The sequence below is a fragment of the Emys orbicularis genome, chromosome 7 (assembly GCF_028017835.1).
Source record: "Emys orbicularis isolate rEmyOrb1 chromosome 7, rEmyOrb1.hap1, whole genome shotgun sequence".
Classification (NCBI taxonomy): domain Eukaryota; kingdom Metazoa; phylum Chordata; order Testudines; family Emydidae; genus Emys; species Emys orbicularis.
Window position 1 is genome coordinate 109257986 of NC_088689.1, and position 573847 is coordinate 109831832.

Here is a 573847-nt window from a genome sequence, read left to right on the forward strand (position 1 = left end):
TCTTCCTTTGTCTCTCTCTCTCTCTCTCTCTCTCTCTCATTGTTATCCTCACATATTCAGCTGCCCCCCTCCCCTTTCCCCCAGATTTAAAATTCTATTACCATTTCAGAAGGCAGGCGTTTGAAGAGAAAATTGAATACCCGTCCAGTCTTGATAAGAAGGGACATTTGGTACTAGCAGCAATTTGTGAAGCAGATTTTTTTTTAACCGTTGTTCCCCCCTCCCCCGCCATGCATATTGCTTGTAACCTATAAGGGGGGAAATTAAAAGGCAACTGCGTGTGGTGGGGGGTGGGCCTGGCGAGGGAAGGAGAAGAATGTAATGTCATTTCTTTTAGAATTAGCAGCCCCTCTGTCCTTTCACTGCCTAGTAAATGTGTCATAGCAACAAGGCATCCTACCTCCGCCTGGCGCTCTGTGAGGAATGTGTGGTGACATTCATGACAAGCTTTTGTGGGGTCTTCCCTGCATTCCCCAATCCCCAAAGACGTGTCTCTCTCCTTTCCTTCTCATCCCATCCCCTTATTATTCCTGGAAAGCCTCAAGCGCTGAACTCACACATGTCATCCCACAGCAAGTAGGTGCCAAAGCTAGTCCCCTTCTGTTTATGAATGAAGGCTGAATGGGGGCCCGGGGAGAACCCCTCTCCCAATCTTTGCCCCTTTCCCCTCCCTCTCTCTCTCTTTGCTTGGACACAGCAAGAGACTGTTTCCTGAAAGCAGTCTCATTTCCCCTTGAGAATTTGCTCTGTTCCAGTGGGAGTTCTCCATTTCGTCCTGCCAGCAGCGCCCCCTATGGGAATCGGCCTGCGCTGTTGCTGGGTTAGAACAATTTTAACACTCACCCCACCTGTACAGGAGGTGGTACAAGGATTTCCTTCCCAAGGCACCAAAGCACATGTATTCACACACAATGCATTCCTATCTGTACTCACATGGGTACATATGATATACAGTCATGCAAGGCCAGCCCGAGGTGTTCCACTCAGGGTGGAAAATGCTTTTGGCGCCCTGCAAGCAGCTGAGTTAAAGAGAAAAAAAAAAAGGCTGGGCGAAATGGCCAAACAGCCCCCCTCCCACCCCAAATGGCCAAACACTGAGTGGTGTGGTGCCCCCTCCCTCATCAAGCTGTTGATTCAGTGCCCTCAGAAGTTTGGCACCCTAGGTGACCACCCTGATTGCCTGCCCCTAAGGCCAGACCTGCAGTGAAACATGTACACCTCTACCCCGATATAACACTGTCCTCGGGAGCCAAAAAAATCTTATTGTGTTATAGGTGAAACCGCATTATATGGAACTTGCTTTGATCCACCGGAGTGCGCAGCCCCGCCCCCCCGGAGCACTGCTTTACTGCGTTATATCCGAATTCGTCTTATATCGGGTTGCGTTATATCGGGGTAGAGGTGTATGTGGATTTGTACAGGTATGTGGATTTCCAGCACGCATGTGTCTGCACACACATTCACGTATATTCATGAATGCACATATCCACACCCTTTTGCGTACTCACACATTCATACCCACACACATGCACACATTCATAGATGCTAGTCATTATCTTCGTCATCATCATCTCCTTCCTCAGCACCATCGTCTATAGCCGTCATCCTGGCACTTCCCAAGGGCTATGTTTCTCCCTCCCCAAAGCACACAGGCTGGTATACAACTGCTGACACCACTATGCCTAATGCATATTCAGTAAGGGTTCTCCCCTTTTCCTTATTTATAATTCCCTTCTCCCATAGGTTATTAGGCCTTTTACCTCAAGCTTATTAGAATATACGTCAGTTAGTTACCATGGCATTCTTGTGGTCAGACATCTGTGGGTGTTCCTAGCTTAAAATATCCCAAGCGGGTATAAACTAGAATCCTGTGGTTACCTGTTGGCAGTTTAGTCATTACAGCATTCTCTTAGGATCTGGGGTGACTCCTGGTTACCTGCCCATACTAAAGTTTTTGGGGCTTATGCCTTGTTTAGCTAAGGTATTATCTCTCAGGCCTGAGGCCTGTAGGCTTATTGCTTTACTGCCTTAACTTGTGCCTATGCCTTACCTCGCAAATCCCTGTACCTGCAGGCTACAACCCAAATGCAGCAGTTATGACTCTGATGTCTGCAGAATGACACTAGGTTGGTACATCCGAGTTCAACATGATGGTGTTTTACTGTAACAACATCATTGTGTTGTATCAGAACGTGCTGCTGCAGCATCACCAACCAAGTGATTTTTGGGACCCAGGAATGTCCCTTAGGGCTCATCAGGATAAAAAAATTGTTAATTAACACGCTATTAATATGACATTCTCCTTAGTGTGGACAAGGACAGGCGTGCTACCTGGCTGTGGCTAATCACAATGGTCCTTATGAAAGTCATGTTTAACATAGTGTTAGCTAAAACTTCTTGCAACACGATTCATTTTCCCCGTGAAGACAGGAACATAGGACTGGAAGAGACCGCCTGAGCTGAGTCCAGTCCCCTGCTGTTGCAGGCAATGTATCCTGAGATGTACTAGATGTGCCTTCGGGCTGCGCTAGCAGGATGCAGGATTCGCCCCACTGAAAGCAGGATGATCTCAGATATACCAGAATGGGTGGCAGTACTAGACTAAGGCCAGGCTTACAGCACTACAGGAAAGCTCTGTGCACATTTCCCCATCCTTCCCCATCTCTGCCAATGCACTTCAGTGATCTGCAGCACCCCTGCTTTCCAGTCTGGGGGCTCCTCTCCTGTTCTGCTAATGCATCTCACTGCTGATTATACTGTTCTACAGCCAAAATGCTTCTGAAATAAATGTAGTCAAACTTTACTAATTCTGGGTCACTGAGAACGAAAATGATGCTTAAAATTGTTGATTGGCTCTAGTTTTCAAGATATGCTATTGGGTCAGTATATACGACCCTTGAGTTGGGAATGGCGGAGGATAAGTGAGTTATAAAGGGAAGGGATCTCAATTTGAACCAGAAATGACTAAAATACATCTTTGACTGGATCTATGAATAAATCTATGACTGGGTTTGGACAGTACTTGCTTTTTAGGCAAAACAATGAATGATGCAATCTGAAGCTGGTATTGCGTCATACATGATATGAATTGCATCATGTTATTCCTAGAAGTCATGGATGATGCAATCATAACGAAGCTTACATCACTCTGCTGAACAAATTGCCCTATATCAGCTCTAGAAATCATACAGTGTCGTGCTCTCTTATTTGTCAGTGTTTGATTTTGCAAAGGGACACATTTCTGTTTAGCCAAAGTGAGCAGAGATGCCTCGTACTTGTGTGAACAGTGCAGATAACTTCTGCTATGTTTGTGGTGAAGTGACTTTTGCATCACAAAAGCGCAGTATAACCACTATGGTTAAGAAAGCCTATCACCTTTATTTTGGCTGCAAAATTGGAGATCAGGACAAGCGGTGGGCCCCACACATATGCTGCAACACTGTGCAACACTTCGCCAGTGGTTGAACAGGAAAAGGAAATCTATGCCTTTTGCAGTGCCAATGATTTGGAGAGAGCCAACAGATCATACCAGCAATTGTTACTTCTGCATGGTGCCTCCAGTTGGGAAAGGTGTGTCAAAGAAGAAAAAGTGGACTGTGCATTATCCAAACATTCCATCAGCTATACGCCCAGTACCCCACGGAGAAGGACTGCCGGTTCCTGATGCACCAGAATCATTCTCACTTGAGTCAGACGAGGAAGAGGAAGAGGATGAAACTTCTGGTCCTGAACCATCAATGTCACAGGACCCACATTTTCTCCCATCCTCCTCCTCTGAACCACACCTCATAACACAAGGTGAACTGAATGACCTTGTCAGGGATTTGGAACTACCCAAGAGTAAGGCAGAGCTGTTGGGCTCCAGACTACAGCAGTGGAATCTCCTGGCAGGTGATGTTAGGGTTTCCATGTTCCGTGACCATCAAAAGGATCTTGTCCCATTCTTCTTCATGGAAGGTGATCTTGTAGCCTGCAACAACATCGATGGTGTGATGGCAGCCCTCAACATTGTTCACGATCCAGATGAGTGGAGACTGTTCATTGATTCATCAAAGACGAGTCTTAAAGCTGTTTTACTGCATAATGGCAATGTTTTGCCATCAATTCCAGTTGGTCATGCAGTCCATATGAAGGAAACCTATGACAACATGAAACAACTTTTGAGGTGCATAAACTATGATCAACATCAGTGGCAGCTTTGTGGCGATTTGAAGGTTGTTGCTCTCTTGCTTGGTCTGCAGACTGGATACACAAAGTACTGCTGTTTTCTCTGCGAATGGGATAGTCGTGCAAGAGATTCCCACTACATCAAGAAAGATTGGCCACTCCGACAGTCATTGGAGCCTGGGAGGAAAAGTGTTCAGCATCCACCACTTGTTGAATCAAGGAAGATTTTGTTACCACCCTTACACATCAAGCTGGGTCTGATGAAGAGCTTTGTCAAGGCCATTGACAAAACACAAGCAGCTTTCAAGTACCTCCGTGGAAAATTTCCAAGGTTAAGTGAAGCTAAGATAAAGGAAGGTGTCTTTGTTGGTCCTCAGATTCGTGAACTTCTTCGAGATGATGCATTTGACCATGCACTGCGTGGCAAGGAAAAGACGGCATGGAAAGCCTTCCAGTTAGTGGCAATAAATTTTCTCAGAAACAACAAGGCAGACAACTACAGGTTGTTGGTGGAAAACCTCCTCAAGGCATACAAAAGCCTTGGTTGCAACATGTCACTAAAGATACATTTTTTGCACTCTCATCTAGATTTTTTTCCACTGAACTGCGGAGCAGTGAGCGACGAGCACGGCAAGCGATTTCACCAGGACATTGCAACAATGGAGAAACGCTATCAGGGCAAATGGAGCCCATCAATGCTTGCAGACTATTGCTGGACAGTGACAAGAGATGCTCCATTTAATGAATACAAGAGACAAGCCAAGAAGCGCCGAGTAGACACTGAATAGGACTAAACTATGTACATAATAGTTTTTTGCCTTTTGCTTCATAATAAATTTTATTTATATAACCCTTTTGCTGATTTTTAAAGTGTTACATAAACAGGACAGGTGAAATATTATCATGTAAAGCAACCATAAACACATGAAAAGACCTAGGTTTACAATTTATGATTAAAACTCTACTATCTACACAATATACATAGACATAAAATGTAAAAACTTAAATATCTTAGAAACAGTAGCCAATCAGTTGTTTTAATTGTCATATTTGAATTCAGCACATCAAAATACATAATAAATAGCACATTTTATCTCTGAAGCAGACGACTTCTCAAAAATTGTAGACCAGTGCAGCCAGGCTCTTTCCCCCACTATTTCAGTCCCAGGCCTCTTTGGAGCAGAAACACAATTGTCCTGGCAGGGATCACTAGATGGTGCTGTTACACAGAGTGTTACAAATTCTTCTTTTTCACGGGCTAGCATTTTATTAGTCCTGGAGGAAACCACTATGTGGTTGTTAGGGTACGTCTTCACTTACATCCGGGTCCGGATGTAAGCAATCGATTTTCTGAGTTCGATTTATCGCGTCTGGTTAAGACGCGATAAATCGATCCCGGATCGATCCCGGAAGTGCCCCGGATCGATCCCGGAAGTGCTCGCCTTCGACGCTGGTACTCCAGCTCGGCGAGCGGAGTACGCAGCATCGACGGGGGAGCCTTCCTGCCGCGTCTGGACCGCGGTAACTTCGGACTAAGGTACTTCGAATTCAGCTACGTTATTAACGTAGCTGAATTTGCGTACCTTAGTCCGAAGTGGGGGGGTTAGTGTAGACCAGCCCTTAGTCTTCTGAAGTGGTATTTTCCAGGGAGCTGTGGTAATCAGTACGGGACTTTGTTCTCCACCGTAATCTCTCAAATTGGAGTTAATTCTTGAGACAGAGTTGCATCCTGGGAACTGGGAATTGAAGTTTGGGCTCAGATTCCTAAAAGGGGGGATTGCATGAATGCTGTTTGAGCATGCCTGTTCCAGGACTGGTGTATATAGTATAAAATTAGCAAGTTGAACTTGACATTCTTTATGTATTGATATAGTACCATAGGAGATGCAAGGCTCTTTTGCCTCCATCCATCTTATGTGAACGGGAAGAAGCTGTGCCATGGTGAATTGTGTGCAGGTTGTGGTGTAAACACAGATCTGCTGGGAATTGTCTAATTGACCTATTTCACTTATGGATGGGGTTTTTTGCCTTCCTCTGCAGCATGCGGCATGGGTCACTTGCAGGTTTAAATTAGTGTAAATGGTGGATTCTCTGTAACTTGCAGTCTTTAAACCATGATTTGAGGACTTCAGTAACTCAGCCAGAGGTTCGGGGGCTATTACAGGAGTGGAGTGGATGAGGTTCTGTGGCCTGCAATGTGCAGGAGGTCAGACAAAATGATCATGATGGTCCATTCTGGCTTAAAGTCTATGAGTCTATGACCCATGCAGAATGTGACCCTAGCTCAGGTGTCTAAAATCACAGGCTAATGAACTAACCGAGTGACTTTACGAGTGAGAAGTGTCTGCAGATTCTAACCATTAAAACCGTCTTCTGGTTGTGGGGAAAGTGTGAGCGTTGCTGGGACAAAGAGTATGATCTAGCCTTCGGGTAGCAATGGGAGGCCTGAAGGAAGAGCACCGCTGTGGAACAAAGCTCTGCCCTTTGGCTCTGTGCTGGGGGGATACATAGGGTAATAGGCCCATCTGGCTCTTGGCAAAATCTGATGAGTTTTCATCCTTGTCTGTTTTTTCGTGGTGGGATTCAGAGACCGAGGGGCCTGGATGAGACCTAATGCTCCACAGCATCATTTATCCTCAGTGGCCATCTGACATAGCCAAGGGCTCTTATCCCTTCCTGTCATGGGTGGGCAGAGCAGAGGCAATGACTGGGTCTCTAACCTTAGGCTCTTATGTTTCTTTTTCTCCCATGTCTGGAGATATGAGATCTGTTCCTAAGAGGTGCTGAGCACTTCCAGGTCCCATTGTCCTCTTGAGCTGGGCAAAAACTGGATGACATTGGTCATGAAAAATTAAAATATTCCAAAACAGTTTTTGTTCCGCAGGTTTGAAAAGGAGGCGTTTCCGTTCACTCAGAATGTTATTGAAAATCTTCAGTGACAAAAAAAATGTTGGTTTTTAGTCCTCCCAACCTCCCCCCATTTCTTTCCCTTTCACCTCTCCCGCCCTATTGTGCCACTGTAAAGGGGGGAAGAGGGGAAAAGGGAACACTGAAAAAATGTTCATTTTGGGATTTCAGCTGAACAAAAAATAAAAAATATTTTTTTTCACAACAAATTTATTTTCCAAAAAAGGCTGTTTTGATTTGGGAGGGGGGCGGGGAATGAGTTAAAAAAATGTCGGCCAGCTGCATTACTGTCTGACGCTTATACTCCTTGTTGGCCAGTGGCCCTCTGGGGGCTGGGCTGGGCTTTGATGCTCTCTGTGTACTGCAGTGGGCTGCTTGTCTCTGTAGATTTTGGATGCCCTGTGGTGGCCACATGGTCAGTGCCACATCAAGGGATTAACTGGAATCTGGGCCTTTCCCCAGTTGCTGTGCAGCCCCCGTGCCTTCTCCCAAGTCGTTCAGTCACGCCCTGTTCCCCATAGGCCCATTTCCCAGGGGCCAGGCTCACTGGCTGTGGCTGCCCCTGGTTGCTGCCTCCCCAGAGGGGCACATTAGGCAAATGAGCAGCTAGGACACAATAAGCTGGGCAGCACAGGCGTTGTCGGCTCAGGCCTGTGGCATGCCCGAGGTAAAGGCCGTGCACTCTGCACTCACTCGCTCTCCCTCTTTCTTTGCCAGGGCGCTCATCAGTGTTCGGCAGCTGTTGTCTCAGACAGTGCAATTGTCAGCCCTAAGGAGAAGCAGGGTCTCTGCTGTGTGAATCTCCCTTGGATTTTTGATAATGCTGCACAGCAGGTAGGGGCTTGGTTGCTGTTTGGCCTCTTCACGGTTACCTGGGGCACCTGATGGTCAGCAACCTCCACTCTCCCCCAGCTTTGCTGAGCTTTGTCCTCCCTCTTTGGTTTTGGGAGGGGGGAATCCTGCATGGAGGATCCCGGCTTCTCTATGGCGCCTGCCTCACAGCAGCTGAGGAGGGAGCACTAGGCCTCCCTTTGATGCACATCAACAGGGTGAGGTGCCCCAGAGACTCCAGTGAAATTTGCATGGACCATGGCAGCTGCCCTGCTGGCCTTCAGACAGCATCCCCTGCCAGCGGCAAATGTGGTGAAAGTCTAGTGCCTGGGGCCCATGTCACCCCACCGTTTGCTGCAGCCCATTCCTTGCCCCACTTCCCTTAACATCTGCTTCATGCCCCCTGCCCAGCCCTCCTGCTGCTGCTACAGCAAGGCAAGGAGCCTGAGCTCCAATCTGACCCAGTTTTGCTCCTTAAGGCAGTGGTTCTCAAACTTGGGCCGCTGCTTGTTCAGGGAAAGCCCCTGGCGGGCTGGTTTGTTTACCTGCCGCGTCCTCAGGTTCAGCCGATCGCGGCTCCCACTGGCCGCGGTTCGCCACTCCAGGCCAATGGGGGCTGCAGGAAGGGCGGCCAGCACATCCCTCATCCCGCGCCGCTTCCTGCAGCCCCGATTGGCCTGGAACGGCGAACCGCGGCCAGTGGGAGCCGCGATCGGCCGAACCTGCGGACGCGGCAGATAAACAAACCGGCCTGGCCCGCCAGGGGCTTTCCCTGAACAAGCAGCGGCCCAAGTTTGAGAACCACTGCCTTAAGGGATGTATCAGAAACCTGAAGGTGATTGAATTCAAGGAGCAGCTCCATCAGAGCCCTCTTCTTACCCATTCCCTGGAAGATCCACTTAGCCCAAAAACTGGCTAGCCATTGGGCTGGGCATGTGTTTCCTATCTTGATAGGCTTTTCTATGGTACCTAGTCCCTTGCAAAGATCAGTGTGTATAGCCTAACTCCCCTGTGAGTAGGGAAGGATCATTATTAGAGTCGGGCAAAACAATTGGGGGGGAAAAGTAATTTCACCAAAAAAATCATTTTTCAAGACAACGAAACTATTCAGGGTGAATTTATCGAAATGTTTGGGCTGAAAAAAATGGGGGAAAATTCAAAAAAAACGGAAACATTTGATTGCAGCCACTTCAAAATGAAACACTGTGATTTTTCATTTTATAATGGCATTTTGTTTAGAACTGTAGCTATTAAAAAATAAGCTGAAAAACACTCCAAAATGATCTGAGATGGAAACTCCCCAAACTGAGAGATCAGTTATTCACTCGGCTGTAATCGCAATCCACGTTTTACAGATGGGGAAGTGACTTCCTAACGCCATGTAGTGAGTCAGTGCTTGAAACTGAACCCAGCTCTTCTGCATCTCACAGCAGTTTCTTAACCCCACGACTATCCTTCTGGTAGCCACTTCCTCGGAGCTGGGCCCCTCCACCCCATCAGTCCGTATGGAGGGAGGCTGAGCTGCTGGTGACACCCGCTTGCCCGCCTCCCCCTTCTCAAAGGGAACTTGGGCCAGCGGAAGACTCTGTGAAAACAACCTGCCTGGTGCATGTGAGCCCAACTCTGAGCCAGGAAGGGAGGGAGGGAGACAGATGGTACCTTGTACTGACGCCAAAATTTCTAGGAAAGGTTCTTCAAGGAAACTGACAACACCAAAGAGAAGAAGCTGCCCTGCCACGTGGGAGACTTCCCACATGAGCCGGAGCAAGGAATGCCATGGAGACCAGCCCAGAGCCCAAGGATGGGCACTTTCTCCTATCAGGCAGGAGCTCTGGGTTCAGATCCTGAACTGGCAGGGGCTGAGTGCTGCAGCGTGGCCCACATACAGCCCGCTATGCAATAGCTGGGTTTGGAACCGAAGCCAGGAGGAGATGGGCGCGCTTTGGAACTGGCTCCGGACCCAAGAAGTCGTGTTCCTGTTGCAGAGCCAGCCAAAAATGTTTTTTTCATCTAAAAAGGAAACTTTGCTGGGAGGTTTTAAATTGGGTTGAAATTTTCCACTTTTTAAAGTTAAAACTGAAAATTTTCAGGAAAGACCTTGGGTTTTGGTAAAAGCCTTCAGTTTTTGAAAACCAATCTTTTTTTTATTTATTTTTGTCTGAAAATTGTTGCTGAAAATGTTTTTCAAAACCAAAAGAAATAGGAAAAACAAATTGGGAAATTAAAAAAAAAACAAAAAACAATAAAACCTTCCCCCCCCCCAATGTAAACATTATTTTCCCACAAAAAACAATGGGCATATTTTGCCCAGCTCTAACCTGTTGCCCTGTGGGAGACCTGGCTTCAGATCCCTGCCTGGGGGTGCTGAAGAGACTGGCCTAGCAGTTAGAGCTTTCCCCAGCCATGCAAGTCATGGTCCAAGTGCTAGTAGTCAGTCTCCTGGGTATTGATCTGGCAGGGACTAGGAGTGCTATACAGAGAACATGCCAGTGCTGCCAGCTCTCGTGGTTTTATCATGAATCTCCTGATTTAAAGCCCCACTCCTGGAGACCAGTGAATATGTGTAAAATAGTCCTGCATTTATTATTAACAAAAACCCTCATGCTTTTTAAGCCAATCTCATGAAGTTTTGGGGCCTGGCACATGATACCTGAGTGCTTGGGGTTGGTAATACTGTGTACTGAGGCCAGACACCACCATGATGGGCACATTATAGAAATCGCTAAGTAGAGATCGAGACCCACGGGTGAGGGAAGGTGCTTAGTGTTGTTTAACAGCAGCTCCTGTGCCTGCTTCACTGCTGGGAGCGCCCTCTCCTGCGTTCCACTCCCTCCAGAGTAGGAGTAAAGCTTCTCTGCTCTGAGTCTATTTCTGGACCCACAGTGAAGAGCAGGGGGACCCTGTGTATGCGTGTGGAATGCTCAGAACCACTGTTTCCCTTTACCTCTGCTTCAGCTTAATTCCTGTCATGCTGATTATGTCACACCCATACCCTCCTTTGGGCGTAGGGTTGTCAATTTTGGTTGGATGTATTCCTGGAGGTTTTCATCACATGACATAATCTTTAAATTAAAGATTACTCTTTAATTCCTGGAGACTCCCGGACAATCCTGGAGGGTTGGCAACCCTATTTGGGTGACTTTGTAAGCCCCACAGGAGCTTACCCCAGGGCCAGAGGCACAGCAGGCCTGTGGAGGATGGGAGTGCTGCCAGGTACTTAGTGGTTTTGGAGGCACCAATGATCAAAGTTGGTCATATTGTGTTGTGTTAAGGAAGAAAAATGGCTTTCCTAATATAACTGTTGTAAACCCTGAGCAAGGCTGGCCTGATGCGGAATGGGAGCTGCCACCGGTCATTCTTTGAGTTCAGCAACCTGTGTGCGTCTCCGTGTATGTGTGTGCACATGGTAGGATGAGTATATAGATTTTGTCTTGCTGTGCAGGCTATTGAGTGTGGGTTTGTTTGCAGACGTATGGGTATGTGTGTTACAACGGTGCGTCTCTGCAGCAGGGTGAGTAGCAATGGGTCTCTTTGCAGGAATGTATCTTTGTGATGTGGGGAGGCTGTGTATCCATGTGCAGGAAGGTAAGGGTGTGTGAGTGTGTCTGTGCACAGGAGGATGATTGTATAGTTGAGTCTCACGGTGCAGAATGAGGGGGTGGGATGAAGGGTTGTGTGACAGGGATGTGTCTGGGAAAAGCCTATCCTGTCATTTAACCAGCAGATGGCAGTGGTGCCTCCAGAGATGCTGCTGCTCTCAATCTCCCATATCCAGCCACCTAGTACCCGGGTCCCCCAGGTTTGGTTTTGTCTCCCCACCTCCCTTACTCTAGCTGTTCTGTGCCATGTTGCATTCCCCCTCCCCAGATCAGTAGCCTGCGGATCGATCCCTGCCCCTGCCTGACCTTGGAGCTGCCCTGTAATCTTCAGGTCACAGATGTGATGTGGGTCCTTCCCCTTTAGCTTTGCCATGGCAGATGGCCCCAGGCGCTTGGAGCTGCTCTCCAGCTGGGCTCCTAGGTGATGGTGGCCAGCAGGCGCCCAGGTCTGTCCGGGTAAGTCACCCTCCAGGGGCTCTTTGGCCTGTGTCTCTCCCCAGCCGGCTCAGCAAACCACTTGCTAGGTGAAAGGGGTCAGTTTAGCTAGTCTGCAAAGAGCATTGGAATAGCCAGGAAGGTGCGGTTGAAGAGTACAGGGAAGGATTGGATCTTAGTCTTGTATAATGAGAGGCTTTTAATGTTCCCCACTGGTTGTCTGACTGTGTGTGGGCAATCAATAGTGTGTTTATGTAGCACCGACAAAACCGTGCGCTTTCTGCCCTGAGCTCCCTCTGTACCCTTTTAGAAAACTGGTGCAGTGGTTGGTTGGGTGGGTGGTTTAAGTGATTTCCCGCTGGTAAAATGTGTCAGACTGACACCTCTGGAGACCCTGTGTTGATCTGCAGAGCACATGTAGTATGGGCTTCCCCACATGTTTACCAGCCTGACCCTGGAGGATGCACGCACACGTGCACACCCACACACAGGATTGTTCAGTGCACCTCCAGAGTGGTTAGTTCTTGCCCCTACTGCAAAGATTTCCAGTGTGTCCTCGGGGGCAGGGGGTGTTAGTCATGAGCATGCCAGCCCTCTGGGTTCAGGCCCAAGTCTCCCCAACTCTTTTCACACAGCGCATCAGGTAACGTGCGGGTAACTGTGCACATCCCCTTTGGAGTCCTGACCAGGACTTTGGAACAACCAGAGAAGAGGCTGGTTTGGTTAATCCAGCCTAGATTTGACCTGACCCCAGTGCAGGCTGGGACAGGACTTTGGAAGCTCACTGAGTGCTGCTGTGTGCATGCCTGTGCCATGCAGATGTGACCAATAAAGCACCCTGATCAGAGCAGGGTGTAATGTTCGTGACTCAAATGGTGCTGGGCCTGGCTTGTCCCTGGATACACCGGCTATATCAGAGGTAGGTGTTATCACTATTATTATTATGACTTGCACTGGTTCAGCTGCGCCATTGCTAACAAGAGGTAGTCACTCTGGTGTAGACAGGGCCCCTTGCTGAGCCTTGATCCAAGGGGCTCCCCACACATAACAGTCACAACTCTGAGTCCTCACTGATTTGATGCTACTGGAACCAGTGAACCAGAGGAGAGAACCTGGCCTATCTTTACTGCCTTTCCATTGTAACCTGCCCATTGTATGGGGCGGCAGGCGGAGGGTTAATTACTAAAGCTGCAAAGCCCTCAGAGAATGTTTCTTTCTCTCCGCACAAAGTGCTGTATAAATCAAGATGGGTTGGACTGAGCTAAAGTGAAATATTCCTTGTTTCCTTGCCCAAATCCGCTGCTTCAGTCTGGTTCCAAAGCACTGGCCCATATTGCACATTTGAATTTAAAAGCAGACTTGCAGTCAGGCTTTTTTTTAAAAAATAGATTAAAAAATTAAGTTCCTCCTGCTTCAGTGTTGTGCTGCCTTCCCAAGTAGCTGCTAATTGCAAACTTAACCCTTTGCAGGCTCTGCTCTGCAGAAGAATGCACTGGGGGTTGGTGCACAGTGGAGCACTGGAAAGGGGGAAGGGCATGAGAGAAAGAGTTTTATCTCCAGCTCTGGAAGGACGAGGTTGTTGAGTGGTTAGTGCAGGGGGCATGGGATTAAGGAATCCTGGCTTCTGTTTTTGGCTCTGGGAAGGGAGCATCGTCTAGGTAGGGCACCACTGGATTCAGAGCTGGGCCTCTTGGGTTCTAGTCTCAGCCCTGGAGAGGAGTGTAGTCTAGTGGTTAGGGCAGGGGACTGGGAATTGGGAATCTCTGCCACTGACTTGCTGGGTGATGATGAAAGAGTCACTTTCTTTCTCCATGCCCAAGTTTCCCCATCTGTACAATGGGGATAAAGGTATTTACGCACCTTTCATTGATTGGTTTGAGATGTCCCCATAGGAAACACACTATGGCAGTGTTAAGTGCTATTTTATTTGTCTATTTTATAAATGCTTTCTCTGGGTCAGGTCTTTGCAGTTGATGGGCCTGAATCAAACCCTGGAGTGGAACATGCCAAATGCTGGTGTATTAGAATCCGCACCCAGATTTTGTGGTGCCTGCCAAGTGGGCAGATGGACCAGTTTAACCCAGTTCTGCCCTCTCCTGTAGCAGCCTCCTCCCATCGGACTGCGTGTGCTCCAACCTACTTGGGCTGGAGCTGCTCCAGAGCCCAGTCTGATGGCCCAAGCGCCAGAGTGGGTCCCAGCATGCACTGGTGAACGGGAGGCCAGCAGTAGTGATGCACTGGAGCTCAATACAGAGGCTCACTGGTGTGGTGGGGAAGCAGAGCCTAGAAAGAACAGAGAGCCGTAGGAACCTCAGCCCAGATCCTGTGAGTCACTCAGATACTACAGTAATGGGGACCCTATAGTACCTACAATAGATTAAAAACACCCCTGTGCAGTAGGTCAGTATCAGATCTGTCTTAATCTTAGTAAGGCTTTTGGCACAGTCCCACTTGACATTCTCGTTAATAAGCTAGGGAAACACAGTCTAGATTAAATTACTACAGTAGAACCTCAGAGTTACGAACACCAGAGTTACGAACTGACTGGTCAACCACACACTTCATGCAGCAGCAGAGACCAAAAAGAAAAAAAGAAGCAAATACAGTATTGTACTGTGTTAAATGTAAACTACTAAAAAAAATTAAGGGGAAGCAGCATTTTTCTTCTGCATAGTAATGTTTCAAAGCTGTATTAAGTCAATGTTCAGTTGTAAACTTTTGAAAGAGTAACCATAAAGTTTTGTTCAGAGTTACGAACAACCTTCATTCCCGAGGCACTCATAACTTTCAGGTTCTATTGTATAAGGTGAGCGCACAGTTGGTTGAAAGTCTATACTCAGAATAGCTAGCAATGGTTCGCTGTCAAACTGGGAGGGCGTGTCTAGTGGAGTCCCACAGGCTCAGTCCTGGGTCCAGTACTGTTCAATATTTTCATTAATCACTTGGATAATGAAGTGGAGAGTATGCTTATGAAATTTGCAGATGACGACAAGCAGGGAGGAGTTGCAAGCACTTTGGAGGGCAGGATTAGAATTCAAAATGACCTTGACAAATTGGAGAATTGGTCTGAATTCAACAAGATGAAATTCAATAAAGATAAGAGCAGAGTGCTTCACTTAGAAAGGAAGAATCAAATGCACAACTACAAAATGGGGAATACCTGGCTAGCTGGTAGTATTGCTGAAAAGGATTTGGGGGTTATGGTGGATCCCAAATTGAAAATGAGTCAGCAACGTGATGCAGTTGTGAAAAGGGGAGTATTCTGGGGTGTATTAAGAGGACTGTTATATGGAAGACACGGATGGTAATTGTTCTGCTCTACTTGGGATTGGTAAAGCCTCAACTGGAATCCCTTGTCCAATTCTGGGTGCCATGCTTTAGGAAAGACATGGACAAATTGGAGAGAGTCCAGAGGAGAGCAACAAAACTACTAAAAGGTTTAGAACACCTGATCTATGATGAAAGGTTTGAAAAACAGGACCTGTTTAGTCTTGAGAAAAGACTGAGGGGGATCTAATAGTCTGCAAATACGGTAAGGGCTGTTATAAAGAGGACTGTGATCAATTGTTCTCCGTGTCCATGGAAGGTAGGCTAAGGGCCTAATCTGCAGCAAGGGAGACTTAGGTTAGGTATTAGGAAAATCTTTCTAACCCTAAGGCTTGTTAAATTCTGGAACAGGCTTCTTAGGGAGGTTGTGGAACGTCAGTCATTGGCAGAGGTGAAAGTAAGCCGGTACGGTCCAGTACGGCGTACCGGCAAGAGCCAGTATGCCGTGCCGGACCGCATCGGCTTCTGCGGCGGGGATTTAAAGGGCTCTGGGCTCCCCACAGTGGCGGGGAGCCCAGAGCCCTTTAAATCCCGCCCGCAGCTCCGGCACCCAGGCTGGGGCTGGGATTTAAAGGGCTCGGGGCTTCCCGCAGCGGCGGGAGCTCCGAGCCCTTTAAATCCTGGCCCCAGCCCGGCAAGGCTCGGGGCTCCCCGCAGCCGCGGGAGCTCCAGGTCCTTTAAATCCCGGCCCCAGCCCAGCAGCCGGGCTCAGGTGGGGATTTAAAGGGCCTGGAGCTCCGTGGCAGCCGGAGCCCTGGGCCCTTTAATTTGCCCCTGAGACGGGGGTCCCAGACACCTCTGCAGCTGGGAGCCCCGGGTTGATTTAAAGGCCCTGGGGCTCCCAGCCACAGCCGGTGCCCCAGGGCCTTTAAATCTTGAGAGGCCCCGCCTCTTCCGGATGAGGCCACGCCCCCTTCAGGACTCCGGCAGTACTGGTAAATCCTGTAGGTTAATTTCACCCCTGGTCATTGGAGGTGTTTTAAGAACAGGCTGGACAAACACCTTTCACGGATGGTTAAGTTTACTTAGTCCTGCCTCAGTGCAGGCGGCTGGACTTGATGACCTCTTGAGGTCCCTTCCAGCCCTACACTGTGATTTCTATGATTCGATAAAATCACACAAGTGAGTCAATGGCAGAGCTGGGCCTAGGACCCACATTTCCTGACTCCCAGCCCAGTGCTTTAACCACTCTGTTTGCTCAGGTCCCATTGGGAGATAATGAGGGCAAAATCCCTCCAGCTCTGTTGTGGCCTCATGGGAAAAGAAGATCCACATTTTATGCCTTGTGTCTGCAAAGGCTGTGCCGACCCCAGTCACTTCTCCCACCCTTGGCAACATGGCCATTCCCGCAGTGGAGCTATTCCACAGCATGCGGCAGTAGTTTGCAGAGAAGGTAAGGAGGACCCGGTATCTGATGGACACTGCAGGGGAAGCTTTAGCTAGGCAGGATGTAACGACTCAAACTGGAATTTGGCCAGGAGCGCCAGGCGAATGCCACTTACTGCTGTGATACGCCCTCAGCTGTTCAATGCTCAGGAGCTTGGGTTTATGTCTCATTTGCAAGATGGCAAACCCTAGCCCCAGGCTAGAGCACTCATTCAGTACTGACTCAGAGGGAAGAGTGGATCCTGCCGAGTCGCCAGCACCACATCCTGCTGCTACCAAGCTTTTCCTTGATGGGCTCCCATGTGAGTATAGACCCGACCCTGCTTAGCAATAGCTCAGGGGAGCTGACAAGAGCACAACCTATACAGGGAGGGCTCTGAGAGCATAGGAAGGCCTCTCTAGAGGTTCTGCTAGTGGGGATTTTGCTTCTAGGATCAGTTGTCCTCTGCATTGCTCTGCATTTACTCATGCCGTGTGCAGGGATGTGGGAGGGGAGGCTCTTTAAGAATTCATTGGCTCCAGCTGCTTATTCCCCACCTGAAATCATAATCCTCATGTTGTGATATCACAGTAATTTCCTTAGCAACCAGCTGTGATCTCTCCAAAAGGAGATTAGCCGTGATCTCAGGAGGGCAGTAAGGAACAGCAACAGCCCAACTCTTCACAAAAAAGGCCCCATCCATGCCAAGGCCCAGATGGGCTTAAGGAATCATGTTCAAACTGAAGAGGGGCCCAGCCGTAAAGTCCAACTCTGGATCTCTCCCGCCTCCCCAGAAGTTTAGGGATGTTTAGGTCCAGAGTTCTGCGTTAGGTCCAGCTCTGCTTTAAAGAGGGTTGCAGCCAAACAGGGTTTGTTAGCTGGGTTTTGCTAGACAAGCAGGACAGGGCTAAATCCTGTTAGATCTATGCTGAAACTGGGACCAGACCTCAGTCCATACACAGGCTGTAAGGGGACTTCTGTAAACGTGCTTCTGACATGATTTGACCCCATTCACCCCAGTCGGCCAAACAGCTTTAGAAAACAGGTTAGCTGGAACCATCACCAGATTTGGCGTAGATTATAAATGGAAACAGCTCCCATTGGCTTCATTTGGAATGACACCTGGGCTGTGGATGGTTCACTGGGCCAGATCCTCAGCTGGAGAAGTCAGTGGAGCTGTGTTGATTGCACCAGCTGAGGATCTGGCCGAAGTGTTCAGAGAAAGGGTCCCAGGCGTGTCATGCAGACAGAGATTTCATGCAGAATCCTGTGGTTTACAGAGAACAAGACAGACATACTAAATCCATGCAACTAACATGCAGGAGTGTTTGCAGACAGGGGATGACCCCGAAAGCAGCTGATAATAGCCAGAATGCAGCAGTGCTACCTTTCCCCTGGCCATGCTCTCCTATGCCAAAGGCTACAAGGGGCTAGCACAGAGCCATCCTGATGGGGTTTTCCCTAGTGTTCAGTTCTGTCGGCTGGACGCACCCATTATGCTGCCGGAATGGCACAAGGTGGCCATAGTATAATGAAAAATGAGACCCTGCATCTCTGGATCTGGGACTATTGTCGGGAACTCAAGCTCCATCAAATTCTGTCTATTATTCCTGCTGAAAATTGCTGCCATCAACTTATTTCGACAGGTGAAGTCACCAAGCAGGCCTGTTAATCATGGCACTGCACTAGGTGGTAATTATTTTATTATTCATTTAAGAGCTGAATATTTATATCGGGCCTTGGTGAGGCAGAGTTTCTCTCTGTGTGTCAGCTGGGTAAGTGCCCGAAACTGCTTTTCCTTTCCTGGTCTTGGTTCTGGGATTTCAGGGGCATCGTGCAGTTTCAAACAATAATGTGCTTAAGAGAGCCATCAGGTTTCACCAGCCATCAGAGCCTGCACCGGGGCAGGCGGGAATTCCAAACATCAGTGGAGACTTGTTTAGAAGTCCCCAGTGATTTCCAGCTTGGCTGATTGATGCTGACATTTTGCTGACAGTATGAGGAGCATCTTCCTAGGGAAATACCTATGTGTGAAAGAGGAGGAGGGAAAGGAAAAAATCAGAGAGAAGGAAAGGAAAGACAGAGGGGGAGGAGAAAGAAAAAAGGGGGGGGGGGAGAAGGGATGAAGCAAACATACACAAAGAAAGAGAGAAAAGGAGGGAATCCAGAAAGAGGAAGAGCAGCAGTAAAGAAAAAATAAGAAAGATTCACTGAGAGAGAAAGAGAGAAGTTGGAGCTGGCTGGGAGGGAACGTAGAGAAGTGGGCCCCTAGAAGATGCCCCTGAGGTGCGTGAGTGCATCTGTTCCACTTCGTGCTCCATGTGAGCGCTTCTGTTTGCGACATTATTAACGAGGATTAATTGCGCGCTGCCTGGCCCCAGCCCACTTGCAGGGACGCACTCCACTTCCACTCCCCTCTGAAGTTGGCTCCCTCCTAAACTTCCTGGTTCCCTAATGGGTTCAGTGGGTAATTTATGGACACATCGATGCAGAGAGCTGCTCGCTGGTTGGCAGCTTCACCACTGGGTACCTGTGCCTAGCTTGAGGCAATAAATAATCCTATCAGCCATGCTCTGTCAGACAGGATATTTGTGGTAGATGGTTAATTCCCATAAAAGGGGGGCAATATTCTGTTGCAGTCTCTAGCAATGGTAATGACTCTGCACTCCTCTAGCGCCTTTCCGTGGGAACAGCCCCAAAATGCTTTGCAGGCTATGTACAGTTGACCTGCATGGAGCAACAATGAAATACAGGCACCTCTGGGGCGGAACATGGCAGCTGTTTAACAGTGCAGTGCAATGCTGAAAAATCCTGTGTCCCAGCTGGAAATGCAGGGTGGAATTTACCCCACTGGAATCTAGTCAGGATGTGGGGGTGAACACCTTGACTCCTGCAAAAAGTGCTGTGAAATTCTGATGGCCGTGCGTGTGTAGGGACCTGTGTTGTCTCATGTGAAAGAGGGAGCCTCCAGCTACGCAGCAGCCCCTACCCTGCCGTGCAGGGGCAGGGCATTCAGTTCTGATTCAGAAGGAAGGGCAATATCCTGGGTTTTTTCTTCCCCAGGCAACTAACTGAACTGACCCATGTGGTCTCCCATAGAGTCACACCCAAGATGGGATAGATGCAGGAAAATGCTGCTTGATGCTCTTATCATTAGAGAAAAATTGGTGCCCACTCATTCCTTGCCGGGTGGTGTGAGTGCCCAGTCTGGCTGGGTTTGGAAGCCCTGCACCCTTAGGATCGATCTGGTGGTTTGATTTATTGTTGTTCCTGCTTGAACACCTCTCAGGGATGTTGCCATGAAAGCTGCTGCTGGATGGTTACCCAGCCTGGACCGGGAGGAGGTGCACCACAGGGAAGGGTAGTTAACCCTGGCCAACTGAAGAGGCTTTCTTTACCCCAGCCCCTCCCATTCATACAGGTCATTTCCAAGCTGAATCCGTGACCTGTTTGAGAAGGGCTTGAGGTGCAGCCATGGGTTTGAGTTAGGTGCTGGCTTGGCAGCCCTGGAACCTTGGGGTCCCTATCCTCAGAGCAGGCACTGCATGGGTGGTGGCTGCAGGGCAAGCTTCCCCCTTACCACCCAGTGCCCTTCGACGAGACCCCTCAGCTCTGCCCTTCCAGCACTGAGAGGGGAATTCTGTCTCCATGGCCCATTCAGTCCCTTGTCTCCTTGCTGAGCCTGCCAACAAGGTGGATAATCTGTATCCGAGGCTGGTCTGGGATGAGGGCACTTGTGTCCTAGGAACTGCAGGGAATAGCCTGAGCAGCCACCATGTGGTGAAGACTTCGGGTCACTATCACCCTGGGCCAGATCCAAACTGGCAGCCTCCAGTTAAAAGGCTTTTTGTGCCATTCACAGTCCAAGCTAACCAGTCTCCGAGGGCTAGCAGTGCTTCAGCCCGCTTCATGATTGGTCAGTTTCCTGAGTTGGGAGGAGGAGCCACACTGGGTGACATGAAGTCCCCAGACCCTGTTGTGTCCTGGCTGTTTGGCGCAGGGTTTCCTTGTACTTCCCTAGCTCTGCGGCCCATGTGGGGCCAGTTCAGGGGACAGGAAGCCTCTGCGTCATCAAGGCTTTTGGGGCTGTGGGTAAGAAAATGAACAAGCACTTCAGTTGGAAAACAGGCAAGGAGCAACAGCAGCATCACCTCAGCCATCTCCCCTTTTTCCTCCTATGTCCACAGCATTGTCCTCTCTCTTCCCACCCTCTGATCTCTGACTGCCCCCTCCCGGACGCCAGCCTTTCACCAACAAAGCCCCTCAGCTCATGAACCCATTTACACTCATCTGGTCTCTGTCTCCCTGCTTCTTGACCAGTGCCTGCTGTACCACAGTAATCAGCCACCACTTGCTGTCCAGTGGGATCTCCCCTGATGCCAGCAAGACCAGGGCTTCCATCACCCCATTCTCAGACTGTCCCCCTCCCCGATCCTGCAGCTCTTTCTCTCCCCTCCCGCTTTCTTTCTCTTCACACTGCAGTTGTTTGTGACCCTGGTGCTAGGAGTGTCACAGAATCCAAGTTAGGCCCTGGCTCCCCATTCTCCCTGAGCCTGGGAGTGGATGGGACTTGGAGAAGAAAACTCCCAGCTCTGGGCCTCTCTGACTGAGGAACTTGAACTGAACAACAGGTGTGAGCATGGTGGGGAGGGGGGTAAGACCGTCCGGGAGCAATGCAAACCAAATCCGCCATCTACAGCCCCCCTCAATAAATCATTGCTCCACATGCCAGCCAGCCCATCTGGGACTCTGGGGGGCCTCATTCTGTGGGAGCAGATGGCCATAGGAGTCTTGAGCGTGGATCTGTCAGAGGGACTGATACATTCCCTAATTACTAACACCACAATTAAATGTCTAAAAGACCCACTGATTGCCACTACATCTTGTTACACTGCAGCTTACATGGCACGTGAGCGCAGGCAGAATTTGCCTCGCACCGGTGGAAGCAGGCAGCATTACCGGCATGTCATTCAGAGCCGTGGTGAGTGTGCACAGACATATGTTTCCACAATCTGGTTGTTTCTTTGTGTGGCTTGGCTTTGCCGTTTCATTCCATGCTCTCTCTCCCGCCCCCCCGTTTCTCTTCGTCCTCTCCCGCTCCAGCTGCACACACACTATTGCGCACACATGTGTGTGCTTGTCGTCAGATGCGACGCCTGCCCCAGCTTCCCTCTGTGAAGTGGGAGCTCTTTGGAGAACGTACCTGATGCAAACTGGTGGCGGGAGAGGGCAAAGCTGTGTCCCATGAGGAGACATTTCAGCTCATTTGCATCCACTGTGAAAACCACGCCCCAGGCGTCAGCCTCTTCCTGGCTCTGTACCTGGTGACAAATGACATGAGAAGGCCTCTTTGGTTTCCCTCCCTCCACAACCTTCCCCAAAACCATCCCCTGACCATGGCCTAGCTGATTTACCACTGGGAGGGAGTAACCGTGTCATACTGCCAGCACACAGATTCCGTCGGTGAGACAGTGGCTTTATAGGTCCACAGTTTGCTCTGCCATTCTGAGCTCTCCCGCAGGGTCTGGTTACCTGGGGCAAAGGGCTGAGTTTCTAAAACCAATCTCTGACCGGTGACCTCACACCTGAAATGTTGCATGTGCGTCTGTGTGTGCAGGAGCCCGTCTGTGTGCACGCAAACCCCACTGACGTGTGCACAGCTGGTAGTCAGGTGTTCCCATGGGCAAACTATGTTTGCTAGGCTCAGACCCTACAGTGAGCAGCACTATGCAAAGGGAAACCATATAGGCTGGAATCCTGGTGCCACGGGTGTCAGTGCGAGTTTTGCTGTTGACGTCAGCGGGGACAGGATTTCACCCACAGTGCACCCAGCTGTGGCTTTTTGTGGGCAGGGTGCAATGTCAGAGGCCATTTTCAGACTCCCTGCAAATTTGTCCCAAAGTCTTCTCATTGGGCAGCTCTGTGCCTTTTCCAGCAGGGTGTGATCTGTTGTGTATCGACTTGTGACATGAGAGCATGAAGCAAAGGTGGTGAAGCTACCCAAACAATATGCATGTCAGACTCTAACCCATCCCATGAACCTTTGCCCCAAAGCCCCCGGGGTCCAAACTCACTGCATCCTGACATTTGTGTTAGCTTGAGATCACTTGATTGGTCCGGGATGACCAGACACTGCAGATTCCCCTCATCACTGGGATAGCGGTTTCATGGTGCAAACCAGTATCATCCAGGCAAGGCACTTAGAGGAGACCTGCCACATCCATCATACTTGTGAACCAGCCTTGGGACTGGAGCCTCGGTCTCAGGCAGGGAAGGACCAGTGTGCTAAGCCACAGTGTGCTCTGGCCCTTGGGAGGGAGCGTTTCCTGGGGAGATGCCATCCCTTGTGCTGCGCTTTGGGGGAGCTTTGTGCTGGCTCAGCACTTCCTCACCTTTGCTAGAGCAGAAAGGTGGTGTATTTTTAGCAGTATGGCTCTCGCGAGCAGTAATTGGTTTCTGAGGGTTTTGCTGTGTATTCCTGATCGTACTTCACAGTTTGCTACACAGGAAAATGTGTTCTTTTCCCAGCTCAGTGCCTTTGGCGCTGTTTTGTTTAAGTGGGTAACTCCATTGTGAGGTTGGATGGCGTCCATGCAGGCTGCAGGATCAGCAGACATCAGGCCTCATTAAAAGCTTTTCTTTCCGGCCTAATAGCAGCCCCCTTCTCGCTCCCCCAGAGCCCCCTCTGCCAACGCACACACGTTCCCTCCCTCCTAATCAGCCTTACAACAGCTGGGACCAGGAAACCAAATTACTGGCTCTCAGCTGTCCAGCTGCCAGCGAAGCACCTTCTAGTGAGTCCCATCCAGCTGCTGCAAGAACAGCTGTGCATTCTGCTGTCTGTGGTTATTGCCCTGCCTGCATCTCGTCTCTCACCCACGCCCCGTGGGTCAATAGAGAGCGATTGAGTTTACAGCAGGGCAGGGGCCAGTGGGAAGGGAGGATACAGAGGTGGGCACTTACCGGGGAGAGTGAGACTCTCTTCATACCCAGCTGCTGTCTGGGAAGCTGATCTCTGGATCTCTGCAGCAGGTCCATGGGCTTGGGTAAATTTCCTTTGTCATGTGGTGCTGGTGTGGGCTGGCTGATTGACAGCCCTGGGGGATAGAGGCCCTTGTCTATCCACTCAACTGGCTCAGAACGGGTAGCAGTAGGGCAAGCTTCTCCCCTCCCCCCACCTTGTTGCCTGACCTCCATCCTGAAGAGACCAGGCAAGGGGCTCAGCGTCCATGGGCCGTTCCATCCCTGGCCCCTCTGCTAACCGTGTCTGTGTGCGGATGTGGCTTTAGATCCTACAGAGGTTTCGACTAGGGCTGTCAAGAGATTAAAAAAATTGATCGTGATTAATCATGCTCTTAATAACAGAATACTATTTATTTAAATATTTTTGGATGTTTTCTACATTTTCAAATATATTGATTTCTATTACAACACAGAATACAAAGTGTACAGTGCTCACTTTATATTTATTTTGATTACAAGTATTTTCACAGTAAAAAACAAAAAAAATAGTATTTTTCAGTTCATCTAATACAAGTACTGTAGTGCAATCTCTTTATCATGAAAGTTTAACTTACAAATGTAGAATTATGTAAAAAAAAAAACTGCATTCAGAAATAAAACAATGTAAAACTTTAGAGCCTACAAGTCCACTCAGTCCTACTTCAGCCAATCACTCAGACAAACAAGTTTGTTTACATTTACAGGAGATAATGCTGCCCACTTCTTGTTTACAATTTCACCTGAAAGTGAGAACGGGTGTTCGCATGGCACTGTTGTAGCTGGCGTCACAAGATATTTATGTGCCAGATGCGCTAAAGATTCATATGTCCCTTCATGCTTCAACTAACATTCCAGCGGACAGGTGTCCATGCTGATGACGGGTTTTGCTCGATAACGATCCAAAGCAGAGTGGACCGACGTATGTTCATTTTCATCTTCATCATCTGAGTCAGATGCCGTCAGCAGAAGGTTGATTTCCTTTTTTTTGGTTTTGGGTTCTGTAGTTTTCGCATCGGAGTGTTGCTCTTTTAAGACTTCTGAAAGCATGTTCCACACCTTGTTCCACTCAGATTTTGGAAGGCACTTCAGATTCTTAAACTTTGGGTTGAGTGCTGTAGTTATTTTTAGAAATCTCACATTGGTACCTTCTTTGCGTTTTGTCAAATCTGCTGTGAAAGTGTTCTTAAAACGAACATGTGCTGAGTCATCATCCGAGACTGCTATAACATGAAATATATGGCAGAGTGTGGGTAAAACAGAACAGAAGCCATACAATTCTCCCCCAAGGAGTTCAGTCACAAATTTAATTAACACACTATTTTTTTAACGAGCATCATGAGCATGGAAGCATATCCTCTGGAATAGTGGCCAAAGCATGAAGGGGCATACGAATGTTTAGCATATCTGGCACGTAAATACCTTGCAACGCCAGCTACAAAAGTGCCATCCGAACGCCTGTTCTCACTTTCTGGTGACATTGTAAATAAGAAGCAGGCAGCATTATCTCCTGTAAATGTAAATAAACTTGTTTTTCTTAGCAATTGGCTGAACAAGAAGTAGAACTCAGTGGACTTGTAGGCTCTAAAGTTTTACATTGTTTTGTTTTTGAGTGCAGTTATGTAACAAACAAAAAAATCTACATTTGTAAGTTTCACTTTCATGATAAAGAGATTGCACTACAGTACTGGTATGAGGTGAATTGAAAAATACTATTTCTTTTGTTTATTAATTTTACAGTGCAAATATTTGTAATAAAAATAATATAAAGTGAGCACTGTACACTTTGTATTCTGTGTAGTAATAGAAATCAATATATTTGAAAATGTAGAAAAGCATCCCAAAATATTTAATAAATTTCAATTGGTATTCTATTGTTTAACAGTGCGATTAATCGCGATTAATTTTTTTGAGTTAATCGCATGAGTTAACTGCGACTAATTGACAGCCCTAGTTTCAACTCATGATTGTTGTTATCGTATCCGTCAGACTTATTATCATTTATTGGGCATTGGGATCTGGTCAAGAACCGAGGCAGTGTCCTTGCCCCAGAGAGCTTACAGCCTGAGGGCCAGATCCCGGGAGGGCTGAGATGCCCCAACAGAGCGGGGGTTGCAGATGGTCAGCACCTCTCGGGAGCTGGCCCTTACTTTAGACGGGGCTGCTGGGAGTGCGGGAGAAGGGAGGATGAGGGGGACAGCAGCGGGAGCAGGTGATTGCCATAGTCAGGGTATGTGTTGGGAGGATCTCCCAGCCCCCTTCTCCTTGGAGTTACAGGTGCCAGAGTCTGTGCCAAGGAAGCCAGCCAAGACGCTTCATTAGCGAAAGTGGCAGAGATGATTCCAGCCCCAAGCCAGCCCTTCCGTGTAAGTTGCCTTAATAAGGCATACACATGACTGTTTGTCTAGGGTGGAGTAAGGCAGCTTTGCTCTGACTGTGTTTGCATTGGAAATGTCAGCACCTAGCTGGTCCGCTGAAGCAGGGGCTTCCAAGCAGCTGCCTCTGTCTGCACGGCTCAGCAGGCAGCCCCACTCCTCCATTCTGGCTGGGGACAATGGTGCATGCAAGTTGCACTGTCCCTAGGCTCAGTGGTGGCTCAGTGGGACCCTTGGAGGGGACAGCATCTGGGCTCCTGGCTGAGTCATGCCTTAGGAAGAGGACGGGTGCTGTGGGAAATCACTAGAACAAGCCAGCCACTACTGCAGCTCAGAGGAGGATTAAAGTTTTGTGGGGCCCTGGGCCAGAGCAAGTGGGGGGCCCCCTCCCCACACCTTCTGCCTGCGGTCCTGCCTACGGCCCGACATTGTTCTGCCCCTTCCCCCGTGGCTCTGCCCCTGTTCCACCCACTGTCCCACCCCATTCCGCCCCCTCCCCCCATAGCAGCCCCCGTTTGCTCCTTTCTGCCACCCCCCCCACTGTGGCCCCAAGACCGGAGAAGCTTTGTCCCCCCCGCCAGGGCCCCAGGGCTGCAGTGAGCAGTGAGAGCTTCCCTAGCCCTGAGGCTGCGGCAGGGAGCCAGAACTCCTCTAGTCCTGGGGCTGCAGCGGAAGTCTGGGCGCTCGGGCTTCCCCCAACGCCCCACGCTTCTGCAGGGGACCAGGGTTGGGGTGCTAGGCCTCCTCTTGCCCTGCCTGCCCAGTGCTTCTGCCAGGGAGCAGGGTTGGGGCATGGGGACTTCCCCTGCCCTGCCTGCCCGGCACTGCTGCTGGGGAGCATGGTTGGGGCACGGGGGCTTCCCCCGCCCTGCCTGCCTGGTGCTTCTGCCAGGGATCAGAGTCGGAGCGTGGGGGCTTGCCCCGCTTCCCCCACCCGGTGCTGCTGCCAGGGAGTAGAGCGGGGCGCTGGGGCTTGCCCCGCCCTACCCTGGCACTTGTCTGCTGAGGGCGGGGTGCCTGTTTTTCCGGGGTCCCCCAATTGGCTGTGGCCCCTGGGCATGGGCCCTGTGGGCCCATTGGCTAATCCGCCATTGACTGCAGGAGCACCAGCCTCTGGAGCAGCATATCATGCCTCAACATCTAGAGCGAGGCAAGGTAGTTTAGTGGTTAGAACAGGGCCGGGTAATCAGAACTCCTGGGTTCTGTCTGAGACTCTGCCCCTACTTGCTGTGTGTGAACCTGGACAAGTCGCTCAGCCTATCTGTGCCTGCACCCCCAGGGTGTGGTGGGGCTCAGCTGGTTAACGTGTGTACCAGCAGTTGGAGTCGATCACAGGACGGGAGGGGCTGTGCCAGTAGCAGGGGTCTGAGAGCAGGACAGACAGCAGGAGCATCCTGGGCAGCTCCAAAACGGTGGTGCCAAAGCCCTGGGCACGTGCACTGTAGCTCCCGTAGGAGGTATGAGGGAGAGCTGCAGGCTGGCATCCGCTGGCCCTTTCGAGGCAGCAGGGGAGTGTTAGCAGTGATCAGAGGGAGGAGATGGCTTGGCCCAGCGGGAGATTGTAGATGGCGAGGAGTGGGCTGGTAGCATGACTGGAGCCCCTGCTATTTCTCTGTCTCCTGTGCCCAGGGAACGCTTAGCGGCAGCTCTCATGCCATAGGGCTGTGGGAGGCTGAGCGGGCTGGGGACTGACCACAGGCCAGTGCATGGGAACCTGTCCTGCCACAGTGAAAACGACTAACTCACTGGCTCCCAGCATCCTTCGGGTCACGTCAGAAGTGAGCCCAGCCCTGTGCTGAGAGCCAGAGACTTGTCTGCTTAAATCCCATTGAGGGGCTCTGTGAGCTCACAGCTGCAGGGATCGAGAGGGGGTGGGGAAGGAGGTGTGGAGCAGCATGGGTCAGTGCGCCTTAGCAGACAGCATATGGGGGTTGGGCCGCCGTGCCCAGCAGCTCCTTTAAAGAGCCCGTCAGCCTGCCAGCTGATCGATGTGCATGCTCCCTAGTTCAGTTATCAATAAACACCATCCACTGCTCTTGGTGGAAGATCCTCCCTCGCTGTCTGCCTTCTCCCCTTAATCTTCTGCCCGACCCCACGTGGGCCTGGTCTTGTGACCGTGGAGCTCCAGCAGCTGTGGGCTGCCCTGGTCTTTGCAGGGTGGTGTTTGGCAGGAGCTCCTGTGACTGCTTTCCCAGCTCCCCAGTGACCACTGCAGCCAATTCACTCGCTGGAATGGGAGCAGGCCCTGCTGGCTGGCTGCGGCTGCCATAGTCAAGCCTGGCAGCTGACCTGGTTGACCTGCCATGTTGGATATTGCTGTCGCTACAACAAAAGGGGGAGCTGTGGGAATTAAGCCGGGCAAAGCAAAACCAGGGGATGGAGGAAACGAACTGTCGGCCAAGTCTAGATTTCTGGTTGGAATATCTTTAAACAGAGCTGGCACCGGTCAGACCTTGCAGCTCTTGAGCCTGCAGGGAGCATGTCCTTTGGTAGTCCACCGTACAGCATGACCTGTCTCTTGCAGTCTTGTTGTCCTCCCGGTTATCAGATGTCTGGGGAAGGGTGCAACCACACAGTGCAATGGCGCCTCCTCCAGCCAGCTCAGGGACTGCCCGGATCAGGCCCTCTCTAGGTCTCATCTACTAGGATGCAGCTGATGTGCCAATGGGAAGATATGTTGTGCAACAGGGAAAAGTTGGGGAATCTCCAGGCTCCCACTGTCCTCAAACTCCCCCTTTTCCCCCAGTGTAATGTTAATTGTCCATATTCTCTGTGCTCCACCGAGAGTTGTCATCCCTTCCATGGGGGTCACCAGAGCTGCTGCTCAGCAGTGGAAGGCAGCAATGCGGTGCAGGGTGTTACGACTGTTAGTGGTGAAGCAGATCAGCTGTGAACACTCATGACCTGCTCGCTGGACCTGGAGCTCTTTCTCCACGCGGCGCAGGGCTTTCCAGCCTGCAGCGTGGAACCTGAGCGCGAGGTGAAAGGTGATGCTTTCAGGATGCAGGAGGGGAGTTCCTATGTTGTTCCCATCCAGTGCTGCACCTAGTACAACTGTCCAACTGGGGCTGCACATAGCTGGGGAGGCTCCTGTTATTACTGGGGTAACGGGCGTGGTGGAAAAGAGGAAGAGCATGAGATTTAAATTGCCAAGACCGAGGGCTGGCACCTCAGCAGGTGTAAATCATCATCACTCCACTGACTTCAGCCAGATGCTGGCTCCACCATGTCTCTGGATCTGGCCCCCAAAGTTGTAATGGAAGGCAGAGTCCTCGGGGGAGGGAGAGGGTGTCTAAGTCCCAATGGGGTCAGTGGGAGATTTGTGGGTGCAGCACCTGTCACAGTGGGCCCTGAGCGTGGGAGGAGGAACAAGAGCAAGCAAGCAGTGGAGCTGGTGGAGCGGCGCTCAGGTGGGATGACATACAATGCGGGCACCTGGTGGAGCAGCACCCAAGGAGAAAGGCTTTTCTTTGGCATCACATCAGACTTCACTTGGCCCCTCCAAACAGCAAGGACTGCATCTGAGTTTTGGGGACTCTCTGGGTTTCCTGCTGGGTCAAAGGCTTATAAGAGGAGATCCTCATTCAAGATATTGCGAATTTCATGCTGGTGCTGCATTGGCTGCCTGGAGACTGAAGTCCTTGCTCCAAACCATGAAACTCATGAGGTTCCCCCATGCACTGCTTCCTACCCGTGTGCCTTGACCCTGACCCGTAGAGAAAAGAACTATCTCCATGGCCTTTCGACAGTGGATGTAAGCAAGGGAGCTGAACGAGTGCCAGTTTTGAGGTAGACCCTGCACCACCAAGCAGCCATCAGAGGGGAATGAGCTTCAGTCACTATGGACCTGGGTCAGATTCACAGCAGTGACCTAGAAGGGGGAAAGATCCATGTTCCATTGCCAGTCTGGCTTTTCCAGAGGAGCTGGATGGAGGGGTACAGAGAGGCTGTGTGATTTGGGAGCGTATTCTCTCTCTCTTGCTGGCTGATTTAGCACAGGCAGCTCCATGTGGAGTTGCTGTGGATTGTTTGGGGTTTTATCCTTGGCCTGTGTCTGTTTGGAACATTTGTAACAGTGCCTGTGCCACTGAAGAGAGGGACTTTGGTGCAGTCTAAATAAATCCATCAGTGCACTGAGCCATCCAGTCCCCAAACTACACCTGGAGCAAGCCTCAAACAAGTAGGGGAAGCCTGGGCGCCTGATCCTGCAAGGTTCCGAGGGCCCCTGCTGGATGGAAGTCAGTGGGCGCTGAGGGCACATTCTACCCTGTAGAAAGTCCTCAGCACCCTGCAGGGTCAGGCCATTCATCACCGCATCCTGCTCAGTTCCCGGAGGAGAAGAGAGCAGGGGAACTGGCCCATGTGCATGTTGTTCATGCTGCTCTGGTTTGATTGCCTGGGGGACCCGCATCCTCAGGCTTCTCTCAGCTCAGGTGTTCCTTTCACAGCCGTTCACACTTTGCAAGAGCAGCGGATATCATGGCCCTGCCCAGGTGCCGGGCTGCAGTGGGCCTTGGGCTCTCATCTAGTCTCAGCTCCCATCAGCTCTTGATTTTTATATGCCTCTGAAATAATTTTAATAAATGCTTTAAAACCTCTTGGCACCTGATGTCCCAAAGCCTCTGGGCACCTTAACAAAAAACACACAACACAATTGTACTTTAGGGCAATGTGCTATGGTAGTGTATTGCCAGAGCTGGGTCTCCGCTCTGCTCCTCCGTTCCGGCTCCTTCTCCAGCCACTGGGGCCCTTTCACATAGACTGATCTCCCAGCAGGAGAGGCTCAGTGGAGGGTCCTCTCTTGAATGTCTGGGGCTTGGCCCTGTAGAGCCCTGGTGTAACTCCAGTGCCATGCTCTCTCTCTTCGCTAGTTCATACAGAACCACTTACCAAATGGACTTCTGCACCCTCTTCAGGCTTGGATGTCTCTCTGAGCCCCAGAAAGTCAAGAATGCCTTTGCTATCTAGCTCTTCTCTCTTGGAGGCCACATAACATGGTGATGCTGTTCTCTGAGGTGTCCTTTCCTCTCGTTTCATCTGCAGGAGGATTGGGTCCGGCAAGCTGGTGCCTGCCAGAGCCCTTTGAAGCCATTGCATTGCGGTGTGGTCAGTGGACAGTGTGCTGAGGGCACTTAGACATGAGGGGATCAGATTCTGTTTCACTCATGCCAGGTGGGGCAGGATAAAACTCTGCAGACACAGTCTCCTGGAGACAATCAGTAAGGAAGATTGCAACATGCCTGTGGACGCTCAGCTAACCAGATTGCTGAACATTGCTGCCCATGGAGCCTCTTCATTCTTGGGTTGTTCCATTTCTACAGCTGGACTGTTCCATTTAAAAGATTGGGGGAAAGTAGCCTTGACATCCCCCCAGTATTCTGTTTTTCTCCCCCGGTAAATTTCTTGAAGGAAAAAGGTACCAGCCTGGGAGCACAGGAGACAAGTCCCCTCTCTTTATTTATGGACAATAGCTGTGCATGCTCCCCCCACAGGAACTGCCTCCAGCAGGCGTTCCGCAGCTCTTTTGGGAAGGACAATTTATAGGAGTCAGAAGGAGGTTCATTCTCTATGGTCTTTGCTTTTTCTGCTGGGGCTGCCAACAAAGGGCTCATTGTGGTGCTGGTTTTGTGGCTTGTTGCAATATGGAAACTTGTCCGCTGGACCCTATCTGAACCCCACAGATGCATTTCACCAGGAGGAGCCCAACAGGTGTTAGATGGTAATGGTTTCTACTCCAGTCACCGCTGCAGATGGGTCCCAACCAAAACCCAAGTTTCTGAACACCCCCAAACTTCATGGACATTAATATCTGGATCCAAACTTCGCAGATGGCCTCTTTATCTAGACATGGCTAGATTCACATCCTGGGTCCAAATGCCACCAAACTTTGGGAGAGGTGGGGTGCTACTGTTGTCATGGAGAGGGTGTGATTTGAAGCAGCCAGCATAACTCCCTGTGCAAGACTTCTCTTGCCTAATGAGGAAAGCTTGTTATGAAGGCTCATTATGGGAGAGAAGGCCTGGAAATAACCCTGCTAAAAGTGACTGCACCAGTCCAGGTGTCTGATGAAGTGTTGTTACAATAGTGAGTGTGGGAGGGGGGATCTGGAGGACACAATCTCGAGATGAAGAAATTAAGAGCAAGCAGGGAATTCAAGCAGAACTTCACTCGAGAGCAGGAAACAGATGGAACAAGTTGTCAAGACAGAACATCAAAGCAAATAGTCCCAGTGGGCTCCAATTCGTGCCCCCTGGTTCAACTCCACTGAAGCTGGTGGAATTATATCAGGGTTGACTAGTGTGGGAGACAGGTGGAAATGCCTGTGGCAAAAGGGAGAGAGAACCGAAGGCCAGACCAATGAAGCAGAGATGTGGGGCTGAGATGAGGGTGAAACACTTAGTATTTATGTGTGTGATCGTAGCAACCAGGTGCCTCAGTCGTGGACCAGCACCCCATTGTGCTAGGTGCTGTACGAATGAAGAACAAAAAGGCAGCCCTTGCGCCAAAGAGTTCACAATCTAAGTAGAAGACAACAGATGGATACAGACAGAAGGGAGAATGCAAGGAAACAGTGAGACAATATTGATCAGCAGGATCGGTATCAGCTCAACAATGGCCTAATTACTGCCAGTTTTTTGTAGGCATAACAGCAAGGGAGAGTTTTAAGGGAATAATACGAATATCACTTGGAGTTTACACTAGCTAGGATAGAAATATATAAGGGATATCTCCTGTCACAGGAGAGAAGCCATCCACTAGCTGTCTCAGGCTGGGGAGAAGCTTCCTCCATGTTACTGTATTATAATTGTCCATCATGGGGCTTCTTGCATCTTCCTCTAAATCATTTTGTAGTGGTCCCTTTCCGAGACAGGATGCCCCATTAGCCCATTGATCGGACCCAGTTGGGCAATTCCGATGTTCCTAGAGCAGGTGGTTTCCTTACAGAGTCCCCTTTAGGAACGTCCTGATGGAGGGACCCGAGTTGGTTTTCTCCTGTCCTGATACTTTTCATTCAAAGTGGGCTTCACTCTCCATGTCTGATGGGTGCTTTGGAACTGGGAGCCTCCCTGAGTTGTCCAGCTATTTGAAAATGGAATGTAGGATTTTAGCCGATAAAAGGCAGCAGCTTTATCAGGACTAAGCCTGGGCAGTTATCCCAACACTTGGGCTGGGGGAGCTCTGTGACGCAGACAGAACAGCATCCAGGCTTGGCGGATATTGAGCTGTCTGTGACGTGGTGGTGCAGACCACTGGCTCCTTTTAGGGTGGGTCAGGATGTGTGGGACATTTTGACTCACACATCCTTGAACTTGGTGGTGGGAGCAGGACTTTCTACCCCATCCTCTTCCCCGGTGTGCTGGGTGGATAAAAGCAGTAGCTTACCTCAGTGCTAGACAGCCACAATCTGAAAGACTTCAGTGAACCCTCCTGCACAGAGTCATTTACCTCTAATCTAATCTGTTCCATTTACCACTGCCAGGCAGTGGGTGAAGGTTTAATCTCCGTGATGGTTTTTTTATTATTGAACAAATGTTTAAAATGCAATAAGAAGAAAATTAAAAAGCATACAGTGCTGAGTTCTCCTGTGTGTCCTGAAAACATAGCGATCCAGACAGGGGCCTGCGGTTAGTGGGGGCTCCGCAAATCAAAGCTCCCAGGCTTGACAGTGAGTTATATAACCGAGCATTATTGATGATATCTGCACCGCACAGGTATCGAAATAGCACTCCCTAAACTCCTGGAGTGCCCTGGCCTGAGAGTGAAATCTGTGATGAGTTCTCTGGTTACCCTGAAATGCTGGTCAGGAATGTGGAAGGGATGTGACCAGAACATAACAGTGCAATGTTCACAATGACCCTAGTGCATCCTTCTCACTAAGGATGTGGTTAAAATGTTGCTGCTGTGGTGACACCCTGGCACCCACAAAACCCTACAGAGGTTTCCACTCATTCGTGCGCACCAGATGATCAGGAAGCCAATACACCAGGGAAACCGCTTTAAACAACTGCTCAGTGGACCAGCAAAAACCGATTGTCTAGTAAGGGTGCGTCTTTAAAGTATGCTGAGGCTGAAGGTTTCTGCAATGATTCTATCCAATCTCTAGTTAATGTGGTTGTTTAAGCTGGAGGGGGACGAGAGGGATGCTTATTAGATGTGGGGTCATTAGTGGTACTTTACAGTATCTCCAAACAAGATGATTAATACACAGGGACAGGTCATTGGGGTCTCTCTAGTCTGGCACCCTTCTGCTGCTGGGAGTGGCCTGTACTTGATGCTCTAAAGGGCAGGGGTCTTGTGGACCAGCTTGGGGAGGGCATTCCATATGGCATAGAAGAAGGTTCAGAGAGGCTTGTGGGAGAAGCAGACACACTGGGCACTGAGGATGGCATCACTGGCAGAGTGGAGAGGGTGGGGGGTGACACAGAAAGAGACAAAGACAGATACCTAAGGAGGGACTGGCTTATAGGTTAGGAGGAGAAGCTTGAATTTGATGTAATGGAAGATGGGAAGCCAGGGGAAGGATTCAAAGAGGAGACCCACCTGGTCCCTGCTGGCCATCAGCTGTCACTCTGAAGGCAGAGCGGTATTGTGCTTGTAGCCTTAGCTCACTCTGAGCCAGTCGGGGTAGCAACACTTTTATCTGCCTCTCCTCTGGCTATACTGACTCCCTTCTGCCATCTTTGCTGCTAGGCAGCTCTCCTTACAGGGTAGGAGACTGGCCTGCCCACCCAGCTTCCCACTGGCAGGTGTGGGAAGCAGGCCTGTTGGGCATGGAGGAGGAGAAAGCTTTGCTGGGGGAGCTGGCCCTGAGAATGGATGGACGCTGTGAGCTTGCTGGCGGGAGCAGGAAGGATGGAGTTGGGTTTGAGGAGACAGGAGAGCTTGGAGGGGAGAGCAGGGCTTGACAGAGAGAGGGAGAGCTGGGTGGAAGGAGCTGGCTGGGCGTGGTAGGGAATGGTGGGGAACATCTATCTGCATGGGAGAGCTGGTGGGGTAGAGAGCTGGCTGGGGTAGGGGACAAGCTGTGTCTGTGTGCATAGGAGCTGCCTGTAGCAGCAGTGGGGCCTGGGTGCTCTAGGGGAGGAGAGATCCCTGCCCTGAGCAGGAAAGACACTGGGGGGCAATGGGTAAAGGCGCGTGTGTGTTTGTGACAGAACCATTCTCTTTATCTGCAATGGCTTTTATTGTACAGAGCCCAGAAGGATTGTAGCAGGCACAGTCCAGGCTGCATTTTATTTCCGGCTGTTTAATAACTCTTTATTTGATGGGTCAATAAACTAGTCAATTTACCCTGGGTAATTTGCTAATGGCTACAAGACTTGGCCGGTGTGTGTTGGGCTGGGGCCTTCCTGTGTCTCAGGTGACTGCAGTGTTTGCCCTTCAGCCTCACACCGAATCACCGCCCTTAAAGGCTCCGGCAATAGGTATATTTGGTGACTGGTTGGAGGGTGGCGTGGAAGGAACCGCGGCAGAGGATTTCTGGGCTGCTGGTAGCCTGGGGGTTGGGGATGACTCCCCTGGGCATCCTGGCCTCTCCGGAGTGAGTGTCCTTCAACCCGATTCAGACTGGGGGCAGGGGCCTCAGTATCACCTTCTAAACCCAGCCTGCACACTGGGTCAAGCCCTAGCTAGTGTAGCTACTGGTGCTGTTCACATGATGTGGATGTGGGTATTTCAGGGACCTTCCAGAGCAACCACTGGTGCCAGTCTGCAAACAGGTGTAAGCCAGGAGTGCTCAGTATGACCCAGTGTGGGTCAGGAGCCAGCCTTTCCTGCTTCTCCCCTATGGGAGCAAAGAGAGGGTTATGTCAGGCCCCTCCCTCTCTGCACTACTGCCTGTGGGAGGAGAGCTGGGCGGGAGGGGTCTGGAGCTTCCCTGGCCCAGTCTGGGCATGTTAGTGAGCACATAGTGCGCTGGGGGGTGGGGGCGGTCTGACTCTGGTATGTGTGAAGGTAACAGGATGGGAGTCCTCACAGTGCATCAGACCTGGCAAGGTGGAGGTGGCAGTGGCATTAGCTTTGAGCCCTCTCACTGCTCTGCGTGTGAGGCCAGCCCTAATCTGGAGGCCCCTGATGGGTGGTGAGCTAAACCAGTGTGGTGTGCTCAGCTCCAGCCAGGCCGCTGTCCATGTCAGGCTGGGCTGAATTTCAGATGCCGGTTTCCATTCAGGATTTGTAATAAATTGTGAGCCGGGAGCACCCCACTCATTTCGCGGAGGGTGGTGGCAGTTCCAGCATTAGCCACAGTCAGGCTGACCAGAGCAGCTGTATCCCTCCCATCCCTGTGCTTTCAAAACACTCCTGCCTTCTTCTCTCCTCCCTCAGCTAACTGGGGTGATTTCCTTTAGGTCTGAATTAGACTACAGGAGAAATACCTGTGCGGGGGTTGAGGAGAGGTCATCAGGACCATCCTTCCTTCCTCTTCATTGCATCATTGTCTCGGCTAGTCCCGTATGGTGCAACCATGTCGCTCTGTCCTTGGCCAAGGGTGACTAAGGGCGCAGGCAAAACTCTGACTCCATCTCTCTAGGAAGCGCTTGGCCTCCAGGAGTCAGCCAGAGCCCTGGGTCATGGGAATGGGGGGCTTGTGAGGATGGGAAGATGAGCAAGAACTCTTCATTGCCTCGCATCCCAAACACAAGAAGGCCCATGGCGTCAGGACACCTCTCCTGAGAGGAGATCAATAGACTTGGTTCATCCCAGATGGACACAGCTCAGGGCCAGAGGGCCAGATCCTCAACTGGTACAGACTGGCCCAGCTCCATTGACTGCAGTGACTCCATTGACTGGAGGCAATGAATGTTGAGGCCCTGTACAGGTTGGAGCCCTATATGCTGAATCCCAAGCCATTGCAACACGTGATGGAAAAAGCCATTCAGGTCACTGAGTCCGTTCTCCTCCTGTGCAGATGGCCCCCGCACTTTCCAGCTCCCCAACCTTTTCCTAGGCCTGACTTTCTCAACCCGCCCTGCTCAGGGCGCTGTGCTTTCTTCAGGGAGTGATCACTTGCTAGACATAAAGCTGCTCAACTTTGTTTTCACAAAGTTGGGCAGCGCTGCAAAGCTCCATTTTAATCCTCACCTCCACGCCTTCACTCATCAACATTTCCCTCTTGCAGCTACAGCAGACACTGATGCCCTGCTTGTACACAGGGTCACCGACCTTCAGCTCCTCCAGTCCAGCCTTATTATTAAACACTCTGGTCAAGTGGCTGTCCTGTGCAACGCCTCGGTATCTGGACAGCTTCTCCTGGTGCCAGGGCTCAAAGGCTAAACGCTCCAGTTTGTAGGGTGGCTAATGAGAGCTTCCACTGCCTCATGGGCTTTCACGTATTACCACTGCTTTCCCCTCCTGCCATCTGCGAGCCTTTATTTTCAACCCTGCTCAGGTGTCCCTTGGAGCCAAAGCATCTCAGAGATGCTGCTCTCGCTCGCTTGATGCTTTCCCAGGCATGGTTTAACCTTTGATCAGTCCAGGACTAGGGGTTTGTGTGTGTCCACCTGGAATACCACTTGCAATCTCCCTCCCTAGCAAACACAGAAAGGAGAGACTGGAGCGTTGCTGCCCCTGCTGCTCTCCTCTCTTCACTAACAATACCTTGCATTGCTAGAGCACCTTTCATCCCAAAGCATTTTACAAACGGTGTGCAGGGATTTCTTCACTCACTGCTGCAATCCGGCTGCTTCCTTGACGGAGGGGGCACGACAGCTGTTTAGCACAACTGTATACTGCAGATCAACAGCAGCCACTTCAGCCATCACTGGAGTGCAGCCACCTCTGCACTGGAACCTGACAGCAGTCTCAAAGCACTGCACACCATTTTAAGGCAGGAGGTGCAGAATGCCATCGTATCCAATGGAGTGTAAGGGGTGGGATGTAATTACCCCACTGGAATCTGATGTGGGGACCCAGAGAGCTAACAAACCTAGGTTTGGGAACCCCCCCCCGTGGGATTTCTAATGACTTCAAGTCCTCAAGATGTTGGTTGTATGTCTGACGTGAAGGCTGGCACCTCCGGCCGCAGAGTGCCTCCTAGCACCATGCCGAGGGTCAGCCTCTGTACCCACCCACAAGAAAGAGCTCCGCTTACTGAATTAGCAATACCACGTTTTAAAGCAATTGGGAAATCTCCATCTCAGTACTGACAAGGCCTCACCCTGCTTAGCACAATAGCTGAGCTTTGACCACAGCTCTCTTACCCACCTAGATAACTCCTAGATAATCAAGCTTCCTAACTGCATGATAGTGGGAACCTTCTTTAAGAACACATATTGACATTAAAAAACCCTGTGTACCTATTACATGAACTCATTAAATTTAATAGGATGGTTATTGCATGTTAAATAAATACCAACTAATTATGAAAAACATATTTGCCAAGGTTTAACTATGGAATAGATGCATCAATTACATGGTTATTAAACCTCAAAAAATATACACTTTTAATAATGAAGTGACATTTAAATAACATACATTAACCATCTTATTAAATGTTGATTCTGTTCATATTTGAGGACTTTAATTTAGTGCATTTACCCTCTCCAGTGTGCCTTGTGCTGCCTGTACCATGCATCATTAACTATCTTTTCACTCATCATTTTGTAAACTTTTTTTTTTTTCACATAGCAGAGCAACTCATAGGCTGAGCTGGCTTTAAAACAATCCAGTTCTCCCATTTGGAGAGGGCGTCTGCCAGGGTGTGTATGGAAAGCTGGAACGGCTGGGCCTGATTCTCTGCTGCCCTGCTCCTTGTGTCCTTACACCAGTGCAAAGAGGGAGTAAAATGTTTCTTAAATCTGCCACCTTACAAATAACCAGGCAGCTGAGCTCCTCAAGATTTCCGGCACATTTTAGTTTAAAATGATCTCTCTGTTTCTGCAAAATCAATGACGTTTGTAAGGAGTACCCAGGAAACATGCAATGGGTAAGAGGAGGAGGATAGTTAAGGTCCAGAACTGGGTGGTCAGGATGATCTAGGTTAATTTCTGTCTCTGCGAGTCTTGCCGTGTGACCCTGGGCAAGGCTTTCCACCTCTGTGTGTGGCCATAGCACCATCAGTAAATTGGGGGTAATGATACTTACTGGGAGGTGGAATTCTTTCATTTGTAAAGCACATTGAGGTCCTTGCTTGGGAGATGCTAGGGAGGCAGCAGGGGTTCAGATCCCATATCTTAACATTCACTAAGACCACTGGTAGCATCCTGTAAAGTCCTGTACAGCCTCCCAAGCAGTGTACACCAAACTTCCTCCCTGGTGGTTCAAAACCCCTCTACGATTTCCTCTCCCTGCAGTCCATGAAGCACACCCGCTCTCATGATCATGCCCCATGCAGTCTGGTTTGGACTGTATTATCTGCACTCTGTCAACTGCTCAGAGCACAGACTTCTTAATTGTTTGGCACAGGCCTTGTTGTCTGATGCCATGTACGTTTCTGGCGCTATATAAATGATGATAATGTTAATCTACTGCAAGAAGCAAAACATAAGGCTCTCTTAGGAGATTGAGCAGAGACCCATTTCTATTAATGGCCATCCTCTGCTTGAGGGAGGGTGTTGAATGCCAGAAGATTCACTTGTTGGTTTCCTTAGGATGTCCAGATAGGCAATATCTTCTTGGCTCCATCCTTTCATTCAGTTGCTCTGAGCCCTGCTGCAGGGTAAAGGACTCTTCAGCACTGCTCTTTGCTCTGCTGTGCAAATGAGAAGGCCTGAGATGGGGAAGGGAGAAGAGCCCTTCAATGCTGGTCATTAGAAATTGATCATGCCCAAGAGTTTAGTGCTAGGATTATGTCACTCTTAGCAAGTGCAAGTTGACAGGGGCATTAGTTGAGTCCTACCAACCCAGACCTGTTGTCCTCAAGGGCCTTTTTCAGGGCTTCTTTCTAACCCTGCTTACCAGTTTACCTCCTGCCCTTGGCTGTGCAATTGAATCTGGGTCAGGGCTGAGACTTTCAAATGGGATTAGTGATTCTGAGTGTGTCGATTTTCAGGTGCCCAACCTGGGACACCTTCAAAGGGCCTGGTTTGCAGAAAGGGCTAAGTGCAAAAACTGGTCAAAAATGTTCAAACTGGTCAATTTTGACTGAATATTTTCACCTGAATTTTGATGGAAAAAATGGGTCCAATTTTTCATTAAATCTTCACAAAAGTTCCGTCCCGTCTTTCCACTGGCTGTACCGAGCACGCGCCCTCTGCACGTCAAACAGCTGTGCAGGGGGTTCAAGTTGGGCACCCCTAGTCACTAATCACTTTTGAAAATCTTGCCCATTTTGTAGGAGCATGAGAAATTCATGCTTCGATTGTGGCAGGTGATTGGGGAACAATCCCCCAGAGAGGCGGCGTCACACGGCGCGTGCGTGCTAACCGTTGTCGGGGAGCAAAGCAGGGTGTTGGGTAAACAGGTGGCACAAGGTAACACAACCATAGGGCTTGCAGACCTGCTCCTGCTTAATGAATTTATCGATCTTGTCGTACAAATCGGGATATAATTTAGAAATCATTCTCCCAGAATCATGAAAGTGCCTGCTGCTAAAATAACCCCCTCCCCCCATTCATACACCCACCCCCCCTTTTCCTCCTGGCTCTGAGTCGCCTCGTCCACCTGGAAACGGGCAGCTCTGTGGCTGGAACTGAGAATCCTGAGCGCCTCAAGCAGACAGTTCCGCTCAGCTTTCTGGGAACCAGACCGGGCCTGGATGCCGTGCAAACCAGCCATCATTTACATTATGTCAGAGAGCCAAGATGTATTGTCTCCTGGACCCACTTGTAATGTTTCCTGCGTCCGCACTGAGGTAGATAATCTGTATTTGGGAGGCCCCAGTGGATGGCAGTACATACAGAAGCACTTCATTAATTATGGAGAAGTTAAGTCACTGGGGCTGGTAGTGGAGGGGCTCTCTGCTTTCCTGTGATCCTGTCTGTACCATTCCGCCCCTGAGCTGAGCTACAAGCCTTCCAGCTCTGTGATGGCAGAGATGCAAAGAAGAGGCTGACACGCCCCATTTGGAGTTAGAGGGGCAGAAACTAGGGGTAAGCTCCGGGAGACAAGTGCACCAAAAAGTCATTTTGTTGGAGTCGCTTGGAGTAAGGAAAGCCTGAGGCAGGAAGCCAGGACCTCCTGAGCTCCAATCCCAGCTCAGACATGGACTCCCTCCATGGCCTCAGGCAAGTCACTTCATCGCTCTGTGCCTCAGTTTCCCAGCCTGCAAAATGGAGATAATGCTGACCAACCTCACAGGAGCCTTGTGAATATTGAGGAGGAGGCCAAGTTCTGCTCTCACTCATCCTGGTATAAATCCATTGAGGTGGGCCCTGCAGATTTTCACTGGTGTAACTGAGTGTGGAAACTGGCCCACTGCGGGTAAAGTGCTTTGAAGATGTAAAGTGTGAATGAAACAGAGGTGGGTTCAAGCTGCAAAATTCAGACTCGGAGCTGGATTTGGAACAAACCAAACCGGTGGGATTGGATCCAGGGACTGATTCTGGCCCATCTGTAATGGTGATGATGATTTTCAAGGACTATAACTGGAAAGTGACTGTTAGACCAGGATGATCTCCCAGGTAGCCCGCACCCTCCATGCTGTTTTCATCACATACCATCTCATGTTTGCCAGTGATCAAAGATTCTTTGTATTCTGCTCAGGGCACTCACTTTCCCCCAGCTCCAGCCGCTGCTGCCCAGTGATCCTGCAGTGACATCATAATACTGTATTTACAACATCACAGGCATTCATGTGGCACCGTGCCGTGCTGTTGTAAGGGCAGGCCTGGGTCTTTGTTGCAGACTCCTTCAGCCCTGGTTGAAGCACAAGTCCCTTTGATGATAAGCTGTGGGAACACAGAATATTCAACCGTTTTGTACATGTTGCTCTCCTTTTAAATCCTGACACCAGACATGCTTGATGGCTCTTTCCTAACAATGGAAGTGGCAGGAGCCAGTGCTTCCTTGCAGTCCTTATCCAGGAAGCCACATGTCCTAGGAAGCGTAGTGATGGCCAGCAATGTGTTGGGGTAACCTACAACCAACCCAGAGAACCCTGGCCCTTCACACCCTATCAAGCCCATGACTGTTAGAGAGAAATCTGGGCCAGTGTTAGTAGTGAGCAGTGATGGGGACGGGAATAAAAACTGCCACCATACAGCCCCACCATGCCACCACTCCCAAGAATGGGTTGGTTGTGAGTAGGAAAAAGCCTCTGTGACCAGTCACCCTGATGCAGCAGAGATTGCCCGTGTACATGCCTGCTCCGCCGATGACTTGTGCCTCTGATGTGTGACAGCAGTAGACTTCCGGATGGTGTGTTTAACACATATAACTATGTCTTAGCCATTGTGAAGCATCCCCTAGTTAGGAAGCAGGGATTGGGGTGGGGGAGTGATAATGGTGCAGTAATTGGTAAGTTTCAGCTAACTTTTTAAACATTCCGTCCACACGAGCATGGAATAAACTTGTCATCAGTGTGTGTGTGTGTGTGTGTGTGTGTGTGTGTGTGTGTGTGTGTGTGTGTGTGTGTGTGTGTGAAGGCTTGGGCTGAGGATCCGACAAGTGTGTGGATGTTGTAACTATCTGATCTATCTCCACTCATTGTAGTATCTAGATGCCCAATGCTAGAGTTTGGAACTTTGCTATGTCCCTGGTTGGGGCTATGTTCTCTGCTCATCCTCAGGGGAATTGCAGGCTTGGGGGAAATCTAAAGCTGGTGTGATTTACACCTTCTCTGGCCTCTAGGATTATCAGATTTAAAAATTTTATTAAGATGATGTTAAAAAAAAAGTGAACAGAGTTTGAGCATAGTAGTTTCTGGTTATCAGGGAATAATGTACAGATTATCGAGGGTGCAAAGTTTGGTTTAAGATCAGGTGGCATAAGGAATACATAATCTGCAATATCCCCGATTGGGGGTAAAAGGTTGATGGGTCAAAGTACAGGCATTGAGATATGAGGGTATGAAGTTCATAGAGTGGCTATGTTCGGGTGTGGAGTATAATGAGTGGATATGATGATGAGGATGGATTGACCCCTACACAGCAAAGAGAAACCTGTAGCTGGCCCTTGTCAGCCGACTCAGGCTCAAGGGGTTTAGCGGCAGGGCTGTTTCATTGCTGGGTAGACTCCCTCCCACCTTGCAGGATCCTAGAGCCTGAGCTCCAGCCGGAGCCCAGATGTCTACACAGCAATGAAACAGCCCCTCAGCCCGAGTCGGCTGGCATGGGCCAGCCGCGGATGTCTTGTTGCTGTGTAGGCATACGCTTTGGGACTCTCTTGCCCTGCATCTTGTGCAGTCATTTACATCAGTGCCAAATGGGAGTCAATGGAGTTACACCAGGGTAGGTGATAAGAAAATCAGGCCTATTGTATGCAAATTGTACTGACACAGAGTCTTAGGAATTCACACCTCACTGGTGCAAATCCCACCCTCCCTGACACATCAGCTCTGAGCTAGCCTGCTGAGTCTAAACCTGGCCTAACTCCCTTAACCAAGGGGCGGGGCGAGAGGAGCGTAGCAGGAAATGCCGCTCACACAGTGTGAGTGAAAGCCAGGGTGGCAAATAGCCCACCATCTCAGACTTGTTTGGGCAAACCAGTGCTTAATTTGTGCCAGGGCTTGCCAGGGTTGAGCCCCGGCACCTCAAAGCGTGGCAGTTCATAGCCCCGGCATCTCTGGGCTTGGCAGTTCATAGCCCCGGCACCTCTGGGCTTGCCGCATCAGTTATGAAATAAAAAAAATTGCTTGAGCCCCAGCACCTCTTTCATTACAAGTTAAGCATTGGTGCAAACTGTTCATTGAAGCCCTGTGAATAGTAAGCAGAGATGTGAGAATCACGCCCTGTTCGTGGCTAATTCACATGCAGACAAGGGGAGGAAATCCATGGGCTGTTCCTTAAATTGTTTGCCCAGATGTAATGCTACCCAAAGCGCCAAACCCCCTGCAAACACCTGCTAGTTCTGTGAGCTGGTTAGCCCAGCGCAGGCTCTGATCTAGCCAGAAGGCCACAGTGAAAGGGAAAAGGAAAACCAGAGCTGGGCTTGAATCGGGCCCCAGAGAGGAACCCCTGCAGGAAGGGTTCAGACCTGGAAGTCCTCATGGCCCAGACCGAACACTAAGGGCAGCTGGTGTCCCAAGGCCTTCTCCTTCCTAATCCATTCTCTCTTCACTGGCACAGCCCGGTGTGAAGCAACACCTGGTCAGCAGCAAAGGGGTGCTGCTGTGATCCTGGCTGCATGGCAGAGAGCGCAGATAGTGGTGGCAGAGGGAGAGAGAGAGGGAAAGGTGGGGAGGGGGAGAGCAAGGGAGCTGTGCTGCCCTTACAGGAAGGAAATAGACTGGCTGTGTTTCATGGGAAAACCACACACTCGCCTGCCACGGCCACCGCACTGTTCCTGTGCTAGCTGCATAATGGATCCATAATAGTGGGGGGAGGAGCAGCTATGACTCACGTTTGGCCATGCAGTACAATGCAAGATCAATTGTGTGTGTGTTTGTTTGTGTATCTGACTCAGTGGGGGGAGTTCATCTCTGTGCAGGTGCCTGTGTAGGGGCATAAGGGGGACAGTTTGTGCCTCCCTTATTCAGAGGCTGCCGGGGGCCAGGGCAGCCCCTGGCTGTTGCTAGGCTATCCCTGAGGGCTGCCTTAACTTACAGCTGCAGTAGTTGTCACAGCCCGCTGCAGGAGTGCAGAATAGCTGGGGAGTGGGACTGCCCCCTGCTCACTGCCAAGCCAGCTTGCATCAGGTTCAGGGGCCCCCTGCGCCCAGGAGTGTTCCTGGGTAGGGGTGAGGGTGGGGTTTGCACCTATCCTTGGACAAAGTGTCTGTAGGGCAATTTTGGAGAGGGCCCTGTGTGTCTGCCAACCTGTGAGTGTGTTCACTCAGCCTGTCTCTTGTGTGTGTGTGTGTTTGCATGTGTATGATTGCTTGTGTGTGTGTGTGTGTGTTTGTATGTGTATGATTGCTTGTGTGTGTGTGTAGCCCTGGACTGGGTGGTGGCCGGGGTATACAATGAGGATTAGAGTTTCCCCTTTTATGAAACTCACTTGTAAATGTGGGGGGAAATGCAATTTATTTATGCTAAGCAGCTATTGTTATTCAAACACAATAAAATCAAGTCCTCCGTGTTCAGATTTCAGCTACCCTCAGTGTCAGGCAAGTGGAGGCCTCATTAAAGGCAGCGAGAGGGGGAGAGGGGGGGAATCTCTCAGGGGAATGCAGAGCTGCAATTTAAAAGGACACTACCACATTCTTTTGGTTTCAAATTATCTGTTTTTCCTTCTCCAGTGTTTAAAATACTAATTATTTAAATTGCTTTTCCCTTGCGGCAGGGACCTTGTCTTCATATTGGTCAGTTATAAACCAAGCACTCCCATGGCCCTGTCTAAATAAAAACAATATTAATTTATATGCCCTGAACCCTGTCTCCTAAGTACTTTACAAATATTCAGTTGTTGAATATTTACCCTTTGCAAGGTTGGCAAATATCACCACTGCATTGTAATATATTGGCTGGAGTGTATGAGAACCAATGCCCTCTACAGGATGGAGTCAGAACTGCACATCTGGGAGTCATAAATCTTATACTGCTAAATAGTCAGTGGTGATTCTTATTTAGGTTAAATGGTAGGGACCTGTGATTTTGGAGCGAGAGACTCTGAGTCTAGCCCTAGCCAGGAAGTCCTAGGTGCCCATGTGGGGATGATACAGTATATGCTTTTACCAAGTGAGGCTACTTTCCAAGCTGGTAAATATTTCTTTCCCTCTTCTCCAGTTACCAGACCTTGATTTTCCTCTCCCTCCAACCCTATGTTTCTATTAGATCTTGATGTTGTTATGATTCCTTCTTGGCTTATTCCTTGTCTGTGCGCCAGCCTCTTCAGTGATGTTAGCCCAGTTCTAGGAATAGGGCTGACTTCTTAAGGGGGCACCTATAGCAGAGCAGAGGCAGAACTGGTGGGGGTGAGGCACACTGGTTTTTGTATAGGTCTGGTAGCAGTGACTGTTGGTTTGGTTCTGAGAGGGGAAAACTGTTGGATTGTCAGGGGAGAGGAAACCTAGTGGGCTGGGCTAGAGTATTTTGGGGTATATGGAGCTTTAAAAGATATAGTCCAAAATTGTCAAAAAGGCCCCGATTTAGGTGTCCAACTTGGAAACACCTTGAGCATCATTTTCAGAAGCGGTGAGCACCTTCGGCTGCACCTGGCATTAATGGGATCAGCGCGTGCTTAGCATCTCTGAAAATCAGGCCCCACGCGTCGCAAGTTGGGCAACCAAAATAAAGGCGCTTAAAATGAGTTGCTACTTTTGAAAACAATGGCCACAGAGACTACACGTGGTTACTGCCTGTTCAAGAGCTGCCGTGGAACTAGGCGGGAACTGCATTTTTCGTTTCCTGGGAGAATCTGTGATTTCAAATATTTTCTTATTTCAAAATGAGAAAACCAAAAAAATTTCAACATTTTGCACAAAATGAAATTTAAAAAAATAGTTTTGGGTCAATCAAAACGTTTTGTTTTGATAAAACTGAACCGTTTCATTCTGCCTGTCAGTCTGTGGCCGCTGGAGAAGGCTGGAGACTCGAGGTAAGAATGAAGTGGTGCTGAATATAGCTTGTAAATAAGCATCCACTCTCTGTGCTAACTTGATGCATGGGTACTTTCTTTTTCTTGGTATTCTGATCTGATTAAAGCAAATACAGTTAACTAAGAGGGCATATTTGGCTTATTGGATTTCAGGAGACGTAATGGGCATAAAGCTATTTTATTAATATAGACATCATCCACATGTTACACGCTTACAGCTTCATATACGCAGACACCATCATGGGGGGGAGGGGTTTGAACCAACTCCTGCCACTTTTGTAGGTGTGACACTTCTTGGGGAGGGAGAGCAGACTGTTACTGTTGCAGGAGCTAGCCACTAGAGTGAGTCCTGAGCACAGGAACTAAGGGAATATATTAAATATAGCTGGACATTTGTTCCTTGCTGAGATTCGTGATGCTTCTCGTGGGATGGCTCTGCTATAATATAACATCTCTCTACAGGGAAATTGTCTTCAGTAATGGTTTCTGGATTTTTTTAAAATATATATTTGTCATATATTTTATTGGAATGGAATTAAAATGAAATTAGGAACTAAAATAACTTTAATTATGAACTTCATGATACAGTATGTTGTAAATCCTTCAGCATAATATTGGGCCATAAAAATGCTATTTTGTGATAATTATTATTATTATAATTAATGTGCCTTAATTGCTCGTACCACAGACTTGCATTATCTCCCAACTTCCCTTGCAGCGTCTTCTGCAAACAGTTTGCCCTCTGGTGTGTTGTGAATTCAGCCAATTGTGAGAGTGGACAGTGGGCTTTGTGTGTGCATGTATGTGTGTGTGTGTGTGTGTGTGTATCTGCATGTAGGTGTGTGTTTTAAAGAAGGCGGTGTTTTATCACACTGTCGGTCTTTTCATTCTGCTGTATAGCACCTTCTGTGTCTGGGACAGAAGGAGGTGCTATACAGTGAAAATCAGTGTTAACAATTATAAAATATTATTTATTATTAATAATGACCTCCCTCCTTCCAAATCACACACACACATGGACACACACACACTCTCTCTCAGCACTTATTTAACCACATACTTAACTTGAAAGTCAACGTGAAGATATATATGCCACTGAGGTGAATATTAGTCAACAGCTCCGGCTATTGATCAGAGCACAGATGGAGTCTGATCACTTGGGAGTCTGTATACTATGGTTGGTAGTAGAAGGGCAGCAAAGGGTTTATTTCTGGACAGCTGCCTTCTTGGCCTCCTGGACCGGGGTCAAAGGCATTGTTACCAGCTGGGGCAGATGCCTGGGGGCATGTGGGTTTAATCCCTGATATAAAATGATCCTGCCAGTGAGTCTCGGCAATGCTGCGAAAGGTCGCTCTGGTTGGGGTCAGTGCAAGGGGAGGGGAGAGGTTGGTACCACTCTGGGCTGGGGAAGCCACCACGCCAAGTGGGAGATGCTCCTTCCCATGAGGCAGATAGTCTGTGTTCTGAAGAATGAGGGGAGGGACTAGTGTGTGTGTGTGTGTGTGTTATGGGGGGAGGATGTCATTCTGGGGGGGAGATGCAATCTGGAGGGGAGCCCTGCTGTCTCAAACTGGGGGAAGGAGTTTGTTTGTGGGGGATGCCTTTACTCTCACCAAGTGGGGCGAGCTGCTGTAGGTGGGATAGGCATAGGGTCTTGCACGGAGGGGAAGGATCTGCTTCCTGGGGTAATTGCCTCATTCCCCAAAGTGGGGAAGGAGCTTGTGTGTGGAAGGAAACGGAAACGTTAGCAGCCCGGGTATCCCCCACCCCCATCACAATCTCGCCATTTCCCACCAGCAACTCTCTGCTCTAGCAAAGCCATCTGGTGTGTGTCTGTACATCTCGCACTGAGCCGGACGGGGAGGAAGGGTGGGTTACCAAGGCAAAAGCACTCCTGTTAAACCACAAATCACCTCACAACCCACAGCGATAAGGCAGGAAACGGCTGAGAAAGGGCCATGCCTTGGGTTATTATTATTTTTGGATAAGTGACCCTCCCTGACTGCTGGCAAACAAGGAGTTAACTCCCTGCTCAGGGCTTAACACATAGGTGCAGGGTGGGGGAGCAGGGCAAAGGCTGGGACTGAGGGTGGGGGGGGGAAGGGAACCAGGAAATGCTCTAGAAACAGCTGTGTGGTGGGCAGAGGGGAGAGAAGCCTGGTGGGAGGGGGAGAGCTCCCCACTGAGCTGGCAGACACAGAGGTATAACCTGGGGTGGCAGGTTTAATCTCAATGTGACTTACTGTCAAGAACACAGGACTGGGAGCCAGGACATCTGCATTCTCTCCCCAGCTCTTCCCCTGACTTGCTGTGTGTGACCGTGGCTGTCACTTCCCCTCTCTCTACCCCAGGTTCGAATAGCGCTGTCCACTAGGGGTATTAATACTGACTCCCCATGAGACGCTGGGATGAGAAACACTGGAGACATGCAAGGTGTCCTCATTGCCCTGGTCTTTGACAGTTCAGTGTTTCTGGGGCGAGGTGGAAGGGGAGGACGCAGACTGGCTCAGGAGTAAAGGGTTAAAGCTTGGGTTGCTTCTAACCCGAATTAGATTGGCCAGCAGAAGATGGTCACAAACAAAAGGCTCTTTTGGCCTAATCCTAATGCAGAGAGGGAAGGCTGGGGAGATGAGGAGGGAGCTGCATGCAAAGACGTATCCTGCATTGCTCAGTCAGGGACAGGAAACAGCCCAGGCCCCCTGGGAAGAAGAAGATGACTTTCCTCTGTGCTAGCTCCTCATTGCTAGTTTGACTGAGTATTAGAGCTCTCTAATTTTGATCACCCAGCACAATAGGAACAGAATAAACTATACACCAGCTTCCCAGGAGGGTTAAACACTGCCAATTAATGTGCCCCTAACAAATGGCCTGCTATCAGCTCCTTAGAGGGAGCTTAGCACATGCAGGCCCAGTCCATGCTGGGCTAGATATTATAATATACAGCAAGCACTCAGGAGAGAACCGCCTGGTCTGGTGAGTCTGTCCAGGCTCCTGGAACCCTAGTTCACAATGGGTGTATGCAGGCATAGCCACCCCCATGCCAAGGACAAGGACCTTTCCTTTTGAGGGGAACCAGGGCAAGTGGGCTGGGCAGTACCTCACTGAGAACACAGGTCTGCGCCCTCGGTGTGACGAGATGGCCACGCGCGGGACTCGGTTCTCAGCCTAGGATGGTGGCACAGCTGGAACTGACCATTGTGGGTGGCAAAGAACTTGCCTATGAGGGTGAAAGAGGAGGGGCTAGCTAAAGCCGTGTGCTCTCCATGTATATCTGCCCCTGGATGACTGTAGGGAATACTCCAGTTCTGCTGATGCCCCTAGAGAGCTGCCAGTGGCGTGGGGGACCTGCCTAGGACATTGGCTTGTTCTTAGCTGGCCCCAACTTCCAGCTCTATGCTGCGTGGACAGCCCTGAATGCGTGTGGGGCCCCCTAGTGTCCTGGTGCAAAGCAGGAGGGATGTGCCCTTGCCAGGAGGGGATGCTGTGTTGCAATGGCACAGATTTCACAGCGTTGTGACGGCAGTTTTGTTGTGAAGGACAAATGGGGTGGGGAGGAGGGAGCAGCACATCCAAGTGATCCAACCAGCCCTGGCTCTATCCAGCTCCCTGTCACATGAGGACTCCCTGGTGGGCATCTTACGAGCTGGGCCTGCTTTTCCAGACCCTGTGTGGGCACATTTCCCACGAAGCCTGAGCTTTACCCCTGAGCACATGGCTTGGTGGCACAAATGCCCTTGCCTGCATTAGCTGTTCTGTGGCTGTGTACTCACTGGGCCATTTAGGGGGACGCTTCCTCTCCGATCTGGAAGTGGGTGGGGAAATCCCTAAAAACTGCAGCTGGTGATGAGTAGCCACCAGGGCTTTGGAGGCCCCTGTTGTTGCAGATTCAGCCGATTCACCTGTGTCACCATTCCCCCTTTCCTGTCTGAGTTCACCATCACGGCAGAGACCTGCTCTCCCCCCATGCTGCCTTGTGCCTGGAAAGTTCTGCTTTCGTTCCAACTCCGGGCTCCATATAGGGCAGGGTCATTAGAAACCCACAAACAGGTGTATGGGATGTGGAGGGGGATCACCGCAGTCTGAGGGGGCTTACAGGCAGGGTAGAGCAGATGGTGGGGAGTAATGGGTACACAGAGGCAGGAGAGCTGGCCATATAGGGAGAGTGGGCTGCAGATGGGGACCTGGACAGTTGGCTTACCCCAGAGGGCCTGCCCCAAACCCAGCTGTAGTGGGGATGTCAGGAAGGTGGCCAGCTGGTTTCAGTATTTAATGGCCCACGTGAACAGCTTTAACCTCACTTGCTCCTGCTTCTGACTAATTCATTGGGAAGGAGGTACCTGTCCAGCTCACTTAGCACATCTTTGCTAAGAACACGCTGCAGCGCATTATGTCTGAATTAAGGTGTCCGTAGCGTCACGCCTCTTAATTACCCTGAGATTCCATTACGGACACATGCAGCACCAGGGCTGTGTGGCAATGGGGCCGTGTCAGTAACACGCTGGGACTGACTGGTCTGGGAGCAGGGAGGGGTGATTGGAGGCTAGTCCCCAGCTAAACCTGCCATCCACTGGGGCTTTCTCATCTCAGACACGGTTCTCAGCCTTCCCCTGTCTGTGATGGGTCTGCACCTCAGCCCAACCCCTGGCTACATCTCACCTGGCTTTGCCCATTCTCTCTCCCTCTCCCTCCTGTGGGTCTATTTCTCTTCTCTCCTGCTCCCTCTTTCCCTTCTCTGGGTTGGGTGTGACATTTGCTATTCTTATCCCCCAGCCCCCATTCTCCTACATCTCTGCATCACTTTGAAGCCTCAGCTTCTCTCTCAAACTTCTCCCCAAATACCTCTCTCCCTGCCAATTCTCTGCCCACTTCCTCACTCCCAGATCCCTCCTTCCTCCTTCCCTCCCAGTTACACAGACATTTGCCAGACTGGATCAGACCCAAGGTCCATCTAGTCCAGTATCCTGGATCGGGCAATGGCTGGTACCAGCTGCTTCTGACGAAGGTATAAAACCCCACCGCCTAATGCTCTCCCTCCCTCAGGGCTTTCCCCCTGCATGACTTGCCCCATCTCCCCCTGGAGACTGCTCTCTTGTTGCCCACACAGACAGCAGGCTCCCTCCCAGCTTCTCAGCAGCCCCTTCCTCTGCTCCCTGCTGGCTGCCTCTCTCCACTTCATGCATCAGGTTCCCCAGCTCCAGCTGAGTGCAGCTCTAGAGAAAGCTACAGGGGGTCAGAGCTGGGAGCCAACTGCCTGCAGCCATGTTATTCAGCCTGCAAGAGCTAGGGTGCCCCACGGTCCCAGGACACTGGCTGGAACAGCAGGACGAGGATGGGTTTTCAAAACCCAGGACTGTCCCAGCCAAATCAGACTGTTAACGGCTGTGCTGTGAGCTTCCCTTCCCTGCCCCAAGCCCCATGTACCCGAGGGATCTATGGGGGAGAGGACAGGGGAGCATCCCTTCATCCATCGCTGTCTCTGATTAGCCCCTCGGAGACTGGAGGAGGAGGTGGGTGTAACCACTGGAGACACTGAAGATTGTATTTGGCTTCGGGCCCCAAATGAAACGAGTGCAGTGGCCTCAGCTGGGGTTATTTGTGTAGCATGGAATCACTGCAGGGTAAGGCTGATAGGTTCTTAGGGAAGCCCGGAGTGGAACAGCAGGGGGATCCTGCAGATCAGGAATGAGGTGCATCTGCAGAGGTATGTGGGGCAAGCCTGGGACTGGAGCAGCATGGGGAGGCCAGGTGTATTGGCAGGACTGAAATGGTGGGGGGGAGTATGCAGGCCATCGGTAGGTGCCTTGGCAGAGCTGTGGGGAAGGGCAGGGCTGCTGCCCTGTGCTGTACCTGCTCTGGGGCTAACCCAAGGGAGCCAGTCTCCAGCCTTGTCAAAAGGGCAAACCCTCTAGGAACATGGGACACTGCGTGTTCTCTGCTCTGATTGGATGGAAGCTGCGGTCATGAACTGGCAGGCAGTGCGTGGGAACGCGGACGTCATCAAGATTCAGATATGCAGCTGACAGCACCACTGTTCCTTAAAAGAAAAAACCCTTTCCACTTACTGTACCAGCTCATGTGCTGAAGCATGAAATGCCGTTAATACGGGAGTGATTAGCTCTTGGCAATGGCAGATGGATTTGAGAATGACAGTGGCTGGGCTCCCTCTGAGAGGGAGCGGAGTTTTACTCTTCTAGGAATGATTCCTTTAAGGGGCAAAGTCCTGGAAAATAGCACTGACCTGTACTGCATAGAAACTGTTTGCTCATTGGGTCCCACAGTCAGTGCTTACTGTGTAGGGGACCCACATTGAACTGGTCTGTAAAATCTCAGGATTTTCTTCTTTTCACCTGAATGGGAATTTCAATTAACACTCAATCGAGTAACAACTTAAGTTAAAAAGCACACTTTGTGTGTGTGTCCCAAACATAAACTGCTTTGTTTGTGTAGGACCGATAGGAAGGGTGGAGGTTATTATGGGTAATTGCAATTATTAATTGCTAGAACAATTGATCTGAGAGAAGCGCCCACTGGTGGAAGGCGGGTGTTTCGTACTACAGACAGCTTTGCTGTAGACCCCCCTGCGCCAAACCTCGCCCTTCCAGAAAGCTCATCTGAGCCAGTGGCTTATACTGTTTAGAAAGACACTGCAAATTGCAGCCAGGCCTTTGGAGTACATTTCCCCCTCCTACCCCCCCCCCCCCATTTAACCCCTCCCCAGACCCCATCATCAACTGCACATCATGCAAGGCGAATTAAGTTCCATCACAGAGCCAGTCAGGAACCTGCATGAAATGCCAGCCCCTGAAAGTGTGTCATTGGAATGAAAATGAAGAGCAAACATTGCGTGATAGCCTGTTTTCCCAAGGAGGGTGACTTTGGGCTACAGCCTCGAGCTGGAAGGAAGGCACAGTAGGGAGCAATCCTGCATCGGGACAGGAACAGGGAGAGGGGTTCTCTCCATCTCTTGCCTCTGAGGCCACAGACAGTCGGCTCCAACACCACTGTCAGCGGCCAGAGATGCCAACTGAATCATGTACAACGTCTGTGTTTGTGTGAAATTTGTGGCAGAAGGTGTGACCGTGCCCCTTGGGGGCTGAGATGATTATTTAGGGCTCCTGGTCTGGGAGGCATTTGCTTGCCAGGAAAACCCAGAGCAAACAACTGCAGTGTGTGAAAGACTCATTTTCCAAGGCTGCTGTCTCTCCGTGCTATGTGTAGGCTGTCCTGCACAGACACACACACAGGGGGCCTGCCTAGAGACGCTTACAGCCCACAGCCTGCACTGAGCCAGCTGGGAGCTGATGAGTTTCATGCAGTGAGAGGGTGATCGGGGCAAGAAAGCCTGAGATGTAGGGAGGGATGCAAAGGAAGGAATAGTAATACTAACTGGTGTTCGGTCTGAAAGCAGGTCCTGTTGACTCCTGGCACCTGGCAGCATCTCTGGGCTTGTATAGCACTTTCCATAAGATGGCCAAGCAGTTTACAAAGGTAGGTCTGTAGTGCTCAGAGCTGGTTTACTGAACCTACTCCTTGAGCAGTGCTTGGTATTGTTATGTGCCAGCAGATGGCACTCTTCCTACTGACTAGCTACATATACACATCTATAGATATCTCTTTTGTACAGTGTTCTGATCATTCATAACTATGATTATCCCCACTTTACAGGCAGGGAAAATGAGGCAGAGGGACAGGAAGTGAGTTGTCCAAGGCCTTACAATGAGTCGATGGCACAGCCAGGACTAGAACCCGGGAGTCCTGATTCCCGTCCCAGGCCCCTATGCAGAGTGCACAGCTGTAAAGAGCCGTATAGAAGATGCACAGAGCCAAGGTATGAATTTTCCATGGGATCCAGAGGTCTCGGTGCTCCCTGTAGGAAAGTAACTAGGACCAACTGAGACTGTGAAGACACGAAAACAGTATCCGAGCTGACTGCTTCTCAGTGGTGAGTATGTCTATGTTGAAGTTGAAACCAGGATGCATTTTTAATGATGCAGGCAGGGCTGGGTTTCTTTAAATAAGATTAAACAGTGAATACAGGCTCTGTAAACTGTGTAGTGTACCACAAATGCATTATTTACACCAGCTCCTGCCATGTTCATTTTAATTTTAAATGGGCTTCCCTGTATGCACCAAAGAAAGCAACAGAACTATTGTGTCTCTTCTGTCTCCCCACATGTTGTGTGCCATGAGGAAACAGATCTGACCTGTTAAAGGGTTTGGTGCAGCTCCATCCACTGACTGAATTTTAGCAGGAGCAGCCAGATACTCTGATATGATGAATGACACTTGGAATTGGAAACTGAGTCAGCAGATGTGAGGATACTGGAAATAACTATCCTGGTGACTTCTCCTCAGACAAAATAAGTTATAGAAACAAGAATTAAAATTGTGCAGTGGTTAGAACAGGCAACTTACAGTCAGGAGACCTGTATTCTATTCCTGACTCTGTCACTGATACCCAGTGTGACCAGTCACATCATTGCTCCGTGCCTCGGTTTCCCCATTTGCGAAATAGGAATAATGCTACTTAACCCTCTTCTCTGATGAAAGGTGCTAGGTAAGTGTAAAGCCTGATTATCATCCTAGGAGAGGACACAAAGAGATGTCTTTTAACCTGATATTATATTTTTTCAATTCCAGCTGGAAAGAGATTAGTATAAAACTAGCTGGAACTGAAAGTCTAAATCACAGCAATCATCCTCTCCAATTTAAACCAGATGGGAGTGCAAGCCATCCTGTGCAATACTCACATACAGAGCACCACCTCTGCTGCTGCTGCCACTTGTTGGAGGAGCAGAAAGCCTTGTCTGGATAGAAAATGCCACCTGTGGTCCCAAATGCCATCAAGAAACCTGATCTGCACTGCAAAGAGTCTACAACTCCACCTGGCTGTAGAGAGGAGATGGGGAGAGTGTGAGCTGAAAAACACAGTGAATGTTGCACTGTGAAGAAGCTGGTGGTTGTGATATGAAGGGAGGTGGGGACTTGGCCAAGGTGGCAGATGGCTCTCAGAGATATGGCACTCTTCTAATGAGCTGATTTGGCTGTGGAAAAGGAGTGAATGCTCTGCACAAGTACGGTTCCCAATTCCAAGTGCTGTCCACCTTACCAGAGTAACTGACAGTCCCTACTAAAATGGTCCACAGTGATGTGCATATTGACATTCAAACAGCTGTTTTGAGGTTTCTTTCAGTCAACATTCTATTGCAGTGAGTGGGCTTACCTTACCTGTCTCGTAGAGCTATTGTCTCAGGCTGCCTGCAGACTCAGCCAGACAGCCCTGCCTCACGCCACCTCTGCAACCAGAAAGGGCAAACACTTAATTTATTTATCTATCTTTAATTAAAGCTGAAATGCTGCAGAAACTGCTGGGGCCACCCATGAAGTACAATATATCCCCAAGTACCAGCTCCAGCCAACCTACTTGTGTGTACTGTACAACGCTTCCCTTTAGAAGCCGGACTGTACCAAAGCAGCTGGTTGCTTTGCTCTAGTGGCTTACCTAACACAGGGGCTGCTGTAGCTCACTAGGCAGAGGCCCTTGCTTTGGGGAGTTAAAGGCTGTGAGTTCTGTTGCTGATATAGCTTAGGCTGTTTGCCATGTTTCAGGATTATCAGATGGTGTTAGATATTCTCACTCCATTCTTTGTGGTGCTGAAGGAGTCCGGGAGAGAGTCTGTCTTTTACCTTCAAACTTCCCCCGAGTAGAAGTCAGGCTTGTCTGCATTTGGTTTCACACTGTGGTGAGAGGCCTGGATTTGGTTTAGCAGGTGATCTCAGCGTCACCTAGCAAGGAGCCCACAGATCCCAAGGAGTCACTCAGGCTGCAGTGTGGAAGCACCAGCAAGAGTCTGTGAGGGGGAATTGGAAGCCCAATGATAATGACTGAGGGACTCAGTGTTAGTCTCACCAGCACCACCAGAGCCTATAAGGTGCTGAGATGCAGGTTGATGACTTGGAAAATAGCCTTAGATCAGTGGTTCCCAAACTTGTTCCACTGCTTGTGCAGGGAAAGCCCCTGGTGGGCCGGGCCAGTTTGTTTACCTGCCACGTCTGCAGGTTCGGCCAATCGCGGCTCCCAGTGGCCGCAGTTCGCTGCTTCATGCCATGGGAGCCGCGATTGGCCGAACCTGCAGACGTGGCAGGTAAACAAACCGGCCCGGCCCACCAGGGGCTTTCCCTGCACAAGCAGCGGCACAAGTTTGGGAACCACTGCCTTAGATGAAGAAATATCAATACAGAAAGTCATTCCTCCCTAACAGCCCCCGGAGTGGCCTATGTGAAATGGGCAGGAGGTCTCCAGGGAGCTGGCAGGTGTCTACATCACGCTTGCTGAGTAACAGGCCAAGGACTGAATGAACCATCTTCCCTCTCAGCCCCTACTGGCTAATCTAGAGGTGCTCTCTCCCCTAGAGTGGCATCTGTAGGCCCATAGTCAAGGTATGTTGGCGAGGGACAGTGGCGCAGTGTGTTGTATTTGTTCTGTGGAAATGGAGGACATCAGCCTCTGAGACAGTGAAATCTGGTGTCTTTTGTGAGTACAAAGGCAGCCTTAAAAGAAGAGAGAGAGTGAGAGCCATGCAAACCTCCCATAAAAACCATCTTCCTCCTCCCTCTGTCCTCACCCCCACATCTCAGATCTAGTGCTGATTGCCTTGCTTTGACACACACGTATTGAAACTTACACCCAGACCTTCCAATAACAATCTGGAGAATCTGTCAAGCATACCCCAGAGTAATCACAGCAAAGAAATAACCCAATCTGCCCTCTCACCCTTTATACAAACTCGCTTTCGGATGACAGAGACATTTGGCAAATATATGGAAACAGCCCCCCACTCCCCAAGTCTAAGAACAGGTTGATCCAAGTGCTACAGGACACATAAAATAAAGACACCCCCCTTTTTTTCCTCTTCCTTCTTCCCCCTCCTCAAGATGACCTAGGTCCTTGAACTGTGCAATCCTCTTGTTTTATGCCCCTGCGGGGAGAGAACACAAACCCCTCCAGACGCAGACTGCTCAACAAGGGCTCTAATAGAAAAAATCCCCATTCCAGGGCTATAAGCACAACAAGCAAATGGGAGAGATGATTCCATCAGCCCTGTACCCAGCAATACATCGCGCATACTTGGCAATCGAGAGGGTAGCCCTCAAGGATACAGTGTAAGATCCCTGTTAGCAGATGGCAAATACCTTCCTCATGCATCAGGCAGGGGAACACAGGGCTGCATGGTGATGGGACCCCAAAACACACGTGGCCCCTTTCACGGGTGCCTGTCTAGTGCATTTTGCTTTCTGCCCCTGCTAGCATTTGCAGCTGCGATACCCTGGAAAATGGCTCTATTCATTATCCATTTTAATTTCACTCTGTATCCCCAGAGCTCTACAGACATATTTTGTTATCCCGACTGTCAAGAAGCTTAAAGAGTCGCTGATGCCGACTGGAAATCTTTGACAAACCCTCTGTTTGGGCACCATTCCGCTTGCCCAGCCTGTCTGCTTTGTGCTTCCATTCCCTGGTTCTTTATTAGCAAAGACATCAGTGCGAGGTGGGGGAAATGGCAGGGTTGGCGTTTCAAAGGGATTTGTCTGCTCCGGCTGCCTCTTGCCCAGCTGAGGATGGCAGAAAAGGACATATGGTCTCCACATCAGCTGGAACTAAGCTGCAGCGTTTGGATCGGGATGTACCCCAAACTCCAGGGCTGTTCAGGCTCCTCTTCTGCTACCGGAGACCTCATATAGAAAAAGTGTCTGTTGGTTTTAGGATGTGGTATGTGGCCGCTAGACCTGACCTGAGGCCACCAAACCCTTTTCACACCAAAGAGCCATAGTTTAGATAATCATTTTTGGCCACTCATTCTTAGCCTGGGCTGGATTCAAACCAATGAGCTGAAAGGGAATGTCTCCCTCGGCCATGACCACTCTCCTGAGCCAGCCAATCCCCCTTTAACAAAATATTTGCAAGTCACCTTAAGGAACAATGATCCCTGAGTCATCCATCTAATAGAGGAAGATGGCCCAGAAATACTGAAAACAGATGCCTTTAAATGGAATTTGGGTCAGAGATTTCAGTGAGTCGTGCAGGCATCGGCTACTCATTCTCAGCATAATGAGAATGAGAGAGAGGAAGCCCCTATCCTCTGTGGTTTTTGGTCCAGTCGAGAGCCGAGCCGTCTACTTCCAATCTTCCCTCCAGAGCCAACAAGAGCTCTGTAATGTCAAGTACCTTCAATGTTCCTTTCATGCCAGTTGCCCTGGGGCAGGCGGGGGACTGGAGCATGACTGATAGTATGGATCTTAGGTGTCTTCTCAATTAAAGGTGAATGGGAAAACATTGCAAACATAAAATGAAATGAAAGAACAGCCTAAGATCCTAGATCAGTGACAGAAGAGATGGGCAGGCTAGAAACCAACTGGGCCAAGTGTTCTGGCCTAACTGCGGGCTGCTGAATACCATGGGATCCCACTGTGCAGGGAGGGTATGTGTGGAAGTGGGGAGCCTATGCAAAAGCCTGGATCTCCTGCGGCACAGAGCTGTGAGCTCTTTCTGCTTTGGGACTTGGGACAACTGTGTGGGCATGGCTGCTGGATCTGCATTTATAGAAGCTGCACCCTCCATGGTGCGCTGTATGTATGTCACAACAGCCGCAATGGCTCCTGCTGTCCTGATGCTGCAGTTGTGGTTGAGGGGACTCTGGGTGAAAGATTGCTTCTGCTGCAGCCCAAACTCATCAGAATTCCCCTGCCTGCTCCCAGGCTGCCCACTTCCTGCTCTGCGGCCTGGACGTTCACGTTACTTGTTTTATTCTTCAGCATCTATACCCGCCCCATAGAATTCTGCTGATATGTTTCCTAGTGGCTGGAGCATGAGACTGGGAGACAGGACTCCTGGGTTCTTTTCCCAGCTCAGCCACTGACCTTAATTTCTCTCACCCCCTTTATGACAATCCAGATCCCCTTAGTTTGAGCAGAAATGAGGACATCCGTCACCTCAACCTCCTCCCCATGAACCATTAGACCAGGGGATAATGACCCTGATCCTGCAGTCCTTACACAAGTGGCATCGCTACTGCTGTCCATGGGAGTATTGCCCAAGGACCATGTGATCCTGCCTAGTGTGTGAAGCACTTACCAGGGCTAGGGATAATTCAACCCATTACCTTGTGCCTGCAGGTCAATGAAGTAGCCAGAGAAGAGGAGGCCAAGGTGCTTCTGTAAGGATCCTGAGACGAAGTCAGAGAGAGAGAAGGTTCTTAAAGGGGCGGTTGGGGATCTCTTGAATATTTTCTTCCTTCTTCCTCACATGGTTAAGAGGTTTCGCTGTCTCAGTAACTCCCTCGAGAGCCGAAAGTAGCAGCCTCTTTGGATGTGAATACCTGACAAGATTTTATTGTGAAAAGAATTCACTAAATTTAGCCTCGGGGGGGGGGGGGGGGGGAGGGGGGAAGGAAAGCTGTTCATTTCAATCCAGGGGAGAGGAACCCAAACTCCAATCACTTTGCTTTAGTCAGAGCTAGTTTGTTCATTCTTTTCCTCTCTGTCTCAAAAGCTTTTAAGCCTCCGCACCGTGCTCTATACACAAATAAGGAATGTGACAAATACAGGAGGAGAAACCGGCACTTGAAAGGGAATGCATCCAGTCAATGCTCCACAAAGCTGCCACAATAGGGCAGATATTGTGTTCTGTCTTTTTGGGTTGACGGGATTGAAAACGCAACCAACCCTGTTTAGATTGGAATGGACATGCCAAGTGGAGTTGCTGGCAATTCTGTGTTGCTGTTGGGTAGCTTTTGAGCAGGACCAGCCTTTGGCACTGTAAGGAACCCCTGGGGACCTGCACAGTTGATTCAATGATCTACTTTCTGTTAGATCCTGGCCTGCCGGAAGGGAAAGAGGTTCAAGACCCTGTTTTCCTCTCCATTCTGGCTACTTGAGGCCTTACCAGTTGTAAGTTCAGCTCTGGCTTCCAGAACCCCACATTTTCCTCTCTTATTCCCCCTGCGTGGGGCCAACCTGCTTTTCCTGCATATAGCTCCTTCCTGATCCCATCAAACCACTCCTAACTCAGCCAGAGGGAGCATGAATCCAGAACAGCATGGGGTGCTCTCCTAGGAAGCCTTCACGTAGGTTAGCTGGACCCATTAGTAGCAGTTGTTAACTTGGTAATTCTAGGATAGCTAAAGATCAGGATTGGGAATTTAGTCCTGTTTCAGTCGTATTGTTAATGTGAAGGCCTGTAGGTTGGGGAGGTCCCTACAATCCATATCCCAAAAGGCATGAAGTAGGGGCCATCTGTGGTCCACTGATCTGAAAGCTGGTCTGGGAGTCTCATTCCCGATTCCCTAGATGGTGTGACACTTCCCCTTTCAGTGCCTCGGGTTCCCCAGCTGTAAAATGGAGTATCCATACTTTACTCCCCTGATCCCCTGATAAAGTGCTTTGAAATCCTCAAGTGAAAACATGCTGTGGGTGCAAAGCCTCATTACGAAGAAGAGTATTTGTGTTCATTGGTACACGTCGGATTATCTCCTGGTGCAGGCACCCTGACATGCTCAGCTGTAGACAGAAATACACATACCCTCGCCCCCTGATGCTAGAGCTGTAGGAAAGAGTTGGGCTTTGCACCGAGCCCCAAGGGGGCAACAAACTCAACATCTGTAAGAGCAACAAGGGAAACAAATTCCAGAGCAGGTTCTCCCTTTCAGCTGGTTATCAGCTGGCTGGTATTTGACCAACCCGGCCGGGTTTTTTTATGGATTTGCCAGTTGCCAGAAAAATAATTTAATCTGCTGGGTTTTTTTTTTTTACATGGTCTAAAGATTTGCATTATTATCACAATACACTGGGATATCTAATGTTAAAAGTTTCTGTGTCCAGCTGAAGATGCTGCAGTGTTCCCACTTCCGCAGTTCAAGTGATAACAGATCAAAACAGTTGAAAATACAGCAGCTGTCTGCCCACCAACACGCAAGCGCACCGCGCATGTGTGTGAGAGAGGGTGTGAGTCACCCAAGAGTGAGGTGACCAATCTTACCAATCTTATCTATATGTGTTATCTCTCTAGATACTGACTGTAAGTGGCTGTTGAGGGGGGGAGAGGTTGCAGAGTTACCTTATGGCTGGGGGTTGTGGTTGTGGTGGGCTTGCCTTGTGGCAGGGGGTTGGGGCTGGGGTTTTTTGCATTTCAAAGGTGGTAACCCTACTCAGCCATGCAGACGCTCAGATGCAGGGACAGTGAACAGTCCAGCTAATCTTCCCGGGCAGAGAGGTGTCCCTTAGGGAGCTGTGACTCATGCAGGTCAGGAATTTCCTTCACCCCTCTTTGGTTCTGGCTCTTGCAAAGCAGAATCATTCAAGAACCCAGTGGGCTAAGCAATGGCAGAGGTGTCATTTGGAATAGAGATTTGCATTGTTAGTGCTGACGTGTGGATAGATGAAGGCCCAATCCTACTATTGGATCTGTGTGGATGGTGCCCCCCTGAACTGGCCCCCAGCAGCTCCAGGAGCAGGGAAGAACAGGCTGCCTCCCTTCTCGGTCTCCATGACCATGCCTGTGTTGTAGTCATTTGCGCCTTTCCCCTAGCACATTACATCCTGTGCATCACCAAACTTAGGTTCTGTTAAGGCAAACTTGCCTGAGGCTCCAGCCCAACCCAGTTAAAGAGACATCCTCAGGTTTATGTCTCAAACATTTCTGATCACAAAATCCTTGCACTGTCTTTTGAAGTGCACTTCTGACTTGAAATATCTAATTGTTGTTAAAAAGGATCACAATCCAATTGAGAAATGTCATAGGAAAAAGAACACAGTTGCCATTTTTGTGGGACTTACAAAAATGTGCAGGAGGCCCTCTGCCGGTTGGGTGGTGTGGGGGAGCTGATGTCCCAGGCAATCCTGGTGTGCAGAGAAAGAAAAGAACAAACAGGCAGTGATTTCACTGGGGGTGGAGGGAAGTACAGGGGGAGGGGGGAATCAGGAGTTGGCAGATGGGAGGGGTGATGATTCTCAGGGTACCTAAGACTGTGAGTCATCTTGTTCTCCCCTTCCTCCAGTGACAGGGATTCTTTCCTGTGGTAGCTGGGTGGCACCACCAGCTCCCTGGCACCACCAGCCTTTCAGCCACTCAGGCACTCTCCTCTGGGCTCCTCTGGCCCTGACTTCATCTTGCAGGTTAACAGTCAGTGCACCCCTGTCCCCAAGTCTCCTTTGAATTGTTCCCCTGTGATATCCAGCCCCTGACACTGGCTACTCACAGAAATTCCAGATCCTCTGCACCCAACGGTGCAGTGTAGCTCCGTTTACCATTTTACCGTAAACCACACAGCACTCATAATAAAACAAAAGTAGGCTTATTAAGAGAAACTAAAGATTTAACTAGATATGAGAGGAAGTGGTGGAAACAGCTGGTTACAACTCAAAACAGAATTATTAAACACGAACCTGGGTCCACACCTATTGCTTGTCTACACTGCGAAGTTGTCGACAAAACTTTTGTCTTTCACAGGTACTTAAAAAAGCCCCCCCGCGAAAGACAAAAGTTTTGCCGATGCAAGTGACAGTGTGAACGCAGCTTTGTTGGCAGGGCTGGAAGTATTTTGTCGGCAAAAGTGCTGACAAAGTACCAGCAAAGAGCGTTTACACACGCTGACTTTTAGCGACAAGGCTGTGTCGACACAGCCTTGTCGCTAAAAGCTGTGTGGTGTAGACAAGCCCCAACAGTTAGCTTTCCTATATACTAAGGTAGGATCTCCACCAAGTTCAGTCTGTTGCAGAGCTGACTGATTGCACAAGAATCAGGATCCACATGTTCATGAAAGCCCCTTTCTCCCTAAGGGGTTTCCTCAGTGAATGGATACAGAGTGCCTTCTCCTGCACTCTGATTCATAGCCAGGGCCAACTCCTGCCTGCTATAATGTTCCTTTTCACCACCAAGTGTTTCAGTTATTTGTAATTGTCTCTGATGGTTTTCCATTCAGTGGGGTGTGGCAAGGGTAGACAGTAGAACCTTGCCTTATGTCCCCAGCCCAGTGGGGGGTGTGACAACTCCCTCTTGCTTGAATCGGTAGTTTCCGAGACACAGGACCTCTGGTGACTAATTTCTACTCCAAGTCAATAAAGCATGCTTTCAGTATAAATACATTATTCCATAAATATAATCCGTATATACAGCTCACAATGACTATGAGTCTTGACCAGTTATGAGCTTCCTGCAGATTCCTTACATTTTATTCTTTGTGGATAAATATCCTGCAAGACGTGTGTTTGGTCTAGTGAGTTGGTTCTGAGGTGAGAGGTGTTTGGAAAGAACAGGGGCCCCTTTGCCACGGGAGGACACAGCTCAGCGTGGAAGCAATGTTGCTTTCTCGGATGATAAGAGAGTGTCACAAGGAGCAGAGAGTAAAGGGAAAAAATGGAAGCGATAAAAGTGGCTGGCACGGAGTGCGTTTTTAAAAGACAAATAATCAACTCAAACCGTCACTTAGTCTTGTTTATGGCTTTTATTATTTGTCCTCTTTATAATTTTGTTTTTAAGTGAAGTGAATTTAGTGCCAGTGAAAGATACTGAACTGACAACTCTGGAGCACAAAATCCTCCGTCTAGCTGCAGAATGGACACAGCATGGGCAGAGGAGAGGCCAGCTTCCTGCGTGGCCCCCTGCCGATGTCACTCGCCCCAGGCCAGGAATCCAGTCTGCATGGGCCTCTTGGCAGACATTGCCCACTACAGTCAATTGGGATGTGTGGCCATCTGTCCATTGGGAACTGGACTAAGGGCTAGCTTTTGGAACCAGCACTCAGCCCATGTGGCTGTGCTATGCATTGGGGGCCGCCCCACTGGGGCCGGGGAAGGAATTCACAGGCCACAAAGTGGCAGCTGCTCCAGAGCTCCTATTGCACCCTTAGCCCCTGTGCCCTCTCCTGGGGAGCATGGCCAAGACACTGCAGCTGTGGTCTCCCCGGGATCTTCTGTGTGCTTTGTGGCAAGCTGCACATGTGCCAGGTCCACTGGGTCAGGGGTCTCTGCACCTGTGAAAGGGGCCAGAATAGGTCCTAGGACCCCAAACTCATTTCATATTGTATGCCACTGAGCCACCTTCAGATGGGCCACCGTGTCTGCACATAGTATGTACAGGGTGGTGGTGGAGTCAGACCCTTGGGGGTGTTGTCCCCATGCTGCCCCCTCTGTGGAGTGAGGATGGAGGCCGGAGGGAGAGGGCTGGAGGGGACCCACATTATCCCTCCCTCCTACCATTGTCCCACCCTCTGATAACATGATCCTAGGGGAAGTGCAGGGGGAGATCCTTGCAGAATTTTCTATCCCCAAAGCCCTGTCTGTTAATAGCCTGATCTGTGCCTGGAAAGGGTTGATCTGGGCCTGGGATACCACAAGCCTGGCTCTGAATGGCCCCCTAAAGGTGAATGCCCCTCCCCCCTTGTCTAGAGTTTGCAGTGCTTTCCTAGGAGGCCGGGGATATTGTTTTCCCCCTAACAATTTTTGGTCTCTTTAATTTGGAAAATATTCCCTCGTTTTCTACCTGCATTTTGAGTGGCTGTTTTTCTTTAACAACCATGTCAGTATCTAGACAGTGCCCCCTGTGCCAATGCAACCTTGCACAGCCGGGGCATCAGTGCTCTTGCCATGGTACTGGGGAGAATGCTGAAGTGTGATCCTTCCAATGAGGCCTTTAAAATCCAGAGCCTCTGTCATAACTATAAAGGGAAGGGTAACAGCTCTCCTGTGTACAGTACTATAAAATCCCTCCTGGCCAGAGACTCCAAAATCCTTTTACCTGTAAAGGGTTAAGAAGCTCAGGTAACCTGGCTGACACCTGACCCAAAGGACCAATAAGGGGACAAGATACTTTCAAATCTTGGGGGGGGGGGGAGGCTTTTGTTTGTGGTCTTTGTTTTGGTTGTTGTTCGCTCTTGGGACTGAGAGGGACCAGACATCAATCCAGGTTCTCCACATCTTTCTAAACAAGTCTCTCATATTTCAAACTTGTAAGTAAACAGCCAGGCAAGGCGTGTTAGTTTTCCTTTGTTTTCTCAACTTGTAAATGTACCTTTTACTAGAGTGTTTATCTCTGTTTGCTGTACTTTGAACCTAAGACTAGAGGGGGATCCTCTGAGCTCTTTAAGTTTGATTACCCTGTAAAGTTATTTTCCATCCTGATTTTACAGAGATGATTTTTACCTTTTTCTTTAATTAAAAGCCTTCTTTTTAAGAACCTGATTGATTTTTCCTTGTTTTTAGATCCAAGGGGGTTGGATCTGTATTCACCAGGAGTTGGTGGAAGGAAGGAGGGGGGATGGTTAATTTCTCCTTGTTTTAAGATCCAAGGGGGTTGGAACTGTATTCACCAGGAGTTGGTGGGAGAAAGGAGGGGGATGGTTAATTTCTCCTTGTCTTAAGATCCAAGAGGTTTGGATCTGTATTCACCAGGGAATTGGTGAAAGGTTTCTCAAGGCTTCCCAGGGAAGGGAATTAGCTTTGGGAATGGTGGCAGCAGACCAGATCTAAGCTGGTAGTTAAGCTTAGAAGTCTTCATGCAGGCCCCCACATTTGTACCCTAAAGTTCAAAGTGGGGAAACAGCCTTGACAGCCTCTCTGCTGTGCGTACGGGGGTTTGTCTCGGGATCCTTGATCAACATTTTGCCTGCCTTCTGCTGCCGTGCTGCTCAGCTGTTATACTGTATGTGTGTGGGTTATGCAACATCTGGGGATCCTTCAGGATGAAAAACAGTAAAGGGAGGGAGCGTTAAATGATTAGAGCATGGGGCACAGAGTCAGGATTCTTGGGGTTCTAGTCCTGGCTTTGCTATTTACTTGATGCTAATGCATGGCAAGTCAGAACAAACTTGGCAAAATTAACATGACCTTGGGCAAGCCACTTAATTTCTTGGTGCTGGCCGTTACCCTAACTGTAAAGTACAGATGATGCTCTGGACTCCCAGAGGTGGTTAATAACTTGTAAGGTGTTTTGAGCCCTTCCTTTGAAAAGTAGTATCAAAATGCAAAATATTATTATTGTGATGCAGTTGTTTATTTTCCTTTACCTAGGCCTGGGGAGCACAAATTAAACAACCAGACTGTTGATGCTGGCTCATTACCTGCTAAATAAAGTGATTGGTATCCATAGCAGTGAAACTCAGGCATTATATGTTTATCTGATTGTAAGTACATGTGTTCGAACTGTTCATAGCTCAAGGAGGCAGTGTAGTCTAGTGACTGGACCAAGGAACGGAGAGTTGTCTCCTGAGCCTTGTTCCTGGCTCTGAGAGGAAGTGCCGTCTAGTGGTGGACACAGGGTCAAGTTTCCTGGGTTCTGTTTCTGGATCTGGGAGGGTATGCGATCCAGTAGCTGGAGCAGGGCTCTAGGAAAAAGGACTCCTGGGTTCTATTTTCAGCTCTGCCCTTAGTCACTCTGTGACCTTGGCCTCTCGGTGTGTGCCTCAACGTCCACGTTTTTAAAACCGTGGTGATGCTACAATGGGCAGCAGAATTCGGTCATTCGAGAGTTGTTGCCATCCCTGGCTGGAAGGTGCTGTAAACTTGCAGAGCAGTATTGGGTTTGGCTGCCAGCACACTGCTAGTTTATTTCCCCCCCCTCAGCCCCTCGCCTGCCCTGCTGGGGAGCTGAGAACAAGGGACCTGCAGGTTCTTCCAGCCCTTGTGGAGCCTCCTGGCACTTACAAAAGCATTGCCGCTTTTACGGCAGCCCCTCGGCCATTGCCCTTTTAACTGGGTGCCCGCCCCTTTCGGCTCCTCCGCTCCTCCTCCTCTCTCGGTGCGCCAGTCTGCGCAGGCCAGGGCGCCCTCTAGAGGGGATTGCTGGGGGAGCAGCCAGCAGCTGCCCCTTTGAACGTGTGCCTCAGTCGCTCTCCCTGGGAAGTCAGATCGAGGCTGGAGTTCCATTGGAACCCTGCGCTGCATTCCATTCCAATTCCATTCATGCTGGTCAGAGGCAGCGGCGGCAGCGGAGGAGCGAGCGAGGCGCGGAGCCCCGGCTTGCAGGGAGGGGGGAGGGCTAGTTGGTTGGTGTGGAATGTAATTATGGCTGGCACATCTGAAGCAAGCTCCGGTCCAGGCTGTAAGTAACCAGAATCCAACTTTACTCCTTCAGTTCCCAGGAATCGGATGCATGTTTTTTCTCTTCCCCCTTCTAAAAACAAAAGAGGCGGTGATTGTGCAGCGAGAGGCAGGGGAAAGGTGGTTGTACAGGAGGGTGAGGGGATTGCAAACTGCCTTTCTCCTTGTTTCCCAGTCTGGCTCTGGAACAGTTGTGCCCCATCTGAGAGAGAGACACACACACACAGACAGGGAAATGTTCTGCGTTTCTCAGCTCGCGGGAAGCCTGCGCTGTGCTGGGGTAGGATTTGCAGTTTTCCTTCCCCCTACGGGGAGATCCTTCTTTCTTTTCGCATGCACAGGGGAAGAGGAGTTTGCTGGATTCTTTTGCTGGGTGGGATCGCTGCTGTGATTGTGTGTGTGTGTGTGTGTGTGTGTGTGCGCGCGCGTTGTGTTCTGCCGGTGCTGGAAGAATGTAAACTAGAGAGACAAGAAAACGTTTGGGGGTGTGGGGAGAAGAGGGTAATCGCCTAGCCGAAAAGGATCCGAGGGGGTGGGTGGATTGCACAGGGGAAATCTGCTTCAAAATGAGTCTGAATGGCTTCCCCTGAAATGTGGCAGGGCTGGAGCGGAAAGAGTTTAAAATGAACGTGAAGGGGGTTTGCTATTAAAAGTGTGGAGAACAAGGAAATCTGCTGCCTTTGAAATTGACTAAAGGGTGTGTGTAATGGGGGGGATGACATGGACAAGACTGAAATTGATCAGCATGTGGTTGTAACAGCTTAATTTAGAATAGATGGGGGGGGGGGGAAAGAAATATCTTAACGCTTAAAATGCTGTCTCTGGGTAAAACGTGCTACTGCTGGTTCCCTGCATGAGGAGGGCTGCGAGGGAGAGACACCCCCCCCCCCCCCCGCCCGTCACAACATGCAGTGGCAATGTGGAAGGTACGGAAGAGCTAGCACAAGGGGGAATGCAGCAGGGCTGTGGAAGGAGGGAGATCCTGGAGCAGGCAGGATGGATTGTATGTGTGCATGGCAGGGAGTGAGCCAGGAGCGAAAGCCATGCCAGGTCTCTCTGCATTTACATTTGCCTGGTATTGTATTTTATTTTTAAAAGACGCTTTCTCCTCCCTGGTTAAGTCCTACGGAGGGAAGCGATCTGGCTGTTGTGGGGAGATGGGGCGTTTAGTGAAGGCTGTGAAAGCTGCACTGCATCTTCTCCTCCCCAGCCCCTGCTTTCTGGGGACTTGTTACAGAGAAGAGCTGGGTCTGGGCTTGAGGTGGAAAGCAATCCTGCCCGGATTTGGAGACTGCAAAGCTGGGAAATAGCTTTGCATTGCAATAGTGACTAACTCCGAGTCATCCTTGGAATGGATCCGGCAGTGAAGATAGCGCTTTAGATTGTATTTATTTCCATCAGCATCTCCCCTCCCTCGTGCCTGGGCTTAAAGGGAAAAGTTTACTCTGATTGTTCACCACAGATATTTTTGGTGGGTGGTGGCGGACGGGGGATGTTGGGTGGGGGATGGGGGTCGTTCTTTTTCCCAGTATATAATTTATTAAGAGGTATAGAAGGTCTAACTCTTGCTAGTGTTGTGCTTGTCCAATTGTGGGTGTCTGGGGGTGAGGGGGGGAAGAGCTGGCGTCCCCCAAGCCCTGACTGATTGCTCATCTGAGCCCCTGGGGCTCTTCTTTCTCTGGGTGTCTGGGGTTGAGGAACTTTGCCTGGAGTGTACGGTTCATCTTTTATTAGGGGAAGCCCAGCGCGCATGGGGGCTGGTTGGTGTTGCTCCTGCTTTGGGCTCCTGGAGGAGATGCCTTCCGTGCCTTAGCTGGTCAGAGTGAGGACAGAGAGGCATCCCTTCCCTGCTTGGGTGACTCGCCAGATCTTCCTAGGGAGTAGTGGGTATAGCCAGACAGGGGATTGTGTGGGCTGTGGGGGTACACAAGGCTCCCTAGGTGCATCCCGGAGTGCGTGGGGCTCAGTCGCTATTGCCCTACGGAAAGGATTTTCATTCCCATGCTGGATTTTCTCTTTCCAAGATGAAGCAGCTATTTTTTGTGCTTGTAAATTTCCTCCACTGCCTGCATTAACCCAGCTGTGCTAGTGAAACTGACCAAACAGCTCAGTCTAGAGACCTCTCCTTGGCTTATTCCTTGCATCCACTGGAATGGGCTGTAGGGATGAGTCTATATCCAGAGAAATGTGCAGAGCATTATAGCCGCCTCACCGCTCTGTGCCTCAGTTTCCCCATCTTTAAAAGAAGGAGGATGACCGGCTCACACAGGAGTGCTGTGAGGATTAATTCAGGTTTGCAGTGTGTTGAAAAAGGTAAAGCGCCATATATGGGTGAAGCATTTATTATACTGTAGTTTGTGAAAGGCTGCTGTGCTCTTCCACACAATGTGTATCTGTGATTATAGCCATATCTAGTTGCACAGGGTGGATTTATATATGTCTATACGTGTACCATTGTGTGTGTGAAGCGCTCTAATATTAACGTGGAAGGTGGTGAAAAGAGCTATTTGCCTCTCCGTTTATTTTCCTTGACCATTTACGTATAGCACTGTGCTGAGGACTGGACACGCACACAGCTCCAGTGTGCTTGTGGGGAGGGTTCTGCAAATATTCAGTGGCATGCTCTGTGAAATACTTAAATCCCTATTTTTCTAGGTGTTTTTTGCCTTCCCTCCCTTCCCACCCCTCACAGCAGTCAGATTCTTCCTTCTCTCCCTAGCAAAGCATGTGTGTTTGTGCTGAGGGAGGTGGGGTGAGGAGAGCCAGTATGTAAGCAGAACTTGACATGAAGGTCACTGGTTAAAGATGAGATGGGTTGGGAGGGAAAAGACAGGCATTAGCCTTACTTGTTAACTCCCTTGTCCCTCATGCTTCAGGGAGAGAAAAACAAGAGCAAACATGCTAATAAAAATTCATGATCATCCTCTTATGTCAGGACCTCCGAGGGGAGAAAAGTTGTGAAGATGAACTGCATTTAGGAGGCACTTTTTGTCTTGCTTAAGATAAAATCAGTTTACAGGGAGTATTCTATATAAGAGCGTGTTGTTGGCCTTTTGCAGGAATGAAAATTATTCATCTCTTCTGCAAGGGGGCACATAAAAGGGACAAGAAAAGGCTGTTGACTACATCAAAGGTTATCCATTTGAAAACACCATTTTCCTCCGAACAGCGTCTAATTGCTTCCTGAACAATCTCAAGGTCTTTTGTATATACTCAGTGGGTAAAATGAGTGACTTGGTGTATCTCTCTCAAGATACCAGTGACCGAATGTGCCGAGTAAGGAAGCCAAGGAAAATCTGCAGGGTAGAAATTTCCTAGATGATGTGGGGATAATTTCTTAAGTGGTTACAAAGAGAGAAGGTTTTGTCTTTGAGTATTTGCATAGTTCAGCTCTTCTGATATGAGTAAATTACAGTGTTAAGAGAAGCAAGACAGTATCAAGGTTGCGTGGGTGGAAAGGAAGTTTGGGTCCAAAATAGGTGATTGTATAGCATACAGATACACCACGAGGATGAGGAGCTGGGAATCCAGTGCACCCCATTCCAGATCTACTTGTTACTTGAATGCACCCAGTGTCATCTGTTGGGCAGAGAAGTTAAACAGATCTCTCTTTGGATTAAGATCCCAGTGGAGAGGAATAATGTGTAGTCCCTCTCCAATGGATTTGTAAAGAAACACCAGCCAGGGGGATGGTTTTGTCTTTCACAGTTTGATCGTTGGGCTTTCTGTTCTGTAGATCACATTCTAAAGATTATTTTTTATTGTATTTTTGTTAGTGCAGTAAGATATCAATACCTGAAAGAGCTCATTCGTAAACAGACATGGTGAGGGATGGGAATGGAAGAAAGCCTAAAGTTTTACCTGCTTAGCCCCCTTTCCTGAGGTGTAAAATTTGGGGTAGAGCCTAGGAATCAACCTCCATGGACACTTGGATTGTGATTCTGGATGTGAAATTTTTTTTGCTTCTATCTAGAAGCACTTTTCCTGTTAAAGGCAGAGCGAACACTGAAATGGATAAACCAGCCCTTCCTAACTAAAGCTGTGATGGGATTGAGGGACACGCATCAGTGTTTATGGCTGCTGTTATTTAGTGGGAGACTTGCACTGCTGAAATCTGAGGGGGCAGTAAAAGCTTATGCCTTGCCTGTGCACTGTGGCTGCATGCCGCTCATCCTCTCCCCCATTCGGATACAAGAAGACACAACCAGCCAGCCATTCCTCTCTGAAACCGAGAGGGAGAACAGAAATAAACCCTTGGGTCCAGATTGTGCACAGGCATGTGGGGTGTAAATCCAGTGTGTATTTCAGTGGAGTTACTCTCTATTTGAGCCCGGTTGTCTGGCCCTCAGTTCACAGCTAATGACGGACTCTTGTTTGTGTTTGTTCTATAGGCCCAGGCTGGCTTCCGGTCTTTGTTGCTGTTTGACTGCCTTCTTACTTTTGCAAGGCCCAGAGCCACGGGTGCTGGCGTTAGAACTCTCCGCACCTGGGACAAGCCAAGGGAAATGTGGCTGCTCCCTCCCTGGGGATCTCACTGGATGTGGGGACAGCTTTAGTTTATAGTTTTGGTTCCTCTGTCAGCTCATCCCTCAGCTGGCCTTAAATGCCCCTGACCTCCTCAGGGCTCTCTACTTCCCTGGTTTTTCTGGCCCCCTGCAGCCCAGCAGGTGCAGATTATGGCAGTTTGGCACCCCCACCACTCCTCCCCCTGCTGGGCTTTTTGCCCTGGGGCCTTGCACCGGGGTCCTGGCAAACACAGATGTTGAACTGCATCAGGCTCCATGTGACCAAAACCATAAAGAACAAAATATTTGAAGTGCACAGAAATCTTGGGTTGCTATTCACGGTAACCCATCACCTTCTCCTCAATCCCTTCTCAAGACCTGCTTTTTTTGCAATGTCTGTAAGAGTCTAGCCAACTAAATCCTCTGAGCGTGTATCCTATTCATTTCCCAGGAGTGACCTGCTCATTTGTGTGGTGGGAATGGAGGAAGGGCAGTGAAACTGAAGCTTGGGGTTGGTGTGTGTGTGAGGCTGAGAGATATGGAGTTTAGTTCAAAAGTGGACACTGATTATTTTGGATGCATCCATTTTTGGTTGGATGCCCAACCTGAGACACCTGGGGCCTGATTTCTCCGAGATGCTGAGCACCTGCTGCTCCAGTGAGAGTTGTGAGTGCTTGTCTTCTCTGAAAATCAGGCCCCATGTGTCTCAAACTGAGCACCGGTGCCCACCATTGAAAGCAGGGGCTCTGATGTATTGTACCCTGTGTCTGTGCAGCGTGTGGCACATTCCGGGGGCTGCTGCATTCTAAACAACTCCCCTTTATAGATCTGATCTACGGGGGGATGCTGGTATGTCCTGCCTCTGTCTCTGACACACACAGCCTGCGTTCTGGCGCCGGTACCGCGGCGTGCACTGGGTACAGCACGTGTAAACACAGACAGCTTGTTCATCCAGATACGTCTGGGAGTCTTGTTTGAGCAAATGTCATGTGCACCGTGGTGGTGAAGTGCTAACTAAGAAATAAATCCTGATGGCCTTCTGCAGAGCCAACAGCACTGACTGGATACAGGGCCGCCTTAGCAAACACAATGTGGCTTAACTGTGTCTAATGTCTTTCATGCCAAAGAAGTCTTCTGACCTGGTAGCAGGAGCAAGGGTAGTTTCGCTCTGGAGGGGAACACCAGTGGAGGTGGCAATCACTTTTTGGTTTTGTTTTTTAAAGTGAAACCATTCAAACCAGCAGCTCGGCCATGGCCATGTGTTTCCTGTTGGAGCAGCCTTTACTGTTAGATGCTGCGGTTGTGATCTATCCCAGCTTCTCCCTTGCTTTCGCACCACCGCTGCTTCCAACCCTTTCCACTGCAGGCAAATCTCTCTGACTGGGAGATTAAATGTAGCCCCACTGGCTAACAAAGCCTCACCGTTAAAAACTGATGTTCTTTATTTAGGACGAGCATGAAAAACACCTGCCAAAGCTCCTTGTTCCCTATGTGACAAAATGCTTAAGCCAATTTAAATCAACTTAAAATACAAACCCTGTGTCTGGACTGTCAAACTTAAACTGAACTGGGTTTTCTTTTTTCCTATTTATCCTTGGATGTAAGGTGCTATCTGAATGCAAAGTATATAATATAATCCTGGGCTTGTGACGGATGATGGTTTTACAGTTACCAGAACATTGTAACAAAGGGGGTAATGTTTAACCCTTGTCCAAGGCTCCACATGTGTTTGGTTTGTTGTTTTCAGCGTTGATAGAATCCTTTCTGAACTGTGGTGGTGGTTTAATTGAATGCAGAGTATTTTTTTTATTGATTAAACACTAGATTAGTTTTGTAATCTCTCTGGCTTCCTGGGGAAGCTGCGGTCTAGTAGTTGGAGCATGGCGCTGGGATATGGGAGACCTGAGTTCTGCTTCTGACCTGCAGTGTGGCCTTGGGCAAGTCACTTTGCCCCTGTGTGACTCAATTTCCCCATCTGTGTAGCCAGGGATGATGATGTTGCCTTACTGGTGGAAAGTGGTCTGAGAGCTCTGGGTGGAGTAAGTGGAAAGGGTGATGGGGCTGTGATGGCACAGGTGACACAGTCAGCTCGCAACAACTGGGCTGCCCTTTCCTGACCCTGTGGACAGTGCTCCTACATTGTCCTGCTACCCAACTGTGTGTTAGGAATCCCTCTGCAAGCCCCCATTGGTGTCTCTAATAGAGTTGCCCAAATGCAGCCAACACCATCAGCCTTGCCTCACCCCCATGTAGTTTGACTCTGTACTGCAGTAGCCTGGCTAAGGCTGCTCAATGGCCGACAGCTTGCAGAGCAGCCTGCGGGCTCTCCACCTCCCTCCCCTCTTGCTATCTCATGTATCCCTCAATCTGCTGGCCAACTTGGCACAGAGACCGAAGAGAAGTAGTAATCCAATTTGGGCACTTTAACTGCACTTTGCTAACCATGCCGCTGGCCAGAGCTTGGAAACTTTAATCTGCCTAATGACCCCAGCTTTGGGGACTGACTGATGGCCATTTGTTTTATTTATTTGGTTTTCCTTTTCTTTGGCTGTTGGGGATGGATGTGATGCCTGGCAGAGGGTTGATTTCCAGGGTCCAGCTGCCTGTGCATGGCACCTTACAAATTGTATAATAGCAGGGGAAGACCATATATTGTACTTGCATTTTTTTTTCTTCCCCCCCATCTTCCTTTTTTATTCTCTTCCCTTCTTTTCTTGTAAAGACAAACCCCTCTAGGCAAGGCAGTTTTGCAATATACTATTATTTTCAGGAACGCTCAGCCAAGAAAAATAAAGTATCTCTCTTCCTTTGGTTGCCTACTGTTTAATGTACAAAATACAGAGGTGGTAATTGCATTAAAATGTATATAATTATACTGTAGGAAAAAAAAAATCTTGTTAATTGCACGGGTGTTTTGAACTGATAAGTGTTGAGTGATTCATGTTTTCTTTAGAGTTCACCAAAGCAGAGCTGCCGTCCACAATGCAGGAGTTTAGGAGAGAGGCTTGTTTTCATACCCGTTACAGAAAGTAAGCTAAACATTTAGAAGCTGAGCTGATTTCTGTATCTGTCAGATCTCCTGCACTTGGCCCTTCATTACTGGCCTCCGTCTTGTGAAGTGTTGAATGCTCTGGCCCTGATCCAGCAAAGACCTTAAGCACATGCTTAACTTGAAACACTTAAGTAGTCCCATTGACTACAGTGGGGCTGCTTGAGTTTTCAGTTAAGCATGTGCTTAAGTGCCTTGCTGGATTGGGCCAAAATCCCCAAATTTCTTGCAGAATCGAGTCCCCAATGAGTCGGAAACCACAGTCACATTGACTCTGGTTAGGAAGGAAATTTCTGCACTTGGTATTTGCCATAGTACAACTAATCAGGTGCTTTAAGGGTTCTTTGCTGCCCACCTCTGAAGCATTTGGGTTTTGGCCATTGTCAGAGGCAGGACACTGGCATTGATGGATCATTCTGACAGGATGAGGGGAAGGGTTGCCTAATGGTTAAAAAGACACTGTCAATTTGAAAACCATATATCCACCTGACGATGCCAATCCTGCTATAGTTACAGGTAACACCTAAGGTGACAGTCACAGAAAGAAGTGTTTACTTTGTGCATTTCTTAGCACTGTGTGTATAGTCCATTTTACTTGTCCTCTATATAATCAGTTAATTTCTCCCTTGCTGTAAAGACCTTTTATAAATATTGACAGGAGAACAGGAAAACCCTTACAATATTTGTACAAATAAATAATTTTCAAGCTATGCTGATTAAAGGGCACTTTAATTAAAAAAAAAAGTTAATTGATTAGAAAAATGTCTAGTTAGTGGGTTGGCTGGGTCCCTTTAAAACACACCACTGGGAGTCAAGAGGACCTGGGCTCTAATCCTGGCTCTGCCTTTGACTCGCCGTGTAACTGGGCAAGCCTGGCTCTTCTAAGCAAGTCACCTCCCCTCTCCAGGCCTTGCTTTCCCCATCTGTGAAATGGGAATAATGAGATTTAAGTACACCCCCGGGAGGTTGTGAGGCTGAAGTCATAAAAGATAATAAAGTGCTTTGAGATCTTTGGATGGAGAGTACTAGGGAAGTGGTGTTGACTGTTGTTTCTACTTCTATAAGAAGGAGGGAATTATTTCCTAACCCGAGAGAGACTCTCTGAAGAGGAGACGTCTAGAGTTTGTCGTGGGAAGCTTAGAGCTGTGATGCCTTTGAGAAAATGTTTGAAATTCATCCTCTCTCAAATCTGCTATGTTGCTATGTCACACTTCCCTCCACCCCCATCTCCTCCCCAGTCATTTTTATTCCTAGAAGTGTTGGCATGAGCACAGACACTCTGATTTGTAAGCGTTAGTCTGTAGTTTCCTACCTGAGGTCCTGTTCTCTGGTGACAGAAACATTTCCAGCTGTGATGATGCAAATGGGGGTGGTGTTTATTGCCTCAGGTGGGATAATAAGCAGCTAGAGGATCTCTTAAAAAGCCAAGAACCTGTTTTCCAGGCTGTTGTCCCCAGGAAGAAATGGGGGAGGAGTAATGCAGAAAATGCACAGGAACGCCAGCGGGATTGTTTCCGAAATAGACTGTTTGGAACTGTGCGTGTGTCCATGAGCCTTTACAACACAGAGTGGGCCTGTGTGAAATTGACAGGAGTTATTGTTCATTATTATTTGTATTATGGTAGCACCTCCAAGCCCCAACAGAGATTGGGGCCCCACTGTGTTAGACATTGTTCGTGCATACACATGACATGACAGTCCCTGCTCTGAAGGGCTTGTAATCAAAATAGACAGGGCAAACAGGGTAGGAGGACAAATGGAGGCCCAAACAAGTGACTTGCCCAAGGTCACGCAATAGATAAATGGCAGAGCTGGGAATAAAACCCACATCTTCTGTCTCCCAGTGCCCTGTCTGCTAGGTCATGCTCCCTCTTGTCATTTACATCATAGTCTTGCAGTTCTACCTGTGTGCATCACTGCCTTTGGATGGATTCAGAACTCTTCAGCTGTGTCACAGGCCCTGTACTGTTCACAGTCAAGGAGGAATCTCCTTTAGCTCAAATGTAATGGGCAGTTGCTTTTGGAGCAGAAGGATCCCAGTTCTGTCCCTGCTGCCACCATGACATTTTGATACATGATGTGCAATGTAGGGTGAATGTTGAAATCTTGGTGATCACAGATTATGTGCAATATATTGCAACATGCTGTGTCATGACAGTAAGGCAGGGGTTCTCAAACTGGGGGTCGGGACCCCTCAGGGGGTCATGAGGTTATTACATATTCTCAAACTGGGGGGTCGTGAGCTGTCAGCCTCCACCCCAAACCTCACTTTGCCTCCAGCATTTATAATGGTGTTAAATATATAAAAAAGTGTTTTTTAATGTATGGGAGGTCGCACTCAGAGGCTTGCTGTGTGAAAGGGGTCACCAGTACAAAAGTCTCAGAACCCCTGCAGTAAGGCCATCCTGTAGCACTGCATGAGATGATGCCACTTGCTTGAGCTCTTATGATGGATATTTTCATTATTTTAAAGTGGATTTCTGTACCTAAAAGACACTGGATCCATCCGTGCGCCTTAGTCCCTTCCTGGAAGGTGATGTCTGTAGTGCAAGAACAAAGTCCAGTCTTCTTGACCCCTTTGCAGTGACAGCTGACAAGTAAATTCACGTCACTTACACTGGTGTTCCTTGTGATACAGCCATACGTTCCCAGAGGCGCTGGAACAATTTGTATTGTGAGGGTGCTGAGAGCCATTGACCCAAACTGTAAACCCTGTATATAATGGAAACCATTTCAAGCCAGGGGGTGTTGCTGCACCCCCCAGTTCCAGCACCTATGTACGTCCCCAAGGCGCTGCTCAGAGACCATCAATTTATTTCCTGCATGCACAGCCATTAACCTGTGACACTTGTTCACTGTTGACCTGGGCTGGATTTGAACCAAGGGCGTTAAAGGCGAAAAGCACTGCATCCAATCCTGCCAGCCTTCCCCTGTTCCTGTAGCTACTCTGAAACACTCCATGATCCTTTGGTATCTGCTTTGTATAGGCTTTCTTTAGGAGTGTGGATGTTTTGAGCCAAATTCTGCCTGCCTGGAGTAGCCCCGTCGAAGTCAACAAGGGTTGTACAGAGTAGAATTTGACTGTGTGTGTGTGTGTTGATTGGATACTTGTTGGAATGAAGCCTCTGTCACTGTGTTAAAACATAGTTTCCCTTCTCTTTGTTTTGTTGCTTTTGGAACATTTTCAGAGGCTTCTCTCTCTCCCATCCTACTGCGGTCTAGTGAGACGCCGCAAGCTCTCAAGTTATCTCCCTACTTCCAGCTTTCCCAGGCCTGCTGCACCTAGGGCAATTAAAAACTCTTGCTACATTGTGGGACTGGAGCTTTGAAATGAAAGTGGTTCTGAGTACTGACTTGACTTCCAAGGGCCCTTTCTCATTGGCTTCTCTGCAGGCCAGAGCGTCTGTGCTTTGGGAAGGCTGAGCCAGGCTTCCGGCAGGGACTGAGCTGCAATGAAAGAAGCTGCTAGTGAGGAGGGGAACCAAAGCCTCTTCCTCTGGAAGGAAAGGCTGAGCAGATTGGGCTCAGGTAAACCTCGTCATGAGACTCATATTAGCAAGGAGCTTAGGGGAATCAGAGGTAAAGCTGACGACAAGAGTCAGTTCACCTGCCTTTACTGAAAACTGGGAATTTTCATTGTGGAGCGAGTCTGTCAGGGAATCTGCAAAATCTACCTAGCTTGAGTTTGGGAAGGAGAGAAATTTCCCCACTGCCGAAAGGGCTGTGAATATTCTGTGGGGTTGCTGAGCTCACCGGAGGCTAGACTCACCGTGTTCTTGCTAGGTTACTAGGTGAAGGGTGTGTGTGAGGAGAGAGAATCTCTCGGGGATCGGCTGCTGGAGATGTATTGATTTTAGGAGGGGAGGATTGCTGGTTAGTACCTCTGGCTGGGCTGGCCTACTAAAGGGCTTGCAGCAGATGGTTAGGAAGCAAGGAATATTTGTGTGTCTATGTCTGTGCATGTGTGTAATTCCCAGCAGTCTGAGAGCAGAGCACATCCACCGAATCATGACTGGACTACTCGGATTCTGCATTTAGTAGCCTAGCTGGCTCCCTGTTCTGGCGGCTTGTCCTTAGGAGATGCAACAACATCGGATAAGTTAGAGGCTTTGTTCTCTGCTGTACGTGGGGTCAATTCCAGATGTGGTTCCCCCGATGATACGTTTGGGGGGGCAAGGGGAGAAAATCCCCACCACTAACAAGGTTGCATGAAATGTAAACTCATCTCGGTGGCTGTAGGTTGGTGTATTTGCCTTTTCCCCCCTGTAGACCTTGGTTCAGCTCCTATCTCCGGATATGATGGGAAATGTATTTGGCCATGGCAACATCTCCCTTTGTTCACATCACAAAATTCAGCCCAACTAGCAATCTCTGATCAAGAGAAGCCCAGGGTTAGAAAAGCAGGGGCTGGATCTGTTGTGTGTGCGCAACAGCAGGGACTGCAGGTCGGGACTGAGGGGGCTCGTATGGTTCTTTTGCTGCTTTGTGCCAAGTACAAGCCAATGGGACTAGCTGCTTTCTTAAGTACCAATTTCACCTGCTGACCTTTCCAACCTGAGGCTGCCAATGGAGCTGCACTGCTAATGAGAAGGGCTCAGAATGGCTTGGTGTCTGGGAAGTGGGCTCAGCTCCTCCGGGAGGGTTGTTATAGCAGGGAATGGAGAGCGCACCTGGGAGTGTGAGGATCTCCAGCAAGCTGCAAAATGGGCTCCGGAGCCTGAAGTTGTTCCCTCCTAGGCACAGTCAGGAATCAGATTTGCATCCCAGGCGAGTTTTCCCCAGGACCACTCGCTGCAGCATGAGGGAGGTGACAAACTAGGTTTGACTCAGAAAGGAAAATGGTGGCTGTAGATTCTTTCTGTTGAACTTCTCCATCTGATTTTTAACCAGCAGCCAGGTCAGATGTGAACTAATGGCCTCCAGCATTGGAATAACATACCTAGGAGCGTGGTGGAGTCTCCCTTGCTTGTAGTCAGATGCTACCGTAATACAAAGAGCACTGTTTGGCTGTAAACTTGCTCCTGCTGTGTTGGAAACCCAAACACAGCTGCACAGACACAGAGGGTATTGCATGAGAACCAGGAGAAACTGGCCAGTTTAGCTTCCCTCTCCTGAGATAAGTGAAGTGCAGGAAAAGGAAACAAACTGCATGGGTGGTGAAAAGCTGACTGGGTTTCGAAAAGCTTTTCGCGTTTGCTGATTTAAAGCCCCGATAGTAACCCACGGAGGGAATTAGATATCTTCATTATGACTGTTTTTAACCTGACAGTGTCCCTTTAAAGTGCTAGCTGGAGACTGAGCCAGGCATAATGTGCCAATGGCCCTTCGTGACTGTGCCAATGTATCCTGTGGCTGCCTGCGTTTAGCAAGGTAACTGCAATGCAGCTGCTGTGACTGGAATGGGAGAGGCCCAGGGGCCCTGTGCACCTTTCAGTGCAGTGCAGACAAGCTCCTGTGCTTGCAGTCCTCCTGGCGCTGCAGGGGTTAAGGTCAGCTTGGCTGTACGCAGAATACTGAGGCAGGCTGCCAGAGCAACATATGAGCGGCCCCTCCCCCACTTTCCTGTTGCTGCTTGAGGAGTATCTGCAGGCACTGGAAAGGGTTAATATCGCACTCAGTGTGAAACTTGGTCTTCAAGCCTCCTTGGGGCAGGCCCCTGTGCAGAAGCCCTGAGCAGCATCAGGCTTTGTGCCCCCCGGGAGGTATGGGCCTCCTTTCCCCTGTTTCCAGGCTCAGGGCCGAGCCGGTTTATCCTGCAACCCCCACGTGTGCACCCTGGAAAAGCCAGAGAGTTGCTGGTCCCTGAGTGTGAAGAGACCAACTCACCTCTCAGGTCCCAGGGGAGTTGAGCTGGCAGACACAGCTTGTGGCCTGTAAACACGCCAAGTCCCGCCTGAAACCCCTGACTCCTGGGGGGTTAGAGAGGCCTGTGTAACTTTACTGCTGCTCTAGTTTTGCACTTAGCACTTTGCATCCAAGACGCTCAAGCCACTTCACCTAAATAGGTCGGATCCCCGTTTCCCTGCTGGGGAAGCTCTGAGGTTAACCACTGCAAAAGTGACTCTGCAGTCTAGCTGGGGATAGTGCCCAGGAGTCCCCTGCTCTGGCAGGTAGGCACGCTGTCTCCCTACAGCCTTTGTGCCGGTGGTTTCGTCACTGGGCACTGAACGCCTGAGTGTCCTTCATTTGTTACCGATAGTTCTGCTTTCCAGCCGCGCTGGGCCCCTCTTCTGCTGTACGTGTGGAGGAGCTGGAGAGATGAAGATTTCTTCTGACAGACGTTGGGGGAACAATCTGCATCATGTGGTGTCTAGTGCTGCCCACATGCTTGTGAGCGAGCATCGTGCCGCTGCAGAGGTCCTGCCAAGTGCAATAGGTGAAGCAGGCCTGCCCTGCAAGCATGGCTCTCTTTGGTGACACAGGCCCCTGCTGTTCAGGCAGCGGGTCAGGGGTGGAGGGGCTGGTGGAGAAGCTGGAATGGGGTTTCAGACTGGGCTTGCTGCATGTGGGGCTGGTTTGAACATCATGTGTTGCTCCCTGCACCACTGCTGCCAATTCTCCCCTGTCCCATTTGCAGAGACCAGCCCACAGTATCCCTAACCCTCTCCTGGGAGAGACTCGTCGTTCTCATCCAGGATGGATCTACAGTGTGTATATAGCTTGGCAAGCATGGCAGGTACCACTTGAGCACACAGGGTACGTCTGGGCTGGACTGCACCATGCCTCGCTGGCACGTTGGAATGGTCTCTTGGCATCAGCGGCACGCGTGTAGATGATAGTCACACCACAGGTCCGGGGGGGTAGCAGTATAGAAAGGGTTAACCTACCTCTGTGCTCTCTTGCACCCACCCTAGGCAAAGCCTCTCTTGTCAGTTACTGGAAATTTCCGATCCCTTCCGCCAGGGCCGTCTGTGCAGGGCTGGCGATGTCTGTAGCTCTGCCATGGATGTGATGCCGACACAGCATATGCCCCAAGGAGCTTACAGCCTGGGGGACAGAGATGGCCGGGACTGTTTCAATGGAACATCCCACCCTTCTCAGTAGCTAGAGGGATGGGGGCTGATTAGGGGGCCTGCTTATCTCTACAAGAGATGTGGATAAGTAGAGAGTAGGGGGTCTGGCAAGGCTGCCTTTGCCAGTGTGTTAATCCTTTCTGCCTTAGGCTGAAGTACAGCTGGAGCTAGCTAAACTCCCCTTGTCCTCTCTCTCTACCCTGAGCCGCTGGCATTCAGCATGTGAGCACCCCCTGCCAGGTGGGGTCGGAGTCTTTCTGGAGAGGCTGTGGGCAGGCGCTGATTCTCTTTGGTAGCAGCCGCGTCCAGCTCTGCCTGGCTGGAGACCTCAGAGCTCATGCATATGAGGCCCAGTGAATAAAAGTTCCCAGCTGACAAGTTGTGCGTGTGTGTGCAAGCAAAGTCCATGCTGCTTCAGCGTCTCAGTTTGCAAAGCTTGGTCCCTCACCCCCTGGGAGACCTCGGCCTTTGTATCTCCTCCCCTGACCTTATTGGATCCACTCCCCATTGAGCAGGGGAAGGGCTGCAGACGAGTTCCTGGCTTTGGTCCTGGTTAGGCTGCCCCTCCCCCTCTGCCCATGCTGTGGGAATGCTGGCCAAGAGGCCTGATGAATAGGATGGAGAATACTAGGGGCAAGCAGTGGAGGCTGGATCTGGAGGTGGTGCGTGTGGGCAAGGGCTCTGCTTGCCATGTGGGTGCAGGGTGAGTCTCTCTGGGAAGCTCCTAAGGCTGTGAAATGTGTAGGGAGAGGAAGATTAGCTCTGGTGGAAACTGCTCCCTTCCAAATGTGGATTCTGCCCATTGGGAAGCACAAGGCCAGCCGTCCTGAACTCTAGCCCACTGATCTGAGGTGGTGGTTATGGCTGCAAAATACAGCGAGGCTTTACATAGCCACATGTTTAAAGAGTTTGCTATAGAGCCACCCAGCGGGGATGTTGAATTCACTGCTGGTTCTCATACTAGTATGCGTGTGTGTGTGTGGGGGGGGGTGCGTGTTCTGTTCTACACCTGCTGTTGCTTTCTGATTAAGATCAAGTGAGACTCTCCTCATATCTACTCTGCTCAGTGTAGGGCACTATCTCCTATCCCATCCCCACCCTCCCCAAATGGATGCACTGATCTAACAGATCATTTCATCTCTGATTCTGAAGTGGAAAATATCCTAGATTCAAATTTTGCTGCATGTCCATTTTTAGCCCTGTCTCTTCCAGGCTGGCTTTCCCTGCCAGCCAAGCAGTCTGTTGTTAATTACCTGGCTGCTCTAACTTCTCCCAGCTGAGGGGCTGCATTAACTAACCAGGAGCCTGAGGGTGGTGCCTGATCTGCATAAAATTGAGCAGATTGCTGGGGCCTCATCTTTGGTGTGCTGGAGCAGCTCCAGCTCCCAGCATGCAATGCCCCACATAGCTCTGAGCAGCCTCTGGTCAAGATGAAGCACGGTATGCCAGGGCCTAGAGTATGCAGGCTGCACCCCTTCATTAAACAGGAGGGAGACCACAGGACATACGCTGCATTTGGGCTATGAGGCAGTGCATTGGTCCCTGTCCCACTCCTAGACCAGTCCAGACCTTTGCAATGCCTCCTTGCCAGCAGGTGGTAAAGGAAAAAGCTGGGTGCTGCTCCCTGTCAATTCTCCCCATTAAGGGGGCGGCTATGAATGGAAAGAGAGATGCCATTGGAAGTGTGTGGGGGCACAGATCCCTGGGGGTGCTTGTGGAAAGATGGACAGAGCGGCTGGAGCTTTGCATTTTTATAATTCTCCCAGAATCGCTCAAGATGCTAACGGCGCTGGGAACATTTGAACAAACGGATTCTGCAGATGGCTTGGTTACTCTTTTCTTGTGTGGACCAAATGCTAATGGCAGGACTGGGTGTGGTCTTTGTGCGTCTCTCTGCCCCAGCCCACCGTGCTGGGGATTTGAAAAATGCTGTGCTTCCATCTCGGAAGGGATCAGGGCCAACTCAGAAGTGGCTTTCTGCAGGAGTGTAAAAGTTTTTAGTTTTCAAAATATACGGTGGCTGGGTGGCTAGGAACTCGTTCACTCTGGACGAACCGTTGTGCTGCTTTGCATGCCGAATGGCCAAGGAAGGGAAAACATACCTCCGATAAATCCCATGTTTGTCTGTTTTATGGTTGCAATACCACTGTGCACTGATAGTGCCCCTTTTATCTGAGGAGGTCAAATTACTTTGCAAACATTTAATCCCCACAGAGCCCCTGAGAGGTACACCTCAGCTCCTTCCCGTTTCTCCGTTGTGGCAACCCAGGCACAGGAGGAGGTTAAGTGACTCACTCAAGGTTGCTCAGTGAGTCAGTGGCACAGCCGGCAATAGACTCCCGGATTGCTGCCTACCAGTCTGCAGTCTAATCACTAGACAACTTTCCACCCTACACCACATTGTGTGGGGTGAAGCTAGGCTCTGATCTAGGCTGCACCAGGAGAAAGCAGAGGGGTGGGAGTGGTAATTCCTATGAAGACAGAGGAGATACGTCAGCATAAATCCAAAGGTAACTGAGATCTGAATGGGTCTGATTCAGAGCTCATTGAAGTCATTCTCAATAGACTTTGGACCAGACCCAGTGTGTGTGCATGATGTGAAATTTGTAACAATGATTCCACTAGCTGGGGAACATTGGAGAAATCTTTGAGAATATGTTTTTAATTAGTGCGGGGGAAGAGGAAAGAGTTAAGCTTAGCTGAGGTGCAGACAGTTGCATATACAGTACAAGCTTCTACTGGCAGAACTACAAGCCTTTTCTTTCGTTATTGCTGAAAGGCTTTAAGATTCTTCCCATGAAGGCAAACCTAAAAATATACCTAATGTCTTCTGTAATCTACTATCTTGTCCACTGCACTTGTGGGGGTTCCTTCCTATAATTTCCCCCTTCTACCTTTGCTAATCATCAGAGGGGTGGGTGCGTTTGACTAAGGTGCTGGTTTCTTCTTGGTCCATTTCCCATCACGGACCACAGCAAGTGAATCACAGTGTTTAAAGAGAGAGACCCATTAAGTCCCATTTCTCCCATTCTTTGGGGGGCCAGTTCAGGATAGTTCCTTATTCATCAATTTTCTTACCAAGCCTAGTTTTCAAAGTGCTGCTTATCCTTGAAATGTGACTCTAAAGCTGTTGTGGTGGTTGTGGGACTCTTTGTTCCTTATCTGGCTGACTCCAGATCAGTTTCCCTCTGTTTGAGTAGAGGGATGGTTTTTCTAAGTGCCAGCTCTGTAAACATGCCTGGGACTCCAGGAGTCAACCTCGGCTCCTGCTGACTTGTGTATCATCCCCACAAATGAACATGCTGCAATGAGAACACAGATAATGACCGATTCTGTTAATGATGCCCGAGCCAAAATAGAATCCAGCTTGCGCAATTGTAGCTGTACCGGCTCTGCAAGGCTCAAAGCAGCAAAGTGAGCTCTAATGGCACTGAATGCACATGGGACACAGAGCTGTTGCACCTTGCTGATCGTAACTGCACTTTACATGTTCCAAGCAGTGGGGCTTCCATCAACTCTTAGGGGAGTCTGTTCTGTGTTGGGCCTGACCTTGCCCACTTTTCTATCACTTTATACCCTTTTGAGGCACTATAGTATCCAAGCCCTAGATTAGGGACTTTTCCTTGGTATTCAACCTAAATTCCTCCTCACCCCTTTAATCCTGATTCCATCCCAGCACTCTTGGTTCTACCCCTTTGTGCCACCCTAAATTATTTTTATGGCTGCATCTCTGAAGTCACAAACACAGGATTCGGACACATCTGCAGGATGTAGTGGGAGGAGGAGTGCAGCAGGCTGGAGGAGTGAATGGCCTGTCTCCATATCTTTATTAGAAAGCAAGTGGGGGACAGGCATTTATGGGGCAAGTCAATGGCGTTTTGATGAAAGGGTCTTTTGAAGTGTGTGTGTGTGTGTGTTGGCTGCAGCCAGGCGGGCAGACAGTCCATTCTAATCTAGTTCATGGAGCAGCTGTGACCAAGGTCTAAAACAATCAGGGCTTCATGGCCACTTTAAAGGTGAAACAGTTAGCAAATTTCCTTTCCAGTGTGGGATAAAAGGGGTTTGACTGAGTCTGGCAGTTGTGGCTGCTGTGTCAGCTTTGCTTCTGATGGCAGGTTTCCTGCTGCGCTTGTATGGGGGAGTGTCTGTCTGTCTCTCTCTCTCTCTCAAATAAATACAAACTATTCCCCGGCAGCCCCCTCTGTATGTTCCCTCCTCCGCGTTCCTGTTGCATTGCTGCTGTTTGAGTCATCCTGCAGGGTTGTTCTCTGTCGCAGGAAGTTCTTCCCTGTTTACTTTTCTGTCCAGGCAGAATAATGGAATGTATTTTTAGGCCTATTTGCGTTGCTCTCTGATTTGGCATTAACATGCGGCCTGGGCTTGGGGTGTAGTTTTTTAATGCAGTCCATTTCAGGCCTGGGCTTGGCTCCAAGGCGCCTGCCTGGAGGTTTCCGAAGTCCTGTATCCATGGTGGCCATATTTGCGGAACAGGATTAGCTTCCTGTCGGCAAATGAGTTGCTAGGTCTCCAGTGGGAGTGGAGTTTCCAGTTGGAACCCAGGGGATAGGTTCCTAGAGGTTAGGGTAGTGGCTGCCGGGGGCATTTAACACTAGCCCTCATTGCTGTGTTAGGGTGGAAGGATGGCACTGTTAAGGTGCAGGACTGGGAGTCAGAAGTCCTGGGTTCTGCTCCTAACTTTGTCACAGACTTCCTCTGTAGGTTCTTTGGTGAGACACTTTGAGCTCAGCCCTACAAGGTCCAGGTGATGGAGTGGTTAAAATGCTGGCATCTTTCTGCACTAGCACTCCCACCGGTGGAGCAGCACTGCTGGTAGTAATGATAAGACGCTTTTGGTAGGGGAGTTTAGCATAGAGAAGCAGGCTGTGGCTATTTTGGGAAGAGGGTCTGTTGCGTGGTATGCACACCCCATCCTCCTTTGGGGCATGGCGGGGTTGTGATACCACTCTGGTTATAGTCTTCCTGACAGTCTTTAGGCTGAAAGAGGCATGGCCTAGAGGCTGGAGTCAATATGGCGGCCCTTGAGGTCAGGGTAGTGCTGCCCAATGGCCAGTACCCGGGGGGCCGCCACCGGGGGGCAGCAACCTGGGTAGGGGGGTCTGGCCCCACTCGACTCCACCGGGCCTTGACCCGGGGCCCTGACAGTGGCGGAGCGGTCCACCACTGGATCAGTGGGGAATCGCACCGAAACACGCTAACCTCACTTGGGTGGGAGATACCACTCGCTCACCCTCCCTGGGTTACTTCCCACCGTGCTTCCAGAAGCCGCAGTTCATGGGGCATCGGGGTCTCCGGGCTCCTCAGCGTGGGTGATTCCCTGGGGCTCCATTGGCCACAGACCTCCAGTCCGACTCTCAGGATCTCCGGCTCCCGCAGGCAAGGGCTGTGACGGCTCTTCAGCTGAAGCCTCCACCAAAGATCCTTCTCCTCCGTTGGTCAGCCTAGAATGAACTGGGCTGCTCCCTTTTATACTGAGGCAGCAGTTGGAGCATGCCCAGCACGGTCTGAGGGGCGGGACTTTTAAATAAATTAAATTAATGGAGATATCCTATCTCCTAGAACTGGAAGGGACCTTGAAAGGTCATCGAGTCCAGCCCCCTGCCTTCACTAGCAGGACCAAGTACTGATTTTGCCCCAGATCCCTAGGTGGCCCCCTCAAGGATTGAACTCACAACCCTGGGTTTAGCAGGCCAATGCTCAAACCACTGAGCTATCCCTCCCACTATGGGTGACTTCTGGGCGCCACCCATAGTGGTGGGGTTAACCCTCTCTTGTCCAGTGCCTGATATGCACACCCTGTCACAGAGCCCATGGCAACATTCAAGTCATTGCCTTTCTCAAAATGGGCTGTAGCCACCAGAGAGAAAACTAATGTGAAGGAGACCCCCCTCTCCCTTCTATGATCCCCCAACCTGTTCTAGCACGTGTCTAAGTGGTAGAAACAAAATTGGATTGGCCAGCTGTCTCTGTGCTCTAATATAGAGCCTTCCACTTCATTCAATCACTACTTAGTCTGATCCTCTGTTTAATTTGATCCAAACCTTAGGAACCCAAATCATTTTGTATTTAAAAAAAACCCCAATAATAAAACTTCCTCTGTTTCTTTTAGTCACTGTTGATTGCTTTAGGCAGGTATTATTTGATAATGCAATCACCAGCTATAGGAAGCTGCCCTTTAATAACAGAGCCAAAGTTCTGAATGAGAGAGAAGCTACTGCCTAAGGAGGATCCATGAAGAAAAAAGTGGAGTTACCACCAAAAAGCTCTGTGGAGCTGTTTTAAAAAAAAAAAACAAGAACAAAAAACTCTACACATCTCCACCCTGCCTCCTGCTGTGCCCTGCTCCTCTCTCCTTTGTCCACTCCCTTTTCTGTATGTCCGGATACCCCCTTTGAGTGACTCAAGAGACCTTTCAGTGTCTTCCAGTACTGATCTCCACACCAGTATGACTGGTGACATATTCCTCAAATATGTGACTAACCAGAAGTACACCAAAGAAAACAACTTAGTGTTCTGCTCCCTCTAAAGAATCTCCTAGAGCAGTGTTTTGTGTAGGAATTACAGGGAATCCTGGTCTTCCCAGTGCATGTGGTGGTCTCTGTCTTGATTCCCTCCTCTCCTCATAGTCTGTTGTCATGGTTTGGTCAGTCTAATTTACATTGTAATCTCCTTGTGACAGAGACCTAGGTATTTACATATCTGTCCTTGCATGGCTATGACCATGTAAATAATACAATAACTTGGGTAGTGTTCATGTGCATCGCTGCCCCCTCTGGATGGTATCAGAACTGCTCACTTGTCCACAGAACCTTTATTGCTAACACATTTGCCCATCTCCTGTACCTCAAGTGGAAGGGTCCTGGACTTTTGGGAGGAAGATCTTCCTTTTCTCCCTGGTGTTGCCAAGTGGGAAGCGCTGAGCAGCGAGAATGTGAAGTGTGGCAACCCGTGTGACATTCTGGGTGGCCACGGGTTTGTTACAGTGGTATTATTACTAACAGAATGTGTGTTGTTCAAACTTTGCAATTGAATTGTGAGCTCTCCTGTGTGCTCTGCGAACTGCACCTTGCTGCTCGCAGGGATGAGATCAGCCACTTAGTTCAGTCACAGTGATAGAGGAACGGTCTTGATTCAAATAAGAGGAAGGCAGGCACTGTGTGGGACTTGCTCCTCTTTGTAAAGTCCCATTAGAGTAGTGGGATCCTGTGTGTCTGATAGCTAGGGAATGGGGAGTTGAGGGACCATTTCCTCAGGGGAGAAGAAGGGTGAAGATTTAGACTCTCGTTCCTCTGCTGAAAGCACCTGGTGGTGTCTTCAGAACCAGGCAAAGCGGCAGTCTGGCTTGGGAAGGTGATCTGGGCTTGCTGTGTGTGTGGCGGGGGGAATTGGCATTATGGAAGGAACGTGTATCATGCTTCCCCCTTACTGAAGAGCTACTAATAGGCCTTGCCACCTGGAGGGAGCCACTGGTAGAGGAAGGATGGCCTTGTGGACAAGGCACTGGACTGGGAGTCAGGAGACCAGGTTTCTATTCCTCCCTGGGCCACTGATTCACTATGTGGCCTTGGGCAAGTCACTTCCCCTCTCTGGGCCTCAGTTTCTCCATCAGGAATTTGATGATCAGTGCTTAATTTGTAATGAAAGCCGTGCCAGGGTTCAAGCAATTTTTTTACTTTCATAACTGACACGGCCAGCCCAGAGGTGCCGGGGCTATGGACTGGCCAGCCCTGAGGTGCCGGGGCTCAGCCCTGGCACAAATTAAGCACTGGTGGTGATGATATTCCCTGGCTTCTCAGAAGGGGTGAGACATTAATTAATATTTGTAAAGGGCTCAGATACTTTGATGAGATGAAATAATCTATGACATAAATAGGGGTTTGTCTACACTGGCGCTTTGTCGGTAAAACTTTTGTCGTTCGGGGGGGGGAGGGTGAATGTAAAGTACCGGTGTGACCAGTGCTTTGCTGGCCGACAAACAGCAGCTACACTGCGCGTGGCTGTGGTTGCACAGCCATGTCGCTAAAAGCCTCGTCGTGTAGCCAAAGCCTAGTTCTCACCTTGCTCCGTGACACTGCCCTCAGTGTATGGGGGTGGGGGTGTCAGTGGAGAGGCACAGCCCCAGAGTTGTCTGGGCTGTCTGTTGCTGAGAGGGGTGCCTGTTTCTAGGGGGTCGGAAGCCTTCCTTTGAAGGCACCCATTCTAGGAGGAAATTGCGGCACTTCCCCCTGCCCCTGGTCTCCAGGCTTGTCCATGTGGCCTGGAGGCACAGTTCAGGCCCCAGCAGGGTCAAGGTAGCCTTTTACCCTTATATGGCGTCCTATGCAGTTCAATGTGCAGATCTTTCAGACAAGTCTTTAAAAATCAACATGCTGTCTCTGCCTCGGGGGTGGGTGTTCAAGGTTGCCTGGCATTTCTCAGTAAGGCCGGCTGTACACTTAAACTTAGGCTGACCTAGCTACGGCGCTCTGGGAGTGAAAAATCCACCCTCCTGAGTGCTGTAGCTGTAGACAGTGTAGTTGCAGCTAGGTCCATGGAAGAATGCTTCTGTTGACCTAGCTACCGTGGCTTGGGGAGGTGGAGTCCCTCCAGTGACCGAAAAGCCCCTTCCACTGCTGTAGTCTGTCTCTACACTATGGGGTTATAGTGCTGCTATAGCACCTGTAGTGTAGATGTGGCCTACGAGTTGGTGTTTTAGCTATGGGAGCTTGGGCCAGAGTTTCCCTATCCTTGTTGCCCGGCTACTGTGCTCCACCCCAGAAGCGGTTACATTTCAGAGGTGGGGGAAGTGATTTGTGAATATACCATTTGCTAAGTGCTTTGGGTTCCTTTATGGTGATCAGATGTGATCTGAGAAATGTGAGATTGTTATAATTAGTACTATTGCTGGGGCTGGTGGCTCTTGGAATCCGTTAACTCAGCACCCAAGAAGCTTTGCAGTTAAACACGTGCATCGATCTCTCCCTGCTGCTCCTACGCAGCCATGTTCGTCTGCACAATGTGTATATACAGCCGCACAAACATCCCTCTAGGCTAGTACCTTACAGAGCCCTGAGGGTGAAGGGAGGAGGGGTTAGGACCTCAAACGCTGCCTGTGAAACAAACAGCAAGGGCAACTTGAACCTGGCACCCGCTCAGCTGGAGAGAGCTCCGTGGGCTGCTTAGAATTGCACTTACCATCCGGAGCAGGAGCCAAGGCCTTGCTTGAGTTACCCGGTGCGCCAGAAAGGAGCTGGCAGGGCTGCTGCTGTGACGGTGCTGCTAAGGGCAATCTGTCAAGGGCCCTAGTGTGGTTCCATCAGTGCTGCGTTACCCTACGTGGTCCTGGTGGTGCTTTCACTGTGGGCTCTGGGGGGAGGGGAAAGCGGGGGTGAGTGTGACTCCATGCTGCTGGCGAGAAGAGAGGCTGAAAAGGCCTCTGCAGAGACTGCACGTGTGGGCAGCGCCTGCTCTGAAACCTCCCCACCCCCTCACCTGGAGCTCTGCCAGCCCTGCTCTCTGCCTTGCAAATGCTGAATTGTTGTCAAGGGATGCTGAGGTAGGTCTCGGGGTGGGGCTAACACTGGCACCAGTGAAGTCAAGGTCGCAGTAACCCCCTCGCCGTGCAAAACCTCCCTCTTCCCTCAAAACTGGTGGGAAATCAAGAGCGCCAGTGCTCCATTGGCTGGTGCTTTCAGGCACATGGTCCTGACCTTGCAGTGGAGGGAGCTGTTGTGGAAGCGTGCGGCCCAGCAGCAGGCCTGAAGAAAGGGAGGGAGCTGGCTCTGGAGCTCCACATCGGAGCCTGTCCGGGAGCAGAGCATGGATGATTGGCTTGGCTGAGGACCTGGAGCTGAAGTCCCGGTGTGTTTGGTTTCTCCTCAGTGACACTGGCCATGTGCCCTGTCCAGAGGGGCAGTGCAATGCAGCCCCTCTCCGAGTGCACAGAGAGATGGGTTGGAGGAGGTCTGAGGGCTGGGTGGAGGGCAAGGAGAGAGGCTGTTGATATCATTAGGCTGGCTGGAGTGGGCTTCTCCTGCGGGTGGCAATTGGAGCTCCCCAGGAGGGGGAAGGGGCACTGTCACATGTTAGCTTTGCAGGTTGAATGAGGGACTCTCTAGTCCTTTTGTACAGTGACCCCATCCCCAGGGCCCCCCAGAATCCTTTGCTCTGGTTTCCTTGGCACCTTGAAGGAGGCATCATGGGAATCTGCTGAGTGGTGTGAGAATCAGGCTGGTGTGTCAAGAAAATCTGCTAGCAAGTGGCTGAGAAAACCTGACTCCCAGAAGATGGGAACCAGGGAGTGGGAGGTGGCAGGGTCACGCCCCTGGATGACTGGTGGGAGCTGGGAGGGAAGTTGTGCCCCCAACTGAGAATGAAATGACTCCGGGTGGCGCGGGGGAGGAGGAGTGGGCGTCTTTGCTGCTGCTGGTTTCCTGCCCCTGTCCCGGTAATTGCTGGGTTCACCATGCAAGGTTGGACTGCTGTCCCATTAGATTCTGTCTCCCCACCTCCCCTGCTGGCTGCGACCTGATGGTCTAGAGCAAGGTGAATCCCTGTTCTTGCTGGATGTGTGGTCAGTGGTGCTGTGGTGGAACATAGCAGTCTGACAATCCTCCTGCCTGGGGCAATATTTCCTGCCTATGCCACTCCCTGCTGGAAATCCTAGGCATCCCCACCGTCTGTGCCAGGGTTATCTCTGAGCCAGGGATCTCCGATTGGGGGTGTCTCTTCTTGTCCTGTTGTAGCCTTTCAAACTTCTTATCTGGGGGAGGGGGGGTCTGGAGGAACAGAAGATTTAACACCAGGCTGGGCAGCTGGACGTCCCTGGGATATTGGATGGTTGGGGCAAACAAATCCCAGGGGCTGATCATGCTTTGCACCTGCAGCTCCTTTCATCGAAGGATCTCAAGGTACTTTATAAATGTTAATCCTCCCCGTGCAGTGGGTCAGTATCTTTACCCCAGTTCTATAGATGACCGAGAAACTGGAACACAGAGAGGGGAAGTGCCTCCCCAAAGGCCATGTAGCAAGTCAGTGGCGAAGGCCCCCAGAGCCCTTACTCTCAATCCCCCTGCTCTAACTCCAGCCAGGGTGTTCTCCTCTCAGTACCTTGGCACCATTTATTTCTCCCTTCATTTGTGAAAGTCTTTCTCTCTCTCTCTGTCTTTATAAAAGTAACATCTCTTTAATGACCAGCCATTCAGCACATTAAACTCCAATTAGGTAACTGGTGAAATGCAATGAAAGCTTTCTGGGCTGCCTTGCGCTGCATGCACTGGCGGGGGAAGAAGGGCCCAGAGGCGCTCGCGTGGCGTTTTCCAGCCTCTCTGTTCAGGAGGGGACTGCTTTTGCAGCGTGGTGGGTGTGAAATGCACAGTTCCCACAGTGTGGGGCTGGGTGCGAGGCCACCGGTGGGTTGTTTTCCTGTATGGGAAAGGGACTGCTGGATTGCCATCTTGGGCAATGGAAATCCCCTGTATAACTCCAGCAAGGGCAGGTCTCCCTCGGGAACTCCCCCTGCCACCGAGCCTTCATCTTGCTCTCTGGGTGTAGGCCCATGGCCCATTTAGTGTTTGGCTTCTCTGCTGAGATTGCTAGGAAGGGGGCTGGTTTGGTGTTGGTTAGGAGAGTGGGTTTTGTGAGGTACCCCTGTCTCCTAGGGCTCAGGCAGACTCACTAGCTTGTTTCATGGGGGACTTCTTCAGATGGTAGCAGCCTTGTCAGCATTGACTAGGCTGGATTTGAACTGGGGGCTTTGAGGGGACTCTACTGACTGGTGCCTGTGCCTGAGCCATCCCGTCCCTTGGCCGTGCAGCTAGTTTAGATGATAAGTGAGCAGCTGGCTGTTCAGAGGAACCATGTGTGGTTTCCCCATGGCTCCTGGGCGGTGAACAAACTGCCACAAGGACCAGATTTTAAAACCCACAGTGAATTGGGGCGGAGCTGCCGGGGCTGAGGCCCATGTAGCTTTGTGTCGCGGTGGGAGGTGTTAAGCCCCAGTGAGTGCTCCTGTGCACTGTCACTGGCTGTGCATGTGGCCGGCATGAAGGGCACGTTTTGGCTACGCCCCATGGAGGCACTTATGTCTGTGAGCCATTCGAGGGTGAACCGTGAGCGTGCTGCCCGCCATGTGTGTGTCGAGACGCTGCACGCTCACTATGGGAGCATTTACACTCTGTCCCCTCTGCTGCAGGCTGGCCTGTGGCTTCAGGTCCTGTTGGAGAGCCAGGCTGATTCTCTGGACTAGTGAGGCTGAGTGCTCATCCACCCTGGGAAGTGAGTGCTTGACAGCACCCAAGAGCAACCTTCCCATGCCTGCTAGGGAGTGTCAGAGTATTGACAGGCTCTGTAGGGAGCTGCGTTCTGCCCTGGCATGGTGGGAGAGATGGTGGCTGTGATGTGGGCCAGCAAGTGTCAGGGTGGGGAAGCAAAGCGGCCGTGAATGCCCGGAGGCTCGCTGGGGTGGTTTTAGGCTGCTTTGTGCTAATCAGCTCTTGCCACGTCTCCCTTCAGACAGGAAGCTATGGTCGCTGTGCCCCTGTTCACTGTGCTGCTGGGGCGGGGGACGAGGTGGAAGGTGGGCGAATGTGGCTTTCTATGATGCGCCCCCCCCCAATTGCGTGTGGTTGTTGAATGAGGGGAGTAACGTTCTGGAGGAGATGGATGGAAGGGGCGCTGCATCTCCTATGCATGACACTGGAAGCCCGCTAAGCCCCCAGAGGGCTGTGAGAACCAAAGCCCCGGAAATGGAGAGTGGCTGGCAAGGGGCAAGAGGGTGGGCGATGAGCCCCAAAGGCTTAATGTTATAACTTGAGCTGCAGGAGGGCTTGCTTAACCCTGTTCTTGTCTTTCCCTCTAGGGCTGACCAGGCTGCCAGTGTCCATGATGCCCTGAATGTGGAGCCTAGCAGAAGCAGAGGAGACCTTGGCCCTCTAATACCCCCTCCTCTTCCCCCACCCCTCTATTTTGGGTTGGCTTCTATTTATTTTGTGGCTGGGTTTGTGCACGGCCCTGGTCGGATGTGACACTGCTGCAATGTGGCTCCTTCGGCTCAAGCACCACTTGTCCGTTGACATCTGGACCCTGCTGCTTTTGGGGAGCGCCTGGCTACCACTGGCAGAGGGCACCCCCAAATCCCCCTTTAGGACTTTCTCGGTCACAGACTGGAGCTTGACACACCTGGTAGTCCACAACAAAACTGGGGTGGTCTACGTGGGCGCTGTCAACCGGATCTACAAGCTCTCCAACAATCTGACGCTGTTGCGTGCCCATGTGACGGGGCCGGTGGATGATAACGAGAAGTGCTATCCGCCCCCCAGTGTTCAGTCCTGCCCCCATGGGCTGGTCACCACCAACAATGTCAACAAGTTGCTGCTGGTGGACTACTCAGGGAACCGGCTGATCGCCTGTGGTAGTGCCTCTCAGGGCATCTGCCAGTTCCTACGCTTGGACGACCTCTTCAAGCTGGGGGAACCCCACCACCGCAAGGAGCACTACCTCTCCAGTGTCAACGAGTCAGGCACCATGTCGGGTGTCATCATTGAGGTGCTTAACGGACAAAACAAGCTCTTCATTGGGACACCGATTGATGGGAAGTCCGAGTACTTCCCCACCCTCTCCAGCCGCAAGCTGATGACCAACGAGGAGAACGCGGAGATGTTTGGCTTCGTCTACCAGGACGAGTTTGTCTCCTCCCAACTCAAGATCCCCTCAGACACGCTATCCAAGTTCCCCACGTTTGACATTTACTACATCTATAGCTTCAGCAGCGAGCAGTTCGTCTACTACCTGACCTTGCAGCTGGACACCCAGCTCACCTCGCCTGACTCCACAGGGGAGCAGTTCTTCACCTCCAAAATTGTCCGCCTCTGTGTGGACGACCCCAAGTTCTACTCCTACGTGGAGTTCCCCATCGGCTGCGTGCGGGATGGCGTTGAGTACCGCCTGATACAGGACGCGTACCTCAGCAAGCCCGGCAAGGTGCTTGCCAAGCAGCTGGGCATCTCGGAGCAGGAAGACATCCTCTTCACTGTTTTCTCCCAGGGCCAGAAGAACAGGGTCAAGCCACCCAAGGAGTCCGTCCTCTGCCTCTTCACTCTGAAAAAGATAAAAGACAAAATCAAGGAGCGCATCCAGTCTTGTTACCGAGGGGAGGGAAAGCTGTCACTGCCCTGGCTATTGAACAAGGAATTGGGTTGCATCAACTCGGTAAGTGCCTGCTTAGCTCTAGCTGAGGGGGAGTTCTTTCCGGCTCTGTGGATCCACTCCCCTCACGGTTACCTGGCTGGGCTGCTGCCTGCTCAGATGGGCTGCTTGTCTGTTGTGAGAACTATTGCCAGCAGGGCGGGGGTGGGAGCGCAGGCTGACGCAGGGTATCTAGTGGTATCCCATGCTGAGTATGGAGTACAAGGTCATGACTCTGGTGCGGGATGGTCACTGGGTTTTGGGTTAAACGGGTATTTACCAGTGACGGCTGGCCTGAAAAAAATGGCCCCATACTGATTTAGAATCCCAACACATTTGTGGATCCAACCCTGTGTAGTAAATGCTGCTCCCAATGGTGATACAGTGGGCGTCAGCTCTGCCCCAGTTTTACCTAGTGTAATGCTGGGCAGAGGGCTGGGAGGGCAAAAACAGCACCAGAAAGTGCCCAAAGCACCCAGAAGCTTTTTGATGTTAGTGGTTTGGTACCCACCAGATCCTTAGGTAGGAGAGTGCCTGGGGACCTCTTTCTCCTCCTTGTTCCATGCTGGCTCTGGCAGTCCAGGCCTCCTGCTGGGACGATTGTACCAGCGCTCACAGTGATGCACCATCCAGAGCCTGGGGCCCTGCTAGCGATGCTGAACCTTCCCCAGTTTTGTGGCGAGTGTAAGAGACACCCTAGGGCCCAAGCAGCGGGATGGTGGGAGGTGATACCCTGCAGTGCAATTCCTGGCTGCATACAGTACATGGAACAGCTGATTCCGCTGCAGAATGTGATGGGGGGCTGGGAAGGCAGGGATGGAGCTGAGTAGGTGCAAACAATAACTATTCCCCTCTTTGTTTTTTGCAGTATTGACAGATTTGATTCCCTCCTGGGGGGGATGTGGGGGGCGGGGGCAGCTAATCTCCCTGCAGATCGGACTAATAACATGCTTCAGAGAGCTAACCTTGGCGACGGTGGATTAAAGGGAGCACAGCCTGCCCTCTCCAGGCGCAGGTGGCTCCTTTCCCGCTGGTTGATGCCAGCGCTCAGAGTGGAGATGGCTGTGGCTCAGCATGAGAGCCCCGTGCAAATGGCATCCGTGGCTTTTGGGATGGCCAGAGAGAACCTCCAAAGCAGCTGCGTGTGACTGAGAACACAGGGGTGGGGAGGGGTGGAGAAGGCAGAGTCAGAGGGCGGCCGGCAGCCTCGCGGGCTGCACAGCTTCATTCAGTGTTCGGCGCAGAGGCTCCTTGCTGCCCGCTCCGTGGCCCTTGTTCGTTCTAAGTGCACCTGTTGCACGCCCCGTAGCATGAGTTGGTGGGAAGGGAGTGTGAGAGTGTCTGACCCCTTAATTGCTGCCCTCAGGCCCCCTTTAGAACAGTGGTCACTCCGGTCAGCACCTTCACAACCGACCCAGGGCGGCTGGATTCAAACACGCTCTGCTCCTGCTGGAAGATGATCATTCCTGTGAGCTGCTGGCTCTGTGCCAGGGGCTGGGTCAAACAGCCAGACCCTGGGCCCTTGCTGCAGGGCAGCCCTGCCTTTGGCAGACTCCAGAGAAATGATCTGCCTCTGACATGTGACGCCCTCTCCTCTCTGTGATCTTGCAAATACCTGGCGCATGGTTGGCCCATTCAGCCTCTGTCAAGCTGCTCCGTGTCCTCCTATCCTTGCGCTCTGTTCTCATCCTCCCCCACCATGGTATAGGACTATCCCTGAAGGAAGGCTTTCCATGCTGGCTGCTCCTTACCTGATCAGACCTGTTCCACTGGCTGATGGAGGCCTGGAAAATCTTCCTGCTCCGTCTCTTTTTAGGTCTTGGCAGCTCATTCATTCCTGAGTGTGCTCGTAGGATCTGCTGAGAGTGGGAGCAGGTCCGCTCCTGTCTAGATCCCGCGGTGACAGTTCCCTAGTTCTTGCCTGGACAGTTCCCAGAATTTGTCGGGGGGTAGAGCTTCTTTCAGAGTGGTTCAGGGCCTGGGGAGCTGGGCTCCTCCAGTTGGGCACCCTTGACTGCCTCTGTCCTCGGGTCAGCATGCAATGAGGCAGCATAAAGAGGGTAGGTCCACGTGCAACAAAAACACCTCGGATTCTCATTCCCCTGCAAGCCGGGCTGCCAGGCCATGGGAGGTGCCCGGAGCATTGGGAGTGGGTGACTCCACCACTTTCATTCAGGGCACATGGATGGGGAATGGCAGAGCGTGGGCAGCAGCATGTCCTAAGTGTGAGTGAGGCACTGTGAATGCATCTGATGTTGAAGGCAGTTAGTAGCAAACCATTGCCCCTGGGGATGTGGGAGCATGCCAGGGCTGTAATCCCTGGGCTGCTTTTTCCCAATCTAGGGAAAGTCTCTTGCCTGTCCCAAGGGAAGCATTTCCCACTGGCCGTTGCTAGCACACGAACGTGGCTGCCGGTTTATTGCCCTGTTTTGCTGCATGAAGTCTGTGGCAAGGGGGTGCTGAGCCTGCTTGGTTTATGAACTATTGCCGGCTTCTCTTCCAGATGATATTATAAAATATAAATGGTCACAGGGAGGCTATTTCAGCTACTTGGGATGATGGGAGTGTAATATATCCAGGCATCTCTAAACTGGCATGGCCTGGGCAGCCTCTCGCAGCGTAGGCTAAAGGCTGCAGGCCAGATCCTCAACGGGGGTAAATCAGCTGAGCTCCATTGAAATCAATTTAGCTACACCAATTTACCCCAGCTGAGGATCTGGCCCAGCCATAAACGGGTGTATGACTTCACTGGGCTATACACCTGCTTACACCAAGGCAGAATTTAGTCCCCTGTCAGTGCTAGCGTGGTGCAATGGTTTAATGCTCTAGCCTCTCTCTTTTGAGGCCTGGGCTTCCAGACTTTGCTAGATCACCATGAAATGATTGTTTTCAAGCTAGTCCAGGGTGGGTATTTGATCAAATAACACAAACTGGCATGGTTGGCTTTCCCTGATCAAGGGAACCCAGCTCCAGAATAAGCAGGGGCACCTGCAGATTAGGACATTGGGGTATTGGCAGAGTGGTGGTGTGGCCCAACCTGGAATATCCGGGGGGCTGCAGGCCAGCACTGAGGGGGGTTGACAGAGCCTGGCGTGTGGATAGCAGGGGGGCTGTAAAGCTGTGTGAGGGGAGCTTGCTCTGCTGTTTTGTGCTCTGGCCAGCAGAGCCTGTGCCCTGAGTTCTCCTAGAGCAGCCCCTGTGTACCTCTTGTGCTGGAGTCTGTGTGGGATTTGTCTTTTCAAAGCCATTGTGCTGTGCTCAGAAAGCCAGTAGATAGGGCCTGGTGGTGCCCGTCTCCCAACAAGCTTCACTGTGAGCTACTTATTGCTGGCATGTTAGGGATTAAGGAGTTCAAAAGGAGCCTCTAAATAGTCCCTCAGCCCCCTAAGTCCCACTCTGTGGAGCGTGGCCATCAGAGCCCCTTGCATTCCCCCTTCAAGGGGGAGCCAGCCATAGGACAGCTGTCCCTGCTGAACGGCCTTTCTGATTGGCTCTTGGGGCACTGGGGAGTGCAGCAGGAGCAATGCCCGAGTGAGGGTCTCCCCTTGGCTTAGTGCCCAGAAGGAGTAACACCGGGGAAGTCTTTTTTGGCCCGTGCTGTTTCTCAGGTGCCCTCTTGCAGGTCAGTCACCACGGGGATGTGGGGCTGTCCTGTGGGAGCCATGTGCCTTAACCGCATCCACCTGGAGTGCATTGGCATCCTTGTGGAATTGTCCCAGGCAGCCCCTCCTTTGTCCTCTCCCGAGCTTGGAGGGAGACAACTAACAGCTGCCTGACAAAGTAAAGGGTTTGCTGTCAAGAGCACTGGGCTCACAAATCTGATTTTGGCTTCAAACTAATTCAATTCTGGTGGAAAATGATGAAATCGTTACACTGCTGCCTGCTGGGTCACACGACTGCTGACTCCGGGAACGGAGCTGCCTGCCTCCCTCTCTTGCTCTGTCTCTCGCTCCCCTGTTCCCTCTCTCTTTGCTGTCCTTGGCCCGCACAGCTGTCTTGGGGACCCAGCTGTGCCTCGGTGCAGCTCTTCTGTTCCCTTTGGGCTTTTCCTAAGCAAGGCGCTGAACAAGAGAGAGAAGTGTAAGGAAGGGAATGTCACCTTGTCCCTGAGCTGGTGGTGTGTGTGTAGGGAGGGTGGTTGTGCCAGTCAGCCAAAGGGGTTGATGATGCTGTAGCCAGGTCTCCTGCTGGATTGGCACAGGTTGGCCGGTTCGATATATGAAATGAGCTGTGCAGAGGGATGTTCTGAGCATCAAGGACTTCAGCCTGGATAGGGGGGCTGTGTGCAGAGCTAGATCTTTAGCATTATTCTGAATCCAGACGGGCTATTCCCCTGGAGCTCCCTGATCTCTCCTGGGCAGTGTTAGTGGGCTCCGGGGTGCTTAGTGGCCCCTCAGGGAGCCTAAGCAAAGTGTGCCGTGCAGATGAGCATTCAAACTGCAGCTGCCCTTGGCCGCCTCGTTGGTAACTGCAGCAGAACAAGCAAGGGGCGAATGGGACATGGATGCTGAGCCCGCCCTGTCCTGTGCCAGTGTAGGGGGAGGCAGGGCAGCATGGGTGTTTGTGGCTGTTCCTACTCTGCAGATTCCTGTGTTGAGAAACATCTCTCTGAAACATTAAGAAGATGGTCATTAGTGGATCCCTTGTGTCTCTTTCTCCCAACCTCTCCCCTTTCACTCCTTTTCTTGCCTTGGCACAAAGCGAGAGGGAAGGAGCAAAGAATAAACAATCCGCAACGCAGCCGTTTGCTCACAAAAGTAACAAGCACACAAGAAAACCAGTCTGGCTGGAAATGGAGCCACAGAATCAGTTCTGGCCAGTTGTTCTTCCCCCAACTTCCCTGGCTTCTTCGCATCCTTGCCAGGATCCAGCTTGGCTTTGGCTGGCTGGCTCAGGGCAAATTCCTGGTCCTTGGGGAATTGAGATCTGATGGCAAGGCTGCCCCTATGTGTGGCCTTTGAGTCCTGGCTGGGAACAGGATTAATTCCCCCCACTTTTAGGAGAACACAACAAAGATTGGAAGCAGCCACTCCCCTGCCTGGGGCTCTGATCACACCATGTCTCCCAGGCTGAGCAGAGATGGGCTGAGTCAGGGCTTGAATGGGAGAGCTCTAGGGAGAACTCAGGGTGCTTTGGGAAGAGGTAGCTAGCAATGCATTGAGTAGTGCTTGTCTCTGTGAGCCAGCACTGAGCCACTCTCCCAGCCTTGTGCAGGAGAGTGCTGCGTTGCTGAAGGTACCTGAGATGCGGCACCGAGGTCTTGATTTTTGGGCTCTTTAATGGCACTTTATGGAAGAGCAGGGATGTGAACATTGCTGTCCTGGCCAAAGTCCAGCTCAGGTAATAACTGCATTTCTAAATCCCACTGCAGGTTCAATTAGATGTGGTATTCTTCTCTTCCTGTCCTAAATGGTTATGCTGCTGTGTGCTGTTAAACAGTTCTCTTGTTCCACCTCCGCAAGTGGCTGCATTTCTGCAGTAGTTGAATGATCCCTGTGCATATGGCTCATAAATCAGTTTGCAGAATGCGTTGGAAGCTTCCAGGATGAAACACCTATCCATTATCCTAGTCAGTACTGGGGGACAGAGGGGGGGGCATTAGTTCAGCTAAACACCCCCCTTCATGGGAGGTGTGGAAAGAGTATAAGTTACCAGGTACAGGAAACCTTGATGGTTTCTGGGTGCCCTCTGCTTTCCTGAAGCTCCAACAGATCAAACATGCCTTGTAATGTGTGACAGCTGCTATCTTGGCTAACACCACAGAGAGAACCCGGGACTGCTAGAGCTACAAGCATAAGCCTCTCTAGCTTGAGCTAAAGAGCCAGGCTCTGCAGCTGCTGCCTGTGCCAGACTCCCATCTTCTGTGTATCGGGCACAGAAGGGGACACACAACACACGCTGACCAGTGGCTTACATAGACATTCCCTCCACTCTGTCCCGGGCAGCTCTCACAGTCCCACCATCGTTTCATTAGCATTGGCAGGCAGGGTTTGATTCTGTTTATTCTCAGGAAAGCTCAATGCTCTGATGATGTCTAGATTTTGGTGAAATCCCAGTTGGGCGACTTGTCTGAGCTGGCAGTAGGCTAGGGGTTCAGTTAGAGGCCCCCTCACACCCCTTTCCAGCCCTGGGGAGGATATATTCCAGTGGGGGGGAGAGTGTAACCAGTTCCTGTGCCCATTTAGTGGTGAGGGAATTGGCTAATTGTTCCCCCAGCTACGGGAATTGGTTCTCCCAGTGTTCTTACAGGGCGTGAGCTCCTGCAGGAAATCAGTCAGGGGAGTGTATGTGTGTGTGCTCACCATGACAGGGGGAAACCTGGCTGCTCTGGCATTGGGATTATGATGTGAGCTCCTGAAGGTTTCAGGTAAAGCATGGAGGTGTGGGCTGCTGCATTCCAACGCCAGCACTGCCTGTGCTAGAGAGCCCGGGAGGACTGTCCCGCTGCTAGGTACTAGGCCGACCTCTTGGGCCTGGAGAAATTCCCTCCTGTGGTTTGCTTTTTCAGGCCAAGCAGAGGAGGGGCACCACAGAGGAAGGTGCTGCCAGATCTCAAACCAAGCCCTCATCACCTCACTCTCTGGAGGATGTGGTTTGGGTATTGCTAGCAAAGTGTGCAAAACCAGTAGGTGCGAATCTTCTCATGCGCCACTGAAATGCTGCCTGCTCTTGGGCGGGCCGTGGGAGCCGCTTAAGGGCTGCACAGCAACGCTCCACACTGGTCAGGAAGCAAAGGGTAGTGCCTCCAACTGATGCTATAGGGTTGCTTTCTAAGTAGGCTGAATCTAGGTGCCCGGGGTGGAACCCGAGACTCTGGGGTTAATGTCTGATTGGTGTGAAAAGTGCCGCTTCTGATCAGGATTTCTGGTTTAAAGTCTCATCTGGAAGGCAGAAGAGCCAGGCTCTATGGCTGCGGCAGGCAGGGGGGATTTCTCTGCATGGGAAGGCCCTGTCAATCAAGATTAATCTCCTGACAGTGGAGGGGGAGGGTGAGGAGTGGGGGAAGGGCTGTCTCATGATGAACCTCACCCCCTTCCTTTGAGCCCCTCCAGCAGCTTTGTAAGAATTCTATTCATCGCGCTCCGGCCTCTCCTGAATGGGGCTCGGTGGATGACATCTCATACAGCAGGGTTCAGAGGACAAGGGTGAAAGGAACTGTAGGGGGATGTGGCTTTTGGATGAGCTGCCCTGTTCCTTCCCCCAGCTGAGTTCCCAGGGCACATGGCCACGGCCTCCCCAGTGCAGCAGCATCCTTGTGTTTTGGTTCCAGCTGCTGCGGCAGCAGCATGAACTTTTGACTATCTAATCCCCAAGTGCTGTGGGCCATTGCCGAGCCCACGCTGGAGCCAGGCGGAGAGGCCGCCAGACTTGGCTGAGCGCTCGGAAGATGTTAGCGGTTCCTCCCCAGTGCTGAAGAGCCGAACAAACTTGGCTGGGGAAACTAATTCCATCCTGTTTGTTTCTTTCGTTCCCCTGCTGGGACCAGGAATTCATCTTCTGAAAGAGGCAGACCTGGAGCAGGAGACTGCATTGAGCAGGCTGCGAGGGTCTCAGCACAGCCATCTAAGCCCCTCCCTCCCCCCATCGCTGCCCTCCTCCCATGGCCTCTGTAGGACCTGAGGAGGGCCAGCACCTGCGACAGAGGGATGGGGTGGTTTAGTTCAGACTCTGCGGGCTGAGTTTAAAAGCAGTCCAGTAATGGCTGCGATTGCCTGCATGACTCTGCTAAACCAGCTCTAGTGAGAGCGCAGAGTGCCTGTTAACCTCTTCAGTGCTGGATGAGAAATCACAGGCTCCCTTAGACCCGCACGTCTGAACGTTCTGCTTCACCACTCTGCAGGGCAAACTGCCGTGGGTATATTCGGTTCTGGTTATCTAGACCCTTCTACCGTCCACATGTCGGTGGAATTTGATCACCTGACTGACCAAGGTTCCTTCACAACACCTCTCCAACATGCCTCCACTTCCCAGAGAGGGAAAAGCCCCGAGTCAGCAGAGCGTTCAGCCCCGGGCTTGAGTGTGTTGCTGAATCAGGGCTTCCGTGGATTGTTCAGGTTCACACAGGAAGCTTGTGGCAGACCTAGGAACTGAACTCAGATCTCCTTCATTTCAGCCCAGTACTTCAATCACCAGAACTTCATTCCACGGGCTGCCAAAGAAGGGGTTAATGTTGCTGCCTGACTGAACGTCTCTTTCTCTGCACAGAGCAGGTGGGGCATGGCTAGCTGCAGGGTGGGCTTTCTCCACCTGTTGCTCTGTCTGCTGAAGTGCCTCATGCCTGAGGCGGAGGGACCCTGTCTGGGGGAGGAGTTCAGAGTCCATGGCCTGTTTGAGTCCTGGCCTCTCTCCGGAGCCTGCTGATGAGGGGGCAGTTGTTGCTGGTTCTGATGAGGGTGTGTTGTGATGTAGACGTTTGTGCTACTGATGCTGGGCTGAGATAAATCAAATCATCTTTCACAGGGGTCACATAGCAGAGATCAGGTGGTAGCAACTTCCATTCATTGCTAAACCCGGGGCTAAACTCAAACAGGGAACTTAGATGTGAAAGAACTGGAGTCCCCCTCCCCACTGCCCCATGAAAAATTTCCTCCAGCTTCTCTCTGATTCTTCTGTGGGGATTAGGTTGCCTGTGGATTTTGTGCATGGGATGTGAGTTTGAGAGATCCTGTCTGGTTTCAGTCCCAGCTCCCCTTTGCCTGATACTCACATCAGTTTATGCCCTGTGAGGTTGAGGTGAGAGGGATACATGGTTCTAGACTGAGTACCAACAAACTTCTTTGCTCTGTCACACAATCCTGAGCTGAATCCTGGCCTCCAGAGGCAATGGGCTGATGCCCTCACACTGTGTAACAATGTCTCGCCTCACACTAGTTCTCCACTATTGGCTTTTAGCTTTGGTTTCGCTATCAAACGACCCCGGGGGCTTAAAGGTCCCCCAGCAGATGTCAGGAAGCCAGGCACTCAATGGCAGCCAAGGGAGAACATTTATAAATGTTAACTGGCAAATTACTGGCCAATTAATAACACTAAATGGCATGAATCTTGCCTCTCCTGTCTGCTCCCTCATTGCTCTGGTAAGTGGGCCTGAAGGGAGGCAATGATTCGGAGTGTCGGGGAGACGGCTATTTCCTGCCCTGGCTCAGCATCTGCTTTGTGTGTGTCTCAGGCCAGGTTGCTGTATGTCGCGCTCTCCCTACTGTAGGGTGGTTTCCTGGGAGAGTCACAGTGCCACTGAAATTTGCCTGGTTCCCCTTTTGTACTGTCTGGGCCTTTTTGGGGGGGTGAGGGTTGTGTTGGTGGAAAGTACGGGATTATCATGCTCCTTGAGATTGGATCCTCTGAATATCTACTAGCCAGCTCCCCATACCCCATGTCCCTGCCTAGATGTCTCTGCTGTGCCCTGCAGGGCCCTTCTCTAGGGGTGAGGGGGTTCAGCCTTCCTGGTTCATCCCTTTCCTGGCGTCTCTGCTGAAACTGTCTGCTAAAGACCCAACTCGGGTGGTCGTTTCTGTGATGTGCCCACCAGTCCCACTAAGAGGTGAACTGAGATCCTGCCAAGCTTGTTTAGTATTGGGGCCACTGAACATCCTGACACAACTAATTAACCTATATACCCCCCAAATGCCTCTAGTGCCAGTCTCTGAGAAGTGATGCCTCTCTGGTTAGGGTGTGTGTTATGATCTCCCATTGAGTCAGTGGGGCCTTCATTCACCCCAGCTGATTAGGACGGAGCCTCCTGGAAAGCCGATTGTGTCCCCCTTTGCCAGCCATGCTTGTGTGAAGTCTCTTGTTAACCCGAGTGTTGGGTATGTGATTTAGTAGCTATACGAGGTCAGGCAGTGTGCGTGGGTGAGTGGTAATCGAGTCTCATACCTGAGGCTGGTCAGCACAGTGGTCAGGAAGGAAATTTACTTGCTCCATGCAGCATGATGCAACTGGCTATATATATATATATATATATATATGGCCAGTTGCATCATGCTGCATGGTATTATATATATGCAATATATATTCCCCTGACTTTATCTGAAGCACTCGGCAGTAGCCATTGGCAGAGGCCAGACTGGATGGACCAGTGTCTGGATCTGCTATGGTAACTGGCACCATACCCTTCAGATTGCTTCCCCCATCCGATTTGACCCAGCCTGGCCTTGCCTTGCCATGGTGTCTGCCTGCACGCCTCTAGCGAGGGAGTTTGCTGTTAGTGAGCTAATTGTCGGTGTAATTATTTATTGAGGTGGTGTCGGTGTTGCCGTAGCGGGCGGACGCGCGCTCCTTGCAGCCCGGAGTGCAGCGGTGCAGCTGTATTTGTCGTTTCCCAGAGTTTGTTGAGACAAAGCAGAGAGGAGTAAACACCATAAACATTTATCCTCTTGCATATTCAGCAGCAGATGAGGTTGGGGAAGCTGCAAATTGGAGTGCAGAGAGCAGTGTGACATGGAGATTGCATTGGCTGCGAGGTGCTGCCAGGACTTAAATACCTTCATTGGTTCCGCTCCAGTCTGCCCGGGACTCAGGCTTTCCGTTCACCCTTTCGCTGCTGCCTGCTATGCACACCGTGAGGCAGAGGGAAGGGAAGGGGCTCTCTTCCTGGGAGAAGATGCATGTGGGGAGCAGGATGTTGTGCCGGGGAAGAAGTGACCTGTGATTCCGGGCTGCAGGAGTGGACATTGCCCTGTCAGAGCCTGAGTCAGGGTGGGCTTCCCTGAGTCTTGGAAGCTGCTGCCCTAAGGGGGCTGAATGCACCTAGGGACCATTCTGTGCTTCTCTTAGGGGCAATGACCAGATATCTCTCTCTTCCTCTTGGAACAGACTGTGCTTTTGGGCCCGGGAGGCTGCAAGGGTGATGTCTAGGGGTGTGTTTTGGGGGGCTGGGCAGTGGGAGCCTCCCATTGCCACTAACATATAGAATCGTATAAAAGGAAATACGTCTCCCTTGTGTGTGGGGGGGCCCCCTCCTATCCTCAGTTGCTGAGTCCTTCACAGCTTCCCCTAAGAGCAAAATAGCCAACGAACCCCAGATGCTCTGCTGGGGCCAAAGCCTCTGCTACTAAATTGCTTCCCTCTTCCTCCACAATATCGATTGTTCATTAGGCCTCAGTGATTCGCTGCTTCCTCAGTGGCATCTTCCTTGGTGAGGCTGAGCTGTGGGGCTCTTGCCCCTGGGCTCTGGGGCTTCTGTCTCAGCCCCCAGAGAGCCAATCCCTGAATGTTGTTATCCCAGCCCTGATGGAAGCGAGGTTCTGCTGGGGGTGTTGGAGAAGGATGTGGGCCCCTGAGCTCAACTTGGTTTATCGCTGGAATGATGTGTTTTCTTGCCACTGCCTTCCTGATGTTTGCTGTGTGAGAATGGAAAGGAGGAGACCAGCAAGGTCCTACATGCCATTCTATTGGTAGGCAAGGTCCTTGTGTGTTCAGATTGCAGGGGGCTTTTGAGCCCCTCCACCCGCTTTTCAGTATACTGAGTTGAGGGTTGTTAACTCCTCACCATGCTGCTGATCCCCTGCCCCCATTGGGATGAGGGCTTAGGTAGTGGGTAAAGCAGTCTGCCTCCAGGGGCCACTGACACAGCCCTCTTTGGGAGCCAGTGAGGCCTGTGTGCAAGATGTGTGACTTTTCTAGAGGAATTTCTTGCCTGGGGAAGGGGAGATAAAAAGTCAGGCATGGAAAGGAGTCAACTTGTGACCTAAACCCCGGCACCCCAGCTAGAGGAAGTGAGAGCTGCTGAGCAAGCGAACGGAGCTGCAGCTGTGAACAGCTTTGCATCCACTGGACTATTCCCACCTCTCTGTGCTCCCCACCGCTGTGGTGCTAACTGTGAACTGCAGCAGTGGTGTGAGGCCCTGGCCTCCTGGGTCACCCATGAGGGCTCCTCCCGTGGGCTAGAGATCCTGTCCCATAGTCATGTTGGAATTGCATGCTGCAGGCATCTTGAGAAAAAGCAGGGAGGGGCCTGGCCCCAAGGACAGCAAGTCAAACAGGAAGTGAAAATGAATGGCTCTTTTAAACAATGGGCTTAGAGCATGGCCATCAGTGGATGGCTGTTCAATGTCCCTTCCCTGGGGGTGTTAGTGAGCTGGTACCGGACTGCACACTGACCTTTGGGGAGTCTCTTGCAAGAATGCACCCCCCCCCTTGTCCCATGCTGTGTGCGTGCTGCACTCTAGCATGGGGTGACAGTCCTGGAGGAGTTGGTTTTTGAGTGGGGATTGCTATCTGTCCCCCCTGGAGCCACTTCTCAAAGTTGAGGAGCTCAGCGCTTTCCCCATATGTTACACCCACGCTGTATGGATTTATAACCCCCCAGGGACTGGAGCAGGTTCTGAGCCCATCCCTTGCCAAAACCTCCCCTCTAAACTCCGAGCTGCAGATGGAGCCTCTCCAAACAGAATCCTTCCGAGGCCCAAATGTCCCACTATCCTCAATGCGTGTCATTCAAAAAGCGCCTCTGCTGGCAGTGTTGACTTCATGTGCTCCATGCCTGGGCTGGCTGCTGCCTGTTCTGGGCTTGGCACGAGCACGTCACACCTGGAGGCTCTGGGGAGGGAAGTCCAGCCGGGCCGTTCGCTGGGATTACGGAGTGAAGGCATCAGGCATGCAATGCTCTGCTCAGCCATTGCCCCACCCAGACGCAGGGGGGCTGGAACAATTTGTATAGTGGGGGTGCTGTAAACCCTTCATATAATGGAAACCATTTCAAGTCAGGGTGTGCAGCAGCACCCCCTGCACGCTGAATTCCAGCACCTATGCCCACATTGGACCTCGTGGGTAATTGAGCTCACCCGTGCCTGGCTGAAAGGCTTCAGTCGTTTCTCTTCAGTCCCCATTCCCCCTCCCTTTCTCCACATCTCCCACAGCCTGGAACCCATGGTCAGAGGCTGTTGGACCAGGGGTTGTCATGGCAACACCTCTCCTCCCACTGAGGTGAAGATAGAAGCAAATTTCACGGTTCAGGGAATTTCCCAGTTCCTGACCCCTGTTCCCTGCGGTCTCTCTCTCCCCCCCCCTCCCCCCCGCATCCCCCTATCCCTGTCATCCTCTCTTAGCACCACATGGCTGGGCCTGCATCGGAGGCTGGAGGGGACACGGCACAGACATTGTATGTTGAGTGCAGAAACCTGTGTCCTTCTCCTCTCCTCTCAGTGCTGTGGAAATGAGAGACTGACACAGAGCTGCAGCAGAGCCAGGCGGGTTTGTCTCCGGGGTCCAGGATCTGGGAAAGGGGCATCCTAGGGAGAAGGATAAAATGACTCCCAGCAGGGGCAGGTGTGGCAGAGATGGCACAGGCAGAGTCCAGCCGTCGGGGATGAGGCCCATTCCTTTCCCCGGCTCACCTGCTGCCTCTTCTGAGCGTACTGCCTTTTCTTTTTTGTTTGTTCACAACGTTGGTGAGTCTGGGGGAAGGTGCTGGATTGGCAGCCACTGCATGGGAACAGCCAGGGAGAGGCAGACACAACTTCCTCCATCCATTAGGGGGGAGGGATAGCTCAGTGGTTTGAGCATTGGCCTGCTAAACCCAGGGTTGTGAGTTCAATCCTTGAGGGGGCCACTTAGGGATCTGGGGCAAAATCAGTACTTGGTCCTGCTAGTGAAGACAGGGGGCTGGACTTGATGACCTTTCAAGGTCCCTTCCAGTTCTAGGAGATGGGATATCTCCATTTATTTATTTATTTTTTATTATCCACTCCCCTGTGCTGTTGTGTTTCAGACCTGCCCAGGACGGCCGCTGTAGGGGAGAGAAAGGAATTTGGGCTTCTTGGGTCTTGCTGTCTTGGTTTCCCTGCCCAGGCTGTCATCGAGGGGGCCAGGCCAGCTGTGAGAATGGCTTTTCTGGGGCAGATATCTGAGTCAATAGGAATTGGATTGAGAGCAGCATTTCTGGGCCCGCAGGCCAGCTGTCTGAGGGTGACCACTCTGAATCACCACTGACCTAGGGCTGGATCGGAGCTGGTGACCTGAAGATGAAAGGTCTTGTATCCTGTTTCCTGGTCTGAGGTGGCAAGGAGTGGTGCAGATCAAGAGGGCAGGGCCGTGGCATTGCTGTGGGACTGAGGTTCTCCAGATTAACTTGCAGATAATTTCTTCTGCCTCTCATCAGTTGTGGAGCAGGGTCACAGGTTGCGGTTCAGTGCTCTCCAAGCGGAGTGTGTGTGTGTCTGACAAAACCAGGCTCCATCTTCTTAGCTGTGCACCAGTTCTTCCCTCCATGGGCACGGATGATGACTCCTCTGTGCCTTTCCCCCGGCCTTTGGAGGCCACCAGCAACGAGCCCTTTAATCCCCCAGTGCAGGAACTGCCTGGCTCTGCTGCTCTCCCATCTCCCTGGGCAGCAGCTACAGCGCTTGGTGAAAGGAGCGCTTGGGAAAATTGCCCTACATTTGTGTCTGCCAATGCTGGGCACTGGCTGAGCCGCAATGGCTCTTGGCTGCTGTTTGAGCTCCCTTTTGAAAAGGCTTCTCCTGAATCTGTAAACGCAGGAGAGTGTTTAACCAACAAGGCCGCTAGCTGATGCTGGCAGGGGATCTGCAGTCCAGCTGCGGCTGCCAAACCTGCAGGGGCTTAGCGGGGGGGGGAGGACGGGACACAGGATTCTGTTCCCTTCCTCCCACGTGGGAGCGTTGCCTGGCTGCCCGGATGCATTGTGGGGAAGTTCAGCTTCCGCTGCTGAAGGCACCAGGCAGACATTGCTCCAATTGGCTGTGTTAACGCCTGTGTCCCTGAAGGGAGTGTAGTGCTGGGCTGTTAGCCCGTGAGCTTGGACCTTGCTGCCTGCGGGGACAGCATGGGCAGCAGCTTCTCAACCCGCTGCCTGCTCTCGGCCCTGGAGGTAGAGAGGGGAGTTCAGCCTCTGTTGCCCACTCAGTCCTTGGCCTCTCTGCTGTGACTGCCAGCAAGGGAACCAGGCGTTGCCAGCAGTGATGGTGCCTTATGTGAGGTGGCTGTTCCCGTAAAGTGGGCTGAGACCGATCAAGCTCATGCCACTGGGCAGACAGCAGAGAAGATTGACTTTGGGTCACTACCATCCTGGGTTGGTGACCTGGAAAGGAAATGTTTAATCTCATCTCTCCCCGCCCTCAGTCATATGAGCCAGTTTCCCCCTTGTTAATGTGGTCTCATCACCTGGGCTCAGCCGTTTGGGGGATCGGTGGAACTTGGGAAAGGGACGGGGCATTATAGAAATGCAGAGACATACCCAAAGACCTGAGTGCAAGGGGTAGGAGCAGCAATATTAAGCATTGTGTTTCCCGGAGCCTTTGGTATGTAAAGTGAACCTGTTTGTCTTGGCAGATCCTTGGTTTGGGAGTGTGCAAATGGTGGTGTCACTGCAGGAAGGTCAGGGCATGGCATCGGGCAGTTCCTCTTGTGTTCCAGAGTGGCCCTTTCCACTTGATATCCTATTGCCGGTGCTGTGGTGTTGTGCTAGCCTGGGGTTTTCTCTGACCACTCCAGTGGTCCTGGCAGGGTCTGTTTTAAATCAGAGCAATCTGGGAGTGGGATGTGGGAGAGGGAATGCTGCCTACCCTTTGGTACCCCGGGCAGAAGTTGAACCCAAAGATAGGGAGTGTCTGTGGCAGGGGTTTTGGAGGATGACCAGGTCATCTTGATACAGCAATTGTGTCCCTGGCTAAAGGGGCCTGGCGTGGTTGGTGGCCATGGGTTGGGGCCAAACCCTGCAGGGTTTGCTTGCAAGAACAGTTCCAATGGAGCCAATGAGGCTATAGTACTTGCATGGGGAATGGCTCTGGTTTGGGAAGCTCAATGACATTGGATTGTTACAAGTGTGTCCTGCGTAGCCTCTCTGCCAAGTTATTTGTTCTGGAGTTGGGGTTGTGGAGCAGGACAAGGGAGCTCCTCTGTACAGATACTCGCTCCCCGAGATGGTGAGAGAATAGGGAGCCAGTATTGTGAACTGGATGGGCCCAGGGGCTGGTAATTGCCAGCCAGCTGCCCCTATGTCAGCAGTGTAAGGAGACTTTTTGCTGTGGCACCATAGATTGGACTATTACATTGGCCAAGGGGGCAGCTCTGTCTGCTCCCCTCTGCTGTCGATGGGCTGTGGCACTGTCTCTGCCAGATGTTGGTTTTCAATGAGGAAAAATAGCTCCTTAGCCATTCAAGCATGTCCTAGGCAGATCGGAAACTTGCTCAACTCTCCCCCCCCCCCCCCCCTTTCAGTTCCTCTCTTCCTCTTTCACTATGTCATTCAGCCCCACCTGATGTGTGTCGTCTCTAACTGTAGGCAAAGCATGCTCCATGGTAAGCTGTTCAAGGCCACTGGTGTGACATGGGCCTACTCCTGACATTCTCTGCACCCAGGAGCCATAGACCCCCTAAATACAGCCACTGAAAATAGCCCTTATTCATTTCTCTAATACTTTGCCAGCGCAAAGCACTCTGTGATCTCTGTACAGGGATCATCTTCACCCCCTGCTGAAATGCCCAGCAGCTTAGGACAGGAAGTGAAGAACGGGGTGTCTGTTGGAAGCTGCAGGGGGAATGTACAGCCTAGGGGTGTGCGTGTGTTGTGTGTGTGCAGACTGCAAACGCATTCCCCTCATTACAGCTCATTGAGATGCAACATTTCCTTTCTGAGAGTGACCTGGGGGTGGGGAATGGGAAAGTGAACAGGTGTGGAGATAGAGAGCGCTGGACCCCCCGCAGGCCTCTGAACAGATCCAAAGGAAATTGTGCAACTGCTCCCCAGGTCCACGATAAAAGCCAGAGAGTTCCTACACTGGGGCACTCACGGAGACCTGGCCTCTGCTAGCAAAGGTCTGCTGCTCCCTTGTTGACTGCAGGCAGGGCTCCTGGTGACATTGTACCCCCCTCAGGACACCAGATCTGTTTGGGAGGGGGTTTAGGGATGGCGGCAGAGCTGTACCCAGAGGGCTTGTTGAAACCAGCAGTGAGGGGGTTATATGGAAAGGAGCCTTGTAGCCAGACTGAGCTAGGAGACCCTGTGGGGAATGTAATTCGATCTGGGAGTTGCTGTTGCTTGGGCTCATCTTACCTCCCAGGCTCAATCTTTGTCTTAAAAAATCCAATCCCGTGAAGGCCAATTTTTGCCTTTATGCAGTGTTGTAATGGCAGGCCATTTCTGCACGCACAGCTCCCCCTAGCTCTGCTGGAGCGGGGCCCTTGCTGGGGCGGGTCAGCTGCCCAGACCCTCGCGCTGAATTAATATTCACTCTCCTGGCTTCGGAGCTCACTGCAGAGAGAGGCAGGGGGCCAGCCAAGCTATGGGCTCTAATCACTGCTCGCCCACCCCGCCCCAGGAGCCCAGCTCAGTGGGAGGTGGGCAACCAACCTGGTTTGAATGCTGATGGGATTCCCACTCCTTCCTCTCCGTCCCTCCCCCTGACAGTATTTCTCTGGCTAGAAGTTTGGGCTCAGTGATGGGTTTCTAAATGCTGCTCCAGACGTGACTGAGGCTGGGAGCCCCTCTGCCTCACTCTCTTCTGGGGGCTTGGATTAGGGAGGTTTTTAGGGAGCAGGGAGAGGCTGTTCCAGGACCAGACTTACTGAGTAAGAGGGGAGAGTGTCTCTGAACCAGAATCAGTGTCTCCACCTCCCACCCCGACCACCCCCCACATGTTAAACTACTGCCTCTCCTGAGGGACCTGAGCTATTGTGTCTCAGCTACAGCATGTGGCATTGGTCGCCTTCTGTAAGGAGTGTGGGGGAGAGGACTTTCAGGCAGCGATCTGTGCTTGGTACAGCCTCTCTGGGGATTTGGTAGGATTAACCCTTTGGAGGTTGGGAGGGAAACATCAGGACTCACTGATTGAAGGAGGTTCTCCTATGTCTTCACTCTGGGTCCTCCACGTTCAGCCACCGCTCTTCAGACGTGCCCGAGAATCCTTTGTGTCAGCTCATATGGCACTTGAAGGAGATAGCAGCATCCCTTGCCTTTGAGTACAGCCTGCGGTGAGAGGCTCAGCAGATCTGCTCTGGCTAGGAAATGGGAGCAGGCAGACTCATGACTCCTTTGTAAAACTACTGCCAGCCTCCTGTCTGGCCTCAGACTGAAAACTGCCAGCATCAGAATCCTCTGCTTGGGAGAACAGCATTGAGGGGAGTTTGAGATACTGAGTAAGGGCAATGACTGTTCTGTGCAGGAGCCAGATCAGCAATTCACCGGGGACGGCCTGCGAGTCTGGAGAGCTGTTTTCTGCAGAGGCTGAAATAGCAGGGGGGGATTCAGGTCAGGATGGAGGGGCACTGGCAGAGGGGTGTCTGGTGGTGGTGGTGAGCTAGGGGCTGGAGTACTATAGATCAGGAAAGGGGGATCGATGGAGCTGCATGTGGGAAGCCAGGTGCTGAAACAGCTGGGAGTGTTATTTGCAGCCTGTAGGTGTGGGGTGGACCAGAGCTCAGGCCAGTCTTTCTTCTTATCTCCTGGGTCCAGCCCTAATTGCTCTTCCATGGAGCCAGGCACCTCAGGGGTGGAGGGAAGGAGTGGGATGGAGTGGGGAGGGGTCCTTGCCAGGCTCCACGAGCGTTGCTGCCCTGTGGTAAGAGTCCTGCGCAGCAGGACTGTGTCTGGAGTCTGACGCTATCTCCTCCTGTCTGGGAGGCCTTTTCTGCTCTCTGTCCGCCCCCTTGTGCCCTGGGGTCCTCTCAGAGAGCAGAACCCACCTGCACCACCCAGCACCGAGGCTTCTCTGCAGACTCTGAGGTTCCCACCTCTCTGGTTTCCTGGCGCCCCAGGGCTAATCTGTGAATCCATGCCTGGGCATAGCTATGGGTATGTCTGGTACCAGGCTGCTGTGTGTGAGCTCCCAACTGCTTCTGAGACTACAGCTTCCTGCCCCACCCAGGGGCAATCCCTGGGAGAGAGAGGGGGACGCAGAGCTCCTGGCTACCCCCATGCCTCGTAGCAGCCTCTAAGCAATCTGAGGCAAGCCCCTAGCTGCTGCCCTGACCCATCATCATGCCCCTAAGTGATGAAGTTTCCCCGTTTTCCTTGGCTGCCCTGGATCTGGGGCAGGAATGAGCCAGAGGTAGCTAAGAGGGGCTCCTATCATTTCCTCACTTCGTTATTGCTCTAAGTCAGCAGCTCAGTCCCCCTTGCACACAGCAGTTTAAGCAGTGTCGATGTATTGACAAACGGCTCATCTCTCTCATTCCCTTCTTCTCTGGCAGCCTCTGCAGATTGACGACTATTTCTGTGGCCAGGATTTTAACCAGCCGCTGGGCGGGACGGTGACCATCGAGGGGACAGCGCTCTTTGTGGATAAGGAGGATGGCATGACCTCGGTGGCTGCCTATGACTACCGGGGACACACGGTGGTCTTCACCGGCACACGGAGTGGCAGGATCAAAAAGGTAGGCAGCCTACTGGGCCGGGGGTGAGGAGGCTGGTTGGCTGACTACCTCCTTTGGGGCAGGATTTCAGTGCTGTGTTTTGAGGCGTGAATGGTGTATGCAGGATGGGGAGTGGCAGCATCGACGAAGGCCAGTTTCCTTCGCTCTTGTCCACCAGGCATATTTATTAAAGCAATTGTTTATGGCAGGATTATAAAATGGGAAAACTCCCAACCCCCCATTCCCCCCCGATTCAAGTCCCAGTCAGCAGTGTTAGTGGGAGTTCCCTTCGCACAGTCTCTCCTAGGGCTGGGGTGTTGGGTTCACAAGGTATCCCAGTACTGGTGGTTTCCCTCTATACCCTGTGTGCTTTTATCATTGGATTGCTTTGCCACTGACCTGAGAGGGGCTGTGCATGGGTTGTGTATGCGCTGGTGACTTGATGCCTGTGGTGCTTCGTTGGTCTCTGCCCTCTTGCCAGGTGGCAGTGCTGGCACGTGTGAGCTGGCATTTCTTGGGCTGAACGAAGCTCCTTCTCTTGGCTCTTCTTGAGTTCAGAAATCCCTCCTCACTGTTGGCCTTAAGTCCTGAATTGGGCCCAAATGGTTGAAATGAGATGGAATGGAGAGGGAAAGGCCTGAAATCTCGTCAGGCAGGGTCAGTCCTCCAGGGCAAATAGCCTTTGGCCCAGGCTGGCCCACTCAGAAGATCAGCAGGGGGAGAGCTTTCGTCTTGCCATAGCACCTGTGCTTTAGGTTAGACATTTCCAGGCCTCATCCCTGTCCCATTCGGCTGGGTGATGTGACCCCAGAGGGGGGTGACATGTTTCTTAGACCGTGAGTGTAGAAGTGAGGTTGCTTCCCTGCCTGCATTGCTAGCATCGTTAAGCTCCCATCCCCATGCCATGCTAGGCCCTGCTGCAGCCTCTGTCTTGGGAAAGCCCTGAGGTGGATGGCACTGCTCCACGGTGGGAGCTGAAGGAATCCGATAAGCTTCCGTAGAAGGGGAGTTCTCTTTGGGGCTGCAGCGTGCTCCAGCCTGGCTGACCTAAGCCATCTGTGGGCAAAATTCCACAATGTGGGGGAGACCTCTCTTCCCCAGCGACACAAAAGGCTTCTTGTTGGTGGCAATTAGCAAATAAGTCTGTGCCTCACGAGGCATGGATTTCCTGTTATCACAACATCATTCCTATAATTACAGCTGAATCTTCCCTGTATAAACACAGTGCACATGAACTGCATCCTCCGCCAGGCAAAGTCATGTTGAGGGTCCTGGTACAGTCCTGCCGGAGGCCTGAAGTGCAGGACTCAGCTGGAGCACCCAGCCCCGTTCATTCCTCCAGAGCCCGGAGAAACAGCCACTTGGGCCTACCCGCTACCCGGCCCTGGGGATCAATGGCTTGAATGTTGAGCTCCTTTTGGCGTCTTTGTTTCCCAGCTAAAATTCCTCCTTTTCTAAAACGACTCACTGGTATGTAGAAGCAAAGGCAGCTCCTTGGAGATGTGGTGCAGTGGGGGGTGGAAGCACCACGTTTGCCAGCAGGGTGGGGTCCACTGGCATTGGGCCGTGCAATAGTCACCTTGGGAGGCCTGAAGCCATTGGCAGCTGTTTCCTTGCATGAATTGGCAATGTGATAGGCAGACCACATGCTCCCTTGGGGTCGGTGTTTACATAGCCAAGTTAATAGGGGGATTAAATTAGAGGGGGCTGCAGGCCTCCCCCCCACCTTCGGTGAGGTGGGGAAGGGTTTCAGGCTAGTGGGGACATTATGCACAAAGAAGGCCTGGTGCTTTTACCTAGGGGTTTGGAGACTCAACGTGCTGCACAAACATGAGCTAAGTGTTCTTCTAGCCCATCTATCTCAGGAGATGGTCCCCGTGTATTTCCCATTTTGCAGATGGGGAAACTGAGGGCCAGTGAGAGACACTGACTTGCCAAGGCCACTTAGCAGGCCAGTGGCAGAGCCAGGAGCAGCGCTCAGAGTTCCTGGCCCCTGATCCCTTGCTTTAGCCACTAGACCCTGCTGCCTCTCTATCTGCCTGTGTACAGTATGTTGGACTTGACCTGTGTGGGTTTCCTCTGGGCCACTAGTCTGTGATCAGCTGTTTCCACTCTGGTGTGTATGGCACAAATCCCTTCACCCCTATAGAAGTGCTGGAGGAAGCAGACTTTTGCTGAAGTGCTGATTTCTGGTTCACTGGGTCGGAAATGCAGTGATTGGCCCAAGGCCAGTTCAGGACTGAACTAGGAGTGTGGTTAAGTCATTATGCTGGTGTCAGCCTGCGTGGGGCCAGTGCTGGCAGAGGGGAGCCCTCTGTGTGTGAGTGGGGGTTAGACAGAGCTGCTTGCACAGCCCTCTCCCCAGTCTCCTTGGCTTGTCTCCAGCAGTGCTGAACAGCCCCAAGGGGTCCTAGCCATCATGGCGTAATGCATACATGTGCTGTGCTGAGCTCAGCGAGATCTCTGCTGCTCCCCCGTCTCTGCTGACTGCCAAAGCCCAGCATCAAAGGCAGCACCCAGGTCTCTAATCCAGCCTCCCATACTGGCTGGTGGCAGGACAGAGACCAGGCTGCTGGATTCGAGACCCCTTTGCCAGTCAATTTGGGGATTTGAAATCATGATGAGTGTGAAACTGGCTTCTGGGTTGGTGTGGGGAGAGACCCACTGAGAATCATAGAATATCAGGTTTGGAAGGGACCTCAGCAGGTCATCTAGTCCAACCCCCTGCTCAAAGCAGGACCAGTCCCCAACTAAATCATCCCAGCCAGGGCTTTGTCAAACCTGACCTTAAAAACCTCTAAGGAAGGAGATTCCACCACCTCCCCAGGGAACCCATTCCAGTGCTTCACCACCCTCCGAGTGAAAAAGTTTTTCCTAATATCCAACCTAAACCTCCCCCACTGCAACTTGAGACTATTTCTTCTTGTTCTGTCATCTGGTACCACTGAGAACAGTCTAGATCCACCCTCTTTGGAACCCCTTTTCAGGTAGTTGAAAGCAGCTATCAAATCCCTCCTCATTCTTCTCTTCTGCAGACTCAACAATCCCAGTTCCCTCAGCCTCTCCTCATAAGTCATGTGCTCCAGCCCCCTAATAATTTTTGTTGCCCTCCGCTGGACTCTTTCCAATTTTTCCACATTCTTCTTGTAGTGTGGGGCCCAAAACTGGACACAGTATTCCAGATGAGGCCTCACCAATGTCGAATAGAGGGGAATGACCACGTCCCTCGATCTGCTGGCAATGCCCCTACTTATACAGCCCAAAATGCCGTTAGTCTTCTTGGCAACAAGGGCCCACTGTCGTCTCATATCCAGCTTCTCGGCCACTGTAACCTCTAGGTCCTTTTCTGCAGAACTGCTTCCTAGCCATTCGGTCCCTAGTCTGTAGCAGTGCATGGGATTCTTCCGTCCTAAGTGCAGGACTCTGCACTTGTCCTTGTTGAACCTCATCAGGTTTCTTTTGGCCCAATCCTCTAATTTGTCTAGGTTTCTCTGTATCCTATCCCTACCGTCCAGTGTATCTACCACTCCTCCCAGTTTAGTGTCATCTGCAAACTTGCTGAGGGTGCAGTCCACACCATCCTCCAGATCATTAATGAAGCTATTGAACAAAACCGGCCACAGGACCAACCCTTGGGGCACTCCGCTTGATACCAGCTGCCAAGTAGACATGGAGCCATTGATCACTACCCGTTGAGCCCGACGATCTAGACAGCTTTCTATCCACCTTATAGTCCATTCATCCAGCCCAAACTTCTTTAACTTGCCGGCAAGAATACTGTGGGAGACCATATCAAAAGCTTTGCTAAAGTCAAGGAATAACACTGCTTTCCCCTCATCCACAGAACCAGTTATCTCCTCATAGAAGGCAATTAGGTTAGTCAGGCATGAGTTGCCCTTGGTGAATCCATGCTGACTGTTCCTGATCACTTTCCTCTCCTCTATCTGGGATCCTTCCCCATCCCTGGTCTGGTGGCATCTGTTGTGAACCCCGGATACGGAATAAACCCAAGAAAAAAAGGGGCCCACACAGAAAAGCTGTGACCCCAGGTGGTGCAGGGAGAATCCAGGAGGCAGCTCTGGGCTTGTGTCCACGATTTGGAGTTCAAGGTGCAAACCTGCAGTACTGGGGATGGGAAGAGATTGTGACCCTCCGCACATATTGGGCCAAATTCAGTCTTGCTGTAAGTGGGGACAGTTGCATGGACTCCAGTGGAAGTGCTCTTGCTTCCACCATGTCTGAATCCAACCCATTATCCGTAGTTCCTTCTGTCAGAGGATCTCAAGGCATTTCATGAGCATTAGTGAATGAAGACACCTCACACGGCCCTGTTGGGTTGGGTCAGTATCCTTATCTCAGTTTTACAGATGGGGAAACTGAGGCACAGAGCAGGTTAGGGACATGCCCAAAGTCACACAGTGAGCCGGTGCCAGATCCAGGAATAGAACCTAGGGGTCCTTGCAATCTGCCCTCCGCTCCTACATCTAGACCACACTTCTTGTAGGATGCTCAGTGAGTGAGGCTTCCCAAAACCCTTGGGTTTCTTCATCTGTTCCGAAGTCTCAATTTCCCTTTCTCTCCTTCAGTTTCCTTCCTCCTCGACATCATCTCCTCCATCAGAGGAGGCATCGGGGTCGCTAGCGAGTTGGCATGGATTGTGAGAGGCTTGCTGCCGGAGGCAGCTTGTCCTCCCTTCCCGATCAATAAGGGAGCTGAAGTGACTGGTGTCGCATTTCCACCAGCCTCTCCTGCTATTGAATTCCAAATTGCAGGTTTTTAAATAGGTCTGTGCCAGTGTGGTGCAGAGGGAGGGGAGGGAAGTGTGGGAGGAGGATTCATGAAGCCACTGAGACAGTGTTACACATCCAGTTATTATCCCTGGAACCTGACGATTGCTATTTGTCTGGCAAATTTCTCCCTGAGGTGCCAGGTCTTTCTCTATTTTTATTCCTGTGTCTTCATCTAACTTTTCCCTCCCCCTCTTCCTGCGACTCTGTGGCCCTGCTGTGGTGGTAGCTAGAGAGAGTGCCCACCTGAGGCACATGGGCAGCCCCCCTGATTCTGGGCAGCCCCCTCAGGATAACAGAGGATGCAGGGCTGGTCCTGCTGAGCCCTGAGGTGATTTTGGTACTTCAGACCCGCGAGTGTGACTCGTGTTCATGTGGAGTCTCTCCTTTCTTTCCGTTTGCTTCACTCTGCCCGTCTGCAGCCATAGTGTCAGAGCCCCTGCTGCTCCATGGCCCACTGGGTGTGATGGGCTCTGGCCCGTTAGGGCTTAAGGAAACAAAGTGGGGTTTGATGGGAAACAAACAGGTGGTTCTCAGTCCCATTTCCAGTGGGCAGGTCTACTCATCACAGCCTTGGTGGGCCTGTTCCTGAGAGAGGCCAAGGATAGGACTCCCCTCCCGCTCAATGGGCCAGGCTAGGACGCACTGATGGGACAGTGGAGGGGATGTTTCTCCTTAGGCTGTCCTCTAGGGTCCATCGCCATTGCATCGGAGCACCTTGTAGGGTTTTTAAAAGGAGAAGAGCACTCGCTTCCTCCTTCTCTGTGCCTCCTTTTTGCGCTCCCCCAGAGGCAGAGGAAATAGTCTCTTTGGTAAGAGAAGAGCGAGGGTTTGCTTACAATTTGAAAAAAAAAATTCTAGCAGGCAGGCAAAGCAGAAGGTGGGAATGTTGCATTTAGTTCTGAAAGCAGCGAGGTCTGTGCTCGCTCTTACCCCCATGGGAGCAGGTTTCACAGTCCAGATCCTCCCCAGGGGAGTCCCAGCTCCTGCACTCATCATGAGGCAGCCTCATTGGTCACCCATGTCATCGTTGCAGCCGGGAGCTTGTGCTGTGTGTGTGTGATGGGAATTTGCCATAGAGGCGGGTGTTGTCTGCGTACTGCTGGCACTTTGGCCTGTGTTGTCTCACCAACTCTGCCAGGGTCTGTCTTGGTGTTGAGTAATAAGGGGGAGAGGAGTGAGCGTCGTGGGGCTCTGCAGGTGAAGGCTTTGGAGGTGGAAGAGCGGTTACCCATGACGTCTCTCTGGGTGCTCTCCTGGAGGAAGGACCCAAGGCATTTCAGTGTATTTCCGTTCCCCAGCTGCGGGGGTATTTGGAGATCAAGGATCTCAGATGACACGAAAAGGCCCAGCAAGATGAGCATGGCTGGACTTTCCTTGTCAATGGATGAGGGAGGTTGGCCACCAGAGCAGCATGTGCTCTTGGTGTCCCTTGCTCTGACTCTGCGGGACGCAGGGCTGTGCCTGCTGACAGGAGACCTTGGAGACCATGCTTTGCCAGCTCCTGGATTGCTTAGAAAGGGCTGTAGTGGTATGTGAGGTCTCTCGTGTGGAGCGATGGTTTTTTTCAGTAGTCGGATTATTGTGTGCTTCAGGATGTGTGGGGATCTTGACCTCTTCTTTGGCTAGAAGCCCTCAATCTCCAGGGCTGCCAATCCAGCAGCCATCACCAGAACAAAATCCACCCAGATATTGGTACAATAACAATAAAACCTGGGCTTCAGCTGGCTTTGGAAGCTCACCCTACTGAGCCCAGTCGGGGGCAACCAGAAAAGTAAGTAGGGGGAAGCAGAGGGCTCTGAAGGTTTGAGGGAGTACCTCTCATTTGGGGGAGGGTGGATCTTTTTTCAACCATTGCACCTTCAGGGCTCCTGTGCTGAAGGCTGCTGAGTGTGTGCAGGGGAGGGGTGTCCCATGTCCCCTACTCTAACCTTGGAACATTGGTGTGGGCGTTGTGGGGGGGCGCGACATAGAGAGCTCAGCTTCCCCCAGCTGGGCCTGTCTTGCTGCACCTGGAGGATGGGGAAAGTGCTGCCTCAGCAGTTACCTGATCTTCCTGGGGAGCACGGTGTAACTGGACCCTGCCGCTGGCTGTCTCTGCAGCTGAAGCAGGGAGAGAATCCCTCCAGCCTCTGGAGTTGGAGCAGCGCTGGCTCAAGTCTCAAGCAGTCTGTTTTCTGGAGGCTGAGTCTGCTTGGGAGATTTGGCTCATTGGGTGAGAGGGAGAGCGGGATAGGTGGCGCGCTTGCTTCCCCAGTAGAGTCTCTGGAGAGTGAGGGAGAAAGCCTTGTGTAGGTGACTCTGTAACCCATGCTGGGTGGCAGAGAGTGCACTCAGGGAGCCCCACCCGGAGAAGTAGCCACTAGCTTGAGGGCATGGGATGAGGGGAACACAGGCATGCAGGTGGTACACGTCTCCTCTGACCTCCTGCTGCTTAGAGCCCTGGATTTTCATGCCCCAACCCTGTGGGGGTTGCACCAGTTGCCCCTTGCAGGAGGTTGAATGTATCGTGGGGAAACCTGGAAGAATTAAATTGGACTAATACCATTGGTGCCTGCCTCCCCTTTATATATGTACCTGCCAGGCAGGCCAGCTGTAACCTACTTCCTGGAAGGAAGGCGGGACTTCCTGAAGTGGTAGGTTAATGGGTTATAGGTTGTCCTCCTCCAGTTCTGTCCTACTTCGTGGTGCTGATGTGCTTTGGCCAATGGGCTTTATGGAGCAACAGAGAAGGGTGGTGGTATTGCATCTGTGTGTTGTGTTGGCAGTGGGGAGGGGAGTGTGTGCCAGGGGCATGGTTCAGCTTGCCTCTCTTCACTGCAGGGTACTGAGCTTCCTTAGTTCTCACTGAGTTCCTCACAGGATCAGGCCCTTAGCCAGGCAGGTGGGATTGAAGGGCATTGGCAGAGCTGTTGGGGAGGCCGGGACTGGGGATCAGGGGGCACATTGGCAGAGCTGTTGGGGAGTCCAGGACTGGGTAGCAGGGGTGCTCCAGGGTGGGATCGAGGGGCATCCGTATGGCTGCGAGCTTGCCCAGCACCTGCCCATCTCTTAGGAGCCATGAGCTTGCTCCAATGTTCCCTTGTCACCTTGGCAAGTAGCTACATTTGGCACCACGTTGCTGGATAATCCCCTTCCCCTCTCGGGTTTCTCTCCCCTCCTGAGGGAGGTGAAGCCTCTGTTGTCCTGCTGGAATGTGGGGCACAGCGGGAGAGAAATGCCAAGTCTAAGCCATGCTGTCTGCCTCCTTCCCCTGCATGCTTGGCAGGCGGCCTTGTCCAGCAGTTCCATCCCCAGCTGTCTTCTCAGCCCTGCAGTGTGTTAGCATGGGATCTGGTTGGCGAACTCCTGGGTCCTGTCCCAAATGAGCCCAGCCTTTCTTCACAAGAGCTGGTGGGGGGGTGTGGCACGTGGTCTAGACTGCGTGCCCATCAGCAGACACTGGCTGCTTTCCCAGCAAGCTCTCTAGAAATGGGGGGTGTCCCCTGCCCCAGAATGGGCTGCCTCCTAGGGCATGTGGAGCACCTGCCACAACGTGATGTGGTGCTGACATGCCTTTCCCATCCAGCTAGCACAGATGCCAGCTTGAGCTGCAGACCCACCTGAGTTCCTGGGTCCAGTTCAGGCAGTCACCACCCTTAACCTCCTGGTAACTTTCTATAAAGAGGTAGCTGCATCACTGTTGTGGTGATGAGGTCAACGTGACATAACCCATTCAGCAGTCCGGTTGCTGCTGCTGCGGGTGGAGCAGTCACGTGGCTGCATTAGTGAATAACACTCCCCAACCCCTGCACAGCGTGTTGGGTTAGACCCCACAATAACATGACCGTGTAGTGAAAGTCCCCAAGATCGCAAGTGTGGTGGTGTCTGTGGGACGTCTCTGTGTCCAGGGAAACCCCATTGCCTGCATGTGAACATCCTGCTCCCTGCCCAAAGCTCAGCTGGGCAAGCTGGGTCTGAGCAACCTAAGCGCTCGCCCCGGACAGACGGACGCTCCTGCTAGCATTTCCAGGAGCCCTGCAATGGATGCCGGGTTAAAGAGGAGGCTGATTTCGCCATCCGGAATTGAGGGGGTGAGGGTGGGGAGAGTCACTGCTCTGTTTGCACATTCTCTGGATGGCAGCTCCAAGCACTTGCCCAGGCTGTCGCCTGCAGACAGAACTCTCCTTTGTCCCAGGAAAGGGTCACGCGGGCTGGCTTGCTTGCAGGGGCTTCCTAGACAGGCTGCAAACAGTTGCCTCTTAGAGGCTAGGCTGCTGGTCAGCACCTGTTGCTGTTGCAGCTGTAGCCTCTTCCCTGACCTGCACTTCCCCATCCTGTCCCCCCTTGTTTCCCTTCCCCCCCTTGCCCCCTCTTCTTGGCTCTGCACAGGCAGGAGGATTGTGTCGCACTCGGAATCATCCTCTCCCACTGACTGATAAGGAGCCCAGTCTGCCTTCCGGCACCGGCACAGGAGCTGGCTTGAACGGTGCCGAGCCCCTAGGGCAGGCGGGGAGGGGAGTGACTGGCAGTGGATGGCAGGACTGTCAGGTTTGGGAATAGATGTTTATAATGGTGATACAACTACAGTAGCAGGTGACTTGTACGACCGGACTCTGAGGATTGCACTAGCAGGGGGGTTGCGGGTCAGGATTTAGGCGCCTTGGCACAGCTGTGTGGTGGGGAGCCCAGGACTGGACTTGCAGGATGTATTGAAGTCAGTAGTGAGGCGCATCAGCAGAGCTGTACAGGACTGAGATCTGGCAGGAATGGGATGCTGCGTGGAGCAGACAAAGCCATTGAAACCCCAAACAAGTTGGCTCTGCCTGGTGATTTCCCTGCTGTGTCACCAGGCGCATGGCTATCTTTGGAAGGCCCAGTCTCTGAAATGTTGTGCAAGTACCCTCGTGCTGTCTGTTCTCCACAGTCATGGGGTTGTTGTGTGTTCTCTGGGTAATTTTTGCCATTGCCAGGATGAGTAACTGGGGGGTGATCTTCCCGAATACTGCCAGTTTTGGATGCAAGCCACTTCCTCTTAGTTCTCCCCGGTCTCTGCTGTAGCCAATCAGAGACCTGTGGGTTTTACCCTGTGATTTACTGGATTTTTAGAACCAGGGAAGTGACACTGAGGGTTGATCTTTTTGTCTCTCTTTATTCTCCTTGGTGGTTTCCAAAGCAAATCTGCTCTGTATAATGCAAATGAGATTTGATTCCTAACTCTGGCTCTTGCCAGGCAGTTGCTGACCCCTCTCGACATTCGCTGGACAATCATGGTTTCCTTGGGACCGTCTCACACTCCTGCAAAGTGGGACATTATGGGCCTGATGTGCAAAAAGCCACATGCGCAGCTGCAAAACTGTGCTGACTGATGCACTTAATTTGCTCATGCAAACATGTATCTCCAACTGATGCTTATATGCACATGCCGAATGCATACACAGTGTTCATGTGAAAAATGCACCAGGAGCTATAAGCTTATTGGGCATGAACAAAAAATGCACCACTATTTGTAACTCTTGCTTACCACAGTTGCCCAAGCGTACATCTCAGATCAAGATGGAGCATTGCGTACTGGGACTTGTAGTCCCACAGGGCCACCTCTCCATGCTAGCAACAGTGTCTGCCATCTGTTCCACATTATGCAAATCAGGCATTGCCCTAGGGCTTCTGCTAAGCCCCAGTGTGGCCCCCTTGGTTGACCCAGCGTTGGGTGCCACCTGACTTGTTGGGGAGGTAGGATCAGCTCTGACATTCAGCAGCCAGCTGGCCCTAAGCTTACAATAGCCCCCAATCTGCCGGAGTCCCCAGAAATACTGATGAGGGAGATGAGGCGGGCTAAGAGCGGGTGCCCTGCTGCCTCCTTGCCGCAGGCTCGGGGCTTTAGGGAGCCGGCTTGTCACTCGGATGAGGAAGATTAAGCTGTGAATACCTTTTGGAAGGGGTTTAGTTGGGATCCAAGGGCTTTGGGGTCTTAATTTGTATTTTTCAGGATAGGAGTTTGGATGGCTTCTCTGGGGCCACTGGTAGGGAGGGGGGCGAGAGGGGAGCGAGAGTTACTCCAAATATACCCCCACAGTCAGTGAGAGCAGAATTTGGCCCAGTGGTGGGATTAGGATTGGGCCCAAAGTTCAGGGAAGCAGGTGATTTATAACAGAGGCTGTGGGATCCTAGAGGCGGTTAATGGGAAGTGGGGGAGGGTTTCTGCTGGCTGAGGGTTTGTACACAGCAGCTTCCTTGCTCTCCCAGTGCATTGGGCAGAGGTGGGAGGTGGTGTTGGGGAGCCCTTTTCCTTCCCTGTCGGGTACATAGTGGCTTAACAGCTTTATTCCTTTACCTGCAAATGGGCTTGAAGGATGTACCAGGCACTGCCTAGCTCAAGGTGGATGTGAAGGGCAAGCGAGGCCATATCAGAAAGGCCCAGGGCTAGTGCCCTGGTGAGAAGTCCACCCACTGATCTGTGGCTGTTGGGACAGGCGAGGATGCTGGGGTTCCTATCGAGTTGCTATTCCCAGAGCCTGCTCAGGGGCTCCATCTTCCATATCAGCCTCTGGATAGCGGGTGTCAGATAACTGTAGCGTCCTCCCTCTCTTCTAGGCTGCTAGAAGGAAGTGTGTCTTTGTTCCTCCCCCCGAGCCTCCTCCCTGTTGGGATGGTGGATCCACTACCTACCTTTCCCCAACCGCTCTGCTGCTGCCGCCAGGGGTCATGTGCAGGAGATGTGCATCTCTGCCCCACCTCCTGGCTGCTGTATGTCTGGTGGTGTTCCCATTCTCCTGTCCCTTCCCCCATTAGCTTGCCAGGCCTGTTTGAGTGGAGGGGTAAATGTGGGGGCCTCCGTTGGTCTATCCCAGTGGTTCTCAAACTTTTTTTACTGTGGCCCCTTTCACATAGCAAGCCTCTGAGTGTGAGTCCCCATAATAAATTAAAAACACTTTGAAATATATTTAACACCATTATAAATGATGGAGGTGAAGCGGGGTTTGGGGTAGAGATTGACAGCTTGCAACCCCCCATGTAATAACCTTGCGACCCCCTGAGGGGTCCCAACCCCCAGTTTGAGAACCTGCTCTATCCCATCCTTAGCCTCCTCTCCCATGAATAGCTCCAGGCCAAGATTTTCCAAGTGACTAGTGACCCTGGTGCACACCTTAATGAAGGGCCTTGTTTTCAGACAGCACTGAGCACCCCACTCTCTGAAAACCAGGCCCCTTTGAGGTCTCTCAGGCTGGGTCCCATGTGCTTACTGCCTAGGCCTCTGTGCCTGGCTCTCCTCAGAGCTTTCCCAAGCAGCAGCGGCAAAGCAAAACTAACCTAAATCTTGTAGTTTCCTGGCTGCCCACAGGGATCCAAAGAGCGGCAGCGAAAATGGACAAAGCCTTGTGAATTGCTCCTGCCAGCTTGGGAAACGACTGGGCAGAGAAGAGTCCCTGGAGCTGCCTGTCTGCAGACTCAGGGAGAGGACCGTGCTGCATTGTGCCTCACTCGGAAGGACTGTCTTCTCAGTCAGGAATGAGAAACACTTTTTTAATTGCTTTAATTGAAAGCTTGGATTTAGTGGGAGTCTCTGGCCTGGGCCTCCAGCCCCTCCATTCCTCAGGGGAAGGTTCCTGTTCCTCACTCGGGGGAGGGGGGGAAGAGTGGATTTTTCAAGCCAGACTCTTAAATGGTTTTGTACAAATTAAGGTTGGGAAAGATCTGTTAGAGGGGAAGGGTGGTCTCTTTGGTCAAGCACAGGTCTGGGAGTCGGAACAAGGAGTTCTGTGTCCCGTGTCGTTCATCCCCTCCATGCTTTGTGACCATGGGAAAACCCTTTTTCTCTCGCTCTCTCATTTTCCCCACCTTACCAATGAGGTCTCATTTATTAAAGTTTCTGGTGCGCTTTGAGCTGCTCAGGTAGAAAGCATGAGAACCGGGCAAAGGATTATCATATGTGCCCAGATGCAATGATGTTGGGCACTTGAGGCACGTGTTCCCCACCTGCTGCACTCTCCTTCTCCTGCTGCCAATGCAGGTTTGTTCCTTTGGATGTATTCCACAGGGTTTTCATATGTCTCCGGTGATGGGGATCATACCTCTTGTTATGGAGAGGGTGTGTGACAGGCCAATAGATTTCCCGATATTCAAGCAAAATTTTCCTTTGCTTAATTTAATCACATTTTGTGTAACGGATACTCCCTTGGCCACCCTACATGGACCCTTCCTCCTTGATCTCCACTCCCTTCCGTAGCACCTGCTGAGCCAAGCAAGATGTGGTTAGCTCTGTGTCCTGCCCCACAAACCTTTGCTCATGGTCAGTGTTCTTCCCTGAATTTCCTCGCAGGGGCCGGGCTGGTTTGGAATCACTATCAGTCTGGTCTGCGTGGGCTTGGCTGGGCTGGTGCTGAAGGCCTGCCTTGCCCCTTTTATGCAGGATCTATCCTCAGTACAGTGCTGCTGTTCTTCAGAAGCAATAGTGAAGTCTGGCAACAACGGGGTTAAAGCGGAGTGTTTGAGGGCTGGCACAGTTGAGAGACTGGCTGACCAGGCCTATGCTCTTTGGCTCAAGAGGTGTCAGACTGAGTGGCTCTCGCAGCAAGCTGAGCTCTGATTTTGGGGGACGTTTCTTTGTCTAGATCTGCCTGTCCGGTCGCCACTGTAATCCCTTTAACCCTCCTCCCTTCCCAAACCCAGATGGCCCTTGGTGCAAATGCATTAGGGAGCGTCTGTGTCTGGAATCTGCTCCCCCTCAGAGCTCACACTCTCTGCAGCTTGTTTATTCTCTCCCATGGAAGGCGAAGCTGAGCTGGTCTGCTTTTTTTGGCTCATCTTCTTTGTTTGTTTTATTGTTGTTGTTAATCTATTCATGCTAAGTGGTCATCCTGACCCCTTTAAATACATATACACGGACTCTTCCTCCTCCCCCCCGCCCCCCAATCCCTTGTGCTGGGGAGGATCAAAGGGCTCCCATTCTGCCCGCATGGGGCGATGTGGCCATATGCTTGCTAGGATACTGACTTGGTGAGAGCTGGTCTCACCTGGGAGAGGGGAGGAGGTCACAGTGAATGCTTTGTCTTTACGGTTCCAGATATGGAATCTCCCACCTGAATGCGTGGCTCAAGCTCCCCCGTCCTCTCCAGCATTTGCAGGTCCTCAGAGAAGCTGGGGCGGCAGAGGGAGGCCAGGGAAAGGTGGGGGAACCCCCAGAACCACGTGGCAGCGTTGCAGTGTGAATGACGCTAGTTTGGAAGGTGGGGGCCCTGGTGACTTTGGGGGAGGAAGTGCTTCTGGCCAAGGGCTTTGCGAGAATCAGTCGCCTGCTGCATTCCAAGCTGCTGCGGTAGGACAGGAAGCCAGGCACGCCCCCTTCCGCCTTCTTCCCCCCTGCGCAGCTTTGCCTCTATTCTGCTCCCAGAGACCAATCTTCTCCCAGTGATTTAAAAGCAAAACATTTTCCCATTGCAATGCTCTTCCCTCTCCCATCCCCAGTGGGTCAACAGTTATCCCCACAGGCTTGGCAGGGACTGCAAGGCATCTGTCTGTCATGTGCTGGGTGTCCCAGCTTTGCTGGCTGGAAAGAGGAGTAGCGAGGACTCCTGGGGTAGAATGTACACAGAGACTGAGGCGGGACAGGGCGCTGGTGGTTAAGCAAGGCTGTTTCCCACCTGCCATCTCCCCGAGGGAGGTGGGGACTGGTCCCTGATGCCACTCAGGGGCGGTTGCCTGTATGAAAAGGTGCCTTATCTTGTCCCTTCTGCCCCCACTACTACCTGCAGGTCCTTCAGTGGCACTGCTCTAGAGGGAAGTCCGCCGCTTCCTCCATCTGTATGCAGGCAGTGGCGGTCACTGGAGAAGGTGTCTCCCTGGAGAATGCAATCCAGCTTAGAGGACGCAACAGAAGTGTTTCTCAGTCACACTGAGATGGTGGTGGGGATTGAAGGGAGAAGCTGGGATGCTGCTGATCTCCAATGGCAGCTTGGTTTCCCACTCTCCTAGCAGAGCAGCCACTGCTGGGCCTTTCAGCAGCTGAAGCAGTGTGTGTGTCTGCCTTGTCCGAGCTACCTCCTGAAGGGATCAGCTGGAACCCTGCTGTATTGCCATGCCAGAACCCTTGCCTTTGATGGGGAGGTGGCTCCACACCAGTGTCTGGGGCTGGCATCCACTTTTTTTTTTTTTTTTTTTAAATGGAGATATCCTATCTCCTAGAATTGGAAGGGGGACTCATCAAGTCCAGCCCCCTGCCTTCACTAGCAGGACCAAGTACTGATTTTGCCCCAGATCCCCAAGTGGCCCCCTCAAGGATTGAACTCACAACCCTGGGTTTAGCAGGCCAATGCTCAAACCACTGAGCTATCCCTCCCCGGTTGTCAGTGCACGAGGGGGATGTCATTCCCTTTCTTGGTATCAGACACGCACAGACACAGGATTAGCCGGAACTAATCCTCCAGATCTCTGGAGGCTCCTCCATTGCACCCTTTGGTGCAAGGTGGGGCCTCTTCTGGATGGGTGAGGCCTGGCAGAGATCACAGACCAAATGGCCCGGCACAGCCCTGGGTAGTGCACCATGCTACATGGATTGCCGCCCCTTGGCATGCATCCAGCGAGCTCCAGCCCCATTCCCTATCCCTGCTGGCTGCATGGACCCTTTTCTGTCACACAATGCTTAGTGCTAAGACACTAAGAGTTCCTAGAAACTCACCCTGGTGTGTCCAACATGTGGAATCCAGCCCCTGGCTCCTGGGACTTGTAAAAAATGCGCTAACCTCTCCTTGTGACTCTGCTTTCCCCTGCCCTGCAGGCAGTCGTAGCCATTGCAAAGGGGAGAAGGAGGGCTGGGTGATGCCTTCAGAGCCAGCGTTGGGCCATGGATGGAAGTGAAGGTCATTTACCTCCTGGCCTTGGTGCCTGCTGTTTCTGGGATGAGCAGTGTGTCCCAGCAGTGTGGGCTGACGTGGACAAACCCATCTTCTCAGCAGCCTTGTACCACCCTTGCATACCAACTGGGGAGCTAAGGGAAAGGTGGGGGTGACCTGGCGGCGCGTGCTATGCCCCTAGCTCTGCACAAAGTGCTTTGGTGTGGAAGGCCCCTGTGTGGGCAGCTCATCTGGCAGTGGTCTGTCAATCCCATTCTTGGGCCTGGTGTAGATCTGTAGCTGTTCTGGGCCCCTTGGGCATTTCCTGCTGTTCTGCCCCGTGTCTGCCCAGGCCCCTGAGTCCTGACCGGCAGCCCCCTACTATTCTTATCATAGCAGGCCCTGACCCAACAGCTCGGCTGAAGCTCCTGAATTACAGGGAGGGCTAGTTAGGAGGGTCTTGTTGCTGTTGTCTGAAATTCCAGTTTCAACACTGGGCCCTGCTGAATGTGCTGAGGTGTGCCCAGGCAGAGGGCACCTGCCAACTAGACTGGGTACGTCCTGACGTTCCCTAGATTGCGCTTGAAGGTTCATGGGCAGGGGAGGCCCAACAAGTGTGGGGGAAGAGCCTAGTGGTGAATGGGTTAAATGGCTGGCATAGCCTTCCCTTGGGGAGTGCTGCCAGTGACAGTCTCCTTGTAGCAAGGCCAGGCCCAGGCAATGCCTTGTGTGAGAGGCTTCCCTAACCTCACAGCAGCGTGTAGGGTGGGGGAATCCTGTGATTGCCATAGCCCTGGGTGAATAGCATGCTCCATGTGCAGTGGGGTCTGGCTCAACCTGCCTGCGCTGCTCTCACCTGCTCCCAATGGGATTACTGCCTTTTGCAAATCCAGAAGGGTTTAGAACAGGTTTTAAAAAAACCTTACATTCCCTGCTCCCATCACCGCGCCTCTGCCCCCCTGTACATCTGCCCCAAGGGTTTGGCTTGTGGGTGCTGGGCTGCCCTACTTGAGTCTGGAATGTCATATGGCTCTCATGTGGAAGGAGCCTCCCCACACAGCCCTGGGGCTTGTTCTGTGTAGCAAGCAGCACAGAGCTGGGCCATCGGACTGGAGATCGCTAAGCCAGCTGTCTGTGCTGCACAAGGGCCTTTTGTTCTCTGTCTGTCTCTCCCCTACTCTGTGGTTCTCTCTCATGTTGTCTCTGTCCCCTTCTCTCGGGGGACCCTCTTCTCCCACTACAGAAGACCACTAGATCCCCTTGACTTCACTGGGGGTGTCTCAAATCCTGCGGTGGAAGAATTGGGCCTTGTCTGTCTGTCTGCCTCTCTCCATTCAATAGCAGTAATTTTATTGGCGTGACAAGGTAGCTGAGCGTTGCCAAAGTGAATCCATCAAATACCTCTTGGCTGCTCCCCACCCCCCGGGAGCACTCGCTGGAGTCTTTAAGCTCCAGCCCTTTTAATCAGGGTGGAGGCTCGGGGCTGTGGCTTGTTAAGCTGCTGGGTATTGGGGAGCAGCGAAGGGAGTCTCCAGAGCAGGTCATGGCTCTGGTCAGGGGAGCACACCATGGGGGCTAGGCCCTTTTTGCTGGGCGCATTGGCTGGTTCCTGCTTGTGAGGAAGGGGGCTTATTCGCTGCTCAACAGTGTCTGGCTTTGTTCAGCCGAACTGCTCCCAACAGGATGTTTCATTGTTGGAGGAAACAATCAGAAATTCCTTGTGAACCATTGGCCTCTGAGAGCTGCCCTGGGGCCACAGACAGGGCTGGCAACAGCCGCCCACTCCCACCCTCAGGTGTCTCAGTGGGACAGAGTCCCGGTGCGTCCTGCTTGACAAGAGGCAGAGAACTGGCTGGATTGACAGCTCTGGGCTGGAGGTTATTGCTCCTGCCTCACCAGGGATGCTGCTGTGGCCCCCATTTTGCCCTATCCCCTTTAGTGACCTTTTGAATCGCTACTGGCATTTCAGGAGGGCGCTGTGACTAATGGCACGGCCTTCCCCGGGGACGGAGGGGAGGCTGTTGTGCGGTCACAGGCTCCGCCCAGCCCCCCTCCTGGCTGGCCAGGGCCCTTTGATTCATGGGCTGTAACTTTTCTCCCCATCTGTTCCGTACTCAGCACAATGCAGACAGGTGAAGAAATGAAGGAAACAGGGCTCTGAGTCTGGCTCCCTGCCAGCCGGAGACACGGTGTGAGGGGAGCAGCAAGCCCTGCTAAAACCCTCCTCTCAGAAAGTGCTGAGCCTGCACATCTCCTCTGCTCCTTTCACTTCGAAGTCTGGAAGCAGAGCACCGCGTAATCGCCATCCATCAGCCAGTGCTGGCTGCCAGAGGGGGCCACTCCACCCGCCAGGCTTTGCCCAGCCACTCAGGTTTGGTGTCGGGGGAAGGTGACGTTTGTCAGGGGTTTGGAGCAATGGAGTCGAGACAGATCAAAGCTTTGGGAGCCTGCGTGTGCCCGGTCTCTTCTGCTGCTACAGCCAGGGAAATAGACGCTCTGCAGCGTGGGGACTTGTCAGGGAGGCATGAAGAGATCCTGGGCCGATCACCAGCTGCAAGCACAAGAGGAGCTAGCAGGCAGCATGGCACCGAGAGAGGCCAGTGAGTTCGGGCTGTGTTCAGAGAGACTTCATGCCCCACAGCAGAGGGGGCAGTCCCCCACCTTCTCCACAGCTCTGGTGAGGCCCTGGCTGGGACACTGCATTCTGTCTTGGGCCCTCACGCCCCAAAGCAGGAAAAGGATGGTCCCTCTCTGTGGCGGTGGTGAGCCCAGCTGTGTTCAGTGTTGGGCACCACGTTCCCAGAAAGATGCAGACAGTGGAGGGAATTCAGCAAAGATCTATAAAAATAATTAAGGGTCCAGAGGGAGCAAGATTAGAACATCCAAGGGCGGCCTGGATTGCTTGACACACTAATCACCATGCAGGGAGGGGCGCGAGGGGGAGAGAGGGTCTGCCCCTGCCCCCACTGAAACCAGTGGGATTGTATAGCCAATGGGGAGTATGGGCAGGGCTGGGCCTGTAATTAGGAGCAAAAAGATGAGCTTGAGTAAAGTTAGAGGGACCAAGCTGTGGAGCAAGCTCTGAAGGGAAGGGGTGGCATGGCACAGCTCCTGCGCTACTGGGGATACGTAAAATGGACCTATCTTGCAAGCTTGGCTTTCTATAACTAGGAGCTGGGCAAGCTCCTCTCCCCAGCTCTGCTGATGCCCCTCAGTCAGTCCTGACCTGCAGCCCCCTACTATTCCAGCACTGGGCCCCTGTACACTGCTTGGCCAATGCCCCTCAATCCTGACTCTCAGCCCCGTGCTATACCAGTCCCAGGTGTGTCTAATTCATATTAAAACGGCCTAGTATTTGTTGCGGTGATTTCAGGCGCTGTTCTCTCCTTTCTGTGCGGCCTGTTCTGCCAGCCGTCGCTGTTCTCCTGGGTGTGTCTGAACGCATGCGCCTGCATCTCTGTGCCCTGCCCTCTGGCTCACCTTGCCACGGACCAGCGCAGGCATTTGCAAAGCTCATGGAGTGCCCAGCAGGAGGCAAAGGAACATCCTCCAGCTGCTGCATAGTGTTAAAGCACCTCACAGACCTTACTGGCAAGAGTGGGGAGATCAGTGTCCGTCCTCATCCCAGAAGCTTGCTAGCACGCGGGAGCAGAACAGTATTGATAGAAATGCAGCAGCATCGCTCCTGCTTCCAGTGAGCTATCGCACCAAGTGGCTGCAAATCATCCCTCTCGCTGGAGTCTGGCGGGAGCTGTTGCCATGTTTAGGTTGACAGTAGACCCAGGGAAGGGGAGAATGTGCCTCCCCTTCCCCTGCTCCCTGTGTCCCTCGCCACTCGGGTTTGGTCGGAGGCAGAGCTATAAATCAGAGGCAGCCGTGCTTCATCAGCCCCAGGAGAAAGGAGCAAGGCAAAGAGCTGTGCGACACCCTCTGAGGCAGGAGGCTGCTCCGTCGGGTCCTAGCGTCCCAGCTACTTAGTGGGCATCTCTGCAGAGCCTTCAACTCAATGAGTCCCTCTTCCAGTGATGTGCCAAAATCACCTGTAGGGGGTGCCAGTTGGGCAGCACAGCAGCCAGTAAGGTGGCTGCAGTAGGCACAAAGGAGGGGCCTGTTGAATTTGCAGTCACTGCAGAGAGTCACTGGGTCTAACACGATGGTTGGATTTGGAAAAAGGATGAGCACTTTCATCCATGCTGCCATTAGCAGCCTGGCACAGGATGGCATGTGCTGCTACAGGGCAGACCATGATCCCCCCAGGTGTCAGGAAGCAGTGGTCTCCTTGTGCACATCCTGTTCAGCTCCTCTGGCCTTCCTTTGAAGCAGCCTGCACTGGACGCTGCTGAATGCAGGTCCCTAGACAAGATGGACCAAAGTACTCGCCCGCTGTGGCAAATCCTTTGGCTAGCTCCTTGAGTTTCCACTGGATGCGAAGAGCACCTATCTTCTGGTAGCAAGCTCCACCATGGGGGCATGCCCTGATCCGGGCATGCAGTTGGATCCCTGCGCAGGAGCATGGGAGTGGAGGGTTCTGCTGGAGATTGCATCTTGCAAGCACTCTGGCAGGGCTTGTGATTGGCACATGTGGAACAGGCCAGAAGATGCTGGTGGTGGGTGGGAGGGAGGGGGGAGATGGAAAAAGCAGAGGGAAGATCTGTGTGTTTCCTGAAATCCAGGGATTTAAAATTCCCACATGATCCCAGCAAATGGTCTTTCCACCCCGGCCTGTGTCAGCTCCTTCAGATCAGTGCAGGGGCCCAGGAGGGACATCCCTTGAGGGAGAGTTGAACCTAGGATTCTCCTCCTGTCCCCTGGCTGATGTGGGATTGAGGGGATCGGGACAAGTGAAGGTAGGTGTTCCTCCACCCCTCCATCAAAGCTGTGGCCTGACACCCAGCTGCAGCCACCTTGGAAGAGGGAAGAGTGTGAGCTCAGCTTGAAGGTGGTCCATATGGTTCTCTGTGCGTTTCCCCAGCAGAATGGGCCTGGCAAATGTGTCCCCGAAGCCCAGGACAATGTGGGAGTGTGGGCTCAGGAGGATCCTAGGGTATGACTGCTCCCTCCCCCACTCCTCCCTCTGTCTCTGTCAGGCTCCAGCTGGAGCCTGCTTTTTTGCCTCTGGAGTGTGAGGCTGCCAAGCAGTTTGTTTCCCTCCTTTTCATGGCTGTTGTCTCACACCTGTGCCCCTGACTCCCCTGCGATGAGCTCTGGGACCTCACTGGGATGGCCCTGGTTGGAATGGGTTGAGGTGAAAAGCCACCCCCATTGAGATGGAAAGGAGCTTGGAGTCCCGAGCTCTGGAGAGGTCCCTCCTGTCAGAGGCATTGTGTCCATTCGGAGGCTGTGACTCGGCTGACTAATTTGGGCCTTTCAGGCGGGAGAATAGCCCCCGCGTCCCACTGAAGGGAAAGGAGAGGGCGAGGGGGAGCCACGCGGCTGGTAATGGAGGTGGCTATTCAGATGGCAGGGGGCCTATAGACATCGCTGGTGCGGAAAGGGGCAGCTCTGGTATCCAGGCAGGCCTTTGTCTGTCCTGACCAGCACAGATGAATGATGTCTGAGGAATCTCGCTCAGTCCCTCTCTGAACCCGCTGCCTGTTTGAGGAAACCTGCCCCCCAGTGGAGTGAGGAGTTAGCCGCTTCTTGTGCCCCAATTGCCAGAGTCGCTTTCTGCTCCACCTGTTTTTTGTTTTACTCGAGTTGGCATTGCAAAGAGACAAGGGGTGCTGGTCGGGCTGAGAAGGGGGGAATGGAAAAGGCAGTGGTGCTCGGGTTTCGGGGACAGCAAGGCTAATGCCCTTGGACGTAATGCTGCAGCTCAGCTGAGTGCCAAAGAGTGAAGCGGATGAGGAGGTCCCACTTGCCAGAAGGGGGGTTGGGACAAGTCCTGGGGAGAGCTGGAGGAGGGAGTGGTGGAGGCAGTGAAGTCTAGGGCTCACAGCGAGGCACTGGGGGATGCACTCCTGAGAGCTAGTCCCTGGCTGCCCCTCTTCTGGCCTCTCTTTGCTGGCCTGTCTTGGGGAAGGTGGTGAATGGATTGTAGGCTATGGCCATGCTGCAGAATAAGGTGTGTTCTTAACCTGGTTTAGGCTAAATCACGTTAGAATAGCAGTCAAGGCATGGCAGCTTGGCTGTTAACTGGGGTTGCAGCATGAGTATAGGGCAGCCTGGGCTTGAACTCACGCTGCTTGTCTGAGTTGAAAGCTGAGCTGCTGTGTCTTCACTGCTCTTTTAATCCGAGTTAGTTGAGCCAGGTTACGAACACACTTTCTTCGCAGTGTGGCCATTGCTTTACGGGGTGAGTGGTGTTGTCTGGCCTTGGCGGCCCTGCCACAGACTGACCCCCCTGCAGGGGTCTGGCTTTGCATTACGCACTGTGATGCTTTGGCCGGCATGGTAAATCCTGACTTCCCAGGGGAGCGGGAAGGTTGGAACCCGTTAGCCCTGCCACTTCTCCAGTAGCAACTTGGGCTGGGCTGAGCTGCGGGTTAGTAGCAAGGGTGGCCTGTGCGTGTCCCAGGGCCACAGCACATACGGATAGCGGCAACCGGGTAAGTCAGCCATTACTGATCCCCTGTGGCCTGACCTCTGCGGTTCCTATGGCAACTACCAGTACATGCGACTGAGGAGACCTCCAGCCTTGGAGGGAAATCCATCATAAATCAAGAGTGAAACGGAGGTGCGGGCAGCAGGGAGACGGAGAGAGGAATGTGCAGGGCTTGGGAACGAGGGGCTGAGATGCTGGCTGCTTCCTCAGCGATTGAAGGCTGCTGCTGGAGCCCATCCTAATTCTCAGAGCCTTTTGATATTTGCAGTGCATTCATCTATATTGCATGGATCCCAACAGGGGGCTTGCGCTCCGCACACACTCCACCAGCATGGCCAGGGCCTGCGAAGGCTTGAGACAAGCTGCTGCTGGGATCCCTTTATCCCTCTCCCTCGCTTTCATTAATGATCAATTGGTCTTTTTGAAATGGGGGAAATGCAGGTGTCCTTTTGGCTGAACTGATACAGCCAAGAGTGGAGATTTAGTCAGGGCCTTGGAGATCAAAAGCCTGGGTTGAAATTTGAGATGGGGGGGTTGCAGAAAGGGGGCTAGAGGGTGGTAACTGACAGGGCTCTGTAACACACGGCCTGCTGCTAATAAGAGAGCAGATCAGTGCGGATCCCCTTGGGGGAACAGCTTGAGACATTTGTTTCACCAGAGAGCTGGTGGATTATTTTGAGGTGGAGGGTGGGGGGCAGGAGCTAAACCCAGTCCCCCTGATGCCTAGGAAGCGTGCATGGCTTGCTGTGCTGTGATTAAAGTCCAGCAGGGCCATATCCCTCAGTCTCGATCTTGTGTAGGTTGTATGTAACCTGTATGATACAAGGCAACAAACACACAATCAAGGCCGTGTTTATAATCCCTGAGTACCTCGCATTAGAGCAAACACCCGAGGGCTCTGCTCATCAAGGCAGCAGAGTCAAAGATGAGGTAGTGGGATTTAGACGTACCACTAGGCTTAACGGGATAAGGAACGGCATCTTCCAGCCATAGGAGACTTGGGTGCTAATCTTGGTTTAGGCCATGATAATAATATTTGGCATTTTATATGATGATGCTTTACAAGTGACATTAGTTTGATGGATTCTCATCTTAATCCTTCAACTGGACACATCACTAAACCCACGCGGGGTTGGGTATAACTGGCATAGTGACTCAGGAGTGTACTGAGACTGGAGTAGGGCTGCACGTCAGGAGCGAGCGGCATTGTCAGAGTTGGTGGGGGAGTTCAGAACGGAGGCAGTGGAGTTCCTAAATGCCCCAGAGGCCATGGTTCTGGGTTGGATTTAGGTGCCATTTCCTCTTCCCATGTTTCAGACTTGGGGTGTTTGACTGTCTGTCCTTTTCAAATATTTGAAATCTCTTGCCCTGCTGCAGACAGTCCTGTCTCCCTTCCCTCCTGTATTCTGCACATTGTGGGTATGTGAGGGGTGCACTTCTGACCACTAACTAATAGGAGGCACTGCTTTCTCAGGTGGCCAGCTACATATCATCAGCTTTTTTGCCAGTGATGATGTCATTATTCTCTCATTTCCTGGAGAGAAATACAAAAGTGCAGACGCAGCCACATACTCTCTCAGGTTGGGAAATTCACCCACAACCCCCTCCTGCCCTAGCGCTGGAATCAAGGGATGAAAAAATCAAGAAAAGGAAAGTGGAGGTTAAATGGCAGGGAAATCTTCCTGATGATGAGGCAAAGCCGGGGGGAGGGAGGGAGGGGGGGACCTTGGGTAGAGGGAGCCCCATTGCTTGGGACACTGAAATCCATGAACAGACATGGTGCTGGATTTGGGGATTCCCAGACTTTTTCCTAGCATGGACTGTATTTGTAATAAAAATGTTCCATTTGTGATCACAAATGGGACCATTCGCAATCACGTAACATCCCTGTGGCAACTACAGCAATTGCCCACTTGGAAAGCAATAGTAGCAAAGTTATTCAATGGCTGTTTAGCTTCTTTTAATGCAATTTGGCAGCCAGAAAGGAGGAGGTGAGCCAGCATCATGTGACAAACCCGCGCTGCAGATCATGAGTTTGGGAATGAGAATAGACTACAGGGAGCAATCCCATGTTGGTCTCATAGAGAAGGGCAGGATAATCTAATAGGATGTTTCCATCTCTCATTGCTATGTTTCTGTACAGTTCCTGATGCAATGGAGACCCTAATTGGCTGAGGTATATAGGTGCTAAAGCAATGTAAATAATATAGGAAGGCAGTTCTGTTACTGCTGTCTATTTGATGGAAGCTGTTTTTCACTTAGCATAATCTGAATAGAAATGAGAGACACAATGTCAGGTTTAAAAATACCATCAATATTTATTAAATTTGACCTTAATTGTGGGTTTCTGAATAATAGCCTACATTTATAAAACTGCCAGACTTTTAAAAATGAAAAGGTCTTGTTCCCCTTTAAGCTGTTTCTTTACTAGTTTGCATTACCTTGTCCCAGTCTTAGGCTGTTCAGTTTCACATGTATTTCTCTTCCATTTCACTTACTGGTTCACCTGCTGTCTGTGTTTCTGACGCTGCAGAGGGGAGTGTTTGTTTGGGGTGGGGGGAGTAATGGAACTAAATCAAAAGATCCTGAGATCGTTTCCGTTCATCTTAGAGCCCCCAGCTCTTTAAAAAAGGCTCACACTACTTAACAGGTTCCTCCTTTGATGACCCAGTTAAAGGTTTTTCGTAAGCTTCTTCTCTGGGCACATTATTCCATAACTGTCCATGATGGTGGTTTCTTTCACCTTGCTCTGAAACATCTGTCTACTGTGTAGACTAGCTGGACCAGTCATCTGATCCAGTCTGGCAATTCCTATGCTTCTCAGGCATCTCTGCTGCTTTCTCCTCTTCTGCTGTGCTTTGGTCTGCATAAATAGCACAGTGGAGGCTTCTTCCCCCAGGGGAAGAATAAGGTAACCCTGTTTCCCACCCTAATAGAAAGCTGTCTGGCATGGGAGTCCTGCAGTTGGACGGGTGGTGGCACCCCACCTACTCTCCTGCCTCCGCCCTCCTCTGGCTTCATTTGTGGTTGACAAACCCACTGGAAGAACAAATGTTGCTGTAATTTAATTTTCAGACAAACAATAGTCCAGGGACGATGTTAAATTCATGAAACTGGCTTAATGGGATGAAAGTTAATGAGGCAATTTGTGTGCTACTCTGGACTCCTGCAATACACAGGCCCTGGGCTGGGGGAGACACTTATACCCCTCTTGCACATGTGTGCACCCCTCCAACTCTCCTCCTCTCACCTCATTGAACACTGGGTCTGTTTCCCTGCCCGACTGCGGAGCTCACACATGTTTCTGTTGGCTTCGGGTGTCATGGCCAGCATGGATTGATGCTGGTCATATGGTGAATGGTGGGGGTCTCCATGCCATCTTGCTGAAGAGGAGTGCTTCACCCTCTGAGTACAGGCTAGAGTGGGGCTGGCCCCAACAGAGCTGTTGTCCTCTAAGGTGTAGAGCAAAAGCAGCCTCTGCCAGGCAGGGTTGATGCCCATTGGTGGGGGGCAAATCTTGCCATACTGCTACCCAGACTGTACTTGCTCTGTGGCCTTTTCCAGGCCTTTGTGAACTGGAGACCCCCTAGCCCTGCCACCTAGGGCTTTTTACTGTGAGGCTCTGGGCTCTGCAGCTATCTGGGTTAGAAAAGGGTTAATGAGAAATTCCCCTCTGCTCCTGGCTGCCTGGTGGGGTAGGTCTGGAGCTGAATAGCACTCCCCCCAGGGCGCCCCTTTTCATCAGCATTATTATTTCTTTCCCTAAACTTTATGTGGCTCAAACCCTGCTGAGCAGCCTTTCCTCCCTCCTCCCCCTAATCCCGGATGTGCCGCCTGCTCTGGGGTCCTTTGTTAAGGCAAAGCCCCAGGTATTAGCCGCTCTGGGGTGTGTGGGTCCAGGGCCAGGCATTAGAGAGAGTTTCCGTGATTAAGGCTGACCACGTTGAACGGCTCCTCAGGATTCCGCTGCTAATCTCCGCTTCTTGATGTCTTCGCCCTTTGGGGCTCCCCAAGTGGGGAGCACGTTCTCCGTGCTTGCCGCTCCCCCGCTGTAGGGAGGGTCTGGGTCGCTCCTGGCAGGGGAATGTATTACCGGTTTCCTGGAGGATGTTAAAGCCCGTGCCCATTCCTCTGCCCATGGTGTAATCTCTGTGGGGATGAGGGTTATTCACCCGCTGGCTGAGACACAGCTAGATAAGTAGTCTTCGTGGCACAGGCTCATGTACGTTGGTTGGCCCTCGACGAAGCAAACGCCAGCTATGGAGACTGCTGCAGCAAAGTATCCGAGGGTGCGGGGAGACCTGTTCCCAGCAATAGCAAAAAGAGCAGAGTTGTCCTCGAGCCCTGATCCTTCCTCTGTGTGCCACCGTGGGCCTTGTGGAGTGGGGTGGAATAACAGTTGTGTAGCTCCCCAAGGAGCATTATTATTTGGGCTGACACTTCAGTCATGGGGCTGGGTGTAAGATCCCGAAAGTGTCAGCCCCCTGCCGAAGGACTTCGCTCTCTGCCCCTCAGCGTAGAGAGGATCTAAGCCCTAGGGGATCCCACTGTGAAAAAGTCTGTCCTGTCTTTGGCCAGGCTGTACCTCTCTTGGAGCACCCAGCTTCTCCAGCACCATCGTTCGGAGTTTCAGGCGTCTTTGAATGGCAGTGCCCCCTGCAGCAAAGGCACAGACAATGCAGCTGCACTTGGTACCAAGTAGCCCTAGCTCACACCAAGCCTGCCTATTAAACGGGCTGCAGCATGACAGGGCTCCATATGGAGCTCCCAACTCAGCAGCTTGGTGGGGAACCTGCAGCTGAGCCCCCTCCATGCCCAGCATCAATAGCTGCCCCTTCTAATGCCCGGCATCACTGGCCCCCTGCACGCCCCCTAGGGTCAATGGCCTTTGTGGCTCTTACACATCCCCCTTTGAGTATCCCAGAAACACTCCAGCTCCTGTGAGGTCGCTTGTCTTTACGGGGTGATAACCTTTGCTCTTTCTTTTATACAAACAGTTGCAAATGACCCTTTCCCCTGGGTCACAGGACAGAGTTGAGAGATCACCAAGCAGATCAGGCCAGCTTTTGCACAGTGATGAGCTCTTGCATACCTAAAGCTCGGGGTAGAGACGATACGAAAGTGGCTGGGCCTGCTGGCCCAGGCTGTTGACAGCTGGTGTGATGCCAGGGATGGTAGGGGGTATTTTCCTGTGTGATTGTGCTTGCTGGGAGCTCGCTGTCAGGTCTGGGAATGCTGCAGGGGAGTGGAGAGTGGGTGGGTGCCATCCTGCCCCAGATGTTGAAACAATAGAATAAAGCAAATCAAGACAAGGGGGAATGATGCCAGAACATTGTTCCCTGTCTAGGGGTAGACCAGCTCCCAGAGAAGTGGCTCCCTAGGGGAGGTGAGAGGGTGGGCTGTTTTGGCTGGGGAGGAGGTGGGGGGTCCTGGTGTGGGAGGGGAGATGAGGGGCCGGCTGGGGGTTCCAGATGTAGGTGTTAGCAATGTAGGGGGTGTGGATGAATTTCCCAAACTGGGAGAACATGTGTCTGGGTCTGCACCTTTTGTATTTTTCCCCAACAAACAATGCAATGCCAGGCCTGTGTCTCTCACCCGTCCTATTCCTGGAGCAACGGCATCTGGCTCCCTCCCCCCGCCTCTTCTTGTTATCTGCAGGCCCCTGGGGTCCCACAGGATTGTTCTCATGTCCAGCGATGCTCCAGCACTTGGGTGCTGGCAGGCTTGTGAGCCCCATGTGGATTCTCTACCCTACTCCAGATGCACTGGGGGCCCTTTGATGCTGTTGAAGCTTTGCTGTGCTGGACCAGCAGGTAGCACAAGAGCCTAAACGCCCCCTTCCTGCCTTCCAGTGGCTGAATTGCTCTAGCAGTTTGACATACCCCCCAAACCTCTGTGTGGGGAGCTTGAAGCTCTGGGGTTGCCTTGCCTCACACATGCCCCAGGAGGGAGATTCTGTAATGGAGACATCTGCAGGCATGGAGTTCGGCTGGCGTGGGCACAAAACCCATGTGCCGCCAGTGCTCAGTGACATGGGGAACATGCCATAGCTCCCCGCCTCCAAACTGCACTTGAACCCCGATGGTTGGGACGTGCTGTGAAGGAGCAGGGAGGCTGGATAGAGCAAGGAGCCTTAGCACCAGGCTGGTGGCATGCTGGCAGACAGCAGGTGCGTGGGGAGCGCAGGGGTATTTCTTATGCAGTGCCATGATCGTCCTCTAGTCCTGGGGTGGGATTGCTCCTGCATCTGCCCCTTCCCAGCATTACAAGGCACTGCCCTTCTCCTTACAGTCACTGGCCCAGTGCACCCTTTTCAGGTGTGGGGGACTAGGGAAGCAGGAGAGGCCATAGAGGACAGCTTGGGTTCCTGGGCTAGGCTTGTTCCCTGCAGGGCCTGGAGTGCACAAGATCATTCCAGTCCTTTTCAGTTCCCTGAGCCTTGGCAGCCCCCCAAGGCTCTTCCCCAGCTGGAGGAGCCAAGAGGGAGAAGTCACCCTGACCTCCACGCAGTGACCTTTGGGGTGAGGGAGGGGAGAGGAGCCCCCATATTTAACTAGCCCCAAAGCAGTTGAGAAGAGGTGGCAGCAGATCTGCTTGGAGGGCAGGGAGCTCAGAATCACGCACAAGTATGTGCTGGGTTTGTGCCATGGAGTCCAGTGTCCCTTGGGTGCCTGGCACCGGTTACTTGGTGGCATCTGCTGCTTACCTTGCCTTTGGTGATTAACAGAGTCTTAATTATGTGACAAAATTCGACTGAGTGACCCTTTCCTCTCCTGTGGCTAGAGGCTTAACCTGTGCATTGCTGGTTGGGTGTTTACTGAGCTAAGGAGCTTCGGAGGCTGGGCCTGCAGTGACTGGGACTTTTGGGGAAATCTCTCCCTGGTGCAGCCCTGCTGATAGTTGCAATGGCAGGAGAGCCAGGATAGGTGGAGCACTGGCCTATTTTCCACTGTGTCGTCTAGTCCTGCTCAGACCAGTGGCCCCGTGACAGATTGCCTGAGGGTGGCATAGAGAGAGCTTTAGGTGCGTGAGATTTAGTGCAGAGCTGCTCTCGGTTCAGGTATGCAAAGGAGCAATAAACAGATGCTTTTGTATACTGTTTCCTACTTTTGTGTGTGAATCTGGCCTTGCTGATTGAGCAGCTGTGGTACTGGCTAGAGAATTGTGCAGGCAGGAGTTAAGGGAGCTTTCCTCATCTAGCTCTGTGACCACCTCAGTCCCGGTCTCCGAACCCTGCTATTCCAGTCCTGCTCCATCCTCCCAACTTGACCAGGTCTGGCCTGCAGCTCCCGCACTGTTCAAGCCCTGTTTTCTAAGGCTGCATTGCCGATGCACCTCAATCCTAATCTGCAGCAGAGGCTCCTGGTTATGCCAAACTGTTTGCTGGCTTGGTGAGAAGAGCAGATGCCTCCTGAGAACTAGGCTGAGCCCCTCCAACTCATTCCATTTGTGACCCCCTCCCCCTACAGTATTTGAACCCAAAGCTACAGAGACAAAATTCTGGTGAATTCAAGCCCTTTGCCACCCTTTCACACCCCCTGCTCACTTTCAGCTGGCCATACTTAGCTTGGAGAAAAGGCAGAGAAAATGGCTGCAGAACGAACAGCTGAGAGGGAGATTTCACTTGAATATCCATAACGGGCAGGTGTCAGAAACCAGTAAAGCCAGGAGAACTTAGCCTGAAACATGAGCGCACTGGGTCTAGGGAGGAGGCTGAAGACCCTGTGAAGAGCTGCCCTAGAAATGCACGCACAGATGCAGGCAAGTGGCACAGAAGTCGTCCCCTTCCACTCAGTATGTTCAGAGGCCATGTCCAAAGGGAGATGCCCAACGCTAGGCAAAGGGGCTGACACAGGGCAGCGCCCCTCCCCTCAACCCTTTTGCATGTGGTATGTGCCCTGTGGATGCATCTGCCTAGCGGTGAGGCTAGGGGAGATCAGGGAGCTGGGGAACGCGGGCACCTGTTGCTCCTCCCCATGCTGCATTGCTGCTGATGGAGAGCCATAGCCCAGGGCAGCCCTGTGCCTGCCATCTGGCACCACGCTGGAGGGAATAATTACAGGGTGAGAGGCTTAGCAACTGGAGCGCCAAGGCACTTTGGCATCAGTGTGGCAAGGAATAGCAGCCTTGTTGACAGGAAGAAGTCAAGTGGCACCAATGGTGCCAGAATGGTCCTGGCAGGCCATTCCCCCTGCAGTGGTGTGGGTGGGTGGAAATAATGGCTTCCTCCAACAGAATAATGTACCAGGAACATTGGGCAGTGCCGCAAAGGGTTAAATGCTGCATATCCTTCCCTAGAGGGAAGGTTTGGATTGATGACCTGGCTGCAAGAGACAGTGCAGGTAGGACAAGTGATGGTGCATGCGTCAGCCAAAAGCTGCCTGTGCTACAGGGCAGCTGTAAGCAAGAGTCTTGAATACTGCAGCATGTTAATGTTCCCCTGATGGGTCAGACTGAGCACCCTGCATGGGGTGGAGATATTTTCTGGCACTGCCTGTCCCAGGTCTGTGCTTCCTGAGACAGGGTAGGAAGATGGTTACTTATATCCAATGGGGAGTTAGGCAGTGGGTTTAATCTCTTAGATAAAGTTTGTTACTTAAGACCATCTGCATCTGCCCTGGATGGCCTTTGAGCATGTGGCTGAAATTGCAACACCAGTGTGACAGGTTGGATCACAGAAACCCCCTTGGGAGCTGCCACCTAATGTACCAAGACTACCCCTGCTCCTGTTTTCCCTGCCAGCTCAGGACTCCAGCACCCTGTCTTGCTGAGCCAGATACTCCTGTCTGCTCCAACACAGACCCAGGGTCTGAATTACTTGCCCCAAAGCTGCAAGTTTACCTGAAAACAGCTCACAGAAGTGTGCTTGTCTTTAGTACTCAGATGCCCAACTCCCAATGGGGTCTAAACCCAAATAAATCTGTTTTACCCTGTATAAAGCTTATACAGGGTAAACTCATAAATTGTTCACCCTCTATAACACTGATAGAGAGAGATGCACAGCTGTTTGCTCCCCTAGGTATTAATACATACTCTGAGTTAATTAATAAATAAAAAGTGATATTATTAAATACAGAATGTAGGATTTAAGTGGTTCCAAGTAGTAACAGACAGAACAAAGTAAGTCACCAAGCAAAATAAAATAAAATGCGCAAATCTATGTCTAATCAAACTGAATACAGATAATCTCACCCTCAGAGATGCTTCAGTCAGTTTTTTCTCAGACTGGACACCTTCCAGGCCTGGGCACAATTCTTTCCCCTGATACAGCTCTTGTTCCCGCTCAGGTGGTAGCTAGGGGGTTCTTCATGATGGCTCCTCTCCTCCTCTCTGTTCTGTTCCACCCCTTTATATATCTTTTGCATAAGGCGGGAACCCTTTGTCCCTCTGGGTTTCCCCCCCCCTCACTGGAAAAGCACCAGGTTAAAGATGGATTCCAGTTCAGATGATATGATCACATGTCACTGCAAGACTTCATTATCCACTTGCCAGCACACAGGTATACAGGAAGACTGACAGGTAAAACACAGCCATCTGCAGACAATGGTCCTAGTTAATGGGAGTCATCAAGATTCCAAACCACCATTAATGGCCCACACTTTGCATAATTACAATAGGCTCTCAGAGTTATATTTTATATTTCTAGTTTTAGATACAAGAGTGGTACATTTATACAAATAGGATGATCACACTCAGTAGATTATAAGCTTTGTAATGATACCTTACAAGACACCTTTTGCATGAAGCATATTCCAGTTACATTATATTCACTTATTATCATGTTTTTATAAAACCATATAGCCTGCACAACGTCACAACCAGTAACACAGCTACTTGATTGGAGCTGCTATTTATCATAGATTCATAGATTCTAAGACCAGAAGGGACCACTGTGATCATGTAGTCTGACCTCCTGTATAGTTTGGGCAACAGAATTTCCCCAAAATATTTCTTAGAGGAGAATCTAGAATTTAAAAGTTGTCAATTATCGAGACTCTACCATGACTCTTGGTAAATTGATCCAAAGGTTAAGCAATCCCACCATTAAAAGTGTATGCCTTATTTCCAGTCTGAATTTGTCTAGCTTTCAGCCATTGGATTGTGTTGCACCTTTATCTGCTAGATCAGTGGTTCTCAACCTTTCCAGAATATTGTACCCCTTTCAGGAATCTGATTTGTCTTGTGTACCCCCAAGTTTCACCTCACTTAAAAACTACTTGCTTACAAAATCAGACATAAAAAACCAAAAGTGTCACAGCCACATATTACTGAAAAATTACTTACTTTCTCATTTTTACCATATAATTATAAAGTAAATCAATTGGAATATAAATATTGTACTTACATTTCAGTGTAGAGTATATAGAACAGTATAAATAAGTCGTATGAAATTTTAGTTTGTACTGACTTTGCTAGTGCTTTTTATGTAGCCTATTGTAAAATTAGGCAAATATCTAGATGAGTTGAGTACCCTCTGGAAGGCCTCTGCGTACCCCCAGGGGTACATGTACCCCTGGCTGAGAATCACTATGCTAGATTGAAGAGCCCATTAAATATTTGTTTCCCACATAAGTACCTATAGAATGTAATCAAGACACCCCATAACCTTTTCTTTCTTAAGGTAAATAGCTTGAGCTTCTTGAGTCTATCACTATTTATAGGGCGTTTTCTAATCCTTTAATCATTCTCATGGCTCTTCTTTGAACCCTCTCCAGTTTATCAACATCCTTCTTGAATTGTGGGCACCAGAACTGGACACAGTATTCCAGTAGTGGCTGCACCAGTGCCAAATACAGACGTAAAATAACCTCTCTACTCCTACTCAAGATTCCCCTGTTTATGCACCCAGGATCACATTAGCTCTTTTGGCCACAGTGTTGCACTGGGAGCTCATGAGCAGGTGATTATCTACCATGACCCAGTAATCTTTTTCAGAATCACGGCTTCCCAGGATAGAGTCCCCCATCCTGTAAATATGGCCTACATTCTTTGTTCCCAGATGTATAGATTTACATTTAGACTTATTAAAATGCATATTGTTTGCTTGCGCCCAGTTTATCAAGCAATCTGAATCAGCAATCTGTCCTCTTCATTATTTACCCCACCCCCAGTTTTTGTGTCATTGATAATTTTATGTTTTCTTCCAGGTCATTGATAAAAATATTAAATAGTGTAGGGCCAAGAGCAATCCCTGCGGGACCCCACTGGAAACAGGCCCCCTCGATTACAATTCCTCATTTACAGTTGCACTTTGAGACCTATCAGTTAGCCAGTTTTTAATTCATTTAATGTGTGCCGTTTTAATTTTATGTCGATCTAGTTTTTTAATCGGATTGTTTTGTGGTACCAAGTCAAAGTATATTACATGAACACTATTTCCTTTATCAGCTAAACTTGTAATCTCATCAAAAACGATATCAAGTTAGTTGACAGAATCTATTTTCCATAAATGCATGTTGATTTCCATTACTTACATTATCCTCCCATAGCTCTTTATTAATAGAGTCCCGTATCAGCTGTTCCATCATTTTGCCCAGGATCGATGTCCGACTGACAGGCCTATAATTACCTGGGTCATCCCATTTACTCTCTTAAAAAATTGGCACAACATTATTAGCTTTCTTCTAGTCTTCTGGAACTTCCCCAGGGTTCTAAGACTTATTGAAAATTAACGTTAATGGTCCAGCGAGTTCCAAAGCTAGCTCTTTTAAAACTCTTGGACGCAAGTTATCCAGACCTGATGATTTAAAAAAGTCTAACTTTAGTAACTTCTGTTTCCATTCTACTAGTATTTCTGGAAGACATTAAAGTGTGTTATCACCATATGATTAGATTATTTCAACTGTTTTCCTCCCAAATACAGTACTACAATATTTATTGAACCCTTTTGCCTTTTCTGCATTATTGATAATTCTAATAGTTCCATCTAGTAATTACTTCTTGTTTTCCACAGCTGCCACATTCCACCCCAGAGTTGGCTGCATTTCAGTAGTAGGTGAAGTGATTCCTGTGTGTACAGGGTTCTCTTGAGATGAAAGTTGCTCTTCTCCACACCTGGTTGGGAGAAGGGTATATTTGCCTAAACCAGGGCCCAGTGGTCAGTTAGTCTGGCCCTGGACATTGCGACCCATCTAGAATGTTCCCCCGACCCACTAGTGGGTCAGGACCCACCATTTGGCAAACACTGATATAGTGGTTAGAGCAGGTGACTTGGAGGTCAGGACGCCTGGGTTCTATTCCTGCTTCTGGGAGAGGGTGTTTAGGTAGTCAGAGCAGGTGATTAGGAGACAGGACTCCTAGGTTCTATGCCCAGCCACTGACTCTGCGTGTCAGAGGGCAGGTCGTTGCCTGCATCTATACAGTGAGGAGTAGAGTGGTGCACAGGGAGACATGAGGTTCAGTGGCTGTAAAGCACTTTGTGATCCTGGTGTGGAAGGTGTGATGCAGTGGTAGCATCGTCTGCTGGGTTTTCACGGTGGGTGAGCACAGGCTCCAGGGGGTGGCTGAGCACCTGGCTTTTTCTTTGGTTGAGAGTGTTTTTTGTTTTCTGTTAAAGTTGGTTAAAACTACCTAGCAGCCACTGAACAGAATGCAAAGGAAACATCTCTAGAGGAAAAAAGTGACACACTCTCTGTGTGTGCCTTTAAAGCTTCCAAAAATCGGTCCGAGTCTCAGCCAAGGTAACTATAGCTGGGATTAGCTATGGAAAACAGTTGTATCAGCAAGAGTCATGTGTTGGTAGCACCATTCGTGAAGACTCCCAAGCCCCAGGGGGTGGGTCAGGATTATCCCAGTTGCATGTGGAAATGCAGGCGGGGACTTCGGGGGGGGGGGGGGGGGACGGACGGACACCTAACTGACCCAAACTCACCCAGCAAGTGTGTTGGGGCTGGCATTAGAGCCCTGGAGTCCCTAGCTCCCAGCCCTGTCTCAGGCCAGTAGGCCACCTTTGTGGCGCTTGAGTGAAAGTGCCTGTGGTGCCATGCATTGGCTTGGGTCATTTCATTTCAGCAGCCTTAGTGGTAGTGGGGGAGGTGGGTGCTTGTACCTCTGGGGCTCAGGCTCCCGCTGCCCCTCCTTGCCCTAGAATGCACTGCCCTGCTAGCTTTAGGAAAAGATGAAGGCCCATTTTGGCCGGAGTCAGGGGGGAATGGTCTGTTCGGAGGTGAGCTGGGGCTGGGGAGGCCCAGCCTGTGTTTTCTGTAACACACGTGGGCCGTGGCCAGAGCAGTGAGAGCCCGGTGACGGAGCTGGGCTGCAGCCTGAAGTGGTGGGGGAGCAGAGTTCTCAGCCCACGCTGAGAGGGAAGCAGGTACTCTGCTGACAGACGTGGGATATAGGGCCCTTGCTTGGACAGCACCAGCATGGGGAGGTGGGATAGGACCTAGCACAGGTCCCTCCCCTGACAAGGCCTTGGGGAATCCACCATGGATATTGTGGGATTAGAGAGGGCAGAGGAATGATTGCCTCACCCCATTCCATTCTGCCTTGAGACACCATCTCATCCGGTCTGTGCCCCGGAGGCACTAGCACAGGAAAGAGAGGGTGTGCAGCTGGCACTGGCCCATGTGCAACATGGCTCGGGTGCGGAGTCTGACAGGGCATGGAGTTCGGGGAGCTGCTACTTCTGCTGCTCCCCAGATCCTTAAGGGAACAGATGGTTTTGGCCTGTGGGGTTGGCATTAACCCCTTCTTCCCCATCCATTAGGGTCAAGGCTAGAACTTGACACGGTATCAGGGAGAAGAGCAGTGTGACTGGGGGGACTCCAGGTGAGAGGTGTGGTGCAGATGTGGAGTGGTGCAACAAGAAAGCTGGGGGGGGGGCAAACAGAGGTCAGGGGGTGGGTGGAATTTTCTTTCCTGTTGTTTGGACCTATTGCTTCCATTTTGGCTGAGCTGATGTGGCTCTAAGGAAGCTCTGCTGGGCATCTTCTCTAGAGGGGCAGCCCAGGCTGGACTGAGCTGTGCATGCACAAGTGGCTGTGGGGAGATTTTGCTTCCTGGCATTTCTTAACCACGGGCAGCTGGGCCTGAGGAGCTCTTGTCAGTCACCCAGGGAGAGGTGGGTGACTCTGAACAAGTGTATTTTGAAGAGTGTTGCATGTCCTTGGAATGCAGGGTGTGGAAGGACGTGCGCCTGCAGGCTTAGGTTTACATGGAGGCTCTGGACTTTCCAGTGCTAGGAGTCCCCTCAGGGATGAAACAGTCACGCCCTTCTGCTCTCTGTCTTGCAATGTGGTGCAGGCGTCAGCAGGGGCGTAACCCATCGCATTGGTGGCGCTGTGCCAAGCCCCGAAAATATTTGAGGCTGGGCTTCAGGGCCCTGCAGGCTCCCGGGGTTATCTGCATGTGGTGGAGCTTTGCTGGAAGTGGGATTGTTCTGCCCAGACCTCTGTGGGGCACGGTGGCTCATGACAGCTTTATGGCTTGTGGAGTCCTAAGCTGAGGGAGTTGGGGGCGAGAGGAATCGGGCAGTGAGCAGCCCTCGTGTCTGGTCCAACTGCTGGGCAGGCTGCCAGTGCTTACGTGCAATGGAGTGGGCTCCCTTCTTGTGCATAAGAGTAGCCCTGGTGGTCCCAGGTCAATGCACTGGGGTCACAAGTCCTGGCCTGAGGCAATGGCCTGCCATTCTGTGGTGTCTTTGGAGGGACTGGGATATTGGATCCCCAGAGGTGCTCTCTGTCTGGACCTTGTGGTGTGTGACTTTCCACACGTGGGCCAGGGGCAGATCAGTGGTTCAGCTGGAGCATGCTCCCTTAGATTGGCAGATTGGCTTGGGCGTCGTTTGGATGGTGTGATTGCGACCCTTGGCTCCTGTTTTGCATTCAGCTCATCTCCAAGACTCCACGTGTGTCTGCCCCTCCACCCTTCCCCGCTCGGAGCCTCTGTACCCATAGCGCAGAACCAGTCCTGCAGCGATAACAGTGTACTCCCATCTGAAGGAAAAACCCCTCAGCAGGGAAAGAAAATGAGGAGCAGGGTCAGCTTTGCTGCAAGGCTGGGTCAGACGCACCACAACAATCTGCTTCCCTAGGTAACTGTGAGCTGCGCTAATTGTTCCTGGTAGATTTCTCCTCCCCGTGAATGCGTTCCGTATGGCGCTGCTGCCAGTGTCTCAGCCAGCGCTGAGGCAACTGGACCTAATGGTAAAACAGTGCTGCTAATGGGGAGCATCATGGGGGAATGTCAGCTCTGTCTCCCTGGCAGGAGTTGTGATGGGGAGAGAAGCTGCCTCTGTGAGGACCTTTGGAAGAAACAATCAAACTTGGCTGTCCAGTAAGAGTCTCTAAAAACAATCCCCCTCCTCCAGGTAAGGCACCTCTGGGGGCATTTTCCATCCAGCTCAAGGGATGGGAGCTTTCAGAATTGAATTCCACATTTATTTCCCCAAGGTTGCTCTGTCTCTCGCCCTCTCTTTCCTGTTATGTTTATGAGCCTCCAGACGAGAGTTTTTACACTCAACATTTCAAATTAAAGACATTTCTTTTCTAGCAGGTATGGAGAGACACTCCCTCTGAGCTTGGCCTTTGTTTCTTTAAATCTGTGTGTGAGAGAGAAAATAAGAGTGTGTGTCTAGAGCAAAGGGACTGGGAGCCAAGATTCCTGGGTTCTCTTTTGCTGCGTGACAATACGTGTTAGTCATGTAACTTCTCTATGGCCCCATTTCCCCTTCTCTAAAGTAAGGACAAACATAGCTATCTCTGCTGTTTGTGAGTCCTCATTTTATAAATACTACTGAATCAGAATTCTTTACATTCATTCTGCACTGTTGCAAAGAACTCTGCAAGGGACAGGACAGCGGACATCAGTTCCTGGATTTCCTTTGCAAAGTCAGACTGAGCATCGTATTTTGCCCTGCGTGTCAGGGTTGAGCAATTTTTTTTCTCTTAAAGAGATAACAGCGCGATAACCGTCATTCATTTGATCGATCTTGTGTGTTTAGACTATAAGCTCTTCAGGGTCAGGACTGTCACAAATGTGCGTACAGTGTCTGGCACAATGGGGTCCCGATCTCAGCCGAGGCTACTAGGTACTACTGGAACACAAATGTATGCCTTATTTCCAGTCTGCTTCAGCTTCCAGCCATTGGATTGTGTTACACCTTTATCTGCTAGATTGAAGAGCCCATTAAATATTTGTTTCCCATGCAGGTACCTTTAGATAGTGATCTCTAGCCCTTACCCATAGCTCTCGAATAGCGGGTACTGTCCATTCTTCAGCTGTACATCTTAAAATACTTTATGAAGTTGGTCAGAATTGTTACTCCATTTTATATAAGGAGAAACAGAGGCACGGGGAAGTGAAGGGACTCACACCAGAGCATCCAGCAGTGGATAGAATCCAGGCTTCTTGAGTCCTAGTTCACTGTGCCATGCTGTCCCCCTAATCTTAGCTGGCCTTTTCAAACCTCAGGCAGGGATTGTCTTCCAAGATGACTATACAGTGCCTAGCACCCCACCACCACCCCTCTCGTCCCCAAATATCTTATCACTGCTGGAGCTGTTTGCTCACTTTCTGCAATCGACTCCTGGGCAGTGGTTCAGCTGTGCTCGATCGCTGCTCAGCTTTGTTCTCCGACTGTCCTGGCTGCTCTCCTGCTTGGGCGGCCAACGTTTTGTTTCAAACCAGCTGTAAAAGGTTTGGCTGTAAATGGAACCCACATCTCAGAAGACATTTCTTATTCACGTTCGATTTTGCCCAGCATTTATTTGTCTCTATCCCCTAAGTTTGGGGCCACAGCCACACACAGCAGGCAGAATAACAGTGTCTTTGGAAGGTTTGTAGCTGACATGGACGGGTTAGCCCCAAATTGCATGGTAAGAGGTGGTTGGCATTTTTTAAACAGGTTTTTTTTTTTTTTTTTTGGGTCCAAAAAACGGTGTGTTCAATTTTTTTGTGTGGAACGTTACTGTCGTTTTGGCAATTTTTGGGTGAATTTTTTAAATAGAATTTTTTATTGAAAACAGTTGCCAAATTGTTATAAAAATGTTTCACTTACTGAAAAATAAAACAGGTTTATGGTAACTGAAAAATGTCAATACACTGTTTTGAGAATGTTTTTGGTGAAAAGTTCTATTTAAAAATGTCCCTCCAAATTTTTTTGGGGAAAAAACAAAAGGCTGTTTCAAACTCAGCAAAATGGAAACCATTCCAAATTTTTTTGCAAAGTTAAAAATCCCCTCCATCCCCACCCCTGTTCTAGGCCCCAATCGCATGTTAGCCTAGCCTGGTTCTGTAGTGCTGGCCTGGGAAGTGGTGCTACAGTGTGTTGAGAAAAGAGGGACGTGGGGTTAAGGACTGAGTTTCAGGAGATTTGAGCTTTATTCCCGACTCTGCTACAAACTTGCTTTATGACCGTGGGCAGGTCATGTCACCTCTCTGTGCCTCCGTTTTCTCCTCTATAGAATACAGATGATGATACCCATGGGCAGACTGAAGAGTGCATCAGTAATGTATGCAGTGTCCTTTAAGATCCTCAGGTAGAAGGTGCTAAAGGAAGACAAAACATTACTAACCCATTATTCCTTTGTTATTTGCTTGAGGCTGCTTCAAGGGCTGTTCCTCTCCCCTCTTCTGTTCAGAGATTGCTTTGCTGAATCTTCCCAGGCCTGTTCATTTGAAGATGATGACATCACCTTGGGTAGGGACCGGTGTGTGTTTTGCCTTACACATGTTTGCAGGGACTGTTCTTAACCTCTGTCTCCACTGCTCAGAATTCCTGAGCCCTGTACGGGTTAGAAACAGGAGGGGCTGGGAATGGAAAAACCCTTAGCTTTGCTGAGGGAAGGACTAGTCTGGCAGAAAATGGACTTATTGGGGAGCAAGTCCCCTCCCCCCGATGCCCCCTGGTGCTTTCCTGAGAAACTCTGGCTAAGAGTGTGACTGAGACTAGGATCTAATTTTCAGGGGGCTTTTAAACTCCCTCCAGGAGCTAAGTGCCTTCCCCCACTTGCACATCCCCTGCTGTAACTATTATAGTCCTTGCACAGGCTGGAGTGTTTGGGGCTGTTACTGTTGTGGTTTTCATAAGGGCTCTTAATCGCACACAGGATGTTTCTGTTTATTCAAGAAATGAAATCACACAAACAGCCCACCCCCAATTTGGCTTTTGCTGAGCATCAGCTGCATGACCCAGGTTCCATGCAGTGCCAGAGAAATCCTCCCCACCCCTTCTCAGACTTTTCCAGCAAATCTCAGCTCAGCTGTAGTTCATGTTGCAAGTACAAACTGGAGAGGAGCCCAAAAGGAGTCTTCTAGGTTTGGATTAGGTTGGGATTTGGGTCTGAGGCTCGGATTGTGGCTGGGATTCAGGTTTAGATTAGACAGCACCGGAATCTTACAAGATTTTCTCTTGAGATTGTCCCCCTCAAATTGTGGGGCCTTCGCAAGATCAGCAGAACTTGCCAGATTTCTGCTGTCTTGGCCTCATCCAGACTGGATCTGGAAGGCAGGTTCCTCCCAGTTCCAGATCTGACATGGGCCCAAACCTGCAGGGTTGCAGTTCTGGGATGTGAACTCTGACAACCCCTCCTCAAAACCCAAGGGTTCAGATTGGAAATGCTGGCTCAGGCCCTCTGATAAAAATCACAAACTTTTTTTAAGCTGAGCTGGCTCAGGAAGGGGTGGGGGGGTGAATTGGAGAGACCGTTTTGTTCCAGGGGACTTACATTTTTAAAGGTCATAAACAAGTAACCCCAGGCTCTCAGCCCTGGGATAGGTGGGGGTGTGGGTTTGCCACTTGAGTTGCTACCATGTCATCGCCTTTCTGCTTGAGCCTTATCCTTTGGGATATTAAATGGAAGGACAGCAGGGATGTGTCATAACTGATTGAAATGAAAACCCAACTTTTCTCAGGCCTGTTGAGCAATGGGGCTGATGTGCACTGGTTACCATGGCAAACCAGCAGGCCCTTGACCCAGCAAGAGTGAAGCCTGTGTTGCAGTCCTCGGGGTTTGGAGGAGCGAAATCCTTGGAGACGATTAGAATAATTTAAAAAGCCATTAACGAGAACGGGGAAAACACTGGTGGAGTTGGGGAGGGTCTGGGAGTGGGTGGGGAAGTGGAAGGGGGGTGATTTTGGCAGGGAGCAGGTCACACTGGCAATCTGCCCCTCTTGCCTAGATGTGTTATGAAGTTTTTGAGGTTGCTTGAAAAATGTCTGGGGAGCGGTGGCGAGCCAAGCGGGCCCCGGGCCAACTCCCAGCTAAACATGTTGTTGTGTAAAATTGTAGTCAATTAATCTAAGACCTGCCAATTTCAGCTGCAAAGCGCTATGAGGTTCTGTCAAGTTTTCAACAGGGTAAAGAGAGGGAGGGGGCTGAATGTGGTTAGCAGCACTGGGGGAGAATTGTGATTCAGAGCCCAATCCTGCAAACTGCCAGGCACTCTCTACTTCCACTGATGTCAGCCGGCCTGCTCCTGCGAAGTTTTGCCATTGTCTGCAATAGCAGCCAGATGGAGCCCAATGGGATAGGACTTTCTGTTCTCCTTGGAAGGGTTGAACCATTCTGCTGGCATGCTGAGGCCAAGGGAATGTGGAAGGATCTATCCTAGGTGTATTGGCTGCTGGGGCAGTTCTCATAGCTCTGGCTTTGGAGTGTTCCCTGCCCTGAGGCCAGCAGGGAAATTTCCACTGTGGCAGTCCACATGCTAATCCAATAGCTCTCAACCTTTCCAGACTACTGTACCCCTGTACCCCAAGTTTCATCTCACTTCCAAACTACTTATAAAAATACAACACACACTATTACTGAAAAATTGCTTACTTTCTCATTTTACCATATAATTATAAAATAAACCAATTGGAATATAAATATTGTACTTACATTTCAGTGTGATACTTGTGCCAGTATTTCACTTGTGAGCCTTGTCTGAAGCCCAAGCCCTGCCGCTGGGGGCTGAAGAATGTAACTTAGCTTTGTGGGGCCTTCTGTGGTGTGGGGTCTGGGGCAGTTTCCCTGCTTGCCGCCACCTAATGCCAGCCCCACACTTATGACCCCCCTAAAACCATCCCATCACCCCCATAAGGTCTCAACCATGAGGTTGAGAAACACTGATCTAGATGAGTTGATGTACTCCCCTGGAAGACCTGTGTGTACCCCAGGTGTACACGTACCCCTGGTTGAGAACCTCTGTGCTAATCAGTCCTGAAAGGTTTGGCCTGTCCCCTTGCCACCCTGTATAGTAGATCTGAGGCTGCGATTTCCTACCTTTGCCCATCTTTCTGAAGCAGAGAAGCACCTTGGAAGTCAGTGGAATTGTCTGTGCCCAATCTCCCTTTCCACCAGCTGTCCTGTCAACCCTGGGATTGAAACATAAGTCAGCCCCTCTCTTCCCCAGCTTCTGATCACTTCCAAGTAGTACTTGGGTTTGTATGAAGGCCGGACTGTCACTGTTGGCTCCAGGATAACTGAAGAGGATTGCAGACCCCTCCTCTTGAGCGCCTGAGCTCCCCACCCCCCCTAGACACGCATTGCTTTTGGCACAAGTGATGTGAGCCCTAGTCTGTCTGCCTCATTTCTTGTATGTGGAGTACTAATCACCAGCATATCTAAGTGCCAGCTGGTCCCTCCATTGATCGGTTGGGGGGCACGGTGTCGTCCTTGGACGGTTCTAATGGCTGATGGGGGCAGGGTGGGGCTGTGTGTACAGCACCTAGCATAATAGGGCTCTGATCCTAGGCTTTCATTACAAACAGTGGCCCTCAGCTTCCCTGCAGCGTGGAGCATTGCTCACACCTTCTTGGTTCTCTGGGGTGCAGCGTCCCTCTCTTCTCCCTGGCAGGGGCTGTGGCTGCTGTTTTTAATATATTTGCTGGACCCACTAATGGAGACTTGGTTCCTGTTTCTTTGTACAGTTTCATTAAACTCCTGAAAAGTTGCAGTTCCATCTATGAGTAAGTCACAAGACTCACAAAACAAGCTCTGTTTGTGCCCCTGGGAGTGTTCTGAGCAAACTTTGTAGGGATAAGCTCCCAGCCCTGTTGCAAAAGACAAGGAATTTGTTCTTCCCAGGGCCTGCATGTCTGTTTCCTTTGGCTCCGCTCTCCCTGTTTACCTCTTGCAGCCTGTTTTTCCACCACAAAACCCACTTTAAGTGTGTTTGTCCGTCCGTCCTTCCTTCTACCTGTCCCTGTGTGGACATTGCTGGACTTTGACAATAATCTCTGCAATCATGGCACTGATTCTGCATTCAGGAAGACTCTGAAATTACTGTGTTGCTCCATAACTAGCAGCTAGGGGGTGTAAAGGCATGTGGCAACTCTCCCCAGCCCCAGCTCTCCTATGAGATACCATCAGATCCTGACTACTTAGGGCATGTCTACACTTACCTCCGGAGCGATCAATCCAGCAGGGGTCGATTTATCACATCTAGTGAAGACACGATAAATCGACCGCTGAGCGCTCTCCTGTTGACTCCCGTACTCCACCGGAGCGAGAGGCACAGGTGGAGTCGACTGGGGAGCGTCAGCAGTCGACTTACCGCAGTGAAGACGCCACAGTAAGTAGATCTAAGTATGTCGACTTCAGCTACGTTATTCACATAGCTGAAGTTGCGTAACTTAGATCGACACCCCTTCCCCACCCCCCACCTCCCCCAGTGTAGACCAGGCCTTATGGTCATTTTTAGATCCCATACTTTCTTCGAAGTGGGGGGAAAGTAGGTTAGCCCTAGTGTGGGCTGTTAATACATTAGGCCCCCCTAAATCTCCCTGCAGTATTAGTAGAACACTGCTATGAGGTGTTGCTCTGCCCTGTTTAACAGCTGCCACATTCTACCCCAGAAGTGGTTGCAGTTCAGAGATACACAAAGCAATTCCTGCATATGGTTTGTAAGGACCTTTGCGGCCCTTTAACATGGAAGGCTCTAGAGAAGTGCAAGAGATACTATTTAACACACCACGGGGTTGGGAATTTACTGCCCCACAGCTCCTCGTCTGCAAGGAGAAGTGAGTCTTGGGTCGTCACTGGAGTTGGCTGTGCAGCTTGTGTCACTGTGTGTTAGCCCTTGCGTACAATCATCTCTTTTTATGTACTTCCCCAGAATACATTAAAGGTGATTTCCTCCGACTTCATCCGGAGCTTGTTAATATTTCATTGGGACACAGGCGCAGGCTGCAAGGATTTCACTTCAAAGGAGGGCAGTTTCCAGCAGCTTTCGGTTCAGGCATGAGGTTTTGCAATAACTCCTTTTGTGGTTTATTTAAAAAAAAAAAAAAAATACCCAACAGCCCCAATGTAAGTCCATTGCCCTGCTCTTTTCCTTTGTGTTTAACTGGCTTGCAGAGTCAGCTGGCAAAGCCTGACCGGGAAGCTCAGGCAGGTGTTTATGGAATTGTACAGGAGGCAGGGGGCAGGAAAGTGGCTGGGTGTGGGGGAGTCTGTCCACTTTTTCAGATGCTCATAAAGCCCCATCCTTGCATCTTCAGCTCTGCAAACCTGAGAGGAATCATCTGTTTGTGTTACACGGGCTAAGCATCCTGCACTTGTACCCCAGAATTTAACCCTTTGTGGTGCTGTGGAAGTGAGGGTTGTGTGTGTTAACCTTCTTAGTGTCCAGTATGAATGCTAATGAAATATCTGGCAGTGCAAAGGGTAGGCTTTAGATTGTGCACAATTAGTCTGTGTCTATCTCTGGTCCGCCTGTGTTTGTGTTTCAAGAAAATGTCGTCAGCCTGATGTAGTGATGGGGGCTGGGGAGTGCTGAAATGACTAGTTCTCTCCTCATTTGGTGTGACCTGTTCAGACCTGAGTAAATGACGGGTATGAGATGATCTGGGGTGTTCCTTGTCCCAGCACTGCTCAGAGCAGGCAGAATATCCCATTACCGACACCAATGTACTTTGAAGTCTCTTAGGGTCTCACATCTAGTCTGTGAAGTGCAGCTAGAATCTCACTGCCTGGCCCTTCCCTTTCAAACAACTGGAGGTGTGTGCTGTTTCTTCCCCCCCCCCCCCCCCCCAAATTTTATTTTTGTGTGTGAATGGATTCCATATAGCAGCGCTTCCAAAGGCCCAGGATTGGCCCTCCAGGAGCAATAACACAAGAATTACTGCATTGCATGGGTGTCTTTATGTGTTTTTTAAACCGTGCCTCCTAATTATAAATAATGGCTGTGATATGAGATGTGATTATGATGAATGGTGATTCCGTATTCTGCGTGCATTAGCTGCTTTAACCTTGCTGGGGTAATTATGTCTCATTTAGAATTCTGATAGTATTTATTTGAGGTAGGGGACTGGGAATTTAATTTCTACCGCTTTGTCTTTTAGTAGTAGTAGTAGTATTATTTGAAAAGGATACCTTAGCAAAATTGTTTTTTAATAATTCCCCCCTGTGGCAGCACAAGTTCATTAATATTTTAGGGGACTGTGTGGAGTTGTTGTTGAGATGTTCCTAAAGGTACCGGGGGGGGGGGGGGGGAGGGCGCAGGGGAATGTAAAATCAGGGCTAATGGATGAGAGAGGGAATCCACAGGCGGGAGAGTGAATGGCACCTGTGTTTGTCTCACTCACTTACGCATTAGCACTGGCAGGGCATTGCCAAGGCATTGCTCATGAGTCGGAGCTGGCGAGTGACTTTGCTTCATCTTGGAACAAAATAACTTGTATTGGAAAAAGTGTGGAATTGGTAGACGCTTGTAATAGACTCTGCTTTGTGCAGCCTCCCTCTGTGTTCATCTCCCTCCCCTTCCCTGCCACCAACTAACCAAATGCAAGCTCCTGAGAAGTGTGATCTCCTCCAGCCTTTCCAGTCTGGGGTTTTCTCACTGAATTTGTTCTTAAACCCCAGCCTCTCTTGTGAATCCTTCCTGGTTTCCTGCCTCTCGCCTCTAGTCAGCCCTTGAGCTGTACCCACTGCCAGGAGGGCTGACTTTGTCGCAGTATCTGGGCACCTTCGGTCCTAATGGTTATCCAGGCTGCTGTTCAGCTGTGAGCTCTTTGGGGTAGGCACTTTGTCTTTGAGTCTGTAAAGTGCCCTGGGTACAAACACTCATTCCTTTGTGATGCCCCTGTAGCCAGGCGGAAGGAGCAGTGCAAATCTCCTGGAAGAGGTTACAAGGCAGGTGGGAGAATAGTATGGGCAGAGTCTAAAGGCAGGAATTTACAGACATTGGACTTGTTCATCTTAGCAGAGCCTGGAGGGGGAGGGACTATATATTTTTTTCTGGTGAGGAGGAAAACATAGCTTATCCCGAGAGGTTGCTGTCCTCCTGGCCACTCACAAGTCAGCCATCCCCCTCGCAGGCATGTTTGTGTGCACAGTCACCAACACGCAATCTCATTTGTTATCCCAAGAAACGTGATCAGAGAGAGACACACACAGTATCCCACATATGTACATGCAGGTGTAGCCCTTCCCAGACAGGCATGCCTGTGTGCGATATCCAGGTCCTATATGCCCTACCCATTCGCGTGTACACACACATACATGCAGCCTCCAGTTTTACTCCGTTCGGTGCTTTCTGTGCTCTTTCGCTGTAAATCTGTAGCACGTTGACCTTTGGCTCCCGTTCTGGGTGTGCTCTGGGGTGCAGTCTCTGATGGGGATTAAGAGGGGGAGAGAGAACAACAATCAAGGCCGAGCCATCGCCCAGCCAGCCCCTCACCATCTTTGACGGTACGTTTAATTAAAAATCAAATCAACCTAAAGATTGCACACGTGTGCTTAATCAGTTTGAAGTCTCCGGGAGAATAAAGTAATTATACTAGTCGTTTGGCTATGGTAATTAAAACTTTAATTAACATCGTTTCCCACCCCTTGGCCTCCCTAAACAGTGCAGATATTCAAGTGCTGCCACTTTAGCACCTTTAGGCCCTGCCAGGGCGACTGCCAGGATTTGATCTTGGAATAAAATAAACTTTTTGTTTTGAGGTTGTTTTTTCTCTCACTTGTAGCTGTAAGTCACAAGGCAGCTTAGAGAAATTACATGCATCCCCCCAGCCTCGTGGCAGCCCCCCTCCCCACACCCCATTGTTAACCCCTGCACAGCCAGTCAGTCTTTAGGAACAGAGACGCCTCCAGCCCATTGTTCCAGAAGAGCCCATTAAAATGAACCCCTTTTGTGCTCCTTATCAGACTGTTCTCCTCCCCCCCCCTCCCCCCCCCTTTCCCCCCCCCCCCCCCACACACACAGAGGCTAAATCTGAATAGATCTGTAAACAGCATGTCACACAATGAAGAATAATTGACAAGGAAGCCGCTGTCTTGGAAGTCTGACCCAGTTTGGGGGACAGGCCGTGGAGCTCCGGGATGTGAAGGTATGATTGAGAGGAGACTGTCCGTATGATAAAGGCAGGCGTGTTGTCTGCTCGTGGAGAAACGTGTATACGAAGGCATTGTTAAATTAACTCCCCAACTCCTCAGCCTAATTGATTGACCTCGCTGCGGCTTTGCAAACGTGCCGCTCTCATGCGTTCAGATGGTGATCTGCATTTCGGGTGTCAGTCATGTCATTCGCCTGGGCTTCCTGCTGGGAAAGTAACAGTAAAACGCCAGCGCCCATTTGAGATACACTGGCAGCATTTGAAGTTCTGGAGAGACTGAGACGGTGGCAGGTGTTCTTCAAAGCTGCTCAGAGAATTCAGTTTTTAACATGGTATGTACTCTAGTTCTGTTCAGCCATTCAGAGCTCAAACGCACATGCACAAGGCAGTGACATGCAGTCATTGTACATGCAAATGACCCGTTAGGGTATGTCTGTTGCCTCTGGGAGCAAGCCCGCCGGCCCACAGACTCAAGTGAGCGGGGCTCCTGCTAGCGTGCTAAAAATAGCCATGTAGATGTTGCTTTGGTGCTGTGACTTGGGCTGGACTCTCAAGCCTGTGGGGTGGACTTGACAGTCTGAGCTCCAGACTGAGCCTCTGCATCTACACAGCTATTTAGCATGCTAGTGAGAGCCCTGCTGGCTCATGTCTGTAGCCCCAAGGTGGGAGGCTTGCTCCCAGATGCAATGTAGACCCTCTTAGGCTCCTGACTGATGACTTGCTTGTGCACTTACAATGGATTCGTACACAATTATAGTGAATGTGCATGTACCAGTCTGGAAATCTGAGCCCAAATATTTGCTTAGCTTATTAGAAGTAACCCTGGGAGTTTTTAATTAGTGCCAATGGAAAGTCCATGCACGTGCTGCGGGGAGAATGCCTCTGCTGTATGAAACCTTAGTTCTTAAATAGCTCCAACTATATATCTTCAGAAATAAATGTAAATCGTTTCAGTCTCTCCCAAGGTGTTCCAACACACAGGTTAGAGTGGCTCATTTTTCATAACTTTTTTCAGTGAGGAGCCCCCCAACCCTGAGCATACCTCCTGTTTGAACACCCAAGCAGCCTCCTGTTTGAACTGCATACAGGCTCTGTGCAAGTGGGGGAGACAGCCACAGGGCCTGATGCAAAGGCCATTGACCTCAATGGGACTCTCTTTCCATTGACTTCACTGAGCTTTGGATCAGGACCATAGTGTAGTGAGAGATGCCCCTTTAATGGGTACACTTGAGGCTGTGACTATGTTAAAGAAGGGTCAGAAGTTTAGAGTCTGAGAGCCAAGTGGAACTGCTGCAAATCTTAGAACGCAAACAAAACAATCAAACCAATGAAATTAACAAAGAGGTGAAGATCTCAAGTCAGAGAGAGGAAGGGCGCGTGTATGTGGAATAGTTAAAACTTCAACAGGATGCATTTTGAAGAAAATTTTTTGCAAGTGTTCACCATTGCTCACCTGCTGCAGCCTGAGTTGGGGCTAGTCTTCACTGGCAATGCTAAAGCACTGCCGCGGCAGTGCTTTAATGTGGCTTGTGTGGTCGCGGCTCTTAAAAAAACCACAGTGCTGAAACTTGCTGCGCTCAGGGGGGTGTTTTTTCACACCCCTGAGTGAGAAAGTTGCAGCAGTGTAAAGTGCCAGTGTAGACAAGCCCTTAGTTCTGTGTTATTGACGAGGACACTTAATACAGACCGGGGATATCCCCTCCCCCCCTTTCTCAAAAGTGCTTGTGTGAACATCATTGACTCTTTCTGGGAAGAAATTGCAGCCCAGTACTCTGGTTTTGGCAGGTAGGTAGAGCAAGGACTGATTCTTCAATGGATTTGTATACATAGCTTCCGTTCCTCCCCCCTGCCTCCCCACTGGTTTGCTTTCCCCTTTGAGGGTAGGGCTTTCTATGAGCAAATTATAATTTTGCCTTGCAGACATCGTGGATTCTATACAAACTATATTTCTATCCTGGGAGTTAACGTCCTGTATTGCTGATGTGCCACTTATTTAGACACCACTCGTCTATCACTTATCACCTTCTTCCACGTCGGCTGGATATTATTTGTCAATCAAGATTAAACACTAGGGCAGCATAGAGCTGCAACAAGAGGCCTGCTCTATATAAAAGGATCAAAGCCTCTGTTAAATAGCTGAAGTTGAATCTCACTTGCACAGCCAGCATAGTTGTCCTCCCTGGGCAGACATGAAGGGGCAGTGGATTTAGTTCATGCGATACATTTGTTGTAATATATTACTGCAGCAAATGGCTTTCAGACTGTACATAGTGGAAATAATGACTGTTACACTCGTGTGGCAGGAGTTCAGTGAATGGGCAGTCTGGGTTACGGTCTACCTGCTCAGAAGGTTTTAGAGCTCATGGGGTTTCATTGACTTTGAATGTAGGGCTCTGGAGAGAAATTTGATGGATGAATAAACCTAGATGTATACCTGCGGTGCCTTATAAACAACAATAATCACCTTGTCTACCTGAAAATCTGCTCCGTCTGCTAGATACGGAAGTGGGGAAACGGCCTTACAAGTTAGTTAGTGGGGCTGCTACATGGGGAATATTGCTAGACATCATGGCATTAAATGATTGGTCCCCACACTTCCTCCATGCGCATCTTGGTGACTGCAGAGACCATGGTAAGAATTTCCCATAAAAGGCTGAATAAATGAAACTGTGAAGGTTGTGCAACCCACCTCCGTCTCTCACAATACTTCACACACCTCTCATGATGTTCTCCTGTCCATACCCCATAAGAAAGCATTTATCATAAACTAAGGTTTGGGCAGCTGAGGGTTAAGACTGACATTTTTTTCAGGCTGGATTTGTGGGGGGAAGGTGGAGTTGTGTTTGGAAGGCAGCCCATGAAAAGTGACAGTGTCCAGATCTGGCTTGGGGCTGCCCACCTGGTTTCAATTGAGGAAGTGGTTGGATTCCATAAGCTCTAAATGCTGAATCCTCTGTGTCAGCTGCTCTGGGGTCCAGCCTTGGGTCCTCCTCCTCTGCATTACTCAGAACATGGGATGGGAAGCGTGGGTGAAACAGAGACACAAGGCTGGAGAAGGGGAACTGGCTTGTGTCCCCGCCTGGAGCGTTGGGCGTGGTGGTGCGGAGGAAGCTTAACTTCCCTCTGCCTTCCTCACTCCCTGGAACAGAGGCTTTGGGTGTCTGGAAATGACTCCCCCAAGACACAGACTTCAGTAACGCTGGATTCTCAGTCAGGCAGTCTCTCTAGCTTCATTTAAAAGGGGACAGGATGGTGCCTCAGATGAACAGACAGTAGGGAACACTCCTGCGCTGGCCTCGACCAGGGAGAGTTGGGATGGCACTTGCTGGGCCTTCTCCAGCTCTGTGGAGCAAAGCTCTGGAGCAATAGTGTCTAGGGACCAATCCTGGGCTCCCAGGACCCTGCTTGGTCTCTTCCTGTCTCTAACTCCCATGATCCTAGGCAGGATGACCCCCTGCCCCACTCAGCTTCACTCTCACTGCTTTGTTGTTTTAAGGGCAAGGAAAGCAATAGCATTTTCCATGGCGATGATAGGAGGTGGGCGCAGGGATCAGCTGTTCTCAGTACCAGTCTAGCTGCACTCCAGCCCCCGGAGTGGCCCTCTCCCCCATGCTTCCTTTGTGCAGCAGATGTTGGCAAGCTCATTGTTGGCTCCTCCCCCTTGAGGGCTCTCTTTAAAATGGGAATGTGGCTTTCCTCCTTACTGCAGCAATAGGGTGTGAATATCTGTTCTAACCAGGCTGGGGGGGCATTAATTTGGGGACCCCCCTCATTCTAACCAGGCTGAAAAAGTGAGAGAGAAGGGCTACTTTCAGCACATCCCTCTGGAAGGTAACCTGCAAAGGAGAAAGAAGTTGGCTTATTTCTTAGGCCATGTCTACACTTCCACTTACGTCGTTGCTCTCCCGCCGACATAGCTACCGCCACTCATTTAGGTGGTTTTATGATGTCACCGGGAGACCAGTCTCCCGTCGGCATAGAGCGGCTACACGCACAAACGTACAGCGGCACAGGTGTATTGGTACAGCTGTGCCGCTGCAAGCTTGCTAGTGTAGACATGGCCGTACTCTACCGTTATCGTGAACGTCGGGACTGCTCATCCCAGTTTTGCTGGCTATCTCCTTGGATCGCAGTGCCACGGACTGAGAGCTGTCTTGGCTTTCAGTTGAAGGTGAGGGGTATTTATTCAGGAGTTTTCTGGGTTAACACACCATTTTCAACAGTCTGAAAGCTGATTCCATGCGGTCTCTCTATGGTAGCTGTGAGGTCATTGCACTGTTACAGCTCCTGTCAGCCATAGAGTCTTCCTGGAAAAACAGGGCAGTCAAGGCCTGAATTCCTAATATAAAAAACAAGCAGAAAAAGCCCTTATTTATTAGCCCCGCCCCCACAGCACCTTCCCACAGATGGGAGATGTGCAAGAGGTCAGACTAGATGAGCACGATGGTCCCTTCTGGCATTAACGTCTGAGAGTCTATGTGAAAGCTCACAAGGGCATCAACCCTTTTGTTTCCTCCTTGCAGGTTACCTTTCAGAGCATTGCTGCCCCCCTGAATCCCAATAGCCAAAACACTAGGGGGCACATGACCGCAATACGCCACTGGAGATGCAGCTTCCCAAAGCAGTGACCAGCATGTGACAGTGGAACCCCCCCCTCCCCACTCAGCTGCAATTGCCTCCTGTTGGGTGCCCTGCAGCTCCCTGACTCAGTGACCCAGGGTGATGGCTGCACATTGATTTCCTTGGCAGGAGCCCCCCTCCGATTGAATCAGCCCCGAGCGACGCTGATTGGGAAATAATTGCAATAATAATAGAGATATTTTGCTCCTGAGTAACTAAACGATACAAACCGGGCGTGGAGCCAGGAGAGTTTTGAAGGGCAAAGCTGAGAAATCAATGGCTCGAGGCTGCTGGAGCAGCTGTCGAGCTGGGGAGAAGAGAGTGGGGTTGGGAGAGTGCGGAGAATGGAGATGAAGATGCGACTGGGGGACAGAACTGTGGGGGTTCAGCGCACTGGGCGTGTAGCAGAGGGAAGGAGGGGAATGAAAGCATCCTAACCCCTTCCTCACCACTGCAAGGGTACATGGCTCCTGAGTGCAGTTTTCCAGCACCACGTCCTCACTTAACTGCCCCCTTTGCTTCCCTTCCCTTCTTCATTTGAATGTGGCTTAATGTAAGGGGTTACCGTGGCCCATCTCCCAGCCAAAGGCAGCCAGACAGTGATGTACTCTTTAGCAGGTGGATGGCTGGGACAGGTGCTTATCTCACCATGTGAGGTGGGGTGCCAGCCTCGTGTTCCCATGAGGGGAAGCCCTGCAGCCCTGAAATGGGGACCAGCTTCTGCAGATGCAGGGATTGTCCCTTTGATATATGTGATCTATGCTCTCAGAGCAGTGGTTCCCATGCAGTGGTGTGGGGAGTGGAGGGCTGGCTGGTTGCATGGTGCGAACTCCCCTTCTTTCCAGCTGCTCAGCTGCAGTAGAAGGACCTCAAAGAACTTTTGGAGTATGGACTTTCCATGGTGGCAATCACTGCAGTTGCTGCGTTGTTGTCATGGCAGACAGGAGGGGGACAGTGTGGGGGGCTGGATGGGGGGTGTGAGTTGTGAGGCCTGAGTGACAATGGACTGGAGCGGTCTGGAGTGTCCATGGGGATACTCTCTTGCATTGTCTGTCCTGTGAGAGCCCCTGGATTACAGGTCTGCATGGGCCCTGTCCGTGGGGGTGTTTCCAAAGTAAATGGATCTGTGATATGAGAGCCATCCCAACCATTATTTCTGTCATAGATTTTAACAAGTCGTCCCTCTCCACCCCTTCATTACTGGAGCGATTCTTCCAGCCCCATTGGCATCTCCAACCCTGTGTCTTCTCAGACCCTTGCCCTTTTGAAGAGGCAGGTCAGCAGTGCTCAAATAATAGCTAACCTCCGTTGTCCCTTCCGTCTGAGGAGCTAATGGTGGGTGAGCTGCATTATCATCCCTGGTTTTCAGGTGGGGAAATTGAGGCCCCGACAGCTGAAGTGACTTTCCCAAGGTGTACAGCGGGTCAGTGGCTAGCTAGCACAGGGTAAATAACACCAACTCAAACTTAGTGTGGACAAGGCAGTCTGTAGTTTTCTCACATTAGCGGGTTGAGGTAAACACTAGGGTGGATCCTAAGGTTTGCCTCGACCAGCTAACTCGTGTGCCAACCACAACTGCCTTGCCCACGCTGGGATGTTACCATATGGTAGCTAACACCCTCTTTCTTAGTGAAGACAAGGGCCTGGCCTCCTGGGCTAACCACTCGATCACACTTCTGCTCATATGGGAGTAGAACCCATGAGTCCTGACTCTGCCCCCTGCTCTAATGGCAAGACGGCTCTTCTCCCATGGCCCCAAGTGAGGACAGGCCATATGCTGTCTCTGAGGAGTTGCCACTAGCTTTCCCTCAGGTAGCTGTTTATGCTGCAGCACCTCCTTTGTCCCATTTAAAGTCTGAGCGTGTGTGTGCCCTAACTGCCTGTCCCGCCTCGGCTGGAGCCCCTGCTAGCACACAGCCTCCTGCAGGCGCCTCACTGCTGAGGTTTGATTGGAGAGAGTTGGGGGTTGTGTTACAGACACACATGCACTTGTGCTGTGAGCAAATCTGCTGACACAGCATCCCCACTTGGTGCTGGGTCATGTTGCAAGCCCACGAACATGCTCACATGGGGCTCCTTTACGGCTTTAAGACAAATGTTTGACTTTGTTGCATGTTGGCCAAAGCCCAGCATTCCCCTCCCCTGCAGAGAGATTAATAACCTCCAGCAGCAATACAGTCTGGGAAGAAAGGGGCCTTTGTCTTGTATCTCTCTTCATCGTATGGGATGGGGTGAAAGCGATTAGCCATGAGCGAGTGGGCTCCGCAGCTTGCTGCCAGCTAGTGTCCCTAATGTTTCTGTATGCAGGAGGCTCGTGTCTGGCACTGGGGGCTGGGTCAGGGGCCGATGTGCTGGATCAGCTGCGAGACCATAGTGGGATGGAGTCGCTCTTAACCCGTGCTGTGCTGGAGTGGCTCCCTCTCTTTCATGGGCTGCAGATGGATCTGCTGGGTAGAAAGATTCAAGCTCCTGAAAGAGCTCGCAAGCCTGGTGGGGGGTTGAGCTCTATCAGTCCTGAGCTGTGGTCAGGGTCAGGGCCTGTTCCGAACTTTTCCAGAGTGTGGGGCCAGGGCTAGAGCCTGGGTCAGCTCTAATTGGTTGTATACAGCCAGTTTGGCTTCGTGCCTCTTCCCCTCTGTAATTTAAACATGCATTTTCTCAAAAGGAAGAGGTTAAAAAAAAAAAAAGCCATTTTAGCTTACAAGAAAGTGGTGCTGTATGTTAGGGCAAGGAGAGTTCTGAGGCTGGCGGGCACCACTGGGGACCTGTGTCTATAGCGTCTTTTGCCATTAGAGTTTTCCATCCCCTGTTCCTTTTTCGCTGTCTCTCAGTGTGAGATTTTTCACTGTCTCTCCATCTTTCCCCCTCAGTTTCCATTGGATCTCACCCTCTTTCTGAGTCTTCTAGGGCAAACCCAATAATGTTTCAGTTTGGAGTTGGCTGGGGACGTGGAGTGAGTGCAGACGTGGATGTCTGGCTCGCTGCCCCCCAGGATGGACCCGGCTGAGGAGTCCTGTTCTCTGTACCTACAAGCTCTGTTTTAGACCCTGTTCCTGTCATCTAATAAACCTCTGTCTTACTGGCTGGCTAAGAGTCACGTCTGACTGCGAAGTGGGGGTGCAGGACCCTGTGGCTTCCCCAGGACCCTGCCTGGGCGGACTCGCTGTGGGAAGCGCACGGAGGGGCAGAGGATGCTGAATGCTCCAAGGTCAGACCCAGGAAGGTGGAAGCAGTGTGAGCTTCTTGCCCTGAAGACAATCTGCTCACAGAGAGGAGACTTCACCAGAGACCTTACTGGCTTTGTAGGGAGCAGTTCCAGAGCATCGCCCGGGGACTCCGTGACAGGGGAATAGGCTCCAAGTTCCACGGAGCAGGCCCTGTTTCTTTCAGTCTCTGGTGTCAGGTGATGGAGGCTGTTGTTGAGGCAGTGGGCTTCTGGCTCGGGGTGGAACTGAAGCATGATAGGGTGAGCTTGAAGATGGCTTCCCCCAAGAAGTCCGATGAGTGTGTTGTGGGTAGCTCAGGGTCACAGCTCAGGAATTAAACTAACTGGGCTGTCAGGGACCCAGCTTTCCTGTCTGGAGTGTGATGAGACAGTAGCCTGGACAGCAGATAGAGGCCAGTGTTGTAAATTGCACAGTGATTTCCACGCGGGGTCTCCCATTCTCCCAGCCCCAAGCACGTAGCTGGGTTCTGTTATGTCTCTGGAAGCAGCGTTCCCCCTCCTAGAGCTCCTGTGTCCAGCCCTGAGGTGAAATGCAGTTCCTCCTCCTAAGGCTGTATTTATTGCTGTTGACCAGGGATGGGGATGGGTGAGTTGACAGCTGGGTTCAGCAGGTGTCTCCAGATGTGGAGGGTGTCCGTGTCTCTGTGTGTATGGGTCGCTGACGGTGAGTGCATGAAGGTGGCGGTGAATGTTGGCGCCTGAGGGTACGCGTGCATAGCGGGGTGTGTTGCAGGTCTGTGGGTACTTGTGCATGGGTGTGTTAAGGGCATAAGTCTCTGTCCCTGCAGGGGTGTGATGATGATAAGGCTGGGGATGTGGTGGCGCTATGCGGGGTGGAGACTGCATGGACATGGATGCTTGTGATGCAGTGGGGGGATACTGTATATGCTTGGTTTGCGTGTTGGGGTGAGGCTGTGTGACCACGGATGGGTGGGTTTGTTTTGGGGTTGAGTCTGTGTGTCTTAGTGGTTGGGGAGCTGTATGTGCTGGGGAGAGGCTGTTTGAGCTTGGATGCATGCGGTTGTGCTGGGACATAAGCTGTGTGTGTTTGTGCACGCTAGTGGTTGGTGTATTGTGTGTGTGTGTGTGTGTTGGGGAAAGGCTCTGTAAGCAAGAGCGTTTGTGTTGGAACTGTGTGTGTGCGCGCACATGCATCAGTAGTTATGGAGCTGTGTGTGGGGGGAAGTGTGTTGGGTGAGTTAGTGTGAGCATGAATGATTGGGTTTGTTCAGTGGTTGGGGAGCTGTGTGTGCATGGGGTGTGTGCTGAGGCTGTGTGCATGGGCATAGTTGTGTGTACCCTAGCAGCTGGGGTGCTGTATGTGCAGAGGGAGATATTCTATGCCCATGGCACTGTGTATGTGTGTTGGCAGTGACCCTGCGTGTGTTTGCAGGTATCCAGCCTGGCCTCTCCATCGTTGGCCCAGGCACCGGGGATTAGTGATGTGAGTAATGTGTGCGCATGCTGAGCGGGACTATTAATAACATTCACTTTGAATTTGGTTAGATTAACCAGTGTCATATCTGTCAGCGTCGGTGAGTTGTTAGAGTTTGTTGCTGTTATGAACATTGATTTAGATTAAGTATCTCCCTGTTTTTTGCTTTATTATGCTGATATAATTAAAGTTCCAATATTCTCTGGCTTGCGGCGACGCAGGGTCCGGGATGGAAACCTCGCTTGTATTAATCTTTATTAAATGGGAACTGTTTCTCAGAATGAAAGTCGGCAGCTTATCTCCCCCTCCCCAAATACATTACTGATGAGAAGAAAGCACCTCTGCCAGGCGTGAGGGGTGAGCGCCTGTGATCACTTGTGGGGGAGGACATCCAGCTGATAAGGAGCTTGGCAGTTCCTCTGGTCTCCCACCCTGTGTGTTTTGGGGTAGTCAGGGGGTGGGGATGGGATTGAGTCAGCATCTCCCCATAGTGCCCTGGGTAACTTTCTGTGTTCCTGGCAATATTTATTTCCCAGACACCTGGAATTAGCCGTTTGGTTTCGGTAGCCGGCAAACACCCTTGGGAACTGCTTGCCTTCCAACAACTAGAATATTCTGCAGCCCAAGAGAACCTCCATTCCCCACACTAACAACAATGTGGGCCAGTCGTTGGAGCATTGGACTGAGCATCAGGAGAGCTGGGTGCTAATCCCATTTTTGCTAGCGCTTGGGCAGATCCCATCATTTCTCTGTGCCATCTGCAAAATGGGGATTGTAGTACTTCCCTGTGTTTGCAAGGTGCCTTGAGATCCTGGGTGAAGCGCCAGGTATCCTTGTTGATACGGTAAGCAAAAATAAATAGGATTCAAAAGTCAAGGCAGCTGCATCATCGAAGCTGCTGTCTGTTCACTCGGAGCAGGGCAGCTCGGTTTGAGTTACTTATGCTAATACTTCATACATACAGTGGCCATTGAGAGGTAGGTAGTGTGGTCTAGTGGACTGAGCCTAGAGCTGGGAGCCAGGAACCATGCATTCTAATCCCAGCTCTACCACAATTTGCTGTGTGGCAATCAAGGGCATTTCTTCAGCCCCTGTTTCTACTGCTGTAAAATGGGGCTAATGAGATAATGACCCAGCCCCATTCCCCAGGGCGATTGTGAGGATTAGCTAGATCAGTGGTTCTCAAAATTCATTGCACCACGACCCCCTTCTGACAACAAACATTACTACACGACCCCAGGAAAGGGGTCGGGGGTGGGGGTGGGAAGGTAGGCTGGAGTCCGATCCTGATCCCGTGCCCTGCCGCCCTGGGGATTAGCACCCTCGGGCTTTGGCTTCAGCCCTGAGCGGGCAGCACTTAAGCTTCGGCTTCACCCCTGGGCTGGAGCAAGTCTAACACTGGCCCTGGCGACCCCATTAAAATGGGATCGCCACCCACTTCGGGGTACCGACCCACAGTTAGAGAACCGCTGAGCTAGATGTCTGTCCAGTGCTCTGAATGGGTAAATTGCTCTGTGCCCTGTCTCAGTATCATCATTACAGCAGCTAATGTGCTGCATTGTATTTAGTAAGCCTTGTGACATCTCAGGGCTAGACCGACAGCCTGGAGACCAAGGTCCAGGGTGCTGGCAGGGTCATGGCAAGCTTCCCCTGGGTTGTGCCTCAGAGCTGCCCTGGAGGGATCTATTAGGGGTGGAAGAGCAGGGAGTGAAATAAATGGATAGTTAATCCTCTCTGGGGTTGTTTGTGACCCAGGGGAGGAAATGAGTGGGAGAGCCCGATCTGCTGTGCTGAGGTTGAGGAGAGCAGAGACCTTTGTGTATCTGTTGTTTGAAACCAGACGCCATGGTTGGATCCCAGCTGAGAAGGCATAACCTGCCCCGCCTTTTGGGGGGGGAAAGAAAGGGCATGAGAGCGGGGAGAGGGTTCCTAGCAGCTGCTGAGGACAGAAGTTCGCAGGGCTCATCCCACTGGGGGAAGGTGAGCCTGGCAGGGCAGAGAGAGGCCAGAGCCATCTGCTCATAGGGCTCATTGGAGAGGCTCAACCCGTGGGCCTGTCACTGAAGCGGGACAGAAACAGCAGGGCTCTGTTTTGCTATGGCACAGCCAGGTACTGGGCAGGGGTGGGGTGCCGTTCCCCTCATTCTGGTGAATTCCTTCTCTGGGGGCCCACTCGTCTGTGAGGAGACGCCTTGTCAGCCCTGTGCCATCATGCTAGGGGCCCCCTACAGTTCTTGTCGTGCCACGCTGTTGGCCACAATGGCTAAGCGGCAGCAAGGTTCAAGCTAGGGGCATTGCCTTGGGCTAGTGCTGTGAGGGCTGGGAATGAGCCCACCTATCTGCCAAATCTGGCCATACTGCTCCCAGCTCTGCAGGGTTGGCCTCACGAAAGAATATGGTCGTATTGTGATCTCACATCACATCATTGGTGGTCTCAAGTGATAGCCCAGTGGTTTGTGTGTAGCCTCCTCCATCACGCCATGCAACATGCTGTCATGCCAGACACACACCAGTCATGTTTGGGTGCCCACGATAAACCTGTAGGCTCTGAGCCCTGCTGGGATATTGAGACGGGCAGCGTTCCAGGGCTGGCGTTTGAGTGTGGGTGGGAGTCAGAATGATGTATGCCCACCAGGGTGCAGAGCCCACTGTCCTGTGATCCCCAGGTATGTGTGGGCTCATGCCCACCATCCCAAAGGCTCCTGAGGTTCATGCCCATTAGTGTCAGGGCATGGGGAGCTTGTGCCCTGTCAGTCGCATGAGATTCTTCACAAAGAAAATTGCACCAATAAATCAATAGAGAAGCCTCCCCCCCGCCCTCCAAAATGCTGGCTAATCCCATAGTTCTCCATAACAAGTAAGGCCATGTTCCACCAGAGACCCCACCGGCAGCCATGATCACGAGGCCCTGTTTGCCCATGGGGGGCCAGCTGCTTGTCTGGAAAGAGACATGTCTGTAACCAACCGGAGAAGAATAAATTCCTTTGAACAGCAGCTGTTGGAACTGGAGCCAGGGCTGGGAGGGCGGGGGAAGGGTAGAGCAAAGGTAGGCTGGTCCTGTCCTCCCCTCCCTCTGCAGAGAGTGAGCACCAGGCCCAGCACCCTCTTCATGCCACATAGTTTAGATTCCTCTATGGGAATGCAGGGACTGTGGAGCCTCTGTGGAGGGCAGACTTGGTTCAGAGCTTCTCCCATAGTGGCTTGCAGGGAAAGTGGGGGAGATCAGCAGCAGCTGTGGATGCATCAGTCAGCGCCAGCTGTGGTGTCGGGAGCCTGTGGGGTGGTTACATGCTGGGTACATTCCTTGAGAGGCCCCACCTCAACACCTGAGAGTGACCCCCTTAGAAAAGGTTCCCTCCTTGAAAACCCACCTTGCCCGCTGGCCCCGATATGATCCCAGAGACAGCATCTTCAGCTGGCATCTATCTCACATCCCCCTAGCAGCACGGTAGTTGGGGATCATTTGCGAGAGATTGCTCTCTCTAATCCTTGCCCCGGCTGCAAATCCAAGCCTCAGGCTGTTCTGAAGAGACAATAATTTTCTCTGCTTCAAAAGCCTGTGCACATGCAGCTGGCACAGCCTCCCCTGTTCTTTAAGTTGTTTTGGGTGGGGTTTTGTGCTCCTAGAAGCCAAGGATGAGTCAGGTAGGGGTGACTTAGAGTTGTATAGCTTCCCGCACCCAGCTCTGCCAGTGCTCCTCAGTCCTGACCCGCAGCCCTCTGCTATTCCAGTCCTGGGCTTCCCCAGCCCCAGCTCTGCTGAAATACTGCAGTCCTGACCCAAAGCTATTTGAAGGCTGACTCACGCCAGCACCTGTGTCCAACAGTTGGGCACTTGTCGGGGACTCAGCTGCTTCTCAGTCTAATGTGGTCTGACAGATGGACAGACGTTGGGGGGAGGGGGGCTCCCCTTTGGCTGTATCTGCACTAGCATTCCTCTGCGCTCTTCTCACCATCGCTACCCTCAGTGCTGTGGAGGTGACCCCGTGGGCCAAACGCCTGTGCCCTGTCCGCTCAAGTGCTCTCTCCTAGCTGGCACTGGTAAGGCAGCTGCTAGTGTAGATGTGGCCTGGGAGGGAGTCCTAGTGAAGAGCCCTCCCCTTTCCTCCCCCCAGCCCTGGCTCTGCTCAGCATTCCTCTCTGGAGTGGGGCGGGCCCTAACCATTCCATCCCTGCCACTTCAAAGCAGGGGAAATATGTGACTTGTGCCCCAGCGGGAGGGCTGGGGGCAGGGGCTGAGATAGCTCTTCCCAGCATGGGTGCTGCTCACTCCCTGCCCCATCCCCTGTACCAGATCCCACAATAAGGACCCCTCTCTTAGAAATTTGAGATGGGGAGGGGGAGCGAGGGGTTGAGCCTGACAGCTGTCGGGGGCCACAGGTCTCCTAGCGGCTCTTGAGGACAGGCGGGAGATGGAATGTATATGGGGGGGGCTCCCCCTCCTCTCCTGAGTCCCTGTGCTCCAGTACACACAGAGGGAACCTGCAGTTGTCCCCTGTGTTTCAATATCGCCCCCTCCCCCAGACCCATCCCAGTGCTCCTCTTTTGGATGAGACATAAAGCCCAAGTCTTGCCCACTCTTTCCCACAAATGTCCTGGCCAAATCCCAGTGTGGTTAATTCCATTCTGTCTCCCGAAACCCCCCTGCAATTTCAGTTGGATTTCTCCGTTTGCTGCCCTAAGCTCTTGCATGCAGTGCTGCTGTGCCCTGTCAAACAGCTGGCACATTCCACTCCAGAGGTGGCTGCGTTTGTGGTGGGCCGGGCAGTTCCTATATGTAGTTTGCACTGTGTTGTGGCTCAGTCAGGATCAGAGGCACAGACTCTATAAGAAATGATTCCCGTCAATAACCTTTCAAATCCTCTGAAGCCCTAACCCCCCCCCAGCGAGGCACGTGGCTGAGCAGTCCGCTGAGCTGGACTAGTGAACCCCTCCTGCTGCGGCATGAACGTTCAGCCTCTGTTCCTCCCACCTGCCTGGTCCCTGCTGCTCTGAGCCCTGCTGGGAAGCGGGGCAGCCACCACAGCAAAATTCTTCTGTTATTAATAGAAAAAACCCCAAACGACCGGAGCCTGAAGTGCGGAGCGTGTGCCCGTGCCCCAGCCCCAACCCCAGGCTTGTCTTGGCTCAGGAGAGCCTGGGCTTGTTGGCTTGGGTTTCCGCTGCTTGTTGGCTCCGCCATCCATCTGGGAGGTGTAGAAAGGGAAAGGTGCAGTTCCTTCTGCTGTGCAGTGCAGTATGTGTACGTCTGTCGTGTGCGCCCTGACCCCGCTCCGCCCGGTGCGCCAGCCGCTCCCCGTGCCACAACCCAGCTCCCTGGCTACAGCATCGGGCGGGCAGGGCGGAGCAAGCCCCATGCCCCGAACCCAATTCCCTGGCAGAAGCGTGCGGGGGGACTGCAGGCAGAAGGGGTGAGGAGGGGCCCTCACTTGCTCTGTCCCAGGGCCCCTACAAAACCCTAATCAGCCCCTGCTTGGGCTATCCTGTTAGTGAGGGCAAGGACTGACATCCCCTCTTGTCCCGGGGGCAGGCAGTGAGGACAGTGCTGGGGATGGTGTTGGGGTTTTCCTCTGCTCTTAGGATAAGCAGAGGGTTGGTGTCTCTGGGCCTCTCATTCCAGCCCATTTCACCAGCACTGACCGTCCCCTACAGCAGCCCTGAGTCTGGAGCTCTCGCCAGACGCTGCCTCTGCTCAGCCCCCCCACCTACCCAGCCTGTCCCTTTGCCCTCCAATAGCTTCCACAGCCAGCTCAGCATGGCAGCTGCTGTGAGTGCTAGGAGCTGGAAGGGAACCTGTGCCTCCTCATCCCCTCCAGCAGGTGTCAGGGCCGAACACAAACCAGGAGGGGGTGGGGGAGGGAAGGAGAGGGCCCTTTGAAATGCAGACCCATAAATAAGCCCCTCTTGCGTTGCCCCGTGGAACTGGAAAGGGTCCCCATGAAAAGGCTGCAAAGTGTGTTTCAGGCAGATAAGTCCCTGCCTTTGAAGTATGGCAGCGGGCTAAAGCGCCCCATCTTGTAGCTGCTGCCAGCCACCGAGAATTAATCACAGCCACGCACAGATAAGAGTACAAAGCAACACGAGTGCTGTGCCAGGAGGGGTAGGGACTTGCAGGGATCGTGCAATGGATCTGGCGCGGGAGGGGCCCGCAGTGGGGAGAGACAGACAGGGTGGGACCCAGGGATGGGCGAGGGAGGGGATGGGGATGCTGAATTCAGGGAGGGACGGACTTGGCGAAGTGGGAGGAGAGCCAGGGTAGGGACCAGGGAGAGGGAGGTGGCTGTGGAGAGGGGAAGTGTGACCCCTGTCTAAGGAGGCGGGGGGCACTGAGGGTCAGGCCCCCTCCCCCTGCCTCTTTTGTTCCCCCATTATGTTGCTGTTTGATCATCGCCCTGTTTTGGAGCCACCCCCCTATTTCCCTGTCTTGATAGGATGCTTCATCCTCAGCAGAGCTACTCTGTGTATGCAACATTGAGCCTCCCCCTGCACCGTGGAGTGAGGTGGCATTGTGTGGGGCTGGGCTGGGACGGTGCCTAGGCAGAGCCGAGGCGCAGGCTGGGGGGAACCAGGGGCATGGCAGCGGAGGGTGAAATTCAGCGAGCACCATGGACTCCTTTCCGCGGTGCAGGTGCTGGGGTCCAGCCGTCCCTCCTAGCTGGAGTGCTTTCCGGTGCAAGTGCCAGATCGAAGCGCTTTCTGGGAGCCTAGACAGCTCCGGCACTGTGAGGGGAGAAAGAGCCAGTTGGATCCAGGCCAGGGGGTGGGAGTGGCTGAGAATTGCTTCCATCTGGCTGCTGCTTGGGGACACATGTGTAATGAGTTGGTGAGTCTCAGTGCAGTTACCAAATGCTGAACTCTCCTGTTCCTTTTACGAGGGAATTCTCTGGGGCAGGCCCAAGGCCTTTGGGGTGAGGGGAGCTCGCTCTACTTCTCCTGCCCACGCACTCTTTGACCTGCAGGCAGAGGGGCTGCAATCTCCAGGGTTGTCACCAGCATAAAATGCACCTTCTAAGCCTGGCCTACCCTGGGAAATACAGTGCTGGCAGGGACAGCCATGGTTACCATTGTGTCAGCTGGAGGGAACCTGTTGGACCTGAGAATTAACTGTGCCCAGGTGACCTAATATTAAACATAAGGCCTTGTCTACACACTGTTCAACCTTGTGTTAGCCAGCATGTTCTAATCCAGTGTAACTTCCCTCTGTGGACAGGGTCTAAGGACATGAGCCAAACTGGCCCTCCTGCCTATGAGCTGTATCACATACTGCCTAATGACCTGTTTGGCTAGCCCTTGCGTTGTTCCTATAGGTACCCTACCTCCTCCTAGTTAAGAGAAGGGGAGCTCTGGCTGTCTGGGTATGGCAAGCCCAGCAAGTGTGGAGCACCAAGGAAATCTCCGACATGGATAAAATCTGAGAATTAGTCCAATGTGTTGTAGATTCTCCCCAGGCAGCTGTGTGCTTTCTCCCACCCCATCCCCAACACATGGTGCACACTCCCTGAACTAATGTGTAAAGCCCTGTCCTCCTTCACAGCCTTCCCCCAGTCCTACTTCTGCTGTGACGCTGCCAGCTAATGACAGCGAGGGAGACGGCCACTGGGGGGTTGCAAAATATTGAAACCTTTTAATGGATTCACGTCCACTGAGTTGTGCCCACTGTTAGTGTCAGTGAAATACGTTCTCGTTACTGTAGGGAGACGGCCACTGGGGGGTTGCAAAATATTGAAACCTTTTAATGGATTCACGTCCACTGAGTTGTGCCCACTGTTAGTGTCAGTGAAATACGTTCTCGTTACTGTCCCCCACCCCCCCAATTGACATGCTCACCCACTGCAGCTTGTCTCTTCATATTGTAAGTTCCTTACGGCAGAGATTGTTGACGTGTCTGTATGATGCCTAATGCAGTGGGGCCCAGATCCTGCCTGGAGCTTTTGGGTGCTCCAGTAATAGGAATAGTTATGCAGAAAAAAAAAACTATGTTAAAAGAACATTAATGTTCCAAGGCCAAACCCTTGAAAGTTAGGAAATGCCACAATTAAGGTGGACTGTGTAACCTTAACCCTTAATCATAAGTTAAGGTTGCCTGTGCAACCCTGTGTATATACACTATGATAACCATGCCTGATCTCACAGAGGGAAATCTGTGTCAGAGCCAGGAATTGAACCTAGATTTCCAGGATCCCAGTCCAGTGTCTTCCTTTCTCTTTTTGCAGCCTTCTGCCTCGTTGACTCTCCGTCTCATGCACTGAATGTGGTGGGGGTCCTGTAGAACAAACAGATTGTGATCATGTAACTAGAGTGCATCGTGCAATGCGTAGTGTTCCTGTCACCATGCTAAGCCGCATTATGTCATGAGCCAGGATCGTCATGTGGTGATTGTGATTATGTTGCTGTGTCCCAAAATAAGAGTCCACCCATTTGAGTGGGGAATAACATTTCCCTGTGATGGCTGGCAGCCTGACCTGGCTTCCCCAGCTGAGGGTCCTCCCATCACACCTCTCCTGGAGGGAAAGAGCACCACAGGAAACCTTTCGACCCTGTCTCAGCGGGGGGTCTGAAGCCTTGAGAAACTTCTAGAAACCTCTTGTGATATTTACAATTGCTCATCCTGTGATGTACTCCTATGTCAGTGCGGGGGAAATGTCATTGGGTTAGGGCATGTAGGAGTATTGGCTGCCTGGCAGGATCCAGAACAGCTAAAACCATGTGTCACAGGGGAGTTTCCCAGATGGGACTGTACACTCCATCTACCCCCAACTCACAACCACATTCCCCTACACAGACTGTTCATGTATTAGGGTCCCCAATGTCCAGGCTATGTAGTACACGCTGGGAAGGCACACCTTTGGTGCTTAGGGAATGTTGATCAGCACTGTATCATGGTTCCCAGCATCAGTGTATCAATGCAGTGACTGTCCGCTGAAGCATAGAGCTGGGAAGGTGGCTGGCCTAGCAATGTGCACTGTGGCCATGTCTTAGTCCTGTCTCTCTGCACCCTGCGAGGGTTTCCATCTGGGATCAAACTGTTTACAGCCTTTTTCTAACAGTGGCACTTGTAGCTGCTCCATCCCCATAACTCGCTCTTCTATTGGGTTTGGACACGCTCTGAACAGCTCCTTGATCCAGGGCACTCGTTAGGGTGCTTCAAGTGGAGCTGATGCAAAATCAAAGCAAGACAGGAACTGGAATCCGTGGGGTGGTGGAAGGGTGGGGGGAGCCACCTAAACCTCAGCCAGAGGAATGGCTCTGTTTAGCCACAAGCCTCTGAGATAGGCCATGAACTAACTCTGTAGTCTTGCTGTGAATGGGGTTGGGTTGACTTGCCATCAACTGAGCTGACTTGCCATCAACCATTGGCTACCTGTGACCTGCCTCCCTGTGCTGGGGTTAGTGTCAAGCTGAGGGGAGGCCATTCTTCCCCTGAGAAACTAGTCCTCAATGACCTGTCCTGTCATCAATGGCCTGGTTGTCCTGTCACCTGGAGAATGACAATGACTTGTAATCACCTGCAGAAGAGCTCTGTGTAAGCTCAAAAGCTTGTCTTTCTCACCAGCAGAAGTTGGTCCAATAACAGATATTTTCTCCCCCACCTTCTCTCTCTTACAATCACACAGCCATTTAGGAATGGAGGAATAGCTACAGCATGAGACCAAGGAGTCCATTGAGTCCAGTATCACTTCTCCTACCACGCAATATCAGATCACTGCTCTCTTTAGGCTGGAATCCCACTTCCAGCTGGAGCTCATATGGGATACTTCTGCATGAAGTTGGAACCCCTGTAATGCATGTAATTGCCCTGTCTATGCAATATCACATTGAGGGTTATGGAGAAGATTCTTTTCTGACCCCTCCAAATGTTCGGCATACACCATGGTACATGAGATCTGGTTTTCCCTGGCAACTCGAGCTACAAATGTTGTTATTAGCAGTCCTGAAACCATCCAGCCCTTTCAAACCTCCTGCCAGTGTCTGACCTCGATCTCCACCTGAGGTGACTTGTGGAGGTCAGCTTAGTGCTGCCCTTGGGAGGCTGTATCTTTATCAAGGTGTGTCCCCTTTAGATAAGCACCTGCCTCTGGCATGCTGGGCATGATTCTGGCTTAGCTGCAGCCTTTGCTGGCTGGGTCCTGCTGCTCTTTTGCTCCTCGAGAATAGATGTCCCCCATTAATGTTGAGTTCAGTTTAAGAGGCAAAGAGCTGAGAAATAAGGCAGAGTGCCAGGGAGCGAATGTGTGTGTAGGGAGACAAGAAGCAGCAGGTTCTGCACATTGCACTTCAGGAATGTCGCCCCCTCCCTTAAGCTCCTCCTGGCCCATGCTTGGATGTAACCTTCCCAGACCCTGCTTCCTGTTACAGGGAGTCAGCTCTGCTTGCACCTGTCTCTGACACTTCTACCCAGAGATCAGGGGAGGAAGGACAGTCTTGTGGTTAAGGCCTATACCAGGCTCTGCCACGGACTCCGGAGTGTGACCCCTCTCTGCACTCCATTTTCCTCATCTGTAAAAGGGGGCTGGTGATACTCACGTAGAACTTGCCAGGCATGGGTATTCTAAATGTAATTGCTGTTTGTAAAGTGCTTTGAGATTCTTGGAGAGAGGGTGCTTTGGAAAGGCGAAGTATTATAACCTCCAAGCTGACTGCATGCAGTCCTTTTCTTGATCATCTTCAGGAGTTCTCCTCTCCCAGTGACTGTGTGTCGTGGGGAAGAGAACGCCCCTGCGACACAGAGAGAATACCCCTCTGGAATGCGCATCCCATGCCATTGCACTGCTGGGGCCGTGTATCCCGCTGCTGCAAAGCTGACCCAGCTCACTTGGCAGGGTCACGCTCTCAGCTAGGATTCATTTTCAAGCAGTTTTTAAAACTTCTGATGAGGGGTTTTGCTGGGTGCTTCAGTGAGAACCTTACGGTCACACTTCCACACAGGGCTGTCCAGAGGATTCAGGGGGCCTGGGGCAAAGCAATTTCGGGGGCCCCTTCCCTAAAAAAAAGTTGCAATACTATAGAATACTATATTCTTGTGGGGGCCTGGGGTAAATTGCCCCACTTGCCCCCCCCCCGCCCCCCGCCCGCCCCCGGGTGGCCCTGCTTCCACAAGCCCCAGGCCTTGGTCTGCAAAAATGCAGCTCCTGTGACTGCAAAGGAAAATCCTCTGATTGCTCGCGTGGAAAGGGAGACCGGCTCCTGACCAGCTATTTGCACATGCCGCCATGGAGACACTTTTGCACGGGTATTACTTGCAAACCAACCTCAGGCCACTAGCTATTTTTTAGAGTTGGTCCCTTAAAAATCTCACCCTGTAATTTCCTTGTTCCAGTCTCCTCCCACGTTTGGGTCCTGCCCTCCAGAGATAGCAGCCCCGCTGCCATGGCAGCAGAGGTAACAGCTTGATCTAGTTCCTCTGGGATAACACTGCGCCCAGCAGGGGAGCACTTGGGCTGCTGGCCTGTGTAAATTTGGACAGGGATGGTTCCAGGGAGCAATGTCCCTGCTGCTTCTGCCCAGACAACCAGCACGTTTCACTGCAGGGAGAGGAAGGAGCGGGAAGAGCTCTGCTCCTGCACAAGATGGAAAGGGTCGGGAGTCCGTTCAGATCAGAGGGACAGACCGCATCCATCCTGCGCCCTGGGATCTTGTGGATCTCGAGCACTTTGGGCTCTGCAGTGCAGTGTGCCGGTCTCGTGGCTTCATCAATGTGACTCGGCTGGCTTGGCTCACATGGGGTCACTGGCCCATTTCCTCGGCTCCGCTTCTCACTTGGGATCGAGCAAAGTCAAAAGCTTGAAATGAAACTGCAAAATTTTGCCTGGTTGGAGGCAGGGCACCACTGGAACCCCCCTTGTTTAGCTTAAGGGTTCCCACCTGGCCCCCTGAATCAGCCCAGCTCGGCCTGAAATCCACCCAGCTCTGCTCAGATCCGTTGATTGCTTGAAAAGTTCATGCCTCTGAGCTAGGTGTTGGGGTTGCCGCATTCCCTGGAGCAGTGGGGTTTGACTGCGTTGTACGTTTTGCTGAGTGAGTGGTCAGTGTTTGTTCAGCGGTGTCCATGCTAGAGATGGCACTGTTGCAGTGATGTGGGGGCTCCATGTTCTGCAGATGAAATGCCGCGCGAGTAGCCTCCCCTAAAAAAGAGAGGTTTCCCAGAGGATTGCACGCCTTGGATTGTCCCCTGGAGCCAGCTGGTGAAGCTCACCGAGAACAGGGGCCTACAGTCTTAAGGGAGTTCTAATGTCGAACCACACATTTGTTTGTGGTGAGGTGTTTTTTGGGATCCCCATATTTTCCCCCCCATCGCCCAGCATGGCTCCCCAACCTGACCAGCACCCCCTCTTTTTGGTTCCCTCTGGCACTCCTTCTGTTGACGGTGGTGGGCAGAAGAGGCTGCAGCTTTCCTAGGAACTTAACGCACTGCCCCTGCAGGCCTTACGGCAGAGAGACCCTGCCCATGTGGCTTCTCCATCTCAGCCTGCCCCTCAAGGACTCGGAGTCCCTTCCTCTCCTGGGGGGCCTCCTTCCAGCCCCCCTTTGCCTCTCTCCCTCTGTGATACAGCACGTTAAGGCTGCTGCCTGAAGCCAGCCTGTAACTCCTGGCTGAGGACTCCGCTCGGCTCACACAAGACAGGCAGAATGAGGACAAGAATTCTGAGTGAGAAATTAGCACGAGTAATTATTAGTATTGGGTAATTATCAGCATCAGGATGAGGAGAAAGGTTAATGGAGTTTTTTTTGGTAACGGTCTTTTCCCCTGGGTGAAGGAGAGCAGGGTAGGCAGGAAGAAACATGGTTCCTGGGGGGAGGAAGGGGTTTGCTATGATTAACCTGCATCCTCCTCCCCATCCCTCAAATACCCCCCACCCACTGGAAAGGGGAGGTGGAAGCGGATTCCTCAGAGCTGCCTGTAGCAAAGTTCAATGGCTGTTGCCTTTCAGAGGGTGCATTCTGCATGTGACATCCTGGTTGTACCAGAGTTCCCCGTCCTACCCGCTGAAGGCTTGGAAAAGGCCCTCCATAGACTACAGGTCCCATTGGATCCATTCTCCCCCATGAGGCCAAGGGCAGGTCAGGTACCCCCCAGTCTATTCTCCAGTCCAGTTTTAAATTCCCCCAAGTGTTGGTTCTCCTGCCCTTTCCCTGCAAGGAAACTTTGCCAGTCTAGCCCATCTCACTGTGGGAGAAGCTTTCCCTCTCCACTTTCTGTCCTTCTCCCATCCTGTTTCTGAATTAAAAATAAAGGTGAAGGGGCTAGACCGTAATCCCGTTGGGTACGATGGCTTCCCCGGGGGTGGGGGCAGTGAGGATTTGGGAAGCTAGGGAGGGGGAAGAGCACTGTAGAAAGCCTTCCCCGGGGCTGGGGGTGATGAGGGTTTGGGGAGCTAGGGTGGGTGAGGTGCACCGTAGAAAGCCTTCCCCGGGGCTGGGGGTGGTGAGGGTTTGGGGAGCTAGGGTGGGTGAGGTGCACCATAGAAAGCCTTCCCCAGGGGTGGGGGTGGTGAGGGGTTGGGGAGCTATGGAGAGGGAAGAGCACTGTAGAAAGCCTTCCCTGGGGCTGGGGGTGGTGAGGGTTTGGGGAGCTAGCGTGGGTGAGGTGCACCGTAGAAAGCCTTCCCCGGGGCTGGGGGTGGTGAGGGTTTGGGGAGCTAGGGTGGGTGAGGTGCACCGTAGAAAGCCTTCCCCGGGGTGGGGGTGGTGAGGATTTGGGGAGCTAGGGTGGGTGAGGTGCACTGTAGAAAGCCTTCCCCAGGGGGTGGGGGCCGTGAGGTGTATTGTGGAAAGGTTCCCCCCACTCCTGGAACGTTGCTCTCCCCAAACCTTTCACTCCCTTTAATTTACCTACTATGAACTGTAAGTGAAACTTCGGACCCTTAAAAGCCCTCCCCTCTCCCCCGCCCCACCTTAGGGCCCTTTGACAACCCAGTAGTAGTTTAATCCCCCCTCCCCACTGCCTCCCAACCTTAAATTTTGTGCTCCGAGAACCCTAAGCTGCTGGGTGTTGCCTTTGACACTGTCCGTCTGCTGCCTTTGGCCTCTCCTTTCACAGGAGAAGAGATGCCCAGGTGCAAGAGAGCTGTGTGTCTCTGTCTGCCTGCCTGCCTGCCTTGGTGAGGGTCATGTACTCCCTTCCAGCGTGTCCCACGCTATTAGGGGCTCAGCTCCATCCCTCTTTGGGCTGGAGCAATTATTCTGAAGCTTTTCCTGAAGCCTTGCATTAGCTCGAAGTGCTTAACGTCTGTTATTTTTAATGTCTCTTTCTATTTCCCAGCACTGCACACTGCAATAATGTAATGGGGAAATTACCCCGCTAGTTAAAAATTACTGCCGGAGTGACAGCCACCCATTGATCTATTTTAAAACCAGGGTAAAACTATATTGATTTCTCGGCGCTGTGACTGTGGCCTGTAAAAGGGTTGGAAAGGAAGGTGGGTTTGTGACATTGCCACCGCCCGTGGGAGAGCCCGTGCCGGGTTGCAGGGAAAGTGAAGGAGGTGCCCATGGCTTTGATGCTGTGTGTGGGGGCATGGGCAGCACACAATCAGCCTCAGCTCTCGATTCAGGGCACCCCGAGCGCTGTGTGCGTCAGGAGTTTGGGGAGCTGGGACTCGTGCTCAGCCCCCATTGGGGCTGGTTGTTGTTTGTATTGTGGTAGTGCCTAGGAGCCCCATTGTGCTGGGTGCTGTACACACACACACAGCCGCTGCCCCTGGACAGTGTGGGCTGTACTCCCTTCAGGTCAGGGTGGGGAAGCTTTTGGCTGGGCTTTTGCCATTAGGCACAGACAGTGCTTACCCCTTGTGAAGCACTTTTCATTAGAGCACCGCCAGGCAGGAGCATTATACCTTTTGCCGAGACACGGGGAGGTGACTTGCAAAGGGTTGTGCCAGGAGCTGGGGCCGGAGCCAGGAATAGAGAGCAGGTGCCCTGACTCCTGGTGTGCTGCTCTGTTCCCCCCGCAGCACTGCTGGGTGCTCTAGTGCTGGGTGCGCCACGGAAGCTTTGCTCCTGTTTGGGATCTGAGGGAGGATCAAACCCGAGGTCCCAAATCTGAGCAGGGGGTACCCAGAAAGGGGCAGAGGGGGAAGGGAACAGAGGCATCATTAATGGGAAGGGGGGGCGTAAAACGGAGTGTTGGTAATGGGGAGGGGACTGGCGCCTTTGTCAGCAAGGGGAAGGGGAGCGGAAGCCCAGCTGTGGCAGGGAAGGGAGTGGAGGCCTAATTGGGGGTGGGCTGGGGAGCACTGGTAACGAGGTGGGGAGTGCCGGTAAGAGGGAGGGGAGCAGGGCCCATGCCGACGGCAGAGGGGGGGTGCATTGGTAACAGGGTGAGGAGTGCTGGTAAGGGGGAGGGGGGCAGGGGAGCAGGGCCCATGCTGACGGCACAGCGGGGAGCACTGGTAACGGGGTGGGGAGTGCCGGTAAGGGGGAGGGGAGCAGGGGAGCAGGGCCCATGCTGACGGCACAGCGGGGAGCACTGGTAAAGGGGTGGGGAGTGCCGGTAAGGGGGAGGGGAGCAGGGCCCATGCTGACGGCACAGCAGGGAACACTGGTAACGGGGTGGGGAGTGCCGGTAAGGGGGAGGGGAGCAGGGCCCATGCTGACGGCACAGCGGGGAGTATTGGTAACAGGGTGGGGAGTGCCTGTAAGGGGGAGGGGAGCAGGGCCCATGCTGACGGCACAGCGGAGAGCACTGGTAACGGGATGGGGAGTGCTGGTTGGGGGAGGGGAGCAGGGCTCATGCTGACGGCACAGCGGGGAGCACTGGTAACGGGATGGGGAGTGCTGGTTGGGGGAGGGGAGCAGGGCCCATGCTGACAGCACAGTGGGGAGCATTGGTAACGGGATGGGGAGTGCTGGTTGGGGGAGGGGAGCAGGGCCCATGCTGATGGCACAGCGGGGGGCATTGGTAACAGGGTGGGGAGTGCCGGTAAGGGGGAGGGGAGCAGGGCCCATGCTGACGGCACAGCGGGGAGCACTGGTAACGGGATGGGGAGTGCTGGTTGGGGGAGGGGAGCAGGGCCCATGCTGACAGCACAGTTGGGAGTATTGGTAACAGGGTGGGGAGTGCCTGTAAGGGGGAGGGGAGCAGGGCCCATGCCGACGGCACAGCGAGGAGCACTGGTAACGGGGTGGGGAGTGCCGGTAAGGGGGAGGGGAGCAGGGCCCATGCCGACGGCACAGCGGGGAGCATTGGTAACGGGGTGGGGTGTGCCGGTAAGGGAGAGGGGAGCAGGGCCCATGCCGACGGCACAGCGGGGAGCATTGGTAACGGGGTAGGGAGTGCCGGTAAGGGAGAGGGGAGCAGGGCCCATGCCAACAGCACAGCGGGGAGCATTGGTAACGGGGTGGGGAGTGCCGGTAAGGGGGAGGGGAGTGCAGTGCTTGCAGGAGAAATCGGTGGCTACAAGCACACACTTCAGCTCCTGCCTGCGGCTCCCCAAGCAGCTGTCAGCTCCTCCCCGCAGAGTTACACCCTGCCCATAGGCCCCAGTGCCCCGCACCCTGCGAAGGGGCAGCCCCTCTCCCCACCACGTGGAGCTCTCCGCTCTCTCTAGTAGCTCAGGGGTGTCTCTCTTAATTAAATACATTTGTTTTGTAAAACTGACTAAAAATAATCCGGGGCTGGTGCATGCGGGATGCTGGTGGTGAATCAAAGGCGCCGCTCTAATTAAACAGGCCCCGGTTTGTTTGTGAGCCGCATATATTTCCATGCTAATCAGCCGCACACTGGGATCCTGCCTTCCCAGCCCCGCATCCTCTGCCTGAGTGGGAACTATGCAAATGCTGGAGTCTGTTTATTGCAGCGAGGACTGCAAAGCTTTCAGCATGCTTTGGGGTGCTGGGTGGGGCGGGAGGGGTTACTCTGCAGAGATTGGGTGAGGGTTGGAGAAGCCAATTTCTGTTGTGCCTTTGCTTTTAGCAGCCAGTGCATTGGATGTTTTGGGGCAGGGTTTGGGCTCAGAAGGCTCCGAGACCTCCCGCCTGGCACTCCCCATCTGTCCCGGCGGGAGCATGGCTCCTGTTACTGGCCAGTGTTCTGTTTCCCATTTGCTAGTGGCGAAGGAGCCTGCCTGCGCCCCAAGAGACTCACTGCTGTGAGGAACATGCCCATAAAGGCTCTGGCCTGTCCCGAGGCCGCTTTGATCATCTGAGTGCCAGATCCATGCAGAATGGCAGTCTCCCACTCCCAGGGGCCAGGGGCTCAGTGTGAGTGAGTGACAGGGTCACGGGCGCTGGCTTTGTTAGCAGGGCCGGAGGCTCTGGAGGACGCCCCTTTCTCTGTGTCTCTGGATTCCTCCTGGGAATGGGTGCGGGGCCTCCTGCTCCAGTTCTGAGATGCCTTCTCTGCAGAGGCTGCTGAAGGCCAGGGGCTGCTGGAGTCTGCTAGGTTCCCAGGCTACGCCATTAGCTGAAAGTGGAAATGGCAAATATGCCCAGTGGCTGGAGACAGAACACTATATGGGGAGGGCTCTGAGTTACTCCAGAGAATTCTTTCCCGGGTGCCTGGCTGGTGGGTCTTGCCCACATCCTCACGTTCTAACTGATCACCATATTTGGGGTTGGAAAGGAATTTCCCCCCCAGGTCAGATTGGCAGAGACCTTGGCGGGGAGGGGGGCTTCACCTTCCTTTGCAGCATGGGGAACTGGTCACTAACTGGTCTGAACTAGAGTAAATGGTGGCGTCTCTGTAACTTGCAGTCTTTAAACCATGATTTGAGAATGTCAGTAACTCAGCCTGAGGTTCAGGGGCTATTACTCAGGGCTATTACAGGAGTGGGTGGGTGAGGGTGTGTGGCCTGCAATGTGCAGGAGGTCAGACTAGATCATCACAATGGTCCCTTCTGACCTGAAAGTCTGTGAGTGTGTTTGTTTGTTGCAAGCAGGGAGTGGCAATTGGGTTCAGGGAATTAACCCTGCTGAATTTAACCCCAGCTAGTGGGTGACTATCTCTGTGGTGCTCCTAATGTGGTTATTGCCAGTATAGTGAGAAAGCAAGGCATTTAGGAATAGTTTTAATGTAAAAGGGAGCTGTAAAGGGATTAAAGCATTTGCCGTGGCCCTGCACAGCTCGAGGAACAGAGGTGCTTTCTGAACCTCTGCTGACCCTGTTATACAGTGGGATCCCTAGACCTTCCTAGGCCCGACCCAGAATAACGCCTTGAACCCTTGGGACCTTCCTTGAATCTCAAGGGAGACTGACCTACGGAGGTGATAGCCCTTTCTGGCTATTACTGTGTCAAATCCCCCTGCCCCTTGTCAGACATGGCTCAGTTCTGGGCTCTTCTGTACAAGGGGCACCACATCCCAGAGCAAGGGGGCACAAGGCCCTTTCTTCACAGCTCTGGGACACTGACCTGGGAATTCTGGCCTCCTCCAGCTCAAAAGATATTGACAGACTGAAGGGAGCTCAGAGGAAAGCAGCAAAAATAACCAGGTGGCTGCAGGGCTTGGCTTCTGGGGAGGGATGAACAGAGCGAAGTCCGCATAGCCTGGCTGAATGACGATGAATGGGAAGGCAGTTCCTGCCGGTGCGTCTCTGATGAGGGTAAATGCCAGGAGGATTGGCTGCCTGAGACTGAGCCAGTGGGGTGGAATGAGGAGCAGTGGGATGAAAGTGAACAAAGGGAAGTGTGGGATGAGTAAATGGCAGGATTTCCTGAGATTGTCCGCAGAGCGACAGCCCTGTTGCTAGGGATGTTGACAACTGAACTCTGGGACTGGAGAACAGACTGAGGGCACAGTCTTGTCCTGGGTGGGCCTACTCCCTGCTCCCCCCCTCTGTTTGTGTGCAGATTGTGTAGGAGAAAGGAGGGGTCATGGGAAAGTGGTGCATTACATCTGCCAGATGGCAGAGAGGGTCTGGAGAGCTTTCCGAAGCCTGGGCTGCTGCTCCAGTGCTTCCCTAAGGCAGCCAAAGCCCCTCCGAGGTCTGGAGCCTGAGGGCCTTTCTCACCAGGTTGATTTCTGCGGCTGTCTAATTTTCATGAAGTCAGCAATGGCTCTTGTCTCCGCTTGTGGTCCTGGCTGGAAACCACGCAGGGCGGAGACGAGTGGAAGGTGACAAGGTGGAGTGTTGGAGGAGGGGAAATTGAGGCCTCCTGACGAGGGTCCATGTGTGATTGAAACCCCTCTGTGCGTGCCTCATTGTTGTGACTGCAGTGTTTCCCCTCCCTGCGTGGGAGACAGCGCTAACCCTCTCCCCTCTGGTCCGCAGATCCTGGTGGACTTGTCCAGTCCCAGCGGGCGTCCGGCACTGCAGTATGAGAATGTCGTGGCCCACGAGGGCAGCTCCATCCTGCGAGACCTGGTGCTCAGCCCCGACCGCCAGCACATCTACGCCATGACTGAGAAACAGGTAACTACCCAGGAGGGAGAGGCAAGGCTCGCTCTGCTTCACCAGCAAGATCAGTGTGAAGTTGGCAGCTGAGGGGACCAGCCTGCGCTGCAGTCGGCAGCAGTCATCTCACCCCAATCCTACAAGAGGCAGGGTCCCAGCCTGCTCCCATCGCCGCAGTGCCCAGGCACCAAATACAGGAGTAAGCAGCATGATAGGGACAGAAGCTGCATTGTTCCTGCTGCCCCAATCACAGAGTGCCAGCACTGTCCCTTTCATCTCCCCAGAGCCTCTGACAGAGGCCTGAGACCCCCTCTGCATGGCCCTGCAGTCTGACAGCACGAGCTCTAGACCAGGAGTGGGCAAACTTTGGGGTTGCGAAACTGTATGGAAGGCCGGGTAGGGAAAGCTGTGCCTCCCCAAACAGCCCCCTCCCACTTCCTGCCCCCTGATTGCCCCCCTCAGAACCTCCAACTCATCCAATCCTCCTTGCTCCTTATCCCCTAGCCACCCCCCCCCCAGGACTCCCGCCCCTAACCCTCCCCCCCCCCCCCCCAGGACCCCACCCCATATCCAACCCCCTGCTCCCAGTCACCCAACCCCTATCCACACCCCCGCCTCCTGACGGGCCCCCCGGAACCCCACACCTATCCAAACTCCCTTGTTCCATGTCCCCTGATCCCTATCCACACCCACACCCCCTGACAGGCCCCTCCCCCCCCGCAGAACCTCTGCCCCATCCAACTACCCCCTGCTCCCTGTCCCCTGACTGCCCCCCGGGACTCCCTGCCCCTTATCCAACCCTCCCCCCCAGCCCCGGCTCCCTTACCACGCCGCTCAGAGCAGCATGTCTGGCAGCCATGCCGCCAGGCCAGAGCTAGACACGCTGCCGCTCTGCTCAGCAGGAGCACGCCGCTCCGCTGCCCAGAGCGCTGCCCATGTGGCGGCATGGCTGCGGGGGAAGGGCCGGGGGCTAGCCTCCCTGGCCAGGAGCTCAAGGGCCAGGCAGGCCGGTCCTGCAGGCCAGATGTGGCCCACGGGCCGTAGTTTGCTCACCTCTACTCTAGACACTCACGCTGGGCTTTGCAGAGGAGCCTGGCGGGGGGATGCAGTGCCCTGCTCCATTTGGATGCAGTGGGCACTCAGAACCCAATTCTCTTTCGCTCCTTTGGAAATCCCAGCTTGAACGCTGACGAAAGGCTTCCTTTGAGGGTCATTCTGCTCCTTGGTCCACCATAAGGGGGTGTGGAGCTATGTGTGATCTTCTCTCTGCCTAGCTTCTGCTATGCCCTGGGGCTCAGTGAGCCACCTCAGTCGCTCCCCCTAGCCAGTGCACCAGCCAGCGGAAAGGGATGGGTTCTGGCTCTTCTGCACTGGTATTGCCGCTGGGTCGGCCCAACTGGGCAGCAGGCAGTTATCTCTTATGGTCTGCTGGAAGAAGTAGGGACAGACAGTCCATCTGAGCTGACCAAATACAGCTCCCTTAGCCTGTTTCTTTACAGCACATGTTCCACACGACATGGTTTGCTATGAGAACTTGGCAATGCTGTGTATAGTCATGAGTGTTTGTATCTACCAGTATGCCTACACATGAGTGCACATACCTGTGCGTGTGTGTGTGGGCATGCATGTATCTGTGTTTGCATGCTTCCAGCTCTCTGGACCATTGCTGTGGCCCTGTGAGGTAGCGATATCACCTTCTGGCTGTCTCCAGCCGTGCTAAAGGAGGATTGCCACCGGTGGCCTGCGTGAAATGAGTCTGTCCGTTCTCAGTCCTGTGCCTGGCAGCCAGGAGCCTCTGACTGGCCTCTCCTTCGACAGTCCTAGCAGAGGCTGAGGCTGGAGTACACGTTGGTGACTGGACTCCCCTGTAGGCCTCAGTGGGGGTTGCCTTCCACGGAAGAGCAGATGCTCTGCTGAGGGAGCTTGGGCTGCCGCTGCCTATGCTGGGATGGAGGGATCCAGTCTCCAGGGCTGTCCATGCATCAGGACATTCCTGTGGAGAATGGGGGGAAGTGTAGTGCAGGGGCGTCCCTGTTCCCCCCAGCAGCCGCTCGCGCCCACGTTCCTGTCACCTTTCCCTCCCCTGGGCCCCCTTTCCCACCAAGCTCTTCCGGGTCACCGCCTCCCTTCCTGCCTGCCCCTCTCCTCCAGCTCTCCCAGCAGGGAAGTCACCTTTGCTCAGGTGTTTAGCAGGAGACTGAGTGAAAGGGTCAGAGAAGCCCATATCCCCAAAGGGAGGGGGAACTCCAGGGGGCTGCCAATAATCGTTAACATGCCATGGGTACCCCCTGCTAGGAGCCTGCTGGAGCAGCACTTGTGGGGAAGGCAGCTATCTGCACTGGGGCCTCAGTATTACCCAGGCACCCTGCAGGCTGCTCCAGAGATGGGGGATCACAGGACCAGGTAACCAAGAGGGACATTCAGGCCAGCCAAAGCTCAGGGGAGCAGGGCAGGTAGGCGTGGGAGGGGAAGGGACAGCCTGGTGAGCAGCTTCCGCCCCCCTTTCGTCCTTCATGGCCACTAGGCAGCAGGCACAAGTGACCTTCCAGTGGGACTGAGCCCAGTGGGGGGATGTCTGTTCCCAGGGGGCAGGCGGGGAGAGCTAGACACCCAGCGGGTCACTGGCAGGCCTAGATGGGACACAGCAGCCCCTGCTGGTTGGCTGCCCCACTGGGTCATGGCTCAGGGGATACTAGCCACCCCATCCTCCTCCACTGCAGGCAGGCTTGCTGGAGATGTAGTGTTCTTGCCCTGGGAGGGCTTGTGTAGGGTCTGTGCCTATGTTCCCGAAACAGCCATGTCCGGTGCCCCATGACAGCGTGGCTGTCCCTTGGCGAGTTGTGAGCACTCTTCCCCCTTGCAGTGTGCTTACCCGTGCTGTGCCTCGCTCAGAGTGCAGCTGGAGCGGGGACACGGGATGAACCAAGGGGGGAGTAGGCCTCTTGCCCCCCTGAGATGGACTCCTGCCGGAGCTGTGTCGTGGCCTAGCTTCCCCGATGTGGCTGGGTGGGCAGCGTGGGTGAGCTGTAGCAGGTGGGTCTCAGTCTCCCAGTCTGTGCACGTGGCTGGAACCACAGCTGAACTAGAATCATGATATATCTCCAGGCCGTTGTCCCAGGTGGGGGATATGAAAACGGGGCCTTTGATTGGTCCAGAAACCCCATGGGGACGGAGCAGCCTATTTCCTCCTCCTGCTGCCAGCCCCCTGTTTCCGGTTTACAATCTGCCAGAGACTCCGAGGAGACCTGGGGCTCTCTGGGTGACTTGCTGACTGGGAGGCTGTCGGCCGAATCCCCCAACCCCGGTGTCTCAAAGGGCCTGGGATGCGGCTCAGTGGTGAGCCTCTCCGCACCGAGCCCCTTACTATTCCCAGCTCTTCCATTTCCTCCTCTCCCTTTCTGCTGGTTAATGGCAGCAGGATTGAAAATGGGCCGTAACTCTTTCTTAGCGGAGCAGCCTCTCCCCTTGGCCCTGCGTTCCCAGGTCTGGGCTGTCCCCTCCTGACAGACATGCGTTGGGGAAGCTGGAAATTGTGGCAGTGCTGAAGTGACAGCGGGAGATGGTCTTCAGCTCCAAGGCAGAAGCTGAAAGAGAGACCATGTTCCTGAGTCTGCAGGCCATGCGTGGAGGTTTCACTCCCTACGTAAGTCCCTGCTTCCCCCTGTTCTGCACTCCCAGCCCCATCCTAGATGCCCTAAGCTGTGGCCAGCTGGGGAGCGAGGAGTGATGACCAGAAGGGATGGTCTGATGCAGAATTGTTGGTGGAATTGTCTGGCCTGGGTTATCCAGGAGGTCTGATTGGATTGTCAGGCCACAAGAGAACGTTAGGACCATCTATGGATGCTCCAGGGCACTTTGAACCACAGAGGGTTCCCTGCTCCCCAGGGGATCGGAGGGCTTGAAGTTGTGAATGTGGGGATCCCATGGGGAAAGGCTGGAGACGGGGGCGGGGGGGAAGAGTACCCTAAAGGAAAGGGTGGGGGGAAATCTGAGAAGCTGTTCCTGGCTGCCTCCCTGTCATTGCCCTGTTGCAGTTCTAAGGCCTGGCTACCACTGGTGGGATATTTGGGGGGCAGCCGGACAGTTGAGGGCTTTGCTCAGTGAACCCCAACAGGAGGGGATTTATTGCTGAGTTGCAGTGTTTTTCACAGCGAGGATAGCAGGACATTAACCCTATTGTGTTGGGTGCTGTACAGACAGATTGGAAGTGGGTATTATGACATTTGCTTTTGCAGCTTCTGTCTCTTTGCTGACAAAGCAAAGAACTCTCTTGCCTTCTGAAACCTCCTCCCACCCCCGTCTTCTCCTTTCCTCAATAAAAAGAGCTCTCTTCCATCGCAGCCTGGTGTTATCAGGGTGTTGCTGGAAAGTAATTAAATGAACAGTTGTAACAGAGCTCGGAGGGCCAGAGAAATGAGGGGATTTTAATCAAATCTGGAGGAGCAATTAATAAAGAGCTTGTAACCCTTTAAGGCTAACTCCTGCTGTCACATGTCGGAGAGTGTAGGGGTCTGGCTAGCATCTGAAATGGGCATAGAGGGCTGTAAAATGCTATCCCGTTTTCCTAAACTCTGGAGAGTCCAGTTGTTCATTGTGCTCTACAGAGGTTGGCTAGATTGCCAGGATCCCCAGCCATTCGCCTTTCTCTATGCCAGACCTGCCTTTGATTCCAGTACCTGAGCCATCTTGGCAATGAGCTTGGTGGGGTCTCAGTCTGGTCCCTGCTTGTGCATCACAATCCTGGCATGACATCCGTTATAATCTGGAATAGTTGTCAGCCTCATTCAGGGGAGGCCCTTCCGTGGGGGAAGGGGTGCTGCAGTTCAGTGTTGAGGGGCATCTGTAGAGGGCGGGGGCCCAGGACTGGAATAGCAGTGGTGGGCTGCTGGTCAGGATTGAGGGGTGTCTGTAGAGTCGTGTAGGAGCTCAGGGTTAGAGTAGCAGGAGGAGCTGTGGGTCAGAGTGGAGGGGGATTGGCAGGGCTGTAGGAGGAGGGCAGGGCAGGGCTGGGATAGTGGGGTGATGGGGGACTGAAGATCAAGATTGAGGGGCATGTCTTTGCAAGATGTTTGAGAAATGTTGGACACAGCCCTGCATCCCTTTCCATGAAAGCCAGAGAGCACTAGAGAGGCTGTGTCTGTGCTGAGTACATTGGCTCTTAGGTCCCTCGTGAGCTGTTTTTCTCTCTCAAGGTTCAATAATTCTTGATGGAAATAATGTAGCTTTTCTTAGTGCCTTTGCCTCTGGGTCGAAATGAACTCGGTGTTCCATTGGCTGCTGGGAACAGATACAGAGCAGCCTCGCCTGCCCTCCCTCTCACCATTGAGCTTCCTAAGGAGCTAAGTGTGTGGGGCCCACTGGGGCAAGCAGAGGTGTCCTCACATGGTCCAGGAGTTTCCAGCCTCTCTTCCCCTTCTTAGCTACCTGCAGGGGAGCTCAGACTGGTCCCCACAGGAGACTGTACATTAGGTGTCGAAGGTTGTAGGGCTCTTTCCAACCATGCCAGGTGACCTACAGGCCATTGAAGACCAGGTTAGGCTGGTAAGGGGGGAATGTCCTACCGACCCTGCTCCTTTTAAAATCTCCCCTCTTCCCTGCAGCTGCAGGGTTGGCATCTGGCCGTTGTCCATCAGGGGCTGTAAGCATGTTAGCCTGTCACAGCTGTTACTTATGGAATGCTGCTGCTCTTTGGAACATCACTGATGGCCGCAGCAAGGAAGGCCATGGCTACACTAGGAGTGCTGTACAGGTATAGGGATATCAATGTACCATACCAGCAAAGCGCTGCTAGTGTAGCTGAAGCTATACCAGCAAAGTTGCATTTTGTACCAGTATAGCGAAAGTCCCACGCATGAGCAAAACGAGCTCTATGGGTGAAAGTGCAGCTTGGCTGTATAACTGCATCTTCACCAGGACCTCTGCCCATCAGGGGTCCCACCTCTTCACACCCCTGACTGACTGAGTGATGCCAGCAGAAGTCTGTAGTGGAGACCTGGTCTAACTGTTGTCCCAACCTCGGGATTTTGCCCTGGAGTGATGGGGAGGGAGAAAGGTCCTAGGGAGGTTGTGGAATCCCTGTCATTGGAGGTTTTTGAGAACAGGTTGGACAAACACCTGTCAGGGATGGTCTAGATTTACTTGGTCCTGTCTCAATGCAGAGGGCTGGACTTGATGACTTCTTGAGCTCGCTTCCAGCCCTACATTTCTATGATTTGATAATAAGGAGAGTGAAAGACAGGGACATCTGGCTTGGGAAGGAGCCAGGTCTGCGGCTCCCTGAAGCAGGGGGCAGCATGGGAGTTTTCCCAGGGTTGTGCATTTGGGGTCCATGCGCCCCAGTGCTTGGGATACACCCCTGATGCCCCCCTATTGGTGTTTGTGGTCATGTTTATATGGGCTTCTTGAGGGACAAGAAGGGAGCTATTTATAGGGTTGAAATAACCTGCGGTCTAGTGGGCTCGTGGGACTGCTATTCCTGGAGACCAGATTTCACCTTATTGACCCCCGAAGTGCTCCCTGGGGGCGTTAAGCACGAATAAATGCTCACCCAGGTCCTGCTGCTCTTTGCCTGAGACTGAGGGGAAGGCACACTTGCCTCTCTGGTCTCAGCACTTGTAAAAATCAGGTGTCTATACGTTGCCCCTTGATCCTAAATTTAGCTGCTTATCTCTGAAAGCCCTGCCCTAGGTATAGACACTGCCAGCCTAGGCTCAAGTCATGAGGCAAGGTGTAGTGTTAACAGGCCCTCTAGGCCTTTATTAGGAGAGCCACCTCTGTGCAGCAGCTGTCCCCATGCGCTGTTGCTGACTATCTAACAGACACCTCATATATGGGCAGGGAACTCCGAGGGCATCCTTCACCCAGGGTAGCAGGGGTGGGGGACTGCGAGGCGCCATGCTGCCTGCGTGCCCCAAGCTGTGGGACTCTGGGTACGGTGGAGTCAGCGAGGGCACCTGCTCACGTCATGTGCTCACCGTGGCTGCACAGATGGGAGGGGGAGGTTCTGTGTCGTCCCAGCCACAATAGCTTGTACAGGGGTGGAAACTGGGCTCCTAGCCCCATCACTGGATTCATAGGCACTGAGCTGGCTCTGGGGAGCACAGCATGAGATAAAAGCACAGGAGAAGGGTCTCTGCCTGCTGCCCCACCGCTCTCATCCCTGGCCTCAAAGAAACAATCAGGGCACCTCAGGTCTTCAACTCTGGGCTTGAAAGAAGCCTGAGGCTTGCCCCTATGTTTTGTTAACCCCTTAATGTCCAAAGGTGGGGCTCTTAACACAGTGTGGAGTTAACTGGGCATAGGATCCAGCACCATGAGGGGAGTGTACCCTACAGCCTTCCCTTAATCATGGGCCTGAGCCACTATCATAGTGCGACCCACCTTCTCTTCCTCCCTCCCTCGCTGTCACTCATTCCTGCCTCCTTCCTCCTCTCCCTGTCCCACTCCCCTCCCGCTCCCCAGTTACCCATTCCATCTATCCTGCAGGATCCCTGCATCTCCCCCATTCTCTTCTGTCCCCACTTTCTCCATGCACTGGTTCCATCTGCCGCTGAGGCTGCCCCCACTCCGCCAAGCCTGGCCCCCTTTCCTGGTGTGTGTTGTGGGGTTCCCCAAGAGGTGGGTGGGTAGGAACAGGCTGGCCTGGGGCTTTCTGATGGGCATGTTCACGATCTGCCTGTCTCTTTCTCTCCCCCAGGTGACACAAGTGCCCGTGGAGAGCTGTGAACAATACAAGAGCTGTGCGCTGTGCCTGGGCTCCAAGGACCCCCACTGCGGCTGGTGTGTCCTTCATAACGTGTGAGTACGGCGGTCTCGTGCTGTGTGTCTGTGTCCCAGCCTTGCACAGCTGCCCTCTCTGCCCGGTCACTTGCAGGGCTACCCAGGACAAACACTCACTGCTTCCCCCTGAGCCCTTAGCCGGGGCTCCGCTGGGTCTCCCAGGACCAGCAAGGACATGAATCCCCACCCCAACGCAGCATAACAGAGCGCTGTTTCGTTGGGGGCTGAGCATGCTGTTGGATTTTTATTGCCTGCCTTTTGCCTGTATAGGTTTGTACTGCTGCCCATCACCGTGGTATCTGAGTGCCTTCCACATTAAACAGATTGGGTGCCAGTCTGCTGTGCCTACAGGGACTGACGATAGGCCTTGCTAGAGCCAAGCGCAATACAGGCAGGTGCTGTGCCAGTGCCCATTGCTCCTCACCTGTCTTACTATCCTAGTCCTGGGCACTGTCCAGCCTCCCCCATCCCATCCCATTTCAGTCCTGGGCCCCTCACACAGCTCAGCCAGGGCCTCTCAGTGCTGACCTGCAGCCCCTCACTGTTCCCTCTCGAGTCCTCACCAGAGATGCTGGCCAATTAGCCTTGCTTGGGTGGCTTCTCAAGGTGCTCTTGCTGAGATCTGTGGTACATGCTCAGCCCCTACAGCTGTGGTCAAACCCCAGCAAAAGGAAGAATAGCCCATCTCAGCGGGTGTGACCCTCAGCTTCCTCCGCTGTGGGTGGTGTCGCCACTCACTGACTCCGTGGAGCGTGTGGGTGCAGATGAGAGCCCTTCAGAGAGAGGCACTGGCTGAGGGGTTGGTTCCCTGCCAGTTTCCAGCTGATGGCAAACCAGCCTGGGAGATAAGGGCCCGTCCGCCTGGCTTGTGCTGTCTCTCGCTGGCTCCTCCGGCTGCGCTGTGTCCCCTGGAATGAAGTGGTGCTGCGAGGGTGATTGATGGCAGCCCACTCCGAGTCGCCAGCCATCTAGCGCACGGAGGATTCTGAGTGTCAGATCTGCCGGGTGGCTAAGGATTAGACATGAAGCTTCCCTCCCTGATGGGCAGGAGTTTCCCATCCCCCTGCAGCACACATTAATGCAGGCCACACGGCAATGGAGAAGCTCGCCCCTGCCGCCCTTGCTCAGCTGTTCTCCAGCCCTTCTGGGCTTGGCAGCTGCTGGGACATGCAGGGTGCTGGAGTGTCGGAGTCTGGATCGCCCCATTAGCCCTTTGGAGTCCAGGGCATTTCATCCCTGTGGTGACTTTCCCCTTCATGACCAGACGATGGTGGTTCAGAGCCTGGTGTGAAATGAGTTGCTGGGGCTCAGCCCAGTCTTGAGCAGACCGGTGCCCACAGCACAAAGCTACCACCATGACAGGCACTAAGTACCCCCCTTGTGAACAGCCTCAGCAGAGCGGTCACGGACTGGGAGCCTTGGAGTCACTCTGCAGCACGGGTGGCAGAGGGCGTGGGGAGAGCTTGACCTGACACTGACCCTTGCCTCAGTCTCCTACGCTGCCTCCAGCAACATCTGCTCCTAGGCAATGCACAATGGGGCTAAGCCTGTAGTGGGCGACGGACTTGGGGAGCTAATAGGGGCTGCCCATCTCTTCGTGCTGTGATGCTTACACCAGTTTCTCTCACACACATGCAAATGTGCCTGATTTTACTATGCCATCTAAGCCAGAAGTACTGGAGCTAACCTCTTTGTTACTCAGGAGGCCTGTGGAAAGCAGGAGCTTTACCTCTCAGCGGCCCTGTTCCTCAGCTCCCCGCTGGCAGCACGAAGCCAGTGTCGGTGGCCAAGGCAGCTGGCTGTGCTGTTGCATGTCGTGTGATGGTGCAGCTTGGGGAGAGGCAGTGGGCACAGTCAGACTTGCACAGAGCCAAGACCCTGTTGTGTGCCAGCACCCTTAGCAGTGAAGGTGGGCTACAAAGTGCAGACAGCGGGTGAGAGACGCTGTAGAATAGTCTCCTGCCTTTTGAAGGAGACTGTTGGGCCTCTCACCTGGTGTGCACAGCGCAGCCAAAATGCAGCGCCTCAGGCGTGGAGGGCAGCAGTCCATGCCCAGTGGACAAAGCCATCTTTCTCAGTGTGCCCTGGGATCTTTAATGTCCATGCGGAGTAGGCAGGAGCTCAGTGTCTCCACTCTGAAGGACCCACATGCAGTAACCTGCATGGAACCAAGTTGATTGGCTCTGAAGGGCAAAAGGCTGAGCTGAGCCTGTTGGGATTTGTCCCAGTGGCTGTGAGGGGAGCTGAGGCATTACACACCTGAGCCATAGCGTGGTGAGCTATTCCCTCAAGCTTCCAGCCAAGCTGTAGTGGGCCTGTGTGGGGCGGAGGGGTAGACAAGAAGCAGAGGGAAATCGGGGAGGAAAGACCCAGACATGGGATGTGGGGCAGTCCGAGGGAATTTCTGCTGGATGGAGCCAGTGAACTCCTGGCCAGGGGCCTCACCCGGACCTTCCTTTTCCAGACTCGCTGGGCCTCATGCCGTCCAAGGGGCAAAAACTGACGCCTCTCTCTCTATCCCCAGGGTAGATTTCAGGTCAGACCCAATGAGTCGGGCAATAGCTCCCCCAGCAGCGGCACATCCTGCTGTGGTGCACATGTGGTCAGCCACAGACACCTGTGGTTAGCAGTGATGCCGGCACAGCTGCCTGGATAGGCGGAGAGGCTAAACCACAGGGGCCCCTAACTCTGCCCTCCCTCCCCACCTGTGTCTGACAGGAATCGAAGTCATAGTGTTTCAGAGGCAAATCGCAGGCAGGGAGTCATCCCTCACCTGTACTTACTGCAGGGAGGGGGCGGTGCTAATGGGCTGTAATTTGCTCTGGACAGCTGGGTGGGAAGGCCTTTAACCTGGCAGCCAGGCTTCCAGAGCTCAACTCCATGTGCAGGAGGGATGGGAAAGTGGCATGAAAGGTAGAAAACCCAACACAAAGTTGGGGATTTTCTTTTGGGGGTTGGAATTGAAAATCACCTTGGAAGCGTGTCTCTCCCTGGCAAAGCTCTGCCTCTCTAGCCATGCAGAGTGTTTAATTAAACCCTGAGCTGCCGTCTCCCTCCATGATCCCTCGGAGAGCTGGGGGAGTGGGGGGTGGATGGGATGGAGCGTATTTCGGGGTCTCCAAGGTACGGTGTGGCACTGGCATCTGCTCAGGGGATAAATCACCCAGATTACGGCCAGGACCTTGAAATGCGTCCAGGCATCTCTTCCTTTTTTTTGCCATCCATTTAATTAAACTTTTCCCATAATGCAATAATGTTGTTGCAGATAAAGGGAGGGGAAGCAAAGGGAAGTTCTTTGAACTCATTAAGGGGAAGCAGTGCGTCTTGAAGGGGCTGCAGAGTGGGGGAATGGCCGCCATGCCATGAGGGCTGGTAATTCCAGAGCTGCTTTCTGAGAGATCTGGTGATGTACTGGGGGGAAAGAAGCACTTAGAGCGTAGAGGAAAGATGGGGGAGCTTCAGCATGTTCTGGAGGAGCTGGTTGATACTGGTGCAAGGGGAGGGAAAAGGGGAGGAAGTAAGTTAGTGCACTATCCTCTGAAGACCTGAGTCCATAGCAGGGTTTAGGGTACAAGTGGAAAATAATTTCTCAGGCCACCACACGATTAGACGAGAGCACCATCAGAAGAGCTGGGGGAGAGGGTTAGAATATCCAGGGCATGCTGCACCGCTGGGGTGGGGTGCATCGGCAGAGTTGTGTGGCGTACCCAGGCTGGAGTAGCTGGTTGGGGTGCCTTGGAAGAGAGCGGTGGGAGGTACCCAGGACTAGAGTAGCCGGGGGTGCTGCCCGGTGGGTGTGATACATTCTGTCCAAACACCTGCTCTGGGATTGGCTGTAGTTGTTCAGGGATTTAGGAGGGCTCCTGAGCCTGCCTGTAATGTGATGTCCATTCTCCATCCCACCCTGGTAAAGCTCTGACCTGTGAGTTTGCAGCATGTGGGTCCTCTAGTCTTGGCCAGCCTCTGAGCTCTGTGTAAAGCTCAGTGTCGCAGTAACTCCCCGTGACTGGCCCTCCCACAGGTTTGGGTGGTGCTTAGTTCTGAGCTCGGGGGATTCTCCGTGTCCTCACTGTGGCTGTTTTATTCCTCTGCAGCTGCTCGCGGAAGGACCGATGTGAGCGGGCTGATGAGCCTCAGCGCTTTGCCTCGGACCTGCGCCAGTGCGTCCAGCTCACCGTCCAGCCCAAGAACATATCGGTCACCATGTCTGAGGTCTCGGTAAGCTGCTCAGCATGGGGATGTATAAGTGTCACCCGTGCTAGCTTCATTTTGGTGCTGTGGCAAAGTGAAGGCAACAATTTGAAATAAAAATGCAGTATCAAACAAATAGAAAAAATGGTAAATAGATAGTGATTGATTATAAATTACAAGTTCTGAAATCCAGAAAATTGATAAGGGAAGCTAAAGACAGGGAAAAATCCATTCCTGGCAGGACTAGGGCTAATAAGGATTTCTTTAAGTATATCAGGAACAAAAGAAATCCTGGAGATAGTAAGATTGTTAATAATGATGCAGAAAAGGCAGAACTGTTCAATAAATCGTTCTGTTCTGTATTTGGAAAGAAGCAGGATGATGTACTCGTATCACATGAGGTTGATGAAGTACTTTCCAGTCCATTAGTAACTAATGAGGCTGTTAAATAGCATCTACTAGGGATAAGCATTTTTAAATCAGCAGACCCAGTTAACTAGCACCTAAGAGCTGGCTAAGGAGATCTCTGGCTCACTGATGTTAGAGTTTAATAAATCTCTGTTAATATAGGGGGAAATTCCAGAAGACTGAAGGAATGCTCATGCGCCAATATTCAAAAAGGCACACCAGAAAGGGCTATTGCGATGACCTGCTTCACTACACGCTGCTTAGCTTGACATCAGTCCTGGGCAAAATAATGGAAAAACTGATATGGGATTCAACTGATAAAGAATGAAAGGATAGGAATGTAATTAATGCCGGTCAACATCGTTTTATGGAAAATAGGTCTTGTGAAACAAACTTGAATCCAGCCTTTGATGAGATTGCATGTTTGGTTGACAATGGTAACTGTGTAGATGTAATATACTTAGATTTTGTAAGGCATTTGATTTAGTAACACACAACATTGTGATTAAAAATTAGCACTATACAGTACCAATAAAGCACATGCAAATGGACTAAGGACAGCTAACCAAGGCCTGGTCTACACTACACCTTTAATTCGGATTTAGTGGCTTTAATTCGAATTAACTCTGGAACCGTCCACACAACGAAGCCATTTAATTCGAATTAAAGGGCCCTTTAATTCGATTTCTGTACTCCACCCCGACGAGCGGAGTAGCGCCAAAATCGAATTTGTCAATTCGAATTAGCGTTAGTGTGGCCGCAATTCGATGTTATTGGCCTCCAGGAGCTATCCCACAGTGCACCATTGTGACCGCTCTGGCCAGCAATCTGAACTCGCATGCACTGGCCAGGTGGACAGGAAAAGCCCCGGGAACATTTGAATTTCATTTCCTGTTTGCACAGCGTGGAGAGCACAGGTGACCACAGAGAGCTCATCAGCACAGGTAACCATGCAGGCTGATAATCGAAAAAGAGCACCAGCATGGACCGTACAGGAGGTACTGGATTTGATCTCTATATGGGGAGAGGATTCAGTGCTAGCTGAACTGCGTTCGAAAAGACGAAATGCCAAAACTTATGAAAAAATTTCCAAGGGCATGATGGAGAGAGGCCACAATAGGGACACAGATCAGTGCCGCGTGAAAGTCAAGGAGCTCAGACAAGCCTATCAAAAAGCAAAGGAGGCAAACGGTCGCTCCGGGTCAGAGCCGCGGACATGCCGCTTCTACGCTGAGCTAAATGCATTTCTAGGGGGGGCCGCCACCACTACCCCACCTCTGACTGTGGATTCCGAGCTGGGGATAATCTCATCAGGGACACCTGATGATTCCGCGGAAGGGGAAGAGGAGGAGGAGGAGGACGAGCTGGCAGAGAGCACCCAGCTCTCCGTTCTCCCCAACAGCCAGGAACTGTTTCTCACCCTGACTGAAGTACCCTCCCAAGCCTCCCAAGCCAGCACCCAAGACCATGACCCCATGGAAGGGACCTCAGGTGAGTTTACCTTTTAAAATATAAAACATGGTTTAAAAGCAAGCATTTTTAATGATTAATTTGCCCTGAGCACTTGGGATGCATTCGCAGCCAGTACAGCTACTGGAAAAGTCTGTTAACATGTCTGGGGATGGAGCGGAAATCCTCCAGGGACATCTCCATGAAGCTCTCCTGGAGGTACTCCAAAAGCCTTGCCACAAGGTTTCTGGGCAGTGCAGCCTTATTCCGTCCTCCATGGTAGGACACTTGACCACGCCATGCTAGTAGCAAGTAATCTGGTATCATTGCCTGACAGAGCCTGGCAGCATATGGTCCCGGTGTTTGCTGGCATTCAAGCAACATCCGTTCTTTATCTTGCTGTGTAATCCTCAGGAGAGTGATATCGCTTAGGGTAACCTGGTTGAAATAAGGGAATTTAATTAAGGGGACTGAGGTGGCCGTTCCTACTGGGCTGTTTGCCTGTGGCTGAAAAGAAATCCTTCCCTGCATTTAGCCAAGTGCAAGGGGGGGGGGAGGATTGGCCCAGAGCTTTTCGCGTTTTGCTAGCAGGGATCTTCCCTGATACCAGCCAGGCGGTGGGGGGAGGGATAAAGCACTCATCCCAGAGAATTCATGGCGGGTGGGGGGGGGGGGGTGTTAGTTTGGTTCCTGCAGGGATCTTCCCTGATACCAGCCACGCGGTGGGGGGAGGGATAAAGCACTCATCCCAGAGAATTCATGGCGGGTGGGGGGGGGGGGTGTTAGTTTGGTTCCTGCAGGGATCTTCCCTGATACCAGCCACGCGGTGGGGGGAGGGATAAAGCACTCATCCCAGAGAATTCATGGCGGGTGGGGGGGGGGTGTTAGTTTGGTTCCTGCAGGGATCTTCCCTGATACCAGCCACGCGGTGGGGGGAGGGATAAAGCACTCATCCCAGAGAATTCATGGCGGGTGGGGGGGGGGGTTGTTAGTTTGGTTCCTGCAGGGATCTTCCCTGATACCAGCCACGCGGTGGGGGGAGGGATAAAGCACTCATCCCAGAGAATTGGATGGGGGGGGGGGTGTTAACCTTCAGCAGCAGAAAACAAGCTAACAGGAAAACTGCAGCACAACGGGCTTTGCTTGGTATGTGGGAAAGCAGGGCGCAGAAGCCTAAAGACAGTGGCTTACCATGGCAGCATGCAAGGTGAATTCTGTTGCCCCGACCTGCGTCTGTGATCTCTAGCAGCAAAGCCACAGGCACTCAATATTAAGAGGCAAAATGCGACCTTGCACAGAAATCACATGTGCTATGTAATGTGAATAGTATACACCGTGAAAGAGTATAAGCATTGTTCTGAAAAATGTATCTTTTAAAAAAATTCTCTCCTTTTTTCACTCCCTCCAGCAGGTGCAAATGTTTCAAGCCTCCCTCCTCCTTCCCGAAGGCTATCCCAGATAAGGCGTCGTAAAAAAAAAACGAGAGAAGAGATGTTTTCCGAAATCATGCAATCCACCAGGAATGAAAGAGCTCATCTGAATGAGTGGAAGGAGACGGTTTGCAAGTATAGGAAAGAAGCCAGTGACCGTGAGGACAGGAGGGACCAACGTGAGGACATGAGGGACCAACGTGAGGACATGAGGGACCAACGTGAGGACAGAAGGGACCAACGTGAGGAGAGGAGAGACGCTCGAGATGAGAGGTGGCGGCAGGAAGATCAGAGGAGTCGGGAAGCAACGCTGGGGCTGCTGCGTGAGCAAACAGACATGCTCCGGCGTCTGGTGGAGCTTCAGGAACGGCTGCTGGAGAACCGAGTGCCGCTACAGCCCCTGTATAACCCCCCTACCTCCTCACCATGTTCCATAGCCTCCACACCCAGACGTGTAAGAACACGGGGGGGGAGGCTCCATACACCCTCCCATTCCACCCCAGTGGACAGCCCAAGCAAAAGGCTGCCATTTTTTTAACCTTTTTTTACTGGGCTTTTCCTTCCCGCAGATCCTCCTCCCAAACCCCACTCAGGTTCTGTGCCGCTACAGCCCCTGTATAACCCCCCTACCTCCTCACCATGTTCCATAGCCTCCACACCCAGACGTGTAAGAACACGGGGGGGGAGGCTCCATACACCCTCCCATTCCACCCCAGTGGACAGCCCAAGCAAAAGGCTGCCATTTTTTTAACCTTTTTTTACTGGGCTTTTCCTTCCCGCAGATCCTCCTCCCAAACCCCACTCAGGTTCTGTGCCGCTACAGCCCCTGTATAACCCCCCTACCTCCTCACCATTTTCCATAGCCACCACACCCAGATGTGTAAGAACACGGGGGGGGAGGCTCCGTACACCCTCCCATTCCACCCCAGTGGACAGCCCAAGCAAAAGGCTGCCATTTTCTTAACCTTTTTTTACTGGGCTTTTCCTTCCCGCTGATCCTCCTCCCAAACCCCACTCAGGTTCTCTCCCTCTTTTTATAATCAATTCATAAAGAATAAATGATTTTTAAACAATGGTGACTTTATTTCCTTTGAAAGCAAGCTGGGGGAAGGGGGAGGGTGGGTTCCTTACAGAGAATGAGTCAATAAAGGGGGCGGGTTTTCAGGAAGGATAAACAAACATAAATTTCACACTGTAGCCTGGCCAGTCATGAAACTGGTTTTCAAAGCTTCCCTAATGCGCAGCGCTTCATCGTGTGCTCTTCTAATCGCCCTGGTGTCTGGCTGCGAGTAATCAGCAGCCAGGCGATTTGCCTCAGCCTCCCACCCTGCCATAAAGGTCTCCCCCTTGCTCTCACAGAGATTGTGAAGCACACAGCAAGCAGTAATAACAATGGGGATATTGGTTTGGCTGAGGTCTGAGCGAGTCAATAAGGATCGCCAGCGACCTTTTAAACGGCCAAATGCACATTCTACCACCATTCTGCACTTGCTCAGCCTGTAGTTGAACAACTCCTGACTCCTGTCCAGGCTGCCTGTGTATGGCTTCATGAGCCATGGCATTAAGGGGTAGGCTGGGTCCCCAAGAATAACAATTGGCATTTCAACATCCCCCACGGTTATTTTCTGGTCCGGAAAGTAAGTCCCTTGCTGCAGCCGTTTAAACAGATTGGTGTTCCTGAAGACGCGAGCGTCATGAACCCTTCCCGGCCAGCCCACATGGATGTTGGTGAAACGTCCCTTGTGATCCACAAGTGCTTGCAGCACCATTGAGAAGTACCCCTTGCGGTTTATGTACTGGGTACCCTGGTGCTCCGGTGCCAAGATAGGAATATGGGTTCCATCTATTGCCCCACCACAGTTAGGGAATCCCATTGCAGCAAAGCCATCCACTATGACCTGCACATTTCCCAGAGTCACTACCTTTCGTAGCAGCACCTCCGTGATTGCTTTGGCTACTTGCATCACAGCAGCCCCCACAGTAGATTTGCCCACTCCAAATTGATTCCCGACTGACCGGTAGCTGTCTGGCGTTGCAAGCTTCCACAGGGCTATCGCCACTCGCTTCTCAACTGTGAGGGCTGCTCTCATCTTGGTATTCTGGCGCTTCAGGGCAGGGGAAAGCAAGTCACAAAGTTCCATGAAAGTGCCCTTACGCATGCGAAAGTTTCTCAGCCACTGGGAATCGTCCCACACCTGCAATACTATGCGGTCCCACCAGTCTGTGCTTGTTTCCCGGGCCCAGAATCGGCGTTCAAAGCCTATAACCTGGCCCATTAACATCATAATCTCCAAAGCACCGGGGCCCGCGGTCTCAGAGAATTCTGTGTCCGTGTCCATGTCCTCATCACGCTGGTCGCTGCGCTGCAATCGCCGCCTTCTCCTCCTCCTCGCCTCTTTTTTCTGGTCCTGTGTAAGCATAAACTCCACGAGAAAGCGCGAGGTGTTTATAATGTTCAAGACTGCGTTCTGGAGCACAACGGGATCCATGCTTGATGCAGAATGGAGTCTGCAGAGTTCACTCAGGAAAAAAGGCGCGAAATGGTTGTCTGCCGTTGCTTTCAGGGAGGGAGGGGGAGGCTGTACCCAGAACTACCTGCGACAATGTTTTTTGCCCCATCATGCACTGGGGTCTCAACCCAGAATTCCAAGGGGGGTGGAGACTGCGGGAACTATGGGATAGCTATGTAAAAGCTACCCACAATGCAACGCTCTGGAAATCGATGCTACTATGGTAGCTTGGACGCACACCACCGAATTAATGGTGCCTAGTGTGGCCGAATACATTCGAATTTACAAAATCGGTTTCCTAAATTCGAATTATATAAATTCGAATTAATCCTGTAGTGTAGACATACCCCAACAGATCTAAAAAAGTAGTTGTCAATGTGACTCACCATCAAATGGGGTTGTTTCTAGTGGGGTTCTGCAGGGAGAGACTCAACACTATTCAGTATTTTCATCAATGATCTGGAAGTCAATATAAAATCACTGCTGGTAAACTGTATGGAGAACATGCAGATTGACAGAGTGGTTAATGGTGAGGCCAGGGCAGTCAGACCGAGCGATCTGCATCACTTGGTAAGCTGGACTCATTCAAACGGATTGCATTTTAATATAGCCAGATACAGAGCTGTGCATCTTGGACTAAGGAGTGTAGGCTCTTCCTACGGAATGGGGGATTCCGAAAGGGAGTTAGCGGTCAGAGTGGACAGGCAACTCCACACAAGTGCCCAGAGTGATTCTGTGGCAGAAGAGGCTAATGCAGTCCTTGGGTATATGAACAGGAGAGTAGCGGGCAGGGGCAGGGCGGTGATTTCTCTTCTGTGTATGGCATAGGAGAGACCAATACTGGAATACTTCATGCAGTTCTGGGGTCCACATTTTAAAAGGAAGTTGAAAAATTGGAGAGGGTGCAGAAAAAGAGGCATAAAAATATGTGAGGGCTGGAGAGAATGCCTTATTGAGAGTGAGACTTAAAGAGCTCAGTCTGTTTATCTCATCAAAAAGAAGTTGGAGTGTTGACTTGATTATGGTGTCTAAGTACCTTCACAGGGAGAAAATAACAGGTACTAAAGGGCTCTTTAATCTAGCGGAGAAAGGCATGAGAACAACCAATGGCTTCAGTGAAAGCCAGATAAATTTAAATTAGGAATCAGGCATACGTTTCTAACAGTGAGGGTGATTAACCATTGGAATAGACGCTCAAGGGAAGTGGTGGATTCTCTATCTCCTGACATCTGCAGATCAGGACTGAATGCCTTTTTGTAAGAAGTGCTTTAGCTAAACACAAGTTATTGGGCTCAGTGCAGAGGTACCTTGATGAAATGCAATGGTCTGCGCTATGCAGACCATTGAGGGGGGGATTTGATAGCAGCCTTCAACTACCTGAAGGGGGGTTCCACAGAGGATGGAGCTCGGCTGTTCTCAGTGGTGGCAGATGACAGAACAAGGAGCAATGGTCTCAGATTGCAGTGGGGGAGGTCTAGGTTGGATATTAGGAAACACTATTTCACTAGGAGGGTGGTGAAGCACTGGAATGGGTTACCTAGGGAGGTGGTGGAATCTCCATCCTTAGAGGTTTTTAAGGCCCGGCTTGACAAAGCCTTGGCTGGGATCAGGGGCGGATCTAGCTTTTTTGCTGCCCCACGCACGGCAGGCAGGTCCTGCGGGAGGTCCGCCGGTCCCGCAGCTTCGGCGTACCCGCCGCCGAATTGCCGCCAAAGCCGCGGGACCGGCGGACCTCCCGCAGGCATGCCGCCAAATCCGCAGGACCGGGGACCTCCCGCAGGCCTGCCGCCGAAGGCTGCCTGACTGCCGCCCTCACAGGGACCGGCAGTGCGCCCCCCGAGGCTTGCCGCCCCAGGCATGCGCTTGGAGCGCTGGTGCCTGGAGCCGCCGCTGGCTGGGATGATTTAGTTAGGGTTGGTCCTGCTTTGAGCAGGGGGTTGGACTAGATGACCTCCTGAGGTCTCTTCTAACCCTAATCTTCTATGATTCTATGCAGGAAGTCAGACTAGATGATCTAATGGTCCCTTCTGGCCTTGCACTCTCTGAATCTCACCTCCTTCCTTGCCCCCGGAATTTTCAGGAGTGTTTGCTTCCGGACTGGGGGCCGGGCTCCCCTGCTGGATTTCAGGGAGCATGTGGGTACTGTTCCTGGCCTGGCCTGTTGGCTGGGCTTGGTCTGGTTGATCAGTAACGAGTTCCTCTTGTTAGCTGATTCTCTGTGTGATAGTTCTTCCTCCTTTCCCCAGCTGGTTCTGCAGGCCTGGAATGTCCCCGATCTCTCCGCCGGGGTAAACTGCTCCTTTGAAGATTTCACGGAGTCCGAGAGCCGCATTGAAGACGGGAGGATCTACTGTAGCTCTCCATCTGCAAAGGATGTGATCCCCATCACCAGGGGCAGGGGTGAGTTTAGGAACCACACTTGGTCCATGTCACCTTCACAGTGGCTGCCTGACATACCTTGCAGGACTTTCCCATGGAAGCCACATGCAGATAGGAGCTGGGCTGGCCACCGGCTTTCCCCTTATGACTTAGTTCCGCACTTACCGTAGTGATGTAGACCTTGAAGCCAGCGAGGAGGCATGAATGTCTGGAATAGTTTGCAGAGTAGCAGCCGTGTTAGTCTGTATCCGCAAAAATAACAGGAGTACTTGTGGCACCTTAGAGACTAACAAATTTATTTCAGCATAAGCTTTCGTGGGCTACAACCCACCGAAGAAGTGGGTTGTAGCCCACGAAAGCTTATGCTGAAATAAATTTGTTAGTCTCTAAGGTGCCACAAGTACTCCTGTTATTTTTGTGGAATAGTTTGATGGCTGCTCAGCCATCCCCAGCCTGTATATTTTAAACTTACATTAAAAGCCCTGCCTCTTTCTGCTCTCTATAGCTTAAATGTGTGTGACAGCCCCCCTCTCTGTCTCCAGATAGAGGAGAGGGGTAAAGTGTGTCAATACACATGTGGTCAGATTGTGGGCATTCAGACACGCCCTATTGCCACACACACACACCATCCCTGCCCCCTGGGTGAAATTAGCAGTGCTGTAGTCTCCCCAGGAGAGCAGTGCGGAGGCCCTATCATTTGGGGCATTTAAAGCTGGCCTGGACCAGACATGAGGGAATGCCCTGTCAGGATCAGTCCTGCGTTGGCCCTGGGGAGATGGCTGGGTGAGTTAGCAGGTCTTTTCCGTGTCCAACGGTGTTGATGCTGTGGTGCTGGACGTGCAGCAGTGGGAGAGACTGTTTCTGTTCTCTGCGCACTTGAATGTGCATGTAACTGGGCAGCCATTTGTCTCAGGGATAGAGTCAGGGGCACATTCCAGTGGCACTGCTGGGGAGGACCGGGGGGGCAGGCCAAATTTCAGTGAGTGGCATGGTGACTTGGGGCAAGGGGTCACAACACCAGTCAGATTTGGCCCGGCCACTCCTCCTTCTGGGCCAAATGGTGTAGTGACCTGTTACACAGAGAGGCTGTCCCTGTATAGCGGCACGCAGGGGAGTCCGCCAAGAACTCGGCTCCTGGAGGCGCTGGTTCATACGCTATGTGGGTAAGAGAGGGGAGACTGTAGCTAAGGAGGGGGTAGATGCTTCATTGTGCTCTGCCCTCACCCTCTCCCGCTTCTTGGGCACAGCTGCCTGTAGATGGCCCGAGCGCCTGACTGTCAGTCTAGCATTGCAGTACCCTACAGGGCTCTGTGGCACCTCATTCCTTAGCACTGGAGCAGTCTCCAAACAGGCTGCTTTTGCAGCAGACTCCACCAGACTCTTTTGCTGGCCTAGACTGTTCCAGTATCTGGTTTGGGGTCCCTCCTCAGCCCCTCACCCTGCTGCTACCATAAACACAACCCAGGGCGTGTGCACCTCCGATCCCCCCCTCCAGCTGCCAGCACCGCACAGAGCAGGAAGCCGGAGGGGCACTGTGCAGAGCAACTTTGCCTGTCCTCTGAGCCCTGCCAGCCAATCAGGAGGCTTCCTGAAGGAGACCCCTCCCTTTTTATCTCAGTAACTGGGTGATTTTGTTAGCTATTTGGGGTTAATTGGGATCGCTTCATGCCTCAGTCAACCCCCACACAGGCCTTGCTCACTCGCTGCTGAGCCATGTGCTCGGTTCCATAGGCCTCTCTCTGATCCGTGTCCTTTGTGCCCGTGGCCCCTCTCTGAACAGTGCATACACCTTGTTCTCTTGCAGGCGACAAGCGGGTGGTGAAGCTCTACTTGAAGTCCAAGGAGACTGGGAAGAAGTTTGCTGCTGTGGATTTCATTTTCTACAACTGCAGCGTCCATCAGTCGTAAGTGACCTGGGCTGCGTGAGTGCGTTCTGGGGAGGGGTCAGAGTAGGGCATGAGAGACGGAGACAGGCAGAAGCAGGCAGGGAGAGATGCCAGCTATGCACCTAAGAAACGTGTGTAGACAGGCCCAGAGGGTGCTAGCTGTGTGCTATGGCTCATTGGGATTTGGGGTAGGATTGTTGGCAATCTAAGCCATCTGGTCTTCCCCTTAAGTTTGGTGTAGCGAGGGGGCAAGGACTGGGTCAAGGCCCTTGAGATCAGGGGAAACCTCTAAACAGTCATGCTTTATAAATCCATCCCATCCTTGTTGTGCAGCTAAGAGAGCGGGAGTGGGAGTCCATTCCTGCTGCTTCTCCAACAGAGCTGTTTGCAAAGTTCCAGTCAGACACACCTGTGCAATCTCTTGGAAGGTCATCGTGCTGCGCAGGTGGCACTCAAGACAATAGGGTGTCTGTGAAGGTGTAACTTGGCCTGCAGAACCAGAAAGGGAAGAGCCCACAAGTGTGACATTCTGAGCCTACGCTGGGTTTGCAGGACTGGCAGTTAGATAGCCCCCCGCACCCGGCCAGTTTCTTTACTTGTAAACGAAGCGCTTGGACCTGGAAGCAGGTGTGAGACAATAAACATGGAGCCCCACAGTGCCTCTTTTCTACAGTCGCTGCTCAGAGCAGAAGCTCATTTGAAAACTAGGATTTTCTTTTTGGAAAGCTTTGGAAGAAACAGGAACGAGTTGGATACTCACCAGAATGCAGACCCCTTAGCAATTCCTGTGACTCAACCTCCTCTTTTAGGGGCTGAGCATCTTGTTACTCCTCCGAACAGTTAACATGCAGGGCAGGAATGACTTGGCTATGCAGAACTCATGAAATCCGACGTTTTCCTAGGGCTGTTGGCTGGCAGGTTGGGACGTTCCTGCGAGGCTGAATGGAACATCCTGCGTATGGTGGGGCGTTTGCCCAGGAGTTGTCTAAGTGGAAGTAGCTGTGGATTAGCTTTCTATCCAGACTCTTTTGGAACCTTCTTTAAATGTGGATCTACGGGGTCTTTGAGCCAGGCTTGTGATAAAATATGGGGTGGGACATGTGGACTATTGGGATATGCACTGATGGGTGATATACCCCATGCTTAGATAGTATGGCAATAAGTGTAGTATGCAAACTTTAGTTAGAGAAGAATCTGGGGTGTATTTGGGTAAAAAATTCAGAGCTCAAGAATGTGAGTGGTTCTGTTCTGCCAGAAACCCTGTATTCAAGAGACAGGGTGATCAATGATTCCAGCAGAGTGAATGTCTGGCAATGTGTGTTGGAAAGTTTCCTGCAGAAGAGTTTAGCTCCAAATCAGAGGGGCAGCCTGGAGCTCTGCTACAAAAAGCCTCTTCAAAGACAATTCATCAAACAAGCTGAGTTTTCAACTTTGATCAGGGAAAAAGCAGTTGAGATGCGGGAGTCCCAGAATGCTGCCTGGAAACCTGCAGTGAATATTCAGGCTTCAACATCTGGGGTGGCTGGTGAACAGGAGAGCCTGAATATGCCTATCTCTACCTATCTGCCAGGGAGATGTCTGGATCCAAGCGGAATTGGGAAGGGCCTCTGGGGCATAAAGGCTGGGCATCAGCACAGAGCAGTCAGGACTGTGAGGTGGATAGTCGAGGCTGTGATGTACAGACAGGAATGCTCCCTCCAGGTGTTTTGTGTTGGGGAGGTGAGGCCGGTCCCATGTCTGGCAATTTGGTACTACCTGCCGCTTCTTCAGAGAACAGATCTTTTCTCCTTTGCAGAGCGAGGGGGAAAGAGAGTTTTAAAACTGGACTTTCTCTCTCACCTTGACCCAAGAGAAGAGCTCTGTCTCCCTTCATGTCGTGAGATTTCAGTAACGTGAGATCAGCTTGGGCTGGGGAAAGTTGCATGTCATTATTTTGCAAATTTAAAAATCAGGTGTGATTTAAAAAAAATAAATCAGTAAAAGAAACAAGACTTTTAACTACAAGTGGCATCAACCATGGCCAGATTGGGGGCCCATCGTCTTGGTCTAGAGGGGAGAGATACTGAGCGAAGTCGCATTTTATTTTATGGGCATGACGTAGAAATAAAAACCCATAACAAAAATCCCTGCCTGATTTATTACCAGGTTGAGGTTTGATTTTGGATGCATTATTTAAAAAGGCTAATTATGGATGCATTAATATTTATGGGCTCTGGGTTAGAGCTGATAGAAAAGTCCTTGTTCAAGGCTGTTGAACATTTTTATTATTTTCTTTACGTCAAGGATTTTAGAGTTTGGAGGCAATTTTAATTGTGTGCCCTGCAGTCAAGTCATAGCCAAAGAACATGACAGTATCCAGGGTGATGCAATACATTTAAATACCATTTGCAGACAGGTGGCTTTAATGGATCTCTTCAGAGTTAATAGCCTTTTGGATCCAGGTTTCATATTTTGCAGAGGAAAATCTATAAGTCAGCCTGATAAATTCTGTATTAGGAACAATGTGCTTTTCCACAAGGCTAATGTTTTTACTGTCTAGTTTTCTGATCACCATGTATTATGTTTTACTTTTACATTTGGGCAGCTTCACTTAGGTCAGGAGTCAAGGGCCTGAGTGTTGAATCATTCCTCTGCTTGAGGATTAAAAGGTTTGAAAGATTTTCAAATCATTATAGAAAGATAGAAGAATTGTGGGCCAGCTGAAATTGGAGTAGCTACAGGGAAGTCAAATGAAGTTCCACCAATTTACACCAGTGGAAATGCTGGCCCAGTGTGTTCTCAGCAGAGCTCTGGAAAGGCACCAACAAAATTTGCAGTTAAAATCCATTTGTAGATTGTGGGTCTGGTCCTGCCATGCGTGGAGAGCCTTTGATTCCTGTTGCCATGCATGAACTGGGCTCTCTGTGCATGTTCAAAGGGCCCTGGGAATCTTGGTCTGGCTGCAGGGGAGACTTGGATAGGGGAACAACATGTTACCCCCCCACCCCCTCCTTTTTATTTTTAAGTGACCATAATGAAAATGAATCATCAATAGTCAAAGATGAGCTTAAAATAACTTGTTTAAAAAGTCTCTCCTGTGAATGTATCTTTGAGAGAACAACCTAAGGGGACTCTATCCTATTTCTCTCGGATTTGTTATCTTAGGGCTTTGTACTTCCAACCAGCACCCTAGACATGGGCTCCTCTCCCCGATAGATTAGCATAACCAAATCTCTAAGGAATTTCATTGGCATTTCTCCTTTCCCTGGTTATAGGGAGCTCTGCTTGGGGGGGCTTAGAAAGTCTTTCCCTGCATTACTGCTAATCACCTCAGATGACGACAGCAGAAAGAATTTTAAGCAATCTCCTTTACTTTTCCGCTTTGCTGCTGCTTGTTTTACTCTTTGGACCTCCTCAGCTTGGGGGAAGGGAAACCTCAGGCTGGTCACTTGCACTTTCTATTTCTGGTGGGTTGTGTTTTCTGTGTCTCCAGTGTAGTGCTGCCATGCTGGGTTTTCTGATAGCCCAGGGGAATGTTGAAATCAACAACCACAAAAGGCTGTTTATATTGAAAGCTTTTTAAAAAATCCATGAAAACATTTCGACTGGTGTTAGGTTTTTGTAAATTGCCTCTCCTCCCCCTCTCTTACATTCCTTTCCAACATTTGCAACCTAAATCTCCTGATGCCGGCTACAATTTTCATAAATGGTTAGTGTTTTACGGTGCCCAACTTTAGATGCCATAAAAGGGCCTGATTTTCGTAGGGTGGATGAAAATCAGGCCCTCTAAGGTGTCTCAAGTCGGGCACCAAAATCCCTTGAAAATCTTGTCACAACTCCCTTCAAGGAGGAGGTGAGATCTTGATCCCACATCTGGACGTCATTCAATCCTCTTTCTCTTGTAATTTCCTCTGGTGCAGGCACTCCCTTGGTGGCGTAGGGCAGGCGTAATGGCCCGGTGTCATCGTCCCCACACCATCTGTGGCACAGGAGTATGCTATGGAGTGGGTCAGGGTGGGAAGAGGCCTGTTGGGGCTGGAAGGCTTGTGCGAGTGTTCCAGCTATTCTGGGCTGCAGAGCAGCCTGTATGTAGCTGTGGGAAGTTGCCGTAAGGTAGAACAGCCAGTAGTGCTGCTGTAACATGTGCTGAGGTCTGGGCTTAGAGTTTTGACCCCTGCCATCCGGAGCTGGGCCTCTTGCAAGGTGCAGCTGGGAATCAGAGCCCTTGTTTCCGCATTACAGCGTCACCAGGAAAGCAGACCTTGTCCTGAGCATCATCGGGCTTGAATTAAAATAGAAACTAGCTAGGTTTGCTTGAAAACAAGTCAGTTTGTGTTAGCGACAAAGATAATGCATCTTATTCCTGATTTCCATAGTAACCTCTTGCAAGGGAAGGACACTGACAAGGAGACAGGTGGGGGATTCTCAGTAATGGCCCCTTTTGGGAAGCTCTGGATTTCCATGCTCCAATTAACAAACAGGAATTGGGAGAGGCTTGGAGTCCTCCTGGTAAATCCGAGACGGGAGGAGGAGGGGGTTAGAACTCTCTTTTATAAATGCCCCCATGTGTTAATCTGTTTTGACCTTGTCAATATTTTCCAAACTGCTTTGAGAGGGGAGAGCCGTGACAGAGCCTTGCAACGATTCTCTCCTCGCTCTGCTTTACAGAGAGAGGAATCACCGTGACACTAGGAATTGGAGGCCTATAGCACCTCTCAATACAGATTATCCAATTCTCACTAAAGTGCTGTTGACTGTTGACAAGGTTGCCCCACAGCTGATTTTTCAAGGCCAGTCCTATGTGACATCTAGCAGACGCGCAGACGCTCTATCCTTTCAGAAAAAGCCGCGGCAAGACGACCCAGGCTCCTGTTTGTTAAACCTAGATTAGCACAAAGTGTTTGACTATGTACTTGTTCCATGTGCTGGGGGCATCTGCAGTTCTATGTATAGTGACTACATAAGGCTGAGCTTTCCCTGAATGCCTGGGGGAGGCCTTTGGGGTAGTTAAGGGGTAGCTAGTTAGTGCTCTTAGTGTGAAGTCTGAAGCTAGAGCAAGCTGTCCTGAGCCCACGGCCCTGTGTTTTCACGAAATCTTTGGCTGAGAACATACAGAGTAACGCCGGGCCCTGTTGCACTCCCTAGTACCATGCACATTTCGGCATGGAAAAGGGATTTAGCGACTTCTCTGACAACGTTTTCTCCTCCCTTATCCTGGATCACGAGGAGGAGACTCTATGGGTGGTGGGATCCGTTCATGGAGAAGAGCTGGGCTGATGGGAGACAAATATCAGCTTTGTAGAGCACAGAGTAACAAAATGTAGAGCCCCAGGCTGGATTCTGTTTCTGGGGTCTTTCCTCTGCTGTGGGGATTCTCCTTAAAGTGTGTGTGTGTGTGTGGGGGGGGGGGGTGTCTCTGGGGCAGCCATCAACTGTGGGAGCCCTGTCAGCACACCTATATTTGAGCCATGCTTCATGGAGCAGTGGAGACCAAGAGCTGATGCGGAGACACAGACCCCTATACCGACAGTAGGGGTCTCCCACTGACCCTGGAATTCATGTGAATCCACTGAGTTTGTGGGCTGTCCATGCGGGCTGGTCTTTAGGTTAGGGGTGCAAACTCTCCCCCCTGTGATGGGATGATTGGGTAGGAATCTCCCCAGGGAGAACCTAGTGTAGGTTCCTTCCCTGCTAGCCCTGCCCCTTGAGGGTTTTCTGTCCCGATCAGGTGCACACTGTTTAAAGGCTACTCCAACTGCTTTGATAACCCAATTAGTCATTCTGTGTCCAAACGTATGCAGATGACACGGCCCTCCTTGTAAGCGTTAACTCCCTCGTCAAGGTCTTCTTCAGGAAATTGAGTCCTCTTTAGAGATAAAGACATAATGCTAGGTTCCCTTATCGACTTGAATAGAGACTGTTCTCTGGCTAGGTAGATGAGTGAGAAATCTGCCTTGAAAGTGAGTTGGGAATTCCAGCGAGAGAGAGAGTGAGAGAGCGAGCTCAATATAGGAACACACTTCTGAAGGGAGAACTCCTCTGAACTCGGACATCTAGGAGGGGGAAAATAATAGATATGAGAGCGGGAAGGTACTGGCAGGAGGGCTGGCCTGTAAGAATATAGGGACTGCTGGACTGGATCAGAGTAGGGGCCATCCATAAGAACGGCCATACTGGGTCAGACCAAAGGTCCATCTAGCCCAGTATCCTGTCTACTGACAGTGGGCAGTGCCAGGTGCCCCGGAGGGAATGAACAGAACAGGTCATCATCAAGTGATCCATCCCCTGTCGCCCATTCCCAGCCTCTAGCAAACAGAGGCTACGGGCACCATCCAGTCCAGTGTCCTGACTCTGTTAGTGCCCAGCCCCAGCTGCTTCAGAGGAGGGTGAAAGAAACCTCCCTTGTGGACAACCCAAACAGATTTGTTCCAAGTCTTTCTTTTTTTTGGGGGGGGGGAGGGTCCCCCTTTGGAATCTCTTGGTCAGAGCTTCCATTGCGGCTTCTCTCTGAAGGCTTGAGCCAGAACCGGAGGGACTCTGGGGGCAGGGTGGGGGGAGGTTTAAGGGACATGGGGGCTAGTTCCTCAGTTTCTTCATTTCGATAAACTGTGCAGAACATTTGGGTTTTAATAGACATTTGTTCAGACTCACATAGGCACCTGTGCAGAGATGAATCCATTACAAAGCAGCAGCCCCACTAGCATGGAAACCAACTCCTCCCATTGGCATAGGGGAACGGAGAAGGTCAAATGGCATAGGGAGCGTTGTTGTAGCCATGTCGGTCCCAGGATATTAGACAGACAAGGTCTAATCTCTTTTATGGCACCAACTTCTGTTGGTGAGAGAGTCAAGCTCTGTGTAAGCTCAGAAGCTTGTCTCTCTCACCAACAGAAGCTGATCCCATAAAAGGTCAAATGGTGATAGGGTACCTGATCTGGATGGATGGCAGGATTTTGGAAAGTCACAGCGGGGAACTTGGTTGATGGGAGTGGGATGGCACTTTGGATTGGGGAAATCACTCCTGGGCTCAGACACACCCATCCTCTGTGTAGTTCTCGTATGCGAGACATTAATGCCATCAGGTGCTGGCATAGAAAACAAGGAGGCCCAGAGCTCTGCCCTCAGGTGGTGACAATGGTGGCCCTAAGCACCATCAGTGGTCAATAACTGAACCCCCTTAATATCTCCCAGCAAAGCTGTTCTTTCTTGGAGCCTCCACCACACCGGCCCTGTCTTCTGAGCTCCCCCTGTTGGCTGTGTGGCAGCAGACTGCCCATAAACCCTACGCCCAGAACGAGGGCAACGTCTGGGGTGATACTGGTGCACAAAGAAGGAAGCGAAGCAAAGGAAGCTGGTTTCGTTTCTGCTCCACTAGCCCTGGGGGAAAGGGAGAGAGGGGCCGGAGTTGGTGTTTGTCCGATGGGGAGGCAGGAAAATACATTTTATTTATTAAGCTTCTTTGAGGGCATCACAAACAAGAGCCCCAAACAATACAGAAATGGCCGAGCAACTGTAACTCTACCACAGCTGCAGTCGGGCGTCCTTCTAACTTTAGGCATGTGAATGCTGCTGCGGTTGAATAGAGCAGCCCTGTCTCACAGGTCAGGCTTTTGTTATAAGTCTCCATTAGGCAAATGGGATTTTAATGCATTGCTTCAGGGGCCGGGTGCTGTGTGGCAGTGTAAGGAAAGCAGGGGCTGGGCTCGCTGCTAGCATGTGAATCACTGCAGCCCCTGCTCACTGCAGTGCTCCCCACCAGCATGGCTTCCTCCTAGCACCTCGCTTGAAAGAGCCCAGATTGCTCACGTCAAACACCTGCCTCTTCCTTTCGCTCGCTTTCGGGGAGCACCTTTGGCCACCTTCACCCTGCATCTTCCTTCCTTCCCTCCCGCTCTCTACTTGTTTCCCCGATCAGGCTTATCTCCCCCCTATGGATTCTTGTTTTATTCTCCACCTTCCCGTCTCTCTGCACAGAGTGCTGAAGAGCTCTCGGTGCTCTAAGCTGGAGATGAGAGAAGTGAGTGGATTTGTGCCCCAGGCCATGCACCTACCAATATAATGGCGAGGTGCACTCCGTGCCTGGGGATAAGAGCGAGTGAAGGTGAATGAGGAACGATGCCACCCTATCAGACTCGATGGAAAGACTCCTGTTGCTTCGCTAGGCTTGGACCAGGCCCTGGGACAGCAGGAAGAATGCCATGGGGACTTGAGCTGCCCGCTTCTAAACTGGCTAACAGGAAACTGTCTCCTGATGTTGTGATCCACAGGTTCTCGGACTGGGCTCTGTGGAGCTGATTGTGTCCTAGCTGGGATTTCAGGAGTGACGCTTTCTACTCACTATAGCCTTCTTTCCATATGGCCTGGTGACTCTCCTGTGGTATCCAGAGACTTCCTTGACTCACTAACCTCAAACACCCCCCTGCACTGCCGCCTGGCGCTCCTGTATCAGGTGTTTCTCTGTGTAAATTCAACAGTGAGCAAATTCACAAATGACCCCAGAATTGGAAGGAAAGCAGCCTAGCTGTGTTGTCACCTAGCGGGGGCAGCAGGCCATGAGTGGAGACTCTGGCCTCAGTCCCCTACTCAATGCTGCTCACTCCACCTCGCTTTCTGCAAGGCTTTGTGTTTATTAGGGTGATCCTCATTGTCTGGAGACCTCACTGGTCTTTCTCTAGGTGGGGGACCTACAGCCATGATGCATCCCAGCCCATTGTGGCCCCCTTAGAGGTTCCAGGGAAGACCATGGGCATGGATCGTTTCATGACTATGAGCTCCTTGGGGGAGGGATCTGTTTGTACAGCACCTAGCACAGTGGGGCCCTGGTCTATGGCTCGGGCTCCTAGGAGCTACAGTAATACAAATAATAAATCATCATTATAATGCTCAGAGACCCTTAGGAGGCAAGGAGGGAGGGAGTGTGACTGGCAACTCTGCTAGTCTGCCTCCTGGTGGTTGCTGCCAATGAACCCAATCCCTCGGGGTAGGGGTTTTTTGCCTAACTTGAGGTCTTTGCTGAGTTTGTCTCCACTCATGTGGCACCTGGCTCCACCACTTGGAGGAGGCCGGAGAAATTGCTGGTGAATTAGTCATGGATAACGTGGCGGCTGAGCTGCTTGGGGCTCTGCGCCTGCATTTGGGTCTGTATTGTGTCTCCAACATAAATAGTTTCCAGCCCGGTTTGGTTGGTTGCGGAACAGGTGCGATAGGGGAGCTGCTGTCTGCCCCAATGCCTAAAGTTTAAGGGAGGGTGTGCGGGAGATTTCCTCCAGTTATCAGGAGTGATGAAAGCTTTTTAGTTGATAAGTGACGAGGAATTAAAAATGCCTGACGGTGGGAAGCAGGAGAGAGACTGCACAGATGGCAGCATGCTGCCGAGCAACCTGCCACTGCATCGGGAACAGACAGTAATGACAAATGGACACTTCAGGATAAAACCTCAAACACGCAGTACAGCCTGACATTGGGCAGAATGTGCCTGTCTCAAATGCACAGCAGAGAGCTCGGGCTCTTTTGTGTGCTTTGGCAACACCAGGGATCCAACTGGGCCAGTTTGCCGTGATTCATTGAACCAGTAAGTTTTGCTGCTAGAGGTATCTCATCTTTAGAATCTCAGCTTTCATTATCTTCTCTCTAGCACTTGCTCCCTGTTCTGAAGGTTGTTCTTCATAACGACAAGTGCAAACTAGTGCAGTGGTGTCTGAGTCTGCAGACTGCTTGAAAAGTTAGCTCTGGGAGAGGTTTCAGCTTCCCATATTCATTTCAAAGGGTATTATTAGTTCTAACACCTAATCGTGATCATTTACATTTCAAGGCTGCTAACTGTTTCACTGCTGATCAAAGCATGCAAGGAAAGAGAGGGACAGTCAGATATCAGTAATCAGCTTAATTTGCAGCAAGGAAGATTAAGGTTAGATATTAGAAAAATCTTTCTATCTATAAAGATGGTTAAACACTGGAACAGGCTTTCTAGGAAGGTTGTGGAATCCCCATCATTGGAGATTTTTAAGAATAGGTCAGACAGACATCAGTCAGAAATAGTCTAGTGATACATAATCCTGCCTCCGCTTGCGGGGGTGGACTAGATGACCTCTTGAGGTCCCTTCCAACCCTAAATTTCTATGATCACAGTGATAGGCCTGATATGACAATGTAGATAACATGGTTTGTACCATCTGGGTCTCATTCTGGCATCATGAATGGGAGAAGCTTAGGCCGCAAGTGGAGTTCAGGAGAATAGAATTACTCATTTATTGTCCCAATCTGACTCCTGGACTTGCCAAGGAAATATTGCTGAATGGAGGGGAATTGGAATTGAAAGTGACTAGGGTAGGCAAGGCTAACACATGCCAGAACTGTGTTTAACTCTGTTCTAGTTTAGGTTCCCTAGTGCTTGTGTTCTAGCTGCTATACATTTTATATAGAGTTTGGCCAGCCAGTCTTTGTTAATCAGGGCCGGCTTCAGGCACCAGCCTAGCAAGCAGGTGCCTGGAGCGGCCAATGAAGAGGGGGGCGGCACGTCCGGCCGTTCGGCGGCGGGGCCGTCACTCCCTCTTGGAGCGAAGGACTGCTGCCGAATTGCCGCTGTAGAATGAAGCGGCGGTAGAGCTGCCGCCGCTTGCGATTGCGGCTTTTTTTTTTTTTTTTTTTTCCTGCTTGGGGCGGCAAAAACGCTAGAGCCAGCCCTGCTGTTAATGCCACTGTACACTAGGGATTAAGTAACAGTAACCATAATATAATTAAGTTTGATATCTTCATAGTGGAGGGGAATCCTAGCAAGAGGTAACAATGTCACGCAGAACTCCAGGAACCAGCACTTTAAACATGACTCTCTTAGGTTAGAAAGAGCCTGAAGGTATAAATTAGGAAATTAAAATCCCTGGAGGCTGCTGAAGAATAGCTTATTAGAGTCACTAGAAATAAGTCTATTCCCTGGCAGATGAAGAGAAAGCCACCAGGCCAGCGAGAGCCCAGTGTGGGTAAATGGTAAGGTACACATCTTCACTCCAGCCTAAAGTATAGCTGGGGATACCGGAGACCCAAGTTCCTGTAAACTGCGCGGCACCCTATTTAGCGCTGCACAGGCGCTCAGGGAACCCTCCCGGGGACCAGCCACAGCCAGGGGAGGGGTGCCCCTTCCCCAGCCCCAAGCTAGACCGGCCCCCAACCTGCCACAGCCGGGGCAGCGCCCCGGCCCCAACTATGCCGCAGCCCGGACCTGTTGCAGCCGGGGCACCCCTACCCCGGGCCAAACCCGGATGGGACGGCGTGGCCTGAACTCAGCCCCGAACCCGGGCAGCCCAGACCTGGCCAGGGCAGCATGGCGTGGCCCGGACCCAGCCACGGCCAGGGCGGCTTGGCCCGAACCCCCCGGCTCGAACCCAGCCGGGGTGGCCCAGCCCGAACCCGGCCGTGGCCTGGACCTGTTGCAGCAGGGGCGCCCCTCCCTGAACCCAGCCCTGGCCTGGACCTGCTGGGGCTGGGGGAGGGGTGCCTATCCTGCAGCCCCAATCCTGGAGCTGTCGCGGCAGGGAGAGGCGCCTCTTCCCCACAACCCAGGTGCTGCTGTGGGGAGAGAGAGCTGTGGGGAGTCCTCTCTCCCCGCTGTAGCCCCGGAGCACCCTCCTGCACCCCAAACCCCTCATTCCCGGCCCCACCCCAGAGCCCACACCCCCAGCCAGAGCCCTCCTCCCCACCCCAACCCTCTGACCTAACCCTGAGCCCTTCATCCCAGCCCCACCCTAGAGCCCGCACCCCCAGCCGGAGTCCTCACAGCCCTGCACCCCAACCCTCTGCCCCAGCCATGAGCCCCCTCCCACACACTGAACCCCTTGTCCCCACCCCCACCACATGAATTTTGTTATGTGCACTGATATGAAGGTGATGTGTCACACATCACCTCCATACTGGTGCACATAACAAAATTCATTCCGCACATGGGTGGGAAAAATTAGAGGGAACGCTGAGACTCAGCGCAGGGGAGTCTGGGAGAAGGGAGTGGAAGATGATTAGGTGCACTGAGCACTCCCCTCCCACCTCCCCCCACACACATGGCTGGAGTGCTCTGCCTCGGAGCGGAGCTCATGGCCTCAGTGCCTTGTAGGATCAAGCCCCCAATGTGGGACTGTCCCTCCCAATTCAGGACTGATGGCAACCCTAGAAGAGGTCTGGAGGCATTAGGCCATGACCTGAAAGAGATAGGAAGAAAAGACTGCTTAGCCTTGAAGTTAACATGGGAAAAGGCTGTATGTGGGACACAGATCCCTAGGTGGAGTCCTCCTCTTTGGTCCCATCTTCTCCTTGCCCAGGGCATACCACATATTCCCCAGTGTTTTTGCAGCCTCATTTTAAATGTCCAAAGTTATGGAGGCTTGAGAGACTATGAAACAGTCTGAAAAATCTCATGGCTAGGAGATGTTTCTTCATATTCAGCTTGTATTTGCTGGAGCTCCATTTCATCCTCTTATTTCTGGTTGTACCACTGGGCCACCCAAACAGTCTACTCTGCCCTCAGTGATCACCCCATCAGGCGCTTGTACCCAGGAACCCCTTTTGACCAACCTCTCCATGGATACTGCTTTACTGCTTAGATTAATTGCCAGCCCCCATCACCCTGATAGCAGATTTGTCTGCCTCCCTGTCCCTGCTTGAGGGAGGATAGGAGCAATCCTTTTGCTTTGTTGTTTGTTTTTTTTCCGCTCCGCACCACCCCATCAAAGCTACTGGAGATAGGAGGCTACAGCTGTGCTTTTAAGTTGAATATCTGCAGCTGAAATAAAATTGCATATATTTGCATAAGGAGCATCTCAATTAACATATTTGTGGGTAAAGCAACAAGGGCTGTTCATTTGGAAGTGAAAACGTGAGCGAAACATGGAAATGACTTCAGCCCCTTTGCAAGCAGCTTAATTAAATATTTCCTTAGCGTGTGCACATGGATTTCAAAAGCTACTGCTGTATATGTAATGGGGTGTGAAACTCCAGAGCAACGAACTCCATCCCTGCAAAGCCCCAGGTGTGTGGATTTGTACAGAAGCTGCCTGTACCTTGATCTGTCTGACCTGGCATCTATGTCATACTCACCATCCTTGTGTTATCCCAGCATCTCGGAAGTGACAGCTCGGCAGGGGGAGGGGGGGAGGAATTCAGCGTGATTCCTGAATTGGTTGGAGCCTCCTGTTTGGGAGGCGTTCTGTCTGTTTCCTTACATTGCAGATCTAGGCTCTCCCCCTCCCTTTCACCTCCTTCATCGCTCTCCCTGCGAAAGCCCCACAGGGGGCGCTGTCATGGAAGCCTGACTTGTTCAGAGCTGGGGTTCAAGTATAGTCGTTCCACTCTAGGCAGTGCACCGGTCTCATTCCTGCCTAGGGCCCTGTGTACCTAAGGCTGGCCCTGTGTTTCCATGTAATTGCTGGGGGCCCAGCTCTGCTCTAGTGGGGACAATGGCAGCAGGACGAGCCCTTTGTTGGGGTAATCTATGCTGTGCCGGTGTTCTTTCCTCCCTCTTGGTTGTCTCCCTGCCTCCCCACTCCGCCTGTCTCCCAATCAGCAGGCCAGATTTCGTTCCATGGGACGCTCTTGCTTCTTGTGGGCCTGGCTTGAGAGTAAGAGTCCTGGATTAATGTAGGGCCTTGTGGGGTTGTGACAGCACCATGTCCTGAAGGAGCCATGTTCTGATGGAGGCAGCTGTTGTGGTGTCAGGACTCAAGTGGTGCAGACCTGAATTGCTCCCTTCCCAGTGGAGATACGCCCCATGCCAGCAAAGCACTGAGCTCCCTGGTGATTTGACCCTTGAAGCAGTGATAGTGTCAGAGAATGTTGTTTGGTGTCACCTAGAGACTCCCCGTTCGTTTATTTAGCTACTTGCTCTGCGCTAAACAGCTATTTAACAACCACATTAATATCTGAGTGATGGCTTAGAGCTGGGATTCTGCCTGTGTTGAGCCCTCTTGTGATGTGAGATCGCCATCTGTACTAGAAATACTTTGTGTCAGCTGATCCTGGACCTGAAGCAGGCTGTTAAAGCACTTCTGAAATGTGTCTTACAACAGGATGGTGGCCTTGTCTAGACTAAGAGAAATGGTGTTTCTGAAGAACATATTAGCTGTCACATTTTAAACAAAGTCCTGTTTAAAAGTGTGTTAGCACCAAGTATAGACAGGGTTTAATACCTTGGCAAACATGCTAGCTGGGTGTGATCAGCCCTAGGCTGCGTGAATATGTAGCAAGGCCAAAATACCATCAGGTTAGTAGAATTCTTCCCAGGTGAACAATCCCGGGGGTGGTTTGTAAGAGCCAAGGAAGTGTCAGCAGGCAGCCTGTCCAGACCACGAGGACATGGGGCAGGATCGACAGCTAACACAAATCCAGCAGCGCTGCTTGTCCCCCGCCGGGGGCTCCAGCATGAGCGCATTGCCCCTTCCCCCCATCCCCTCTGTGTGGATCAGGCTGGTATTTCACACTGAATCCCTATGCCCAGCCTTGGGGCCAAGGACACAGTGCGGACTATTGCACTGCTATAGTGGGTAGGTGCGAGGGGCCCCGTGCCATTCCGATGCTGCAGGCTTGGCTAGCTGCTCAGTTTCTCCGGGAATCGGTTGACATGCTGAGGCAACTCCAGGTCTCCTTTTCGCGTCCAGCTCTAATTATGGTGCTTTGGAAGGGCTGCAGTTGTGCTCTTTGTGCTCAATAAAAGCTTCCTGCCTGCCATGTCTGTATCCAACCAGAGCTGTCCCTTTGCAAGGCATCTCTGACACAGGGACTTCAAAGTACAGGAGCAGGGCTCATGAGATCAAACAATGGTGAGCATGGGCCCTGGGGAGATGCAGAGGAGAGAGAGGAAGGGGGACGGAGAGAGCCACACACAGCTAGAGAGAAGGGGGAAACACACACACACAATCAGCCAGAAGGAGAGACAAAACCATGGGAGGCATTGAGAGAGTCAAACAACCAGAGAAGGGGGTGGGAAACACAGGCATAGCCCAGCGAGTGACTGAGGATGTGGGAGGGGGCCGACAGAGGGGGTCACACACATTGCATTGTAAGCAAGTGAAAGGCGCTACAGTCATGAAATGTTAATCTGACCCAACCTTTGGCCAGTTATAATTTTCCTCTGAATGAATGTGCATTAATGCAGAGGGCTTTTCTCCCTGCAATGGAGGGGCCTTGTTCTGACTCCATTTGCTAAAATTGCCTTTCATAAAACCAAAAATAAAGCTCACAAAGTGTGCAATTCAGCCCCCTCATGAGCAGGCGGGAAGGGAAGGGCCCAGCGCTGCCAAGTTAGAGAGAAGGGTCGCCCGCAGGTCCCCTGCCTTTGACCACATGGTGTGTGTTATCACCACATGTGTTATGACGGGGAGCAGAGGAGGAGAACGTGGCTGGGGCAGGGGGAGGAGTGAGAGATGCTGTAAACTTTGTATACAGACCCTGGAGTGAATGATTTGGTATGGTGGGGGGGCTCCCCTGTTAGAAGCCAGACTGACCTCAGTGCCCCAGGGTGGTGCTTTGACGAAGGGAGTGGAGGGGTGACTCTGTGGGGCCTGTCAACCCTCTGACTGCACTCTGTCTCAGTGCCCGAGGGTGGTGCTTTGACGAAGGGAGTGGAGGGGTGACTCTGTGGGGCCTGTCAACCCTCTGACTGCACTCTGTCTCAGTGCCCGAGGGTGGTGCGAGGGGGTGCTGTGCTGCAGATAGCGGGGTGGGTGACGCAGTAAGGGGAGCTCTCCCTTCTCACTGTGTGCTGCCCCCAAGGTAGTGCTAGGTTGCTCTGTGCTGTATCAGATACAACAATGGCTCTCAAATTTTGTACTGGTGACCCCTTTCACATACCAAGCCTCTGAGTGTGACCCCCCCCCCCATAAATTAAAAACACTTTTTAATATATTTAGCACCATTATAAATGCTGGAGGCAAAGCGGGGTTTGGGGTGGAGGTTGACAGTTCGCGACCCCCCATGTAATAACCTCATGACCTGAGGGGTCCTGACCCCCAGTTTGAGAACCCCTGAGATACAACCGTGTGGATAAGATGTGAAATAGAGGCCCTGACCTTTCATGGTGATTAAAAATCCCATGGGACTTTAAGCAAGAGTCAGGATGTTAATTCCTAGATGCTGGCCAAATTTGACTGTGGGTAATTCCATTCTGCCTCCCTAAATCCCCCTGCAGGTTCAGTTGGAGAGTGAGTGTGTGTTTTCACCCCTTGTCCTAAATTATTGTGTGGCCTAATGTTGCCATGAGCCATTAGTACAGCTGCATTTCTGTGGGTGGAGGAATGGTGCCTGTTGCAGTCTGTAAGGCGCTTTGGGACCACAAGAGATGGTGACTGCCTCACAGTATTTTGGTACTACCTCATGAGCTCTCTCTCCCTACAGCTGCCTGTCCTGTGTGAATGGCTCCTTCCCATGCCACTGGTGTAAATATCGGCACATCTGTACCCACAACGCTGCTGACTGCTCCTTCCAGGAGGGGCGTGTCAACATGTCTGAGGTAAGGAGCCGTAAAACTGCTGCCCCCGGAGTCTCCAGCCACCTCCCATCTGCTCTGCTCTGGTTTCTGACATGGACTGTTTGCTGGCTTGCGAGGGAGAGATCTGTAGAGCTGCAATCCCTTCTCTGTCCCCCGAAACCTTCCTAAATCTGTGCCGGCCTCAGGCCTGCAGCCCCCCAGCCAGGGCTTGCTCTTGGTTTCTGTTGCCTGGGCAGTGATGGATGCAGTTGTGGAGAGTCTCTTGGGCTGTTTCTGTGCCTGGTTAGCCCTCAGTGGCATCATCAGCTTGTCCTGATGCTCAGTCACTGTGCGAGCCATTAAGAGTGAGGCCTGGGGGGCAGTATGTCCATTACAAACCAGGTCACTGGTGCTTCCTCTCCCCCTCCCCCGCCTCATCTTATCTAGGCAGCTTCAAACCAGCTACCACGTTAGACTGTTAACGCTTCATGTGCTGCAGTCGCAGGGGGCTCCCCAGTCATTTAATTGCAGTTACTTTGTGGAGTTAGAGACTTGTAGAAATTAGGCCAAACTTTCAACTGGTCTCTAACACTTGCAACCCCAGTTTGTGCAGGCACAAATGAGCGTCACACTGTATATGTCTCACAACACCCATGAACAGCCATGGCCGCAAATGGAGTGGGAAATTGGCTCATGAGACCATCTCAGCCCATTCCTTCAGGAGCCAGTGCCGGACTGGTCCCGACAACATATGCTTTGTTCAGGCTAGCTCCGGATGGCTCAAGCGAAGGACCTGCCTTTTGAAGTAACTGGTGATTTTGAGGTGTCCAGCTTGAGACACCGTTACAGGGGCCTGGTTTTCAGAATGAGAGCATCTGCCCTCTCCAAACGTGTCTCAAGTTGAGCACCCAGCATCACAAGTCACTTCTGAACAGTTAGGCCAGAGCTCCCGCCATTGCCTGTGGGGAATGTTCCATGCCCTGCCAGGGGTAAGAGGTGTAACTAGGACTGCATGTGGTGGTGTGGTACCAGGGTGTGTGAAGCTGCAAAACCTATGGTGTGACCATTGACTTCAGTGGAGTCAGGATTTCACCCATGCTGTGTTATAGGCCTTCCAGACGGTACTCAGAGTTCATGCAGCTTGTTTATCTCTGGATGGTGGCCAGAGGTCTAGCAATGCCGGCATGTGGCTTCCTGCAGCGGCCCAATGCGGCCCAAGTCCATGTGGCCATTTGCACAATGTCACTAGAGCTGGGGTCAATGGGAATTTCCTTCCTGACCCCCTGTGGTGATGCGCTAATGCCCTGAAGACAGCAGTTGAATCCCCCTTCCGATTCAGACCTGCGTGGCTGCCGGCCTTGTTGTCCCGTGTTGCTAGCTGCCCAGCCTGCTGCGGAGAGCCAGTGAGTAATGAGGGTTTCTCTCTCCCCGGGGGTGTCTGTGTTAGACTGAGCTCTGTGCTTTCTGTCACCATCTGCTAAATTGGAAGAAAAGGGCTCCCTTAAAAAGCCATGTGTTAGGAGCGCTCTATTAAAAACTGCCACTTGCCTAGAACCGTTTCCCTTCGGCCCTTCCATCGCTTCCCCTTTGCAGCTCGGTTTTGTCAGAGGCAGCACTAACCCTTCCCATGCTGGAAGCTTCAGACTGAGTCGCCAAAGGCAAGGAAATGTCTAGTGGTTAGAGCAGTGACCCTTTGTGGTGTGTGCGCTTCTGGGGCTCTGCAAGCCCTAACGGGTGCTTTGGGATGCTCCAGACGCCCAGAGGCTGGTGACTGATTTACTGTGATTGAACTGCACCTGTTCACCTCGTCCAGCGTCTAACACTTATACACCTGAATACTGTGGGGGAGGGGTGCAGAGAAGAGGCAGCGCCTAGCTGTGATGAATTTCTGGGCTCAGCCAGAGTCTGTGGGTCTCTCTAGCTCCCAGGTGGAGTAACACAGCCTGTGCTATTGTCACCACACAGACTCTCCCTAAGGCTACATTGGCACGACGTATGATTCCCAGCTGGAGGAGACATACTCATGCTAGCTCTCATCTGAGCTAGTGCACTAAAAATAGTGTAGTTGTGGTACCACAGGCAGCCGTGAGTGGTGGCACAGGCTGCATATGTGCCCGCGGGGTTCAGGCAGGTTTGTACTCGGGGCGGCTAGCACGGTACTGCCACTGCCCATGCTACTGTGGCCACACTAGTATCTGTAGTGTGCAAGCTCAGATGAGAGCTAGCATGAGTATGTCTGCGTGAACTGGGAATCAAACCCCCCAGCTTGTAGTGTAGATGTAGCCGACGTCCTGGCTTGCTGATACACTACAAGGAAAAAGTACTTGTAAATACCTGAGAGAGGTGCTTTCGAGGTTGCTTTTAAAACGAGTGCGTTCCTGTTGGACTCAAACTGTCATAAACTCCTCCACCCGCTATGAAATGGTGCTGATCAGCTTAAAAGCAGCACTGCACTGCATTCTGATGGTTTCCTTGGCTGTCTGCCCCCGGAGATCGACCTGCCGCTTGCGTTTCTGTCTGATGGACACGCAGCCCTCAGTGTTAGGCACAGAGGTTAGCTCGCCATTCTGCGGTTTAGAGCCATCCTGTTCTGAAGGCAGGCTGAAAAAGTACTTGCTCTTGGAGGGGCCTCTCTGGATTGGAGGAGGAATTAGCAACACTGGGAAGTCAGGCCTCCCATTTGCCTTCCCCCAGCAATTAGCGGAGAGTGCTAGAAATAATGAGGCTTTCTGAGCACAATCTTCATCCTTGTTTTAGACGTGGTGTGTGTTGTCCCCCTTCCATCCAGACACCTGTTAGGTGCTTTCCCCTTTCTCTGCTGGGGTATGGTACCAAGAAAGGAGCAATGGGCCTTCTTCAGGGGGATGGTTCAAATGTGTTTCTTACTGGGGAAAGCACTTGACAAAGTGACCTCGAGAACTTCTCTCCCGCCTGCCCATTAGTGGGGAGGCTGAGATCTGGCAGAACTCATATCACATCAGGGATCCCAGGCTCGGACTGGGCCCAGGCAGCAGGGGAGACTAAAGCTTGTACTCTCCCATGTATAAAAAGCAGCTAAGATTTCCCTCTTGTTTTCCTCTCTCCGGGTTTATGAAATTCCAGCTGGCTCAGAGACATTCACCCCCTCAGCAGAGGGCATCTTCCTATAGAACCCAGTCAGTCCTCCGACTTGGGAGAAGGCCTAGATTCACCAGAACATTGTCCCCCGCAACGTCATTGACCCCCACCTCATTTCACAGGCTCTTTCCCGCAGCCACCCCTCCACAGTTCTGGGATCTTTCCTCCTGCCCTCCTCCCACCAGAGATGCTTGCTTCCTATCCCCAGCCATTCCTCACATATACCCCTTGGTTGGCCTTCACCCCCCCACATCAACTATGGGACCTGCCAATAGCCCGGCCAGTTAACTCCCCTGCCCCGTCCAGTTCTGCTCCCATGCTTAGGGTGAGCAGAAGCTTCCTCTCAGCGAGCCCCCTCCCCATAACCGTTGGGAGCCTTTCCTCTTCATCTCTTGCGGCTGGTGTCTCCTGCGTCCCCAGCACGGGGCGTATAGGCTGGCGCTCCTCTGGAGTAGCTGTGAGTTGGTTCCACCCCGTGGGTGGCTCACGTGCAGAGTTAGATGGATCCGACCGTGTGTGCCAGTGCAGCCTAGGCGCCCTCATTGGTATTTTTCACTTCCCTCTCGCTGCGTCGTTTCCACCCTGACTCCTGTCTCTGCAGCCGCTCCGGGCTGACGAGCGTCTGCTCGGCATTGAATAGGTCAAGCTCCCAGCGACGAACCATTCATTTTTCTTTTCCCCCTCTTTTGTCATTTCTGGGAGCCTGGGCCCTCCAGGAAGGAAGCGGAGAACTGGGCAATTACTCATCCAGAGCCCAGCCATCAGCAGCACAATTACTCTTGTGCAACGGCCGCTTACGTGTGAGGGAGTGACTTTATTTATGATAGGCCAGATCCTACATGCCTTACTCGTGCAAGTGGCCCACGGAAGTCAATGGGCCTGATCCTGCTGCTCCCACAGAAGTCAATGGGGCTGCTTCCATGAGCAAGGCAAGAGGACCGGGTCTTGTATACTTCATAATATCTCGGATACATGATCTGGAATCAGTGAGGCCCAATAAACACAGAGCCCAACGATGCTGTTTTCCAGAGCAGCTGCACTTCAGGGCTCACATTTTCGGCCAACTCCAAAATCGCACCTGCAAACTGTACGGTCAGCGCTCACAGCCCTTTAGCCGCCTAACTCCCTGTTCTGCGTGCACACATTAGCTGTGTCTGCAGGTGCAAACCTCGGCAGGCAGAAGTTTGGAGTTACCTTTGGAGATAGGATCCTAAAAGCATCTGGAAATATCCTCAGGCTCTTGTTTTGTGGGATATGGGCCCTTCCCAGAGGCCCAAGCTTGAGAACAGGCACCGTGTGTAACTTCCAGCATGGGTGAGAGCTGGCCCTGGCCAAACATTGGGGCTAGACTCAGGCAGGACCTGAGCCTTGTGTGAGGCTTGGAACAGCTCAGTTGAGGTCACTTTCACTTGGGGTAGCCTCTGCAGATCTTGGCAGGGGTGGTGAAGTACTGGCAGACTGTCTGCCAGGATGCCCCTCCCGGCTGGGACCAGCGAGTCCTGCCCCTCTACCTACAAAGCCTATTCTCGGGAGGTTTTCAAATGAGAGCGGTTCAGACACAGATCCTGATGAGCCCCGCGAGTGTGTAGAGGTTGCTGCCGTCCTCCTTGGTGCTGGGCCATCCCCTGTGGGTCAAATTAAGAACAGAGACTCAACCTGACCCTGAATTTCTAGCCTTTTGTGGGTGTGTGTCTAACCCTCAGAGTTATTTTAAGCAGGGCTTGGTCTGGCTGAATTTCAGCTTGTCTGAGTGTGGCCAGTGAGGTAATGGAAATCTCCGGCCCCCAGTCAGAGGGTTAACCCTTTCCTTGCTGGTTTTCCTCTTGTACCTGCTGTGCTGTCATTGCCCAGTAAGCTCTCCTTGTAATCAGGGGCGCACTGCGAGGCGCCTGCTGCATGAGGCAGCCCAATGGGTGTATTCTACTTGCGCCAGTCTGGCACACTCAGCAGGGGAGCAGCACATTCCTCTGGAAGCTCCTGGGCACTGGCAGCACAGAAGATGCGGTCTACATGGGGCGTGTATGGAAAGCTGGGCAGCATAGCAGGTGCTTGCTGGTTCATGAGAGCAGGCCAGGAGGGATTGCGGGTTGGTAGGAGCGATCGCTCATTGCATGTGTCCTTGTGTTTGTCCAGACTGTGCCTGGGAACAGCCAGCACCCTCCTGCTTTCCTGCTGCCAGTGAGAATTAAGCCCCTGCCCTGAGGCCATTGGTGGGCTTGGAATCCCTGGGCTTTGCTCTTTGACCCCCCTGGGCTTTCCCTAGGAGTGCGGCGGGAGGGAAGGCCGTGATGATGGGGGAAGAGCAGGAGCTCCCATCTCCCGCCCCACTTTCCCACTCATAGCGGTGGCTGGGGAAGGTGATCGGCCATTCGGACTGAATTATCTTTTAGTAAAAGGCTGCTCTGCGGAGACAGGGTCCTGTTTGTCTGCTGGAAGGGAGTTTGACGTAGAATTGGGGAGGACCATGAAAGACTTGTGCTCTGAAGGCTGCAACGATCTGTGGAGAGCTCCTGCGCTGAATGCATTCAGCTCTTCCCCCATACCCAGGAGCATGTGCTGCTCTGAGTTGTGGAGACCCAGTCGGGCTTTGGGGCATCCCTGAAGCATTGGAAAGACTCGCAGCTCCTCTGCCTTCCCCCAGAAAGGATCAAAGCTCCTGGGTGGAGGATGGCCTCCTTTGGGAGCCTGGCAGGGCCTCCTTCAGCCAGCTTGGGGAGGGATAGCTCAGTGGTTTGAGCATTGGCCTGCTAAACCCAGGGTTGTGAGTTCAATCCTTGAGGGGGCCATTTAGGGAACTGGGATAAAAATCTGTCTGGGGACTGGTCCTGCTTTGAGCAGGGGGTTGGACTAGATGACCTCCTGAGGTCCCTTCCAACCCTGATAGTCTATGACTCTATGACTCTAGGGGGTAGTAGGGAGCGACTCTCCAATGCTACCAACCCACAGAGCAAGGGGCTGGGGCAGGCAATAAGTTCAGGGTCTTTCCTTCTCCTCCAGACCTTATGGCAGTGTGCAGAGCCCTAACCACTGGACCTCCAGCCTGGGCTCTGCAGCACAGCAGCACAGACAGCCCTGAGGAGTAAGAGACCAGGAATGGAACCGGATGGTGCACCCGGCCCCCAGCTGCCGACTGCACCAGCCACCCACACCCGCACGACAAGCCACCCCCTTCCCCCATGTGTCCAAACCACCTTACCCTCTGTCGTGTGATGCTTCTGTTAACCCAAGACCACCTCTCCTCAGGCCACTGACGTGCTCTCCAGCTGACCCCTATCAGCTGCTAAAACACTCTCCTGCACCTCCACCTCCGAACCTCCCAACTCAACCCCTTTCCCAGCCTCCCAGGCCTACCCCTTCTCTCTGGCTTGAGCTAGATTCCCAAGACTCCTTCATGCACTAATGCACCCACAATTCAGTGGAAGGGCAGTTAGGGGGCAGCCCAGGTCCCAACTCAGAGCCAGCTAGGCCCAGAGTTGCTCTAAGGCAGGCCGGCAGACAGGGATCACAGCAGAGGGAAGGGCTAATTATATTGAAAGCAGGGACCAGCCCTGGGGGAAGAGAGGGAGGTTTGGTCACCCTGGTGGCTGTTCCAATCCTTCTAAAGGAAGATGAGGGCCCCCCACCAGTTTTGGGAAGGCAGATGGTGGGCCCTTACTGAGGCGGAATGTAAGCTGAGTTGGTACAAACTCCAAGAGGAAATTGGGGTGGGCTGGGTGGGAGCTTCAGCAAAGTCCTCTAGTGCATTTCCCCCAGTGAGAGCAGTGGCTGTCAGATTCCCAGCTGCCCCAGTGTGCTGGGAGCTGAGGACCTGGCATGGCTTAATCTGGTTCCTTACAGTGTACTGTCATGCTAGCATGGGTAGGCGGGCATGGGCCTGTTAGAGGCAGTTCCTGGGGATGCAGGGTAGAACTGTGCATATACCACAGCCATTCCCCTGCCAGTGAGAGCTGGACTCATCAGGTGAAAGAATCAGCTGGGAGAGAAGCAGTCCATAGAGGGAGAGGCAGAGAGAAGTGGGGAGGTGGGGTGGGGAGAGACATAGCCAGAGATGGAGGTGGCGGAAAGCAAAGAGAGAGACACACACCCGAAGGTGGAGGGAAGGGAGACAGAAAATGATAGAGATGGGTGGGGAGGATAGACAGATGGAGGGCGAGGAGAGAGTGTGAGAGCTGAGGGACAGGGAGAAGCAGCCAGATGGAAGGGAAGAGAGAGGGTCAGAATGGCCCAGAGATGGCAAGATACAGATGGAGAGGAGCGAGGCCCGGCGTAGGAGACAGGGCGGGGGTGCAGCCAGGCAGTTGGAACAGGTTCTGCCTCGTAGCCAATTGCTGCACCCCTTGGCCCCCAGGCACTGCCCCTAGAGTTTGGGAGGTTCCAGCCAGAGTTGCCATCCACTCTTGTCTCAGTGGCCGGGACCCATCTGGACCGTGTGGGGGAATATCTGTGGGGCGCTGCAACTCCATGACTGGAGCTGTTTGGAAAACAGGGGCGGGGGAGTTCTGTGGAAAATTATGAATTTTCATTGAAAAAGTGAAAATTTAACATTTTAGGGTTTGTTTGTTTTTAATTAAAGGTCTCCAGTTTTTGAGGGCAGCAGACATGGACACTGAGTATTTCGGTTAGTTGAAAACCCTTGGAGAAAAATGGAAAATTTTCGACCAACCTAGCTCTCCACCCGCCCTGTTCCTAGGTGGTGGAGTCTGGAAGGGGGAGCTGGAGGGGAATGCGGTGTAGGCCCCCGAGCTGGGTGGAGAGCTTTTTGGGCTGTATGGAGTCTTCCTGCCCAGCATGGCAGGAGTTAACTGACTGCACGGGAAGTTTCATCAGTCCTTTGAATTGATGCTTGAAAGTTGCTGAGGAAGGAGTTGTTAAAATCCCCTGGCCACCACACAAGGGGAGGGCTGGGTAGAGTCACAGCCAGTCCCCCCGAGGAAACCTCATCACGCTCTTTGGCCTGGAGTGACAGGGCCTGTGGCTCACTGGAAAGGGCTCCCAGGACCAGGTGTTTCCTGTTTTGGAGCAGGGTGAGATTTTTGCTGGATGAGACAAATCTCCCGGCAGATGCAGAACATGTGACGTAGCTGGTGGATTCGGCTCCTTCAGCAAAATGGGTGTGTGTGTGTGTGGGTGTGTGTGTGTGTGTGTGTGTGTGTGTGAGAGAGAGCATTAACTCTGTGTGTATGTGTGTGTGTAAGAGAGAGCGAGTGCACACATGTGCGCGTAAGGAAGAATTAACTGTGTGTTCATGTTAGAGAGCGTGAGCATTATCTCTGTTTGCGTGCACTGTGGGGCCCATTCTCTGTTGCACCCAGGCATGCCTGAGCAAGGTGGGGTAACAGAACAGCTGGCAGGGTAGGGAGCTACAGCAATCGGCTACTCAGCAGAGGCTTCAGGGAGCACAAGCTAATTGTTTAAGGGTCAGTCAGAGCATTGCTGGTGGAGGTGGGAGAGGGTCTTCAGGAGGGCGCTAGGTCCAAGGGCAGTGGGCTTGTCGACCATCTCAGGGAGAGCAGCGCATTCCATGCCTAGGGAGAAGTTGCACTGGTAGCTGTTGGAGAAGCAGACATAGGCAGTCCAGGCTGACTTGGGGGAGATGGGAGCAGGGTGGGTGAGCAGTTACCCAGGGCCTTGAAGGCAAGGAAATGGAGGGGTTTCGGGTCTTGTTTAAGAGGAGAAGCGAAGCCCCAGAGGGTGTGTGGATTCCCGGCCAAGGAGGCTGTGCCACCCACCATACCTCCCTGAACTGCAGGGGGATTGTACAGAGCGCTAAAACCCCGTCAGAAGCTCACATCCCATCCTGAGCAAATGGCTGATGGGAGCCAGCACCAGCCAGGAGGTTGTGGGGTTTCAGACCCGGCTGCTGTTCTCTGAATCCTGATTCCATCCTGTGATCCAGTGCTGGCAGATTTCAGAGTGCTCCTGAGCGAATGTATGGAGCTGGGCATCCCCTGGAGGTTCCCGCCAGAAGGACAGGTATATCCAGAGTGGGGGCATTGCCATGGCATCGGGATTATTGGCAGAGCCGAGATGTTATTGCAAGTCCCTGACCCAGGGCCAGGTGTCTGTCTCCTGGTGGCCTGGAGAGGATCTACAGCATTGTAAGTAAAATATGACGTGTCTGGGCTCTAAACCAGAGCCCTAAATGAGCCCCTCCACCGTCACCGGGGAGCGAGATCTAGAGCATGGATCTCTGCAAGTCAGGACTCCTGCATTCTATCACTGCACAAGTCACTTTCCTTCTCTACGCCTCACTTTCCTCACCTGCAAAAGGGAGATGATCAGATCTGCTGGTGGCGACCAGGATCAGGCTGTGCAATCACCTCCCAAGAGAGGCGATGGGAGCCCCGTTGCTTGGGGCTCTGGAAAGCAGGTGGGACAGTGCCCTAGGAAGTGTGCTGCAGGGCCCAAGCCTGCACTGGCCTCAGGGAGATGGACCACATGGCAAGTTGGTCTGGTTCTTCTCAAACGGTGCTGGTTCTCTTCTGACCTGGGGGTGCAGGGGTTTGTGGTGGTTAAGGATGTCGGTAAAGTGTTTCTCGGTGCTTAGGTGAGATGTGCAGTGGCAGTGGTGCTGGGAATAGCTTTCCTCAGTGGAATGGCACCTCAGTCATTGCTATTCCTGCCTCTGGTTCCAGCCCCACTTATTGGAATTAGCATCACTGTGTCAGGTGAGAGCTGTGAAGGCTGCAGCTGGGGAATAGACCGACCCGCCCTGCTCCCATCAGGGCGGCCAGGAGAAGCTGCTGCAGATCCCCGAACAAAGTGCAGTTTCTGTTCTTGGACCGGTATTCATTTCAAAACATGTTATTCTCTCTCCCCTATTTAAAGCCAGTGCCGCTAAGAGTAGCTGTCCCCAGCCGGGCCCTGCAAGGCTGGCCTGGGGATTGCATCAGGCTATTGTTGCCGAAGCGAGGTCCTTCGGGAATACCGAGCTGTTGTTCTGCCCAGACCCGTTTATTTTTGCTCTCTGCCCGCTCTCCTGTGCTTTGCAGACAGGCCTGGGGGATCCCCAGAGAGCAGCCTGAGTGTTGAAACTGAATGCTGCGAAAAGTTCACCTTTGCATTAGTGCGACCCCCGACCGCTTCCCCCTTGAGCTGCTGCAGAAGACTGGCAAGATGGGGCTCTGGCTCAGGTGCTAGCTGCTGTTCCTCCGAGCTCCCAGCTTGCTCAGCTCTAAATTCTGCTTCAGGTGCAGCTCTGAGCCATCCATCGTGCATGCCACCCTCCTTTCTGGGACTGGGTTGATCTGCTGAGTGGATGTTGCCACCAATCAGTGGAGCCCCCCCACTAGTGTTGCAGATCTCCATGGGGTCTGCACGTGGCTGCTCTGCCAGGCAGAGCTGGTGGGCACTCTGTTAAGTCCCTCTTGGCTGGAAGTGGCTTTATGCAGATCCCACAACTGAATGCTCTGCTTCTCCTTTGCAAGGGCTGCGCTGGATTTCTAGGTCAGACCTGCTGGGAGAGCCGGAGTTGGCTCTGTTGTTTATTTGTAGGGCCTCATGGGCCAGCTGGGCTTTCTGCAGCTTAGGATTCATGGGGAATGTTAAAGGGACAAACCAGAGGCAGGATTTTCCTTCTCCTGGAATATCAGGGCTCTGTTCTTGGCAAGCTATGGAGCTTCACTCGGACTGTCACAGATGGGTTAGTGTCAGGTCCACAAGTTGTAGCATGCTCAACTCTCCATCCTCATGGGTTATGGTACTTATTTTAGACTTGATTCTTGCTTGGGGTTCAGCAAGATTGCCCATGGCTGAAATAGGGGGCCCGTAAGTCAGGAGGGAGGTGCAGTGGCAGAGCTGTGTGGGGTCCAAGCCTGGAATAGCCAGGGAGGCTGTGGGTCAGGAGGGAGATGCACTGGCAAGGCGGTGAGGGTGGGGGTAACTTTGCCTGGCTGCCTGGACTGCTGTGTGCCTGGCTCCAGCCAGTGTTTAGTCTCAGTTTCCCTTCTCCGTTTTCTAAATAGACCTGCAGCCTTCAGTGAAGAACTGCTTCCTTCCCGGGGCCTACAGGCTGGCCTGGGGCTCACTTGTCCTTTGCTGGCTCTAGTTGCCCATGCCCAGCTGGAATGCTCCACGGGAAGCCCTGCATTAGCAGGCAGGTTGTGGGTAGGGCGGGGGCTCAGTGCGAGCTGGTTTTGTCGTCTGTTCCCCTCCAGGCTGCTAGCCTGAGTTGGCTGGGCCCAGCAGTGTCTGTGGGAGAGACAACACGTGGACCTGGCGCTGCCCTAGAGAGAGGGTTGCATGGGAGTGAGAACAGGTGCCCGGCAGGCTCACAAGCGTGAGGAGGGTGGGATCTGTACAGCGTGTGACAGAGCTGAGTGGTGCGTGGCAGTGACTGCGTGCTGGGTAACGTGGCCTGGTACCGCTGAGCAGTGCCCCCTCTGGTTGAGTGGGGGATGTCATTGATGGGCTCTAAAACCGGTCTCCTCTTTTTCTTGGTTGGACAGGTCGTGGACAGGGGTTGGGGGTGTGGGAGGAAAGCGGGTGAGGGGGAAGCCTGTCCATCTTGCAAAATTTGCTGCAGAATCCGCCCCTTGCCACAGAAATGTGTTCCAGAAACCCAGCTTTCCTAACCCTCAGTGGTTGTTCAAAATCTTTCCAAATGTGAACTTAGGGAAACTGATGCAGTGATAGCTGAAACAGTAGCTCTGAGAAGGGTAACCCGAGAAAGTGCACCTCAGCGTGTTAACTCTGAAACCTAATGATGAAAATGAACACGTCAAAGCCTACTTCACTGCTGATCGTTTTACCAGAAACATGCAGCTAACAAGCTCATCCCACAACCCCAACCTGCCTCCCACAGTCTCCCTGCCGGCCCAACAGTCTGTAACACAGGTGGGCCTTATTTTTGCACAGCTGTATCCTACTGCTCATTAAAAATAGCAAATATTGGGGCCGTGGGAAACGGATTCAACATTGGACAGAGTGACATGAGGATATTGACATTGTCCCATTTCTGTGTTAGCCCAAAGCTGCCGCAGAATTCCCAGCCTGCCGCACTGGGCTGCAGTGGAAACCAGGGGGCCGTGCTGCAGGAGGTAGGTCCTGCATGCTGCCGAGTATGCAGAGAATCGGTCAAAGCAGCCGTGAATTCCTGCACTCACAACCATCTCTCATGGTATTTTCCTGGCCCATCAGTATGGGTGTTTTCTCAGTAGGGTCTGGAGTCTCTCGGTGCTGGCGGTGACCAGCATTCCCAGGTCGGGGGGTTACTGTGCCTTGTCTCACTAGTTCATGGCCTGCTGTTTGTTCCTCCTGCAGGACTGCCCACAGATTCTGCCCTCCACCCAGATCTACATCCCTGTGGGCGTGGTGAAGCCCATCACTCTGACAGCCAAGAACCTGCCACAGCCACAGTCCGGCCAGCGCAACTACGAATGCATCTTCCACATCCCCGGCAGCGCCACCCGTGTCACAGCTCTGCGCTTCAACAGCACCAGCATCCAGTGCCAGAACACCTCGGTGAGTCCACGCTCCTGCCCGGCCGGGCCTGGGCTGCTCTTCCATCGCAGGGGGGGTGTGAACACCATTCCTGCCTGCAGAGTGTCTGTGACACCTCCCCTGGCCCTTCTCCAGACAGAATGTGTTTCGCTTCCAGGTCGTTCCTCTCCGCCTGCCCCACAAACTCCACGGATTAAAGGTCACCCCAGCTGCCTTGCTTGTTCCCTGGCTGGTTTTTGTCTCTTTCATGCTTGATCGGCAGGTGGAAAATGTAGGTTCATGGGGCCTTGGGAGAGATTCTCCAGCTCCTCGCGCTCTGTCTCTCTCCCCCCCTCTCCCCCTCAGTCTCTGTCTTTTCCTTTCCCTGTCTCTTTCCCCTCCCAGCTGCAAGGAGAGATTGCTTGGTGGAATTGTTCCATGCAGAATCAACACCCCTCCCTCCTCTGCTGTGGAGCCAAACCGACCCCAGGGGGGACCCTCCCATGCTTTATGAGAATTTCCAAGGAAATTTGCTTATGAAAGCCAAAGAAAGTAGCCTGGGCTGGAGCCAGCTGGGCTGGAGTTGGAGACTCTGCTCCTGCTTCCCTCCTTCCCTGTTTGCACTTGATTTCCCCTTACACGGAATGATCCCACTTTACAAGTGGAATTGAGTTAATTCCTTATTGCATGCAGCATTGCACTCACTCACACGTGCTCACACATGTCCAGTCACACTTGCCCAGCCTGTTTGGCTGCTGCCCATCAACCCTGGGCTTCCACACACAGCTCTGCCGATAGCTGTCAACCCTGACCTGCAGCCCCCGCTACTACTCCAGTCCTGAGCTCTTACACACACCTCTACCAACGCCCCTCACTCCTGCCCTCCAGCCCCTCTGCTTTTCCATTCCTGAGCTCTCACACAGCGCTCTGCCAATGCCCCTCAACGCTGAACCTCTTCCCCTGCTATTCCAGCTCCTCTTCCCCAGCTCTGACGATGCATTTCAGGCCCATCCCCTATTCTTCTGCCAGTGCACCCTCTGTCTAGACCTCCAGCAGTCCCAATATCCCCCACAAACGCCTCTGCCGATGCACCCCCTCTTGGCTGGCCTGGATGGGATGAGGAGGAGAGTGGCTTTCACAGCCAGGCCACATTGTCCCTCCGGGAAGCTCTGTGTGCGGAGAGCACTGATGCTGCGAACAGACAGATCTAAAGGCTCAATCCTCCATTCACCTCTAAGGAATGCTGCTGCTACGGTTCCTCTGCTGACCTGCTGGGCTCTGTACCGACCTTTCCTCATCTGCATGAAAGGGGCCCCTCCTCCCTCGCTTTCTCATTTAATCCTTTCAAAATTTGTTTTCCGTCACTCGCACCATGAAACTCGTTTGCAGCCCGATGTGAGCCGCGCTCCCTGCTCTCCCATCCTTCAGCTGCACAAGTGACATTTAGAAGCTATTGAAAAGCTGCTGTTCGCTTGAGACAGCCTGTCCTTCCTCTGCTCCCCCTCGCCGGTCTCACTGGGGGGTGTTAGGCTGGGCCTGGAGAACATCACATTCTCTCTCTCTCTCCGCACTTGTGAGTTTGGGTTGGGGAAAGGGAGCTCGGCAAAGGGGATTCTTTGCCCATGATGTATGTAGTGTGTCTGGGGGAGAGGAGATGCTCTCCACCCAGATGGATCTGCTACTTAAACTATCAGCTATGTTCTTCCCCGGCTGGTTGGCAGCAGGGCAGCTGCCCCCTTCCCTGGATGGGCCCGGGCTGGTGGGCAGCGGGGCAGCTATGCCTTTGCTGCTGACAGCCTGGGACCCGACCCAGCGGTATAAAATGTCTGAACCATTTTCTGGTAGAGAGGTGACGAAGCTGGTACCGAGGGGTCTGCAGGGAAACTCCTAGGAAGAAACTGTTCATGGGAGAAAACTCAGGCTAAGATCTACATTCTGTTGTCGTCTAAGTTAACGGGAAAGGGGAGGGGACACTTACCCAGTGTACGTGTGCTGGGCTGAGGCCGGGCTTGGAGCAGAGCCTGCTCACAGCTGTAAAATGGCTTGAAGTCGCACACAGAGGTGTATGAGTTCAGGTGAGGGGCAGATGTGGGGTGGGAGGAAGCAGCAAGGGGCAGCTGAACTTGTAAGATGCCACGGTGTGTGTGTGTGTGTGTGTGTGTGTGTGTGTGTGTGTGACACACCTCCACACAGACGTGGCTGTGAATGCAAGCTACAAATGGGCTCTAGAGAGAGTGTTTTTCAGATTCTCAAAGGGTCACTGACTCCTTCACATCACCGTTTCTGTCCTGGGGAGCTCTCCCAAATTCCATCCTGTCCTCCACCTGTCTGCCACTGAGCCCTAAATGCTGCACACACCTAGCAAGCCTTAAATCCCATCTCACGGACAGCTAGCGAGCCTTGACTCCTGCCCTCCATTCCCCATGGTGAGCCCTAAGTCCCGCGCCCGTCTCAGCCATTTCCCTCCTGGCAGCTTGGCAAGGTTCTGGGTCCAGGGAGGGCTGGGGAATGCTCTCCAGGTGAGGCTGAGATGCTTGAACTGTATCTGGGAGAAGAGAGGAAGCCAATGCAGAGCTGGAGCAACCTGGTCAGGCTACACTTTGCCCTTCCCTCTGTGGGGCCGGTGCAGGGTTGTCCTCCACCAGGGCTTTGCCCTGTAGAGATAGTGAAGGCACATCAGGTCCCATCTTATCCATCCCCTTGACCTCATACTGGTGGGCTCAGTCTGTTTTCCAGGACTCCATGTAGCCCAGTTTTAAATGTCTGAAGAAAAACTGAATGAAGAAGTCCATGCTCTCTTGCGGGGTGTGTGTGTGCGTGCATGTGTGTGCGCGCGCGTGTGTGTGTGTGTGTCAGTCAGAGCGAGATCAGACTGCTCCCCCAGCGAGGAACGCCCGAGCTGGACTCTCAGTCCTGCATCGTGGATAGCTCTGCTGCTCCGTCTCTATCAGAGTCTTGTAAGAGATTCTTTGGAGGTCAGCGGAACGGCCATTTTCCCAGCAGGAGGCCAATTACACAAAATACCTGCTCAGCCATCTGGGGGCTGTTACTGCTACACACGGGCTCCTGTACGAGGCCTAATCGCATCCCAACTGCCAGTGCTCGCAAGCCTTGAAATGGGGTTGATTAGGAGGTTGGGGGATTCTGCAGCCTGGCAGCGCTTTGTCAGCTGCGGAGGAGGGAGGAATGGGGTTTCCTAGTCACTGCAGGACAGCGAGGCTGCACAGAGTCTGAGCCCAGCACAGAGACATGTTACCAGTGTGCCAGCCACATCCATCGGCGGGTAGCCACCCAGCGCACCCGCGGGATGGCTCTTTGGGGAAAGACAGTGCAGATGCAGCAGGTGCATGGGGAAAGGTCATATAGCTCCTGATCCTGCAATTGCTTATTCGCCGGCTTGGCTTTACTCATGCAAGTAGTCCTGTTAAGGTCAATAGGCTTACTCGGATGAGTAAAGCTACACACTTGCCTGAGTGTTGGTAGGATCAGGACCCACATCACAGAAGCCAGCATTTCCTTTGCTGATCTGCCCATTACCCAGCATCCTTGGGGTGTTTCCCAAGAACAGCCAAGCAGAGCTGGGTCCTTGCCCTTGTGCTCCCCAGGAGGTCAGAGCAGCTTTGTGTTCGCACCCCGCCTCAGCGCTCCAGTACCTGCCAGAGGTCTGGTGGGGTTTGCTCTCAACAGAGTGGGAAAGAAGGAAGCCAGGCAGAAAATGTGAGAGAAGCACAGAGGTGGTGGGCGTCGGTGATCTCCCAGCCTTAAGGTGGGTATTCATCCGTGAGCATTTATTGAGGAGCCACCCTGTCGCCATCTCCTTCCCTCCCCAGTTTATTCTGCGCCTCTGCTCTCAATCCCACCTCCCTGCCCCTAGCCTCCCTCCTGCCAGCTCACTCCAGCCCTCCAGTCATGGGCTCTCCCCTCCTGGGGAATTCACTCTTTTGACTTGTTCTTTCCCTCCTCCCCTGGAGACGCAGAATCAATTCGCTTGGGTCCAGTCCGGTGAGGTGCTGAGTGGATCCTCGATCCTGCTGGCTTCAGTGGGAGTTAAGAGGGCTAAATCTTCTCTTAAACCGTCCCTGGTTTTGTAGCGTATGGGTTGGCTTAGCTCACTCTGAAGCGCTTTGGGATGCTGGGTACTGACGGGCACGATATAAAAATAAATGGCATGGTTGAATGGTAGCGGGAACACTGGCTTAATGGGTCTTGAAGGTTGTATCTGTTACACAGCCCGTGGGAGAAGCCTGTGTCTATAGAAATGCAAAGCCTGGGAGAGATGCTGCCGTGACTGGGGGCGAGTAGGTGGGGTTTTGGGGATGGGGATGGGAATTACTGACACTCTGTGCTGATTTCTTCCCATTCCACTACTGCCTGCGAACAGGGACGATGGGAAATGCTAGGGGCAAAAGGTAACTTCTGTATTTTCAGAGCAGCTCTGTGCATTCCCACAACGGTGCATTAACTGCACGGCACCTGGAGCTTTTATTTAAAGGAACATGAGGGCTCTTTAGTTTAGGCACCAACCAGCAGGTTTTATTTGAAACACGAATGTATTTTAGAGTCATAGACTTTAAGGTCAGAAGGGACCAATATGATCATCTAGTGTGACCTCCTGCACAATGCAGGCCACAGAATCTCACCCACGCACTCCCGCAACAAACCCCTAACCTATGTCTGAGCCATTGAAGTCCTCAAATCATGGTTTAAAGACTTCAAGGTGCAGAGAATCCTCCAGCAAGTGACCCGTGCCCCACGCTGCAGAGGAAGGTGAAAAACCCCCAGGGCCTCTGCCAATCTGCCCTGGAGGAAAATTCCTTCCCGACCCCAAATATGGCGATCAGCTAACTCTGAGCATGTGGGCAAGACTCACCAGCCAGACACCCAGGAAAGAATTCTCTGTAGTAACTCAGATCCCACCCCATCTAACATCCCATCACAAGCCATTGGGCATATTTACCGCGAATAGTCAAAGATCAATTAATTGCTAAAATTAAGCTATCCCATCATACCATCCCCTCCATAAACTTATCAAGATTAGTCTTGAAGCCAGATATATCTTTTGCCCCCACTGCTCCCCTTAGAAGGCTGTTCCAGAACTTACAATGCTTAACTCTAGAACCATCCACTCTTATGAATTATTTGTGTTACAGTGGAGCTATTGTGCTAGGTGCTGTACAGACACCTGGTAAGAGGTAGTCCCTGCTCCCAAAGAACTGAAAGGCGGAACAGAGAAGAAATGATATGGGCACAGAGAGTGTGCAGGGACTTGCACAAGATCACACAGCAGCTTAGCGGCAGATGGGGGACAGAGAACCCAGGTTTCCTGTGTCCCAGTCCAATGCTTTATCCTTTGGACAGCACTGCATCTCCTGCTTGGAGTCCACATCTCCATAATTAAAAATTGCAAAGAGGTTGCCATTTGGCTAGTATGAAAACACAGGTTTGGCCTAGAAATGATCAGATGTGCCCTGATAGCAAAGCAAAATGTCTGTGTGCAGGGTGTAGAACATTGGTCAAGTTGTCCTTGAGTTACAAATCATTGAGATTTTGGGGCTAGTCAGAATTCCTTTGTAAATCCAATTTTCATTCCCCTTCTAACTCTGCACAAGAGAAATCTTTCTCAAATGACAGGACCTGTCTTTACTTTCAGGGTACACTCAGTGCCTGTTTTAACATTTGAAGGCAATGAGCCAGCCCGTTCTTTAGAGTGGGTGCTTAAAATTCACACTTCTTTGTAATTTTACTCCTCTATCCTTTTTCGGTCCATCTGGCTTGATGATAACACTTCACACTTTCCATGCAGTTAAGTATAATTAATGATGACCTGCAGTAGGGGGTGGAGGAGGGATTGAGTTCCTACCCTGGGTTGTTTCTTTGTGATGGATAAGGAAGGCTGGAAACTTTTCCTGTGTTTTTGTTTGTTTGTTTAAATTTGACTTGTTTACAATGTTAGAAAGTTATCTTGTCTAGCCAGAAGACACTCTAGTGACTGGAGAACTAGTGAAATGCTGAAATCACCAGAGACTGAAAGTTGTGTAATTGAGCCCTCTGATTCAGGAAGGTCCTTAAACATAGACTTAATTCCCATGACTTTTGCGGAACCCACACATGGGGTTAAGTTCTTTTCTGGTTAGGGACGCTTTCTTGAAAGGTGCCAGGGAGGCTGAATGAGGAAGGCATTTTTAATTGAGAGACGCTTTGTCTTGTGTTTAATTTTAGTAACACTTATCTAACGCCAATGACTAGTTAACATTTTGAAGAAAAGACATCTTTGTTAAAGATTCAACACTCCATCCAGTAAGTTATGAAACCTGACAATATGCATTCTCTGAGACATCTATCCCGTCCTCCAGTAAAACCAAGGGACACCAGACATGACATTCCTGATATTTGTATGGGTAAAAAGCAAGCAGAAAAGACCCTACAACCCCCTGCCCTTGAGCTTTCTTTATACATCATAAAGAAACAAAAACAGGGCACAAGCTCAATTAAAAAAAAAAGTTCTTTGCATGTCAACTTTAAATATAGTGCTTTGGTTAATTAAAATCCTTAAAGAGGCAGAAACTTCAGCCTTATTATTAGGCATAGTGATGCACTGAAACTGAAATATGTATCCTTTGTGCAGTTTAAAACTCCTTAGCATGTAAAAGTGTGGAGGTGAACACTAGCCTCAATCTTGCAAACCTACCTGTGAGTAAAGTTACTTGTGCAGGCAAAGTGTTCACAGGCTCGGTGCCATAGTGTGAAATGGAAGGTTGATAAATATTCGCATATCCTCACAGTTGATACAAGAGTACTTGTGGCACCTTAGAGACTAACAAATTTATTTGAGCATAAGCTTTCGTGGGCTACATCCCACTTCTTCGGATGCCCACGAAAGCTTATGCTCAAATAAATTTGTTAGTCTCTAAGGTGCCACAAGTACTCCTGTTCTTTTTGCGGATACAGACTAACACGGCTGCTACTCTGAAACAGTTGATACAGTCTCTTACGTGTGTAGGTAAACCATCCTGTTCTCCCAAGCCCTTACCTCTGCCCCCTATTGCCCACCTGCCAGACGTATAACAGAGTCAGTGTCACTGGTCCAGCGGCTGCAAACAGTAAACAGCCACACTGGTGGAAAGCAGCATCGTTTTTCATAATCTGAGGCATTGCTAGTAACACAGGGAAGAGTTGTTTTTAATTATATGGGGCCAAATTTCTGGTGTAGCCGATATGGGTTAAAGGAGTTACACCAGGAATGGATTTGGCCCAAGTTTTTTCTCCTGAGAATGTTCCTTTCCAAGGTGAAATGTCAGTCACTGAGGCCCTAGAAACGTTCTGTCCATTTACATTGTAAAATAAGAATAAACGCCGGCTCTCCTTTCTGCTCAGACTTGGGTTTGTAGTCTGGGCACTTTGAGGGGAAATGTAGCGCTAAGCTATTTCCCTTTCCCTTTAACAAAAGCCACGCTTGGTGGTGAGCAGCTGTGTCAACTGTGGAAAGCCCTTTCGGGCCATTCTCGTTCAGTTCCCCCCTCACTCACAGCTGAAGAGTCACTCATCCTTCATGCATCTTATCTCTGGCTTCCAGCCGTCGGCTCTTTGAACTCCGTCCCTTCCAGCATGGTGTTCCTGGTGTGGAGAGGCATCCGCCAGCATAACTGCCTCTTTGGAAAACGAACGGAACGGCGAGTTCCCCCCTTTCCTTTTTATCCCGGTGGCAAAGTGGCCTATGATTGGAGAACGCTCTTCCCATGTCCCAGCGCGGCGAGGGGAGCCAGGCTGATACTTACTGGGTTTGTTTGTTAGGAACTGGAACAGGTACAGAGAAGGGCTACTAGGATGATCCGAGGAATGGAAAACCTGTCTTATGAAAGGAGACTCAAAGAGCTTGGCTTATTTAGCCTAACCAAAAGAAGGCTGAGGGGAGATATGATTGTTCTCTATAAATATATCAGAGGAATAAATACCAGGGAGGGAGAGGAATTATTTAAGCTCAGTACCAATGTGGACACAAGAACAAATGGATATAAACTGGCCATCAGGAAGTTTAGACTTGAAATTAGACGAAGGTTTCTAACCATCAGAGGAGTGAAGTTCTGGAACAGCCTTCCAAGGGGAGTAGTGGGGGCAAAAGACATATCTGGCTTCAAGACTAATCTTGATAAGTTTATGGAGGGGATGGTATGATGGGATAGCTTAATTTTAGCAATTAATTGATCTTTGACTATTCGCGGTAAATATGCCCTATGACTTGTGATGGGATGTTAGATGGGGTGGGATCTGAGTTACTACAGAGAATTCTTTCCTGGGTGTCTGGCTGGTGAGTCTTGCCCACATGCTCAGGGTTTAGCTGATTGCCATATTTGGGGTCGGGAAGGAATTTTCCTCCAGGGCAGATTGGCAGAGGCCCTAGGGGGTTTTTCGCCTTCCTCTGCAGCGTGGGGCACGGGTCACTTGCTGGAGGATTCTCTGCACCTTGAAGTCTTTAAACCATGATTTGAGGACTTCATGGCTCAGACACAGGTTTGATACAGGAGTGGGTGGGTGAGATTCTGTAGCATGCGTTGTGCAGGAGGTCAGACTAGATGATCATAATGGTCCCTTCTGACCTTAAAGTCTATGATTCTATGAATTCTTGTACGGTTTCTCTTAAATTAAGAGGGATCCCGAATGTAAATACTCTTGGTGAGCAGATTGGTTTGTATTCTACCTATGCATGGCTCTAGCGCTCAAATTACTTGCAAACCCTAAGTAAGCCTCCCAACACTTGGGAGGTAGGCAGTATTGTCCCCGTGTACGGGTGGGTAAACTGAGGCACAGAGAGATTACGGGATTTGCCCAAGGCTGCAGAGCGAACCATTAGCAGAACCAGAAATAGAGTCCTGACTCCAAACACTAGCAGCACTTCCTCTTGTGTTGAACGAGATGCTGGGCTACTTACGGTGCCATGGTGCTGCAAGTACTGGGGGCTGGGTAGATGAGTGGGTGGGATCTCGCATCATTTCCATGGCTAATACTAAGCCAGATGTCAGAAGGCCTCAAGTGGATTTGAGCAAACATTTGGCTTGTGCTTTGATCAGACCTAATTCCGAGAGTCTCCAGATTATTGTTGATAATATTCTGGGCCCTGTTCATGCTGAACTCAGGTTTCTCGACCGGGTGAATCTGAGGGAAGGAACTTGAATAAGATGCGGGGAGAGGAGAATGGTAAAAGAGAGAGAGGTGTTGTAAAATCAAAGCCCAAGCATTACTGCCAAGGTTCATGGTGTTTGTGACGGTATTTTACTGGGCCTGGAGTATATTTATAGGGGAACATAAATCATACATACATGCCCTGTGATGAGTGCTGCACACCTACAGTGTATGTATCTCTAATTAACCAGCCACCGAGAGTGAAATAGGATTGGATCCTACAACCCCAGAAATGTTGGAAAAAACCAGGCGCGCTCTCCGAGCAGCGCCTACATTTATCTTTCCTGCAGCAGTGTTTAAAGGGAAAAGGGAGTATCAGGAGAGTTTGATAGGATCCAATTAAATTCCAGCAGATAAAATAATGATGAATTGCAGTTGAGCCCCAGCGAGACACGACGTACATTACAGCCGTCCCCATAGTGCGGGGAAGAAGTTGAGGTCATCAACTACAGAAAAATAGGACACAGCTGCAACTGTACCGTTCCTACAGAAATGCAATCAAGGGGAGCACACACATGAGAGTGAGGAGAGAACGTGTGAGAGTCTGTGTGCGTGTGTCTATGAGAGGGAACTCTGAGTGTTTGTGCACTGAGCTTATGGAAGGTAGATATACCATGCCAATAAAATGTACAGTTCTGGGAGAAAAGCTGAGCGGCCCAGCTTCCTTCTTGCAAGTGCTGCTCTGAATAGGTCTTGCATCACATGCCTCTGAGGAGCCTGGACAGGCTCCTGCATTCTTGCTGGGGTGGGAGCGTGGTGGTTTTGGTTTGTATGAATGGGGGCAAATGGAATTTGGAGGAGCAGCTCGGAGCAGATGGCTAAAGAGATTCTTGTGCATAGATTTCCTGTGTCCCGATGTTGGATGCTGGGAAACTGAATTCTATGGGGTTCCTCTTCGAAGGCCCCACTTTGCCAACAAATCTTTCTCCCCAAAGAGGACAGGTTCCAGCTCCCCTTGGGGCCCATCAACCCCAGTCCAAGATCAGCCAGAGGGACAGAGATGGGGCACATTGAGGCTGGGAGTCAGGGGGAAGAGTGGGTGTAATGACTTTGTCACTGCTGTCTGGGGCTGGATTCACACACTTGCGCTAGAGGTGAAAGGTCATATCCCTGTCCCAATACCATGGACCGTACAGACCCACAGGTGCTTGTGACTGAGAGAAATGGGTTAGGATGGTACGAGCTGCTATAGCTATCAGGATTGAGATGAAATTAACCAAAGGAAATTGTAGGCTGACAATCAGGAAAGTCAGTGAGATAGGATTAGGATGAGTCTTGAGAGAGATGGTGGGAGCTCTCGCTTGAGTGATTTCTAGCTGGACTGGATACACTGCAGGGAGCAATCAGGTACAAAGTGAAGAGGAGTGGGCAGGCTGTGGCATCAATGAATCCAGCATTCCTAGCGAGGCTCCACTGGAGTTATCCCCGTGCTCTATCTTCCAGGGAGGCTGTTCTGCTCTGATACACCAAATGTGAGATCAAGGGATTGGGACCAGGGAACTCCTGACTCTGCTGCTGAGTCACTGTGCGACATTGGGCACGCCCCTTCCCCTCCTTTCTAATCTGTGAAATGGGGATAATGCTGACCTACCTCCCAGGTATAAAGTGCACTATACGTGTGCTGAATACTATTATTCTGCCAGCCTGGCTGGAGCAGGGGGAGAGTTTGTGTACGTGTCTGTCTGATACGTATCTCCTTAGTCCTGTGTCCCGTGATGATGCATGTGCTGCAAGTGGCATGATGCAAGAGAAATGCTCATGGGGTGGGGAGGTGGGGCTATAGTTTGCTACTCAGGCAGGAGTTCCTATTTTGGTCCCCAGGCAGCAAATTTCCCTTCTGTATGGCTCCTCCTGCAATGTGCCCGTGCTGCTTGTGTCCTCCAAGGACTGTCTGATTAAACGAGGGGTTCTTAAGCTTTTTCACAGGCAAAACATAGCTTCATAGGAAGACTGTCTGCTAGGCACGTCCCCACCATTGCCCAAATTGTGCCGTCCTTCCTATTCCCCACCATCACAGAACAGCCCGTTGGCAACTATAGCCATTGATTAACTGGGCACTTAATCCTAGCAAGGTGTTTAATGGGTGTTTAATTTCTTTTAATGCAGTTTAATAGCTAAAAACCAGGAGGAGCCTGCACCATGTGACCAGCTGGCTTTCTGTGGCTGTGGTTTGGGAATCTTTGGGTTAAGTGACATGTAATAACTCACTGAACAATCTGACCTGCCCTTCGGCATCAGTTATTCACTCAGCCCAGCAGAGGGAGCACAGGTTAAAGGGGAACTGGAGGCAGCATGGCATAGTGGTCTGGGCATGGGCCTGGGACCCAGGAACACCACAGTCCCAGGCTTGGCACTGACACTGATCTGGGCCAAGTCACTTCCCCTGTCTGCACTTCAGTCACTCATCTGAAAAAGGCAGATGATAAGAATGCACTTACCTGCCTCCCGGGGTGGGGCTGGGGGAGTTAACCAGTTACTTTGTGTAGTCTTTTAAAGTGCAGAGTCTTACCGCTATGGACGTGTGAGTGTCCTTGTTATTTAATAACATCTTTACATTGAAATACAAACACTGTTTGGGATTCCAGAACATGCACAGAACCCATCTGTGTAGCCTTCGACAACCATTGGAAATCAGCCACCTCTTTCCTTAACTGCCAAGTCCCCAGGTCAGGAATCTGTTTCCCTTGTAACAGTCACGACCGGTAAATCGGAGTATGGAATGCAGCAGCTTCCTTGCTCTGCCGTAGGTGTTAGTGATGCCATCAACTATTGTAGGAGAAAACAGCTCGGAGTCCTGATCTTCGACACTGGGGGATAAAAAGCCATTCAGCTTACCTTATGGGAGATGGCATCTGCCATCTGATTCAGATGTTGCATTAATTTAAAAAAAAGAAGAAGTTTCCATTCACCTTTAACAGCAGTGAACCTCCTATCTGATAGCTCCAAACCCAGGGCCTGATTCTCCCCTGCCTGTTACCTCATGTCCTTTACATATGCAATACCTGATCAAAATGGGCGTGTTGTACATTCACTTTGCACAGGCCTAAGTGATGATGCAATGCAATGGAGAACAAGGCCCTATTCTAGCTAGAGGATTTCTCTGGTGCCTGTCACTGTAGTATCGAAACATCTGTCACAACAGTATCTGTTCAGACCTGTTGGATTGTCCCTAGAGCTCTGCTGACATTGGCACTGACCCTGGTGCACAAACACGGAAGTGATTTATACACAAAGGCAAAGAGCTGCAATCAGTTGCAGCTCCATCCCTGAGAACATGGTTGGGGGTGGTTGTTTTTTGGCGGGGGGGGGAACCCTAGACTCATGGATACCAGAGCCGTAACTGGCCTGCGAGCTCGCATCTAGCCCGTTGCCCTGATTAAATTGTTAATGTAGGTCAACCCCAAAGAGGGCAGACCCTGGAAGGAATGAGAAGAGATTTTCCAGCTCCTAAGATGGGTAAGGGTGTAAAAAGAAGAAGCCGGGTGTAAGCAGGAGGGGTTTTTTGGCTGTGCTTGTGTAACACTAGCCTGTGGTGTCAGACTCCTGGCCTGGGAGAAGATTCGCTGGCTGCTTTCCCCACCACTTCTCTTACACACCCACTTTCCCTGGCTTCCCCTGCTGGGTTTCAGGATACGTGTTGGGCTCCCTTCCTATATGTAACGTTCAAGGAGACGCTCGCAGCAGTTCTGGAAAGACCAAAAGGCTGGCTTGGCCTCCCTCCGGTTGAGTCATGGAGAGACGGGCAACTGCCAAGTTGGCCCAGGAGAAGCTGAGCCCAAAGGAAAGAGCACTTGTTTTCCCAGGGGGCTCCCTGGAGTGGCTGAAAGAGATGAGAGCTCATGTAAGAACATCTTGGACAACAGGGTTTAATAATTCACAGCCCTCTGTCACCCTCCCTGCAACGGGAGCTGCTGGGCTCCCCAGCTAAGTGACCATTGAAACAACCAGCCGGGGCTGCCAGCTCTTATCTTCCCACTTGCAGGAATAGCTAAGGTCCATTTCTGAACAGAGCAGTGTGTTTCCCGTGCTGTGCACTGCTGGCTGCCCTGCTGGGGGTGGCCAGGCCTAATGCCATCAGTGGAACATAGCAGGGGTGCTGTGGAATCACACCTGCTGTAGCACTTTGTTGTCAGAGTCTCTGGATTCTGGCCCGCTCAGCATTCGCTTGCTAAGTGAGCTTTGTGCTTGAGGAAGGGGCCTGAAGCCCTGTGCTCCGTGATCTCTGTGTTTGGGAGGCGGGACGGCCTGGAGGGAAGTGCAGGGAACTGGGAGTCAGTCTCTTGGCTTACATGGTCCCTGGCTTTGGGATTGGGAAGAAACACCCACTCCTGGACCCCAGATGAGGACCCTGGCAGTGGTGGCTTGTGGACCTCAGCAGGTGCTGTAGATTGCATTCCATGCAGTTTGCTGCATGTGTATTTAAGACAAGACCTTAACCCAGATGCTGTCTGCTCTGGGGGACGTTAATGATTCCACAGCCCTTTTCACTGAGTGCTAGACTAAAAGGTTGAGGTGTGTGCCAGGGGCCGCCCCTCTCCATTCCAGAAAGGGCTGCATTTCAGCGATGCTGGCAGGGCACTATGGGATACTTCAAGTTGTACTGCGTGTCATGAGCCCTCTTCCTGTCCACACACTGGGAGGGGAATCCAAGCCTCTGCCACTCTGGGTCTCTGGGGTGTTTCAAACTCCTGGAGCCTGAATGGCGTCCAGCCACTGCCCCAAACTTGGGGTCTCTAGACACCCTCTCAGGGTGCAGACCATCTATGTGGCAGCCCCCTCTGAATGTTGGAACCCTCTGTCCAGCCTCTCTGGGTGCAATGTTGACACTTCAGATTCCCCGTTTACTCAAACACACCCTGTCCCAGAACTCCACCCCAAAGGTGTGAAGCGTCTGGTTTCCAGTTTCAGCTCCAGGGGCACACTGCAGTTGTGAAGCAGCCAGTACACATACACTTGTTCAGTCTAACTGCCTGACGCTCTTCTATCCTTAATCATGTAAAGCGCAGGAGAGTGCAGATCGTACAAAACAATGCACAGCTGAACCCGCAACGGCCCTCGCTTCCTATCTTACCCTTCCTTGTGAGCCGTTGGGGGACCATCTCGGAGCAGGCAGGCAGGATGTCCCATCCTCACGCAGCTCTTACATGGTGAATGGCCTCTCCCTTATGGACTGGAGAAAATGGCCCCCAAACAGACCAGCCTCTGCCTTTTTAAAACCTTTAGCCCCTCTGCATCAGGGCAGCTTCCCTACATGAGCAGAAATCCCTTCGGGTGACTTCGTTGCCAAGGTGACCTCCCCACCTCCTAAACCAGGGACCAATCTTCTGTCTACTGTGAATAGATTTCAAAGGACTGGATACTTAGCTAGCCTCTGTTCTTCGATTGCCACCAGCGTTTGGACCCTCACCCCAGCTTGGAGGCAAACAGATCAGGGACAAGGCAAAAGGCGGCTCATTCAGAATGGAGTTTGCCTGATATGGACACATAGGACTCATAATCCTACAATTCATAGACTGTACAGACAGATTCCCGATTCATCACACTGTGTGTTAGAAATTAGAGATGGGTTTGATGTGAATGCTCCTGACCTTCCAAAGGACTCGAAAGCTGAACCTCAAGCCAACCGTTCCCGTCTACATGAAGGGCTGAACTGAAGCCCTGGCTCCAAACCTCCTGTAGGGCCGGGGGTGTTTGTAATTGGCATCTGAGTTGCATGGCTTTAGCTCATCTCAGTAGCGAAGGTCATACATGACTGAAGTGAACTTCAGAACCAGGGCAGAACTGTCACCATTGGCCATGATCATTCATGCATTTGGCAGAGCGAGGACTGGCAGTGTGTGCAGCTCGGAGACCGTTCCTGCCATTTCTTCCCATTTCACCGTGCACTTTGCTCTGCTCAGACAGTGCCGCCCTTCCAGTGCACCCTTCCTTGCCCGGGCCATGTGCCGTCGCTCCAGGAGTCTCAGAGCTGAGTGGGGAGGCCTGTTCTTCCAGAGGCAGATGTGCAGTCTGTTGGGTCTGTCCCCTCCCAGCCTCCCACATGTGCCTGTTGCTGTCTCCAGGGCTGGCGCGTGAAGGGTTAATCATCTCTCTTCTCCTCTCACCCCCACCCAGAAGGAACTCATTTCCAAAAGGAGCTGGGGCAGAGAGATGCAAATAAGTGTTTCGGACAGCTGCAGGCTGGATGCCTTCCCGAGATGCCGGGGCCCCAAATGAGACATGTCAGAGTACAAATTGAAAATGCCAATTTCACTTAGGCTGCCATGCTGCTCGTCACAGCTAAATCCTGCTCCGTTGCCCCTCCCCCAACTCCCACTTCCCAAGGCTGCCGATTGACGGTCTCCACTCGTTAATGTAGTTTGTCCCTCTTAGGGGGTCCTTCAGGCTCTGCCCACCTGTTGAGGTGGAGGTAGGACAGAAGGGAGGATACACCTGCTAAGATCTGAATTCCTACCCCCTTCTGCTCTGTCATCCTGGGACCAGTGGGGAAGGCCTGCAGAGCTCAGACGTGAAAGGCCTTCACTGGCTATGATGTGCCAAGGAGGGTTGGATGGGAGACCGCCAAGGAACACCTCATGTAGTGGTGGTGCTGGCTCAGCTGAGCGTGAGTCTGTGCTGGAGCCGTGAGTCACTAGGGTGTTGATGGTGGCAGTGCTATTCTGCTGAAGCTTTCAGCTGAGCTGGAAAATAGAGCTCTTGGTGGTTATGATAATGAATAGCCCAGTGGTGGTTTCAATTGGATGTGTCATTCTTCTTCACTTCCTGTCATAAACTGCCTTGCACCACTGAGCAAGCAGTAGCTGCATTCCACCCTGGAGGTGGCTGCATTTCACTAGTGGGGGTGCGCGCCATGCATGGATTGTAACCTGTGGTGCGGCCCGGGTGTGGGATACCCAAGGCTGGTGGGGCAGGTTGTACAATGAGATCAGAATGACCCCAAGTACTGCTTCATGTGTCACCTCCTGCTGCTGCCTTGGCTTTGGAGCAGAGTTGTTTTGCTCCATCTCCTTGGCCATCCTTCTGCCTCTTGCTCAGCAACGCACTGCTGCCTGTGGGCACCTCCCCTTCCAGCTTTTGGGAGCCTGGGGATGAGGCGAATGGCCGCAGTAAAGCAGAGCCCTGTAGTGGGGCTGGCGCGTCTCCTGCCCTGAGCCGCCATGTGGGAAGGAGGGAAGGGGTGGGCCTGCAGGGCTTTCTGGCTTTGTGGGGCAGTTGGTTTCCGCTGAGGTGCTCCCTCTTGGCCAATCCCCAGAGGAGCACTGGGGGAGCTTCTCAGCCCGCCAGCTGGGTTAAAGGCGAGACATCCCAATAACCACAGTGCACAGGTTCAGAGGAGGGGAAGCCCCTCATCTCTTCTGGGTGCACCAGTAATGGGGCAGGGGCCAGGGTGTAATCTGGTCTCTGGCCCAGGCAGAGAGAAGTCATGGGGAGTAGCCATTCCTCCTGCCTACCCCCATGAATGTAGGGCACAGAGCCCAGATGTCCCTCTGATTTTACACTGATCAGGGATCAAACACTGGCACTGAGATCACCCCGTGCTACCGTCATTGAACTACCAGGCATGCCTTTCCCTGTGCAGGCCTCTAGCGGAGACCAGCACAGCCCAGGTAACAGTTACTGGCCTGCTCACATGTGCTCTTGGTCCCACCCAGAAAGGCCAAGGAATTTGCCCCCTTGCTAGCTAGTGGGGGGCTGCTGCAGTAGCTATCACCAGCCCGAGCGCCAAGAGGCAGCTTATCCAGGCTGTGCACTGACACAGAGTAGGGCAGTCTGATGTGAGCACGAAAAATGTCCCCTTGCCCTATTTCTCTCCATATGTTCCGTTCTGAGTCCTAACCCCCTTGACTGTGCTCGGGTGTGTAGACAGGCTACTAGTATCTTTTTCCCTTAGCACCTTCCCTCCCAAAAAGTTCCCAAAGTGCACCTGTACAGACAGGCATACATGCAGCACTGCTGAAATGCAGCCACCTCTGGGAGGAAGGGCAATGGCCAACCGGTGCACAGCAACATTGCACTGGGGAACTAATGGCTACGGACTGCAGGGTGAAATCCATCTCTGATAGGAGGTGCTCTAGGGTCTTTAGTGTCGATGGAAGGGCGGGCGGGATGCAGGATTTCCAGGTCTCCTGGAAGTTCCCCTGCTCAGTAAGCAGCACAGGAACCAGTCCGTTTACCACTGAAGAGTCTGACCTCGCTCAGTGTGCATGTATAGTTTGAGGTACAGGCTTACACATCTGTCAAAAGGCAGGTAGTGCCCAAATCAGGCCCTCCGCCTTATCTGTGCACCCAGCTATTGTGTGACCCCATGGCGCCTGGCCCTGAAGGCTAGCGTGAGTCCCAATAACTCCTCGACTCTGGCAGAGTCTCCAGTGTACCCAGCCCTAAGGGGGGATGACTCCTGTCTGCACGGAGCCAGGTTTGGTCTGTCACCGCTGGACTCATGCCGCTGCCACCCAAGCTGTGCAGTTCAGCCCACTGCTGCTGCTTCACACAGAGGGGGCAGGATCCTAGTGGCTGGAGCACAGGATTGGTACTCAGGACTCCTGGGTTTTATTCCCAGCTCTGCCACTGACTCACTGTATGAACTCAGGTGACTCACCTCCTCCTACCTCGCTCTTGCTCTCTGCCTCAGTTTCCCCATTTGTAGCGAGCTTGGTGATTCTTCCATGAAAAGTTCCATATCTAATACAACGTGGTGATTAATTTAGCTCAGGCAAGGGGATGCAGAGGTGTTACTGGCTCCCTGGCAGGAGACAGCCCCTCCCCCTGGTACTGGTATCTGTTCGGTCCCATCTGAGGGCTGCAAGGGGGAATGAATCACTTCAGTTTCCTCTGAGCCATGCACAGAACTGGTGTTGAAGAAAGGGATGGACCAGGGGGCAATGCTGCCACTTACCCTGCTACCGCCGTTATCACGCCCAGTCTGTGAAGCTGGGCAGCAGAGTAACTGGCAGGGGTTGGGGGTGGGGTCTGAGCCAAAGAGCACCAACGCGGCCGTGTATGTGGCTCCCAACAAACTCCAACAACCCATGAATCATTCATTTAATCTCTCCTGACACGCCTGTCATTTTCTCCAGAGAGGAGCGGAGAATCTCTCGCCAGAGGAGGTCGTTAGCTGTCAGGGAAGGTTCCGTCTGCCTTCCTGTCTCCCTATCGATTAATCCTCCGCCTGCGTGCAGGGGCTGTGTAGGGATTGCTGATGGGGCTGCCAGGAGTTTGGCTCAGGTTAGAAGCAAGGTAGACAGTGTTGGTGGGGAGGAGACCCAGGGGCAGGGTGAGCAGTTTGCTGGAGCTCTAATCTCTACTTTCTTTGTCTTTGAACTGCCCTCTGCTTACCTCCCCAGAGCTTGAGCTTGGCTTGAGTTCCTTGGGCTTTGCAATCCAGGCATGGGGTGGGGGTGGGGGGTGGAGTTGTGCTCCACTGAAGGTAGAATCCAGCATCACTTGTGCTCTGCAGAGGGCAGAAAGACAGCTCCAATCTCTGCCAAGGTGTGGGCAGCACAATCGTTCCATTTAAACAGGCCGCCAGGGGAAAACGCTCCTTACTCTGGCCACAGACTGAGCCTGTGTATCATGAGGACTGAGGGATAATTAATCGAAGCAGTTCCCCCCCATGTTGTTCCCAGAATGGCCCCGTTTCTGGGCTGCAGGTGCCGGTGCTGCTCTGGTGAAGACTATCTTACAGATTTGTTTTGTGAGCTGCTACAGATAGCAGGGTCCATCCCGACCCTTCCCAGAGAGAGACACGTCGTCTCTCTGTGCTCCCGGGTTTGCCTTGCCCTAGTCCCTAATGCATGCTTGCCCGCATCACAGAGATGGTTTTGAATCCGGATTGCGGTGGGTTGTTAGAGCAGCGAGAGGCCCAGGCCTGCAATAGCAGGGAGCGGGGACTGCAGGTTAGGAGCGAAGGGTGTCAGCAGAGGTGGGAGGATCAGGAGATCCGAATGGCAGTGGATGCTGAGAGGCAGCCTGGTGGAACATTGGCAGAGCAGTGGGGGGGTCATGACTGGAATAGCAGTGGGTGTCTTTGCTTAGGACTGAGGTACGTTGGCAGAGCCACAGGGAACGGGAAGTTGCCCAGTCGGTGCTAGGAGTCTCTGACTGTGATGAGAACGTATCAGATTCCCCCAGATCTGTGAGGCTGTGCATTAGCCTCCCCTCCCCCCATCGCTGTGCGTCAGCGCTGCACCTGTGGGATGGGGCTAGTAGTCCTGGCCTTCAGCTCCTTCCACAGCAGCAAGGAGAGGCATATGGTAGTGTCCAAAGCCCCCTGAGGGAGAAGCAGCTGCGGTAGGGCACAGTGCCATTAAAAGCAGCTCCCCTCCCCCATCCCTGGGGCGAGGGTGGGGCATGCCGGGGTAATGGTTGTGCTGCTCCTCAGCGGGGAGGTGCTAGAGAAGGGCAGTGTTAGTAGGGAATGGGTCTCGCCACGTGCCCACGTCAAGCAAACCCAGTACAGCATGGCCCCGCTGGAATGGGCTCTGGCTGCAAGGTGCCTATGAGCTCAGTGTCCCCAGGCGGCTCCATGCTCCCCCACCTCCTGTCCACTCCTGTCCCCGTGCCCCCTTAGCATGTAGCAAAGCCCTCCCAGCCCCTCTTCTAGCTGCTGGGGGCGCAGGTGTGCTGGGGGTTTTCTGTTTATTGCTCCCCGGCAGGGACAGTTTCCGGCTGGCTGTGGGATCTCTTTGGTTAATGGGGCTTGTTGCTGGTTTGAAACCCGTGGTTTGCATGACATTTCTTTCTTTGCTAGTCAAGGCCTGTGGGCGGGAGCACTCTCTGCCTGTCCATCAGCCGCCAGTCGCTGTGGCACAAAGGCACCTGCGGTGCTGGACCCATCCCTGCTGATCGTCTGAGCCAAGTCTCTTTCCTTCTCCGTGCTCCCACTAGGGAAGAGTGCATTAGCGGGGAGATTCCTGGGCCTCTCTTCATCCATCAGGGCACGTCTGGCTTCCCTCCCCCCGCTGACGAAGGGGCTCTGCTTTCTTGTGTCTCCCCTTGCAGTATTTCTACGAAGGGAATGACATCAGCGACCTGCCCGTGAACCTGTCCGTGGTGTGGAATGGAAACTTTGTCATCGACAACCCCCAGAACATCCAGGGTAAGCAGGGGACATGATCTGTCTGCACAGCCCGCTCGCGAGCCTCCCAGCCATCAGCCTCTAGCTGAGGCTTGATTAGAGCCGGGCCCTAGAGGGGAAGCCCTTCATACCCATTCCCAGCCCCCGGAGCCAGCCAGTCCCTTAAGCAAGATGCGCTTGTTCCAGAAACATGTCCTCTGCGGAGCACCGCACTCCAGGCCATCTGGTCAGCGCAGATCCCAAGGTGTTAGCGGTTCCCAGACATTTGGCTGGCCCGTGCGAAATAAGCCAGTGGGTCTCTGCCCGGGTCCTTATGGGCAGGTGGGCAGGTGCCCTCGTCATAAAAAACACCAATGCGTGGATGACCTGACACCCCTCTGCCTTCCCTTGCAGCTCACCTATACAAGTGCTCGGCCCTGCGTGAAAGCTGTGGCCTCTGCCTCAAGGCAGATCCGCGCTTCGAGTGTGGCTGGTGCGTGACGGAGAAGAGGTGCACCCTGCGGCAGCACTGCCCGGCCTACGAGAGCAGCTGGATGCACGCCAGCAACGGCAACAGCCGCTGTACAGACCCCAAGATCATCAAGGTATGTCTGGGATGGGTGTGTGCGCACACATGCTGAATGCAGTGCTGGAGAATACACTGCAGGGGGCAGTTCAGCACTGGCCATGGCTGTGGTGGACTAGCGTATTGAGTGCCATTGGTGTGCACGTGCCTGTACAGATAATTAAGGAGCCCAGCTTCCTCCCCTGAAGAGTTTAGAGTCTAAAGGAGATGGAGCATGGCTGAGCAGGGAGTGGGAGATACGGAGCTAGTAGCTCTCGGGCAGGGAGCATTGTTCAGACAGCGTTTCTCAGCGTTTGGAGAGGGAGGCTGCGAGGCACAGGGCAGATGTACCGGTGCAAGGGGTGGCTTGAGAAATGGGGTGGGGGCAAAGGGAGTGTCAAGGAGACCAGAGGTGGCAGAGTGCAGGGCTAGGGACATGGGGAGGGTGGCACAGAGGCAGAGTCCCTCTCTCTCCTAGTTAGTTATATACACTTTCATCTCTATTGTCTCTCTCTCCTGCTTGGCCCCGGTGAGCACGTTCCCCTGGCTCCCTGCCTGCTCTGGTGATGCGTGCCCTTGGCCATGCGGAATTCCCAGCAACACTAGTTGCTCTCCTGTCTGGGATCTCCCTGGCTCTCTCACGTCACTCTACCCTCATTTGTTCTGACACATTAAGCCTGAATTCCCTGTCTCACCTGTTGCTGCTGATCCCTTGACACCCATGGGGCGCATGCCTTCCCATGCGATGGGGGTGGGGATGTCACATCTTTCTGTACAGAGGGGGAAGTGCAGTTTAGTGGATTAGCGCAAGGGGCTGGGAGCCAGGACTCCGGGCTTCTGTTCCTGGCTCCGGCACTGACTTGTGTGTGATCTTGGGCAAAGTCACACCCTGGCTCTGTGCCTCAGTTCCCCTGCTCTGTAAAATGGTGATCATGATTCCGCATAATTAGTTAGTGCTTTGAGATCCTCAGATGGCAGGCTCTTAGGCCTGGGCTGCGCCTGAAATGGAGATTGACATAGCTGTGTGGCTCCAGGGTGTGAAAAAGCCGCTGAGCGATGCTGTCCTTACCCCCGAGGCAGAGAAAGCTGGGTCAATGGACGAATGCTCCTGTTGATGTAGCTACTGTTGCTTGGGGAGGTGGTGTTCATACAGCGACGGAAAACCCCCTTCCGTCGGTGCAGGCGGTACTACATTCCAGCGGGCTGCTGGCATGTAGCTATGCCACTATGGTCCCTGTAGTGTAAACGTGGCCTTGGTATCATGGGTTGTTTGTTTATTATTCCCTCTCCCCGGTTTTGCAGTAATAGCCTCTCTCTCGGTGCTTTCACGCCCAGAGGCTCCGCCCTTCCTCACATATTCCTAGGTTTCCTTGGATCCTGGTGTGGAATCCCAGGCAAGCCATGGGTCTGGGTTCTTTCCCCCCTCTTCCCTGCCCCCTGGGCAGTGGTAGTTCATCATCTCTGGTCTGTGACAGCTTTTATGACCTTCAGTTAATAAGATTGTGTATATTAATGTTAACATGTCTGTTGGGCCAGGCTCCAAGTGCATTAGGAGGGATTGGTGGGTAATTCTATTTGATGTGTTCTATTTACCCACGGATTCCGGGCCAGGCAGGCCTTGACGGTGTTAATTACCGGAGTCTCAGCACAGTATCTAATCTATTTGGGTTTCAGTGTCCTATCAGATGAAGGCTGGAAATGAGAGTCGTGCCTCTCCTGTTCCCCAAAGTCACTCAGCTCGGGCTGGTTATTGGCACTGAGGTGACTATTGCACTGGCCCTGCTGAGAAGTGTAATTCCATTGCAGGCACATGCCTGCCATTCACAGCAGTGGGTGGGAACCCTGCCCCGACAATGCCTGCTTGTCACCCATCCACTGGGATTTTGTTTCAAATTAATGATAAAAAATACTAGTGATTAAGAGCATTGAGCCATCCTATAGCAGAGATGGGCTGAGCCGCAGAGCCTGAGAGACATTCTGTTCTGGGAGCTGGATTGGCCCATCACCTTCCACCCAGGGACTGCAGCTGCAATCACGTTATGGAAGGGGGTAAGGACCGTTATCCCTCTTTTACAGAGGAGGAAACTGAGTCACCGGACAGGGAAGTGACAAGGTCCTGCAGCGAGTTAGCTATGGATTTGGCAGGAGGGCTTCTGATGCCATCCTCACTTCTAAGCACAAGACACACTGTTCCATACTGTGTGCATGACCCACGAAAGGGTCCATCCGACTCCCGTGTTCTAGGTATAGGAGTGTTTTCTTATCACCCCTTGTTGCCAAGGTTTAAATCACATAGGAATTGCCATGCTGGCTGTGAGCCGGGGGCCATCTGGTCCAGTGTCCTGTCTCCAGCCGTGCCCAGCACCAGATGCTTCAGAGGAAGGTGCAAGAAACTTCTTAGCCTCCAGAAAAGCGAGATTGGCTTAAACCCTGAAGCATAAGGTTTAATGGCTCTTCCAAAATGTCTGCTAGCATTAAAGCAGTCATAAGAACATAAGAATGGCCATCCTGGGTCAGACCAAAGGTCCATCTAGCCCAGTATCCTGTCTTCTGACAGTGGCCAATGCCAGGTGCCCCAGAGGGAATGAACAGAACAGGTAATCATCAAGCGATCCATTTCCTGTTGCCCATTCCAGCTTCTGGCAAACAGAGGCTAGGGACACCATCCCTGCCCATCCTGGCTATCTATCCTCCATGAATTTATCTAGTTCTTTCTTGAACCCTGTTATAGTCTTGGCCTTCACAACATCCTCTGGCAGAGTTCCACAGGTTGACTGTGCGTTGTGTGAAGAAATACTTCCTTTTGTTTGTTCTAAACCTGCTGCCTATTAATTTCATTTGGTGACCCCTAGTTCTTGTGTTATGAGAAGGAGTAAATAACACTTCCTTATTTACTTTCTCCACACCAGTCATGATTTTATAGACCTCAATCATATCCCCCCTTAGTCATCTCTTTTCCAAGCTGAAAAGTCCCAATCTTATTAATCTCTCCTCATATAGAAGCGGACAGTAATCTCCCCAGTGAGACCTCGTGCAATGTCATGTTTGTAGGAACCAGTAGCCCTTCCAGTAAATAACCGCTTTGTTCTTCAAGGACCCGCAATGGGAGAGACCTAGACCCCCACAGAGAAATCCCACAATCTCCTGGACAAGTTTAGTCCCTTCCTCACAGCTGTTCTCTCCCGGTGACAGAAGGGTACTCAGAAGATTTAGTCAAGTAGTTTCTGCCCAAATCATCAGGGCTTTTAAAGAAAGAATTTTTATACAATGTAATATCAATAGAAAGATTTGTATGATTAATGAACATCAATGAAAGTTTGCTTAGGGGGATGGGGAGAGCAGGGACTGCTCTCTGCGGCATTGGATACCCCAGCCTTACAGCCTTGGGCTAGTACCTAAGATCCTGACATTGGAACTGGCTAAAAACAGAGTGATACTGGTTAGACAGAGGGGACCAAATTCATCAAGTGCCAAAGCAGGCGCATTTCCTGTTGAAGTCATCAGGAGATGCACCAGCTTGCATTAGGGCTGGGTTTGGCCTACAAAAGGTAACAGGCCCACCTAGCTTCACTGCCTCAGGCTGGGCAGGATGTGCAGGAAGGAAAAACAAACAATGTAAAGACTATGAAGTCTATGAGGAGTTTAAGATCTACTCAGTTTTAATGATCTTGGGGGCAGGGCACGGAGTGATAGGAGAAGGAGCATTTCTGGGCATTGGGTGTTGAAACATGCCTTGCTCCCTGTTGCCTACCTTCCTCATCAGCTAAAACACACACACTGTGTAAATCCTGACCTGGAAATGCACCTCATCATCCGTCCATCAGGAGTTCTCTTCCCACCAGCTCAGGCTAATGTGCTGAGAGCTCTCCAGTCGAGCCCCTTCTTCTTGGGGTGTGGTAGCCAGGGAGAATCCCAGCGTAGCCCTCTAGGGACGGGCTCTTCAAGGCCTGGCAGCTCTATTATAAGGTGACCTGGTAACTGAATCATACAAGGCCAGTCTGGTGCTGAGACGCCCAAGCATGAGAACTCAGAAGTCACAGGACTGGGAGTCACGTTGGCTTTGCTGGCGAGCCACTTGGCCATCATTTTCAAAAATGGCCCCTGTGTTTGGGTGCCCAGCTTGAGACAACTAGGGCCTGATTTTCAGGAAGTGTTGTGCTCCTGTCACTCCGGTTGAAGTCAGTGGGAGCAGTAGGTGCACACAACGCCTGCAAATGAAGCCTAACTTGTCCCATGGTGGGGCCCCAATAACTGAGGCATCCAGAATTAGCAGACACGTCTGAAAATGTTCTGAGACCTTGGTGTGCCTCAGTTTCCCCATGTGTAAAATGCCGCTAATGATAGTGACCGGCTTCCTAAGAGGGTTAGGAAGCTTTGTTACTGTCTTTAAAGGGTAGTGAGCTCCTTGTTAGGTGCTGGAAGGGCCAACGTGTTGATTATGTACTAGTAGCTAAAAGTCCTGCTGTTACATGGGCGTAATTCATAAAGTCATGTGTGTAAAAAAGCCCAGAGTGGCTGAGAACTTAAAAACTGGATGGTAGCAGACCATGCATCCCAGGGATGATTGAACAGAAAGAGCTCTCAACCATGATTGTAGCTGTATCCATCGCTTCACACTGACTCAACAGAGATTTTAGGTTTCAGAGTGAGACACACAGCGAGTTCCTGGAATTGTATTATGTAGATTGCTATTTGCCTGGGAGTCACTTTAGGACTGAAATAACCCCAGTTCTGCTCTCCTCATGGTATGTCTGCCATCCAGGAGACCAGCTGTCACCTTATTTTGAGCTATCTGAAGCCAGTTCTGCATATGAAGAGATGCATGCCCTGATCTCACGTGACCTCACATGGGCCCTATCCTGCTGCCTGTAAGTGAGTGGCCGAATTCCCATTGGCTTCAGTGGCAGCAGGAGGGGACATGTTGTGGGTGGGCCCCAGGGGCTGCTGGGGTAACGGGGTGCTGTAGGTCAGGATGGAGTGACACACTGAGAAGGGAATGGGAGCCAGGAGTGAAATACTGGGAGCGCTGCAGGTGAGAAGCGAGGTGCCTTGGCAGAACTATGTTAGGAAGAAGCTTGCCCATCACTTGCCCCGTCAGCCTGTCATTTCAGGATCTCTAGTTTTGCCTAAAATTGCAAAGGGGGACAGCCCTGTGATTCCAGAGAGGTCAAGGAATGAATTTCCCAAGTGTCTGGAAGGTGGAACACTGCAATGTCATAGACCTGAAAGTGCTTTTAAAGCCACGAGGGCTGTTTGCTTTAAATGGCAGCCAACCCAGCTGCTACTGCCTGCACTTCTGCCATCCGGGCCAGGACTCTGTGTGCAGGAAGTGGGCTCTCCCCTGCCTGTTCTGCCTGGTGGGAGCAGCAATCGTGCAGGCCAGTGGATTGGCGCTTTCTCTGCTTCCCTCTCACCAGAACAGAATGTGCTCCTACAGCTTCTAGAACAGCCTGGATTCCTGACTGAGCTGGGGCTCCCAAGGGACGGGCTTGTAACAAGGCCTCCTAACCCTCAGGCCAAGCTATTCACCGGTGGGGCTGCGCACTGACAGGCTGCTGGGGTGTTGGCTCAGCTGGGTAGGTAGGAGAGATGGGGATGTTCTGTATGGGAAACCCAGCTGTGGCTAACGGGGATCCGCTTATCAAACATCTTTGGTAGAGATGACTCCACTGTGCGAATCCAGAGGAAGAGCACATATCTCGGTGCTGTTCTGGGAAGCTTTAAAAATACCCCAGCCCTAGACTAGAACTCCTCTCAGGGCAGAGGGGTAACCGGTGAAGCCAGGATTCTCAAAAGGAGTCTGCACCCACAGCTGGGGCCAGAGATCCCAAAGAGCTCAGCTTCCGTTTGGCACTTAAATAAGGGGCTTTGGTCCCAACTGGGCATGCTGAGCATGTTGAAATCTGGCCCTTAACATTCCCCTTCGTGCTGCTCAGCCCTCTGCTGAGGAGGGGGCTCACTGCACCCACAGGCTGGCTGCTCTCTACACATGGGCCCTGTCTTTGGGGGGTTTCCTCAGGGACTGAGTGAGTGACTGAGGAATCTGGGCTCCCGCCTTTCACACGGAATGCATCAGTCATGGCATGTGCTGGCTACAAGCTGCATCCAATTAGCTGCTGCTGTCTGGTCCTGATATCGGTCTCTCTGTCCCTAAATCATTAAAAATAAATTAAGAAATTGCCACACTAGTTTTAGGTCCTGCATAAATAAATCAATGAGCAATCATCATCTGCCCTTGCAGCGTGTGCTCATCTTTGTTCGAGCCTATGGTTGGGGGGGAGGAGGGGGTCATTGGTGACTGTTTTGTTGTGTTCAGCCGCTGCGCTGGTTGTAGGTCCTACAGTTATACAAAGCTGTGGATGCTGCACAGTGATGGTGGAGTGTGCCTGTGCGCAGAAATGCTGCAATTATTTAACACAGACCACCCGCACAATATAAAGCAGAGCTAGAATCAAGCGTCTTCGGGGACTGGGAATGCAGTCAGGAGAGCCCCCGTGCTGCACTCAGTGACTCCAGCCTGAGGAAGATGCAAGCAGGGTCCGGGGATCAGAGCATGGGGCAGAGGGATCCCAGGGGGGGCACCTCTCTGTGTTTGGTATTGTGGGACCCAGTCGTGTAGCAATGCTGCGTTGCAGCATCTGGCCCCCTGTGTGGTCACGTGCTGTTGTTTTGTGTTGACACAGCATTGTGATGGGAAGAGGTGAGGGGATGCAGCCAGCATAGCCCGAGCCTCTCCTTAGGGGCAGCTGCCTCCTAGCTGGGAGCTGGTGACCCTGACACTGGATGTGAGTGATTCTGTGCTCCCAGCATCTCTGCAAACAGATCCTCTTTCTCCAGTCTGTCTGACGAGCAGGGGCCTTCTGATCTGGCATGAACGTAAGTGCTTAGTACGAGAAGGGACCCAGTGTGGAACTGAACGGGGCTGTCCCCTTAGGAATGATTTACAAGCCAGCTGGCCTGGCCTGCGCCCTGTTCTCTGCCACTGGCAGCCCCTGAGCCCACTCTGGCTGGCAGGTCTGAGGAGCAAGCACTCATCTTGCGCTCAGAGGAGCCAGTTGCTGGTTTATGTAAAAGGACCCTGTGAAACCAATTAGCAGAAGAGCAATGTTGTTTGTCAGGGCTGGAGCCGGGGTGGGTGGGGATTTGGGGGTGGGAAGTTTGGGAGAGCCTCCGATCTCCCTGCCAGCTCTCGCTCCCATGTGCCTTGTTTAGCTGTGACCTTCCCGCGCAGCAGTGCAAGCGGTGTCATCTCTTTCCCGGGGTTGTCGCTCCCCCCATGCACGGCCCTTGTCAATTTCACCACAGAGGAGGAGGAATCTAACACGCTGGGGCAGCTTTTAACACTAATTTAAAAATGCCGAACAAACAGCCGCTTCTCGCCAACCGCCCCAGCGGAGCCCAATTTAGGGGAGAACAAATCTGATCGCCTGCTGCAGCTGCCTTAATGAGTCCTGATCCGGGACTTTAGCAGAGGGCTGGATTGGATTTAGGCAAACAGCAAAACCCCAAAGCCCAAATCAGTTTTACTGTCGTATAAATTCCAGCTCACGGCGTGTGATTGCCCTGAGCCTACTGTGAGTTAACGTGCGGCGTGGCCTGTGAGTCAGAGTGCAGGAATGGGAGCCAGGACTCCTGGGTTTTGCCACCAGCTCTACCGCTGACCTGAAGCAAGCCTGTGCCTCGGTGGGGGGTGATTAGTTAGGACTTGTTCTGAACAGCATCATTAGTTGTACACGGCGATGTTTGCAGAGCACTTTGAAGATGAGATGCAGTGTGCGAAGGCTAGGTGATGATTAGTAACCCTGCAGTGCCCATTGCTGTGGCGAGGAACTAGATTGCCTTACTGAAATTGCTCCTAGATCGGCGCAGTTCCTCACGGCTGGGGTGCATTGAGACAGGGCTGGCTACTGCTTGGTTCTCTTCCTTCCCTGTGCTCCTCTCTGCCCTGGCCCTTGGCTGGGGAGAAGTTGTGTCTAGCGAATGGACGCCCACCACTGGGAGGGGGATATCCCCAGCTGATAAAACAGCCAAGACCCAAAGTTACAGCAGGCCAGGTTTGCCATGAATGCAGATAGACTAGGCCAGCTTGGCTTTGCAGCAGCCCCAAAGGGAGCTGGTATGGGCTTTGGGGCGAGGAGGGAGGAAAGGGCCAGCCAGGACTTTGAACAGAAAATTCACTGAAAGGAAGGAACTGGCTCCGGCATTGAGGCCTTCTCCATAGCAACCTGGGGCTGTCAAGGACAGCGCCACGATCTCTCCCAGCGCTCCCCGCTGGGGTGTGGGAAGGTCAGATGCGTGCTCTTGGGTCAAGGTGCTGCCCCTGTATTAACGTGCCAGCTCACTCCCCACTGGCACCACTCTAAGAATCCACGTCCCGTGGGAATTGCCGGGGCAGCCTCCTCCTGCCTCCCCTTCCCCAGGCTCCGTGTTGCCAATGACTCAGCCCCCCGGCATGGGAGCACAGCACTCCCCCATTAATTCTGTTTAATGCCTGCAGGTGTGTGCTGAGCGCCGGGGCCGGTGAAATCTGGTGTAAAATTGCCCATAATTACCTTGTTAGCAGCAGTGGCGGGCCTGCGCCTCTCTGCTCATCCGTCATTGTGCTGGCTTTTGTCAGGCCACACCTGTCTGCTTTATTGGGAATCATCCGGTTAAATGAGGCGTGTCTCGAAGTCGGGGGCTCCCTTCTCTCCCCAGCTGGCACCAGCTCAGGCTTTGTTTGCTGAGAGGGGCCCGGGTGGCTGTGGGGAAGGGGTTAGCGTCCATTGCCTTTGGGGCAGCAGCCTCTCTGTGGGGCCTCTGCTGACCTTTCCAGGGCAGCAGGAGTGTGGTGGAGCTGGTCCTCTGGCCAGGGTGTGGTCCTGATTCTAGAGTGTTTGTGATCTGCCTGAAGGCCTGGCAGGCCTACCTCTTCCACCCCGTGCAGCCATGGCTGCCCCTGCAGCTGGGCCTACAGACTGTCTGTGCTTATGCATCAGCAGGCGCTTGTGGGCGTGTGCAGAGTTCCTGTGAGTTAGAGGGGGTGGCTCAGTGCCTTGAAAGACCCAGATTCCTTGGAGCACAGGGTTGACTCCACTGCTCCGCCACCCGAGGCAGAGTGCCAGGCAGCTTATTGTCTGTGGGGCTTTCGGGGGTGGGGGGTGGGGGGGGGCTGTTCTGCCTTGTGTGGGCAGTAAGAACCCCTGGGCCCTTATCATAGCCCAAAGCACTTGCCTTCGTACCCTTGTCCAGAGAGCCCTCTCCCTGTCCTCTTGCTGCCTCCAATTCAAGCTTTGCTTTGCTCTCTCTCAGCTGTCGCCGGAGACGGGCCCCAGGCAGGGAGGGACCCGTCTGACCATCACTGGGGAGAACCTGGGCCTGAAGTTTGAGGATGTGCGCATGGGAGTGCGGGTCGGCAAAGTGATGTGCATCCCCATCGAGAGCGAGTACATCAGCGCGGAGCAGTAAGTGCCCAACTGGCAGGGGGCGGTCGGGTGCCCTGGTCTGCTAGCCAGAAATGGAGACTCCAGGTTGGAGGGGTTCACGTGTTCTGAGTGGGAGCGCTCACCCTCGCTGCTGGGAGCTGGTGTTAACACTGGAGCACTGAGCTGGAGCAGCGAGGGACAGAGCCCATGCCCAGCCAGTGCAGAGAAGTGACTCTGACACCGCCTGTGGAGCTGCAAACCCACCCAGCCTGCAGGCCACGCTGGCCAGTTCTAGACTGGCCCTAGTGTCCCCTGCTGCCTTCCTAGCCTAGAGCTGGGATCTCGCTCAGCGGAGAGCTGTCGACCCAACTCATACACCCGCTGCTGTCTGAGCACGTCCAGCCTCGCAGTTGGCTGGGAGCAGGGCTGGACTGGGCAGTTAAGTAGGGAAGTTGTGCATTAGCTCACTCCGATAACTGGTTCACCAGCACAGCAAGTTATCAGGGAAATGGGCCTGCCTGAGTCCTGGGGCATCTAAACCCTGACACAGCTCTTCTGGTCCCATGAGCCCCCCAGGCCTGTCCCTGGGCTAGGTGGCAGTGAAGGACTAACCTGAACAGTCGGAGAGAGCCAGTGGGCGGCTCTGCTTGCTGTGGACAGAGGCAAGGGGGAACACGGGCTCTCTGGGGAAGATCTCCACATGTCCTTGTGCTCATGTGGAACTCCTTGGCAGCCAGGGGCTTCAGCTTGTGCCAGGAGATCTACTCCATGGACAGCTGATCAGTGCTGGACTGTCCCTTCCCTTCCCCTCCAAGCACATACTGCTGAGAGCTGTAACTTCCTACTTCTCCATGGGCTAGGCTGTGTGAATCATAACAGCCCATCAGAATGCAGGGCTGAGGTGGCAAGGAAAGAGCTGTGCAAAACTAGTCATGGTCCTATAGTCAAGCGTCATGGTAGTTGCTCTTCCAGGAGACAGGCACACCCAGCCAGGCCAGCCCTCGGCTCCCCAACCCCTCTGCTCCAGGACATCCATGTGTAGCTCCACGGAGCAACCCCGCCATGGCAAATGCACTGAGAGCTCCTTTCCTGCTTCCCCTAGAATTGTGTGTGAGATCGGAGACGCCAGCTCAGGCCGAGCCCACGATGCCCGTGTGGAGGTGTGCATCAGGGACTGCTCCCCCAGCTACAGGGCCACATCCCCCAAAAGCTTCACGTTTGTGGTAAGGTTATACAGTATTATCCCTCTGGCTCCCAGCATGTCCACCTCCCCTTGCCCTGTAGTTACCAATCCCGCTCCCTCCCAGGGGCACCGGAGCCCATAGAAACAAATCTGTGGGGAGTGGGGAGGAGGGGTGGACACGGTCCCAGTTTGAAGCCTACAGTGAGCCCACCTTGGTTTACAACCATGTCAATTCTCCCAAGTTAAGTAGGGACGGGCTGGCTCTGGACTTGGATGGGAGACCTAGGAATACCCAAACACTCCAGGAAGCAGAGCCGGTGATTCCAGACACAATGCGTCTTGCTCTGAGTTGACACTTTGCTGCTTGGAAGCACCGTTTTTCAGCTGGAAAGAAAAAACTGGTTCCTCGCCCCTGGTCACTATAGATCCCCAGGGGTTCTTGGCAAGAGTTGGGGTGTCTTGGTCAAATCTCGGCTAACTGCTCTGCTTCTCTAAAATCTCCTCTGCAGTTTCAGCGGGGTATGGGATTCCTCTAGACACCGGCCTTAACTTCAGTGCGTTGTTGCTGTCCGACAGCTACTTCCCGCCTCCTGCACACCTTGTTCCAATAGCTGCCCCCTTCACCATCGTCCACCCGTGCAGCTTCTGGCTCTGCACTTTGTCATTCACTGCGCACGCTTGAATTGCTGGATTTGTTGCTTTTCTTTGGCAGACGCCCACTTTCTACCGCGTGACTCCGGCTCGGGGTCCCCTCTCTGGGGGCACCTGGATTAGCATTGAGGGCAACCACCTCAACGCAGGCAGTGATGTCACAGTGACCATCGGGGGACGACCTTGTGTCTTTTCATGGTAGGGGTTCCATGGACAGGGGATCGCTGGGGCGGGCTGGAGAGGCAGGTATGATCCCTGGGCTGTGCGGAGAGGATGGGGAGCGGACCCACAGCCATGACAGGGGTGGAGCGCGGGCTCTGGAGTGAGGTGCCTTTGCCTGGTTCCTGTGGAATTTCTCCCTTGAAATCCTGGCGTTTCTATTTCCAAGGCTCCTGAAAGAGACCAAAGAATGAGGATTTTGTCTCTAAAATCACAAAGCCCTGAGGCATGAAGTGGATAATTTTTAGATTAGGGATGATAATGGAGCGGCTCTTTAAATATTTTCCTGCGGTAATTACTGGTTATCAGCCCTAATCGCTGCTGTTTGCAGCAGCCGCGCGATGGGGAACGCTCGGGAGTCGCGCTGGCTTCTCCTGCTGCCTTTTGTTTTATTTTTCTCTCTGTTAACTGACAATTTCACCAGCACTTCCCCGGGGGAAGGGGGGGAGATGGGTAAAGACAGAGGGCAGTGCCTCGGGCACTGTCACTGCTGGGCTTGCCCAAGGCTGGCGGGACCAGGAGCGGTGTCGGCAGGTTCCAAAGTGCACCCCATCCCGCGGCTGGAGGCCGTGGCTAGAACTGAGGAGGGGTTGCATTGATGAGGCTGTCCTGCATACCCCACAGGGCTCCCTCTCTGATTGCCAGAAACTCCCCAGTCCAGAGGTCCCATGGCTGGCGGGTGAAGTTGTGTTTTGAACTGACAAGGGGGTGCTCTCCAACACAATTGCGGCACCTGCACAACTGGGCTGGTGGCTTTCTGTCCCGCCTCTAGCACTGAGTGCTGTACCCACCTCTGGGGTAGGAGGAGGTGGAGGGTGCCTGCGAGGGCTGGTAACCATCAAATAGAGTCTGGTGCTCAATGTGCAGCCTAGAGTGAGATGCTGTCCTGCCCCTCCCCATAGCCAGAGATGCTCAGAGCCTCCTCGGTATCTGACGGCTCTTCTGCCTTGTCCCCAGGAGAAACGCTCGGGAGATCCGGTGCCGGACGCCACCAGGCCAGAGCCCTGGCGGGTCACCCATCCTCATCAACATCAACCGGGCCGAGCTGAGTAACCCCGAGGTGAAGTACAATTACACAGAGGACCCCACCATCCAGAAGATAGACCCAGAGTGGAGCATCAACAGGTAAATCTCAGAGGGCAGGGGTCCTCGTGCTCACCGGGGGAGGAGTTACCCGTGGGCCCTAGCAGGTGTGAGTATATGCTGAGTATACGTGAGAGGTGGGGCCCTAGCGTAGCTCTTCAGAGCAGGGATCATGCCTCTGATATGTCTGTACAGCGCCTAGCAGGCCTGGGCTCCCATCCCGACCAGGGCCTCTGGGCACTGCCACCATAGGCCATTGGAGGGCTGGCTACAGGACACACCCCAGAGCACTGGGAGGAAAGGAGGAGTAGCCAGAGGTGCCCGGCGTGGTACCTGGCCTCAGCACACTCCTGGAATTGCAGCACTTAGACTGGCAGGGGGCAGAAGAGGAGAGGGCTTTCAGCCTGGCATTTGGCTGCAGCGAATAACATGAAAGTATGTCCCACCAGGGGATTTCTGAAGGGTTTACATGTGCTGTTAAAAGGCTTGAATTGGCTGGAGCAGAAGGTAAGGACTCGATTAAATTGCACATGCCATCGGCCCTCCTGGAGCCTGGCTGTGAAATAGGCTCCCCAAAAAGCCTTGGGGGGAAGCCCTGCTGCTCTGGGGCATTTAAAGCAAAGACCCAGAGAAGGCTCTGTCCTGGCCCCCAGAGCATACCTGGGTGGGCTCTCGTGGGGCTTTTCCATTTCTGACTCCCACACTCCTCTGGGTCTCACTGGATGGCCAAGGGAGGTTGCCAGTCGGAATGTACCCTGGACGTTCTAAGCTGCTGCCGCTTCGGGGACCTGTGTTGAGATGGGGTGGGAGGGTCTCGCCCCTTGGTAGGCAGGTGTACATGTTCCAGAACCCACCCCCAATCGGCACCCTGATGGCCGCCTCAGCAGAGAGGCCAAGGCTTGAGTGGGTCCCTGGAGACTGAACTCCCCACACATCCCAGAGGTCTGTGGCGGAGGGAAGCTCGCCCTATGGCAACCTGCTGTAGCTGCTCTGTGAGCTTGCAGAGATCTGCAGTCGCCAGGACTGCAAACCCAGCACCTTCCAGCAGCAGGAAGCCGACAGGCACAGCAGAGAACTTGCCCAAAGCAGCCAGGCTCTGTGCCGTGCTTTCGGTGCTCCGCTCGCCAGGAGGTGGCAGTGGGCAAGCGCTATGGGAGTGGTCCACGGGGGCGATGTTGTTTCAAATGGAAGCCTCTGGCAGATCTGCCGCTGCGGCTGAAGGTGGAAGTCAGCTGTTCCTGCTGCGTGGACAGAAGCCGGCGTGGCACCATGAGTGAGGTGGGCACATTGTTCCCAATGGCAGAACCTGGTCCATGCTGATGGGTTGCTGGGATGTTTCCAGACTGGAGTTGGGAGGGACGATCCCATATTACAGTATTACAAGCGAGTCCCTTGGGACAGGTTCCAAGATAGGCAGCGATGGCATGTGCCCACCTTCACCAATGCCTGGGTGCCCTGTGCCAGAGCAGCCTCTCCTAACTCCTTCCTCTCTGTGCCTCCTAGCGGTGGGACGTTGCTGACTGTGATAGGCACCAACCTGGCCACTATCAAAGAGCCCAGGATCCGTGCCAAGTACGGCAGCGCTGAGAGGGAGAACGTAAGTAGATCTCCAGCTGTCTGGAGAGGCCCTGTGCCTGGTTTGGGGAGGGAGGGCAAGGAGTCCTATCTCCTTGCTTCCATGCAGGACACCAGTGAAAAGCACGTCCTGCCACCTCCCCCGTGTACCTGTGACTTTGACGGTCTCAGTCATTAGAAGAGAGACACCAAGCCAGCCGGGTCTTAGCTGGGGAGGGGCCAAAACGGGTCTGTCACTGGTGGGGGAGAAAGTGACTGGATGGGGTTAGAGATCTGGAGAGAGGGAGAGGAGTGGGGAACTGGATGCTGTTTCATGAAAGTGCTTTGGAAGCAGAAATGGTACCGACCGGGGGACAGCAAAGCTCCAGTCCCTGGCAGGGTCTCTCCTTACATCCACTCTCCGAAAATCAGGCCCCATGCATACAGGAGTCTCCTGACCCAGCACTGAAATGCAGCCACTTCTGGGATGGAACATGAGGTGTTTGCACAGCAACACTACACTAAAGTCTAGGACAGGAAGTGGAGAAGAATCCGGTATCCCGCTGGCAGTTCAGGGGGAGCTGACAGGCAGTGGTGAGGGAAGATATAGGAGCTCCACTTTATATCCCATTTCACTTGGGAGCAGTGAGAAGGTGGGATTATGGATGGGGTGTGGTCCAGCACCAGCTGTTGTGCAAAATGTCACTGGATTTTGAATGGCCACAAGTGCTCAGTACTTTGGTTTTGCGTCTCTGTTATTAGAAGGGCTTCCAACTGCACAGCACCTCTTAGGTTTGGGAGTGATTCGGAGGGAAGAGTGCCCCGTGACAGATTCAGCACAACTACTTCTTGCAGGGGGTCTCCCTTCCTGGGACTGACCACTCTTGAGCCAACTTAGCTTGTGAGATCAGACGGTATCACAGCCTGAGATGATGGGAGACTGTCTGATCAGCCCTGGTGCCTTGTCCCCTCTGTAGAACTGTACTGTCTACAACGACACCACCATGCTGTGCTACGCTCCATCCATCGACAACCCGTCCCGGAGCCCCCCAGAGATCGGTGACCGCCCAGATGAGATTGGCTTTGTCATGGATAATGTCCAGGCGCTGCTGATTGTTAATACCACCAGCTTCGTCTATTATCCGGACCCCATCTTCGAGCCCCTCAGCCCCTCTGGCATGCTGGAGCTCAAGCCCAGCTCTCCCCTTATCCTCAAGGTAAGCCCCCCACAGCTCTTGTCCCCCATCGCTTGTGCTGCCCTATTGCAGCCCCAGATCTCTGGCTTCCTTTTCCACCCTGGGCCAGCTGCACCTGTACAGCAGGTCAGAGAACTCAAACGGGGACGGAATGGACCAGTTCAGAGTCAGAGCTGCTGGCCCGGCAGCTGGTCTCTCGGGGGTTAAATGGATTGTGCCGGCCAGGTAAGTGGGGGAGGGGCGGTATTCCCTGCCCAGCAGTGGGAGAGCCATAGAACCCCATTGTGCCCTTACAAACCCTCTGCCTGCAGGACAGGTGGGATTTTCTGGCTATAGGTAAAGGCTGATGAAGTTGGGATCTGCTACAGGAGGTAGGCAAAGGAGTGCGTTCCACGGAGATGGAACTCACGGGGTCTCAACCTTTTCCAAACTGTCTCCCTCCCCCTCAGCAGTATGGGAAGGGCAGGGTGGTTGGGACCCCTTGGCACCGGTGGGGTGGCGCTCCCCAGGTTATGAAGCCCTGGTTTAATTATCCCCATGGGGCGAGTGGGTATGTGGCACCTTAGAGCCTTGCAGAAGGGATGTGGAGTGTTTTAGATGAGGGCACGCCCTGGTTAACCCTGTGTCTCCATGGGTGGGAGGGGCGTCCCTCCCCTCAGAGCTCAGGGACAAAGTCATCCCCGGGGTAACTGCACTGCAATCAGGGAGCGTGCCCCAGGGGTTTGGCTCATTCTGGGTGCATCTTCTTTGTATCTCCCTGGCTCAGATTCCCACTCGTTCTTCACTTCTTGTTGGACCTGTATCAGGGACTACGGGGGAGCGGAAGGATCCCTGCAGCCTCCTGCTCTCCCTGGGGTTAGAAGGCTGAGGGAGAGAATTTGCTTGGTGATGGGAGAATCCAGCTGCGGGAGAACTAATGATCTCGCTCCTTGTTCCCTTAAAGGGCCGGAACCTGCTCCCGCCGGCTGCTGGTAACTCCCGGCTGAACTACACAGTGCTGATTGGTGACACTCCCTGCGCCCTGACGGTCTCTGAGACCCAGCTCTTGTGCGAGTCGCCAAACCTCACGGGACAGCACAAAGTCACGGTAATGCTAACCGCCCCGACCGGCCTCTTTGGGCCCTGGCATCCTCGCAGGTGCTGCCAGGACTGCACCATGCCATGCACTGGGCACTTGTTCTTCCCGCTGAACAAGCCTCGTGTGGCTGGGGCCCGAGACAAACAGCCTCCAGCTCCAAAGCAGAGCTGGGATATCGTTTATCAACCCTTGTCGGGTTCCACCTGAGTTCTGAGGCAATGACAGCTGCATTGCCCCGCCCCGGCTGGGAGCCCTGTCTGTAGCAACACCCCAGGGGAGACCCCTGGGCAGCAGCCTGTGCACAGCACCGGGAACCTGCCTTGTGGCGTCCAGTTGTAAAAGCAGTCCAAGTTACCAAGAAGCACAGCTCTGCCATTGACAGCAAGTGTGTGTGTGTGTGTGTGTGGAGGGTGGGGCATGGGCTGACATGCTGGACCCCAACCCCCTCCTTCATAGCACCCTGCCGTACCCCAGCCCTCACTCCCCTCCTGCATGGGGCCCTGCTGAATTCCAGTCCTGTCCTGCATGCGGCCCTGCCGTACCCCATCCTCCTTTAGTGAATGGGCCCTGCCATGCCCCCTTCCACTCCCTCCTGCATGGCACCCTGCTAAACCCCACTGCCCCAGTCCCCTCCGGCTAGGGGCTCTGCCATACCTAATGAAACTTTCTGTTGATGGTGTAACCCTAAACATGCCTAGTTCTCCTGGGCCACTCCCTCATGCCGCAGTGAGGGACAGAGTAGCCTGTTAAGCAGAGTGCATTGCTGGTGTGCTGTTCCTCTGCAGGCTAGGACACTGGGCTCTGTAAAGATCCTTGTTTCCTGGGGGCCTCCCAAAGCACCTGACCTGGCACGGTGCTCACCGATGGCCGCTTTGGGAACAGCGCAGGCTGACCACATGCCATCGTATGCCCAGCGGTAGCTCACGTTCAGCCTGAGACATTAGGCTCCCCTTTTACTGAGCGGGGGGCGGTGGCTGGAGACAGAGGGGTTTAATCCCCTTCTGGCATACATTGGAGAGCATGCAGGGGCCCTTCCCCTTTCGCCCCCTGCCTGGCGCCAGCTGGCCACTGGTCCCTGGGTAAGAGCTCATCAACACCGGATTATGTGCACATGCAGGGGCTTAGATCTGCTGGGAGGAGCCCCCGGCTGCCTGCCTCCCTAGTGCCCTGTCCCCTACCCCAGGGCTGAGTGCTCCAGCCAGCCCGCCACGAGCACGCTCCATTGTTACCCGCACTCTGGGTGGGCCTGGCTGGACCTGCCAGCTCGGTTCCTTCCCTACTGGCCGCAGGAGACTCAGTCTGAGCCATATGGTCAAGGGGTTCCCGCCCCCTCACTTCCCCCAGCTCCTGGCTTAGCTTTAAGTAAGATTCTTTGTCAGGTTGTAGCTCAGCAGCAGCAGCGCTCAGGGTCTCAGTGCAGCCTTGTGTATTTGAAAGGGACCCAGAACGGTCCCCCCAGGCTCCTCATCCATCAGGGAACTCACTTTACATCCCATCTGTTATTGTAATGTTGTCTGAATGAGACATCAAACTCGCTGCCTGCTCCTCACAGGGGCTGACAACACACCAGCATGTCTTCTGCATCCCATTAAAGCTCTGCATGCGCTCGGACAAGCCCCTCGCACTGTAGCCCCCGCACCTGCTCTGCGGCCTGCCCCACGGCCTCCTCCAAACTACCTTCTGGTGTCAATGCCCCTCGGAAGTGTGGGTTCACTTTGCTCACTGGGCTCTGCCCGGGCTGGTATGATAATGATCTGACCTTCCTATTACACACCTTGGACACATGCCGCTTGTGTGGATACAGAGATCCTGCGGTCTGGGGGTCCCTGCTTTCTGAGAACCCCATTCCAGCATGCACCTCCTCCCCCGTAAGGAAGGGGAAGGGAGGGTCGCTCTCTCCCCCACCCCCAATTTAAAGAGTGAATCATAGAAAGTAGGGCTGGAATGAACCTCAAGTGGTCATCTAGTCCAGCCTACTGCACTGAGGCAGGACTAAGTAAACCTTGGCCATCCCGACAGGGATAGGCTCCCTGGAAGCCTATTCCAGAGCTTAACTACCCTTAGAGTTAGACCGTTTCCCCCAATATCTAACATAAATCTCCCTGGCTGCAGATTAAGCTCCTTCTTGTCTTGCCCTCAGTGAACACAGAACAATTGATCACAGTCCTCTGTATAACAGCCCTTGACATATGTGAAGACTGTTATCAGGTCCCCCCTTCAGTCTGCTTTTCTCAGGACTAAGCATGCCCAGTTTTTTTAACCTTTCCTCACAGGTTAGGTTCTCTAAACCTTTGATCATTTTTGTTGCTCTCCTCTGGACTCTCCAATTTAGCCACACCTTTCTTCAAGTGTGGTGCCTGGAAGGACTCCAGCTGAGGCCTCACCAGGGCCGAGTAGAGTGGGACAATCACCTCCCGTGTCTTACATACAACACTCCAGTTAATTCACCCCAGAATGAAATTAGCCTTTTTCACCCCTCCCAGCTTGGTGTCGTCTGCAGCTTTTATACATGTACTCTCCACTTCATTATCCAAGTCATTAATGAAAATATGGAACAGTACCGGACCCAGGACAGACTCCTGCCGCCCCCACTAGATACCCCTCCCAGTGACAGTGAACCACTGATAACTACTCTGAGTATGGTTTTCCAACCTCCATTGTCCACCCCCCTGACAGTCATTTCACCTAGACCACATTTCCCTAGTTGGCTCCTGGGGATGTCGTGGGGAACAGTGGGGGTGGCAGACCCTCCCTGCCCCTTTCCAGCTGTCAAAATCCTTCTGATCACAACCTGCCCCAGTTAGGAGAGGCGTCTTGACCCACACACCCCAAGCTAAACCCGCTCTTGACCTCTTCCCCATGCCAATGGAAGTCTCCCCGACTCACCCAGCTGCCAAACCCTCCTGTCCCCAGATGCTTTTTGGGGCATATGAGAGTTGGCCAGGGGCTCTGCAGTTCTCTTTGTATAGCATCCCCCAGCCTGTAGGGTGGCAGGTGGGTGGAAGAAGGGGGCACAGAGCCCTCTCAGCAGGGAGACGAGCCACTCCCCAGCCCTTAGCACTAACGTGAAGCCCTTTCCCTCCCATGCGACTCAGATCAAGGCTGGAGGGTTTGAGTTCTCCCCGGGGACGCTGCAGATCTACTCAGACAGCCTCCTGACGCTGCCTGCCATCATCGGGATCGGCGGCGGAGGCGGCCTCCTCCTGCTCATCATCATCATCGTCCTCATCGCCTACAAGCGCAAGTCCCGGGACGCCGACCGCACCTTGAAACGCCTGCAGCTGCAGATGGACAACCTGGAGTCCCGCGTGGCCTTGGAGTGCAAAGAGGGTGAGTCAGTCTCTGCTTCTCTCCCCACGGCTTCCCAGCTTCAGCCTGTCCCCATCCGTCAGCCCCTTCACCTGCTTTGCCAGCTCTGCCCCCTCTGGGTCGTTGGTTTCCCCTCTTGTGTTTGCTCCAAGACTCTCTGTTCACCTACCGTTTGTTGAAGGAGCTAGCGGTACCATGGACATCCATGATCCCTCAGCCAGAATCCCCAGGTCAGATGTTCAGGGTATTGATGTTCACATGCAGTCAGGCAGGCTCATTTCTATAGAGACTCCCTTGAAAGCCCCCATCCTCTGCAGCGTTGTCAGGTCCTTTCCCTGGTTGCCTCTGCATTCCCATAGGGTGCTGCGTGTGCATTTGCAGGTCCCTATCCTGAGTGCCACGGCTTGTTCTAGCTCTTGATGTGTCCGTTAACAGCGTCTGGTCCCAGCGTGGGACAAGGAACTCCCCTGTATATGACACAGGGCTGCTGCATGGTCTCACCACAGTGACAGCACAGTATGTTGCAATGCACCATCCTGGTCTTATGGCACAAGGGTCTTTGCTGGACAGGTGTTTCCTACTTGCTCCCTTCTCTTTCATATCCCCCAGTCTCCTGCTCTGCAAGCACCATGTCTGCTTGCAAAGCTTCATGCTCACCTACGGCATGTGCTAACTCACTGCACACAGAGCAGCCTTTTAAATCTGCCCTCTCATCCCAGTGCTGTGGGCCTCGAGCTCCTGATCTACAGGGACCTTCCCCTGCTCTAAGCCACTCTTGGGACCGGCGATCCGAGCAGGCAAAGTGACTTTGTTGGGGGGGGAACTTAACTTATTTTTAGTAGGATTTATTTTTTCGGTTAAGGATTTTATGTTTTTAAAGTCTAAAAGAGGACAAAAGAGGGTAGAGAAACCTGCCTGAAAAGGGCCTTGAGTCTCTCATTATGTGACAGAGGGATGCTGCGAAATTGGACAGAATGCCTCTTATGATCCTGCCGATAAAACCTAATTGCCCATTATCGCCGCAAGCCAGTGCCTGGGGCCGTGACCCTGCCAACTACAGCCAGCCCAGAGGCTGGGGGAGAAGCGGGCACCTAAAACGAGATAATAAAAAAGAAAAAACCCCTAAAAATCCATGTAGATGGCAATAGTGACAGAGAGAGGGGAGGGTGGAGGGGATCTCGTCTCCTCTTCCACAGCTGGCAGATAAAAGGATCTGCTTTTAATTAAAAGGCGCAATCTCTTCCCTGCCTTTTCTCTTTTCTAGTCCCTCTAGTTACAGATAAGATAGCGAGCCTTTCAAGCTGACGTTTGTTTTTTCTCATCAGGCTGACAAGCCTGCAACCCTCTGCCTAGCTTCCAGCTCCCTTTAAAGTGCTGTTAATTTGATTTCTCTGTGTTTTTTTTCTCTTTCCCTTATACAGTGCTAGAGATCCCCCTCCTACCCCCAAAGCCTTCCCCCATGGGTACCATTAAAGGCGCAGGACACCATTTCCCCCCCCTCCGTCTAGCACGAGCTCAGGCTGTGCCTGTTCTTACCCCAGGGTGCTGGGTTTGTGTTGGGCTTTTCTCTCTAACATTATTTAGGTCAGAATGAAATGAGAACATTCTTGTGGTTTAAACCTCTCTCTCGCCCAGCATCTCTGCCCTGTCATTCACAGCCGCCTACAGGTTTCTTACATATGTGCACATAGAAAGGGGTTAGAACCGAGAGGCTGAGGCTTCAGGACTCCTGGGTTCTATTCCCGGCTCTGCCACTGATTTGCTGTGTGACCCTGGGGAGGTCATATCCCCTCTCTGTGTTTCTGCTTTGCCCTGTGTAAAATGGAGATAAGGGTACTGCCCCTCTTGACAGGGTGGTGTGAGACTGAGATAATTGATGTCTGTAAATTGCCTTGAGCCCCTCTGATTACCAGTGCTAGGGACAAACGGCAGTCCCCACTATTCTAGATCTGTGGGGCTCTTATCATCTTTTGCTGGCACCAGTGTGGTAGCTCTAGGGCCCAGCCTGACCTCCCCTATTGACCTCCTGCAGGCCCATAGTCCCCTAACACAACTCTGCTCTTTCCATCCCAGCCTTTGCCGAACTGCAGACAGACATCCACGAGCTGACGAACGACTTAGACGGGGCTGGCATCCCCTTCCTGGACTATCGCACCTACGCCATGAGGGTCCTCTTCCCCGGGATAGAAGACCATCCTGTGCTGAAGGAGATGGAGGTGTGGTAATGTGTGTATGTGTGTCTGTCTGTCTCTCCGATGCTTCACCCTGGGGACACCTGCCTCTGGGAGCTGCGCTTCATGCCCGTCTGCTGCAGGGTTCACCATTGCCCCTTCTTCCTTCATTTTTAGTGCGGAAGTCTTGGAAGTTTCAGTGAATGATGGGAACTCACAGGTCTGGGCTCAGCAATGGATGGGGAGAGATTACTGACTCAGGAGTGACTCTGGCCACCCATCCAAGGAGATTGCAACATGCTGCAGTGGGCAGAGACTCTATTCTGGCAAAAGTCCATTTTCTTTACAGAGCACGGAGGAGCATCCTTCATGGCAACCTGTCCATGCAGTGTCCTCTGCCTGAGCTCTTGGGGTCTGGATTTGTAACATCTGGGTTTTCCAGCCGGGAGCGACTGAGGAGGTTGCACGTACAATGTTCTGAAACCTCCCTCTTGGTCCTCCAAGACCCCCATGTTAAAGCTGGGTGACACTGGGGTTTCCTCCCTTGGATAGAGAGGTTTACTCTGCTACGGTGCCCTGTAACTCCTTAACCCAGAGATGAGAGCTTATAGGACTGCAGTGCAGCATAGCAGAGGAACCCAATGCAATCTTGGGCTATGTATTTTTTAACACAGTGTATCATTAACCTGCAGAGCTCATTGACACAGATGTCACTGAGGCCAAGAATTAACAGGGTTCAAAGTAGGATTAGCTATTTCTACGGATAATGAGAAGATCCACAGGTATGTTAGAGAGGAACAAAATGTCTTTATAAGGGATATAAACCCCCAGGCTTCAGGGCAATTAGCTAGGTGCTAAGGGCCAGATTTCAAAAGCACTCAGCCCCCACTGAGAACAGATGGAGTATAGTGTTAAGTGACAAGAGTTAAAAAGGAACTTCCTCTGTAGTCAGGTTATTCCAAAAATGTCCATGATAGTGTTTCTTCACCTTGTTCTAAAGCGTCTGGTACTAGCTTTTGTTGGAGGTGGGCCACCAGTCTGATCCAATCAGGCAATTCTTATGTTCCTGTCTCATCCCAGAGGAGCCGGTCCCTGTCTGTGCAGCTATGGAGAGGTAGTGCCTGGGGCAATCAGTACAGTTCTCGGTACCTTTGTACCAGAAAGATGTTGACAAATTGGAGGGAATTCAGGGAAGAGCAACAGAAAGGGGAAAGTTTGGAAGAGTTAAGTCTGCATAGCGAGGCTGAATGGCGAGAGGAGGAGGGAGGGTGGACCCATCTAGAGACACGTGAAGGGGCAAACCCCAAGGAAGCAGAGGAGCTGTCTGGGGCGGTTTGGGGGAGGGAGTATAATGAGGAGTAATGGGATGACGTTGAGTAAGAAAAGCGCAGGAGTGTTTTTCTGATCGCTAGATCTGCTGGGCTGTGGAATAGTCTCCTGAGGGAAGTGGCAGAAGTCCCCTGGCTTGGCACACTGGAAGCTCTGAGTGGACAAAGCACTAGGAAATACACAATAGAGAAGCATCCAGTGCTGGTCTCAGGGAGTGGGGCTGGTGCTCCTGACTAGGCCTGGCTCATCTCTCTTGCTGGTGATTCCGAGACTCTAACCCTTGTGCTGCTGGTATCGTTCTGCCTTGCAGTGGGAAGGTCATTGCAGCCATAGAGCGATAATACATTTCACCAGCCGGCTTCTCCCAGGCATTGAAGCATGGGCTCAACCTGTTCCTGTCCTTCTGGGGGACCACAGATCACCCAACCAGCAGCTGCCTCCATCACTGTTGTCCCCATCTTATCCCTCACCTTGTCTCCAGGAGGGTGACCTGGCGGCCTCGCTATAGCAATCCTAGGGCCGTGTGCTTGCCACCTGCTTCCCCTCTGGGAAGTGTTGCGCTTTCACTGCCACTTGGGGAGAGGGTTGCTCTTCCCTGCCACAGACCCGCACTGCCACCTTCCACACCCCGCTTTATTCCTCTGCGTTTGCACTGACCAAGTTTCACCCAGCTAGGCCTACGCTGTCAGCTGGGCAAGAGCCTGGGCCACACCTCATCTGAATTAGGTGGAGCAGACTACTTCTGCCCTTCCTTTTAACTGGGACCTGGAGCCCCTGGAGACCACCAGCACGACCAAGGCGGCTCTCTGCACATCTGCGGGGGCTTCACTTCCTTGTCTAAGACCATCATGGCTGCATTTATGCTGCCCCTTCTCCACAGCTCCTGAGCATATGGTCTTGGACACCAGCCTGTCCCTCCGTGATACATCTTGCCACGTGCCGGTCAACGTGAACACAGGGAGGCCACTGCATGGCTACCACACTCACTGACATTAATATCAATATTCGTATTAATATCATTGCCGCTGTCATTTTCTACTGCACTTGATTTATTCAATTGGGTTTGTTTGATTCATGACCGGCTGCTCATTTCCAGCAGACTTGTCCGACATCATCCACCTTCCCAGCTCCATGGCTCCTCCCTGCAGAAGAGCATCTTGTCCCTTCTCCCCCTGCTCCCCAAACCAGCTCCCCCTTCCCTCCCAGCCTCACAATGTCTGCTTAATTTAGTGCATGCAAGTGCACATAAATTGGCTTCTGGTTTTTCTCAGTACCAAGGTTGCTCTTGATTGGAGTGGTGCGGGGTGACCGTAGCTTCCCCTCGCTGCTGACCGGACACAGTAATTAATGTTGACGTAGACTTCAGAACATGTTTAGGAGAAGTAATCGGCCCTGGTGCAGGATGCATGCAGAGTTATTAATTGCAGGGAATCAACCCCTTACAACTGCAAATGCATTCATTGTAACCCAGATGGCTTCTGCTACTGTGATCTGGCTCTCTCAGTGGGGTGGGTTGTAGTTCTATCTCCTGTGCTCCCTTTAGTCCCTACCCCCAACGTTGGGGGGTGGGGGAGAGGCACTTATCCTGGCTTTCACCACAGAGTCACAGTGTTCATGGATCTACCTTCCCCCAGGCTTGCAGGAGGCTCAGACAGTCCTGGCCTGGCCGTGGGGCACTGTACTGTTACCACACAGCACGAAGGGGTCATTCCCCCCGTGCTTCACCGCACAAAATGAAGAGGTCAGCGAGACCCTGACCCTCTCTCGTTTTCCATTGTAACCAGGGCTTTACTCAGCTTGGGCCTTCGGTGGGGAGGGGCTAATTCTTGGCAAGTAAACCTGCTACGAAGAGCTATGAGGGGGCTGCATCTTCATAACTATCTTGCTGCCTCTGCTGGCTCTCCATTCCCAAGCTCACCGGGCCCATTCCATTGTCCCCTTCTGCCCCCCTGGATCTGACACAGGAATGAATGTTCCCCCAACCCAGACACCCCTGGAGATGACAGATGACAGTCATGTGAGAGAGGGGAGTGAGTCCCCCTCACAGGCAGGATGGGTTAGGGGATAGGAGCCTGCAGCTTGGACTTGGGACACCTGGGTGCAGTGCCTGGCTGATGGAAGGGTGTGGTGAGGATAAAATGAAGGTGGGCGCCCAGAGGCTATGGTGATGAGTATCTAAGTACTAGGTAGATGGATGAACTCCTGTGTGTTGGGTGTGAGCTAATGGGCAGGGCAGACCCTTTACTGGTAGAGTCTTCCCGTGGCGTTGCCAGCCTTAGCTAGCGACGGGAGCCACACGTGGGCTGGCTGAGTAACTCTGGGGCGCATGGTGGGAACCCTGGGCTCTGCCCCTTGTAGAGGAGAAGTATTATTTATCAACTCAGGTTAAATAGAAAAACCCTTGTCTGGCTCCCCAGTCATAGACAGTGCTGCCCTTCCCTCTGTGCATGAGAGAGAGGTGTGGGGAGGACAGTGTGGGGACAGAGCAGGGCAGGAGGAGCTGGGGAGATTTGGAGAAGATGGATTTTCTTCACAAGGACCTGTACTCATAGCCTCGGGGTTAACGCAGCGACAGCTCTCGGGCTGATGCCCAGTGGGGTGTATAAGACACACATGGGTGTATAGCGTAGAGGTACTGCCGGACAAAGGTCTCTTTGTTTCTGTTATAAATGAAGTATTTTCAGGGGGGTCATAAGCTGCATGTGAAAATTGCCCTACCCAGTGGCGCTCCTCACTGCGCAGCATGACAGCGTGGTTCTAGGCTCCGCCCTCTCGCTCTCTCTGTTTCAAGCTCAGCCCCTGAAGGGTAAGGAGGGGAGGTGTCTGAAGTCCCATTGCACAGCCGTGATGCCCCAGTTGTGACAGAGCCAAGCCAGTGAGAATGCAGCTGATGTTTCTGTTCTACTGTCAGCGCTACCTGCCAGCTTCCCGCTTTCCTGTCTGTTTAGGGAGCCCCAGTGAACTTAGCTCACTGGGAAAAGCTTCCAAACTAGAGCTGGGCCTAGGAGGCGAGGCTTGGGTCTGGATCTGGATTTAGGCTTAGGCTGGGGTTTGGATCTGACAGTTCCAAATTCCCCTGAGATGTTGGCTCCGTACAATTGGATGTCAGGTCGGCTGCTGTTGGGAGATTTTTGCCAGCTTAAAATGTTCTCATAGCGCTGGAACCAGAAAACAGGCCCCTTCTGGGTTTGGATCCAAACTGTGAAGGCAAATTGAGATGCAAGGATTTGAATCCACCTCCTCCCCCCACCTAGAATTCCTAGGGTGTGTTCCGGCCCATCTCAGCCTCGCTTTTGGCAGTTGGTTTGCGGTGACTACACTCCGTCTGCTATCGCTTCCTCACTTAGCCTGGGCGGGGGTGGTCAGAAGTTAAAGGGCCAAGTTGGGTGGCTGGGGATAGAACTTACTGCTAGGAGAGAAGGGATGAAATTGAATCAATGACAATTTAGGCGGAATATCAGGAAACCTTTCCCAACGAGGAGACCTGCTAGACAGTGGAATCCTTTCCAAAGGGAAGGGATGGAAACCTCATTGAAACCTAGACATGACAAAGCCCCGGAGAAGTAACTGCAGGGGATAATTCTTCACTGGTCTTTTCCAGCTCCAATTTCTGTGATTTTAAACATACTGCACTCCGAATGCAAGAGAGAGCATGTGGGCTTGGTTGGGAAGTGAAGTGTTAAAAGTTTAAAGGGAGAAAAAGAACCCAGATTAAATAAAGCAAATACAGTTGTGTAAGCTTCATATAATTTAATCAGGTTTGCTTTTATTTGTCCCCTTAATCAGAATGAGTGTAACACTAGCTATTACAAGTGACGGGGAAGGAGCTCTTCCCCACACACACTAATCCGAAGCCAAGTCTTAGAGCCGTCATTAACAGCTCCCTTTTGCTTTGGGTTTGTGTGGGTTTTGTTTTTTTCCATTGCTTTGTGTGAATTTAAGCCTGATTAAATATTTAATTCTTTATTGTTCATTTACTTTTGCTAATGATCAGTGAGTTAGACACAAAGCCGCAGCAAAGCGGGGAATTGGGCTCAGTGAGGGTGCTCTCAGTGACACCATGTGTGACAGAGGCTTTGCGCTCTTCCCCGCTGTCCTCTTCCATCCCCTGCGCAAGACCCTGATAAGATCGCCGGGGCTGGACAGGATCAATTTCCCAGCTTATCAAGCTTTGGTTGCTCCACTAGCTGGGAACACGGCTCCGATAGGATCGTGCCATCTGATCCCTGCATCTCCCAGCCAAGCAGAGGACGATGTTTATTTTGAAATTGTAGCCTGAGCCCATCTGAAATCAGTCAGTGTGTCAGAAATGTGGCAGGTAGCCGGCTCTCCATGCTCAGACCCACATCAAAACCCCTGGGGGATAGTTGAATGCTGAAGGCAGTGGTGCCACCTGCCTGCCCTCTCCCCAAAGAATCCCTCCCTCTTTCTCACCCTTCCTTTCAAGGACTTCGCTGCCAGAATGACTTTAGCGCTAGCCGAAAGTGCCGGTGTGCTAGCCTAGGACTTGGGAGACCTGCGTTCAATTCCCTGCTCTGCCACAGACTTCCTGCATGACCACGAGCAAGTCACGAAGGGTGTGTGCACACCAGCACTGTTTCAAACCACCTGTCAGTGCGCACTAGGGAGCTCTTAGTGCGCGTCAGCCGGGTGCAGGCAGACAGTTAGCACGACAGGCTGGAGCTTTACAACCCAGCTTGCAGGACAGTAAGTGCTTGTGTAGACATGCCCTTATTCTCTCCAGGCCTCAGTTCCCCAGCTGGAAGATTCCCCCAGCTGGAACAGGGGAGGGATAGCTCAGTGGTTTGAGCATGGGCCTGGTAAACCCAGGGTTGTGAGTTCAATTCTTGAGGGGGCTACTTTGGGATCTGGGGTAAAATCAGTACTTGGTCCTGCTAGTGAAGGCAGGGGGCTGGACTCAGTGACCTTTCAGGGTCCCTCCCAGTTCTATGAGATAGGTATATCTCTCTCTCTCTCTCTCTCTATATATATATATATATATTTTAAGATGGGGATAATAGTACTGCCTGACTTAAGGGGTACTGCGTGAGGGTTGGGAAGTGCTCAGATACTACTGGAAGGGGGCCATCTAAGTCTCTCTCTGCAGGGCAGGTACAGCACCGGGGTAGGTTCCTCACCTCTGCCCTGCCGGGACCCCTTGTAGGACCAAGTTCAGTCTCCGTCACCCGTTCCTGGTTTGGCCATTCTGCTGAGATTACCAACAAGAGGCCAGTGAGTGCCAGCTGTGGTGTGCTTTGGGGTGTGAGGTGGACACCTGGGCTGTGACCCACAAACCCTTGGTCACCCAAACTATCCAACAGCCACCCGCTGGTGATGAGAGAAAGGGGAGGTTCGTCCCGTGGGAAATGCCCAGAGTTTGGAATTAGTTTCTGCCGTGGAACATTAAGTTGAAACATTGGGAAATTTCACAGAATGAAAAATGCCAAAAATTTTCAATCTCAGCAAAATAATGGGAGGCGTCGAAGCCCCATTTTTCATTTCGAGCTGACATTTTGAAATGAAAAATGTTGCTTGGTTTCAAACGTTGGCTTGAAACGACATTTTCATTTTGATTCTCCTGATCGGAAAATGGGGGGGAAATTCATTAACATTGACATTTCCCCATGGAAAATACTTTACGTTGATGAAACCATGTTTTCCAATGGGAAGACTTTGAGTGTGAAAAATTTCATCCATCTCTAGTAACAACTGTCAGTCACTGCTGACCAAAACTGGGTTGGTACTGGAGAGGTGGAGGTAGAAGTCTCCATACCCCACCCCCTCAGTCAGCCAGCTCCCCCTTCTTTCCCCACCTGGGTTTCCTGCCCAGACACACATGTGGCTGACTGCTGTACAGAACCAAGCACACCCTGAAACGTAACATGAATCTCAAGGATATGGGAAGTATTTTGGGCTTCTTGTGCTGAGATCCAGCCAGAAAAGTTTGGACACCTATGTCCTTTAGCGACTCAGTATTTTGGCAGTTCTTTAATTTGGAAAGGGAGAGATGTTTTCTTATGCTGTGGAATGTCCAAAGAGCTGGTCCGAGGTCTTTGCTGGGTACAGAGTGAATTCAACTTCTCATTGGATAGGAAATTGGAAGTTAGACTGTGCGTGTGTGTGTGTGTACGCACGCACCTGCGCCCTCGCTCACATAAATTCCGTGACATTGTTAGCCTGACAAATGCACGTTGCCAAAGTGTAAAAAAGCCCAATCCGCCCAAGTCTCTGAGACAGGAAGGTCTGATCCACCCAGGTAGGGCTGCATGCTGGAGAGGGAGAATGAGTCTGTGGACATTCTATTCTAATCTAGCCATCACAACTGCCCTGAAGGCATCTCTTTACAGATAGGCTCTTCTTGTTCTCTGCTCAGGCAGTGCTTTGCTGCTGCTCAAAGGTGGGTGAGAGGTGGCCTGTGGCCAGTCACTAATACAGAGCATGTGTCGAAGAAACAGGTTCCCAGTAGTGACCTCTGCAAAGGCATCTTGGCTCCCAGGGGCATTGTGAACGTAGGGGCAAGGCTGTCCAGTGTTGTCCGATAGCACTTCCCCGCTTTGTACCTTGAGCAACAGCTGGGGGAGGATCTTCTAGGTTCCCTGCGTTTTTTAACCCTTTCCTTTTCGCACTTGCAAACCCCACCCTACCTCATTGGAGGCTGGATGTGCTCTGTCTGGAGCCTGGCAGCACTAGGTGGTGGCTTGGGGAGGTGAGGGTTATCAGTCTAGAGGGATGGTGCCTCAGGCTGTTCATACGGAGGGGACATCGGAGGTAATTTAATCTAAGGGAGTTGTCTGCTGTGCCGTGAAGGCTGTAGGGCATGCTCCCCATTTGTATTAACCTGCACTGAGCCCAGAGGCACTGTCACCCGCACATGAACAGTATGTGCCATGCACAGCCAGGTAGCTATGTGGAATTACATGAGGAAAACCATGCCCAGATAATAGCAAGGTGGTGACACACAGCAGGGCAGTTCTGAGTTCCCAACTAGTAGAAATAAAAGCAGAAGAAGATGGCTGATAAATAGAGTTGGAGGACTGGGGAGACTTCCCTGTAAGGAGAAATTAAAAAGGCTGAGTTTAGACAGGAGACAATAAGAGAAGATGCAATGGCAGAGAGAAGGGAAATCAGGCTCCTCTTTATTATCATTATTTATTATTTGTGTTACCGTAGTGCTTAGATAGGGCAACAAGACAGTCAGTGAACTAGCAAGGCAGCCAATTGAAAACTGACAAAAGGAAATCCTTTTTGACACAATGCATATTTGATCTGTGGAACTCATTGCCACAAGGTATCTTTGAGGCAGGGCCGGCTCCAGACACCAGCCGACCAAATACGTGCTTGGGGCGGCACCTTGGGGCAGGGCGGTGCTCGATTTTTTTTTTTTTTTTTTTTTTTTTTTTTGTGATTCGGCGGTGCAGCGCTTGGAGGGGGGACGGGGCTTCGGTGGCGTGGTGCTCGGAGGGGGGGCGGGGGCTTCGGGCGGCGCGGCGCTCGGAGGGGGGGCGGGGGCTTCGGGCGGCGCGGCACTCGGAGGGGGCGGGGCTTTGGGCGGTGTGGTGCTCGGAGGGGGCGGGGCTTCGGGCGGCGTGGTGCTCGGAGGGGGGGCAGGGGCTTCGGGCGGTGTGGTGCTTGGGGGGGCGGGGCTTCGGGCGGCGTGGTGCTCGGGGGGCGGAGTCTTGGGGGGGCGGGGGCTGGCGCGGTGTGGCGCTCAGAGGGGGGGCGAGGGCTTCGGGCGGCGCGGCGCTTGGGGGGGTGGAGCTTCGGGTGGCGTGGTGCTGGGGGGGCGGGGATTTCGGCGGCGCTTGCGGGGGGGGTACTGCAGGGCGGCACTCTTCTTTTTTGCCTGGGGCGGCAAAAAAGTTAGAGCCGGCCCTGCTTTGAGGACAAAAGCTCAGCATGAATAAGAAAAGATGAGACATGCCTGTTGACAGATAAATCACCCTCGCTTATATTAGATACAGTTTTGTTTAGAAGGACTATAACCTTCATGCTTTCTGGCGTATGCCAACCACTGACTGATGGGGTTTGGAAGACACTTGCCAATAGAATCATAGAAGATTCTGTTGCCCTCCTTCCTTTTATTAGGATCCTGAACTCGACCGTCTCATGGTCATTGCTGCCCAGGTTGCCACCCACTTCTACTTCCCCAACCAATTCTTCCCTGTTTGTGAGCAGCAGGTCAAGAGGAGCAGCAGGAAGTTGTCCCCAACACTCTCCAAAAACTTCCTGGATTATCTGTGCACTGCTATATTGCTCTCCCAGCAGATGTCAGGGTGATTGAAGTCCCCCATGAGAACCAGGGCCTGTGATTTGGAAACGTCTGTTAGTTGTCCGAAGAAAGCTTGTCTACCTCATCCTCCTGGTCTGGTCACCTACAGCAGACGCCCACCATGACATCACCCTTGTTGCTCTCTCCTCTAAACTTAACCCAAAGACTCTCAACAGGCTTTTCTCCAGTTTCATACTACAGCTCTGAGCAATCTTACTGCTCCCTTACATACAGTGCAACTCCTCCACCTTTTCTCCCCCGCCTGTCCTTCCTGAATAGTTTATACCCATCCATGACAGTGCTCCAGTCATGTGAGTTATCCCACCAAGTTTCTGTTATTCCAATCACATCATAGTTCCTTGACTGTGCCAGGACTTCCAATTCTTCCTGCTTGTTTCCCAGGCTTCCTACGTTCGTATACAGGCACCTAAGATAACTAGCCGATTGCTCTACTTTTTCAGTATGAATCAGGAGGCCTCCCCTGTTGCATCCTCTTCCTTGTGTTTCCTCCCGGTATCCCACTTCCCCACTTACCTCAGGGCTTAGGTCACCATCCCCTTGCGAACCTAGTTTAAAGCCCTTCTCACTAGGTTAGCAAGCCTGCCTGTGAAAATGCTCATCCCTCTCTTAGTTAGGTGGATCTCATCTCTTCCTAGCAATCCTTCTTCCTGGAACAACATCCCATGGTCGAAGAATCCAAAGCCCTCTCTCTGACACCACCTGCATAACCATGCATTTACCTCCACAATTAGATGGTCCCTACCTGGGCCTTTTCCTTCAACAGGGAGGATGGATGAGAACATGACTTGCGCCTCAAACTCCTTTATCCTTCTTCCCAGAGCCACGTAGTCTGCAGTGACCTGCTCAAGGTCATTCTTGGCAGTATCATTGGTGCCCACGTGGAGAAGTAGGAAGGGGTAGCGGTCCGAGGGCTTGATCAGCAGACATTCCGTCACATCCTGAATTCTAGCTCCAGGCAAGCAGCACGCTTCTCGAGTTTCCCGGTCTGGACAGCAGATGGATGACTCCTTCCCCCTTAGGAGGGAGTCCCTGACCACCACCACCTGTCTCCTTCTCTTGGGAGTGGTGGTCATGGAACCCCCATCCCTAGGACAATGCATCCCATGCCTTCCAGTCAATGGGGTCTCCTTCTGATCCCTTCTCTCGGATGACTCTTCCAAACCATTATCCGCCGTAGTACCTGTGCAGAGAGCCTGAAAACAATTTCTTACCTCTATCTGCATTGGGGATACATGGGTTCTCCTCTTTCTTCTTCTGGAGGTCACAGGCTGACAATTTTCTTCCCCGTTCTGCACTGCCCTCTCAGATTCTTCAGCATGCTGTGCCTGCAGTACCAAACGCTAACATCAATCCGGAAAGTCTTCCTTTTCTCTGATGCAACACAGGGTTGATACTTGGGTCTCTAGTCCTTTAACCTTCTCCTCCAATACGGAGACCAGCTTGCAGTTCCTACAGACGAAGTCGCTTCTATCCTCTGGGAGAAAGACAAACATGGCACATCCTGTGCAGGTCACAACAGCTGATTGCTCACTATCCATGTCTTCCTTCTAAGAGCCTCTTCAGATGTTGTAATTTCTGCTCACAGAAGCCTGAAAGGCAAAAAAACCCCTCTGTGGGAACTCCACCCAAGCGAACTCCCAGGCAAACTCCCTCTGTTTGCCTGTCCTCTGTTCGCCGCAGGTTATTCCAGAATTGTTCACTAGGGGGGTTCTTTCCCCTTCCTCTGGAGTACCCAGTACTGGCCACTGCTAGAGACAGGGTGCAAGCTAGATGGGCAACTGGCTATACCTGGTATGACAATTCCTATATTCCTTGATCCCCCACTGCTGTGCCTCTGCCATGCAGCGTGCCTGGTAGTGCCCATGAAGTCAGATGTGCTTCTCTGAGCGCTCTGCATTGCTAAGGCACAGGATGGGAAGGAGAGTAAGTCCAGGACACTAACAAGGTGCAGTCCCCCTTCCTTCTCCAGCATGTCTGCTCCCCAAGTCTGACTCAGGGTGGTTGTTTTGTCCCCTCAGGTCCAGGCGAATGTGGAGAAGTCCTTGAGCCTCTTTGGGCAGCTCTTGAACAAGAAGCATTTCTTGCTGACCTTCATCCGCACCTTGGAGGCACAACGCAGCTTCTCCATGCGGGACCGGGGCAACGTGGCTTCCTTGATCATGACAGCGCTGCAGGGGGAGATGGAGTATGCCACAGGCGTGCTGAAGCAGCTCCTCTCAGACCTGATCGAGAAGAACCTGGAGAGTAAGAACCATCCCAAGCTGCTCTTGCGGAGGTGAGTGTCTGTCTAAAATACATGCTTCGCTTGGACTCTGATGGAGCCCCCCCACCCCGTGCTACCGGTACAAAAAGTGCACCATGATCTTCATCGCTGGTGTACGAAGCTCCATGAAAGTCCCACCGTGTCTGTGTCTCTGGTGATGATTCCTGCTCACCCGGCACAGACACTTCTCAGTGAGGGGGCAGCATCAGTGCTGATGCCGTTGGCCATGGTGGTATATCAGAGCATCTTGCTCTGCAGTGTGAAAGCAGAGGTGTTCTGTCCGCTGCTCTAGCCTGTGGTTCTGTGGTTCCTTGTGGTCAAACTCCGGAGAGCACAGCAGTTTGGCACGCGAGCCGCTGCCCCGCTCCTGCCGCCTCATCCCTGTGTATGCCTGTGCATGTATTGCAAGTGCGCTGTGCCCCCCTTTTGTGATGTGATCAGGTGTCTTCTCCATCATCTGAGTTGGTGGCAGCATGCAATGGATAAGAGCCATGGTAAAGCATTTCCTTGGTTGTGTGAGAGATTCACTCAGAAAGATTTCCCTGCGCGAGATGGGCGTGGGACCTTGGGAAAGGCTCCCGAGCTTCAGATAGTCGGGTGCTCAGAAGCCGTGCTTTATTTCAGTGCTTAGAGAACATTGCAGGTTTGTTTTTAAGCCAGGGATTTAGAAGCTATTTGGGAGCAGTTGCTTTCTGCAGTTCTTTGATGTCAGATCGAACCCTTCAGTGCTGGAGATGGAGCTTTCTCAGCGTACCAGGCTGTTCCTTGGAAGTGAAACCCTCAATTTCTTCCACTCCCTTGACAGCGTGTTTTTCCCTGCTGGGTCCCTAGTGCGGTAATTCACACTTCCCTATGAGACCTTTGCCTGTGGATTTCCTCCTCACCCCATCCTGGCTCTGGCTGCTTTGAGGCGTAGGGAGAGGCCCCTCCTTCTGTGCTGCCTTTGCAGGCTTCCAAATTGGCCAATATTAGGTGTCCAGCACCTGTGGGTTCCTAGGCTCGAGGTTAGCCAGGATTCCCTCCAGGTCTGCCATTGGACGGGTGCTGTGTTGTATCGGTCGTGGCTCAGGGCCCCTGCCACATGCACGTTAGACAGCAGGCTGGAGTGGCAGGAGCCACTGGCAGTACCAACGCGTTGGACCTGTAACTTGTTGGTTCCCACCCAGTTTTTCAGCAGCGTGCTGTGCCCCCCATCTGTGGCTGTGTGAGCTATCTGTGACCCTGACTGCCCCGGGTGCAGCTGCGAGCCCGGCTGGGATGTGTGTGCTTTCCTATCTGCCTTCCCTTCTATTGGTGTACGCCCGGCGTGGAGGCTGGGGGACATTTCCTCCTTGTCCCGGTTGGAGTCTCGGTGCTGACTGTCCGGCAGCTGAGGTGACTGAACTAGGCAGGACTTGACTGGAAGCCTGTTATTGCTGCTGCTTTTGGAAATGGAGGGGAGTCACTGTTGAGTGAGGAATGGAGCTTCCTCCCCTGCCAGAGCCCGAGCCCTCTGTCTCCAGGAGGCTCCCAGTGCCTGGCTAGCTTGAGAGAGGGAAAACACATGCATGCTTTCCCCAGTGCTAACTCTGGGGCTTCTCGTTTGACTTATGGGCGAAGATGTCGAATGAGTGGGGGAAGTGTTGGCATCGTGCACTAAAGGCAAATTGATCCATGGCTAACAGCTGCTTGGACAACGGGAACAGCGCATCATTGGGGATGCTATGTAGAGTTGGAGACCTATGGTGAGCTAGCACAGGCTGCTGATACCACTGCAGTGATGTTCCCAGCTGCATCCTGCCGGCGTTCCAGCGCTCCCTCCGTCACCCTGCCATTCCCGCCGGCGTTCCAGCACTCCCTCCGGCACCCTGCCATTCCCGCCGGCGTTCCAGCGCTCCCTCCGGCACCCTGCCATTCCCGCCGGTGTTCCAGCGCTCCTTCCGGCACCCTGCCATTCCTGCCGGCGTTCCAGCGCCCCGGACAGCATCCCGCCGGCGTTCCAGCGCCCCCTCCGGCACCCTGCCATTCCCGCCGGTGTTCCAGGCCCCCTCCGGCACCCTGCCATTCCCGCCGGCGTTCCAGCGCCCCCTCCGGCACCCTGCCATTCCCGCCGGCGTTCCAGCGCCCTGGACAGCATCCCACCGGCGTTCCAGTGCCCCTGCCATTCCTGCCGGCGTTCCAGCGCTCCTTCCGGCCTCCACCATTCTCACCGGCGTTCCAGTGCCCCGGACCACCTTCCAGCAACCTGGTGCTCCTGGCCTTTACTTAGTCCGGGAGCAGATACCAGCAGTCAGCATTTCCCCACTTGTGATACTCTCAGACGTATTTTACCTCATCTCAATGGCCTCCGTAGCTCACTCCCTGGTTGGTTGCCATCAAGCGTATGTGCAGGTCACACCTGGCTGGAAGGCTCCAATGTCTCCTTCGGCAGCAAACCCTCCCCCTTGCCTCTTCAGGGCTTGTCCACATGACCAGGCAGAAAGTCGTGGATTTTCACAAGCAGCTTGTCTGGCAGGGGGCAGAGACGGGAGCAGGAAGGGAGCGTGAGAAGGCGGCAGCCTTCCAGCTCCACCGTGAGTCTGCTCTGCCCCATCAATACTTAATGACAGAGCTGAGCTCTCCTCTCACGGGCCGATGAATATTGAAAGATACACCAAGTGCAGAACAAAACCAATTAATAAACGACACCATCGCAGCACCTGGCCCCTCCCTGCTTCCTTCCTCTTCCTAGAGCTCGCCTTTCCCACTGCCACGCTGTCCTCTCCCCGGCACCGCAGCGCCTGCCCCCTCCCTACTTCCTTCCTCTTCCTGGAGCTCGCCTTTCCCACTGCCACGCTGTCCTCTCCCCGGCACCGCAGCGCCTGCCCCCTCCCTGCTTCCTTCCTCTTCCTGGAGCTCGCCTTTCCCACTGCCACGCTGTCCTCTCCCCGGCACCGCAGCGCCTGCCCCCTCCCTGCTTCCTTCCTCTTCCTGGAGCTCGCCTTTCCCACTGCCACGCTGTCCTCTCCCCGGCACCGCAGCGCCTGCCCCCTTCCTGCTTCCTTCCTCTTCCTGGAGCTCGCCTTTCCCACTGCCACGCTGTCCTCTCCCCGGCACCGCAGCGCCTGGCCCCTCCCTGCTTCCTTCCTCTTCCTGGAGCTCGCCTTTCCCACTGCCACGCTGTCCTCTCCCCGGCACCGCAGCGCCTGGCCCCTCCCTGCTTCCTTCCTCTTCCTAGAGCTCGCCTTTCCCACTGCCACGCTGTCCTCTCCCCGGCACCGCAGCGCCTGGCCCCTCCCTGCTTCCTTCCTCTTCCTAGAGCTCGCCTTTCCCACTGCCACGCTGTCCTCTCCCCGGCACCGCAGTGCCTGGCCCCTCCCTGCTTCCTTCCTCTTCCTGGAGCTCGCCTTTCCCACTGCCACGCTGTCCTCTCCCCGGCACCGCAGCGCCTGCCCCCTCCCTGCTTCCTTCCTCTTCCTGGAGCTCGCCTTTCCCACTGCCACGCTGTCCTCTCCCCGGCACCGCAGCGCCTGCCCCCTCCCTGCTTCCTTCCTCTTCCTGGAGCTCGCCTTTCCCACTGCCACGCTGTCCTCTCCCCGGCACCGCAGCGCCTGGCCCCTCCCTGCTTCCTTCCTCTTCCTGGAGCTCGCCTTTCCCACTGCCACGCTGTCCTCTCCCCGGCACCGCAGCGCCTGCCCCCTCCCTGCTTCCTTCCTCTTCCTGGAGCTCGCCTTTCCCACTGCCACGCTGTCCTCTCCCCGGCACCGCAGCGCCTGCCCCCTCCCTGCTTCCTTCCTCTTCCTGGAGCTCGCCTTTCCCACTGCCACGCTGTCCTCTCCCCGGCACCGCAGCGCCTGCCCCCTCCCTGCTTCCTTCCTCTTCCTGGAGCTCGCCTTTCCCACTGCCACGCTGTCCTCTCCCCGGCACCGCAGCGCCTGCCCCCTCTCTGCTTCCTTCCTCTTCCTGGAGCTCGCCTTTCCCACTGCCACGCTGTCCTCTCCCCGGCACCGCAGCGCCTGGCCCCTCCCTGCTTCCTTCCTCTTCCTGGAGCTCGCCTTTCCCACTGCCACGCTGTCCTCTCCCCGGCACCGCAGCGCCTGGCCCCTCCCTGCTTCCTTCCTCTTCCTGGAGCTCGCCTTTCCCACTGCCACGCTGTCCTCTCCCCGGCACCGCAGCGCCTGCCCCCTCCCTGCTTCCTTCCTCTTCCTGGAGCTCGCCTTTCCCACTGCCACGCTGTCCTCTCCCCGGCACCGCAGCGCCTGCCCCCTCCCTGCTTCCTTCCTCTTCCTGGAGCTCGCCTTTCCCACTGCCACGCTGTCCTCTCCCCGGCACCGCAGCGCCTGGCCCCTCCCTGCTTCCTTCCTCTTCCTGGAGCTCGCCTTTCCCACTGCCACGCTGTCCTCTCCCCGGCACCGCAGCGCCTGCCCCCTCCCTGCTTCCTTCCTCTTCCTGGAGCTCGCCTTTCCCACTGCCACGCTGTCCTCTCCCCGGCACCGCAGCGCCTGCCCCCTCTCTGCTTCCTTCCTCTTCCTGGAGCTCGCCTTTCCCACTGCCACGCTGTCCTCTCCCCTGCACCGCAGTGCCTGGCCCCTCCCTGCTTCCTTCCTCTTCCTGGAGCTCGCCTTTCCCACTGCCACGCTGTCCTCTCCCCGGCACCGCAGCGCCTGGCCCCTCCCTGCTTCCTTCCTCTTCCTGGAGCTCGCCTTTCCCACTGCCACGCTGTCCTCTCCCCGGCACCGCAGCGCCTGCCCCCTCCCTGCTTCCTTCCTCTTCCTGGAGCTCGCCTTTCCCACTGCCACGCTGTCCTCTCCCCGGCACCGCAGCGCCTGGCCCCTCCCTGCTTCCTTCCTCTTCCTGGAGCTCGCCTTTCCCACTGCCACGCTGTCCTCTCCCCGGCACCGCAGCACCTGAGGGCTCCAGGAGAAGGGACCTGTGGAGTCAAGGACAGCCACAGAACCTTCTTCCTGGACTTGATGTGAGCCTTTGAGGAGGGTGGGGATGGCCCAGAGGACATGATATTAGCCTGCCACCAGAAGAGATCAGGGGAGCTGGACAGTAATTCTTCACCCGCAGCCTGCCAGCCAAGCCGAGGGGCAGGTGTGTGTATGTATTCAGGGTTTCCAAGGTCTGCTGGCCTGTGCATGGATGTCACTTAGGGGCTTGCTGCTCATTTGGGCATAGAGATCAATTTTCAAAGAGTTGAATTTTTCATCGGCAGTACCAGGATGGGAAGGTCCCAAAAGGGCTTCCACTAACCACCTCCTGTCTGTCTGTTTCTCTTTGGGTGACTGCTTCCCCTCCCTGTGCCACAGTTTTCCCATCTGTAAAATGGGGGTGACCCATACCTCCCGGGAGTGCCGTGCTCTTTAATGTCTGCCCTGAGTGCCTGAGATAGACGGTGCCTGGGAAGGACACAAGGACCAAGTTCTGGCCATTGACCTGGGGATGTGACCTTGTGCGTTTCCTTTCTCTGCACAATCTCACCATTGTCCTCCTCCCCAGCACTCTGCTCACACCGCCTTTCTCCTCCCCTCTCGCTACCGCGCTCCCATTTACACACGACAGCTGGTTTCACTGAAATATTTAAGCCCGATGATCAGATCGTGTGTCACTTGGAGCATTGCAGAGCCGCCGCCAAGCAAAGCTCCAGAATCAAGCAAATCAATACCCGTAAAAGGAGAGTGAATGAGCCCTGGCTTGGGGAGCCCCCGGCAGCCGTCTCCTCCAAATCATGGCAGCGGTCCAAGGCCAGTGAGGAAAGCAGGCCCAGCCCTCGCTACCTCTGTCTCGGCTTGCACAGGTGCTGGAGGAGTTTGTGTTCTCAGAGGGTCTAAGCAGCGCGGAGGATTTAATGCAGCGGGTGTTGGATTTATTGAGGTGCATCGGAGGAGCTGTGAGGGGCCCACAAGTGGAATAGCAGGGGGAACTGACAGGCAGGAGCAAGGGGTCCTGGCAGAGAGCAGCGCGGGGGTCAGGCCTCAGTAGCCAGGAGAGCTGCAGGGCAGGATTGAGGTGTACTGGCCACGGCTAGTCCTACTCTCATTTAATTTGTTGTGTGGTTATGTTCAAGGAATGAACCAATTTCCACCCATCCCCATGCCCTCACACGCACACTCTTCCCTCCTCCATCCTTTGTAGTAGGCTGCTGGTGGATCAGGGGGTGGGATCAAACATCAAGAGTAACAGGATTAACTTTAACCAGGCTGGGGAGATGTGTTGTTTAGTTATTTTACTGTTGTATAATCCCCTCTGACTGTTGCACCTGGCCACAGCGCAGATAAATACAAACGTCCGCTTGTAACCAGGACTGTGGAACAATCTCCCGAGGGAGGTGGTAGAAGCTGACTTGAAATGAATGGGAGGGGCTATTCTGGAACTCTCGTACAATCCGGAGGGCTGGGGAGGGATGTCTGTTAAACTTCATTTTCATTCTCTGGTTCCCTCTTTCCCATGATACCTTCTCCTTCTCACATGCAGAGCAGGCTGAGGTGGGGGCAGGACTGACCAAAAGCAGATCAGATGAAATTAACACTAGGAAAGGTGATCTGCTCCAAACAATCTGTGATCATTAATTGTTCCCTTCCCATCCTCCCCGCGTGGCGCTTCCTTTGTGTCACGGGGACAAAGTCCGCATGGCTCCAAGCGTTGGTTTTTTTTTGTTTTTTAAATAAAGGCTTTTTTCTGTGTTCCTCTTCGCTCCCCTGGTGCAGCGGGAAGGCAGTTACCTCCTCGAGGTCATTAGTGTGGCTTGTGCTTTTGTGAGCATCTGCATTCGAAAATAGCTGGTCTGATGATTAATGGATGGAGCAGAAGAAAAAGCATAACTAGAGAATTTCAATGGGAACTGTCTGGGTTTTTTCTTTTTAAGGAAGTGTGAGTGGCTTTTTAAAGAAATGAATGTATTAAAGAGAATGTTGATCCTGGTGACAGTGCGAGGCCTCTCATGTGCAGGGACATGCATGTTGCAAGCAGACACTGTGCAAGTTTCCCCCATGCAGCCTGCTTTCCAGAAGCAGTTACAGAGCTGCTGCACCCCCGAAGTTTGATAAGCATCACTTTATCTATCAGTCTCTGTGTTTCAGCGCCTTGCGGTGCCAGCACTGACTGACAGCTCCATCAAAGTTTGCTCCAAACTCCTTCTCCATCACATTCACCTTGCCGGGAAACAGGCATGTGCCACACAAGGACCCAGGATCACCAGTCAGCCCATTTCCACTCCACGGGCAGGGAACCAATCATAGGGGATAAACCCCCCTGTTCCTGGTCGAGGATCCTTGCTCAGTGCTCCAAAGGAACATGGAAGACAGCCTGAGTTTCCAGTTGGTTCATGTGTAGGGTGCATCGCTGGTGCAGAGTGGATGGGCTAATGTGTGAGCACCACTGTCCTTTACTGGTTGAAATCAGATCTGCTCAACCATGTGTCATAGGCCATGCACTGCTAGCAGCTTATGGCGATTCTTCTTTAGCTCAAGTGGCGGGGGCCTGAGCTTCTGGAGCAGAAGGATCAGAGCTGTAACCCAGCTGTTGCCGAAGTTCTGCATGGCCTAGGAGTGCAGCATGGTGACAAATATGGTGTTCTAGATGGCCATGGATTTGTTATAATATTCATATCGGATGCCTCAAATGCTCTCCTCCCACTGAAGACATTAAGATGAACCCCAGTGGGTGAAATTGACGAGATCCACCTCAAGCTCCCCAGTTAAGGAGGACTGTAGAGGAAACTGACCGGCCCCAGAGTGGGACACCTGGAAAAACAGGCCAGATATCTCATGTAGCTGTGGGTGGGAGGGGCTTAAGGGAGGGAATGTGTGGCAGCGCACAGCAGAGGCTTATTTGCATTGCTGCAAGGATCCCCTGGGGGCAGGAGCCTGCTGTCTCCTCCCTACTTAGGTGATGCTGACAGGGAATGGAGCCAGCTCTGCTTCTCCCTCTGGCTGGATTCCTGTGGTTGAGTCCTGCAGGTGAGCAGGCTCCCCTCTAATGAGCACTCCCTGGGGCAGGCCGGGATTGACTCCCAAGGGGGCCATCTTTAGATTTTAGTCATGGCAACCCCCAGGACTCTTGCCGCCTCCTCCTGCCCCTTTGCTCTGAGTTTTCTGCCTTTCAGGACACGACCTGAAAAGCAAACGAGAAATAGGTAAAAGGTCCGAGACCGAGGAGACTGCAGGAAAGATCGGAGACCTCCACTTCTCTGTTGTGACGCTCTTACTCTCTGCCTTCCCTACAGGACGGAGTCTGTGGCTGAGAAGATGCTGACGAATTGGTTCACGTTCCTCCTGTACAAGTTTTTAAAGGTAAGTGTGGAAGAGACCACTAGCCCCAGAGGCCAGGGCCTGGCCTCCTTCCCTGTGGGAACCATCTCTCTGCTCAGATGGGATGTCGTGTGGATGGGGTTCCCAGGTCTGCCACTGATTTGCTGTGTGACTGTGGGCATGTCGCTTCCCCACTTTGTGCCTCAGTTTCCCCCCTCTTTCTGTAAAATGCAGCTAGTGATTCTGACTCACCTCCCCACAGGGCAGGGTCATGAGGCTAAATCCAATCCTGTCTGGCCTAACACACAGGGCTGGTCTACACTGGGAACATTCATCTCTCAGGGGTCTGAAAAACCCACACTCCCGAGAGACGCAGCTATGCCGACCTTATCCCCGGTGTAGACAGTGCTAGGTCTCTGGAAGAATTCTTCCGTCAACCTAGCTACCGCCTCTCATGGGGGTGGATTAGGAGAACTCCTCCTGTTGGCATCGATGGTGTCCGCACTGGAGTGGCACAGCTGTAGTGGTTTAAGTGTACACATACCCAAAGTGTTTTGAGCTCCCTGCGTGGAAAGTGCTAGAGCAAGGCCCGGTGCTGTTGTCACCTGAATCCTGAGGGCCTTACTCAGCCCAACCCCCACTTACGGGACTGGGAGTTTGCCAGAGTAATGCAGGAGCCAGGGTCCCAGGATTGGCCCCTCCCTTTAAAGCTCTAGCTGTGGATGCCAGCTGGAAGGCTCTGCAGCCCATTCGATGTAGAGCCTGTTCTGCTGCCCTGCCCTGTCTGTTCGGCTGCTTTGCTTTTCTCTGTATCTTTTATAGCTAAGGCTGTTTAGCAGGGAAACGGCACCTTGCAGAGTCCCTCAGCTCCAGCCATTCACCTCCCCCCCCCCCCCCCCCAAAAGCTGCCATCCTGCTGACTGAGGTGTTGGCAGTGTGGGGCGGGGACTCAAACAGCAGGAGCCAGGTAGACTCTGAGCAACACAGGTGCTGCTCTCATGCCCACATCCTGTAGGCCCAGCATGGCAGATCAGCAACGCGGGAGCCGAATGGCCTCTCAGTAGGCTGTTCTCCCAAGCTGTTCAGGAGGTGTCAGTGCCTTTAGAAGGAGCCCCCTTCTTTCAGCCAGGCTCATGGCTTCTCCATACCCAGCTGGCACACAGCATCTGCGTTTCCTTCCCTGCACTTGCAAACCTGGTGGCCACAATTCACCCTGGCGCAGCTCCACCCGCGGTAGCAAGGGGGGAAGCTGAAGTGTAAATGGGGTGGGAGCATTTTTACTGCTGGCTCATCTAATATTATTCAGCGGAGATAAAACCACCTGAGTGCTGTCTACTCGACTGGTCCCACCATTAGGGCTGCACCAGTGGCAAATTGCAGCGGCCAAGTTTGCTGGCAGAGTCGTAGAAACAGTGGTCTGCTGCACGCTCCAGAAGGAAACAAGCTGGGTTAATGGTGCTGCCTGTTTGTCAGTCAGCAGAGCCACTTCCCCAGGACCTCGCCTGGTGTTTACTCAGCGAGTCCTGGTGGCACGGAGCCGTTTTTGCGCGATTTCATCCCTCATTAAGATAAAGAAAGTTTGAACCATTTCCAGGAGAGGAATGTGTGTGAGCAGGCGTCTGTGCGGACCTGGAGTGATCGCCAATGAGAGGTGATTTATAATATCACTTACATGCACTTGGCGTTGTGCCTCTGTCTAGGGATGGCCCATATCTATAAAAATATATCGGTACAGTGTCTGTCGCTTTCCCACGGCAGGAGAGGAGTGAGCTTTCGCCTTTAAAAACCCGCCATGTCCTCCTCACTCCGTGGGTTTGCATTTGCGCATCACCCTTTGCATCACAAGGGGTTTCAAAGGGCTTTATAAATGCAGGCAGCGAACGATCCATGCCTAGTGCCCCTCACCACAGCACGGGGGCCAAAGACACTGGGACAGACTCACACTTTGGGCAAAGTGGCAGGTGATCTCCGGGGGCCAGACCTTTGGAAATGATTTGCTCTTGTAAAATACAATTGAGTGCATTTGTGCACCTGATTTGCTCGTGTAATTGTGACTGTGCGTGCCGTTGCACTGCTTGGACATGCTAATGCCCAGCGATGCATCTAGCTGGCTCTTTGCTCATGAAGTAAGTGCCACTGTGTGAGTGAAGGGGGTTGCAAAGGCCCTCACATTTCTGTGCATGTGACTGTGCGTATTCTAACAACGGGTTTCTGGCTGCGTGCGTGGGGCATACGGGAGCTGGTCTCGTTCAGATGAAACCCACAGAGTGAGCTACTGAGGTAGGCAAATTGTATTCCATAAAGGGTGAAGGGCTCAACTAATCCTGCTGGGAGTTGAACGGGCAGTTCAGGGTCTGGCTGTTTCAGCCTCCATGCTGAGCCGATGTCCTGTGTGTGCTTTGCCCTCCTTGCTGACACCTCGATACATTGTTGTCTGATTTGAAAGCTCCTCTGAGTCAATTCACTCACTGTCTGTCCTGGGGCATGACTCCCACGAAGAAGTTAAGAGGAAAAGAGAGAGTTGAGGAGGGGCCAGGAACATCTCTGTATGGAGATGTTTGGCTAACTGGCAGCAGGAGCGGATGCAATCTCCCAAGTCTAAAGAGCAGTGAAAAGAAGGATTATTTAGGGCAGTACCGAGGGGCATAATTAAAAGAAAATGTATGCAGATTACCAGGACAAACTTGCTGGCAGTGAGATCTGTTAGGCTGTGAGATAGTCACCCAGGAGAAGCGGTGGAAGTCTCATTGCTTGCTTGGGACACCTAAAATTAGCCTGGACAAAACCCTAGAAGATGTGTCTGATAGGGACTGCTCCGGCCTAAGTCTCAGGGAGCTGGAATGGGTGGGACCCACGGCTAGATCCATGTAATTTCTGTGATTCTGTGAGGTGAGGCTTGCAGGTGGCAGGGAGAGGAAACCCCAGAGGTGGATGGAACAGGTATTGCAGCAGACAGTTCGCCAGTAGGGAAACATATGCCTTGCACCAAGTAGTGGTAATTGCGCATGTAAATTAGGCATGCGGCCGGGCTAGCCTTTTTGTGTGCACAGCTGCTAGGACACTTCTCAGAAACAACTGCCCTGGAAGGGCCCTGATGCCCTTTTTGTTTGAGCAGGGGTTGAACCGGTGTCTTTAGCTGATGTGAGCTGCTGCTGCTGATCTGGTGCAAAGCCATAGACGGCAGGACCTCTTGTCTCTGGCTTTCCCCCAAGAAGAGCTTCCAGGAGCATGTATGACCAGTGACAGCAGGAGTGCAGTGAGCAGGGTGCAATTTGAACACTCGTTGGCAGACGCATTTGCCCCCCATGCCTGCGTGCATTGTGCCCACGGTCTAGCAGGGTGGATGCACCCCCTGGGAACTCCCATGGTGGCTAGCACCTAGAGATGCGGCTTCACAGAGCGATCTGGCAGCATGTGACTCAGAGGAGCAAAGCAAGCTGGCCAGTCATCATACACAACTGGGAAATTGCATGTTGTTTCTCACAGTGCAGTGCAGGTGTCTAGCTCCACCCAGTGTAAGAATTAAACCAGTTCTAGGATAGGATCCCAGAGCTCCTCTCTCCTCCTGCCTAGGTGTCTCCTGGCCCTGCCTCTTGAGGAGGAAATGGGGACAGGCGGCAGCAGTAGAATCAGCAAGGCCTGGTGCTTTCATAGGGCCCTGCAGCAACATTCATCAGACTCCTAATGAGACACCTCAGGGGAAGGCAGAAGGGAAAAAAATAGAGACGAGCATTGAAAAATGCACGGTATTAGGTGCCTGATGAGCTAAATCTCGTCAGTAAGACACTGTGAGCATTTGCTGGCTTGGCTCAGACTGCCTAGGGCCTATTTCCCTCCCCCCCCCCCGCCCCCATGCAAATGTATGTGCCATACAAACATTCCCTTACACGCCTCCTTCCTGCAGCTTGTCTTGCTCGTGCGAGGGAACTTCTCCAGGAGCATTTTCCTTTGTAACTTTTTCACAGACACACTAAGTGCTGGCAGTGGTGCAGCTCGAAGCTTGGGCAGAATTGCATTCTAGAGCCAGGCTGCCCTCTGTGCTGTCGGGGCGGCACATCATTGAGTACGTTTCAGAGAGGAGATCCCACACTGGGGTGTCCCTGGGCCCCTCTTTTATTTTGCTTTCTGTAGCAATCTGGAATTGTAGGGAGCTCCTAAGGGAACCATCTGGTCACGGTCAAAAAAAACCCCACCAGTTTCTGGTTAGCATCCCTCTCTCCGACCTGGTTGGGAGGAGGTGAAAAGTGGTGGCAATGCTTTCCTCCATTCAGGATAGTGTAACCATATAGGGCTAAGATGGCCTGTCCCAGGTCTGTCCCACGGGATGCTTTGCAGGGTTCCACTGACATTGAGAATGGGATCTGCTGCAAACAGCTGATTGCTGGCTCTCTTGGGCACTGGCTCCAGATCACTGGTCGCTATCTCACAGCAGTGGGAGTGCATTGTGGATTCCTTTCAGATCACCCCGGGGGTCATGCACGCCAGCTCCACAGTGAGATGGCAACCAGTCTGGGCGCTGTCTGTCATCTTTGCTTCTGCTTGGAATGGACCAGAGAGTTAGTCAGAAAGAGTAAGGGGAAGGGGAGAACTGTCTGGCATAGGGCCATTGGTAATAGGCCACAGAGCCTTTCACCTCTTATATTTGATTGTGGCAGGGAGAGACCAAAAATCATTCCCATCTAATGGCCCATCTAATGGTGACCTGTGAGAAATGATCAGGTGGTGTCAGTCCAGCTGCAAGAGAACGGGGTCTGCGGTGTGGAAACCCCCCCATGATTGGCACTAATTGCTCCCCCTTACTGGAGAGCTCGGCAGAGAAGCCAAGGATTGAATGGACTATAGGGACATACCTGTCATTTTTAGAGGGGGTCTCTGCAGGCCTGGGTGGAGGAAGCTCGTACTGCAGTTGCCTGGGCTGTACTGCTTCCTCTAGGCTGACAGCCTGTCACCGTTCCAGAGTGCTAAACTTGCTGTAAAGGATCAAATTGGTTAATTAGTTAATGTCTCTCCACCCCTTTGCATACAGAAAGCCCCGCATTCCACATTCATTTTCTTTCAAAAGGGGGATCTTCAGAGCCTCACTGGTCTGGAAAACGAAATGGGTCAGTGCTCAGGGGTGACATTTTAAAAAAGCAATCTGCTACGGCAGCGGGTTCCTGTAGAGAGTGGGGCCGGATTGCCGGCGAGAGGGAGAAAACTGCGTGCTGAGAATGGAGCAGATAAACGAGATGTGACCACGAAGGCTGCTCCAATTTATTCTTCATCTGTGTCACTTTCCCCTGGCTGGGAGTTTTACAGGAGCTTTTATAAGCAATCAAAGGAAGTGACTCCCTTTCTTTACTCTCATGAAAGCAGGCAAAGAAAGCGAACTAGAAAGGCAGGCGCATCTCCGCCGGCTGGAATGGAATTGCTGAGCGGGCTTGTTGGTTTACGGTCATTATTTTGCTTTTGCGTTACGAGGAAGCTATTAATAAACAGCACGGCACCCACACTGGGGCTCTTTCTCCCTCTCTCTCTCTTTTCCAAGCTGACTTAATGAAGCCAAGTTTGCAAATGAAACATAATTTCAAAGACAGGCGTGTTGTCGGAAGGTCTGGGGATGATGTATGCCTGTTCCTGCTCGTTAGCAGCTGTCTCTTTAATTACCGCAGATGCTAACGAGATGCTAACAGCATATGGTGACAGGGAGAGCAGCCGCACTTTGCACCAAAGTACAATTTATTTGTAAGGTGGACAGGTTGGGGGGGCGGTGCTGGTTGGGTGGAAGCTGTTGGATTTTTTTCTTTGCCCCCCCCTCCCCCCCCGCCCCTCTTCCTGTCCCTGTTTCGTCGGGGTAAAGCCTGCTTCTGGAAGGCACATGCAGTTCAGAGGGAAGGTTCAAGTTGTGGGGCACTATGTTAGCAGTGTCATTGCTGTGGGACTTGGCTGTCCCGTTTCCCCCACTCCCACGTCCCTGCTCTCCCAGTCCCCCTTCCATCTCCTCACCACTTCCATTTGCCCTGACCCCGGTACATTTCCATCCCATCCCCCCTCACACTCCACCCCTCCCCTAGAACCCCTGGCACGCGATGGTACCCTACCTATACCCTTGGCCTGGCCTTGTCTTTTTCGAGAATGTTGCAGTTTAATACATTTTCCATGGTGGCCCCTTTTCATGCATCACTGTCCTGTAGTAATGCTCATTTCCATTTGTCTCCCCGCCCCTCTTTATGGGGCAGTGGTGGCTGAAGGGTTGCAGAGGAGTTGGGTAGCCCGTTGTTTGACAGTGAGGACATGCCCTGCTTCCTAAGCAGGCAACGTGGGTGGCCACGTGACTGGGTGAATTGAAGGAAACCCCATCACTCAGCCCAAGCCTCCACTGAGAAGCCAGCGGAAGAGGTTGTTGGTAGTGAGTTGGCCTCTTAATCATTCTGTCTCTTGAATCTGGCTGTGGGCCCCATTGCCATAATATCAGCGTTTCCTATTTATCCTTCTGCCCACCTGAGTCTGGCCTCTCGAAGCTAAGGGTGTAATCCTTGGTTCTCCCGCTTTGTAATCCTTGGGTGGGGTCCATGATGCTACCCCTCCCCGCCCCCTTTGGCAGGGTGTCCAGTTCATGGGTGGTTTCCTTTGGCCAGTTCAGGCCATTGATCATATTCCACAAGCTCAGAAAACCCAAGATGGCTGACAGAGCTCGCCCAGATCAGATTTAGAGGGGTGCTCTGAGCACAGACTAGCTCTGCTGCTGACTCACTGTCTGACCTGGAGCTTAACCTCTCTGCCTGCATCTCCCCACCTGTAAAATGGGCTCACTCCTACCTGAGCAGGGTTCGGCAGAGAATGGCTGGAAAGCATTGTGGGAATGGGCTAGGGGTTATGATTCTAATTAAATAAACTAGGGAATTGTGCAATGAAACAAACAGCAGCTGGTTCTGAGGGCGATAAAAGGAGGTAAATTGCCTCCATTTGCCCCAGCTGTTGAGATCACAGCACGGGTCATTTTTGTGCACACATAGGGCAGTATTTTATAGCTAATGCTCCCCAAAGCATTTGGCAACATAGCGTGTTTGCTATTGGTAACAGAGCTGCAGAAAGGTAGCCTGGGACTATCTTAGCAAGTGCTGGGGACAGTATTTATAAGGCCACACACTGGTGATTGAACATGGCAGACTCCTGCATTCTGCTTCTCCTTGCAGTAGCTGAGGGCTTCCTTGAAGGGTTAGGGTTGGTGTCTGGTGCTTTCTCACCTCTCGCTCTTCCCCCCTCCCTTTACCCCACAGGAGTGTGCTGGAGAGCCGCTCTTTATGCTGTACTGTGCCATCAAACAGCAGATGGAAAAGGGACCCATTGACGCCATCACCGGAGAGGCCCGCTACTCGCTGAGCGAAGACAAGCTGATCCGGCAGCAGATTGACTACAAAATGCTGGTTAGTGCAAGCGGGAGCCTCGCCCAGGACTGGTTCTTGCCAGGACCCCTAGGTTCAGCTATTTAACGAGGTCTTTGAGGCGCCCAAGGTACTTTGCAGAGAGCAGTTCGTGTCTCATTTTTCTCTCTCTAGCATCCCTGGTAGTGCCTCTTACCCTAACCATGTTGTTCTTCACACGTCCTGGGCTGGGGAGGGTGGGTGTGGCATGACAGGGCTCGCCATCGCAGGAGAGCTGGGAGAGCTGAGCGCAGGTCAGCCCCCCTCTTGGATGGATGGATGCAGTGCACTGACACACCCTGGGGCCCTGACAGAGATGGAGGGGGAAGGAGATGCTATTGAGCGTAGCCCATTGTGGGCAGGGGCTTGGATCAACCAGCCGATGGGTTTTCTGGGGTGGGATGAGGGTGTCCTTGCAAAGGACAGAGATGGCTGCAGGTATATATCTTCTTCCTTCTTTTCCGAGCCTGGAATTAGGTACTAGCTCTCACCTCCTCCCACCCCACCCACCTTGATTGCCTTGTCTGTCCAACCCCCTCTGGGTGATTCAGTAAAACCCTTCCCATGACTAAACCCAGTGCTGACTCCTCCCTGCTTACCTTCAGTTGGATTGCTTTGGAAGTGTGGGGGCGGGGCATTGGTCACCCTTCTATTGCCTATTATCCACAGAACATGCATTGAGCTCTTACCATTCATAGCTAAGGGCTTGTCTACATTTAAAACGCTCTAGTGGCACAGCTGGGCCACTGTAGCGCTTCAGTGTAGACAGGAGGGGTTCTCCCATTAGCATAGGAAATCCATCTCCCCACTCAGGAGCTTGGATTTTTCACACCCCTGCCTGATTTAGTTAATCCAGCCTAATTTTCTAGTGTAGGCCAGCCCTACGATTATGTAGGAATAGTCTCTCTGAAGCACCATCTATTGCTTTATCCCATCAAAACATCTGTGAAGTTGGAACTGCTGATTGTCCCATGTTGTGCTCTCCAGAAGGTGGGGACAGGGACTTCTCCTACTCCACCTTCTCTGGAATACGTCCAGGCGTGGGTGTGGCTCAGGATTGCACTGTTCTGTGGGTTTGTTCTAGTTTGCTGGCTGCTGGGATCCCCTCGTTGATATCTCTCTGCCTTCCTGGGGTGAGGGGGTTAATTATATTCAGCTTTGGGGTCAGGGGAATGCTTCAGAGCTGCCACTCCTCAAAACTAACTACCCCTGGATGTGGAGGCACAGCCAGTAGACAGCTGTGTGACCTGTGCCCCTGACTATATGTTCCTGGCCAAAGGTGAGGTGCGTCCTATCACACAAGTCTCTCTGCTTCCCTGTGCTGCACAGACGCTGAACTGCGTGAACCCTGAGAATGAGAATGCCCCCGAGATTCCCGTCAAGGTTCTGAATTGTGACACCATCACACAGGTGAAGGAGAAGCTGCTAGATGCCGTCTACAAGGGCGTGCCCTACTCCCAGAGACCCAAGGCAGGAGACATGGACCTGGGTGAGATTAAGAGACAGAGGCATTTGCCATATGGGTAGGACAGAAGGAGCATCAATGTCAACTGGAAGATCCTGATGCGAGGGGCCTCAAGCTAGTCTGAGTGTTTCCATAGAAGGTGGAGGCAGAGCACCTAATGCAGGTGTCCTGTAGAACACATGGCCCAGAAGGACCATTGCATCTGATCCTGTCTTAATCCACCACTGCGTAACAATGGGGAACATGTATCCAGTAGCTACGGGCTAGCTGTTCAGTATGCAGGGTACACACAGCAGTGTGTATGACGGGAACAGCTTGGTGTTAAATGCTCCACACTGGCAAGCAGGAAACCTGACTGCAATTCCCAGGCCTGGACTCCTGCCCTCCAGGCTGCCCAAGACAGGCCGTGTAGCAGAGATTATGTTTTTGGACCCCCGAGAGGGTGGGAGAGCCACACATCTCCCAACAGCGACCCCGGGGAATGGTTTGAAAGGAGCATTGACTGGAGCTCCAAAGCAGGGGAGGAACTATTCAGTCCCTTTGGATGGGGTTCTGGTGCTAGTGGCTTTGACCTCAGAGCAACGGCTGCAAACTACGGAGGAATCGTCACGGGGACAACAAAGATGGGAGGAACCTGGGGAATAAAACTGTGCATTGTAACAACTGGAGGGCGGTGGGTTGGAGACATCTCTGGGTTGGTTTGTGATCTGCATTCCTGGCAGTGGGTTGAGACTAGAGCAGAGGAGACCAGAAATGGTGACCCATCCCATTCCCAGCCAGGGGCAGGAGGATGGAGAATAGAGTAAAGTTAGCTCAGTGATGCCAGACCCAAACTGATGCCCAGTTTCTTCACTTGGGTGCTTAGAAATGGCTTTTAAACAGCGTCACACCCAGTGCATTAGATACTCTGTAGAGGGAGCAGCTTCCTACCTGTTTGTGCCAGGGCTCCTTCTCTCTCCCTCTTCCCTTCCCGTTCGTTTTGTGTCCCATCTAGAGTGCCACTAACTCCCTGTCTTTCTCTTCCATTGGTGCAGAGTGGCGTCAGGGCAGGATGGCCCGAATCATTCTGCAGGATGAAGACGTGACCACAAAGATAGACAATGACTGGAAAAGGCTCAACACCCTCGCTCACTACCAGGTCCGGTCGCCCACCGGGGTAAACCACTGGGGTAGGGCAGTGGGCAGTTGCCAGCTGTCAAGGAACTTGGCCTAGCCTGGGTACCTGGAGGTTTAATGCTCTTCTCTAGCATGTTGTGGGAACTGGGTTTGGCTGCTAGCCACATCCCTCACTTCTAGTGCTGCAGGGAGACCAGGCCAGCGGGCCTAATGGCCACTGCTCTGGGCTGGCATCTGGAGACTTAGGGTCACTGCCCAGTGTTTTGATCTCTGGGGATGGCGGGTAACACCTGTGAGCCTCACAGAGTGGAGATGAAGCTGCTCATCTCCCTGCCCAGCAAACCCACCAGAGAGTGAGGGAACAGCATCTATTGGTTCTGATGAGCATCCCGTTTAGTGCTTCCCAGATGGAGGGATAGGACTGCAACCGGAGGCCTTCACGGTGTGTGTGTAACGGGATAGGAGATTGTTTCAGGGCTGCATCAAGGCTTTGGGGAACCCTCTCCTTTCCCAAGGGTCAGTGAAGGGCCAGATCAGGGACCCCTACTATCTTATCTGAATTTCAAGGCAGCTGTTGGGATTCCCATTGATACCACTTAGATCCAAGGCCTTGCTACCCCCAGAGGCTCTGTTGTGTGGAGTCGGTGGAGAAGGGTGGTTCTGGTTTGCATTAGCGGGTGATTGGTGCTCTGTGCAGGGGGAAGGGGCACAGGGTTTCCTGTGTCATTAGTGGACCCCAAAAGCTACTGGTTTCTCACTGCTGCAGTGGCATTCCCCTTGCTGTGCAGAACCTTGCTGTGCATCTCCATGAGTCACATTCTGGTCACACTGCTCTGCCTTTAGGTGACTGACGGCTCCTCTGTGGCACTGGTGCCCAAGCAGAACTCGGCATACAACATCTCCAACTCTTCCACCTTCACCAAGTCACTCAGCAGATACGGTGAGTGTGGAGGAAATCCCACAGCCTGCTCTCTGGAGCCAACGGGAACAGCCCTTCTGGACGGGCCAGGGACGAGGGTGTGTACGCAAAGCACAGAACAGAAAAGGAGGCAGACTACAGCATGCATGATGTATTGAAACAAGCACCACCAAACTTCCCAGCTCTCTTGTGCCCTCCCATTCGCTTTGGGCTCCATCCAAACAATGAGCACAGCCTCCGGTAACCACGTGCCCTTCTCCTTTATTGGTGCAACGTGGTACACGGTTGAAATGTACATCTGGGGCAAACAGGGAGCGCTGCTAAGGGATCTCCCTTCCTAGACAGCGAACACACAGGTTGCAAATTCAGATAGGCACAGGGACATCCGAGCCAAGGAAGGCTTGTGTAAGTGAATTTCAGGTGCACAAGAGGTGCTGCATTGGCAGCTTGTAGCCTGAAGTCCTTTGTGCACCCCAGAACAGGAACAGTACAAGGAGCTGCAGAGCAACTTTGCTCACGCTGTCCTGCCAATGTGCCTCCACCCTGGTTGGAAGGGACCATTCTGTCTGCTAAGACTAAAGCAAGAGGCCAGGTTGTGGGTGTGGTTGTGCTGTGGACACCTGTCTGCAGGCGAAGAGAAGGGAGGTAGAGGGCAAGCAGACAGGAGGGAAGGGAAGTTCCCATTATGTTTGGTTTTCCCACAGAGAGCATGCTCCGGACAGCCAGCAGCCCCGACAGTCTACGTTCACGGACCCCCATGATCACGCCCGACCTGGAGAGTGGTACCAAGCTTTGGCACCTAGTGAAGAATCATGACCATATGGACCAGCGGGAGGGAGACCGGGGCAGCAAGATGGTGTCCGAGATCTATCTGACCCGTTTGTTGGCCACCAAGGTATAGCACCGGGAAGCAAGGATGCCTGGTTGCATTCAAAGGGGGAGGTGAGGTGGGAGATGAGGGTGCTGACTGGGAACCATTCCTGGGGTCCCCTTGATTGTGCCAGCCAACCAGCTTCCTTGCCTGGTTACAGTACAGGTCAAATATAGATAATTCTAGCTAAATGCCTTTAATATCTCCTGTGGGCAGGGAGCAGTCTGGAATCAGGTTCAAGCAGCTACCGCGACCTACCCTTTCTCTGATCTCCCAGCAGCTTGGCCCCAGAAGTTTGTACCTCCCACTGTTACAGCTGCATCAAGCAGGGTTCAAAATGTGCCCCATCTGTCCTGTTGCCTTTGAGTTCCACCAAGTGGCTCTGCCCCTCCCCTGTTGTCTCCATAGTCCACCAGATAACCCTGCCCTGCTATCTTCAGACTCAGCCCCCACCAGTGCCAAGCTCCACCGTAGGGCTCAACCCCCATTCCTGCTGTCTCTTCACCTAACCAAGCACTTGCAGCACTGATTACATCTGGCCAAGGAAATAGCTGCAAAACCCAGTTTTGCTGCCAGGCTGTTGAAGAAGCAAAGCTTCCGCCCATCCTGCAGTTGCTGCAAACACTGATTTCCCCAGTGCTCGTTGTTCGGGTGGTGAGAGATGTTATCATTTTACCAGTTCTTTGCATTTGCAAAAGAGGGGCTGGGATAGCTTAGGACACAAATGCCCTAAATTCTGCCATTGCCACATGTACGGTCAATAGGAGAGGCAGACAAAATCCTACTGCTGTGCTTTGAGGGGAAGGACCCCCTGTTAATTGCAGGAGCTGAGATACACATGCTATACGGTATTCCTTCGCCTCCAAACCAAGCCCCACCATCAACTGTAGCAGTCGGCTATGGACTTTAACTCCTTCACTACTGGTGACCTGCACTGCTGTTATATTTCCAGTGGCACTCTGTGGAGCTCAGAGGCATGGTAGAACAAACCTGGAACATTCAGAAGCAAATCAAATGTGTTCTGCCCACGCCGAGCTAATGTAGTCAATAACACAGCAGGTGCATTCTATCTGGGATGGACCTGGTGCATTTGGCAGCAAATCAGAGACATCAGACTGTAATGTCTCGGGGGCAGGGACCGTGTCTTGTTTCTTTGTATAGTGCCTAGCACACTTTTGAGGTGCTCAGTGAAGAAATAATGATGATGTACTTCATACATTTGGCATCAGGGCAAGTACATCTTACCTGGGCATGCTCAAAACCTGCAGTACAGCAGCTGCTGTATGTCTGAGACTGACCTAGAGAGGAAGGGTAGGCTACGGCACTGAATCAGGACTCAGGAGATCCAGGTTCACTTAGCACTTATGTGTCTGTGTTCCCCATCTGTATAATGGGGATAATACTTCCCCAGCTCGTAGGGGAGCTCAGGGTAAATTCATTAACGTTGGTGAAGGACTCAGACACCCTAATGGGAGTCACTTGGTCTATATGGTATTTTTCATTTGATTAGTTAACTCCAATAGTTCCTTTCAGTTGGGTTTCCAAGTTGAGCTCTGCTAACCAGGGGTTAAAAGCCATGACCACGTCTATCTTTGGAATCCAGTAACCAAACAATACAGCGCCATAAAAAAATGAATCATCCAAATGGGTTTCCCTCATTATTCAGACAGGGCAGTGACCATGAAGGAGGGACTATGCCATGCTGTAAAGCAGCACAATATATTTATCTTTTGGGGTAGACACTTAGTGGCTTGTGTTATGATGCCAGACAACACCCCAGAATCTCTGACGCAGGCTTGTGAGATCTTCTTGTCACCACAGTGTATTCTCCCCATTAAGGACCAGTGTGGTTCCATTGATTTCCTTGATACCTCCTTTGGCTTCGGGCCTCCTCCCCACAGCCCCGTCTCGGATGATGGACCGTTACTGGTGATAGCAGTGATGTTAATATCTGAAATGGATGGCTAGCCCCATTGCTTTCTCCTTTCTTCCAATGCATGACTTTCTGGGCAGTACTGAGCAGCCACTCCCCCTTTCTCATCTCCAGGGCACCTTGCAGAAGTTCGTCGATGACCTGTTTGAGACCATCTTCAGCACGGCACACCGCGGGAGCGCCCTGCCCCTGGCCATCAAGTACATGTTCGACTTTCTGGACGAACAAGCCGACAAACATCAGATCAACGATTATGACGTCAGGCACACCTGGAAGAGTAACTGGTAATTGGGCAGGTGCCGGGGGAGGGAGAGGTGTCAGCCGTTCCCATTTGTACTAACCCAGCTAATGAATGTCTCCAAGCTTCTGAGGTGAAATTTGGTTATGCCAACCTCAGCCAAGGCAGATTAACACTAAAAATGACCTGGGTCAGCTGGAAACGTAGGGCACCTAAGCCTACTTGTATACCAGTATTTCTTGGGGTGGGTGAGTCGCAGGCACATTCTGCTATAACAAGTAGTCCCAGCAATGCCACCCTTCCCATAAACGTCATATCCTGAAGTACTAGGTGCTCCATGATTGAAGTATGGCTGGGCTGTGCAGTTAAATGCCCAGCTCACCTGGAGATTGATGGGATGTGGGCTCCTAGCTCCCTAGGCACCTTTGCAAACCCTAGGCTATATTTTCATACCACCCGTCCTACCAGTGTTTGTGATGTGCACTCCAGCCTGCCACGTAGCCAAGCATGTCGTAATGAAGATAGTGTAATACCACACACGCATCCTTCCTAGCCGAGCCTGAAGAGCCGACCCATCAGGCTTGCTAATCACTTCCAGGAAAGGGGGGCAGGTGCTGATGAGATCTCCGTGAGCAATGTGATGGGGCTAGCACTCCACCGTGTATTGGCTTCGCTTCTCCACAACTCCCCCCTCGCCCGGCATTCTTCTTTTCTGCTGCCTCGCTGATTTCATCTCTCTGATCTCCTTGCCGCTACTGGCAACGAGTACATACGTTCCCATGTCTGGCATTTGTTAAATGGCAGCCAAATTGCTTTTGTATAGTTCAGTAACTGTCGGCAATTAGCAGGGTAGGAAAAGAAACATTTTTAAATGGAGATATGAGAGTGCGGAAGCACTCGGAACTGATTTATAACTCTGCTTTCTATATTAAAGGAAGGAAGGAGTTGGTGGGGGGGCCCAGTTCCACAGGGCCTGGGATGCAGGCTCCTGCATACTAATGTTCACGCTTATCTCTGGGCGCTAATTCGATGTGTGGAGCTGATTTCTTGAGGCCGCTCCCTTCACGGATTGAAATATTTATGTGCATCCGGCACCCTCATTATAAGAGTCCCGGGGAGCCAGCATTTGGCATCTTAGACAGAAGCATTGTTGATGACACAGGGAAGCTTAGGAGGGGCTCTCAGGAGCTTTATACCAGGGATCGATCTCTGAGGACCTTCTAATGAGAGTTAGATGCTACTGAGAGGAGGGTGATATAAGGATAGAATAGAAGAGGGGCATGCATATGTGCTGTGAGCAAGCACGTGGTCTGTCACTAGCCAGGATTCCCCTCTCTTGCTGTGAGCCCATCTGAGTTATAGATTTGCTATCTCAATATCTGATGTAGCCTACGTTTTCCTCAGATAATAAATGCCCTAGTGAGTCCCTTAAAGAGCCCAACAATTCTCCTCCCACATGAGCCTGTCTGGGACCTTTGTAAAGTTCCGCGAGGGGTTTTAGAAAGGATCAGCTGAGGGGGGAAGGAGATGTTGCACAATTTGGCATAAGCCATAGGGTCTGGGCATAAGCAATGGCTGTCCCATGGGAATGGAACCCGCTCCTATGGAATGGGAGCAGACAGTTGAGCCGGTGCTAGGAACCGAGGCAGTAGCAGTGTTCAGAGGGGTTAAACGGGACTCCTGAGGTTTTGATCAATGGGCTGTGCAAGCTTTGGTTTTCTGATAAGGTGGGATTTGGGGTTATGAGTGTGTGGGAGGAAAGGGGAGGGGAAGGACACCCAGAGGACTTGGAATGGAGATGACTCACTTGGGTGGTGGCAGTTGGACAGGAAAGAGAGGAAGAATACTGTGATGGCCTTCCTTTAGGATCCTTGAAGACCGCATTATGGCTGTGGGCCAGCAGGGAACTATTCCAAAGCAAAGTCTCTCCCAGACCCCTATGCCATACAAAATCTTTAGGAGCCCCTGCAATGTTGAAGTTACTTCAGAGGGAATGCATTAAAAACACGATTCACTGATGTAAATTCCAGGGACACCCTCCCTAGGCCCTGGGTATGTGAGGTTTGTAGATTGTCCTCCACCAGCACCCATGCCCCAGATAGCTACAATAACCCAAGGGAGGGGAAAACTCCTAATGTAGAGTGAATGCCTACATCCGTAGACTCCAGGAGAGGAGTACCTGGGAACCATCAGCGCCTCGTGTCATTGGCTTCCTCCTCTCCTGTGTGACTTGGCCTACGAGGAATATTAAAGTTGAGTCTACATGATGCTAGACCTTTGCTGGCCCCCATCTTAGAATCACAGAAATGTAGGGCTGGAAGGGACCTTGAGAGGTCATCAATAGAACTCTGCATGGATACAAAATGTGTATCCGCATCCGATCCGCAAACATGGTCCGTGGATGTAAGGTCCGTGGATATCCACAGATTTGCAGGGCTCTAGTCATCAAGTCCAGCCCCCTATGCTGAGGCAGGCCAAGGCCATCCCTGACTGGTTTTTGTCTAACCCTTTCTTAAAAACCTACAATGACAGGGGTTCCACAACCTCCCTTGGAAGCCTACCTCAGAGCTTCATTACCTTTATAGCTAGAACATTTTGCCTAATATCTAACTTAAATCTCCCTTGCTGCAGATTAAGCCCATTAAGAGTGTTTTCAGGTCCCCCCTCAATCTTTTCCCAAGACTAAACATGTCCAGTTTTTTAACCTTTCCTCATAGGTCAGGTTTTCTAAACCTTTTATCATTTTTGTTGCTCCCTCCAATTTGTCGACATCTTTTGTAAAGGGTGGTGCCCAAAACTGGACATAGTGCACCAGCTGAGGCCTCACTGGTGCCAAATAGAATGGGACAGTTCCCTCCCGTGTCTTCCGTACAACACTTCAGGTCGACATCCTCATGTTACAGGCATGTGGTCATAGCTGTGTCCTCTTTGTGTGGTGCTGCATCTGTTTAGTAATGCCTGGGCTTTTATGAGGGGTAGGGCATTGCAATTCCTGGTTCCATGCCCACAAACCCCACTGGGGTGAAGTGTCTATGACCAAAGCTGTGTGGTGAAGTGGCAGCTGCAGGATAGGAGCCGATTTATTCCTAACCAGCACCGCTACTGGATCAGACAGAGGCAGGCTGTAGTGATTAGGGAATCTTTCCTAGCACCTACAACCATCATTTGACAGCAAACTGATACAGGGACCCCAAAGCATCCTCAAGTCCCGATCACCTCTGCCCTCTTTGAAATTGCTGACAAGGTCGAGAAGTTCCTCCCCCGAGGCCTCTCTCTTACTGTGCCCAGTGGATAGAAATGACCATATTCAGGATAAGCTTGAGGGTGTGATAGCCCAGGTGTCCAGGATGCCATTGGGGCGGTAGGTGAATGAATTTTTTCCCCAAATTGCTTATCTTTTTGTGGGGTTGGGGGAGAAGACTGCCAAATTCAGGCTTGAATCCGCCAAATTCAGGAAGCTGTCTGCACTAGCTCCTGTCTGGGGCCTTGTTTCCTGCAGTGACCATCTCTGTTCTTTCTTTCCTCAGTCTACCTCTGCGTTTTTGGGTGAATGTGATTAAGAACCCCCAGTTTGTGTTTGACATTCACAAGAACAGTATTACTGATGCTTGCCTATCCGTGGTGGCTCAGACATTCATGGACTCCTGCTCAACTTCTGAGCACAAGCTAGGGAAAGACTCTCCCTCCAACAAACTACTGTATGCCAAGGACATCCCCAACTATAAGAGCTGGGTAGAAAGGTGAGTGACCTCAGCATTGCTTCCTCCGTGCTGTATATACATTATGTCTGCAATATGCATATGGGGAAATTACAGACCTCATAGTCCTTATTGTGCATGGACTTGATTAATGCAGTGATCCTTCTAGGTTGTTGTTCATTCTTTGAGTTCGAAGATGACCATGACATCATTGATTGGTTTGGTTTCTGTGAACACGTGAGTGGCTGATCAGGCTAATCTGAGTTTTCAACTGTCTCTGGCACACTGAACAAGAGATGCCACTATGGGTTACTTGATTAATCTTATCTTCATCCGTTTCCTCAGACAGCCCATGTGAAAGTGGTTCAGCTTTATAATGTGACATCTGTACACTGTCCATGTTTCGCAGGCATACGTCAAAGTTGGCAACATGATGGCTTTGTAGACCTTCAGTTTTGTTTGGTGCCTAATGCCTCTGCACTTGGACACATTTGCACAGAGTCTGCCAAAGGCCATGCTTGCTTTGGCAGTTCTGGCATTGGTTTCATCGTTGATGTGAACTGCATGTGAGAGTGTACTGCCGAGGTAGGCGAACTTGTCCACTGCCTGCAGGGTTTGGCCATTCACTGTGATAGCAGGCTCTACCTAAGGCTTTCTTGGTGCAGGCTGGTACATCGCTTTTGTCTTCTTGATGTTGATTGTGAGACCAAAATTGTCACAAGGTGAAGAGAAATAGTCCATACTCTGCTACATGTCAGACGGAGATTTGGAATTCAGGGAACAGTCATCAGCAAACAGAAGGTCATTAAGAGTCACTTTCTGTATCTTCATCTTTGCCTGTAGCCTCAGCAGATTGAAAAGCTTGCCATCAGTCCAGTATCTGATGCCAATCCTGGTGTCACAGTCATGAAAGGCATCTGTAAGCATGACAGAGAACATCATACTGAAGAGGGCTTGGTTAATGCAGTGATTTTTCTATAGATAATCCTCCACAGGTGGATGGCAGAAGAGTCTCACTAACTATCTGCTGGAAGGTGGTCTTCTAGGAAGTGGAAAGTTCAGGAGGTCAGGGGCATCTGCCTGCTAATGGAGCCCCTTAGTGCCTTGTTTTGGGGTTGACATTTCGAGGCAGCCATTTATGATTGTTTATAGGGGAGCTGGGAGTGACATCTGTTTTGAGATTGCCTAACATTTTCTATTGTAAGAGATTCTTGTGATCTTTGTCAAAAGCTCTAACCTCCGTTGTTTGCAGCAGGCCTTTGAAATTCATCAAGGAGAAAGCCCTTGGGCTAGAGAAGTGCCTCTTCTTTGTTCCATGAAAATCCATTCAGGTTTTGCTGAGATACAAAGTGTTGAAAATTGCCATTTCTCTTCTCTCATGTCTGCTCCTCAGGAAAAGTTTGGGAGCCTTCTAAAATAATAATTGAACATGAACATTCTAAGGCAGAGCCCAGGCCACTGTCAAAGCAGCAGCAGCAGCTGTTGCCACTACACTGGGAATTCCCAGGTGCTGCCAGAGCAGCTATAGCGGGGATGAGGGGGGGAGAACCAGGCCAGGACCCCCCAAACTATCTTTCAACCCAGCACCTTGCTCAGTAGCCCATCCCCCATTCTGGGATAATAGCCTTCTCCTGTCATTAGCTGATGTAGCAGGTCCTGTGACTCAAATAGTAGATGGCTGTGCTGCAATGCTGACATTTCCTGGTTCAAACCCTGCTTGTGATGTATGGTTGGGTGTTGTAACAGTCAAACATAATCGTTTTTTTTAACCTTTGTCTTTTTAAAGAAAATCTAGGAAATTACATACAAAAAATACATAAAGTTATTTAGGGTGCAAAGCTGAACACTCGAAAGTTAGGAAATGCCAGATTTAAAGTTGCCTGTGCAGCCTTAATTCTGCCTTCTTGTGTGGATGTATAATGATAGTCTTTAACTACATGATCACGTTCCGTTTTCCCCACAGGACCCCTGTGTCATTCAGTGCACAGGATGGCCGCACAAAGGGCCAAATTAAAGTTGCACAAGCAATCATACATCTGGCATTACCTAACTTTTGACTGCTTGATTTTGCCTCCTAAATAATGTTCTTGTAATGTTTTTCCCCGTTAAATATTTATATAACTCCATAGGGGCATGCATGGTGCTTTGCAGGCAAATTAAAAGACAAGGTTCCTGCCCTGAGGATCTTAGAACCTCAATTTGACTGAAAACACAAGAAAAATGTCAGCAGGCCACAAGCAGGTCAGAAGAGGGCAGGACTGCCCTGTGGGGAGTAGGTTCTCCTCTCTGGGCTAAGAGGTTGGATTTCCCACCTCTCATCTGTGGTGGGGCTTTGTTGTGTAACTGCAGTTTTTTTCTTTGGAGGATTATCACTGCAAAGCCTTGCAGAAGGAAGGGTTTGAATGAAGGGAGGGTGATTGACTGAACCTGGCAGTCCCAATGGAAGATCTGTTTGTTACGTCCATCATCATGATACCCAGGCACCAGGCAAAAAAAGGGCATTTTGCCAGTTGGCCACTCCAGGGAAGAAACAGAGTTAAAAGGGTGAGCACGCAGTAAGGGGGGAGGAGAGAGTCACACTCCGTTTTGCTTCCAGGCTGGCTGCATCCTGAGTCACTGTTATGCAAGGTGTGATCTCTCGGCGTGTAGGCATCCAGCTGGAACATTAGCAATCCATGGGATGTCGGTCCATTAGAGATGTCAGTATGTGCACTGAAAAATAATTGTGGCCCCTCATCCCCTGCATACGTCTCGATCCAGAAAGGTTTCTCTGCTTCCTTTTGTCTGGAGATCTTGTACTGCAGTCATGGATGCATGCATCTGCCCTGGGAGCCCCCTCGTCATGCCCTCACCTGCCATGGAGTCACGCCTCCCATCAAGGGCATTTCAGACAGCGTGGTCCAGGCAGCTGGGTTCTCAGGCAAACTCAACCCTACAGCATGCCCTGGAGGATCTTGGTGTGATTTCAGTGGCCTTTAATTTAGAAGATGGCTGGAAATTGTGAGCCCCAAGGCTTGGTCTTTCTGCCTTCATATTCCTGAAGTGGATGGAAGGTGTTTTCTATCCTGTAAGGAAAAATCTGAGAGGAAACGGATGAGAAACCACGTCTGATGTTCTCAGCTGCACAGTGGATCCCTTGGTGCCTGCTGTAGTTGGCAATTCTCTGCTCAAACCTTTGTTCTCCACTGCTCCTTAGAGGGTGAAGAGTCAGACTCTCCAGCTCTATCGGAATCTGTGGAGTCTCCATCCTCCCCGTTCCAAGTACAGCTGGAACCCCTGCTGGGCACTGCCCTGCGTAAGCATCTTAACCTGCGCTCTTGGCTGCTTTCAGTACCAAAGGATAGAGTGGGGCTCATGTTCATCTCCTGAAGGTGTTACGCTGCCATCTGCTCCCACCCAAATGCCTGACCCAGCGTCGTTCCACCTCAGTGAGATTGGATTCAGCTAATGATGATGCTGCTACTAATCACAGTGCCGGAATGTTGACTGTGAATTGCATTGGCGTTTCATTTCCCTGGGGTTATGAGAGATAAAGCAAGGTGGTTTGAGCATTGGCCTACTAAACCCAGGGTTGTGAGTTCAATCCTTGAGGGAGGGATCTAGGGCAAAAATCTGTCTGGGGATTGGTCCTGCTTTGAGCAGGGGGTTGGACTAGATGACCTCCTGAGGTCCCTTCCAACCCTGATAGTCTATGATCTATGTTTGGGTGGGGTTTGCACTCAGTATTTACAGGTATTTAGAGTGGCAAGGCCTGATTGTCGAGGACAGTGCTGTTTTGCAGGAGAAGCCTGTGAAGGTATTAAGAACCTGATTGCTGAATGGACCTCAATCGGCCCTCAGAGTTTGCAACTTTACTTTCTGCCCACACAAAAATGGAGACCGTACATTTGATCATTTTGCCCTAAAATTTTTTCAAAATATCTTTAGGGAAACAAATATTAGCATGTTCCTGTGGGAAATGTTTAAAGGCAGCCATCCTGAGCACAGTGCCTGGTAGGTTTCTGTTCTGGGAATGGCTGAGCTCCTCCCCAGGAAAGCTCACCTCAGTCCGGCCAGGCCTTGCTTTTACCTCAGGAAGAGATGCATGCACTGGGAGCCCCTGCCATTGAGGGCAGCACAGAATATACTTGTATGGTTTGTGCAAGAACGTCCTGCCCCTGTGGATGACATGTGAATGCAGGAGACTGCTAAGCACATCAGATGATGCTGGGATAATGCACCTGCTGTTAGTCTGGGTGCCGTGGCTTTGAATCCCCTTGGGTCCAATTTATACAGTTGCCTGAATTTGCTGAGCATACCAATGAGCCATCTAGTCCTGTATGCCTCCCTTTTGCCCTACCCAATCAGATCAGTGGACCATGTAGGAGTGGGTGAGACCATTGGTCCATAACCCAAGTATTCCATCTCCTATCATACCTTATTGGTCCACTGGTCCATTTAGGCCAGTATCCTTCCTACAGCAATGGTCAAAACACTTCAGTGGAATGCTTGATTACCTGCCCTGTTTCTGGCTAACGCTGAGTGCTGTCTGGGTACAGGTGACGTGATGCCATGAAACATTAGTCAGGGTGAAGTCACATTTTCTGTTGTTGATTCTGGTAAAGCAGGGTTCTCAGCCTCAGGGTCATGACCCCATGGTGGCTCATTGAGCTGTTTTCTGACATTTTTCACATTTTCTGCAGAATCTGTTTTCACTAAAAACCCAAACGGTTTCTGGCCTTTCTGTTGAGCAGTAGCCTTTCCAAGCACAACTAGCCACAGTAATAAGGGCTACTAAATATACATCACCGAGGAAGGTGCAATTCATGAAATGTTCAGTACGGATGTGTACAGTATAGATGTGGATGTGAAATTATCACAAGTGTATGCACTGAATGTGAAATGCCATCTTTGGCTTTCTGTGACACAGTAAACTTCCAAGAGAATCACTGCAAACAAACAAATTGTTACATATGGCGGCACCTGGGGGGCAGGGCTTTTGACTGGAATAGCAGAAAGGATTTGGGGATATTGGGTCATGAGGGCAAAAGTGGGTAGTTTGGAAGGTCATGGAAGGGAATAGTGGGTGGTTTGAGGATGGCAGGTGGAAAATCATTGAGAGCACCTGACTTTAACTATCCCAACTGCTTCAGTGTAACAAGAAGTTAATTTAAGGGGGAGGTAGTGTGGCCTACTAGACAGAGCACTGGAATGGGCTCTAGGGGACCTGTGTTCAATTCCCTGCTCTGCCACTTGATGGCTGGGTGACTTATCCCTTCCCCTTTCTGTGCCTCAGTTACCCCAGCTATAAAATGGGGATCCTGATACTGACCTCCTTTGTAAAGCACTTTGAGATCTATTGATGAAAAGCACCATATAGTACTATTACTGTGAAACAAAAGGCTCCTTGTATTCACCTTTCAGTCTGCCCACAGGGTGTTCTCAGAGGGAGTCCCAAGGAGGCCTGCCCCTCTTCCTGTTTCAGACACTCTATTCTGTTTCTCCTACCCCCCTGTAGATATTATGCAGATATTGCTAAAATGCCAGCAATCAGTGACCAGGACATGAGTGCATACCTGGCGGAGCAGTCCCGGTTACACCTGAGCCAGTTCAACAGCATGAGTGCGCTGCACGAGATCTACTCATACATCACCAAGTACAAGGATGAGGTAAGTCAACAGGGGCTGGGGCATCTTGTTTTCAAGCAAGGGCACATCCCCCGCCCAGTTTCTGCATTCCCCCTCTTGCTGCCCAGAAAAATTATCTCACAGGAAATATAGAGAGGGGGAAATTGCTGTTGGTAGCTGGATTCAACTCACTTCTGGAAGCACATCTGGATCATAGCAGCCTGCACAATGAAAGTGTGTAGTAAAGTAGCCCCGTGTGTAGTAAAGTTACGTGTCCCATTACTGTGTGTGTGTGACTACCAGCCAATGATAGAAGTTACCAGGCACTAATACACTTCATAACCTCCACATACCTGGATTCACACTCACCCTGAGTGAATGTGATGATTGTACAAGTGACGGAAGGGGCTGAGAGCAGTGAGTAGAGCCAGGCACAGTGAAAGGAGGTGGTGCTCAAGCTTTTCCCGACTGCTCTCTTCACTCCTGACCTTGCTATTCCACTCTAGAGATGAGCAGCAGCTCTTCATGCTGTTCTTATCATGGGCACTCGCCCATCTGCTCTTCTGATACCCCTCCATCCCAACCTGCAGCAGCTCCTCCAGTCCTGGGCCTTTCCTGAGCATACATTCTGATAAGGGTATTGTTTTGTACTCATATTTCCTTTGGCAAGTAGCATGGGAAACTGCTAAACTTCTTTCCCATGTGAATGAAGTCAGGATTTGAACTCCGGTCTGCCTCGCCTCATCTCACCGCCTTCCCTCCCTCTTCCCCACCTGCTGTAAATGACCCCATAGCACAGCAGAACCCATGAAGGTACCCAAGTCACCTTGCTTGCAATCCCAGGGGTGCACTTGGAAGGATAAGGTGTCCGTGCCAATAGGCCTCTTCGAATATTGACAAGAGTGGTTAAAAACCCATCTGTTGTAAATTGTACAAATTAACTTCATAAAGCACTATTCAAACACACTCTGCAATACTTTATTAAAGCAATAAAATATATAACTGTTGTGTATATATATAAAAACATAACCTAGATTTTATTGTCCCAATAAAGCAGAGTGAAAACTTGTGTTTGAGTAGTGGTTTATTTAGATAAAAAGCCTTTGCCCCAAGCTGCTGCATTGTCTCCTGAGAGAGACAGGGTGTCTAAGCCGTGAGAGAGACAGGAAGAGGTGAGGGCCATCAGTAGACAGGTAGCCAAGAGTGCTGCGGGACAAGGTAGAGCAGAACAGATTACAAGGGGTGCTATAGGTTAAGTTCAGAAGCAATAGCGGAGCTGTGTGGGGAGAGCCCAGTTTTGGGGTGACAGGGTCTGCTGCAAGTGAGGGCTGTTACACATTGGCAGAGCTGGGAGCGGTCTGGGTTGAAATGCATTGGCAAAGGTGTGGGGGGAAGCATTTCATAACACCTGCCAGCCCTGTGCCTGGCTCCTCAGCCGTCAGGCTTTCATCAGCACCAAAAGTCACCTAAGCCTCAAAAATCAACCACAAGCCAGCCACTGTGTGAGAGTTGTCGGGGAGGTGTGATATTAACGAGCTGCTCTTTGAAGATGCAGGGTGAGTAGCCAACCTGTGTTCCTGCCAGTTCACTGCAGTCTGGCATCTGTTGAATGTTCCCCCATAGCCCACTCTGAAAGCACCACTAGTGTGTTCTCAGCTCTCAGGAACTTCTTTTATTATTCGTAATGGGATTAATAAATCGCAGCTGTTCCCTTTGTTTGTTTTCATTCATTAAGCACAATTACATGCAGCCCGATTGCACCCTCTTTGATGCGAAATGGGAGAGAATCATTTTTCCTGTTGTTCAGTGCAGTAATATGCTGTCATTGGCTGTGAATGAAAATCATAATTAATTTTCATTTGGGTACTTGCATCTTCATAATCACTGGTCCCGGCTCCTTACAGCAGGTGACAGGCATGTATCTCTCTTTATACTCTGCATGGATTTCTTTTTGCTGTGTTGTTTTCCATGAGGACAACAAGATAACAGATAATCAAATAAAGAGAAGGCAGGTTGTGAATCTTTCAGCACTCTTAGACTTCAATGATAAACTGTTCTCTTATCAGGAGAGGCAGTGGTGAGGTGGGTACAGGGGACTAGACTCAGATTCATATTCTCTGTCTGATCCTGTCCAATTCTGATTCAGATGCCTTTAAGAGACGTGTTTTTTGACTGCCAGATGAATATTTAGGGGTGGTTGGGTATAAGGTGGGTTGGTGCCATCTAGAGGCTGATCTGGTTAATAGAAGGGACGTGTATATTGAGATTATAGCAACTGGATATGACTATGAGCCCATCAAGTCTTCTATTCTGCCTCCAGGTTTGGCCTATAGCTGATGCTTCAGAGGAAAGCAAATAAAACCCTTGTGGTGTACCTGGCTAATTGCGACATGCACATAGGGGAGATTTCTTCCTGAGTGTCACAAGTGATCAGCTGGCACCCTTGTGGAGCAGAACTACAAATGTTGCTCTTGGTGGCCATGAAACTAAGCAGCCCTTGCTAAAGTCCAGCTTCAAGATTTGACTTGATGGGATGAACAATCCCAGAGTTTGAATCAGGATGGAAATAGTCAGAAAGTTACATCCCCTCCACAAATGCCCACTTTGTGCCGCATGCTTTCAGCTCTGGTTTTGGATGTTAGGTAGGTCGGATGTCCTCCGAAGGACAAAAATTCCAAAGAGTACAGTGAAAACCCAGGAGGCCCCGTCCCATAATCTGGGAACAAGAGGTCACTAAACCAAATTAATGGGCAGCCAAGAACCATGGCAAGATTTGGAAGAGCGCTGGAGGAGCCTTTCATGACTCTCGGTATCTTTTGTGGCTGCATCCCCTCAGGACGTAAGTGAATTTCGGGGAGGAATTTTTCTCCTCATGCTATAGTATCTCAGCCAGGGTCTGATCCTGACAGGTACTGAACACCCCCAATTCACACCGAAGTCGAGTATTCAGCATCTTGCTGGATTGAGCGCTTGGTTAGGTGCACTGCAGGAGGGGTAATTTCATCCTTATCTGAAGTCAGCTGTAGGCCACTGCCCAGGGCTGGCTACTAGGCCAGACTGACTGGAATCACCTGCACTGCACTGAGATGCACGCTGAGACCCTGAGTCTCCCAGCATCCAGCGCTGCATATCCTCCACAGCACATCCTGTGTGCTCAGTGCTGGAAAGCTGCAGGGCGCTGCAGCGACTTTTAATCAAAAAGAGCTGATTTCCCTATTAAGGAGTTACCTGTAGGGTTTGTGATGGACTTTTGCCTGCCTCCTAGTAAGTCTGTTAATTATACAACAGTTTGTTTCCAATTATGCAGCCAATGAAATGGTTAATCAAATCCCCTTTGACGGATGCCTTGACATTTAATTGCAAAAAATTTGGTCTCCTGACAAACTTACCTGGGGAGACAGGATTTCTGTCAGGTTTGTTTTTAAATCCACTGTTCTGTGTCTGGTGGCACAATGTTAGCTAGCTGGACTCAGCGCTTCACACTCCTGGGTGATGGGTAGACGAGCAATTACCCCTCTTTTATGCGTCCATTACCCCTCCCTCGCCATGCTGACTCTTGCCTTCAGCCCCCCAGCCTCTCCCTGTGCCTTTAGTAATGTCCCAGTTCATGTAAATACCAGAGAAATGTGCCCCTCCCATCCTCTGATCTGTCACCAAAAGACGAGTTTGTTTAGAGAAATGAGATTCCAATGGAGAAATCCCGTTGTCTGATGTTTCCAATGTTGCGAGCACTTCTCCTGCATAGCAGTGTGGCCTCCCATTGACTGAGGCAGACGTTGCTGAGGCCGCATGCCTGAATGTCTGCCTGCGTCGCTCCCACAGTGCCAAGTGCCTCGTCTCCACGCCTCAGTAGAGTTGTCATTGGCGGAAACGCAGTTAGACAAACTCTAGCCAGGGGCCTTGCAGCTGAGAAGCCATGAAAGGCCTGTGAGTTTGGAGAAGCACCCAGCTGCGTGGCTGCTCCTTGCACCCTCAGAAGCTGCTGGGTCAGCATTTGGAGAGCAGGCTCTTTTGAAAGGTTTCCAGTGTTTCTTAGCTAATGGCAGCCTGGAAATACCAGCAGAACAATAGCCTTGTTAGGATAGTCCTGTCTCCTGTCCTGGCTGGGTCCCACACATGCAGAGGCAGCTATGCCCTGAGAAATAAAGGCAGGTGAAATGTTACCTGAAGGTTATTGAAGCTGAAGGTGGTGGGGCAAACCCCACCCTGTGCTACTGTTTCATCGGGGCTGTTTCCTTGTCTCCTGTAACTTTTGTTTGCACCTTACCTGAGGCCTGTGCAGAACACTGGGGAGACAGATGAGTCATTGCCTATGCTGCCAGCCGTCACTTTTGCTCCCAGGTTAGACTGTAAGCTCTTCAGGGCCGGGCCCTGTGTCTTCCCATGTGTTTGTACTGTGCGCAGCACATCAGGTCCCTGATCCTGACTGTGGCATCCAGCAGCTACTGCAGCACAAATAATACCAATACAGGGCTTGGTACTGGTTCCCTTTGAGATTTGGGTGACGGTCTGAACCAGTTCTCAGTCAGACCGGTTCAGCTGACCCACTGGCTGAGCCAGCCTGCGTCAATGCTGACCAGTCTCACACTAAGACGAGCACTCGATGGCTTGGTCTACGCTGAAAAGTGACATTGGCATAAACCACACCCCTGACCAACGCACTTATACCAGCAAAAACCACAGAGTAGACACAGCCGTGTCAATGGAAGAGGGCTTCCATCAACATGGCTAACTTCATTGGGGAGGTGTTCCTATGGTGACAGCAAAACTCCTTCTGTCAGTACTGTGGAGCTATGCCGGCGTTGCTAGGCCAGTATAGTGTCTGTGGTGTAGATGTACCCTAAGGCCAGATTCTGATCTTGGCTACACCGCTGAAAATCCAGAGCTACTCCATGTCTTCAGCTGAGTTGCTCTGGGTTCACATGGCGTCATTGAAGCTGGCCCCGAGCCTTTTGGGGCCCCTCATTGCATAGCTGGGAATTCTGTTCTGTGGCAGCTGCATACAGACAGACACTCTATTCATTTGATCAAATTGGGAAGTTAAATAAAACAATCCCCTAGACAGACAGATCAGTGATGTCTGTGTTGGCTAGCGTGTCTTCTAATCAACCATCAACTCAACAATGTTATCCCTAGCTTCTTATTAATAAAATCAAATACATCAGCCAAAACCCAGTGATTTAAATAGACACATGGAAAAGGCAAGATTTTCAGACATGATTAGAGATTGTAGATGTCTGATTGAGACACCTTAAAGGGACCTGATTTTCAAAATGCGCTGTGCATCTGCCCTCTGAAAATCGGGCCTTTCTAAGGTGCCCTAAACTGGGCATCCCCAAATTAAGGCACCCACAATAGCTAGTTACTTTTGAAAATCTTGGTCAGAGTTGTTACCACCTCATGGCCCTTGGTATGTGACGAAAGCTGGAATTGGTCCCTACTGACATTTTTTAGTGCTTTGTGAAGTCTAGTTTGACACATCCCCTTGGACTGGGCTTCCAGCACATCCCTTAGAAGGCTATTTCACAGGGGGATGGATCTTACTCTCCGGAAGTTCTTCCTGATGTTGAAAAAAAGGAAAATTCAGTCTTGATTTCCTCCTAGTCATAAGCTCATGCTAAATCATTTCTCTCCATCCTCGGGCTTTAGACCCCCCCATCCCCCCCCATGCTTTTTTCATATGCTTTTCCCCTTAGCGGTCGCTTAGCCCAGTGGTTCTCAATCTTTCCAGACTTCTGTATCCCTTTCAGGAGGCTGATTTGACTTGTGTGCCCCAAGTTTCACCTCACTTAAAAACTACTTGCTTACAAAATCGGACATAAAATACAGAAGTGTCACAGCCACGCTATTACTGACACATGGCTTACTTTCTCATTTTTACCATACAATTATACAATAAATCGTGACCCCTCAGGTTGAGAAACCCTGATATAGTAGATAGAGCAGTATAAGCGAGTCATTGTCGGTATGAAATTTTAGTTTGCACTGACTTCACTAGTGCTTTTCATGTAGCCTGTTGTAAAACTAGGCAAATATCTAGATGAGTTGATGTACCATCTGGACGACCTCTGCGTACCCCTGCTGGAGAACCACTGGCTTAGCCCATATTTAGCTATTTTAATAACCCCCCCAGATCAGTCTCTCCCACCTCTGATCAGATTTTGTTGCTTTTCTCTGAATTCCCATCATTAGCCCTATCTTCCTAGTAAGGCGGTGCTCGGAATGAATGCAGCAGTGTGTTTTACCTTGCCTGTTAGTGAGGGCTGACAACTCCCTCCTGGAAGCCGTGGTGGCATTGGTGGACCTGCATTCCTTTCCCATCTTCTCTTTCTAGGTTGCAGGTAACAGTACCACCTTTTCTCATCCTTTCCCCTCTCTTTTCTCCCCTGCCAGATTTTAGCTGCTTTAGAGAAGGATGAACAGGCCCGAAGGCAACGGCTGAGGAGTAAGCTGGAGCAGGCAATTGACACAATGGCCCTAAGCAGCTGAAAAGGCCGAGGCAGCCCGGACAGCTTTCCAGCAGTGGATACTACAAGAGAGAGGCCAGCAAGCGGCAGCAGCAGAGTACTTTGGGTCCAGAGCCAAATGGACACGCGGAGCCCGCCGCGTCTCGAAACTCTTAACACAAACGAACAAGGAAACCTACCACCGTATCACACCCAATCCAATCAGACCTATCCAGAGACCTTGCAAAAGGGACGGTGTGGGCAGGAGTGCAAAGGAGCCGAGAAGAACTGCAGGGAGCTTGCAGCGCACCCAGCACAGCTGCTTCGCCTGGGGGCATGTCCCCGATCTGGTGATGGAGGCTGGAGGGTCGGGACTGCACTAACTTCTAGGGCAACATGTCTGATGTTGTTATTTTTAGCGCAGGGAGGGTGGGCGGGGCTTTTCTTTTTTCTGTACTTGACTCGCTCCCCCTTCCTCCCCACCTGCCTCCCAGCTCTCCGCCCATATCCCTTCTCTCGCGCGCTCTCTCTCTCTCCCCCCCCACCCCACCCCAGCTCTCTGGCCTTCTGCCATTAGTGTTAACTGCTATATTTGCACAATTTACAAGAGAGAAACAAAAATTTTTTTTAATTAAAACAAAGTATAACACAAAGGGGGAGGGGAAGGGAGGTTCTAAATTTTGCAACAAACTAACAAAAAAAAAGGGGGGGGTTAAAAAAATCACTCAAAGGACCGATTCTGGGAGGAGAAGGGTGGGGGTGGGCGGGGAGTGGGAGACAAGTCCCATAACCTTGGGGTAGTTCAGAAAATTTGTCCTGTGCCATGTTTGAGTTGAATGTTGTTTAGTGCAGAAAGCAAAACAGGATTTTTTGTTAGCTGAATCAGCTCTAATTTACATGCTGCGTAAGTGGTGTCCGAAGGTCACAATCCAAGAGGAGGAAGAACAGAGAGGGGAGACAATCTAAGGGGCCTTTTCCCAGGGATCGGCCGGTGCTGTGAATCGTGGCGGGGGAGTGGCGTGGCGTGGTGTCGACTTCATCCTTGTTTTTATTTGCACGTTGCTATTTCTGCGTGGGGCAGGACAACGCAGATGAAGGAGGAGAATCGTTGAGCTCTTTATAGCCAGAGCTTGTGCTCCATCCTCTCTTGTGAAAGGAGAGTTTCCCGGCAGCATTCCCTGGTGGCGGTCGGTGCTGTGAGGGGTGTCTGGGCCATGGAGAAGCCCTCAGGGACCTTTCAGGCTGGGAAGCCGTTGAAAACAGACCTTTCAAATGGGCATCTCCATGACTCCAAGTGCAGGTAGATGACTGTAGTGGGGAGGTTGATGTTCTGGAAGCTTGAGAGCTTGCGCTACATCCAAGTGTATTAGGAGCAAAGGGCTTTCAGAACCAAACGGGTAGCAGGAAGGGAGTGTCAGCATGGGGCTTTGGCATCCTGCCCGTCTTTGCCTCCCTTCCTTCTGACGCCCCCTATCGACCTGAGGTGCTGAGCATCTCAGCACATTTGCAGCTCTTGGTGTCCTTTAAAGCAGCCTTAATGAAGTCACTGATGGCAGCTGGCTCACAGTCCAGCCGGGCTCCGAAACCTCTACAATCCCAGGGTTCTCCCAGCACTACCAAGCAGGCTCCCACATTTAAAGCAGTTGGAGACAGTAGTCCAACATACCCTTTTTTTTAGCAAGGAGCTAGGTGTGAGGTGCGGGGAGCTGTCAGCCTGCCACTCTGCTGTAACTAAGCCTTAACCCGCTGCAGCCTAGCAGTCCAATTACAAGCATTTTTGTCTGGAGCTACATCAGTGGATTTGTTTCAGGTTAGGCCTAACCGATCCCAGGAAAGGGGAAGAGGATGGGGGCCGTGGAGGCGGCCCTGGAATTTTGACTGCATGGTAAAACCGTTTTTCTCGGTCCTCTTTTTGTGCTGATGTAAGGGAAGGGCCCGGGTCACCCGGGGAAATGGTTTAGATCCTTATTTCTCTGCAGAAATCTTTCAGAGACCAGTGATGCCCTATAAGGCTTTTCTCTGTAGCTGCACTGGTTCTGGAGCAGCCACTTGGGGCAGAGGGATGTACGGGCCGTAACCTCGGATGGAAGGAAAGCAGAAAAAGAAAAGGTCCAGCCTTGTGTGTGGTTGGTTACAGGCTAAGAGGGCAAACCCTGAGTGGTGATTGCCGTAGCTCTCCAGATCTGAATTCCCCGCGTACTAGGCTGTCTCAGATCCCTGCTGCTACTGTGTACGCTGTCAGGAGCTGTTGGCACAAAAGGTTGGAGAGGGTTCTGTAAACTAAGCCGTTCGATGAGCTTGCCATGCGCTGATTTAACAAAACGGGGCAGGCACCACTCACCCTGCCGTTCCCAAGCCCCAGGAGCAAGAGCGTGTCTGTGGCGTGTCTGTGCACAGCTCACACAGTGGTGATGCTAGTTATCCAGATAGTTATATGCTCAGATACTAGGGTGAAGGACGCAATAGAAAACCCTCTGATAGATCATCAGGAGACAGCGCGAAAGGGAGGGTAGGAGGGATTGGGGGGTTTCTGCTGTGGCTGCCATGTTGCCCTGTATTTTGGTGGTGCTACATGTAGCTCATACCTCCGCTGTGTGTGTATACATACAACCACCCAGTGCCTGTATGTCCCACCAGAGCCCTCGCGTGGCATCACTCAGCCATGGTTGGAAAGGGCCCTGGAATTCCACAGGGCTGATTTCCAGCCCCCTCCCTGGGGAACGAGTGTTTTACAAAGCACCTGAGAATTCTCCTTTTAGCCTTCATTAGCCCACTGAGAGCTAGGTGAGGAGCCAAAGCATTCTGACTTGGCCTGCTCCCCAGACCCCAGGAAACCAGACCCAGGCTGGGATCTCACCGGGTTTCTGCCCAGAATGTACCTCTCTTTCCCCTCTCCTTACTCTTTCTTCCTCTCTCGCTCTCCCCCGCCCCCCGCTCTGTCTTTTTGGGTGATTGTTGCATTCTCTCATTTCACTGGAAACCCAGGGATCCATCTCCTTTGGAAGCCTCTACTTGGCATGTCAGATCCTCATGGCTTTATTATTTAAAGAAACAAAGGTGCCGAGCCGCTGCCCAGACTCAGAGCAGGTGACCAAAACCTTCTATAAACTTACAGTTTTCTTTTGCATACAGTACTGCGAATCTACATTGCTGCCTGGGCCAAGGAGGGGCCCACACCATGCCAGAGGTGGGCTACTGAAAATTTAAAAAACACCGGCTCGGTTTCTGTCCATTCCCTTAGATTGCAAGTAAGGGGCGGAGGGGGGAAAATAATGAAGTTTTTAATTAAAAAAAAAAATAGTGTGTGTATATATATATATATATATATGTGGTTACAATCTAATTCTTGTGCCCCAGTGGGGTGCTGTATAGTTAACTGAAGGAGAAACAAACCAATATTAAATATTAAATGGATTTACACAGCCAGTGGAAAATACCAAATGATCTGGAAGAAATTTCCAAGCATTTCTCACCAAGCAGAACAATCTTTTGAAGCCTGCACATCTCTAATTACGTTGTAATTTTGTTTTTTGAATTAAAGAAGAGGAGAAGGAGAAGATGATTTAAAAAAATAAAACAACAAAAACAAAAAAAAATTAAAAAAAAGATAAAATAAATACCCAACCCAACCTGAGCCATCTCCAGAGTTGTGGGACCTGTGGGCTGTTGCATGACTGTGCTAGATTTTAGTCTGAGTTGAACTTTTTAAGGAACAAAAACAAAAAACTGCAAGTGTTGAATACTAGAGGTTCGTTTAGACCTTTTCTTTTACATTTTGGAATTAATTTGTCACTTTCTCATCAAAGACAAAAATTAATTTGACTTCAACGGTTTACTTCTCAAAATGGTACTCAAAGACCCTTAAAGGACAGCTATGTGCCAGCGGGCCCCCGAAAGAGGCAGCATCTGTTTCGCTTGCTCTCTTGGGATCTCCTTCAGCAGTTGCGAGAGGGAAGGAATCCTCAAGTGAAACTGGGCTGTGGGCCATGAAAAATTGCTTTGTGGATACTTTAGAAAATGAAAGCCAGATCCTCAACTGGTGTAAATGGGCAGAGTTTCATTGAAATCAGTGTTTTTTAAGAGAGACGAGGGCACGTTGATCTAAAGTTTGTCCCATTTCTCCTTCTTGCTGTGTAGCACTGGTTGAAATATGTTCAAGGCCAGTGCCACCAACCTGGCTAGGACTTTACACACATCACCGTGGTATCCTGGCCGTAATAATCCACATTAGTGGGAAGGGCATTTCTGTGGTGAGGCTGCTTTATTATCTTTAGCCCAAGAATGACTTGAATCAGTAACCAGTTGTTTTTAGATCCTCAAGACGATTTTAATGTAGACAATTTCTAGGCTGTAATTACACTGCACATGGTTTTTAATGAGGTAGAAGGTATATATGGGTGTGAGCCCAAAGGCATTCTGGACATGGGTTTTGGTTTAGCTACGCTAGAGACGGGGATGAGGGGAACAGTGAAATCTCGATTCAGATCTGGATCCAAAGCTGAGATGCAGGCCTATCTCGGCTAGAGAGGGACTCAGTTCAGACCAGGAGAGTGCAGTTCAGCCTGCCTGCACGTCTACCTGACCTTCCAGCCATTGGGAGCGAGCTCCTGTGTGACCTCCTCCCTTCATTGCTGTGTCCTACCTGCATTTCTCCTTTCCAATCCGTCTGCCTGAGTCATTCATCACCCCCCCCACCACCCTTGTGCTGACAAATTGTGAGGTCACCAGCCCTAATCATTGGCCTCAATGAATCAGGCAGGGGGAGCCAGCGGAGAAGGAAGGGAGACACGGGCCGCTGTGTGTGGGTTTTAAATAGCAGGAAAGAAGTGAGCGCAAGTCCACGCTGGTGTGTAACAGGATATTGGTGTTTTTATAGCTTGACTGACATGAGCACCACATCTGCCTGAGCTGGCAGGAGCCCCTCTGATGGTGATAATGGAGCCCAGGATTCCCTGTAAGGGCATTAACTCTGGTCCCGGGAAGAGACGCAGCTCCCAGGGCAGGGCAGGGCAGCCGCCTTCTCGTCCCCTTTCCCCCCACTCAGCTGGGCGTGGCATTTCTGGCAGGTGCTTTGGAAGTTTATCAGTTTCTTCCACCAAAGACTCATCCCAGCACATTCCCACCTTGGAGACAGTGGTCCCATCGCTGCCAGGCCCAGCTGTCGGTGAGGCCAGACAGCGTCTCCATGACTTGAGAGATTCTTAAGAAAGGGACCTTTTTTTTTTTAATACTCTCCACTTTTGCTAAGTTGTCAGGTGCTACTTTTAGCCTTTCACATCTAACGCCCAGGGTGCTTGATCATGATCAGACTTCTGCCTGGTGCCTCAGAGCCCCCCTCTTGCCCCCAGAACTGGGATCTTCACCGTGCTATTCAAACAGGAACCATGGGAATGGGACGGGGGCAGCAAAGTGGAGACCTGCAGGCTTTGGCTGTGTAGGTTCTTCCAAAACATCCTGCTGGGAATGAAAACAGGGAGGGAAATGCTTCCCAGAGCCCACGCCTCCTCATCTTCTCTCAGCACGGAAGCCTGAGCCCTTGGACTTTGGGTGGATCCTGCTTTGCCCGATGCTGGTGTCGGAGAATAGACCATAGGGATCGATGCTGCATTGGCCAAGGGTGGAAATGACCATGTGGCTGTTGCCATCTCGGTTATCTTCTGATTTGGGACACTATTCACACACTTCCGTTCGGTTCAGTTTTAGATTTAAAATGCAGCCAAGCCATGGAAGTGCCCCTCTCTACCCTTCTGTCAAGAATGAGCCCACTGCCTGCTCAGCAGCTGGCCAGCTCACGGGAGCGGAGTGGCCTTGCTCTGTGGGATATAAGCAGAGCTGTGTTCTCTTTGAAGGAACCACAGTGCACAGTTAGCTGTCCTTTAAGAAAGTGGGGGGGAAACCAACAACAAAAGGCCGAGAACTTTAATAGTAACATAGAGTCCTGAAAACTTTGTGATTGTTTCAGACTTGAAGCAACTGTGCCAGTGTGGCTGGTCGACACTCTTCGACCGTGTAAATATCCTGCTATTTCCTATTTTAATGTTCTTCAGATTTAGTACTTGTAAATAAACACGCGCATCAAGGAGAGATTAAACATTTTTGCTAAATAACGTGACTTGCCTGGGTTTTTACATGGCTGGGGGAGGGGAGGGGAGGGATCCAGGACTGGCTATACCTTGTGTTCCTTAGCACGTCTTCCGTCTCACGACAGTGATCAGCTGAGCATGGAAGCCAGGAAATCTGGCTCCTAGTCGTCTGCTCTAACAATGACACGTCCTTCCTCCCCCACTAACCACCATACCCCATTGCCTTCCCCACCAACTGATTGACTGGGGCACATGTGAGGATCTGTAACGGGGCCAGGAGGGAGAGAAGTGGGCCCCATCCATGGGGCTCTTGCAGGAAAGTGATTAAATGGATGGGGGAATTGCCTCTGTCTCTTGTCTCTAGACATTTATAACACACCTATTACTTTGGTGTCTTAAGTCAGTGCCAAGAAAGGGTTATTCTGCACCCACCCCAGCCCTGAAGCCCTGATCTTCAGTAATGCAAGTTCCTGAAGAAAAGAGGGTCTCCCTGAATCCCAAAGCTAAGAGCCATGGAGCTGGAGGGAATAGTCTCTTGAAGGTCCTGGGACCAACCCAAGGTTAATCCCTTAAAAAAAATAACATGGGTCCTGGCAGAGATAAAGGCTCCTGCTGTCTGCTCCTCTTCACCAGGGGAATGACTCTGATTCGAGGATGAATGGCAGAGCAGGGCTGTCCCTCCTTCACAGCCCGCCACGCTGCAGCAGGGGGAGTCCAAAGGAAATAGGGGTTGAGACAAGGGGGGGACTGGTGGTTGTTGCACTGATTGGGGTGAATTTCTGTGTCGGAGAAGTGAGGGGCTGACAGCAGTAACTCATACAGGGCATTGTGCAGACAAGGGGCTGGGCCGTGCCCCTCACTCCAGACTTGCAGCACTCCCAGCTATTCCAGTCCTGGAGGTACCCACCCAGCTGTGCTGCTGCACCGCAAAGTACTCTGTTATTCCAGTCCTGGGCCCCCGTCCACACCCTCCAGGCCACCCTTATCCTTGCTGTACGTCTCACTACTCCGTCTGTTCAGGCAACACAAGTGGAGATGCCTTCCCTCACTTTCCTGAAGAGCACAGCCTCCTAGAAGTACTGGAAGCTGCTCACTGGCTCCCTCCATTGGCAAGTATCTGTGCTCTCTGTGGGCTGTCTGATTCCCGTGTGTACCTCTCAGAGGGCTTCCACCCTGCTCACTAGTCACCTCGTCCAAGACAGCACATCCACTTTGGAGGTGCTCCAGGGAAGTGAGGGGCCTGGAGACAGCCGGTGCTGCATCTTCCTGGGAACATCTGAGGCACTAAACTGCTGTGCTGAGTGTGGGGTACCTGAGAACCTGGCAGAGGTCAGGAGGCATCTGAAGCCAGTGTGGTGCCCGCAGAGGGGGATGCTTTTCTAATGCTAACCTGGAAGTGACACAGAGTCAGCACCGCTTCTAGGGACTGAGGAGACCCTCTGTTAACTCTTTCGCTGCCTTGCAGCTCATTGGCCCTCTCACCTTCACCAGGACAGCCTACCCGCAGCTTTCACAAATCATGGCTCAGGCCCCCTGAAATCCTAAAACCGGCTTTAAAATCATAGGATTTTTTTATAAATACTTCGTTGTACCTGCTTTCTGCCCCTTGGGTCACCTGCTCAAGCTTTTCTCTGCAGCCATCAGGGCTAGAAACATCCTTAAAAAGCTGAGCATCTCCCCTGATCACAGGATTCCTGGAGCACCCCATGCTGTGAGACTGGGGATAAGGCGATGAGCATTGACAACGGTGCTTCAAGCCCCGTTGGGAGCTGTGACAGCCCAACAAGGGCTAACTGCACCTTTTAACGGTGGGGTGGGGCAGAGGAGCTACCATGCTGAGCCTGCTGAGCGATCAGCAGTGTCGAAGCTCCCTGCGAGGGCTACAGGAAATGGTGGCTCCTTGTCCCTTCAGCAATCACTCCTCCTCCTTTAGCAACACTTTCATTGCTGTTACTTTCTGTAGCGGGCCCTTTGCTCCTCCGGCTCCTGTGGGGATTGCCCTTTTCCTTTTGGTTTCTACCAGCTCTGCCCCTCCCTGGTGCAACTCACTGATAAAACCGAGCTCTCATCTGGTGCTTTTCACCCAGCAATCTCAAAAGCACTTTACACAGAAGGTCAGTAGCATGAGCCCCCTTTTACAGATGGGGAAACTGAGGTGCAGTTCCGCTGCTCTCTCCTCAGGGGAGTATAGAGCTCAGCTCCAGCCCATTATTACCCAGGAGTCCATCTTACTTTCTCTTCCTTTCACCTTCTTGCAGGCGGTGGAGTTCAGCAGTGTTGGGGGCAGGCAGGAACAGAGAGCAGAGAGGCCTGCGTGTGCCTGCCCCACCGCGTGATAGTTCCAAGTCCCAGCACACACTGCGCCGACCCGAGGCGCCTCTCTGTCCATTCTGCAGTGGCCTGGCCATGTGTGGCACCTCAGACAAGGCCCTGGGACTGAGGAGATGACAAGCTGAGTGGCTAACCTGGGCAAGGCATTGACCCCCCCCCCCCCCCAACTGCCATCTCCAGGGTGGAATGCAGGCGAGATGGGTCCTGGGAGAAGAAGACAGCTGGGGAGATGGCCCCTGAGCTAACCCCAGCTCTGTGCAATCACCTGGAGCTCTGAAACACAGCCCTGCTTTGGCCATGGAGGTGGCAGGTTACTAGGTGTGATGGGCATCCAGCCATGTGCTGTGCAGATGGGATGAGGCAACATTTCCCTATTGCAGCTGGGGCTCAAACAGTGCGTGTGGATCCCCAGTGGTCTGGAGCCCTTCCTGAGGGGCCATGAGCCAGTTCGATGTGCAAGCAGTGGAAGGGGCGGGGACGGCAGTACTGGGTAGAGTCCAGCTGAGGGTCTCTCTCCCCACCACAGATTGAGAGAGAATCCATTTCCCTACAGCCATCCCAAAGAAAACCTAGATGGTCACTAGCCCACCCCTGCCATTTAAAAGTGGCCAGTCTAAGCAAACCCCAGCAGCTGGGCCCAGCTCCGCCCAGCACGGTTAATTCCAAACGGCACCTCTGGATCCAGCTCACAAACCGAACTGCTCCTGTTCGATCCCCTGGAGAACCTAAGGTAAGGCACTGGCTGGGGGAAGGAGGAGGGGCCTAGATGAGTCTTTTCCATCTCTTACATGGCTGATTTTCCAAGGGTGGTTTATTTAAACTGTTTGGTTTCACTCCCCAGCTTTCAAAGCTCCCAGGCCTTGTGATCAGATGCAAAGGAAACAAATCAATTCCATCGAGACAGCAAAAAAGAGGTAAATCACTGGCAAAGTTCAGCATCTAGTTATCACCAGCTGGGCTCAAAAGAAGCCAGTCAAGGCCCTTTGAAGTGTGTGTGTGGGGTGGGCACACCAAGGTATTTTAATGCTTCTCTCTCTCCTGCCAGCTTCTTTTTTCAGCTGTTGACTTTTGGTGTGTGTTGTTTTAGTCTATGTGTACACTGTGTAGCCGCTCTATGCCAGCGGGGGAGACCTTTCCTGATGGCATAATTAAACCATCCCCAACGAGCAGCGGTAGCTATGTTGGCAGGAGACGCTCTCCTCCCGACATAGTGTTGTCCACACTGGAGTTTTTGTCGGTAAAACTTATGTCGGTCAAGGGTGTATTTTTTCACACCCCCTGACTGACAAAAGTGCTAGTGTAGACGTAGCCTTAGTCTCTGATCTGAGCCACCAAGGCTGTTCCTTCTTTCTCCTTTGCTTTGCCAGCCTCAAACAAGGCTAGCGCTAACCTCTGTGCATCCTGCCCATGACTGACCTAGTCCACCTTCCCTTCCCCTGCTCTACCTGCCTTTGACCAAGGGTCCAACCCCTCCTTTGGACTGCTACTGTGGGTCTCGGCCAAGGTTGTTCCCTCTTCCCTCTGACTGCTGCTCCTGGCTTTCACCAAGGCTGATCCATCTCCCTTCCAACTCTACCAGGTGTTGTCCAAAGGCTTAGGTTGTTCCCTCTCCCCTCCCTCTGCGCCACAGTGTTGGCTAACTGCTGCCTATTTCATTTTCTTGTTCAGTTATCTGCTCACCTGGCTCGCATCACAAGGGCAGCTTCCTTGCACCTGCTTTCAATTCCTAAGAACATAATGAGGGGTTTAAACTGCTTTCCTTGGTGTCGTCCTCCGCCACTAGTAACAGACATTGATTACATTTCAAATGCATTGTTTTCAAGGAGTCATTTTAAAAAGAAAAAATCCCACAGCCACCAGAAGGGGATCTAGATCAATGTGACAAACTAGTCAAAATCTATCATCTCTGGCAGGCCGGATACACTACAAAAAGGCATTTAAGGATGGCTACGTGGAGCAGAAACGTGCTCCATGGCACGCTTGCTCCCTGAAAGAGGCTAAAGGAGAAGAGAAACCTGACTGAACAATAAGCAGGCAACTTAGAGGCCACCTATACATAGACACCATGGTCTCAGGTCTTTAGTGTCAAAGGCACAGGTCTCTGCCACATGAGTAAAGGAGTAACTCCATCAGCTAGCTATACATACTAGGTGCTTATCCTTGCTAGGGCTAGCTGCTAGCGGAGACATACATGATTGCACACACTAAGCCAGTGTGTCACACAAGTATCTGCTTTCAACTACCTGAGGGGGGGTTCCAAAGAGGATGGAGCTTGGCTGTTCTCAGTGGTGGCAGATGACAGAACAAGGAGCAATGGTCTCAAGTTGCAGTGGGGGAGGTCTAGGTTGGATATTAGGAAACACTATTTCACTAGGAGGGTGGTGACGCACTGGAATGCTTTACCTAGGGAGGTGGTGGAATCTCCTTCCTTGGAGGTTTTTAAGGCACGGCTTGACAAAGCCCTGGCTGGGATGATTTAGTTGGGAATTGGTCCTGCTTTGAGCAGGGCGTTGGACTAGATCCCTGAGGTCCCTTCCAACCCTGATATTCTCTGATATTCTATGATATCTGGTATAACTGCATAGTTAAACTCCATCTAGTTCAACACTCAGCACCCCACCTTCTGAGCAAGGGCGACCAGTGCATTCCGTTGGCTCCCTTCAGTTCCTGAACTGCTTCGAGGGCCCGGTCCTGCTATTTAAGCCCTCCGACAGCTTTAAATCCTCTTTCAGCACAGCCCTCCTCTCTATCCACAATGTACCAAGCCAGCTGAGCCCAACAGGTAAACGCTGGCTGATGGAGACCAGGATGGGAACTCTTGGGAACTGACTCGGGACTCCGTCTTTCCTCATTGAATCAATGCGAGCATTGCCACTACGTTTGGTAGGAGCTGGATCAGACCTTTGGTGCAGGGCCCTTGCTGGTGGAACCCTTTCCAGACAGCGATCAACGTGAGCACCGCCTCTCCACACAAGCTTTCCCTCAATGATGGCTGAAGAATGGCCTTGTGCAGTGTGTGGTAGATGGGTGATGAGGAGAGGGAGCAGGGGAGAAAAAACAAATCCCTGGAGAATCACGTCTGCCTCAGTTTATCAGTCAATCAAATGTAACAAGATAGTGAGTGTGAGAACAGGGAGGGAGCTTTGGATGAGCAAAGGTTGCCAACTTTCTAATCAAACACCTTTGTCCCGCCCCCTGCCCTGAGGCCCTGCCCCTTCGAGGCCTCACCCCACACTCCCTCCATACCCCCTCCCTCCATCGCTCGCTCTCCCCCACCCTCACTCACTTGCTCATTTTCACCAGGCTGGGGCAGGAGGTTGGGACGCAGGAGGGGGTGAGGGCTCTGGCCTCGGGTGCAGGCTCTGGGGTGGGGCCAGAAATGGGTTCAGGGTGCAGGAGAGGGCTCCAGGCTGAGGGCTGGGGTGCAGGAGAGGCTTTGGGGTGCGGGCTCCGGGCAGTGCTTACCTCAGGCAGCTCCAGGGAAGTGGCAACATAACCCTCCAGCTCCTAGGTGGAGGCGCGGCCAGGTGGCTCTGCGCGCTGCCCCCCACCTGCTGGTGCCGCCCCCGCCTGCAGGCACTGAACCCACATCTCCCATTGGCTGTTATTCCCAGCCAATGGGAGCTGTAGAGCTGGCGCTAGGGACAGGGGCAGCGCACGGAGCCCCCGTGGCCCAAGGGACACTAGGAGCCAGAGGGACATGTCGTCACTTCCCGGAAGCCATGTGGAGCCAGGGAGGGAGTCTGCCAGCCCCGCGCCAACCAGACTTTTAACGGCTCGGTCCATGCTGACCGGAGCCACCAAGGTCCCTTTTTGACTGGGTGTTCCGTTCGAAAACCGGACACCTGGCAACCCAGAAGTTCAGGGACATAAACGCAGGTTTTACCCACAATTCCTGGGGCTGGGAATCTCCTCACAAGATTTCCACAGCTTTCTGCTAGGCCAGTGCTGTGAGAAGGGCCTTCCCTAGCATTATGATAGCCCTCGTGGCCCCAACGGCACCGGGCAGGCCTCAAATGAAAAACAAGGAGGGAAAGCCGAAGGCAAACTTTCTGGAAGTTTCCACAAAGCCTGGGGTTTGGGGTAAAGGCTCACGGGGCACAGAGCTGGAGGAGCTTGTTCAATTTTTTTTCTTCATTTGCCCTTCCCTTCTGATGTATGAAATACCCACACAACCAGGGGAAATTAATCAACACATTTCCCGATCCTGCAAACTTTGATCCAGCTCCAATCTGCTCCCATACTGGGGGACTGGCTGGCTTGGGGGGCAGGAAATGGGATACAGGGCTTTTCCCCTCTAGGGAGTGGCAACCTGGATCCAGTTCCAGATCAAGAAATAGGCTATCTGGGGCCTTTCCCATCTGGATCCAGCAAATTATTCTCCAGAGTTGAATCCCTGCACTCCTGCCGAGCTCACTGCAGGATCAGGGTGTAATTAACACTCCAGGGGAAATGATGAAACTGACTCTATGGACAGGTCTGTCCAGTACATGAGGTAAATAACCTGAAAAAACACAGAACAATGTTTTCGTCTCTAATCACTTTGTTCTAGGAATTTTAAGCATTACTTGGGAATGCAGCAGGTTAAAACAGCAAGCTAAAGCTCTCAGGTATGATTTTTTTAAGGTGATGCTGTTCCTTCAAAGTTGCATAGTTAAAAATCCACAACAAAAAACAAGACATGCATAAGTTAAAGTACTTGGAGCGAATGTTAAACTATCCTTGTTACACATATCCTGTATATTTTATAGTGTACATTTTGCTCTCCTACATTTTATGGTATACAGTTTACATTGAACATAAACAGTAATATGCTAAGCTACGCACTTCATCCAAAAAATAGGAGTATAAACTGCTACATATTTCTAACATGGAGGAGTTAATGTTGCTATTGCAACCAGAACTTTAGTACTGCCAGACTGTTTGTGATTGGGGAAGCTTAATGCTGCATGGGTGTAGCTTTTTGCACTTAATTTCCTTTGGCTTTATAAAGAAAGGGGGGGAAGGCAGGGCGGGGTGTAGGAAGGATTGCTTGGCCTTGTTAATGATAGAATTTACATGGTCTCGATTCAGTTTTGAAATCCTCACCTCAAACGGATGGATGGGGTGAGTTTCCATCTCTGCTTTCCGCGCAGGACCGGCTCCAGGCACCAGCGGAGCAAGCTGGTGCTTGGGGCAGCAGATTCCAAGGAGCGGCATTCCGGCCGCCCTTTTTTTTCCTTTTTCTTTTTGGTGTGCCGCTCAGGCCACCCTGTAGGGGGTGGCGGCCCGAAGGAGGGGAGCGCCCTGCAGCAACCTTGGCAGGGCAGCCCGCGTCCTTCCCTCCCAGCCGACCGGAGCGGCGCGGAGCCCTCCTCTCAGCCCAGCTCCCTGCATCCTGCCGGAGGGGGGAGTTGAAGTGCCCAGACGGAGCCACCAGCCGGCTCCAGGAGACGCGGGAGCCCAGCACCGTGGCGGGAGGATGCTCTGAGCCGCCCCCAGAGGTGGGGGCGCTGCTCCCGCTTGGCCAGGTCAGTTCGCGCAGGTCCGCCCCCAGCGCGGCCCCGGGAAGGGGTCACCAGCGGGCAGCCCCCTGGCGGGCGCGGAGCAGGCCCCAGCATCCCGGCGCGCCAGCCCCTGGGGGGCACAGGTTGCTCTGCCACGCCCTGACTTCGGGAAAGTCCCGCTCGTGGGCGGCGCAGGGAAACTTTCCTGGGACTTCGGGGCAGCGCGGATGGGGTGGCTCTGGCTGTGCCCGGTGGAGTCCGTGGGGGACAGGACGCCCACAGATGTGGCCCCGGCACCTGGCGCTGGCCTGGGCCTCGAGGGACTCGCTGCAGGCGGGGCGGGGGCAACTGGGAAATAAACAAACTTGGGACCCGCTCTCGGCAGCAGTTTTAGGCGCCCCCCCCCCTTGGTGGGGAGAGCGGCTTTGAAAAGCAGGGGACGGGCTGGCACCTGCTCCTCAAACTACCAGGCTGGGGCGGGGATGTCTAGGTGCTCAGGACCCCAGCCTGAAGTTACTGAGAGTTTTGATTGAGAAACTACTAGACTTTGGCCCCAAATTTCCCCCTTCCCTGACCCCCCCCCCACTCCAGTAGAAATGGTTCATTGATTAGTCCATCGGGTGACCCAGTGGTTTGGTGCTGTTTGTTTTCTGTTCTCACTGTGGTTGCATTTTAGCAATGCAGCTTCTTGCATATGTGCATCTTCCCCCCCCCCCCCCCCCCAGGGAGAACAGTGTAAGGATTTTTAGTAGGCAAATGTAGTTCACATTGCTCTGCAGCTGGGAGATTTGTGGGCTTGAGAATCCCTAAATCCTCATTGACATGAAAGACCATAACAACGCTGAATGAGCTGCTACAGTCTAGCTGGTCAAAACAAAACATACTCTCCACTCCACTCGGGGGGCGGCTAAAAATTTTTTTGCTTGGGGCGGCAAAAAACCTCGAGCCGGCCCTGTTTCCGCGAGGCAGGAGTTTCACATTTGTGTCGGCTGCATCATTGCAACGGCAAAGCTAACTGAAATGCTGGCTCATAACAACAGCTGAGACCGGTCAGACTGTTGTAGGAAGCTGTGAACATTGCCGTGTCCTTAGGATCCCCAATGATTTAGTTTGGGTGAGTGATTTTTCTCCTGCCCCTTTACGTGAAGCGGAGCTGTGGGACGGGGAGGGCTGTTCAGATGTTTTTATTTGATTGTTTACATTGCCGTAGTCAGTGAGTTTCCACAGAGTCACTTACAACCTTTCTCATCATAATTATCCCATAGCAGCACTCACCCATTCCCAGGAACAATGTGTGTTGTGGTGTCATCTTTGTTGCCCCCTGTTACTCGTAGAGTAAGGCTAATTTAGTCCCTGCTGGAGCCAGTCATCCCATAAGGGGAGAAACTCCAGCCTTTGTGGGATTTTCAGCCTAGGGGAAAGCCACCTCGGATTGGCTGCCCTCCCCACTGCAGCGCCCCCTGGAGAAGAGAAGTGGAGGAGCAGAAAGAGCCCAGAAGCTCAGGGGAGCTTTGGTGAAAAATGGGTGAGCTCCTCTCTGCTCCTCTCCATGCCTGCAACAGTGGGTGTGGGACGGGACTAAAGAACCCATGGAGTTGTCGTACCCCCCCCCCCCAGGCCTGAGGAGGAGAGGGCCTTGCTGCAGCTGTAAGCCTTGGAGAGGGGGTGAAGAACCCTGTGGAGCAGAAGTACACTGAGAGGCACGGTACAGATGTGGAGCTGTGGGGAGGGAGAAGTGATGCCTGGCAGGGCAGGCGAAGGGTAAAGTTTTACAGATTCATAGATTCCAAGGCCAGAAGGGACCACTGTGATCATCTGGTCTGACCTCCGGTGTAGCCTAGGCCATAGAAGGTCTCCAAAATAATTCCCAGAGCAGATCGGTTAGAAAAACATCCAGTCTTGATTTAAAATTGGCCAGCACTGGAGAATCCACCATGACCCTTGGTTAAGTTGATATGGGGTGCATAATTGCTGGGCCGGAGCTGAGCAGATGTGGGGTGGGGCGTGTATAATGAATTGCTGTGCTGTGGAGTGGGCAGATGTGAGGTGTATAAGGAATTGTTGGGCTGGCGGCTGGGCAGATGCAGGGCGGGGGGTGTATAAGGAATTGCTGTGCTGTGGAGTGGGCAGATGTGAGGTGTATAAGGAATTGTTGGGCTGGCGGCTGGGCAGATGTGGGGTGGAGGGTGTATAAGGAATTGTTGGGCTGGCGGCTGGGCAGATGTGGGGCGGGGGGTGTATAAGGAATTGTTGGGCTGGCGGCTGGGCAGATGCGGGGCGGGGGGTGTATAAGGAATTGCTGTGCTGTGGAGTGGGCAGATGTGAGGTGTATAAGGAATTGTTGGGCTGGCGGCTGGGCAGATGTGGGGTGGGGGGTGTATAAGGAATTGTTGGGCTGGTGGCTGGGCAGATGTGAGAATGGGCATTGTGTTCTGCCAGTGTAACTACCGGCACATCCAGGGCCAGCTGCAATCAGGACATTAACGAGATGGACAGTATGCTGTGTGTACAGTTATCAATAGTTCAATGACAAACTGGGAGGAGGTATCTAGATGGGTCAGTCCTGGGTCCAGTACTATTTAATATTTTCCTTAACAACATGGATAATGGAGTGGAGAGTATGCTTATAAAATTTATTGACAACGACAAGCAGGGAGGGGTTGCCAAGTACTCTGGAGGGCAGGATTGGAATTCAAAATGACCATGGTAAATTGGAGAATTGGTCTGAAATCAACAAGATGTAATTCGGTAAAGACAAGTGCAAAGTACTGCACTTAGGAAGGCAAAATCAAATGCACAGCTACAAAAGGGGGAATAGCTGGCTAGGTGGCAGTACTGCTGAAAAGGATCTGGGGGTGACAGTGGATCACAAATTGAGTATGTGTGAACCATGCAAAAAAGGCGAATCTCATTCTGGGGTGTATTAGCTGGAGTGTTGTATGTAAGACCCAGGAGCTGATTGTCCTGCTTTACTCAGCTCCGGCAAGGCCCCAGCTGGAGTCCTGTGTCCATTCTGGGCTCCAGGCTTTGGGAAGGATATGCAGCAATTGGAGAGAGTCCAGAGGACAGCAACAAAAATGGGCAACGCTTTAGAAAACTGACCTATGAGGAAAGATTAAAAAAACTGGGCATGTTTAGTCTTGAGAAAAGAAGACTGAAGTAGTGACCTGATAACAGTCTTCACATATGTTAAGGGCTGTTATGACGAGGCTGGTGATAAACTGTTCTTCATGTCTGTGGAAGGCAGGACAAGAAGTAATGGGCTTAATCTGCAGCAAGGGAGATTTAGGTTAGATATTAGGAAAAACTTTCTAACTCTACGGATAGTTAAGCTCTGGAACAGGCTTTCAAGGGAGGTTGTGGAATCCCCGTCATTGACTGTTTTAAGAACAGGTTGGCCAAACACTGGTCAGGGATGATCTAGGTTACTTGGTTCTGCTCCAGTGCAGGGGGCTGGACTTGGTGACTTCTCAAGGTCCCTTCCAGCCCTACATTTCTATGTTTCTGTATTACACCATCTTCTGGCATTAATAACACTATTTAAAAGCGGCAGGGTGGCTGTCGTCACTTGTTGGACCTGGTGTGACATCCTGACTCCATTTAAGTCAACAGCGAAACTCCTATAACTGCAGTGGGACCAGCATGGACCTCCTGGAATTCATCTTCATTTTAAGGTCTCCCAAAGCTCCTTCCAAGGAGGGTTTGGCAGGGACCTGAGCTGACATGTTATTTTATAAAAAGCACCCAGTTCCTATGTAAAGATCTCCTTTTCCCAGAAAGTTTTGGGACTTGGCAAATACAATGAGAGTGAATTTCCTTCTGTTTAACCCTTAATCAACAACGGAAAGTGGCAATAATACAGACCATCAAGTTTCACTCATCCTGTGATAGGAGTTAAAATACCACTGGCTCAAATGATCATTTTCCTGCAACCACTTTATGATAGCAAGGCTGCTGTAAGGGGGCCATAGTGCAGCTATGAGGCCTTTCTCTGGGAATTCTCTGGGGACAGAGGGGCTTCTATGCCTGGCACAAAGCCAGCTATGCACCCCTTCTCCTGGCAGGGAACAGAGACAGGCCAGAGAGCACATGATGGCATGGCCAGGACACACTTCTAAAGTTGCATAGAGGCCCTGAAGTAGAGGGACAAGTTAAGGCAGCACTGAGGGCTGCCCTAGGCTGCATCCAGGGCTGCACCAGCCCCCTCAGGCCCTGAACAAAAGAGGCACAAACTACACCCCTCAGTCCCTGCACTGATGCCCAGTGCCAACATGGGGATGAAACCAGGCATGGCAACCCCCAGCATTCAAAATTCAGGAGTCAGGCAACCCCAAAATGATGAGATTGGCTTAAAAACCATGACTCTTTTTTGGGGTCTTTCTGCTTTTTGGATCGTTTGGGTGCGCATGGGACATGTTTCCACGCTGGAGGACAAGAAACGTAGTTGTTTCAAAAATGAAAAGTGGAGTCTCTCACATAATCATGTGATTCCAGGAGGTGGGACTTAAAAAAACAACCGACAAACCTGGTGAGACCCCAGCATAAAATGGCGAGAGTCAGCCACCCTGTGAGTCTGTCCCCATGCCCGAGCGTGTGGGCGTATAGATACCCACATGCCGTCTCCAGGATGGAGCACCCCAGTGTGTCTAATTCTGTTGGGAATGGCCTGCATGAAGAGTGCTATCTTTATTTGTCCTGATTGCTTTTATTATCTTAATTAAATTGTCAGAAGAGAATATTGAAAGTCTGTGCTCTCCAACCCAGCCCCCACATTTTCCAGGCTCTCCAGCTGCATCCTGGCTGAAACCAGAGCCACTGGGGGTTAGATCAGAGGGAAATTTATGCTGTTGCAGTGGTAGCAAGAAGCACATCCGGGCAGGTTATTTATTTGCCTTAGCCATTTTCCCCAGGAGCAGAGTCATTTTATCTGCCTGGCCTTTAAAAGAAAGAATCAAAAAAGTTTCCCTTCCCAGCAGTGTGAAAGGTGTTTGGGGTCTACAGCATACATGCATCTCCACGCCCTGGGCCTGCTCTCTCAATCACATCACAGGTGCCTGCATCACAAAAAACGCCGGCGCAATTGACACTGGCCGGCAGCGCCTGCAAAGAGGCCGATTGGGTGGGAAGAGAGAATTCCCCTCTCACAGCAAGAGCTGTGTGTTGATGGTCAGCACAGAGGCCCACAGCTGGGAGAGGAATGGCGGGGAAGCTTGCCTGGCTGGACCTGTCCCGGAGCTACACGGTGCTCTCCCAGCTCAAGGGCTGGCAATGTGGCACTGTCCGCTGGCCCTGAGAGAGACAGAATCTCCCCCCTCTTCTGAATGTTCTTGGTACCCGGGGATGTAGAAGCGCTGATGCCCGGTTAGGTGCAGCACTCATCATTAACAACTGAAGTCAGCATGTGCCGGGCAGTTCTGATACAGAGGCAACTGAGGTGCCTGCGATTTGCAGTGTAAATATAACTTACCTGGGTGGTCCCTGCTGCTGACTTGGAGAGCAGCCAGCGGACCTGTATGGCAGGGTCCTGTTATCCTCTGAGCAGCATAGGGGCATGGTAGGCTGTCTTTGCAGTGTTCTATGCGATATTGGCTAAGAGGTCCCCTGTTAAAGGTGGGCACCGAAGCACTAGCCAGTCTGCTTCTGCCTTTCCCAGGGCCTTGTGCACAAGCCTTTCTGTTCTTTCTGCACTCACTTGTGAGCTAGTTAACGGCTGTGAAATCCGAGCTGGTGCTTTCCAGGTCCCCTCTTCCCACAATTCCTTCCAGCTCCTTCCTGGTGCACTAGTGAGATGGAGACTATAGACAGAGTGTGGATCTGCAGGTAGGCATGCTGCCCTCCCATTGCCCCCCGCACTGGATACACTGTAACGCTCCCTCTGTTCCCTTGCCACTGTCCTGGGGACTAATGGTTTGTGTGTGGGGGGGTGGGTCCTAGGCTTCAGGGGACCCGGGGATCAATGAATGGGAGACAGAGATGGGAACTTGCAGCCGAGACAGGGATCTCAGCTGGGGCACTTGCAGCTGAGAGGGGTAGGGAGAGGGATGACTCATTGCTGGCGATGGAGGGGTGCCATAAATCATGCTGGGATTGTTAGAGGAAAAATTAGGAGTTAACCCATAAGCCTCTGGGTAATGATTTTAATTTCCACCTGGGCTGTTCTTCCCTCATTGTGACATAGGGCACCTATTCCACATGGCCTAATGGAGCCCAAAAATCTGCCTGGGAAACAGTCGAAATTCTTTCACTGTTTAATATTGCAACACATGGTGAATGTTTAAACAAGAGTGTCCTTTCTCTGCCTGTTAAACACACGTGTGCCTTGCCTAGGTGATGGGGAGCTCTCCCCTTGGAGACAAGGCAGCCTAGGTATTGTAGGTTCTCCCGACTCCCTCTCCTTACATTTCTCAGTGAGGACATTTGCCTCACAACAGGATCTTTGTCCTCCAGTGCCTGCCTGTCTGTCTCTTTTTTCTCCTGAGCACTGTGAAATACTTGCTGTTTCACCCCAGAAGTGGCTGTGCAACACACTGGCAGAGCATGTGTTGTACCGTCCACTAGTGGCCTGTCCACTGGAGGATAACAGCCTACTATTACTACCAGCTTAAGGAAGCTACTTTTTTGGATCAAGTGAGAGAGGGCAGTGCTGTGGATGTGAAGATCCTGCATTCAAACCCTACTGATGACCGATGTCATTACAACGTGATTCCTGAATAAGGCCTTGAGCTGCAGAAGATATCGGACCTCCCTCCAACGGGAAGTCAGTAACATATTAGCAGAGTATGTGACACATCCCCCTTTTACTGGCTGGTCCAGGATGGTATAAACAGCCCAGGATGGGATAAACTACTGCACCTGGTAATGGAGTTACTCCTTTAGCTCAAATGGTATGTGCTTGTGCTGTGGATCTAATGGTCCCTGCTGATGATCCGTGGAAAGGGGAAGCTGCATTTCACTAGTGGATGAAGTGATCCTAGTGACTAGTTTGGGTCTGATGAATCTGGATTTTTCCCAGTCTTTGCTCGTGCAGCAGCCCTCTGGCGGAAGGGATGAATATTGTGATGTAAGAACAAATTCATATGAGGGTGTTTATTACTGTACAAAATGCTTTCGTGCTGCCTGGATGTACGACATCGACTGCTTCCCCATCTCCCCCAGCTCGATCCAAAAGAGAGCCAAGGAGCTGGTCTGGCACGAGGTGTTCTCTGAAAACCCTCCCCAGGGCGCCTGCCGCTCGCACTTCCATTATCCTCCAGATACTTACAGATGTTTCTCTTTTAATGTTTGTTCCATTATTTTACTGGGATTGAAGTTTAAACTTCCCAGAAGGTAAAAAAAAATAAATCTCCTAATATTTCATGACCGATGGGACACACTGTAATACAAACGGCACTAGCAACTCCAGAGAGCCAGCACTCCTAGCGAGGAGGCACAGTCTGCAAAGACTGCAGTAAATGTCTTGGTTTTCCAGTTCTAGTGCACCGCTAAGCAGAAAAGGATTAGCAGGGACTGAGAATGATTGTGTAATCCGCAAATGCACTTTATTTGATTAAATGATAAAATGTGAACCTTCCAGCAACAACATACGCTACTGGAGACGGAGACACAACTAATCTGGTAAATCATCAGCCACGACTGCAGTAAAAAACCAGACTGTCAAAAATCTCTTGGAGTGTTTCCTGCCTTGCCCTGCCCTGCCAATCTAGGCTCCCCCAAGTACCTTATCTTCATTGATCCATTTGTAGGCTCCTAGTAGGAATTTAATGCCTGATCCAGAAGGTGGTGAGTGCCCTCAGCAGCCCACTAGAGGCTGGGTATATCTACACTTTAATCACTGGGTGTGACTGCAGCTCGTGTAGCTAACTCAGGTACTGGAGTAGCTGTGTGTAATTACCCTGGGTGCTAGGAAGGCTTGTAAAGCCCACACTGAATTATGTGCTAATGCGACTTCACCGCTCTGGTCCCCGAGCTTGCTAGATTAAAGCTAGCTTGGGTATATCTACAGGAAAATTTAAATTGTATTGCAGAACTGGGCCCCGGAGTGTGTGTGTTGTCAGTAATACACTTGTAAGCACAACTCAACAAAATGTTTCTACATGTAGCACTTGCCCCTGAGCATCTTGCAGCTGATGATCTCTATGCTCATTACCACGCTGTCTGAATTCCACCCGACAGCACCCCTACAAAGGAACTATCATGAGCTTTGTTTTACATATGGGGAAACTGAGGCAAGTGTCTTGCCCAGGCTCATGCAGTGGGTCAGTGGCAAAGACAGGAATAGAACCCAGTTCTCTTGAATCTTAGTGCTTTAACTACTAAGCCTTGTTCTTGTTTCGATTACTGATTTCCATTTTTATGGTGGTTTTAAGTCACTGGACTTCAGGGCCTCCAGAAATCTACTGCAAAACTACCCTTTCTCTCCAGAAAGTGGGACCTTATCACCTCACTCATCTTCCCGTCCACTTCAGAATTCCCGTCTCAGTTTTAAACGCCTCATGGACTCCTCTTCACCCTCCCTTTCTGAGCTCACATCCCACTCTAAGCCTCCTGTGTCCCATAGCCCTGTCTCCTCTGTATCTGCTCTGCCCTGTCTTCTCCATGTTCCTGATGCTTTCTCCTTTCCCAGGCACTTCCTCTCGAAAGTCACCATTTCTTACTGCACCAAGTTCCTGTAAAACTATGGCCGAAGGGCACTGTCAAACAGTCAAATGCGTTGCCTCTGTGTGGAACCTGCATTGTGTTGCTCCATGGAACATGGTGTGTGTGTGTGTGTGTGTGTGAATGTACGTGTGCTCGTGTGTGTATACACAGGTAGCTCCCAGCCCCTGTCCTCTCACCAAAACGCCTGCACTTGGGCTGCCAGGAAAGTCAGCTTGATGAGACAGCAAGATGGAATAATAGTAGGGCTGTTTACATTTCTCTGTGCTTACCATAAACTATAGGGCAATTCCTGAAGTTCACTCATAAACTATAGGGCAATTCCTGATGTTCTTAGCAGGGAAAACTCCCATTGTCTTCAATGAGGTTTACAGATGAAGGACCTCAAGATTTGGCCTTATGTATTCAGAAGCTGCGGTACTCCCCACTGAACTGCAGCTACCTTTGAGGTGGAGCACAGAGGGCGTTTAAAAGTGCACAGTGATGCTATGTAGGTTTAGGACAGGAAAAATCCCATTGAAACTGCATGGGGCTTTGGGTCAGGCTTATGCAATTATTCCAGTGTCCTGGCCCAGATCCATATGGGTAATGCCTTATCTCTTCCTTGGCTCCCCTTGTGAGGGAGCCTCAGGGCTGTGGATCCCAGAGAAGGCTTTCCTTCCCCCCGTAACTCTGGTTTGGTTGCTGATTTGCTCCGAGCCTTAGAGCAGCAAAACTTTGCAACATGTGCATAGTCCTGAGTGCTCCAGTAATCTTCTTAAGCCATGCGCAGCACTGACCAGCAAGAGAGCTCCAGATTCAGCTTATCCATTAAAGATGTCATTAGACTCATCCTCTTCTTAGACTTAGCAAAAGGGCAGATAGAAAAAGCTCAGTCACTAACTGGCCACAAAGCTTCTGAGTGCTGATTGCCTGTCAGGTCCTATTGCAGGGGATTGTTATGGCCCAGATGGCTAGCAGCAGCCTGTAATATGCTAAGGGCCTGATACAGGCTGCTCACGCACAGACAGCACAAGGTGTGGGAAGAGATCGCCCTTCTTCTTCCCCCATCCCCAGCATGTGTGCCCCTGTTCAGAGGGCAGCTCATTTCCTCCACTCCCTAGCCCCCTGCCCCCCGCAGTAGAGAACTGCATCAGTGCAAGTTCTGACCATGCAGTGCATCTGCACGAGACATGCCGTTTCAGGAACAGCAGGCCACACACTGCAGTGTCTGCAACTACTGCATTACCAGTGCACTATGGGTAGCTATCCCACAGTTCCGGGACAGCTCCTTGAAGGCTGGTTAGCTTGCGTTGTGAACTCAGTGATTCCACAGAAGTGGATGCTACTACCTACAGTTTGTGGAACCCTGTTTTGTCCAGGAAAAGGACCCTGGTATATCTACTGGCCACAGAGTGCACAGGCAGTGTGGGACAGCACTGGGGGCACCAACGGCAGTGCAGCAGCAGCCAGCACGTTTAACCCAGACTAGCGGTGTGACGGTGCAGGGCCACCGGCTGCAGCATGGAATAGTTGGGAGAGCGACTCTGAGTAAGTGCAGTCGGAGCAGTGCTGGCAACGCTTGGGCATTGCTGCAAGAACTTTTGTGCATGTATATGAGGCGTGTAGCAAGCACAGCAAGTGCCATCAATACCAGATGAACCTGCTGGGGGAGGGTTGGTGTCATTGGCACGTACTACGAGGCCCCTGGGTCTCTCTCTCGCTCCTATAACACACAAAATAAGGAACGCTGAGATTTCCAGAGCTGCTGAAAGGTTTGGGGTCCCTGAGACCCAGTGAAGTGAATGGGAGATTCAGGTGTCCAAATCCCGTAGTTAGATTTGGAAACTCAGCCTTAAATAAATAAAACTGGAGCTATATACCAAGTCAGACATTAGTGCTGGTCCTGTGCTGGCACATGGCCGGATGGGTCAGATGCTGTCTTTGGGGCTGCAGGAGTAGCTCTCGGATGTAGGAGTTGGAGGAGATGGAGCAGCAGGGAAGATTCCTTTGGCATGCGTGTGATGAGAACAATCAAACAGGGGCTTTCTTTCCAGCCATGGGTGATGATTATGTTTCCTCCCAGCTTCTGGGAAAAAAATCCATAAATCGTGAAGGCAGTAAAGGCTGAGTGCAAGCACCACCCTACTCCCCTCCCTCCCTCGCTAATGAAAATCACAGTCACTCCAGGAGGCAACTGGTTTATGTTTCTTTGCTTTAAACATACCGCTAAAAAGACCACGTTTTCTTGGCTTGAATTGGAGCTGGGGATCATTAGCAGCTGGCAGGCATCGAGTGATGCACACTGATGTGTGATGATCAGTGACTCCCCCGCCCCACTACAGCAAATTATTGCTACAGGAAAATGACCACCCAGATCTGTGGAATTAAAGCTGGGGTATTGATTTCTTTTGAATGGGATAGCCTCAGACTGACTGTTCTGGAGACTAAATCCATCTCCTTCTCCCCAGAACCAGTACAGCAAGGGACAGAGTCAGGGCAGGCTTCCACCACAGCTGGTGTGTAGCCCTTTCAATCAAGATCTCTGAAAGCACTTTGCAAAGATGGGCCACTGTCATCATCCCCATGTTACTATGGGTAGACCGAGGTGGAGTGAATTGTCCAAGGTTGCACCACGACTCAGCCAAAGATTTGGGAATAGATCCCTGTCTCCCAGCCTGTAGTCCTGGCCTCTGTACTGGGATCCAGTGTAGAATGTGAACCCAGCCTCCATGTCAGCTGAGCGCATGGACTCTTGAATCCGGGCTAATTATTTTCCCGGTGAAATGGGACAAAGACACCAGGAGTGTTTCTAAATTCACGCAGTCTGTGATTTTACAGCGATTCAGTCACCTCTCTTGTGGCCAACCCCACAGCTGCCCTTGGTGGTACCTCCTGCAGGTTTCTTCACTAGCAACCTGTCCACTGTGCAAAAGCGTTTGGATAGCTCCTTGCCCTCCTTGGCCAAGGTTGTCTCCCCACTGACCTTGCAGAGGGCACATCGCTGGAGTCCTTTTTTACACACACTGACTAATAGCTCCTGGCCTACTGCCTTGAGGGAGAGCCTCTGATTTCCAGGTCACTGCTGGTGGAACTAGCTGGCTGCAGCTTAGAAAGGTGCCCTCTTTTCTAAGACTTGTAATTGCTCTGTGGAGATGCTTGGAGCGAAGCCACGGTTCCATTAGCTCATGATTATCTGAGCGGCGAGGCAGGAGGGGTGGAGCGGGGAAGCACTGGCCAAGGCTAAAGACCATGACCACGAATCTTTGTGATGACTGTCAAAACCAATTTATTGTGAGCTGAAGTCAGCTGAGAAATAACATTGCAGGGAAGCCTGACTACTGCCTCATATGCTTCGCCTCCTGCGATTCACAGTTCTACAGGCCAGCTAGGTGAACCCTTGGACACCAGGTAGCCTGGCCCTCTGGCATGACGCCCCAATAATCTAGGCGATTCCAGCCACCCTGATGCTAAGGTGTTACGGCAATGTAAATAGTCTATTAGCTAAGGGCATGGCCACATGCCCAGCTCCTAGTTCAGATGGACACACAGTTCATTTTCACACTAATCTCCTTCTGCTTCAGTTATTAATAACAACAATCCTGTAATGACTTGGCCTCATCTTCCCTCTGCTGGATGGCATCAGAATGGCTCAACTTTATGTCCGAGGCTGTATAGGGCTAATAGCTAGAGCAGGTTCTCCTTTAGCTCAAGTTGTTGAGAGCAGTGCTTTGGGAACAAGAGGATCTGAGTTCTATCCCTGCTGGTGTGATGTTTTCAGGGGCTGTGGTGTGCGGCAAGATAACACCCATGATGTTATCAGACACCATGGATTTGTTTCAGTACTTTGCTTATAAAGTGCTTTGTGCTAAAGAAGTGCAATCATTTATTAAGCCTCCCAAACCCCCATTCCTTGGTCTCAGTGTCCCATTAGCCCCACAGGGGAAACTGAGGCATGGGGGGCCAGGGGAGACGTGGATTGTCCAGTGTCACACAGTGAATCAGAGTCAGGAGTAGAAACCCTCCCACTCCAATTCTTATCCTCATGCTCAAACCACTAGACAGTGCTCCCCCATCCACTTGTGTGACTGGGGCTTCCACAGCTACCACAGAATGCTGAACTGGAATTTTATTCCTTCCCAAACTGGATTTTTATTAACAAAGTTCTCCAGCCTCATATCCTATTCTCACCAGAGCTCTTCCACTCGGTGGTAGCCCAATTTCCTTTTATAGCCCATATGATGACTGTCCTAATTACAATTAAAACAGGGAATGCTCTAATCAAATCTTTTACTGTTCTTGACAAACCCAGAAAATGAGTAAAATTAGTGACACATGGCGAAAAAAGCAAGTGAGCTGGTGCTAATGCAGGGAGTGTTGAGCGAGGCAGAGTGATTTAATTTTTCAGCCCTTGTCAGCAATAAGAGCACGGCACAGAAAGAGCAGGCAAGCCGTGCTGGGGATGTAACTTTCAGGGTTCTCCATCACCTGCCCTGTCCCTCCTGTTGGACATATTGATCTGAATATTTTTTACTAATTTTCCTCGGGCCTGTTACCATGGCAGCAAAACCCATTAATTAAGGGAAGAGTGGGCTAATCTGATATAGTAGGAGGTGGTTGCTGGACTAGACGCACCACTGGACTGACCCCATGCAGGAGGTGGGATGGTGGCTAGACGGCACAATGATCTGATCTGACAATTATCTGAAAATGTGGATTTAAATCCAGCCCAGGGCATATGCACTCCTGAGATGTGGGCTTGGAACCTTACTCCCTCATGTTCCGGGACAGATGCAGGCTCCAACTATGACCACAACATTTGTTCTCCCTCCCCCAAAAATCTGCCAAAGACCAAATAGTTCTCCAGCCATGGTCTATAGGGGCTTATGCTGCGATCTGGATCATACTGATCATTTGGGCCTTGCAGCTACATGAATACAAGAGTCCGCTGCTGGTAAATGGCAACCTAGGCTCACGGCCTCCATTCTTATTCTATCCACTTGGGTGTATGATGACAGCAGGCTGTACCATTCAGAAGTTGGGCTGCTCCTTAGTGCTTCAGGCATGTGTTTGTAAGAGCCAAGTTTGATACCTGAATACCTTGCAATGGGGGAAAAAGGTCAAAAAGGAAGAACAGGCCTGCTTTGTGTTCTCCTCTCCATCAAGGCATGGAGTTAGGCATTTTGTTTTCTTTTAAGCACATGGAAGCATATGCACTAATTATTGTGGAAAGGCCAAGTGGAGGAGAGGGCTTTTGGGGTTGACCTGAAGGACGCCATGTTTGTGCTCATTCTGAGTTCTTGTGGAAGGAGGTACTCTTCTGGCACAGTTCTTCCCCCTTGTTCTAATGAATGTCACTCTCGCTGCTGAGAATAACCTGATGTCTGGTGCGCATGGGTCTCTAGAACTGCTGGCTGTACTAGGAGAGGTGATCCTTGCGGTACCTCATGCCCAGCCTCTTCAGGCTTCTGGCCTTGGATGGGATGAGAATGTAGTGAGCAGGGGACTAGGGGCTGCGTTTGTGTTCTTGCTGCCATACCTCACTGAGTTTCGTCACGGATCCCATTTTCAATCCCCAGTGCAGCGCGGTGCTGTAGTGGCGCCTGCAGGCCAGGAAAACATGGCTTCCTTTGGACATGGACCCTCTTGGGCCACCAGAATTGGTTAAAAAGCATTTCTGGCCACTGGAGCCATTTGCAGCAATGATATCCGGTTCCATCGGAAAGTGCCATGGATAAGGGTTTAGTGCCTGGCCCCGCCTGCCTCCAAACCCCCACTAACACCAACACTTTCCTCAGGGGGTAGCGCACTCCGGGCAGGGGAGCGTTGGTGTGTGTGTGAGGAACATGCGGGTGACTCTCATTTTTCCCATGGGCAGCGCTAAGCTTTTCCTAAGAGGCACGTCTCTCCAAGGAGACTGACTTGCGGCTGAGTTCATTTGGAGCCAGTTGATAAATTCTGCTGATGCCAGCTCAAAGCAGGCAGGGATAAATTGTCAAATGCGGTGCCTGAAGGCATCTTTAAAAATTCACAGTCTCTTTTCAGTCATGGCCGCACCTGATTCATAGCCAGCCTACTGCTTTAAATGCAGTTTTTAACTGAAATTTGGGCCCCAGCGTTATTTTCTACACTTATTACAATGACTATTTTTGTTCAGGGTGGAGCAAAGGAACAGAACAAGAGGGGGGAGGAAGAAAGGGTTTAATTTTAAGTGTCCCCCACCACAACAAGGTGTTTCCATCTCCCCTCCCCACACCCGTCACTAACCGCCCCCCGGATCGTAAAGCCGAGCAGGTTTAATTTACTTCCGCGTGTGTGACAGAATGTCAGCACCCAGAAATGAAGGCTGATGTCAACGCAAAAATTCCCTCCTCACCAGGCAATGGATTTCAATTACCATGTCGTTTGCTTCTGAGTGGATTTATCAAACCAGACCCATAAAGCAAATTGAATAATCTTGTGCTTGAGACCTATCAAATATAAGTATTATACTTGAAAGTACTTCGACAAAGTAATAAAGGCAGAGCAAGGGGAGAAAAATACCAGCCCCGTTTAATGTGCTATGACTGAACTGAATCGCCTCTGAGTCTGAGACACCCTTCGGTTTGGGAACCTTTTTGTTCTTCTCCCTCCATGAGGGATATTTGGGACTTTCCAGATAACATGGTTGATTGTCAGCCCCAGGCCATTTGGACCACAGGCAGATAAGCCTTATGAGCTAAGGCTGCTCTGTCAATAATAATTCCTTGCAGCATGGCTGGTAGAGAGTGAGACATAGACTAACACTTACTGATTTAGTTGGGGTTGGTCCTGCTTTGAGCAGGGGGCTGGACTAGATGACCTCCTGAGGTCTCTTCCAACCCTATGATTCTAGGAACACACAAGAAACCTGGGTTCAAATCCCTACCCTGCTGGTTGACCTTGGGTAACTTGTTTCCTTCCCCCCCGTCATCTGTTTAAACTGTAAGATCTCTGGGGCAGGAAATGCTTCTTACTCTTCACAATGGTTAGCACAATGGGGCCTCGATTTCACTTGGGGCATGTAGGTGCTGCCTATGCTAATAAATTATACCTACTGCTACGGATCTCCAATGCTGACAGTGCCTGAGGGGACGTCATTAGTGTTGTCCCCACTTTACAGAAGGGGGAATTGTCACAGTGAGACGTGACTTGCCCGAAGGCCCACATTGAAGCTGTGACACAGGTGGGAGTAATAACACTTCATAATGATATCTTTAAAAAGCATTCCTCCCTCCCCTCCCCACCCGCAGGAGGGCTCTAGACATCAGGAACGGACATCATGCACCGGATAAAATGATCGAAAAGCACATCAAAGTAAAACACCACTCTCTATCTCGAACCCAGGAGTCCTATTTCCCAGGATACTGCGACTGTAACCACTAGGCAACACTGCCTTCCCTTGCAGGATGCTAGTGTTTCAGATGTGAAATGAAGCAGGTTGGTGTTGGTACTACAGGTAGCTAGAGGAGGAAGAAGACCAGGCTAGGGATCTGTTGCCTCCCAAAACTGTGCATCCTCACTTGCAAGTCTCTAATCCATTTTGCCTGACAGGGACAGCTTTGTTCCTTTGACATAAAGGCTCCCTGCAGTGAGCTCCACAGCAGTGGGATGCTAAGCCCCTTGGCCAGCCCCCTGCTTAACTGGTTCTTCCAAGCTGGATAAAGAAACAGGTTCAGATCCCGGATGATCAGCAGAACATTGGTGTGGACTCAAAAATGCCAGGTGCACGCTTTGTATGCTTCATAGTTTGGAAATAGCAAAGCAGAAGGAGCCCACGAATAGCCATTAACGGGCATATTGCCATTAATATGATTAGTAACCAGGCCTCTGCTTTGCAAACGCTAGCTTGCAGGCCCAAATGACAGAATGTAACAGTCTGCTTATCTGTCTGCACCCACAAATGCTTTCAGGAGCTCCCTGAATGTTAAAGGTGCTGAGCACTGTGGACATCAATGGGATCTGGGGGAGAGGGTGCCTGACACCTCTGAGACACAGGCTGCTTTTAGCTACGTCCCTAAATTCGCATCTAGGAGCCTAACCTTGCCTGTGGAACTAGTGGCCTTAAATCCTTTTAGGCAGCTGAACCGACTTTCCGAGGGACTGGGCGCTCACACCTTGCACTGCGTCTGAAGGGAGCTACAGGTGCTCAGCTCTGGTCAGGGCCAGGCCTCTGGGTGGTTGGCTGACTTTAGGCACTATGGTTTGCTGTTATGCACATGTGTGAGGTGCATCTCTCTGCGACCTGGAGGCCTGGCCCTGACCAGAGCAGGTGTCAATGAGATTCTCTCCGTGGGAGGCTGTGTTCCAGGCCCCTGTGAACGGGGTTTCCTTCTCGTGAGGCAAGCTGGCCCGGCAGGTGTAGTTTGATGAGAGGGTGAACCTCCCCCTGGCCTCTGAGGGAGCTATTGTGTTGTGGAGGGCCCAGGTCATTGAAAACTAACAATTTGGAAATCTGTTTCCCCTTCCCTTATCTGCCGGGCCTTGAGTCCCTGATACCTCGATGGCCCCATGGAGGCTGGGGAGTTTTTGAGGCCCACCTCAAAATGCACCTGCTGGGCCAGCCGCCCTCCCAAGAGGGAAATGGGGTTTCCCAGGGCCTTGGAACTACGGCCTCCCTTTTAGGGCAGATGAGCGGCAGGGCTGCTGGTGGCTGTCCGGAATCTCCTACCATTCCTTCTCTCTGCCCACCCCATGCTCGGCACTGTGGGATCCGATCGTCTCTGTCCCCATGCTGCTCTCCTTTGCACTCGCTCCCTTTGCCTCCTTCTCCCACTCCACCCCCTTCCTCGGACCAGCCTTCCTCCTGGTACAGCCGCTCTCTTCCCCACAGCCTCCATCTCCAGCTTCAGTTCCCGCATCTGCAACCCCCCCCCCCCCCCCCCCGCTCCGAGTCTCCACCTGGGCACTCTCTGTTCTTGCATCTGGTGGGAGAACATTACGCGCCAAACAAACCCTGGGAAATGGTGTGTGAACAGCTGCTCCCAAAGGGGACCCTCCCTGCCCAAGAGCAGCCATCCCTGCCTCGCCATGGCTCTATCTCCTGTTCCCCTTGGAGCCATGTGCCTTTAGATGTCAGCTACTTTAGACCTCTGCCTGGTTTGGGTGTCGGCTCCTAGGGGCAGAGGTTTCCTATTCAGCTGTATGTTGCCATGCACAGAAATAGCACTACATACAAGCAGCAATAATGCAGCCCCCCCACCCCCACTGCTCTCCTTCCAGGGACCCGGATGAGAGATGGGCTGAACCAAAGCCCTGAGTCTTAAGCGCCTTGAATGTGGAGGGAGTTCAGGTCTGGGCCTGAGCTTTGCACTCTGGGCCCATCCCTAGCCGTGACATTTAGGGTCTGGTAGTGTAAGCTGAATCAATGTGCAAGTAACCCTTTGGGCATGTTCCCTCCCACAGGCCTGAATGCCCACCACTTCCACTGGCCTTTTGGTTCCAGCTTTGCAGTCAGGCCGAGTAAGCTGAAGGTATGTGGGAGAAAGCTGATGGCGTTTAGCAGCCAGAGTAGTGGGGGGGGGCTGACTGCATGCATGAACTGCCTCTCCTTGTGAAAGCATTTCCTTGTCAATCAACCTGTGGCAGAGGGAATTTCTACCAGCATAGCAATGGCAGCGGCTCTCACACGGGAAACAGAACCCTGGGTGCATGCGGTTGGACCATCTGGCCATCGTCCAGGCAGGTACCTCTTTTAAGCATGTCCAGTCTGCAGAGGAACACACCCATGCATATGCCACTGCCACTGGGTAAAGTTCCCCCATCACAACAATGGGAAGGCTCCTGAGAGAGGCCGCTAGGGCACCATCATTGCAGAGACTCAGTGGACGGCTTGTGTGCGTGTGGATGACACCGTTAGGGACGCACTGGCAAAGGGATGAAGTTCGTCTTTTTTTTTTGTCCTGAACAAATGGGTTGCGGGGAGGTGTCTGGCTATGTGTGTCTCCAGCTGCTGGATTTGCAGCCACAATCAGGTGCAACGATGACTGTCACAATCTTGGCTAGAACAGCTGGTTGAAAAGCAGGGACGCTATTTTGGAAAACATTTCCAAATTTCCAGTGGTTTCCATTTCACAGCGCTCAAAATACCCCCATTTCCCACACATTTTCTGTTACATTTTTAATTGATATTTTAATCAAAATGTTATTGAAGTTGTTATGTGATTATTATGTTGTTATGATTATTTATTCTTTGTATTATCATAGCACATAGGAGCCTGAGTCAGGACCCAGGATCACACTGTGCTAGGCCCTGTACAAACACAGAACAAAGACATTCCCTGCCCCAAAGTGCTTACTACCTAAGTACTGGTAACCATGTTGCTGGTCAAGCCAGAACTCAGTAATGAGTTTGAAAACTATTTTGAGAAAAATAGCGATTAAAAATGTCATGGAATTTTTTGCAAAAACCTGGAAAACTTGGATAGCGTTAATGAAAGAAGTGAAACATTGCAACCTGCTCTAATAAGAAGCTAGCTAGACAGACAGATAGGTTACTAAGAGGCACAAGTTGTCAGATTTATGCCCATTCTTGGATCATGGGAGCAAAATCTGCCTGCCAAAAACCACATTTTGAAAATACATTTGAAGATGTGGCCCTGAGCAGTCAGTCATACAGGACACTCTTTCTTCTGGCCTGCTGTTGGCTGCAGCACAATATACTGTATGTGTGGTTGTGAGAAACACCCTCCAAACTATGGCATACATTTCGCACCATTACACGTTAAATGGACTTAATACGGCACTTGTCAAATCCACTAAACTCTGCCTAGATCTGCAACCTCATTGTTTCCTCTGGAGCTGTTGTCCTTTCCTTCCAGTCCTAATCTTCAGCCTCCAGGGCTGCCAACGTAGCGTCTCTTACCAGCGCTAAATTTAAAGAAAAGGAACAACTATGTCCGGGAGTGTATATTTTTGTCTCTGATAAAGTCTGTGTACACCCTAATTACATTCCTGCTCTCTCTTTGCATACAGTGTATATTGCAGGCTGTTGTTATATTTACATAATAAAGCAGAACCAGGATTGTGTTGTATGCTTTTTTCCCCCTCTCTCTGATCTCCCCGTTGAAAAATGCATGGAAAGCAACAGATGTTTCGACTTTGTAGCTTGAACCTTCCTCAGCTGTTTGAAGATTTGATGTAAAGTTCTTTGAACATCAGTTTCAGAGGAGACTAGCTTGGTAACGGTTGCCATGCAAAATTCATAATTAATGGAGATTTCAAGGTTATGGTGAGTTTTCAAACTTTTATTTTATTATTTTTTGGCTATTTTTAAATGGTCTGAGGAAGTGGCTTTGTCTGGCTGGAAGGACCCGCCTGAGCCTGTAACCCTGGGTCTTGTGACTAGTCAAGCACACACCTCCAGATTGTTTAGCTTGTGCTTGGTCTACACGAGGAACTCACGTTGGTACAACTACGTCGTGCAGGGGTGTAGAAAAGCCACGCCCCTGAGTGACGCAGTTACACTGACCGCACTTGCATTGTAGACAGTGTTATGTCCGTGGGAGGTCTTCTCCCGCTGACATAGCTACTGCCTCTTGGAGAGGTGGAGTCCCTGTGCAGATGGGAGGCAGTGTCAGATGAAGGGATCCAGTCTCTGGGAGATCCAGGAGCTAGAGGGAGTGAGATACACATTCAAAGATTATAGATTGTAGGGACCATTGTGAGCATTTACTCAGACCTGTATAACACAGGCCGTAGGACTTCCCTGAATTAATTCCTGTTCGAACTAGAGGAGCATTTCTTTTAGAAAACAGCCAGTCTTGATTTAAAAATTGCCTCTGATGGAGAATCCACCACAACCCTTGGTAAATAGTTCCAATGGTTAATTACCCTCTGTTAAAAATTTGCACCTTAATTCCACTCTCACTTTGTCTAGCTTCAACTTCCAGCCACTGGATCTTGTTACACCTTTGTCTGCTAGACTGAAGAGCCCATTATCCAATTTCTGTTTCCCATTTGGTACTTATAGCCGGTGATCAAGTCACCCCTTAGCCTTCTAAGATAAATAGATTAACTTAGTCAGTCTAAAGCATCTTTTCCAATCCTTTAATCATTTTCATGGCTCTTCTCTGAATACTCTTCAGTTTGTCAATTTCCTTCTTGAATTGGGAACACCTGAACTGGACGCAGTATTCCAGCAGTGGTTGTACCAGTGCCAAATACAGGGGTAATATAACCTCCCTACTCCTACACAATACTCCCATCTATGCATCCAAAGATCGCATTGGCCCTTTTGGCCACAGTGTTACACTGGGAGCTCATGTTCGGTTGCTTACTTACCAGTTTATTTATCTGAGTAACTGTTTCCCAGGATAGAATCCCCCATCCTGTAAGTATGGTCTACATTTTTTGTTCCTAAATGTATAACGTTACATCAGACAGTGTTAAAACATATATGGTTTGCTTTTGCCCAGCTTACCGAGTGATTCAGATCGGCCTGTATCAGTGACCTGTCTTCTTGATTATTTACCCCAATCTTTGTGCCATCTGCAAACTTTATTGGTGATGATTTGGTTTTCTTCCAAGTCGTTGATAAAAACGTTAACTAGCATAGGGCCAAGGACTGATCCCTGGGGGACACCACTAGAAACATACCTGGTCTGTGATGATTCCTTATTTACAATTACATTTTGAGACCTGTCATTTAGCAAGTTTTTAATCCATTTAATGCATGCTATGTTAATTTTGTATCGTTCTAGTTTTTTAATCAAAATGTTGTGTGGTACCAAGTCAAATACCTTACAGCAGTCTAAGTAGATTACATCAGCACGATCACATTTATTAGTCAAACTTGTAATCTCATCAAAAAAGATATCAAGTTAGTGAGACAGGATCTATTTTCCATAAACCCATGTTGATTGACATTCATTATATTACCCTCCTTTAATTATTTATGGAGTCCCATATCAACCAGGCCGTTATTTTGCCTGGGATCAATGTCAGGGTGACAGGCCTAAAATACACATCCTGTTTTCCCTTTTTAAATATTAGCACAACATTAATTTTCTTCCACTCTTCTGGAACTTCCCCAGTGTTCCAAGACTTATTGAAAATCAATGTTAACACGCCAGTGAGCTCCTCAGCCAGATCTCTTAAGATTCTTGCATGCAAGTTATCCAGACCAGCTGATTTTAAAATGTCTGACTTGAATAGCTGCTGTTTAACATCTTCCTGAATTACTATTGGAATGGGAAGTGTTTCATCATCATAATATGATGTGACTACATCATCTGTTTTTTTCTCAAATGCAAAACAGAAATATTTATTGAATGTTTCTGACTGTTCTGCATAATTATTGACAGTGCCACTAATTCCATCTAGTAATGGGCCAATATAATTGTTGGGATTCTTTATGTTCCTAATATATTTTTAAAACTTTTTTTATTGTCCCTCATTTTGCTGGCTATAGATTTCTCCTGGTGTTCTGTTGCCTCCCTTATCAATTTTCTACCATTGCTAGCTTCTGATTTATATTCATTCCTATCAACTTCTCCTTTCTTCTATTTGTTATATAATATGAAAAGCTTCTGGATGACTGTAATATTTTTAGAGATGGAGTGGGCATTCCAGAGAGAGCTAGAGACAGGGAGGTGAGAGGGGGATGAGTGTGAGGTTAGGAATGGTGGCACAACAGTGTGTGCATTCACCACTGCCCTCTGCTGGAGGGAATCCCAACTACTCTGCTGTGTGTCATAGACCTACTAACACAGCTAGTGGAGTTTCTCCTGGGCTCATGTGGAGGCAGCCTGGGTTTTTAGAGCAGGAGGATCTAAGTTCTGTCTGTGATGAGATCTAGGGTGAGGGTTCAGAAGCACTCAGCGTTGGCCTATCCCTGCTCCCCCTGAAATCTATGGTCAGAGTTAGGCTAACTCTGACCCCATCTGAAGCGCCCACCCTTAGTGCTCATCCACTCCCTGTTGACTTAAATCAGAGGAAACCCCATGCCAGATCCTTCCCGCAAAATGCCTTCTCTTTGCTGATGGATGTCGCTCTCGGCACCTAGCCTCCGCTGAAGGAGCTCGGAGTCCCCGATCCCCACATCCCTCCCTGCAACCCCCCTAGCCCATCCGCTGCCTCCTCTGGGAAACAAAGACAGGCTGGGAGAAGCAGAGCAGCAGTCGGCCTGTCACTAGGCAGCCCGGCAAGATCCGGACCGGATCTGTGTCACTCCAGCTGGGATCAGCAGTACACAGCTGCCACCAGCGAGCAGCCACTAGCAGCAGCCAAGTCATGCATTTAATTGGTGTCTATTGGATTTTTTCCTGCAGCTACAGTTTGTGCTACTTGCTCTGACATGAGAAGCAGCAATTTCATTTATTTATACGTCTAACTCAGTGGATCTCTCCATGTTGGCATTTGACCCCCCATCCTGATGGCTGCTTTTCTGTGTCACTGGATTGAAGTGAGCAGAGGCTTTCCAGTCAAGGGTGCGTGGGGGCCGCGGGTCAGGGGAAGAACAGGAGCACAGCTAGGCTGAGAGTTAGGGGTGCTTCAGAGCCTTACCACTCTCCTGGAGACTCATTCCCGCAGACAGAGTGAGACTGATCTCATCCGACCTAGGCATACCAGCCAGGCCTTTATCCTGTCAGCACCATGTCATCTCTCATCAGACTTGCAAGCTGTCTCCAGAATGGGTGCGACCACAGGGTGGTATGGGGTTGTGGTGTACAGCCTGAAGCCACCCGCTCGCTATGCAGTGCTGATCCATTGGCATTCACACTCTCTTTACTACCCCAGGAGAGCAGGCTTTGTTTTCCTTCCTTGGGGCGAACCGGAGAGAGAAGGAAGGATGTGTTCCCCCACCCCATCAGAGCCCTTAGGTCTCCTGCTTTTTTGATCTTCTCAGCTGAGGACTGCTACTGGTGCTCCTTAACTACCCAGCACGGGGTGCTGTTGGTGGGCCCTGGTGGAGCTGCATGCTGCCTCTGCCATGATGGCCAAGGGAGGATGCAACTGTCTGCAGTATTTAAGGGGTGCATAGACCAAACAGGGGACGAGTTGTGTGAGAGGAGGGGGCAGGGCCTTCAAGGGGCTGTAACTAGTCATGGGCTGAAATTGAGGAATTGAAAATTAAGTCTAAATACTGAGAAACTGTATCCCAGTGGTGAAAATGCCAAGGCTGTGGAGGAGTCTGCCAAGGGAAATTGCAGAAGCCTCATTGCTCAGGACATTTCAAACTGGACCAAGGACAGCCCTGGAGACAGGGTCCAGTGATTGGTCCCATTGTGGACTCTGGGAAGGATGAAACAGATGGGACCTAACAGGGCTTGTCCATGTCCAGTTTCTGTGATTCTGCTCGGGATGGGCTGAAATGGAAATCTCAGATCTGAGCATCCCTGTATTTCTGAGGCTGTTCAGAAACCAGATCCAAATTTCCCCGTTGACCCTGCTCTCCATGGTGGGCTGAGCCAACAGCCCCAGATCCAAACAGCCCTAAAGTGTAGGGTCCTGAGGATTTGAATTTTGCAGCTCAGACCCAGCTGTAGATATTCCAGATGTTCTGCGTTACAGAGCTGGGTGGAGAGGGAAGAGCATGCCCGTGTGGTGGGTAGCAATGGGATGATATGCTTGTGGGCTGATTCTTGCTCACATGCAGAGCCCTATGCCAATCTGTAGACTTCACTTTCCCTATGACACAGTAGCTCTGACTTTGGAGGGGTCTGAGACTTCCCCTGGAGCAATGAGCAGGGATTAGGGTTCCAAGTACCATTATTGTCCATGATGGTTTTGGTGGTACTGGTAGACCTCAGTCCTCCCACTCTGATACAGGGGTGATGTTCTAAGAGTGTGTGTCTAGGAGATGCTAAAGAAAAGGACCCAGAATGGATCAAGCTGGAACCTGCTTTCTTTGAGGCTGTTCCTGGCAGGGGGAATGTGGTTGGTGGCCTCTAGGCATTGCTCGCACTTCCCTGTAGGAAGTCACACCATTGCCATTCAGGGAATGCAGCACAGTAGGTATGTGGTGCACCTGGAGCCAGGGACGCTGGAACAATTTGTATAGTGGGGGTGCTGAAAACCATTGAACCAAACTGTAAACTCTGAATATGATGGAAACCACTTCAAGCCAGGGGGTGCAGCAGCACGCCCAGCACCCCTAGTTCCAGCACCTATGCATGGAGCTGTCAGATGCAGCCTGTCACAGATAACAGAGTGACAGGGGCCTCTGTGGTCTGCCTCACTCTCTGCCTGACAAATTACACCGGGCCTCATCCCTGCCTCTGTCATTTCAGCCCCCTGTTTCCTTGAGATGGAGGTTTGAAGCCCCTACCCCACCCCCCAATCTCTGCCAAACCTCACCAGCCAGCTTCTCACACAGATGTCTCTGCCCCTTCTTCCTTACTGCCCCATCTGTGTGGAGCCCCTCCCTCGACTGAGCGGAGACCACTACTGTCGCCTCCTTCAGCCCCTTCTCCAGATTCACCTCTCCCATGAGGCCTGTAAGAATTTAGAAACCAGCCTGTTCAGGATGACCAGACTGAGGGTAGTTGAGGACAGCTGGCTCTCACTTAACACTGTGGGTTTTTTTTCGTTTGGCTGCAGTTGTGTCTATGCCTATAAAACTGTTCCTGTTTGGTTGTAACATCCCTCTCTTCATACGCCACTTGCCTTGGACTGTAAACTCCTCAGGGCTGGGACTGTGCCTTCCTATGCATGGCCAGCACCCTGCACACACGGGCCTTGGCTCTGGGGTTTCTAGGCACTGCTGGAATACAAATCCCCATGAGCGGCCGCCTCTCCTGCTTTAGCATCCCTATGCCCGCTTAGCAGGACTTGCCGCTAACACCAATCTGTAGTCAGCCAGAAGGGTGGGAACTCAGTGATATGAAGGTCTCTCTTAGCGTCTCCCTCTTGCCAGGCTCCTCACTGGTCCAGCTCACCTGGAGAGCAAGAGACTAGAACCAGTCATGGAACTCAAGCCTTCTACCTAGGGCCAGCTGGACTCCGGCATGGGCAGTGCTCGGGTGTCAGCAGAGAGGGCTGGGCTCCCATGTGGGAGGCATAGGGGGTTGCTCAGATCAGCTTGTCTTCTGCCCACTGCAGAATGTCACCAGGGAGCTGCTGTCTGGATGCTGCAGGACATCAGGGCCTCGCTGCCACTGGCTAGACTCCAGCTGAGAGCTGATTAGGGCTGAGCAGTCTGCTGCCTTGGCCACGCAGGGTGACATCTGAACGGTCATGCCTTTGGAGCTTTACCCAAGCGTCGATTTTCACTGAGTTGCTTCAGAAACACAAAGAATTAAGCCCCTGAGGCCGCTCTTTGCCAAGCGCTTGAGGCAGACTTGCCAAGTGCTCAGCATGCACAACTGAGGCTCAGCACCCGACAGGAGTATTTCCCAAAATCCGGCCGCTGAGTTAGGGGCCTGAATGGGAGCCGAACACCCTTGAAAATCCATTAAGAAAAATAAAACCATTTGTTGACTCTCTCCAGTTTTACATTGCAATGCCCATCCCCTTCGTGTCGGGGAGCCACTGGGGTAGCTAGGAACCTTTGAAGTAGCTCTGTATTCACTGAGCACCTGCATGGGATCTCCAGCGCTGATGAGCACTTCTGCAGTGTCTGCCTGCCTTTGCAGTAGCTGCACAGTCCCCGGGCACGTCTGCAGCTCTGTAGTATCTGATTGCCTCACAGGCGTCCCCGTGACATCTCAGCCCTTCCATATTATCTGCCTCCCCCCCCATATTATCTCCATGTCTCATCAAACACACAGCTGTCTGGCATTGCCTGGGATGTAAAACCCGTCTCTTTCCTCCTCTCCCCTTCCCAGCTGCTCCTCTGTTTGTCTTTGGCTTCCGTAAAGCCGTCTTGACCTGCATCCCTGAGACCTCTGGTATCACTAGCATCCAAAAGAAGACTGGAGCTAAGGGAGCCCCTCCTGCTCCCTGGGGACACTGAGAGAGCCTATCAGCAAAGGCACCGGGGATAAAGAGAGCCCACAGTGAATAACCATCCAGTGAAGAGTAGGGGAGAGAGTGCTGAGCAGAAGGGAGCCAGGCAAGCATGCACGTTGAACAGAGCCCGGGCGGCCATGCATGCAGTGACTTCTGCTTTCTTAGGAGGAGGAATTCTTGCTCATCATTTTCCTTCTGTCTTTAACCCTTTGCATTCAGCTGGGCACAGGGAACCTGTTGCCTCTAGTACAGTTGGAGCAACACGGGGAGGCAAAACACTGTAATTATTGGTGCTTGTGTTCTTGCAGCTGGGGTACACTTCAGTCTCCCTCCCCTCCCCTCCCCTCGGACCCCATGCCCCCTTTATCCCAGCCCCCATTGCTCCCATAACAGCAGTGATTCTTGCTGAGTCCCATCCTGAATAACCCAACATGGCAGATGCAGCCTCGCAGACCTGACGGAGCTCTGTGTATGGGAGAGAGGCACGTCTCGGGACTCTAATCCGAGCAGACAGATTGAGGTCAAACGATCCTTCCATGCAACCAATGGGGAAGGGAAGCGGGGACTGGAGCCTCTTTAGGGACTGAAGGAGAAACGCCAAGGAGAGAGTCAGGAGGAGGTGAGTGGCTGGAAGGTGCAGCCACCTTCCCACCCTGAGACCCACAACAGCACTGATTGCCAACCTGTACAGAGCTTCAGAAGGCTCCTGGCAGAGCAGCTTAGCAAGAGGCTTGCAGCCCAGCTTGTGCAAGGGGCCCTGATGGCACAACCGCACCTGAGATTTGGCTCTGTTCTATTGAAGAGCTGGGCAGCGCTTGGGGAGGAGCATTGGTGGCGACGTTCCTACCTAAAATCCCTTCCGGATGGCTCCCACCCTCGGGCGGCACTCACCTGCCCAGTGCCAGGGCACTCTGTGGGCATTAGCATCCGAGGCCAGATGAAGGCTGGCTCCCTCAGACTGGGAGTGAGGAGGAGGAGGAGGGGAAGTGGCTTTGACACTCTTCATTGGCAGCCTTAGCAGTTACAGTAGGTCAAGGACTGAGTGGGCCTTGGAGGCCAAACTCTCCTCTCATGCCACACTCTGGCTCCTGGTGCAGAGATGACACATGTAGGCAGGAAGAAGGGCAGGACCCTTTAATTGCTGCTGCACTTTTTCTGTGGCTATGCAGAAGATTTCAGGTTGGCGGCTCTAACCAGCACTGACTTCACTGACAAGCCTACACAGTGTGGAGCTCAGGCATTTGGTCTGTTCTGGCCTCTCGGACAAATAGTGAGCAGCACTGGTTAAATTCAGCCCTGGTGGCAGCAGGCACAACTTTGACATAGTTGCTGGGTCAAAGTCAGTGCTGAGGTGATGTAAATAGTGTGTAAGTGGTAAAGTAGTGTAACTTTCAGCGAGTTGGTAGGTGTGCAAATGAGTATAATGTATACCCACCCTCAGGGAGCAAAACGTGGTTGGGCATAGCAGGAAAGCCAACTCACCGGACGGTATAAGATAAAGCAAACCCATCTGCTTCATCACACACCCTTTATATTAGCTGTTTTTCTTTGCAACATTGCCCATCTATGCCCATCAGCATGTAAATGTCACCCTCTCTGTCATTTGGTGCATGATACACAACTTCACAATTTATACCCCATGTGTATCTTACCCCCTTCCCCATCCTGATGCGAAGGAAGGCTAGGAAGAATAGTAAGAGAGCAACGTGGATCCTTCAGGAGCTCTTTACTAACCTGAAAAATCAAAAAGGAATCCTACAACAAGTGGAAATGTGGAAAATTGCTCTGGGTGAGTACAAAAGAATAGCTCAAGCATGTAGGGATAAAATCAGAAAGGCTAAGGCACAAAATGCATTACAACTAGCATGGGACATAAAAGGCAAAAAGAGGTTCTATAAATACATTAGGAACAAGAGAACGACAAAAGAACGTGTAGGCCCACTACTTCGAGGAGAAGGAGAGCTAATAATGCATGACACCAAGAAGACTGAGGGGTTTAATGTCTATTTTGCTTAAGTCTTCACTAAAACGTTAATTGTGAACAGATTCTTGACACAATTAAATTAATAACAAAAGGGAAGGAACAGAAGCTAGAATAAGGAAAGAACAAGGTAAAGAATATTTAGATAAGTTAGATGTATTCAAGTTGGCAGGGCATGCTGAAATGTATCCTAGGGTACTTAAGGAACTAGCTGAAGCAATATGGAATCATTAGCGATTATCTTTGGGAACATACGACAGTCCTGTTACGACACAGGAGGTAATGGTCCCACTCTATTCAGCACTGGTGAGGCCTCAGCTGGAGTACTGTGTCCAGTCCTGGGTGCCCTACTTTAGAAATGATGTGGACAAATTGGAGAGAGTCCAAAGGAGAGCAACAAAAATGATAAAAAGTTGAGGAAACCTGACCTATCAGGAAAGGTTACAACAACAGGGTATGTTTAATCTTGAAAAAAGAAGATGGAAGGAGGACCTGATAGTCTTCAAATATGATATGGGCTGTTATAAAAAGGATGGTGCTCAATTGTTCTCCAGGGCCACTGAAGGTAAGACAAGAAGTAATGGGCTTAAGGGAGATTTAGGGTTAGACATTAGGAAAAACTTTCTAACTATAAGGCTAGTTAAGTACTGAAATAGGTTACCAAGGGAGGCTGGGGAATCCCCGTCATTGGAGGTTTTTAAGAACAGGTTGGGCAGACATCTGTCAGGGATGGTCTAGTTTACTTGGTTCTGACTCAGTGTGTGGCATGAACTAGATGACTTCTTGAGATCCTGTCCAGCCCTCCATTTCTATGATTCTATGTCTATGTTACTGACTTTGACCCAGACACCTTTGTGGGGATTGCACTGCAAAATGGTGGGCTGACTCAGCAAAAAACCCAAACAAACCCAAGGGTAGCAAGACCTTGTCCTGCAGGGGCAGGGGCATGCACTCCTAAGTTAACCTCTTGCTCCCTAGGGACCAGGAAGCACCCCGCCACATGCACCCACTTGCCTCAGGGATGCTTTAGGCCCTGTGGGCTTTATTTTCAGGCAGGGATATATTTTAAAAGGCTTGACCAGTTCTCAAAGCATTTGCTTCTTGAAACCATGTCCTGTCTGCATTGGACTGTCCTGTGTGACTAGAGCGCTTTTCTTATTAAAAGCAGTTGAATAGGAACAAGAGCCTTGTCTCTTGGGAGACGCCAGTGGTCTGGCTGCTTATTCCTCACGTCAAGTCCCGCTCTTCTGCCTCTGCCCCCTTCCTGTCTCATTTCCACGCTGACCGGTGCTGACGTCTCCAGTGGAAGGATGAATTCAGGCTGTGGGGACAGGTGACAGGAGCAGCAGAACTCCTAAGGGCCTGGACGTTGCGATGCAAATCCTATTAACAGGAGAGACAGATGAAAGCGAGACACCGAAAGACGTGCTGAAGCAGAATTGTCTCCAAATAGAATATTTTTTCATAGCCTGGGACCCAGGAGAGTCTCTAAGCAGCATTTTATGCCGCTGCTTGGTGGGGATAGTTCTGAATAAAGAGCTGCATTTCAGTTGATGACCTGTTAGACCAGGCCTTGGCCACTCATGTCACTGAGAACCCTATGGCACTTTTCACACTAGTGGGGATGTTAACACTGGGACCCTGGCCAAATTCTCCCTTGGGTAAGTGCATTCCGTCTTCCAAAAACCCGGGTGCAAGCTCACTCTGATTTAGTATTTTTTGTCCTGATTCATGCAGTGCTACACTGCACTGTGAAACAGTCCCACCCTAGAGCTGCATTTCACTGGCAGGTATTGCAGCTGCTATATATAGACTGTAAAGTGCTTTGGGATGAGACGCGTCTGCATAAATGGGAGAGAGACGGATTTATAAAATGTTTTGGGACGGATCCTCAGCTGATCAAATGGGCATAGCACCGCTGGCCTAGGTGGCACTACCCCATTTACACCAGCCACGGTTCTGGCCCATTTATTTATGCAGTACCTTTTGTGCTGAAAGATCCCAAATATTTATTTACATGAATCTGGTGGAGAAATACCCTATGGATTTTATAGATATACCAAGATCATCAATGGTCCCACTGGCATGTTTGTTAGGTAGCTGCTGTAAAGCCAGCAGTGACAGGGAGAATAACCTTTTGTTTTTGTTTAGGTCCTGCTCAAAAACATAGGAACATAGCGCTGGAAGGGATCTCCTGGGTCACCAAGTCCAGTCCCCTGCTATCTCAGGCATCTCCCTCATATAATCCCATTTATAAATTTATCAAGATCCATCTTAAAACTAGGTAGGTTGTTTGCTCTCATGAATGCCCCAAGAATGACTGACTATCTATCTATCTAGGTCCTAACCAAAAAGGATAGATAAACAATCTGTATATATCATCTATTTCTGTATCTATATAGCTGTACACCAGCTCTGCTGGTTGTACAGCAGGAGCTAATTAGCGAACGACTGCTGGTGAGACTAGTTGATCTTGCTGCACAAACAAGGATGTGAACTACAGCTGATCTACATTTCCCAAATCTTGAGTTACTAATTTCTTCTTCAAAAATTTAATTTTTGACCAGCCCTTCTTCCCACTCCCTTCCTCCCTCCCAAACAAAACAAACCCTGAAAAATTTCATACCATTTCTTTTGGCCAGCTTTAGAGCTGGTGGAAATTTTTTGATGACTGAAAAATATGATTAAAAATTTTCAAATGTCTCTCCACTCCCACCCCCCCCAAGCTCTACAATGGACCCTCAAAGCCACACGACTTTCCAGTGGAAGGTAGGGCATGAGCTGTGCCCGTCAGATCTGGATGAGAACATCTCCAAAGTTTAGTGGGCATCATAGCCTGGATTTGGTTCAGGCCATCTCTAGTTTCAAAGGCATTTAGAACTGTCTGATGAGGAGTTTGTACTTAATCTGTTTGTGGCTTGCATTAGGATAAATCCTTGATCTCTTGCAAACTGATCTAGTGGGCGGCACCTGTAATCAGGGGCTGGAATCTAATCTCAGTTATTCTAGGGTCAATCTCCTTTGTAGTAAATGGAGTTATTCTCGATTTAACCTGCTAAGATCAGAATCTGGCCTGAGAGATGATGTTGTACCATAAAAATCCCAGAACTCAATAAACTTGGTGGTGTCATGTCCTATAAGCCATATTACCTGAAACCTATCTGCCTATGGGCTTAGATGGCCCCAATCACCACAGTATCTGACCATCTCACAATCTTTAATGCATTTATCCTCACAACACCCCCGTGAGATGGGGCAGTATTGTTATCTGCATTATACAGGTGGGGAACTGAGGTAAAGAGAGAAGAAGTGAGGTCACACAGCTCTGTGGCAGAGCAGGGGATGTGAACTCAATTAATAGGCGAGTGCTTTAACCACTGGACCATCCTTCCCTGGCCTTTCAGTCTGTAGCTTCACACACACAGTCACATTTTCTTTCTCCTTCTTTGGGTCACACGTTTCAGGATGAATCACTGAAACCTGCCCACTGCACCAACAACCTTTGCCCAGGCTCTGCCTCTGTGCTGCTTTCTCCTAATGACCAGGAACTAGCCAGCAGCTCCCGCTGAGTATGTGTATCTCGCTCTTTCTCCAGCAGCTGTGCAGAAATGTGTGTTCCACTGAACCTTTTCCATAATTATCTTTGTGTGTGTGTGTTTGTAGCATATTGTCAGTGTCGGCTGGTCTTTGCGCTTCCTGGGGCCCCCCAGAGAAAACATGAGCTGATTTGGTCTGGAGAGGGAGCGAGCAATCTCCAACTCACCAGCCCATGTGGATTATCTTGTCCTCTTGCTTTTTAATAAGCTGCACAAGATTAAAGAGTGACTTTAGGATTGGGTTCCTCCCCCTCCCCCCGCACCAGTTTTAACTTGGCACATAATTGAAGGGAGAACAAAGGACTGTGGGTCCTGTAGCATCACAGCCTTTCACACTGGCATTGATGGTAAACCTATTAGCGAATCCAGCCTGTGGCTAGAGACTGAGGGGTTTGTGGCTTTGAAGGACTTACATGCTGTAAAACATCTTACATCATTTGAACTGATTGTGTGTGGTTGGGTATTTGTTTTCCTCCAAAGCTTGCAACTTCCTCCTCACCCCCAAACCTTTAAAAATAAACATACTCATTAATTTATGAGCCGTAGTCAGTGCTGAGGCGGGGAATGAGGGAGGGGGATGCAGCCACAGGGACTGTAATGAGATTTGCGGGCTTGGACTCTGCTCTCAGAAAATGGGTAGGGATAGCCAAGAGGCCTGATCCTGAAGCCAGAGAGCACAGCACATCACAAAGTTAGCCCCAAGTAGCTTAACATTGCTGTGGCTGGTTGATAATCTGGTAGATAGAGCCTTCTATCCAAGGATCCCAAAACACTTCACACGTGCTAGACTGAGCCTCGCAACACATGAGACAAGGTTTGTGCTGTCATCCCCGTATTAATGGTCATGAAACTGAGGCGCAGGCAGGGAAGTGTCCCAGGTCCTCTTTGCAGATGACTATTCACACACTGGACTTTCCATGCCAGTTTAGAACTCCGGTGCATCTGCTCCAGCCTCCTAGAGGATCCAAGGGACATGGGGGGAAAATATAAAGCTGTCATGAACGATCACCGAGCCCTCACGCAATGGAAACAAAACATGGCTCTTGTGTCTTCTAAGGACTGTGACGCCTTAGAAAACTCAGACACATGGCGTGTGGAAAGGAGGAAGGCCTGGCCACTGGTGCTGAGTACCGGAGTGTTCTTTTCTATTCTCTGCATTTCAGCTTCTGCCACAAGTATACAGGCTGGGCTAAAGCCTCACTTCTGGCTTCTACGTATAGGGCCGACCCTGGACCAATGGTGCCCCAGGTAAGGAGAGTCTTCAGTGCTCCCCCTCCATTTGTTAAACTTTTGAATACCTTATTTTTTATTGCATTTGTAGCCTATTTCTTGATTTTGATGCACAACTTGCATGCATGATTTATCCCTGTCGTATAAGATGATAAATTTGCACACTAGGATCTGTAAATCTGTATTTATTCATGCCATGTATAAGCAAATAAAAAAAATTAGTTTCCTCTAAGCTTTCACAATTACACAATAAAACAAGGTTCACAATATTTCAGCTGGGCTCTCACTTCACTTTGTTCTTATATCTCCCTGACTGACTGGCGACTCCCCGCCCCTTATACCCGTGAGGAAATGGCTAACCACATTCTAAGAGGTTCAAGGAAAATGCAGTTCTCTGAAAGTCTGGAAGGTTCCATGAGATTCTAAAAAGATCCAGAACATTCTAGGATGTTAGTGAAAAGTGAATCCACATACAGAATACCTGAAACATTTTACTTCAAACATTCTATTTTCCCTTTTGTCGCTAACAATAAAAACAGCACCCCGAGCCCAATGCTCCCCAAGCCCGGCAGCCCAGGTGGTCACTAAATCTGGCCCTCCGTACATACTCTTCCCACACCTGCCTTATTGTCCCTATCATACGTCCGCATGTGCCCACCCACAGAGAGCTGGAGGAGGCCAGGCCTTCTGAACCTGTCAAGACTATTCCCTGTGTGGCCGGAGGCATCACTGTTGAGCAACACAAGGTCCTGCCTCTTCAGAGGCTGAACATGCTGCCTCCAAGCTAACCAGTGCTTTATCATACGGGTTTGCAGTATCAGAGCTTTCTAGATCCACCTTCATCCTTCCCCTCCCCAGCTGCGCTAGCATTCAAATGCTGTTAGGAAGGCATAGATCCATCTCCAGTATGCAATGGCACCCCCAAGAAGGGGGCCGTGTGAGCAGATTTTTAATGCTCTGTGGTGTAGGTAAGAATTAAACTGGCCCTTATTGGTATTCCTACTCTGATGTTCTAACTTTTGTCTGTGTTGGAGATGTCTTGGTGGGGGGGCGGGTACATTATCTCTAGGAAAGGTACATCTCTGTGCCTCTGGGAAAGGTACATTGCCTTTGTTCCCTGCTGGAAACCAAAGCGCCAGCAGCTATGGAGACTGAAGCATGCACGGCTAATTTATTTGCCTCGGCTTAACCCCAAACTAAGCAATGTGACTGTGATACAATATTGAAGTGTTTTCAGAATTTTAAATACTGTTTTGTACTTACTGTTGTTTTTAATACAACCCCAGGGAAGTATGAGACTGAGATTGGTTTCCCTATTCCAACATCCTCCTCCCCCATCACACACTGGTTTTGCTGCTCACAAGAACTGGGCACGCTGCTTTGTTACTATCATGTTATTCCTGAATACTGGGCTGTGCATACTGGTTTGTTATTGTAGGGTTGCGCACGTGACTGTCCCTGCTTTAAAAAAAAATATTTAAAACACTGAAGATCTGGGTTTTAGGATGATTATTTCAATTCACAGCAGGTTATATGGCTTTTCCATAGTGGTGTAAAAACAAAAAGATAGGTCATAAATTGGGTCAGCTGATCTCAACAAGCATCCCATTAACTAAGGACCAAATGTTGTTAGAGATTGGTGATTTGGCCTGGTTGCTTGTGGGGAAAAGATACTGGGGTGGGATGTGGGAAGGAATAGTGCTTTAACTGTAACCTCCATATGCCCATTTAGGATTTAATAAGACAGTTACCACATAGATGGTAAGTGACAGCTGGTTATCAGAAGCATATGCTGAGCTGAACAAGATGCAAAGGCAGAGCGAATGCCTAGTTCATCAAACACCAGTACATCTGCTTTTAATAATTACTTCTAATTTTGTTAACATCTATTAACTACATTATTAAATTTGACTAAAATAGGAATTTGACACTTTATGCAACCCGCTGAAGAATAAGCCCTCAGTGCCTGGCTTTACCTGATGGCAACCAGGATTAAAATGCGACTAATCAGTATGCTTAAACTGGAATGTTATTCCGGCATGCTGACACTAACATAATACTTCCCACCATCTCCTTGTTCTTCTACTTCTGACTTCTTTGCTTAGCCCCCTCTAGTGTGTACAGCCGTTCTCTCTGCAGTCTTCAGTTACTGGTTGGGGAAGTTCAGTTCACAAAAGCATCCAGAGTTCTTTGGTCTAGAAATGGCCAGATACTGTAATTTCTTAGTTTGCAGGAGATGACACAGTTTATGTCCTTTTTAAATTAGAGGTGGATTTTAATCTAGTCACTGGATTCAAACACCCCTTGATTTTGAGGGAGTTCAGATCAAGAGTAGGGTTTGATCTGTTTTTTAATTAACAACAGTCCATGGAGCTTTTACCCTCATGAAAATTCTCATCAGGGCCCAGCACTGGATGAATACGACCAAAACATTTCAGCTGATTTGTAAATGGCTTCGCTTGAACTGTGCTCGCATCCTTTTTGCATTCATCTGCCAGGAGCATTTTGAGTGAGCGCGTTTGCATGCAGGAAGTGTCATGGTGACAGTGAATTTTAGATGACTATTGCAGTGTATGACGTAGATGCTCCTCCCAAGATCCCAACAATCAATTCCAGGGATTGCAGGTCTGGGAAGGCTGGTGGGCTGAACCTCAGTATGCCTTATCTTCTCCTTTGTCTTTCCCACTCTCTTGTCATATCGCTGGGCTTTCTACAGCTCTATCGCTGATTACTAGGGCCCCCTTAAGCCCTTGGAGATTGATAGTCAGGTGCATAAATGTGAGTGCTATTGATCATGTCCGCTGCCTGGGTATCCACCCAGTGCTGCCTAACGCCCCAAGTTCCATCCTAGCAGGCACTGGTGTAAAACCTGGGGTGGATTCTCTAGAGCCCATGCTCATCTTTTGACTGTCCTGAAGTCCTGCTCAACCCTCTGAAGGGATCTCCCCAACATATTACAGTTCAGCTGTTAACTCTGTGCCCTGAGCTGACTCATCCGCCTTTCATATAAGGCATCAGGTGGCAGCCTGAACTTAGGGTCAGGTGGCTGGGTTCCCTCCCTCCCTCCCTCCCCAGCCTCATTCCAGGAGGATTATGAACAATTTTGCCACAGCTCAATCTCATTTAGACACAGAAACTCCCAAGAGTGGATCATAAGAGGTTGCTGAAAGCTGAAACTCTGCTTGCTTTAACTCAGCTCCCCCATCCCACAATAACCATCCCCCAAAGAACCCAGAAGAACAAAGGGCAGCTCCTTAGTTAGAAAATCATCCCCTTCTATACAGTAGGAAGGACCCCATCCACGATCATCCAATACATAACCTTGTTTGGCTCAGGACTGTGTGCAGGGGGTGGTCTTTGCTGCCTGATGACACACACAATCTGTGGGTGCTGCTAAAGGGGTACTATTTTCAAAGCAGCTTGCCTGCTGTTGTACTTAGGTAAGCTTAGTTTAATTAAATGAAATCCAAATGATCACAGAGAAGGGGCCCTCCCCAAGGGGCTGTGTCTCATAACAGGGCAGCCCAGCTGCTTGTGTCTGTCTCTTTCTAGCGAGAGTGCCTAACATGACAGCAGCCCCTGCGCTGTGCTGAGGTGAGCGCACTCTGAGAAGCCAGCCTCATCGGTCCCTACTTCCATCTAACCAACAGAGCGGAGAAATTGCCTGTTACCTTGGGTCGATTTCTCATGCACTCCTAAATTGCTTTGTATTGACACGCTGTCAGAAATGGATTGTCACATTAACCCACCGAGCCCGGTCTGGGTTCGTGAGCATGTGCTGTCGGACTTGTATCTCCACCGATTCAGGGCAGGCCAGTGGGGGCCTGGGCTTTTCCTCTCCCCGTCCCTCCCGCTGCTCTTCCACTTGGACTCGGAGAGGTGTTTCATGACATCTTCGCCAAACATATGTGTTTGGCGCGCAATCAACACACACAGCAAATGAGGTTTAGTGCTCAGCACAGCCTCCAGCCCACATATCTTTCTTCCCCTTCTCCCTTAGCTAGTGGTTAGAGCCGGGGAATGGGTGACAGGGCTGCTAGGTTCTATTCCTGGCTATGGGAGGGTGTGTGGGCGTCTAGTAGTCAGAGAGGGACGCATAGGTTTTGTTCCCAGATGTGGAAGGTAGTGTGGACAACTGGTTAGAGTAGAGGACTGAGATTCAGGGGATGTGGCTTCTAGTCAAGACTCTGCCAGCGAGTCACTGGGTGAAATCACTTTTCTGTGCTTTTGTTTCCCCTGCCATATGAATGGGAAGCAATGCTGCTTCATGAACTCTGTGAAGTGTTTTAAGTTCCCTGGATGAAAGGTGCTATAGCTCATTATTGTGCCCCAGTCCTCAAGTTGTGGACTAAGGCTATGTCTACACTGCAGACCTTACAGTGGCATAACTGTACCTCAGTGAGCAGCTATGTCGGCAGGAAAGTGTCTCCCGCCAACAAAGCACTGTTCACAACTATGCTTTTGTCGGTGAAATTTATGTCGGTCGGGGTGTGTTTTTTTCACACCCCTGACTGACAAGAGTGCTAGTGTAGAAATAACCTTAGACTTAACACGTGTGTTCTACTTACAGTCCCCTTCCTCCTGCTCTTTGGCAGTGATCCTGGATGTCCTGTCTGACCCATCACCCTGCAGTAAACTTCCTTTTTTAACGCAGCCTCATCCACATTGCCCGTGAAGTGATGCCCAGGCAGAGGGTGCAGCTGCAGACCGCGGTAGGTGAGCTGAGGCTGGGGCATAACACGTTGTCCAAAGGACAGTACATGAACGGGACTGAGTTTCTGGTGGAGCGACCTCTCTCCAGAACCAGGCCTCTGAGAGCCAATTACTCTCCCCTGTTTCTTCAGCTGATTTTCTAGCCTATATGTAATTTATGTAGCTTCCCATCCCCATCCCTCACAACCTCTTCACTTAGCTTCTCAGAGATTAGTAAATGCTCCTTGAGATCTAAGTATATAACCACCCACTGCATTTCCTTTGTCTATCACAGCAGCAATATTTTAGCACACAGGAAAATCAGACATTCCCCAAGCTGAGCTACTGACCTCATAGCACTGTGCTGCATATGGGCCCAAATCCAGTTAGGGTTGCTTTCTGTCTAGCTACTTATATGGTGCTTATCCTCCTAGTGACTGAGCACCTCACAGTCATTAATGGGTTTTATCCCCCACCAACACTCCTTTGGGGAAGGATAGTATTACTCCCATTTTACAGATGTGGGATTGAGCACAGGGTAGATTAAGTGACTTGCCCAGGGTCACACAGCTAGTCTGTGGCTGAGCTGGGTTTTCATGCAGTTTCTTCCAGTAGACCTGAAGGTAACATCTCTGTTCATACCACCTTGCAGGGCTCATGGAATGACGGGCCAACCTCAGAAAGATTAGGTAAATTTGATTTATGTTGAATAAGTCCCTAAAATGAGGAAACTTGACTAACCTGAAGCTTTTCTGCTGTTTTTTGAGGTCTTCTCTGTAGGCCTGGCTTGACATGAGTAATTAGACATGGGTGAGGTCTTATTTTTTAGGAGGCAGGGTTAGGGAGGTAAATTGATTAGCAGGCTGCAAATAGAATGGTTATGCTAACGAAGATAGGTAAATGGTTCAGTACGTTAAAAGACAGAATACCTGTACTAGCTAAGATAAAGCAGAACACCCAGGGAACCATTTACTATGGACAAGATAAGCCTGGGATGTAAGATGAGGTAAAGTGTATGTCATATATGGACAGTGCATGAACAGGGCTTCTTTGTGGTTCCCACAAACTAACCAAGCCAATCCCCAAATGTGAAATGCAATGTATAGTAAATGTATATGAAGAAAGAGATTTTCTGTGTAACACTGGATGTGCGGTATGCCCTATACCCACCCACTATGCTTGAGTCTAATCAACTCAGCGTAGCTTTGCTGTATGCCAAATAAAGGAACCTGATTAATGAGACTAGAATCAAACTGAACTTTTGGGGAGCCGAGTGGGCAAAGTCTTCATGGAACCCCAATATTCTCCCCTGTTTCTTTATGTCCCAGCATTCTCCTAGCTGCTCCCATTTTCCCCTGCGCCAGCATTGCTTTGCCTCTCCTGCCAGCCTGGTCTTCCCTTTATTCATAGAAATGTCCAGCCTGGGTAGTAGCAGGGAGCAATTTTCTATGCAATCCCATCAATGACCTTAACCATGGCTAATGGTGACCTTTTCCGAAGCATTCAATGTTTGGCTTCTTTGCTAAGATGGCCAATGAGGGGGCCAGCTGTAGGGGTGGCTTCACCCTTAAGACTTGGAGTGCGACTCATCAGCAAATTTTACATTAACCACCAAACTGCCATTACATGGTAACATGTTCCAGTCGCTACTGACCTGAGCCACTTTCCGTGCAGCAGCAGAGACGAAAGGCTCTGGATTTCAAACCATCCTTCGTCTCCTCCTATGCAAAACACCCGTTTAACACAGCAGCTCTTTGTCCATCCTCCATGTCTAGTTTCTCCCTACCCTTTCTAACTGAGCTGATTCCCTAGCCCTTCCGGCTCCTGACACTACTGTAGTTTTCTATTTAAAGACAAAAAGCCATTGTTACATGGAATATTCTTTGCAGTCTGACAGGCACTCGATTTCTCTTTCTCTTCTAACTTTCCTGTTCAGCCTCTTCTGCTTGTTCGTATGCTTCTCTTCCCCCTCCTGCCCTCCAGTCTATCAGAATTCTTCTAAGCCGTGATATGTTGTGACTGGGGCTGACTGACAGCGCTTCATGCTTGACACACGTCTCCACCATGCCGCCCAGGATCTGCATTTCAGAGCAAAGTCAGATTGTCAAGTGCAGTGTGGGAGTCTCCGAGAAAAGAGTCAAAACACCATCAAGCTGATTCTTCTCGAGAACAGTGGAAATGTCACCTGGATGTCTTTGATGTCAGACAGGATTCCTGCTGCTCCAGGAAAGGCCAGAGGTCATACACCCAGTCGCTCAGTAAAACTGTTCATTGCCCTCCTTGTTTTTAGTCTCATCACACAGCCAGGGACTGAATGCGGCAGGGAGACTGACCTCCCCTTCTCTGCCCTGGAGGCGGCACTTCCAGGTCAGAGCTGGGGATAACGAGCAGGGAGTGGAGTAGAGTAAGCATCCACGGCTGCTGCCTGAGTTATACGTGTTGTCTGGGTGTCACTCTCACAGGCTTTCAATCCAGCACCTTTCCCCAATCAACAGCAATTAACTATATTAAAATAATGCATAGACAAACAGCCACCCAACTGGTACTCAGGGAGCAGTCTTGATTCATGCCTGGTGAGCCTGGCCTCCAGGAGCAGTCATAGAAATGAGAGATGGAAGAGACCCGTTAGCGCATCCGCTGCATCTCCCAGGGCTAGTACAGGAAGAGACTCCCAGGCTGAGTAAATCCAGGTTTATTCCAGGACCTGCAACATCAGGGTGCAGTATCACAACAGGACGAGATTGTGCTGTCTGAAACAAGCGGGAGAGGGGTTTAGATCTGTCCAGTGCACACTATGGCTGTAGGATGCAGGCCAGATCTGTGGGAATTCGGATTATCCTGGCAATGCTTATGATGGAGGGAAGTGACCCTAAGAAACACATTGCAGAGATCCAGGATTCACATCACTGCTCTTCACATTTGCTTTCAAGGCTACTCCAGTTCTCCCATCCTAGTCTCTCCATCCTTTCATTGTGCACAAAGCCAATAACATTTGGCTTCTATAATCTTCCTTGGGTGCACTGGCTTCGCTGGAGTCTAGTCTCAGCTGCAATACAAACAGAGCTGAGGGTGAATGGTAGGCTGCATACTCCCAGACCTTAGGCTGGGATTAAAGCTTCATCTCTATATGTCCTTCTCCTCTTCCTCTGTGCTGTATGCCCCGCTCATTCCAGCCACTGGTTCCGCCCTCATATCCCAGCTGCTCAGTATTTGAATAGGTAACTCAGTGCAGGGGCGGAGCATGAGGTGGGAGGAACACCGGGGAGGAGAGATGTGAAATCTGAGGCAGGATCTGAATCAAGGGCTCGGTCGCCTCTGCTCATCCCCTCAGCAGTCACTCTCCCCTCAGGGATGCCATTTATCCACCTCTTCACAAGTGCCTTCAATGTCTGCTTCTCTCACTGTGGTGAGCTGAGGTGTGAACTGGGGCAAACACACGGCGCAGTCCCTGGGTGCTCCTGCAGCTATGAACCAGTTGGTACAGCCGCCGCATTCACCCTGCCAGTCACCGCCTCTCGGTTCAGTCCTGCCCAGCCTTTGGGTTATCATTAGTGAGAGCATCTCTGAAGAATGGGCTCTAATGAATCCATACAGAGCTATATCTATTGAGTGGGGCTGTGGTTGGCACAGCAGACCTAGGTGAAGTAGGAACAGCTGCTGCTGCCCTCACTCTCAACCCACCGGCAGCACTGAGACCTCTCCTGTTGCTCCTGTGCTGTTAGTAGCCTCATGGAGCACAGGGCCAGCCTGCCCTGCACTCCCAGCTCGTGTGCGTGGGTGGTGGTGGTCGAGGCTTCGGCTAAGCTGACATGTTTGAAGGAGAAAACTACATAGCGAAGTAACAACTCGTTCTGCGTTGTCCTTCTGAAACAACGAACAGGAGTACTTGTGGCACCTTAGAGACTAACAAATTTATTAGAGCATAAGCTTTCGTGGGCTACAACCCACTTCTTCGGATGCAGATGCTGTGGAGGCCGGGATGCTGTACACGGTGTCTAGTTAGAAAACAATCCAGTGGCTCAGTGTTGGATCTGGACCTGATCCAAGCACCCCCTCGAATGCCGGGAGTTTAGAATCTGAACTGAGATTTAAATACAGCAGCTTGAGGATACCTCTACTCTAGCCCCACGTGTTTAACTCTTCACCTGCCCTATGGAGGATGGTAAGGCCTATAGAAGCATAAAGCAGCACTTTCCCAATGTGAGGAGCTGCTAGTGTCACGCTCACTCACATCCCCTCTTTTGTAGCGCTGTTGGCGTTTTGGGAGTGCTGCTGTGAAAGCAGCCCAGTCATCTCACTGTGCTTATCTAGGTGTCTCCCTCTCCCCTCCTATCATTTATGATTTCTTCCCTCCTCCTCTTACAGAAAATCACCTGTAAAATCCTCTCTGCTGGTTCCTCCTGGGACCCCAGGTGCTGCCTGGAAACCTCTTAGAGAACTAATCATCCCATTCGGATTGCACCATCATTCACCTTCAGTCCCTGTGACATTCCCCATTTTGCTTGTGTGTTCGGCTGTACAGCGCTGGAAACAAAATATTGTGGGCTTTTTTTTTTTTTTAAGTTTCCTTCCCCAGGAGAGAGGAGAAAAGAAAGGTCACTTGTCTCTCTTTCTCCTCTCGACCCAGCACCCCATGGCATTCTCCTCTGAAGGCTTTTACCATTGAATTGGGAAAGTGAGTTAATAATGTTGCTCGGCTGGAAGGTCTCCCACCCCATCACAGTCACACTGAAGGTAAGTCTAACCTGCAAGAGAAGGTATGTTCTTAACTCAGATTAGCTAACCTGCGTTAGCTAACTCGGGTTAAACCAGCAGAGAAGACACAGCAACTTGCCTTTTAACTCGGGAGAGCAGCTTGAGCTCAACCTCTGGCTGCCCTATAGGCTTGAACTCATGCTGGTAAACCTGGGTTAAAAGCCGAGCAGCTATGTCTTCATTGCTACTTTAACCCAAGTTAGCTAACCCGAGTTAAGAACACTGTTTTTTGCATTGTAGACATACCCTGATTTGTTCTGCTCTCGGCCCAGAGGGTCTAACCTAGCTGGCTTTGTAGCAGGTGAGGAGCTCTCACTTTCCTGGGCCTAGGTTAGAAGTCAATGGTGACCATACTGAAAACTGGGGATCCATTGCCAGTTCTCATCCCCAGCTGCCGGGCACATTGGTATATACCTTTCTCTTCCCCCTTCATCTTTCCTGCCTCTAGTCTCATTTTTCACATTGTCTCCTGTAGAACAAATTCCTTGTTTGTTGTTTATCTCCTTTCACTGTGTTTCCTGCTCCTCGCCTTCATCCTCCTTTGCCTCACGTGTTTTTTATTTTCTCTCTTTCCTTCTGTCTCCCCCTCCTTGGCACCATCAGGTCTCCTGTGCAACCTTCCTTCAGATCTCTTCCTTCCCCAGTTGTCTCCCTTCCCAGGGCCGGCTCAAACTTTTTTGCCGCCCCAGGCAAAAAAGAAGAGTGCCACCCTGCCGTAACACCCTCCCCCCCCGAGCGCCGTGCCGCCGCCCCCCCCCCCCCCGAGCGCTGCGCCGGGCCGCCGAAACCCCCCCAGCGCCGCGCCAGGCTGCCCAACCCACCCCCCCCAGCGCCGCGCCGGGCCGCCCAAACCCCCCCTCCCAGCGCCGCGCTGGGCCGCCCAAATCCCCGGAGCGCCGGGCTGCTCAAACCCCCGCCCCAGCGCCGTGCCGTGCCGCCGAAACCCCCGCCCCCCTGAACGCCGCGCCGGGCCGCCCAAATCCCCGGAGCGCTGGGCCGCTCAAATCCCCGCCCAAGCACCGCGCCGGGCCGCCGAAACCCCCGGAGCGCCGGGTCGGGACGCCCAAACCCCCGCGCCCCCCCCCAGTGCCTCGCCGGGCCGGGCCACCCAAACCTGGCGCCCCCCCCCTCTGAGCGCCGGGCCTGGCCGTCCAAACCCCCGCCCCGTGGAGTGCCAGGCCGGGCCGGCCAAACCCCCGGAGTCCCGGGCCGGGCCGCCCAAACCCCCACAGCGCCGGGCCGCCCAAACCCCCGCCCCCCCAGCGCCGCGCCGCCCCGCCGAAACACCCCCGCGCTGCCCAGCCGAAATTAAAAAAAAAAAAACAGAAAACCCTCGAGCGCCCCCTGCTACCCCAACATTGGCTGCCCCTTCTGAGGTGCCGCCCCAAGTCTTGGTCGGCTGGTGCCTAGAGCCGGCCCTGCCCCTTCCTCCTGTTCTTCTCTTCCTCACTCAGGTCTTCCATGCCACTTGCCTCAGCCCCTTTGTGTCTTCTAAATTCTGATCCCTTTTGGTGGGAGGAGGACACAGATTTATGTTCCTCCTGTAGGGATGGGAGCTGCAGCAGGACTGCGTGACTGTCATGGGTAGCCAGGACCAGACTTCATTTCAGCTGAGAGCCCACTACCAAGAGGTGGAGCAGCCCCCTACGGTTGCTAACCCAGGGAGCTTCACTGCCTTCAAGGCTCTGGACTACTCTGCCTTCAAGGATCTAGATTACTCTGGGCCAATCCCTGTCTCTGTTTCCCCTACCAACCTTCTGCCCACATCCCAACACATCCTGTTTGTGGCATTCTTCCGCTTTCCAGGCTACTCCCTTTGTCTGAATCTTTGATCCACTAGCAGGCCTCTCTTCACTGAGGCATTTCAGTGATAACTGATCATGCACAGAACATTTTAAACCTATGTCTTTCTAAACAGGCAAGACCCCACACAGATGGCACAGACACACAGTGTGTTACGCTCCCTACTCAATATCCTTCTTGGAGTTTGCGTTTATTCTTAACAAAGGTCTGAGGAAGAACTGACTTTACAACCATCAAACTTAGCCTAAGCTTCCTCTTGAGCCAGATGTTCCTCCCTGTAGAACCTCCTGTCCCCCTTTCTCTCTCTTGCCGTGGACATTTTATACTCCTGAGTTGGAGCTAATGAGATCCACTTGGAATGGCTGACAGTATGAGTCAGTAAAATAGCTCTGTAGCTCTGTACCTCTACACGTGGTCCTGAAGTTCAGCACCTGGTCACACTACCTTATAAATCTGGAATGTGCAGTCTTTCTCATTTAGATTGTAAGGTCTACATTGGGACATGAAACATGTCTATGTCTGTAATCTGTACAGCACCAAGTACTCTGCCTATGTTCAATACATAATGATATGACCTTGGCCTGAAAGACCAAGCTCCTCCCCATCTTTTAAAGGGGCAACTCCCCACTTATGCCATGCAGACACTCCATAAACCTGAGCATGTCCTAGATTTATTATGGGTCTGGCAAAATTAACTTCTTAGAAATTGGATGGAGCTGTGGGAAGGTTCCTGACTGATAATTTATCTTGGCTAAATATGATTTCCGTAGGTTGACTTGGACCTGCTACCTAGGGCCATTCCTTCAGAGAGAGTAATTCCAGTGCAGGAATTAGCAGTCAATGCACCTGTTACCACAGGAGACTCCAGCTGAAAAAAAGAGGCACTTCAATTTAGTGCAATTATCTCATTTTTCCCAGGATAAGGATCCTTGAGATATTTATCTGATTTACAAGGGTGTTCTGTCGAGGTGACAGGCATGAGGCCTTAAAGAGGCATTCATCAATTTCACATGAATTCAAAAAAACGAGCGAGTGGGAAACAGTGCTGTGAAGAGAGACATTTCAGAGGCTGGAAAGGAAAAGAACCTCTCCCCTCTCTTTCTGTTTTCACTGATGATAAATTAAACAATTTGCAGGAAACGGTGCCAGCCACAGGGAGCGTCGGATGTTGCTTCAAAGAGGTCACTAAGCAGAAATGGGGGGAGCGTATTATTATGTATATTGCAGTAGCGCCCAGGTGCCCCCGGTTGTGGACCAGGACCCCTTTGTGCTAGGTGTTGTACAAACAGAACAAAAAGAACGTCCCTGCTCCAAAGAACTTGCAGGCTAAGTACTTCCTGTAAGTACTTTCCAAGGTGTTCTAAGTATGTATTTCTAGGGGAAGGTAAAGTATTTGAAATACTTTCTAAGGAACTTGTTTTGCCAAGTTAAGAACTTCCTTGGGAAAATAATGGGTTTTAGATTTAGATCAGGATTCTAGAAGCCACTGGAGAACACAGCAGAACTGTGGGGCTTCGAGTCAGTTTGGCTCTGGGCACACAGGACTTCTCGTCTATTGTGTGCTCATTATTATGAGGAGCAAGGCCAGAATGCCTGTCAGGCGAGTGTCTTCACTGTGTGCGCAGCACCAGCTTTCTCACCATTGGAAACTCATGGCTCGGTAATAGTACAACGTCCTAGGGCAGTAAGGGCTTCAGTTAAAGAAGGGCAAGGGAGAAGAAGGAATGTTTTGCACAGCTCAAATAAAATTCTCCATCGCTTTCAGGGGAAGAAGTTTCACCAAACACAGGGTCTCCCAACTCCAGTGACAGAAATAGACACAGCTGCTGCTCAACCCCCCCGAAGCTGAGGCCTCTGAAAAAATAATCATGCCCCAGTGTCCAGGAGCCTTGAGTTAAGATACTATGGCCTCTGTATGCTTTTCTTGTGGCATAAGGAGGCCTTGATGTGGACAGACTGGCCTCCTAAGAATGTCCCCTGAGCAAGAGGCCTACCTAGATGGTGTAGAGCTGGTGCAAGGGTGCCACACGAGTTCTGCTCCCACTTGCAGTGTCAGGTGTGTGCACTGGGGTGTGTGATGAAAGCAAGGGAGTGGATGCAAGGGATGAAAGAAAAGGGAACAGGGGTGGCCAGAACACTGCACTACAGCTAGTCTCTGTTCTAACTCACACTGAGGACCGGGAAGCTGCCTGTCTGCCTCAGAATCTGAGGAGTGCCAGGGTGGCTTAAAGCTAGCTTTGCCCCCACCCTCCTGAAGCACTTGGAGAAACTGAGAATCAGGGTCCATATCTCAGTATAAAGGTTAAGAGCTAGCACACCCATCCATCCAAAGTACACCCATCCAAACTGGAGTACACCCATCCAAACTGGAGCTCCCAAAGCCACACTAGAATTTATTAGCTCTTGTCTAAGACCTGGGATAGAGTCTTTGGGGAGCAGTCTCTCATTCAGTTCACTTGAAGTCCTGGCCAGGAGAACTCTCTGGGGAATTCCATCAGCCTCCCTCCACAGCTGGGTGACTAAAGTAGGATGTCAAGTATCAGGGGGTAGCCGTGTTAGTCTGTATCTACAAAAACAACAAGGAGTCTGGTGGCACCTTAAAGACTAACAGATTTAATTGGGCATAAGCTTTCGTAGGTAAAAACCTCACTTCTTCAGATGCATAGAGTGAAAGTTACAGATGCAGGCATTATATACTGACACATGGAGAGCAGGGAGTTACTTTGCAAGTGGAGAACCAGTGTTGACAGGGCCAATTCAATCAGGGTGGATGTAGTCCACTCCCAATAATAGATGAGGAGGTGTCAATTCCTGGAGAGGAAAAGCTGCTTCTGTAATGAGCCAGCCACTCCCAGTCCCTATTCAAGCCCAGATTAATGGTGTTAAATTTGCAAATGAATTTTAGTTCTGCTGTTTCTCTTTGAAGTCTGTTTCTGAAGTTTTTTTGTTCAATGATAGTGACTTTTAAATCTGTAATAGAATGACCAGGGAGATTGAAGTGTTCACTTACTGGCTTATGTATGTTGCCATTCCTGATGTCCGATTTGTGTCCATTTATTCTTTTGTGGAGGGACTGTCCGGTTTGGCCAATGTACATGGCAGAGGGGCATTGCTGGCACATGATGGCATATATAACATTAGTGGATGTGCAGGTGAATGAGCCCTTGATGGTGTGGCTGATGTGGTTGGGTCCTCTGATGGTGTCGCCAGAGTAGATATGGGGACAGAGTAGGCAACGAGGTTTGCTACAGGGATTGGTTCCTGGGTTGGTGTTTCTGTGGTGTGGTGTGTAGTTGCTGGTGAGTATTTGCTTCAGGTTGGGGGGTTGTCTGTAAGCGAGGACTGGCCTGCCTCCCAAGGTCTGTGAGAGTGAGGGATCATTTTCCAGGATAGGTTGTAGATCGTGGATAATGCGCTGGAGAGGTTTTAGCTGGGGGCTGTATGTGATGGCCAGTGGTGTTCTGTTATTGTCTCCACTTGCAAAGTAACTCCCTGCTCTCCATGTGTTAGTATATAATGCCTGCATCTGTAACTTTCACTCTATGCATCTGAAGAAGTGAGGTTTTTACCCACGAAAGCTTATGCCCAAATAAATCTGTTAGTCTTTAAGGTGCCACCAGACTCCTTGTTGTTAAAGTAGGATGGGGAACCCTGAGGAGCCCAAAGATCTTCAGAGCAACAATCTTAGCTCCTTCCCTCAAGGGGGCCTCCAGGATTCCAGCTGCTGTTTGTGAAGTAGCCATGACTGGAGTCCATGCAGAGGCATCACATCCAAGGTTACAATCTGGCTATTTTTATTTTCTGCTCCAAATCGGGAGACTTTGACTTCTCTAAATGTAAATGACTGCAGTTTCCTCACACTTCAGAGGAATTAAATTCACCATGTTCTATACTGCAGGCAGACTTGTCCTGGGATCCATCTCTCTTTGTTTCAGGTTAGGATGACAGAGGGCAGATCACCCTGAGGTACACCCAACAGAAGGTTTTCAATGCACCTTGCGCTCTGCTGCTGCTGAGTCGATCGTTCTGCAGAGGTGGCTTTCCACAGCCCCTGTTATGCACAGCAATTTGATATTGTAACCTTAACGACATGGCCAAGTGAAAAGTGCCTCTTACCAAGCAAATGAGCAGCTTAGGCTACCTGAGAGCATTTGGCCTGCCCTTGTAATCACAGGCATTAGAGATGGAAAGGACTTATTAGGCTGTCTAAGCCATTGCCCTGCCCCAGAAGTCTATGATGAATGCTCACATTTTGGTTGCCTTTAAAAATTTATGCCTTGCCTGCCATTTCCCTACCAAGAGCCGAGTGTTGAGTAAATACTGGGTTGTATTGTTTGTTGGTACATAAAATTACTCACATCAGCCAGACACAGAGGCTGGTTTGACACTGGTATGACTCCATTGTCTCCCATAGAATAGCTTCTGATGCATACGGGGATGGGGGAGCTGGGAATCAAGCCCACGATTTCTAATTTCTTTTTTTGCTTTCTCTTGCCCCTTGACAGAGTGGTTTGATTTTTCTTTTGGATGCACTCCTGGGGAGAGGAAGAGGGATGGGCTTAGCCTAGGTCCAGCACTGGAGTTCCCTGGCACATATGGAGCCCACTCTAGATGGAGGAATTCATCACACTCTTCCATCGTCAGGCCTTTCTGGGTCAGCATCTCCCAGGCAGAGCGGTGCTGTCTGGAGAATAAGGAGTGGGCAGGAGATACAATGACCCAGCACTTTCACCTCAGCAGCTTCTCCCAGCATTTCACAACTAATACATTTAGGGCATGAGTCTGGGCACGGCTCAGTGTGCCAAGACAGAGCGGATGCTAGGCACACACCTGGGCACAGGATACAGGTGCAAACCGTTAGCTGCTGTGGTGGCAGTTTGAATCAGTCTCCACCCAGGTGACTATTATTATTTATTAATTCTCGAGCTCGGACAGCAGTTTTTGACAGTGGCCCCCGAGGCATGGATCTAACCATAACCTCTGGGCTTTCCTTCCTTGGAGTGGGAGTGCAGGAGATTCCCACAACCCCAGTACTTATCTCGTTGCCGAGAAACACTTCCCTCTGACTCCAGAAGGGGTTGACCCCTTTCCTGGGGACCCGCCTCAGTTGTCTCTCTCCTCAGGCCTCTTGGCTTCTGCCAAGATCTCTTCTTAGGGCTAACCGGGACTTTCAGCTTGCTTCTGCTATGGTCACCAGATGGCAGACGAACAGGATATGTTGTCCAGTCCAACCCTTTACCTTCAGTTTGCTCAGAGCAAAATGGCAGGACCTGAATATCCTGCTGGTGTAGCAAAGTAAATATAACATTTATGTGTCCCCTTCATCTTGCTGGCATTCACCTGAGGCCCGTGAGCTTCTGGAGGGACTTGTCGTCGGCTATCCCTTGATATGAGGATGATGTCTGCCGGGGGAAAAGTCATTGAGGAGACTTAAGATGGCTGAGGAGTCCAATTTGTGCATTACAGGTTTTTCCACATATGTGACAGGTGGTTGCTTGCAGAGAGCATAACTGCTGGCTGGGATGCTATGCCCATTCCTTCCTCCTCTGCTGTTTCTCAGCTTCTCAAGCAAGGCGATTCTCTTCAAAACGGGCTGAGACGATGTACAATGCAATGCCATTGCAGTCTATTGCCACCCAGCTCTTCACAATTCATAGGGTCAATGCCTCCCTTCTTACGATGTTCTTTCAGTGTGTCCTTGTAGTTTCCTCTGTCTCCTACGGGTCCTCTTACTGTGACTAAGTTGAGAAAAGAGGACTTGCTTCGGAAGATGAGTATCAGCCATCTGCACACAATGACCAGCCCAGGGAAGTTGACATTTCATAAGGCTCCAGGCACTGGCTATGTAAAGTCATGATGCCGCACCAGTCATGGGTTTAAGGCTTTTACAAGGTGTTTTCTAGTCTCATTTGGTGAAATCAGATGCAGTTTGTCACTGCGGACAGCACCACCATCCTTCCTGTCACTCCAACTTTTGATGCCTCCCTCTTTCTTGCCAAATCCAAATCCTGCTGCTTCTTCCTCCAAGACATCCCAAAGAGCCAACCTTTTTCTCATTGCCTCTCTAGGTAAAACCATTCTCTGGGTCCTCTCCAGCTGACATCCTGACTACTGCAGCCTCCTCCTCTCTGGCCCCCACAGCCAGACCTTCTTTCAGGCCATGCAAAACATAGCTGCTAAGAGCATTCTCCTTGCCTGTCCCTGTGATCACCGCACCCATATCGTTTCACTGGCTCCCTGTTTCCCCTTCCATCAAATTTAAGCCTCTTGTCCTCCCCTTTAAGCCCCTTCACAACTGTGCCCTTGATTGCTCTGCCGCCATTGTCTCATTGCATCACTCCTTGATCCTGTGCATTGCCAATAATGCCAGGCTGCAACGGCCATTTGGCTGTTTCTCCCACCAATATCTCTGTTTCCCACCCTGAACCAATCCTTAAACCTATCACCCTCTCCTCGTCTCTAAGATACCAGCTACTGTTGTCTAGGATGTGGAAGAGTCAAAGAAGGCCGATATATATTGATTTGTAGGCTAAAACAAACTTGGAAAGAACTTGGAACCATCAAGCTGTGCATGCTGTAACCACGGGATCTTCCTACCATCCCCTCCATTCTTCTGCCCTCTTCCCTGCTATTGTTTGTTACACTCACTTCTCTGAAATTAGTCCTTGTGTATGTTTGACAGCACCCAGCACAACGGGGTCCCAAACCGGATTGGGACTGTCGGGTGCTAATAATAAAATGGCATGCAGGAAATGCTGGGATGCTAAGCAGCAGAGGTGCCAGGGCAACTGTGCAGCCTTTCAATCCTGCTGTGACTTCATCTCCTGTGGAAAGAGGGTGTAACTCCCTCATTCCCACTCACCCGCCCACCAGTCCCATCTTATTCCATCTCCCCCTCAGCGTCATCCACACTGCCCCCTTCTGTCCCTCTTCACTTTGTGTGGTATCGCTCACTCAGTGCAAGGGAATTGGTCTATGCCCAGTGGGTCTGCCAAGCAGAGAGGTCACTCAGGAGGCAAGTGTAGGGGAAGAAGTCGGCTGGTGAGCATCATCTCATAGATTCATGGTTTTTAAGGCCACAGGAGACCATTCTGATCATCCAGTCTGACCTCCTGCATAACACAGGCCATAGAATTACACCCAGAATTATATTCCAGCATCAAGCCCATAACTTGTGGTTGAGCTAGCCTAGAGCAGGGTTTCTCAAACAGGGTCGCCACTTGTGTAGGGAAAGCCCCTGGCGGGCCGGGCCGGTTTGTTTACCTGCCCCGTCCGCAGGTCCGGCCGATCACGGCTCCCACTGGCCGCGGATCGCTGCTCCGGGCCAATGGGGGCTGCTGGAAGTGGGGGCCAGTAAGTCCCTCAGCCCGCACCACTTCCAGCAGCTCCCATTGGCCCGGAGCAGCGATACGCGGCCAGTGGGAGCCGCGATCGGCCGGACCTGTGGACGGGGCAGGTAAACAAATTGTCCTGGCCCGCCAGGGGCTTTCCCTACACAAGCGGCGACCCCTGTTTGAGAAACCCTGGCCTAGAGCATACCATGTAGAAAGCCATCCCATCCTTATTTAAAGACTTCAAGTGACGGGGAATCTATTACATCCCTAGGTAAGTGGCTCCAATGGTAAATTATCTTCACTTAAAAATTCGAACCTGATTTCTAAAGTGATCTTGTCCAGTTTCAGTTTCACAGCCATTGGATCTTGTTATATCTTTGTCTGCTAAATTGAAGAGCAGTCAGAAATCTTCTCCCTGGATAGGTACTTATAGATCACAATCAAGTCACCTCTTAACCTTCTTCTTCAGTCTCTCACTATAGTGCAGGTTGTCCAGACCTCAGATCATTTCTGTAGCTCTTTTCTGAAGCCTTTCCAATTTTGTCAACATCCATTTCAAGTATGCATACCAGAACGGAACACACCATCTCAGTGATTATCTCACTAATGCTGTACGCAGTGGTAATATCAGAGGCCGTTGGAAAAAGTTAATCAAAACATGTTTTCATTGGAATTTGCCAATTCGTTGAAATCAAAATGTTTTGTGGAGATGTTTTGGTTTTGGCAAAGTCGCTCCAGAAACCAGGCAGGGTTCCACCAGCTCTCAAGCTCTGCATCTCCAGGGCAGCCCCCCAGGCAGACTGCCCTGAAGTCAGGGCTCCATTCCCTTTCATGGAGAATTTCAAAATGAGGGGGTTTTGTTCTGAATCGGAACAAAACCAACAGTCAAAATATTGAAATGATTCACAAAATGGAATACCTTTCTCCACCCAGCTGTGGAGTAGTATCACCTTCTTACTTCAACTTGATATTCCTCTGCTCATACAACCAAAGACTGCATCTGCCCTGTTAGCCACAGCATCACACCGTGAGCAGACATTCAGTTGATTATCCAGCGTGACTCCTAACTCCCTTTTGGACTCACTGCAGTCCAGGATACATTCCTCCTGTCCTGCAAGTGAGACTTCCATTCTTTGTTCCTAGATGTCTGAGTTTGTATTTGGCCTCATTTGTCTCTCCTTTCTCTCCTCCTCAACTAGCTCCCTCCTCGTCATTCTTCACTCCTTATTCATTCGCTTTCTCCAACGCTTTGCGCTTCCCCTCTAATGCTGCAGAAAGGACCTAAACTCCAGAGATGCTGCTGTTGTGCCTTGAAGGCTAGTTAATTTTCAGGGTTTCATTAGCTTTTGGGGCTTAATGCTCTTAGTGGTAGTGAATACCCACCAGGTGTTCAAAAGTGAGGAAGGAAAAGAAGGAGCTTTACCGGGCTCTAGCCAAACACTGTCAGGTTAAACTGGAGGAGAGCGAGACGGAAGGGGAGGGAGGAAGGTGGGAAGAGAAAGAAAGGGAGTCAGGGAGAAGGGAAGTGGAAAAGGGAAGCGGCGAAGGAGGGAGAGAAGTTCAAAGAGAGGAAATGCTGTAGCTTAACTCAGCTCTTGAAGTCACCTGGGGGAGTCATTGACTAAGGGGTCACTGACCCATGTGAGTAAATTTCTATAATAAACTGGAGAAAGTACTGGCAGGCCCCAGTGATTTAGTTTAGAAATTGCTGTAGTTGAACTCCCCTCAAATACAATTCAGCAGGACTGTTAGTAAGCGCGAAACCCTTGCCAGCCTCAATATGGATTACTTTCCCTTGTCCCTTAAGTTCATCTCTTTACAGCATGGTTATGTTCTCATAAATTTGTGGCAGCGGGCTTACCGGCAGCTGGCCTATCGGAAAGGATTTGTGTCCGCTGGAAAAGGCTCCTGGATAAAGCTCTGTTTGGCAACGTGCCCCTGTAAGTCCCCTCAGCGGCTGTATTGTTACATGGAATAATAGCTTCTTTGAGGGCCAGCAAACCCCAAAGTCAGGGATCTAATTGAAGCACCAATTCTAGCCCACAGTGCACGCGCGCGCGCACACACACACACACACACATCAGTATATCATTGTCTGCTGCTATTCCACTGGATGCTGCCCTCCCCTATAATAAACAAACAGTATGACTTTGATAAAGTTTAGGCAACCTTTTATCAAAGGGGAGAGATTTTTGAAGGCGTAAATGGCAGTTAGGCTCCTGACTCACGTGGAAGGTCAATATATGCCGTGTTGTTGTCGCCGTGTCAGTCCCAGGCTATTAGAGAGACAAGGAGGGTGCGGTAATACTTGTTATTGGACCAACTTCTGTTGGTGAGAGAGACAAGCTTTTGAGTTTACACAGAGCTCTTCTGCAGGTCTGGGAAAGGTATTCAGTGTCACAAAGTCGAACAGATAATTTAGCACAAGTAGTTAGTACATATTCTATGGGACCATTCAAAGTGAAGTGACCCATTAACACCCCTGTAGTCATAGGACAAAAAGCGGGGTTATTACAACAATCTAACCCACTAACCCCCCTTTTTGTCCTATGACACAGGACTGCAGGGCTCCTCTCTAAGTGCAGGTGATAGAACCCTGTATAAAGATGCTGTGTAATTTCTGCTGACTCATGTTAGCTGGTGGATCTTGTTAGCGCCAACCAGTATACAAGGAGATTTGGTGTGTCTCCTTGAGGCAGAGGGAACTAGGGGGAGGGGGCAGATGTGGTCCTTTGAGAAGCTATAGGAATGGCCAAACTTGGGGGGAAAGCTTATGCTAAGATGTATGTGTTATTATTGTGTGTTTGAATTAGTAATAGTGGCAAGTCCCAGAAAGGGGGTAAATTTGGGCTCTACACAGTGTGTATATTCTCTTTAGAGCAGGGTGGGAACTCAACCTGCTTACACACATATGCACATGCATAGCTATTTACATCTCCACTCATGGCCACGTGGCCACACAAACACTCCTATATATATCTAGAAATCTGCTCATGTACACCCTGTATATACAAATATACTGTCCCAGATACACCCACATCTACCCATACTCTCCATGCCCCACGTTCACAGTTTCCCTTCCCACCTGCTTGCACATCAGTCTCTCACTTTATCTAAACAAGTCCAAATCTACGGTGGTTGCTATTAAAAAGATGAACAGTTGCCACAGTGTGGTGTCTGAGATGCTGAGATACTCTGTTGATAATATATGGTATCTGCAAGACAACTGTTAGTAGATGTTGACTTTGTAAAGGCAATCACTTGTTCTGCATCCCATACACTGAGTGTGTGAGCATCTCCACTTCATTACTGCTTGACACCCAATGTAAAATGGGTGTCAGACACAATCATTGGGGCGAACGAGGGGAGAATTCTCATCTGGTCTCACTTTACACCCACTTTGCATAGGTGTAAATGACAACACAATGTGTAGGGCAGTGGAGAATCAGGCACCTCGAGGTCAATTGGACTAGTCCCGTGAGTAAGTACTACTCAGCCTGTGTGCAAGCATTGCAGGATTAGGCCTTAAGCAAAGGAAGGAAGGACCCTTTTCCTAACCAGATATCTTGCAGGGAAGACCAGGTGCATTCCAATAAGGATAGCATATGTGTGAAGAGCTTTGAGCCCTGGGTAGCTGGACCCTATTGAATCTAGTAATCATTTCCACCTTTCTGTTCTGCTCCCAGGGAACTGGCTTTTATTCATGAGCTGCACAGTGTGCCTTAAAAACAAAATAAAATAAAATAATCCAAAAGAACATTGCATTCCTTGTTGTTTGATCTTTGAGGAGTGTTGAAGAAATCTCTTTAGGGCTCTGCCTCCCCCAGTAGTGCTACTAAGGAGATTATAGGCCTAGTGTTTTCACAGGCAAACACCAGGCCTCTGGGCCTAGCACACTAATCCAGACAAAGGATAACAGAGGCCTAATTAATTCTCATGTCTCGGAATCTGATAACAGCGCTGTACACAGCTGAGTCCGTAAGGACTTAATGAGTTTAATCGACTGCACTTGATGATTTTATTTGAAACCCTGTGCCACAAATTAAACTATTAAAAATGCACTTGAACTTGATTGGCAGCTGTAATCCTGACAAAGTCTATTTAATCTCTGAGTCAGAAAGTAGGGCTGCCACACAACTTCTCTTATGTTTCAAAGTGAGGCAGGGCATGGAGGGACGGCAGAAAGCTGAGGTTTTGGGAGAGGCCTTTGGCTGGTGGTGAGAAGAAGCTGGGTTTGAGAGAGAGCAGGGCTTTGAAGGACACCTAGGGTTACCAGACGTCCGGATTTTCCCGGACATGTCCGGCTTTTTGGGCCTCAAATCCCCATCCGGGAGGAAATCCCAAAAAGCCGGACATGTCCGGGAAAATAGGGAGGGAGGGGCCGGCGGTGCTCGGCCGGGGGCTGGCGGTGCTGGGCCGGGGGCCGGCGGTGCTGGGCGGGGGGTGGGGGCTGGGGGCCGGGCCGGGGCCGGTGGTGCTCGGCTGGGGGCTGGGGGCCGGGGCAGGGCTGGTGTTGCTCGGCCGGGGGCCGGCACCCCAGGGCCCGAGCCAAGCCGGGTGGGAGACGCCGGGGCCAGAGCCTCTTGGCCTGGGCCGGCTGGCTGCCAGAGGGAGCCGCTCAGCCGGGGGGGGCCGCGCCTCCTCGCGGCCCCCCGCCCCAGCCCCAGCTTACCTGCTGCCTGCCTGCTTCAGGCTTCCCGCGAATCAAATGTTCGCGGGAAGCAGGGGAGGGGGAGGGGCAGGGGAGCGAAGCATTCAGGGGAGGGGGCGGAGTTGGGGCGGGGCCGGGAAGGGGCAGGGGGTGGGGAAGGGGGCGGGGCTGGGGGCGGAGTTAGGGCGGGGCCGGGCCCCCGTGGAGTGTCCTCTTTTTGGACACTTAAAATATGGTAACCCAAAGGACACCTAAATAGGGGACTAGGAATCGGAAATGTGTAAACAATGAGGAGCGTTCGTTAGGGTGATTCGAGGGCATGCGGTGTTTGTAACTAGGGGATGACATTGAACCAAAGAAAATATAGGTTGAACATTCAGGGAACAATTTGCCAATGAGATGGTCCCCTGGCAAGGTCCCAGGGAAAGGTGGAGGGGGCTGCAGTCTTTAGGAAGTTGTGGAGAACAGAGAGCCTTATCTGGGCTTTATCCAAACCCAGGTGAAGCGTTAGGCTCATGCAATGGGTGAAGATTTGAGTCTATGTTTATTTTCCATTGAAGTGTTTTGCCTGTCCCTGCTCTCTCGGGTGTGTAGAGCGGCTCTTTGGGAAATTCAGCTGCTAGATTAGCAAAACTAATTAACATCTAGCTCCTGTGGGCAGCTGAACTCACAGAACTTTCCAACCACTCAGTGCAATTCCAAGGAAGGGGAATTAGTGGCAAAAGTGTGAGGTGTGCAGATGGATTCTACTAACAATCCTGGTGAAAGACAGGAGAAAGTTCATAGATACATGCACGCAGACACGCATGTCTGAACAGTTTTGCAGACATGCATAGTCATACTTCCTCTGTCAGAGCCATCCATTCTCATAGATACACACTGAAAAGTGTGCACTTGCCCACACACATACTCTTGTGCATACACAGATAAAGACACCCTCATATACATGCACATTAAATCACTCTCACACTCTCATGGTCATGCACCCTCTCATATAAACACACATGAATAAATGCATGTATACATTGATTCTGCTCAGAATGGGGCATTGGCTAGTGAGCAAAATAGCACAGAGCTCCCTATGGAAAGTCTCAGACCCCTCCTCTGATATGAAGTCACTTGCATGAGATTTTTAAAAATCATAAACTTATTTGCAAATAAATAATCATGATTACTGGAGTATCCTTTAAGAAGTGACAGGGCTCTTATCCCTCTTAACGTGCATACAGAAGCCACCATTAACACTATTAAGAGTTAGGAGACTGTGTAGAAGTGGGAATAGGCCCCGGCTATGTCTTCACTGCAAAAAAAAGTGTTATTTTAACCTATATCCCTGCTTGTGGTTGATCTCACCTAGCTACCTCACAGTAAAAACTGCAGTGCCTTTCCCCCCTAGGTGTTTACAGTGGGATAGCTAACATGTATTAGTTATCCCATGGTAAAACACACACCATTTTGATGGTGAGGACAAAGCGTCCCTCCACTGATTAGCAGAAGTGGGAGCCTAGCCACCATAGTGAAACAGATCAATGGCTCATCTAACTGGGTGTCCTGGTTCAAACACTAACCAGTGCTGGATGCATCAGTGAAAAGAGAATCCTTCCTCCATAGTACTCCTAATGGTGCACTACTGGACCTGACCAGAAAAATTCAGGTGCTGAAAGAAGTGGTGTTGATTATTCAGTTGGTGGGATTCTTCCTTCTGCGTCAGGGCAGAACAGAATGAGGGGAGCTTTCAGCTGAGATGGAACTCAGGGCTTCTTCCCGCTTGTCATTCAAAACGCTGGCACTTTTTTGCAAGAGTACAGTTGTTAGCTGCAGTATTATGAACAAATTCCAACTTGGCTGATTATTTTATGCTTCCCTAAGTTTTCCCTGCAGTTTCAAATGGATGTAGCTTTCTTCAGTGCTTCCTGTCCTAAAATGTTATATAATATTGCAGTTCAATGTTAAACAGTCATGTACTTCCTTGGCAGTGGTTGCAATTTTATTTTTGATTGGAAAAAAAATAGCATGAGAAAAGGTCCCTGAATATGTTGGCAGAAAAGTGCTTGATGATCTGGGTGGAGGAAAGCTGCTAGACAAAGGCAAGATATTGCTTGTAGATTGCAGAAGTCAAATCTATGAAATATACTTGGTGCTTGGATTAAACTGCACAGTGTCTCTGAATCCTTCACTTAAAGTTGACACATTGGGGCATTAGGTTATCACAAAATTCCCTGAATAGTGGCCACATAAGTGGTTGTCCTTAAACCATGTGGTTTGGTAATACTCTAGTATGGAAGGCAGAAGTGGCCATTAATTAGATGTTCACATGGCCCATATAACATTGCAATGGAATTATTACATGTTATTGGTGCCCTGTCAAATCAGATAAACCCACCGGACCTTCTAGCTTTTGTCATACACACAGCAGACTGGGAGATGATGTCTGAGAGCAGTAGGACTCGCATAATACAACCTTCTAGCACCGGTGAGCTGCAGAGATCAGAGGGAGGGAGGCATGGTGGAGCAGCAGCTCAGCATAGGAACATGGTGTGTGGCCAGCTCTACGCACATGGCCAAATATTTACCCTTGTTTTCAATACTGACCTCTTTTCTCCCTCAAGATAAATAATTGAGCACGGAGGCCTTGAAAGGCTAATTTCCCATTTGTTCAATGTTTCAAGACTCTCAGCTCATGAAAATCCGACCTGCTGGTTGCTGGCTTATTCAAATCCAAGTGCCATGTTTTCCCCCTTGAAACAAATAAAATAAATAAAATAAAATGTTCTCTGTATGCAGCTTTTAGGTGTGTTGTTAATTCCACCAGGCTCAGCACCCCCGGGACGCCTTTCGCTCAGGCTGTCTCAGCCCATTCAGGCCTATCATCCCCTAGTCATTCCATGAGGCTGGTTCTGAACTTAGGGAGGGAGGAAATGGGGAGGGAAGGGCCCTGTCATTTGCCATAGAACTTGTGAAACAGTCACCTCCTTTTCCATGCATGACAGGAATTGCTATTCTGTCAAAAAAAAAAAAAAAAAAAGGGAGTGGGGGGCAGGGAGGCTTCATCGTTGTGGAGATGGTTTTCTCTCATTTAGTTTGAAAGCACAAGACAATCTTCTCCAGCAGAGCTGTGCAACGGCCTTGGAAAGTTAATACAAACAGGAGAGCAGAGGGAGCTTGCGCTGGATGTATGATTAGGACCAGGACGCTGGGCACTTGCCTGGTTTACCCACACATTTTTTTTGGCAGGCCAGGCAAGTGTTTGGAATGTTGGGGCTGCCCCGTAGCATTGCTGCTGCTGCTGTCTGCATGTTGTTTATTAGGAAAGGAGACATGGAGTGAATGGCCAAATACCCACTAGCTCCAGTGGAGGCAGGAGTAGGCTCCTGGTCCAAGAATTTCCCATTAGCAAATTTAAATTGAGGGGCAAAGATTACCATGAAATTTGCACAGGCACAGAACTCATGAGAATCACATGAGGAGTTGTGGCTGCAGAAGACTTTTCAGGGGAGTAATTGTCTCCTCCTTGTCCCAGTTCACCCAGCAACCTGAAAGCAAACTCACTTGTCTAACAGAGGCAGTTTCAGAATTTTATCGTTTGATGTCATCAGGGGCGGCTCCAAGCACCAGTGCAGCAAGCGTGTGCCCGCAGCGGCAAGCCGCGGTGAGGGGGGGGGGGCGTGCCGGTCGCTGTGAGGGCGACAGTCAGGTGGCCTTCGGCGGCGTGCCTGTGGGAGGTCTGCCGGTCCCACGGTTTCAGTGGCAATTCAGCGGCGGGTACGCCGAAGCCGCAGGACCGGCAGATCACCTGCAGAAATGCCGCCGAATCCGCGTGATCGTGGACTGCCCGCAGGCATGCCGCCAAAGGCCACCTGACTGCCGTGCTTGGGGCGGCAAAAAACATAGAGCCGTCCCTGGATGTCACTGAGCTCTCCAGCTGCAGCCAGGCAAAGCAGTTGTAATAAGACAACAACCCAACCACATGGAGCCCCACAAGGGGTATTGAATGCTGGAGGCCACTTGGCGTCTACATTACGGTCCCCCAATCTCTGTTGATGAACTTTGCAGAAGATGTTCCCTCCATTCTGGAATTTGAGGTAAGTACGTCAGCGCAGGGGAAGCATATTTCAATACCAAATTCAATCAAATACCCAGTTTTGTAGTCTTGATGTTACAAATACAAGAAGCAGTCTGACCTGGTTGGGGGTGAGGGGATCGGAAGGGGCGTCATAATTGTCCACTGCACAGATCAACTGCACAAGAACTAGCCTCTTGTTTTTTGCATCCCTCCACTGGCTCTCTCTTCTGTACCTTCTCAAACATAAGCTACTTCTCTTCACTTTCAAAGACCTTCACAACCTATCCCCACCCTACCTATCATCTCCTTCAGAACTGAAAAGTTGATTCCCACCTCTGGCCAGCCCAAGGTACCAGCCTCCAGTCCATCAACCACAAGTTAAATCTTCAAACGAGCCCCTTTGTGCTTTCTCCCAGGCTGCCCCTCATGCTGGGGAGGAGCTCCCCATAAATATCTGCCAAGCCAACTCATTATCCTCCTTCACAACCCTCCTCAGAACTCTCCTGTGCCATGACGCCTACAAGAAACTTGACACTGTTTAGGCTGCTGGTGTGCAGCACCACTGCTTACCATGCTGACCAGTATTGTTTCCTTGTACTCCTCCATCTGTATGTATTCATCTGTTGTAACTTGTCTCATACTTAGTAAGTTCTTTGGGGGCAGGGGCTTTTTGTTCTGTGTTTGTACAGCACCCAGCACAATGGGGTCCTAGTCCATGACTCAGGCTCCTAGGCACTATGGGAATACAAATAATAAACAATAATAATGATAATAACTGTAGTGGAATCCTTACCTAGGGATAATCTTTACAGCAAGCAGCATGTTAAGCTTAATGAGGTTGACTGTGTCCACTTAAAACCTGACAGCAGCTAATCACAGTTATAATAAGGTGTGACAGATTGGAGGTATGTCTGTGTCAGTTGCGAATGCCTTCGGCCATTTTGATTGTAACCTTCACTGTAACCTTCACTTTGCCTTGTAGCCTCCATCTTGAGTTAAGACATCCAGGTGGTGTTGAAAGCCAGACAAATCCTGACAGAGGCAGTCTATTTTGGACAGTGTGCTCATGCTAGGGAGTGGGACACTCAAGGAGGGCTAAGAATGAGAGGGCCATCAGGGGCTATAAGTGTTAATGACTCTTCACTACTGGGATGGTGGATTTTCTATTGTCTTTGAATGACTTTCAGTGACCAATCCTTGAGGCAATAGACTCCGCAGAAGCTAACAGAGGTAGTTGGGGAGGGGTGCACTGGAGCTAGGCCAGAGACAGTTTTTAAAAGAAGGCTGCTTTTCTAAGCAAGGGGACATTTCATCACGATGTATAACTAGACCATGCTGGAGAAAAGAAAAGGCAGGTGAGACTCTGCCTTACCTATGGACACTGAATAGAACCAAGACTCAGAGACACGGCAAGAGGAGACCAAAGGGGTTGCATTCAGGGCTGCTTGTTGTAAGTCTCTTGTGCTTTTTTTAACGAGTTAAGTGTTTGTGGTTAAGAAATTCTCTTGCTTTGCCTGTATGCCTTGCTTTACTGTCATGTTGTCCCTGAAGGGGCCCAGAGCTTCAGCAGCTAGGTGGATTCTGGGAGAATGTGTCTAAGCAACTGGGGGCTTAGGAGGCTGTGTCACTGGTTCTGGGGTCTAGACAGCTAGACTGCAGGGTCCCACTATCCAAGAAGGGTGTTGGATATGGGGTCTACCCCTGGGAGTGTGCTTCAGAGACACAGAGCTAGAAAACAGAGCTAGGAATAATGACCAGTCACTACACAGACTCAGGGGGCTTGGAAACGGGTTTGGGTCCATGTACAACAGATTGGTGTCTACACAGAGGGCCAGGTTGTGACATAAAGCTGACCTCTGATATCCAATTTTGGTAGGAGAACATCTTCCCTTATCTTCTCAGTGCAGACCTTGCTGTGCTCTGAAGGACTTTCCAGAAAGCTCCCCAGTTGTTCAGATGCTATCCTCACCTCCTGCAATGATTACTGCTCTTGTCTCACCACTTCAGAGTCTCTTGTTAACTCCCTCCCCAGCCCTGTTTTAAAGGCCTCCTAAGGCCAGATTGCTTAAATCTCTCTCAAGCAAATAGTCGCTGCTTCTGTTAGCACTGAGCACGCTCACCCTGGGAACGGTGTATCAGGGTGATGGGAGTGCGATCACACCCCCTGGCAATCACATTTTCACCTGCTCAGGTGTAGCACAGCTATGACTTGCTGGTAATTACGTGCCAGTAACTGGTGTGAGGCTCCCAGTTTCAAAGCCAGCTGTTTAGCTCTGTAGTCCTGTTGTGTGATCTCTCATTTTGAGTTTGCCTCCATATCTTTCTGCAGCTTCTACGAGCACAGTCTAGCTGGAGTCCCCTTCCTCAGCTGGCTTCTCTCCTTTCAAAGGACCAAACCCCATAGTCCTTACTTGATCCGTAAGTAAAAGTCAATGGGAGTCTTGACAGGTGAACCTCCAAAGGTTTGAGGACAAACATGCAAGAGTGTTGATGTGTATCCCAACAATCCAGACCTCCTAAGCTGGAGGCCTGGTCAGAACAACTCTCTCGTGAGATTCCCAGTACTTGAGTACTGGACTGGAAATATTACAAGAATAGTATCTCTCATGACAATTCAGGCCCTGGCCAGAATCATGAAGCGGAGAGGCAGTAACAGAAATGAAAAGCAATTTAGGTTTTGGGGGTTATTTTTAGGAAGGACAATAGAATGTGTTTGAACCTGGGACTTGATTTGATTTGGCGTGAAGGTTCAGCTCAGCTCTTATTTAGTTCTGACTCATTTGGCCTATCCTAGTTAAAAAAAACCATGAGAACAGATCGGGCTAGGGAACTGGACAGCTCAGGGCAGTGAGAATAGGAGAGGAAAGTCTGGTGTGTGAAAGACGAGGATGGTTCATGATTCCCTGAAAGACTCATTGTCAGGTGCATACAGGTAACCAGCCCCACCCAGGTTCCTGAAATGGTGCCAGTTGTGCATTTCGTACCTTAATGTAGGCAAGGGTGGTGGTGAGAAAGCACATCCACAGTCACCTGAATTGGTGTCTGGTTGCAAAATCCCCTAACATTTGAGAGTATTTGAATCAAGGGTTTTGGTTTGGCCCCTCAACACTGCAAGTAGACACCCGAGGGTCTGTTTAATTCCGGTGTGGACAGCTGGGCTTGGGCTGCAGCCTCAACTCTGGGACCCGCCCACCTTGCAGGGTCCTAGAGCCCAGGCTTCAGCCTGAGCCTGAATGTCTACACCACAGTTAAACAGCAGCTTAGCTTGAGTCAGCCAGCTGTGGGTTTTTAATTGCAGCATAGACATGCCCTCAGAGACAGGAGCAGCTGGAAAATTCACATCCCAATCCATGCTCAGATTCCCAACCTCCTTAAAGTCCCAGGATGTTTCGTTCCGGGATTTTAGTTCAGACTCTTCCCTTATAACCCACCCGGTATACTCTGCTTCCACGATTTAACACTTTAATTCATGCTGAACATGCTTCAACACCCTTATAATCTAAGCAGTTCCCATCAAATAGGCACTCACTCCTATAACACCCTACCTCCTGTAGTGCACTTAATGCAGCCTCACAGCTTTTGTACTGGGATGGGGTGATTGACATTGCTTTGTGTGTCTTGATAATGGAGAAATAAACCGTTTATAGAGAACAAATTCACATCAGTGTCCCCCCAGTGAGCCAATCCTGAAAACTGTCTTTTTCCAAGCTTATATATATATAAAAACCAGCCAGAGGCAGCTGCAATGCCCTCAGAACGAATAGCACAGTGCGCTCAAGGATGCGGGCTCGCCTAACGTGCACCAATGCAGATCTGTGTGGTGCAGTACATGGAGCTGCTGAACCTGGGACTGGTAGTGGGCATTGGCTGGGATCAACAATACCCCAAAACCCAACCGATGGGTGCTACAAACCAGGATTCTAACTAAGAGGTTAAAGAGGCATCCTTGAGCCTACTTAAACAAATATACAAGGTTCCCTAGGTCAGGGTTCAAGATGGAAGCTCAGAGGCTCTGTCAATCCAAGTCTGGGAGAAAGAGGATATTTGTACAACTACTATTCCTTACCCCAAGTCTGGTTCTTCCTGCCACCCCCCCACCACACAGCACCTTCTTCTGATAGTGTGCAGGGGGAAATCAGTGAATCCCTTCAGCTATGCTAGCCCTGCTATCCAGCCACTCCCAGCACCTAGTCCTTGCAGGTTCTTTGGAGAGTGAGGACAAACCCCCAGCGTGGCCAAGTGTGGACAGGGCCTATCCACCCAGCACAAGTACAATGTGCTGTTCTTCCCTTGTCCAGCGGAGCGATAGTTGAAGTTGCTGAGCAGCTGAACTGATAGCACTCGTAAGAGGAGGGGATGCTGCGAAGGGAAGTAGAATGTGGGATTTTCCTCCTCTTTTCTTTTAGAAAAACCTGTAAATGAAATTGTACAAAAGCAGGACAAAATTAGCTTTTCGCTGTTGGCTTTACACACTGGGCTTCTTTTGCTTCATTTTGAAATGGGCTGCTTTTCGTATAGGTGAGTCAGGACTCCTCAGCCTTATTCCCAGCTCTGCCACCACTTGGTGCTATGCAAATAATTAATAATAATAATCAGATCCCTGCTTCAGCATCTTTATGGCCTGGGATTGGCATGAGTTCTCTCCCAGCCCCAACATCCATAGCACTACATTACTGTTAAAGTTGAGGCAGTCTCTGCCCGGTGCTGTGATTCTGTTGGGACTAAGCAGAGTTGTGGTAGGTCAGAGGAAGTCTTGCCTAGTGGTTAGGGCACTAGCCTGGGACTCAGGAGTTCTTGGTTCAATTGCCTGCTCTGCTGACTCCCTTTGTGGCCTTGGGCAAGTCATGTAGGCTTGGTCTACACCTGAAAGTTATATTGGCATAGCTACGTCAGTTCACACCCCTGACTGATGTAGCCAGGCTGACATAACCCCCACTGTAAGTGCTGTTGTGTTGATGGAAGAACGCTTCTGTCGACATAGCTAACATTATTTGGGGAGCAGGTTTTCCTACACCAACAGAAAAACCCTTCGGTCAGGTAGGCTGAGTCTATGCTATAGGGTTATGCAGGCATAGTCTCCATAATGTAGACATACCCCTGTCTCTTTGTACATCAGTTCCCCATCTGTACAATGGGGACAATAGCCCGACAATAGCCCGGCCCTTCACTGGAGTGTTGTGAGGATAAATGTGTTAAAGACTGTGAGACACTCAGATATTATGGTAATAAGGGCCACGTAAATACCGAAGGTGGATAGCTATTGCGTAAGAGGGTTGCCAGAAGCATGTGTGTGTAGTAGGATGTGGTGTTTCCTAACAAATCTGTGTCGTACCATGGCATTGGGGGCGATTGTGACTACTCATATTGTTAAAGATCGCCTGACACTTTACAAAAGAGTCAGACTTCAGTGCCGGTCATTACAGCTTGCTTTCCTAATTCTCTACAGTTTCAACTGCATATATTACTGTTCACTCCCCACCCTAAGTCGTTGTGTAGTGTTATTGTGGGCCAACTGACAGCTGGTTCACTTCACCACAGAGGTAGCTGCATTCAGTGGCTGTGCTGGTTCTACAGGGTTTGTACAACGTATCAGGTTATGTTTGTAAAGAGCTTTGGAATGAACGGGGCTCAGCCCTTTCATTAGAGATGGGGCTGAGGTGCAGAACTCAGGGGTGTCCTGGTTTTTGATCAACAGCTCTTTGTTCCGGTTTATCTCTAATTCTTAATCCTAATTATTAAGGGAACTATTATTTGATTGTATTAGTTTTCTTGTTTGCCTTTGGCCTGAAGCAGCAAGTGCAACTGCTGCTTCTGGCGGTGGGATATTGGATCACGACTCTCTTTGTCAGGGGGCTGTGCGATGGTTCTTATTCCAACAGCCCAAGAATAGGGAAGCCAGATATCTCTGGTAGACTAACAGAGTCAGAGCCCAATAATAGAGGCAGCCAAGTTCATTTCTATTTCTTTGTTCTAAGCACTGAGTGTTGAGTATTTTCAAGCTACCTGGAGGAGCCCATGACTGCATTAAACGGGCCCATATAAGCGCAGAGCCCATCTGCTGTTCTCTCCAGTTCTGATGTGTCCCTTCTTCTATATAGTTTAATCGGGGAGTCCTGTGTTCAAGGGGCTTCTCTGTTATCCCCTAAATTCTCCTTTAACTGCAGCGGCAGAGGGAGCCAATTTGTGCTGGGATGCACAGAGAAGGCTGGGGGAAGGCGCGGGATTAATGAGGGAGATTTGTTCATACAAACCTTTATGAAAAAGGGAATGGAGGCTTTGCAGGCCGTGCGAGCACAATGGGCAGATTAGCCATAGACTTTCCTTGGCAGGGCTTGAAGCTCATATTCGGAAGAGAGCAACTGGCTCTTGGTAAATAGAAATGATGTGTGTTTGATATTAAAGAGGGACGCTGTCACTGGGGGAAGCTTTATATCCTTCTGCCTCTTACCTGGATCAGCCTTGCCACTTCTGCCGCTCATCACAGATGTGGGAATTGGGTGAGGGTTGTTTTTCCACATGGGTAATTTCTCCCTTCATGGTTTGCCTCCTTCCTCTCATTTGATGCTTCACAGAGGTCATGGCGCCATTAAAATCATCTCCATGGCAACAGCTATGGAGGATAATGATCTAATGGTTAGAACAGGGGTAAGGAGTCAGGACACCTGGGTTCTATTTCCGATTCTGCCTCTGACTCTCGGGCAAGTTGCTTAACTTCTCTGGGCCTGAGCTGCCCTCTCTGCAAAGCAAACAGAGAGCTGAGGCTGAAAGGCACAGTGGGCCTGACCCAGATGTGACGGGTTGGATCACAGAAACCCCCTTGGGAGCTGCCACCCAATGTACCAAGACTACCTCTGTTCCTGTTTTCCCTGCCAGCTCAGGACTCCAGCACCCTGTCTTGCTGAGCCAGACACTCCCGTCTGCTCCAACACAGACCCAGGGTCTGAATCACTTGTCCCAAAGCTGCAAGTTTACCTGAAAACAGCTCACAGAAGTGTGCTTGTCTATAGCACTCAGATGCCCAACTCCCAATGGGGTCTAAACCCAAATAAATCTGTTTTACCCTGTATAAAGCTTATACAGGGTAAACTCATAGATTGTTCGCCCTCTATAACACTGACAGAGAGATATGCACAGTTGTTTGCTCCCCCAGGTATTAATACATACTCTGAGTTAATGAATAAAAAGTGATTTTATTAAATACAGAAAGTAGGATTTAAGTGGTTCCAAGTAGTAACAGACAGAACAAAGTAAGTCACCAAACAAAATAAAATAAAATGCGCAAATCTATGTCTAAATCAAACTAAATACAGATAAGTTCCTCACCAGTTCCAGAATGCTCCCTTTCACAGGCTAATCTCCTTTTAGCCTGGGTCTAGCAATCACTCACACCCCCTGTAGTTACTGTCCTTCGTTCCCGTTTCCTTCAAGTATCCTGGGGGGGTGGAGAGGCTCCTTCCTTAGCCAGCTGAAGACAAAATGGAGGGGTCTCCCACAGGTTTAAATAGACTTTCTCTTGTGGGTGGAGACCCCCCTCCTCACTCCTATGCAAAGTCCAGCTCCAAGATGGAGTTCTGGAGTCACCTGGGCAAGTCACATGTCCCTGCATGACTCAGTCTTTACAGGCCGAAGCCATTGTCCACATGGTATCTTGTATGTCTCCAGGAAGACTTCTTATGTGGATTGGAGCATTCCAAGATGCATTGTTCCCCAAGTGCTTCCTGATCAGGTACTTAACCTTGCGAATTCCTTCCTAAAGAAACTGACCAAATGCCTCACAAAGCTTACTTAGAAACCAAGCAAGTATACAGCCCATATTCTTAACCTCAAGTAGAAAATGATATATGTGTACAAATAGGATGAATAGATATAGTAGACCATAACCTTTACGGAGATATGTTACATGGCACAGACAGCACAAAACATATTCCAGTTATGTCATACATACATTTATTAGCACACACACACCCCATAAAGCCTTATGGGGTACACTGTCACACCAGGGCCTGCTGTAGACAGTGGAAAGACTCCCGTTGACTTCCATAGGCTTTGAATCAGGCAATAGATGTGTAAACTCTGATTGATGAGGGGCATTGGCAGAGAAGAGTCTGGGCTGTGCTGCATTCACAGAACAGAGTGGGGGCCCAGGACTGGAGGGGTCTGCACAGATCAGGCAGGAGGTGCATTGGCAGAGTTATAGAGGGAACCCAGGACAGGAATAATAGAGGGGGTGTAGGTGAGGAGCCTTCAGAGATGTGCATTAAGCATGCATCAGTGCATTCATCCCCTGCTCCCCTTTTACAATTTGGTATCTGCTGGCTCCATACCTGAGTAGTGGCTGTCCCTGCGAAAGGGGGCAGCATAGTTAAGCTGCATGAAAATCTGGGGTATGGTGGGCAGGGCCAGTGCTCAGCTCGCGGTACACAAGGGTACCTCGGAGACTGGCAGCTCAGAACCAGGAGGCGGAGCGTCCTGCCACTGGGTACAACTGCTTAGTTTAACGATTTGGTGCCTGCTTCCCCTTTTCTCTGGCATCATGCTCCTTTGCCTGTCATCTCCCGAGCACTTCTTCCCTAATTCGAACAGATCCAGCGGGTCTAGCCTCAGTGGAGCATTCAGAGCTTTTGCCGTCTGCAAGGCGACATTATGCAGGAAGGATCTGATAATTGTATGCATGTTTACATACATCTGCATTCCAAATCGTCTCCAATTTGTGCATTTGTCACAACCAGCATGCTCGTATTTTTCAGATATTTCACTAACTCTGCCTTTCCCTTAACCCCTTCTGTGCAGGACAGAAAAGAGCCATTCCCCTAGAAGCAAGGCAGGCTATGTGGACTCATAAGACCTGCCTGTCTGTGTGGTTCCGGGGATGCCTGGTTTGAAAGGTCACACGTGAAAACGAGTTTGAGGAGAAGGCGATTGTTGCAGGTGCAATATGAACAGGAAGCCCCTCTTCTGGATTAAGCCTGCGAGCAGATGCTCTTGCCACTCATCCATTAGAGTTTCTCAGCTCCTGGAGCAACCAAGGTGCCTCGGCAAGGGGAGCCATTTACCTATCCGGGGCAGCTGCACTGATAATGGCATGTAGCCTCCTGCTCCACTTTGTTTATGGACAAATGAGACAAACGACAGCCGCTGACAAAGCAAATGAGCTTGAGATGCAATAAGGAAGAGCGATGCCACCATATAAGTCCTATTTAGTGCCCTACTCCATCTCGTTAATGATGTCCAGGCTTGTTTGGAGGGAGAAGCATAAAGCTCAACAGGACAGCATGCTGGAGCTCTGAGCAAGCAGAAACGCAGTGAGGAGTAGTGAACAGTTTCAGCCAATTTATTCCTAGTGAGCAGGGTTTGCCTTCTGCCTGCCCCATCTTTCTTTGCTCTATTGATTGGAGGATGTGTGCTTGCTGAAAGAAGGCAGAGCCCTGGGAAAGTTTGTGAGGGGCTTGGAGTCTGGTGCCCATGCTTTATGTTGGCTCCTTAGTTACAATATTTAGACATTGTTAAACCAAACTTGATTTGGAGCTTGGGTCACTGAATCTAGATTCCAACTCCTGGAAAATAGACTGTAGGGACCAGTTCGGCTCTGGTGGATGTGGCATGGAGAAGATGTTGATCTAATTAGAGATGAGGCTCAACCAGATCTTCCAATCAGAGCACCTGCAAAATTTGGGGTGTTCAAAATCCAAGCAAGATCTGGATGCAAACTGTGCAGCAGGAGTCCATCTAAAAGATCTTATCCATCTAATTTCTATGATTAGAACAGTCTAGAATGAAGGAACCATCCATTTATTCTGAGCCCATTCCACACCACTTCAGTGTGCTTCACCGTGTAAGAGGAAATGAAGCAGTGCATGTTTGGATCGTGGTTTTAAAACTGGGCCCCTACGGAGAGGTTCTCCTCTGGAGTAGGGCTGCACATGTCCAGTTACTAAACAGGCTTTGTGAATCCTTTTGTATCCAGCTCTGTTTCCAGGTCCTATAGCTTGAGGGAGCCCATGGTCAGGTCTCACTGTGAAGCCATAGGGAAGCTTTGGGTTAGAGGGATGTGTTTCTGTTCACAGCAGCTTGCTAGAACCACAGGTGGGGCTAAGCCTCTGCTGTGATGGAGCAATGGAACTCTGATCTCAGGGAAACAAACCTCCTTTTGTAAAATCAGGGCATGGTCATTAGGTGAGACATTCCCGCTCTCACTGAAGGAGGATATGGAGCCGCTGACAATAATACCCAGAGACTAGGTTTTTGCTGTGATCTGAGGGAAATACACTTCCCCTTGTAAAATGGGAATATAATTAAGTGAGCCAAACAATAAAATAATAACGAGGCAGTTCCCAATAAATGGTGGAATTAGAGGGGTAATAAAACCCAACTAGACTCCTGCCTGCCAACACACGTGGGAGAAATTGATTTTCCTGATTGTGTTATTTTCCCTCAGCTAGATCAGAACGGAGCTAAAATGCAGCCTCTGTCTCTTGGAGAAACCTCTTCTGTGCTGAGCGGAGCTGCCCTTCTGGACTCCAGGGGATAGGTTCAAGCAGTCAGAGGGACAGGAGAAATACCAGCAGCAACAACCCCAGAAACACTAGCTCAACAAACCCAGCCCCGGGAGCAGCAGCCTTGGGACCCTATCCCTATTCCTGAATTAACTTACACTGAAATATCACAGGAGGTGATAAGACAAGGAACAGCTGCAAAAATAATGGTCTTCAGGCTCATTCTGGCTCCCACGGAAGTCAACACCCAAACTCGTTGCCTTCAGTTGGAGCTGGGTTGGGCCCATAGATTGCAGCTAAGTTTTATTGCCTACAAAAGAAGACAAACATTTGGAGCCCATCCTACTCCCACTGGAGTAAATGGGAGTTTGCTAGCAGGTTTTCCACAAGCTTTGATTGTCACCTGAAAGGGGAAATGTTCTCTGGAGCCAGTGCTGGCTGCTGCGTGCAGATTGGACTCGGCCCATGGCTCTGCTTGGAAGAAGATGTTGCAGCTTCAGCTCTGCTTTCTGCGTAAGGATGTGAATGGGGATGCTAGTGAGAGCTAAGAGTTAGTGCCGAGGAGAGAAAACGCCCCATAGGAGTCAAAATGGGCCGCACGGAGGTGTCCCTTTAAGAGCCCTTTCCCAGCCCCTAGCTGCCTCGGAATGAGCGGTGGCATTTTTCAAACACTCTCCTTAGCATTAACTTCCTTCCAGTCACACGTATCATTTCCTCTTCAGCATAGTGGGGTGTGCTGGAGCTATCCATTCTTCTGTCTGACCAGTAATTAATTAAGAGGGGATCACGGCTGATAATGCCCTGTAATCCCTTCTCTCGGATCATTTTGTTCCATAATCCCTTTAATGCTAGCAATTCTGGCGAGGGGTGGAGGGTGGGGGAGTGGAAAGCAAGGGCAGCCACAGTAGTTCAGCTATGCCAGTGATGGCAAGTTTATGCCATGCTGCGCTAGTGCTGCTGGCCAGTGCCCCGACAATGGCATTTTGGAATGGGGGGCCAATGGAGGGCAAGTAACAGAGTGGGAGCGGCGGGAGGGGAAGGATATAGACTGGAGAGAAGGGGACAATCTAGCAGAACTGGGGAAGGAGAAAGGCCTAAAATTGGGGCAACAGGACCCTTGTGTCAAGCTGTTTGGAGTGGCTCACGACTGTGAGTGCCAGCCTCGGGGCAGACGGTCAAGTAGTAACAAGTGTGAACTCCTCAAGCACTGTGAGAGCCTTAACATGGAGTCACAGACAGTCCCCTGGGGCACTCCGGTCTATCTTGCTACCCAGGCAAGCCCCTGCCTTGGTGATAGAAGGTCCCTTACACCAAAAATCACAACAATAGTCAGGTGACTCCCAGTCCCAAAGGACCAGTCACTTACCCTGGGTCAAGTGCACCCTAGGTCTCTCACCAAAGACAACGCTTATAGCCAATCCTATAGTAAACTAACTAAAGGTTTATTAACTAGGAACAAGAAATGAGAGTTATTTACATGGTTAAAGCAGGTAAACACACACACAAATGAAATACAGTCTTAAATTCCAAAAGGGAATAGTGGTAGCTATAATATGCAAACCCTGTATGTCCTTTAGGGCTAATCCAAGCCAATCAGCCTGGGGATCCCTTGCTTATGCTTAGAAATATTGCCATCTCTGAACTCAAAGCAGCATAGCGATAACATTTTTCTTCTGGTCAGTTATTTTTATACCCTTCCCCCAGAGTTCAAACTGTGATGGGACGAGGGCTTGTGCACTACCCTCTTTGTGGGTGTGGAGGAAGTAATCAACAATGGCTGCTGTCCACTGATGTTCCACAATGGCTTATCTGGTGGCTATAGGCCTTCTTTTGTTGGGAAGAAGATGACCCCCCTTGTGGTAAACTAGCACTTCATACATGGTAATGCTTCTCTCCTGACTCTGGGGTTTTGCAGTTTTAGCAAACGCTTTTAGAGTTACAGCGCGAACACTTAAATATTACTTTATACCGCGGGATACAGATGTTATAAGTAAGATTAATACATGCAGCATCCTACAAACATTTCATAAAGTCTAAACACTAAACTCCAATATCCATTTTAATGATACTAGCACAGAGGCGAGGCGGACTGCTTTCCAGCTATGAACTCGTCCGTGTTCAGTGAGGCTTAGGAGCCTTGGCATAAGCTGGCACCTCGTCTGCCAGCATCACACCCTGTTGTTAGCCCTTTTGGCCCAGCTTTCATATTACTGGTTTGGCCTCTCAGCCCCTGCTCTAACAGTGCCCTAGGCCTTGGCTACACTTGCGAGTTACAGCGCCGTAAAAGCTCCCCCAGCGCTGTAACTCACTCCCCGTCCACACTGGCAAGGCATTTGCAGCGCTGTATCTCCGTGGTTGCAGCGCTGCATGTACTTCACCTCCCCGAGAGGAATAGCGAGTATTGCGCTGCCGCTGCAGCGCTGCGGCGCCAGTGTGGCCGCCCAATGCGCTGTGAATGGCCTCCAGAATTATTCGGCAGTATCCCACAATGCCTGTTCTAGCCACTCTGGTCATCAGTTCAAACTCTACTGCCCTGGCCTCAGGTAACCAACCATGTGACCCACCCTTTACATTCCCCGGGAATTTTAAAAATCCCCTTCCTGTTTGCTCAGCCCAGCGTGGCGTGGAGTGCTATCAGCGAATCTTTCCAGGTGACCATGCCTCCACGCGCCAAGCGAGCCCCAGCATGGAGCAGTGGCGAGTTGCTGGACCTCATCAGTGTTTGGGAGGAGGAAGCTGTACAGTTCCAGCTGCGCTGCAGCCGTAGGAATTACGATACCTTTGGGAAGGTATCAAAGGACATGATGGAAAGGGGCCATGACCGGGACGCCCTGCAGTGCAGGAGTAAAGTGAAGGAGCTGCGGAGTGCCTACCGCAAAGCCCGCGATGCAAACGGCCACTCGGGTGCTCCCCCCCGCGACCTGCCGATTCTACAAAGAGCTGGATGCGATACTTGGGGTTAACCCCACCTCCACTCCGAGCACCATCATGGACACTTCAGAGCCGGTGTGGGGGGGGAAGAGGAGGAGGAGGAGGAGGAAAACGGGAGTGATGGTGGTGGGCCGGATGGAGACACCCTGGAATCCCTGGAGCCATGCAGCCAGGAGCTCTTCTCGAGCCAGGAGGAAGGTAGCCAGTCACAGTGGCCGGTACTTGGTGGAGGACAAACAGAAGAGCAGGTTCCCGGTAAGCGGGTTTTTTTTTTCGGGAAGGAATTTTTTCAGTGCGGTCTCTTTGGAAGAGGAGGGTTAGGCATGCATGCCTAGATGCGGAATAGTGCATTGATGTGGTTTATCACATCGCGGTAATCGGCCTCGGTAATCTCCTCGAATGTCTCATCCAGAACGTGTGCAATGCACTTGCGCAGGTTTATCGGGAGAGCCACCATGGTCCTTGTCCCAGCCAGGCTAACGTGTCCGCGCCACTGTGCCGCGGGGGGACCATTGCTGCACACAGGCAAGCTGCATATGGGCCAGGGCGGAAGCCGCATTGCAGTAGAAGACCCTCCCTTGCTTCCCAGGTCACCCTCAGCAGCGAGATATTGTCCAGGACGAACTTCTATGGAAAATGTTGGGACAGTGTTCAGTGTAGGTGCCCCCTGAAGCTGTTGGCTCTCCCCAAGGCACAGAAACCCAGAGGACAGTGCAGCCCTGAAACAATCAGTCCCCCTTACTCACCATTTTGAGGCTCCCGTGGGATGTGTGTGCTCTGTTTCGGACGGGAAAATTTTGCAATTGTGTAGACCCTGTGTGTTTTCTACTCCTTAAGTGCGGGGGAAATCATTACTCTGTCTGGTATAAACAATGCTGCCTCTGTTAAATGTTGCATTTTGCCTATACAGCAGCATCAACCTTGAGACCTCAGCCGTCCCTCTTATCGCCTGCTCAGAGACTGCAAAGACTCAGGAAGAGACCGCGAAAAAGCAAAGAAGACATGCTGCAAGAAGTGATGTGGCAATCTATTAAAGAGAATGAGAAAGCATAGAACTGGAGGGAGAGAGAAAGCAGGATCCGCCAGGAAAACGCAGCGCACCGGCGGCAAAGCACGGAGCACCGGCAGCAAAGCATGGATCGGCTCATAAGCATCCTGGAGCGCCAAGCAGACGCTATCCAGGAGCTCGTAGCCATGCAGAAAGAGGAGCAGTACCGCAAATGCAAACGCCACCCCCCCTACAGCCCTTGTCCCAAAACTCTTTCCCTTGTGCCCCACTGTCACCTCCAACCCACTTTCCCCAACTTCCATGTTCTTCACGCCAACCGCTGCCTCCAACACCAGTATCTTCACCACCCAGCCCTGAAAACCACGACCCTTACCCTCTGCACTCAACCCCCATCACCATGCAGTATAGCTGTCCTGAAGTGCAGCACTCACTGCACAGCACACCAGACAGGACATACGCGAATCTGTGATTGTACTGTTCCCCACTCCACCCCCTTGTTTCTTTTCAATAAATATATTTTTTTTCTTTTCAATAAATGGATTCTTTGGCTTTGAAAACATTCTTTATTATTGCATAAAGTAAAAGACTCCTTAGCCCAGGAAATAAACAGGCACTGCAAGTCTGCTTGTCTGCTAAGCAGACACTGATTCCTAAAGATTGGAACTACTGCACTTCACTCCCATGCAGGGCACCAGATATCGCTGCTGGTTTTCAGCCTCAAATTGCTCCCTCAAGGCATCCCTAATCCTTGCAGCCCCGCGCTGGGCCCCTGTAATAGCCCTGCTCTCTGGCTGTGCAAATTCAGCCTCCAGGTGTTGAACCTCGGAGGTCCATGCCTGAGTGAAGCTTTCACCCTTCCCTTCACAAATATTATGGAGGGCACAGCACGCGGATATAACCGTGGGGATGCTGTTTTCGGCCAAGTCCAGCTTCCCATACAGAGATCGCCAGCGGGCCTTTAAACGGCCAAAGGCACACTCCACAGTCATTCGGCACTGGCTCAGCCTGTAGTTGAACCGTTCCTTGCTGCTGTCAAGGCTCCCTGTGTAGGGTTTCATGAGCCACGGCATTAACGGGTAAGCGGGATCTCCAAGGATCACAATGGGCATTTCAACTTCCCCTACCGTGATCTTCCGCTCTGGGAAAAAAGTCCCGGCCTGCATCTTCCTGAACAGCCAAGTGTTCCGAAAGATGCGTGCGTCATGCACCTTTCCGGGCCAGTCTGTGTTAATGTCAATGAAACGCCCACGGTGATACACAAGCGCCTGGAGAACCATAGAGAAATACCCCTTCCGATTAATGTACTCGGATCCTAGGTGGGGTGGTGCCAGCATAGGAATGTGCGTCCCATCTATCGCCCCTCCACAGTTAGGGAACCCCATTTGTGCCAAGCCATCCACTATTTCCTGCACGTTACCCAGAGTCACGGTTCTTCTGAGTAGGGTGCGATTAATGGCCCTGCAAACTTGCATCAACACGATTCCAACGGTCGACTTTCCCACTCCAAACTGGTTTGCGACCGACCAGTAGCTGTCTGGAGTTGCCAGCTTCCAGATTGCAATAGCCACCCGCTTCTCCGCTGGCAGGGCAGCTCTCAATCTCGTGTCCTTGCGCCGCAGGGTGGGGGCGAGCTCCTCACACAGTCCCATGAAAGTGGCTTTTCTCATCCGAAAGTTCTGCAGCCACTGCTCGTCATCCCAGACTTCCATGACGATGTGATCCCACCACTCGGTGCTTATTTCCCGAGCCCAAAAGTGGCGTTCCACGGTGCTGAGCATGTCCGTGAATGCCACAAGCAATTTCGTGTCGTACGCGTTACGCGGCTCGATAGCATCGTCGGACTCCTCACCCTCACTCTCACTGTCACTTTGGATCTTAAGGAATAGTTCGACAGCCAAACGTGACGTGCTGGCGAGACTCATCAGCATACGCCTCAGCAGTTCGGACTCCATTTCCTGCAGACAGATCGCGCTGCACAGAAACCGCTGAAAGATGGCGCCAAAGGTGGACGGAAACAAAGGGATTTCTGGCATGCGAAGCGATGCATCACGGGGCATTGGGACAGGACCCAGAATCCCCCGCACCCATGCCCGCTTCCCACAACCCACGGCACCAGAATGGGAAAAGGTGCTCTGTGGGATAGCTGCCCATAATGCACCGCTCCCAATAGCACTGCAATTGCCGCAAATGTGGCCACGACAGTGCGCTGGGCAGCTGTCAGTGTGGACAGACTGCAGCGCTTTCCCTACTCAGCTGCACAAAGTCAGGTTTAACTCACAGCGCTGTACATCTGCAAGTGTAGCCAAGGCCCTAGAGTCAAGAAGACGCTTCATAACCAGCTCCCTCCAGGGGCTCCTGGCTAGTAGTGTGCAGACTAGCCCCTTCAGCCAGCCTTCCCTAAGGCAATAACATTTGGGCCTGAAGAAGCTGGGCCACAGCTCTCCGTTGCGGTGGGATTTAGAGACAGTGGTGGTTGCTTGATGAAATCCAAGGCCGCGATGCAGCATTTTAGCAGCATCCAATCAACCCACTGGATGAAGAATGGCCTGAGGCTGGGGTTTGTTTCCCAGCTTTGGCAGCAGGAGGGTTAGTGGGTGGCTGGGAGGGCTGGTGGGCGGCTAGGCAAATGTAGGAGCTGAGGGAGACTATGCTAAAAGGAAGGTGTAGGGGCTCAGAGAGCCAGCGACTGGAAGGAGTTGGGGGAGGTGAGAGCTGGTGACGGGCATGGATAGGTGTGAGGTGGGAGCTCAGAGATGCTAGTTTGATGCAAGGAGGCTATGGCAGCTCAGAGCCAGTGTGTGAAGGAAGCTGCTATACAGCACTGGCTCTAGCACTCCTCCAGCCACCCAGGGTCAATTTAATAGACTAATGCTGAATTCCTGTAAACTGACCCACCCTTCCAGGACAGGAGGATGCTGACGGGGCCAGAGTGGTATAAAGCAAAACATCTGGGCATTCAGAAAGTCCATGTCTGCCAGAGCCTCCTTTACAACGAACACCTTCCTGTTCCACAGCCCTACACCTCCCCGCCCCCATCTCTTCCAGTTCCACAGCCCCCAAACCCTTTAAACTTTTTCTTCCCTGTCAGCTGAGAGAGGAGATGTGAACCTGCTGATTACAGGGACTAAGTGGGTCTGAAGGGCTGTTTGTTTGATCAGAGCTGCGATTATTACCCCTGACAGTCACAGACAAGGAACTCTTCAACCTGTGTTTTATTGAGTTAAGGTACCTTTGATGCAAACTTCTCTTCATCCCACTTAAACAACGGATAATTTCCTTTCATGGGGCAGGAAGGCTGAATAATTCAGCACCAGTCAGCAGCGTCCATGCTACATTTACCTGGCAGGTGACATGGTAGTATCTCCTTCGGAGGAAGGATTGGCAGCTACAGCATTTTTGTAGGCTGGGTGAAGGTGTCAGGCGTAGTGGCACCTCCCTGTGTGACAGACACCTGGATTTGTGTGGTGCTTTATAGACTGATCTGGGGAGCCTTTGCCATTGAAATCCCTAAATCCCCTTTCTCTGTGTATTTAATAACTCAGATGTCTGCAAAGTAAATGCCAGCTGATTATCAGAAAACATATTTACCGAGCATGGACAACTTTGTAATACTCAAACTCTGCAGATAAACATTGACTGCACGCTTCTGTAGCCTCAGAGATTGGGTTTATAATCTGCTACGTATGAAAAAAATAGTTTAAGTCCTTCTGCCTCGTGGCTGCCAATCCAAACTGAGTAACTAGTGAAAAAACCGTTGCCGTCCAATGGCGGCTAGCCAGCCCCTGTGCAAGAGTGTGCTTTGAACCTGCTAGGGATCAAGTTTCCAAATCACAATTCACACCCAGTTACTGTGATCGGCATCTGCTGAGCGAGACAACAAGGAGGCCCTAGAAACCAACCTCTCTATCCACTGACTAAAATGAGGTCCCTCAGGCTTCTGGGTGTGTGGGAAGGGAAGTTTGTCCTGCGGCTGTACTTGTTCTGTTGATGGAAGTTTTCAGTTTCCAGGGATATCAATACAAAATATGTGTGAATATCAGAGCTGAGGCTGACACAGAATGCAGGAGTGGAGACTCTTTGAACTCTGGGATGTTTGGGACTGGATCTGAAGCTGCAGCTTGGTGAAGCTCAGAGTAAATCGTGACCTTACATGTTGCAGCTGATTCCCATCCCCCTCTGGTGCTGGACTTGGACTAGTTCAGCCCTTGGGGAAGTTTAGATTTAGATCCTGTTGTAGTCTTGGACCTTTCACTAGTCAGTGGCGGTAGCTGCCATATTGAATCTCACTCCAGAGATTTCTGTGAAGTGAATACAAAGCGATTTTCAAGCATACAGAACAGGGATGGTTAGGGGAGCAGGAAGCACAATGCATGTGATTGTGTAACTGCTTGGGCCACGCAAAACTCAGCACTTCCCCCGTGCATGAGGTGTGTGCATGTCTCCTTTATGTGCAATCCCAATGGGGCTACTCCCACATCTCGGCTGAACTTGAGGTTTGTGTTCACCCAGGAAGCGCTCATGAGTTTTGGGATGAGCCTGGGCTGAGTGTGGAGTTTAGTCACCCATAGAAGCCGTTCAGCTTTATTATGTTTTAGATGTTCACGATTGCACATGCAAACGATGCATCTCATCCTAATGGTCATTTAAGCAGCTAACTCCAAAGCTGGCCATCTGCAAATTATTGCAATAAAGACCTCTGTGTGCAGGTGTGCAATCATGCACACATTTTTGCATATGGATCTTCTCCCCCCATCCTCTCTGAAAATGTGTTTGTTCTATGGGTGGTTTTAAATAGCGCAGAGAGTTAAACATATATTTTAAAATAACTTCTTTTTACAAACTTCACTCCCTGTGATAGTAAAAGGAGCGGGGGAAAAACCCCTTCAGCTACTGCTAGCTATAGAAGAAGCGAACGGTGTGCAGAATAAATGCTGTGCCTTGGCTTGACACTTCTGGTAGGGTCAACTTTTCCCAGCACCATAATGAGATCTTGTTAGGAAAGCAGGAGCTGTGAGTGCTGCTCCTTTCTCTTGGATCTCTGCATTTCAAGCAACCGGTGGAAGGAGGGTGGTTGGGGGTTGGAGGGAAGAGAAATCTTGAAGCGTTAGATATTTTCCACCTAAGGCTTCAATGTTCAGGGAACATACTTGTGGAAGCAAAAGAAGAATTAACCCCCCCTCCCCTCTCAACCTCCCTCCCCCAGAGAACAATACAGGCCTTTTTGTGCTGAACTTTGTTGAGTCCTTTGTTAGACGCTAACTCAAGGTTCAGTTTCCATGATACCTGAGGTATGAAATATATTGGGAAAAGCCTGGTATCCCAATTATTACAGTAATAAATACATTTTGGGGTTTTGCGGCATTTAAGGGGGAGGGGGGAGATGGATCAGAACTTTAAATCAAGGGCTTCAAGCTCTTTTCCAATTGAGAGGAATAAGGTTCCCTTTGTTACAGCAGAAGTGAAAGTGAGTATGGGCAGCCTGCCAGGAGCTATCTCTGTTTGAGAGGCAGGTGAGACTTTCTAAAGTAAGAAATATCAATTCTACTTTAAATTGAAGTGTGTTAAATAAGGATGCTGTTTAGAACTAATGAGACACTTAGTGCACTGGAGATCAGCAGCTGACGCAGTGGGTTACAAGGCTTGCTTGGTGCTGGAGACTCAGATTCAAATTCTGCCACAGGTGTCCTTGCATTTGGAGCCGCAAGTGGAAATGAGCTTTGGGCAGGTGTCGTCCTAGTTCATGTGGCTGCACATCATTAAACTACGGTGTGGTTTGCTAGCGTTAGCCATTTCTGAACAGCTGAATCCCAGGCCTGGAGTAACCAGGGCTGGGGCAGGTCAGAACGAAGAGCTGCATTGGTAGATCTAAGGAAGATTGGGGGGACTCAGGAAAGGAATGGCAGGGGAGGTTGCAGCGTAGAGTGAGCTGTATTGGCAGAGCCCAGGACTAGAATAGCTGGGTACTGCAGGACAGGATTGAGGTGTGTTGCAAGTCCCAGTCTGGGCTGGGAGAAGCTTGCAGAGCACCTGCCTAAATGATGGTTTGCTCTAGCCATTTGCCATCTCCAGCTTTTCTGGACAAGAAAGCCACTCTCTTTTTATAAGTTCCCGAGTTCTTATTCGTTTTTTTCTACAATGCTGGCAGTTCACGAAAATAAAAGAAGAGAGACAAATTAACACATAAACGCAGAAAAAAGTGTCATAAAGGGACAGCTATAGCATGTTAATTAAATAGCATGAGATTCTCACCAAGATGTTCATTAGCACGTTTTAAAAAACCAATTACTATTTGTTAAATACACAATAATTACTGTCACTGGACACAGTGCGGCTGAAATTTAATAAGGCTTAATTAGATCGTCCAGTCGGTCAGTAGATGATCATTTTGTCTTTCCACAAGAGCCTCTGTCTGTCTGTTTATCCATCTTATTTAATTTAAGAAGTGAGTTCAGCAATGTCCAGTGGATAGGGCACTAGACCTGGGTTCTATTTCCCATTCTCCTGCTGACTCACAGGTTGATCCTGGGCAAGTCACGCTTCCGCTTTGTGCCTCAGTTTCCCCAGTTGTAGAATGGGGCTTGATTGATATAGGTACTTATATTATGCTCCTCATCACTGTAGTATCTGGGTACCTCACAAGTATTGTCTCAGTTTTATAGATGGGGAGCTACGGCACAGGGAAGAATAAATGACTTCTCAAGGTCACATAGGAAATCTGTGACTGAGCTGGGAATTGAGCCCAGGTCTCTGGTGTCCCAGTTCAGTGCATGCAGGTGCACTCTCTCTCTCGCTCGCTCTGTAAATTACAGGGGAAGCTGGTAGTGATGGTTATAGTTAGGTTGCCTAACGCTTTCCATGATAAAGGATTCTTTAGTCCTTTTCTTTGAGATGCTCTCACCTCCATTCCACACAGCAGGCCTTAAATATGCAGTGGAGGAAAGGTTATGGCAGTGCTTTTTTTTTTGTCCTGTGACTAAAATTGCCACCTCTGAGGTACAAAAAATGGGACATCCGGGACGACCCTGAGCCAATAAAACTGGCCAGCTGGCAGTGGGTACAAAGCATCTTTCCTGGGGCAGCTATCTCAGCAAAAGGGACAATCCTGGGAAAACCTGGGCAGGTGGCAACCAGGGCTGGCTTTACGTGTGGGCAACATGGGTGACCGCCCAGGGTGATCATGGTCGGGGGGGCGTCATGCTCAAGAACAATGTTTCTCAAACTGGGGGTCCCAACACAAAAGGGGAGTCACAAGGCTACTGTAGGGGCTGCTGGCCGGGTGCCCAGCTCTGAAGGCAGCACCGCTGCCAGCAGCAGCGTAGAAGTAAGGGTGGGATGTCATGGTAAAGAAAGAGGGTGCCAACATACAAGCTCACCCAAGAAGCCATTTTCCCCAAGGCTGGCCCTGGTGGTAACCCTGCATGACGTTCTGTTCAGCTTTTGCTGAGATACAAACTAGGGAAAATTGCCCTTTGAATTTTGGCAGCCTGGCAAAATGATGATTAAACACACAAACGTTCTAAGGCCAGGTTCACACCACCACCAAAGGAACAGCAGCAGCACAGTAATCTGGACCACCTGGGAGCTGCTGGAGTATCTGGTGGGGTGGGGTTGGAGAAGAGAGCTGGGGTGGCACATAGGGTGACCAGATGTTCCAATTTTATAGGGACAGTCCCGATATTTGGGACTTTATCTTATATAGGCGCCTATTCCCCCCCACCCTGTCCCGATTTTTCACACTTGCTGTCTGGTCACCCTAGTGGCACATAGTCCAGTGGTCCATGTCCCCCTCTGCTGGCACCACATAGGGCAGGAACGCTCCCAGCTCTCAGTTGGTGCTGGGGGGTGGGAGGGAGAGACCGACAGGGCTCTTTTTATAAAGCCCTGTCTTCCCATCCCCCTGGAGGCACCATATGGGCCTGGAGACTCCTAATTCCTGAGGGGAAGTGGTGGAGGGAAGAGACTAAGCCAAGCTGGGCTAGCCCTGCCCCGACCACCCCCCACACCCAACACCTGGATCCAGCACTCCATCCCCTCTCTGGGACAACAGTCATTTCCGGTTGCCAGCTAATATAGTTATTCTCATAGGTCTACTGGTGGCAGTCTGTGCTGCAGAGCTCAAGGCTCAGGCTTCAAACGCTGCTGCTGGTGCACGAGGTGGGGGTTTCTACAGCTACATGTAATAGAATTTGTTGTTCCTTTTTTCCTTTAAAATAAAAAACTCCGGAAATTATATAATAAACAAACAAAAACCTCACCACTATGTTTAAAGGACGTTCTTTAGCTTGAAAGGCGAGCACTCAAAAGTTAGAAAATGCCCACGCAACCTTAATTCAGCCCTCTGGTGCAGGGCCGGCTCTAGGATTTTTGCCGCCCCAAGCAAAAAAATTTTTGGCCGCCCCGCCTTTTTTTCAGGCCCATGGGTTGGACCCCCAGCCCCGCCCCAACTCCGCCCCTTCCGAACCCCTTCCCCAAATCGCCGGCCCCGCCTCCTCCCCTGGGGGTGACACATTTCCCCCCCCCATTGCTTCCTGCGGCCCCCCCCGTGACCTCCCGCCCTAGCTCACCTCCGCTCCGCCTGCTCCCTCGGGCGCGCCGCCGCTCCGCTTCTCCCCCCTCCCTCTCAGGTGAGGGAGGGGGGAGAAGCGGAGCAGCGGCACGTTCAGGGGAGCAGGTGGAGCGGAGGTGAGCTAGGGTGGGGGGGGCGCAGAAAGTAACAGGGGGGTAGAAGAACCGCTCCCCGCTCCAGCTCACCACCGCTCCACCACCGCCGCCTCCCCCGAGCGCCCCGCTGCTCGGCTTCTCCTCCCTCCCAGCCTTGCTGCGCGAAACAGCTGTTTTGCACCCGGCAAGCCTGGGAGGGAGGGGGGAGAAGCGGAGCGGTGGCGTGCTCGGGGGAGGAGGCGGAGCGGAGGCGAGCTGGGGCAGTGGGGGCACTTTTTCTCCATGCCACGGAGTCAGTGCCTATGATGGCTGACGCCAGAATGCCGCCGCTAGATGTGCCGCCCCAAGCACCTGCTTGTTTTGCTGGTGCCTAGAGCCAGCCCTGCTCTGGTGCATATGCATTATGATCCATTCTTTAATTGCATGATCACATATGATTTTTCCACGGGATTCCCCACCTCATTCTGTGCATGGGTTGGACGCAGTTAGAGGCAGAACTAAGGTTGCATGGGCAATCGTAAATCTGGTATTTCCTAACTTTCAAGGGCTTGACTTTGCAACCTAAAGAACTTTTATACGTAGGGTTTTTTTTTCTCTATATAATATATTTTTACATATATATTTGCTGACCTGAATTTTGACCAGTGCTTTGAGATCTATGAATTTTAAAAAATGCTACAACAGTGCTGAGTATTAACAAAACCCAGCTGTTCCTTGCTGTCATGCAGTATTGATTGTGCTGCTAAATGCACAGGATATTCAATGAGTCGCTATTGGTTCAGCGTACCCTTCTTTTAAAATGGAAATGATGGAGGTCCACTCGCTCTTGAAGATGCTAAGAGGAAAAAACTCCTGCCCTTCAGAGCAGCTCACAACTCCCTGCCTAGGGGCTCAGTCCTGTGTGGTACTGAGCACTTCCAGTTCCCATGGACTTCAATGGGAGCTGAGGGCTCTCAGCACCCTTACATTGCTCACTGATCTCTAAGCAGTTGTTACAGCATCTCTTTTTGTTCGGCGGTAGTAAGCCCTTGCTTAAGTAAAGATGCCACCGCAGTCTAAATCCGAGCTCCCAGATGCTAGTGATACTACTAGAGTGTGTTGGAAAATGGGGAGGGGGTGGGGTATTTCCAGCAGAAAATGTTGCTGGAATATCCAAACCCTGAAAACCAGAAATTGGGGGCGTTTTAATGGGGAGTATTTTGACCAGCCCTAGTGACTAGAGCATTTTGTATCCTCACTGTAGGGTACAGCAGGGTTATTTTCACCCAGCCAAGCCCACAAACGAACACACCTTTCACGCCCCCTCCTGAACATAGCTGAGTGTCTTGCCCCCACCCGCCCCTTCTGATCTTTAAGATGCATAATCCAAACAGCCCTGCATCTCTGAAGCCCAATTTAATGCTAAGCCATACACTGAAGAATCAGACGCGCCTAGCACGATGAAATCCTGTTCACGGATTAGGGAGTCCGGGCAAAGCAGTCCTAGAAATGGAACTCAGTGACTGGACTAAATCAATTTGATTCACCTAAAGGGCAAAACCACCAGTCAAATCCATAAAGCGGAGAAGGGCAGGAGCGCCCGTTACTATGCACCTAAATGATGGCTGAGCCGTTCAAAAGTGCAGCTTGACCTTTCCTAGCTGAAAGGTCCTAAGCTCTCACTTGACTCCCTGCCTGCTTCCTTTATTGCCTTTGCTTTCCTGCCCCCCTCTCCTCCGCTCTGGTGGTATTTTTAGGCTCCAGACTGTGACAGAGCTAATGATGCTGCCGAAGAAGGAATCCCTGTTAATGCATAAGCCTTAGCGCAGAGCCGATCCAGCGCATATTAATTCCCTGGTGTGCAATCGTGATGAGTTAATGCCAAGACCAGTGCTCTACATTAGGGAGGGAGGGGGCTGGATGAAAGGGCAGCATCTGGATCAGTGTATTTTTAGAGGACTGTTGGGTGTATACTGACCCATTTTGACCTCCCCATGGACTGAAACACTCTAGTGAAAAGAGGGTAACTGTGCTGAACACTGTGAAAGAGGAAGGTATGATCACCACTCTGCCCAGTGGTAGTGATCTTGAAGGTTAGCTTCCTGTCAGAGGAGAAATCACTCTATGTGCCAGCCCTTGAACAGAGGGGGTCACAAACAGCATGCAGGCAATTCCCTCTTTCTGGAATCTCAGCCAAAATTCCAGTGCCTGGCTCCCAGGGAGCAAGTCTAGCCCAAGCTTTGACTGTAATTAGAGAGAATAAGGAAGAAAGTGGGCTGTTTTTGTGTAAGCCAGCCAGCCAGCCAAACCCATAACCTTCACCATTTCCCCAAACCAAATGCCCTTCATACCAGGGAGATGAGGCTCACCTGAGCTCAGAAGAGTTTAAAATGTCTTTCCCCCAAATTCTAACCTTCAGAGAAAGCCCGCTCTTACTATCACTAACTTCAGAGCATGCATTTGGCAGAATAAATCATTTGTGCCTATTGGCCCTATGATACCACATGAGATTCAGAGACAAATTTATCCGAGGTATCAAAGCCATGGATAAGCCCAGTCCTTTCTTTCCTAACCCCAGTGACCAGTCTATATTTCAAACCTTTAAGGCTAAACCAAAGAACCGGACTAAGTTAACGATTACCTCCCTCATTTCCCTCAACATGACTAACATGATACACAATTACTCCTTCATACAAGGCATAAATAAGCGACAGAGAACAACATTTCCCTGTTGGCATATAACATTCTGCTCCAAGCCAAACGCCTCTCTACCAACTCTCTTTAAAGTGACCAAAGATTCCATCTTAATTTCAAAACAATATATGGGTTTAAAATACCTTAATGATTTGAAAGCACAGAAGTTAGGAACCACAATTTTATCCCAACTTCCTTTTCTTATCATATGTGCAACATGCCTCAGTTGGCACCTGTACAGGATTCATCACCAAATTTGTCCTCTGGTTGGATCGTTAGCTTCCCTGGCCTGGGCCGGGTACGGATGGGGAGTGCGACGTGAATGCTGATCTATGCCTTAATACAGATCCATGATTGCCCAGATTTTACCCTTGGCCTCGTCCAGGACATCACAGATGGATGAACACGGGAGATATTGACACAGCTAGGTCAGGTCTTCCATATTACTTACTCAAAACCATAAAAACAATTGACCCAAGAATTCAAATGACACAAATTGAATTTTCATTACTTTCTTCTGTGACGACACCATCTTCACACCAGCTCAGATGGGGAAAACATATGTCAATCAGTTTCCAAATCTACGACTGAATTGACAACTTTGGACAAAAAAAATAAAGCGCTAACAGGCAGACGTTGTGCAATCCTAAATAATCTCGAAAGCCTTAAAATGCTGGATCTAAACATGAAATGGGACTTAAAATTCCAGAGTGCCATAGTAGACTCTTAGACAACTAACTTCTGAATGGCTTATCCCACCAATTGCTCACCATTTTAGGGAAAGTTTCATGTGAAAATAACCTCATTCCAGCGTACAACCAATAAAATAAACCAGACTTCCTAAATCTCTGCCAGTGAGATTGCAGACAGATTAATCACCACATACACATTTTATGGGACTTCCCTCAGATACAAAATTTCTGGTCATACATACACAATCGCCTGAAAAATACCCATCAGGGCGTCATTTGTTTAACCCCCCCATACTCGCTATATATCCTTGGAAACACACCTCCACCCAAACCCTTCAAAGACACTGAAGAGTGACACATATTCAAAATATTAACAATAGCTGCTAGGAGACATATCACCACGTTGTGGCTCACAAAAGAGATTTTTACATGAAGATGTGCCTAGACAAAATTCAAGGAATATGAGATATGGAATAAGCCACCGTCTGAAGCAGACCTTCCCAGGACTAATTCCAGGGCAGATCCACTTTAGCAGACCTTCTACTTCCAGCAAATAAAAACCAAGCAGACACACAGTCATGGACCCAAACTAAAATACTCAAAACAAAATGATTTCAGCTTCTAGGAAGAATACGATACAGCTGTTCCAAGAATCTTAGGTACCCCTCCTTGCATAATGATGTCACGTCACACCAATTCCGGTCTTCCATCTGATTTATTGTCCCCCAAACGGTCTTGCCTACCTGCCGCCTATGCAACAACCGGCAGTTTGTAAATTAACAATCGCAGAGGCAGCTGTGAAAATGAAAAGTAAAGGGGACAGAAGGGAGAAGCTAACTGAGCTGATTCAAATCCCAGGATGACATTGGGGGGTTGGTTTGAGTTTGGGGGTACACATCTGAGTTGCTTACCCAATCTGATTTAGTTTAGTCTCTTCAGGGCGGGGACCCCACTTCGATCTAGGTTTGCAATCAAGCAAAGGAGAAGCCCCATGGAAGTGCTTCTGATCATTAATGATAATTAATTAGTGTTGCTGGTCAGCAGTCTACAAGGATGGGGAATTTGCTCTCCTCTAACGAGTAAGGAACCTTTGTCAATCCTCATTTGCAGTAAGATTTAGCTGGGGGTGTTAGACAGAGGAGATGGGAGGGGTATCTTGGGACTGATTGCCCGCTCTGTAGGCACCAGGATGGGTCTGGCAGCACCTGCTTTTCCCCTTGGGCACTGCATCAGGCCCCTGAGATCCGGGGAAATCAGGGCTCCTCAGCATGTCTAGCGCAGATGTAATTAAAACCTTCTCTGCCTGCCACGGAGCATATGGGACATGTTAGCAGAGTAATTAAATTTTGTGAAGTGAGGCTTTGTGTTGGGAAGCTGGAGGGTGGGTCCGTGGGAGGCAGGGGGAGCAGTGGTGCTGCCATATGCCCGCCTTTGGGAGGGAACGCGCTGCGATTCACCAGCTTGGGTCCATGCTCCAAATTGCTCCTTGAACAACAAGCCGAGAAAATAATGAAATGGTGGCTCATTTGCATTATTTATTGCTTTTGTACATTAAGAAAAAAGCTGGTCAGAATGCAGAGACAATGCAGAATTGGGGGGGGGGGAGGGGGCGGAATGGGGAGAAAAGCAAAGCAAGACACAAGAGAGATTTCGGAGCAGAGAAAAAAGTAGATGGACAGAGGGGTCCGGGGAGCACATAGGGCAGGGAACTCATTTGTGCACCTTGAGATAATTCTCAGAGAGATCAAGCCTATTGATCTGATATTAAAAGGGGATTGGGAGAGTCAAGACCTTGGCCTGCCCCCTCCCAAGGACCGCTGGAGTGACTCAGCTACTTTGGCTTTCTTTTCTGTTGGAATGTTAATGGGGCTAATCACCCACCTGCCCCCACTTCCCCACCCCAATTGATTTAAACTGTATTTAAAGCAACCAGCTGCACTGACTGAGGACATGCTGCTGGGACCTTCACCTCCATAGGCCTTATTCTCATGCCCCAGGAAACGAATGGGTGCTGATGTGACTAATTCCCATTTAGTTCCTCGTACCCTGCGGTGGGGGAGCTGGCTAGGAAGAGCTGAGAGTGCTGGTGATTCTGAAGTACCAGTCAACCTGTGGAACTCCTTGCTAGAGGATGTTGTGAAGGCCAAGACTATAACAGGGTTCAAAAAAGAACTAGATAAGTTCATGGAGGATAGGTCCATCAATGGCTATCAGCCAAGATGGGCATGGATGGTGTCCCTAGCCTCTGTTTGCCGGAGGCAGGGAGTGGGTGGCAGGGGATGGATCATTTGGTGATTGCCTGTTCTGTTCATTCCCTCTGAAGCACCTGGCATTGGCTGCTGTTGGAAGACAGGATACTGGGCTAGATGGACCATTGGTCTGACCCAGTATGGCTGTTCTTATAACAACCACATTGGGTTCAGTGAGGCTAATTCCCCACCTGTACACAGCAGCGCCCTCTGCTGGCCTAATGCTTGGGTATCACTGGCTGATGGCCTTGCTTAATACAGAAGAGTAGCGGTCCTGACTGATGGCCACCAGAGGACATGGTGACTAATTAGGGGCATGGGCACATGTGAATGCATTTAGGCTTCCCTTACACCAGGAAGGACAGAGCTCTTGTAATGGTTTTTGCAGGAATGATTCTTTATGACTCCCCAAGAATGAAGAAAGATACATCCCGGAGTCATTCCTCTTCCACAGAGATCAAGTGCCATCACTTTTAAATGTAGGACTCGCACCCTAAGGCAAAAGGTGTCACAGTTCTTGTAACTCTTAGAAGTGTGAGAGCCTGTCTTGTAGGACAAACTCCTTAGGTTACGTTCACACTGCAGCTGGAGTAGACAGACATACACTAGCTCCACTTGAGTTAGGGCCCTAAAAAGAGCAGTGTAGCCAGGGGTGGCAGCTCGGACTATCCATCGGAGACCAAACCTGCCCTGACCCCCTGGGTACTTACTTGTGCTGCTAGCCTGAGCCACTGCCCACTAGCTTGGGCAGAACAAACACGTCTGTCTAGCCACACTGGGACGCATGCTCCCAGCTGCAGTGGATGTACCTTTAGCGTTCATGTACTACCCAGCAGGACAATGGCATCACGTGGCAACAATGTTTCTTTTAAAAGTCCACAATCAATAACATGATTCTTCAAGCTCTGTCTGCAGGATCCAGGACCACCCAGTGAATTTAGGGGATGATCCCACAAAATTCAAGCAACCCTTTCTTAACCTTAACCCTGCCTTAACCCCCTTTCTGCAAATCCTGCCCCGCGAGATGGGCTGTATATAAGAGAGTGACATTGAAAAGTGGTGACATGGCAACTGACTGCAGGATGAACTCTGCCTAGCTTCAGCTGTGCATAACATCAGCCTCAGCGTCCACACCACTCCTTTCCCTGAAACCCTGACTTCCGCTTCATGCAGCTCTCCTCCTTCCAGCCAGAGAGGTTGTCTGTGACTGACAAAACAAGTCTGCACACAAACAACCCCAATTCTTTCCATTGAAAACATTTTTATTTAAGTACAGAACATCCATGCATTGCTCAACGTCACAACAAGTGTGACTGGGAACTTGTCCCTATCCTAGGAAGAGGGTCCATGTGGCTCAAAATTAAAGGTCGCATGGTGGAAAGTTCAGAAGGTTTCCAACTTCCCTTCCCTTCAGTTGTAATTAGAAGTTAGGGCTTGGAGACACCTCATGGGTCATTAAAACTCCCTCATTTGGCATCAGTTCTCCTATGTACGAACCCCCAAAGTGTTGCCTTTTCTCCTTATGAATGTTTCCGTCGGTAGTTCCTCCATGTCCTCTCCTGGCAGCTGTTCCATAATCTAATTGCTCTCAGCAGGAGGAATATTTCCCTTGCATCTCATCTGTTTGGTTTAAGGCCATCACTTCTTGTAACTCACCACGAGTGATAGATGACTTGCGGATTCAGTGTGGAGAAGGAACCAGCAGTTCAGCTGCTTCCCCAAACCTTCAGGCTGCAGCACGCTTGCAAGGGACTCTGATGCAGCTGGGGCTGGGTTCAAATAGCTCCCTGTTTTTACTCTACTTGGCTTGGATGTTAGAAGCTTCATTAGCAAATTGCAGAGTAGCAGCCGAACCCAACTGCGGCTTTTAAGTAGAAAACAACAACAACAGCAGCAGCAGAGAGAGAGAGAAATATGTAACTAGGTCACCCTGCTTCACATTGCAGCTTCATCCCTAGCACAAAGAGAGTCATGGTCTTCGCCCTCCCCTCACTGCTCCCATTCAGTAACTTGATGGGGTTTCTATCGGCTTTGAGCTAGCAGCCTACAGATCAAGGCTTGCTTTTTTTTTTTTTTTTTTTTTTTAACCTGGGCTTTTGCTTAAGACTCTCTGTGTCTCTTTCAACCAATATTCAGAGGCTAAAAGTGGAGAAACCCTTCTGCAGTGTTTAATTGCAAACGTTCCTTCCCTATAAAGATCTCATAAAGCTGGTCTGGCTCAGTGCTTAGCGCTTTGCACTCCTGCTTGAGAGGCCAAGGATCAGGTATTTGGTGCCAGTCTTTCATTCCCTTGTCCCTCAAGGGATTTTTAATTACATTGTGCAGGGCCGGCTTTAGGCCAATTCCCCCGATTCCCCGGAATCGGGCCCCGCGCCTGCGCCTAAGAGGGCCCCGCGCCTTAGGCGCCTTTTAAATTTTTTATTTTTTTTACTCACCTGGCGGCGGTCCGGGTCTTCGGCAGCACTTCGGCGGCGGGGGGTCCTTCACTCGCTCTGGGTCTTCGGCGGCGGGGGGTCCTTCAGTGCCGCGGAAGACCCGGAGCGAGTGAAGGACCCCCCGCCGCCGAAGTGCTGCCGAAGACCCGGACTGCCGCCGGGTATTCGAATCGGGCCCCACAGTTCCTAAAGCCGGCCCTGACATTGTGACCGGGAGCCTCAAACTTCACAGTGGGGCGCTAAAGTCTATTGCCACTAGGTGTCTAGTGCAAATGTAGCCTGGATTGGTAGTGGCCTGGATTGGTAGTGATGTTTCAACCATTTGGTGGTTTCTGTGGAATAAGTTGTTGGTCTCAGTCCATTTCCTACTGGGCTGCTGTGTCCATATCACCAAAGTCCCGCAGCACACTTAGCATGAGCTGACCCCTCTGCTTGTTGGCCTCCTCTGCAGAGAAGCCAAGGACTGAATGGGCCATGGAGAGTGACCTTTATTCTCACCCCTAGAGGCTGTTCCTGGAGGTCAGGGCATTATGCATGTAGCGCCCCTCTCCACCTGGTTACCTCCTTTAATGGCAATCCGCTTACAGGTTTTTATGGACAGGTCTGGGTTCTTTTGGATCCCGCCACCCACTCAGCAGGGTGAATCTTTTTTCTTTTTTTTTCTATGAAATTATTTGGTGGTGCCTCCATCCCCCTTGCTCCTTCCTGGCAGGGTCACCAGGGCAGCTTGGGCGGAAAATTCTAACTACAGAGTAATCCCCACTTACTTGCCAGATAGTTGGAGACTTCCAAGAAATAACACAACACAAAAATATATTCAACACAATAATTATATTAAACAGGCAACAAATACAACATAACAGGGTGAAACACTATTTCTAGGGTCACTGGTGCCCACACTGAAAATACCTGTGACGTGATGTAACAAGTGTAAAATTAGTGTCCTGTTGGTACGCGTACTTTGCTGGGGCCCTTGATGACCTATAAAATTCTCTGCAGTGGTTTAGCAGTGTGGCTGACTGGGTTCAGTACAGCCCAAAGGACCCACAAGTGGGAGGAGGTGGTGAATCCCTCCACAGGTATAATAAGCAGCAGGTTATAAAATCCTCAAACCCTCACTCCCTGGCTTGAGGACACAGTTCAGGGATTAGGGGGTCCCCACAACAAATTCCCTGACTAACTAACTAAAAGACGGTGCACTCACGAACTCCATGAATTGATCTTCAGGTTTGAAGATGACGCTGGACTCTTCAGTCACTGCAGAGGGGCGGCTGTCTGCTGTCAGGGATCCTCCTCAAGCAGGAATCAGGCTGCGTTGGTCCCAGGATTTCCCCTCACCACAAAGGGGCGCAGGTTACACAACTACCCTAACATCCAAACTGTAGCCTCCTAGCCCAGCCTCCAGTCACACACTCCGCAGGCAGCTTCCCTGGACTAGCAGAGCTGACCATGTGGTGACTAGTCTCCCCTAGGGAGCTGGAGGTGAACTCAGCCTGGCTGGGGAAATTTCTCAGCAAATGCTACCAATTGGGACTCATCCGTGGGGAAAGAAAACCCAGGTGAGGGACCGGCTGTCAGGTCCCTAGAGGCCAGTTCTCAGGGGGAACCCTGCTTGCAGGCCTGGGACTCACCAGCTCCCCACACAACCAGTCCTGCCCTTGCCCTGGCTGGCTCCAGCCTCTCCAAAATGGCTTCTCCCCTCTCCTGAACTCCCTGGGAGGGGCATCTCACTCCCTATTTGTTGCCGGGCAGACTCTGAGTTTGCCTTGGCTCCTCCTCCCTGAGCTGCCAGCAGACAGAGCTCCAGGAATCTATGTAATCTCCTTGGGGGTTACATGCATACAGCTGGGGAGCAGAATGTTAGCGCCAGGCATTTGTGCCGCACCCATTTGGGGGTATAAACAATGGATTTCAGCCCCCAGCACCTTTTGGCCGCAATAAATACGTTCACCTTCAATCGGAAGGAAAAAGCAATTTATGCTGAGTGAGACATCTGATAGAAACATCCCTTCCCCCACACCCAAGTGTCCCAAAGGCCACTAAGTTCCTTTACCCTTGGCCCCCTTTCCTCCCATATGCCCCTGCAGGTTAAACAGGCTGAGCCAAACACAGTCCAGCTTGCCTGCCTCTTGCTCTTTTTTGTAAGGCAATTTTACCTTCCCTCTTTCACATGTCCCCACCCTGCACTGTGCCCGTGGCCTTCTTCAGACCACTCCTCCCACAAGATGGTTCAGCTACCTCCCCACTATGCTATTCCCCATTGGCTCCTCCTGACTGCCCCTCCACTCCCACTGTGCCTTCCCTCTGCTGTATCGCTCTGATCTGAAAGTGGGTAAGATGGGCATTTGCCCAATGAGGCCACCTTAACTGGCTTTCAGCGTGCTGCCTCTTCAATGTCATTAATGATACCAAGATGAAAGTAAATAGAGATGGCATCTTTGGTCCATTTGTGAGTAGCACACTAATTATGGTGAGGTGTTGGATTACTCAGGGCCAGATTCTGCCCATCCTGGTTCATGTCAAGCAGTATCTTACCCACTGCAATCAATAGGATTGATGCCAGGAGTCAGATGCTACTCAGCATGAGTCCCCATGACAGGATCTGTCCCTAAGCCATTTTACTTTGGTCCTTGCATGGGTGCGGAGAAGCTGGATTCTTGCTGGATTGGAACCATCTCTTAGGATTGAGGGCAATGAGGTCTGGGTGATGGGATGATTTGAAAGAGGGGCTTAGATATTCATAGATCAATGTATATAAACAAATCAGAAAACATTTTTAAAAGGATCTTTTGGAATTCAGGCTCCCATGTTATTTACAAACTGGGGGGTAGGGGGAGTGAGGAAACAGAGAAGAGCATTAGCAGGAAATAATCGAGGTTTATCAGCCAAACTCTCCAGTGGTGCTGGAGACAAGAAAATGATGCCTTTTTATTAGCCTTATTGTCTTTAATTAAAGCATTCAGCAGAACCCGCCGATCATGGACTGAAAGTGAGGTCGGCATCGTTTGTAATAACACAATACAGGGTTCAATTAAGTTGTGCTTTTGCAGTTTTTCGTCTCCAGTTTAAACAAGCTAGTGATATACACAGAATGATTACCTTCCCAAGCCGGGTGAAAGAGGTGGGTGGAGGGTGTTGGGATGACAAGTCACTCAACTGATACTATAAAATTGCTCAGTTTCCCTGCATCAGCTCATACACTCAGCCAGCTTGTATATTGCACCCGTCACTGTCATCTATACCATCTGGGTTTTAATTTGTCAATTTCACTTCATCTATTCAGAGTGATCCAAGGGGAGCTGCCCTACAGCCTGCCTGTTTTGCTTGCTGTACCCACTTTCATATGATTATTATTGCCAGGGGCGAAAGTAACTTAGAGGACTTACTGGTACGCCGGAGTCTTGAGCGGGCGTGGCCTCAATTGGAAGAGGCGTGGCCTCAACTGGAAGAGGTTGAAAGGGCCCGGGGCACTGGCCACTGCGGGGAGCCCCGGGCCCTTTAAGTCACCTCCAGAGCCCTGCCACTGCTGGGGTAGCGACGGCAGGGCTCGAGCGGCGCTTTAAAAGGCCTGGGGCTACCCACAGCGACCGGTGCCCCGGGCCCTTTAAATCACCGCTGGAGAAGCCGGTCTGGTCTGGCATGCTGGCTTACTGTATCGGCTTACTTTGACCTCTGATTATTGCACACAAATTGGAAACAGATTAATTTAAGCTAACGCTTTTCTTTTTAAAAATATTTTTGGTGGCTGTGCTATTTCAAAAAACAGAAGAATCAGAGAGAAAAAGTCAAAGATTATTGGGCCCACTCAGAAACATTTGAGCAGAAAGACTCTGGGTGAGTGACAAGTATTTGACCTTTGCTACCCCCTCCTCTCCATACTCTTTCGAATTATTGGTCATTAAGTGCCCTGCAGTTGTGCTCTCGCTTTTGCACAGAGAGAGAGAAACAGAAGAAAGACCCATGTGGCTAACACTTAACTTTATCGTTGCCATTAAGTAATGCTAAATTAGAATGAAACTGCTCCGGTAATACAGATGACAGCTATATGAAGACCAAATGAATTCCCTATGATCAGTACTGTAAAAATGAACACACTGGCAGAATTCCTGATGACAGAATACTTACTGTCTGTATAACTCATATACACACAGATGAAAGTCATGGTAAATCTGGCCCATGCTTTATATGGGCCTTTAAAAAAGGAAGTTGAGGCATTTAATGTTTAAGATTAGATTCTGATTTCACAGACACTGGTGTACATCTGCAATAACGCCACCCAAGACAGGCAGCAGATGGGGAGCTGGAAGCCTGAGAGTGAGTGCCTTGCTGGACAACTCAGGGGCGGGGGGAATAGAGGTGCAATCACCCTGAATTGTGACACCTCCTCTTGTGGTAACTAAGGCTAGGTCTACACTACAGCGGGGGGTCGACCTAAGATACGCAACTTCAGCTACGTGAATAGCGTAGCTGAAGTGGCGTATTTTAGGTCGACTTACCTGGCTGTGAGGATGGCGGCAAGTCGACCGCTGCCGCGCCGCCGTCGACTCCGCTATCGCCTCTTGCCGCGGTGGATTTCCGGAGTCGACAGTAGAGCCATCAGGGATCGATTTTATCGCGTCTTCACTAGACGCGGTAAGTCGATCCCCGATAGACCGATTGCTACCCGCCGATCCGGCGGGTAGTGAAGACGTGCCCTAAGAGATCTCATGCTGGCTCTTTCTGCGGAACAGGGCTGCTAACCCGCATATGCAGGGTGAATGACAGGTTGGGATAATTACATTCTGCCGGCTTACTTTCCGTTTACAGCTTTCCATGGCTACCGTATATTTCACTTCCTGACCTAATCCGCTGCACAGTGTGGCTGTGCACTATTAAACAGCTGCTCTATGCCACCCCAGAGAGAGAGAGAGAGAGAGCTTCATTGCAGTGGTGGATAAAAGCAGGGCCGTCCTTAGGCATGCGCAGCATACGCAGTTGCGTAGGGCACCAGAAAATTTGGGGCACCACCGGGTCCAGGGACAGCCTTTTTGGGGTGGGCAGCCAGGGCCAGTGCTCCATGCGTGCCGTAGCCAAGCGGCCGCAGCGCTGGTTCCTCTCCGGCCCAGCCCCTCTCCCTGGCTACTCTTGGCCAGCGGGCCCAAGGCTGCCTTCTCGCTGCCCCCTCCCCCCTGTCCACTTGCTCCTCTCGGCCAGCCGGCCGCCAGCTCTGAGGGCTCCTGCCAGTGACTGGGGCGGAGAGGAGCTCTCAGCCTCTGCGGCTCCGCTCCAGCCTCACCTCCTCCCCCCAGGAGCTTGTACCACTTGGTGGTACGAGGGGTGGTGGGGAGGGGAGACTCGGCAGCAGGCCTGGGGGTTTCTGGTTGCTATGCGGCTGCACGCCCCGGACAGCTGGACTCCCCCATGGCGTGGCCCCCGCCTCCTCCCTGTGCTCTCGGGCCCCTGCTGGGCCTGGGGCAGCGCTGGTGGGAGGGTGCTGCGCATGCCCCCCCTCCCCCGTCCTGTGCACCTGCCCCTGCCCCACCATTATTCGATGGCGGAGGCCAGGGAGCATGGGGTTCCCGGACCATGCTGCGCAGGAGGCGGCACCGACACCCAGTGGACGGACACCCTGACCAGTGGGTGCCCCTTGTTCCAGGCAAGCCCCCTTGGGCCAGGCCCCATGGAGCAACTGGAGTCCCAATTCCCCCTGCCCCCGCTGGGGTAGACCCAGTTCCCCCTGCCCCATCCCCCCCACCAGTAGGGTGGCTCGGTATCCTTTGCTGCCTCATCCCTCCCCGTCCCCGCCCCGGGCTGCTGCAGCATCTGCTCCCTAGGAAGCTCGGTGTCCGTCTGCAATGTGGTGGGGGGACGTAGTCCATCAGCATTATAGTGTGCTTCATTTGTTTCAACTGGTTTTAATAAAGTGCATGTGGCAAGTTTTCCAATACCATAAGCTTATGTTTGTGTTGCTAAGACCAAGTCGGGCATAGGGGCACCAGTTTAATACTCCGTAGGGCCCCATAAATCCTTAAGACGGCCCTGGATAAAAGTGCTGCTGGGTACAGCTTGTATAACTGTTTATTAATCCCTTTGGGATAACGTATAGAATTGCAATTTGGAGACAAAGGGTGTTCTCCCAGGGATAAAACCTTTTAAATTGGAGCAGATTTTGGTTACAACTTGCCTGACACCGGCCCTTTAACAAACAAGGAAAAAGTGAGTCGCAACAGCGGGTTGTTTAGCGCTTGGACCTCATCTACCATCACAATCAAGCACATTATTACTGACGCAACAAGCTGCACTCCCGGTTTCGACCTGCCACGCGGACTTGGGACCACACTGAACTGCATCCCAACAAACCCTGGAAGCTGCGGCTACACGATGCACAAGTAGCAAATCAAAGACTCCCCTTCGTGGGACTGTGGTGAGAACATCCAAATCATCGACCACGTCATAACACAGCACCCCAAATCTGGTTTCAAAGGTGAACTAGATATCCACAAGGTCATAGAGGAAGCCTTGAAATGGCTTATGGACCTATACCAGCATCTACAGACTGTTGCTCTGCAGATGCCATATATGCGTGAGAAAGCATTTCACTCTCGCTGTGGAGCATTCCATCCTGCTAATTCTAACAGGGGTATTGGTTTATTGTTTCGCTTATAGCGGCAGAATTAAGTTCTAGTCAAATGGGTTTTATAATTCAACAGCCAATAATTTATAATAAATTAACAGGGCAGATCCAGCCCTGTGCTAAGTTCTGCCTGACATGCTAGCAGTAGGAGAGGGGTGACTGCAGCACTCCATGCTGCAATTATTCCTAGTGATATAACAGCTCCTTAGGGGCCATTGCAAACTGGTGCATATTAGAGTAGCCTTGAGGTGGCTCTAATATACATTAGGAGCTGGACTAGCACCTGGCAGCTTTAAGTGAGATGTAGCCATATTGTAAAGCCACCTCTGCCCGCACCCTTGAATCATGCATTGAGCAGAACTTGTCCAGACATGACATCTGACCCGCTATGGTTATGGAGAAGGGCCCTTCTGTTTAGATCCAGGTTGCAATGTGCTTAGCATGGCTTTGCTATTATTGCACTCTTACTGCTGCTGAAACAATATTTTTGCCTATTGAAATGCAGTTATGGCCTGGAACGTGATATGGGAAGAATGGCTTATCTGTGCTCCATAGCTATTCACTGGAATTGTCCATACCAAGATCTGAGAATGCTCCCACTGAAGCCTATAAGAGTTTTACCATCAACTTCAAAGGGAATAGCGAGCAATTTATCTGCTGCCACGGCCACACAAGGCAGGTTAGAATACAGCTGCTACTTCCATAGCGAACTTGGCTCCGAAATCCTGACAATCGTAAATGTAGTTTTGCTACATGGGACATTTAAAAATAGACTAGACAAAATACTAGAACTCATATTGTAGGGAACAATCCTGCCCTGGAAGGAGAAATTGACTAATTGAAGCTAACAGGGCTTTTCCATCTCAAATTTGTGTGAATCTATGATTGTTGGCAGCAAGCTAAGCACGTCTGAGCCAGAAGAGACACAGGGAGAAGATAAAAAGCAGTTAAAAGTGCCAGGATCATAATTTTTCAATCCAAAAGGAACTTCTGTTTTTTCATTGACTGTAGATACCTAAAAGATTTTGCAGAATCCAGTGTGATACAATTTCTGAGGAGGCCCTAATCACAAGTTGGAAGAATGCAAATGTACTAGTGGGGGCTATCCTCCCAGCCTCCCAATCAGGAAAAGGAGGCGGAGTGCACAGTGCTGAGGAAAACTGCACAGTGACTCTGAAGTAAGGCCTGGTCTACACTACGACTTTAATTCGGATTTAGCTGCCTTAATTCGAATTAACGCTTGACCCGTCCACACAACGAAGCCAGTTAATTCGAATTAAAGGGCCCTTTAATTCGATTTCTGTACTCCTCCTCGACGAGAGGAGTAGCGTCAAAATCGGTATTGTTAATCCGAATTAAGGTTAGTGTGGCCGCAATTCGATGTTATTGGCCTCCAGGAGCTATCCCACAGTGCACCATTGTGACCGCTCTGGCCAGCAATCTGAACTCGCATGCACTGGCCAGGTGGACAGGAAAAGCCCCGGGAACATTTGAATTTCATTTCCTGTTTGCACAGCGTGGAGAGCACAGGTGACCACAGAGAGCTCATCAGCACAGGTAACCATGCAGGCTGATAATCGAAAAAGAGCACCAGCATGGACCGTACAGGAGGTACTGGATTTGATCTCTATATGGGGAGAGGATTCAGTGCTAGCAGAACTGCGTTCGAAAAGACGAAATGCCAAAACGTATGAAAAAATTTCCAAGGGCATGATGGAGAGAGGCCACAATAGGGACACAGATCAGTGCCGCGTGAAAGTCAAGGAGCTCAGACAAGCCTATCAAAAAGCAAAGGAGGCAAACGGTCGCTCCGGGTCAGAGCCGCGGACATGCCGCTTCTACGCTGAGCTAAATGCATTTCTAGGGGGGGCCGCCACCACTACCCCACCTCTGACTGTGGATTCCGAGCTGGGGATAATCTCATCAGGTACACCTGATGATTCCGTGGAAGGGGAAGAGGAGGAGGAGGAGGACGAGCTGGCAGAGAGCACCCAGCTCTCCGTTCTCCCCAACAGCCAGGATCTGTTTCTCACCCTGACTGAAGTACCCTCCCAAGCCTCCCAAGCCAGCACCCAAGACCATGACCCCATGGAAGGGACCTCAGGTGAGTTTACCTTTTAAAATATAAAACATGGTTTAAAAGCAAGCATTTTTAATGATTAATTTGCCCTGAGCACTTGGGATGCATTCGCAGCCAGTACAGCTACTGGAAAAGTCTGTTAACATGTCTGGGGATGGAGCGGAAATCCTCCAGGGACATCTCCATGAAGCTCTCCTGGAGGTACTCCAAAAGCCTTGCCACAAGGTTTCTGGGCAGTGCAGCCTTATTCCGTCCTCCATGGTAGGACACTTGACCACGCCATGCTAGTAGCAAGTAATCTGGTATCATTGCCTGACAGAGCCTGGCAGCGTATGGTCCCGGTGTTTGCTGGCATTCAAGCAACATCCGTTCTTTATCTTGCTGTGTAATCCTCAGGAGAGTGATATCGCTTAGGGTAACCTGGTTGAAATAAGGGAATTTAATTAAGGGGACAGAGGTGGCCGTTCCTACTGGGCTGTTTGCCTGTGGCTGAAAAGAAATCCTTCCCTGCATTTAGCCAAGTGCAAAGGGGGGGGGGAGGATTGGCCCAGAGCTTTTCGCGTTTTGCTAGCAGGGATCTTCCCTGATACCAGCCACGCGGTGGGGGGAGGGAGAAAGCACTCATCCCAGAGAATTCATGGCGGGTGGGGGTGGGGGGGTTGTTAGTTTGGTTCCTGCAGGGATCTTCCCTGATACCAGCCACGCGGTGGGGGGAGGGAGAAAGCACTCATCCCAGAGAATTCATGGCGGGGGGGGGGGTGTTGTTAGTTTGGTTCCTGCAGGGATGTTCCCTGATACCAGCCACGCGGTGGGGGGAGGGAGAAAGCACTCATCCCAGAGAATTGGATGGGGGGGGGGGGGGTGTTAACCTTCAGCAGCAGAAAACAAGCTAACAGGAAAACTGCAGCACAACGGGCTTTGCTTGGTATGTGGGAAAGCAGGGCGCAGAAGCCTAAAGACAGTGGCTTACCATGGCAGCATGCAAGGTGAATTCTGTTGCCCGGACCTGCGTCTGTGATCTCTAGCAGCAAAGCCACAGGCACTCAATATTAAGAGGCAAAATGCGACCTTGCACAGAAATCACATGTGCTATGTAATGTGAATAGTATACACCGTGAAAGAGTATAAGCATTGTTCTGAAAAATGTATCTTTTAAAAAAATTCTCTCCTTTTTTCACTCCCTCCAGCAGGTGCAAATGTTTCAAGCCTCCCTCCTCCTTCCCGAAGGCTATCCCAGATAAGGCGTCGTAAAAAAAAGACGAGAGAAGAGATGTTTTCCGAAATCATGCAATCCACCAGGAATGAAAGAGCTCATCTGAATGAGTGGAAGGAGACGGTTTGCAAGTATAGGAAAGAAGCCAGTGACCGTGAGGACAGGAGGGACCAACGTGAAGACATGAGGGACCAACGTGAGGACAGAAGGGACCAACGTGAGGAGAGGAGAGACGCTCGAGATGAGAGGTGGCGGCAGGAAGATCAGAGGAGTCGGGAAGCAACGCTGGGGCTGCTGCGTGAGCAAACAGACATGCTCCGGCGTCTGGTGGAGCTTCAGGAACGGCTGCTGGAGAACAGAGTGCCGCTACAGCCCCTGTATAACCTCCCTACCTCCTCACCATGTTCCATAGCCTCCACACCCAGACGTGTAAGAACACGGGGGGGGGAGGCTCCGTACACCCTCCCATTCCACCCCAGTGGACAGCCCAAGCAAAAGGCTGCCATTTTTTAAACCTTTTTTTACTGGGCTTTTCCTTCCCGCAGATCCTCCTCCCAAACCCCACTCAGGTTCTGTGCCGCTACAGCCCCTGTATAACCCCCCTACCTCCTCACCATGTTCCATAGCCTCCTCACCCAGACGTTTAAGAACACGGGGGGGGGGGGAGGCTCCGTACACCCTCCCATTCCACCCCAGTGGACAGCCCAAGCAAAAGGCTGCCATTTTTTTAACCTTTTTTTACTGGGCTTTTCCTTCCCGCAGATCCTCCTCCCAAACCCCACTCAGGTTCTGTGCCGCTACAGCCCCTGTATAACCCCCCTACCTCCTCACCATGTTCCATAGCCTCCTCACCCAGACGTTTAAGAACACGGGGGGGGGGGGGGGAGGCTCCGTACACCCTCCCATTCCACCCCAGTGGACAGCCCAAGCAAAAGGCTGCCATTTTCTTAACCTTTTTTTACTGGGCTTTTCCTTCCCGCTGATCCTCCTCCCAAACCCCACTCAGGTTCTCTCCCTCTTTTTATAATCAATTAATAAAGAATAAATGATTTTTAAACAATGGTGACTTTATTTCCTTTGAAAGCAAGCTGGGGGAAGGGGGAGGGTGGGTTCCTTACAGAGAATGAGTCAATAAAGGGGGCGGGTTTTCAGGAAGGATAAACAAACATAAATTTCACACTGTAGCCTGGCCAGTCATGAAACTGGTTTTCAAAGCTTCCCTAATGCGCAGCGCTTCATCGTGTGCTCTTCTAATCGCCCTGGTGTCTGGCTGCGAGTAATCAGCATCCAGGCGATTTGCCTCAGCCTCCCACCCTGCCATAAAGGTCTCCCCCTTGCTCTCACAGAGATTGTGAAGCACACAGCAAGCAGTAATAACAATGGGGATATTGGTTTGGCTGAGGTCTGAGCGAGTCAATAAGGATCGCCAGCGACCTTTTAAACGGCCAAATGCACATTCTACCACCATTCTGCACTTGCTCAGCCTGTAGTTGAACAACTCCTGACTCCTGTCCAGGCTGCCTGTGTATGGCTTCATGAGCCATGGCATTAAGGGGTAGGCTGGGTCCCCAAGAATAACAATTGGCATTTCAACATCCCCCACGGTTATTTTCTGGTCCGGAAAGTAAGTCCCTTGCTGCAGCCGTTTAAACAGATTGGTGTTCCTGAAGACGCGAGCGTCATGAACCCTTCCCGGCCAGCCCACATGGATGTTGGTGAAACGTCCCTTGTGATCCACAAGTGCTTGCAGCACCATTGAGAAGTACCCCTTGCGGTTTATGTACTGGGTACCCTGGTGCTCCGGTGCCAAGATAGGAATATGGGTTCCATCTATTGCCCCACCACAGTTAGGGAATCCCATTTCAGCAAAGCCATCCACTATGACCTGCACATTTCCCAGAGTCACTACCTTTCGTAGCAGCACCTCAGTGATTGCTTTGGCTACTTGCATCACAGCAGCCCCCACAGTAGATTTGCCCACTCCAAATTGATTCCCGACTGACCGGTAGCTGTCTGGCGTTGCAAGCTTCCACAGGGCTATCGCCACTCGCTTCTCAACTGTGAGGGCTGCTCTCATCTTGGTATTCTGGCGCTTCAGGGCAGGGGAAAGCAAGTCACAAAGTTCCATGAAAGTGCCCTTACGCATGCGAAAGTTTCTCAGCCACTGGGAATCGTCCCACACCTGCAACACTATGCGGTCCCACCAGTCTGTGCTTGTTTCCCGGGCCCAGAATCGGCGTTCCAAGCCTATAACCTGGCCCATTAACATCATAATCTCCAAAGCACCGGGGCCCGCGGTCTCAGAGAATTCTGTGTCCGTGTGCATGTCCTCATCACGCTGGTCGCTGCGCTGCAATCGCCGCCTCCTCCTCCTCGCCTCTTTTTTCTGGTCCTGTGTAAGCATAAACTCCACGAGAAAGCGTGAGGTGTTTATAATGTTCAAGACTGCGTTCTGGAGCACAACGGGATCCATGCTTGATGCAGAATGGAGTCTGCAGAGTTCACTCAGGAAAAAAGGCGCGAAATGGTTGTCTGCCGTTGCTTTCAGGGAGGGAGGGGGAGGCTGTACCCAGAACTACCTGCGACAATGTTTTTTGCCCCATCATGCACTGGGGTCTCAACCCAGAATTCCAAGGGGGGTGGAGACTGCGGGAACTATGGGATAGCTATGTAAAAGCTACCCACAATGCAACGCTCTGGAAATCGATGCTACTATGGTAGCTTGGACGCACACCACCGAATTAATGGTGCCTAGTGTGGCCGAATACATTCGAATTTATAAAATCGGTTTCCTAAATTCGAATTATATAAATTCGGATTAATCCTGTAGTGTAGACATACCCTAAGACTCCCAAAGAAGGAGGGGTTAAAACAAAGAGAGAGAGAGGGTGATAGTCAGTGATGAGCTGCCAAAATCTTAACAACCGGTTCCCTATAAAAAGTTCTGATTTAAGGGATGTGCCACAGTATGTATTTTTTGTACCAATAGGGTTACCATATGTCCGTATTTTTAAATTTTAAAAATTCCTCCCGGATGGCAATTTAAGAACCAAAAAGCCTGACATGTCCGGGAAAATATGGATGTATGTTAACCCTACCTAAAGTTCTTTTTTAAAAAGATGGGCCTGAACTAGAAATGAGCTCCGTTTCACATGTGTGGGTCCCCGCCGCTCCCTGGGGGTGTGCTAGGGTGACCAGATGTCCCGATTTTATAGGTACAGTCCTGATTTTTGGGTCTTTTTCTTATATAGGCTACTATTACCCACCATTCCCTGACCCGATTTTTCACACTTGCTGTCTGGTCATCCTAGGATGTGCACATGTGTGGGTCCCAGCTGCTCCCTATCCCCCTCATTGAAGCAGGTGTGCAGGGTTACTGCCCTGGGAACTGCAGGGCACCAGTGGACGTGGGGCCGGCTGCAGACGGGCGTGGGGCAGGGCTAGCTGGAGGCAGGGCAGGGGTGCGGACCTGGCTGGAGACAGGAGGGGTGTGGGGGTTGGCTGGAGACGAGGCAGGGGCTGACTGGAGGTAGAGGCTGGCTGCAGGCAGGGCAGGGGGGTTTGGGGCTGGCTGGAGACAGGGGTGTGTGGGGCTGGCTGGCTTTGGGCAGGGCTGCGGGGGGTGCGGCACGGGTTGGCTGGAGACAGAGGAGTGCAGGGCTGGCTGGCTTTGGGCAGGGGGTGCGGCAGGGGTTGGCTGGAGACAGGGCAGGGGTTGCGGCAGGGGCTGGCTGCAGGTAGGGCAGGGGGTGCGGGGTTGGCGCGGGTAGGGCACGGCGTGCGGCAGGGGCTGGCTGCAGGTAGGGCAGGGGGTGCGGGGTTGGCGTGGGTAGGGCAGAGGGTACAGCAGGGGCTGGCTGCAGGCAGGGCAGGGGGTGCGGGGTTGGTGCGGGTAGGGCAGGGGGTGCGGCAGGGGCTGGCTGCAGGCAGGGCAGGGGGTGCAGCAGGGGCTGGCTGCAGGGCTGGCTGGAGACAGGGGCTGGCTGTGGGCAGGGTGGCGGGTACTCATGGGGAGAGTGGCTCGGAGCAGCCCGAGCAGCAGGACGCAGCCCAGGCCCAGCAGAGCAGCCAGGGACCCACCAGGCAGCAGCGGGAGCCCCAGGGCCAGGGGTCGGGGGAGCAGCTGCAGCAACAGGGCCCGTGCCCAGGGCCAAGCGGCGGCCCACATGGCTCCCACAGTGCAGCCCCCCGGCGGCCGGAGGAGGAATTACATCACTTCCTGGCCCGAGCCCATCAAAGCCACAGCGCCCCCTCCTCGCAGGGAAGCAGGTTAACAACCGGTTCTAAAACTGCTTCAAAATTTAACAACCGGTTTGCGTGAACCAGTGCGAACCGGCTCCAGCTCACCACTGGTGATAGTCAAATGGACCCTAAAATCAAAAGGGAGGAAATTAAAATCTTTAGACTGGGTATGGAGACTGCTTAAACATCACATATAGAGTCTCTAAACAAATCATGAATTGGGAAAGCAAAGAAACAAAAGCCAGCAGGGTAAATGGCAAGGTGCAAGGGGTTATTCAAGCCAAACAGGTAGCCCTCAACCAGTGAGTATCCAACCCAAGAGAAGCCAATAGAAAGGAGTCTCGGAAAGGTAAAATGTAAGATGGACATGTGGAGGGCTAAGATTGAGTTTGAAGACTAAATAGCCAAAGACGTAAAACACAAATACATGAAATTCTTTACATATGTCATTAGCAGGACGCATGTAAAAAAAATCAATGGATCAGCTGGACCACCAAGATGTGAAGGGAGGAATTAAGGAGGATAAGGACATTACAGATAAGCTAAATGGTTTCTTTGTATCAGTCTTCATCTCCAAGGAAGTTAGGGACACACCAACCCCAGACCTACCTTTCCCACGTAATATAGATAAGGCACTGCCTGAGACTGAGGTGCTTCCAAGGGAGCTGCTGGAACAAATAAATACATTAAAGATCAACAAGTCATAGGCACGGGATGGTGTATATTCAAGATTTCTGAAAGGGTTTAGGAATGAAGTGACTGAGCTGCTAACAAAAAAATACAGTTTCCTTAAAATGACTTGCCACACTGGAGGACTGGTGTAGTAGCAAATGTTATAGCCATCTTTAGAAAAGACACTCAAAGTGACTCTGGGAATTACAGACCAGTGAGCTTTATTTCAGTATCAGAAAAACTTGCTGAAACACTGATGTAAAATAGTTAACTGATGAGAGATGATAGGTTTCTGTAAAGGAAACTCATGCCTCTCTAATCTATTAAAACTCTTTGAGTGCATCGACATAACAGTGGATAGAAGAAAATTGGCTGATATAATTGATTTGGACTTTCAGAAAGCCTTTGACAAAGACCTGAATAAGAGGCTATTAAGGAGTCACGGGGTGAGAGGTAAAGTTCTGTCATGAGTTAGAAGCTGGCTAAGAGACAGAAAACCAAGGGCAGGAATAAATGGTAAATTTTTAATGCATAACAGGTTAAAAGAGGAGTCCCACAAGGATTGATAGTAGGACCTGGCTTGCTTTCATATATGAGCTGGAAGAAGCAGTAAGCAATGAGGTGGCAAAATTTGCAGATGACAAAACATTTCCCATTAGTCAAGGCTCGAGAGCAATGTGAGAAACTTCAGAGGGAGCTAACCGAGAGGAGACGATGAGTCCGCCTCACCTCTGGCCATGCTTTGCAGCAAAGCTGCCACTCTGATGTCCCAGGTGGCTGCAGATTTGCTACTGCCTGGCATTTGTTATCAGAGTGTGGTAGGGTCCAGTAGCTGCAGCAAGGGGCCTAGGAATCAAGAGACCCGAGTGCTGCACCTGGCCCTGACACTGATTCACTCTGTGACCTTGGCAAAATAATTTCACCTCTCTGTGCATCAGTTTCCCAAGCTAGCATAGGGATGATGATACTTACCCACCTTTGCAAAGTGCTTTAAAATCCTGTGGTGAAAAGTACCAAAAAAGCACAAAGTATTATAATATTCTTGGCACTCATAAACACAGAAGAGTCTGTTCACCCTGGCAGCATGTGCCCAGGGTATGGAGAAGCAGGGGCTATCTGCACTGCTCACCCCCACTAGTGGCATTATGCATATAGAATCCCCCGTCTTTCAATGGGTGATACCCTTTATTTCTATTGAAAGATGTGGAACAATCCATCTCTTGCTGTCTCACATCATCGGCAATAACTGCTCAGTGGTCCCCTCACTCAAAATACTCCAGCATGGTGCCTTGTCGTTGCCTAAGAAAAGTAGTGGCACCTGCCCACAGCTTGTCTAACCAGCATTATCTAACCAGATAATGCACTGAAGTGGACTCAATTCAAACCTGAGTGTTTCATTAGCTAGGTTTTCAACCTGGGAGGAGACGCTACGACTGCATTGACTTTACTGTGAAATTAAAGTCGTTATAGTAGGTAACAGCTAGACATCTGGGTGCAGCCATGCGATCAGGGAGTTTGTCTCTATTAGCAGATGAGCCATGTGTGTTTCCATTTCACTCAATTTGTGCTCCTTGTTTATTTAGTTAGCCAGAGAAGGCAATCTGCCTCTTATAGCCATGCAAATGGCGAAGCAGAAAGAGCACTGAGATGGCTTTTATTAAACACTTAGAATCATTCTGGCAGGGTGTCCATTTTCATAGAGGTGGAACCAGTGTGTGTAAGTTTGGGGAGGGAGGTAAAGGGGAACAGGTCCTGCCTCCCAAGTTTTTTCTGTGTTGGAACATCTATCTCCCCCACCAGTAAAGATGCCAGGACAAATGTATGCCCACTCCCGGCCCCCACAACTTTTTGCATATATGATTGCATCACTCCACGAGAGTCTTAGCAGGCTGTGTCCAGTCTCTCTTTATAAATATACCCGTGTGTCTTTAGCTGTCATGTCACTGCATCTGGCTGGGGATTGTGAATCCACCAATGCATCTTTTCTTTCTCAGCACAGGACAGACTGATGGATCAGAAATGGGGCTGTGTTTCAGTTGTAGTGTTAGAGAAAGACGACATTATTGCTGCCCTGCAGACCGATGTCCTCTGTATAGCCACCAGGAGTACAGAATGGACAGAGTGGCAGACCTCCCCTCTGCCCGTCACATAGAGGGGCTGAAGTTGTATTTTGGCCTAAAAGCAGGATATCCTGCAATCTTGTCTTTCTTCTGCTCTTGTTCCCAACACTCCTAGTGCTCTCATGTATTACATTTAATCACTCCTGCTCTAATCCACGAGCATTCGATGCCACAGTTGCTGATAGGGGACAGAACGGAGTGTCAGCCTCCATGACCCAATGAGCAGCGGCGTATTATCGCCTAGGCCAACAAAGCCTAGGCCTAGGGTGGCAAATTTGCAGGGGCAGCAAAATTGCTCGCGCCCCCTCCCCAACTCCGCTCCTTCCCCAAATCCCCGGCCCGCCTCCTCCCCCAGGCACGCTGTGCTTCCCTCCTTTCACCTCCCTCCCAGGCTTGCCGCATGAAAGCACTGGGAGGGAGGGAGGGAGGAGAAGCGAGTAGCGGCGCGCTCGGAGGAGGCGGAGCAGAGGTGAGCTGGGGCCCGCAGGCGCAGGGAGTAACCGGGGGGGTGGCCTGGGAACCGCTCCCCGCCCCTGCTCACCTCCGCTCCACCGCCGCCATCCCCTGAGCGCGCCGCAACTCCCCTTCTCCCCCCTCCCTCCCAGGCTTGCTGCGCGAAAGCGCTCGGAGGGAGGGAGGAGAAGCGAGTAGCGGCGCGCTCAGGGGATAGCGGAGGTGAGCTGGGGCCGGCGGGCGCAGGGAGTAACTCTTGGGGGGGGAGGCAGGGAACCACTCCCTGCCCCAGCTCACCTCCACTCCACCTCTGCCATCCCCCAAGTGCGCCACAACTCCCCTTCTGCCCCCTCCCTCCCAGGCTTGCTGCGGGGGAGCGGAGGTGAGCTGGCGCGTGCAGGGGGAGGGGGGGGGCAGCAATTTTTTGAGGGCCTAGGGGTGGCAAATTTGTTAATCCGCCACTGCCAATGAGTCATTCGGTTCTCTGATGGAACTGCCAACAAGATGGGGGAGGGATAGCTCAGTGGTTTGAGCATTGGCCTGCTAAACGCAGGGTTGCGAGTTCAATCCTTGAGGGCACCATTTAGGGATCTGGGGCAAAATTCTGTCTGGGGATTGGTCCTGCTTTGAGCAGCGGGTTGGACTAGATGACCTCCTGAGGTCCCTTCCAACCCTGATATTCTATGATTCTATGCTAAGTAGCACTAGTGGGTTTGTGCTGTGGGCACCGGTTCAATAGGAAATGGCCTGAGACCCCGCAACTTATTTCACATAGGCATCAAACAGCCACCTGCTTCAAACAGCTGTTGGTCACTACCAACCAGTGCTGAATGGCACTAAAACACTCCATAGCTTGTAAAAAGTGACAAAGAGTCCTGTGGCACCTTATAGACTAACAGATGTATTGGAGCATAAGCTTTCGTGGGTGAATACCCACTTCGTCAGGCGCATAGCTTGTTATCAAGCCCACAGGCTAACCAGTCTGCCCTTCACAGCACACCTCAGCTGTCAGTGTCCAATTTGGATCTATGACTTTCTGGTCTGGATCTTCTAATTTCCATGCCAGGGATATAAAACTCAGAGTCCCGGCCTATAGCCCTTTTTAAAATTAAACAGGTTTGAATGTACACACTAGTGCTCAATCCTAAAAGGTGGTTGGGTTTTCCTCAACAGCCGCCAGCTCATTTCTTTGCCAGGCGGCTCTAAGCACCCTCCCTGAGTGTGAGAGGCTCCGACTGTAAACAGAAAAGCAAACAAGATTCCCCTCATTGATTTTATAAAATGGAATATCGTTTCTGATCATAGTTTACAGAAGAACAAGACCAGCTAAGGCCCTGCCACAAGGGCCTGATCCAAAGCCCTTTGCTATCAATAGAAAGACTCTTATTGACGTCAATAGGATTTTCGTCAGACTCGAAGTGTATAATTGGAGGATACTTTCATACAGCAAAATCCTGAGGACTGCTGAGCATCCACAACATCTGTTGACTTCAGTGACACACACTAATATATGTATACACACATGCAGACACTCGATATAGACACCTCACGCACACACATACACAATGATATATTATAATTATTTATTTGTGTTACCATTGCACCTAGGAGACGCAGTCATGGACCAAGACTCTATTGTGCTAGGCATTGTACAAACACAGAACAAAGGATGATATGCATGCACACACATATACAGAATTATACACACACACACACACACACACACACACACACACACACACACACACACACACACACACACACACACACACACAGAGTCTTTTGGATCATAATTCTACTTGGCTGTTATGAATGCACTAAATGCTAATAAACTGGTCATTTTGGAGCCTGAGGGAGCTAACAGCACCTACTTTATGCTGCATTCAGCTGCTAATTAGAAGTTTTTAGGACATGCAATTTGAGGTGTTACCAATTAGCTCAATTATGGACCAAGACCAAAGCTGTTATTTGCTTTGTCATAGCAATAGAAAGCCAAATAAACAAATAGTAGTGCCTCTCCACCGTCTCCCCTGTGCTTTAGCACAGCTGTGAGACAAAATAATAATAATTTCATTGTCTACTTTCCAAAACTCCACATTTACAGCAGATCATTAAAAAAAGAATTAACACATGGTTTATTTTGTCTAATTATGCTAAAATTGGGCTGTAAATCCCAGAAGAAACATAACTTATTTTTTAAAATTATGAGTCAACGACCCCAGTATGTGAGGGGGTTGTTTGTTTGTTTCTTTGTCATTTAAGATTGTGAATTTCCAAGAGGCCTCAGGGAGTTAGGCACTCCGCTGTCATTGGATTTCAATGGAATTGGGTGCCTAATTCCCCTTAGCTCATTTGAAACACTGGGCTAAGTGTTTGGGGTGAGTGACTTAACAGCCATGCTACGAAGATGGTAGAGGGCTAAGTCTGCTAAGTTCCAGCTTTTCAAACCTAGATTGAAATCCACACAGAGGTCACAAGTGAAATGAATTTTGATCCACAGATATTAAGGCCAGAAAGAACTTCGCCCAGTGACTTCTGCATCTAGCCCATCACTTCTGACTGAGCCAGAGCAGATCTTTTAGTGGCCTCAACCGACTCCCTGGTGGGTGTCTGCTTGTTTTGCAAATTATTCACACAGCTTGGGAGGACTGATTGGCTCTGCCTCTATAGAGCCACTGTGTAGACTAGCAAAGGTTTTGCTGGTGGGGAGGATTTGCATGGAGAAGGAGGAAGGAATGCAATAACAGGGGGTTCTGTAGGTCAGGACTGAGGGGGGGCTTAGCGAGGCTGTGTAGGGATCCAGGAGTGGAATCCAGAGGGTGCTGCAGGTTAGGACTGAGGAGTATCAGCAGAGCTGGAGATGGTGGCATTGGGAAGACTTCACACAGCTTTGCCCGCACTCTACCTAGTGCCGGGCAATGCTCTCCCGCCCTCCACTTTCACAATGTCCCACTTTTACATTATGGCATTTTACAGAAGAGCCTATGTAACTCTGACAAACCCCGGTCGTTGGCGGGCAGGATCGAACCTGGGACCTCTGGAGCTTAGTGCATGAGTCTCTACCGCATGAGCTAAAAGCCAACTGTTAGCTAAGGCTGTAGAGCAGACTCATTTTATCTCTCTCAAAGTGGTCTCGGTGCCACTAGATGGGACAGAACACCACACCCAGAAGGTGTGTGGTTATGCCTATAACAAAAAATAAATTTGCAACAAAAAAGCGACCTCCACGAGACGCTGGGCAGACATCCAGGCCAGCAGAGTGCTCATGTTGCAGCCCCCGCTCGCAGAGGCAGTCACATTTAACTGGGAGGATACTGTACACCATCACGGTTGATGTTTTCAGCCAATTTTTCTCTTTCGAGGCAGCACACAAATCCAGCTGGTAACTCATATGAGGAAATAAATTAAATATATTTCCCAGAACCTTGTTATCTCACTGAGACGTTATTGTATGTGCTCGGATGTATGAACAAGCCCAACCAGCTTCCTTCCCATAGCCTGGTATGAGGCTCGGCAGGCACACATCCCCACGGCTATTTGCCTGAGTCTCTGGTTTCTTACTGTGAGCCCCATGGGCTGGACCCAGACCAGGTAGTGTATGCTTTGTGCTCCTTGGAGCAGGCCACTTTCCTGGATCAGTCATAGGCTTATCTTCCTGTGCTGCAGTCAATGGGAATGTCACCACTGATTTCAATGGGAGCAGGATCAAACCCAGACTCCCCCTGCATCAGTTAGAGAAAACAGCAGCCCAATCTCTGTGTTTTGACCCATACCTCTTTGGCATTAAATAATGCAAACTCCAAGCCAGCCTTCCTTTCACTTGTGATTTCAGATGCCTGCACTCTTCCCTCCCCTGCTCCATCTGCTTGGATTTCCTCTAAACCTCTGACATCCTGTGACTGCTCCTTGGCCTTGGTGAGCGAGCAATCTGGTTAGCTGGAGGCTATCACTGGTGGATCCCTGGACCTGGAGTGCTCCATGTAGCTTGGAAAGACTGGATATTGCCCCAGTTTTGGTGATCAGGCCGCCACTGGCTGCCTTATTGCATTGGCTCAGTACTACCCCCGGCATCACACTTCCCGCCATCCAGCCCCAGCAGACTGCATCTGAGTGAATATTTGCAAAAGGGACTTCTTCCTGCTGCTCCCCACACTCGGCCACTGCCTGCACAAAGCTAACCAGCAGGACCCTCTTCAGGAACAGGGCCGGCTCTAGCTTTTTTGCTGCCCCAAGCAGCAAAAAAAAGCGCCGCCCCCGAGCCCCCCCCAGCCGAGCGCTGCGCCGCCCCCCTGCCGAGCGCCGCCGGAACCCCCCCCAGCCGAGCGCCGAGCCGCCCCCCCCCCGCCGAGCGCCGCGTGCCGGAGCCCGCTCCCGCCGACTGCCGCGCGCCGGAGCCCGCCCCCGCCGACTGCCGCGCGCCGGAGCCCGCCCCCCCATGCCGAGTGCCACCGGAACCCCAGCGCGAGCCCCGCTGGAGCCCGCCCCCCCGGAGCCCGCCCCCGCCGAGCGCTGCCCCCCCCCGCCGAGCGCCGCCGGAGCGCCCCCCCCGTGGAATGCCGAGCCGCGCTCCTCCCGCCGCCCCTTACCAGGTGCCGCCCCAAGCACGTGCTTGGGTGCCTGGTGCCTGGAGCCGGCCCTGTTCAGGAACCTTGTCCTCATTTGCTTTCAAGCTCTTCTTCCCTGAATTGCCTGTCAGTGTCTTCAGCCAGCTCGTTAGATCCCAGGAATCCTGGCCTTGGGCCACTACATTACTGTAGCCAGGCAGTGCTGACATACTGCCTAGTAGTCTTCCGCCTGGGTTGCCTTCTTCATTCAGGTTCACCTGCTGTGGGACAGGGGACACTGGCAGGGGATTGCTAGCCCCTTCATCGTCTCTTACCTGCACTGGGCAGAGCACTGTTATTGTCATCATCATCGCTAGTCACAGTAGTGCTCAGAGACCCCAATCAGGCTCAGGGCTCCATTATTCCAAGCACTGTACGCCCCGAAGAGCAGTGTATTTCCAGAGAAACTCCTGCGTTGGACTCGGAGATAGGGACTGGAGCATCTAGTAGGTCCTTTTCTTCTCTCACTCCCGGGGATTCTCTATGGACTCTCTTCTTGCTCTCTCAATTTCCCCACAGCTCAGGGTAATACAGGGTCAGAGATTTTTCCTCGGAGTCTTTGGGGTAGCAAGTCTGAGAAGGACTCCCTTGACGAGACGGTGAGTGGTGCCGGAGAATCCGGGAGTGTTCAGATTGGTGTGAAGTCAGCAGGGAGACTTGCTTATTTCTATTATATGTTCTAGGAATTCCAGTCAAGGCTCAGGGCCTCAGTGTGCTAGGCGCTGTACAGATAAGTCACTGTCCCCCAGAGAGCTCACAAACTTCACATTAGTTGGCTAACAATGTAAGGTGCCTTGTCACCCCATGCCAGTGTAGTTCTGGATAAACCCCAATAACACAGGGGTTACAACGTAGAGGAGTGGAGCAGAGTATGCCCGGGCCTGGCAGTGGGGTGAGAATGGTCAGTATGACTGGATTGAAAGGGGTAATAGTGAAGAGGGTAGGGTACAGTTGGCTGAGACAGGCTGATATGAATGACTCAAGTAGATACCTCTTCAAGACCCCATGCCATTCAGCCTGGTTCGCTCTCTCTCCCAGTACTGTGCCTTGTATACTGAATCATGCCTTGAGGGTCAGTGAGGCTGGGTCATTGGTGACTCTTGGTTGTCCACAGAAGCCTTTGGAGTTTAGAGGTCCCTCAGCTCTGCAGTTCTCTGTCCTGACGCTGGCATGGCTTCTGTTTATAAATCTGGTGTAAGACCACTCCCCTCTGTGAGAGGCATGTCCTCATCCCTGCATTGATTCACAAGCTCTCTTCGTCCTCCTTGGCCTCCATTTCTCTTGTCGCTCAGCTGCTTTTGCACCTATTGTCATCCTTCTGACTTGACCAGATCCTGCCTCTCCCTGTCTTCCAGCATTGCTATGCAGGACAAGGAGCCAGGTGCTGGGGTGAGAACAGAGGTGGGCTCAGCATCACCCCGCCTGCTTCCTGAGAGATTCCGTTCTGCTCACGATTGTTGCAGAGCAGTGGTACCATTGTGCCCAGGTTGGGTGCTTCCTTCTCCTCATTATGTTCAATAGGGACTTTATGCGTGTTTTTTTAACCTCACCTTGATTTCCTCCATCCCTGTGATTATACAAGTATGGGTGTGCAGTAACAGAGGGGCAGGTGTATGTTACAGATGTTTTAATACAGGTGTAACTGTGTAGTAATGGAGGCATGTGCTATAGGTGTGCTGTTAATATAGATGATGGCACATACTAAGGCGAGTAAATGCTCGTTCTATATTGGCGGTGCAGATATGTTAATTCAGGTGTGTTAATGCCTTGTACAACAGGGCAGGTGTGTTAATGCAAATGCAATTATATATTTATTCAAGTGTAGTTTTTCTTATATAGGTAGGTGTGAGCTAATGCAAGTGTAGGTGTGGGCAGCTGCAAAAACAGCTGCACGTGGGTGTATGCTAGTACAGGTGTGCTAATGCAGGCAGGTGTAACCGTGTGCAGGTGCATGTTAATACAGGTGTGCTAATGCAGGTGCAGATGTATGTTTTCCATGATTACATCAAATCATTTCATACATTCATTATCTGTCAAGAGCAAAGGCCTCTTTTAACACTGTGAATTTTAAATTTCCTCTGATGTAATTATTGTTTGACACTGCAGCCCTTCCAACATCCTTACATAAGGAAAGAGAGAGAATTAAATATGAGACAAATCTAAAAATAAAACTATTAAAATGAGACAGAAGCTGTTTTGCGAGCAGCAGGAATGATGTGGCGCCTCTGGGAGAGGATCAGCTTAGCCAAAGGATATGTTCTGCTTTTCAGAAACGTCTTTTATTTTATTTTTTTAAGTTCTGCACTTTTCTGAAGTTCTCAGGAACAGCTCTTTAGAAATTAGCTTTTTCTTCCTCTTTGGTCTCCCCACAATAACGACTTTCACAGCATTCCCCAAGCCGCTTCTATTTCAGATAGTGCATCCAAAACTTCCCTTCTCTAATTAATCCAGAATTGTTTTTGAAGAAGTTTTAGCCTCAGAGAACATCAAATTTAGCTCTTAGCCTGGAGCCAGGCTCTGGGCTAAAGAACACATGTCACTTTAGGAATTCATGCAACACATACCTTGACATCTTGGGTTTATTGTGTCACTTGTACACTTCTCTGTTAGGCTGGCAAACAGTAGTGGGCACTGCAGATGCAATAGGTGGCATGGAACAAGTTTCTTCCACTTGCTTTGAATTAACAAATGTACATGTGGCATGTAAATAATTGTTATAGCAGGACTAATGTGTGCAGATGTTTTCTGTTAATAGGCACCCACACTAATCATTGTACTTGCTGTGTCTGTTTTCATCTCTTCTCTGTTTGCTTTCTGCAAGTATTGTAGTACAGCGGTTCCCAGCCGGTGGTCCTTGGACCATTATTGGTAAAGGGAGCACTTGCTGGAGCCGGGTGGAGATCTCTTTTTTACTGCAGGCTCCTAAATTGCATTAAAAGGCAGCTTAAAAGATACATAGGCCAAGATTTTCAAAAGCAACCAGTGATTTGAAACACTTCAAACGGGCCTGATTTGGAGTGGGCGGGTGCCGTAAGTAATGGGTTCCTTGGATTATTTATCAATTGAGACATCAACTGGTCAAGATCAGTTTTGTTTTATTAATCATAGATCTAGGGTTCTAAAAATAAACTGCACAAACAGAAAAGGCTAACTTACCAGTTCTATAAAAAGCGACAAAGAGTCCTGTGGCACCTTATAGACTAACAGACGTATAGGAGCATAAGCTTTCGCGGGTGAATACCCACTTCGTCAGATGAATGTAGTGGAAATTTCCAGAGGCAGGTATAAATATGCAGGCAAGAATCAGTCTAGAGATAACGAGGTTAGTTCAGTCAGGGAGGATGAGGCCCTCTTCTAGCAGTTGAGGTGTGAACACCAAGGGAGGAGAAACTGCTTTTGTTGTTGGCTAGCCATTCACAGTCTTTCTTTAATCCTGAGCTGATGGTGTCAAATTTGCAAATGAACTGAAGCTCAGCAGTTTCTCTTTGGAGTCTGGTCCTGAAGTTTTTTTGCTGCAGTTCTAGGGTACCATGCCTGCCTGCCCTTCTCCCTTGTTTATCCCATCGTACAGTGTTTGTAGGTTAGCTACATAGCTGGTGTCATCCCATCAGTAACAAATGTCAACTCATTGTCAATGTCTTACGAGTTCTACTTTGCTCCAAATTTCCAGCCGTAAAGAAGCATAACAACTTTAACCTATTTTAACATGGATTCAAAACAAGTTTTCAGTCATTATTAATTGTTACGTTCCGTCACATCTGCCTTTTCATTGTTCATTCCCTTTTTATGTTTTTATCTATTTGTCCCTTACTGGTGGTTTCCATTACAATTTATAACTTGTTATTCAAGTTGCTTAGCCAATCATATTTTACCTAGCAAGCACATACGTGATTAAAAACCGTATACAGCTATAACAAAAGGTCATGCTCTGAAACGTATTTCCATTTAACAAGCAGTTTGGCTCTTATTTGCTAATAATTCTATATTATCTCTTTTTGCATTACTTTTTGCAAAGCTTTATGGATGTTCTTAGTATAGCCATGATAAATGCTTAGGCTTTAGGTCTTCATATGCTAGCAGTGCTGAGCACTTTCTGAAAATCGGGTCCCTTTAAGGTGTGTCAAGGGGCACTCAAAATGTGAGGCACCAATATCACCTAGTCACTAGTTCAATATTTTTTGAGAGTACTTTCCTGTATAAGCTATTGCTGTCATTTTCACGGGGATGTTATGTGATGGTGCATGGATGGGAAGCTAGTGCATGGGATTGCAAATGGGAAGGAAGGTGTTCATGACTATCCCTGTAGCAAATAACTTTGGAACTCATAACCACAAATATTCACTACAGAAACCTGCTTCTGTGCCCATCCAGTCACGGAACAGCAATAATACCATGGGGTCCATGTCATGTGTCACTTGAATTGCACATTTTGAATATTCATAAGGAATTGCTTGAGGAACAAGCTATACACCAACAACAATTTGCAGAAACTATCTGGCGAATAACTTAGGATCACAATAGCTGGGAGAAAATTGTAAACAGCTGGCAGATAATTCATGAGCAGAAAAATCTGGACAAATACATTATTTGCTGTGACTTATTTGCACAGCTCCAATAATTGCACTTCTTTTTTTTTTATTTTTGGAACTTATACAGAAAACATATTTTCTCTCTGGGATAAATAACCCAAATTCCACTGGTTTTTAATACAATCCGTGTGCCCTCAGCAAGGGGGCTATGGTTTTGTGGCCAAGTATCAGCATTTGCAAACTTCAAGGAAACCTTTTCCTCTAGAGCTACGTAGCACCACAAAGTTTCTAGTTCCACAGGGGCTGAGTTGAGCCAATAATCAGTGGGACACCATATCAGATTCTGCAGAATTTAAGCTTTCCTCTAAAGAAATACAGTTTAAAGTTTCTAGCCTTTATGGTTGTGATGAAAACCTTCTGAACGTCAAATGATGCTGGGCTGTCTTCCTGAGCTTGCCTTTAGACAGAGAGGAACAATAGCTCTGGGAGGTGTGAACTTCCCCCATTCTTTCCAACAGTTTAAGTATGAAACCTACTGATTGCAATTTAAATAATAATGCCAGCCCTGGTTAGTTCTTCATTTGAGCAGAAACATCCAGCTACTCTGGGATTGTGGGAGGAGTTTGGTATTGTGGGAGGGGTTATCATAGGCGGGACTTTATTTTTAAAATCCGACCCTGTTCAAGGAATTTCCTTATTAAGTTTGGTATAAACTCAACACAACAGCATCTTTGCAATGTGCAGGACTGGCCTTTGGTCAAAGGTTCCTTAGGCAAGACAGAATCAGGCACTCTCTCCTCACCAAATATAAGCAACAGATGATTGATCATTTGCCTGTAATTCCAATAGCACCTCCTCTATTTGGTTGTCCCCATCCAAATAGCAATGGCTGCTATATGCTTCTGGCTGCTGTTACCCATACACTGACTTGCTTGGATGCCTGAGAACAACCTTAGAGAGGGGAAGGATATAAAAGGAATAAACAGGGGACACAACCCTGTGCTGCTCACACTGTTTCTCTGTTACTCCCCAGCTGGCCATTTCTGGGGCTATGATATAGGGATACATTTTTTGCATCGCATAAAAGTAACGCAGAAGAGTTCTTAACTGAAGTTTCCCAAAGTGTCATTTCTATTCTGCCTTCCTTATGGTTTTAGGATTTAAAGATTTTTTTTTTAACTACCCATCAGATGCTTTCCAGCTGCACTAATAGCCTCCAGTGGCTGTTTAAATTAAACACAGATCTACTGAATAGCAGTACAGTGCCAGGAGATCTGTCCCATATCAGGGGATTGCCTGCTTTCCAATTAATGGTGCCAATGTGTGTCTGAAGCTCAGTAGTGTAGCACCCGACTGGCTTTGGGACATTATTAGTGTCTTTCCTTGACACAGTGTGTATTTCAACAGCCTGCGGCTACGTCACTTTAGGCTGTCATCTCATCAGGCTACACAAATTAAATAGGGTCAGGCTGGTCCACTACTTGGATGGGAGATAGTCAAGAGAAAGCAAGGTGCTCCAGATGATGCAGTAAGTGACCCACTGCTGTGGGTACAGTCTTTCAGAAGCAATGAAAAACCAAGGTACTGATAACATGCAGCCCCGAAAGAGTCAGGGTGTTAACCCCAATGTTTGAGCCAAGTTGTATTTGGTGACTACTGGCTACCTTACTAAATTTCCCCTGCATTTTCAATTGGGTACAGGATTCCCCATCCCCATCCTAAAGTGTTGTATGGCACTGTTAAACAGTGACTGTGCGCCACCCCAGAGAAGACTGCCCTTGAGAAGTGATTCCCGCATAGCTGTAGTTTATAAAGGACTTTGGGGATCCTTTGGGAGAAGCAGTGCTGCAATACATTAGTTATTAGGATTACTCAGGCATCGCATGCTGTTACGCATTACCTTTAGATTACAAGCTGATTGCGTCTTGTAATTAGACTCTAAAGAGGTTCTGATCAGCCCCAAAGGTTTAGGTGGTTCTTTGATCTGCATTAGAGCCTTCTGAACTATGCCTCATGTCACTGCCTCACCCCCTCCCACTTCACAAGACTCCGATTCATTTCAGAGGTACCTGGCTACTGACTCTGGCTGGCTGCTAAAGCCTATTGATAACATGCAAAATTAAAACCTCCCTGCACTGTGTCCTGTACCTACTACTAACCTCTTGTGGGGCCCACTGGGTGCCCTATGTGTCTTCTCTTCCCTCCACCTACTTTCTTTCTTCAGTCTCCCTGCATTTGGGTTCCTCTCTGCCCACTCTGTGCGCCTTCTACTCCCCACTATTTGATTGTCTCCCTCTTCTCTTCTCCTTTCCCCACCAGTCTCTTCTGAGCAAGGCTTGGACTCAGTACCTATTGAGGCAATGGGGTTCTGGAACATTTGAAATTAGCCAATAGAAGCTGACTCGTCCCTCCACCAGTGTGATTGCGTGCTGGACAAGGCAATTGTTCAGCAATATGGATGATGAGACAGCAAACCAGTATGCAGTGCTTCCTCCGCACAGCACCACAGCGGTGTGAGTGCTGATAGGCAAGTCTGCATGTAGAGGGGTGTGGAGATCAGGAATGGGGGTAAAATTGGTGCGGAAAGTCCGAGGAGGTACAGGGTGCAGAGAGAAGCACTGCAAAAGCATGGCTCCTTGTGCAACAGAATGAGGAACTATCAGCTGCCTGCCCAGCCTGGCCTGTTTGCCTTGCAGGGGTTTTTATGCCCTTTGGTTGGTTGGGACGGACTGCAAATCCAAGCTCCTAATGGTGAGAGCAATCGGACAGTGGGAGACTCCAGTGAGCTGGGTGAGCCAACTTCACAGCAGAGACCTACGGACAGGTGGGGAAAGTTCTTGGTTGGAATGATGGAGTGAGTGACCCTTGCAAAACTCACAGGACACCTGGACAGAGCGGCCACAATGCTAGCGCTGTGGGAACCAAAGCTGTTCTGGGACCCAGCCTACAACACTCCTGCCTAGATGGTTTTAGTGATACAGGTGAGGAGCGCAGCATCCTGCAGAAAGGAGTCAGACCGACAGCAAATGGAGACTGAAGACCTGTGTTTGCTCCCAGAATACACAACAGGCAGGGAAGAGCAGTGTAAGCTCCACACACGTTACTCTCTGCCAAAGTGCCTTCAACCTGCCCCGCAGGGATCACCCCAAGGGGAAACGGCTCATTCAGTCCTCGGGCTCTCAGCTCCTGCTGCCAGTTATTGCCAAGTTCCACAGCATGGAATGAAACGGTTAATTAGAGATGTTTACTTCCGTGCTTGGTGCATCATCTGCACATTGGGATCTGAACTCCGCATGTCCCTGGCGTCTGAGCTGCCCATGCTGTGCACAGCAGAAAAGCTTTGTTTCAGAGCAGGCATTATTAATCTTCGCTTTTTAGAGGATGACAAATATATTATATCTGGGCACATACACAGGCATTCTCTTTGCCTGATGCATGACCCCTGTCTAAGTGCTGAGCACATGGGTGCAGTTCTGTAAACGAAGAGGAGAGCGTTGCAAGCTCATTAATGCTTTGAAGTCTCTCATTAGGAGCAGATTCCTCTCCTGGTGCAACACATCCGATGTTATAATGACTTTGCTTGGCATTAATGTGGGTGCCGCAGTTAGAGGCTCCCACAGGCGGGCTTGACCGGGACAGTGCACTGCAAATGGACCAACTACACAGAGGATTGCTAAACACTCGCGAGTGGGATGGGGAAGGGAAGGAGGAAGACTTGGGGAATGTTTCCCCTACATGCAGAGAGAGGGAGTAATTCCAGAGAGGTGAAACTTGCCCAGGGCTGGATTTATTCTACATGGGGGCAATAGCACTGCAGGGGTGGATCCAATCCCTGGATCTGAAGAAATCATTAACATTCCTTCCCATCTTCCATTCCTTAATGCCCAAAAGGACCTGTCACCCTTACTGTAGTACAGTGATTCCCTGTCTCTGACATGCATGCTATTTTTAGGGTACTGTGACCACTGCAGGCTGGGTTATGAGCCTGCAAGCTAAACAGGATTGAGTCGCGACAATGTTATGATGATGGAATTCCTTGGGCCATCTAGGTGTTGTAAGAACTGGTGCTGGTGGAGTGTTCTAGCTAATGCTCTGGCGTGGTGGTAGGGGTTGCTGTGTTGCTGGAGGTGATGACTTTTGGGGGTTATACAAAAACAGGTCACAATCATTTTTGGTCATTAATGATGACATGGTCCTTTTCATAAGGGAACAGTGGCGTGGGTCCTGACCAACTGTCAACTGAGATAATTACATTCTGGTATCCAAAATGTCCCCTGCAGTTTTAAATTGGACACAGTATTCTTTAATTTGTGTGACACTCCTGTAAGATGTTAAAGGGCTGTTTGATTTCACCCCAGAAGTGGCTGCATTTCAGTAATGGGTAAAGTAGCCCTGATGGTATTTTGATAGCCCTTACCCCACCACAGAGATGTTGTACAGCTTAATTAGTTCCTGTTTGGAAAGCACGTTCAGGTCCTTGGATGAAGAATGCAGTGAGTGCATTATAATCTATTTAACTACAGAGGGATCAAAATGGAGCCTTTCATGCAATCTTCCCCCACAACCATACAGACAAGCCTCAATGATCAGTATCTGAGCTACCCATGGCACTGTCATGCTGCCAGATCCAGGTGTGCTGCTGACTGCCTCTCATTCAGCTGTGAGGGCTCTGATGCAGCATGGAATTTGGACTGATCCAAGCCTCCATCTTGTAGTCATGGGTCAGGAACCCACTCCAGTCTCGCAAATGGCTTTGTGAGCATCCCAAGCTTTGTGGTGGGCAAGGGAGCTCCCAGTTCAATGGGAGGAAGTTGGCGCTGGCCAGCACAACGTAGATCTTGTCGATTAAACTGTTAAAGTTGCCTGAAAAGGTTGGGAACCACTGCTCTGTGGTACTGAGTTTTTCCTGTGCCTTAACAGCATTTTGTGGCTGTGCATGCACTCACTTGTGCATACACCCTGTCCACGCCTACACACAAAAGTGCACGTATGCGCCCGAACACACCACATATCCAATGTGGGCACCAACTGTTTCCCTCATTGAAGGATTAGCCTCGTGGACTCCTGGAGATGGAATCAGTTTTTCATCTGGCTGATTTGCTCCAGCCTGAGGCCAGTCGGAAATGTCCTACTACTGGGACATGATTTGAAGTGATGGTGTTAATTTGGTTAATTAGGATTCCTCGGTAGCGTGTGCTACTTGCAAATCAGCTTAGCATTGTAGTATCACTGCAAAGAGTTATTTGCTGATGCATGGGGTCATGTATGAATTTATGATTATGATGTAGAACCATTAATTTCATGTTTGCAGCTGATGATACAGCTCAATTAAAAGTTGCCACATTAAGATACTGGTTCTCCATGATGTACGGGAATCAGCCATGGCTTAGAGTACATATGGCCCCTGACCTTGCCCATCGACTGCCAATGAATCTTTGGACTTGTCCACATTGTGGGGGTGTGATTTGTAGAGCCCACCAGGGTGTTGCATTCTAACTCTCCCGTGTAGATCCTGCTAGTGTGCACTGATGTAGTCCTGTGCCAAACAGGAACATTTAGTGCGTGCCAGCCGGGTCTACATGGGGGAGTGAGAGCACACTACACTGGTGCTTTCTATGAATCACACCTCTGTTGTCCAGACTCTGGTACAGTAATCCAGAGAAGGCTCGTGTGCAGGTAGAACCACTGGGTCATGTTTAAGAGGCATTGGAGAGGCATGAAATAAATGTAAATAATTTCCAACATGGTTTATCTATTTTAATTTAGTAACTTTTGCTTAATGTGGCCCAGGCCAGTAGCCAGGGTACTGGATCATGCCTGCCATATGAAATAGGTTTGACACCCCTAGACGAGGGGAAGGATGCCAGGACTTGTAACTGTGACTGGTTAGGCCCTGGCTGAATGGACCAAGAAGGAGTTCTTCCACCTCTCCCCCATTTGATTAATAAAGTAAATGAAGTTTTATGCATAACCACTGAAGTCTGATCATGGGAATAACTGATGTGAGTAGTTAAGAGATACAGAAAGAATGAACAAATACTCAGCCTAAGCAGGGTCTAAATAGCCTTGTGGGTAAAGCCTTTTGCCTCTAGTGCCTGGGATTCGATCTCTCTCCTAGATCATGAGTCAAATGAATTTGATGGCATCAATCTACTTCCAGTGGTTTAGGGCCCAAGCCCACTTCGTTTGGGGCTTCATACAGATCCACATTTCCCCAAAGTTTGGTTTTTTGGATTGTGGCCCATCTCTGGTCTCTAAAGGACATTAATACACTTTGCAAAACGATCACGTACTCTGGAATATGTGGCAGCATCTTCTAAGGAGATATCCAGAACTGGAATAACAAGCCCGGCGTTGCAGGATTCACATGCATGGGCCGAGTATGCTGTGGTCTAGGATGAGACTAGTGGAAGATGTTCAGATCAGGACTGAGATATATTGGCAGGATCATGTGGGGACACAGGGCTGGAATAATGGGGAATTTTGGGATTGAAATAGCATGGGGGGAGGGAGCTGCAGGTCAGGACTGAGGTGCATTGGCGGAGTTGTGTGGGTGAAATTTGTGCTCTACCTGGTCACACGGTGCTAGTTCTAGACTTTGTTTTCATGAGCGCCACAGTCGCCAAATGTTTGGCAGAAAAAAGATAGGGAGAGGCTTTCCCACAGCCATTTAATATATTGCACTTATTAAGCTGGTTATTGTGGGTTAAATATCAATAGTTTATTAAAAATACATTTATTGCAGATTAACTATGCAGTAGGTGCATCTGTTATCTAGTGGTTAAAAGTAAACCTCAGTAGAAGGCTTTAATAATGAATCTGTATTGAAGTAAGGTAGAATAAGTATCTTTAGCAATCTCACTTTCAATTTCACAAGACAGTTTTATGTTCAATAAATACCTAGAGATTATTAAAAACATATTTATCGAAGATTAACAACTATGAAATAGATACAAATCTTAGATGCTAGAGCTCAATAAACATACTGTTAATAATCAATTCTTTTATTAAAACACAATAACTGCCTTGTTTAATCTAAATTAAATGGGTTGTTAGGATCTTTACAAGTGTCGTCTTTTTCTGTGTGTTTTCCTGCTTCTTGCAGATCTCTGATTAGATCTGGGGATGTTGTGCCTAAAATAAATCAAATCCTAGGAGGATGCAGCCCAACTTCAAGCATAAGGCTGGCTGATTTAGGAACATAGGCACAGATTCTCAGACGGCATAAATGAGCATAACTTCACTGATTTCAGTGGAGCTATTCCACTTCACAACAATTATGTATCCCATGAGTCCCATACCAGATTAGACCCATCAAGTCCACTATCCTGTCCAAATCATGACTGGGGTGGAGAAAGTAAATAAGGAAGTGTTATTTACCAAATGAAATTAATAGGCAGGTTTAAAACAAACAAAAGGAAGTATTTCTTCACACAACACACAGTCAACCTGTGGAACTCCTTGCCAGAGGATGTTGTGAAGGCCAAGACTGTAAAGGTGTTTAAAAAAGAACTAGATAAGTTCATGGAGAATAGGTCCATCAATGACTATTAGCCGGGATGGGAAGGGATGGTGTCCCTAGCCTCTGTTTGCCAGAAGTTGGGAATGAGCGACAGGGGATGGATCACTTGATGATTACCTGTTCTTTTCATTCCCTCTGGGGCACCTGGCCTTGGTCACTGTCGGAAGAAAGGATACTGGGCTAAATGGACCTTTGGTCTGATCCAGCATGACCGTTCTTATGTTCTGTCTCTAATAGCAGTCAGAAGCAGATGCTTAGGAGAAAAGTGCTAAGATTCCCCACAATGGATGGCTATGGCTTCGGAACAATGCCATCTCTTTTCACCGCCTTCTCCCTACCCCTGTGGTTGATTCATCAGGGGTCAGTCATTTTAATTGGGCGTTTGCTGTGGCTGATATGGAACTGCAACTGAGCAGAGAGTAGAATTTGGGGTGGTCCCACATTAGTGAATATTTTCATGTAGAATTCCTCACCAGGAAACTTCCCACACCTGGATGGTGACATGAAGGAGAATGGATGACTAAAGGGACTGGTGATGGGGTACAGAGCCTTTCCCATCTAGTTGATAGGCTTGAATATGGCTTGGGTTGAAAGCGGTCATCCCTCACACTGTTGTGTGGCCTGCATGAAATGAATTTGGTGGTTCTCAGCTCAGTTCCCAGTGGACAAGTGTCCATATCACCAAAACTGCCATCCCAACTGGCACTGAGCGATGCTGTTGATGGCAATCTCAATGAACAGCCAAGGAATGAATAGGCCATGGGAACTTGACTCCATTTTCACATGTAGGGGTGGCCCCTTCAGGGCACGATTGAGGCACGTTGGAGGGGAAGTGCAGAGTGGGGGCAGTGTGTAATTGAAACTTGTCCTGCTGCTGCCTGTACTATACTTGCTCTGTGGACAGAGGCTTTGGGCTCAAGAGCTGACCATGCAGCACATTTTGTCAAACAGAGAATACACTGCAAAACAATAAATACAGAAAGCAATAAACAGGCATCCAGCTCCAACTGTGAGGTCACGCCTGGAAAATAGGAACATAAGTTTACCTGCACCACAGGTATTAAGCAGGATACTAATTACTCTTCAGGTTTGAAGGGTCCCTCCTACCCACACAGGTCCAGAGATGGGTGCCTTTAACTCTGAATCCTACTCTAACTAACAACCATGCTGAACAGCTCACTTATAAGGAACTTTCTACAAGGCCCAGGGGAGTTTGGAAATGTGAGTGGAGTTCATCTGCTGGCCCCTTCCTCTTGTGGTTGAGCGCTGACATTGCAGTGTTAGATACAGCAACCCCTGAAGAGCTGCTTGTTGGAGGTAGCTGGCAATCTTTCAGAGTTCCCATGGGCAGGTGTGGAGTGTGTTTTGGGCAGGCTGCTCCAGTTTGGCCCATTTCTGCTGCAATTGCTACTGGTAATCAGGGCCACCTTTGTTTAAAAAGCTTGCCTGTGAAGTAGGGCTCCTACACACTGACTCCCAGTTTCTCTGCAAGCTCCCATCCCCATGTGTGTGTGTGATCCCTATTCTATGCCCTTGGCTCTTATCCCTCTACTGCTCAACTCCCAGGAATGACCTTCTATTGGGGAAGACTCCTGAATTCTACTTACAAGTGACTGAAGATACCAGAGAACCCAAGTCGACCTCCAGTCCATCTGCAGACAGGGAATTAGAAATGGGGCTGAGACTCAAAATTTCAGAGCCAGGTTATCTGACGTGCTCCTAAAGTTCAGTGGTGTTTGGAGCCATTCTAGCAATGAAGTTCAGTGCCAGATCCAGCTGAGGATACAAACCTCCCCAGAGTCTGGAGGTGGCCAGGTGTGAGGTTTCAGGTCAGGCCCCTCTCTGCTCGGAACACGGTTTTTGCATTAGCACTGCCGGTGGCTGCATGGGTTTATGATCTCAGTGGCCATACTGTATGCAACTTGTGTGGCTTTCTTTAAATCTGTGTAATTTATCTCAGAGATAGCAGAGTCTAACATGGCCCCAGATAACAATCTGAGGCAGGCAAAGAGAATGCATCATATTGCACTGATTCTGTCATGGCCGTCTAATCCGCTCACTGCAATACATTGGGATTTTCTTTTTATTTGAATTCACTGTCTCCTGACTGCCTGGGCTACTCCCTTCCTTACCTGTATAGGACTATAACGAGGCAAACAGGCACTTCCTGAAGGAAGACGAGATATTCATAACAGTAAAGCACAATGTGGCAAAGACAAACGGTCTGGCCTTTATCTAGTCAGATAGCATGTGGTGCCTTTCACTAGCCAGGCTGCAGCTAAAGGCCTATCAGCTTTAGCAATGGTGTCAGTAGGAATGCACCTAACTGTGGGAGAAGTGTCTGTTAGGAGCCACAAGGGGGAATTCACACATGGTCTCATGATGTAATCTGTGGTGTGCATGTATATTGCTTGTGGGCTTTTTAGATTTTGTAGCAAGGAGGCAGTAGTGTCTCTAGAATCAGGAGGGCATTTGAGGCCAGGGCCAGATTCCAGAATCCTTTTAAGACAGGCCATTTTGGGGGCTTAAATGAGGAGAGCAAGGCTCCTCTAAGGAGGGGTGGCAGCCCCGCTGGGAAGAGCTGAGACAGATGGTGTTACCCATTAGCACAATTATACTCACACAAGAGCCTTATTCCATGACAGGAAGCACTTCCCTGCACTAGGGGCAACAGAAGCCTCACTGAAGTAGCCATTTCCTGTTGCTTCACCATCCCATTTATTGGTTTAGATTCACCTCTTGTACACATGGCTTCTCCGGTGCTGGAAGGTGGATGCGACTTCTGCTGGGGTCCCAAAGTGTGTGGTCAAGGCAGCGCATCTCCTCACTAGCCTCCACTCTTGAGGCTGCTGTGGAGTCCCCAGCAGTAGCTAATTTGCTTTCCCTGATGTAGCCTAGAAGAGTGAAGGCAAATAGTATTTCCCATCCCTGGTCTGGCCGTTCAGCATCCCCAACGCTAGGTCTGTGCAGCAATACAGATGACAAAGCCTGTGTGAGGGGACATTTGGGGCAACGCCTCACTGCGAGGAAGTCATCAGAAGGGCGTGCGTGTTACCTGCCCTAGCCCAGGGCAGACTGACTCAGGGCTGTCTTGCCTGTAACTGCGTCTCTCCAGAGTCAATCAGACATGGCTTGCTGCACAGCTCAGTAATTTGTTAGCTCCTGGTCAGAGTCCGTACTAGTTCCTGATGGGAATGATGGCAATGGAAAAGCCGGGTGCATTATACAATAGCCCAAGGACATCCAGCTTTTGCACAGAGCAGGGAGGGTAAGGTGGTCATTCATGAGCATGATCATCCTGTGGAAAACTTATCATGGGACCATGTGTCAGGTTCGCCAGAGGTGATGCAGTCCTGTGAGATATTTCCGTGCGGATGGTGGCGCTCTTGGATGGTATCATGTACTGGCTTTGTGTGTGCAAGTGTAACACCGACAGACCCCAGTCGGCGGGATTGAACCTGGGACCTCTAGAGCTTAGTGCATGAGCCAAAAGCCAACTGCCTGTTAGCTAATGCTATACAGTAGACTCATTTTTTTATATATATACAGGTCTGTCTCATCTTATGTGGGGGCTCCGTTCCACGGTTAGCGCGAAAAGCGAAAACCGCGTATAGTCAAAATTACATTGAGTTCAATGGCGGGTGGAATCGCTCGCACTACAGGTACAGTATTAAAATTGTTATTTTTCTCTTTTTTGTTTTTTTGTTTTTGTTTTTGCCGACTGCGTAAAGTTGAAATCGCACATGTTAAATGCACGTAAGATGCGACAGACCTGTATCCCCCTCTCGGTGCCGCTAAATGGGACAGAACACCACACCCAGGAGGTGTGTGGGTTACACAAGTAATGTTGCTCTCTAGTGGCTGGACCCGCCAAGAGGACAAGGGACCTAGTACTACTGCTGACTAAGGGAGATCTTATTTACGTCAACTGAAAGAGATCTGTGCTTTTGCAGCTTGAAGACCAGAAGGGAGCGTTTTGTCAGTCCCTTCAGCAAGGCCAGGATTTCACTACAGGGCTCTAGTCTTTAGGTATGTGGTGCATCTAGTAACCGAATCTATTGCCTGCAGCACCTGGCTCCGTTAGAGTGAGCCCCACTATGAGGTACTGTGCCCCTCTGCCCCCTAAGAAGTACTGACAAGGCTAACTCGTGGGCCAAGATGGGCCTTAATACAAGCAGATGCAACTCCATTGACCTCAGTGGAGTTACTTCTGCTTACACCACGAGTGAATTTGGCCCCTGTGCTTACTCCGAAGCCTACTCCGCCCCAAGGAGGAGCTGGTTGCTTAGCTTGTGGGGGGGAGTTTTCCAGCTTAGCGGAAGGCTGCAATTACAGAGGTGGCCAGAGAAAAAGAAAAGCCGGCACGCGCCACTGCCTTTAATGGAATGCAATGATTCTTCCAGGCTCGGGAGTAATATGGGAGATCTGGTTTTAATAAATTAACAGCCTACAAGTAACAATCTCAAGCAATTAAACTCCGGAATGAAGGCGAGCACCATGAAATGTATTCTGCAGTGGTGGGGGGTGGCAAAGACAATCCCTGAGCAGTAGTGAAGGCAAATATAAAATGAAAATGCCCCAGAAAGGGAGAGAATGAGAGAGTCCCCCTCTCTTTCTAGTGCAGATTCTGGAAGGAGGAGTGTTGCATTCCTCTTCCCCCTTTTTCCCCTGCCCCCCACTCCCTCAGTATCCTGATCCAAGTTATTTCGAGACTTCTTGCTCGTCTAATTCTTCCCCACCCCCGATTTTCCACCCACTCTTGCCTAGCTATAAAAGGCAATGAAATGGCGTCCCATTGTTGCCCCTGATTACTGAGGGATATCAGATGGGGGGCAGGTGGGTGGTGGGGAGCTGAATAGCTGGGGATATCTGGAAGCTGCAAAGAAAAAAAATGAAAAAAACCCAAGCAATTGCTAAGCCTCCCTGTCTTACATTAATAGCCGGTATGGAATCCTCTTTGCCATAGAATTCAATTTATTTCCATTTAAAGGCTGTTCTTCTCAATCAATGCAGCTAATAAATAGCTGCTGATGGCCATGACCCCTGGGCTGAGGGAAGAATTTATCTTCTGAGCCAATTAAAGGGATTGAACAATTCCTTTTAATAACACTGTGGGATTTTAGTACCAAAAAACTAAAGAAATCCTCCTCCTCCGTCTTGCAAAAAGAGGTCAGCCAGGCTCAGGCGAGGTTGGGATTAGATGCTTTAACTCGCCGTGTGAAGCTTGCAGGGGGAAATAAAGCCTTCCCAGTGTAAGCACCAGAATGTTCCTCTCCTTTGCTACCCTTTAAAAAGAAATACATATTGGTGATTTATGTCTCTTTGTTACCCGAGCACATTGGCCAGGCTGTAAGGGCTTTAAAGGGATTACCAGGCCCCATGGGTGGCAAGAGAGATGGAGAGACACCAGCACAGGACTGCATTGTGTTTCCATCACCACTTCCTCTGGCTGGGGCGTGGGGAGGCATCAGAAAGAGAGCACACCATTACAGGACCTGTGAATCCTTCGTGTGACCTGCTGAATAAACAGGGAAAGTAGCTGCAAGATTGTGGAAGGAGCATGTTTCTAGTGGTTGGAGCAGGAGAGTCAGGCGCTGCCACTTCCTCACTGCAAGAACTTGGGCCAGGTACTTTGCCTCTCTCTGACTCAGTTTCCCCATCTCTAAATGGCAGTGGTGATACTGACCTAGCTCCCAGTGAAGATGGGACACTGAGTTAGTGTAAGTTTGTAAAGCCCTTTGCAAGTCCCCGGAGCTTAGATATCTTGGTGAGAGGCATGGTATAAGTGCCATAGATAGATAGTTCAGTCCTTGGAAGAAAGCATCTAGATAGGTGCCAAAGAAAAGGTGAAAAAATAAGGGGTTTTATAAGTAAAAATCTATAAAGTTCCTAAGGGGCATGAAGTCCTGTCTATTTTTCAGACCTCCTGGCTCAGTGATTTTATGGCCCTTATTGCCATAGGATATGAATGTCTTTCAAACATTAATGAATTTACCCTCATAAGACTGCTGTTAGCTTTATTTTACTGATGGGAGACAGAGACACTAATTGACTTGCCTAAGGTCACACAAGAACTCTGTAGCAGAGCCAGGAATTAAACTCACATCTCCTCAGTCCCTCTCCAGTGCCTTAAACACAAGCCTATCCTTCAACCTGTCTCCTTTTGTGAGGCCACAACAGGTATGATTAGCCTAGGCACTTGGTCTGACAAGTTTAAACAGGGCATTGCTGATGAAGGGTTTTAACCTCTTGTTCCCACACAGCTTGGATTTCAACCTGAAGGGTTTTCTGCAAGGTTTATTTGGTCTCCCAGGCTGCCTGGAGGTGCAGTGGCATGAATGGAGTCTGAGTGGGTTGAGAAGTGGAAGAGAATTTTATTGTAGTGGGTGGGGAGGTATTTTGTGGATACTAAAGCGGTTGCATTTTTCACTTATCTTTTTTATAAAGAATGTACAAGCTCCTAAGGTTTTAATGGAACAATTCCATCCAAGCAGGAAATCAGTTTAACTCTTGAGTAGGAAAGAAATGGAGTTTTGTAGTTATTACAAATAATAAATCCACAAAAGCCTCAGGAAATCCATAGTCAACCAGTATTAAATTTTCCGTGTGCATGGGGGTCTGTGTATGTGCGCGTGTGATGCCACTGAGAATTGTGGCAATGCGTGAACATTTCCATCACGGTGTGCCTCATCTCTGAAGTGCGAATGGAACAGGTTGCGTTTCCTGGGTGAGCTGTCGATGAACGACGATTGCGTGCTACCGACTTCGTGGGCTTGGAAGGAAAGCATAACGGCAATCCTACCGCTTACAATTTACAGGACTTCAGTAGCATTTCAGTTCTTTCCCTCCCCTCACTCTAATTTTCCTCGTGTATTAATTATCAGATGATAGTTGCCTCAGAGCACTCTCCTTCCATTAATAACGAGTCTGATTACAGGAAGAATGTGGAGCTGCTGGAGAGTTCCATTTGAGAACCTTGGTTTGGAGGGTGCAGTCACTGCATTTGCATGTTGTGGACAGTTGCAACAGTGCACATTTACTATTTGCGTGAGGGGCTGAAGCACCCATCTGGAATGGAGCAGGCATCACTTGTTGCTAGAGAGGCTAGTGTTTAAAGAAGCTTTGTGTTAGTGCTGGGTTGACAGCCCTGGAGACTATCATTCTGCTTAGCCACCAGGGATTATGGCGGAAGAGAACGACGGAAACCAGAGCTGGGCCATGTTGCATGAGCCTCACCGCTTCCTCTTTCAAAGGCATCAGGTGCAGCAAGGGCAGGAATAATGCAGGTATCCCTGATTTTAAAGGTCTTAGGCCAAGATTGTGGCTGTACAATGAAGGTGAGAGAACCTTCCATCTCCTGGTCAAGGGCTACCACAGTTACAGCCCTTTGCCCTTGCCTTCTGAGATCGACAGGAGTGTCTCAGCAGAAAAGAAATAGGGAGTTCGGTATTTAGCCCTTAAAATGGTGCTACAAGTTTTTCCATTTACCATCTAATTGTTGCCGTACCTATTGCTGGACAGTTCCCAGATGTTGCTAGCTGAAGAAGAAGAGGGACTCTTGTGAGGATATCTATCCGCCCCTTACTGTATGTATTTATAAGGCACTTATCTTGGTATGTAAATACAACCAGTCATGAAGGAGCCAGCTTCACGCCCCCGACCAGGATTTTGGATCAACCAGAGGATGACCCCTGGAGAACCCATGCCAGGATTTACACTGAGCTCAGAGCAGTGGTTCTCAAAGCCGGTCCGCCCCTTGTTCAGGGAAAGCCCCTGGCGGGCCGGGCCGGTTTGTTTACCTGCCACGTCGGCAGGTTTGGCCGATCGCGGCTCCCACTGGCCGCAGTTCGCTGCTCCAGGCCGATGGGGGTGGCGGGAAGCGACGGCCAGCACATCCCTCGGCCCGCGCCGCTTCCTGCAGCCCCCATTGGCCTGGGATGGCGAACTGCGGCCAGTGGGAGCCGCAATCGGCCGAATCTGCCGACGTGGCAGGTAAACAAACCGGCCCGCCAGAGGCTTTCCCTGAACAAGCGGTGGACCGACTTTGAGAACCACTGGGCTAGAGCATGCTGAGATGGGGCTTGGGGAATTTAGTCAGTGCTCTGTGGTTGCCCATGGAGTGCAGATGTGATAAGCAGAGCTCCTCGCTATTGAGTCTTCATGCCTTGCCTTGAGGAGTTCCCAGTCAGCTCAGATATCATCCTGAGCTTTACATTGTTTGCTGCAACTAGACTGCTAGAGTCTGTGGATTTCTCAGTAAGACTGTAAGCTCTGTGGGGCAGGGATCTTCTTGCTGTATGTGTGTACAGCACCTAGAATAATGGGGCCCTGATCCTGACCGGGCCTGTAGGCACTGCCTTAGGATAAATAATAACAACATTCTGCTTTCATTCATTCTGTTTTAGCCAGCTGGTCTTCCCCTTTTGCTATGGGAGGGCCCCACCTTGCCTGACTATGGATTTTGGGCTGTTCCTTACTTTTACTGAGGTGCTAAATCCTAGGTCGTGCGTGTGGATGGCAACATCTCCCTCCCTGCTCACTGCCATCTGGCAGGCCTCCCCCTTCCTAGTCAGAATGCAGATCTGGGACTAGCTGTAGTGTGAAATGGGAATTCCTCCTCGTACGGCTAGGTTTGAAGGAGAATTGGGAGGAAGCGATGAAGGGGATCAAAGAAGCTGTAAAGTAAACAATGAAAAAGGCAGTTTAGGATCCTGCAGCTCGAGATCTAAAAGGTACATTGTTCCCAGCCCCATCCCAGCCCCAACGGGCAGGGGCACAAAGCATTATGGGAAGATCTGCTTCTCAGATGACGAAATGTTGCTGTTTTGAACAGTTCATAATGATATGTTAGAAAATGCTCAGTGCTCGTATTTACATGTGTCTGCCTGTGTCTCTTAGAGGTGGAACTGAACCAACCTGCCCCGCTCTTTGGGAAGGGAGAATCAGAATCCAGACCGAGCACAAATCCAAATTTTGCATTTTGTCAAATAGATTGAATCAAATTGATGAATCCAAACTAAACATTTCTGAACTTGGTGGTGGCTCGGAATGTGGAGCCATCCCTAGTCTGTCTGTCTGTCTCTCTGTCATTTTCCCTCTTGAGAAAGAAGTTGGAAAATTGACCAGTATGTGGCATATCCCACCAAACACCATATTCCAGAAGGAGATTTGCTTTCCATGCAGGACAGCGCTGCTTAAACTTGTTACAAGCATAACCATAATTATTCCTCCTGAAGGGCTCCGCTCAGGTGTAGCACGGTGGTAGCACTTTATTATACGTCAACTCCCATGCTGTTTTACAACATGGTTTCTATGGTTACACACCACCCTCTGTAACCCACGGAGGCCACAAAGATACGGGATTGCATTTCACAGAGGCAAGAGCTGTCATGTACGGAGACTGTTTTAATAACTGATGAAGAGTAAAGCACTAACCCGTGGTTAGGCCCTGGTTGTGAGGGAGCTGCCCTCCCTGTGTATAGCTCTTGGTGGTGTGAAGCACAGGAGGTCAGAGGTGGAGAGAAGTGTGAGATATTGCTGGGCCTTAGGATGGTGTTGTGCATCTTCAACAAGCCAGCCTCTCACCTTGTTCACCAGTAACAAACTCATAACTGTCAACTACTGAATCTAATAACAGGGACTTTGCAGAGGTGGGACGAGGAGAATTTGAAGTGAAAGAAAAAGGGAGGAATAATCAGTTTGTGCCACCAAAGGATGGTCCCTCTGATATGCTGGCAGTTGATATAACAGTTAGCCAAATGTTTCTGGACTGAGACTTTAAAATGATGGGCCAGGTCCTCAGCTAGTGCAAATCAGCATAAATCCATTGATGTCAGTGGAGCTATGCTGATTTATACCAAAGGATTTGGACCAAAATATCTTTTTCTTTCCAGAGCCATGGATTAATCACATTGATATTTGACTTTTTTGTCTCTGTTTTAATAATGGGGCTTTTACAAAGAAAGGGGACCTTGTGCTGAAGTGACTGACTGATACGGAAAGATTAAGGATCCATTTGGTGTCTGAAAGTTTATGGGTGTGAGTGGTTGACATCGTATTCATGATACTTAGCTGTCTAGCTACCTACCAACTATGCCCACAAATCGGATACTGCTGTTTGATATCTGCCAGCCATAAGCTCTGCCTTCTATGTGCACCTGCATATTTATCAGTTTCCAGGCTACACGACCTACTCCATGAGGAAAAGAAATTTGGGAGTCGAGGGTTAGAGCTGGAAAACAGTTCTTTTTTCTCTTGCAGAAATTTTCAACTTTTGGTCAAAAAACTGAAAACCCCCAAACCAAATTTTTTTGAGTAGAAAACAGATTTTTGTCTGGCTGAAAACATTTCCATCTGGGGGGTTTCAATTAAAAGTCAAAATTTTCTGCAGACAGCAGATGTTTCCACAAAATTCTCATTTAGTCAGCAACCCAATTTTCCACCGAAAAACAGTTTAGATGGAAAATTTAAACTGCCTTATTTGGTGAAATTGAAAGAGTCCTACTGGTGATAGTGGACAACACAATAGATATCTGTTTGCAGTGTGGTATGACTCCAAAACCAAACCAAACCACAAACAAATCCCATCATCAACAACAAAAACCCAACAGTGCAATTTTAGGCGACATCTGTACAGGCATCACATCATGAAGTAGGGAGGTAACAGTCCCTGTCTACAAGGTTCTGATACATCTACAACTGGAATATTGCATTCAGTTCCAGACACAACATTACCAGTCATTGCCTTCATCCTGGCAAACCCCAAGGGACCTGGCTTCCTTGCAGTATTGAGTGCCACCCACATCCATCTCTGGATAGATCCTTAAGGTGGTCTGGCTGGACATTCAATTTATGTCCATCACTGGAATCTTATCGTGCCCCCAAAGCTTTTGGTGCCTACATGATCACTGGTCATGTAGCAGCTCTGGAATTCATTGGTCTTCCATTCTAATAATATATGTAGTGCGGTTGTTGCTATGTTGGTCCCAGGAGATTAGAGAGACAAGGTGGGTGAGATAATACCTTCTTGGCAACAAGGGCACATTGTTGACTCATATCCAGCTTCTTGTCCACTGTAATCCCCAGATCTTTTTCTGCAGAACTGCCGCTTAGCCAGTCGGTCCCCAGCCTGTAGCAGTGCATGGGATTCTTTCGTCCTAAGTGCAGGACTCTGCACTTGTCCTTGTTGAACCTCATCAGATTTCTTTTGGCCCAATCCTCCAATTTGTCTAGGTCACTCTGGACCTTATCCCTACCCTTCAGCATATCTACCTCTCCCCCCAGTTTATTGTCATCTGCAAACTTGCTGAGGGTGCAATCCATCCCATCATCCAGATCATTAATGAAGATGTTAAACAAAACCGTCCCAGGAAGGACTCCTGGGGCACTCCGCTTGATATCGGCTGCCAACTAGACATCGAGCCATTGATCACTACCCATTGAGCCTGACGATCTAGCCATCTCTCTATCCACCTTATAGTCCATTCATCCAATCCATACTTACTCTTGCTGGCAAGAATACTGTGGGAGATTGTATCAAAAGCCTGGCTAAAGTCAAGGTATATCACGTCCACCGCTTTCCTCATATCCACAGAGCCAGTTATCTCATCATAGAAGGCAATCAGGTTGGTCAGGCATGACTTGCCATTGGTGAATCCATGTTGACTGTTCCTGATCACCTTCCTCTCCTCCAAGTGCTTCAAAATGGATTCCTTGAGGACCTGCTCCATGATTTTTCCGGGGACTGAGGTGAGGTTGACCGGTTTTGTTTTCTGAACTTGTCCGGCCACTTGCTGTGGAGCAGCTGATGAAGACAATGAGAATTGAAAAAGTAAATCCTGAGTTCTTCAGCACTCCTCATTGCCCATGTTTTACTTCTGTGTAGTAACGTTGGTATCATCATGGTCCTATAGATTTGCAGCTTCATGGCAAGCTTGATGTTCTGATGTCCCTCAGTTTGGTGAATTGCAGCAGCTGGTTGGTCAAGAAGCAGTGTAGATTGTTCTGGTTATTAATCTGGATAAAACTAAGTTCCTGGCCATTACCATGAAGAAGCCCCCAGCTCCAAATTACAATCAGGTCAGTATTAACCAGTCCAGATGGGACATAGACCAGGTGGCAACTATCAAATAACTGGGCAGCCTCATAAACAGTACTGGAGAATGGCGTGAAAGATACAGACACTCATATAGCAGCAGCTGCTGCCGTATTTTGGGCTGTTCAGCGGCCTCTGTGGTGATGTCATGACATCAACCACGTTACCAGTAGCTAACGACAAATGGGAGGAAGTTGGGGGAAGAGCAACCAAATGCTCATGTGGCTGGAGAAAGTGATTTATGTAGAAAGACTCAATCAGTGAAGTGTAGCTCAGAGATGACAAAGTGTGTGTGTGTGTGGGGGGGGGGGGGGGGGGGCGGGAACATGATAACAGTCTAAAAATATTTGAAGGGTGTAAACATGAAGATGGGAGAGGAATGGTCACTGGGCCTCCATATGGTAGAGGGTTCTGAGCTAGCACATCTCATTTCAGGATTCAGGCCCTGGCGGTACAACTAGGAGTGAGCAGGGCATTGCTATTGTAGACTACTTAGGATGTATTCTTTTATTTTGCAGATATGGATCTCCCCAGCCCCACTGGTGAATAAGATTGTAACAGGAAAGCACACTGCTAAACCATCATCCCCAAATAGAATAATGCCACCAAACATGACTCGCTTTCTTTTACTTCATTGCAACAACTGCCACCCTTCTTGTCCTGTCCTCATACTGCTTCCTGCCACCTCCATGCATGTGTGATTGCCTGATCATTGCACTCTGCCAGGTCACTGGAAGGGCATTAACACTCAAGAAGCTGGCGTTGCAGCAGAGGCTTCATGTTTTGAGGCTTTCTGCCGCAGACAAGCACAGGTACTGAGGACTCTGATGCGGCCCCACTGGATGATCGCGTCTCAAGACCAGCCAATTCCAGTGTGGGGTCAATTAAGGCAACGCCATAGAGTCCAGGGCTGCTCTGCTTTGGGTGGTAGGTGCTCAACCGGTGGGAGCCGGAGTGCACAGGCTACAGGCGTGTTCTCTGCTCTTGTTTGCCAGAACTGAACCCTTGTCTGTTTGGTGACAATGTTAGGGGTTTAAAGGAGGCAAAAAAAAAAAGCTTTGTTGTGCCTTCAATCAACTCAATGTCAGTGTTATATCCGATAAAGGATGTCTTGGGTCTGTGCATTGCCCTGTGCCCTGATCCAAAGCACATTGAAATCAATGGGATTATTTCCACTGACTTTGGTGGGCTTTAGAGCCAACCCTCTGTATCCAACTGCCATTTGTCGTTTGTGTTCTTCCCTCCCTTCTCATGTAATAAGGTACCATATGGATCATCATTAACAGGCACTGAGACTATAAAGAAATCATTCTATATTTTAGTTGGCTCTTGCCGTATTATAGATACAAGGCTGGCTCCTCAGCTGAAGTGGAGCTACACTGTTTCATGCCCGCTGAAGATCTGGCTTCCTGTTTTGTGTGGAAATCTTCCCGTCTCACTGAGTTTTCCAAGGCCATAAATAAATGTGAGAGACATGTGGCCTTGCCTCGATGAATTATTTTGGGGGCCAATGTGCCAAAGGATTTGTGGGCAGAAATGATTAAATAAAAAGCATTTGAATACAGTAGTGTTGCGGAAAAGCCGTCAAGGAAGCACAGTAAGTATGTAACTGGAACAGCCGTATGTTAGCTATCACTGTTACAAATCTATTAGTCCCACACTCTGCAGCATGGGCTGGGGCTGATGAGCTAGACTTGTGGGAACACGAGTCATTTTCTGAAATATATGTAGCTTGCAAATCTTCTAGACTGTTATCCAATTCCTTTTCTTTCAGTTTAATTAGGAAATAAAACATGGCCTTAAAAACTCCAAGTACAATTGGCTGAAAGCATGTTGCTGCTGCTCTATGTTACTGACACTGCTGCTTTAGCACACAAGGGTCAGGTAGAACTATTCCCAGGGCACAGGGTTTCCATGGGAGAGTGATAGCCAAACAGCCAGAGCGGCTAATGTCTGCACTAATGTCACAGGAGAGTGGGAACTCCATCACTGTATTAATGCCCTTGCAATTAGAATGTGTGACAAGTGACAAGTGACAAGTACAGGGCTGGCTGGAGTCCTCTGCATCCCTCCTTGCTTTAGCTAAGGAGCTTTGGAAACTTTAGAGGATTCTTGTAAGCTGGTGGGCTGTTTCACCACCCCAGGAAGGGAAGTAAACACCTCACCCATGTCTTTTAAAGGCCCCTGTTTCAGGGCACAGGGTATTGTTTGCCATAACACAACTGATCTGGTTACAGTCTCCGTAGGCTTTTCCCTTGGCGCCACTACCCAGGTGGAAAGATATCCTTCATCTCGGCCCTTTGGGCCCACCCCCCTCTTTCTTATATGCCCCGCCCAGTGCATCCCTTATATCCCTGTGCTAGGCAGGGATCCCTTAACCCTTTCCAGGCTGCTGCTTCACTTTGTCACAATTCAGTTTAGGCTAAATGTCAGGAAATGGTTCCTAAGGGTGAGGCCTATTGAGAGGTGAAATGTTTCCCAAAAGGAGGTGCTAGTAGCTCCATCGTTTGAGACAACTGGCCATAGAAAAGCCTTGTTGGATATGCTCTAGGGGACAATCCTGTGTTGGCTGAGGGAGGGACTACATAGCCACGTACTGTAGGTAGTTTCCATGTCAGGCGTCTGTGGGACTAGCCCATTAACTGACTGCTCCCTGTAACTGACCTTGGTAGGCTGGTATAGCACCACTCCTCCCGCTTGCGTTGTGAGCATGCATTGAACCCGCCACATCAAGAGCACAGGAATTTCTCTCTAACTTGAACCGAAGGAGTAACTAGACTGGTTGGTAAGGCTCTTCTCCTCTGTGTGGACCAGCAGTAAGAGGGGGACGTTGCACATTAAGCCAGTGTTTTACGTGGAGAGATATGGCATAGTCACCTGATGCAGACTAGCAACGTCCAAACCTTGGTGTGCCAATCAAGGGCTTCATCTCAAAGCTCTTTATAGAGGATCTCAAGGACACTACACCCAAGTGGGGTTGCAGTTTCAAATTGCAGGTGGGAATGTATATGCTAGAGAGAGGTGTTTTTTTTACAAGCTTGGCCTGCTGCTGGGTGATGAGAACTTAGGGTAGTAATAAATTATGCGCTTGTTTGGAGCTCTAGAAGCCCAATCTAGGACAAGTCTCTCATAAGAAGGTGAAGGGAAATCCTCTTTCTCCTGCTCTGAGGGCACAGAGGGTCCTGCCTGCAGCAGAAGTGGTGGGGTCAACTGCAGAGAGAGGCTCAGGAGGCATGGAGACTGCCTGGGGAAGGGAGCATGCCATCTTATGCAATGGAGCCCTCTGAGGGCTGCTTCCATGGCAAGGTGACATGGGTAACTGCTAGGGGTGATCAGGCTGGAGAAGAGGGGTGGCTGGAGATGGTGATTGTGGCTTGTTTCATGTACAACGTACTGGGTAATAACATGAGAGGCCTCCATGCTTGTAGAACTAAACTGGGTCTTTATTAAGAGAACTACTCAGAGAGGTGCTGCAGCTAGCATTCCAGCCATGTGCACACAGACTGACTTTCAAGTTCCTTCCAAGTTCCGTGCAGGTTGCTACACTGATGAGGTGCTCCTCTGCCACTTTGCAGCCTAATAATGTATGTGGAGGTAGATTCCCTTCAGTATAAAATCACAGAAATGTAGGGATAAAAGGGACCTCGAGAGGTCATCAAGTCCAACCCCCTGCACTGAGGTGGGATCAAGTAAACCTAGCCCATCCCTGACAGGGATTTTTCCAACCCATTCTTAAAAACCTCCAAGGATCAGGATTCCACAACTTCCCATCTGCCTATTCCAGTACTCAACTAGCCTTATAGTTAGAGAGTATTTCCTAATAGCTAACCTAAATCTCCCTTGTCACAGATTAAGCCCATTACTTCTTGGCCTGCCTTCAGTGGACATGGAGAACAATTGATCACACTCCTCTTTATAACTACCTTGAACATACTGGAAGACTGGTGTCAGGTTTCCCCTCCGTCTTCTTTCCTCAAGACTAAACATGCCCAGTTTTTCAACCTTTCCTCAGAGGTCAAGTTTTTGAAATCTTTTATCATTTATGTTGCTCTCCAATTTGTCCACATCTTTCCTAGTGTGGTGCCCAGAATTGGTCACAGGACTCCAGCTGAGGCCTCACCAGTGCTGAGTACAGTGGGACACTTACCTCCTGTGTCTTACATACAACTCTCCTTTTAAAACACCCCAGAATGAGATTAGCCTTTTTTGCAATTGCATCACATTGTTGACTCATACTCAATTTGTGATCCACTATAACCCCCCAGATCCTTTTCAGCAGTACTGCCACCTTGTTATTCCTCATTTTGTAGTTGCATTTGATTTTTCCTTCCTAAGTGAAGCACTTTACACTGTGCAACTTTGGGCATGTCACTTAACCTCTCTGTGCCTCAATTCCACATCTGTGCAATGGGGGTAATAATCTCTCCTTTGTCTATAGACTGTAACCTGCTCAAAGCAGGCACACTCTATTACTATGTGGATAGACAGCGCCTAGCTCAATTTTGGCTGGGGCCCAGAGATGCTTCTGTAATACCAATAATGACAAGAGCAAAATGGCAGAGCAGCAATGATGCCAATCAGATAATCAGTTCAGAAACAAAACACGGGATATTATAATGATGACAACCTCATGAGCGGCACTGTAGTGATGAATTAATACAAGATCAAACCACACTCTTTATAGAGACTAGAGCATCAAGCCCGGTTCTCAGCCAATGCAGGATTGTCCTCTCCGGCACAGTTCTGCCGATCTTCTGTTCTGGATGTTCATGGTCAGTTTGCTATATGCTTTACAATTGGTGGTACTGGAAAATCCCTTCACTTGACTAAGACGCCAGCTCTTATTGGTTTCCTTTTCTTTATATATGTATAATAACTTTTTTGCAGAAGAGTTTTGTTTACATTTAAAAAACAACCAAATTTCAGAGTGCAGGGGAAACTTCTTGGACAGACTCCCTTGCACTAAAATAATATTTCTTTTACGGAAGAACACACATTTTCTCTATAATTATTACTTGTTTGGGGGGCAACTGCGTCTGTTTAAAATAGGTGCCACACCATGGGAAATCCATTTGAAATGCTTCCAAACTGGGCCATTCGCCTGACGTTTAAAACATATGGTAGGATGCAAGGATGTGAGATAGATATATATACCCACATGTATGCATGGAAACTAGCTAAATGCACACAGTAGTTCATTCTGCAATATTTTAAATGGATTCTGCCAAATCCTGAAGTCCTCAGTTCTTACTCGGCCACTTCTCCCACTGAAGTCAGGGAGCATTTGCCTGAACGAGGATAGTAGGATTTAGTCCATTATATTGAATTTAGTTGTTTCCTGGTTCTTATTCGAGCCTTACCTGGATAAGAACATCTGGACTAGACTCTATGGGCCATATTTTGACCTTTCTCCTCTCTAGAGTGTTTAATGGTGGAGCAGGAGGCATATACAGCTGTGGCAACCAAGTAAGGTGCCCAGAGCTATTCTGTCTGTGCAGGGCTAACACAGGCAGACTGCCTCAAGGGAGCGATGTGGGGACTATATTGTATAGTGCTCCTTACACCTGCTTGTGTATTACCTCTAGCAAGGGGGGAGGGATAGCTCAGTGGTTTGAGCATTGGCCTGCTAAACCCAGGGTTGTGAGTTCAGTCCTTGAGGGGGCTACTTAGGGATCTGGGGCAAATCAGTACTTGGTCCTGCTAGTGAAGGCAGGGGGCTGGATTCAATGACCTTTCGGGGGCCCTTCCAGCTCTATGAGATAAGATAATATATGGAGATATACCTAAGTACACAGGAGAATGGGTGCCTCTTTATGACCCCTTGGATACTAGGGGCCAGATTTCAGGTGCACCTCTGCAGGGTGGGCACTAGGGGCTACCAGGGCATAAACTGACCCTTCCCCCCCAGCCCAAGTTAGAGCAGGCCCTGACTTTTCCACATTCCCAGCCCAACATGGAGTGCTCCCTGCACCTTGTACCTGTGACACAGAGGCCTGTTGGTGGTTCACTACTCAGGGTCAGGAACTGCTGTCAAGTCTGACATACTCACTACACCTAACACACTGTTCTCATGATATGTACCCAAAGGTGACATGCAATATATCACTGAAAAACTAACAACTTACTGCTCGTTAATATTATTGCACCATGTATGGATGGTTAACCCACAAAAGACATATACATGTATGCTGGAAATATGTCACTAAAACGTGTTTAAACCAGGCATGTCTGGGGGAGTTGACAAACAGGTTTTCTCCAAAGAAAGGAGGCCAAAACCTCAAACCAGGTGTGGCTAAATTCAGTGGGCTATTCATTGGTACGGGAAGTTACAGGAAGTGATCATTTGCATTGTAAAAATCACCAGTGGGGGAGAAGACAGCATGGCATCCAGACCCAGCAGGGAAAAGAAGCTTTGTCTAGCCTTACTTTTCAAAGAATACATTTCAAAGGTTTACTGAACTATAAAAAGAAAGATGAGAGAACCCATAGTTATCCATCACTGGTACATCTGATAGAAGTGGATCCTTCAACCCAGGGGGTTGAAGTCGGTGGGAACTGAATATAGTGAGAAACCTTCTTAGGCAAAGATTGGAATTTGCTGAAGTTAAGTTTTAGACTTACTTTTGTTTGTAACCATTTTTATCTGTACTCCTTGTACTTGGTAGCACTTAAACCTATGACATCTTGTTTAATAAGCTTGTTTTACTTTTACGATAAACCAATTCAGTGCTGTGTTTGAAGAGAAGGGTGTGTTTACCCCAGTTAAACTAATGAGCTGCAGTGTAGTGTCTCTTTAAAGGAGCAATGAACATACGTAGTAACTTCTGTGAGTGTTCCAGGAGAGGGCTGACATTGCAGGGAGACATCTCTGGGGAACATGGGAGTTGGGGTTCACCGCGGGTTACCTGCAAGGGATGGTTTGGGCTGGCAGAGTCCTGAAGAGTTTGCTAGCAAGGCAGACAGACAAGCTGGTGTGTCAGGGAGTTGTCACAGTGACTTGCTGAGGCTGAGAGGGGTAATACAGTAACTCGGTTCTGGGGACTTCAGCATATTGCCGGACGATTTGGGGGAAATTCAGGATTGGGATAGTGTTGGTGTCACTCTGAAAAAAGTAACTGGGCAGTGGAAGCCAGGGTAAGACCTGGATGCTTGTAGGCTGGCTGCTGGTGTCAAGGCTGTGAGCCACAGCAGCGAAGCATTGAAGTCACCCAGAGTTGCAGGGCAGGTGGTGACACAACCCCTTGCTGGTCTGGGTTGAATCCCAAAACATCACACCCAGTTTTTCGCCTGCTGGGGATCCCTTATGGCAGTTTTAAGTCCTCTGTGTGCTGCTGGTCAAGTATCTGGCCCATGAAGTGCCCCCAGGCAAGCTAGCAGCTGCCTACCCCTTTAGTGCTAATGTCAGCATTCTGCTTAAGTCCCACACAGGGATGCTTGGGAAGGGAGAAGCCATAATTCTCCCATAACTCACTTACATAGGGGGCAGCCAGACTTTAACCCTATGTTGTCAGAAATCTCAGGGTCTTTGTTTACCCACTTGGATTTCGTAAACACCCAGAAAACTTCAGCAATGTTACCCTTTACTGGAAGTCACAGGACAGGGGACTAGATGGCTGGTTGGGCTGCTCCAGCCAGGGCCGGCTCTAGCATTTTTGCCGCCCCAAGCAGCAACAAAAACAAACAAACAAACAAACAAAAAAGCTGCGATTGCGATCGGCGGCAATTCGGTGGCAGATCCTTCGCTCCGAGAGGGAGTGACGACCCCTCCGCCGAATTGCCGCCGAACGGCCGGACATGCCGCCCCTCTCTTCATTGGCTGCCCCAGGCACCTGCTTGCTACGCTGGTGCCTGGAGCCGGCCCTGGCTCCAGCACAGCAATTCTTATGCCCCTAAGTGGTGGTGATCTCGAGAAGCGCATTATTGGCTCCTATTGATTAAGAGAAGCAAGGGGACTTACAACTTTTCTGCCTTCAAGGACAGCTCTGGCTAAATAAGTCTTAGGCTGTCCAGTTAGGTATTGCCTGCTTGTCAAGTTGTCTCCTGCAGACTCTGGGAATCCAGAGTGACACGGAGGGTTTATGAGGGCCATCCGCCATTAGCTCTCCAACAGAGGGCTTCCTACAGAACGTCATTCTTGACAGGTGTGATTATACCTAATGCTCTGTCAAAACTTTACAGCTTTAGGAAACCCGCTGTCAGCCTGATCCCTGTCCTCCCATGTCCCAATCAGTGAGTGCCTGAACTGGTCAACCCTTTTTTTTTTAGGCAGCATTAGCAGGCATCCCGCCTGAATTCCAGCATCCAGATTAAAGAGCCAGTATTTGTACACTGCCAAAGAAATGCTGTTCTGATGGCCTTTCAATTCCCCCTCTTCCACTGTCCAAAATGTTGCTGAGGTCTCCTGTGCTCCACATGGTGTTTAGGGATCCCCAACGCTCCATGAAGTCCTGCAGCATAGTCACCAAAAATCTTCCAAGATCTGAGCCCAAGCGATGATCCAAGTTCAGATCTTGGAAAAGTGCAGTCTTTTGCCAAAAACATACCTACGCCCCTGCAAGGCGAGGTGGAGTCTCAGAACTCAGAGCCATGTGAAGAACGTCAGAGGAAGAGCTGAAGTTTGAACCTAGCCCATGTCAGTGCTACATAAACATTGTGTTCCTAATAAGCACATTCACATGCCCTTTAATGTATCCCGAATTTAACAACTAGGCTCAGACTGAGGCGATGTTTGATTGTGTAGAGATGAAGATATGGTCTCAAGCTGAATATTCAGCTAGCTAGAGCTGAATGCTTTAAATGCAGCCCATCTCAGAAGCCTGCAAGAAAAGCCCCTCTTTCCCTGGTGGTTGTCTCTGGTATATGTGTCACTAAAGTTCACATGAGAGACTCATGCGTTCCCATTATCAATTATGGAGATTGGGTCCATTGTGTTGATTCCCAGGCTGTTTAGATTTTAACATTCTCCACAGTTAGTTCTGCAGATACATGGTGATGTGTCCTTTTCATGCTGCAGCAGGCAGCATTGAAATCTTGACTGACACCTCTTATCAGATAGGGGCTGCCTTTCCACTGGCTGCTCTTTAGAGTGATAAATGTCAGAAGTTTGGGAGCTTGCTTGTATCTGGGTGCTCCATCTGAGGCTTTGGGCAGGTAATTATCCTGAGGACCATGAGACTTGGTGATGAAATCCAGTACTATGATTGTGTATGGAACTGGTTAGCAGAAAGGTCGGAGATTCACGGTATCCATGGCCTAGAAAGAGTCTACTAGGAAAAGGGATGGAAGAACTGGCTCAGATAAAATTAGAATGAAGATTTTCCCAATCCAAACTTTTCTGATATTTTAAACATGTGTGTGAGGGTCCCCTAAATGGGGCATCAGCAGGCATTGAATTTGGGACCTCCACATTTGGAAGGCTGAGCCTCTGTTGATGTAGCTAAGGTACTAAGCCTCTGACCCAGGCAGTAGAAGCAAACTGGTAGACTTCTTATATGGTCCAGCTAGGACAAGGAGACAAGAACCCACAATGGGTTTGTGTAGGTTACACATGGGTATCTCTATTTCCCACACCAACCTTTACTGCATTTAGTCCTGGTGAAAGGTGCCAGACTGAAAGGCCTGGAGACCAAAGTCTTCTCTCTGTCCAAAAGTCAAGCACAACATGGGGGTTTGCAGTGCAAACTTCCACCTGTTGCTCCTCTCTATTGGTCTCAACTCTGTTCTGCAAGGACCGTCTTTAGGGAGAAGAGGAAGCCTTCAAGGTCCATTCAACCCTTCACGTCTCTTTTCGGATCCAAATAGGGTTGAGAACTGTGGCAGTCGTAGCTTCCTAGGCTGTTGACCCTCATCTCCAGGGAACTGGGCTGAGACTAGGGCTAGGTGAAAATTTGATGCCTTTTTAATCAAAATTCCAAATTCTAATGAAAAAGAGGACAAAATGTTCATGAAAATTTTCACTAACCCTCCCTCCCCCCGCACTCTCTTTTGTTGTTAAATAGCGCTCATTTAGACCACCAAACTCCCACAGGTCAATGAGCACTCAGCAGAGGGTAACAACATATGGCCACCACTGATTAAACTGTGCCAGATCCAAATTGGCAACCTGCAGGCAGACGGCTCCATAGCCCATCATCATGTCCCTGTGAGACCTCCAGTTCTTCTACCAGGCAATTCTAGACAGGTGTGATTATGCCCAGTCCTATGTCAAAACTTCCTGACTATGATGAGAAACTGACTGTCATCCTGATTTCTGTCCACCTACATCTCAATCGGAGAGTGTCAGCACCTTTTCAGCTTTGTCAGTGATCCAGCGAGGACATCAACAACCCGATTAAAGATTGATTCACTTTCATTTGCTGTCAAAGAAATGCTGTTTGGACTGCAGTTGTTGCAATTGTACTCTGCTAGACTAGGGAACAGCTCGAGTGGGTCTTCAGAGCCACAGGTGTGAATAATTCATTCAGCCCGAGTTGACACACTCAGAGAAATTAAAGATGGAAATGCTCGATCAAGACATCTGGTTCATTTTCCCGTGTATTACTTGTCCAGCCTAGAAATGTGCCCTACAGCACATTCTTCAACGCTGCGTCCAGTCTAGCTGTGCAGCTGCAATAATAAAGGACTTTGGCTCAAATTAACGTCAGCTGCTTTTCCTGGAGAGAAGCATTGAGCCCAGAGCAGATCTCAGTGAGTTCACTGGCTATCCACACACCCTGCCAAGGGGGTGAGCGTGTTCCACTCCTGCCTCAGGGGAAGGCTGGCAGTCCTTGTGGTAACAAGGCGAAAGGGGGAAACAGTCAGACGTTCGGTGACAGTTTGCATTATCCGAACTGCAGCTAAGGGTAATGCTGTAGGGTCTGATCCTGCAGCCCTGAGTCAGCAACCATGCTGAATCCAGGCGACAGGATCAGGGTGTTTTAGATCATTAGCTGCCCCACTGCTGTGGTGCGATTAATCTGTGCAAGGGGTCGCTGCTGTTTTGTGCACCCATATCCAGGTGAAACTGGCACAGTTGGCCCACTTAGCTCTGTTGCTAGTGATGCCCTTCATTAATGCACCAGCTGCTGCCAGTCAGAGGCCCTGCACTTCCCCTTTTACAGCGCAACCATTTGGCATTGGATGCGGCTGGTGATTTAGATGCAGCGGGATGCGCTCTTCGCTGTGTAATAGTGCCTTAAAGGGCCATGCTGGGGAATAACAGGGGGCAGCAGATCTCTTTAAAGCCAAGGAGCTGTTTTGTTAATGGCTGCCCACTCTGCTCCACGCCTATCAAGCAGCGCCGAGGCCCTTTGCTGGTACTCCAGCCTCTCCTCACCAAGCCGGGCTCTGCAAAGCAAGATACGTTCTGAAGTGAAGGACAAAGAACGCTGGCTCTGTGCTCAGACTCCTGAGTCAGATCATTTAGGAGCTTTAGGGTAACAATTGCTTCATCTGTTTTTTGTTCCCCCCACCCCCATCCCTAACATACCCTTTGAGCTGTTCTTTAATTGAAGTAAACGGAGCAGCTGCCACGTTGTGCGTTGTTTTTCCCATTTTCCCCTGTGAGTCACACATTTCCTTCCTTAATGTCTCTATCTTCCATCGGTCTGTGCTAATGAAGCCCCACATTTCAGCTGCTGACTTTCTGAAGTTGTCTGGCTGGAATTTTCTAACTCATTTAAATTAATTTCCCACTTTCTCTTTTACCCCCTGCTGCCTCTCTCTTATTTCCCCACCCCCTCTCTTTTTCTCTGTCTCCCCATCCTTATTTCATCTTTGGCTCCTTCCTCTTCTGATGCTCCTTTGCTTTCTCCTCTTCCACCTTTAGAGTTCCTGCTCTCCGCCTTGCCCCTCTCTCTTCTCCAGCTCTGCCTCCCTTCTCCCCTCCCCTGTCAATGATTTTCAGTCTAGTTCACTTAAAAGCTTCAATTTTGTTTTTAAACAACACCTGAGTCGACGTGTGCTGCTGGACTGGGCAGCAAGCCAGATAGTCAACCAGTCTCTGGCAATGGCCAGCAGTGCCTGTGGCTTCTGAGGAGGGTAGTCTCACCCCCATAATGTGCCTCCACTTGTACAGCGAGGGTAGATCTCTGCAGATGATCAGCTTGTGCCCTGAAACAGGATGCTCCCAGGCCTCTGGGTGAGTCACAAACCTCCCTCACTGAGCGTGCATGGGCACAAAGAACCGTACCAGCGCGAGATGCAATCGGTGCGTGTACCCCTGAGATGTTAGGGAGAGGGGTCCCAAGCAGCCGACTTGGTACCAAGTTGAGGAATTCCTCCCCACTGCTTGGTTGGAGATGCTCCTAGCTCACTGCCGCTGGAGGGAGCTATAGAAGAACCTCCACACTGGCACTGGTGGACTCTTCCCAGCATCCAGCTCCTGTGGACGGCATTTAATTTATGTCATGTCACAGGTGCCTTTAAATGGCTCCCAGACAGAAGTGCTGGGAAAGGGCACGGCTGCCCTCTTCCCTGTGGTTATCTGAGCTCCAAGAAGGAGGGGAACAGCACCCGTGTTTTTTCCTATTGCTGGACTTGAGACCCAGGGGAAGGTGGGGCGGAATCCACCCTCTGCCTTTTATATCGCCAGTGGCCTTAAACCCACAATGCATAATTCAGGGGCAGGCGAGGCAATGACAAACTCCTATGTGCTGACAGGATTAAAGCCTCCACTGCTTTTCATTTTCCTTGTGACGCTCGTTTCGTCTGCAGACTTAGCTGCTCCGAGATGGGAATGCTAACGTGGGGCCTGTGCGTGAATTAATTTGCAGGCAAGTCCTGCATTGCTAGGAGGCCTGACTACCATGGAAGCAATGACACAGACCAAGAGGAGCTGCCATGGTCCATGTCAGGCACAGGCAATTGTCTGTATACATTTGTGCATGCTTAATTTGTTCACCCAAGCGCTGCTCTCTGTGTGTGTGCTCAAATCAGGGATTCTATGTGTACATGGCCAGTTTTATGCCTGTTGGTTATTATGATTATTGTTAATTTCCAGGAGAGCTAGGACTGGTAAGCACTTTCCAGATCTATCTGTCTTAAGTACTTCTACGGCCTCCATGACTGTAGTATCTGAAGACCTCACAATCTTTAATGTATTTCTCCTCACAACGCCCCTGGGCTATAAAGCTGTGCTATTATCCCCATTTCACAGATGAGGCACGGAGTCACAGAAGGGCTAAGTGATTTGCCCAAGGTCACACAGGGAGTCTGTGGCAGAGCAGGGAATTGAACCCAGGTTGGCTAGTGCCCTAAGCATTGAACCAGCCTTCCTCTCCATCCAGATAGAAAAGAGTGCATGCTCCATGCCTGCAGGTGCGCACAACCCAAACCTTTCAAATCTAGGTTGCAGGTGCAGTCTAAGTTAGCTTCATAGTGTCACCAAGTTATCATTAGCTGCTTGTTGTCCTCTGTACAAAGATCTGCATGCCTGGAGACTCCTTCAAAGAAACAAATGGCAGGAGGACACTGAACTCCCATTGACTTTCGGTGGCAGATAGACACGGAGCTGCCATTTGTGCCCTGAAGATCTCCCCCTCAGTCTAGTTCCCACTGGACAAGAGTTCTACATTAAAACCATCACATCCAGCACTGATGGAGCCCTTGTGGTATTGCCAGCAGAGAGGCCAACAAGTGAATGGGCCATAGGGAGTGACCCTTCTCAGCCTTAAGGGGAGGAGCATTTTTCCCTTTGGGACAGTGTTTCCTGTTATTATTTGTATTACTCCAGCGCCTAGGAGATCAGCAGTGAGGACATTTGTAGCCAAACCCTCCATCAGCTCCAGTGACAGATTAGCCACTGGGCCAACGGGCCCGTGCCCAGGGGCCTTGGCCAACTGGGGGATCCCCAGAAAAATGGGTGCCTCTGTGCCCCGACCTGCTCTACCCGGTGCTCCTACCAGGAAGCGGGGTTGGGGCACGGGGGCTTTCCCCGCTCTGCCTGCCTGGCGCTCCTGCCAGGGAGTGGAGGAAGCCCCTGCACCCTGACCCCATTTCCCTGGCAGGAGCTCTGGGGGAGGGGCTGGGGGGGACTGCAGGTGGAAGGGGTGGGGAGGGCCCCCACTTGCTCTGGCTCAGGGCCCCACAAACTCCTAGTCCACCTCCGCCCCTGGTTTGGTCTCGTCAGCTTTCTTAGCAGAGACGTATTAGGATGCAAGAGCAACAAATTACAAGAGTGTTTACCAAGTAATGCTGCTGCAGTCTGTGATCACGCGGTTGCCAGAAGCTTCAGTGGTACGATAAGATCGCCAATGACAGAACATTTAGTCAGATCGCCTTCAGGACCTAGTGAGTGGACAAACACCAATGACTTTCCAGATCCACCATTCACCAGGGCTTGTGTACAGTCTCCGTCGGCACAGGCACACAGGGAAATCAGGTCCAATCACGTTTTGGTGGGGCTCTTGTCTATTACGGATGTCTTGGGACTGAGGCAGCCTCAGGCTTTATACAGGAGCAGCACACAGCAGGAGGTCTGCTCGAACCATGCTAGACTTTCCTTTTCTGTCTCATAGTGTGTTGTACGGAGGCTTTGGGTCTCTCCCTGCGGGAAAGATGGGGTTTGTGTGGGGGAATGCCCCTCATGCCCAAACAGGCAGGCCTCAGCTGTAATTATTATAAAGAAGATTCTTTATTAAGGCTGCTGTACACAGATCCTTTGGTTTCCCCGGAGTCTCTAGCTCCCTCTCTGACTAACCCAGCCGGTGCTATCTACTGTCATCACCCAGGGTTTCCCTAGGTCCTGGGCTCGACCAAGCAGTCAGAGATGGAGCTGTTGGTTACATCACTGTGTGATGCAAAGGGGAGCTGGTGAGATTTGTATATTACAGGGAGGCCAGCATGAAGGGTAGAGAGTGGTTGTGGTTAAAGCTGAACTTTGTATATCAAGTTTTGCTTCTGTGTAAATCTTGCCAGTGGCTCACTCTACCCAGTCACCATGCTGGCCTGCAGACATCCTGGATGCTTTCATCCCTTGCAACAATTCCATTCAAATGGTAATAAGTAGAAATGGGATGGAACCGAAAACTCTAGCTCAGAATTCGGGCTGTCAAGCGATTAAAAAAATGAATTACAATTAATCGCGCTGTTAAACAACAGTAGAATACCATTTATTTTAAATAATTTTGGATGTTTACCACCATTCCAGAGGACATGCTTCCATGCTGATGATGGGTTCTGCTTGATAACAATCCAAAGCAGTGCGGACTGACACATGTTCATTTTCATCATCTGAGTCAGATGCCACCAGCAGAAGGTTGATTTTCTTTTTTATTGGTTTGGGTTCTGTAGTTTCCGCATCAGAGTGTTGCTCTTTTAAGACTTCTGAAAGCAAGCTCCATACCTCACCCCTCTCAGATTTTGGAAGGCACTTCAGATTCTTAAACCGTGGGTCGAGTGCTGTAGCTATTTTTAGAAATCTCACATCGGTACTTTCTTTGCATTTTGTCAAATCTGCTGTGAAAGTGTTCTTAAAATGAACATGTGCTGGGTCATCATCCGAGACTGCTATAACATGAAATATATGCAGAATGCGGGTAAAATAGAGCAAGAGACATACAATTCTCCCCCAAAGGAGTACAGTCACAAATTTAATTGACGCTTTTTTTTTTTAACGAGCATCATGAGCATGGAAGCATGTCCTCTGGAATGGTGGCCGAAGCATGAAGGGGCATACGAATGTTTAGAATATCTGACACATAAATACCTTGCAACGCCAGCTACAACAGTGCCATGCAAACGCCTGTTCTCACTTTCAGGTGACATTGTAAATAAGAAGCAGGCAGCAGCATCTCCTGTAAATGTAAACAAACTTGTTTGTCTTAGCGATTGGCAGAATAAGAAGTTGGACTGAGTGGACTTGTAGGCTCTACAGTTTTACACTGTTTTGTTTTTGCATGCAGTTATGTAACCAAAATAAAATCTGCATTTGTAAGTTACACTTTCATGATAAAGAGATTGCACTACAGTACTTGTTTGAGGTGAATTGAAAAATACTATTTGTTTTGTTTATCATTTTTACAGGGCATATATTTGTAATCAAAAATAATAATATAAAGTGAGCACTGTGCACTTTGTATTCTGTGTTGTAACTCAAATTAATATATTTGAAAATGTAGTAAACATCCAAAAATATTTAATACATTTCAATTGGTATTCTATTGTTATAAGTGCAATTAATCATGATTAATTTTTTAACCACAATTAAATTTTTTGAGTTAATCGCGTGAGTTAACTGTGATTAATTGACAGCCCTACTTAGAATACATCCCCTTCAGTAGAGTTAGCACTCCATCCCCTGACTGATAGACCCACATTTAGGACAGCAGGTAATCCTGCACGGTGACACTAGGCAGGACAGGTTGGTAGCTGGATAGCCAACAAGAAACCTGGGTTCCCGTCTTTGATTAGCAGCCTCAGTGGAGAATCCGTTTTATATTTATTACAACTGAGCTCTTCCTCTTCTCCGCTGGAAGGGACCTTTCACCCCAGCTGTGTGTGTGTTTGGCTCCTCTCTTTATAATGGGTTGAACCAAACCCCCATATCTATATGCCTCCAATACTTGGGAGGCTGAGTTTGAAATCAGGACCTCATTTGTGCAACTTAATTCCATCTCTCATGTTAAGGCTCTGACTCCCATGAAAGCCAAGAAGTTCAGGGGTATATCCATTCTGCAGCAGTTACAAAGTAAAACAAGATTAAATCTATGCCCTGATGAAAGTGCCCATGAGGGAGACCTGACAATGATTCCTGGTCCTAATCCTTAGAGGCTACCAGAGGAATCAGTATAGCAAGCTTGGTCTTTATAGGTAGGGTGACCAGAGACCAAGTGTGAAAAATCCGGACAGAGGGTTGGGGGGTAATAGGAGCCTGTATAAGAAAAAGCCCCAAATATTGGGACTGTCCCTATAAAATCGGGACATCTGGTCACCCTATTTATAGGTTACTAAGTTATCAGCACAGGCTGGGTTGTTTCCATAGGGATTTTCCTCTTGGTTTAAATTTCTTTAGGCCCTTTTCATTTCAAAATAAACAGAAGGTTCAAAGGAAAAAACAAACAAAACAAGCCAATGCTTCCCCCTTTGATTCAGGGGCCTCCCATAGAGGTTCCTTCATCACCATAGAGATTGTGGCACTTGCTAGGAATAAGACAAGCTGTTGGAATTCAACTGGACAAAAACCAAACCAAACCTATTATAAATCCCCAATTACTTTCAGACTGATTAAAAAATGTAAAGACCCTGTTCACACTGGCAGCGCTTCTAAAAAAATGCATAAGGCTAAAAGCCAGGAGCCTGAGAGAGTCAGTCTTAGAAACAGCCTTCCCAGGAAGCTGATGGGAATTGCACCAGGACATTGGAGGGATGAGATGATCCCCATCACGCGGAAGGAACTGCCTTACCCACCTTTGTGACCCGTTTCCAAAGCAGCCCAGGCATCTAGTTAGGAATTGGGCTTTGAATGAGGCAACCTAAGTGCAAGACTTGGAATCTCCCTTGCAGGGCCGGCTCCAGGCACCAGCCGAGCAAGCTCGTGCTTGGGGCGGCAGATTCTACGGGGCAGCATTCCGCCCAATCCTAGGGCGGCACGGCCGCTTTTTTTTTTGTTTGCCGATCCGGCCACCCTGTAGGGGGCGGCGGCGCGGAGGAGGGGAGCGCCCTGCTGGGAGCAGGCTGTGCACTCCGTCTGCCGCAGCCGGTGCCATGTCTGTAGCAAGCCCAGCAGGGCAGCCTGCGTCCTTCCCTGCCCGCTGACCGGAGCGGTGCGGAGCCCTCCCGGCAGGCGGCACGGTGGTCGGGGCCGCATGGTGAGTGCCCCGCTGAAGCCCTGGGCGCCCTCCTTCTCTCTCTCCCCCCCGCTCCCTCCCCCTCCCCCCAGCTAGCCGGAGCACGTCTGCAGCGCAGGGAGTCCCCCTGCACCCTGGCTCTGGCCGCCCCGCAGGTTTTTTTTTTTTCCTGCTTTGCCGCTCCAGCCGTGCCGCAGGTTTTTTTTTTTGCTTGGGGCGGCAAAAAAGCCAGAGCCGGCCCTGCTCCCTTGCTCAAGCCATTGAAACGGAGATAGGAAGCTGTTGTCCCAATGACCCTTGATGGCCTATTTGGTGAAATGAGCTGATGGGTTAGCCCCATGACTAGTAGATGGGTATCCACCTCACAAGCATCAGTGATTGTCCCACTCATTGGCAGGCTCGAAGGCCAAACTCTGACTGAGTCATGGAGACTGTGCTCCCTGCTCTCCCCCACAGAGACGGCCTCTGCCGGGCAGGTTTGACAGGGCTCTGTCCGGGAAGCCTGCTCTCTCCTTGCCTGAACAGCTCCTGGTGCTGTGGATAAAGAGAGGACTCCAGCCTCCAGGACTGTCAATCTGGCACCTTTCCTCAGCACCATGTTGACTTGAATAAATTGTAGTCTCTGAAAATGCCTCATTTAAACACAGCACAAACGTCTTTGTGTCCAGAGTGAGATGTCTAATGGGTGTGAAAATAATGAGGCGGGGCCATTCTTCAAACAAACCAGCATCAGGGTAGCTCTGAGAGTGAGTTCTTTGGCCTCTCACCCCCATCCCCAAACCCATAATGCACCGTGTCCTGCTAAAACCAGAGGCTGAATAGATTTACACACTCTTCTTCCAAGGAGCAGAATTACAAACAATGGGGCTGGGGTTCCAATATCTTCAAGGGTTTCTTCTCAGAGGCTCAATCTGAGCCCTCATCCCTTCTCTCCCATGCAGTTGGCTTATTACCCTTATTACCCTGTGCTGCCAGGCACTAATAGGCCACTTGTTTAATATACATTTTTAGGCTGAATCTCAATTGTTTTTGAGACAGGTAGATTTGCAGGTGGAACGCTGGAATAAATTTATACCAGCCAGCATTGTAAGTCAAATTCCAGTTCCAGGCAGCTGAATGCACCCCGTGCTTTTCAATATTTACTGTTAATCTCTACGGAACTGTTTTTCTATTAATGTTTTTCTTCTGCTTTCTCTCCTCCCCTCCTCTCTCTCTCTCTTTCCAATTTTATCTTCCTTCTCTCTGCACACATGTTTTCACTGCTGAATCTCCCCCTCAGTGCAAGTGGTGAGAGAGGCCAAGTGCGGCTGCTCCCCTTTCCTACCCTGGCACATTCTGCTCTCCCACATTCAAAGAAAGAATTCTGCAAGATAATGGTGTGGAAGCAGGTAACCCCCACAGCTGCAGTAACACTATTGTAAGAGGGGCGGTGGGGGGCTTTTACTGTAGCATGTTGTGTTCCTTGACCCTGCCTCCCCATGAATCTGATTGGGTGCCTTCCCATTGCCAACTCATTCCCAGCCATCTAGGGGTAGTCCTGACAAAACACAGTTGATGCCAGTTCCTTCACCTCAACCTCTCCCCACCCATATACACTGTTTGCCTTTCACATGGTGTTGTCTTGCATACTAGCATTGTAGTTACATTATTCTTGGTGGTCTGGTAATATTCACACTGGGCTAGGTGCTATCCATAGACACAGGAAGAAAGGGAAAGTCCCAGCCCTGGAGTGCTTATAGTCTCAGACAGTGTTTCCCAGTTGGTGGGTTGTGACCCTAAGGGGATCATGAAAGGCAATCGGGGGTAGGGGGCAGTCATGAGCCACTGGAGATTTTATTACAATCTGAAGCTCCTCCACTCCCCTCAACTTGTCAGCCTTGAAATGTGCACACAAATAAATGATTGAGGCTTATCGTAGTTACCATTAATACATTTTTTAACTCTTACTTTTATAGTAAACGTAAAAAAGTCATGAAAATTTTTGAATTCACATAAGGGGTTGCCAACTTACAAAAGCTTGAGAAACACTGATCTCAGAAGACCAGAGCCATCTGAAGGGTGGGGGGATGGATATGATCACAACCTGCACAGTTTAGATATACATTGTACATTTTTTAAAATTAAATAAGAACAGGGTAGTTGCTCTGTATTCATTAGTTACTGTTCTTACCAGTCATCAGCAGTGCCTGGATTAGGACATAAAAAAAAGATACGTGGAACTAACTTGACATTTGCCACCATCACATTGTTCACTCTGCGGGTGTGTAACAACCCTTCCCCCACTCTGTGTCTGTCTTGTCTGTTTAGACAATATCATCTCATTGCTTCGTTGTACTTCCCTGTCTTGTCCATTGATTGTCTCTTGTTCTACACTTAGATGGTATGCAATTTGGGGCAAGGGCTGTCTTTTTGTTCTGTGTTTGTACAGCGACCAGAGCAAAGGGCCCCTTGCTTATATCCAGGGCTGCTCGGTGTTACTGTAATACAAATAGTAATACTTATTATTAATAATAACCTAAGATATCTCTGGTAGCTTAACAGGGATACTGACCAGAGAACCAAGTGGGACATTGGCACGTATACCCATGAGACAGACGATATCCGATTGCAGTCACCCTTTGAGTCCATGTGGAGTTGCTTTAGGAGTAATTGAGGATCTCTCTGGGTGCTTATATGGCCCATCGCACTAATATCAGAGCACTGGAGACATACCCCAGGGGCTTCAACAGCAGCCTCTTCGCATGGGACTTCTGTTTGAAGCCAGGACTTGCAAGGAAGATGCTGTCAAAAGATATAGCCACTTCATACAGTTCTGCTTGATGCCACCTGGCTCTCTGTCAATTGGTTCCTGGATTCAGAGCAGTTTATTGCTTTCTTAGCCCATCAATCCAAAAAGGGCCTTATGCAATCTCCGATGTGGCTGAGTCGCTCAGATTTTGCTGCCCTGAGAACTTGGGTGTTGAATTTCCAGAGTGAAAGGACAACAGGAGTTGACTTCATGTTAATGCCAAACTTTAAATGTTTTGACTATAAAACTAAAACACCATTACCTATTCGCCGCAGAGCTCCACTCTCCCTCTCTCCTCTCCTTCCCCTCTCCACACTGTAGCCTTTTGTATGTCTCAGGCATTAATCCCTCGCTGCTGGGGTGTGTAAATTAAAGAATAATAGAGCTGCAGTGGCATAAGCTCACAATGATGGGGAATGTGTTTGTCTGCTAAGAAGCAATTTCAGCGAAAATTAACTCAATTTCATCTGAAATAGTGAAGACCGGCATAAGCTGGCAGATCCCCGAGGACAGTAAAATTACTTCGTCAAAGCGCTGCTTGCTTAAATTAACCAAGCAAGCACTCCAGGTTATTGGGGAGATACAGCTAGTAACTAGGTTTTAATGAACAAAAATAGCTTTTTGGATAAATAAGGAAAGTGCAAAGCATCTTATGTATTCTGCTGATGTTTGCATCTGTGTGACCTCAGAGGCAAGACCTTCCTGTAGCATATTCTTCAGGATCCCCGTGGCCAGATGTTCCTTGTTCAAAGACTTCAAAGTGCAGCAGTGAGTCAGGAGAGTGACCCTGTAGAAGTGTGACGCAGGGCTAGAAAGGGTTAAACATCCTGCAAAATAAATAACCCTCAAAAGACACGTGGAGAGATAATGTTTGTGTTTTTGGGTGTATGAGTAGGGTCGACAATGTAATCAACAGTCCCTGTCTATGCTGTATTCTGATAGTTCAGAGATCAAAAGGACATCCTAGCATTTAAATGAATTGTAAATATGGGATATCTCGGTATTCATCTCTCTTTGAAATGTACTGTGAATGGTGGAGGAAGAAGCAAATGGCCTTATGTTAATTCATATAGCTAAGTACCGGTGATGGACCTCCTTCAAAGTCATCCTAATTACCTTTTGTTCCCCCAGGAAATCCCAACTTGTCAAAGAGGACATGAAATTGTATAAAAGATCTTTGGGTCCAGATTCCGTCATCTCAAATCTGCTTAGGCTTCATCAGGTGAAGTTTGAGTCACAAGACTTGGGTCCCAGTTATGCTGGTACGCCCTGAATATGAGATTTGGACATTGGACTATAACCTATGAACTATTTCTGAAAGAACTCTTTGCAACTACAAAGCTCACCATCTATGCTATGAAGCTGCATCTCAATGAATCAAACTCATGTCTGTATGTATATTGATCTTTTAACCATACTCTCTCTCTTTTGTTTTTTAATAAATTTTAGTTTAGTTAATAAGAATTGGCTGTAGCGTGTTTTTGGGTAAGATCTAGAATATTCAATAACCTGGGAGGTAATGTGTCCCATCTAGTGGCACCGAGACCACTTAGAGAGAGAGATTAATGAGTCTGCTCTACAGCCGTATGGCTTTTAGCTCATGCGGTAGAGGCTCACGCATTTAGCTCTAGAGGTCGCAAGTTCAACCCCGCCTGCCGATGCCCCGGGTCTGTCAGTGTTATGTAAAGACCTTGGGATCTGGCCCATCATTTGAAAATGGGAATGGAAGGGCCCTTCACCAGTGCTGGTGCTTCATTGCAAAAAAATCCCCACCACAGACTCTCTTCCCCTCTCTCGTCATCATGAGGGGTGGGCAATTGCTACCAGAACTCAAAAGCTCTGGGCAAGTGGTCCACACATTAGCAGACTGAAAGAATGGATGATTCCTTCCCTTTCCTATCATTTCAGCCACCAGGGCTAGTTCCATCCAGGTGCCAAAGTTGTTCAGTTAGTTCACAATTTATGGGTGCATCTGGGAAACAGTGCGTCAAGGTATCAAACTAGCCAAATGGCAGAGATGGGGTGGGATCTGTTATTCCTCCAGTTTCTCCCTGACCCCATCTGCCTTATTTTTCCCCTTCCCCTCCTGCCATAAATCTCAATATTTGCAAAGAGGGGAAAGCAGCCGTGTAAAAGACTTGTTGAGACATCCACTCATTGAAGTGTGTCACTGGGAAAGAAATACTTTCTCTTGCTGTTGCATATTTATTATTTAGAGATTGCTTGTTAGGACAGTCTGAGGTTATATATTTTAGCTGTGCTGGCTTCAAATGTCAGGAGAAGATCCTTGGTTAATAACCCAGTGTCTGCTGTTGCGAACTTGTATGGCCTCGCTGGGGAGATGGTTGGCAGCACCTCTACTCATAAAGAAAAATATGGGGTAATAAATATGAGGCCAGCTCCATGTCAAATCATCTCCCTTTGATAGGCTTAATTGCAGAAATGCCACCCAGTTGTCATTCAAACCAGCAAATGCATTCAGAACAAGAAATAAATTGCAGAGTAGGTGGCGGATCATTGGGACCAACGTGCCCCACTGAGACCTTCCATCACTGTATTCCTCCATCTAGTGATCCATCGCATTTTCTTATCTTCCCCATTAACGGGGAGGTGACTATGATCAGAAAGGTGCATCTGTTCAAAAACCAACCCAACCCCGCACCCAAGCAAACTGGCCCCCTGGTACTGCTCCTATTTGCTCCCTGCATCTGTCTGCCCAGTTGTATCTGCTCAGTTCACTGCTAAAACCAAGTTGCCTCTGTTGTCAGCGCTACTGAGTGAGTCTAGCTGCAGCAGAGTGAACTGGATTCTGTTCTGCTTCACGTATCACTGACAGAACTGCCAGCGATGCCCTCGCTTTAGAGTTTGTTGGGAAGATGGCTGGAGCGGAAAGAAGCGTGAGGTGGATCTCCAAGCACAAAAGCAACTTTAAAAGGCTTTCAAATAGACACTAAAATAGAGCAAATATGCTATGGAGGCCATTGTGAGAGAATAAATGAACATGGGACACCAAGATTAGACTACTACATGGCACTCTGCCTGGAACTAGAGCTTTAGCTAATTCAAAACACAGTAACCTATCTGCTGTAAACACAGAGGAAAGATGATTTTGTGATTAAGGGACTGCACTGAGACCTGGGTTCAAATCCTGGCTCTGCCACAGACTTCCTGTGTGATCTTCGGCAAGTCACTTAATCTCTCAGTGTCTCCGTCAATGAGAACAATAATTCTGTCTTTCTCCCAACCTCTGTCTGTCTTGTCTATTTAAGGGGAGATTTTTTTAAAGTGTGTTTACGGAGTTTAGGAGCACTTGTCCCATTAAAAAATCTGCCCCTTTGATTGTTAGCTTTTTCGTGCAGCGACTGGCACAATGGGGCCCCCATCCTGGCTGAGACCTTTACATGCTACCGCAATACAAATAATAACAATAAGTGCCAGCTTTACAACTGCATTCTTATGACCACAGCTACACAAGTTAAAAGCAAATTACTTTGGTACTCTTACTCCAGGAGAGCTAACTGGCCAGTGGAAAGTCAATCTGTTGTGTACGTTGTGGTGTATGTAACTGTAATGATTTTGTTTCCTCTGTACTGCACCTTTAAATTTTTAACGAGTCTGCCCTTTTGTGAGGCAGAGCTGATGCTGAGCTGTTAACGTGTTCTCTCATTTACTTTTCTTCTCTCTTAGCTCAGAGGCCTCTTCAGTGCTTCTTCTCCCATCCTTGTCATCAGGTTTCTTGTTATGTTTTCCATATTCAAAGCTCAGCCATATGCTCTCAGACTGGATGACTTATTTTAGACTAAGGGAAACAGCAATACAAGAAAGAACAAAAGTAAAGGTTCCCCAAGAGAGCATGCCGAGTGTATATGTCTGTAGTAGCACACATCCTCTCTGCCCACGCAGACAGGTGGCTGTTTTAGAAATGTAAAGGTACAGTACTGAGAAAAATGAAGTTATGGACGTTACATAGCTACTTTCACACTAGATCACATACAGTATGTCTGCACTGCAATAAAACACCTGCCGCTGGCCCATGCCCTTGGGCTGGGGCTGTGGGGCTATAAAATGGCAGTGTAGACGTTTGGGCACAGGCTGGAGCGTGAGGTCTGGGACCCCTCTGGGAGCCCAAACATCTACACTGCCATTTTATAGGCCGGTAGTCCAAGCTCTGTGAGCCTGTCAGTGGACATGGACCAGCTGTGGGTGCTTTATCGTAGTGCGGACATACCCACAATGGGCATGGGGAGATTCGGTATCTCAGCTAGAGGTGGATATAATATCAAACTATCTGCAATGAATACCAAATATACTTCCTCATGACAGGAGAACTCAATGGACCAGGTGGTTGGCACTGTCCTGTGCTACTCCAGTGAGCAAAGGGGCCAAGGCAGCTACTTCACTGGTTGTAGGGGATCCCTCCTGCAGACCCTAGCACACAGGGAGTGCTGGGCAAGTGGTTTGGAGGAGACAAGAGGAGAGGTGGAAGTGGCTGCTTGGTTCCAGCTATCTTAGACTTCACTACCATCCACTTGGGGCTGTTTCCAGCCTCAGGTAATGGGATGGGAGATTGCAAAAGTGACAGAAAATCACCTTTGTCCTACGCAGTAGTATCCTGCACCAAACACAGCTCAGCCAGATGTGAAAATTAGGGCCAGAGAGGCCTGAGCTGAGAAACTCCCCAGAGTCTGGCAGTGGTTTGGTTCAGACTCATCTCATACTCCAGTCTTTGGTATTTCTCTTCCCTCACTTTTTCTCCATGAAGACATTAGCATAAAGAAGAAATCATCCAAAAATCCATCTGCTCCTCCCAGTCGTTAGCCCACCTCTGGCCAAAAGACTCTGTGTGACATCACATCATCTCCACGGTAACCATTTGTGATGTCAGCAGTCAGACAGAGGCTTATGACTCCAGGAGGGAAGAGCAGGATCAGATGAACTGTCCCTGGGCAAGGATCCGGTTTGCATGCCAATGTATGAAATAGTGATAGACCCAACCTGCGGTCTGGATCCAGATCTGGATTTGCTTCCCAGGAGGCATCTGCTGCTCTTCATCACAGGCAGCCTGCACCCTTTTTTCAATCACATTCCATAAGTAAATGGTATGACAGGTGTGACGTTGTGCAGTCTATATGGTTTTATAAAAATATAAGTGAGTATAATGTAACTGGGATATGCTTCATGCAAAAGGTCTCTTGTAAGGTATCATTACAAAGCTTATAATCTACTGAGTGTGATCATCTGATTTGTATAAATGTACCACTCTTGTATCTAAAACTAGAAATATAAAACATAACTCTGAGGGCCAATTGTAATTATGTAAAGTGTGGGCCATTAATGATGGTTTGGAATCTTGATGACTCCCATTAACAAGGACCATTGTCTGCAGATGACTGTGTTTACCTGTGAGTCTTCCTGTATATGTGTGCTGGCAAGTGAGTAATGAAGTCTTGCGGTGACATGTGATCATGTCACCTGAACTGAAATCCATCTTTAACCTGGTGCTTTTCCAGTGAGGGGGGGTGGAAACCCAGAGAGACAAAGGGTTCCCGCCTTATGCAAAAGATATATAAAGGGGTGGAAGAGAACAGAGAGAGTGAGGAGCCATCATGAAAAAACCCCTAGCTATCACGTGAGCTGCAACAAGAGCTGTACCAAGGGAAAGAATTGTGCCCAGGCCTGGAAGGTGTCCAGTCTGAGAAAAACTTACTGAAGCATCTCTGAGGGTGAGATTATCTGTATTTAGTTTGATTAGGCATAGATTTGCGCATTTTATTTTATTTTGCTTGTGACTTACTTTGTTCTGTCTGTTACTACTTTGAACCACTTAAATCCTACTGTTTGTATTTAATAAAATCACTTTTTATTTAGTAATTTACTCAGAGTATGTATTAATACCTGGGGGAGCAAACAACTGTGCATATCTCTCTATCAGTGTTATAGAGGGCGAACAATTTATGAGTTTGCCCTGCATAAACTTTATGCAGGGTAAAACGGATTTATCTGGGTTTAGACCCCATTGGGAGTTGGGCATCTGAGTGCTAAAGACAAGCACACTCCTGTGAGCTGGTTTTCAGGTAAACTTGCAGCTTTGGGACAAGTGATTCAGACCCTGAGTCTTTGTTAGAGCAGACCGGAGTGTCTGGCTCAGCAAGACAGGGTGCTGGAATCCTGAGCTGGCAGGGAAAACAGAAGCAGGGGTAGTCTTTGCACATTGGGTGGCAGCTCCCAAGGGGGTTTCTGTGATCCAACCCGTCACAGTGGCGTAGTCGGCAGGATCTGTGCACAGCTGATTGCTTTAAGATACTGGTAGTGATTTTAAGTGAGTTTTAAGTGTGGTGGCTGGAGAACAGACAAAGTAGTTACTGGTTTGTTATTTTCTGTTTGCTTATTTCGGGAAAGGGAAGTAGGGACACAAAAGGAAGCAAAATAAGTAAGAATAAAGATCAAAAGAAGCTAAAACTACACAAGTTGCAAATTGCCCAGAAAGACTGAACAATGGGCGCTGGAAATGTCTCTGTTAACTAAGAAGCCCCTGAGCTGAGTACATCTCAGTTTCAGTGAACTGCAGATGGGTGTGGCCCAACCTCTGTCTGTGCTGAAGCTGACTGCAGTGTCTAACCTAGCAAGACAAGAGGGGAGGGGTGCCTGTTCTGGCAGGAGGGTGTTCTCTGTGGTATCCCAGCTCATCAAGTGATGGTCTCAAGGGAAGACAAATGGAAATTGATGTACAATTTGCCTGGGAAAAGGCTGCCCTGAAAAAAGAAAAGGCTGCCCACCAGTCTGGACTTAAGAGACAAAGCAATTAAAACCCAGAAGCATGACCTGGCTGTAATGGAGTGGAAGAGGTGCACAGAGACATGTATCCTGGAGCTGGAAGTTGGGGTCCTGGTGACTGCTGCGGTGGGAACAAACCCCAAGGACTCTAGCTGGAAGCAAACCCAACCTGAGTGAAAGGGGGGGGATTTTGCTGGCCAGCGAAAGGTCTCTCATAGCTGGTAGCTGTGAGCCTACAGCTGGATCAGGGTCTCTTTCCCTTTTGGGGGACACAGGAGTGTCTGCCCCATAGGGGAGCCCAAAAACGAATTTTAGGTATACTGCCTCCGCCATGGTCAGTGTCCAAGTCTCTGGCAGTAAGTTCAGGAGGAGGGTGTGACGTTGTGCAGTCTATATGGTTTTATAAAAATATAAGTGAGTATAATGTAACTGGGATATGCTTCATGCAAAAGGTCTCTTGTAAGGTATCATTACAAAGCTTATAATCTACTGAGTGTGATCATCTGATTTGTATAAATGTACCACTCTTGTATCTAAAACTAGAAATATAAAACATAACTCTGAGGGCCTATTGTAATTATGTAAAGTGTGGGCCATTAATGATGGTTTGGAATCTTGATGACTCCCATTAACAAGGACCATTGTCTGCAGATGACTGTGTTTACCTGTGAGTCTTCCTGTATATGTGTGCTGGCAAGTGAGTAATGAAGTCTTGCGGTGACATGTGATCATGTCACCTGAACTGAAATCCATCTTTAACCTGGTGCTTTTCCAGTGAGGGGGGGTGGAAACCCAGAGAGACAAAGGGTTCCCGCCTTATGCAAAAGATATATAAAGGGGTGGAAGAGAACAGAGAGAGTGAGGAGCCATCATGAAAAAACCCCTAGCTATCACGTGAGCTGCAACAAGAGCTGTACCAGGGGAAAGAATTGTGCCCAGGCCTGGAAGGTGTCCAGTCTGAGAAAAACTTACTGAAGCAGTAAGTTTGCTGGAATCCTGAGCTGGCAGGGAAAACAGAAGCAGGGGTAGTCTTTGCACATTGGGTGGCAGCTCCCAAGGGGGTTTCTGTGATCCAACCCGTCACAACAGGCACCAGCCCGACAGCCTTAGGGGATGAAAGCCTCTTTAGCCACAGACCTGCTCAGGAGGGGCCTGCTCCGTGGAGGAAAGGGTTCTGTATGTTCAGTCTCAATGGCAAAATAGACTGAGGGCTGGGCTACACCTGAGACTTAAGCGACCGAGCTACGTGGCATGAAAAATCCACCCCTCTGAGTGACATAGTGAAGCCAACCTAAGCCCCAGTGTAGACAGTGCTAGGTCGCTGGGAGAAGCTGCCACCTCTCAGGGAGGTGGATTTACTACAGTGATGGAACAACCCCTCCCCTCGCTGCAGTAAGTGTCTCCACTCCAGCACTGCAGCTGTACCGCTGTAACCTTTCTAGTGGAGACATACCCAGGGACCCACCAACTCAATTGACACAGACAGCCCTGAGATAGTAACAGCTCCAACCTCTTCTAGCTTGGGGCCAGATTGGAATCAGGGACGTTAACATGAAAGGCCCTGTAGCCCGTTTTTACCAACCCTCTGAGCCATCCAGTCCCCTTTTTGTTTTCTTTCCTTGTTTTTTTTTTTTTTTTTTTTTGCAGCCTCTAATGACATGCAGGTATCCAAAGAATTGTATGCCAGGGGTGATGGGAGAACTTTCCTGTGATCTTTTCTCTCGAAGAATATTTGGAACATTTCAATAAAGTGGATTAAGGACTCGGACACAAAAGCAACCTGTTTCCCTCTGACGGGCGCTTTAATCTTCTCTCTGGGCTGCTGACAAAAGCTTTTCTTAAAGAAAACTCAGGAGCACAAAAGGGAAAATAAAAGAAAGAGAGCATAGACCCAAAGAGGTGTGAGATGTTGAAAGGCACCCATGAATTGGAGCCACTTGGGTGTTAATTGTGTTCTCTTTTCCAGGGGCCAGTTTTCCTCTTTCCTTGCCAATTTCAGATCAATGACAGAGTCTGGTGAGCTGGGATGAGGAAGGAAAAGACTTTGATTAGAAAATCTTAGTGGTAAAAAAGATATTGAACAAAAAGCTCAGTCGATGAGCCACTCGATACAACAATTAAAAGGTGAAACTTTTTCTTTTCCTTTCAAAGAAAGACACCTCTGCTTTGCTGCAGGAAAATCTCTCTCCTCGTACCTACACCCAATCTTCTCCTAATCTATTCAATTTTAAAAAAGGATGTGACCTATATAACTGACCCACTTTCATACTGCCAAGTACATGGTATAAAACGACCATGTATTTAAAAGGATACACACAGCATTTTGGCTACAAGGTTTTTGGTAGGAAAATAAAATTGGGATTTACAAAACGTAGTGTTTATGGAAATGGTTCCATAAATGTTTTAAGAAAAACTGAAATCTTTTCTGCAGTGTTGGAAACCTAAACATAATTTGTTTGTCCTCAGCTGGGATGAATCTGGCTAGCCTTATTCAGCTATGCTGAATTAGCCTGGCTGACCCAACTTCCTTGTGTTAATGCAGACAGACAAAGTGACTATAAAGAGAAAATAATAACACCCAACTCTTAGACAGCACTTTTCATCAGTACATCTCAAAGTGCTTCACATTCTTTAGTGTATTTATCCTCACAAGAAAGCAAAGTGTTGTCACCCCCATTTTACAGATAGGAAACTGAGGCAGGTAGACTAAGTGACTTGCCCTAACTCACATGATAAACCTGTAGCAGAGCAGAGAACAGAACCCAGGTCTTCCAAGCCCCAGGCATGTGTTATAACCCCTGACCATCCTTCCTCTCCCAACCCAGTTTGTTTTCATTGTCTAAGCTTTCCGGGGCAGGGACCAGGTTTTTGTTCTGTGTTTGTACAGCACCTAGCATGATGGAGGCCTGGTCCATGACTGGGGATCCTAGATGCTCCCACAACATAAATAATAATATCATAATAAGCTGAGTTGATTGGTGGCAAATGCAAACACCCAGCAAGTAAATGATTTTTTTCTCCACTTTGCTAGTCACAAGAGTTGTTAGCAAAACAGGGGACACCTAGGATTTTACCTTTGCATCTTTAAGCTATAGGGGTCTTAGGTTCCTGACCTGTCAGTATCAGAGCATGTCAGGTGTACTACGGATAGTTCAAACTAAGGCCCTAATCTTATAGAAACTTACGCATGCACTAACCTGTATTCATGTGAGTAGTCCCACAGAAACCAATTGCACTACTCACAAGAGTAAAGTTAAGCACTTCTGAAACTCATTGCAGGCTTGGGGCTTTGGATGAACTGTGAAATTCAGAGTGGCGTCAATCTCTTGCCTATATTTTGGTTTGGGTCAAAGTCAGTGGAGTCTCTTGAGGATAGACCTTGTCTATCCTGATCTGAGTCAGGTACAATGTTGTTGCCTACTGCTGGCATAAAAGGCCTATAAGTGGCATCATTTATGGCTTTTGCCTGTCCACTTTCAGAGGCAATGTATGCACCAAGCAAATCACTTGGCCAGCCCCACAACCACAGACATCACAGGAATATGAGCCATAGAGTGTCCTTCTGGATTTCTGATGCTTGCATTTAAGCTTGTACATGGTACCTAGAGCTTGTGGTGATGAAGGCATTACAGAAATTCTATATTTCCTTTCTTGCAGTTGGAGATGCACCCAAACTGGAAACAGGTATGCAATCCCCTCCCTCACAAAGTATGGAGGTTTAGATAAAAGGTGTTCCATCTCTGAACTGCCTTTGCTTTTGCAAAATCAAATGTACCACCCCGTTTTGCCCATATCCACTTAGATAGAGTTGAATCAATCAATCTATCTATATATCTGCATTCATATCTCACCATGAGGAGTCATTTGGCTGGGTGGGTGGAAGGGTCCGAGGGTTTTGAGGCTTAAACTGTGTTCCCTGTGTCCCTTTGCTTTTTTTCAACTGTGTGTTACATTTAAACACCTCACGCAAAGGAACAAGGGATTGTCCATGCTGCTGCTTTCCCTTGTTCCTCTGTGTAAAGAAAGAGAGATAAAACCCCTGCAGGTTTAATAGAGCAGCTATAAAAGAGGAAGCAGGAACACAGAGCTGAGCGTGGGGAACAGAATAGCCATCAGCTAGCCGCACACACTGCTCCCTACTCACGTATTTCTTGGCATTCACTGCCCTTCAGTGACTGCTGTTGGCCCCCTGATGTCCTTTCTTTTGCAGCTGATGTAGGCTATGAGATGTCAGGCTTGCTTTCCTTGTACATGCTGTGCAGCGGGGCTGCCCAATTTTTACCCAACCCAAGAGGTTGCATGGCACAGGCCCAGTGGTAGCACCTGTATAGCATAAGAATGCGGCAGGGCTGTATCTTTTAATATGGCCAGTCAGCCTGCAGAGACTACTGCTCCCAGGAGGCAGTGTTCCATCTTTACTCGAGTGCTACGGATGGGGCACTCCAGGGCTGGGACTCCTCACCATATGGCACGTGTCTTCTTAGAATGTAAGCGCCTTGGGAATCAGGGTCTTGCTTTTGCATGTATTTGTACGGCATCCAACTCACTGTAAATATTAAGCAATAATAATATTGCAGTCTCTGCAGGCTGCCCTTCCGTACTGAAATTAGGGTGACCAGAGAACAAGTGTGAAAAATAAGAACAGGGGTAGGGGTAATAGGCGCTTATCTAAGAAAAAGCCCCACATATCAGGACTTTCCCTATAAAATCAGCACATCTGAGCACCCTAACTGAAATGCAGAAATCCATGTTGCTGCAGTAGGCCTGGGGGCCCTTCTCTCTCCTGTTAAAAGCCATGGGACAAGTTTCCTTCCACCTTGAAGAGCACTAAAGCTCTTTCATGAGTGGCATCTATTTTTGCCGCGTAGCCCATATATCCCCTCGTGCCCTGGTGACAGCTTTATAAAGCAACCCAGAGTTCCATTTGCAACAAGCACGCCACTTCTCACTATTTCAGTGTCCTGTTTATCAGCACTAAGGCACAGTCCAGCAAGTATCTTGGCCCATGCCCCTGCCCCGCCCATCTCCAGCTCCTCATCCACTCCAGCCCTCTGTTTGTTTTGTGAGAATTCTTACTCTTCTCTGATTTGTGAAAAGAGCAAGCCCAAGAGCTTTGGGATTTTTTGTTTCACGCACATATTTTGTGTTGATAAACTGCATTGTTTTGTCTATAGAAAAGTATTAACTGCTTACATCTATTTTCTCAAAGACCGCACATGAATATTAAAAGGGATTTATTCCTACAATGGCTTCGGGCAGTTGAGAAATCCATTATATGTTGTCATATCACACTGTGGTAATGTGAAAAGCTGGGAGTCCCTCCAATAATATTTATTAACAATACGGGCAATCTTTACCTTAAATACAATTGTTTTTCTTCCTGCACTGAGTTCACATTTTAAAAAATTCTATTGGTCTCTTTAATCCATTGCTTTGTTTATATTATTATTATGATTATTATATACAACAATAAGTGAATTTCATGAGGGTGAAAGATGCTTAGTTAATTACATTAATTAATTTCGGTGCCTTCTATGGTCTCTCTGAAGCATACCTGCCTTTGAATCATATACACAGACAGGTAACACATTTATTTGGGCCACATGGCAGCTTTGACAGCACTCCCAGCCACTCAAGAGTACAAGCTGAATGCTTCTGTTCTCAGTCTGCCCTTCCTCCCAGCCCAGACAGACCTGGAGACCAAGCTACTCTCTATTCATTGTTGGAACAGGTCTGGTGCCAACTCCAGCACAGGCAGATTTCCCCATGTTGCCTCCCCTCTGAGTCCTGGATGACCTGTCAGGCTGAGTTCTATCTCCATGGCCAAACTACTCCCTTGTGCCCCTGCTGAGACTGCCAACAACAGTGCCACTTGGGATAGTGGTTTCAGTGAAACTCCCCCACTGGACTGAGACCAGCTTCTCATCTCACGTAGGTTACTAAACAACCGCCAGAGGGTAACAACGGGCAATCGATACTGACCCGGCATCTGTGTGAATGAGTGACCCAGAGGTGAAAGGCTCCATAGCCCATTACCGAGCCCCTGAACCAGTCACTTCTCCTACGTCTTCGTCAGTAGTATCTGAAGAGAGATGACAACTCGCCAGACACATGTGGGAGCCCAGCAGAAATGCCTGCCATTCCCGGCTGTTGCTCCAGGACACAAACAGGCCCTAATCAGCCAGATCTATGATCCACTTGTGACAAAGGCATGCTGGGAAATTGGCCAACGAGAAGGTCCCATCGCCCTGCAGGACGGGGCCTGTGCCTGCTTTACTGTGGCTGATGTGCGTCGTGCCCTGGGGAGGAACCAGCAGTGCAAAATGTTGCCTTCAGAAAAGCAGACCTGGTGAGTGGAAGCCTGTCGGTATGCATGCTCCCAGCTGCTGGGGCGGGGAGCTGGTGGGCAAGTAGCACATGCTCATTGGCACAGATGTGACATCTTGTGCATTCAGAGGAAGTGGGGAGCTGTGAGCCTGAGGGCTTCTGGCACCCCTGCAGCAGAGGCAGGTCACTGCCTGCCTGCTCTAAACATGTACAGAATGTACACATTGTGTGCATGCAGGAGCGTGTCTGTGCGTGAATATAAATGTGTATGCATGTGGGTGTGTGCGCACATATGATTGTGTGTGTGTGTGTGTGAATAGATGTGCCCGTTGTGCCCAGGTGTGTATGTACTGCATGTCTATGTGGCTGTGCAAACGTGCATTTAAGCAACAGTCCGCACCTTTGCAGCCCTTTGCTACTCTCTCTCCATCCACAGCTCCCAGTCCGGTACTTGTGACATTATGATCATCTCCATGGCAACCGATTATGATGATATAAATAAGCCCTTACGACATCATATTGCACAGAGGAGAAGGAGCGAGAGATGCACCACAAGGGGAAAAGCAATTGTTAAAATGCAGCCGATCGCAGATAATTCTAACTCTCCACAAAGGAAGAAATGACCTTAAATTACATGCAAATAAACAGGGCTTTGTTTAAGATGCCTTATTTTATAATAATAATAATTAATAAGAGGAGTTCATGGCAAGTCTCAGAAATTCCCCTGCTGTGAGCTCTTTGTGGTCCATGCGGTACAAAGCTCAGCGCTGCAAACTAAACCCATCAGAAACTTTTATTACTAGTCAAACGGTGTTAAGACTGTAAGAGATGCCTAGCGCCAATGGGGACACATTGATTTTTTTGTTTTGTAAAGTTTTTATTTATTAAAATGTTCTGGATACGGATTAACTTCCTGGGCTCCACATTGATTGTTGTGTCACCCTCTTTCAAAGGGGACTGCGAGAGCTCTGATAGATGGGTGGAAAGGGTTGTGAAGTTTCTCCACAGCTTCTGCAAGTGCCGCTGCGCCTTTTGCTAAAGTGCTATTTTGTGACCTGCCCCACGGTGAATCACCACAGATACACCTATGCCTTCTTAAAGTCACCTCTCAGGGGATTTTTCTCCCCCTCCACCTTGCACATCAGTGTCACAGAAAACTGTGCCACACCAGCCCGCCCCTCCACTAATAAATCCTGTGCTAGAAGTCATTGCCCTCCCCAGCTCCCCATTTTAGTGGTCTTCAGCCTCTGAAATGTGACACCTCTGCTCCTCAGTCAGCTGTGTGTTTGATAGGTGTGTGTGGGGGGATCATAAGTGACCAAGTTAAACTGCTCCCTCTTCCCCACCTGCCCCTCCCAAGCTCAGCCTGCTGATGGGTACCAGGCTGAATCAATACACTGCACCTCATGGCTTTATTAAACACATCTATTCTCTTCGGATGTCTGCACAGAACTGAAGCCTTCTGTCCTGTGTGTAAAACCTGGGATGGATTTTTTCCAGGGCTGCCCCCGGCTTTGAATGTTGCGAAATCCCAGTCCAGAATTTGGAGTGGCTATTCCTTCTGTTGCCTACAGATAACTTGCCTTCCGTTGACCCAGGCCTGTAACGTAGGGTCAGAGGTAGAAGCAAGGATTTTTCAGTTGCTAGACTGTACCTAGCTGGCATAACCTCAGTCTTGGCCAGTGAGCAACTGGGCTATCCAACTGGCTGCGCGTTTCTCCCAGAGTCGGAGCCACGGCTGATTAGCATGAAGCTATTTAGGTGGCAGCAGCACTGCAGTACCTCTCAGCCGGAGATGGCTGATTTGAAGCAGTCCCCTCTCCACACACAGTGCACTGATCAGGAATATAAATACCGTTAATCCCCTGTGTTAATACCATCAGCTTTGATCATCCTTCCCCATTATCACCCCCTTGCTGTTAATGAAAGTGATAGCCATGGGGGAGAGGAGAGGGGAAACTGGCCTAATCAGGATGCCTTTGGAAATGCTGTAACTAAACTGACAGGTCTGGAGATGAGGGAGCTGGGGGAACCCCAGAGAGACAGCGTTAAATAAGCACTTTTGTTCATTCCGTTGACAAAAAATAAAACCAGCCAGCCTGGCCCAGCTGTCTGCTGACAGCCCCGATACGCTGCTGCTGGGGGACCCGAGATCGAGGTTCCAAGGTGACCTCCTCCAGGGCGTTTTCCCTGATTTTCCAGCATCTGTTCCACATCCTTCTGGACCAGCTGGCAGGACTTATTCTGAGTTCATTGGTGGTGGTGGTGATGCCAAGGGGTGAAATATCTCATATTTGCACCCAGCTCTATGGATGCTGCATCAACCAATGCACCCAGAAGAGTGCTTTTGTTTCCATCCAATTGCATTGGATAATGCAGCGTCAGGAGCCAGTCTATACGCCTTACACTTCCTGGGCTAACAGGCGCTGGAACCTGCAAAGGGTGCAAAGGCTGACAAGTTGATAATGGGGCATGTACTCTAATAATTTTCCTCGTTAGCCAGTGTTAGGTCCAAGAAGGGTCCTGGGGCACTTCAGGGGCCTTCCCCAGGAAGATGCTTTCCTGCTCCAGGTGCTGTAGGTCACATGATTTGCCTCTTTTATCTAGTTTCTTTCTTAGTCACGGCCTGTCCCCTCCTCCTTCTTGATTCCCAGGCTCAGACATGCACTGAGCTGCCAGGTCTCTGCTACTGTGGCCCTGGCACTCCTGCAGTCTGCATAACTGGACACTGCTCCTTCCCAGAACCAGTTCCTGCGCACAGGAGAATGGGGAAGATTTGCTCTTGAAGGGGCCATGAGCAAGTACCTGGGAATCATTGGCAGTATGCTTGGTCCAGTTCATTGAAGGGACTTCTTGTCACCGTAGTAACCTTCTTTGGCCTTCGACTGACAGTAGCATAGACAGTTTCTGTGGGGAAGGAATGTCCAGTCCTCCCGAGGGGTGAAGGCTCGGGGGATAAGGAGAAATAACAGGGATTCCTTAAACTTCGCAGAGCCTTCTCTGGGGTAGAGGTTGGGGAAAAAAGAATCTCCTCCCACATAGTAAAAGTGCGCCTCACTGATCACTCAGCTAAGTAACAGGCATTCCTGGGAAACAAGTAAAGGTTGAAGTGGGCTTGTTCACGGTGATTCAGCAAGCTGGTCCTTTTTTGGAGGCAGCCATCTTGTGCTCCAGAATCTAAGTTTTCCTTTGGAAAAAAAATCAAGCCTCTAGCCTTTATAGCTGAAGAGAGAAATGTGACATGAGTGTAACCAAAGGAATGATGTGTGCCTGAGTCTGCAGAGAGCCCGAAACAGTAGCTCTGAGAGCAGTGTGAACGTCCCTGTTCGCATTACTGGCATGTTGACTATGAAGTCCAGTGATGATAGCTTAAGTGTCAACATTATTAACTATTTCAGTGCCAATCAAAACAATCTAGAAAGAAGAGGAAGGGTCATGTGACAGAGACATGAAAAAATCTATAGCGAGGGATATCTCATGTTGGTCTCATGAGTGGGCGGAGCTTGGGTTGTGAGCAGAGTTTGAGAGAACTCCAGCAATTTGTTTTCAGTCTAAGGGTATGTCTACACTACAGGATTAATCCGAATTTATATAATTCGAATTTAGGAAACCGATTTTATAAATTCTAATGTATTCGGCCACACTAGGCACCATTAATTCGGTGGTGTGCGTCCAAGCTACCGTAGTAGCATCGATTTCCAGAGCGTTGCATTGTGGGTAGCCAATAACATCTAATTGCCAATAACATCGAATTGCGGCCACACTAACCTTAATTCGGATTAACAATACCGATTTTGACGCTACTCCTCTCGTCGAGGAGGAGTACAGAAATCGAATTAAAGGGCTCTTTAATTCGAATTAAATGGCTTCGTTGTGTGGACGGGTCAAGCGTTAATTCGAATTAAAGCAGCTAAATCCGAATTAAAGTCGTAGTGTAGACCAGGCCTAACCCAGAGTGCCAACAAGCCAGAAGAGAGGAATCCAGGCGGGCATCTGCACCCCACAAAGGGGGACACCAATCAGGAGGAGCCTCGTGGAACTCAGAGGGGTATCTGAGACATAGGGGGAAGTAAGTCTGGGGAACCCAACAGGGCATGGGCTAATATTTTCAACATCTGCACATTCTGCTGTGACTGGCATCTGTTTCTCACATTTTAAGTGAGTGTTGCTTGGTTTATGGGTGGATCCTGGAAGAGTACCACCATTTTCCCCTTGATTTCTCTGGAGTAGCCGTTGGCTACTTGCTGAACACTGGCATTTATCTACAATACAGATACAGGACACGTGGCTCCAAGTGCAGGCTTCTCCTCTTGGTCCTGACAAGGGGCCTCAGCCTTGCTCGCAAGAGAGCACTCAGGGTTCAGAGCGGAAGCTCTGTTTCCATGGCCCATTCAATCCAGGGCCAGTCTGGAAAGACTCCCAGCGGGAGGGCCAAGCTGTGGCACTTGTAGTGATGCTTTGTGTGCTACAGACACCTTTCCACTGAGAACCGGGCTAAGAGCCACCAATTCATCTCACGTTGGCCACCAATCAGACAGCAACAACTGTCAGGAACAACCAGTCTGGACTGGATTCAAGCCAGTGATGCTGTATATAGATATAGCAATCTCAGGAATCTCTCTCTCTCTCTCTCACTGCATTTCTAATATGTGCATCACGGTAGTACTGAAGCATCAGCTGAGATCTGCCGAATAGTGACATTCCTGGCTGGTGCTTTCTCTGAGAAAGTCCCTTCCACTGGGGCTTCCTCTCCTTTTCTAGGCTGGCTTCTTCTTTGCTGTCATTTCATCTTCTCCCTTTCTGTTGGCAACAAGCCGGTAGCTGCTGCAGGAAAAGGGCAAAGTGGCTTGGACTCCTTTTAAGTGAGCAAGAGAACTTGCAAGAGCTGCACAAAGTTCTGGGCAGGGCAGGAAGGTCTTTTCTACCCAGCAGCCGGTCGGAGATAAAGAGAGCAGAATCTGCCTGAACCTTCGATAATTAAACTCTCAGCTGCTGGAGAGCTGGCTGCCTGGCTGCCAGAGAAATGCTGTTTCCCTTGAATTAGTGTGGAGCCAAAGTGACATCCAATGGCTGGTTAAGCTCATCAAACTGGCTGTACTCTTCGGCTATCCCGGGGGATACAGCCCAGGCGGCTGTTTGCCAATGGAAAGGTGAGCAAGAATTCAAGGCACGTATTGCCCTGCTGAATTTATCACATCTGCAGTTCAGGTACTTTTAGACTTCCTGATGTCGTAATACTCCTTTGTACAGAGCTTTCAGGGACGACTCCCAAATATGCATTAGATGGAGGTGTAATAAGACAGGCATTGTACGTTAAACAGACACTGTCAACTCAAATCAATCCCAAATTTGGGATTGATATGAATGAGCTATTGCAAAGCCTGACACCAACAAAAATGTTTCCGTTCTTTTTCAGACAAAACCTTCCAGTGGAACCAGTTGCTTTTAACTTAACAAACATTCCCCTGCCGTGTCTGCAACCCAGGCTGTGGCAGTGACAACCCAAGAGCCGAAGAGACGATAAACGCAAGGGAAGAATTGATTTTCATCGTCCGAGCTGAGAGAAGTGGAAAACGCAAACACAAGGCAGAAAGACCGATAAGCAAACGGCATTTTTAAAATTCTTTCCTTTCTCATGATCAAAGGTGCTCCTGGAATCATATGCATTGAAATGTATGTGCTTTTAAATTGACAGGGTCCCCTTAAATAAGTTCCATATTGTTCAGAACACACCATGATGATGATTTATTATTGCAATTGCACCAGTAGGGGGCATGTTGCTTGCTAGGTATCTAAGGAAGGTCCCCGGCCTCCAAGGAATGGCACTGTAGAGACAGACAGAGCAGGTGAAGGAAGGGACAAGGCATGTAGCAAAAAGGACACCTAGAAACTGCGCTGCTGGGTGCCTTCCCAATACAGATAATGATAATGGATTGGATTGTGCCCTGACCTAATGCAGCCACACAGTGGATGGTGAGGAGAGAGTAAGGAGACTCCCTGCCTTTGTGACCCTGTGATGCTTTTGCATCCAACCAGCCCAGTAAGGGAGTGTATCACCGCCTGTCCTGTAAACCTGGATGCCTTAAATGCTGTGCTGCTGTGGCTCACGGCCCTGATGCCAATAGCCAGCCTTTAATTGTGCAGCTCACACCCACACTCCCACCAGCCTTGGTTACTCCTTGCAGGTTGATCACAACACCTTCCCAGTCTCAAATTTTCCCCAAACTGTTTTCCCTGTAGTGTCCAGCCCTCTCACTGACTACTTATACATGTTATTAAGTTCATTGCTCCCTTAAAGAGACCATACCGAGCTGCCTTTTACCTTAACTGGGGTTAACAAACACTCTATTTTAATCAAAGCATGGAACCAGTTTATAATAAAAACAAGTTTATTAAACAATAAGACATAAGTTTAAGTGATACCAACTTTAAGGAATAAAGATAGAAAGGGTTCCAAGCAAACCATGGGGAAAAACTGACACTAAAACCTAATTTAACGAATTAGAGCCTCTTGTTCAAAGAAGTATTTCTCGACAAGTCTTTTTTCCAGCATAACTGACCGCAGGACCCTTCCCAGAGCTCAAAGTGCTCAGTTCCTTTGTCTCCTCTGGTGAAGGATGCCAAAATGGCCTTTTCTCTCTTCTTGTATCTTCCCAAAATTCATTGACCCTGCTTCAAGAGGCAGGAAGGCTCCCTGGGGGTGCAGTCTCCCTCCCATGTTGAGATTGTTAAGCGGTCATCTTTCCTCCTGATGGCTTTGTTTACCTTGCATATAAATGTCCTTTTCTATGTCTTTGGTCACCCCTTGCCTAATTTACATCACAGACCCATTAAATCAGGTGGACCCACATTCCTTTGGCTGGAGCAGGCGCTTAGGCACTGCTTGCCAAATAGATTTTAGGAACTAATTTCTAGCTCCTATCTATAAATTCCTTTGCGGGTTTATTGTACATATATCACGCACGGACATTGATCATCAGTGAGTTATTAATGTTCCAGTGGTATATTACATGCCACCTTTGGGTAAATATCATGAGAACGGTGCGTTAGGTGTAATGAGCATGTCAGGCCTGACAAGAGTTGCTGACACAGAGTAGTGAACCACCAGTGGGGCTCTGGGTCACAGACTCATATAAATGGGGGCACAGACTCTGAGCTATGGGGAGCAAAGTTGGGGAAGGGTAGGTAGAGCCCTGTCTCCTCTCACTCAGCATGTCCGGTAGAGGAGCTGGCTGGCCCTGTGAAGAAGTGGGGCTCTGCTGCATCCTTTGAAGGGGCGTCACAAATTACTTTCTGCCCAGTGCAATTGAGGAGCCTCTCCAAGGTTCTGTCTCTTTTCGGCAGAACGCCTCCCAGCACACCCGCTGAGGTAGTGCAGCACCCTGCCGTCCCTGGCACAGGGCTGTGGCTAAATGCCATTGTCTATCCCAGAGAAAGGACTGCGCAGTTATGCTTGGCATGATGGGTTTCAGTGACTGATTTAAATGAATGGTCATGATGGAAGGAGCCAATAGGAGGGGAGTGAGGCTGCATGGGACACAGGAAGAGGGGAGCTGTTCCAGGCCTGATCACAGATGCAGAGTCCTGGGGGGGAGAAGGAGACAAAGTGTTCTGAGCTGTGTCTGGAGTTGGCAGAGCATAGTGTATGGGTGGGTGGGGTACAGAAGGGGATGGCGGCTGAGCTATAAGTGGGTGTGGCACCATGTAGAGCCTGGAAAGTGAGGAAGAGGAGTTTGGACTTGACGTGGAATGAGGAAGGGAGCTGTGTTGCCTGAGGGATATAGATCAGCTCTGTGGTTGCTGAGTGTAAACAAACAGCTGCTGAATAATCAGCTTGTATTTAAATATTTAATATAAATAAATCAGCCCAAAGTATACATGTGCAATACATGCCAGTCGGGCTTGGGTGCTCATAGCTGTGTGCATCTGCAAATCCCTCCCTTTGCCCGCATGCACACACATACCCCCTTCAGGGATTGGGCATGTGCAGATCAGGTATAACAGTACACTTTTTAAAATATGGCCCCCAACTTGCATCTTAAAGGGACAATGTCAATAAATTTCCCATGCTTTAAAAAAATAATTTGCATCCTCTTTCTGTTTACCGAGATCCCACAAGAAACTTGAAGACGAAACATTTTGCCTAATCGAGAGCTTTTCCTTCCATCTTGTATGCACAGCACATTGATTTCCAGGGTTACTGTAAGTACTGACCTGAGCACCTTCATTATCTACTGCACCTGAGTTGCTCCCGAGTGCTGGGCTGTGCAAATTGGTTATGTTATGATAGGGTTGCTCATGAGCACCAGCCTCCTGGTTTTTTGTTTTGTTTTCAAGAAAGAAAAAAAGCATTGAAGCATTTGCTTTCACACAAAGCAGCGGTGTACAATTGAACATGCCTATTTAGATCTGTGCGTCAAAACTTGTCTTCCAAAAGCCATTCCCTAATGGTGCTGATGGGTTTGCCCCTTGCTCAGATGGATCAGCGGGGCATTCACTTGGGAGGATCAAACTGGAAGTAATTTCTTTGATTTTCTTCATTGTTGTCAAAGCTGGGAAGGAACTTGACACCTTTCAGAGGGCCACTTGGCCGCAGGTAAAGCATGTTACGTGGAAGTGCCAATTAGAGCTGATTATAGCCTGGCTGACCTGTGTTAGCATTAAAATGTCGAGCACAGCCTGCTCTGTCCAGGCAGGCTGGACCGTTTGTTTCTCTGACTAGCTGATATTGGAAGTTCATTCGTTTAGGGGTCTGGAGCCCTCCTAAGCTAAAGGGGGCTCTCTCACAAGCCCCTTGGAAACAGAATGGACCTTTGAGACCTGGGAAGGAAAATCTCAGCTTTATTTAAAAAAAAAAAAGTTCTTCCATAGGTGCCGACTCTGTGGGTGCTCTGGGGCTGGAGCACCCACAGAAAAAAAATTAGTGGGTGCTTAGCACCCACCGGGGAGATCAGCTGTTGGCAACTGCCAATCAGCTATTTAACATGCGCAGCTCTTTGGCTGGCTGCAGCCAATCAGCTGTTTGGCGTGAAGTCGCCGCCTATCAGCTGGTTCCCAGTGTGCGCGGCTGCTGAAGCTCCCGCCTCCCACTGCAGGCAGGTGTGAGTCCTTTTAATTTTCAGGGCAGACGGAGCTTGGCTAGGGGAACAAGAAGCCAGAGCACGGCAGCTTCGGGGGTGGAGGGGATGGGGCGGGCAGCTTCTCGGCTGGCTGCAGGGGGCTGCTGGGAGCAGTACAGGCCGGGCTCTAGTCCTTTTCTTTGTGAAGAGCTTTGAAAACATAAAGTGATGCAAACTGATGGCTAAGGACAGGGTGACCAGATGTCCTGATTTTATAGGCACTGTCCCAATATCCCCCCCCCCGTCCTGGCTTTTCACACTTGCTATCTGGTCACCCTAGATAAGAACTATGTAACTGGGCTGGCTCCACTTCTCAGCACACACTTGTAATAGAAAATGGCAATTCCTATGTTCCTGTATAGCATTCACTGTGTGCAACCCTTTCGAATGAAAGGGACTATGGAAACGTAAGCTGTTATTAGGAATACAGAAAGCCACACTAGATCAGACCCATGCACCATCTTGGCTAATATCCTGATTTCCAACAGCAGCCAGCACCAAATGCTGAGAGGGAGAGGCCATGACTTATCATGATCTGTTGTAGAATACCTCCCTGGATGGGAATCTTCTTCCTAACTCCTGCCAATTAACACTTGGTTGATCCCTAGAAGCATGAGAGTTTATATCCTTTGTAACTTTTTCTTTAAATCCTCTGGAATGTAACTGTAGATATTCTCATTATCCAAATAAGTATCTAGTGCTTGGTATTATCATTACCGTAGAGTCAGAAACTCAGATGGTGTCAATTGGCATAACTCCATGGAAGTCAATGGTGTTGTGCTGGTTGACACCAGCTCAGGATCTGGACCATAATTACTCTACTGTTGTGCTGTGGCATTTGTATGCGTTTATGCTCTTCTCCCAGCATACTTGTGAGCTAAACTGACTTTGTACCTGCCACTCCACAGGTGAAATGCCTGGGTATTATGGACCCAGCGACCGCCCAGTTAGATCTCAGGATTGAAAACGCAGCAGATAGTGGCACTGTAGCTGTTTCTGATAGTTATATCAAGAGCAGTAGCGAGGTTAATGCCTCAGCTCTCCTGGTGCAGGGCATGGCTGTGGAGAGTTTGAAGAGAGGGACCTCTCTCTTGCCTTCCTGTCAATCTTCTCCCAAGCATATGGCAGTTTTGTTCTTTTGGGGTGAAGAAACCGAATTGTGTTGGTCTGGAAAAAGTGCCAAACAAGATAAAGCATAAAGAATAACCAGCAAACGCTGACCTTCTGCTGGCCCGTTGCCTTGGTAACCATCACCTCGCCATTATGGTATTCAACGGCAACTTCTAACTGATCACAAAACCTAACCAGGCGCTATTCAGGCTGGGTCAGGAGTAACTCAGAATGCATCTGGCTTCCTTTTACTCCCAGGGAATAGAAACAAGTGCAATTCAGTTAGGTGCTAAGCCGCCACCAGGCCTCTAGGGACTTCTTCCTGCAGTGAGTTCTGCATGGTTCTCCTGGGAAAGGGGCAGAATGCCAAGAATATGCCCTTCTATTGGGGCTTCTTCTGTGCCAACATGGAGGGGGAATATTGGGGCTGGTGGATCAACCCATTATTCCTTTTGTGTGGGGATGATGCAGCAGGAGCACAAACTACTGCAATCCAGAGGCTGCAGAAGGAGGAGGCTTGGGGCGTGCTTCCTCTCAGGGCACTGAGAGCTTGTGTTTAACACTTGGATTGACCTAACTCTAGCACAAGTGCAGCCAGAGCCTGGTGGATACTCCGGCCTGTGGCCCTCGGCAGTTCAGGGCTCAACCTTCCAGACTAAAGCATGTCCTCTGGTCGCTCCAGCCACATCTTTACACAACAATGACAGCTACTGCACAGACCGGGGGAACCCCACTTTGCTCCTTTCCCCCCACTTTTTGTGATGGGTGAATCACAAGAGCTTTGAATGCGGTGTGAGTAAGCACCCAGCCATTCAGATGCTGCTCCAAGCTCTCAAAACCCCATGGGTCTGCGGAGCCTCCAGGGAAATCTCGTGAAAACAAGCTCTCTTGTGAATTTCTGCTTCTGGTCATGCTGGGAACACTGGAGAGTCTTCTTCGTGAGATCCCCCGGCTGCCATTTGTGTCCGTAAGCAGCCAGTGACGAGAGAGCAGAGAAAGTGATAAATACGGATTAGACCAAAACATTCACCAACCTTTTCCAAACCACAACAAACTTTCAGGGCTTGGTTGAGGCTTCAGACAAATGTTCAGAAAGGGACAGGATTCTTATTGAATTCCAGCTGGTTCATGCCCCAGCTAGAGTGGGAGATCAGGCTCCTATGCATAATACTATAATAGGGTGTCTTTCCCAACATCAGCAGACAGAAGGAACCACTGATAACATCCTGTATAGCTGGTTCTCTGGGATCCCCATGCATCCTTGTGGTTGGTATCAGCACCAACAGAATTATAGTTGTTACTATGGCTCCTCCTTCTCATGCCTGCACAGAGCTATACTCTGTCACTATGGATATACAACACATGTAAAATACACACCCATATTTATTCATAGGAACATGCCCATTTAGCATAGAGGCAGTATCTGTTGGCATCAATCTAATGAAGAGTCTCTCAGAGCATTTCTGCTAGGAGACCTTATTCCTGGGGGTTTATAATTGTCATGAATATGACAACACATCCTAGGACAGTGGACCCCAAAGTGTGGGGCGTGCCTCCCTAGGGGGTGTGTGGAGGAACATTCGGAGGGTGCAGTGGGGCCGGGGCCAGCCCCTACGGGGGGGGGGGGGGCGGGAGGGATCACCACCCAGCCCCGCTCTGCCCCCAGATCCGCTCCTGGCCCCGGCCCTGACCATGGCTCCGCTTCCAGTCACAGCTCCGCTCCCGGCTACAGCCCCTGGCTCCTGGCCCTGATTGCAGGCCTACTCCTGGCTGTGGCCCCCAGCTCCTGGCCCTGACTGTGGGCTCAGCTGCAGCGCTGGCCCCGCTCCCATCCATGGTTCCTGGCTCCTGGTCCTGGCCATGGTTCCCGGCTCCCGGTTCCCAGCTGCGGCCCAGCTCCCGACCCCGGCTGCCCACCATGGATCTGGTCCCGCACCGGGCCCCTGCTCTCGACTGCAGCTCGGGGGGAGGGCACGAACCAGGTGGGGGGAGGCATGAGCAAAAAAGTTTGGGGACAACTGTCCTGGGATGATGTTGCATTGGGGGCAGTAGTTTTGGGGACAGCAAAGGCTCTGCGAGTGCAGTCTGTGGGACATGGGAAAACAAGACAAGCCTATGAACAGAGGCCTAGATCCTCAAATGTGTTCAGGCACCTAACTTCCATAGGCTCTAGTGACTGCCACTTGTAGCTTGCAGAGAGATTGGCAAAAATTCATGAATGAAGCAGCACATCCCACACGTGAGTTGGGAACGAGTCGTCATCTCTATTTGCCATGTGATGAAAGGAGAGCACCGAGAAGTGAGATGCCTTTCCAAGGGTCAGACAGTGAGTGACTGGCAGAGCTGGGAACAGACCCCAGATCTCCTAAAGCTTAGTTCTTTGCTCTAACTCCTCCTCTGGCCAGATTCAACCCTGGTGTAACTCTACTGACGTCAGCAGAGTTACAAATGAGATTCATTTGGCCCCTTGGGGTTAACTTGACTTGAGAGTGTACACCCTTCATTTCAGTTGCGGAAGAATACAGCAAAGGCCTCCAGCTTCAAGCCTTGTGCTAGAGACATGAGCGACTCGTAGAACCATGCAAAACCGGTCTGGCTTTGGGTATCATTACAAACGCAGGACTCCAGAGCTCTGCTCAGGTTCACCGAGTTTCATTCTCACTCACTAGCCTTTGGAGTGACCCTGGGTGATTTATGGTTTCATGTCAAAAACATACAAAATTCATGGATTCCCATGTCCATGAGAGTGTTTGTCTGCCATTTGTTACCTGAGTTTGCAACTTGGGAGTTTGTTTAAATTGCCAACACTTGCCTGACAATGAGCTATTGGCTGTAGCCAAGGTTGCTTTGTTTTATTTATGCCTGGCCAGTAGGTTATGACAATTACTTCTTGATTCATGAGTGTTGGTTGAAATACTTGGTCTTTGGAAAAATGTTCACTAATCCCAAGGCTTCATAAATATTTACACAAATGGCTACTTGGTCCAGACCGGGTATTTTATTTGTCATGTGGCGTTCGTTATTCTCAGCCACCCAGCAGAAACAATATCATGCCTCCAATCCTGGGCCAAGCTCTGGCTGCTTTGTGCGGCTGCCCTGGTGCAAAGTCTGTCTAGCTGAGGTACTTATATAACCCCTATTCCTGTATCATCTGAGTTTCTCACACTCTTTAATGCATTTATCTTCACAACACGTCTGTGAGGTAGGGAAGTGCTGTTATTCCTACTTTACAGATGGGGAATCGAGGCGCAGAGAAGTTAAGTGCTTTGCCCAAGGTCACTCAGGAAGTCTGTTGCAGAGCAAGGACTTGACTAGTACCCTAACCCCTGGGCCATCCTTCCTCTTTGTTCCTACATCTGGAAGATCCAGCTCCTGGAGGATGTCCCCATGCACAGGGCACTCCTCAGGTGGTACAGAAACACCTTTGTGGCTCCTCCATCACTTGCCTGCCCAGCTGCTGGCACAAGGGCATGGCCAGGGTGCCCTGGCAATCCCAAGAACAGCATCTTGGGGCCACTGGCAGGTGGTGCAGCCTGCCTGGGGATTGGCCACCAGCAGAGTAGCCTCATGATTGGGGGAGCACAAAAAGCGCCTTGGCTTCACCCACGGCTGTGCCGAGGGCACGTTGGTCTTAACCGAAGATCTGGCCTCCTGTGTCCTAGGTGACCAAACGCAGCCTACAAAGACCAAATGGTGAATGGCTGGCTGGAATACCTGGTTGGAAATTATTTGTGCAGAGTCTTCTGAAACTTCTTCTGAGTATCAGAGGGGTAGCCGTGTTAGTCTGAATCTGTAAAAAGCAACAGAGGGTCCTGTGGCACCTTTAAGACTAACAGAAGTATTGGGAGCATAAGCTTTCGTGGGTAAGAACCTCACTTCTTCAGATGCAAGACTTGCATCTGAAGAAGTGAGGTTCTTACCCACGAAAGCTTATGCTCCCAATACTTCTGTTAGTCTTAAAGGTGCCACAGGACCCTCTGTTGCTTTCTTCTGAGTAGCAGACTTTGCTAGAAAGCAGGGCTGGTGTAAGAATCACTCCTAAGGGGGGAAAGCAGGGAAATCGGCAACAAAATGTACATACCAAGAACAATTCAACCCCCTCTCTATTTTGCAATAGTGAGGTGGGTGCATTAGTGAGCAGAGATCATGGATCAGAAGTACTGAGGAAACTGGGCTTTGCTGCCCCCACTTGTATGTCTGAAAAGCTGTCCTTATGGCAAACAAACAAACAAATAAAAACACAGTAGGGAAGGGACAGCAAATAATTCCCCTCACCAACCCTGGTGTCTGAGATGTCATCTGTATCCAGAAGCTTAGCCCGTTTCTGTGGAAGGAGAATGGCAGTCAGTGTATCTTTATCACACTCTCTTTCATGCTTCAGCAAGCTTTCGGCCTCCTGCAGCACTGCAGAGATGCCAACCTGTCTAAGAGGGAACCGGGAGGTCTGTGCTGATGCCTCGGCTGATTCAGGGCAGAGCCTTTGGGTGTTTTTCCACAGTTGTCAGTTGGTTATTTTCCTCCCCACCCTGCCTTGGGCTGAGACATCCTGCAGCCCGTGCCTTTTGGCTGCTAAAAGGTCACTGGGTTTGTGTGTGGAAGATTTCTCGGGTTCATCAGCTTCTGTACTTTATAATGGGCTTTATTCTTTTAGCTTTTTCTGGCAACCTCAGCCCCAGGGTCCTGAGCCAGGAAGGAAAAATTGAAATCCGCGTTCTGCTTTCAAAGGTGGAGAAACAGTGTCATGTCACAATGGGGCCCCCTGGCACAACTCAGGGGAAGGGGAACCACGAGGGATTCTAGCCTCTGGGGGTCACAGTCTAGATCTTTTAGAACCTCTTTTAGGGGGGTCGGGAAAGAATTTTTCCCCAGGTCAGATTGGCAGTGAGCGTGGGGGGGTTTCACCTTCCTTTGCAGCGTGGGGTGTGGGTCAATTGCTAGGCTCATCAGGGTCTCACTTCATCAATTCCCTGCCATTGTAGGGGCCTTGGGTGCTGGTGCACCTCAGTCCCTCCTGTCCTCTGCCTAGTTTAGTCTCCTGAGGGCTGATACTTTGGTCTCATTTCAGTTGTTGGGCGTGGCGCAGGGGCGCCGGAACAGGGAGACCGGGGGGAGGAGGCGTCCTGGGAGCAGGGCCTCTGGGGAAGGAGCGGTGTGAGGGTGGGGCCTCAGGGGGAAGGGGTGGTGCTGGGGGGCGGGGCCATAGTTTGGGTGCCGATGACCCCATAGGCACCGACTCCGTGGGTGCGCCAAAAAAATGGTGGATGCTCAGCACCTACCAGCATCTCTGAGGGTTAGCGCCTCCCCCTCTCCCCCAATGCTTCCCGCCCACTGGCGGCCCTGCCGATCAGCTCTTCCCCCTCCCTCCCAGCACTTCCCGTTGCGATCAGCTGTTCCGCGGCATGCAGGAGGCGCAGGGGCGAGGGGGGAAGAGGCAGGACGTCGTGGGGGCTTGGAGGAAGGGGTGGAGTGGGGGCGGGGCCTAGGGCAGAGCAGGAGTCGAGCCCTTTTAGGGACCTTCTGTCACTCCTGGCGTGGTGAGGAAGTGGCTAGGTGGTGTTGGTGGCCTGTGATAAACAGGTCAGATTAGATGATCTGCTGGTCCCTTCTGACCTTAAGTCTGTGAGTGTCTGCAATGCTCCTTAGAATGTTTCTGTTGGACACAGAGGAGAACGGAGAGGCAGCAGCAGGGCACAGGGAAATTACCCGCTCCGATGCCCCAAGCCTGCAGCTCGAGTCACCACAAACAAAATTAATGAATTCGCGGCAGCCCCTTTTGGTTTGGTTGCGGTTCCTGGGTTCAAGGCCATCGTCAGAGGACGCAGCCCTTGGAAGAGATGAGTGCTGAGCACTCTCCTGCAGATAGGGCACAGCAGAGGATTTGGGCCAGTCCATTATCTGACCCCACTGAAAAATACTTAGTGCTTTACAGACCCTAGCAAATCCGTCCTCACGGCACCTTCTGAAATGGCCGCCAATAGTTTTATTTTGCAGATGGAGAAACGGTGGCAGGGGGGCTAAGGGCAAAATATGCAAAATGGGGGCACAAATTGAGTGCCTAAGTCCATATTTAGGCATCTTAGTAAGAGCTGGATTGTGGCACAGCATTATATGGCCGTGCAGTGAAGAAACCGGGAGTAAGCCCTCCTCCCGCATGGCCACGTGATTGCTCCCTTCACTGTGGTTCCCAGTGCTGAGGGAGAGCAGGTAGGTGAGTAGCGAGGGGATGGGCAGGGTGTAGGTGGAGCTGTCTGATCCCAGAGCACTGGCCAGCTGAGCTGAACTGGTGTGAGGGGAGAGATAAGCTGTAACTGTGTAAGGGCTGCAGTAAGTTACTCCCCGCTGAAAGCCAGGGAGGACCTGTGAAAGAATTGTGATTCTCTAAAGTCACAGATCCTTTCTAGGGCTTCTCTTGGGATGACGCAGCTACACGCCCCCCCCAACACAAAGGCAAGTCTAAAGTCTGCATCTGCCCCTAAGGGTTGGATCCTGCACCTTTTAGCTCAGTCTTTGCCACTGACTTCAAGGGGTGCAGGATCTGACCCTAAGTACCCTGCTTTTCAGAGAGCCTGAAGTGGATGGGAGCTGTAGATGCTCAGCATTTCTGAAAAGCAGGCCTAGGTATGGATTTACGAGCCTAACTTCAGGCAAGTTTGGAAATTCTGGCTTTTATAACTTGCGGTGAGTGAGTGCCAAAAGCAGGGCTGGAGTGTGAGAGTTTCTGGCTCCGTGTCCTTTGTTCAGACCACTAGCGCTCGCTTCTCTCTTTGCCTTTCCGCCTCAGCGATTCGTTGACAACTGAGGGGGGAATTAATTAGAAAGTTTTTTAAAGTTCAGGTTTTTTTTTACAACTTTGATCATCCAGATTTCTCCCCCAGAATCCTTCCTGCAGTCCCAGCGCCCCATGCTTCCGACGCAATCCAAGCGCTGCATGCAGAAATCCTACCAAGCTGAGTTAATTATGTCCAAAACAAGATGCACTGAGGAAATGAGGAAGTGGAAAAGTAGCACTGAAGGGGAATTAGTTGACAGGAGGAGTATGCTGAAGACAATGGGAGCACATGGGAGTTTGTATGAAAAGTAGTTCATCCTTTCTCAGCCCATTAATAAGTTAATAACTTATCAGAGATTAACTTCACACCTTGAGGCACATAAGACGTTGCCTTGTTCTTACATTAGCTTGGCTCTATTGTAATTCCTTTATCTTACCTTCTTTCCCCCCACTCCCCCATTGCATACCCACCTGGGGCCATACTAATATAACAGCATAAGATTTAGTTACAAAAGAGTATAATATGAGTGCAGAATTCACTTTGTGGCATGCTGGATCAGTGCTCATCAGCATTAATCATTGAATGGCCATCAGAAATTACAATTTTTAAGTTGAGGGTGAAAAAAATCACACGCCCAGTGCATAGATATGCATTCACTCCTCATTAGGGTGTCCATGGCTCTGTTGCTGTCTGAAATGAGTAAACAGCTCTGGGCTTGAGGAAAGAGGGAGTGTGAGAAAGGGCGAGCAAGACAAGTGAGTGAGAGAAAAAGGAAATAGAAGGGAATAAAGCAGAGAGAATGGGGGTATATATGTGGTGAGAGAGTGAGCATCCCTAATGCTGCACCTCTGGGTGAGTTGTTGGAAACAGGGATTGAACTCAGGACCTCTGGTTCTAAAAATACAAATCTCTGTTGCCTCATCTAAAAGGAGCAGCTCCATGAGCTGAGGTTGTAGTCTCTAAACTTCTAAATCAGCAGTTCTCAACCAAGGGTGCGTGTATCCCTGTGGGTACGCAGAGGTCTTCCAGGGGTACATCAACTCATCTAGATATTTGCCTAATTTTACAATAGGCTACGTAAAAAGCACTAGCGAAGTCAGTACAAACTAAAATTTCATACAGACAATGATGTTTATACTGCTCTGTATACTACACACTGAAATGTAAGTACAATATTTATATTTCAATTGGTTTATTTTATAATTATATGGGTAAAAATGAGAGAGTCAGCAATGTTTCAGTACTAGTGTGCTGTGACACTTTTGTATTTTTATGTCTGATTTTGTAAGCAAGTAGTTTTTAAGTGAGGTGAAACTTAGGGTACGCAAGACAAATCAGACTCCTGAAAGGGGTACAGTCGTCTGGAAAAGTTGAGAGCCACTGCTCTAAATGTTGCCCAGCCACCACTAGAGGGGGACAAAGCTCCAAACTGAGTGGGTTATATAACCAGATAACTCACATTACAGCACCCCCTGCAGGAGGAAAATAAATTGTGGTGAGGAGGGCAGCAGGCACGAATGAATCTTTGATGACCCTTCCAACTCCCACCTCGCTTCAGAGACAGTAGCCAGCTGCGCTATATACAAAAGGGACAGCAACGCAACTTCCGGCTCGCCCACTTCCAGGGTTGCCGTCTGTCTATTATTTTCTGGATGTATCTTGATCAGTGGAAGTGGAATGAGAGGACCAAAGTTCCCTGGATGGACTGTTACTGAGGGGACACCAGTGGAACAGAGAATGCAGGGAGTTAGGCTGGAAGGTTTCCAGCCCTAATAGGAAAGAAGAAAGTCTTTACATTTGTGTTTTCTTGGCTTTTTTGATGCCTGAGGTAATTAAAAAAAAATCCATTCAAAGAAACCACACTTTTTAAGGCTAAATTTTATTTCATTAGTCTGTATTTACACTCCCATTAAGGCATCTGTTCCTTTGGAGATTAAACAAGAGTTCCCTGGTTTCAGGGTGTTTTCAATTATATCCTAGTTTAGTTACACATTAGCACCTCATCCTGCACCACTTAAATCAAGGGGGATTATGCTATTGACTGCAATGGGAGTGGGACCAGGCCTGTAATTATTTTACTTCTAGCCCCCATTTCTTTATTCTGACCTGTTTCTGGTAGTGCCTATAATGTGCTAGATGCTGTCCAAACATAGACAACGACGCACTCCTGCTCTGAAGAGTTCAGGCCGTTTATATCATTTTCATCACCTTTGTGCTGAACAGTCCTGGGAAGCTAGGTTTAAAGCTGGGTAAAATGATGCTAAGGGCAGGGTTGCCACTTACCCATCATTTTGAAAACATAATTCAGAACAACTAGCTGCTTCCAGTCAATGCTACTGGGATGCTAAGAATTGTTGGTGATGGAAGGAGCTGGGAACTGCTGGGACCCCATAAACTGCAGTGTTTTAGCTGCTTAGAGCTTCAAACTGAGCAATTTCCTTAATGTTCTTCTGAATTATTTGTGAGGTATAGAATTCCCTCACACCTATTTGTTTCTCTGATAACACTGCATTGCTGCTGTCTTCCAAGAGGAGCTCATGCCCGTGTGAACATACATCTCTACCCTGATATAACGCCACCCGATATAACATGAATTTGGATATAACGCGGTAAAGTAGTGCTCTGAGGGTGGTGGGGGGGTGGGAGGGGCTGCGCACTCCAGTGGATCAAAGCAAGTTCGATATAACATGGTTTCACCTATAACGCGGTAAGATTTTTTGGCTCCCGAGGACAGTGTTATATCGAGGTAGAGGTCTATACTGCTCCACTTAAAAACTGACTGACACATTAGAACTGCTTAAAGCTTCTGAACAGCACAGGGCTCTCAGTTAGACCTGTGCGAATTTGGAGAAACAGTGGAGGTTAATGGGAGCAATCCTCTGCTCTCCCCCAAAGTCAGTGGAAGTTTTGACATTGACTTCTGTGGGAGCTGGACTGGGACCAGGCTGGGTTAGGGAGATCAGAGTCAGTCCTTTGTCTCACTGTCATTCCAACTCTCTCTCTCTTTAATATATTCTATGGGCATGAAGATCTGGTGTTAGGACACATTCAAAATTCTGCTGTCCTGCAGGGTGTTGTATTCTCTTGGGATGGGCTTTGGCAGAACAACGCTCTCTCTCTCTCTCTCTCTCTGTAATTGTGTGTGTGTGTATTAGCGAGAGCAGGATACTGTCATGATTCTGAATAGTTATCAACCTACTGAAAGGGGAACAGCCTCCCCCTCCATCAGCTGATATTTGTGTGTGTAACACAGGTCTTCAGCGCTAAACGTTGAACAAGGGCAGTCTTCATCTCCACTCCCCTCTTGTGCTGACGCTGTCTGTTTAGCATTAAACGCACGGTTTTATTTTAACAAGGGCTGGGCTCCACGTGTAGTTTGAACATCTTGGGTATTAGTTCAAGATGAATTGTTCTTCTTTGGTGCTGCATGGAAGCAATGGACGAAAAGTTTGGGTGAGGAAATAAGCAAGAAACTGATTAGCCTGTGATTGTGTAACACTGGACAATCCCAATACCCACATGAACCTAAAACCCTACAGTTTGTAGGCAACAGAACACATGGCAAGAACAGCTGATCTAATGTACCTGAGCTCAAAGTCTTGGGAGCCAAACAGAAACCAGCCGTAGGGACTTGCACTACAGTGAACAGGACAGACAAGTTTGAACCTGGGTGCTAACGAGATTTCAGACAGAAAAGACAAAATGGAAACTGCTTTTTATAATGGGAACAGAAGATGCTCTTTAAGGCTTTTAATTGGATTAAAATAGGAAACTGGATGATGTATAATTGGCCAGATCCTGCTGCATTACACTTAATATTAAAATATACAACCAAGTGAATTTCACTCTGGTGGAAGGTGACCAGACTGACATCCTTTATTTATCTACAGAGCATGGACAGCAGCAGTGCATATGCAAGGGTCTCCCACCCTGCTCCAGCAAGCCTCAACACTGGAGGCATCCCTGTATTCATGAGAGGGGAGCTGTGTCTCCATTCATGATCCAGTCAGTCCTTGGTTTCTGTGCGGAGACTGCTAGCCACTGGTGACAGTTGGATTTTTTTGGCATACCTGTTAAGATTTCATGTTACATGCGCCACCAAACAGCCATCAGGTGGCAAAGGTTTCCAGTCACGACTATGGAGATTAACAGGATTCAGTCTGGTAAGTGGAAGTGAAAGGTTCCAGATTTCATTACCTATTCCCTGAGCCATCCATTGTGATATTTTATAGAGTTTTGGATTTAAGTGTAGCTTCCTCAGATGTCCTCATTCCTTCTCCTACTGTTAGACCCAAGGAAGCCTATAAGGTGTGGCAATTATTATAACAAATCAAACCTGCCTCCAGAAGCCAGTTACTCTGGCAATTATTATAACAAATCAAACCTGCCTCCAGAAGCCGGTTACTCAGATAATCTCACCTCTCCCCCCAATTTCGTTCTGTTTCTATTCTCGATCTCTTTCCCCTAACTGATGTGACAAGGCTTTGTGTTTAATTAAGACACATTGTCCGACCAATTGGGAAGCAAGAAATAGCTGGAGCTGTTTTACAAATAGAAACAATTTTTGTTCATTATCCCTTAATTGAAGCAACAAAAAGGTGCTGGAAAACATCCATCAGATGCACATTCATGTAAATCATCAGAGAGGATTGGATTTAGGAACTCACAAAAGGAACATCGAATGTTCCAATCAAGAGTTATACAGACAACAGCGAAACAAAGAATTGGAGACACAAATACATCTGAATTAGCCCAACTACAGATTATATGTTTCCGGAAAACACATTATCTGGCTTTCTTCCAGGGCTTCTTTTTTTATTCCATCCCTTTTCTAGTTACAGCACAAAAAGTCAATGTCATTTGTTTCTCTTTCATTAGCTCTTCAGGTTCCCACATTGGATGGATATGCCAATATCTGAGATGATTAGGGAGGGACAGATTGGTTAGGATAAAATAAGCACTGACCCAGAGCTGTACCACAAAATTTGAATTTGAGGTTCAGAAAGGTTTGCTTAACTTTTCTTCCCCTTTACTTTTCATTTTCAAGGGTCTGTGCTTCTAGGTTTCCGTGTGAAGCAGAAGAGGTGAAATACCTCCTGAGAAAGGTAGTTTGGGGGAGGATTTCTTGCCTGGAAGCACTGGAAAGCTCATGACGAGTCTAGATAGGTTTTTAAAAACTCATTGGACCAGATTTGGATCTAATTTACACTGGTGTAACTCCACTGATCTCCATAGAGCCACTCTTTATTGCCAGGAGTGTATTTGAGATTAGACTCAGGCTCTTTGGCTCATCATTGACTGAATGTGCCGGGGTTCTTGAACTACCCAATGAATGTCACTCACAATCAAGGCACCTTCAGAAAAAAACACTTGCTGTTTCTCAGCATTTGGGGATGCAAAGCAACAACCTGGAAGAAATGACATCACGTCTAATTAAGAAAATACTATAATAATCGACCAAAACACTGTAGTAACACTGATATAAGCTGTAGTGTTTTGCACTGTTGCGGTAGAACTTATTATTGCAGCTATCTTATCTTAGATACTTATCTAGACCTCATTAGTGTAGTACCTGAGCACCTCACAGTCTTTACTGTATTTATCCTCACAGTACCCCTGTGAGGCAGAGAAGTGCTATTATCCCCATTTTACATAGGGAAACCGAGGCACCGAGAGACCACGTGGCTTACTCAGGGTCACACAGGAAGTCTGCAGAAGCACAAGGACTTTAACCCACATCTTCTGAATACCCGGCTACTACCTTAATCACTGGACCATCCTCCCACCAACATTGACAGGCCGTGAGGCCCAATCCAAAGCCCACTGAGGTCAAGGGAAAGATTCCCAGCAACTTGAACGGGCTTTGGATCAGGCCTTTAGTGAGGACGTTTGTATGTTAATATGGCTTCTTAATAATTCCTAAAGGAAACCATCCACTTTCTATTGCCTGCATTTGTTCTCGGGAGACTTAGTAAGGACAGACTCAGGAGTATGGAGCCTATCCTGGGAAGGATGCATGATGGTCAACACTGAGTAGAGATGATGGTGCGTCTTGCCGACAGGCTGGGAAGTTGAATAATTCTATCCCATATATCAGCTAGTAGATGCCAAGAGTGGCTCTGTCTTTGGCTTAACTGAAGAATCCCCTTAAGGTTTGTCCCTTCCTACTGCAGTTGTGATTTTTGCATTTTTCCAGCACCACTCCTTGTTTTGAAATCCCCAATGCCTAGCACAGAAAGTGTTTGCATTGTAACTGGAGTTTGTTGATTTTCTTTAGGTGGCTGAGGGCTGCAGGCAGTTCTCATTACTTTTTTATTAGCCAATTTGAATACTCATTTAGCCTCACTAAGCGTGTGATGGTTTTTAATTCTTCCTTCAGAGGTGCTTGCGCGGAGTCTGCTCTCGCTGTTCAGTAACGCAGGATCCCGCACGACGTGACTGAGGTGGAACATGATGTCTCACAAACAGACTGATCAGTCAGGGCTGGTTTCATTTATTCTAATGGTTGACGTCCCCCATGATTCTGACCCAGACTTATCTGTGAAGCAGGCCAGCCAGAAACGGTTGCAATACAATATGCTACAAGTCTATTCTATATATTATGTCAAATGGTTTCCCAAAATACTTTACAAAATTAAATAATACAAGGCAGCAAGACAATATGCAGTATAAATTACCAAAACAGTGGGGTAAAGACATTAAATGATGAATAAATTAAGGCATCTAGCCATAAAGGCTAATAACGGAGGAAAAAAGAAATGATTACAATGGTTATGTGCAGAAAAACAAGTGACCAACGGAGAAATGTTCTATTAGCAGAGGACTGGTAATGGGACATGGAGATTTTCCCCTCTAGGTCAGGGATTCCCATCCACTTAGCTTGGCAGTGACTGAGGGCCTGATCCAACTTCAGTTGAAGGTAACTTTTGCTATCGGCTGGCTGTTTGATATTCAGTTGTAACACACTGGATCTGGGCCTGGTTTTCAGAGAGGCTGAGTAGCTACGATTTCAGCTGACTTCAGATGGAGTTGGGGGCACTGTGCTCTTCTGAAAATCAGGTCCTTTTGTGTGTAGAATGAATGATGACGCCCTCTAGTGAACGAACGATGGACAGGATAAGGGACTTGCTGTTAAAGCTAGCTAGGGAAGATCTCTCTTAGCTCAAGTGGTAGAGGCCTGTGTATTTGAGCAGCTGGCCAAGAGTGCTAGTCCCATCTCCCTGTGTGTGTGTGTGTGTGTGTGTGTGTGTGTGTGTGTGTGAGAGAGAGAGAGATTTACGCAGGCTGTGGCATATGAGTTTGTTACATTATGGAGAGACATTTTCACCACTGTGTTATCTAGAGACTTCCTTTGAGCAAGTGTGAGTTAACACCAGCTGCCAGTCCACACTAGCGCTTTCACCATTGCAAGCTTCGGGGGGAGCAGTACCGGCGGGAGATGTCCGTAACATTGTCAGTGGAGCTGCAGTCCATGTGCCTGACAGTGGCGTAGCCAGGTTCTAAGAGCAGGGGAAGCAAACATTAAAAAGGCGCCCCCCCCCCTTGGCTCCTCCTCTGGCCACGCCCCCTTGGCTCCTCCTCCGGCCGCTCTGCGCCCCCCCCCCTTGGCTGGCTCCTCCGGCCGCGCCGCACCGCGCCCCCCCCCCCCATGACTCCTCCGGCCGTGCCGCCCCCGCAGCCCCCCCCATGGCTCCTCCGGCCGTGCCATGCCGCCCCCGCGGCCCCCCCATGGCTCCTCTGGCCGTGCCGTGCCGCCCCCATGGCTCCTTCGGCCGCGCTGCAGCCATGCTGCGCCCCCCCTTCAAGCCTGGGGTGCGGCAGCCCCCCCCAGTTCCAGCCCTGTGTGTGTGCAGGGAACAGAGGGGGTTACAGCCTGGATTGGGGTTACAGGGCCCGGCTCTGCTCAGGGGTTCTGACCCCTCACGGCTGGGTGGGAACGCAGCTCCTGGCGGGTCCGAGCCCCTTGGGCAGCGGGGCAGTTTGGGGGAGTCTCTGTGCTCCAGGCTGCGCGCCGGCCGCCCCGAACTCATCCCCCACTTGCCCGGCTCAGGCCGGGCGGCAAAGAGCCAGAGGCTCCCACCTAGGCTCACATCTCCGCACGCCTCTGTTTTTCCCCGGGGCCCGCCCGCTTCCCCTCACGCACCCCAGAGCAGCGAGAGAGCCGCCAGCTCCATTCGCTTGTCTCCTTACCCTTCCTCGCCCGAGGCCACCCTCGCTCCTCTGGCCGCGCCGCCCCACCCATGGCTCCTCCGGCCGTGCTGCGGGCTGCCATACTGCGCCCCCCCTCGCTCCTCCGGCCGCGCCGCCCCCCCCATGGCTCCTCCAGCCGTGACGCCCCCGCGGCCCCCCCCATGGCTCCTCCGGCCGTGCCGCCCTCCCCCATGTCTCCTCCGGCCGTGCCGCCCCCTCCCCATGGCTCCTCCGGCTGTGCTGCCGGTGCGCAGCGCCGGCCCGGCAGGCCAAGCTTCAGAGCGGAGCATGGGCCCCGCCCGCTGGCGCCATGGTAACCCCTAACTAAGGCGCCGCTTTTGGAAAATGTGCTGAGGGGAAGCAGCTGCTTCCCCTGCACCCCCCCAGCTATGCTACTGGTGCCTGAGTTGGCAGCGGACGGCTGTCGGACTGGTACAAACTGGCAGCTTCAGTAGAGTGGACATGGAAGTGGAACTCCCGTCAGCCTGAGAGGTGGTCCTAGGCAGGGTTGAGGCACATTGCCCAGGTGGCAGAGGAGGGAAAACTTGTACTTCTGCTGTCTGCGCTGGACCTATCCTGTGGGTAGGTAGGAGACTTCAGTCTCTAGGGCAATGGTCCCCAAACTTTTTACCTAGCACCCCCCTTACCCCTGTCCATGCCCCCCCAGGGCCGAGAGCGGGGCCGTGGTTCCGGGGGGTGGGATGTGGACAGAAGTAAGGGGGCTGAGGCTGGGGCCACAGCTGGGGGTGACAGGGGTGGGGGCAGGGCCGGGAGCGGAGGCTTGGCTGGGGCCCCGGGTACGGGACCGGCAGCAGGGGTCCCAGGAGTGGGACCGGCAGCTAGCAGTGGAGCCCTGGGTGTGGGGCCAGCAGCCAGGGCCGGGAGTGGAGCTGGGTGGTGCTCCCTCCCCACCCCCTGTGGGGTGCCCCTGAACTTTCCTCCATGCCCCCCCAGCGGGGGTGCACCCCACAGCTTGGGGACCTCTGCTCTAGGGCTCTCAGTGCAGCAGCTTTCAGAAGCACTAAATACACACACACACACACACACACACATTCTGCCGCTTCCTCAAGTGTCTTCGATTCTACTGTGTACAAATTTACAAATGAACTGCCCAAGTGTTGACTAATGCTGCAGCCTGAAGTCAAGGTAAGAGCCCATTTATTTATAAGCTCTTCAAGGACAAAATGCTCTATTTGTACAGTCTTCCTGTACTCACACTGGGTACAGCCTAACACACAGTTACCCGCATCACAGTGTTCCAGGAGAGGTGGATGTATGAAATCCTCTCAAAGAAAACACACAGCCCAGCCAGCCTCACGTAACAGGAAAGTCATGATGTGTTGTTGGCTTTTAAAGAGACAGATGGGAAAGCTCAGAGGATGATATATATATATATATTTGCATCATAGACCTGGTTTTGGCCTATATGGTCCCAGAAGTTACAGCAGCACAAGGGTCCACTTAGGGTCTCTAGCCCCGTCATGCTTTCAGGCACCAGAAGTCCTATCCATTGTATGTGTGCAGCTCTCACTAACTTACGTGAGACAGGGTAGGAGTGCAGCTGACGGGATAATTGGCTCCGTGGCTGCTAGAGAGAGCTCTCTCTTTCCCTTTCCTGCAGACATTGACTTCAAAGGTTCCCGGTCACTCAGGTCCATGTAAATGATAATAAGAACAATGATTAATAAAACACCAAGAGCTGTTTATCCAGGGCTCTGAAGGGGCTTAATAAAAGTGGGCACCAACCTTTCCATTTTACAGGCGACGCAAACAGGTGAAGTGACTTGCCCAAACTCACATGGTGAATCAGTAGCAGAGCTGGGCATAGGACCCTATTCATGATACTAGGATGCCTCCAAAATTTCCACTGTAATAATCCCAAAACGTTTACGCTTGGTGACTGTGACTCACCCAGGAACCTCTCTGTGGCAACCGGCAGAGGGCATGGGGTGTGTGTGTAGAGTTTTACAGCGCTTCCCTGGGTCAATATATGCATACTAAGTTTACCAAAGAATGGCATGGGACGTCTCTTTCAAGAGCCAGTAGCCCACTGGTCAGCATAATCATTTCAAAATGGATGGATGATGTTTAGGGAATTATGTACCGAGAATTCTGTTCTTAAGATATGTGAGGTAGGGCAGGTCACTAGAAGGTGAGCCGCATACTCCTGTCAGGGAGGAGGGAAGAGACCGGCTCCCTCTGGCTGGTCATGTGTATTGTGCATTGTTGAGCCTGACGCTAATGAAGAGATTGTGAAATCACATTTCATGAGAGAAAAACTGCAGGAAACTCTGGCTTTGGAGCACGTGACAGAATGCTGAGTGTTTAAACGTGAGGAGGGATAAACGCTGGCATAAGGGGACGGTGGGAAAAATCTGCCCTCAGTGGGAACACGAGGCACCGAGTTCTGCTCAGATTAAGAGAAAACTGTTTTTTCCGGAGGCTCCTAGAGCCTTCAAGTGGCTCTGAGCTCAGAGCCTTTTCCGTCTTGTCTAAGGATTTATCTGCATTCACAAAGCATAGTGTCATCATCGTTAAGGCCACAGGAAAACAGCAAATTCAGGGCATGTACTGGGGACAGAGGTCGCTGTCTGCATGTATCGAAAGGAGCAAAGGGCCTATAACTGAGCCCTGTGGGACTTCCTCCATCCATCCTCCTGGAACATGCATCAGACTGCAATAACCACTCGCTGTTTAGGCAGCTTTGAAAGCAGTTTTTAGGGCTGCCTCCGAGCAGGCGGCACACTGAAGTTAGTTAATTAATATCTAGGAGTTAGCTGTGGCAGAAAGCTTTATTGCGACCAAGCAAGATGGCTGCATGTATTTCCCTTTGATCGTAATGAGCAGTGTAGATTTGGAGATGCTGTGAATTCTGAGAGTACAGCTGGGGAAATGGGGAGGAGAGGAATGGAATGTCCTAGGATCATCTGCGACTTTCATCTGCTGGAAACAGCCACAGATCAGAAAGTGGAGTGCGCTGGACTGGTCCCTCACTGGAAAAGCTGCTGTCCTGTGCCCCAGATCACCCGGGAGATCCCTCTCCAGACTGCAGTGTGGTCATGACTGGGAACAATCTGCCTTTCCCCCTCTCCTTAACCCTGCCGGTCCCTGCTGCCGCCTTCCTTCCCACAGCTTGTGTCTGCTGTTCTCCCTTCCTTCCCTCTTTGGAGGGGACTACGGCATGAGAATCAGAGCAGGCAGGGACGAGACACTGGAGTGAAAGTGGAATGGGACATGGGAGATTGGAGTTCCACTTCCCTTGGGGCCCTCACTGTATAAGGGCTGGGGTGATTTTAGCTATTCTCTAACTATAGGGGACCAGTCCTGCATCTAGGGGAATATTAACAACAGGAGTCATGGGGAAGTGACATACAAGGCTCCTTCTGTTTAAACTCTCGCCCCCTGGAATCAGTCAAACAGACCTAGCACAGGAAATTAGTACCTCTGCCCCCTGGGGAATGGGATCTCCAGTCTCTGCCCAGTGAAATCTGCATGGGCCGTGAGGTGATTATGAAGGGTACGTTTAACCCCTTCTCTGCTTGCTGTGCTGCTGAAACATCGTTCTATTGAAACAAATGCAGTGTGAGAATGTACCTGGTAGGTTCAGCATCCCAGCAGGTCTGTTCCAGTTTGGGATGCGTCTGGGGCATTTGGCAGCAGAGCAAGTGTGTTCTACCTGGGACATGCTGCTCCATACAGCATCACAATGGGTGTGCTCCACTCAGGAGGCTCCTAGCACATTCAGCGGAGCTGCAATGCATTCTACCTGGGACGTCCCTGGTACCTCAGCAGCGCTGCAGGTGCATCCTTCCTGGAACATTTAACAGCTGTCAAATACTTAATGATGCAGGCTGAGATGTTGCTCAGCCCAAGAGATGCTCAGCTTCAATAAAGAACCTTCAGAAAGCATTGCAATATCCCTCTGGGTTCTGTGAGGGAAAATCCCGCTGATTGAGGCAATTGAATCTGGAGGGGCAGGAAAGCTATTGAGCCTTAGGTTAGTAGAGGCTTTTGAGGCAGACGTGTCTGTGTCTGGACATTATCCAGTCGATCAGTGTAACAGAGCTTCCTGGCAGTTCAAATAGGTGCCGTGAGCTGATTGCAAAATGTCTTGTATGTAGCCCAGAGCTCCTTCTCTGTGTCCCTATATATTTCATTCATAGGGATGGGGATGGCAATACATTTGCCACTCATTAACAACAAATAATATCTCTCTATCTTCAGTAAGTGTTGGTCGTAGAATTGCTGTTTCGCTTTCATTTTATATAGTTCCCTGTGATAAATTTAGCTTGTAAGGGATGATTAAGACACTTCATTATGTTTTAATGTGTCTTTAGGCCTGTGTCTAGTAGTAACAATCATCCCAGATCCCGGTTGAAATAGCCTGCTGCTGCTGCTGTTTCAGAGAGGACTGTACAGCAGTGGGCCCCAGGCTCGGCACATCAGCCTCCGTGTACCCACAGAAAGTGCCTCCACCTGAACACGTGGTTGGATAATAGATTCAAAGTGGGGTTAGTGCATTCACCCCTCCAGGCCTGAAGCCAAATGAGGTCAATCCCTCGCCTCTGGTCACAAGAGATAATGAGTCCGGTAGTTTCTTATCTTAGTGGCCCCATTTGTCAATGTCAGAGGCAGTTGCAATAGGAGCTGTGCATACCTTGAGGAGCAGAGGCAAAGTGACAGAAGCTATAGTGGAGCAGGAGTCAAGCCTATCTCCCTCTCAGATGCCAGGGGCCATCCCCTTTCCCAGAACCCTGTGGCTCTGCCCCAGGCTGAGAAGCCTGTTTTCTCCCTGGTCGATAATGAGCATTTCCTCAAAACCTTGGAGAAAAAGCAAGCGAGACAAACTGGCAAAGGCAAAGTGCACCTCAGCGGGGGGTGGGTGGGGAAGCTGTGCCCACATGAGCTGTGGTGTTGGACTGGAAGGATGTGACTCTTATGGGAGCCAAAGGCCTTTGGTAGTTTCTTGCCCAAGCCTCGGTTTCTCTGGGCTGCCCAGAGGATTCAGGTGGCCTGGGGCAAAGCAATTTTGGGGGTCCCTTCCATAAAAAAAAGTTGCAATACTACAGAATACTATATTCTCGTGGGGGCCCCTATGGGGCCCGGGGCAAATTGCCCCCCCCCCCCCCCAGGAAGCTCTGCGGTTTCTATCTCCATTCTTTGCTGCTCACCATTAACCCCTTTGTTGCAGTTACACACCCTCATGTCTGGGCAAACAGCTCCTTGGAGAACATCCATTCCCATAAATGGAGTATTATTGATAATAATACCAATGACTCAAATCGCACTTTTCATTCATAGATTTCAAAGCCCTTTACAAAGGAGGTCAGTATCATTATCTCCATTTTACCCATGGGCTACTCTTCTCTAAAGACACTGAAGATCTTTCCTTCTGCAGCTGAGAAGAACAGATGCCCAGTGAAAGCACTGGAGAATGCAGGAAACACTCAGTGGCTCAGCGAAAGCCTCCAGAATTATGCCTTGCATCAGATACACAAATACCTTCGCTTACATGCATCAGTCACTCACTTTTTGGTAGACTGGTGAAGACTAATGAGTATGCTGGCAATAATGCATGCCAGTACCATGAGAGCTGGGAACAAAGCCAATGATTACAACATGGTTGGGTCTGAAGCATATGACAGAGAGTCAGGGGACACTTCTGGTCACAGGCGCCAGCTCTGTGGGTGCATCAGGGCTCCAGCACCCATGGAAAAAAATAGGGGGTGCTCAGTACCCACTAGCCACAGTGGTTCTGGCCCTGGGGCTGGCCACTGCTCAGCTATTCGGTGGGCTGGCCCCCGGGGCTGGCAGCGAACCAGCTGTTGAGCGGCCCCCCAGGGCTGGCTGCAGATCAGCGAGCGGCTGGTGGGAGGTGCTCGGGAGGGGCGGAGAGGAGGGAGTGTTGGGTGGGTGAAGGGACCTTGGGTGAGGGGGCGCAGTGGGGCGGGAAGAGATGGAGCAGGGGCAGGGCCTCGGGGGAAGAGGCTGAGTGGGAGCGGGGCCTCGGGGTGGAGCGATGGTGGAGCACCCACCGGGAAAAACAAAAGTCAGTGCCTGTGCTTCTAGTCCCCCATTACAGGAACATTACTTCTGCAACTTCACCACCAAGGGCTATGCACAACTCAGATTTCACCACCTAAGCAGATTTGAGTCTGATCACTATTTGGATGGGAGACCCACTGAAAGAAGTGTGGTGTGGGAGCTGCTACCTGTGGAATCACCACTTTCAGAGTCAGTGCAGCGCTGGCAATGCTGCTTTCAGATGAGATGTAAAGCAGAGGTCCCAATAACTTGCTGTCATCAAAAATCTCCTGGCACTTTTCTCAAGAGTCGGGGCCCTGGCTTCCTGCTAAAAGTCCATTTGGATAACTACATTCAGCTAAGCTAACTTCCCCTGGCAGTATCAGACAGAAGTGGCTGCCTTCCTCGATTCCTTTACCAAACTCTTGTGTAGTGTTGCCAAATTCTGTTAAAACAACAGCCTTGTTCCAGTGTAATGATGGGTACCTTTCAGAGGTGGGTGATTCCACGTAGCATGCAAAGCTTTCATCTTCCATCAAGATGATGGCCAACAAGTCAGTCTTTGGGACAGGCCCTCATATCCCTGTGAGTGTAACAGGCCTGTCTGCACGGTTCTAGAGAGGGCTCTGTTTCTACTCTCATTAAGGTCTGTAAACATCAAATGCTCTCATTCATTTATCATAGGGTGATAACCAGACTGTGAAATGCCTGCTCTGGTCAGGTCACATTCTCGCTCTTTTATTAATCTGACATCCTTAAAAACATCTCTTTCAGTTTTGCGTGCAACCCAGAGGAATCCCCAGAATGGTCAGCTCAGCACTAGGTTTCCTGAAAAGCAGCTGGGTGCAAGACTGCTCAGATTGCTTTTTCAAAGTCATTTCTATGGCAAATGAATGATTGCTGAATCGAAAACTAATCGGGGACAAATCACTGATTGCTTTGATGAGGAAAATGATGGATTGGAGATTATAGTGACATTCCGTTTGCTGCGTGTTCATGACCTGCATGGCTGAGACTGGCCAGACAAGGTACCGTGATGATGATGACATTATCATTCAGGCCTAGGACAGGATTGCCAAGGAAACCAACTGGCAATAATCTGAGCAGTTCAGGGGAGAAGCCAAGGACTGGCTGAGCCAGGGAGACTGCCCCCATTGCCTGCCCCTAGAGGTGGTCTCTCCAGGACAAGGTTAGCACATTGGTAGGGGGCAGTGTGGGAGGCACTTGCCCTGCCACTCCCAATGTCACACCACATACTGTGGATAAACAGATGACCTCAGTCTTCAAGGTTGACAGCACAGCATCTTCCACAGTTACTGTTTTTATTAGGGTGCAATAGCTGTGCAAGGCACTTGACAAACACATAAGAGCAGGTCCCTACTCCAAAGAGCTTACAAACTGAACAGACAATAAACAGACAAAGGAGGGTAAAAGGAGGAAACTCACATGGGCTCATTTTAAACCCTTTCTTAATCTTTTCCGTTTTAGTGTGTGATTCTTTGCTCTTTTGCCCTGGCAGATCTGCCTTTGTCATTGATTTGTTTCAATCCTGGCCTATTCTCTTATTAACCTTTACCCTTGCTTCCTGTTTTCCAATTTCTGTGTCTATTATTTAACTCTCACTTCATTTTTTAGGCTGGGGTTTCCCCAGGGGCCGAAGGGAGTAAGGTGCTCAACTCTTATTGAGATTATCCCACGGGGTACCCCACTCCCTTCGGCTCTTTTGGGACTGCCAGCCTTAACCTTGTCTCCAGCATCAAATTTACTGTTAGAGAACCTCCGACAAAATGACCCCTTCCAGAATGTAGTTGGGATGAACGCATGATCCAGGAGGGAGAGCACTAGCCTCGGTCATGGGCAACCCAGACTGCATTGCTGCAGACTCCCTTGTGTGACCTTGGGCAAGTCACTTAACCTCTCTGTGCTTCAGTTCCCCATCTGTAAAATGGGTCTAACAGCACTGCCTTACCAGGCAGGGGTATTGTGAAAGTAACTACATGAAAGATTGTGAGGTGCTCAGCTATTATGGTAACCAGGGATCAGGGCCAGCTCTAGTTTTTTTGCCGCCCCAAGCGGCGAAGCGAAAAAAAAAAAAAAAGATAAAGCCCCGATCTGTGGCACTTCGGCGGCAGCTCAGCCGCGCTGCTTCATTCTTCGGTGACAATTCGGCGGCGGGTCCTTCGCTCCAAGAGGGACTGAGGGACCCACTGCCGAATTGCCGCCGAAGACCCGGACGTGCCGCCCCTTTCCATTGGCCGCCGCAAGCACCTGCTTCCTTTGCTGGTGCCTGGAGCCGGCCCTGCCAGGGACATATAAGTGATAGATGAACTGTTTTTGCAGTGCTGTAAGCTTCCAGGAATTTGTGGATAGTCCCTTGAAGAAGAAGCCGAAAAACCCCAGGGTTCCAATAGACTCTTCAGGCAAACAGAAGTTTAAACACTTTACAAGGATGCTGTCTTTGGTGAAGTTACTGGCACTTCACAGCTGTTCTGACATTAGCTTGCATGGACGGCATTTTGTGTGTGTGTGTATGTGCTGTAATAGATTGACAAACTACAAGCTCCCGTGTAGCACCTGGATGGGCACATTCTCACATTTCCATGGTGACCTTGAGTAGGGATGGTTTCTAAATTCCCATGCAGCTGTTATTTTGCATCGCGAGCCATATGGTCACCCCATAAAGATGCTTCCTAATTGTAGCTCTTAACCTGCCAAGGTCCAAAACAGGAAGGGGTGCGTGTGAGTGTAGGGGCTGGGGAGAATCAGACGCAGACGTGTGACAAAGACCCGGAACGAGGAAAAAGGCAAGATGCTCCAAACTCAGTGGGATTCATTACTTCAGTGTAAATAACCTTCCCTCTGACCTTGATCTCCCGAGTCAGCATTTTCTGTGTCAATATATTACGATAATAAAAAACGAGAGAACACCAGGTGTGTGGCAAATGTGTGTCTAAAAAAGCAGGGACATCCCTGCTAATAAGGGACTGTTGAGAATATGTTCCTAATCAAACCGCTTACAATAACCTTGTTTCTATAATCTGTCTCTGCTACAGCAAAATAGGGATGCATTATGCGGACAAAGAGGTTTTTTGTTTGCTGGGGTGGGGTGGGAGGATAGGGCTGTTAGTTTTGGAGGGGGGAAGACAGCTGGTTGAACAGACCACTTAATTTTATTAGCAGAGCGTGAAGGAAACACGCTTTGGTCCTAGCGTCAGCATTTGCACCCATGCAAAGCCAGCGTACAGTGCTACCAGGTCAGAATGGTCATGCTGTTTGCCCACACTCTGTGCAGGGTAAACAACTGGATGAAGCTCAGTGAAGAGGGAAGCAGGCCCGCTGCCTTGATACGGGTAGGTTCGTTATTCTCTCCTTCCCAGAGGAAAGAGGCATGTGAACAGCGCCCCCTGGTGAAAGGAGAGGAGCAGCGAGGACTCTCCTGATGGATTTGTTGTGGGCGTGGGGAGGAAGGAACTTGCAATGGTCTCATTCCTGCTTCCCACTCTCCCCTCTTGCAGGGCTGGGATTAGCCCACATGGCTCCACTGGGGATGGGCAGGAGAAGAGGGTCAGATGCCCTTTTATTTTGGGGGTGTCCTTCTCCCCCTCCCTTGATGATTGCTTTGGAACTGTCAGCCCAGTGATTGGCCGCAGGGCTGGGGCTGAGCAGTTACGTAACCTCCATGCAGTGGGTGCTCCCAATGGGTTGGCGTAAAGGGGACATCTCCTCCCCAAACCATTTATTCTCCCATCACTGTCTCCCCCATTGTGGCTGCAGCACTATCCATCGCCACGCCGGGCTCTCCCCTCTTTTATGATCCGCCCTTGGGATCCAAATTGGCTCCCATAGATGGGCCATGTAGGTCCTGAGGACTCCATGCTATGGACATTACAGGGCCCAGGATGCAGGAGGAGGGGGAGAAACCTGTAATAAGGCCACAAACAGGGCACGTTCCTGCTCCTAAAAAGTGCTTTTATTTAAACAGCAACCACGACCAGCAGCAAACAAAGAAAGAGCACAAGCAAGCAAGGAATGTAGACACCCATGTCTCTAATTTAGGTGGGTCTAAAGCTAGCACTGAGATTGGCTTAATTACCCAGGAACAATATACTCCCCCAGATTGCAGATCGGCTCGTTAGTGATATACTTCTTTTTTTTTAAACTTGCAGTTGAAATTGAGAATACATCCCTCACTCAAAACATTGTCTCCCAATCACCATGGTTACTGCCAGGTTTTCCGCAATGGCCCAGCATATTCATCTGTCAAGTATGCTAATGGAGAACGGACCCTGTCACATAAAGGAGCAGGCTATTCAAACATACACTTGGCAAATAATTGTACATGTCAAAAGAATGATGCTTGTTATTTGCCTAATATTATCCCCCAGAAGTGGGAAGTAGTTCAGCTCTCAATGCAAAATGGCTTGCCCTTATCAAATAGGCAATTTGCTGATAATTTAGACTATTAGCTATCTTGGGGTGGTGAGGCAAAGAGGGGGGTTGTAGATATAAGTGGCCTTTTATAATTGTACTGAAAGCAAACTGGGGCATTAAGTGCCCTGGAGGTGCAGTAACGAGGATCATCATGGGATACGCTGCTAGCCAATCAGTGGGATTGTTAATGGAACCCCATTTCACCTCTGTCAGGTAGCGCTTGATGGGTGGTTAATTATAATTTAGAAGAAACAGTTTTCTCAACTGCATTTTTTTTATTGCTATTTATCTTCATGATGGGCCAATTTCCAATTTGTCTATTTCAGTAATTAAGCCAAAGAAAAATGTTACTGCTAGATTCCTATCAGCTTCTTAGCCTCTGATGTTAGCAGCTGGAAATGCTGGGTTTGCATGCAATTATTTTGCATGCAAGACAATGGAGCCGCCTCTCTTTCTCTCAGTGGGATTTTTAAAGTCAATTCCCATTAAAAATGGGGCGGGGTGAATCTGGTGTCCATGAGAGTGAGGAGCTAACAACATGGGTCCAAGGGACAACATGGAGGCAGGTACTTAAGATTCTCACTGGCAGTCCATCCTGCAATCCTAATCCTGCTCCCTTGCCCAGCTCTGTCAATGCGCTCCCTGTTGTCCTCCAGCCTCCCTTGCTGTGCCAGTTCTTGTCCTGTCCACAGCTCTGCCAAAGGAGCCTCAATCCTGACCTGCAGCACTTGCTTCTGTTCTAATGCTGGGCTGCACATATGCTGCACCTGTATCCCAGTCCTTATCTGCAACATCCCCACCTGCTCTAGTCTTGACCTGACCCCTCCAGCTCTGCCAATGCACCTGCAGCAAGCCCCTGCTGCTCCAGTCCTGGACTTCTGAACAGAGACTCCCAGCTGTGGTGAATGCAAGTGTGTGGGTTTTGTTGTGAGGCAGATAAATACCCATCAGGAGCTAGACTGAGACCCCAAAACTCATTTCACCTGTGACATGACAAAGATTGGCGCACAGCTCCTGGGAGGGGGGGGAAACAGTAACCCACAAAGCCAGATTTTTAAAACTCATTTTAACCCTTTAAGTATAAATTGTGAAGGTGGCAGATATTTAAAGTAGATGTCTCTCTCTTTACATGGGACGGACCAAACACTTCTCTCTCTGTAACATGACAGGGGCAGCTGGGTTAGGAAACAGAATATTTTTCTGGACAGTTTTTTTTAAAGAAAAACATAGAAATATAGAGGCAGCAATAATTATCCTCCCCCCTTAGCCGCTATGATAGAAAATGAATTTCATGCTGTTGTAAGGTGCTAGCCTGACCGATCTGGGAGCTGAACTCCTCCTTCTGTTTATTCACAGAATAGATACAGCAGAAACAAGCTATCCACCCACACTGCTCTGTTCTATACAGACAGAAGGAGAGTTCATTCTCCATGGTCCTTGTCCTCACTGCTAGCACTTAGCATCATGCCCACTGTGATGTGGAAAACTTCACCAAGAAACAGTCTGAGTCCCACCAAATTTCCTTTTTTCCACACTGGCCACCAAAGAGCTACGGGACAACAACACATTTCAACTCAGTACTGACCTGTGACCTAGAAACGAAAGGATCTTTAGCTTTTCACTGCTCCCTGCAGCCAGCCAGCCTTCCTTTAGGTGTAAGAAGAGCAGCATTACTTACAGGAGGCTGAGATAATGCAGAGCAATCATGTACTCAGTGTGTGACATTATTTACTAGCAGTTGTTGAATTGCAATTTTGCTGAATTCAAAATTGTTAACCCCCCTTGTGCTTGACATCAGAGTAGAATGTGTTTGATTTGCATTGAGAGGGGATAGGGAGAGCTATGAAACATACTTCTGTTTTGATTGTTGTCAAGCCTGGGTTACCTAGGGAGGTGGTGGAATCTCCTTCCTTAGAAGTTTTTAAGGTCAGGCTTGACAAAGCCCTGGCTGGGATGATTTAGTTGGGAATTGGTCCTGCTTTGAGAGCAGGGGGTTGGACTAGATGACCTCCTGAGGTCAGGGCCGGCTCTAGCTTTTTTGCCGCCCCAGGCAAAAAAGCCTCCGGCCGCTCCCCCCCCCCGTGGGGGGGGGGAGGGCGACCGGAGCCCTGGGAGGAGGGCGGCGAGCCCTGGCGGGGACTCCGCTCTCCCCCCAGCAGCCGGGGGGAGGGCGCCGGGGGGGAGGGCGGCGAGCCCCGGCCGGGGCTCCGCTCTCCCCCCGGCGGCCAGAGCGCCGGGGGCAGGGCGGCGAGAGGGTGGCGAGCCCCGGCTGGGGCTCGGCTCTCCCCCCGGCGGCCAGAGGGGCTCGCCGCTCTCCCCCTGGCAGCCGGGGGGAGGGCGCGGGGGGGAGGGCGGCCAGAGCGCCGGGGGGAGGGCGGCGAGCCCGGCTGTGGCCCCGCTCTCCCCGGCGGCCCGAGCGCCGCGCCGCCCCCCTCCAGGTGCCGCCCCAAGCACCAGCTTGGTTGCCTGGTGCCTGGAGCCGGCCCTGCCTGAGGTCCCTTCCAACCCTGATATTCTATGATTCTATGTCCTACAATGGCTAAAGCATTTGAGCACCAACCTCAGGCCAGGCTGTTCAGAAGCAGGGCACAAACCCCAAATTGAGTGTGAGGTCTAGACTTAAATTTCACCAACCAAGTATCAAGTGTAAATGTTCCAGGCAGTATAACAGCCAAAACATGGAGTCACACACAGTCCCCTTGGGTACTCCAATCAGTCTTGTCATCTAGCTAAGCCTGCTTTTGTGATAGATGGCCCCTTACACCAAAAATCACAGCAATATTCAGGTAATCCCCCGCCCCAAAGGAGCAGTCACTTACCCTGGGTCAATTGCACTTTAGATCTCACTCCAAAGACAATGCTTGTAGCCAATCCTATAATAAACTATGTAAAGATTTATTATATAGAAAAAGGAAACAAGAGTGTTATTTACAAGGTTAAAGTAGGTAAACATATACACACAAATGAGTTCCAATATTAAGTTTCAAAAAGTAATAGACACTTCTATAATAAGCAACCTCTATAGGTCCTTTAGGGCTAACCCAAGCTAAGCGCTGGGGATCTTTTACCTATGTGTAGTAATCCTTGCCCTCCAGAGTCCAAGCATCATAAAGATACTGTTCCTCCTTGCTGGGGGCTTTTATCCCCTCTCCCCTCTTCTGCTTTGAGCTGCAAACTCAGCTGATGGGAGGAATTCACTTGCAAGACTCATCTTGGTGGTAGTGGTGAGAGTAAACAGCAGTCTTTTGTCCTCTTTAATGTTTCACTCTAGTCTGGCAGGACATGACACCTTCTGTTGGAGACCAGCATTTCACACTAGTTAAAGTATCTCTCCTGTCTGGTGATTTACACAGTTACAAAGGCAAATGCTCATATATTACCTTACAATATGGGATGCTGTAAATGAGATGAATGCATGCAGCAACTCACAAGCATTCAATAACGCCTAAATATTGAACACATTCTTAACAGCTATTTTAACAATATTAACACACAAGTGAGCCAGCCTGATTCCAGCTAGGGATTTGTCAGTATTCAGTTGAGGCATGGGGACCTTGGCCTGAGCTGGCCCGGCACCTGATCTGCCAGCGTCACAACTGTAATGTCCAACCACTGAACTGTAGGGGCGGGAAGTAGAGGGCAGACTGGGTCAGACGGGATGTCTGGAGAGAAGAGTACAAAGTTAGAGGTTTGGTGCATGCTTCCCTGTGGTGTATGTTGTACAAACCACCAATTACATAATGAGCAGGAAAAAAAAACCGAACAACCTAATCAGCTATTAAAATATTTCCAAGCAGCGAAATTAATACAATTCCCTGCTCATAACTTACTTGCCTCTGTACAGAATTAATGCAGATAAATACATTTAAAAAAACTCAAAACAAAAACGTTTCATAATAAAATGTGATCATGGCAGTAATAAGCTGCTTCAGCGCATGAATTTGGTTGTATTAATTCACCCCTAGCGTAAATGACAGTATTCAGCTTTCTGATGAACAACAGACTAGCTCTGAATTGTTATACCTGGCACTTCAGGTCCTTCCATAGCTTATTGCTTAATTGTGTTCCCTACTAGTAGGTGAATGTTAAACATTAAGCATCCCTGCCAATTACCTGAAGCCCAATACTTGGTCTGTCTGAAAAGCTTATTGATCTGTTGGGGGAATGACCCCCCACTTGCAGAATTGCCTGATTCTGTCCTTGGGTACATTGGTGTAAGCCAGAAGTAACTCTTCTAGGGTGAAATCAGCATAATGGATGATAGAGGAAATACAGGCCCTAAATATCCATTTTTTATCTTGCATCTACTGAGAAAATGTTAAAATTCCTCTATCCGCTACTGTTTACATAGGACTTACAAACATATGTTGTGCTCTTTGTCGTCCCTCTGCTGAGCCTACAGCAATAGTTAAACTCTATGGAACACCCTATATAGAAAAGATCCTATCACGGATTCCCCTCCTGTCCCTGTCTGTCTCCATCCCTTATCAAGGTATTTCAATCTGTAGATCACTATCTCTGCAGGGATGGTTAGTAATTCGGGGGCCATCCTTTGGGACTCAATCAGTTAAATTAAGAAGCTTGATTCTCAGTAAACAAACAATAACAGTGTCAGAATTCTGTCTAGTTCCATTAGAAGAAGTTTAGTCCGTGTTTGCCAAATGAAGATATAAGCAAATTGTCAGGGGAGACTTCCCCCCCCCCCCCAACCTTCTAAGAGGGGATTATAACAACAGAGAGCAGAAAACTCAATGTGGCACTATAAACAAATGCTGCGGTGTGCCCTTTATTTAGAGATTAGTAGCAGTTATTATAGAGTAGCATGGACTGAATATACGCAGCCTGAGCCAAAGAGAATGTACGATACTTTTTGCCACCGGGTGATTCCAAAGTATCTGCTCACCCCATGCACAGTGAGAGGGTTACAAATATAGCAATTACCATAACAGACAGACCATTCCCTAATCTGGCATCTTGATAGCTACCATATGGAAACAGTCCAGGACTTCAGCTAGACCTATCTCCTGCTATACTAGATCAGACCAATGGTCCATCTAGGCCAGTAACATGCTCTTGCCATACAGTTCCAGGTGAGAGCAATTGTTCGTTTCATCTAGCATCCAGATGATCATTTCTGGATGTGTCTGGGAAAATGGTAACTCTGAGGGACAGTTCAGATAACGCTGCCAAACCAGCAGCTGCAAGGGACTCCCCAGCCATTGGGGGCCCCACTGAACAGGGATGGGTTGAAATGTTAGTGTGCCGCTTAGTACACCTGCTCCAGGTGCATGGGGTGTGGGAACATGAACTGCTCCATGCTGCTTGGGAGTTCTAAGGAATCAGTTTATCTCCCTGTCTATTGCAGCCATGGCTGGGGGGCATATCACCACTTCCCCCCATCCACTGTTCTCCCTTCACACACTCTCAGCTGTTCTGGGCATGTGGCGTAATTCTCCTCTAGCTGGCATGGGCAGTCCCATTTGACTCTGACAGGGCGGTGGAAAGGAGAGAAAGCTGCACACTGAAGCTTGGGGCCTCCTAGAGTGATTGTGCAGGAGCTCCCAGGTTTCTCTGAGCCAGCCGTAGTAGCTCATCGTCCCCCCCACTCCCAATGCACCTCTGAATTGGGCAATTCCATTACCTGGAAGACATTTGTTCATGATCCCAGCTGGTGGTCAGGTCAGGTTCTGAAGCATGATGTTGGAGAATAGTCCTTGAAATATTATCCTAGCTAGTCTCAGTGCAGACCCCTCCCACCCTGAGACAGGCCCCATCACTTTTTACCTGCCTTAAGGGTGAGCAATGGGGTGGAGGGGGTGGAGAGGAGTGTGGGGGGGCTTCTGGGGAAGAAGTGAAGTGGGGGCAGGGCCTTGGGGAAGGGGTGGAGTGGGGCCAGAGTGACGGTTTGGGGGGCCAGTGGCTCCCCCACTTCTAGGGAGCTTCTGGCGCTCCTGCTCTAACCACTAGTCAGCTACCCTGGTTGGTGGCAGGTCACTGAACATCTCCCTGTGACCCATCCTCCACTCTCTCTGCAGCCAAGAATGTACTTGAAACATCTACCACGTGAGCTGACTCCCGCCACCATCTTTGCATGCTTTTCAAAGAGGGGGAAGGGTGGTGAAACAAATGTTGGCACTGGCTGGGAGTTAAGTGATCTCATTTCCAGTTGAGTCACAATAATGCAGGAGGAGAGAGAGATGACACTCAACTGCCATGATACGATTACTCCTGACATGGCACGCCATGACTGAGAAGTGACTTGGGCTGCTCTGCTCAGAGACACCCATTGACCTTCCCTTAAAGTAAAGGACCGAAAAACTGATATTCCCATCGCCTCATCCTACCCTAACAAAATGCCTTTGCCTCCTTCCCTCCCACCCCGCTGCAGTCTCAATCAGCTTCCCGTCGGAGGAATGATGATGGTGCTATGCCGTACCAGTGCACGCACAGCATAATCTGTGATAACGGCTGCAGTGAGAGCAGAGGAGCTCTGTGCTGACAGGAATAAGAGAAGTGATGAAATACAAAAGCTGGAGTGTGAGCTCCAGGCGAGAACTCCTTGTTGTCCTGTTCCTTGGGCTAAGGGGACATGATGGCACGTTGTTGAAGATGATCCCTGTCCCTAAAACTCATCCTGGGGGGAAGCTCAGGAAATGGCAGAGAGAGAGGAAACCTCTCCAGGCAGGGAGAGACCCTGAGCAACAAGGGAGGGACTGCAAAGCTCTATAGACAGGGAGACCTGGAAGAGACCTTTCCCATGCAGGGAAGACCACAAAGGCCCCAGGCAGGAATGCCTGGGAGGGGAAGAGAAACCTTGGGTTGTGCGTACTTATGAGTGGACTTTGTTTTGGAGGTTTGAGTTTTATTTACTGTTCATTTTATATTAATCAACCCAGCCCTAAGGAGGGACATTTTTTGACCAAAGAAAAGCCTCAGTTTAAGTTTATTTGAAAAATACAAGAGAGGAAACTGAGGCAGGCTGCCTGTAACATGACCCTAGGCCATAATAGGGCACATGGCAGGCAGCTAGCCCAGTTATAGGTCCCAGTCAAGATCAGGGCCCCATTATGCTAGGCACTTCACCAGTGCGCAGATACACGGTCCCTGCCCCAGTCTGTTTACCGTTAGTGGTGTCAATCCAGTACCACATCTTAAATAAGCCATTACAGGGGCACCTTTGCTGACAGCACAGAGGACAATGAATGTGATATGGAGACAGAAGCTCTGGTCCTTAGCGGATGTTTTAATATGGCAAGACTGAGGCATACTGGTGGATGGGAAAGGATGGGGGAAGCTTGCCTTGCGGCTGCCTCTTCCATACCTGCTCTGTGGATGAGCACTTCAGTATCCACAGTGGATGGGTACTTCAGTATCCATAGCCGTCAGTCTGTCAGCAGCACAAAATTCACATGAGAAAACAAATGGGATGCGCAGTGGCACTTGCTTGGAGTCAAAGTATCACAGATTAGTTCATGTCCTGAATCTAGAGGGTACATATTATAGGCAGAGCTGGTAGCATGCCTAGTTTTAAGGTTAACATAACATAAGAACATGAGAATGGCACTACTGGGTCAGACCAAAGGTCCATCTAGCCCAGTATCCTGTCTTCCGACAGTGGCCAGTGCCAGGTGCCCCAGAGGGAAAGAACAGAACAGGTAATCATCAAGTGATCCATCCCCTGGTGCTCATTCCCAGCTTCTGGCAAACAGAGGCTAGGGACACCATTCCTGCACATCCTGGCTAATAGTCACTGATGGACCTATCCTCCATGAACTTATCTAGTTCTTTTTTTAACCCTGTTATGGTCTTGACCTTCACAACATCCTCTGGCAAGGAGTTCCATAGGTTGACTGTGAGTTGTCTGAAGAAATACTTCCTTTTATTTGTTTTAAACCTGCTGCCTATTAATTTCATTTGGTGACCCCTAGTTCTTGTGTTATGAGAAGTAGTAAACAACACTTCCTTATCTACTTTCTCTACACCAGTCATGATTTAATAGACCTCAATCATATCTCCCCTTAGACGTCTCTTTTACAAGCTGAAAAGTCCCAGTTTTATTAATCTCTCCTCATATGGAAGCTGTTCCATACCCCTAATAATTTTTGTTGCCCTTTTATGAACCTTTTCCAATTCCAATATATCTTTTTTGAGATGGGGCGACCACATCTGCACATAGTATTCAAGATGTGGGCGTACCATGGATTTATATAGAGGCAACTTGATATTTTCTGTCCCATTATCTATCCCTTTCTTAACTATTCCCAGCATTCTGTTTGCTTTTTTGACTGCCGCTGCACACTGAGTGGATGTTTTCAGAGAACTATCCACAGGTTGCCCAGCCCTTTCCATTATAAGACCTGGCTTTCAGGTGCTCATAACTTTTGCCAAGCTTTAACCATCTGGGAGCTGAAGTTTTCCATGCCAGGCATCTGCCTCAGGCTGAATTTTTTGGGAAAGTTTCATATATGTCCTTTTAAAGAATCTCTGATAGCCTTGTGCTGTGCCAATGGTTCTGGATCTCACACTGTGAAACGGGAACTCAAACAGCCAGCAGTCACTACTAACGCACACAGGGCCACATAACTAAACTCCAAGACGTAACGGTGTCGAAGTCAGAAGGGCCTTGCAGAGGCCTTTAATTTTACCCCCACATGTTCTCTGTTCATAATAACTGGAACAGTCATACTTCCTTGTCTGGTCATGTCTGGTTACATTTTCCTAGACGTAAATTACAAAGGAGTGTGTCTGACCTATGTGTCATCATCCCTGCAAATTGCAGCTGCTTCTCTCACTGTTATCATGGAACTCATTGTTATATAAGAGAATCATTCTTCCTCTGCCTTCCAGACCCTAAGCTCCCCTTTGCTGCTGAAAGGACAGAACCCTTTTATTATTAGGCAATTGGAAAAACCTTAGGGATTAGAGCAGCAAAGGGTACCTTCCTCACAGGGAAATGGAACAGGCCTGGAGCTTTGAGAGCCAATCTCAGGTTCATGATGAAGCTGGTCAGGAGGGGAAGCAACACAGGAGGGCTTGGGCAATGAGGGGCTTTGGTCTTGGGTTTGGCATTTGGAGACATTCAAACTTTCTCTAATGGGGGGAGAGAGATGCTTCACTCTTAGAGGTACCAGCCTTCAGGAGAGAGGTAAAAGTGAGCTCCCAGCTCTGGTTGGGGCTGTCTGGATGTATGGCCTATGGCCGGAAGTTCTAGAGGTTAAGGAGCTGTTGATGAACAGGGCAAAGAACAGATACCAAGCTACTTTATCTGCATCAGCTATTTAACCCAGAACTCCAGCTGGACAGATGCTCCAGATGGGAGGAACTCTCTGCTACCATCTATTGGGGAACAAGGGGAAGTGCAGCTACAGAGAGAGAGAGTGAGAGAGAGCGCTTCATTTGCATAAGGTTTCTTCCCAGAATACCTTCAGTGAGACTTTGGGAGCCACTTTAACTGTACACACACTCACTGGGTAGTGGAACTGAATGGAAAGAGGAGGAAAGGCGTTACTACCTCGTAGCACAGTTTTTGCTGAAGGGCTTTATATGCTGCTGTTTTTCCATCCTCTGAGGATCCAGCATTCTGGGGATGGCTCTTTGCTAAAGTCATAGAGAACAGGGGCAGATCTGAATGGACTCCAGTGAAGCCCTTCCTACCCAGCCTCCTAAATTTATGGTAGCTGGATTTGGTGATGGAGCCTCCAGATAGAACCTGGCGGGACTGGCCAAGTGCACCTCAGGACTATGAGACTACGCTGCCCACTGACACCAAACTGTATGTGGGGTTTAGTGAATGGGAAGGGGGAAGCCACGTGGTAAATGGATACCAAGATGAGGCACCAAGTCAACAGACTACTGCCAAAGGCACCATGGGGAGAGTTTATGGATCATTCATACAGATAGATTGTTTCTGTGTTTTCCCAAGTTGATGCTATGTTCCCTTTTCCTCTAATAAAGATTTATTTGTTCTATACACAGACTCAGAGCTAGCGAGAGGGGCAGTATTGCCTCTTGAGGTGCCCAAGAAAGATGCTTAGTGATTTCAGACATTCTGGGTAGAGGCTTGAGCTGGTGGTGGTGGTGAATTTTAGGAGAGACCCCTAAGTATTTGAACCTGGCCGGGCAAAAGGGTTACACAGGTTTCACTTAACAATTCCATGAAACCTCTTCAAAAAGCGCTGAAGAACACAGCCTAGCATCCCTGGTCTCTATAAAGCAGGTTCTAGAGTGGCAGGCTGGGGGAGATGCTGCTAAGCGCCAAAGGCTGCCCTGTCTGCCTACATAATGGCTGCAATACTGCCACACCCTAATTCTTTGCTCTGTAGAACAGCCTGGGATGCTCTGAGGGGAGAGAGGATGCTCTAGTGGTTAAAGGTGCTTTTGAGTTTCCTGGGAAGAAGATGCAATAAAATCCAAAGCATTTAATGTTATATTTGATTGTAATGAACAAGCAAATGCATAGTTGCAGCAGTCTGACCCCTGATGGATGGAATTAGAACTTCTTAGAGCTGGTAGTTACAGATCCAATACTGATATCATTTAGTGGAGATTCTCCTTTGTGCCTTTGGAGCACGAGAAATTGACTTGCATCCATGTGTTGGTGTGAAGCTCACCATGGTCAAAGTGGGAAGCACATTGACAAAACCAAGTCCTTGAAGTCTCGTTACTAAACACTCTTTGGCAAGAGATGCCATCTGGTACCCCTTTAAAATAGATCCCACAGAGGGAGCAGTGTGGGAGAGGACCCATTATTAATAGTCTCCAGATTCTCTGGATTTTCTTTGTTGGACGACTGTTATTGAATTTCCTCTGGTGTCCTGGAGGCCACATCACCACTCTCGGAGTGAATGCTTCGACCTACCGTTAGTACTTATATCAGCCCTGTTACCATATTACCTGTGCACCGCACCCATCCTCCCACACCCCTGCAAGGTAGCTATTCCTGGGACCCACCTGTGCCTTTCCTGGTGTAAACGGCTCTGGGGGAGATGCGTCGCTTTTAAGCAATGTAATTAGGAAATGTAAAAATGAATAACTGATGGCTAATTATGCCTGCAGATCCTCCCGACAGCAGCTTCTCGGTTCCCTACATGTGAAAGAGGCTGTTAATACATCCCATCCCCACCACCCTCCTCCCCAAACCAGACGAGAAACAAGCCCATTATCCAAAGGACATTTGTCTAAACCTCCCCTTTTGTGCCTCGACTATCTAGGGCCTGCAGCTGCCACTTCCTATTCTTCCTATAATTGCTCCCACTCCGGCTAATAATGGATACATAAACCAGGAATTTTTTATCATTATTTTGGTATGAATTTTTAAAAATTATGGTTGCATTTTACACAAATGAGGGCCGTGCTAAGTGTAATCGGCCTGTCTGAGCCACAGGGAATATGTTTATTGATACACGGAGCCCCTGGGAGCAGCCTCTGGAATGTGTGTTTTGTACATGAATATGTCAGCCCTTCCCGTGACAATTCTTAAAGTGAGACTCTCACAATGGGACAAAAAGCAATCCGAAAAGCAATTTATTTTGCCGACAATTTCCTCTCTCCCCAGAGGTGCTGTGGAAGATATTTGTGTGTTTGAAGGAGCGAGAAATCTCCCCACCCCCACCCAGACTCTACAACTCCCTAGAGCAAAGTCATGATCCTGGGATTGTGACGTCACAGCCTAGGGGTACGCAGCTGATTGCGATGTCACCAGTTTAGCATCCTGGTTTCATGGCAGGATCCAGCAGAGGCAGGAGGAGGAGAGGCAAAAGAAAAGCAGAGTGGTCAGTGGCTAAATCACTGGACTGGGACTCAAGAGACCTTGTGGGGGCGGGGTTCTGGCTTTGCCACAGGCCCGCTGGGTGGCCTTGGCCAAGTCACTTCACCTCTCCGTGTTTCCGTTTCCTCTCCCATCATTTACCGACCTTGTCTATTTGGAGGATGAGCTTGGAAACTCTTGTTACATGTTTACACAACACCTGTGCCAACAATGGAGACAATTAGCACCACTTGAGGAGACGGTTTTGTGACGTAGGCACCTGCCCCATGAAGAACTGAAACCACTAACTCATTTCCCATCAGCCATTGAGCAGCTCTGAAAAGGTGATGACCTGCTTGAGATGGATGTAAACCAGTAACCTAGAGGTTACAGCTAGATTTAATTCCTTGTGCCATCCCATCCCCCACAGAGGTACACCAATAAGAACAATAGATTCTAAATAACCACCCAAGCGAGAGTCCTCCCTCAGACATGGGCATTGCTAGAACATCACATCAGGCCAGCCACAAGCTTCAGGGGAGTGGGAGAGGACAAGGGAAGCCGAGCTGGGTTGATTTGCTGTTTGTGGATGGAAACCAGTACGCCGACAGATGGGCAGAGGGGGATGAAATGAGAAAAATAATTCAAATGGAGAAAAAAAAGACTGGAACTAACAATGCTATTTGGGTTTGTGGAATGAAGATGGTTAATATGGGGGAAAGACCAGGGGGCAGACTGAATCTGAATGGAGAGTTTAAAGAAATGGGAAACAGAGAATTTTCTGGATATTGCCATCTCTTGGGGGACTGGCATCAGTTTAACCCTTTCTCTCCCTCAAACACGGAAGCAGAAGGAATACAGAACTAGCCAAGTCAAACACTTCCCATAGTCACAGCTTTTTTTGGGGGGGGGGGCATCGCTAGGAAGGGTTAGCTGTCTCATCCAGGAGAGAGAGGTGTCCTTGTCACTGCATAGAAATGCCAGGAGCTTTGCACCGGGGGTTCTACCTCTCTAACCACTCCCATGATGAGCCAAAATCAGAGCTTTGTCCCCAAACCTCTTCCTTTGTCACACCAGCAGAGAGCAGTAAAATTATGATTTCTCACCACTTCCTGCTGTGTGCAATCAGTAAGGTATCACCCCCCCCACCCCAATTGGTTGCTCAGATGTGGAAATCCTTCATCAAAAATCCCTTCTGCTAGCAGAGAGCTGGAATATGGCCATGCTAGGAGAACAAAGAACGGCTCTCCGAAGGAGGCTAGATGGTTTTGTTCTGTTGAGAGTCCATCTTTATGGACAGCTACAGCTGTCATAAAAAGGTAGAAAATGTGAGGAATGAATACATATATATATTTGCAAAATTTCATTAAAATTTGTTACACATTTTCAGAAGTGACTAGAGATTTGTGCTGTGTCCATTTTTCGATGTCATCTTGGGTCATCTTTAAGGATCCTGAATTTCAGTAAGGGCTGAGCAGCAGGCCCCTTTAAGGATCTTAGTTGGGGCACCCAGAAAGTGGGGCCCTCAGTCACTACTCACTTTTGAAAATGTAGGTCAAACTTGCACTGTCATTCTGGATCCATTTGCCGCTCCTCCCCCTATTAGGCTTTTCCAAAGTTTTCACATCAAAACAAGCAAAATGTTGGAAAAAAACTCCATTGACCTCTCTTGATGACCAGATTGATCCCTGCCTGCATTTGATTTTGAATTTTAAATTTCAAAGATGCTGAGGCTTACACCAAAATTAGCATCAGTCATGAACAGTAAAGGACCCATTTCCAGTATTTTTGTCATTGCTTGGTAAAATACCATGACTTCTCAACAGTTACCGTGTGTGTGAAATTTGGACAGTTAAGCAAAATCAAAACCAAATGCAAAACCAGCAGGATTTTAAGGTTTTTTAACTTAATTGTGAATGATTAACGCAGTCCTAGCAGAGTCTACAGTAAATCTGTCTGCTTGTATAACGCAAACAGACCCCGGACGTCGTCGGGAAGGATCGAACGGGGATCTTTGGAGCTTAGTGCTTGAGTCTCTACAGCATGAGCTAAAAAACAACTGGCTGTTAGCTAAGGCTGTAGAGCAGACTCATTTAACTCTCTCTAAGTGGTCTCGGTGCCACTAGATGGAACAGAGCACCACACCCAGGAGGTGTGCAGGTTACGCTTGCTCCTGGGAATACCACATTCCTCTTGATTTTGTTTTATGAGTTATAATATTTTGCTGTTCCATAGCGTCTACCAGCTGAAGATCTCAAATCATTTTATAAACATCAGTAAATGTGGCATTAAAACCCAACTCGCCTGTGAGCTAAGTATCTCCATTTTACAGATAGGGAAACTGAGGCACAGAGGGGCGAAGTAACATGACCAAGGTAACACAGTGAATGGTAGAAGTGGGCATAGAACTGGATCTCTTCAATCCCAGCCATGGAATTAACCTCATGTCCAGCCTTCTGTTTATCCCATTTGCTCTCTTGATATTGTTTTATTGCCTCTTTTGTGTGTCTGAGCATCCTGGGCGCATCCCTGTTGTTGTTTATTTCATGAATCCCAATGCCCGCCCCCTCTTAGGAATTACATATGAATGACTCATGCATCAGTCTTGTGCCAGTCCCTATATTGCCTTTCTGTTTGTGCTATACTGGTTCAGCCTATTTTAAATCTGTGTGTATGTGTAATGTGGCTTTCAAGCCTATCCATGGATGGTTTAGTGTTAAGTTAATTAACAAAAAAGGAATATGAGGAAGGGAGAAACAATATTAGCAGAGTAATTGTCCTAGTGGCACTGTAGTTAAGGGGGTGCCAGATGGTCCCATTATAAAGTAGGCCCCTATGAAGATGAGAAGGGCTAAACAAGGATTTGTTCTACTCTTGAGTGCCTAATGATTGAGTCACCAAGGAGGCCTTTCATTTGCTCTTTAAAGGGCAGCTTCTGTCTTTATTGGAGTCCTCTAGATTAATGGTGTGAAGCAGCCTCAGTGAGCAATGCAAAGCAATTGCACTGCATGAGTGCAGTGGTGGATTAGCCACTGGGCCAACGGGACCCATGCCCAGGGGCCCTGGCCAATTGGGAGGGGCCCCGTGCCCCGACCTGCTCTGCCTGCACGGCGCTCCTGCCCGGGAGCATATTTGGGGCACCAGGGCGTCCCTTGCTCCCTGGCAGGAGCCCTGGGCAGGCGGAATGGGGCAAGCCCCACACCCCGACTCCATTTCCCCAGCATGAACATGGGGGAGGCGGGACTGCATGCGGAAGGGGTAGGGGGGCTCCCACTTGTGCTGGCCCAGGGGCCCCACAAACCTCTAATCCGCCTCTGCATGAGTGTAACAGAGAGCAGCATTTGGTCTATTGTCTTTTGGCGCCCAGAACTGGGCTCATTGCTGGCTTAGAAGCACTTTCCAGCTTCATGCATTGGCTTGTTGTTTCATTAGCCAGCTAGGAATAAATAACGGACCAGATCCTGAACACCTTCCATAGCAAAACTCCCATTCAATTCAGTGGACGTTTTGCCTGAATAAAGATGGCAGGATCTGGTCCATTCATAATAGATATTTGATTATAAGTTTCATATTGTTAAACTAAAGCTGGCAAAAGCTTCCCTTACAGGCAAAGGAGAAATGAATCTCTCTGTTCTCTGAAATGCCCCCTTTCAGCCCTGTTTGTTGTGCCTCTCCTTTGGATTACCACATGGTCAAATTTTATCTGGCCGTGCCCAGTGACTTGACAGATATGAATCAGAATGGAGGCCATAAACCCTTTTTCAGTCGATGAGAGAGACCCATTAATTGTGTTATGGAAGAGAAAGGTGATGCCCCAAAGTTGCCTTTCTGCTTAACATTGCTCACCAGCCTTTGCAAAATACCACAAGGGAATTTATCCCAATAATAGTTTGTCAAGAGCATGTTTATCCAGGGTTTATTTCCGGGCTGACCAAAACATTTACATCTGATCAGGGATAGAATCCTCCAGAATGCCAATTTAATGACAAGAATTCTCAAGAGTGCTGTACAGACCTGGGAGAGGCAGTCAGCTCATTATCTTCCCCCCTGTGGCAACATTTTTTGTGCACAACTTTGGATGTGCTGGCATGTGCAAAAATCCATCCTTTATAATGAAATGCTAAAGCCATTTCTGGAGCAACAAGTGCTTTTGTCCACCCTACACACCCACATGCATGCATTGCTCATTGCTTCAGCACTTTGTGCTTCTCACCGTGAATGTAGCCAAGCAAAACTGACCCACATGGTCCAGCTGAGACTCTGTTTACCTATATTACACATTTGTATCATGCATCCTATCTGTGCTTTGCTTCTTTTTCTAATGATATGTTTGCTCTATTGAACGATAATGTCATAGATGAATGTTATCATTACTTGCGATAACATCCTAGATTGTTAATCCACTCCCCATTCACAGTGTTGTTTATTTTCAGCTTTCATTTCACTGAGTTTAAAGAATGAAACAGACTGGTCAAGTTCACTTTTGTTTATAGTACGTTTCATTTTTCGCATTCTTAGTCGTTTTGGGGTTAAAGAAGAGCATGGAATAATTTAAATCCAGCCCCTGAAGACTCCCATGAAATGGTCTTTTTTTCCTTTGATGATTCTTTTAAAACTGTTGAATACAGCTCGGTTCAAGTTAGATTTTGTAAAACTCCACTTCAAAAAAAAAAGCAAGACCTAAACGAAATGAACAGTCCTTTACCACTTAGGGCAAGTTTACACTAGAAGCGCGACAGTGGCGCAGCTGCACCGAGGTAGCTGTGCCGCTGTAGCGCATCTGGTGAAGACGCTCTATGCTGACGGGAGAGAGCTCTCCCAGGGGCATAATAAAACCACTTCCGCTAGAAGTGGTAGCTCTCCTGCTGACAGCGCTGTCCACACTGGCGCTTAGGTCTGTGTAACTTACGTCGCTCGGGTGGTGGCTTATTCACACCCCTGAGCGTCATAAGTTATAGCAACATAAGTGGTAGTGTGTACAAGCCCTTAGGTCCTGATTTAGCAAAGCACTTACGTACAGCCTTAATTCTAAACATGCAACGATAGAACTACACTCATGCTTAGAGTTAAGCATGTGGTTAAGTGCTTTTCTGTATCGGGTCCTTAATCTGTGCCCTGAGAAAATTCACAAACTACCATGCTTATGTATTTAATGGTATATATAGTTGCCTACTTTAGTTAATAGAATCTAATCCATGAGTTAAAACTGCTTGAGTTTTTATGGGCCAGTATATCAGTGGAAACTTTGATGGAAGTAGAATTTGGGGATAACCTTGGTACTCCATTTCCTTCCTGACATTTATCATATCAGTAAAGCATCACACAGCCCAGCCTGGCACAGTTTGGTCCCACCGTCAGTCTTTACAACAGAGAGACTCAGTGCTGGAACAGCAAGAGTTCTGCCAGTCAAAACTGAAGCACATTGGCAGTATTTTATGAGCTGGAAGACTGGGGTAGGAATGGTCCGGGATTTAGGTTAGGGTTGATGTGCATTCACAGAGCTGTGTGTGCAGCCTAGGGCTGGAATAGCAGGAGGTACTGCAGGACAAGATGGAGGTGCAGTGGCAGAGCCATGTGGTACTATAAGCTTGCATGTTACCTGCCTCCTGTAGATCTTGCTCTATTCCTTTTCAGTCCTTCATTTTCATGAGCATTAGTTTCACCCCCAAATATAACAAGCAAATGAAATGCTAGTTAGCGAGTACCTTTTGTCCAGGGCCATTTAGGTACTAAAGATAAGAGCAGAAGAGTAATCTTTAGAGACAATAAAGAGTGGAGATCTCCATAATTGCTCAATGACAG

General features: G+C 50.5%; 1 protein-coding gene across 6 annotated transcripts; it reads left to right on the forward strand.

The window, feature by feature from the left end:
- Positions 1–95268: 95268 nt before the first annotated feature.
- On the forward strand, positions 95269–335210 carry PLXNA1 (plexin A1). 6 transcript variants are annotated; one of them, XM_065408679.1, is made up of 34 exons: positions 95401–96441; positions 115564–115753; positions 117591–117602; positions 169081–169090; positions 183251–183289; positions 191694–191760; positions 199439–199539; positions 203616–203739; positions 211756–211909; positions 213693–213792; positions 230125–230239; positions 242576–242776; positions 262913–263009; positions 263382–263572; positions 272824–272975; positions 274039–274159; positions 274832–274968; positions 275947–276114; positions 277576–277669; positions 278604–278843; positions 279766–279909; positions 282996–283230; positions 285283–285425; positions 297018–297274; positions 305448–305514; positions 312732–312878; positions 314205–314364; positions 315375–315478; positions 316300–316396; positions 317080–317270; positions 319294–319463; positions 322945–323157; positions 328613–328763; positions 335115–335210. In XM_065408679.1, exons 1-34 carry the CDS (start codon positions 95758–95760, stop codon positions 335208–335210), a joined length of 5172 nt encoding a protein of 1723 aa, XP_065264751.1. In that variant the 5' UTR covers positions 95401–95757. The 6 variants fall into 6 exon arrangements, with proteins under 6 accessions (XP_065264746.1, XP_065264747.1, XP_065264750.1 ...); XM_065408678.1 differs by lacking the exons at positions 117591–117602; positions 169081–169090; positions 183251–183289 and adding exons at positions 129523–129539; positions 180769–180784 and having other exon boundaries at positions 95377–96441; positions 115564–115746; positions 191665–191760; XM_065408677.1 differs by lacking the exons at positions 117591–117602; positions 169081–169090; positions 183251–183289 and adding an exon at positions 286584–286593 and having other exon boundaries at positions 115564–115746; positions 191620–191760; positions 285283–285427.
- Positions 335211–573847: the final 238637 nt, after the last annotated feature.

Coding starts and splice junctions, on each gene's coding strand:
- PLXNA1 (XM_065408674.1), top strand. CDS start 95,269: ATGTGGCTCCTTCGGCTCAAGCACCACTTGTCCGTTGACATCTGGACC. Junction 276,115..277,575: donor CCAGAGTGGAGCATCAACAG/GTAAATCTCAGA, acceptor TGTGCCTCCTAG/CGGTGGGACGTTGCTGACTG. Junction 314,365..315,374: donor GGCAGGAGACATGGACCTGG/GTGAGATTAAGA, acceptor CCATTGGTGCAG/AGTGGCGTCAGGGCAGGATG.